Source organism: Lagopus muta, chromosome 10 (assembly GCF_023343835.1).
Source record: "Lagopus muta isolate bLagMut1 chromosome 10, bLagMut1 primary, whole genome shotgun sequence".
Classification (NCBI taxonomy): domain Eukaryota; kingdom Metazoa; phylum Chordata; class Aves; order Galliformes; family Phasianidae; genus Lagopus; species Lagopus muta.
Window position 1 is genome coordinate 9,183,218 of NC_064442.1, and position 573,436 is coordinate 9,756,653.

The following is a 573,436-nucleotide window of genomic DNA, read 5'->3' on the forward strand; positions in this document are numbered from 1 at the left end:
GTTCCCTAAAATTCGTTCTGAGAAGCACACCGCATTTTCTTGGTCTCAGTTTTGTCCTAATAATAAACCTAAACGCAGAGAGGTGACATATTATACTCCTCTTTTAGCCACACGCTGCCATAAATGCTGACAAGTCAGGAGCTGTGACGAATACCTTTCAGCTCCATAATTTAAATTGCTGCTGTATTTACACCAAAGCTCCAGCAGATGGCAAAAAGATCCACCTTGTGTTTCTAAGGTCAGCGCCTGCTCTGAGAGGACAAGAGTCTTTCTTCTCGCTTTCGTACCTGAAGCCCATAAACGTATTAAATCAGTAACCTTGTTCTGTTTGTCAGAATTTGCCGAGTTAATCCACAACTTTGGGCCACTGCTGGAACGAGGATGTTAAATACGATGGCCTCCGATGGAAATGAACGCACCCGGCCATGTGCCTTGAGGCTGTTTGGCCTCATTTGCCTTTAAGTTTTTGATGCGCACACCGAATCGCTTGCTTTTATACATAAACTGCACAACGCACACACCCAACAGGCGTCCATATTTTAATGTTATTCCACAAATAGTTAAAAGAGGCGCCCATGCTTGTTTTGCCTGTTAACGCACCAAGACAGATCTCCGCACCGCGGCACGGCACTCCCTCTCGCCTTCGCACGGCCCAGCTCGGCCCTCCGGCGGGCAGCACACCGCCGCGGCACGCAGGGCAGCGCCCGCCCTCACCAAACCGCCTACGGACACAACCCCGCTCCCTCCCGCCGCCTACACGCGGACATGGCCGCGCCCGCCGGGCGGGAACGGTTCCGTCGCGCGCTTGCGCAGAGAGGTCGCGGCGCATGCGCAGCGAGCTGCTGACGTCGCGGCGCGCGGCGGAGATGCTCGTGCCGCCGGCTGAGTGAGGGTTCGGCCCGGCGCGGCCCCTCAGGGCGGTGATGGCGGCCGCCGCCGGCGGTGCGCCCGTGGAGGCGCCTCCCGCCGCCACCGGTGCCTCCGCCGCCGCCACGAGCGGTGCCGCCGCCGCGGAGAGCGGCGCGGTGCTGCAGCGGGAGCCGCTGTACAACTGGCAGGCCACCAAGGGCTCGCTGCGGGAGCGCTTCGCCTTCCTCTTCTCCAACGAGCTGCTGAGCGACGTGCACTTCGTGGTGGGCAAGGGCGGCCCGCGGGGCGGCGGAGCCGGGGCAGCGCCTCCAGGCCCCGGCCAGCAGCGCATCCCCGCCCACCGCTTCGTGCTGGCGGCCGGCAGCGCCGTCTTCGACGCGATGTTTAACGGCGGCATGGCCACCACCTCGGCCGAGATCGAACTGCCCGACGTGGAGCCCGCCGCCTTCCTGGCGCTGCTCAGGTCAGCCCCGGAGCCGGGAGGGTCGGGTTGGCCGTCTGCGCTGCTCGGCCTCGGCCGGGAGCGCCGCGCATCCTGCCCGCGCTCCGGCCGCAGTCGGGACGAGGGCGCCGCGTCCTGCCGGCGGCCTGCGGGCTGCTGCCGCTCCCCGCGCTGCCTTCCGCGAGAGGAGCGGCCTCGTCGGGCTTTTCGATGATGTAATTGCGGTGCGGTGATGGGATTTAGTGACTCGGTAATCTCTGTTGTCGCTGCCCGACCGCCGAGCAGCGCCGGGAAGGAACTGAAACTGTCGTGCTGAGCTTTTCATTTCATTTGATAGTTTGCTTTGAAAATGTACTCCTAGAATCCTAGACTATTCCAAGTCGGAAGGAACCCGTGAGAATCATCACATCCCACTCCTGGCTCCATGCAGGACTGCCACTCCTCTTACAGTGAGCTTTTTATTTTTCAGAGGCAGAGCAAATTGTATCACTTTACCAAAGTAGTTGACATCCCTTTTGAAGTCAACACATTTCAGATACCTTTGGCTGGAGAGAGCACACTGCAGAACGCAGTTATCTGATCTGATGCACAAGTCACACAAGTGAGAGCAAGAGTGCAGTGATGAGGAAGAAGCATGCAAAGCGGGTACTGATTTCTGATTTGACCACAGTAGGTTCTGTTACTTCTCGTGCCCACAAACCTGTCTGCATTTTATTTTTATCCAGCATAGTGGTAAATAATCGTAGACACAGTTACTCATAGTTTCTCTGTGCATCAGGCTTGTTGCTGAGGTGTGGTCATACAACTCATCTGCTCAACGTTAGGATTTTTTTTTTGCTTGGCAAAACTTCTATAAAATGTGCTAAGCAGATTTCCGTGATTAACATTTAGAAAATAGCAATATTATTGCCTGGAAGGAAATTTGTAGTGTCTCTAAACTGTAATGGAAAGAAATAGCTTTCTTTTTTTGTTTTGAGGTGAGAACAGTAAGAAGAAGAATCACACAGTGCTTTAGCAATTAGGGAAACAAGGTTTGCAGCAACTGATTTTGTTTTAAGAAAATCCACAGAATGGTGACTGTTGCTTAATAGCAAACAAACTGTATTTTCTGCTTTCATAGCCAAGAGGGAGTGGCAAAATGTCAGGTGAGGGGTTGGTGCTGAGTAGTGGGAAGTTGTCTTCCAAGCAATAATGGTTTCAAAGGTTAGAAATAAGTCACTGTGATGTGTGTGTGTGTATGTGTAGATACATAAAAGCCACCAGCAGTGAGAAGTTGATATAATGACAGATGCTTGTTTTGATTAAAAGCAGAAGCACAGTAGCAGGAGAGTTCTGAGTAAGGCTAAGAAGTAGAAATGAGAGCAGAGTCGCTGTTAGAAGCAAACAAAAGCCACCTTGTGTTTGCAGAGCTAGTAATGGCCAGGGGACTTGTGTAAGTACGATTATACTTGTATCATGTCTAAACATCACTAGACTGATGAACTGCTAGAATGGCTGAGGTTTAGTGTTGTCTTTGGTATGGAATGCTTGGCAGCTTTTTAGTACGAGCTTCAGTATTTTATAGAGTGCTCTTGCTCTGGACTGGAGCCTTGATACATATACACCAAGCTAACACTGGAGTAAATATAACACGTTTGTTAGAAAGATACTTGAGATCTTCCACACAGACTGCTACTGGACTTCTGTGCCCCTATATGCTGTTTTTAATGTACACCAACTGTAAGACAGCCTGTTTTTTTCTCGCTGTTGGCCATTAAAGTACTGAAGTAATGCAAAGACTGTTGGAGATAATTTACTAGTGGCTAGAAACTGAAGAATTTCAACACCTCATAGTCACCAGGTGATTTTGACAACCCTTTCAATTTTTCCGTTGGATATATTTATTCACAATTTTATATTGGCTGCAGTTGCACCCTTTTTTTTACAGGAGAAGTGATGTTCAACCCCACTGAGCTGAGTGGAGGAAGAACAGCAGCATTAACACAAAGTCGTGCCAGTTCAGGCATGCCATGAATGGAAGTGTCAACAAAGAGATGGAGCTCTTGGCTCATGAGCAGGGAGGTTTTTACAGAGAAGACACACCTAGAGTTCTTTTTTATGAGCAGATGAATGCATCGTGATTATCTGTCCATATACTAAAAGGAGCCAGGATTATACAATAAGCACAATGCACTTTATTACCATACATAACAGTTCTTATAGCTACCTTTGGGCTTGGCAGATCCGTACTTTTTAGTAATTGCAGAGGACTTCCGGCTGTGAAAATTGCAGAGAAGTATTGGCATTGTCAAAAACTTGAAGTATTGAACTTGAAAGAGCGAAGACAAAAAAGTCCTGGTTATGTGACATTCTTAAAATCTTTGGGCAGTGCATAGTGTAAGCTTTCTTAGTTCAGAAGTCTGCACTGTCACATACTCTGTTCCCGTCAGTGCTTATGCCAGTGTTGGTCCATGGCTAGAAAGAGATCGTGAGGTCAACGTGATGGATTTGATGCTGTGTGACTTTCTGTTATCAGAACTTTAGCTACTGAAGTCCCATTAGTTTTGCTATTGACGCACTTCTGGTTAGGGAGTGTCTCCTTGGTGTGTCCAGGCATGCACAGCAGGAGAGATGGGAGCATAGAGCTTCAAGCGTGTCTTCCATGGGATGACAGAACGTCCTGTGGCTAACAGAACACACTTGAATGAAAAGCTTGTGTGCGTATTCACTGTTACCACATTTAAATTCCTCTATTTTGGCTGTGTAGTTGTATTTTGTGTGTTGATTGGATGGGGCAAAAGCCTGCGAAACAGGGAAAAGAAGCATTGGAAAAGAGCAGGTTGGAACTGTACGCTAATTCTCAAGGCAGTGCAGAAAGTGAACCAATCCATACGTTGGCTGCATGTTGTACATACTTCAGGAATAAAATCAAAATTGTGTTGTAAAAACAATTTGGTGATCTAACTTTTTTTTCCCTTAGTTAGATATAATGCAGCTTTTTTGCATTCTGTTAATTTTTGACTCACGTAGTTTTGACTCCAAGTTTCATAAAGCTATAAAAGGAAGATTAGGACTTCTTGAAGCAGGCTTTTAAAAATCTTAAAACCAAAATCTTGATGTGCTTTTCTGGTATTTAATAAAATGCACAGAACTGCATGCATGGATCAGCTTTAAATGTACTGTCTGAAACTGCTAGCAACACAATTCACCTTTAGTTAAACTCCTTTCTAAAAGCTTTGGTGTAAATTTGGTTTAAAGAATTAGATCTCCCCCTGCTGCGAACAAATGTGAGCCTGTTGCTTTCACAGGTTACTTCTATTAAACACAAAGTGATTGTTATTGCATCAGAACCTATTTCTTCCATCTCAACTTATTGTTTGCCATTTGTTTTTAGGAAGTCTGAAAAGAAAATACAAAGAACTGCAAAGAAAAGACTTGCCCTTTGTTGTGCAATTCATGCATTCAAAAGCGTGTCCTGGTTTATTATATTTAATCACCTGTGTTTGTTGTGAGCAGAACCATGTACCATGGATAAATGTCTGTAAATCTGATGAAATATTGATAAGGTTATCTTCAATGTCATCTGTCATTGTAAGAAAGGTCATTTTTAAGAAATTGTCTCTTCCATACAGAGCCTCAAAACAAAGCTTATCTCACCTGGTCTCAAGTAACAGCTGTCAGTATAGAGGGGTTTGTGCCTGTTTTTATGGAAACTTTTATCCTTTGGTTTGCTCCTTTATGCAAAAATTTCAACAAATCATGCAGCCTCAAACAGTGCAGAGAAGCCAAGGCTTTTCTTGTTGCTGCATGCAGCAAGAATAGAAGAGTCAAGGTCATCTCTTAGAATTCTACTCCCTTTTCCTTCTGAGCGTTAGAGAATGGTGACTGACACAAGGCACACAATTATCACATCAGATGTTGACACTCTTCTCAAGAGTTGCAATGAAGCTAATGTGCATTTCAGTAGATTGAGATAAGTAATACAGCCATGGAGGGTTATGTGTTGATATGTGCACCAAAGACGTGTTTTTATTATATATATTTGTATATTGATTTCTAGGTTTCTTTATTCAGATGAAGTTCAGATTGGTCCAGAAACAGTCATGACTACTCTTTACACTGCAAAGAAGTATGCAGTTCCAGCCCTGGAAGCACACTGTGTAGATTTTCTAACGAAGCACCTCCGAGCAGATAATGCCTTCATGCTCCTCACTCAGGTAGGTAAATTTAAGCTTATTTTGGTTTTCTATGAAAATTAGTGTTTGGGGGGAAGTGAGCATATAGTATTACTTCACAGTTTACCATCACATAATCTAATTTTTGTGTGCAAATAATTTTGTTGTTTTGTTGGCATTTTTACAGACTTTCTTGGCTTCTAGTGATATTAATGTAGAGGAAGAAAAGAATAAAACCTTTTTTGTTATTAATATATGATGTATTGGGATGCTTCAGATGGGTTCAGTTTATTAAGCTTATGTGAATATCTCAATTGGTTGTTTGTTTTTTTGTTAAGACAGTTTACTGTGACAGATTTGGTGTCTACTTCTTAAAATTATATGAAATGAAAAATACAAACATGAAGGAAAACCCAGATGGAGTATATTTTCAATTATGTACTCCTCTTGGAACTTAAGTGCCCTGGAAGATAGAACCACAAGGTGTAGAGAAATCATCCTATTTTATTCTAGACCTATACTAGATGAAAAAAATACTTGCTTATTAGAATTAGTAGCTTATCAACAGGATGCTTGTAGCAGCAAATTAACTGAAGATGTACTTTACTTTCTTAGGCTCGTTTGTTTGATGAGCCTCAGCTTGCTAGTCTTTGTCTTGATACGATAGACAAAAGCACTATGGATGCAATAAGTGCAGAAGGATTTACTGATATTGATATAGGTAAGTTCCTTCTTGTGTCTTAAGCATTAAACTTCCCAAGGGAATCATGCTGTTGTGTTGCTACACACTATTTCTCTTTTCAGGGTTGCACAAATCGGATGCAGTATACAGAATTTGTGTAAAAAAAAAAAAAAAAAATCTAAAATGGTTTGAAATTCTGCTTGTAATTCTTCTGGTTTCAATGTTTTTTCTTTTACAAAAAGTCAGCAGTGATAAATCAGTTTAGTTAAATTTGATTGTTACTGTGTCTATATAACATTTCACTTCAGTTCATCTAGATTATGTCTCAAACTCAGACTGAAGGAAGGCATTCCAGCTGCTTCAACATCTTGTAAAGTGGCTGTTAACTTGTGTTCAGTGGACTGATACCCAGACTGTGAATGTTGATCTCTACTCTTGATAAATCTCAAATCCAGCCTGCATTTCTGATATATATTTTATGACAGCAAACATGGCTTGCTCAAATTCAGGGCATATAAAAACTTCTGAAGACACCAGGTTCAGAATGCAAAAGCAGCTTTTTAGATTCATCATCTATGATGAACTGAGAGGAAAACTTGGATGGACTAAATGTTAAATGGCCTATAGAATTTTTTTTTTTTTTGCTTAAATTGTTTATGAAATGCAGCAGTGAATAAGAAGTACAGGAGAAGCTGCTCCTGTAAAATGCATGCACCTTTCCTCCCACCCTGTGTTCCTCCTTCAAGCTTTGTGGGAGGCAAATGTGTCAATGTTTAAAATCCTTTTCATGCATGTTTAAACTGGCTTTATGTGCACCACTGCTTTGTGTGTCTGTAGTTGATGCAGACTGGCAGACAGGTACTTGGATGAGAATGTAACAGTGCTGTCATAGGTGATTTGGTTTTTTTCCTAGTGTACATTAATATCATGTTAACACTTTACATGATTGCTGCCAGTTTTGATCTTGCCATAGCTTTGGAAATTCTGTATTAAGATTACTTAAAATATGTAGAACTTGTTTCGATGAATAGTGATGTACATCTGTTAACATTTTTTCTTTAGACACATTGTGTGCAGTTCTAGAAAGAGATACCCTTAGTATTCGAGAAAGTAGACTCTTTGGAGCTGTTGTTCGTTGGGCAGAGGCTGAATGTCAAAGACAACAACTGCCTGTGACATTTGGAAACAAACAGAAGGTCCTTGGGAGAGCTCTTTCCTTAATCCGTTTTCCATTAATGACTATTGAAGAGTTTGCAGCAGGTAAGTTTTGGGATTCTTTGTCTTACTGTTAGACCATAGCTCTGCACTGCTGGTCTGAGTGTTGAGTTGCTTAACGCTCTATTATGTTATTAACACTTTACTAATAAGCATTGTGATGCAATCTTAAGGAAAGCAAAACATCTTGTATATAATATACCCTGGCTACTGGAAAATATTAGCATCATCCTTGGTTTGCAGATAAATGTGGTTTGAATACAACAGTTGGAGTAGTTCTTAGAATTACCTTAGAAGTTTTTTCTTTTTGCAGGCCCTGCTCAGTCAGGAATCTTGTCAGATCGGGAAGTAGTAAATCTTTTTCTACATTTTACTGTCAATCCTAAGCCAAAAGTAGACTATATAGACCGACCAAGATGTTGCCTCAGAGGAAAAGAATGCAGCATTAACAGGTTCCAACAAGTGGAGAGTCGCTGGGGCTACAGTGGAACAAGTGATCGCATCAGGTATGGCTTTGGAAACTATTTGAAGGAGAGACAGAAGTGTGGGAAGAAAGGCAGGGTATTACTCAACTTCTGCTTTTTGGCAGAAGATATAGTAACAAACATGTATCAGAGAACCAAGTTCAAAAGTCTGGAGTCCTGGAGTGTTTGCTGCATATCCAGTTTTGAAATACTAAGTCTTGATCTGTTTTTATTCCAGTAATACTAAAAAAAAAAAAAAAAAATCAGGTTATTTTTTTTTTAAAGCCCAGTGGCAAAATGTCACCTTATAAAGCTGATAATAAGGTGGGGCTTTTCCTTACTATTGACATTTAAATGCAGAACACTATTGAAAATATGAATGCAGTGCTATTTCTGGGTTAGCTTTCTACACTACAATGCGAGTCTTTCTTGCTTGTCTGGGAACAAGTTAACAGACCCATCACAGTTGCTTAGATTCCTTTATTGGCTTCTGTTTTACTAGGTTCACAGTTAACAGAAGAATTTCCATAGTGGGATTTGGATTATATGGATCTATTCATGGACCCACAGACTACCAAGTTAATATACAGGTACAGTGTATTCTATATATGCTTATTTAAGCAGAAACTATGCTTAATACAAAAGGTTTGTAGTATATTTGGATAGAGTAGGAGCAGTCTGATAGGTCAGGAGTCTAACCTTTTTTATCCCCAGCAGTCATGGCATGTTACTTCATGAAAGCAGGGCATGCTCGCATCTTGGGTCCTGTGGGAAGTATTGGTCTCTCACTGTAAAGTGCAGAAGGTAGTAAAAAGAATAATGAAAATTATTCATAAGCTACTGCTTTATGAAAGTGTGACCAGAAATGCTAGGACACCTTGCGTTTGTAGGGGAGGAAGTAATGAGCAGAGGGGAGCAATACTTGTGAGAACAGTGGGTAAAGTATCCTTCTTTTGGATCTGATTGTGTTTGAATGTGTGCATTCACCTATGGCAGCCTCCTGAGAAGATTGTAGAAGAGAGCTGTGCGCTAAATCTTCCCTAATGAGATAGTTCTGGATGGTGGGGGAATGGAGCTCAGACTCTTATTTTAGCTTCTTTTGAGCCAGCTTCCTTATTTTCCTTTTTGAAGTTCAGCACAGCTGTGGTAGATTTGATTTTGTTGTTCGTGTAGGAATGTTGACTCTGAGTATATTATGGACACTGTTACATAGTGTTTCCATTATGAAATTTTAAATCTGATCCTGCTAATCACTCAGTACCAAATGAAGGGTTGTATTTCTTCCTACTGAGCAAGTGGTGAGCAAGCTCATGAAACGATCAGTGATAGTATCTAAAAATGTCCCCCCTGCTTCGTGTCCTGATGTGACACTTGCCCAGTCTGAGAGGTTAGTTGAAGATGCCACTAAAACTGTATTTCCTGCTCCTGTAGCCTGTCTGATCTCTCTTAGGACATTGTGCTGAGTATTGCCTGCTAGTAATGTTGATCCACCACTGTATCCTCCCCTTTAAAGTATGGAATTTCAATCCATTTGAATTCTCTTACTGAGTTTAGCTTTGGTTTGATTCTAAGCTTTCTAACAAAGTTTTAACTTTCTGCAGCTGCACTGTTACTCTGTGCTGTGCGTGTCAAAGCCTGGCATTACAACACTGCTTTGATTTACTGGGTGTGTGGAAAAATTTGTGAGAGAACCTGTGACTTCAGTTAGGAACAGACACTCCCCATCTTATTTGTCCCCACCTTATTTGATAGACATCTAGCATTTGCTGGTAATTCTGTTTCAGTTTATTTCTTCACGTTGTATTTAAAGGACAGTTTGTCTTCTGCTTCCTGTTTGATGCTTACTGCTCTGTTTTGTACTTAAGGACAGGAATTCTGTGCTGCCTACCAGGTTAAATCACACCAGTCTGTTATGTTAAAGGAATATTACTTCAATATTAGAATTGTTAGTATTTCTTTTGGTTGCGGATGGAAAAAAAGACCGTGAAACCCTGTTCCAGGGAGCATACCTTGCCTGAAAGAAGGACTTCATGGTTGTTGTTGTTGATAGTTTTTAGTGGAATAGTCATTAGAAATGTGCATGTTACTATAAAGCTCTGATATCCTACTTCTCCAAGAAATGTTCAGCAGTGTGGATTAGAAATGGAATGAGAAGTGTGATATCTGCTGTTTGTGGTGTCCTGGCTAGTGATTCCTGTTTGCCAATGAAACTGAAGGCAAAAGAAATATGAGATGTGAACATAAAGACATAAACAGTGTAAAGCATGGAAGAACAAGTCCCTGCTTTATTCTAAGAACACGTCATTGACTGTTCATCTGTAAAATCTTGTTTACTGAATGAGCCACAGCCAGTGAAACATTTAGGTCCAGCCTCATGTGCTTCTCTCATGCGGGCTGTGTAGGTGTACAAAGATCAGCAAATCTAAGTTACAGGATCACGTGTAGATTATTAAGGTCAAATGCTAAAGGTTTAAGAGCTATTTATCTCCTGTCAGGCAAAGCCTTTAACCTGGTTGGTGTGGCACTGTGGGCTAGATTGGGCATACAGAATGGACAGCCTGTGTAAAACTCAGAATCTGTGGCTCAGCACAAGGCCGGGTCAGCCCTCACAGTATTACTGTTAGGAAATTAAAGCTACCTTTTAATCTGAGGTGCACTGTTGTTGTAATTAAACTGGGTGGAATAGGCAAGTGTTTTCTTGTAACGTTCCAGTGTGCATACAGTGAGAGCCTTTTGCAAGTTTGTAAATGTAAAAGCACAGTTCTCATGTTTTTCTGCAGATAATTGATTATGAGAAGAATCAAACTCTAGGACAAAACGATACTGGATTTAGCTGTGATGGAACTGCCAATACATTCAGAGTTATGTTCAAAGAACCTATAGAGATTTTGCCAACAGTTTGCTACACAGCCTGTGCAACATTAAAAGTAAGAACGCTTAACAGTATAAAGTAAAACATTATTGTGATGCAAAGGTTTATCTTTTATCTGTTTCGTGATGGGAATGTGTCGTCTTGGGGTCTTATTCTTGGTGTTGTGTGGAAAGGAGGCAGTAGCTAAACTGTGTGGTAACTTTTAAAGCTGCTTTCTCTTTGTTCTGTGCACAGAATTTATAACTGGATCCTGTGTGACTTCCCACTTACAGGAGTTAAAACAAATCCTAATGGAAGTCACTGTGGATCTGTGTGGGCAAATGCACTATTTGGAATATTTAATCTGGCAGCTGTCTTTATCAAAACTTGTTTGATTTCTTTTGTTAAGGACCAGTTGTAATCAAAAAGACTGAGAGCTTTCTTTTCTTGCTTTTATATGCCAACGCTAAAATAGAGGAAAACAATGATTTGTCCTAGGAAAATTGACTCATTCAATGTTTTCTGTAAACATTTTTTATAAATAAAATTATTTTAAAGATAATTCCCTGTTCAGAAATCAAAGTCAAGTGGATTGAAAAAAAAAAAAGTGCTGCATCTGAAGTGGGAGAATAAGTGAGAATATAGACAACTTGTATGACAAGGAGAAGTATGAGAAAATGTTTATTCATTATTAGTGGGATAAAACCAAGTGGTTTAGATCTACTGTCAGAGAAACCTTTTTTATTTAGACTCACAGAATCTGTTTCTGTTATCTGTAAATTATTATGCAACTTCTGTTGTGGATACAGACATTTTTACTGTTAAAATGATTTAAGTCAGTGGTGTTTAAGCCTCAATATTGCATGGGTCGTACTTGCATTTCCATTCTGCTGCTAATCTCTTGCTGTTTTTCAGGGTCCTGATTCCCACTATGGAACAAAAGGATTGAAGAAAGTAATCCACGAATCTCCTACTGCTAGCAAAACATGCTTTGTCTTTTATAGTTCGCCAGGTAACAATAATGGTACATCAATAGAAGATGGACAGATCCCAGAAATAATATTTTATACATAATTTCATACAATCATCTACATGTCAGCATATCAGTGGACTTTCAGGGTCACCCCTAGTGAGCTAGGCAGTGCTGTGAAATGACCTGGATGTGTAAAAGCAGAACTGACTTGTTTGAGAGGTACCAGGAAAGCGATTTTATCTGCATCGTGGTTGGTGGAACCTAATTTAACTTTTCCTTTTAACAAAGTGTGCAGTAAGTACTCTGTATACTGAAGATTGTTTTGAATGGTATGTTGTGATTTAATGGCTTTGTATTTTGAACCTTTGTTTCTCATACAGTTGAATTCATTTCTTGAACTGGAAAATACGTACTGGTTATGAATTTCATCTGTACCTTTTCCTCAACTCATCTAACAAAGACAGTGCCTCTGCTACTGTACTCCCAGCTTGCACTTCTCTGTAAAATAACCTTGGAATGACCCTGTGGACATGAATTACTGCTTTTTTTTTTTTTTTTTCTAAGTACATCAGCAAAGCTGGATTCATATTGCTGTCAGTGGTGAGTTGTTGAATGAGTCCTGGAGCGTTGATGGACTTAGCACTCCAGGCAGTATCTGCAGCTGCAGTGAAGAAATGCTATAGCAAATCCTGCAAGGAATGGGTCTTTCCAGAATCTCTTTTAATTAAGAAGGGCTGTTTTGGAACATAGAGCCGGTTATGGAAATAGCCACTGTATATACATATGTGCCTATAAGAAAATGTACAATGTGAAAATGGGAATACAAGCCTTGTTATGATATTATTTTGACTGGGTAATAATCTAATACTAAAGAATTGTTATCAGCTGTGGCCTATGTGCGTGTAACTTGCTCTCTGGTCATCTGCTCCAGGCCATGGAAGCCATCGTTTCCGGTTGGGTTTCTCCGCGCCGGGCGGCCGTGCCGCGCATGCGCAACAGAGGGGCGGGGCTAACGCCGTTCCCGGAAGGGCCGCGCCGAGCCATGCCGGCCCTCGCCGGCTTCCGTCAGCGGCTGGCGGCACCGCTACGGGCCCGCGGCGGGGCCATGCCCCGGAAGGTGCGGGAGGGACGGCCGGGACCGGCGCCCAGCGCTTCGCGCCGGTCGTCCCGACGCCCCTTTCTCTCTTTCAGGGAAAAGCGGCCGGGAAGGAGCCCGCCGAGCCCGGCGCCCCCGCGGGGCCGGTGTTGGCAGCGGGCGACGGCGGCGTCAGGGTGTCGGTGCGCGCCAAGCCCGGCTCCCGCTGCAGCGCCGTGACAGGTGGGCGCCGCCGGGCCGGGAGCGCGAAGCGGGGCACGCGGCGCCGCGTGATGCGCGTCGGGGCCGGACGGCGCTGTGCGGAACTGCGGAGCGCGTGGCCGGGCGGAGCCGCGCTCTCGACTTGCGTTCGGATGACGAGCGGCTCTCTTTCGCTCTCCTGCACGTAACGCCGTCCGCACAGCCGGCTGCTCGCGCGCGGATCGGAGCCGCGTTTCGCACAGGTGCGCAGCGCCCGCGCTGCCGGTGGCTGCGGGTCTTGGTGGCGTAAGGCGGCGCTGCGCCCGCAGCACAACGGGGAGCCTCAGCGCTGCGCCCGGCGGCTGCGGTGCCGGAACCGGTTACGCGCGGCTGTCCGACGCTGTGCTTTGTGCTGGAACCATAGCGTTCTGCGCTGCCAACAGCTTTAAGGGCTTTAAAGACGCAGAGTCGCCCGCAGATACGGGAGTTAGTCGGGTCTTAAATTAAGATGCTTTTGAAAGCATAAACATCCATTTCTAGGGAATGACAGTCAGGCGCTCTGAACGCTTGTTCCGTTCCCCGTTGTAGATGTGACAGCCGAGGCGGTAGGTGTGGCTATTGCTGCACCGCCTTCAGAAGGGGAGGCGAACGCAGAGCTGTGCCGCTACCTTTCCAAGGTGCTACAAGTGAAGAAGAGTGACGTTATTTTAGAGAAGGTACTTTTTTTTTTTTCTTGCTTTTTTGCTTTTTTTCCCCTTTCAGTCTTATTCTGTTGCGCTGTAAATTCGAGGCTCTGGGATGTTATTCATAGAGTACAGCAAGCTCAGTCCAAAAGACACTTGAAAAGCTTTCAATTGACTTAACGGGATGGTTTGCTAAGGAAAGAAAACTGGGATAAGAAGAACCACAGCTGATCTTGAGATCTTTAATCAAAATAGTTCTAATTATGTGTTTTCAAAAATGTATTTGGGATGTGCTTTCTGTGGCTCTTAAAGAGCCTTTTGTTTCTATTTCAAATTCAGCTCATGTAATTTGTGCTTTGCAGAAAAGGTGCATTTTAGGGGGGAAGAAAATTGCATTCATTTTTTGAAGGCACTTCTGTATTTTCTGACAAGTACCTGTGGCACACAAGTAGAGTGTGTTGAAACATCACTGTTACAGCTGGGCCTTAGGAGTTTCTTCACATGAGCTGTGTTGTGTGTTGACATGTGTTGGCTATGTTAGGTGGAAACTGTTTTATTCATCACGCTGAATAAATAATTAATTTCACTTTGTGAAGGTGAGGACTCAGTGAAAAATGGTGCCTCTTATTTTTCTATATTTAATGCACTAGTTGGAGAAGTCTTTTAAAAGATGGTCAGGGCAGTATGATCAATGAACTGAGCCCTGCTTTGGGGAAAGGTGGAGGTGCTGAGGTTTGATTCTTTTTTTCCTGACTCCTGTGTAAATTCTTTAATTTTGTCAACATTTTACAAATTACAGTTTTCCTGCCTTGAAGAGTTGTTCAGATTTAATTAATAAATATAAATGCTAAGCAGAGCTAAGGATAAAAGGGACCAACATTTTCTGACCTTCTTAACTCAGTCTTCCAGTGTCCACATAAGTACAAGCTCGTGTTTGTTTTCCTCAGACCACTGTTTGTTCTTGATGGAGCACTGTGTCAAAGTTTGTACTTTATTTGTGTCTTTCCATTCTGATCTGCTAGGTGCACACACTGAGTGGTTTTTGTACTGGTTGCTTTCTGCTGTGTGCTACTTGCTTCGTGATGACACTGACAAAACAATCCAGTGTGGCGTGGTTTGGTATAATACCAGGCTTACCACGTTTCTATCCAAAAGGCTTGATTTTCATTATCAACTGTCTAGGCTGCTTCAAAGGACTATTTTTCATTTTTAAATTCCTGCCTTATTTCCACATGGCAGGGTTAAGACATTTTTCTCCTTCAGGAGGTTCCAAATGGATCTCCCAAACTTTTTATTATGCATAGATTAAAATGTAGCACGTTTGTTTCTCTTGTTTTTGCTGAATCCTGGCAAATGTGTAGCTTCAGGCAAAATGAAACGAAGTTGCATGTTTACCAGTTCTGATGTAAAACAGCAATTTTGTCAGTAATATAAAAACAAGTCAATGATATTTAAAATAACAGCTATTTGAATCCAAATATCTTATATGCTATATACAGTGCAGTTTGTTGTCATTTAGTGGATATTATCAAGTGGAGAGTTCAGCTTAAGAGTAACTAATACTCTGTTGGAGGCAGTGCTGAAAGATCCGAAAGTCCGCATCTACCAAAAGTTTGTGGTAACTCTGTAAAACCTCAAACAAGATACAGTTGGAATTTTGCTTCTAGGTAATACAGTAGAATAATGGAAACTTACTTTTTGTTCTAGCCTATAAGAAAGGCAATATTTCAGGACATGCTCTGGGAGCTGTAGCTGTTTTTAAAAGGAGAATAGATAAGACATCGCTTTCGATCTTTAAAATAACAAGAAAGGATGTTGAACCAATTCTGAAGCCTGTTAATTCTGCATAGCTACTCACTGAGAATTATTTTAACTATCTATGTGATATATTGGCATCACAGCTTCTTTGAAATGCGTGCTTGGTGGTGATTCTCTGCAAGATGACTTTTGTGTGTTTCTAATGCAGGGTGGTAAATCACGTGATAAAGTGGTGAAGATTTTGGTATCGCTGACACCAGATGAAGTGTTAGAAAAACTGAAAAAAGAAGCTTCCACCTGACCTAAAACAAGAGTGGAAAATGGAACAATGTTATGCATCTTGGTGAACAGAATGATGGTTTTTTCTTATGTAAATTGGTCCTTCTGGGAATTTGGATACTGACTGGGAAAAGATATGCTCCTCTGCTCCTTCTTTCTTTGTTACTGGCACTGCTGTGTAGCTGAACTGTTCATGTAGGTTTGGTAGGAAAAGTGGTGTTTACAGAGGCTCTGTGTCTGCTTCTGTCAGTAACACTTGTCCTCTTCCCTGCTCTCTCAGGGTTTCTGAATGCAGCAAAATGTGGTTCATAAAGCAGAAGGCTTGGAGTGATGGGCTTCAAAGGCATCAGTACAATGTGAAGCGCAAAACAGTCTGGGTGGTACAGACCCTGGAAGTGTTCTCTTTAATATCTGGTGGCAGGTGTTGGGTGCAGTTCCATGCTATGCTAAATATGTGTATCTAAAATTAATGTATTTAAAGCTAATGTATGTACTGTGGTTGGTCATCACACAGGCAAGCTAAAACCGGAATTACTAGTCTGTAATTAGTTACCTGAAAAGCAGAGCTATAATTGTGGTAGCTCTACAAAACGTATCTCAAATGTAATGACTTTTTAATAAAAGAGCAAAAAAATATTACCAAACTTTGTTTTGCATTTGTATTTTTAACAAAAACATTATTTCCCAGGTGTTAGGTACTAGAACATTACTTTAAACAGAACTATTATGCATTTTTTCTCCAGTTTAAAAATTAGCATCATCCTACCCTGTAGCAAAACTAGTGGAGCCATGGGTAGAACAGAACAAGAGATCTGAAACACAATGGACAACTGTAGCCCAGTCTTAAGGGTAGTGAGAAAACTGAACTTCTTAACGTGGTTCAGCGGTCAGAGTAAGAGTTCAATGTATGAGATAACACATGCATCTGGTAGGAATTTGCTTTTTCATCTGAGTCACCACTGATGTCTGAAATTGTTTTATCTTTACTACAATTGCCATATTTTACACATAAGGAAATACATCTATATATTTAATAGCTATGGTAAAAAAAAAAAAAAGTACTAATGTTACATATATGAAAGTTACAGCTAAATTCCTCTAGCTAGTCTCATCTGCTGCAAACTGGAGCTCACAGGTTCCATTTTTCATTGTTGAAAAGCTTTTGTTTTTTTTGAATGTTCTGCTTCCTATTATCCTAAATATTGCAACGATCATTTTTGGAGTCGGAGAACTAACATTTGTCACCTCCATGAAGGTATCTTATTTTAGGAGATTTTATGAAAAATCTTGTTTGGACTGTTTGGGGAACTGACTCTAAATTGTGACTGGTATTTGCTTAATGTTTTGCAGCTGAGCTGCTTATTTTCTCAGCCTTATGGCCAGCCATACATTGCCTTACTTGCATTTGCTTTTCAGACCATATGGGCCTATGTCTATGTACTGTTCTGTCAGCTTTGGTTTGCAGCTCGTTGCCATTTCATCTCTTCTTGCCCAGCAGAGGGGTGCCATGTCCTGCAGAAAAGTCAAAGCAAGCAAAAAGTAAACGTTCATGGTTGGTTGGTTGGTTGTTCTTGTTTTGATTTTATTTATTTCTCAAGCTTCTGTTTACTATGATGGGAAACAGCAATGCGAAGATGGAGGAATCCTGCTTTCCTAGCACTGCATCCTGAGATGAATGCTGCAACAGCTGTTATACAAATTTCTCCAGAAGCTGGTACCATGTGTTACATGGCATGTACTATATGCTGTATTGAAATACTGTGCTATGCTTTACTCCAGACCCTGAAGGAGCTGGGAGCTGGGTAGGCAGGTGTAGTGTCTAAGGTGCGTTGGTCGTTGGTGATTATCTACAAAAGTAACCAGTTTAATCTTTTGATTTCCTCTCTGCTTTTGTTCGGCCTGCTCTGGGAGCAGCATGGCAAAGAAAGCCGCCTGTTTTCATTACATGAACTTATTTGGTATCACCAATCTAAATTATTTCTGAAGGATAATATAAGTAACTCTGGAGTTGCTGTGTCTGAGGACCTCTTACATCAAAGTTTTCATGTAGTCTCCCTGTTACAACTATAATATCTGAGTCCCTGATATGTTTGTCCTGATGACTTGCCTGCGAGGCAGGAAGATATTGCATGACACAGCAAAGAGGCACAGTGGAGTTAAGTGGCTTGTGTGCCCAAACAAGATGTCAGTGCCACAACTGCAATATAGGCCTGGCTCCTTTACATCGTGTATATTGAAGTCCAAGCCCATCAACTTTCCTCATGAGCACAGTAGAACACTTCAGTGCTATTTTCAAAATGGTGGTGGCAAATATTCTATCACTTCTCAGCAGAGTGTATTTTTAGTAGAACAGTGCCTCCTTTTACCTACTGGTCACCCCCTTATCCGTGTGCCTAAAAGAATCCCCTGCTCTAAGCAACGTGATCATTCAACTGCTTGAAATCCTGCTATTTACTGAAGCTCTGCCCTCATTTCCTAATGCTTTGTTTGACTGATTTCAGTAAGTTCTGATGTGATTTCATATCTCAGTTGTGGGCAGTCTGTGTATTTTTGTATGTAATTGAGTAGTTTGAACATGGAAAGTAGAAGTATCTGAATGCATTCTATGTCTATGCAGTCTTATGGTGTAGAACATTCTTGCTCTTTCTTCCTCTCAATTAACATTTATTTTCTAAAATCAAACTTTGAAAGTAGGTATATGGTGTAGGTATATGGTTTCATTGCAGCACTACTCTAATATGCTAATGAAGGCTATTTAATTACGTCCTCTGAGGCTGGCCTCCTTGCTCTTTTAGTTTCAATCCACTCCATTTATCATCTGCAGCACATCCCCATCTCTGCTTTTAGTCCCATGTGATTTTAAATCCCCATTTCTTCCTGTATCATCAGTCTAAATAATCCCGTGTAATTGACAACTCTGTCAATAACTGGCAGTGGCAATTTACCAGAAAGTGCAGTTTAATATCTTCCTTCCTTCAGCCTCCAGGAAGATAGATACACCTGCTCCTTCTCCTCATTACCTCACATTTCTCTCTCTATTTCCCCTCTCCTACTGTTTATTTGCATATGTAAAACCTGAGCCAGCTGAATCCACCTTTTATTATTATTCCAGCCCACTATATTCCCCTCTTAATGTTTTTCGCCTTTATCCCATGGGGATGATTCACTGCCACATTAGTGTGAAAATGTGCTGCCATCTCCCCCTGGGAACGCAGTGCTTTACCTGCATGTAAAGCCTCTCTTGCTTATTACTCTCTGCCCCAAGTGCAGCAGCCTTTCTTGGCTCGTAATGTAGCCAGCACAAAATAAGCAGACAGAAAGCTGCTGGAGAAATGAAACGCATGCCTGAAAGGAAGAGCCTGGTACTGCTCTAAGGTAATGGGAATTCATTTCTTCCTGGTTCTTCGTATATAACTTACAAGTAACTGTTAGTAAGCCATGAAGAACTTTGCTTTCCTCTGTAAATACTTCATTTGTTTGTTTTTGTATTGTCTCCAGAGCTGGGAGAGCTGAAGTGACAAAGCAGGCTACCACACCATCTTACTGCATGCAGCTCAGTTTTTAGAAAGTTGTTTAAATACCATTTGGAGTTTCTAAGCTCATGTGGAAAAAGAAATGTATCGAGTATTGCTATAGCAGTCGGTCACTATAGAAACATGCTGTAAAGATAACAATTGACTTTGGCCTTAAGGAGAAAAGAATTTGAATGAATTTTCAAAGCCTCTTCTGTGCTGCTCGCATGAAGCAGTCTGCCTTATGAGAATAAGTGGGGTTACAAATGATCGTCCTGGGGTAATTGCCATGAAGCTGCCTTTTTTCTGTTACAAGGTAGGTGTGCAGTGCACTTGGGAAAGGCAAGCAGCGCGTTGTTCCTTCAGCCAGCTTTTGCTGTTCGTGTCTTGCAAGGATTCATTGAGGCACAATTTAAAAAAAAAAAAAAAAAGCTCCCAATACATGTTAGGACATCTTTGTGTCCACCTGTCTGCAAGGGGCACCAGCAAGTTGAATTTTTGGAGATAAACTATTCATATGGAACCTTTTTATTTTTCTAGTGCCTCTTGTCAATAGCTTCTTCTAATTTCTTCTAGATGCTACCACATTATCTTTCTCGTACCTTGGGGCTTGACAGCAGTTTGTGTGAATTTGAATGCATGTTCATTTTGGAAGGGGAAGAAAGACCTTGTGAGGTGATTTTTGCAGTCAGAGAGCAAAGCCATCCCTCTGGAGGGGCCCTGCAGCAGCTTTGTTGCCTCCTGGCATTTGCCCTTTAATAAAATGTCTCCTTTTGTCTTCAGTGAGTCTGACAGCAATCAGCTAGCACATATTCGAGGTCAAGTTCCTGCTATGAGGAAAGATTGCTATTTGCTACGAGCGTGCACTTCTGAACAGGAATTTTCTTCATTGTTTCAGCTTCTTCATCGCTGCCTTTTGACAGTGAAAATGCAGACTGTTCCTAATAAATGTGATAGATTCATGGGTTTTCTTTAATTCCTTTTTTTTCTTTTTGTTTGGATATCATGATTAAGCTCATCATTGTCTGAATATCCGTCCTGATACATATGGAGAGGGGACCAGCCAGGCAAATTGTACTTGACTAATTTCACTTAATAAGGATGTCTGATTCTGCTTGGTCACTTCCTTGCAGAGTTCAGGTTCAACTACTAAAGCAGACCCAGAGCTTTTTGGTGAAATATTTTTAAAAGATGATCAGCTTCTAATGATGTTCTTCAGACTTCTTTTTGCTGTGATTTCTGTCATTTATCAGCTAGAATTTCTAATGAAGTGCCAGGTGATATTTCTGGCAAGGTGTGAATGTGAATTGAGAGCATCTGAAAGCAATGATTTGACAATAGCTGTCATTAAATTGCACTCAGGGAAGCAAGACAAAAAGAAAGTGTTGTGCCAGCTGTATTGAGGTTGGCACTGTATGGGGATTTGAAAGGGTTTTTTTTAAATCTTCCTATAAAATTGATCTCCATGAGATAGAGGGTTTTTTCTTGCGCCACTGCTTATATCTGCAAATAAACATTCCACTAAATATATGTTTTATGAAAAACGTTTAACAACCTTTTATTTAGAAAAGCTTTCATTTCTCAGCTGCATGCAATTCCTGCTCAGCCCAGTGGACCAATTCAGTCTTTTCACCTGAGAAGGATCTCACAAAGTGCTCCAAGTTGTACATGCCTGGGCCTATAAATTTAAACAAACACATCTTGTTAGTTCATTTGAAGGTCTTAGCTATTTCCAGACTGGGTTCTTGTCTTTGTCCCACGGGTTTCCATTGGGAGGTACCTTGATTAGACTCTCTGAGGAAACAGAATCTGTTTGCTTGTCGTGGGTTTGTGTAATAGGTAAACTTCTCATATCTGAAAATGAAGAAGATAAAACATGAGGAGGGGGGAAAAAAGGAATAATTTTTGTTTTATAAAGGTCATTTATTGGTTTATTAGGCTGGGAGCAGTTTTTCTTTGCTTGTTGGAAGTATTGACTATATATCCTAAGCTCTGCTGGAGGAAATCATGCACAGAATAGAGGAGAAACTCTGGATGTTTTATAGCACTTTGCTGCTTAGCACTCAAGTCAAAATAGGGGAAAACTGTCACAAGAGTAATACTTTTGTAGGCATATTTTCAAGGACCATAAATCTAATAATTTGCAACATAATTTCCCCATCTTCCACAGTTATTTGTTTGCTTACAATCTGTGAATCCAGGTGGAAGGAGGATGTTATACTGCCTATAGCCCTCTTAGTGTGAATTGTGAGCCCTTAAATGCCGAACTATTTTGTTGGGTTTTTTTTAGGAAGTAGAGATTCATCTTCTGAAATCAGAGATCCACGCAAAGGCTGCCCATTTGTTATATGGAAAGAGCATCTACTGGTGCTGTTGTTATTTAGAGGTGTGTGAGTTAAAATACAAATATAGATGGAAAAATCTGTGCACTACTCAGAGCTCATCTATCCTGCCTTCTCATCTCGTGTAAGTGAACTGATTCTACAAAGGCAGCTACAGTTTGGTGGTGTTTTTTTCTCTCTGTTGACTGAACTTCTGCCTTCACAGCAAGTCAGCACTAATGCTTTGTAATTGCTCTGAGGTTGGCACATCGCCCTGACACCAGTGTCATCCAGCCGCATCTCCCAAGGTCCCACCTTGCAGCAGAGCTCCCTCAGAAGCACTGTGAGGTCTCCCACAGGTTTCCACAATGCTGGCCTGGCAGCCCTGTGGTCCCCTTGCAGTGGGGCTGCTGCCAGAAGTGCTCATTCAGGTTAGTGCGCTCCGTGTGAGTTTGCTCTGCAGGGGGAGGATAACCGTAAATTGTATTAAAAATTGTTTCCAAATGAGACATTCCTTTCTTTTTCTGTGTCAGGAAAGCATTAAGACTTAATTAAAAGAGAAATTTGAACTCAGAGAAATTCGTACTGATCATTGCTCCTCTGCTGTATTAATTTCCAGTGTTGAAAGAGGACAAATACCAAAGGGGATGACGTGTCAAAATTTAAGTGGTAACACTTAGGAATGGTGAAGTCAGGTCTTCTGATTAAGTGACTCTTTTCAACAGTGTTGTACATGAGAGGGAAAATCAAACACTTGTTTTCTTTTGCCTTGCTGCCTGTGAGCAGCATCAAGCAGAAGTGTTACACATCCTTTGTCTCTTCCAAAATGAAGTGCTTTTCTCCACAAAAGAGCCTTTGGTCTGCTGCTACATGCCTGTTCAGTTTTAGGGGATAAATACAGCCTACGGCTTTAGAAGGTCAATAAATCTGTGACTTCTTAGCTGTAGCAAACAAGTATGACTGCCACCAGATTTGGCAGGAGAAAATACACTGTCAAGACTGTTGTGAACTTAGAATTGGCAGCAGGGGAGAGTGAGCTGTATTTAAGTATTTTAAAGAAGAACATGTCCTAAGCATTAAGATGTGAGCCAATTTTAAAGACTAGGACTGCCAGTTATCTTTGTGTCCAGTTCCATGAGGATGTTTTCAAAGAAGAATGTCAGACTTAAAATAACAAGAGCATATGAACTAGATATAGCAATCTGTGTTTTGTCCTTTTCCTCCATTCCTTTCTATCTGTGAATAACCTATGTATTCTCATTGTAGATTAGATGCAGGTTCTTGGAGATCCATCCTCTTTTCCGTAGGTAAAGCTCCAAGTCTCTAGTTGTTGCTGTAATACAAATAACAATAACAGCATAATCAAGCTTGTATTTGTTCTGTGGTTATTCTGAACTCTAGAGGCTCACAGTAATTATAATACCATTAAATACTAATGGCAAAAGATTTAAGAGTAGATCATGAGACTCATGGAAGGAGATGAAAATGTTGCTCAGTCTTTTCCAGTACCCCAGGCACTGCATTCCTCTCTTTTATAGCAAAATACCAACTTAAAATAATTTCCAAACTGCTGGAGCATAGATCAGCTCCTCTGTGCTAAGGGCAAAGCATGATATATAAAAGGCAGGTTTATGTGGGAGAAGCTAGGCAGGAATCAACTCAGTCACAAAAATCAGTTTTCTGTGATTTTGGAGCAGTGCATCTCCCTCCATTTAGCAGTCAGAGAAACTGCACTGAGCGCTCAGAGATAGGAATATAACTGTGAAGAAAGCAAGTCTTCTGTATGTCTCAGTATTGCTCTCACCGTGAAATCTGATTGCTTTATGAGTTGTGGAGCTGGGGTTATGACTTCATTTCGAAAACTTGTGGAGTGTACTGATGTGAAAGCATTACATGACATGGTTCTGTGACCCAGCCCTTTGCCTCACACAGCTGTGTTCAGTACCAGCATAGTGATTTATTTAAGCCAGTGCAGAGTGGTATCTGTCTCCTGTCCTCTATCATAACGTGTTCACAGTGTAAAGCTCCTTTCACGTGCTTGACTTTGTGTAAACACAGGGGATAAGTGCATCTAGAAACCAGGTAATGGAATTAGTTGTGCTAAGACTTAAGGTGCCAAGCTCCCCTTGTGAGATAGACCAGCTCCTCGCCAGTCCAGATAGGAAGAGAGCATCCAAAGGGAAGGAGCAGTGCATGATAAATGCCTCTCCTTTGGCACAATTACAGTGGGCTTATAACAAATGTGAAAAATGCATTTTTCCTGCAGCTTTTTAATTTCCTACTAATGCCTTTCACAGATGTAAAAAATGTTTGTTTGTTTGTTTTTGTCAAAATCATTATGATTTAAAGCCATATAAATTTGAAAGCTCCTTCAAGGTTACAAAGGTTAATTGAAACATTTATTTTAACTGTTCCCAAAACATATTATGTTTGATTTTTTTGTTTTATTCGTGTAGCTCCTCTTTGCCTTGTGTATCATAAAGTTTGCTGACTGAGGGCCACTGGACAAGACTTACAAACTATTTTAATTTAAACAGCATCTTGGCCTACATCAGTATTCAGGATGTCGTGCTTCTCTTCATCTGATATGATGTGTTGACTTGGAAACCGAGCAAGGTGTGGACACAAAATAATTGATTGAATTAAATACAATCATAACTACTGATCAGTGGTTCTGCTGTACTGCTTTGCCAATTAAAATAGAAGTCCTTGCTGTTACTGCATGGGAATCTGCCGTTTGTCATCTGCCTGCAGACTATCAGCCCTGTTTAACATGGTGTGCTCTGCAGTTCTGCCTGCAGGCCAGCATGGCGCAGGGACAAGCAGGGCAGCATCAGGCTGAGGAGCTGTGCAACCCAGCATGGTGTTACCCACCGCAGTTGCAGTGCAGATGTTGCATGCATGAGATCCTTCACGCGTTATAACATTTGTTTAGGTTCCCAGCATGCAGCAGTGTGCTGTCTGCTCCTATGTATTTATGTCTGTTATGCTCACAGGAAGGAATGTGCTTTACTTAGCAGCTTAATCTGTAGGAATTCAAATAAATTCTGCTTTTTGACCTCTGCTTGTTTTTCAGGTCTGTTGCACTGTCCGTCCTCCTCTGCTCTAAGGCAAATCTTAGTGAGATGTCCGTGAGTTTTTAATACCCTCTGTCCTTTTCTGTTGTTAAAAACCTCCTTTCAGCTGAGGCATTCTTCTGCAGTTAACTATGAGATTGCCACATTAAACTCTGTGTGGCTGAGCCATATTATGGGAGCTAGGAAAGATTTTAATAGGTTCCTGGGCTCTCCTAAGTTCCTGAGTCTAACTTAAACCAAAGCAGCACATCCATACCTTCATGTACAAGCATACCATGGATGCTTCAACTATGTCAGCTTATGCTGAACAATGTGCCTTTGCCTGGTCTGTAAGGAACCAGACAGTGCTGACATTTGGTTTCTCTTTGTGTAGCTACTTGTCCATTTAGAGACTGTTTTAAGTCCTCGCTCTAATTTTGCTGAAGGAAACCAAGATGCAGACATTAAATCTGGTCTTAATTCAGGGTTGTTACAACCATCTTGATGCCCACTTACGGAGGCATGAATTAAAAAAATAAGCTGACATTCAGCTGTTAAAATTTCTTTTTGTGTGTATGTGTTACAAGCCTTAGTTTTCTAGCAATCCTTAAGGTTTCTATGCTAGTAGTGGAAGACCTGGATATCTTGAGAAGGTTCTCTGAGCCATGTGGACGTGTTCATGGGCAGGTTTGTGATTTCTAAAGCATATTTGGAGAGTGTGATCCAAAGAGAGCAAAACTAAGCAGATAAACTCATTCATCAGCTCATGTCCTGCAGCGTGCCATTTGCGTATGCAGCAAAAGTGGAGTTGAGCCAAAGAACAGCTGAGTTTGTGGACGGCTTTGAATCCAAAGTCACGACAGGACCTGCTGAGATGTCTAGGATCCTCCCCCAGAGCATTAATGAGAAAGAGATGCCATCTGGAAGAATTTTCTTGCCAAGATATTGTGATGCCATCTTTGTCTTCCAGTTCTCATCAATTACACATGGCTTTTAAACAGATTTATATTTTACCTTTCGTCAAATGATTTCATCTTCTCAGCTTCTGAGAACTCTTTTTGACCTTTCAATAGACTTTTTTCAGAAGAAGACTTTTTATTCTGATAAGACACATTGGTAGTGATAATCTGCCCCTTCTTTCCTTTGCCTGCGTCAGTGTTTTCCCTCTTTCATCTCAGTTGACTCTTCCACTCCTCCTATCCCACTGCATTTTGTTTCCTCTTCCTTTGCTGTAGATACGAAAAAACGACTTGATTTTTAAGAAATTAATTAAATGTAAATGAATAGTACATTCAGTAGTAACATCATCAGTTTTATTGATGTGGAATCAAGTTTACGCATATTGTCCCTTCATTTTTAATTCACCTCTGTTTAATTCAGTATTTAATTCAGTATTAACTTTCAAATTGGACAATTCGTACTGCTTTGATGAGGCTGGTTTTATGCAGCTTATATTTTAGAGGGTTTCTTCTATTACACCCACAGGAGTTAGAATCATTTAGTATAGGTCTAGCTTTGAGAGCTTTCTAGGCCACATAATCCCAGCTGTGCACTTGTAAATACTGTGCTGTGTAACTACACAGTGAAATAAAGGCAGCGTTTAAATCATCGCTGCCTGCACAGTGTCCAGAACGTGTTTGGATTTGTTTAAAAGAAAAAAAAAATCAGGAGAGTAAATCAATTCGTTCAACAGAATGTTTCTAACGCCTCACATGGGGCACAGCGATCCAGCTGAGGTTGTTACGCGCCGTACCTGTACATTTAAATGAGGCAACCCATCTGGAAGATCTGCAGCTGGAGTGCACAGCACAGAGATGGGAAGCAAGGCAGTCCTAACAGTTTTACAGATGGGAAACTGAGACACACAGGTATTGAAAGTGGTTTGTAATTGAGCTGGGAATTAACACGTGTGTCTGGTTCTATCTTTGAAAACATCCTTGGCTTTTAACTTTCCCTTTTGTTCACACAGAATGAGTGGCACTGCAGCAAAGTTGTCTTTTCAGAATTATACAGTAACTCTGAAAAAGTCTTCAGGAGCATTCAAGAATATGAGAAACTGTGAAAATGAATGTCTGACATAGAATAGTATAATGCCTGTATAATGATAGGAGGGAGAGAGTAAAAAGAGCATGGGACTGAAAAAAGTGGACCTTTAGGCGGCATTAAGAGTTTGTCTAATGCAAGTATGAAGGTAAGCAGAAGTAGGCTGATCTTTTATTAGCTGGCACTAAATCCATTTTGTGTCTTAAAGACTAAAATTGCACTGGTGAGGTCTGGAGACATTCTTCAATTGGAGTTACACAGGCTGCAGGGCATGTAATCAATAGCGATTTGTTTATCATCCCTTGGATCTATCTACCTTATCTAGGGGGGCTTGAAAATTCTGCTGATGTGCTAAACTGCTTCCAGACTCCTGGGTCCCTGCTGTGCTTCTTGTGGGCCGCAGAGGTCCCTGCAGTCTGGGAGAGGAAGGAATTTCTCTTTCCTTCCCCCAGGCAGTGGAGTGGCAGTGAAGTCATCTGATAACCAGTCATCCAATCTCAAAACATATTTTCCCCTAAAGGATTCAGTATACAGAGTGAGTGGCCATGAAACAATAGCTGCTTTAGCCCAGCCCCGCACCTTCTAATCTTTCCCTGGGCAGTGCAGCGTGTCCTTCCCACTCCCACCTTTCCTTAGGACAACAAAAACCATAATTCTGCTGATGGAAATGTTCTCTGAGCTGCATGGCTGCAGAAATAGGATTTGCCCCTGTGGCAGTTTGAGGTTAAGCTTCTTTATGTTCCTGCAGCAGTTCAGCTGCGGTTGGGGTTTAGATGAGTGCATGTGGACCCCGAGCTTGGTGCTGCATCAGTTCATTTCAAGTGGGTGTTTTGAGCACGTGGCATATAGATGAGTAACACGAGCTGGATCAGAGGAGAACACGTATCCACACAGAGCTCTCGCATTAAACCTGAACTCCAGAGGTTTCATTTGTATTCAAGTGCTCATGCAATTAAAACCACTGAAGCAAGCCTTTGCCATGGAAAATCTAATTTTATTACATAAAAAGAATATGTAATAGTTTGGGGTTGGTTGCGCTTGGTAATTATTACTGTTAATTTATTTTTATTGAGTACGTGGCTCAATAGAAAACAGGTCTTTCCAAATATTTCTTCAGAAACAGGCTTCAGACATGAGTTTGGACAAGGAGCATCTGCCTTCTGATCACGAGAAGTGCTTGGAACGCGGTGGCCAAAAGCTGCATGAAATGTTATGGTATGCTGATATATGGTTCTTTAACCTTTATCTAAACAGTACTAATTTTAGCCTTAGATTTTTAAATTTTGTGGGTATGTATGAAATACCATTTGGAAAAAAAGCTTTTAAGAAAAATCAGCATTCATTTGTATTCCTGCTTGTTACCAGTAAACAAAGAAGGTAACCAATGGAAATGATGCCTAGTGCTTATTAGACTTGCAGAAAAATGTGGCTATAATCAACTTTTACCATCTCCTGTAATAAATTTGCATTTTAATAGGACAGGGCACTTAGGAAGTCGAGGGGTGAGTGGCACTGCAGGAACACTTCAGCACTGCTGTTCACATAAACAGATGAGGACTGACAACCACTAAGTGCAGCCCATGCTGTACCGAGGAAGAAAATAGACCATAGTAAACACAAAACAATAAATTCCAGCCTGCATGGCCTAACGCAGAACCAGTCCTCTTGAGAGGAAAGATCATTGTGCACCACCATGTTAGGGTTGCCATCAACTGTCCTGGCAGTTTTGGAGCCACTGGGTTCTGTTTTGTTCTCCAGGTTCTGGGTCTGTGCGCAAACAAAACCACGTTTCTTGGCTAAGCAGAATATTTATTTGCAAATTATGAGAAGGAGCTTAGATACATTGAAATAAATTGAAAGAGCGGACGATGAAGTACACATTTTCTAGAAGCTGTGTTGATTATACCTATACCAGAAATAAGACATTCTCTTCAATGTCTGCAATCTCTTTTGAAGTGCCTCTTGAAGGTATTTCAGCTTCAAGCTAACCTTTCAAGGCACGTCTGCACATTGCTATTCCCAGCTGCAGAGTTAGGGCAAAATAGAGGTTGAACTGCAGTGAACGCTTGTAAAATTGTATCTCACAAATCATGCTAAGAACGTTTTCATGCACTTTCTTTTGCTTTCAGCTACATAGTGACTTAGTTGTTGGCTTTTTTAAAAGTACTAGTTGGGAATTGTATGAAATTTGAGTTTTCTTGCAAATAGTTTGCATCTGTAATCTAGCATGGTAATTCTTTGGTGTGGATTTACCACCTACATGGAATTGCTGTACGTGTTCAGGAAGGGATTTCAAACGGCTGCAAAAGCTGTACTCAAACTTTGGTCCTTTTCAGACTCCTGATAACATGGCAGTCATTTCTTAAAACATAACATTTATCTTTCTTTTGTTTTATTCATATTAATAATGACATCCGAGCAAATGTCAGATGGAAGAATTCTCTTTAAGTCAGATTCCAGGCACTGAATTTCAGTGTTTACCTTGAGAGCTTCATCATATTTAAAGCAAACCATTTCTGTAGTGTTCAAAGCTGCAAATGTTAACGTTGTCTTGTTTCAATTTTATCATCTGCAACAACAGTACCTAATGGTTTTATTTAGCTTGACAGAAGCAATAAACTGGACTTCATCACAGATAATGATTCATCAAAGTGGAAACTTCTGGAGGTAATATCTATTGAATTCTGTTTACCTTTTTGTCTGGTGTGAGGCACGCATTTATTTAGAAATGCATTTGTTAATAGAATGGATTCTTGCTGTAATTATTCCAAGGAAATTTTGTATATCATACAAGTTCTTAAAGTTGAATTGAGTTTTAATGGTGACACAGCTGGTCAATAGCATGAGTCAAGGATGTAAAGGAAGCTGCACTTGGTCTTGGTGTCTCTCCTGATCACACAAAATATGACACCTGAGACCATTGAACATCTGATTCTGGTAACTTCAGACAGGCCATCCAATGGATCTGCTTCTACAGCTTGTTCACAGTTGTATTTATTCACTCACTGAAAGATACTAAAATTAAAATAGTCATTGGGCTTTTGAGGACAAGTAACAGATGAGACAGAACCCATGCTTTTTGCCAGGTTTTATTTCAACCTGAGATGCTGCTCCAGATGGTAAGGAGGAAGAATATCCTGGCACAGCCTGGCGTTCCTGGCACAGCAGGCAGCATCGGGCTCTTTGCAGAAAGAGATGCTCTCCTTTTCAGGAGGTAGGAGTCTGGGTTATCTGGCATCTTGCATGTGATTCTGCATTAAAAAGGAATTCCTCCAAACCACCTTGCAGGCTTTCTGCAGTGTGCAGAGAGGAATTTTGGATGATCTCTTAAATCCTCTGGTGTAACAGCTCTTCCACGTTAATGGCAGTTAAGTATCAAGGATTAAAAAGGGTGCATTTTATCCAGGAGAACTCGAGGAAGAACAAATCTTCCACTACTTTTCCAAGGTTAAACAACTGAATTCAAGGCAAGTACTCTGGGGAGTATGATACTAAATATTGTATCAAAACTCTTAATATTATATGAAAAAGGAAAAAGAGAAGAACTTAGCAGGCAGGTGAAAACACTTGTAAGGACCTTTAGCACCACAGACTGTATACTCTGTACTCAACATTGGTGAGGCTGCACCTTGAGCACTGTGTTCCTTGTTGGGCCCCTCACTACAAGATAATGAGCTGCCGGAATGCATTCATAGAAGATTGATAAAGCAGGTGAAGGGGACTAGGACACAAGACTTAGGTGCAGGTGAAGGAACTGGGGCTAGAAAAAAGGAGGCTGAAGGGAGACCTCATGGCTCTCTACAATTATCTTCAAGGAGGTTGCAGCAAGGAGAGTGTCAGTCTCTTTTCTCAGGTGTCAAGAGACAGAAAGTAAGAAAATGACTTCAAGATACTCTGGGGAAGGTTTGGATTGGGTATCAGGAAATATTTATTCACAGACCTGGTTGTTAGGTACTGGAATAGGCTGCCCACAATGGTAGTAGAATCCCCGTCTCTGGAGGTATTCAGAAGACGTGGACATGGTTTGGGGTTAAGCAAAGTTTGGGCTTGATCTTAAAGGTCTTTTCCAACCTAAATGATTCTATTTAAAAGCTAGACACAGCACATTTCTAAGATCAACTGTAACCATGCTCTTTAGTTTTTCAGCAGCAGTTTATGAGCTGAGACTGTGCTTTTGACTTCTGTATTTAAACTATACACAGTAATCTGAACTACTTACCACATAATGTCATGACTTTTACAACAGTCAACAGGGATGATTCTGTTTCTGTACAATAGCTGTAGAAAATGTCAAGTACAAAGAAATGCACAGCTCCCTCGATACAAATTAGCTTATCGTGCAAATGGTGAAATAAGGCACTTTGACCCTATTGTCATCAGACGTAAAGGAAGGGATTAACACTCCAGACTTCTAATTAATTACAATGTCTCATCCTCTTTATTTTAGCTGAGTAGGCCACTCTTCTAATTCAAACTAGCAGCTGTCCAGTATTAATACTTATCTGTTAGTACTGCTTCTTGAGCAGCAGTCAGCCTGGATGAGCGTTGCAATTCTGAATGTTTCAAAAGCAGATTTCATAAATATTCAGAAACATCCTTAAACTTGAAATAGCTTTATTGTGTGAATAATTAACAGTAATTAAATTCTACAAACAAACAAACAAACAAACCACTCTTCACTGCTTATGCTATTTTCTCATGAAACAAAGTAAAGAACAGTACTGAATATAGTTCCTGTGTTGTATAACAGCCACACAGTATTCCATACAAACTAATTACAGTAGACATCACAGTTCTACAGCTTTACTGAAATGGAAATCCAGAATACATTATGCACATACCAAATTTAAGATGATACAAATTAATCTAAGCCTGGTATCACATCTCAGGTTAAACTACTATACCACTGAACTGCTAGAGTAACAAGATAAATATTTAAACTACTTAATTCTTACACTAATTGTTAGACCATGTTTTAAAAGGAATACTGCACAAAGATTTAAGCCATTGGTTCAATGGACAGGAGCTTACATAATATGGGAGATCTCATTTGTCCTACAATTGACAACAAATCAAATATTGAGATATCATACCTTTATCAAACACCTAAGAAGTTCCTATTAGAGTTTTCATAAATTCCAACCCCCCCAAAATGCTTCTGTAATAGCAGATTTCTTCTCCTCTTTAAGGCATTTGAAATTCAAACTAAGCTTTTCTCACTATCGAAAATCAAACTAAGAAATGCTCTCTGGAGAAGGCCACTGTCTGTCACTTTTACAAACAGCTATCTTCAGACAATGCTACAGGCTGCAGACAAACCACAGCCACCTTCCCCAGACCTGTTATATTTTCCAAAACGTACCAGGGAGGATCTCAGTGGTGGAGATAAAAGAATATGAGCTGGATCTTACATTAAACGTATACAGACTAAACAAGCCATATAATGGACTTCTATTATTCATAAAGGTATTCCCTTTTTCAGTTCACACTACAGATAAACAACATTGGACTTCAACATAGATTCTTTAGTTATCTCTAAACTATCAAAAATAAGGAAACTGGTGACAAATGAAATCTAAAATCTAACTTATTACGTAGTAGTACTGGACTTTCCATCCACAGGTATCATCAGTAGGGATGGTAGCGAGGCCCTGGGTTGTAGGAGTTGTAGCCATATTGTCCATAGTAGGATTGTCCTTGTCTGTGCTGCTGGTAGTTGTTACCCCAACCTCTGTCTGGCCTCTGATTAGATCTGTGGTCACTCTGCCAGTTGTATCTGTCCCCTCTAAAATACCTGCCATCTTGAAACCTGCAAAGAAAAGAAATACCAAATACTCAAACTGTGAGTTTTTAAAAGATTAATGACAATGAATTCTTTGCATGTAACTAACAGCACAGTCTTGGAGTTTGTACCGCAATATATTGCTTAATGCTTCAGTCCCTTGTGGCTTCCCATACTCAAGAGCACGAGCATATAGCGTAACTTAATGACACTCAATGAGCTAATTATCAGTGGCAGTTAGCCACTATTCAGGCTCAATTATTGCTTTCCAGCTGTAGCACTACTGCTATAGGCAATGTTAATTGTTCGGTGTTAGTATTATGAAACATACCATATCCTGGAATCACCCTTTTTCAGTCTCACAGAAATGAGATGTTACTGTCCAGAATTAAGTAAAAAGCTACAATTACATTCTGAAAAATAATAATAATATAATTCAAAGTATTTAGCTGTAGGAATATAATATTACCTTTGCTAGGCAGAGATGATAGATTTTACAGTCTCTTCTAATAAAAGAAATACAGACTAGTCTAACAGACTAGTCACAGAGCAGCAAATATTCAGGTTACAAATGAAAAGTGTTTTGGACAGCTAGCAACAGGTCATCATGTTATTAGACTGTTCCTTTGCATGTCTTAAACATAGATAATTAAAAGGGGTAGTTCTGCTATCATTACAGATTCCTATCTTTATTCTGAAATAAATAAATGGTAATTTGACCAGGTATTTGTCTTAAAAAAAAGGACACCAGTACCGATCTCTGTTTCTCTGATTGCCACCAGATCTGTTTCTCCATTCTTCTACTATTGGAGGCGGATCTGCAGGACGTTTCAGGTACTCTTGGTACTCTTTATCATCTGACGTGAACCGATGAGCGAACATCTTCTCATAGTCCGGGGGTACGTCGACCAAGGAAGTCATTCTGAAAAGGTTAAACATTTTGAACAATAAAAGCGCATTTAACAACTTATAAAGACTCCCACTGTAACAGCTCCCAAAATCCAGTCAGGGCAAGGGAAGGACAATGAAAATTTACTCTTTCAGATGAGCTCAGCAGTGAAGTTTTGGGTTGGTAACACAGATTACCTAATGCCATCCGGATCTAAGACTGTAAAAACAAACAAAATGCCTTCATTGTTTCAGCTGTCCTGAATGGGTTGTCTGACAGAAAGCAATGCCAATTCCACATCCAACCTCTGCATCTATATTGGACACGCAGACACTGATCAGGCTAAATACTTGATAGCTAATCTGACATATTACGTGGCAGTGTCACTGAATCAATTTTGAGCAAGATGAATTGCAGCAAAAAGAAATGGGGCATTTGAGGGTCAGCAATAGAGAAAAAGCTATTTCTCCAGCATGCGCTCCCAAGCCATTCTAAATATGAAAAGCATTGCTACAATCAACTTGAAAAGCTTGCTGAGGCAGAATACAATGCAAATCTTACAGGTAACTACAACCCGCAAAGCGATCAGATTTATTTACCATAATCTGTGTGTTAATAATTTGTTTGAGAGAAAGAACAGACCTACGCTAATGTTCAACCGCCTCATAACACAGCTCCCAAATACCACTTGTGCTTAAGGCCTTTGTTAACATACGTGCCTATACGGGAATCAGCTCTGCCCTACCAGCAGACTGAGAGCAGCTCTGCAAGCCCTGCCTTAACGAGCCCGGCGCGCTTTGCAGCATTACGGGTCTCCGTCTTTTCCCTTCCTGGTCAAGCCCTTTGCTGTTTTGCCTGCTCTTTGCAGGCGGAAGGACGGAGCGGAAGGGGCTCCTGGGCACCCTAAGGCCTCCAATGTATCTCAAGGGCTCCCACAGGCCGGGCGGTGACGCCCCGCCGCAGCCTTCTCTCCTCAAGACGAATTAACAACAACGTTCATCAGCGGGAGGCGACATGGGACACCGTCACCTTCCATCTGCTGAGGCCAAACGCAGCTTGGAACAAAGGACTGAGCTCCCTCCCCTCACAGCGGGCCGGGCCGGGCCGGAGCCCTTTACCCCGGGATCAGCCGGGACCAGCCGCGCACACGCACCCCCCCACACCCCCTCCCTCACCGCCGCCCCGCCGCCCCTCACCCAGCGCCGTCAGCCGCCGCCGCGCGCAGGTCCCGCCTCTTCCGGTGCCGGCGGAGGGCGGGGTGCCGCAGGCTGGTCGGCTCGGTTCCGCGAAAGCTGCGTTTGGCGGAGTGCGGGCCGATATAAACGGCGTCTAAGGGTTCCGCGGTTCTTTCCTTAGCGGCTTTTGTAGGAGCCCGGTTCTGCAGCCTCGGCACCGCGGTGGTGGACGAGGCGGTGTGAGCGCGGTGCGCTGAGAGCCGCTGCCTTTGTGTGGGCAAAGCGAGGCGTGCGCGGCGGCTGGGCGTGCTGCCATGGTGCACGTGTTACGAGCCTCTGCGGGGCTGACATTTTCCGCAACCAATAACTGTTAGATTTTTAAAGCAGAGCATTTTCTGTGTAGAGAAGGACTGATTTTTTTGTAGAACCCTTTTATAGCACAGCTTTTTTTGTTTGTTTTAGTAAGTTCGGGGTCGCTGCAGTGGTTTACTAGAGAGTCGTTTCAGGCAGCAGCGAACGGGATTCGTAACCACGTGCATCGCTGACACAGAAAATGTGGCAGCCAAAGCGACAGCAGCATCGTGCTCTGGGAGTGCTGCACCCAATGAGTGCCCTTTGTTGGAGGTAAACAGAAATAATTACAGCCCGCTCTCCTGTGTGACCTGCAGCAGGAGTGCGTCGTGGCTTGCAGAGTAGAAATAATGACCTCGATCCACACAGCCCAATGCAGATGTCATAGCATGAGTAGGTAGTTCTAAAGCACACTAATTGTCATTAGGCTGAAAAATAATACATTTGAGCTTCTGTTTTCCCTTTCTGGTTCCTGTACTCCTGACTGCCCCTGTTAACTGGGCAGAGAAATGTAGGATTTTATTTCTTCTCCTGACACGTTTCCTTTTTGACCACTGGATATTGCAGTTCCAGATGTGTCTGCAAAGGATTTCATGCATAAAATTCATAAGGTGATCCTCAATAAAATGGTGATACTTTTTTTTTCTGAGTCTAGTCTGCTGTGTGAGGGAGCGTATTATTCATTACAGCACAAAGCTTATTTTAATAGTAAACTTTCAATTATAGACTCCAGTCATCCACACTTTGAAGCACATGCGTAATCTAATCATGTATTAAAGTTGTTTTGAAGGCAGTGCCCCCGTTGTTAATTCTTTGAGCGCTGTACTTCTGGTATTACCATTTCTCTGAGGTGGCTCCACTCAGCATTTTCAGTACTAGAGAACCATTGCAGGGAATGGCTAAACCAGGGTAGCTCATGTATAAATATATATTTAAATATACACACAAGCAATATATGTGTGTCATTTTTACATATATTCACATATGTATGGACCTTCTGGGCTGTGACATCAAAAAAGAAGTCGTTGTCTGAGGGACAGTTTCTTCAGATTTCTTGTAGATGTTTTACTGGGGTTCAGGCCCCGTGTGAGAAAGCCAAAACATGTGATTTTTAAAGGAATAAGACACTCAGAAATAGATTGGCACAAGGACTCTCAGCACCCACTCAGAGCTTCACATAGCACAAACCTGCATAGGTGGCCAAGCACTTAAAAGGTCTCGTTGCAAGTGTTGTCAAGACTGAGGGTTTGATAATCCACTCTTGCAATCTTCCTCCTCACTTCAAGCCTCTCCAGGTAATTAATGTGTTGTTTTAGTACAAACACAGTCTCATAATCAGCATCTCTGAAGTCTACTGCTGTCTGATAAAGTCTCAAAGGTTTTATTTTTATTTTTTCTGTGGGTTTCGTTATGTTAAATGTCACACTGTTAGATGAAGCTTAATCTTGTCAGATTCAAACTGAGAGCTTTTCCTTTTAGCCTATTAACGGAGATTTCATAGTGTGGATCTTTCTGCCTGAACGAAGGAATGTACACTAAAACTAACAAAGTATTGTCTGCCCTGAACTGGTGGAAAATTGCAGGGTTCTTTTTATGATTATTTAGTCTTAATAACTCATATTGTTCCATCACAAAACTTCATGTTTGATGTTTTCCATAAACTCCCAGCTTCTGACCCTGTGTGTTTTCATTATACTCAGCTGTCATTTAAAAAATGTATTTCTAGCCCTTGTTATTACGGTGACTTTTTGGGGAAAATAAATAAATCTTCTGTACAGAATAATCAGCCCATGCTAAGAAGGAAATAGGAAAGCATTATTAAAGTTAGATTTGTTTAAAGTCTTACATTTTATACATTTTGTCATTCCTTTATGCTTGGGTTCATTGCTGTACCTCAGTACAACGGTGACAGCTGTGGCATTTTAATGAAAAGTCAGCATGTACCTTGGTAGCAGAAAAGAAAGGAGAACTCGGGTACATCTCTGCGTCTTTAAACAGAAGGAATCCTTTTAATTCCATGTTAATATCTACCAGGATATATCCACAAAGAAACTAATGTCTCTTGTAATCAAGGCCTGTCTGATCAAAGTGATATTTGCCCATGAACAAACAAGATGATAAAATTCCATACGTTGTTATGGATCCTGCTGTTTTGTTTGCTGTTGTTCTTAAACAACAGAATATATATATATGTGCATATATATATATATATTTATTATTGTTTTTTTTCCCCTTCTGTTTATTTATTTTCCCAGTTACAGTGTAACTGAAAGCCTGGGCTGCTTTTACAATAAAACACCTCTTCCCTAGGTAATTTATTCTGGGAAATGGTGATGGCTGGCCCTGCTAGAGAGTGAGACTGTGTTGTGGCTGCAGGCAGGTACAAAGGGCACTTGTGGTGGCCTCGTTATTGATTACACACGAAAGTAAAGCTGTGTTGCTGTGTATATAAGAGGCCATAAGGCCACCAGGGACATCTGAGTAACTAATGACCGTGAAGTATTAGCTGGATCGTTCACTGCACTGATGGGAAAGCAGAGGTACTCCTCAGCCAGTCTGTGGAAATACTTGGAACTGGGCTCTTTCTCTGGAACCTCCTGTGCTTGGAAGATCAATTCTCATCATGGGGAAGTGTTGCTTCAGCTGGAAAGGATTATTGCCTAGATGAATCTCACTTAATAACAAGAGTGAGATACAGCAGTTGCTGCTGAATGCCTCTGAAGCCCGTGCAGTAATTCCATCAGATCTCTGCCTTTGCCATTGCACTGTGTAATGTCACTGAGCTTCAGTGTGCCTTCCACGTGCCTCCATATGCTATTGTAAAGTGAAGTCCATAAAGGAACAGACTGCACCATTTGTACCAACTACACGGAACTTAATGCAAGAGATGTTTCTTTCCCATTACAATGACCTTTAAATGTTAACTGCCTAAAAAAATAACAGGGTCCTTTTTTTTAAGGAGGATAAAATGCAATTCCTGGTGTTTGATTGTGTTACAGAACACCCATTTTGGTGCTGTGGGGGCAAATTCCTTTGCACTAAACTTACAACGGAGTAACTCTTGATTAGAAGGAATTTGTTTCTAATTTAAGGCAGTATGAAAGAAGGCCTTTAATTTTCCTAAGAGCTATTTTTGTTGTATCAGTCTTTTAAAACTTGCAGCCACATTAAATTTTATTTCTAGCATATTGTTCTTAAAATGAGTGCAGAGGCGGTGTTACCAGACTGTCATTTACCCATATGTATATACAAATTAAAAATCACTACATTCTAGCTGCCTCCTTTTATCTTCACCTTTTAAACTGCCCAAGCCAGCTGTGCCCTTTGGGATCTGTAAGAATGAATCGTTTTTATTATTTTTGCTCTCTTAGACAGTAATTACAGAGTAGCATGCTGTCTGTTTTTTAATATTATGGTGCTGTTTTAATCCATGGTGCAACACCATTAACTTCAGCAGAGTTACACTAGAAGTGAATTTGTCCCCAGGAGGCTTTTTGAAATGCTCAGTTCTTTCCTTATGATTACCCAGAGGAACAGAGGAGAAGGCAAGACAGAGGGCCCTTTGATAGGAGGAATGTGGTTCAAAGCAAAGTCTTGTTCCTGCCGTTCGTGGTGCTCCATCTGTTCCTCATTTGGGCTGGAGGTGGGTCAGGCCCCGCAGAGGCACACGTGCTGCGGATGAGGGGCAAGCAGGGGCTTTGCACAGCACATCTGGTGCACAGGTTATGTTCCTTCCACGGCTGAAAAACAGTGGGAGGAATGTTCAGATACTTCACGCATACTTCTGCGGAGCTGTTTGAAAGTCAGAAAATGGAGTAGCCAAATGTTAAGATATCAAACTCATCCTAATCGTCAAGCTGTCTAAGCTCCAACCCAGCCACTTTTTAGATGTCAACCAATCCTATGAATGGGGATGTATGAATCAGTGCTGCCATGGATTTGCCTATTGTAAAGATACTTGCAGAATATACAAGACGTACTTGTAGAAGTTTCTAGATGTAGTTTTATTCATACTCAATTTTCTGATATATTTTGGTATTTAATTTTAGTTTGGACTCATTTCTAGCATTCCTCTCCAGGATAATAAATTCAAATCTGCTGCATTGTAGAAACATGAGAAACATCAGTTTGCAAGTCTGACACAAATTTGTAGCACCTCGCTGAGTCCGAGGGGGAATGCAGAGAATTCCTTCGTTGCTCTCAGGAGCAAGAAGGGCTGGGACTGGGAGTAAGATGTGACAGCAGGGCTGGCAGAGTAGGGGCCCACCACATAGACCCCGACAGCCCAGAGGAACGGGCAGGTTGGAGGACCTGATGCTGTGCAGGGAGCAGAGCCCAGGCTGGGCCCAGGGCAGGGCTGTGGGGAGACCCTGGGGCTGCCCAGCATGGGTAGGGCCCGATGGTGTGCTCAGTACCCCAACGTGCACATCTGGGAACAATTTGTGCTTAAAGCAGGGACTCGGATCCCTGCAAAACCTAGGGTTTGGCAGAAGGAAATGGTTATGCCTCTTTAGGAAACGTCTAACATTTCTCCTGGGTTGGATGCTCTGTGTAGTTTGTATATTGCACGGCAATCACTTGCCTCAGATACAAAGCCACGTATTCGACCTACAAAGGGGATAACCAGGTCCCTCACTGTCCCCCCAAGGTTACCATGAAACTGTTAGTTAATGCAGAATGTCTCTCTTCTTTCTCATCTTCTCCTTATATATAAGAAGACTTCTTGCATGTTCTCTGCAGTTCCTCTTAGAATTAGGGGCCATTAGAGAAAGCCAAGGCTACTTCAAGTTTGGAGTGTCTTCTCAGTCTGAAGTAATCCAAAAAACCTTGTGGAGCAGTGTTTCTCTGAGATACCGATTTGTAGCAAGACCATGTTGGAGCAAGGCACGGTGTACACAAATGGACTGAGCTGCAGAGAAAGAAGCCTGCAGGGTCTGCAGGGTGGGCTCCTTGCTGGCATGGGCTCCCTGCTGCATCCCTCATCCCACCTGTCACCTGGAAACTTGCTGGGCAGAGACCATCATTTTGTTTTGTTTCATTTTATGTCTGTGCAGTGCTGGGGCTGAGCCCTGATGGAGGGTCCAGTCAGCACCACTACCAGCAGCAGTAACTCCCTTCTGTTTCTAAATTAGGGCTGGTGATCATTCTTTCCAGCAGACAAGGGTTCCTAATCTTTCAGAAGCCTCTGCCATGTCTACCACCCCCACTTCTCCTCTGCCCCCCAAAGACCTCAGATGGCGAGGCACATTGTCCTCACTTCACCCAGCGTAGCAATAATTCCTTCTCCATCTTTGACCCTGAATTCCTGTGGCAGTTTTCGTTCCTGGAGCCTTTCCACGGTACGGCTCTTTTCTTCTCCTTCAATTTCAGGTCTCTCTCTTCACTTTTCCCATGTGTTGTTGCCATTTCTTTCCCATCCCTCTGCTACAGGGTGGTGACAACCCAGCTAGTGCTCAGCTGAACACTGCTTTCTAGTGTTTGCTGGGATCTAATGCACAAGGCTGTGCTTACTACTGATCAGTGTAAACATAAAAACTATAAAGATGATATCTTGGGAAATGCAAAATTATGATAGAGCTCCTAATAGAGGCTCATTTAAAAGAAATGCCCAGAAGAGCTCACACTTATGTGAAACCACATGGTAATTTCTGGTGATACTTGGAATGTGACTGTTTCATGATGCGCTATGGCTGCTCAATTTAAGAATAACACACTGTTATTTTCTTGGTCTTAAGTGGTGCTGTGGGGATATCACAAACTTCCTGAGTAAAAACTTTAATTAAAAAGCAAGCGTTAATCTCCAAGCAGTAGCATCTGCAGCAAATTGCCAGATAAGACTTTTGCCAACCTGAAAATCTAAGCAAGATTCTAATTAAATCAGAGGGAAAAAAAAAGATGAACTAGATATACGTTTTATTTAAGGATGGCAGTTACATAAGATTCCCGAGATCTCATGGTTGCTATCTGATGGGAAACGCTTCTGCCAGATCTCAGGGGCTATTTGCTGGATGAGAAACCCTTGTCTCACCGGTTCTGAGTACTCTCATGCTGCACTCAGCAGGGCAGGGACATCACTGCAGCCCTCTGCTCAGCTCTGAAGCCACGTCGGTCCTGTTGAAAGCCACAGCTGATCCAGCAGTGAAGCAGTACGACAGCGTGGTGTGAGGAGATGCCATATCACAAGCAGGGCCATCTTTCCAGTGAGACATGAAAACACAGTCCTGACTATGTATGGTTATTAAAGGTCCCAGCACACCTTTTTAAAAGCAGGGCTCTTAATCCCGGTGTGCTGGCCAAAATCTATTTTTGGGGATTCCACTCTGGTTATCAGCATTTCTCGTATTGTTCCAGTTGGATCTGCTCTTGGCCTTTGCATCCTGTTCCAAACTGGGCTCCTCTGTTTTGGAACAGCTGATATTTTCCAGAGACAGCCGCGCTGCAGTAGTGTGTGAAGTGCTCTCTTCATATCCATCACTTGCCTCATAGCAATGGAATGAGGATTAATCAATTATGTCCAATTCGTGACACCCATGAAGTCAAAAAGCATTTTTCCTTTGGCATCATGTGGACCAGGTTTACCTCTGTATGCCTGTTGATTTTGAGATTCCTGCATGTAAAAACAAATAGAAATGCAAAGCGTTGCCTTGTTGAAGGTGTCTGCAGTGAGAATTGCCTTAGCTAGTGACTGCAAGCATTGTAAAGGCTGTTTCCTCAAGAGCATAGTTACTTGTTGCAGCAGGCGTTGTTGTGCAGGAGGAAATTCCAGTTTGTTGAGTATGGCTTTGAGCACACGGTGCTGCTTGGCCAGCATTTGTGGCTTTGCATGTCCCATACATTCAAAATATGCTTTGTTACGCTTTCAGAGCTGGCTCTGCTCTATTCCCAGTTCAGTTAATGTTATGGAATCCTATCAGAGAAACCACGTTCTGAAAACCACGAAGAATTCAACTTCAAATATGGGGAGAAAGCTGACACCAAATAACAATGGCTGCTGCTTATTCTCTCTGACCAAATGTTAATTCTTCTGGGCAAGAAACAGCGCACTTAAATTACAGCAAGACTTCTAGAGACTGCAGAGAACTTTCTGCTTCAATCTCCCACTGCATACCACTCAAGATGTCACATTTCAAATTGTAAATCAGCTTACAGCGTGGACAAATGATATCACTGAAAAATGTTGGTGCAGGATCACCTAACCTCTTCCATGCAAACGGAATAATAGGAAAGAGCGGTCATGGGCTATTCTGGGAGAAGTGTACTCACAGATGGACACACAGAGAATATTCAGTCAGCCACTGAGGAGCAGAGCAACAGTAATAAATATTATTAAAGGCAGGTGTGGATGAAATTAGCCTAGCCCTGTAGGGGAACTATCAAATTAAACCTAGAAAAATGTTAGTCCATACACAACATCAATCTTGTGCTCTTCTGCAAATGAACAGTAAATGAAAAATAGTGGATCTGTGTCATCCAGACCTCACAGTGTTGACTAGATTTCATTTTCTCATGTATGCAGAAACAGTTTTGATGTGTGTGTATTAACACTTCTCCACTGGCTATGGATGAATTTAAAACACCACATCTGAAGTGCCCAGCTCCAAGCTTTTCTGGAGCTGTTCTGATCCACCTTCCACCAGCCCTGTGGAGTGAGGCTGAATTCCATAACTGTGTGCCTGCTGTCATCTCCTTGGCTCCAGAACCCAAACAGAACTACGGCGGAAAATCTTTGCATGATTATTGATAGGCATTGCTGCTGCTCCTCATCCTTTCTTCAAAACATGGATAAGTGCTCTGGATCTGGAGCAGTACTTCCTCAAGTGCTCCAGCTGTGAATATCTCGCTAAAATACTTTATATATATATATATATATATATATTTTTTTTTTAACAAAAATTTTGCTAATTTTCCCAAAATTGGGATTTTACACAGCCTCCAACACTGTGAAATTTCTCCAGAAAAGTGGAATCTGTGTATTACAGTGAGCACTTTTTCAGCTTCTGTTAACTAGCATTACAAAACATTGGGTCTAAGCATGTTGACAGTAAATATTTTGTGAGAAGCCAAACATGAAGCTGAAAAAATATTATTGTGTTTGCTTAACTAATTGGTAGAGTTTGTGTATTTATCCAGGTATTGTTGTGGAACAAAATTATGCTGTTGGGAACAGGAATGCAGAATCTCCCTTGAGCTGCTGTTATCCAGGGGGTACATACAGCCCAGGTTACCACCTAATGGACTATTTTAAATGGCATTTCCTCATCAAAACGTGCCTGGTGTCTTTGTTTGCGGGAGCTGTGTGCCCAAATATCTCATGTCTTTCATCTCTCTGAACCAGGTTTGGCTTCCCTGAAGTCAAGATGGTTTCCCCAGCTGGAAGAGGGGAATCTTATGTGGAAGTACTGTGTGTGTGTCCTAATGAGCTTCTGGGAGAGGTGGGGGTTCACACCAATAGTCCTCAACCATCAGTTTTTGTAAATAAGATTGAAAGCCCATGTGGCTTCATTCCACATGGCCTTTGTGCTGCTCAGCCCTTTGGGTAACTCATACAGGAGAGAGATCTGGCTATTCCTGCCCACCAGGAAATGTATCAGCCTTTATCAAGGCATGGGGCTTTTGTGGAAATGGATCAGATACGCAGTGTACCAGTGGAAAAGTCTAGCTTTCTTGGTAAGACAAGCAAGGAGATAGTTAAGGGGCAAAACCATTTAATGAATGAGTTCTAAAGAAATACAAAGAGTGAGGTATTTCAGACCAAACTAAGTATGAACTCCTGCAAGCAGCTAAGGCTTCTCCAATGGTTCTGGAGAATTAAAATGCTCTGAAAGGTCTGGTCCAGCCCCAGCCTCTCTTCCTCTCTCCTTTCTGACAAAGAACAGGAGACAGGAACAGCGGTTTTCTGAGACAAAGACAGTGGATCCTTCTGGGTGAAGGGCAGAGGGAAGGACAGGCAGTGGGAAGCCACATGGATCAGTGCATCCCCCGGCCTCTTGTCCCCCTTCTCGCCCCAATCACCAGGCACAACTCTGTTCCGCAGAGCCCAGCGCAGCCAAGGCGGCGGAACGGGCTAATTAAAAAGGCAGCTTTAAAATGCCAGCCCCTGGTTGCTTGGAAATGGAATCTAACCATGGTATTATTTTTGAGCTTGGATTTTTTAATCTAAAATTCCATGTGATGGAAGAGATGGGTATTTAAACAGATGTCTGCAATTTCTTTAAAAAACAGAGATTGAGTTACAGATGGTGAAAAAGGGCCTGAGAATTAAAAACTCCTGAGCTACAAGGAAATTTACATGTGAGCAAAATGACTTGCTGAGATGAATGGTCCTGCAAGTCTGCATGTTTGAAAAATAAGCTTATTTCACCAAAAATATGAATATATTTTCCTTTCTGCATTGTCTGCTTCTCTACTGGCAGCCTTAGCCATCACCATCATCAATCAGCCAAGCTGATTGGGAAGGTCCTATTTCTAACAGGCAATACATGCAGGTTTTTCCTTCTCTTATCTCTTGCACAGACTTTTGGCCTTCCAGGACCAAAACTCTGGATCTGAATTAGTTTAAGAGAAAAATGAATTTACTCCATCTGTATATTTGGTTCCTGATTTCTCTCACTTCCATTTTATAAATTACAAATTAGTGGACTTTCATTACGTTGGTCTGAAAGGAAACCAAAGTCCTCATCTCTGCTTCCAAATGAAATTGGTTTTTTTTTTCCTTCTCTTCTGGTTTTGAAAGGAAAATAACCAAAATAAACATCAAGGGAAAAAAACAAATAACTTCTAACGCAACCTTTGAAGTGCAAAGAGCTGCATGTTGGGAGGGAAAAACTGAACACATTTGGGAAGTGCTGGGGAGCAATTCAGGATCCAACATATCAGCTGGGAGCGTTGTGTGTTACTGCGAGGGGCTGATATTTGCGTGTTTTACAGGACAACCTTTTGAAAGTTAGATAGAAACCACTTGTACTCTCTCTATTACTATGCTTAGATACAAGCTCCCTGGTACCAACTTCTTATACATGTAAGAATCAATTGCAAAGAATAATAAGAGAATGTTCAGCCTATTCTGTTATAGATGATTGACAAAATGGTTTTAAAGGTGGCCTCTTCCTTGTCACTTTTAAAGACACAGAAGAGAGTCCTCACTGACTGCTCTGGGATCATTTTGGTTCGTTCTGGAGAGTGGAAAGGAAAGCAGCTTTTGCCTTAGGAATCAGATGGGTGTCAGCTGTGGGGCTTTTCTGCCCTGCCATGGGACTGTTGAAGGTTTCACGTTCATTGCAACTGAAAGGACAAGAGCATTGGGTTGGGTTCTTTTTAAACCAGATAGATTATTTGTCCAAATTGTTTATTACATATTCGATGAAGTGGAGTTTAACAACAAAAATCATAAATCTGAGCATTTTCAGCAGTCTGGCTTAAAATGCTTTCCCTTCACAGTTGCTTGTCTTTGAAATTTTATATCCAGTGATATTATAATTACATTAATTTTCCAGCTGTCAGGGGATTTTCAAAGCTGATTCTCTACTTGAAATGTAAAAATCAAGAATTCCTGGCAGCTTTTTTTGGTTAAACTTCTAGATAACGTTTCAAGCTGGTTATTTGTCAAAGGGGAAGAAGGAAAAAAAGAAAGGAAAATGGCATGGCTCTGTTATAGTAAAAAAAATATATAGATTTCATTGGTCTCGTTGGAAATAAAGGGGGGGAGAGGAAGAATCACAGTATTGAGTATTTTATTTAATACTGTCTGCCATGGGAAATAAGGAGACTGCCTTGGAGTATAATCGTTCAAAACGGCTGCTGCTCTGAAATACAGTGATATATGAAATAAAGGAGGGTGGCAAAAGATGAGAGCAGTGAGAGTGAGACTGAAGGAGAGCACAGAAATGCTGAAAGAGAGGAAGAGAGCGGTGAGCTGTGTGCTCCACAGGCTGCACTGTATGCACATGGAGTGGCTTTCTGAAGGGGCTGTTCCCTCTGCATCCTGCAGACAGACATGGTGCCTTTAGGAGGCCCATGGGAAGAGGAGGAACGTCTCATCTGAAGGACTTACATCCACTTGCAGAATGGGGCTGCACTTGGTGCTCAGCATGAGCTGTGCAGGGGATCTGTGCCCTCTGTACTTTGGGTCTCCCCATACCACAGCCCTGTAATGTTCACACATGTGAATACCAAAGGAGGAGGGAATCACCACCATCCTCTGCTGGAGCTGGGTCAGAAGTGACAGATCCTGTCACAGACGGAAGCTGAAGAACTGATTCATTTTAAAAGCATATTTATAGTTCTCATTTGCAGAGATCTCAGAATACCTCAAGGAAATGGCAAACTATATTATACCAAACAGTGCGAATCAATGGGAATGATGCACAACTTAGGACTCCTTGTAGCAGCAGAGTTAAGATGGAGTCATCCATAGGGCGTTGGCTTCATGCAGTGCTGATGGCAACAAGTGGTTTGCACAATCCTCAGCCTTTCCCCACCCCTGGGGCTTTGCTACTGACTTCAGCTGGGGACAGAACTTCATCCTGTTTGGCACTGGCCAGGAGACCACAGTGTGCCACGCTTCATAAAGGAGAATACCTCATCCTTATGGAGCAATGGAAGGAATTTCTGAAGAAATGTGGTTGTGTTTTTTGTTTGTTTGTTTGTTTTATTTTTATTTTTTTAGTATGTGGGATTGCAATTCCATTTTGGCTCTCCAGACATCAAGAAAAAGCTGTTAGGGTGATGGTCTGTGTTGGTGTCACTGCCATAAAGCCTTTCCAACAACTTCAAAACTTTCCATGAAGGAACGGATGAATTGACAAGAGATAATAAGAAAAGACAAAAATAATCATCTTGCTGGCAAGGTATTAATTATAGCTTTGTGTGGGAGAAGCTAAAATCCTCTCTGTGGACTGGGTGCCTTCTCCCAGGGAACAACCGTGCCTGCTCTGCCAGCAGCAGGACAGCAGGGCCACAGCTTTGTATGGATCCTCGTCCTGGGACTGGGAGGGCAGCAGCACTGCCAGGCAGAGCAACGCGGCTCTTCCACCTTAGGGCGATTTTGCCTTCAGCAGTAAGGAAACATCCCTCTTTATTTTCACGGAACCTAGAGGGAAGTAACGCGTGGCCACCGTGTGCGGCACTGCTTTGCAGGGCTGCTGCGAGGGCTCAAGGCTGCCGCTCGTCCCTCTGCTGCAGGCTGTGCCCGGGGCTGGCGGGTACAGTGCTGGCGGGGCCGGGGGGGTTCGGCCTGCCAGGGGCTGAAGCTGCCCGATGGTTCCAGAGCTCCCTGGGACCCATGGCAGAATGCCGGGATTTGGTCGTTTCCCTGGGAAAACAGAAGCGCGAAAACACGCTGGCAGAGCCGGTTCCCTTCTGAGCCAGGAAATCTCCGGCTCGCGTTTCACGGGACACCCTTGGGGTCGGGGCCGGAGGGCTCTCCGGGCTCTCCGGGCTCTCGGATCGCAGCCGGATCCGGTCGGCTCACGGCCCCACGCCGTTCTCAGTCTCGCGGTGACGGAGCAGCGGTCCCGGTGCGCGGGGCCGCTCGGCAGCCACCCACACAACTTCCCCCGAAGTTTTGGCCCCGGCAGCCCCGAGGCGCGCGGCAGGAGCCGGAGATACGGGCCGCCCCATCCCTCCGGGCTCTCCACCTCTGCCGGACACCCCCACCCGGCAGCGCGGCTCCTGCCCGAGCCGGGGGCGGGGAGCGGAGGGACCCCGGGGGCGCGCCCGCCGCTCCGCCCCGCTCCGCCCCACCGCCCCCGCGCTGCCGCCTGGCGGGGCGGCGGGTGCCGCGGGAGGCTGCTCGGTGCCGCCGCCGCCCGGGAGGGAGGTTATGTAAGGGGGAAGGGAGGCGGCAGCGGGAGGAGGAGCAGGACGCCTCGCCGTGCCGCCGGGCAGCCGCAGCCGGGAGCCGAGAGCGGGGCGGCCGCATGTGCGAAGTGGGAACCCGGCCGCCGCTGGCCGCCGAACGCGGGGAGCCGCCCGGGGGGGCCGCCGCCTCCGAGAGGTGCCGAGACATGGGGTGAGTCCGCCAAGCCCCGGCCCGGCCCCGCCGCAGGTGCCGGAGTGCCCTGCGGTCGCTCCCGGTGCCGCCGTTTTGTAGCGCAATTAATTATTTACCCGCGGCGGGAGCTCCCAGCCGAGCCGCGCTGGCGGAGCGAGCTGGAGCAAAACCCCCGGCGTGCGGGGCCGGCGGTGCGGACCCACCGGGACGGCGGGCAGCGCCGGGGGTGCGCGGCGGGGAGCGGGCGGGGGTCCGTTGGGCAGCGCTCAGCCCCGGGCTGCGCCGTGCCGCCGGCAGCTGCCCGTGCCCTGCTCTGGCTGCGGGAGACGTGGCCGAAACTTGCCCGAACTGTGTCGGGCGTTCGGGAATCCGTGCAGATGTCCTCCGTCCTTTTATTTCTAATCTCTGCTCGCATGTGGTGATCTCTCGCAGAATTCATCTCGAGTTTTCCCCAAAGCATTCGTGCCTTTCTCCTATCCTCTAACTTTAACGCGAGGACAAAAGCCGAGTGCTGGCGTTCGAGCGGTGTGTGAGCTGAACATCGGAGCGGAGGTGAACGTGGTTCCTTAGGCTTCAGCCTAATGCTTGGGGAACCTCAGGACCAAAACCGTTTCGGGGGATTCCAAGCTTCCATGCTCAGTTTGCTTTAGTTTGGTGCCATTAGGCTCTCGTACACCTTTTTCTCCCCCCCACCCCGTGGCTGGGTGCTGCTCCCCAGGCTCTGGGCATCCTTGTGCCGCTTCCAGTTGTGCAACCTCCCCCTCCGGATTGGTGTATTGCCATCAGAGTGCTATAATTTGAGACAATATGGATAAATAATGAATTAAAATGCCATGCGTATGCCTGAATTTGATACTCGGCAGCACTGAATACAAACCCAGAGGCAGAGGGGAGAAATAAGATCCAAGTGGATGTCTCCTGATGTTTCATTGCAGGATGACAAGGGGCTCATCTGCTTCTTCAGCGTGTAAAGTTCCACTAGAATTAAATAAAATACCCTTGGGGTCCTAGAAAGCAGCATCACAACGTGCTTGCTGCTGGAGCAGTGCAGCCCTGCTGAATTCAGGCTGGGCTGCAACACCTGGCTGAGGGGAGCCCACCTGTGCCCCTGCACCTGGGTGTCTCTAAGGGCAGGTGTCTGCTGTGCTGTTTTTATCTGCTCTCTGTGCTGCTGGGTGAGCTCAGCTGGGAAGTGCAGCCAGGGGATGAAGGCAGTGCTCCCAGCCCTGCTTGGTGCTGTGCTGCCCCAAGAAGGGCCCTGCGGTGCCCTGGGTGCAGGTTGGGCTGTGCTCTCCAGTCCGGTTTGGTACCTGATTCAATGTGTGTGGCTTCAGTTGGTTCCTGTTGGTCTGATAGGGAGCTCATGCTCCTGACACCATTCATTCCCAGGGCTGCAGCATGGGCTGCGCACACCGGTACGCTCTGTGCTGAGTGGTTTTTGCATGGATGTGTTGGAGGTGTCTCACGTCATTACCTTGCCATTCACCTTTCTGGCACAGAGAACTTCAAGTCTTGGTAGGAGAGCTTGGTACACCTGGCCAGGAGCCATCTCCATCTCTGCCTGTGTGTGTTGCAGCCTTGTCTTCTGTGGAATGGGCTCCTCTGTGCTCACCCAGCCCCATACTGTGCTGTGTGGGGCAGTGCAAAGCTCAGCCTGATTTGAAAGAGCAGATTTTGTCCCAGCGATTCCACAGGATTTGCTTCCTGGGCTCAATTTGGTGTCACACGTGGGGCAGATTCCCATGGGAATTGTGGCAATAACTTGACTCCCAGCACTGAAAATATGTTATTATTATTTATTTTCTATTTCTGTTTTCTTCCTTTGGGGGTGACTGTTGCTAATGATTCATTTAAGTGCTTCCTATGGATTTGGCAGTGATGGATGGTGCTATGAAACCCGATAGAGCCACTCGAGCTCAGCAAAGCTATTTAAATTGCTTATTAGCTGTGAGCTGAGCTATTTAAACTGTTGTTTTAGTTCAGCTTAGTAGGCAGCAAGGTAGTGTCAAGTTTTACAGAAGTCATTCACGTGCTCAAAACCAATGAAGGCTGGAAGCCAAGGGATGTTGAAACAAAAAGTGTATGAGCAAAACCAGTGTGGTACAGTGCCTGTTGTGTCCATGCAAACCATATCTCTGGGCCAAACTGTTGTTTGAGGTCTCACTATGCAGGTCTCACTATGCTTACTTTGTAGGGAAAAACCTTCTTGTAAGTCACAGCTTTCTCGTACCCAACTTGTCTGACAGCTGTCGCCAGCTCAATAATGCAAGGGACTAAGCTTAAAAATAACACACTGTACCAAATTTCCAGTTGTAGAGGCTTTTGTCTGCAAATCTCTTGAATTGTGTGTTGGCGCTGCAAGCCAAGTGCAACTGAAGCCCAGAAGATGGGCAGCTACTCTGGGGCTCCAGTGTCCATGGGCTCTGCCCACTGATCTAACAGCCATGGTCTGATGTAGTTATCCTCAATCCGAGCAGTATAAGTTAACTTTCCAGTTATGAAGCTGCTTCACTTACAAGGTGATTTATGGAGGTATGGGCTCGCTGCATCCTTTGTGCTTATGCTCTTTTACTGTTTTCATTTCTTTAGTATCTTTGCATTTCCTTATCTGTCAGTTACAAAATACTTCTTGTTATGAGGCACGTTACAAGTTTGGATTAGATGTGGAAATCACTGCTGCTGAAGCTGGTATTTATATTATCTGTTGGATTAAAATTCAACTAATTTAAATATCCTCTGGCAATAAATTCAAGTTTCAAATCTGTTTTTATAAAACCGTATCAAGTGAAAATCAGGCCTCTGAGTGTTAGAGATGACTGCAGAAAGCTGCCTACCAATATGAGAGCAATGTGAGTGCGGCTGTGTGTGCTTTATAGGTTAATGATGAATTAGCAGACGTTTCTGCTGGCTGGCGTGAGGTGCTCCTCCGTGCTGCTGCCATGGGCACCCAGTGGGTGTCCCTGCCTTCTCTGCAGGGAGATGAAGAAGATGAGGTCCCAAGCCTGGGTCAGGCACTGCATGGAGCAATCTCATTGCACAGAGCCTGGGTCCTGAGCAGATCTGTGCCCTTCCTGCGGTGTTTATTATGAGAAGGGGCACTTGGAGGCTGGTGTTTCTGAGAGCAGTGCTTTTATTATGCAGCGACATTTAAGAGCACTTTCCCTTCTGCTGGTAGCTGTGTCCATCAGATGGATGGCTGCAACGATTTGGGAGGTAAAAGACTAAAGGGAGAAGGGAAGAAAAAGGTGAAGGATACAAAAAAGACGTGATGAAAATAGTGTTACAGGAGGATATTAATTTTGGATGCTGTCCAAGCTGGCCTTTCCCAGTATCCACAGTACTTCAGATACCATGGTGATAAGATGCTGAAGAAGCTCTGTGATGGGTAGTAGCATCCTGGTGCAGGGGATGTTCCCTGGGGCCTCCATCCAGTGCCTGCTGGGATCAGCAGAGCCTCATGCCACCAGCTGCTGTGGGGCTGGTGTCCTTCAGCTGGGGCTGGGAGGAGGAGTTCTACTGCTCAGCTTCCAACTGGTGGTCGTGTTGGAGCTCAAGAGGCTGACATCTGACAGACGCCGCAGCTCTTCTTGTGATTCTTGAGGCAGCTGGCTGGGTGATGCTTGGTTTTTCATTGCCTTGCTTCCTTATGTAGCTATTCCTATTTCTGCAGAGTGAGGACGAATAGCTGCTGTTCCACTTTGCAGAATTCAGTGTCTGTGTGCAGATAGAGGTGTCTGCACACAATCCAGTAGAAAAGTCAGGTCCAGAGAGCTTCAAGTTCTGCAGCAGCATCTTGAATTCACTGAAATGGATGGGAGAACTCAGTTGACCTCAACAGAATGTATAAAACCTGTTCTTTGTAGCTCCTTTCACATGTCTAATACAACTTTAATCAGGGTAGAGAGGCACAGAGCTCAGGGAGGTGGGGGCAGAGACATGTGGCTGCCGTAAGGACGTGTGTGTGCTTGGCACTGCTGTGTCATGGGGTGAGCCAGCAAACTAGGTTGTCCCAGTGTTGGGGCATTCCCTCACACCTGCTGCTGGCTGGGAGCTCTTGTCCCTTCTTACACAGCAATGTGAGAGGTTTGTAACGCTGCAGATAAATGTGTGCAACCAAATTAGTGCAAAAATTCCCAGTGTGAATAAACCCACAGGAAAATAAGAGAATGGAAGAAATTGTGGAGCAGGCTAAGAGAAGAGGAACGGGAAGACGGGGTGAATGAATGAATGACATGAGAGAGAGACTTGGGGGTTCAGGAGCCTGTTCAGGAGACTGTAAAGTCTGCTAGAGAGAATGTCAGCAGAATACACCAGCACAAATCCACAACTGGCAGGAGTGCCCTGGCACACTCAAAGCCCAAGTTACTCATGCAGGAGGTGCTGAAGACAGCAAGCAAAAAGAAAACTTTAATGCTGAGAAAGTGATGGCAGCCAAGTTTCTTTCAGCTGCTAGCCTAATTAATCACTTAATTTGATTGCCGCTTGAGGACAGGCTCATAAATAAAATATCCTCCCTGAAGTTGGGATGTCCCTCTTCTATCTGAAAAGAGGAGGGTAGTAGGTCTCCTGGTAACAAAAGCATCATTTGAAATGTTAAGAAGAGTTATTTGATGTTCAGCTCCTTTAACTGAAAGTAGTTTTAACTGGTTTGGGATGTGACGAAGTGTCTGAAACTGTATGAGTGGGTTTCCTGTATGGCTGGAAGGGACAGAGAGGAACAGTCAGCTTGCTGGGAACCCGAAGCATGGGCACCAGCCTGGTTTCGCAGCTTGATTTTCTGCATTGCTCTTTATTCACTCATTTGGTTGCATTAATGCAGTGCCTACAATAAATAGCCTCACCCATGAAAATATATTTAAGGAAGCATAAGCATTTTGAGTCAGCCATTTGTTTTCCTGTTGACTTTTTGATAGGGCAGTTGCTGAGTGGGGAGGCCTGCAGGATGTCCCACGGTCAGCTCCATGCCTGCTTTCACCTTGAACGCCGTCCATCACCTCTGTGCACCTTGTGTGCTGCAAGTACAGTGTGTGGCTTATTGATGTTGTGCTCTGGTGGTGGCTCTTTAGGATGTAAATGTGCTTAGGGGAACATATTTCAGCAAAGTTTCTCCCAATAATTCAGCTCTGCACTGTAAATAGCTGACAATCCTGTTATTAAATCTCAGAATGTGGCAAGGCAAGGGCACTGCCTTCAAACAAAGGCAGGAAGCATTTAAGCTTGAGCTATAAAGGAGCACTTTTAATGGCAAGAGCAATTAGGCAGGGAATAGGCCATTAACATCAAGGAAGGTTACTGCTGCACCGCAACCACACATCACTCCGCACGGGTTGCGGACGGTGAGGAGGGCTTGTGTAATAGCTGCTCCTGCAAAATGTACGAGATGAGATGGGATGTTGCAGTTGATCTTTGATTATATTTTTGATGACACATCCTAGCTGCTCTCTGCCTGTTTGTAGGAGAGAAATCTGCCCAGCACTGCTGGCTCAGATGTTCAGAGCTTACCTCCTGCGTGGCATGAGGAGTTGGCTGCTCGCTCCCCGTCGATGCAGTGACCATTAAAGGCGATGGGGCCCTCTTGCATTGCTTGGAAATGCTTCATAATGATAATTTTGCCACTGGGGTCACGATTCAAATGAAGAAAATATTTTAAATAATTGATGCCGTAGGCATTTTCGGATTTGTTTTAAAAAATCAGTGTTGCTGGATGACATCACTAAGCGGGACAGCCTGCTTAATGACTCATATGGGAGCAGTAGGCTCTGCTGTGTAGGTGTTGTAGAATTTGTGGGCTTCATGTTGAAGGCTGGCAAGGCTGGGAGCGCTAGCTGCAAAACAACTGTGGCTTTATTATGGGGAAGAGGGAGCAGATTTGACACAGGGGAAGGAGGGCCTGGCAGTGGAGGTGTGAGCAGAACTGGCTGCTGGTTGTTGTGCAGAGCTGGTTCCCTTCTGTGGCAGCTCATCCTCCCCCCCACATGCCAGCCTGATCTTATTTATCCAACGGGCTTTATTAAAATGTGAGATTGTAGGGATTGCTGAAGTGACAAACTGCCTTATTTCCGTCTGGAATTCTCACTGCAGCCTACAGGATTTAGAAACTTTAAATTTTCTGTAGGAGTTGCATTCCTCTGCCTACACGTGGGGCACAGAATGAGCCCTCTGGAGCTGCAAGGTACTGCTCCCCACTGGCATTTGCTTTGTAACAATAAGAGAAACCCTGCCACTGCGTTCTTACCAGCCCAGTTTAGTACATTGATGCAGCAAGGCAGCAGAGACCTCTCTGGAATACATTCAGGACTACATAGCCAGCTTGTACAATATATATTTTTTTCCTGGAGCTACTCCTAGCTGTGCTGAAGATCCTTCCTTCTGTAGACTGTGAAGTGGTGTGTTCAAGTGCCCTGTGTAATTACTTCTTGTTTGCCTCTGCTTAATCCTTTGCAGTAGATTCTCAATACAAAGGGAACACTGTGTTTTGAGGAAAAAAATATGGAGCTTCAATCTTGAAAAACCTGGGAAGGAAACATGAATTTTATCATGTGGAGGTCTGAGCATCTTATTTTCAGTATTTATCACTGCTTGTTCTTGCTTTGGAGGAAGAACGGTAGTGGAGCCAGTGCTGGGAGCAGTAAGCAAGGCTCTCCCTTCTGCAGACACAGTGCTTCAACAGAGATGCTCGCTGTCTCTACTTCATATTAATTGCATTGCAGGGACTGACTCAGGTTCTGTGCTTTGGTGAGTTGTCCTACAATTTGCAGCAGCAACACTCGCTTGTTGCCTTTGTTTCATTCCCAGTGTTATTGGGCTTTTGTATTCAGGCTTCCCACTATGAATCTGTTGCGCACATCTAAAATGTCTTCCTGCAGTAGCTTAAGTGGGAGCATGTGATCTGTTTTGTGATATTGGAAACTGTCAATGAGAGCATTTCAGTAAAGGGGAGAGATGCTCTGAGTGGAGCACATCTCAGTGGCCAGAGCCTGGGGCCACACAGTGTCCGCTGCACTGCTTGCAGGACACGTAGGGTGTAACAGCAATTTACTGGCTGTGTCAGTGATGCCCAGGGATGCGGCAGAAGCCCAGTTCTTCTGGGAGGCAGCTCAGACACCAGTGCAAAGCTGTCTCCAGTGACCTATTATTTGTGACACCTCCAGGATTTACATCTTCCTACCCTGGTGTTCCCCTGCTGGCATCATCCTATGTCTAACCAGGCTATACCTGCACGCGTCCAGGAGAGAGGTAAGCCTCCAACTCTTCCACCTCCGTGTACCCCAAGATGCTGGCAGCCAGAAAGCCAAAATGCTGCCACACCTGCCAGGAAGTTTCTGTGTAGGTGGATCAGCCCCAGGTGCTACAGGTAAAGAAGCAACTGCCCTGGGGTGTATGGGAAGAGATAATGCCTCTTTGGACACTGTGTGTGTATGAGTGTAATCCAGTGATTGTCACAGTAATCTCCACTCCTCCAGCTGGAAGAGGGAGAAGCTTGTTCTTTCATGAGACAATAAAGGAGATTTAGCTGCCTCAAATTCACACAAAGGTGAATGAGAGCTCTCTTCCTGATGATTTTATCTTGTGTGGATGACAGCTGTCTGTCACTTATATGTACTCCACTACAGGAGAGAGCCTGTTTTTTTTTTTTTTTTTTTTTTGTTGTTGCTTGCTTACAGAAGTTGTCTCATGAGCTTTTATTTCAGGGATCATATAAATAAATAATAAAAAAAACCCAAATGCATAGCAACATTCTGATTTGTTTTGTGGTCTTTTTCAAGACAAACGGAAACTGGCTTGACTGAGAACTTTGCTACACCCGGATCCAAGGCAATTCAGTCAAAAGCTTCCACCTCTTTCCTTGTCACAGGGGAGCACTACAGCTGTGGAGCCGGGGTCTCGCTGCTACTTTCCTAAAGTGGCCTGGGGATGAGGAGGCCAACCTCCTGCACAGCTCCATAGGTCTACATGGACCTGTGCTTCCTCTATGAGCTCTCTCCATGCTTCTTTCACCTCCTTCTGTGCTTCAGAGCAGGAGAATGGGCTTTCTGCATAATGTTAAACTCTGCTCTGTCTTTGGAGAGGTCCAAAGGACAAATAATGTCTTTAAAGTTTCCTCACAGCCCCCTTGGTGTTGCTCTTCTCAAAGTAATTTCCAAGGCACAGGTAGTTCTGAGCATCATGACCTCCAGAACTGCATACAGTGGGAGATGCTTTAGCTCTGGAGGACTTAATTTGCAGTACTCAGCCCAGCGCTCCCACCAGTTTCACCTGGCTTGGCCTGCAGAGAGCAGGCTGGGTTTGCAGAGCACTGCTGCCTCCAGCTTGTGGTGCCTGGGGCAAGGGCCTTCCTGTGCTCACGGTCACCTCTTTTCCCTTTGCAGAATCTGCTCTGAGTTGTGTGCTTTCAAAGCAGTAACCCTGTGTGCCCGTTGTTTAGATCCCTTTACAGGAATGTCTCTCCATTGACTTAGAAATTAGTGTTCCAAGTTCTGTGTGGGAGGAATTGCCAAAGTCCTTATATTTTAAGCTTTAAATGAAGTCTTAGAGTTTGGAGAGGAATCAAAATATCTAATCCCTGTTTGATCTTTCCTTTTCTGCCTTATGAATTGGCATCATCGTCTTCAGGAGATGCAGCAAGCTCTGGGAGGTCTTTCCCATGAAATGTGGAAATGTAACATTGCACTGATTTATAGTGTGCTTTCACATAACTGTTACATCCATACAAGTGACACAGGGCTGTACTGAAAAGAGTTTATGCTCGTCAGCTCCATTATTGGATGTCCCTCTGAATTATTGGCCAGAGGAGAGGCCAGGCACATGGCTACGGGGTGCTCTGGACATTTCTGTGTTGCCTGTCATTCCTTACAACAGTGGCTGGTTTTTGTAAGGCTAGTAGATCTGTCCACACCTAGCACTTCAGATCTCAGCTTCTTGTCCTATCTTTTGTCTTCTCAGTCTTCTGCCACCTGTCCTTGCTACTGGAGCTGGCTCCTGTGTTTCACTGGTGACTGTGTGGTGATACAGCGGGTCAGTCTGCTTGTCTATGGAGAAGTGGGCCATTGAAATGTTTTGTTGTTTTTTTCCCCTACTATTTAAGAGTAGCAAATCTTAAAAGATCTCTCTGAATGCTGGTTTCTGTAGCAGACCCTGTTGAGTCCAATCAGTTTAACTTCTAGGGTGCTAAAGTGTAAACCTGCAAAAAGCAGAGTAAGAACTTCTCACCAATTGGCACCTTGTCTGCAGCAGCTGGGTGAGCAGTTGATCCATCCTGCACGTTAACACCAGGCACTAATTTTAGACCATGGGATCTAAAGCTCAGTTCCCAGCTCTTGACTTGCTATAATTTACTCATGGCAGGTGGGGGAAAATGGTGCCTCCTTTGCTGGTCTAAAAAGTGTATGCATCTGCCTCCACTAGCAAAGTGTCTACTGCCATGAGAGTGCGCTTCAAATTGCTGTGTAACACAAGACATGATTTTTAATCCTTTCTTAAAACCGATGTTTAGAGTTATATTCTGTAAATGAAGCAAAAAGTCATAGAGTTGTGTAACATGGCTTATTCTAGCATAAAAAGCCTAGCTAGAATATACTGAACTGATTTTGATTGTGTTTGTTTGGTGTAAAGAAGCAGTAACCTAGGGCAGGGAGGATCAGCTCTCCTGCACGTGCTCTTTGGTGATTTTGAGGGGTGAATTCAATGCTGCTCCATAGATCCCACTAAAAGTTTGAAGTTCTACAGCAGAGTATTAATGAAGGATGTGGCCACAAGAAGGCTGTGTCACTGGGGATGTGTGTTGGCCTGATGTATCACCCACCAGTGCTTTGTCTGCATTTGGTAAATGGATGAGCTCCAGGCATTGCACTGAAGTAGCGCTGCCCAACTTAGTGGTGTTGATCCGGAGCTGAGTGGGATGAGACACGGTTGCAGTCCAGTTGGTGGGGGTTTAAAGCACAGCTCCAGCAGAAAGGGATTTGATACATCAGGAACAGTATATACGTACCTGAGCACAGCCAGCTCACAGAGTGGCTGGAATATCAAACAGCTGATAGCAGCAGCTAAACAAGGGCAATCAGAACAGCTACGGTGATGTGAGCTCTCCTCTGGCTATGACAGCAGTGCTGTGCCCAGCTGGGGACTCATCCGCTCCCATCGATAACTGTGTGATGTCTGTCGGCATCGAGCCTGAGCCCAGTGGGAATTCTGGGAGAGAGCCTGGCCCTTCAGAGCTGGTTCTATCCCAGTCTGTGGAAAAAAAGTATTTTAGATTATCTCATTGCTTTAAACGTTTCTGGTAAGTGTTAATATACTTTTGGTGCGGTGGAAATAATTGACATATGGCTGTAAGATTTGCCATCTGTCCAGAGAGGATGAAATGCAATTAGTCCATGTAGTCCATTTATCAATCCATAAGTGGCAGTATTCACAGTCCTGGCAACTTCAGTTGCTGACAGAATCAGCCCACCTGTCTGGCTATGCTGTAGTCAATAAATAAATGAGATGGGGGAAAGCGCCATTCAGCTGCGTCCTTCACCCTTGACAGACGTTATTTAAGAAAGCAAAGTCTGCACTGATGTGGAGAAATGTTATGCCTTAATTTTGGGGGATACTTTAATTCTGGAGCCCTGACAGTGGCTGTTCAGAACTTGGGTGAATTCTGCAATGCACATCTAAAAAACCTGGGAGCTCCTCATCTGGTTTTAAGTCTTACCCAGCCACATCTTGGATAGGAAGTTCATAGCAAGAATGTGTGCTACCTTTTGTATATCTTGTGTATTTCCAGCCAGCCCATGTTATTTTTTGAGTCTGCTGAATGCCATTTTTCACGTTATTTGCATTATAACTCCTAGTTATGTAACCTGCATCACATGAAAAATGCTGATGCTCGAAGTGAAATCCTCACAGAGCCCACACCTCACATAACCCTCACAGCCTGGGCAGCAGTGCTGCAGTCGGGGACGTCGAGGCCTTGGGAGTGGAGGGCTTTGCCAACAGGTGGCTGTCAGCTTCAGGAATTGCTGGGGGAATCTTATCTCTGTACTGCCCACAGATACGAGTAGTTTGCTTTACTGCAGAGTTGAAGGCTGTAAGGGTTTAGTTTTGTGGGAGTTTTGCTGATGTGCTTTTCCCTTTTCTTTTGGGAGGAGGAGTACTGGTGTTTTGTGTGTTTCTGTATACGCTGTGTTTCTTTGCATATAACCTGCAAATTGTTTCTCAGGTTGAGTTGTGCCTCCTCTCTGAGGCTTAGGAGATTTTCAGAGAATCCTCACTTCTGTGCTGGGCTTTTTTATATCAATGAGTAAGTGCATTCCTGAGATCTGTTCTGTAAATCTGATGGCAGCAGATGGTGTTATATTGGCAGAGATTAAAATTATCAGTGAATAACATTAGCCTCTAAGTGTTTGAAATTTCCTTTGTATTTTTAACTTGAAGTAGATAAAACATGCCATTAAGTGCTCTCGATGGCTGCTGGTATGTAGGTCACTCCAAAAGTAATGCCTCCTATTTATTTCCACGGCAACTGCAACAGATACAAAGAGCACAATAACACTGGTAGAACAAATTCTCAGTTAACACTGTTTTTCAGCTTAGTCACCACCATTAGCTATGTGTTTTCATCAGCAATGAACCAGAGACTGCATGCCATGCTCGTAACAATCTGCACCAGCGGAGGTGACCTGCTGTCACTGTCGTCAATGCTGAAACACACCAACACCACCTCACTGTGCTTACATCCTCTGGTTGGTCCCCATAAATGTTTAGCAAGTGTCAGTGGATGTCAATGGGTGCATTTTTATTATTTAGTGGCACTCTTTTGCTCCATCCACACTTCCATGCCAGACACGTTCCGTCAGACTGTCCCTCTGCTGCCATCTGTCCCACAGCAACAACTTGGAATGGGATATTGGTGGGAAGGTTCTACCTCTGCTGCCAGCCCACCAAATCTCTGCCTCTGAGCATCATGGAATAGGAGCCATTACTTTCAGAGCAGCCTTTGTAAATGCAGTAGCTCTAAGAGCTGTTCTCCCATTCCTCAGAAGTGCTGCTATGTGCCAGCAGCAGACAAAGTATTACAGCTGTTGAAGCTATGCAATTAAAATTCCCAGGGAATGGCAATCTGCTCCACGTGGTCCAGACTCAGGGAGCGCAGAACAGAGCTGTGGCAGCACTTGTTCATGTCCAGGCCTTTGGGGGCTGTGAGCGTGGCAGACATGCTTGCGCTCAGAGCTGTCCTTTAAAATGCAGTCTGTGTGTTCCTGTCTGCATTTGGTGTTTTCTGTCCTTTGGATGGCTTAATTGAGGAGGAGGCTGGAGCCAGAGATCTGTTTAAACATGGCACTGCTGTGACCAGGCTGCTGCTGTCAGCACAGGCAGGCTGAAACGTGTGCTGAAAACCTGGTGTGAGCCCGGCTTTGCATCTCGCTAATCCTTTATAGAGTGAATTGCTTATTCTTTTAATTTCTTTTGATTTTTATGTGCCTCAGCTGCATTAAAAGCATGCATCCTTGTGTTAAGCCATCCACTGACACTTTCTGTGTCCTCTAACAGAGCACCCAGGCCTGGGCAGTGCTGAGCCCCATGGTGCTGTGCCAGCAGCTCCGTGTGCTGCGCAGGTCACAGCTGACCCCATGCCTGGCCGTGGGCAGGATGAGCCCGATCGCTTTCTCCTGGCGTTACGCTTGGTGGAGTTCCTGATTCGCTCCTTCAGGCGGTCGATCAGAAGGAGTTATCTGGCTTGTTCTTTAAACTGAACTGATAAGCTTCCCCTCCAACCCCCCTTCCACCCCCCCCTTAGTGTAAATGGAATAAAAGCCTCAAGGGAGAGCGTTTGAATAGAATATGAAAAGGATATTGATAATTGTGTGTGTAGATTAGTGCAGAAAAGTGCTCTGCTCCAGGGATCTGCTTAGTGCCATGGTGTGTAAGGTGATAGAGATTTTAATCATGTTGTTTTGCAATAGTAAGGCTTTAATTAAGCTACTGATTAAAATAAACTTTTTGGATTTGTTTGTGTGCAGATGACCTCATCTGCCATTTAAATGGTTATGACAAGTAAAAGGAAAATGTCCTGAGCTGTAATCCTGATTATGAAGATGCTGCCCTGCTGGTGGCAGTGGGTCTGCATGGTCGGATGCACTCAAGGTCTTTTGTTCCTATATTGCATTTGTAGATACCGTGTATTTTGATCATATATCCTTTGACATTTAATCTTTCATTTTTAACTGAACACCGAACAGTGCGCACAACCTGAAAATATCCCCAGCCTTCTACAACACAGAAGACATTGAAAAGGATTGATAACAATAATAGAAATGGAGGGATTTTCCTGCCGGTTTGCAAACACAAAGTTAGTTCCCATCTAGCTCCAAGCATTGTGTTGATGATAGCTTCTCCTTCCTGATCTCACTGTGTTAATGTGAGAGGGGCACCAACCCACGTAGATGTAAGGAGGATGGAACAACGTGTGGCAAGGCTGCGGTGTGCAGAGTCTTGTTTTCAGGTGCTACTCAAGGAAGCTACTGCAGGGCATGTCCCCAGCCAGGCTGTGCTGTGCTGGCTTTGTTCTTATCCATCCCATATGGGATGCATTCCAGTGCATGTTCACAGGTCTATGAGTTGTGAGGAGTGCGTGTCTCCTGCTTGGGTGGGAGAAGTTGGCAGCAGGGCAGGCTGGCAGCCCCTCAGACATGGGGCTACCTGCTCCAGGATTTATGCTTCCAATTTCGGATCCCAGTCTATCACTGCAATATTACAGGTGAGCACTGTGCTCTGGAGGAGGCTATTCTGGAAGCATTGGCACTGCTGGGGCTGAGGTGAGCCCTATGGATGTAATTTTAACCTATCCACAGGAATTTATAGGCTTTGGGGGGGGGGGTTGTTTATGTGCTGATGCTGCCTCATTCCTCAATGAGGGTAGGAGAGTTTGTTTCTAACCTGGCGAAGGGGATAAACAGAGTACTGTTATTTCCTTTCCCCTCCCCCAGTTTTGTTGGTTTTGAATTTATCCCTGTGTACATTGGAGGCTGTGTAAACCTTTCCAGAAATGCAGATTTATGGATTCTCTTTCAATGCCTTCTCAGGAAGAATCTCTGAAATAAGAAGAGTAACGACCAGTTTCACATACATACCTATACTTGGGATTTTTTGTGTGATTTTTAGTTTTAATTTTATTTTTAGAACAATCTTACCTATAGTGGAATAGTTCAGGGTCCTTTCAGCTTCTGCCTCTTGTGTGTGTTTATTCAGTGAGTGTCTCAGAAGGCAAATAACTGCTTGGAGATAGCCCATAAGTAAAGTGTGAGCTTTTTCACTGTCCACCTTAAGCCTTTTCATTAATGTATTGTCTTCATAAAGGCTTACTGCTATTGTGAGCTCTTCCAGACGCTGCAGTGATTTTTGCACTGAGAGCTTTTGTCCTGAAGACTTATTCTTTTGGACTTACTCAGCTGCTAATCAAAAATGAGATTAATTAATATCTGTGCTTTTGACAGAAAATTTCTCTTTAGCTAGCTGGTCTTTTTTCTTTTTCTTTTTTTCTTTTTTTTTTTTGGTCTAAGTAACTGGAACTATTATGTTTCCTACAAACGTAAGAAGCACTTTTGCTGATTACATTGTCTGTTGAAATAATAATGACTTTAAAAGATGGAAGCTAAAAAGATGTCTTTCTTTTTCATGAATGTAATACATTTCTGCAGGTGAACTGATACTGAAACTAGTACAAAGTGAGCAATGAAGAATCATGCCAGTGGCCATTTGAACAAGTTGCATGACCTCCCCCTCAGTTAGCACTGCTGCAGCAGGGATGTAACAGCAGAGCAAAGCCTGGGTGCAGCTGTGCCACGTTCATCCCACCTGTCTCTCTGGGCCTGGTCACCCATCTGCTGCACACAGCAGATATCTTCTCTTCCCTTTTTCTGCCTGCCCTGTTTTGCTCAAAGTTGCTTCTCCGTCCTTGCAAGTAATTTTCGCTGTGGCAGTAGCTGTGTGAGAAGGCCTGCTCCCATTTCAGGACCAACAGGAGCTGACCAGGTGCAAGACCACCTCCTATTGCAGAGTGCCAGGCAGATGTGGTTTGTGCAGGAGTTGAAACGTCTGTCAGCATCCCTCAGGTCTGCTGCGATTGCTAATTTTTACAATAATCACTTCTGTTGAGCAGTGAATATTCATCTGTTGAGTTAGGCTTTTCCAGTCATGTGATGAAAAATTTCCCAGAGTGGGAGATCTGCTATCAAACTGCCCTGTGATGTTAGCAGTAGTGAAGCTGCAGATGGGAAATGAGGCAAATTAATTTTATTTCCAGGCTTGCTACTGGCTCCGTTATCCCAGGATGCCATCTCTTTCTTTATGGCTGCTTCCTCAGATGTAAAATGGAGCCATTACCACCTGCCTGCTCTGTGATACCAGTTTTGCAGTCTTGCAAGTCAGAGCAGGCTCTGTGCTTCTGATGGCTATGAGTGCTGGCAGCCAGTGCCCAGCCTTCCGTGTTGCATCTGATGAAATTTGACTGACCTGAATTAATTAGCACATGCCAATTTGGGAGGGTAGAGAGCTGCCTGCTTTTGTAACGCTGGTTTGCTGCCATCACATCTGCAAAACATCCACACTTAGCTTTTGCCTCTGCTCTGCTCCATGCTGTGCTACCTGATGGTGACAATGCGTGCTTGAAAATCCCAGCTGCTTTGCATGGGCAGCTCTGGTTAGATTTGGACAACTGAGTCTTGCAGAGGTGTGAAAACAGGCCCACCTTCTCAGTGAAGAATCTGACCCTCGCCTGACGCTGCTCAGTGCCTTTCCCTGATAAGGAGATGTAGGCCACCATGAGGCCTCTTCTCTGAGCTGAACAAACCAAGTGCCATCAGCAGCTCCTCATGCACCTTGCCCTCTAGATTCCTCCACATCCATACTACCCATTTTTAAGAAGCTGGAGCACCAGCATTTCCTGGTGGCTTTCCTGTCCTCGTCCCACAGGGCCTGGATGGGGACCATGGAGAACAGAACTCTTTATTTTAGCAATGTTGCCCATTTTTGCATTGTCATTAATTTACCACGTGTGGCACTCAAATTATACTCTGTGTAAATATATACATATATAAGAGATTAGTTCATTTTGTTACACTGTCATAAAGGCAATAATAGTGATGCTTGATCCAAATTACCATTGGCACAATGCTTGTTGTGCTGGATTTAGCAAATATGTGTTTTTGCATTGTGTTGCAGTGATGCAGAGTATGTATGTCACGATATAGGATCTTATGTGCATGCCGACTGTTCCTTCTGAAAAGATCCTCATCTACTGTTTGTTAGAGCACATCACTGCAGATCTGTTGCAGCTGTCAGGCAGTGTAAATCTCAGCATGTGCAGAAGGTGGCCTGTAGCAGGAAGCATCACATTCCAAAAACTGCTCTGCTGCATGGACTGGAGGCACATGCATCCCGCACCAAATGCGTTTTAAAGACACACACTCATAGAATTTGTGTGATTATTTATCAGCTGTAAAGGAGCACTGCACCTTGCACTGCTATGGATGCAGCTACTGAGCTCTAGAGCCTTCATTCTTTTGCTTTTATAATGCCTATGAAGAGATTAGCAGCATATTTCTTAGATAATGGGGAACTATTGCTTTTTACATGAAATTTGTTTCACGTGGCACAGAGACAGATGTTAAAAGTCAACTAAAATAGATAAAAAAATGGTTTGAAAATTGTAATCATATTTATAGAACATGCTGGCCACCTTTAATAGTGCAGTTTATCAAAGTGCATTGTCTATTTTAATCTGCATTATTAAACAAAGAATCATTGGCTATAATTTAGACCTCCATTTGCTAGATTTCAGGCTGCTTTACTCTAAATGGTGGATGTTAATGTCAAGTTGATTTTTTAAAGTTTTTTTTCCCTTTAAAAAGAAATGTATTTAATCAGTCATTAACAATTTTGTTTAAAATTCATGAGAGTTTTAAACATTCCTAAGTTCTCTTTGTCTCTTGATTTATGTCTCTCATCTCAGCTGCCTGGCAGAGCTGCTCTCCTTGCCTGCATGTTCCCATTGCCACCAAGTTACAGGGGCTCATGCACCAAACAGGAGCCAACTTAGCCTTGTAGCTTCTGGATATCTCCACATTTACTTTGTATGGTTGCTGCTGCAGTGAGGCCAGGCATAATTTTAGCAGTGTTTTCTGGTACTGTTAAGGTGACTTAACAGAAATGTGTTATTAAGTTGCTTGTGGGTTGGGTTTTTATGAAGGAAAAGTCTGAAACTCCTTAAAGTTCAGGCTGCGATATGTAGGTCATATTACTACCAGTAAAAACAATAGAATCTGCTAAAAATATACAGCTGAGTAGAAGGCAAAATTCTAAATTATCCTCTACTCAGGGGACGTGTATATTTTTAGAGTAAAGGAATAAATCACTTGGGGGAAACCTCCCTTCCCTGCATTCCTTATTGCAAACAGACCCATGGCCTCCAAGGACGTAATACTGCTAATCCATATAACGTGTGATGGAAGTCTTAAAAGAGTGTTACAGAGCTCTGCCCTGCTTTCCTCCCAGGCAGGGATGGCAGTAATGGTAGCGTTGGAAATGGGAGGCAGATTCCCATTGCGGTTGATGAAGAAGAGGTGCTGTATGTGCTGTTCCTCCATAGTTGTAACATAGCAGTCCCTTTGTAATGTAAATTGATTTTGCTGAAGTATTTCACGCGGTTCAGCATGCTGTCTATTCAGGAACATGCATGGCAGCCCCTGGAAAACGTCAAACCTTACATATGTCTTGCAAGGAAAAAAAATCATGTCAATTTCTCCCTTCTGAGGCCTTGTAGGGCTTTGCAAGATCACACAGTGTTTGAGCTACTCCCCTCAATTTTAATTCAAGTGTAATGATTGAGAATGTGTGTGATGGTTTGTGCTGCTCCTACATGCGGTACCTGAAGTTTTTGTGTTTTAAAAAGAGGTGGATTTAAAAGCAGCTGAAAAAAAATTGAATAAAAACATAGTTCCAAAATGACAGGACTGAGAATAATTTAAGAGATTGTATAGATAGAAGATATAGAAGATAATTGTATGGGTGGGAAAGAGTAAGGTGTGAAGAGATGTCTCTGGCCTTTCACATATCTGCCTTCATTTGCTTTGTGTGTGGATGAGATAAATGTTTGGAGGAGTTAACAGTGGTGGACTCTGTTGTTATGTAATTGCTTTTGAATACTGTCAGAATTCTGTCAAGTTCAACTATCAATGATAAAACATTTTGTATGTACTGAGAACATGCTGAACTTAATTAAGTGCACTTAATATATACCATTATAAGCTGTAGCTTTTAAGAACAAAAAGCATAAATATATATAGTTATTTAATATATGTATTTATATAAACAGCATATCTTGGTTTGCAGTTCACTTCTAAACTTGGCTTAAAAGTATGACTTGAAAATAATTGACTTTTGCCACCTGTAAGTGATGTTAATTGTGCTCTAGAAGCCTTGATGTGTACTGTGCCTTGTCCTTTCAGCCCTGCATCCGCTCTGCTGTTGTTTGTGGTTTGGGTTGCCTGTGTGTAGGGCAGAAAACACCAGGTATGAGGCGTTCCTCATGGTGCATAGGGCTGGGATGAGGGAGGCCACAGCTCACCCGATGCAGTCGTGTGCTGGCAGGCAGCATGGGGCCTGGGACCCGTTTCATTTCCCCCTTACTGCTCATGCTGATTAGCTGCCCACGGAGTAGTGCAGTTTTAATGATAGGGACTTTAATATTCCAGTAATTATACTGTGCCTTTGCTTTGCTAGCATCGTTAGCACCTCTGCAGAGCAGTCCTGGCCCCAAGCAGGCTCGCAGCAGTGAGCAGGAGAGCCAGCTGTGTGGGGTTTGTTGGTGCTTTTGGCAGAATGTGTGGATGTGGGAAGAGTGAGCACACACGAGCATCCCTTCCTGGAGATTGGTATTTTGAGGAATATTTGGGTTTCAAAGTCATCATAACACAAGGAAGAAAAGTTAGCTTTGTGCTGCCTGGTCAAGTCTGGGCTTCTGGGACATTTCATCTTCTGCAGACTCATGCATCCATTTCTCCTGTCCCTCCCTATTCTAGAGAACAGCCCATCTTCACCACCAGAGCCCATGTCTTCCAAATTGACCCCAGCACGAAGAAGAACTGGGTCCCCGCAAGCAAGCAGGCTGTAACTGTTTCCTACTTCTATGACAGCACGAGAAACAGCTATCGGATTATCAGTGTGGATGGAGCCAAGGTAGGAGGTTGATGGTATCCCAGTGTGTTTTCTGTGTGGAGCGCATCATGGCTGTCAGCCCTGGCTGGCAGTAGATGTAGATGAGCTGCGTTAAACACGTAAATTGATAAATACTTGCTTTTTCTGTATATAATCTATTGTGGACACTTGTAGTGACAATTGAAAAGACAGTGACTTAAAAGTTATTTTTCCCAAATGAACGGACCCAGACAGGATTTTATCTCTAATTAGTTTGACTTCATGGTCTTAATGTGCCAAGGGCTTAAACTGCCAACGCTTAGTCTGTAGCACAGTGCTTAAACCCACCTCCTGTGCTAGGTAGATAACACTGAGGTCTCTTTGGTGAAAAAACATTCTTTTTAAGTTGAACAAGGAGATAGATACGTGCAGACTAGGGCTTTTGATTTAAATGCCAAGTACATATTCCATTTTGCATGGTTGAAATGTTTACAGGTTAGCACTTAATTTTCTACAGCTTTTCTACTGGAGTTCATCAGCGTTGAGTGACAAATTAGGCATGAAGATGTTTTCCCCACACATGGGGGTTTTTTTTCCTGACTTTGTTTTACATCCCTGAACAGTGTTCTGATGTATTTCCTGCAAAAATCTTCATCACTTCAATTGACAACTGCTCTAATACCTTTAATGCCTTCTTTTTTCAATTTGTCCCCCCCAGTTGAACTTGTGAGGTGACTGCTTTTCCCTAGCAGTCTACAGAAGTGTTAGTTAAAACGTTCCAATCTTGCACAAAAATCATTAGTTATTTTTTGCAGGAGTGCAAAACATAGAATAAGAAGACAAATTTACAGCCTGTTTACCCATGTTCCTGCTTAGATGAGGGTGTTGAAATATTACTGTTCTGGGAGAGAGCTACCTCAGAAATCATCCCTTAATAATCCGTTTATATTTGTCACTCTTATTTAAAATGTTTGTTTTTCCAAACACCCTCTGTGCTGTATTTGGTTATATAGTGGCTTATAAATCAGCCAAAGCACCTGTTTAAATTGATGGTGATGTTCGCTGACATTGGTAGAGCACTAATGCATGGCCATCGTTATGCTGTTCATGCTGGTATGCTCACCTCCAGGCTGCAGCAGCTGGGCTGGTGCCACATCCTGTGGCCTGTGTGGTTTGTGGGTGTGCACACATGCGTTATGAGTGATTAATGAGAAGCCAGTAATTAACTGTGTGTGGAGGGGGAAGCCATGCGCCTGCAGCCAGAGCATCCTGCCCAGGGCTGCAGACTGGATGGGTTTCAGAACCCCTTCATCTGTCCAAAAGGCATTATCCAAAAGGAAACAGCCCCTTGTTTTGAGCGTGCCCTAGAATTAAAATTTTCCCCTAGGGCTTCCCCAGCAAGGATCAATTGCTCATCACATGAATTATTCCTCTTGTATTGAACCCGTGGTGATTAAGGAGCAGGTTGAGAAGAAATGCTGCCTGCACACTCGCCTCTGGAGAGTCCCGTTTCCCAGCCTGTCCATTTAAGAGTGCTGATGTGGAAAAAGAAGGGTGTTTGTACCCAGCTAACGATAAAAGTTCCTCTTCTCCCTCACACAACTGCTGCTTATTGTAGTGACCTACTTTCCTCTCCCAAAGTGAAGCCCAGTACGTCTGTGAGGAAGAGTAAAGGCAGCATTGGTTGTCTCTGTCCTGCTTACATGTCACTTATTAGAATAGTCTTCGTGTGTTAGCAAGTATCAGGCAGATTAGCATTGCTGCAGGCAAAATTATCCCTCTTTTAATGACAGAAAGCTGAAGCTCAAGGGAAATAAGTGATTGGGCCTAGAGGGAAGGTGTGGATGGAGGATGCAACTCCAACAGCTCACCGTCCTTGGATGCAAAGCGCCTGTTCTAGCAGTTTTAGATACACATGTGATGCACGCTGACTTGCAGAGAAATGTCATTTAAATCCAGAATGCAGAACAACACAGGGCTGCTGAAGCCTGCTGGCCTTGCTGCCATGCAGAATGCAAGGCAGGTTGCACAGCCAGCACAGTGCAGGCTGAGCACCCCTTAGAGGCTGGGGCAGCTTGTTGCCAGCCTGGCAGGCTGTGCCCGTGCAAACCGCTTTAATTTCTCTCCATTTCCAAGCCTGGAAGACAACAGGTTTTATAATTCCTACATCTTCTACAAAAAAGAGGTGCTGTGGACAGTAGAAAACAATTTATAGCAAATGATTTCATAGATACCATAAACACTTGCGCTCCATGATGTTAACTGAGATACCGTTGCCAAACAAAGGAATAGATTAGCCTATCTTTTAATTGCATTATAATTGACTTCTATGTTGTCTAGAAAACAATTTCATCGTGATGTTTTAAGAAGTTTCTCGCCAGAGGCTGTTTGCAGCGTAATGAATGCTGAAGGAAATGGTACAGTAAAATGCAAGAGCACACACCGATCTGGAGTTAATGAGGCAGCCAAGAGACTTTGCTGTGTGAGAGTCCGCAGCTTTGTGGGCAAAAGCCAAACCTGTTGAAAAATGACAAAATACAGCAATGATGCAGGGAGAACGTGAACTCAGAAGTGTCTGATTGCTGTGTAGTGCGTGGGGGAAGCCGCATGCAAGGCCCCTCATTAAAAATGACCTACATTATGCTGCAATTTAGAGGCAGAAAGGAGGTTGGAAAGCATGCAAATTGCTCAGACTGGTATCTTCCAGCATCTGCTGGAATGATGGTTGGTAGTGCCCATATTGGTGTTTTCTTTTCCGCTTGTTTTGAATTGGAGATATGTATTATCCAGGCAATATAGATGAGGGAGAGGATATGGAACTTGTTTCCATATAGAATTTGAGAAAGATATAATCCTTGTTGGATCTCAGAAGCAAACTTCTGTCCTCATTTTCAAACGTTCTGATGTTACATGCCTACAAAACCTGTGATTGTGACAGTGTTCTTTTCATCTTTAGAGAAATAAGTTGTTAACAAAGAACATAAAGCTGTCTTAAAGATTAACAACCAGCAATAAACTCTGTAGGGGGCATTTTGAGACTGCTGGAGCCAACTAAACTGTTGCAGTGAGAGCCACGTCAGGTGGCAGTCTGAAATTGTTTGTGGGATCTTTACTCAGGTGATTAGGAAAAAAATAAAATAAAATTGGAGTTGAAGACTAATGGATTGCAAGAGTAGGTTTGGTAAATGTTTGATATGGAAAGAGGGGCTTTGTGTTTCAGAGAAAATAGATGTTGACTGACGCTCATTCCCATTTGCTGGATGATTTAAAAGAGTTTACTACTAACAATTGCCTTGAAGATGGAAGACAGTGAGTTGGGCATAATTTTGCTAAAGTGTTGAAGAGAGAACAAGAAAAATTACTGAGCTAGAAAAGCAAAGTAAGTAGATCTGTTTCTGAAGTAAATTGCAATTATTAAGAATGAGAGTGGGCCAAATTTTGCCAATCAATATACACTTACTGTTCTCCAAAGTGAATCTAGTTTGTAATACAGTATGATGAAGCTGTTCATTTGTTAAGTGTTTTGTGTTCTGGTTGTTACAGTACCCTCACACTCTGTCTAGGTGCATTGTACCAGGAAGGTCTGGTGTGATTTGGAAGGCAGAATCAGAGCCCCAGCAGCATTTGGCAGCAGACATTTGGGGCAGTAGGAATGGATGATGTGTAAATCTGCTAATATTTGGTATGTTTCTGGCTTTCTCAGTTCCTGTACCAGTCCTAATTGCTACCCACCTCTTCATGATGACGCTTTTTGTGTTCCCACGAATGGAGGCAGGGCGTCTTCTGCACATTTATTGGCAATTCTGAGTTCTACCAGTTCTGTACTCGGAGATTCAAAACAAATTATTTTCTTTGCCCGTGGAAATGAAATTATTTTAAGTCATAGTTGTTAAAAATACTCTAGGGTACTTTGCCAAAAGGTGACTCTTAGATTAGAGGAGCTTCCCTTCACAGGAAAAGAAATTGCGGGGTATGGTAGCAGAGATGAAATTCCTTCATCTGGCAAGTTTCTTTGTGTGTTTTTTCTTTCATTGATGTAATTTCAGCCATTAAACCAACATCAACTCTTGCTCAGGAAAAGCCTACCAAGTAATTCAAGTAATTTAAATATTACAAACTTGGAACTGAATTGAAAAAAGGCTTCCAGCAATGTGCATTGCAACAGCTCTGCACTGCTTTGGCGGCTTTTAACTGTGTCTCCAAGACCTCATGGATGTGACTTGTGATGGAGAGGGATCAGAACAGCCACCACTCCTCTTGTCATATTCAGAGCAGATGTGCTTCTCCGTGGCAGGGCGAGTGTGGCCCCACCACCCTTCTCCACTGTAAGCAGATAATGGTTGTCATAATTTCATAGTGAAATGATAGGAGGATGTTTTACTGCCTTGGGTAAAAAAAGATGATGGGAGGAAAAAGAACAAGGAAAGTGACCTTAAAAAGTGAAGTGTTGTCTTTTCTTCCTTTCAGTGGGTGTAGAGAAATCCTTAATAAAAAGCAGTGATTTTTCAAAGGTGTGGGTGAGCAAATATGTGTTTTGTCAAGGAGACAGAGGTTCCTTTATTTCCCATTTGGCCTGCCCTACTTTCAGTGCTGTGACCGCCTTTGAGCTGTGCCGTGTGCTGCCCAGGGCCGGGCGGGCTGCCCGGTGCCTGATGCTCCTTGCCTTGTGCGTTGCTCTGCTGGCAGCAGCACTGCTGTTCCCAGAGAGACCCTGCTGGTAACATCTGGTTAATTTAGCAGAAAATACTTACTCCCGCTTCACAAGACTTTTTCACTGCAGAGTAACTGAGATGGAGATTTCTTCTTTTTTTTTCTTTTTCCCCAGGACTTTTCCTGTTGTGTTCTTCATGCCCTTCATCCCATTTCTTCCAGAGTTCTTCTCTTGTTGTCCCAGGACTGCCCACCATAAAATGGAGAGGCACGAGCTCAGTATTATTTATGCTTCTGTTACTGAAAACCAATCAGAAAAGGCCCTGTCAACAAAAAGGTGGCGTGTGACAGAATCACAGAATCACAGAATCACAGAATCACCCGGGTTGGAAGGGACCCCAAGGATCATGTAGTTCCAACCCCCCTGCCTAGCAGGGCCACCAAACATACACATTCAGGTCAGGTTGCCCAGGACCCCGTCCAACCTGGCCTTAAACACGTCCAAGGACAAGTGACACGGCTGTGTAATGAGCCCCAAAAGCATCCCAGCTCCAAAAGAAAGGCAGTAGGGAGATGGGCAGGCCTTGGGCTCTCGGAGGCTGAGTGAGGCTATGTTTTTGATCCAGAAACCTTCCTAAGCCAATAGATCTCCACTACTGAACTAGCTTTCTGCTATAAAGCAGAGAAATTAGCCTATGTGATGGCTTTCATCTTCTCTTTACCCTTATCATGGTATGTTAAGTATTTCACAAACTATTGGAACCATCTTCAACATGATTATTAGCACTGGAGATTATACTGGAGCCATAACAGAGTAAATCCAACAAATGGAACTAATTAACCCCCCACATCAAAAGAACATCTTTTGAAATATGAAAACACAGCATAAAATATAATTTTAATGCACAATCCTGTTTTCCAGAGTGCATATTTTGTTTATATGTATAACAAACATCTCACTGTTTTTATGCTAGCGTGATGACTAGTAAGTAAAAACAGAAGTTGTGGCTTTAAATATGGAAAATATAATGTAGACAAGTACTTTGCCACTAAGACAGACCAATGACCAACCTGTGTGTATATGTTAAACTTCTGCAAATCCGTATTAGAACCTTTAGAATGATCTGATGCCATTTGATCTACTGCTTGGTAAGACAGCTGCAGTGGGGCTTCTCCCACTTCAGACTTCCGAATAGAAGTTGGAGGTGGGTGCTCATCTACCAGGCAGGTTCTAGCACCAACAGTGCTGCACAAAGTGCTTTGGAATTGATACTAGAAGAGTCTCTGACTGCTTCTTGCTGCCCCTTTTGGGCTTGTTGTTGCTGTAAGTACGGAGCTTTCTTTGAGAGGCAGCTGCTCTGTTTGTAGTGATGCGCTCCTTGGTTATGTGTGAAGAGCAGATTACGAGCAGGGGAACATCTGTTCTGCCCTGGGTCATAACTTGCCAGGCTCACCCAAGCTGTGGCTTCTCATTCAGTGAAACTAATTAATACTTTTTCCATCCTGGTTTTAACTTCTGTTTCCCAATTCCAGTTAAGGATGTAGCGGAGCTGTGGTGAGCAGGGCTTCTAGATTTGTTGTGTCACTCTGAAGGGGGCTACAGGGGGGACTCTCAATTCAAGAGACTCTTTCCACCATACAGGAGGTGCATTCATGCAGCCTGTGGAACAGCACAGAGAAGTGTGACTTCTGGGGTGATACCAGGAAAATGCCTCTGATGATGTCAGGCAATAAGCTGGCAGCTAAAGCTGGGCAGATGCAGATAGAAAATAAAATACACGTTTTAAAGGTAAATAGTTGCATGTAGCCAATGCACTGCAGTGTGCAATGGATCCTTCTGCTGCAGAATCCAATGCTTCATATTCTTCTCAAAGAAATTTTGAAATAACAGTGAATGAAATTAAGGGAAAATGACAGTCCCCAACGATGTTTAAATATTCATGTTATCTGCATTTGTGGTGTACTTGCGGTTTTGTTTCTCTCTAGACATTAAAATAACTTGAGAGTATTTTCTTTGAAGTTTGGCGGTGAGGAAGAGCAGCATAAAGGAGATGCAGAACTGCCAGCCAAGCGTGGGACTGCCTGCATGCATCATGCTTTATTTGCTCAAGGTGATATCATATTCAGAAATTCAGGCAGAGGGGAGGTGCGGGGTCCCATAATTGGGAAGATGATATGGTTGTCTGGAGTGATGTCTGCAGAAGTTTCCAGCCCTTGCTGATGCTGGTTGAGGTGATAGAGTAGATAACATGGGGTGCACTTGTGCAAGCGGGGCCCTGAGCATTCAGAGGGAAATACTGAGAAAGTGCAGCAGTTATTTCTGAATTGCTGATAGCAGCGGAGATGAGCTGGGAATGGAGGGAAACATTAAAAATGTTTGTGCAAACAAGACCCAGAGCTGCAAGTGAAAGAGAGCTTGTCAAATGCTGGGAAATGGAGCAAAGTAAATACTATGGATGTGGTGGGAAATGTGGTGGGTCCCTTGAGGCTGAATCAGCCAGAAGTCCTGAGCATCTGTGGAGGATGAGATTTGGGTAAAGCTTTATAGCTCACATCACTGAAGTGTTTCTGTATCAATCTCTTTCCAAGCTATTACACTTGCAATGTGAAAAATCCTTCGCTCTGGATTGTTTCTGGAAGGAAGTCTTCCATAAGCCAGTTAGTGAGCTCAGGAGAGCAGAAGACAATGCCAACAACTGAATCTTTGACCAAAGAATGGGAAGCACACCTGCTGCTGTTTGATCCTTCCTGGCAGGTAGAGTGCATGGAGCCACCAGCTCCGTGGAGAGACCACACACCTGAACCAGTGCTGCAGAAGCCTATTCATACATGCAATTTATGGGGGGAAAAAAAAACTTGCTAGAGGATTTCTGGTTGCATGGGCAAATATGGAACCTTCCTTCTTGGATAGGTTTTCCCTTTTTATAACCTATTCATAAAGTTTCTTGGTAAAGCTCTGTTTCAGGTCGTGGTCTTTGATCTTAAGAGAGCTTTTGAAGAATCTTCAAAAAATCTGAGGGGGAAATGATCCATAATTGTAATTAGGTGATAAGGTAAAATCAAGGTTTTTAGTATCATCACAGGCACAACATGGAAGATTTTGCAGATGCTTTCCCTTATCTTTTTGGTTTCATTAATTAAGCAAAGCAAAACTCTTGAAGTAGGCATATTTTTACATTCCAAAAGCTTTCGCTCTTGCTCACCAAAGCTCAGGGGCCTGGTGTTGCTCAGCTTCAGGGGGCATGGTGTTGCTCAGCTTGGGTACAGGCTGTGCAATATGCTTTTTCTTCCAAGAAATTTGCAAAGGGGGTTGAGGAACACAGTGCCCAGGGATGAGCTGAACACCTGTTTTTTCTACTCAAGTTTTCCCCAGCTTCATCCCAGAAGGACTTTGCTTGATTTGTTGCAGAAGTGCTGCACATCTATCAGGAATCGCAGTGAACACAGCTCTGCTTAGCAGTTGGTTGACTGATTCGGATTTTTTAGTCCCTCTTGTTGTTGTTGTTGTTGAAGTTCAGCTACCAAAAGTAACGAGTCATTTCTATAAGCTGTGCTTTATGGAGCTCCAAGGAATGCTTTTCCCATGAAACAGCTGCATCCATTGTTTGTTCCCTTCTTCTTGCTGTAGTGCCAGAGGTATCTAATACCTGAAAATCCCAATTAGAGTTAATGTATCAAATGTTCTAATCAAGTAAAGCCAGATGGAATTTATAAATAAACTATGCTGCACTGTGTGCTCTTAAAATTCAAACATGGAACATAAGTCAGTGCAATATTTTCCTGGTTTTATTGCAAACATACAAAACCCAACACATTTCTTCCTCCTTGACTCTGCGTTGCGGAGTTGCATTCACTGGTACTGTAGTTGTTATAGGGAAAACCAGGAGTAGTATAAAAGTCTGTTAACTACTAAATAGTAGATAACTTACAAAGCTGATTCTCTTTGGATTCTCTAACCTCCACCTACCTTCATTTTCTAACAGCAAAATAAGCCATTAGGAATCTCTGAGGATGCAGGAGGGTTGTTGTGTCATCCCACAGCTACTTCATATCTTCATTTAGGTTAGAATATTGCTACTGAGTGTTGCAGGACCTGATTGCACCTGTTGTGCTGTCTTCTAACAGTGACCTCGTCTGGGTGCTTCAGAAGATGTCATGCAGGTTCTGCCATCTGCCAAGAGTATCGTACTTGTCTTTCTTGGTTGTTCCTCATTCCAAAAGGCAGTTCTTTCCAGATTTCAGAGAGGCAGTGGTAAGCTGTCTTACCAACAACTGCTCACTGGGGTCTGTAGGTTGCCATTCAGAACAGAGGAGTCTTTAAGGATGGCTACAGTCTTGTATCTCACCCATGTCATATTGCTGATGTCCTGCAGCCCTGCTCCAGGCTGCTGGCTTCTGCCTCTCAGACATCATTCAACCTTTAAAAGCGGTGTTGGTCATCTTTTTTGTTTGGCTCATTCAGTTTCTGCATCTTTAACTATAACTACCTTCTGGTGGTGTTTTTGTGATTTGTATGTGGTGGAACAGCTTGGGGTCCTGGGATAAGTCCTGTCTGAGCTCTGCACAGGGCCTTCAGGCTGAAGAGAGGAAATGAGGCTATGGTGCAGCTTCAAGGGTGCAGGCAGAGGAGTGCTTAAATGCTTCATGTAGGGATTCGATTATGCTTAGATGAAATCCCCCAATGCACAAATGTGAGACAATTATGTATTTTTTGCTTTACCTAATTGTAAATAATGCAGCATTCACCCAATTTGTAGCCACCAGGAAGAAATAATATCTTTGCTGAATTCTTCTTCATCTCTGGAAAGCTAGAAATGTTACCTGGAAATAACACACAGGCTTACCTGGTTGTATGTTTTATGAAATGTTGCATGAAATTCCTAGGTGACAATTTGTTCCAGAGCAGAGAGGCTGGGAAGCAGTGCTGTAGCTTTGCTTCAAGGAGCAGCTGCTGGTGCCGAGCAGGGTGGTGGGTGGATGTGTGTGCTGTGCCGAAAAGGAAAAGAAATTCTCGTCAGATGTCAAAGCAAAAATAGGAGATTTTAGATTTAGACTGGGTGGAGGAGGTGGGAAACCAGCTCTGCAGAGATGTTAATTACTTCAGGAAGAAAAAGAGCACAATGGAGTAGGTGTAGCAGGAGGTTTACTTAATAGAATTCACATCACTGTGAACCCACTTTCGTTGCATTTAGACAGGTTCACAATGAGGACTTTACAACAGAAATAGTTTAGTAGAGGAAAAACAGTTATTAGTCTTTTTATTAGGGGGAGGGCATTTTTTATGTATTTTCTCTTACAGGAGGCCAAGAGCTACTTCTACCTATATGTCATGCATGGCTTTGGATTTGATGTGTTACAGGGTTAAAAACGCACAGCTGTGGGGTTGCAGAGTGGATCTGTAGGGAAAAGAGAAATAAGTGCAACTGCAGAAATGGCCAGCAGTGGCAGCATGTGAGGGTTGTGATCACTGTGAGTCCCCTTCTGCACTTGCTTTCTTAGCACTGTGTGATGTGGATGCTTCTGAAATCTATGTCTGGGTGGCATAGCTAAAGTCCTGCTTGCCTGGCTGACCTGGCAGCTGTCCCCTGTCCATTGCTGCACCCCCCCTCTCTTGCACACAAGTGATGGAGCAGAGCAGGAAGAGAAGCAGAATGAGACATTCAGTGTTCTTTTGGGCATGTTTCTGGTACTCCTAGTCTGCTCAGGTGAAGTCCCAGGTCTGTCCCAGGTGTATGTCCCACACATCTCTGTGTAGGAGGTACAGCAGATAAGGCAAAGTTCAAACGTGTAGTTGCTGCTTATAGTTTTCTTTTTCTTTCTTTCTTTCTGAAAGACCCTTCTACAAAGTCTTAGTAGAAATGGTGAGGAGAACGATTTCTACTGGCCCTGGTTTGTTAGACAGCTGTAATTAGTTCTCCTTCATTACAAGTTTATTTTTTTGATCAAGGCCTGTTCTTTTTGTCATCCCAGTTTCTTGTTGTGAGTGTGTCTTCATCCCATTTGGAAGGTGGGCTCAGGAGGTGACTCCCTTTGTACCTTTTGCTAGCCCTGTCATGGCTAATGGCATGGGCGTGAGGGTGTGTGCTGTCTTTGTAAGCTGGAGCAGAGATGATCTGATGTTTTGGGGTCACAGGTGAGTGGTTTGTTTCTGCAATTCACTGTGAATGTGGTGCTTTAGGCTCTGGGTTACAGTAGCTTTTTTGTTTTCTTCAGAAGGAGGTGAAGAGCTCTAAGCCCCACACCAAGGTTAGCACTTTCCTCATGATGTCATTTCATGTAATATACAGTTTCTGCTTCCTTAGACCAGTGATTTACTGGTGAAAAGACATTACATTTCAGTCTAGCCATCAGCAAAGAATGGTAGCTAGTGAAGATAAGTGCAAATCATGGCAGTGTAGGTGGATAAATTCCACGAGGGAGTTGCTGAACATGTGAGGGAGAATTTCTCTGCAAACCCATCCCTCTCCCTTGGTCTTCACGTCCGGGTTCACGAGTGTTTCTGATTCACATTGGCTTGATGAGCTGGAAGAACCTGCTGAGCCTGTGATAGCTGCAGCCCGAGGACTGGCAGCTCCCTGCCCTCATCAATTCTGTTTTTAGATTGAGATACGTCTTCACTGAAGATTAGCTGCCTGGTGGGTTGAGGAAATTAAATTTCACAAGGGCTGCAAACTGGAAAGCACATATTGAGAGGTGTGAAAATGAAATGGGGAGGTTTTAATGTAGTGACTTCTTAATGAGAAGATACTATGCCCTTGAGCCTTAGGGCTTTTCTGGAGGTGAAGTTGCTTCAGAACAGCAGGTGATGTGAATTTAAAGAGGAATGATTCTGGAATTTCCCAATCTGCTGAACTGGGACTTTGGTCCCAGAATAAAGGGTGAGATTATTTCTGTCCCATTTCTGATTTGATTTAATGCAGTTCTAGAACTTCAAATTGGCTAGTCTAGCAATCCCACAGCTCTTACTTTGGTCTGTTCCCAGGTAGAGAGGTGTTTGCCAGAGCTGGCTCTGTGGGTGCGTGTCCCAGCCAAGGAAATGTCCTGGTGCTGCTCAGGGCAGCATGTTGGTTTCTCTCTGCCAGATGCTCACAGCCATTGGCTCTCTCCTTCTGGGGATGAGCCTGCTCCCATCTATGCTGCTGCTTCTGGAAATGTAGCACGATGCCAAGGATGTCCCAAGCTGCTGGTAGCCCCTGGCTGCTCCAGCACTGTTCTGCATGGGCTCCTGTGCACATGTTCGCCTCACCTTGACTTGAGAAAATGCCTTTCAGGACATCAGTGTGATTTGGTGATAATGGGGAGTTTGGGAAGGACCCTTTAAATGCACTAAGCATCCCCCATGATAGAAGGTAGCTGTATGTACATACACCATGCATATATCATGAGCAATTTGAGCTGCCAATGCAGGTTTTTTTTCTACCCAGGTTATCTTGTGACCTCTCTGCTTGTTTTATTTGGCAGCTTCTCTCTGTGGGAAGGCAGTGGGGTGGGTATGTTTCAGCCTACGAGAGCTCTGCCCTGCACAAGCTTATTTACTTACTTTTATCTGATGAATGTGCCCAGTGTGTGTTCCTAAACGTCTCGAATCATTTCTGGTTGACAGAGTACTACCTTGTACTGTAAAAATTATTCAGTGTCATCTTTAAATAAAAATTTAGATCTGTCAGGATTGTTTTTCTCCCAAGGGAAGTGAAATTAGCCTGAGATTTTGTTTGGCTTGTGTGGACGTAGCAGGAATGTTTGCCATCTGATGTGCTGGCATCTAGATGAGAGAAAAGGCAAATTTTTTTTAACCACATGTAGACAACTCCACCAGCATGATGAATGAGTTTATTATTCTGTAAGGTGCTTATTACATTATGCTCCTCTTTGCCTTTGTCTGCGGGGAGAACCCGTTAACCACTTCAGGGACTGATGGCAGCTCATTAGAGCTGTTTGTCTATGAAGCCATTAACCTGGATGACAGTCCCTGTGTTTATTTGGGGTTTTGATGCTGTCAGAATTCCATCGTATGTGTTACAGGAATGAGGGCCTGTGCAAAGCTGCTTCATAAGAGTCTGTTTGAATGCTGAGTGGACTCTTCTTACAGGACTGCGGTCCTATGGGAAGCCTTTCCACAGCGCTGTGGGTTTGGCTGGGACTGAGTTGATTTTCTTTGTAGAGGCCAGTATGGCGCCGTGTTTTGGATTCTTCATAAAATCAGTGTTGATCACGGGTACCTCACAGCACTGCGTTGTGTTCTCCTTCTCCTGACTGTTTCCATGCAGCTCTGAGTTGCTCTCTCAGCTTTTTCTCAGGTTTTCACTTGTCTCTGGTGTCTGGGGCATCTGACTGACAGAGGAGGGCTTTTAAAAAAAAAAAAAAAAAAAAGCTAGAGCTGGCTTGCAAGCAATTTCACTAATTGCAGCTTTTTATAAACTTAGCAGATGAACTGACAGTTTCTTGAAGGTGTGTGATCACCACAACCTTCCCTTGGATTCTGCACTGGCTACAGAAAAAATTAACCTCTGAGGGACTAAGCTAATATACTTCATCGCTCAATAAGTTGCTTTGTGTTCTAGTTTGCAGTCTTCATTATTCCTCTTATCGCTTCTTTGATGTTGGACTGTTGTCTAAAAGTTCCCTTCAGCGTGTTTTTTGTGTTTGTGTTTTCTAGATGTTTATTTTAGGAGTTTTTATTACTCTCATTGTCAGCTTCCTGTGAAGGAGGTTCTCGCCTTTCAATGAGAGGGGTCATTTTATTAGCTTTTCAGCCAAAGATGTCTGATTTGATAGGCACAGTAGGGCTGAAATAATACTTTTTATCCCTTGAAATTTATGGTTGTTTCAGAGCTTCTAAAATAACTCAGTAAGACAAATATGTGTAAGTAGTTCACCTGTCTGACGTAGGATATACGTTAAGCACTTTCTTTAATGTTTATGGAAAACATCCTGATTTCTCATTTGGCCGTAGATTTCACCCCCTTTCTTATGACTCATTGTATCCAGTCCTCCTATTGTCACCCTCCCTTTGAATTGTCAAATCCATGCATAAAATCTTTGGAGTTTTGGTTTTCTTTTAATTTAAATTACTGGAATTGAACTTAGGTTTTTATATTGGCCACCTTTCTGCTGCATGACTCAGCTGGAGCACAGCACATCTGGGCAGCTTTCCTTATGCCTCTGTGAGACAGCCATACAAAGCCATGTCTCATCTTCAAAAGTTCATTTCTACGCAGCTTATGTCAGCCAACGCTGCTGAAGAAGAATCGCTTCTTCCCCCGTCTCATCCTGGTTCTTCCTATTAAAAAAGTAAAACAATTTACTAGCATCAGCCACCTGGCCCTGCCCTGCTTTCATCCTTTTGGTGAGAAGCTTCCAGCAGCAATGATTTCATATTGCTTTTGAGCTTGGTCTGGATCGACTGGTTGTGTGCTGACGTTGGTCCTGTGCACACAGCAGGGAATTGTACACTTGTTGGGAAGTGATGGCACAGTATGGGGAGCCACCAAAGATGTGCAGTTTCTGAGAAGGAAAATAGAAGCATCCGCACAGAGGGTAGAAGTTAGGGAGGGGATGGAGGCAAGGAATGTTCTTTCTCTGGTGAATTTAATTTACGCTTTTTGCTAAATGTAAATGATAGCTTAGGAAAAATCTGCTTGGAATACCTAGCAAATGATGTTGCCAGGATACTTCCTGATCATGTTAATTAAGCTGTCCCACAGATTTGGCTTAATTACTGCATAATTTGCATATTGGAAATGATGGTACACGTTACTAAAGAAAGCTCCTGTTCTGCTAGCAGGAAGACAGTTGCTCATGAATTCATTTTCAAGGGAAGGAGTCTCTAGGCTCATATAATGATGTATCTTGAAAATAAAGTTGAGATTTTTGATAATGAACTGGCATGTATATCTCATTCCTTTTGGTATGGTTACACTTGATGCTTTTCCTACCAAGTTCCTGAGAGACTGCATGCCTGCAGCCTTCCTCTTGTTAGCCATTTCTTTGAGCACAAGAACCACTGCTGCTTTCGAGGCTGCTGAATCAGGTATCAGTCAGTGTGAAAGTGGTGGAATATTTGTCCTGAAGACACTTATGTTTGAAGCTGGATGTGCATTGTTGGTGATGTCATTTACCACCCTCCCTGGTTAAGCTTACTGTTAAACTATAATTCATGCGCTTCCATGCTGAAAAAGTGAGATCAACTCCACATTTCTACCAGGGACATTTTATACCCCCTCCATCCCTGCTTTGAGTTCTGTGGTGTTAAACTGCAGGACTATGATGGTACTTTGGAAATAAAAGATGACAAAACATCACAATTCCTGCATCAAGTAAGACAACGTGAAATATGTGTTTTGGGAAAAATTGGGAGTACTGCAGCTTCTCTGTTCAAACTGCTAATTGCTTTGACATATATGGTTGCTAGGATATAAATTTCTGATGTGGCTGCTTATAATTCTTTTTTGATCTGTTTCTAAACAGGTGATCATAAACAGCACAATCACCCCCAACATGACCTTCACCAAAACCTCGCAGAAGTTCGGCCAGTGGGCGGATAGCAGAGCCAACACAGTGTTTGGGTTGGGCTTTCCCTCTGAGCAGCAGCTGTCCAAGGTAACGGGGCTCCCCAGCAGTCTTGTTTGCTGAGAGTGAAGAATTGCGTGTGCCCATCCAGCCTCTTCCAGTCTGCAAATCCTTTTCATCCACGTGCATTGGTCAATTCCTATAACTTGCTGGTATCTCTGTATACAGAAGCAGGCTGCATCTGTGGTCTAAACTATGAACTAAATTGGATCGCTGATGATGGCTCTAGTGTGGGGATTTTGATGTTTTGCCCAGGATGGTTAAAAACGTTTGCAATTCCAGATGCTCACAGAGCTGTGAAGCCAAATGGGACCAAGGCTGCACCTCCTGGAGCTGCCCTGACCCTGGTATCAGCGCAGCACAGCCCTGGGTAGGGGCCGGCTACAGCAGCACATGACTGCCTCTGCTAATGAGTAACAAGCAGTTTAAAATAAATTCCCTATTGTTAGATCAGTGGTCTTGCCAAGTGCTCATCAAGGGGCTGAGGTGTTTGTTCCTGCAACAGAAAAGCATTATTTATCTAGCACATAGTAGCCACTTGAAGCATGGCTACTTGGCATCAAGCTTAGCAGTTAATTAAACACTGTGTCCTAGGACATGGTACGCAGCCTCTCATGCTGCTGTCCTCTTGCATGCTTTATTTAAATGCAGTCCTGAGAACTGAAGTTTCCTGTAGTGTCTAAGATAGCTAAGGCAAGTCATTGCAATTGGAGGGAGACATTTCAATCACTTGGATTTTTACAAGGTTTTAGTTTTCTAAAACTATTTAACTGAGTTTTTGCAGTTTCCAGATGTGTGTTTTTTGCAAGTGTTTCTTAAATACAAAACATATTTTACCTTGCATATTAAGTTACTTTTGGATTTGGGATGTCTGTTAAGGTGCCATGGCAATAATGGGATGCTGTCCTGGGGTGCTAAGGCCACTCAATCAATCACATGAAAAACTGCTTTTTAAAAATGTGACGTTGGTGATAGTGAGGTTTTGTGATGTTCAGATGCAGATGAGTGCTTGTTTCACCTCAAAGAGGTATTTATAGCAGCTAAATAAGTAGTAGGAGGGTTAATCAAGGGGAATCATTTGTTTTGAGTAGCAGGTGTAAGCCATGATACAATGCAACATTTGGGCATCTTTAGAATCAGCACATTTGGTGTTCCTTACAGCCTAATCAGAGAGATTTTACCATATTCTCTGGAATTGACCAAAGACATGCCTAGAATAAGTTTAATGCTGGTATCATTAAGTGACTCTTTAGTCTGTCTTTAATCTGTGAAATGCCATTGTCCATGCTACAGCCTTCTCCTTGCAGGAGAAGCTTCCAAAACCAGCAGAAAGGCTGTTTCTGGTCAGAATGTTGAAAAGGGATGGTTTAAGGGGCACTTCTGAAAATGGCTTAAAATGTTGTGTTTGAAAATCTGACAGTTGTCTGTCTTGAAAATGTTAGAAGAGCTGTTTATTTCTGCCATGCAAAGCAATGGGACCAAGATATCCCTTATGATCGTGGTCTTCCATTTAATTGTTAAGCCATTAGTGTGAAAGATCAAAGATGGTGAAGAGATGACAGAAGTATAAGTGTATTGGGAATAGCAAAATTGTTCCATTTTATGCTGATGTCATTACACTCTTATAAAAGATATAAATAACAGTGTGCCGGGCTTCCCCAAAATACCTGAAGCTTTTAGCCAGGAGCTGGGAGGGTGTGCTAAAACTCCTGTGAACCAGAGTTCAGTAGCCCTGGCTTAAAATAAATAAGTAAATGAAAATGAAGGATGTCTGCTGAAAACAATGGATAATAATGAGTTATGAGAAGTGGTTAGCACACCTATCAACTCCTGCATTTTTTAAGCATGTTGGCTGGCCTAATAAAAGATATTGCCTCTTTCTAATGGTTTTCTTCTCTTGAGATGCTTAAGCATTAATCCATACCTATAGGGACAAGCAGTTCAAATTAAACATGAGCCATTAATGAAAACTGCATCAGTGACCTAGTAACCTAATTAACCACAGACATTGGGACTCTCCCAATCAATGTGGATGGTAATGTCCTGCTTAGGGTCCTTTGCCTCAAAAATGTCTCAGATGTTGTTACACCAAAATTGAAACAGGAATCAAACCAGAATTAATGGTCTGTCTGTTTGTGATGGAGAGGCAGGGCTGATGCTGTAAAACTGGTGATGTGTTTTGCACACCAAGCTGTAAAGTAACGTTTCTGCTATCACTCAGGATGCTGTGGTACAGACATGATAATCTTAGGAGCAGTAGCTAGCCAAGGGCACAGGGACAGAGATTTATGTAGGTGAGAAGTCCAGCAAGCCCATACTCTGCACATTAAAAACCAACTGCAGCCAGTGCCTGGGAAGCGTCAGACCTTCGCTTTCCATTTATGCACATGGGTGTTAGATGTGCTGTATGATCCCTGGCCACTTTCATGAGCAAAAGCTCTCATCCCTGATAATCTGCTTGACACTGAGGAAAAGCCACAGTGGCAATGCCACACATGCAGTGTGGGTCAGGCACCCAGTGGTCCCAGGTGGGAGCATTGCATAGACCATTCCACAAACGCAGAGGGTGAGGAGGTCTATGTGGGATTGCTGTGGGTGGGAGCAGCTGCTCCACGTCTGATAGGAGGAGACGTGAAATATAGTGCCAGAAAAGGAGCTTAAAATTCATGTGCGCAAAATAATGCTTCTTAATGTGTAAAATGTTAAGAAGCTCTATTTCTACATATTTACATATTTCTCCAGGTGACACGCAGGCTGCAGGTTTTTAACAGCCTCTAAATAATCTGTGCAATGCACAACTGCATCTTTGAGTCCCCACTAAATCTCTTTGATCAGGACTCCCAGTGATGCGGTGCCCATGGGCTGCTGAGTTTCCCAGGGGTGGGAGCAGCCAATCCATCCTGCAGCTCGGTCCCACAGCCTGCCGGGGCACTGGGGTGCATCAGCAGCCATGGCAGCCTGTTGGAGAGGTCTGCAGTTGGTGTTTCTCCTGCTTGTTATTCTTTTGTGAATTGTGGGGAAGTTTGTCTGCTCAATGACATCAGGAAGGAGAGGGAAGGTGAAGGAAGGAAAGATGGCAAGAAGTTGGTTTTGGAGAATTAGACATGCCATAGCCACTTGAGACTGCATTTACTGCGTTTTCACTTAGTACAAGCTAAGAATTTCCCTGTTTTGAAAAGCACTCTATTGTTGCAATGGCTTGATAGCTCAAAATCACTTTAGATCTTGGTGGTGATATGCAATTTTTTTTTCAGTACCTCAATTATTTGTCAGTTTTTTATGTTTGAGACAGAGTTGGTCAGCTGCTGGAGAGAGGCAGCAGTCAGCATTGGTAACATAGGATCGGTCAGCTGCTATCGCTGTTGTGTTTCTGCACTCAGCAGAATAATCAAGTGAAAGGCTTTAATTTCATAGCAAGCGAAGGGGATCCTCTTTAGCTTTCAAAAATAAACTGTGAGCAAAATCTAGCAGCTGTTAATTAGCTAAGAATAAAAAACGAGCAGCGCCAGAACTCTATGGATTGCAACCAAATGTATGGGGTAAACAAATAGCAGGGAAGTCTTTCACTTCAGTTTCTGTTGCAGCCCTCTTCACAATGTAATCGTGCTTACAAGTAAGGATAATACTTCCACTCTTAAAGCCATGGGTCTGCCTGAGATTGGTGAAAATCTCACCTACTGGTACTTGTTTTTGAAAGCGTTAAGTGTGTGTGTTGGTAAACTGGAGGCTGAAATCCACTGTGTGAAGAGGTCTTCATCAGTTTTGTATTGAAGGATGCTTTTGTTTAGTCACATATGATTTCCATTATGGCACTGTGTAAAAACATCCTTTTCTTCTTGGCTCAGATGATTTTTCACAGCAGTCTCCTGTGTGCTTTATGAAGATAGCTGTGAAGATAAAATTTGATAGATCACTTCTAATTCTTTTTTCATATTTCATAAAGTCCATGAAGAACCTTCATAAATTTTTCATACTTGCCCATAAGGATTTATTGGAAAAGCGAGACTCAGAACAGCCCTTTACTGTTTGCAAGAAATCCAAGTGCAGAACTTATGTTGACACAGTATTTTAGAAATAATCCTTTTGCTGCAGCTGTTTTGTCACAGTGGGAGACATTACAGAGATATTCTACGTAAAGTTGGAGTCAAATAATGGAAGGACAAAATGTAGAGTAGGTGATGCTAATGGTCTTCATAGAGCTACAGAGGTAATCAGGTCATTTTGTGTGTAAGGACTGCACATGCCATCGAGTAAAAGAGCAATACTTTACATATGCAATTCCAGCTGTTGTATAGAACATAGCAGGATTCAAGAGCTCCATATTCATTATTCATAAGCATTGTTACAGTCTGTAAGTGGCTTGCAAACTTTCAGTTGGCTTTGAAGATGTGTTCCTGCATGGGATTTAAGAGTGGTGTGTGTTTGTTGGAAGTGAGCCTTCCCATTCCTTGACTATAAAATTGATTTTTGTAAGGCTTTTATTTACAGTTTTGTCGTAGGTATTCTGAATTTTCCAAGGATGTAATGGCAGTATTTTTAGCCACGGTGCAGTAAAATAGATCTGTTTATATGTACTTTTAATGTCCTTCCTTCCTAGTGTTTCAAGTTTTCCAAATCACAGGCTACTTCAGCAGAGAGACAAAGTTACCTGCTCACATACTGCCAGCATCTTAATTACTTTTTTTTAAGTGCGCATTTCTTCCATCTTTGCAGTCATCCTTTTAAAACTTTGCATGCTGTTTAAAGCCCCGCACCACTGATTGGCTGCAATAATACTTGTATTTCTAAGCTGCCAGACTGGCTTAGGAGCAGATGTCCTCCAGCAACTTGTAGGAATGAGACTGTTGCTTTTCATCTTTATCTTTCCATTCCACTGACTTCCCCCCTTTGATATTTATAGAAACCACTCAAACCTTTTCCTGAAGTCTTCTACCTTTATTTTTGCCAGTATTTAGGAAATCAGACCAAAAAAGCTGCATTTTCATAGGTCCCTGTAGCACATCCAGATCACCTTTTTCGCTTCTGTCTCAATAATTCCTTGCTCACATGCTGCAGATGTCTGACGAGCACATTTGCATTCTTTAATTTAATTGACTTGCTCTGAGGAGTAGAAGACTGATAATTTTTTTTTATCCAAATATGATTGTATGACTCCATAATCTTACATACTTTGGGCTTAGTATATGAGATCATAGAATCATATATACTTTTGACTTTAATAAACTGTCAGTGTTGAATGAAGAATGTCAAGGGAGAAGAAATAAACAAAACCACTTCCTACCAAGGGGCACCAGCAGCTCTGTGGCATTCTACTGTGAGCTGCAGAGAATCCTTCTTTTAGGAACAGCATTGCCATGCCTTTGGAAGCACCTTCCTGCCAAAGAATTAAAATGTTTTTTTCTTGCAAAAAATAATAAATTATCAAATTTAGTTGGTCACTTCTGGAGATCTATGAGACATACAAAGATAATAAACCAAATAATTTTATATATAGTTAATAATTTTAATAAGCATCTTTTGTGCTATTTCCAGTTTGCAGAGAAATTCCAAGAAGTGAAAGAGGCTGCCAAGCTAGCAAGAGACAGATCTCAAGAGAAAATTGAGACCTCAAGTAATCATTCACAGGTTTGTAATTTAACATTAATACCTATATGCATACAAGATAAATAATTTAAAGCTAGATTTTCTAATGAACTACCAGCCTCTGGCAGCAGGCTGGGGGAAGTATATCAAATGAAGATTGCCCAAGGTAATTATCGGCTGCTGGGCATTAACATTGTCAGAGGAATATTTTTCATCCATCCATGCTCTTTGCCTTCATTTACCTGTAAGATTTTTCAGCAGTTCTGAGCTGTTACAAATTTTTTAATAGCTGGGAGAGCTATACATCCTTTGATTTGTACTGTTACACATAGGTTGGGTCACTAGCAAGTATATCAGCATAATTCTGTAGCAGACAATAAGTAAGATTTATTAAGATACACCTTTTTGTTATCTGTCTAATCTACTTCTGTAGGAGTTCGTTTTGCCAATGCAACGGCTTGCTTCACAGCCACCATGTCTTTCATTGCCTGGATATGATTCATTGAAAGCTGCATTGCAGAAACAGACATCGCTGTAGTGAGGGGCTGGATGGAAGAGCACATGTTGCAATTTGTATAGTATGCTTCTTAGGCAGCACACTTCCATGCAGCCTAGTACCTCTGTGCCCAGTGAGCACTGGGCAGTAGTATGTGAGCAAAGAATGAGGGCTGGTTTGGTGGCAGTGCTTGGCCTGTGCTGGTATTTGGAGGAAGGTTATATTCATATTGTTCAGGAAATAGAGCTGGATGACTAGAGAAAAGGTGCTGAAGCCTCAGGCCTGCAGCTGACCCCCTGGGAGAGGTCCAGGTACAGCTCAGAGAGGCTGACTTTGGATATTTGTGGTTTTTGAAGACTTTGGTCATGGCTTTTATGATTCTCTGCTTGTTCTGTATTTGTGGTCAGCAACAAGCAGTGTGTACAGGTCATCTCTTTGGAGCAGCAGAATTTTGTATATTTTTGGGTTGGTGTTTCTGTGCTTTCAGGAGCACTGTATTGTTTCAATACCTTAAAAATCACAAGCAATCAAAGGCCCTTCAGAAGCCTCATCTGTTAAAGCAATTAAAAATTATTTGTGAACACTTTAAATTTTCATTTTGTCCGTCTTTATCATTCTTGCATTCTTTTATGAAGAAAGCAGCTTTTCACAGAGTGTGAGTATTCAGCTCATGACATGTTATCTGTCCTGTGCATTTGTATCTCCTTGCACTTATATGGGTACAAGCAGAACAGGACCCCTTTCTGGCTGACAAGAAGGAAAGCCCTCTATGTTCTTGTGTGCCACAGCATGCAAGTTGTGTTACTTTTGGGAGGCACAATCAAGCTGCTTGGCAGGAGATGTGGGATGTAGAAAGAAACCCTGCATTAATCTGTGTGTTGTGCCACAGGAATCTGGGCGTGAAACACCATCTTCCACCCGAGCATCTAGTGTGAATGGGACAGATGATGAGAAGGCATCCCACGGTGGTTCTGCTGAGGCACAGCTCAAATCTGAGAATGATAAACTAAAAATTGCTCTAGCCCAAAGGTGAGGTTCCTTTAATATCTTAATTGCATGGAGATGGTGTGCTGTAATTATCTGATGGCTAATGGTATTAGCAGAAATTATTCAGATGTAATAACATAATCTAAAATGATGCAGCAGAAGGAAGGAATGAGCAGATTTTAGCAGGCACCTCCTGGTATCTGATTGGAAGATATTTACCTTTTCCTGATCTGGTTCATGATGAGATCATCTGGCCACACCACCTTGCTTTGCAGAATTTTAGATCTACAGAAATAAGACCTAGGTCACTGAGAAGCAATTGCTACTGGTAACGTATGAAGTCAATCTGTTCCTCCCCTTTGTTTTTGCTGCATTTACTTCAATGCAAATAGGTAGAGACACTTAAAATTCTTAAAGGGAATGCACTGCAGCATAAACGGTTGAAATGAAAACTATAATTTCACTGGATTTTCTAGAAGTCTTTGGGGGATGTTTCTTAAGCTGCAAATAGTGCCCCTTGAAGCCACATTTTTTGCTACTTGCTTCGACAAACTATTTGAAATGCTGAGAAGAGTAATTTGCAGCCACAGTGAAAGTACTGAACTTGGAATATGCGAAGCTGTGGCATTAGAATAGTGCAATTCTTTTCTAGAATCCTGCTTGCTTTGTCTGCCTCTTGTGTGTGAATATGTTTGTGAATGGACAGAAAATAGATCAGGATCAAACTGCTCATAAAAAGCTCTTTAAAATAAAGGCAGCAGTGACAGGAGCAGCATTACACAGTGAGCAACTTTAAGGTTGCATATTTTACACTTGAAGTACATTGTCATCATTTCAGTAGCGTAACCTGTTCTGAATCATACTGGTTGCTCATTCCTCCTGCTGAAGACACCTCCACGGGCACAGAAACTGCTGTGGAAGAGATTTCAGAGCCTCCATTCGCTCTGTTGTTTAGTTCAAAGCTCTGGAAAGTGAGTAGCTTCATTCTTCAGCATTATGTAAGGCATATTGAAGGCTGAGCATGAAACAAGCCATGTGTGAATAGTATCCCCTCCTCTACATTGTCCATCCTGAATGGTCCTAGCAGTGTTGACAAGCTGTAGTGATGCACAGGTACAGGACAGCAGGGTACATCGGTCAGACAGAGAGTAACAAGATGTGGGGTTAAATGGTCAGCCCATCTAACGGTGTCTGGTCCTTCCCAGTTCCTCCAATGTAAAGAAGTGGGAGACAGAGCTGCAGACACTGAGGGAGAGCAACGCCCGCCTGACCACAGCGCTGCAGGAGTCGGCTGCCAGCATAGAGCACTGGAAGAAGCAGTTCTCAGCCTGCAAGGAGGAGAATGACCAGCTCAGAAGCAAGGTAGCCCTGCGCCAGCAGCAACCAGGGATGCCAGGGCACCTTGTGAGCTTTGATGCAGGTGGCCAAAAACAGTGAACAATGGGAGAGGCAACCAGCAAGTTCAAATTGGCAGTTTTTAAGACACAGATACAATTATGGGTTCTGGATAGAAGGTGTCTGTAGTGAGAGCATTAATTGAAATGGTCCCCAAGGAGCTTTGAGGGTTAGCTGTGCTCTTTTCTTACATTGCTGCTGCTTTGTGTGTGTGTGCTAGGGGACGGATGTTGTAATTGATAGAGAAGTCTGGAGGCTGAGGCAGCAGCAGGGGAGTTCACAGAGCTGGGATCATAGGGGGATGTGGACTGCTGCATAGTATGGAGCACTGACCTCTTGGCTTGGACAGTGTGGTGTCGGAGGGGCTGCTGGCCAGGATGATAAACAAAAGAGTGATAAAAGTAGGAGTACAGCTGTTGCATGCCTTTCGAAGCTCACTTCAACACTGCCAGAGGGTGGCTGAGCAGGAATGGTTATAGCGTGGTCACCCACACAAGGCCCAGCTGGAACCATGCAGCAATAAAGCTGCATGGAGGTGGGCAGCGAGGCTGGGAGCAGCTGCTACGGCACCAAACTGGCTCCTAACCACTTCTCAGTGGCTGCAGCCTAGAACTGAAGCAGTTATTTAAACACCCCTTGCTATAGCTGTAGTGTCACTGCCCTGCAGGCCTGCCGGAGCAGCCATGCAATCAGTACCATGTCTCATTTTCCACACAGTGAGGTTTTCCCAAACCTCTTCCCAACCTGTGGGGAAAGCTTGCAGGAAGTGCGGCTCCTGAGGTGAGGAGATGGCTGCCCCTTCCTTCCTGTGGCAGCCCCAGTGACAAGCAGCCCCAGAGGAGGCCATGCTGAGAGCGTGGGGTGGATTTCTTCTCCTTGCCACACTGACATGCCCTGTCCGTTACAACCTTACACTAGTTTCACAGAAATGACATGCAGATTGTTTCCTCAGCCCCGCTTGTTGTAGCAGCTCAGTGTTTTGTGCATCCTTGAGTAATTAGGTGAGGTACTGTGTGAAAGAAGCTAAGTGCAACCCCAGTGCTCCCTCGTGGATGTGTTTGTGGATTCTTTTGAAGGCGAGAAGCAACGATTTTGTAATACTTGAGTGCTGTGATCTGAGAAGCAGATCCATGACATGTTAAATTTGACTTTGCTTCCCTCTGCTCAGTGGAGCAATGCCTGCTCACACTGGCTGTGGTCTGCCCCAGATTTTCTGAAACATGACTATTACATCTGTTTTCTGGCATCTCTTAAAGATTGAAGAACTGGAGGAGCAGTGCAATGAAATAAATAAGGAGAAGGAAAGAAACGCACAGCTGAGCAGACGTCTCCAGGAGCTGGAAACAGAGCTTCAAGACAAAGAGCTGGTAAGTGCCATAAATACAGACAGGGCGTACATTCATACATTCCGGAGCTGGAGTTGCTTCTCACTTTGGGCATAGATTTATGGTCTGGCTTATCTACAGCCAGGGAAAGCCTGTTGTCTCAAGGTATTGCCTGTTTCTAGATTTCCTGGGCAGAACTCTTTGGCAATAGTTGGATAGATTTTCTCAGATCTCAGTTTCACCATATTATGTGCTGTGACAGCACACTTTATTCTGGTGGTTTTTGTATGCAGTGCTTTACTCCCACAAGAAGAGCTGGAGAGGTGGAACAGGTTGCCCCAGGCCAGACAGATGTCTGCTGAAAACAGTTTTTGTTGTCAGTGCCCGCATCCTGTGTTCCTCAGACATCAGGAGCAGCAGGATTTTTCATTAAAAAGACATTTACAAAGCAACTGGGCATTTGCGTAGCAGGCCCTGTTTTCTTTTTTTTCCCCCAGATGGCTCATATGCTTCAGCTTACCCATTTTACAGCCTCCCTCTGATCTCAGGACTAAGGCCAAAAGTGAGAAACTTGAATTCATTTGGAGTAGGCCATTTTGTCATTTTTTATATACAGGGTGGTCATTTTTCTAAGGAGAATGATGTTGATGGCTTGGGGCCCCTGAACAGCGGGAAAAATAATGGGATCCTTGTCTTTTCCTTCATTACAGTGACCAAATGCTCTGTGCTGTTTGAGAAAGAAAGAGCTGTCAGCAGGTGCAGTAAAGTTTGCCATGTGCCATTACAACATCTCAGCTGGCACTCTTAAAAGCAGTGCTCTTAAGGGGCTTTAAGATGGCACAAGGAAATAGTTTAGGGAGATGGATTTTGATGCACTGTTATAAATATAATATGGTTCTCAGCATTGTATTTCCAAGGAAAATGCCATGCTTTCTTCCCAGCCTTCCTGTGGTAATAGCACATATAAGAACCCTTATTTACTAGCATTTTGCTCAGATTTCACATTTTTGTGATGCCAAATGAACCAGAAACTCAATTGTCTTGTGAATATCACCTGTCATCCAATTCATTAATTTGTTTTCAAACTGCATGCTTGCAATAGTAGGTCCTTGATTAGGTCTAAGCCACCCAGAAGTAACCAGCATGAAGCCCAATTGTGAACATTGCCCTCCGAGAAGAACTGCTGATACTCTCTTCATGTAGAAAATGGAGAGAAATTTAAAGACATGGGAGTCAGGATAGAATTATCTATTGAAATATTTATATAGGCATATATTGGACATCAGATGCCATATACTATATAGTATGTATTTATGCACATACATACTGTATTATAGTATATATAATAAGTAAACAGCATAATAGTGTATAAGTAGTATAATGTTTTTATGTTTTTACATACAAGTTCTCAAGCATTGTGTATGTATGTACATATGTATATGCAGGAGAGCTCATATCTCAAAATAAAATTACTCTTCTTTTCCCCCATGTCAATAGCTGGAATATTGCCTGGATATATTTATTCATGTATCAGTTAAACAAATTATTCAGTGCAGTTCAGAAAAGTCTGCAGTATTAAATGGTGTGCTGCCTTACATGAATGTAAACCGATGCTGAGAAACAGAATATACTCATATTTGTTCTTGAGATCATGACCTGTGTGGGCAGCATTTCTGCACTCTCTTCAAGGCACAGCTTCTCTTGGACTGCAGATGTGCTTTTCAGAGATGCTGTCAGTCAATCTGCAAGATGCACTGGCTTTCTTAGTGCCTTTCCCTACTGACCTCAGTGGTGGTGTTCATTTGTGGTATTAATGCATTAAGCACTCTTGATTTCCACCAGACATGGTCTCCTACTGAGTCATGTTGTTCTGTTCATGAACTCTTTTCAGTTACTCCTCTCAGTTTTGACAGCAGGGGTAGAACAGAACACAAACCTGGGGAGGTGTTGCCCAGGGCTGTGCAGTAGGAAGGAGCCCATCGCAACTGTGCTCTGTAGTGATGCCTCTCTACATGCAGCTCATAATTCCACTGGCCCTTTTTGCTGCCATCTATCATTGTAAATTCATGTCTAATTTGCTCTTTGCTACCATCTATAAATTGCTCATAGCATTACAGCACTTCAGATTCTCTCTTATTGAATATATCTTTTGAGTAGATATGTCATTTAGGTTAAGATTTCATTAATATAATTAATGACATCCATGCTAGAGATTGGATTACAGTATCTGTTATAGAAGTACAAAGTCAAAAACGCAGTGAAAAATGTATTCTAGCATATTCTTGAATGCAGACATGCTATTTTGAGTATTTAAATCCAAATACAACACAGAATATAATAAAATATGCAAAATTATTCTCAAATTTTCATTGTTTTAAATTGAAGCTTGCAATGACTTTTCTTTTGTGTTTTCAAAGGAACTGGAAGAGCTCCGAAAGCAGGGTGAAATTATACCACAGCTCATGTCAGAATGTGAATCTGTATCTCAACAATTACAGGTACAGTTTAGCAATGAAATTAATTATAAAGCAATTGATGAATTTATTTTATTTTATAACCCATGCAGTTCTATGTCTAATTCAGGGTTTAAAGGCAAAAAAAACCCAGTTTGCAAAACCAAAAAATACTTGCTAGTTGCAAAATGCACCATGCCTTTTGTAGCACTGGCACATTCATAGGTCTGTTTCTTCCCTTGCACAAGTTAGCATACCCTGGTTCACTTTGCATCCATCTCCCGCTGGTTCCAGACTATTTCACATTCTATATTCCCATTGTGGGGCTGCCCCAGCACAGTCTGGGCTGTGCTCAGAGCACCCCAAGACCTGTGGCTGATCACTGCGGAGGCTTTTTGGGAAGTAACAGATGGGCAGAGCTGTGTGCCGTTGGGGACAAAACTCATGGAGGCTGTGCTGGTGCTTTGTGGTTCCATGGGACTTGGGGTGCATGGCTGTGCTGCTGGAGGTGCTTGCACCCTGTGGGACTCATGGGGCTGTGCCTTGGGTGCATAAGTGCACTAATTAATACATAGAAGGACAAATGTAAGCAGTCTCATCAACTAAACCAGTCCAGCCAATGGCACCAACACTCTAATAGTATAATCGGTGTCAAATCAGACAGAAGTATACAGGGGAGACAGGTGCTGAGCGTGGTTTGATTCGGTGATGCCCATGGCTTTTAGTGAGGGTAAGCATGTGCTTGTGTTAATGAAATGGAGACCAAGCAGAAGAGCTTGTGCGGGAGCAGAGCACAGGATGGGAGGTGTTAGCTGGCTGCCCCACAGCATGCCTGAGGGCTCCCCAGGGGCAGGGCAAACTTTAAAAACAAAACAAAAAAAAACACCTATAAATCCTGAAGTACTGCATAAGGCAATAACATTCCTTGGGCAGTATTTTCTAAAGCTTGTCTTTCAAGATTAAACCACCATGGATAATTCTGTATGTAATTGCTGGCACGGAATCTAATTCTGCAACTGTGGCAGTGACAGAAATGTATGTGTGGTGTGTGATTTAAATCCAGCTGAATTTTAAGATCTCAACCAAATGACAAAATCTGATGCAAAGTGTCTTTTCCAGTTAATCTGTGTCCTTTTCTGCATGGGCTTTTCTTAATCTGTCCAACACGTGTTGGTTTCTTCAGAGGTGCCTGTGTTAATCAGTTTGCTGAAGTTGGAGCAAACTTTTCCAATCTGATGCCATTTGTTGCTTTGCTCTCGTAAGTGCTGCTCATCTTTCTTCTCTATGATTTGTCTTGTTATCTTTTTGTCTTCAAGGATGCTGAGAATAAGAACAAAGATCTTGAAGAGAAAGTCAGAACACTAAGGACAGAAGTTGAAGAGAGCAAACATAGGCAGACCAACCTTAAAACTGAATTAAAGAATTTTTTAGATGTACTAGATGGGAAGATAGATGAATTACACGATTTCCGACAAGGACTGTCTAAACTTGGAGTTGACAACTAGATGGCAATAGATTTTTGTAATCTAGGGTCTGGATGTTTGATGTTTTGTTGACCCCAATCCATGTGTTTTACAAAATATAACTAGAATGTTCCACCTGTTTGCATTGTTTTTGTACATAGAGGCTGAAAATTTGCTGTGGGTTATTTTGGGTTTTTGTTTATTTGTTTTCCAAACCAATCGTGCTGCTTGCTGAATTCTTTTGAGGTTAGAAACTTTCTATGCTGCTGCTCCGGCTTTGTGGGGTTGGGAACAGGTAGAGGGTTCTGTCTCAGGAATCTGGAACTAGATCTACCTTAAAATGAATATGCAGTTAGTTGTTGCAGGGAAATTTATATCTTTCTTAAGGGCTGTTGCAACCATAGAAACAGAAAACAAGTCTTTTTTTCCCCAAACTATCAGCACCCCTAGCAACGTATCCTTTTATTCCTTGGCCAAGCAAAGAGATTAGATGGGGCTCCTGCAGTCTGTAAATCAGCCTGGTAAAATGTGCCTGTGATGAGCTGCAGTCAAGTGAATCAGTTGACGTGCATGCCAGTATCTTTAGGGACCACATCGATCAGGCCTGATTCAGAGAGTAAAATGTAGAGGATTTCATATAACCTTCAATTCAGGCTGCATGTGCTTGCTTGGGTCCAAGGCAGCGCCAAGACAACAGTGTAGAAATGAATTTCAGCTCTTACACTTCAAGTCACTCATTGCCTATAGGTGAGGACAGCTCCTCTTGCTTGGCATGGCATCTCTCTTTGAACCATCATCTCAGTTTTGAACCCTTACTGTTCAGTCACTGTGTGTGCCTCTGCAAAGTGCACACTGAGTCTTGGGACCAGATATTAATTTTAGGAGGGGACATACTGCTGCTTTGTATGCAGTGCACGTGCATCTCTGTGCACCTCTATCACTGCTGCTCGGCTGCCACAGCAGGGGCACAGGGGGCGTGATCAGAAAAGCATCAGGAGGTCATGGGAAGCAGCTTCCTGCCCAGAAGACTTGCAGGTAATGACTGCATGAAACCAAAACGCCTTTCTTTCCTATGATTCCTGTGTTCCTCCCTCAGGGGACAGGCGGGTGGGAGTTAGTTAGACTTAGTCACCAAGTTAGACTGACAAAAAAAGAAAAGCCCCAACCCAATCTCTAAGGCAGAAAATGTAGTCTTTGTTTATTCAGCAGCTCTAAATACGTTTTGAGAAATGGAGACTCACACCGGACAGCAGCGAGGACATCGCTGCGTCACCAACTGATGTGAGAAGGACCAGAGAGGAGCCCACACTTTGCTTTTATCCCTAGGAATGCCGTCAGCTTCTTTAATTTCTTTCTCCGTATCCTGGTTTGAGATTCTGTTTACACTGCATCTGAATTCATTCAGGAAAGAACTTGTGATTATGGATATTATATTTGCATCTATTGGGTGGAAGTTTGGTGAAGCACCAGGTGAGTGCATTCCAGAAGTGACTGATTCAATAGCCACACTATAATGTTTGCATATTATTTCTTAGGGATTTTTTCTTTCTTGGCGTGTTTCTATTATAAAAGTGACCTTTAGAAGATGTGGGTTATAGATGAAACACGCGTTGAATTATTTTTGCACATGGCTCTATAATCCACATGCTGGAGATGGGTTTTGTCTGCCATTGTCCTAGGAGTTTTCATTTCATCCATTGTGTTACCATTATTGCCTATTGTTCAGACTGGACATTTTGTACTCTTTTAATCCTTTTAAATGGCACGTGAAGCTGGGACCTTTTATAGTTACTATGACCATTTAAGTCTTAAAAAAATAATAAATGCTGTAGGCTGTTGAAATTTAAAAATAAAAATAAAAATCAGGTACATAGCATGTGGGCGTGTGAAAATTAAACTTTGCCAGCCTACAATATTCAACAGTTGCATAATGTGGGGTTAGGACAGACTTCTCAAAATTGAGAATGACGTCAGAAACTGTGTGTGGTGGTGAGCAAGCAATCTCCATTTTTAGTCTTTCTATTTGATAGCAAGTCCATGATCATGAAACAGGCAGCTTGTCCTGCTTCTCCTCTTCCCCCCATACTGCTGCAGAGCTCCATGTGTGGGGGAGCAATACAGGCAGTCAGGGCTCCTGGTTGCAGTGCTCATCATTCTGCACTAAGGACCCTGCTCCATCTCCTGCTTCCTTTTGTCTGTTATGTGATCTTAGGGCTTCTTGCTCTGGTTTTAATATAAAATATGGTCAAAGGAGTACAAAAGACTGCAAATAAATGATACTATTGAGATTAATCCAGGCTTTTTCCAGCTTTAGTTAGATCTGTCGCAGATCCCAAAGCTTGATTTTATTCATTATTACAGCTCAGAGCCATGTAGACCCGTATGGCTGGTGATGAGGAATGTCAGCTCTATATCCATTGTATGTGAGGCTGTATCTCGCCTTGAGCACCCATGGTCTCACTCTCCACACACAGGTTTCACCCTCAGAGTGGTGCATGGCAGGATGTCTCCTACCTCAGCTGTGTGGCTGCATGTTTGCAAAGGCCTTCTGCCCGGCTCCAAGTGCCACTGCTGCCCCTCAGCCATGCCCTGCCCCGGTGGCACCTGGAAAGCTGGAGCTCTGGGAACAGAAATCTGCCCTGACATTCTTTAGTGAGAGCGTCTGTCTGTCTTCCATGCTCTCCAGAGAGATACTCTTCTGACACAGTGTTAGAGCTGCTGGTAGTCTTGGTTTTTCTCTTGGTGCAGTGGCCAAAGTAAGCTGAACAGATCCAGTAGAAGTGGTCAGAGGCAGAAAAATGACTTGAGATAATTGTTGTCAAGGGGAATGGAATGTTTCTCTGGCACGTTAGTTAGCCTAATCGTTAGAATGAGTTCAAAATGAGAAACTTAAAACCTTGTTTCACAAACCAAAATAACACAGTTTAACCTTTTCCTTTTTTTCCTATTAGGCTGAAGCCTTATTTGCTGATTTTTGACTCAAATTCACAAGTAGTGGCATTTTCCCAGAAAGTGTATTTTCAACAAAATTAGCATTTGCCAGTGTTCCTTTGTCCATGTCTAATAGGCATTTCCTTTATGAAGTGAGCTAAGTGCAAGAGGAACTTACTTTTGTAAGGAGTTCAGTGCCACCTCTCACTTTCTGTACCCGGCATTCAAAATACTATTCTTTAAAAATGGTTTTACGCTCGGTGTGCCTGGGCCATGCTACTCAGGCAATGCCTTTTTTGTATTTATTTATATATATATTTTTTTTACAGACAAACATCTGATTTTACCTTTATGTGAGGGATGTAGGCTTTTTTTTTTTTTTTTTTTTTTTTTTTTTTTTAAGGCAGATCAATGAACTGAGTGAAGTGGGAGGGCTTCTGCCATCCATGACATCCTGTCATTACTTTTAGAGCACTGTGTCCCCGTCCCAGCCAGGCACAAATGTCTCTGTGCTGTGGCACTTCTCTGTTGCCCCATTTCATTTTTTTTCCCCGAGGTTCACTTTCTCCCCATGGCTGTCTTGTTCATTTCTGGTCATCTTTGGCTGCATCCCAGCCCCCAGAGGATGGTCCCCACACTGCTGCAGCCCAACGCGCCTTGTTAGGCTTTACAAACTAAACCCATCAAAGCTTTGGTGGCTTCTCACAAGTACAGCGTTGTCTTCCTGAGCCTCTGGATTAAGAAAATAACACTGCTGTCAGAGTGAAGGGCTGCATGTCTCAGTGTATTCTAGATGCTGATTCCAAAGGGAAGAGGTTTAAACAGGATTTAGGGAGGTGCGTCTGATTTTGGTGATTGTTGTGGCGGAAGCTTCAGTGCAGGATGTGCCCTATGCTCAGCCCCGCACTGATGGAGCACCAGAGGTCTGAGGTGGCCTTAGCACGGGCAGGTCTTGGCTCCTGAAATCTGTTGGTATCCAAAAGTCTTCAGCATATCAAAGATGGAGGGAGGGGCGAGAAGTGAATATCCATGCACAGCGGAGTGGCCCAAGAGCCAGGCAGCTTGTGTCAGAACACGGGGGAGTGATGAGGCTCTTAGGCACAGTTGGGTGGCTGCAAGGCATAGAGCTGCCCTGGGGTTATGTCTAACCCTGTGAGTTCACTCACCTTTGTGTTAAGCACAGCAGTACGTAGGCACAAGGCGCTTAACCCAGAAGCAGCTCCAAGCTGAGGTCCCATGGGCACGTGCAGGCCTGAGAGCTCGGCGGCGTTCATGCTGACCTCTAGGAGATAAATTGACCGTTACATGAAGTTTGCATGTCTGAAGTACTGGTCTCTGTGTTAACCAGCATACCTGAAGTGAAACCCACATTCAGGAGACTGCCAACAGAGTGGCAGCCATACTTCCCATTGGGTTCTCCAGGCAGAAAGCAGAGTGGGGCGTCTCGCAGTCTGACTTTGTGCTGTGCTCTGTTAGCGCTTCTCTTTTTATTTTATAAGACAGTCTAAATACACCGTCTTCAAATGAAGGTGCCTATGCCTCCAGGTTTCTTTTTTTCTACGTGTATTTTGAAATAGATAGCTCTTTCCTTTCTGGTCATTCAGTTACCTGATAACGGCACAGACAAGAAAGGCACATGAGAAAAATCAATCCACTAGTGTATTTTTTGTGTGGTATTTGGGGGTTTACGTGTTTGTTTGTTTGTTTCTAACACTGGTCAGCAATAATTATTTTAGCCATATACTAGCTAAAAAAAGACCAATAAAGCAGGATTTGTGAGCTAAGCTTCTCCATTTGCAGTGTGCTGCCCAACCCGGGCATGTGAAAGGGAGCTGTGCTCAGTAGGAGTGTTTTGCAGCATTTTGTTATTTTCCTTCCCTGGCCTGATAGTGATCACGAGCATAATATTCTGTAAAACTCATCATGAATGGTGAACAAAGCACATTGTTTTTGACAGAAATATATCCCTTTGTCATTGAAAGTTCTTAGTGTGATCTGCGATACCAAAATATTTAGATTATTATGAGACTTTAGTACTGAAGATATCCATGCTCCCTGTTTTAACTGTTTCAAGTGAAGTTTAGTGAATGAGAATTTGTTGATACACAACTGTGGGAAAACACTGCAGTGCTCTAAATGTATATTTTTATTTGGTTTTGTTATATTTAGTATATGAGTTAATAGAAACTGGAGTGTTTACTACAGTTGGATCATTGTAATAACATCTCTTACCTCGTCATTTTGTCTGCTGTGAAAATATATTTTTTATTTTTTTTTTTTCAAATTGGCCATAGTCAATGTTAACGTTTAGACTCCTAGTAGCAGTAAATGCTGGGTTTTATATATATATAAATATATATAAAAGAAAAAATTGATTTTTTGCTTTATGAACTTATACAACTTTGTGATTTTTATCTGATTTTATTGTAACATAAAGTTGTTTTACGTAAAAATATATAGTTTAAGTAAAATCTCTTGTCTCACTGTCTTCATTGACTTCAGCAAATGGATAGTGTTTCCCTGCAGTGTATCACGTGGTTGCAAAGCTGGACTCAAGGTAATGCTGTCACTCAGTAAGAAATGTGATTTAGATCTATCTGTATGCTGTAGTGCATTAGATACATACTCTAAAAACCTTATTTCCATGAGGTAGAGCTTAGAAACCTTTGTTCTGCTCTACTGTTAGAACAGCTAGATTGGGGTGCAGGGCTGGGCAGAGAGGTAAGTGCTGTACTGGAGAAGTCATTTCTAGATATATTGTGGTATGAAATTTGGGACTTACTGCACTCTGGGTAAGACCCCTCACTGGTAAGAGGCTCTGTGTCGTCCTGCTGGGGGATGCTCAGAACCAAAAACCTCATGGAGTCCTGTACCTGGTGGAGCAGCCTTGGTGGCAGCTGGAACTGCTCTTTTCTTTTGAGGGATGTTCTTTGGAGGGATAAATGGGACCCAGGAGTAAGCCTCTGCTGTTCTCCATTAAGATCCTGAGGTTAGCAGCACTCTCCCAGCAGAGGCAGTTTCCCAAGGTGAAACATCTGTGTCCCACAGCCCATCCCTGAGTGGGGATAGCACTGTGCTGCTGCTACAGATTGCACATAAAGATGCTTTCAGCATCCTTGTGTTCATCACACAGAAACAGTGTTTGCTGTCTTGGCATTAACCCAGGCCTCCCCCAAGGAATTTATAAGGTTTGAAGATTGCTAAATGGATGAGGCTTGTTGTGCCTTTGTTGCTCTGGGTTACGTGGCTGCAAATGTCAGCACTGGGGTGAGCGGGAAGCACAGCCTCTCCTGACCTTTCTCCAGAGCTCCTCGATCAGGAGCCGTCCATAGCTCTGCCAAATAGCTCAGTAATCTGGGGCAGCCCCTGAGTAACCAGGAGGTGTGAAAGCGGCTCATGTGCACTGTAGCAGTTGTGGGAAGCACTGCTCCTTGCCGGCTGCCTGGCATCCGGGTGACGAACATTCCCAGCAGAAGCAGCCAGGTCAGTGAGCTGAGGTGTCAGGGAAATCAGCTGCCGCATGCCGATAATGCCTTCATTGTCACTTTTGACTGGATTCCTATCAGGAAGCTTGGAGAGCCTCCAAAACAAGGTTTGTACTTCTCAAATTATTCATTAAACAGCTTTTTGCCAGGCTGTGTGATAGCGAGCTGTGATATGCTGCCTTGGGATTTCTGGCGAAAATACAAGTGAAGGTGAGATGAAATTTCAGTGTAATATTTGACACATGAACAGATGAATGACTTTGTAATATGTGCTCCTTTTGGTATTCTCCTTGTATCAGCAATCCAGGAAAAGTTTAAGCCCTGACTTGGAGAAAAAAACACCACCTGAGCAGTCGGAGTCCCATACAGCAGCAGTGTGCTGGGTGAGATGGACTCACCGTGCCTCATGTAACCGATGGCAGGGCTGGATTTTCAGAGATGCAGTAGGAGGCAGTGTGCTGAGCACCCTGTTGATATCCCAGCCAGGCTGGGTGCCATGGGCTGCCTGAGGGCATAAATACCCAAGGAACGATTCTTGTTGGTGGTTTGCATTCAGATCTATGAGCAGATACATCCATTGGTACATGATGGGCATTGATTGGAGCTTTTTTTTCCTTTTCCTGTATTGTCTGTTTGCCTTGTTAGGACTGGTGGTCTAAGGAAAAGAAATCTGTAGCAGTAATCAAGAGAGAGCTTGTCTCCTGAGTTTCCATAATTGGGTATGATTTGTTGCATATGCCCTGGATTGAGTGTAATGTATGCTGGCTGGAGGGAATCCAGGCATACAGGGAATTATAAATAACACCAGGACGGGCAACCTTTTTGCATTACTGTGTCATACTGAATGGTATCAGTTTTCAAAGCTATCCACTTTCAGGCTTTTGTCGTTTGTTTCACTGCTGCCATTAGCCAGGGCTTTCCATTTACAGGAGATGCAAGTTTGTACCGTTCATTAACCTAGAGATGAGTGATGCCAAATGGGATCCTGGAGACTCCTGAAGAAAGGACCCAGGTAATTATTCATGTCATTCAAACTTTACTTGCATAAAGCTGTGATGGGTGCATTTGTAGAGATAATCCCTGGCTCTGAAAGCTGGGAAAGTGCAGTGATTCACTCTCTCCTCTCACTGCAGAGGTCCCCTGGCCATCAGCACAGTCATTGCTGTGGGAGGGAAACAGCTTTAGGACAGCACTGAGAGACACACACAAATGCTGCTTAAAAAGCAGGAAGCAGAAGTAGTGACGCATTGTACAGCAGCCCAGCTCTCCTTCATTAAACTGAGAGTTTGTATGCTTTATTGATTTGGATGAAAAACGAACAGGGTCCTGTGTCCCTAAGGATGCACAGCCTTAGCTTTCTGCTTCGTGTCCCAGCTAGGGTAGCTGGTGTTTGGGGGCCAGCTCTCTGATGTGTTAAGGTCCTTGGGCAGACCCAGGCAGCGTTTTTCTGCAGCAGAGAGAGCTGCTGCTATGGATTTGTCATTGGTCATTCAGGGATACAGTCAGCTGTGTAGCTCCTCTTTCAGAAAGAAACCTCAAGGCACCGATAGGCTATTAATGATGTACAAGTCCTCATTTCTGCGTGTGATAAATGCATGCAAGGGCAAGCATTATGGGGGTGTTGGAGTGCTGCTGTGTTTACTAGGGACTGTGGGATGCTGTCCCAAATGCCCCACACAGGAAGTGCTCCTTCACAGGCAAGGTGGGCAGGGGAGGCATGAGTTGAGGCAGAACACGCCTCTCCTTTGCCCCTCTATATGCTCAGTGTCCGTAAGCACTTCTCAATGCCCTTGTTCTGAAGTAGCTGACTGGCTCTGGAGAAGGGATGGCAGCAGGCTCCACGCAGCACAGTGGACGTGTGGGTGCAGGATCCCTTTTTGCCGTCACCACTGCTGAGCAGGAAGAGACTGTGGGACGGGCAGTGACTCACTTGCTGATGAGTATCAACTCTGGCGTCTTTGTAAGAGCAGCGCAGATCCGTGTTGTCACCCCAGTGCCTGTGCTGCCCACTCTTGTGGAGCCAGGACCTTGCTGCTGGCACCAGGATTCAAACCCATCTCTGTGGGCAGTGGCTGGGGGCTGGGAGGGGAGTGGGAATGGCTGCTGGCTTCAGGGTACCCCATGCTTCCGTCTATAGGATGGTGTTCAGAGCAAGACAGACTGTTGCCTTGGAACAGAAGGGTATAGCAGAAGATTTTATGGCACTAAGAGTGACTAAGTGCAATGAACTCGCATAGGACCAGTATCCCAGTAGGATGCTGTGCACCTTTCCCCAGATGCAGCCTGCCAGCAGAGAGGGTATAGGAGAGGTCTGTGCTACCCATTGTAGTTCCCGTGGTTTCAGTCTGGTGAGCTGTTTGCCACAGAAGTGAAGACCATGTCATAGCATTTCCCCAGACTCCTCATCCTCTGGCCATTGGCAGCTCGGTGTTCGGCTATGGATTCCTCCTCCCTCCCACTTGCCCACTTGCAGCCACCTGCCCTCTCCTCTGCTCCCGGCTGTGTCCTCTTCTCCCTGCTGAACAAGTCCTGATCCTTTGGAGGTGCCATTGCCACTGGTCAAGGGCAGAAAACTGGACAGAGTCCAGCAGACAGACGTGGAGGAGTTGAGACCTGAGGGAGCCCAAGAACGGCAAGGAGCTGGGGCAGAAGGGGGCTTCTTGTGAAAATGAGCAAGAGTAGATTTTGGTTTAATATGTTTTCGGTGCAGTTAGCAGCTCCTTCTTGCTCCTGGAGCAATGGCTTGCTATAGACAGCTTGTTTTATGCAGCGTTTTCACAAGTAGCTGAGCTGTTAATGTCACTGCTACCTGAGCAGATTTAATTCTGCTGCTTCTCGCTTTCAGCTTACTGTGACATGCCGAGAATGAAAATTGCATGCTTTTCTACTAGGGAGGAAAAAAAAAAAAGAAAAACCCACTATGTTCTGGAGCAGTTTCCAGTGTGTGCTGTCCCCAAGGATTTGCTTATGGATTGTTGGGAGCTGCTTCCAATGCCAGGCCCTGCGGCAGCATTTCTTAAAAGATACCTTCACTGCCATTCACCTTTTATCATCACTGTGGATTTAATTGAAATGATGCGTCCTTCTTTCCTACAATATCATGTTACTATGACACACAGTGCACAGCTGTTCTCTCTGATGAAAACAGGAAGTTTTGGAATTAAAGATGCTTTTCAACTGGAAGTATGCGTAACCTCAAGTCTCATTTTTCCTCAGAAAGAGTGCACATTTATCTACCCACCTCTTCTCTGAAAAGCACTGAAAGAAGCAGCATTTTGCATCTTTTTATTAGTCTTAATGAATGCCTTCACACACATCAGCTTTGTTCCTCTTGCTCCACGTGTCCTGGCATAGACTTGCATCTTCTTATTTTAAGGTATAAAAGGAAGGAGTGGAAGTGGGCCGAGGGGATTCTGGGGCACAAGGGCCAGTGGGAGGCCAATCGTGTTCCCAGTGATGGGATTACAATCTTCACCCAGGTGGGGCTGGCAGGGCAGCAGACAATGAGTGAGTCATAGTCACAGAATCACAGAATGGCTTGGGTTGGTGGGGGCCTTAATGCTCACCCAAGCCCTGCTGTGGTCTGGCTGCCCTCAGGCTGCCCATCCAGCCTGGCCTTGAACACCTCCAGTGATGGGGCACCCACATCTCATGAGAGCAAAGCAGAGGAGCCTAGTACGAGCCCCTGTAAAGACCAGGTTAGGTCTTGATTTTTGGTAGAAACAGTAACTCAGTGTTGCTGTTTTCTTTCTTGGCTTTAACAAAGCGGCAGAGGAAAGCATGGATCTGCAGCATGCAGTCATGGTGTGGCTGGGGAGCACTCTTGTTCTGTTTGCAATGATAAGAAATGAAACGGAGTTCAACATCCATGCCATATCAGAGCCATCCATCAGGGGATGAAGCCTTGAACTGTTCATTTATGGGATGCAGAAGTGACACTGCGGCCTGCTGGCAGGCATTGCTCATGCCCTCAGGCCAGGCAGGGCTGCAGGGGCACACAGGATACAGCCTCAGCTGTGAATCAGCCATGTGTGTGCCATGGCTTGATGACAGAGGAGCTTCATCCATCCTGAGAAGCAGTGCAGTGACAGAACTGCTGACAAATCCATCTCTGTGCTGCCATCCCCAGCCAATGCTGCGGGCTTGCGTGTGCTGGGTGCTGCAATCCTGCTGCGATCAAAGGGTGGGCTGTCAGCGTACAGCTCTCCTTGTCAGCCCAAGCAGTCTTCGAATACATTTATGTTAAGTCTTCCTAAAAATACTGCCAGCAGCTGCCTGGCCTGCCTACATCTCGTTAAAAGCTCATAAGGCACAGCAATAGGGGTTAGCTGGATCTAAGCCCTCACCACTGTGCTACACAGCAACCTCCTAGTGCTATGAACCCTTTAAAGCCAGAGAGCTGCATTTATATTCAACAAATTCTGCAGGCTGTTCCTTCACTGGCCCAAGAAAGGGGTGCTTTAATGGCAATGCAAAGAACTTCAGAGCTCAGCACCAATCCAGCACCATACAGAGCTGCTCACCCCAGAGCCAGCCCCTAGTCCAGATTCTTGAGTTGTTCTATCCATCAGCTCTTGTGCATTTACGGATTAAATAGATCTACTTTTTCTACAGTAAAACAAAGTATTTGCAAATTTGTTATTGATCTACATATTTCACAAATATTTGAAAAAAATACATGGATTTACATATATCCTTATTGTGAATTGCTGCATGGTTGACACTTGCTCTCAAAACCAGAGGACTGTAAGTAAAGCTTATAGCAAAGCAGAATCCTAAAATGAGAGCACCCAGAATCCACTTCAGCTGTTTGGATCTGTTTTTATTAATGGTCAGTGTAAATTCCAGAATAAATTTTGAATCATTTTTTTCACCATCCATCCAAAGTAGATACAGCCTTTAACTGTAATGCAATTGAGTTGTTAAGGAGGCTGGTCCAGGCACAATGCAAGTAACTACTGCTTAACCAGATAATTTAAACTCATGAGAGGAGCTATGAACACATACTGATGTTGCCAGTGGAGAAATGCAGCACTGTAAGACAGAGCTATATTCAAGAAAATACTCTATACAGCATTTTGGCTTTCCTCTCTGCCACCACTTCTGTGAAACTGTAGATATAGGAAAAACGCTTTTTATCTAGAAACACTCCGAGCTTCCGACTAAAAAATAAGCTTTTCAGTAATTACCACAGAAGTGATTATCTCAAACCTGACAGCAGTGTTTTTCAATCAGCACTGTTTGACTTTCATAAGTGCACACCTTACGACATAATGGTAAGAGAAGTATCCAGTGCCGTTATCTGAGAGCAGACTGTATTAGACAAGCAAAATGTCTGAGAAACTTCTAGACAATAGAAGCAGGAAGATGAAGTACCAAATTATGCCTAGTTTGCTAGAGTGCCTTTGTCACCATGTGACGAAATACACTTTGATTTCATTTTTCACTCCATTTTTCACTTCATTTTTGCGATAGCAGTGCTGTGGAGTAACAACCTAAATATAATGTGTGTTTCCATCCAGTATATCCAGTATTTTTGCTGTCTGCAGATGTGGTGAAAGCTATATAGCGTTGAGCCAGAAACAGCTGTTAATGCAAGTGGATGTTGGAGTATGACATTACATGCAAAAATAAGAATCTGTAGCTCCTGTAGAAAATCAACAGGACCCTTTAACTCTACAAACATTTGTGCATTTTAAGAACACATGCACAAACACAATCTCACTGTTCTTTCATTTTGAAAGGCACTCTTCTATGACATGCAAAAACACGACCAATACTGTTCCAGTCAGCAGTCTGTTAGTCTAAATTGGTTAGTTGTCCCATTCTCCATTATTCTGATCATTATTTTCCTCTTCTTCAGAATCAGCAGACACTTTCTTAATTCTCTGGATGACTGCTTTAATGCTTCTTTCTAGCTCATTAGTAGAGTCTTTACTGACATCTTTCTCAGTATCTCTATTCACTTTTCTTAGTTTAACTCCTTGCCTTATGGCAGAGAGAATGTTATCTTTCACAGAGGCATACGGATTTGGCTGTTCCACTTTGCGGAGATGAACTTCACCACGTTTTAGAGAAGCCAACACCTCATCCATCGTACCTGCAACAGATAAGTCTATCATTAACAGAAGCAGGAAGACAAGCATGGTTACAAGTACAGAATCCTACTTGTGCGTTCAGGGTTCCTTTCACCTCTGCTAGAGACAAAAGGAAGAATAGTCCCTTCTGGTACTGACTTGTAATAGCTTCTGCAGTGCCATACTCTGGCACTGAAGAGTTAAACCCTTGCATCTTGAATTGAGAAACCAACGCCTCTTCAACATTATACAAGGTTGAGCACTAACAAGGAAATTATACACGAAGGAGAATGCTTCTTTTTCATTATAACTTTATGGCTTTTAAAAAAAAAAATTACTGAACCAAGAAATCTCTTGTATTCCATATTAGAAACAATCTACCACTCCTAGCTTGCTCAGATGCCTGCTGAGACTGTCAATTGCATTTTTGCTCAGCCAAAAGAAAAACGAAAAGATTCGAGAAGAAGGGTTTGAAACTACACCACTGAAGTCAGTGGGAGCCAGATCACAGCTTAAGCAGGCAAGCAGACAGCTCTTTTCTGTGTAGACTTGAAGAAAATAATTCCCATTTTACAACATGATTTAAATCTCAGGCTATGTTTATGGACTTCAGACCATAAAGAACACCCCAGTGAGAAAGCTCCTGCTGGCTCTATTGCTACGCACTGCAATTTGTGTTGTAGCCCTCTTGTTGGATTCTTAGACTGTCAGATTGGAAAGCAATTCCCCTGGATAGCAGTCTAGTCCTACAGCCGCAGGTCTGGACCACGTGTACCTCACAACAGCAAGGATCGTTGCCACGCACAGTGTTAGCTGCTTGAGCACTGAAAATGCAACATCCTGCTGAATCCTGTAGTATCTTCAGAGACTGACAAGAGATGCTAGAAGAGGATCAAGCAGAGACCCACAAAGTTGTCCTGCAGTGCTTCTTAGTAAGAAAGCTACTAGCGAGGCTGTTCCATCAGCAATCTGAATATTCTGGTGTACAACTCATGTTACTAATCAAAGCCGTTTATGAGTGTCTGTGGCACAGTAATCCCACAGTCTTCTTAGTCTGAAGTCAGCACATTAATCCACTGGATGCACAGTAGTTTGTCATGCTAGCCTGTGTTCAGCCTTCCACCTGCTCGTACTTCCTCACACCTTGGAAGAATGCTTAACTTTACTCAGAGTTTCTGCCCTTGGTCTGCCTCTTAACTGAGAGGATACAAAGGCTGCTTAAATGTATTGTGAACAGTCTGAAAAGGAATGATCTTTGTATAAAGACCTGCTTCAGTTTAGCATGAGCTCTACTGTGACAAATGGCAATGAAAAAATTGCTGCCTTCCAACTTAGTTCAATCTGCCCAACTCAGTCCAAATACTTGCTTGCTTTAGAGACAAAAATAAGTCTGTTAGCAGGATGTAACCAGTGCAGCCTCGAGAGACTGCTGAGCTCTATTCTCATTCAAACGACTATGCTTCAATTGCAGAGTTCAGCCTTCAATTACACCTGCATGATCTTGCTAACAAAGCAGAGGGGGTAACAGAGCAGAATTTTTGCCCTAGGAATGCAAATATGCCAAAGCTATCCATCTACCTTTCAAATCCTGATTGAATTCTGCATGAATTCTCTCAAGAATCCTTTGTTCAGAAACCAAGCAAATTGTAAGCAGACACAGGCTGTGCATACCTTAGAAATGCAAGCAGCCCAGCTGCTAGGTCTATAGTACACAAGTCATAAACACTGAAGTGTAGCCTTAATACAACCACATATCTACCCACAGTAGTCTTTTGACTGGACAGGGATTTATCCTCATCAAAATGAATCATTCTGTTCAACTGTTGTAGAATTGTGGAAAAAATAAGTCTGGTAATAAAGGTTGCTTACCACCAATATGAACAACATGAATAAATTCCCCCTACCTGGAATTTCTGACACCTTTGTACCTCTTACACCAGCAGGATCTTCAACAAGTGCAGATGTTTTAAAATATCAACCTGAATGTTCAACTAGACAGCATTTCCCCAGAAACACCAAGTGATACACTCTGGAAGTCAGGATCCTGTGGAACATATCAAACAGGATCAACCAACCGTGGTTATTCATTTAGAATCCTGAGTTATGGTGTTACTGCATGCTGGTCTCTTAAACTAAATTTCTGAGAATTTCTTTCTCTCGAGAAAGGCTGCATGCTATTACTGTCGAGTACCAGAGGGAGAACTGAAGAATACCAGAAAAGAAGAAAGAAAAACATCCGTCAGTGTGAGCCTACTTACCTATGCAATTATTTATAGACCTCCTGGACGAGTCATCCTGCTTGTGCATTGCAGGGCTTTCTAAAGGGTCATGAGAGCTAAGGGGAAGTGGCTTGTCCTCTATTGTTGGTCTTGTCTTTAAACGCAGGGGTAAGGGAGGAGGTAGTGGTGGAGCAGGTGGAGGAGGTGCAGGAGGTAAGGATGGAGAGACCAATTCCTCGCTGTGCTTTTCTTGCTTCAAATCATCAGCAGTAATAAAACTTTGGACAGGGATATCTGCTGGGGTATTCTCATGTGAAGTTTCTGATACTTGTGCTTCTACTAGCAGCAAGCTCTTTGGCTGCTCCGGTGCTGGTCTTGGTCTTGACAGAGGAGGAGGACAAGCTACTGTAGCCTTCCGAGTGGTGTTTCGTGGCAACCTGAGACTGAGAGGCTCTGGATGAGATGTTTTCAGAACAACGTGAGCTGGACACTTCTGAAAAACAAATCATAAACAGAAGGTCACATCTCCATGGAACTAGCCAAACCAACATCCTCAGAGAGACTAAAAAGCACAAACCTGTACCACTCAGCCTCTCAAGATGAAAATTCAACACCAAACATATTTAAAGGAATATAAATGTCTTTCTTTCAAAGCCACTTCCTCTTCTGTTCTTTGCAGCAGGCTCTCACCTAAGGAAACTATCTCCTCATCCGGCTGCGTTCTCTTTACTCAATTACACACAACCCTATTTCAGGCTATCCAAATGGTAGTCTGAGATTCGGACCATGCTCAAGATATCTGATGTTATGTTTTCATATCATATAGGACAACAGTAACTCACACTACTTACCTCCCTGAATGTCTTCAGTCTCTCCAGCGTTTTCTGACGTTCCTGGCTTATCCAAGCTTTTTTCTTTTTTTCTTCCTCTTTTTGTTTGTCTCTTTTCTGCATTAAAACACAAGTGAGAGAGCATTGGTGTGTGAAAACAAGCAGCTGCCTGATTCTTCAAGGCTGCTGTTCAGTACTCACTATTTGTATGCTGTGATGCTGTTGGAAATGTTTTTTCCACTCTTCTGCTTGCCGGAGTCTCTGCCGATGACTTGCTTCACACTGATCCTGGTAGAACAACAGAATTCATACAATCCTTGGTTAGTTCATGCTCACTGTGTGCCATATGTGCCATTAACTCCCTGTGCACAAGTTACCTAACAACGACCAGTGCCATGTGCATGGCCGTACTGTGAACGATGGCTAAGCTCAACAAGTGATAAACGTGAGACACTATGAAGGTGAGATCTATGGGACTCCTTCATGGCTAAAGCCAATTAGATTTCCTTTAATCTTAACTAATGATAGTTATTCATGCTACAGAGGGAATATAACCCAGATCCGAAAAGTTCTGTTTTATGTTTAGGTTAAAAAAAAAAAAAAAGAAAGAAAGAAATGGAGAAAACAAGAAAAAGGCAGCAACAAGCTCTGAAGAAATTTTACCCAAGCCTCACCTTGTGGCAAGGGGTGGTATGACATAAGAAGGAAGGCAAAGAAGAAGTTAGAAGCACACTGCGAAAAAAAAAATACAAGGCTACTTTCCCTCTGTCCATTTTATTTGCCATAGATTCTATGTGCAAAGGCCAGGGAACCAAATGTAGGTGTAACACAATGAACGCCTACCAGGACGCCTTGCGTAACAAAGCTGAAGCTGCAGGCGTCAGTGTTTTCTCCAGGAGTCACTATTTGTCAATCTATAGGGGGGGAATAAATCCATATGACTGTGCAGGCAAATCATCTGGCATTTGGTTTTAGTATTACGTAACCAGTAGACACCAATTAAGTAAATGAAAATAGAAGCAAAGAATGTGTCTGCAGAGGAAGCAGTTGCAAGCAAGAGACAATGATCATTCACATAACATCCTCAGTGTCATTCCCACTCTGTCCAGCTTAGCTAGGAGTAGAAGGCCAGACAAACTTAGCTTGAGCTCTGCTCTCTGCTTTAGTGAAACTGTGCAGGTGTAAAATAAGCCCAGCTCACTGGGAACATTCACGAGAGTCAACTGTGATCTCACCTGTGTCTTCCTAGTGTTCTGCTTCAGATAATAAAGACAGAAACTGGCCCCTGAACAGAACTGAGGCTGGAGAGAGAACTGCAGTATTTAAATTTCCTCTCCCTCCAAAGATCACTGTGTGGGTTGCTCTGTCACTGCAGCTTCCTTCATAGCAGGCCAGGTTTTCTTCTGTGCTGTAGCTGCTTTGTAAAAGACTGCCTGGGCAAAGCTCTGGCTGGCCACAGCAGGGCTTTGTATGAAGTTTATTTGACTTACATCTCCCATGTAAGTCTGTGTTCTCAATACACTTGAGAGGTACTTGTAGCACACAGCAGAGCATAAAGTTGGCTTAAAACCACATTGCTCCTCTTCCTGTTCTGGAGGCACAGAATCACACATCATTTTCTACGCTCCACCCAAACCTTTCCTATTTGTTTCCTGTCCATCCCTCGTGACTCAACACTCATCACATCGGCTATAGAAACTGCACATCTCCAGGACTGCATTTACTTTTTTGTTCCTGAGGTAGGCTCTCCTCGCACAGACAGTCCCACGCTTTGTCTCCAACTGCTTAGTCTTCTGCCTCAGCACCGTCATTTCTGACAAGTGAGCGTAACGGTGTTCCATTGTCTGTTCAATGACCTTGAGCTCCTCAGGATTTTCACATGTATCATAGTAAACAACTTCATCCTGTTTCTCTAAAAAGGCATTTGGTATTTTTTTAAAAACCCAAAAATTGCCACAGTTATTTAAACATTTAAAGAACTAATGACATTTTAAAAGCCACTGAGGGCAGTGAGTTAGTTATGAGAAAGTGTAAAGCTCCAGAGCTAAGCTTGGACCTTTCAAGCTTTACGCAAACATGCCATGCTACTCACAGGGGTGTTTTGCAGGATCAGATTTATGCTGTTAACATTTGCTGTTATTCAGCTTCCTCTCTCAAATGTCTCTTTGTGCTTTAACTCCTACCTTCACCAACTGGAGTATTCCTGGAAAACTGACGGCTGTTCTGAACGAGTCACTTGCTTTACTATTTACCAGCTCTTAATTAAGCAACAAGCAGGAGCGATGTTTACTTCACAGGATACATGGTAACAGAACTCATCAAGGACAAATAAAAATAAAGATACCTTGCTTGGTATCTTATATTATGAACAAACTTTTAAGCAGGAATATAAGCAGCATTCAAGTAGCATCTAGATATAATTACTTTTTTGTCATTACAGGATGTATTTTGCAATTTCTACATGTCAAATTGTAACAAACTTGTGATTAATTTCAGGACATGTTTCAGTAGATCACAATATCATAGTTCCTATACATATATCCTGTAGCCATGTGAGCAGTAGGTATTTGCTATTTTATTATTATTATTTTTAATATAAAGAGCAGGTCACCACTCTTGTGTCCTAGATATATGCTTAATTATGTCTTTATTCTTACCTTTAATCTGTCTCCTCAAAGTGTCCAACTGTACAATAAGCAGCATTTCTTCATGTTTCAATACATCAAGCTGTACATTATATAATTCCAGTTGGGTTTCATAATAATGTATTTCTAGCTCCTCTGCTACACTTACATTCTCTTCTTGTTCATTGAGGTTCTCCATCTGTACAGCCCCAAGCAGAAAATAAAAAGCACTGATAACAAAACACACACACAGGAAACAAGCATGCATGCATGCATACTTCAATCTATGAAGTTGATACCTGCAGAACCTGGCCTGTCTGGAAGCTGCTAAAGTGCTTTGGTATGGAAATAACAGAACATTAGAAACAGGTTGGAGAAGTCCAAGGAGGCAGCAGCCTCAGTAGTCTAAAGTCTACCAGGAAAGACTTCATTGTGATGTGCACAAAAAACACCACTGCTCTTGGAAAATAAAAGTCAGATACACCTAGCAACAGTAAAACAGCATGAAGCAGAATAGGTCAGAATATTAAGTAAATATTCTGATTTTGCAGTGTCCACTGAAAATAATATCTGCTCCTTATCTGCCAAAAATCGACAATTTTAAAGGTTAATAACAAAAACACTAACATGATACTTGAAACTTGTACAGGCATTTATCTTAACCTTTCCTAAGTGTCTCCATGTGTGCAGGAGCAACTTTAAGAACTGGAAACCAGCACTGTCTCATAACTTAAAACCACACTGAAAACCATCTAGTTCAAGCTTTGTGTTTGTTAAATTAAAAATTGATTTATCTTCCCCAAAATGTGAAGAAACACCAACTTGTTCTGTCATCAGATTCAGGTCAGCTCTGCAACCCTGTACAATACATAGCACTGAATGCAGGTGCTTTGCTGAAAGAGGTCTCTCAAGTTTTTCATAAACAAAGAGATTGAAAGTCTACCCGTGACCCTGCTGACAGGTTTTGATCAGCCTTTCACAAAACACTGACAGCAAAGGAGGCTTTGCAGAGTCTTACATTTTTCTGAATAGCAGCTCTCTTCTGTTTCAGGCATAATTCTCTTGCCCTCAGATGCTGAAGGGTCTCTTTAGCCAACATACATTTCAGGTTTTCTAGACGTGGCAAAGCTGAAGCCCAGGTGGCTTTACCAAATCTTTCCTGGTCTTGTTCCATCTCCTTGTGCATTGCTGCAGATTACAATATTGCAATAAGAGATGAGAAATGGAGAAAACCAATAATCTGAGTGCATTTATATTACAGCTGCAGTAGTAAAAATGCTGATGCTATTAAACTATATCTGAAGATCTTTTAAAATTAAAGAAGATTGAACTTACTGTTTTATACATAAGTAAAATACTTTATTGACATGTCTTAGCAGTTATACAGTGATCTGATATTTGGGTGCAAGCAAAATACAAGCTGTAAATCAAATTGGTTAAAACTCGTGAATCTTAGGTGAACAGAATGTTTCTTAAGCTGGACACTCACCCTAACTTTGGAGTTTGAAGAGAGAGCAGCAAAGGTACTAAAAAGAGCTCTCAATATCCTAAATCAAGTATTCAGAAAGCCTTTTGTGTAAACCATTCTGATTACCTGACAGAGCCTTCACAGTTTCCTTGAAGTACTTCACAGTTACATCCTGAATGGAGCACACAGCACTCTCAGCTCGCTTAGTCCATTCTTCAGCATCTTTTTGCAAAGCTGCTACTCTTTTAGGTCCCAGGTTATCATACTGTAAAGATTTCTGCAAAGAGACAATTTCTCAGTTATCAGCTGGTTACAGCAGTGGTGCATCTTGCACTGTGCTACACTGACAGACATTCCTAGGAAGACACAGCACGTGGCAAGCACGGCCTTCTCTCCTGCCACAAAGCGAACCACTCCTCACACCTGTGCATGATCATTCCTCATTCTGAGCTAACTCAAAACCTTTGTACCTTAACCATGACCTTGAAACATTCACTTTGGATCAGTTTAGCTTTAAAAAGTATGTTAAGAAATAAGATCTTAAAAATAATGACCATTGAGGTGCTTTTAAGTGTTACTAAAAATGACACAAATACCCTCTTCTATGTGCTATGTTCACTTCTATTTTTCCCTCACGTGTTGACAGCACATCACCCTGTCAGATTCTCCAGCTCAGCAGTTCTTTCACATAGAAACAGAGATATAGAAAGGAAACATAAGAGAATTTTTTCAAGACCACAGAGAATACATACGTACAGGACTAGTATTCATTTTTTTTTCCTCTTTGAAAAGCATCCATATTTCAAATGAGCCTGCGCAACCTTCTGAATTATACAGTAGCAAACTTTGTGCTTCATCCTCCCAGATCTTCATTTTTTTATACAGCATACTGCATATTTTACCCTCAGAGTTCAGACTTAGAGCTCCTAAAAAACCTTCCTTAACCTAAACTTAGTATGGTTCTGGAACACTAACAGCTCGCTCTAATTTGAAAAATCAAGTAGTAGACAGCCCACTTTCCCAGGGACATCATAACTTTCACTGTGTGCTTCCAGTTTAAGGTGCACGCATAAGAAAATGAAAAAATGACAAATTTGAGCTTGTACTCCTAAAAGGAATGGCACCAATATATGTATATCTCCTTAGTCAGGTCTTCTCTACCTTTTGTTTTACTTCCAGAGCTGAGCTGATGTGGTGCATCAGCACTGGGCAGAATGGCATTCTCATTATCACAAACTGATCCCACTGAAGGTGGCATAAATGAAAGCTACTTAGGTGTCTGCAATTGCAGCTCAGTGGAAAATAAAGCAGACAGGCAGAGCTTGGGGATGTTTTCCTATTAAGCCCTCAAAACAGAAGGAAGGGAGACACTGGTGGAGTAGAGCTTCAGTTTCACTCAAACCAATACCACAGACTCAGATCCTACAAGAGCAGTTCTGCCCCAACTCTACACTTCTCAGTCATATTTGATGGCTTCACAGGAGAAAAAAAAGAAAAGCAGGTGAAGGCAAAACCAGGAAGTACAAAGTGATACCTCATTCTCACTCACCTGTAAACTTCATAAAGACAGAACCTACCAGGATTTCCAGTTTGCACAGTGTTGCCAGTTCCCGCATGTCTCGGAAGGGCTGCAGCAAGTACTGGTAGAACTGTGTTGCCATGGTAACCAAATCCTGATAAGCTTCATCTTCTTCCTCATAAACCTTCATCAAAGCCACCATTGTGTCAGCGCTTTTATGCTGCTGAAGAACCTAGTGGAATAAAAGGTAAATCAGGCTTGGCTGCTTTACATCTGTGTGTGTTGGCTGCTGATGGGCTGTAGTGGAAGGCACCTGCTATTTATCACCAGGTGAAATAGGCACAGCTTCCCAGCACTCCAGGCAGCCAGCAGCCACCCCAGCATGAAATACTATTAACACCATGCTGATGGGCACTGATTGCTCTGTATTGCATTAGGAGACTGCAAGGACTCTTGCCCAGGCCCAGGTCTTCCTACAGCAGAAACCCCAGCAGTTGTGTGCAGATGACTCGGTCACTGCTTTTTATAAACACAAGTGGTAAGAGGAATTCTGCATACTGAAAGGGCAAGGAAGGTATTCTTAAACTCTTGCATCTCTTCCAGAATCACTATATAGGCACTAATAAGAAATGAGTGTCTAGACCCCAAGTTTCTGACTTCAAGGTTAGAAAAAACAGATTGAGACTTAAAAACAAGAATTCTACTCCTGATACAGCCTGCAGTTAAATCCCATTGTCATTTGCACAATTTCTAACAGTTTACTCAGATTACAGTCCTCATGACAGAAGATTTTATAACCTGTAACTCATGCAATGAGCTACTCTCTTTCTGACACATCAGTCCCCCTTTGATGTCTTTAGTTGTTGAGGGAAGGAGCAAAGCGAGAAAAATCATCTAGAAATGCTGGCTTGGTTGTGTTGCAACTGAGAAGCACTGGAATTAAATCATCATTCTTCCTCCTGCCAGCTGAGTCCAACAGCAGGAGCAAAGGTCCCAGCTGCAGAGGAATCTCCCCAGGGAAGCTCTGTGGCAGGAGAACAGCAGGAACCCCAGCATTTCTGATAATCCCTTGAGATCTGAAGCCTCTCAATCACTCCTAGGTCCACCTGGAGCAGTGTAAAAGGCTATCCTTTCTTCCTGCCCCCATAGAAACAATAGTTCACTTTCTCACGAGAAAATCACTCATCAGAATTTGCTTTTGACAGGCAGAGGGATTTTTGCCTTTGAGTGGGTTTCTTGTCTGTTTGGGCTGTCCTTGCTTTTACACCATTACACACAGTAACACCGTACAAGAACACACTGCAAACTACAGCTGCCTTTCTACAGAGCATCCTTCTGAAGCAGTAACGGCGTTCCACTGCTCAGCAGCAGGCGCTCAGCCCGGGCTGCCCAAGGTGCAGACCCCCGGCCGGCCTGCAGCAGCACAGCCCGGTCCCAGCCCCGCCCGAGGGCGCGTACCCGTCGCAGGCCCTCCTTGGCCCGGGCCAGGTGGCCGCGCAGGGCCTTCCCGCGGAACTCATGCAGGCTCTCGAAGTATTCGTCGTCGCGGTGGCTGTCAGCGGCGAAGAGGACGTCTAGCAGCACGCGGCCGCCGCACAGCTCCAGCGCCCAGCCCAGGTAACGCTCCAGCTGCCGGCACAGCTCCGCCACCTCGGCCTCGTCCGGCGCCGCGCCGCCGGGGAACAGCACGGCCCAAAGGCCTCCCGAAGCGCCGGGCGGCGCGGGCGGCAGCGCGGGCAAGGCGGGCTCCAGGCGCGGGCAGACGGCCGCCAGCTGCCGGTGGACGCCGCGCAGGGCCGGAGCCGAGAAGAGGCCGGCCCAGCTCTGCGGGGCCCGCTCCGCCGCCTCGGACCGGCAGTGGCAGGTGACGGCGAAGGCGCCCTCCACTTCGTTCCAGCCCACCAGAAAGCGGAGGCGCGGCGGAGGCTGAGGCTCGACGAAGGCGCTGTCGCGCACGGCCACCCACCCCTCCAGGCTGTCCGGCTGCGGCTCCATGATGGCGGCGGCCGCCGAGCGAGGCGAACCGAAACTCGGCCGCCTTAAGGGAGCGGCGCGCAGCTTGCGGAGGGGCGGGGCCCGGGCGAAGTAGCGCGCGATCCCATTGGCTGGAGCCGATCGGGGCGGGGGCGGCCGGTCCTCGCGCCGTAATACGGAAATAAACACTGCGCTGGGATGGGCGGGAAGGAGGGGCTGCGCGCGAGGGCGTGTGAGGAGGCCTGGGGCTGGGGTAAAAATAGAAAAAAAAAAAAAGAAAAAAAAAAGGAAAATGAAAGGAAAACAAAAGAGAAAAAAATCACTATTTTTTGTAAAAAGCAGCGGGCAGAGCGCACCAGGCTGTCAGCTGAGCAGGAGGTGGCCCTGCTGCCTTCCCTCAGAGCAGAATCATGGTGTGCACCTCAGGCTGCGGCCATCTCCCTGTGCTGCCATCTTCCCGTGCTGCTGTGGGACTTAGCTGTAGCTGCTCCTGCCACAGATCTGAGGAGGCAGCTGTGTGCCAGCAGCTCTCTTCCAGCCATCGTTCTCTGCCTTTCCTGAGTTGTTCCCTTTTTCACCACAAAGCTCCATGTTCCCTTCCTGCCATGCAAAATGGAGGCGCCCGAAGGCTCCCTTCTCCTGTGCAGCATAGCAGCTTTGGAGTTGTGTCTAAATCCAGTCTCAAAAGATGGCCCCCAAAAACAGGAGTGTGAAATGAGCCATCTTCCACGTAGTATTGCTCTTTAGGCATCATCTAATACCTGGCCTCTGAATATCCCATCCTTTCTCAGCAGTTCAATGACTTCAGGAGGGGGGTGGCATACAATAGCTGAGGTTGGAAAAGAGCTCCCAGTCCAACCATAAACCCTTCCCCACCACACCCCTCAGTGCCACATCCACCCTGTTCTTGAACACCGCCAGGGACAGTGGCTCCACCGCCTCCCTGGGCAGCCTGTGCCAATGCCTCGTTGCTCCTCATGAGACGAAATTTTTCCTAATATCCAACCTGAATGCATACGTTGGCCTTCTCCAGTTAGCCCCTATGGAAGGGCTTGCAGGCCTCACAATAGAGTGGGAAGTGACACAGCTTTCTGTATAGCACGTATCTCTCATCCGAGCTTGTGATCAAGGCTGAATTTAATTTACGGTAAACAAAACATTGTGTTCTGGTCTTTGGAAGTAAAGCTGACACTACTAATTTTTCAATAGATGAAAGCCTGTGAGATATTGTAGTTTAACAACAAAGAAGCATAAATAAGCTCCCATCTGAAAAATTAATAAAATCTGTCTGACAGCATAAATGTTAACATTCCTGCAAAGGCTTCATCATTTATGTGAAAACATTTCTGCTCTGATCTTGCAGATGATAGAAAAACTATCAGCAGTAATGAGATTATGACTACATGGGTAATTAACTTGTAATTCCTTACTGAAACAGCCAACAGTTGTACTGCTAAAAATGTGAGGAAATGACACCAAGTGTAATTGGAATGGAGGAAAAAGCAGAGCTCTGTTAAGATGCAACAGACATTTCCCATCACACTGTCCTTTGAGCTCGAGAAGTGTACACTGCAATGTCCTCAAACACACTTCAACATCTCCTGCCAGCCAGGTTAGCTCACTAGCAAGTTCACAAGCAGAACATCTTGTATTCTGGACAACTGAAAGTTCTGCGGGTCTGAGTGGGTATACAGAGCTCGAGTAATCACAGTGAACACAACCTTCAGCAGTAATATATGCCTGTTTTTTATCAGGTGCTCCACTGCTGAGCAGACTGAAGGGTTATGTTTCTGTGAAACCTCCCCCTGGCTTGGCCATTAGCCTCTTGCTTCACTATAAATAGCTTTCCAAAGGCCCAGCATACACACACAGAGTGGGGGTGGTGTATAAGTGCACGTCATGCATTTTTTTCCCTAAATTCTGGTGGGTTTTAGGTTTTCCTAGATATCTTTTCTAGAATCCAATCTCGATTCCAACTCAAATCACTAGCAACATTTCCAGTAATTTGATATACAGATTTTGTTATAAAACTTTTGCGAAGAACAACACAGACATTTCAGTTTAACTGTTCCACTGTATGCATCTGTATATCCATTTTAATTTGTTTGTGAAGAACGCACATTTTGTGCATGCAACACAAGGTATCGTGCCTAGAACTACAGCCTTGTAAACCATGTCTAGAGTCAATGACTGCACTCTGCTGGGTTTGTTATTGTCAGCTCAAAAACTGAGTGTGTGCTCTGGCTTTAGAGGGGGTCTGTATAAATGTTCCAAGTACTCTGGCTCCAGGAATCACACAGAACCATCAGAGCCTTTTCTCGGTGGATGGCATTCGTCCTGGTGACACTCAAGTAGTGTGCTACTCAAGGACAGCTGGGACACATCTATATTTGTGCCATTGCTCATTGCTGGCATGTCCCTATCTGAGGAAAGAGGCAGTCTAGAGTTACTGCAATAAGTCTTCCAACTGCAGTCATAGGAAAGTGGCAGGGAATAGCTTTTGTGTGAATTAATTTTTACTATGGGAAATAAATGTGAAGTTTGATGTCACCTGAGCTGTCAGAAGAATTTATGACGTCTTAAGATAGAAGGCAAGTTTTTAGGTAGTAACATTCTTTACTGTATTTTTTTCATTATTGATGGTCACGGACTTAAACATTCTTCACTGTAATTGTATCTGCGTCTGTAAACTGAGCAAACATATCATCTGAAAATCTTACTTAGGCAGCAGGGTTCCAGACAAGCTTAATTATGCTCATTTTAATTTGTATAATTTAATTTTATTTTGGTAGGAAAAATACTTGTTCACTTTTTTAGTTTGTTGCAGCTCGCAAAGCAAACCTTACCGTTACAATTATGGGGGAAAAAGTCTTTGTGGGAGCCAGACAACATTTGCTGGTATGTTTTAAAACCTTTTCTCTGTTCCATACGTTAGAATTTGCATGATTTATTTTATTAGCTCTAGCATAAATAATAGTATTTCTGCATAACTTCTGTGTTTTTTGTCTGTAGTAAGAAATTGCTAGCTTCAGAATCTACATTCATTTCTGCAGTGCCAGAAGAGAATAGTGAACTACTGTGTATACTTTCTTAGATGCCTAGGGGGCTGGACTGTTTTCAGTCATTGATACCCAACTGCAGAGTGAGAGATTTCTTAGCATTTTTCACCTGTTCAATAAGTAACTTTCTAATAAGTCACTGAATTTGTTGACAATGATAGCAAATTAATCCTCAGAAATATTGCTAAAATATTGATGAAACAAATTTGAGGTGATAGCAAGTACTTGTAACTATGAAGACTGTAAAAAGTAGTTTGAAAGCAAAACTTACGTGAAAGCTCCTGAAATTCTGATGAGTAACTGAACTTTTAGCTTTTAGGGGGTTTTTTTTGTTTGTTTGTTTCTGTGAGAAAATGGTTTCCAAGCTTTTTGTCTGTTTCACTGAATTAGACTAGCTGTAACTATAGATTCATTAATATTTGGCTGAAATATCTCCATGAACTCTGCTGATTGTAGTAGTCAATTGCTCAAAAAACAGAGCTGAGTAGTTTTGCAACCATGATTTTGCTGAGTGATGGCGGGCTGGGGAGACGTTGCAGCTCTGACAGAGCACCTGGTGGTCTTCCTGTACCAGCATTATTTCATTTGTTGTTATTAATAGCAGGATGGTGAGAAGGAGTGGGCCCGGGGAGTCAGCATTGAGATTGCTTTTGTACCTCTAATGTTGTCCCACGTGCATCTGCTTTATCATACAGCTTTGCATTTCACATCCATACGTTCTTTTCACACTTCCCACATTGCACAGAATGGATGAAGTGTGCAAGCTCCAGGTCAGATCAGGCTTCTCTCAGTTCAAGGATCTGCCTTGCTTCCTGGAGACCGTATGATTTATCATGGGGATCATCATGAACCTTTTTCTGCACACTTCCTTTATGTTAAAAATATATATTTTCACAACACCTGAGAATCCCCACAGGGCAGTATTTATCCTTGTTCTGTGGAAACGACAGGAGAACTGAAGTGAGAAGAAAGCCAAAAGAAACATCAAGTTTCAGTTTCAAGAAAGACAACCTGAAAAATCTAGAACAGGATTTTTCAGGTCATTAGCTAACGTTTTATGGGGCATCAGTGGTCACAAGAGAGGGCATCCTACAGGATGCCTGAATGACAGTTCAGAAACAGTCCTTTAGAGCAGCTGAAGGGTGAACACACCTCAGATCAATCCATCTCCAATTGCATACAACACCACTAAATGCACTTGAAGCACATCCCAGTGTAGAGCTGAAGATGGGACGACTCCACAGTTTGGAATTTAGATGTCAGGTCACAGATGAATCACTCAGAAAATACAAGATACATACTAAAGACAGCTCTCTGCTGTACTTTGTACAGAGGTGAGAAAAGCCGGCATCCCACTAGGAAATGAAGCTTCAGCCTTTCCCATGACTATCTCTAGGCCCAGAGCTGTCCTCAGCCAAACTTACTCCTTTCTACACTTTTGAGAACATATCATGCTTGATATCTAAGCATATAGCTATTATTTTTCTTTTCTTTTACAGGACTGAGACTCGTCATCTCAAAAGCCTCACAGAGGATATCAATGTCATCCAGATCTGTCAGTGCAAGAGAGTATGAAAATAGTGACCAATTTCCTGGTCACTCAGCTTCTCCACCAGTCACAGATTCCAGTGAAACTGAAGGCTTGATATTTTATCACATGGATCTTTATGGATCAAATGAGAGGTTTGATATCTTTCCTGAAGAGCCATCTGGTCAAGGAAGCAGATTTCTGAGAAATACCAGCAGGGAATCTGCATTGAGTAGTGAAAAATGTCAGCACTCACAAGAAGCTGCGTATGACTTGGAAAGGGAGGTTGCAGAGCTGGCCAGGATGTATGGGCTTGATGAGGACAGAGAAAAAGAGCTTGAGCTTCTTGGAGGGCATCTGCAGACAGTGGGCAGCAAATGGCTACCTGCTCACACACAAAAATCGGGATTGCAAGACTCTGCATATAATGGATCAAAAAGCAGCTCTCCGGTGAAAGATCAAAGTCAAAGCACAAAGCATCAGGAACTTCCTGATGAGGTTTCTCAAGATGAGGATCAGAGCAAAGCCAGAGCAGAGGATGAAGCTGATAGCCACACGTGGTCCAGAGAGGGGCTTAGCAGCAGTGGCGTGTCAGATGAGCGGAGCAGCCAGGCTGTCAGTGAGGAGGAAGAAACGGCAGATGTTTTTTGCTGTACTTGCAAGATACCAATCCGAGCTTTTGACAAACTGTTTGGTGAGCACAAGGATCATGAAGTGGCTCAATTATCCAGTGCAGTGGAAAGTGAAAAGGTAAGAATAGAATAAGTGCACTGTGGTGCCTCTAAAGAGTGTTTGGACGTACTGAGATTCATGCTGGGTTTTTCTGGTAGGAGGAGATTCATAAAAACATGTGCAAATTGGAAGAGCAGATTGCTCAGGTGGAAAACTTTGCCAGTCACTTGGAAGAGATCTTCATTACTGTAGAGGTAAGGCATTTCTTCTAGAGTTAACACTTTGGTACTGGGATCGGAACTGTTTTGACAGAGTCACAGCATGTTGTTGTTAATGGCATAAGTTAATTACAGTAACTGAGCACAGAGTTATCTTGGGGTTTGCCTGGACTGAAGTACTCAGGAAAATTCATCCCAATCATTTCTTTTTTTCAGATGGGCTAGTAAAAACACATTAAATCACTTGCATTCAGAAATAAAGCCATTCCCATTCAGCTTAACTTGATTTTAAGTGGCCAAGGACTGTGATCTAACAAACCCATCCACAATGTACCATTTGTGCTTACACCCCATTTACAGAAGCCTTTGGGCCAGTTGCATCAGGATGCAGCACTTCAGCATTTGTGCTCCTGCAGGGCTGATGTCAACTTGGCCCTGGGGGAGGGTACCCAGCTGGCTTCAAGTCAGATGGAATTGGTACCTCAAAGCACCTACTGTGTTTTCTCTGCTGCATGTGGCACTGAAGAACATCGGTGTCTGAGCAGTGGGCAGCTGCTGGCAACAGAGCCTTGTTGGCTCCTTAAATCTTCCTTCCTAATGCTTTCTCCAGCAGTGCAAGAGGATACCAGCATTAACTGCTCAGCTCCCCCAGAGCAAATCCAGGGATCCAACTGGGTTGCCATGGTTTCTCTAGTGAAAGGATATGCTTGGCTGTGTAGGTGGAAATACTTGGGAAATTATGGCTAGGATATTTCCCAAACAGAGCTTCCTGGGTTTAGGTTGGAGACAGTTCTGATGATCTTGATGTCTGGAACCAAATCTGACACTCTCTTTTGCCTCAGAGGGGATGAATGATTAGTAAAAATGCAAATTAGTCAAGTAACATCTTCTGTTTACTGGCACTGCATCCCTGGCAAGGAGATTTTAAGGCAGGCCCAAGAAAGACTTCTTTTGCTGAGTTATGGTTCAGGTCTGACATAAAACAACAAAACCCCAAATGCCTTGCAGGAGAATTTTGGGAGGCAGGAGCAGAACTTCGAGGTTCATTACAATGATGCAGTGCAAGTGCTTGCTCAGAAATATGAAGAACAGTTGGAAGCACTGGGGGAAGAGAAGAGGCAGAAGCTGGAAGCACTGTATGAACAGCTGGTCAGTTGTGGGGAACATCTTGACACCTGCAAGGAGCTGATGGATACAACTCACAAGCTTTACCAGGAAAACGACAAAGTTGCTTTTATGAAGGTAAAGATTTTTGACTGACAAGACCTCTTCTAACCACTTTTTGCTGCTTGCAGGTAGTTTCCAGCTGGGAAGTCCCCAAGCAACTTAATTGCTAGAGAGAATTTGGGGTGCCAGGTCCATGTGCTGTTGCTGCTCCAGGTGTTTGGCATGGTGACATTGACTTAGTGGGGCAACACAGTGGATCCAAAATACAGCTGCAGGGGCAGATGTTTGTCACTTGATTGCTCAACGATTTATGAATCTTGGTAGGGTTTAGAGAGAAGATACCTCTCTAAAAAGCTTACCTCAGGAAACACTGGAAATGCTTACTGATGTTCATTGCCTTGTTTAGGCTCAGCTTCCTTGCTGTACACCAGGATCACAGCAGGCACTGATGCATCCACTTTGGAAGATGTTTCTTTTTCTGCTCATTTTGTTGAACGGTTCAGCAGAACAGGAGGCTCCAAACTAAATGAATTATGGGCTCCTGCAAAGTGATGGATGAATCCCACTGTTGAGAAGGTGTTGAGAACTATTTTTCTTAGCAGGTAGAAAAATAATTGGAAAACAAATGAGAATTTTCACTGCTGATCAGTGCTTGCTCTGAACTGAGCTGCCCTGTGACTCGACTGAGGGGGAGCATTTCTATAGCACAACTACACTAACTTCTGAACTGGACAGCAAACAAAATCTCTCCAACACCTCCCATCTGTTCAGATGGAACAACTTTGCTGTGTCAGTCCAACCAGTTGAGCTCTTTTCATGAGCTGACTTTTCCCTTTGCATCTCTGGCAATAACCTTATTTTCTCCCTATCTCATAGTTTTACACTGGCCATAAGAACCATTATTTCAATCTTTTAGGGGTGGGACTGAAGCATCTCAACGAATAGCTTTTGCTCTTGAGCTTTCAGCAGCGTAGGTCTCTTCAGGGACCAGATGTCTGCCTTCAAGAGAAATGGCCACTCTCTGACCACCGACTGCAGACCAGTGCTGGCCCTGGGTCTCACAGACTGTTCACAGTTTGGCTCGTGGGTGGTAAAATTATGGTGGTAACTCTTAGATTCCCTCCACTGCAGATCCTTTCACAGTTATTTTTGCCAACATCGTTGGCTTCTGTTTGTAAAGGATCTGTTGGGACTTTGCACACTTGAGGAAGGAAAGAGTCTAGAGTCTAAATGGGTAGATGCTGGTAAGTGCTTGATGTTGCATGCTATCATAAATTGACCTAGGATCCACTTGAATGGCTCTTACACAAGGCTTTACGCTTAGGGCTGAATGAGAGCCCGCTAGCTTACTCTAAAGGCTGCACTTGGAACAAATTCATATAGCACAGGTCAGCAGCACAATGTAGTCTGCTTTGGCCTTATGCAAAAAATGTATCTTTTCTGTCTTTAACGCAAACTCTCTTTTTTTCTACAGGAAGCAGTAACCATGGTTGACAGGTAGTATCACAGTCTGGGATTTTGTGTCACTTTTCCTCCTGCTAGTTGGATCTATTTTTGGAGACAGATTGCATGTTCTGACTCCATTCAGGCATACAGATTTCACCTGAGCTAGTAGAGCCACTGAAACCTTTGTATTTCGTGTTCAAAACACAGCAAGAGAAATTGCTCTAAGGAGTTCAACATCCCAAACTCATTTTGAGCTAATTTCAAAAAACCTAAAAGGAGAGTTAGAACATGAAAAGCTACTGTTTTTAGCTTAGTCATAAAGAATAGATTTCAATGACTGAGAAATAGGATTTCTAAAGATCTTGAAAGAAAGGTTCTGGAACAAATCTGCCTAAAACTGTTGTCTCTAACTAGATTAGCAACAAGCTTATTTATGCGTTAATAAAGCGGGGTTGGAAGTCAAGCTGTGGATGCTCAAGACAGATCATGAAAGCTGTTACAGCAGCTGGAAGAAATCTTAAGGCATGCTAAATCATTTGCAGAAAAAAATATTGACTGTCATCCATGATGAAAACACACACAGAAGATACTCTTCTGTTTCATAATTACACTGCCTACAACTGTAAAGTCCAGATTAGTGAGAGAGTCATGAATTCTAAATAACAGGATGAAAATTGTGGAGCTAATGGCTTGCTTCTCACCGAGGGCTGCTTGGGGCAATCTCACTCACCTCAGTAGCAGTGTGCCACAGCCACCTTACTGCATGAGTGGAGCAAAGTGTGGTCCTTAAGTCCCATCCACATCCAGCTATTTGGATTTGGCACTTTGGAGCAACGATCTGATGTGTGGCCACACACATCCAAGAGCATGGGGAGGCTGAGTTTTGTGCAATTGTGGAAACACTATCCTAAGCAAATAGCTGTTATTGTAGAGTTTGCTGTATTCCTCTTGACAATAGATTAACATAGAATGGTATCTCCAATACTGTGACACTTCCAATTAAACATCTTTTCTTATTATTATAGATTGAAAGAATTCTTAAAGAAAGAAGTGAATTTAAAGCTTTCAACACATCCAGACTTCGAAGAGCGTGCCATAGATTTCTCAGAAGTTGAACAACTTATGAACTCCATTAATTCTATTCCAGGTATTCTTCCTATCTAATCGTTATTTTAGACCTATTTACATTTAATTAAGTGTATGCATTAAGCAGAAACCCATTACTTCTTTTAAAGGAAAACTGCAGAGGCAGAGTTAGCTTCTCTCTATCTTACCCTCTAGATATTTTTGTTTGCCCATATGTTCAGAGATTCAGGAAGCTATTTTTTAATTTGTTTTTAGTATAAAATTATCAGAACTTTCAAGGTTAGTCTTCCTTGCTCATTGCTGGGTGATTTCCTAGAAGACTCACAAAGACTTGCCCCTTCTGTTCAAGGATCAGACATGGTGAGTTAGGTGATAAATTGTCTTTTCTTGTAATTGCTTGAAAAAAGTAGAGAGGGGCACAGGCTGTATTAAACAACCTGCCCAGCTTTCATAGGACTGTGGCTTGCTCTTCTGCTACTTGGCAAATATTTTTCCTGTCATTCACAGCAACCAGAGCAAAAACCAAACAAATTCCTAATGATTAAAAAAAAAAAAAAAGAAAATGTGAGAGAGTAAACCATTTCTGGCACATTGCATATAGTAATAGTCAGATAATACATTTTTTCTGTGCATATGCTGTGGTGTTTGCTTTTGTTGTTGCTTTCTTTTTAAAATAAAGTAGCATTTGCCACCAGTTCATTTGTGCTGCTGACCCTGCGTTGGATCTTTCCTTCATCTTTCCTCCACAGGATCCTCAGCAGCAGGGCTATTCCAAGTGGTGCAATGCCTGTTGGAATGTCACTCCTGCAGGGCTATATTAGTTGACTGAAGAAAAGCAGCTCTCAGAGGCAGGGGAGAGGAAGTTTACAGAGGATTGGGCTGAGGTTTATGTTATTTTGTTGTTTTGATTTTAAGCAAGACTTAAGTTCATACACCAGAGGCCTGATCATCATCTCCAAATATTTAACAAGTCAGCTCCTAACTTTTCTCAATGCGAGAGAAATATGACTTTAGTCAGAGCCCAGACTTTGTGTTTAGTCTTTTGTGGAAGGAGAATTGTTTGCCAGTGAATAACAGAGCATGCTTCTTATACTTTCAAAAAATGACCCATTTTTCCACTTTGCAGCTCCTTGTGCCCCTGTGATCAATCCCCAGGCTCCCAATGCAGCAACTGGCACCTCACTGAGAGTTTGCTGGGGTCTCTTCTCAGATGACACTGTGGAGTGCTACCAGCTGTGCTATAAACCAGTGAGCAATGAGAGGCACAGTGATGAACAAGCAGGTAAAGGAAACTGAGAAACAAGGGGACAGCTCAGTCCTGCTGACAAAACAACTGGTTCCAAAGTGCTCCTTGATTTTGCTGTGGCAACCAGTGCACCTTCTATAGCTACTCTCCCTGCTACCAACATGTGTGCCACCATAGCTCTAGCTTCTGGCTTTGTCACTCTTCTGCTGCAAGGTCTGCCATGCTGCCAGCTGCAGCAGGACCCATCACAGAAGCAAAGACAGGACTGGGGGAGCAGCCAGGATCACAGGAATGGGAAGGGAGCAGAGGATAGTGCCAGGTCACAACAAAAGCTTTGGGGGGTAGGAACTGCTTTTAAACACACATGCACCACATCAACAGCAAAGCACTGTATTTTTAGAAAGCAAATCATCATATTATCAGCATGCCTGCTTAAACCCCCACAGTCATTTTACAGTTTATCTCAATGCTAATAATAGGTTGTAACTCCCCATCACCCACACACCCAAAAAAGAACCAGTGGACCATCCAAAAATCACCTGGATTTATGATAAAACTACATTTGCTAATAATAATGTTTCAGAACCTTTTACTGAAAACACCAAGAACTTCTCCAGCTAGAGAACTCCATAGGGTGCCAAACAGACAGTTCAAAAAGAGAAGCAGAACCTGCTCAAATTTCATAAAGCAAAGAGTGACAAATGAGTATTGAAATTGCTTCAGCTGGAAGGAGCTGACCAGACGGCATCCACAGTGTGGGAATGCGCAGGAATTTAAAAATAAAAAATAAAAAATCAATGACAGGTGGGTGGGAGATCTTCCTTTCTCTCTCTTTTTTTTTTTTTTTGGAGTGATGTTGCTCCTATAGAGACTGAAGCAGTCTCTGATTTCTGCTTTCTAAGAGGAAGGCGTGGTGAAGCAGCCTAATCAAAAGGTAGGGAGAATAGGAGGCTCTTGAACTCAGAACACAAAATAAGCGACAACTGCATTATTTTAGGAGGCTTTGGGGGAAGGTTTGTAACTGTGTAAAGGCACCGTAAATGCTTTGTTGTTTCCATTTCAGAGAATATGCTAAAAGTCAAAGAAACATACTGCACCATTTCTAATCTGTTGCCGAATACACAATATGAGTTTTGGGTCAGTGCTTTAAATGCTTCAGGCATCAGTCCACCAAGTGAAAGAGCTGTTTATGTAACAGGTAAGCATATTTTGTTCATGTGACTGTGTGGTTTTCATAGTGGAATTCACAGTAGCCTCTGGATTTTATGCAAGTAATGCTTTCTGGGTGCTTCATTTCCTCTGGTGCAAGTTTTCTGAATACAGGAGAGTTTTCTACTTTATTTGGAGAGCCTATCAGGCCAATTGCCCTTTTTTTAGAATGTAAGGAACAGAAGCACGGAGATAGAATAACTTTTTAAGCATAAACTTATAGGAGACCTGAGAATAGGGCTCAAATCTCACAATTCTTCCAGATGGATGCCAGCCATCCTTTTATTGCTCTGTAGCTATTTTGTGAGGTCACGTCACCTGCTGTGCTGTCCTTTGTAACTGCAATTTAGCCGAGCACATTTTGATTAGTATGACTTGTCTTCAGTAACTCTTGTACTGGTAAAAAAGAAATAGATTCTAGTTCTCTTTTTTGGAGTCAAAGTGAAACTTTTAAGCATTCATTCCAGAAAGCCTTGACATCTCAGAGTAGAGAAGGAATGCACCTTTATAGCTAAGGTCAAAACAGTGAAAGGAAGGATGTATAACCCATCTCTGTCATTGTTCATTCTCTAATTATTTTGGAAACTTTACAGTCCAAATGAATTTTTTGAATAGTACTGTTAATCACCTTGCCTGCTGTTTATTGTCTGCTGGGGAGGTAGATGTCTTTGACTATATATTGCTCAATTTACAAATATCTAGCAGCAATTGCTTAAATTGCTCTCCCTCCCCCCCCCCCACCCCCTTTTTTTTTAGCTCCTTCACCACCTATCATTAAGAGTAAAAAGATACGAAGCTGTGAAAATGCAGCACTCGTGTGCTGGGAATCTAGAGACGTTAATCCTGTTGATTCCTACACAGTTGAATTGTCCAAGCTGACAGACAAAGAAAATGGCGACGTTATTACTGAGTGAGTCACTGTTCTACTACGTCCACAACCTGTAGTGATGAAACCATTTCAAGTCATGTGGCTTCAGGTAGCACTAAGAAAGGATCCATGGCCCTTTGGCCAAAAGCCAAAGGCAATTTATTTAGAAAAGTACAAGTCTATAGCTGTGCAGAGCAACTTCTGGGGAGCAGAGGACAATATTGGGCTGAAGAAATGAATTTCATGATAAACATTTTAGTACCATAAGATTGGATTTGCTTGGGGTAGGGAGTAGAAAAACCCACATGTGATTAGTAACTAGCCTTGACATTATCAGTAACAGTAACACCAGGCACAATGTTACAATGACAATCAGATACCCTCTCCCTCCCTGAAAATCAAGCTGGATTTGGCAGTTCATAAGATTTTAAGAATAAGGAAAATTTAAATTAAATAATTTGATGCAGTTGTAAGTGATAATTATGTGAATATTTAAAACAGATTATTTAAAATAATTTGACTTTCATGTTTGCACGCAATCCATGAACATCCTGTGGCATTTTTTCACTTTCATTCTCTGCTGGAAACAGTTTGAAGACATTTCCCATTTCAGAGCTGCAAAAATATTTTTCCATGTGAAGTTTGAAATCTGAAAATTCAAGTTACGGTACCTACTTGTAAGTGGTCAAATGAGATAATTGTATTTTCTCCTTATTCTTCATTTTGCCAGGAACTTCTGTTAGAAACTGGATGTGACCACTTACGAGAAGCTAACTTAAAATTTGTTTTACATTTGTAGGAATTCACCTTCAGAAACATTCCTCTCAGTAAATGTAGTTGTATAGATGTTTATGGAAAATGAATATAAAGGGCATAAGGGGAATGGCAGAAATGAAGGTAAAAATCTCAGACTCTCATATCTGTACCACTAGCAACTCTTACTCAAAACGATGAAGTCTTGTTAAAGAATTACAAAAGAAGCTGATTGTGTGATTTGTTCTTTGTTCAGAAAAATAATCTCAACCTGGTTCTCTCCCTTATCGTTTTCCATGAACTTATTTTCTGTAGATCAATTGTTGGGATTCCTAATTGTGAAGCCCTAATTCATCTGCAGCCAGCACAAAGCTATCACATTTCTGTTAAAGCCCTCAACCTGGGTGGTTCCAGTGAGAGAAGTGAACCTGTCCTGATACACACCACAGGTATTGTACAGCGCGGATCAACTCCCACTGCCTGCTGTGGCATCAATTATCTCAACAGAAATCTTCCTGCTGGTTTCAGTGGTGTCTGGATCAGGTCCTAGTCTCTTACTTCTAATTACCCACCTAGTAACGGTTTAGAAATTAAACCAATCCAGCCCCTTCCCCTCTCCTCCCCCCAAAAAAACCCTTTTGTAACAGTAAGTGCATTGCTTTAGCTCTGTAATTCAAAAAGATTTTTGTTCTGTCCATTTGAGACTTGAAAGTTATTAATTTCCAAACATTTAACAAGACTAGAACAACCCAGTGCTCCTAGATATCACTGGCTTGCCAAGTTCTGACACACCAGGGAAGAGAAAGCTGAGGTGTGATTTTATTTTAGTTCAGAGATTACCCTATAATGCAGCTGCTGGAAAGTATGGCTGAGACAATTGGTCGTTTCCAGAATAATATGGATATGCAAAACTTCCTCTGTATTTATCAGCACATCTCCAGCTTACCTAGGGGAAGTTCTGAAGGCTTCTTTATCTGTTGGAAAAAGCAACCCAACATTCAACTGGAAAATTTGGTTTTGATAACTATCACTATAATAGTTTTATATAACTATTGGTTTTGATATTATCATCTCTGCTCTTACTGCCACTCTAGACAAGCGTTAACCTTCTCCCCCAGGGGGAAATTAGAAGCCCTTTTCCCTTCCAGCCTCTAATCAGAACTCAGATTAATGGCTCATAGGTAGACACCTGTTTTCTTTACCGCTGCTGTAACAGAGCTTCAATATCACTGGGCTGTCCCAAACCTTTCATTTCACTCACAAATGCATTTATGCCATCCTTGCATCTCCTCTGCACTTACCTTCTGTGAGAGACTTGCAAATTGTTCTTATTCAGAAAGCTGACCCATGCAAGAATCTACAGATGAACTTTAACACAGTTCTGGCTACACTGGTAACACCTCAGAAAAGAAATGGTCATTCTCAAATTCCCCAACAGGAAGAGCCTTATTGCGTGACTTTTGTTTGTGTCTATTTCAACTACTTAAATCAAACTCAATAATTGAAATTACCCTTTCTGCTAGCACAGCATATATTTGTTTTCAGCAGCACATGTGCTTAATTGCTCTGTCATTGTTTGTATTATACTTGCACTGAAGTTACTTGCAGTTTGATTATAATTATTTCATTTTGGATTAACATGAAGAGATTTAACTCCTCAGAGGCTACATTACGCAAACAGCTGTAGCAAATTGCTCTGTCAGCTGCAAGATCTCACCTTCAAAACTGGGAATGACCTTAGACTCTTATTTACTGGGGTTGATACACAGCTACAACTCACAAACAGCAGCTGTGGTGCACTGCTCTGCAGAGTGCTGTGTCTCAGATCTGCTTCGTGAAGTCTCCAAAGAAAGAAGAAAGACAGAAGAGTTAACCTTGGCTTAACTGCCCTAACTCTCTGAGGGCTGCTGTAACAGGAGGGCCTTGTTGGGCTACAGCTCTTGGGCAGTGGTGGGCACACACTACTAGGAACACTGCAGCAGTCTTTTCAGCAGTCACTCTCTGAAGAATGCAGTTCCAGAGTCTCTGGCATCAGTGGGATCCAGCCTGCACTCTGTAAAGGCAGGCAGAAAGGAGAGGCTGAACTGAGTGACTGCTGGGCAGTGAACCCCACACTGGCCTGTCAACACTGTAAATCATCCCTTCTCTTCAAATATGCCTGGCGTTTATGTGAAAGAGTGGAGTGATGGAGAGGACTTGAACCTTTCTTCTACTTTCAGAGGCTAATAAAAATATATCACTTCACCTCTAAGGAAGATGACTTGGAATTAGATGGTCTACTGCAGGAAGGAGCTGTCATCTCTGAATAGCTGCTTCCTGTGCAATGCCTGCAGCTTTGAACCTTGGCTGGATTTTAAAAAAGGCTCAGGCCTATTTTCTGCTTTTCAACAAGGCTGTAACTAAACAGTATTAAGCTGTAAGTTGTTCCTGTAACACCCATTTATTTGAAAGTCTCGAAATGGATAACCTTGTCCTCTCAGTGTCAGCCAGATTCCTTCCAGAATGCTAGCTATTCTTTTTGTGGATCCAAACATTTCCTCCCCACCCTTGTTGCAAACCATAATGCCATGAGCAGTTGCTGTAGTTCTCACGCATGCTTTTCTCTTGCAGGCACCTACTTCTGTCTTAATGAGGACACAGCCCATCCTTTATTGGCCATTCTAGATGATGGATTTACAATTGCATGTGATGAACTGGAAAACCCAGAGTGTGATCTGCCCGTTTATGATAACAGCTTTACAAGGTAAACTTGAAAATTTCATTTTCACCAACTTCTATTCATTTCTGAAACTTCTTCCTACTTAATTCTTTACAGAGCCCAAAGAGCCCTAAATGTCACAATAAATAAATAAATAAAACCCACTTACTATTAATGCAGCACTAAAAAACAAATAATTATTAACTTCTCATTAATTATAGTGATCTAGTACTTGCACATTTCTAAGACTTGAGGAGCTGCTCCTTTCTGGTGGCAGTTGCTCCCTCCTCCTTGCCCCTTTCTCTGCAGGATGCCAGGGTGATGCAGACTTGTACAAGAGGCTCTGCCCATCCTTCCTTGGTCTCACAGATGGTGATTTAAGGGCTGTTCTTATAGAGCTCTGTTCAATGGAAGCCACTGAACACAGAATACGGAACAGACAGACAGAACAACAACAAAAACACTGCCATTTGTGCTTTAGGCACTTGAACCTCTTCTTCAAAAGGGGCTTCTGTGGCATGGAGCACTGATATTTTTAAAATAGATGCCAGAAGTATCTAATTTGGTTTTCAGCCAGTTCTCATTGATTTTGTGAGCTGAACTCTCTCTGCAGCTGTTCTTTGGAACTTAAACTTTGCTTGGAAGTCAATGCAAGTTAGCAAAGAGAATTACAGATGCAGCCAGCTGCAGTTATGTATAAATCTACTTATGTTGGACACTTTGTGCTAAATTTGAACAGGTATTAATGCACCAAAGCAAATGCCGAGGAAAGGAGAGAGATCTGAACGCTTACCTTTTGCTGAAAAATGTTGCTGGGTTGGCCAACTGTTTGCTTAGCTCATGCTATTGGGCTTACAGATTTTCGTTTCAAAATAGAATTAGGCCATTAGAGCTAGAGCCTTAGCTTGCTAAAATGTAGCAGTTTCCAATCAGCACCACAGAAACAACATGTAAGTAGGAGAGGCATCTGTAGACACATAGTAATACACAGTCAAAATTTAGCCCCTCCATGGAAATGAAAGGCTGTTTTTGCCATGCAAGGTTACTAGGGAGCTTTGTTGAAAAGATCCAGGAGAGAAGATTCTCTCCATTATAGTAATCATGATGAGTCTAAATGGGATTTCACCCACCTTTCTACAGGGTGCTTTTATGTTTCACATAAACAACCAGCCAGCACTCATCTCATTCTGAACTCTGAGGATGATTTTGATGCCACTCTTTCATGCCAAGATACTGTGGGGGGGGGGGGGGAGGAGCTCCCATGTTGAAATGATTAATACTTGCACAACAAAATTATATAGTAAACTCTTCTTTCTAAAGCCTGTGTGATCTCCAGGAGGCTCATATGCTTCTTAACCACACCAGCTCCTACAGGCTGATTCAGGTTTGCCTTGGTGGCTTTGCAACTCTCATTAGTATGGTAATATCTTGTTCACAGATGTTTGTCATCCATTTTGCATCGTTCCTTTCAAGCTGTAGCAGCATAGCTTCTCTGAGTTTCAATTTCATCAACTTCTAATCTATTCCCACTACATCTACATGCACTTCTAGTGAACTGTACACTTAGTTACGTGATTGCTGCTGAGGTGGCACAAAGTACAGTCTGCACTTGCTGTTCCCATCCTCATCATGCTGAATTCAGTACCACTTGCAGGCAGATGAGCTCAGAGTGTTCCAGCAACAACCTTTGTCTTTTTAATTTACATCCCTACATGATCCTACCACAAAAATGTACAGGCTGTGACTCTGCATCCAAAACTTTAGCAGTGTTTTGAAACCTGCTATGCCCTGTGATGCAGCAATGACAGTTAATACAAATACCCTGTGTAATTTTCCTAAAGCAGAACTGGGATGTAGTCTTATAGGATTCAAGTTGCCCTCTTACATTGAGATAGGGTGTTTAGAAAGATGATCAGGGGACTGGAGCACCTCCCCTATGAAGACAGGCTGAGGGAGCTGGGCTTGTTCAGCCTGGAGAAAAGAAGGCTGTGGGGTGACCTCATTGCAGCCTTTCAATACCTAAAGGAAGCCTACAAAGAAGAGGGGAATCAACTCTTTGAAAGGGTTGATAACTGCAGGACAAGGGGAAATGGTTTAAAGTTGAGGGAGAGGAGATTTAGCTTGGATGTCAGGGAGAAATTCTTTACAGAGAGTGGTGAGCTGCTGGAACAGCTGCCCAGAGAGGTTGTGGATGCCCCGTCCCTGGAGGTGTTCAAGGCCAGATTGGATGGGGCCCTGGGGAGCCTGGTCTAGTACTGAATTGCTACAGTGTTTCATTTCTGATGGTAGGTGACATAGGTGACACTTAAGTCCTGGATTCTGTGGGAAGAAAAAAAGCACATACACTTTTTTCTCCTTCTACACTGGGGTTCACCAAAGCACTCTTTTCCCCAGAAATCTCAGGCAGCACAGGATTCTATTCCTCCTGTTCTTGAAAGTGGCCAGGGTGTTAATTCATACAAAACTACCCAAAAGTAAAATAGAGTAGGAATCACAAAGAAACCTGCAGGTCGTATGTCAGGTCCTCAGCATGCGAACTTCACTTTACTGAAAAACTCATGCTGTGCTGCTACGGAAACAATTAACATGGCTTCCATTATTGATATGCAACACCCAGGTACACTACATAGCTAGCACTGCGAAGAGTTCCTGCCAGAGCATATTCCTGTCTCTCTCACAGGTGTATCGGGATCCTGGGCAGTCTGATCCCTTTTCCAGGAAAGCATTACTGGGAAGTGGAAGCTGAGGAAGATACAGAATACAGAGTTGGCGTGGCTTTTGAAAACACTCCAAGACATGGTTATCTGGGGGCAAACAACTCATCCTGGTGCATGAGACACATCATCACACCATCAAGGTAAGGGACATGCAGGCTACATTTCTCCTATAGGATACCTTCTATACGTACACCTGCAGGCTGAGCAGCAAACAACTCTTCCCTGTGAGAGGCAAAAATCAAAACGCAGGTCAAACACTCAAACTGGGGTCTGTGATTATTTCTACCACTGGCACTGTGAATTAGTGTTGGAATGATTCTGAAACCTTTAAGCAAATCCTACTGCTTTGCACCATTCTCACATTGAAAGGAGCAGTCCCAGGAACAAATCTGAATACATTCCATTACAGAAGTTACTATAAAAGCCTTGTTAGGTCACTGAAATCCCATTGGGAAGACAACCAGTAGTAAGTCCATGTCACCTAAAAAGTACTTACCTGGATAAAACCATTCGTAGGAAACGTTTTCATATCCTCCTTCTGGAGGTAGCCAACCCAACAGCCATGCCTGCATGCAGAAATGCCAGAACTCCCTCTTGCCTCAGCTGCATCCACTGGCCCTACCCTGGGCAATGACAAATGAGTTAGCATCACCTTTGAATTGTATGTGTGATTTGGGCACACCGTGAAGCATCTAGGAGCAAGAAAACAAGTTCCATACCAAACAACATAGTAATTCTACTGCCTCAGCCTGCAACGGCACTCAGACTGCAAGTGTTACCAAGTGTGGTGCTGGGTCCCCTTGAACAAGGCACCGAGTGCCCCAGCACACACATTATCAGCAGATGGTAATGATGACACAGCATGGTACCAGTGCTTCCAGTCTTCTGTCTGTTGGTATGTAGGGAGAGTTTTAGATGTAGCTCAGTTGTCTAGAGCACACATTCCCAGATGCCTGCTGCTCACAGCTCCCCAGCCATTGGCCTGCTGCATAACCAAAGTTCTTAGCAATGCTGACATTTGCCTCCCACACAGCAAGAAACGCTGCTTAATGAGGGAGACCAAACCCACTGAAGTTAATGACTCTCCCATACACTGCAGGAAGGCTAATTTGATTTCTTTGCTACAATGATCTAAGAGGTACATTGAGGTTTGCTCTTACTCTTGTGGAGCAATAAGCATGGACTTCAGGGAGGAGAAAACAGGGCCAGGCTGTTGCTCTGTTTGAGTCACTGTCATACGCATTTCTGCAGGGAAATTTTCTAAGGTTTGTGCTGTGTGGGTGGAAGAGGTGGTTAGTGAAGAAGCCAGTCCCTGTGAAATACCAGAAAACTTGCTTTACTGAATAAATCTTCTTGTTTCTCCCAGAACAGTACATGTTCCCATAAAAGACTCATATTTTTGGGTGCAGCGTACAACACTAGGGACAGCTGATTGAGTAACTGTTAAAGGATCCTGGCATTACTCAGTGACTACATGGGGAAGAAAAGGGCTACCCTCATGACAAAGCAGTTATGTACAGAGCATCCTCCTAGCCTCCATTAGTACAAAGGACAGGAATCATGATTAGAGGTCACCTTCCAGTAACTGAAGACTGGAAAGTCCCTATCAGCACCACCCTGGCTGAGCAACGTGAAGTATTGTAGGAAAAGCAGCCAGAAATGTCATTTAGAGAACAGGGTTTGAAATACGACATCAAATAGCCTGGAGGATGCAGAGTCACACTGAGTCAGCCAGCCTCTGCCTGAGGGATTATATTCCCTCACTGCTGCTGCAGTCTGAGGGCGTAAGCGTTTCCAGTTCCTGTGCCTTTGGCAGGAAAGAGGGCTCAGTACCACAGGCCCTAGAGAGTAAGTGGGCGGCACTTCAGGGCCTGGAAGGACAGCACTGAGTCATCTCATCAATTCTCTCCTTGGCTGCACCGAAAACTATGAAGCTGCAAGACTTAAGAGAAGACAAGTATTGCTTTGGGGAAGGCCTAACTGGCCTGGCAGAGCACAGCTTCTTCGCAGAGGAAAGGACATCTTCAGATAAAGCTCAGTAGCTGGGAAAAATGGAAAGTCCCTTTGACCTTGTCCTGTCCTAAGTGACAGTACCTGCTCATTTTCAGCCAGGTGTGGATACGAAGAACAGGTGTGGCCACCTGTTACGTGGGTGAGGCAGGCACATCTGAGCAAGGGGATGAGGCTGTGTGGAAAAGCAGTGAACAGCGTTCTCAGCAGAGTGGATGGGAATGGGGCATAAAGATGAGATACGTGGAAAGGATAGGACTGTCTTCACCATGCATGCAAAACAAGAAAACAGACCCTGAAATATGCCTGTGCACAGAGTGCATGAGGTATTTTTGACTGTGTTTCTTGCCCACAGGCACAAGTATGAATTCCTGCACAGTGGGATGACACCAGACATCAGAATTACTGTTCCCCCCACAAAGATTGGTATCCTGCTGGACTATGAAAGCTACAGACTGTCATTTTACAATGCTGATATTGCCCAGCACCTTTACACATTCAACTCACACTTTCAGCATTATGTCCATCCCTGCTTTGCTTTGGAAACACCTGGTACCCTAAAGGTACATACTGGTATTACAGTACCTCCGTGGACTGCCCTCCTATAAGACTCTGTTCTTCAACAGTCCTATCCACATATAACACACACTGAGAAATTCTCTCTTTCAGCACTGTCCCATCACACTCCCTAAAATCCAGCTCTATCCCAAGACAGCAAAGCATCCCTGACCCAAACAATCTGCCAGGCCTAGGCCCTTGGACAATTTTATCTTATCTTAGGCAGCATTTTAGAAGAAGAACATTATGGTCGCAAGACTCATCAGCACCCTGGAGCTATTTGCAGAATTCTTCAGGGTTAGAAGCAGATACCATCCTTCCCACAAGTGACACCAAGCAGCAGTGACAGATGCATTACTGGTTCTCCCAATACCCATTTTATATTTAGGGAACTCCCTGTTCCACAGCAATCATTAACTACACTCGTGTCTTCTGAGAAGCAAAAAATTCAACAAAAAGCCAAAACAGCAAAAGGCACAATCACTATACAGATGCTAGACAAAACTGAAAACACTCTAGCCATGAAGCTGATCTTACAGTCAAGTACTCTTGTTGGTACAGTCTGCACAAGATAATCAACTACACCTCCCCTGCGTGTGAACTGTTAGCACATACCATAAACAGCAGGAAGATTGAAACAATGATGCTTACTGAGATAATCAAGCATGCCATAAAGTCTCAAACATGAAAACAAACAAAAAAACATCCTTGCCCAATGCCCATGCTTCTCATTTATTTATCTAGGGAAAAAGCAAAAACCAAAATCACATGGGTGCCTTTTGCAGTGCTTAGCTGCCCATACACAAGAGTCTGAATCATCCTTTCTTACTTTTTTTTTTGGTGGCCATCCTCACCTCTGCCTTGCTATGTTCTCCACTCACAAATTCTTCCCCCACTCCTCAGCACCAAGAGCTTTTAATCTCTGATGCTGTGCCCCTGAAGCTTCAGGCCACCATTGTATGCTGACAGTAGCAGTGCTGGCCCAGTGCTCCACCAGAACATCCTTGTTTAGACCTTATTTCCAGATTCCAGACAGTTGGACTGGTACTACTGTCAAGCGGGTTTGTCTAGCTCTCAACAGCCTCACTTGTGGGTGTCAAAATAACCAGTATTTAAGCAAGAGTCATTAACAGATAGCTTTTCAACAGATTTATTGTACATTCATTACAAAAATAGTTGGTTGAAATTTTCTATTCTAGGGGTTTGTCAGGAACAGATTGTCTCTACAGTAGACATGGTTCTTATAAATAAAGCTTGGCAAAATTTAGATTTGATGTAGAACTGTGTGCCAAAAGCTTGTCTGTTTTTCTCCAAATAGCTGAGAAATTAAGAGAAGAAATGCATTTCCCCAAAATAAGTTTTGAAGAAACCATGAAAACAGGAGTGGAATATGCTCTTACAGCAGTGATTAGTACCTTCTTCACTTGAATACTGACTTGCAGCTTGGAAAACTAAACAAGTTTAGCAGCACTGAACTATGCAAATATAGCTTCATTTGTAGCCCACCAAGAATTCACAGACTTCCAAGACAGAAAAGTGCTGTTATGACTATCTTGTCCAACCTCCTATGAGGAAGGTCAATTTCAATGCCTTGCAATGAGCACAACCTGTGTCTCCTACAAACAGGTGACTAAGCCTGCAATCACTGTAGGCTGCAATCACATAGGGCACAAGGTGGCCAGGTGAGCAATGCTAACATACTGAAAGGCTGTACCAGAGAATAGCAGCTAAAGTGTACAGTGAACAAAGTGGTCAGAAAGCACCACACCACTGGGTTGTTTTAACACCTTTTTCTCCCTTCAATTAAAAACGTATGCCTTGATTTAAGGTCCAGCTTCCAAACAGTGGAGCATATTTAACCTTTATCTGCCAAAACTGAACGCCACGCTCTTTACAATGAGAGAAAGACCTGCAAAAACAAAAACACACAAGTATCAGAGCAGAGGTATTAGGAGAACAGCAGGACTGACAGCCCTCAAGGACACCTTTAGTACACAAAGACTGCCAGGTCAATGAAGCCATTCTGATGAAAGCCTACATTGTGTTGCCCCTCTGAATGGCCCCACAGCATCACTCTCCACCCACAGCTTTCATCTCAGGTGTTTAAACTGTACCTGTATTCTGGCTCCAGAATGAGCTGCTCATCTCTGATGTTACAGTAACCCAGACAACCACCTCACAGGTGCGCTGCAAGGACTGATTTGCTGAGCCAGCTATGAGGTACTTGCACACTGTGCAACTGAGTCTCTAAGGGTAACAAACAGCTCTGCCACTATGTTGCTGGCTCAGTGAATCTGCAGATCACAGGAGCAGCCAGCTTTTCAGAGCAGGACTCAGTGGTCATCACCGGGGATGGCATATGAGACTGCTAAGGCAGCAACAGAAATATCTGAAAAAAGAACAAATAAGCAATCATCAGGTGCCAAGCTAAAAAAAAAAAAAAAGTTTGCATGTTTGTTTAATAAAGGCTTCACCTGTCAGCTGCAACCCAAGCATTTACTCTCCTAGGAACCTCAACCTTGTCACTTAAATATTTACACAGCAAAGAAAAAGGACCGAACAATTCTTTAAAACCAGCTGTAACTGTAAATTACCATTATATACATCCTTTACAAAGAGGCCACCATTTCCATTACAGGGTCTACTGATCAGATCAGTAAGGCACCCAAGCTGCAATTACAGAATCACAGAATATCCTGAGTTGGAAGAGGCCCACAAGGATCATCGAGTCCAACTCCTGGCTCCACGCAGGACCATTCAGAATTCAAGCCCCACACTTGAAAGCAATGTCCAAACACTTCTTGAACTCCAGCAGCTAGCTTGATGAACTACAGCCGTGACCACTGCCCTGGAGAGCTTATCTTCTGAAACTCCGGCTCACTGCTGAACTAGACCACATGAAACAACAAACGCCCATTAAGAACGAGTCGCTCTCTGACAATCAGTCATGTGCTGTAGGACATGTTTTTTCCTGTAGCTGTTGGCGTTTTTCTTTCTGTTCCTTTGATTACATGTATTTGCTGGCAGAGAAAAAATTTATCTTCAGTGAAACATGGAGGCTCATGCCTAAAGCTCTGGCACTGGCAGCTCAAATACCACAGGCTGCCCCAACCTGTAGCAGTGATCTATTCATCCCTGCAGAGGCCGCAAGAGCAGCAGGAACAGCCAAAGGACAGAATACCAACCACACCTCACCCAGCAGCTAACTGGGACCTTGCCAGGGCCATCTACAGACTCCCAGGTTTACAAGTTATACTCAATCCCTTTTATCATGGACAAAAAGGCCAGAAGGCAATGCTGAACTAGCCTTATGTACCTAGCAAGAATCATATTTGGCTTGTGGTGTGTCTCTGTACAGAGCACAGAACAAAACAGAAAAAACATCCATTAAAACCACAGTGCTGTCTGAAGAGAGGAGAAAGAAGCAGGATCTGAAACTCTGCTGCAAGTTGCCAGCATCTCCTGAAAGCACAGAGCTGGCTGGAGTTGTTCTCTCTCAGAGCTGTTACTTCTGTCTCAGCCAGAGGACTAAGTCAATAGTGCAGTTCTGCTACTGATTTGATTTGTTGTCTGGACTGCTTTTAGGCACTGCTGGGATTCTTTCAAGGCCCCTTGTTCTCTCACATCCCACAGTAACACACAAGCAGGACAGACAAGGTAATCCAGGCACTGAAGCACAAGAAGGACTTAAATCCAGTCAGGAGTCTCAGCCTGATGCTGAAAACAACAGCGTTTCCTCTCCTGTGAAGAGGAACATCTTAAAATCCGGGGTACCTTTGCATCCAGAGACATGAAGCACTTCGGAGCACTCTTCCCACTCCCCTCGGTTCAGCACGCCAGGACACCACGGCTGCCACTGGAGGGCATCACGCCTACGGGGCACGGCTGCCCGCAGGTTCGCCCCAGCCGAGCGGAGCCGACCTCGGAGCCGCCCAGCTGGGTACCGCGTCCCGTCCTTCCTCGGTCCGTCCTGGAGCCGGGAACAAAGGGGCAAACGCACACGGCTGAAGCGGCATCACAGGAGCGGCCGCGGCGGCTCTGGAAGTTTTGTTCCGACCCCTCCCCACCCCGCCAGCTCGTTCCTTCTGCTTACCGCCACAGCCTTGTAGGTGGAGGAAGCAGGCCCTGCCCTTACCTCGCGGGCAGGCCTTGTTCTCCCACCGTTTCATTTTGGAGGATAGTATCAGCGGGGTCGGCACGAGGGCACCGTCTCCACTTTCTTAGTCCTCCGGGACAACGCCGGGAGAAGCGCTGCGGCACCCGGGGGCTGGCTGTTCTCTCGCCGGGGCCTGGCCACAGGGCTCGGGAGGAGGCTCCCTACCCCACTCCCCCGTGCTCAACCCCCCCCTGCGCAGCTTTCACTTACGTTTCCAGCAGCAAGAAGCGCCGCTCACGGGCCGCGCCGCCATCACACACCGCGTCACGCGCCCGCCCCGCAGCGCCGCCATTTCCTGAGGTCTGCACGGCGCTTCCGGGCACGGCGAGGGCGGTGCCTTCAGGCACCGAATAAACGTGGCGTCATCGCCGACCCGGGGCGCATGCGTGATGGCGGGCGGGGCGTTGAGTTGAGGTTCGGCCGGAGGGGTGCTGTAGATGTTAGCGTACGATGAAGTTTTCTCTGTGATGCTGACTGGAAATGAAAGGAAGCCGCCCTTTGCAGCTCGTGTTCTAGAAACGTTACAGCAAAAGCAGCACAAAAACCGCTTTGCAGTACTGAGCTAGACTTAAACGTGTTGCTGCTATTCACTTAACAAATGTTAGGTATGTGCTCTCCTGCGGTTCAAAAAATGCTCATTTATTTAAAACAGCTTATTTTAAAAGAAAAATTTTTGTTGTTGGTGGTTTTTTGTTTGTTTGGGTTTTTTTGTTTGTTTCTTTTTCTTTGGTTCCTAGCTTGATAGAGAGGAAAAAACTTATCTTTCTGCCCTTGGCTTTCAGTAGTTTGTTATGGCAGGACAGCATATTTGCACAAAGCCTGCCAGCATGGATTTTAGGGGCTGCTCAATCAGCTCTGGGGCTTGGTTACATGATAAGAAGAGTTTCACTCTGCTTTGATGATGTCCTGAAAACTGTCTATTCATTGGATCCTTTCTCCACAACACTCCCAAAAGCTGTGTCTGATGTGACGCATGCCATTCCCTGTCCAGGCCCTGGCTCTACGTGTTGGCTGGGCACTTTGCCTGTCTCCTAGCACTTACTCTGATGCTGTATCATTGCAGCCTTACTTATGGGAAGCAGTGTCTGAAATGGTTGGCACCACCCAGCGCCGGAGACAGGACTCTTTGTGCATGGTACTGGCACTGTGCTCAATGTGAGCCTCACTGAAATTCAGAGGAAAGAGTGAGGGATGTGTTTCTGCCTTCCCAGGAGCTCTGACCTGCAGCTCTATAAAGCATCAGTGGCTAACTACTATGAAATCATCTGCTCTTCAATTTCCTCTTCTTTTTTTGAAAAGTTGGTACAGTTCAAGCCCATGCCCGCACAGCAGCCTGGCAGCTGCCAGGTCTAGGCCAGGAAAAAGGAATTTTCCTATAAAGAAAAAAAAACCCGAAGAAAAAATATTAGTAGAAAAAAGAAAAAAAAAAAAAAAAGTAGGCATTAAGGGACAGTTCCTGGTGGAAAAGCAATACTCCTTGCATGTTTCATACTACAGACACCAAGAGAAGCTTGTCAAGCATATTCCACATATTCCATTTCATCTTCCAGCTGAAGACCTGACACACACACACAGCCTCCTCTGAAGATCTGCAGGATCACCAGGATAACATTGTTCTGCTTGGTTACAAGCTGTGCTGCACACTGAACTTGGCACTCAGCACCCTCAGGGCGAGCTCTGAGCTAATGGAATGAGAGCTAAGGAAGGACTGATATCAGAGACTACTTTGCAATATTAAAGACACAGGACCAACTTCTCATTTGAATGATTGCACAGTGGCTAACTTCCTCCTTTCATTCCAAATGCAGGCAGTCACCCTCTTCACTTCTTTCTAAGACTGAACATTGGTGTGCTGTTCAACCTCAGGGGACGTGTATGTGATTAAAGGATGAGGTAACTTCTGTTAATTACCACGATCTGAACTAAGATGAGTTTTAGCTCCAGTAATGACTCTTGCCACTCGAGGGGGGGAGCAAGCAACCCAAGAAAGGAGTTGATTCAGACTTGAACAAGTGTCCATGGCCACTTGCATTTTCTGCTACAACCTCGCAGACAGAGGTGCATGCAAACACTCCTGAACTTCAGTTTGCATGTGGGAGAACAATATAGAACACCTTGCATACATGTATACCCCGCAGGCAGCAGCAACGCGCTGCTCACAGCCTGCGTCACAAAACTATGCTTGCTTTCTCCTCGCTGTGGATATCAGCATAAGGCTTCCAGCCATTATGGGGTGTTTTTCCAGGCTCACTTTAACTTCAGTCAGAAAAAAGGAGACCTTATTGTTCTGAAAGGGAAAAAGTAGAATACAGGAAGATGAGAATCCTTTCCCTGACCCGAGAAACACTGTTAGACCAGAGGCTGGCTTGAAGTTCCGGGAGCTAAAAGGCATTTAGAAGCCTCAAGGCCATTTTGCTTAGTAGCTCTGAATCCTTTAAAAGCCTTTTAAATTCAGTTGCCTTCCTCGTTACAGAGGATTCTAATACATAACCAGGCATGGTTAGCAAAGCTAAATTTGCTGAGGTCTGTTTGGGAAGTGTGGGAGGAGATTCTTAAAGATGTTAAATAAGGAAAGAAAATGAAAACACAGGACACTGCCCTCGTAATGTTCAAAGCAGGCAGCAAGAGAAAGCATTCAGAAACCCTTTGCCTGCAGAGCCATCGTTTCAGCAGAACAAAGAAATATGTGAAGCACCTGGACGTCCCCTTTGTTCTGAACCAGCAGTACCTGCTGCACAGGGATACGGCAGTAATTTAAAAGCTTGTTTCCTGCGTCCAAACACCACGTCAGGATGAAATGCAATCCATCCCACTCTCATTTAACGAACACCCCTGGCACCGCTGTACCTTGGAGGCATGATGTCACACACCAACAATTACTATTTATTTTGAAGTTGCAAACAGCTCCGAGACTTCAGAGTGCTCCACTCAGCCATGACTCAAACCTTCCTCGTCTCACGGAAGGACACAACTGCACTTTCCTTGTGCTGTTTCTGAGCATCCTGTGAGGGATTAGTAGATACTTAATTTTATTATCCTTTCTCCTCTTTTATGTAGGAATGGCTTTGTCATTGTTGAACACCTTCGCATTCATGACACATTTTCTTAAATGTCGTATCAATGATGTCTCTACTGAGACATAGCTACCAAGAAAAGCACTGGAAGAAAAACTAAGACATTCATTCAGTTTTGGGTGATTTTTAACTTATATACAGTCGTTGGGAAAACTGTAGTATGAAAACCAATTTCAGACTTGTGACAAGGTGTGTAATACTGTCTGGTTTCTCCTATTGGGGAAGCAGTTATTACCCAGAATTTTATACTTATCTCTTGAAAGGACCAAGATATTCATGCTAAAGAACTTTTTTTTTTTTTTTTTTTTTTTTTTTTTTTTAATTTACCAGATCAGAATAGTTCCAGGCTCACCTGAAAGCTAGTAACCTGATACCCAGGCTTAGGAGCAGTATGACCTGCTTGAAAATATGCAGCATGAAAAACAGCTAATAATTCTGAATGGCTCATTTAATGCTGAGTTGCTGAACCTTATTCAGTTTTAAAATGCACTGTAAGATTAAAACCCCAGAGGTGAATAAGAGCACTCCCCATCATCTCGGCTATGCTGGAATTTACTCTTGTATTAGCATTAAAGCAAGAATAAATGAAAAGTGTAGACACTAAGACTGCCGGCCTGCCTGAAATTTGGAGTAATTTTAGATATGCTCTTCCAGTTTTCTCCATTGTTCTCCCTTCAACAGTGAAGGACCATCACTACATCATAAACCCCTGGTTCCTGTCCCAAGCAGAGCTCCATCACAGGGTGCCAGACTGGAAAAGCAAAAGGAAGGGAGTTTCAAACTTTAAGTACAATCTTTCTCTGGCAACAGCAAAATTCAGATGGACAACAGAATGAACAGAGCTGCATTCAGTGGCTGCAAATTATAGTTTTATGTTAAGTGAAATTATTATACACCAGTATGGGCATAAATCTATCTGATACAAAGGGCTGATGAGCATAGCTCTACATTCCAAGTAATGGTATTAAAGATGCAGTGTGAAGTTCAGGGAATTAATCATATTGATCACTTCTTTTCAATGATGATTCAGCAGGCATTTTTTAAAGCAGATTAAATGAATTGCTTTCAAGCGTTCATTAATACAACCCAGAACATTAATAACTATGCTTATGAAGAAATATTTTTACTTCTTTCCTGCAGACATTCTCTGGACCCAAATGCTGTTGCTGTTCCTCTCTTATCCACTTTGTAGCTTTCCTCTGATGGAGCCTGAGAAGCCTCTCCTTGAACTAAGTACAGGAGCCTGCATGCAGAGGGAGAGAATAACACCAGGTAGCAAATGACAGCCAATTACAGTCGGTGCATGTATATGGAAACAGACTGTGATACTGTCAGGAAAACACCACATCTGGCAGCCAACTCTCCCTCCTTTCATTTTCCCTTTGAGAGAGAATATTTGGTTTGTTTGTTTGTAAGTCCTCAACTGAAATCTGTCTGCTCTTTCAGTAATAATTTTCAGCAATTTGGAAGATCGACAGTGACCCCATAGCCTACACCCTAACTATAATCACTGAGATATTGCTAAGGTCTGGGTGCTTCTAAACAGAACCTGAGCCCCAGTGGGCTTGACAATATACAAGCACTGATGAACTAAAGGGAATTACAGAAGGGAATCCTCTATCTCCCAGCACCTAATCCAGACACCAAGCAGGAGGGGAGAACACACGAGCAGGGTGAGGGCAGCACTGGAAGAAAGGTACAATGCAAACACAAACAGTGAGGTACAGATGGTGGCAGCCCATGAATGTCAGAAGCTTGGAGATGAAGGACAAACACAGAAACAGGTAACAACAGGAGAAGCCAACTGTTCCTTTCTTACCTGCTTTAGGGCTCCAACTGCTGCAGTCCCTGAACCACTCCATCATCCACATCTCCTCAGCTTGTGTTGCCTGAAGAATGGTTCAGAATGCCCCTTCTCTAAAGTCAGTCTGTTGCCTCTGAATTGACAATAGCAGTGATTCCTTCAGTGCTTTGGAAGTGCCTTCCTGCCTGCAGGAAATGCTGACAGAATCCTCCCGTAGTCCTTCAGCGCAATACAGCCCAGCACAGTTGCAGCTCCGGTGTTGTCTCAGCACACACGAGCCTTTGATGGGTTTGCCAAGAGCAGGCTGCAGAGGGACTCACGGCCACATACCACCTTTCAGCACCCTAACAACAATCCAACCCCCTCAGCTTCTCCCCTCCCCAGACAGCAATTATTTTCACAGGAATTCCATGCTTCTGTTAGCCTGCAAACTACAGAGTGCATATATATTCCAAATGAAATGGGTCGGACCTTGACGCTTCTTAAAATACACATTTTATTATTTTCTGGTGTTTGCTATGAAGGTTTCATTCAAATTGTGAAGGTACACAGCCTTTACAAACTTGTTGCATTAAACGTTTTTGTTGGTGGCTTTATTTTCTGTTTCTTTCATGGCGGAGGAAAATACATAGGCTATAAAATGTTGAAATTCGTTAGATGTGTAGTATCACCTCTTCATATATGCTGTGGAATGCTTTGTAGAAATACTATATAAAATAAGGCAGACTTTGACAGGGAATTCAGTCATAAAATTTCAAGGGAGAAAACAGAAAGTTCCAACATATTATTATCTTTTGTAGCCAAGGGAAGATCAGGTGGTCGTCACTGGTTTATGGGAGAACTACCGCGGTTCTGGTGCTCAGGATACATTTCTTGTTTATTCTACTATTCTCAAGTGAGACCTTTGCAATAAAACTTAATTTTAATTAACATAAATCAGACAATATTTAAACATACACATCTATCCTTACAGTGCAATAAAAATGTATCATTGTATAGTATTTGTATTTGCATTATGAAAATAAAAGGTCTGTACATCAATTAAATGTATATTAATGAGTATGAATCATGTAAATTTGTAATGCATCTAAAGTTGGCTTTGGCTTTTAAGTATTTATAAATTCATAGAAAATATTGAACATCTAACAAAATAAATAAAACATATCATTTTAATCATAGATGCTAACGATCAACCTCAAAAATTCTTGTGTTATTTTTTACATATGCTACTAAATTTCTTAAAGAGAACTCACTTTCAGTAGTGCTCAGAAGTGAATGATTGCACCTTCTGTGATGTGAAAAAATAGAGTACATCTATTTTTCATAGATCAGAAATTCCTTCATGGAGAGTTGCATTTTGAATGTCTGATTGTTCTATGTAACTGTCCTAAGTGCTTATAAAAAGCATGTAGCTTTCTCACAAAAGCTGTGAGTCACTATTAATAGGTATTTCTTCTTCACTTGCAGAGTTGAGGATTAACCAAAGTCTTCTAGTGAATGTCTGTTTCATATGGATTCTTCAAGGTCTTCCAGCTTCGCACACTGGTAAGAAGATAGCGCAAAACATGTTCACTAATAAACCCTCTTCAGTACAAGTACTGCAGCAATCCAGTGTAATTCCACTTGACAGGCTTATTTCGTTGGAGTCCACACATGGTAGTTTGTGGAAGTCAGCTGCTGACCTCATGTTCTCTTGAATTTGAAAGTTCCCCAAGCGCATGGGCTATCCTTACTGTAATACTGCAGAGACCGAAACATATCTCAAATCACATGGACAAAAGTGAGCTTGAATAAATATGCATCTGGTTAGTAAATTACACACCATAGTCTAATTGCTATTCTGGTGGTGGTGGTCGGAGGCTCCGCAGCTTCCTTTCATCTAATCCTTTCCAGTATTTAAAGTTATTATCCAGATGCTGCATCAAATTTGGCAGGTCTGCAAATGCTAGGGGAAAAAGGGCAGAGTGTATTTAGTTTGCAGGATTGGAATAGTCACATGATGCTGTCTGCTTAAATATCACTTAAATGTCCAGGCAACTGTGTTAAGTAGGAAAGCTTAAAGCTGTCATACTGCTACTTGAAATGTTTCTGGCTTTACAGCTCTCATCACTCATGGATCTTCCAAGGCTACTGAGAGCAGTTTTGAAAGTCTATTTAATACTGGTATTGCAAGCACCAGCAAAGGGACACCATTTTCCAGGAGGAGCATAACTAATTATGCTTGTAATTATCCTACTTCATCAAATCTCAGTCACATGTCATGATGTGGCATTTAGGAGAGTCACATTTCTGACCACTTCTACCACAGAGACAGTGCTTGGAAGGAAATAGTTGCTCCCCCAGGCATTTTCCAGACTGTAGAAATTTGTCTTGAAGAATAACTGATATCAACATGGACAAAATGGTTATGTCCAAAGAGCTCTCAGAGAGAAAGTGTTCTTTCCTCCATTTTCACAGAAGCAAGTTTAAAACTAAGAGAGTTAAACACTGCCTGAAACTGATACATTAAAGAGAAGCCAGGAGAATGGTTTGTAGCAGGATCAAAATACTTCTAAGCAATAATGAAGTTATTAAGCTTACTTGAACTACAGGAATCTTCTCTTGTCTCCCATTTTCTTTAGGAGTCACAAGAGAACAATTCTATATCACAATAGCTTCAAACGTTTAGAAAAGATCTGTGGAATTTTGCTTACCATCCCAAGCATCAAACATATCAGTGATGAAGTAATCGATGAATGATATTTGGGACTTGGGGATGCTGCAAGTATTTCTGTCAAAAACTGGCATCACAACAGGTAAACCTTGCCTCTTTTCTTCATCAGTCTGCAAAGAACACTCTTGTGATTATTCTGTAACATTCCATTAACGGCTTCTTTGAGTGGCACTGACTAGAGCATGCAACTGCTAAATAAACAGAGAAACCTGAACAAACTGAAGAAGCAGCACTTCTTGGGCAGGTTTCAGCCAAACCACTGAACAGTGCCTTCCAATGTTTCCCACAAAGTGGCAAATTTACCTTCTGCATTGAACACACAGAGCTGCCCCTAAGTAACTGTGTGTTCCTGCTGTAAGTTATGACTGATTTGGATCTAGAACATGTATCTGTTGTTAGCCTCTGACAGAAGCAGCATTTTGTACCCATCAGAGATGTCAAACTATCTTTATCTTCCTCTTTTTTCCCCCTTGAGGTACCAAAGCCCAACTCCAGTATTTGGTCTATATCTGTAATAATGCCTGCCCCTTGTCCCTGTCTTCTCAAAACCTTTCTTCAGCATGGTTCACTAAGGTCTTAGAGCATTTTTTGGGCTGAGTGCTGCTCCCATGCTGACACTACAACCTGATAATCCTGTTCTTGAGACACAGGCAGCACACAGTAGGCAGAAGGCACCCTTTTGTGATGGGAACACGACAGGCAAAACAAAAAAAACCTCAAGTCGCAAACTGGAGAATTTGAAAGCTTAAGTTTTTCATAAGTGCACTGTAGATGTCAGCTTTCTTCTGTCTGAAGGTACCTAGTTGTATTGGCATGAGTAATTGTAGAATCATAGAGTCATCAAGGTTGGAAAGGATGTTCAAGATCATTCAGCCCAACTGTCCATCTACTACCAATACAACCCCACTAAATGCTATCCCTTAGTACCACATCTACACATTTTTTTTGCTCTCATTTTTGAGAGCCTTCTCCTTATCAACTATCATATCCCTTTCAGAACCGTTGTCTCACCATGTTTGACCTCCTCACCCACTGTTTGATAGTGAATATCCCATCATTTAAAAAAAAATAATGTATTTTTCATATTGCTTAATGCACCCTTAGGTGTTTTGGGACAGTGGCCATACATGCACATTTCTCTTCCCTTTTAAAGAGCCTGGAATTTCAGCAGCACTTTGTAGCTGCCTTACCTGTGCAAAGTACTCCTCAGAGATGCGTCCGGCCCACTCTATGCATTGCTCTATAGGTCTGCATGGATTGGAAATGTCTGCACACTTTATCAACATGCGTTTGATGAGGATGCGGTTTTCAGGAGACGTGAGAACATTTTTGATTGAATCCCCATCACCATTATTCTGCAACATTTGAGAATTAAAAGCAATCCATTAGCAAAAGCTCTGCATACCTACTCAAAAGCTTTGTGCCTTGGGAATGTTTTCAGATCCTATAAGGATCAGTGCCATTACTGACTACCATGTATGATGTCCAGCTGAATTCATAGGGGGTTATGAATATTAGCCACAGCTCCAGACTAGCACCGAACTCATTTCTGGATTCATTCACTGTCTTTGTGACAGATCTCTTGGGCATCTTTGGGCAAGTCACCTAATCCCTCTACGCCTTGTCTGCCTCCTTAAATGTGTGGTGAGGAGCCATTCATCACTGCACACATAGTGATGAGCACTATGTAGGCAGAAAATGTAATTCTCTGCTGAAACACAAGGATTAATGGACTTGCACATTAATAGTGGAACAGCTGGGTTTAACAAAAAACGGACTGATCTGACATGCATGGTCATCCTCTGCATGCAAACCTCATCACCATGAGCATCAATCATACTAACAGCACTGCTGCCTCAGGAGTCAGATCCCATGCTGCCTCCAGGTCCTCCTGCTCTGCCTTCCACCAGGGCCACGGGAGCCCACCAGTCTCCAACCTGACTGGAATTTGTGCTTTCTGAGAGTTTGTCAGTGTTACTAAAAACATACTCTGTACAGCCTCATCCTGCCTTTGCAAGTCTAGGAAAAGCTTCAGCCCACACACAGCTTATATTTGGTTCCCAGGCTGCATATACAGGTGTGGCAACAGTCCTCTATATTTGGAGCCAGAATCCAGCTAATATGAGTAAAGGCTCCAATAATCCAGATTTCAAAAAAAAAACACACATAAGGATGCCAGAGTTACTTGACTCTTCAAGGATGGGTAGAATATGGAAATTGACCACAAGGTCTCTTGTCTACTACTAACAAAAAAAACTCTTTGGAGCAAGGAATTTACTAGGCTTGTCTAGCACCTAACAAGGTCTTGGTCTAAATGCAGTAAAGGAGTAACAGAAAGAAGTGTGATGCTGGTAAGAGAACAGTAAGACACCAGATCCTGCAATACTTGGTACAAAAAGGGAGGTATGAATCAGCTTCTACAAAGCAGCAGAAACATTCTGATCTTTTAATAGGATATATTTTTCAGAAGGAAGTTCTGGGGGAAAAAAGTCCTTCCTGAAAAAAGAAAATCACAATTAATAACACAAACAGTATCATTTGGTAGGTGCTGGTTCAGAAACATCAGCTCCACATTTCCTACCAAAATTAGATTCTCAAATTTCTTGTTTTCCCTCATTTGTAGATACACGAAAGAGGAAGTACTGAGGAAACAAAGTGAGTTGCATAGATCTTCAAATACATGTAAAAATGATGTAAGAAAGTCAATGTAAAGTGATGGAAGCTCCAGAAACACAAGTAATGCATGAAAATGAAGCACTGAAAATAATGAGAGATCATTCAGCTAAGGACAGCAGATAATATCCTCCTAGGTGAGCCACCAGGAATGCAGAAAGGATGTTTGCTTCTGTGATCTGTTCAAACCAAGGCACAGCTCTGCTTGCTGGTTGCGGATGTCTTGGGAATAAAATGTGCTAACTGTGCTTCATCCCAGCATCCTGCTCAGAGTGCAGAGGCGTCTCTCCATGTCAGATGTTGGCTTCCTGTCATAGGCTTAGGTGACATCATGAAGGGAAATGGGAGGATAAAGGATGCTGGAGCTGGAAAGGATTTTTTTTTTTCAATTTATGAAACAAAAGAAGAAAGGAAACAAACAGAGCAGCTTCTCAGCATGGCTCTTTGAACAAATATGTACAAAAATAATAAATAAAAAAATAAGTGGAACTGTCCCATTTGGAATACATGGTTGGCAGCTCAGCCTGCAAACATTACACTGAGTCACAGCCATGACTGGAAACAGGGCCAGGAAACACACACTGCTGCTGCAACCAGATATATGAACAGACTTGAAAAGGGATCTGTCAGAGTTGTTCTGCTGGTAACAAGCACAGCAAATGATTGGTTTCACCCACTCGCACATTACAGACCTTTTAGTAGGAACCTGCTGAACTGAGAAACTCCAAAATGAAAGAAGGAAAACATTTTGCTTCTCGATTTCTCTAAAAATTACATTGCCTTTTTCTTCCCACTCTTAAGCAGGATTTGCTATGAATCGCAAATACTTCGTGGGGCAGATTATTCCCCTACAGCCCCTGGGGCTCACAGCCGGAATTAAACTTTGATTTCTACCTGCAGCTGTCCTTACTTTTACTGTCTACCTGTACAGGCTGAAGCAGCAGCAGCTACCCAGCTCTCTGTAGGCAGGAGGATGGATCCATCCAAAGAGCATGGAGCAGCCACCCAGCTCTCTGTAACTGTCAACAAGAGAGATCCATCCATCTTTGGATGGATGCTGCAGCCCGCTTCTTGGGGCCACCTCACTTGCTTGTAATCTACCAAGAATTATTCTCCCTTCTTTTTTATCGTGTTTGTTACAATCAAGGAACTGAGCAGAGAAGCATTTACCCTCCTAATCTCCCACGCATTTTGCTGGCCTTACATTTCCATCAGAATATCCCAAAACAACAACAACAACAAAAACGTTTATGAGGCCCTCAAATATATGTGTGCATGCTACTTCTTAAAATTATCTTATCAATTAAAAAAAAAAAAATCAGGTTCTGTGGAAACTTCCATGAATAAATAGGTATGTTTAAAAAAACTATCTACAGTGAAACAGCTTGACTGCCTACTGCTCCAGCTGTCGGCTAGCCGGCGGGCTGATGCTTCACATTAAAAGATTTTACTTAATACTGTTCACAACTGCCAGCTGAAATTGGTTGGTTGAAGTTCCCCCACCAGGTGTCCGCCTCAGGCAAAGATTTATATATTTTTTTCTGAAAATTGCAGTTTAAAATGATTTGGTGGCTTCTAAATATGAGGGTAGGAGAATTTATCAGCTCTTTCAAGCTGATGCTAAAATTGCTGCTGTTTCTTTCTTTTCTAAATACCCTCACATCTTCATGAGTGAGGACCTGGAATTGAGTTGGAGGGATGGTTTTGGGGTAAGCCACTCACCATCTCTGTGAAAAGCTGCTGGACATGTTACTAATATCAGGGACAAAAACGTGGTTTGTGTAGATTCAGTAGGAATTGCTAGAGCCTGGGATTGAGCAGGACTCTTGCTGCAACTATAGTTCTTGGCTGTGCTGGAGCAGAAGCAGTCCAGGTTCAGATTTTATAACTAAGAACAGGGAGCCTGCCTCTCCACTACTTGCAATAAACAAAACCTGCAGAAAAACAGCAGCAGGGAAGAAGAGGTTGTTACCTGATATGAATGCAGAAGCAGAGAAGAAAATGAGTAGAGAGGCACAGAAATCCTGGGAACTCTGAGAGAATGGACTAGCAAGCCAACACTATTGGAAGAGGGAAGGAAGGCTGAAAAAGGAGGGATTTGTTGAGCGAGGAAGCTAGTGCTGGGAAATGGAGAAGAGAGAGAGGCAGAGTGAGAAGCCATGGAACAGAATGGTGGGTGAGAACTGAAAGTGGTGTGACAAGCCAGTGGGCAGCAAAGGGATTCTAATGCGAGAGAAGACTGTCAGTGAAAAACAGAATCTGATGAAACATTTATGGCCTGACTGCATTGTAACATGCACAAATGTAAATGAAGCCATCAGATTGAAGAGATGGTGGTAGTTTTGTCATTCTGACAACTTCTGACATTCTGGCAACTTCTGACAACAGCTTTACAATCTGAGCATGTATTTCATCATCCTTCCTTTTATTTGTAATAGGTAAGAGACCAACTGTGGTAACAAAGACTTAGCTGTTAAATGATCATTCTAAGGACAAGCACACGCACAGGCTAGTTCTGGTCTCCTCTAGGTTCTGGTAGCAGTGAATGGGCACTTGGAACAAAGTGTAGGTATTTCCTGGGCAATGAACACAAGGTCCAGTGCAGCACCCACAGAAATCAACAGTACCTGTCTGAGACTTTAAGCCACATTCTGCAACATAGAGCTATCTGGGAAAAATACTTCATAGCCACAGAATTAACAGCCTTTCTTCTACTTTAAGTCAGTAAAACCAGTATCCTACTACAACTCTGGCTCCATGTTCACAGAGTTCTCATTAGCATCACCAAGAGCCAAACACAAAGCTGATTCTAGCTTATTCTCTTGTGGGCAAGGGTACTCTCCTCCAGATAAGCTCCAGTCTGCTTCTGATGGGTGAGGTCTGTCCCTCTCCCACCTTCTGGTAACAAAAAGACTGCCCTACCCTCCCTGCACACAATAGTCATAAATGTGGCTTTCTAAAAAAACATGGTAAGAAAACACAGAAAACCATTACAGCTCCTACAGGACGTTGCCACTGTTGCAAACTTTATTATAACTATTCTGAAAATCTTCTCTTTGCAAAAACCATTCCAACAAAATTATATGCTACTCTTACTGGCAACAAAACTGCTGGCTGAAGCTGTTATTGAAACTGGTGTGGTTTTTTAGAATGAGTTCCTAACAGGCAATTTCATTGTGTCCATGGGGTTCCAGATGGCTATTGATTATGTCTATATGATATATAATGCCACTATCATCTATTTTGAAGATTAAAAAAGAAAGTAGGCAGAAAACCCATGAATGCTGCCAGGCAGCACTAAAAGCTGAGGGCCCTCGTTTCCACAGAATGTGCCATATGGCAGTCAATATACCTGCCCTTACTCTGCACCACCAGCATTCCTGCTGTGAGTGAGGGAGTAATTCAGCTTCTGTTCTGAAGCAAATCTCGGCACCTTTGCAGAAATGGCCAACAAGAACACCAAGTCTTTCTGCTAGCACTCTCCATAGGAGTGACTGGGTTCGTCAAAATGGCTTTTTCTACTGGGAATTATAGAGGCCAGGCTGCCCAAGCACATGGCTGGTTCTCATAAAACATCCCAGTGCTGCAGTAATAACAGGAACCAAGCAAGTCCCACTCATCTTCAAAGCTGTGCGATGATGATGTAAAAAGAGCATTCAAAGCCAGAGGCGAAAGACACATTTCTTATCTCTCTTTCTCCATGTTTCTCATGAACTTTCTCAGAATATCACGTGGAGATTTCCTACTGCCAAGGGTTCCCAGTCCCTGCCTATTCATTTTAAGGAGGATTCGCATTGTTGCTTACCCCATTTTCTTCTAGCGCTGCCAAGGGTTTATTAATGCTGTTGACAAACTTGTTGACATGCTCAAAGTGCTTTGTCATTTCTGTTGCTAGGACCATGTCAATAATGGCTTGGCGAAGGGTTCGATACTCATTCCTGTTTAAAGAAGGAAACAATTAAGAATGCTGGCTGGTTCACAAAGGGCTGCTTGCTAAAACAAGCCTGTCTTAAAGACCGCTTGTGTTGCTGAGAGGTGCCAGGGGGAGAAAGAATAGAAAGGATTGGGTAGGCACAGAAGTGAGAGATGTCAGTGGGCAGACAAGACAGTGTTTAAGCTTACCTTTCCATGTTCTTAAATATATTGCATTTGTCATCCCGGGTGGTGAGCTGGAAAGCCAGGGCAGCATGATGGCTCTCCAGCACTGCGGTGTCATTGTAGAGAATTGCTAGCTCACTCCCAGCATTACACAGGAAAGAATTTGTTCTTCCTGGGTGATCCACATCATGGACTGTGGCAGCAATAAGTGCAGCAACTTCATCAATGGGATCCAAAGTTTGCTGAAAATAGAAGGATGCTTAGTTTTCCTGGCAGACTCGTTAGAAATGCTATTCTGTCCATAAAGGTTAAGCCAAGTTGCTAAGGGAGAAAAGCCAGAACTCTGCAAATCAGTAAGGGTCAGACATTCTAGTCAGAGCACTGGAAAATTCATTATAAGCTTTATTGAACACCACGTGACATTTTTGTCTTTTTGTGCCTCTTGAGTTTTGCCTCAGCCATACTTTTGATAAACTAAATTCAATTAATCAAATTAATGCAAAATAATAAATTAGTTTGTGGTTTCTAACAGCACATAAACAGCCTACACTCAGTTAGGGTATTTAGCTTGGAAAAAAAACTGGTATTGCTAAAGAGTATGCTATTGCTAGCAGACCATTTCATTTCTTTTGAAAACTGAATGTGCCCTAATCGCATTCCATTGATGTGTTGGCTAGGCTTGTGATTTGTAAAGAGTATTTCACATATGTCCAGTTCTGTAACAGTGTCTTGGGCTAATACAAAGTCTGGGCAGAATTCTTAACAGTTGATAACCTTAGAGAAATCGGACTGTCAGATTCAGATTCTCTTAGCATGGTGTACTCCATGTTTTCTGTCTAATCACACTGGTAATTCTTGTATGCTTCCTTATGTTTACTCTGTAATGAAATACAAAACTACTTGACTTGGAAGGTTTTATACTGCGATGTTTTAACGGTGCATTAATAACACAGAGGAGAAAAAGAACCAAACACCTCAGGAATCTTTACGGTTCATCCACTCTGAAACTAGTCTTCATTCTGCACTTATGCCGATCATAAATGCAAAATACTTTTGTTAAAATTTTAATAAAAGAGACAGGAGCAGAAGTATTTCCAGCTGAATCTGGGAGCAGGACAGTTAATTCAAATTAGCTTGAGTTAAGGTCCGAATTCTCCGCTCCCTTTGACTGTACCGTTCACAGTGCTCAGATTTGGTAGATGAAAAGACTGTCCCTACGCTACCTTACTCTCTGAAATTAATGCAAAGACTTGACTTTGATGGAGCAAGGATATTATTCATTGAGGACTGCAAGAAGGGTCTTGTGCAGAACAAGAAAAGGCAAAGGAATATTTCTACCCTAGGTTCACAATTACAATTGTCTGAAATACTGTCTCCTTTGTGTTAGCTGCTTCTTTCTTTCCGCTGCTACTCCTGGGATTGTACCTGAGGTATAAAGTTAGGGGCGAGGAATTGTAGAACAGGTTCTCCTGAGTGGGACAGACTGATCAGTGCTCAGTGTGAGAAAGACCTGTGCAGCTGGAAAGTAGCGAAAAACTGGAGAATACTTGAACTGCAGGACCACAGCAGTGCATCCCAAGCTTATTTCCTGAGTGTGACATAACAACCTTTGCAGGGATTTACAGTACCTTTACCTCCAACTTCAGGTCAAGGATTCTAACTTTGTCACATGAACTCTTATGCCACAGAAATGGAAATGATCCTGAGAATATTGCTTCAGTTTGGAAACCAGAAAGTTTTCCCACACAAGAGCTGAGTTCAATTTACTGAAGAAAAAATCTCAATGTGAATCTGACAGCAGAACTGTGCTTTCTGTATTTAACTTAAGCTGAACTCTGGACAGTGCAAAAGCAGCTGGGCTGTAACTCTGAGAAGATAAAAAGCAAATCTTGAACTTTGATTCTGCTCCTTCTTCTATTGCAACATTTTTTTCTTTTGCTATGCCTAAAGAGGAATGGAAATAACATTTTGGAAAAGGAGGAGGCAGTCATGTTTCTGTGGCATTGAGATGATTCCAGATCTTGTCTGTTTTTCACAGATATTCTTGGGAAAACCAGTTAAACCTCTGGCAAATAAGGGGCTGCAAATTTCTGAAGAAGTTCTATTCCCTCTTGGCATACAGTATATGAGTCAGCCTCTGGAGAGCACACTAATAAGATGCAGCTCCAGGTTAAGAGACTTCAATTTTAATGAGCTGTCAGAAGCTTGTTTACAATCACAAATGTCTCAGCCAGGTGCCCATCACTAGCACTATCCTTAGGCAGGCCAATTCAGAGTAGGAATTTCCATCCAAAATCTTAACTTAGAAACATGTATTGCCATCAGTATACGTGCAGGCACTGCTTTAATTTGCCTTCTCACACTCCAGTCTGCCCTCTGGGCGTGAGAACAAAGGCTGTTCTGATTTATTCTGGTTGTCAGTGGCTCTAATACACCAGTGGGTATTATGGTACAAGGAACTTCAACAAGTAATCTGTTTCAACACTTCTCCAATGCAGTCTCTTTCAGCCTCAGGACATTTACTTCAGTGGGTAATACAGCTTTGGAAGCACTCAGCATATTTTAAGGCCTATACTGTTCCATGAGTTTTCCACAAAATTACCATCACAAGGCATGAGAAGTGACAGTTGTTAATCTGTATTTGACCACCACAAAATAATTCAGTCATTAGCTCACCTATGTGAGAAAACTGAACGATGCCAGGAAGTTTTGTTGTAAAAGGAGGCTCTCTTATTCTCTCATCAACAATGGCTCAGTTCCTATAGTACTACATAGTACCCACTGTTCTGCATACACCATATGGCAGACTCTAGAACTGATGTAAAGCAGCCCAGTTCTTTCACCAGAGCGCTCAAACTGGTTGGCACTAGGCAGACATTTGAGTCTTGGCATCTTTTCTGAGAGATCTTCCTTTAATCCTGACTGCACTTCCCACCTATACTGTTTCTTATAGATGTGGACTTACCTTGACTCTTTCTTTAGACAAGAAATAAGCAGTGGCATGTAGCACATCTGCTGAATGGGTGGAATTATGATAGGAGTTGGAGGAATGGTAGTTAGCTTCAATAACTTGTAACCACGACCTCAGGGTTGATTCTGAGCAGTTCAGGAATTCACAGATTCCAAAGCGAGCAAATATTTTGAGACCCAGATAAACCAGAGGCCTGTGAAGAAAAACAAACAAAATCTTAAAACAAATGAGGTTGAAAGGGTATTACAGAGTGTGAGTAGCACAACTCTACAGAGCTTTTTTAACCAAAGATGTGCCAGATCAGTATACAGATTTGCTTGCTACAGAACTTCAGAATCTTTTGCCTTCCTGTCACATGCCAGCTCTCAGAACATGACAGTCCCTGACGGGTCTGAGAGCACTAAACAGGCTGTGTGTGCTGCTGTGTGTAGCAGCATTTTGGTACCTGGGGAGTCTGTGTTGGGTAAACACAGATTGCAGCCAAAACAAGACAAATCAGCATGTCCAGAACGCAGCACATGAGAAGAGGGAGGAGGTATTACCACTGCCAGTTTCCTAAGCCAGCTTGTGTACATTTAGGTTATGTACATGTACACCATGCAGTGCTGCAATCGCTATTCTTTCTGCTCTGTACAGCCGCTCCATTTCTTTTACACCAGCCACCTGAAGGCTTCTATTGCTCACCGACTTTGCATGCAGTAAAGGATGAGGTATTCTGGAAGCAGGTGAAAACAGGTGCTGGCTGGGATGTCACTGGGATGGCAGTGAGGTCTCCCTGCATGCCAGCTCGTCAGCACCACGCAGCATGGTCAGAGGTTCCTCCAGGGCTCTGTGTCTGGGAACTGCATTGTCTCCTGCACTGAGCTTAGGGTTAATGAAATGTCTTGGCTTTATCAGTTTGTCTGCTTAGACTTGAAGGCAGTACTAATGATCCATTTGTAGATGTGATCCATTGAAGATCACCTTAATTTCCTTAGTAAATGAATTGCCTTTATTTAAAGGCAGCAGGAGGCAATCCTAATTATTATACCTTTAGTAAGCACGTAGGCAGCAAAATGCCTCTTTTGTCCTCCGTTGGTCTATTCAAATCAATAAGAACAGAAAAACCTACCTGGTCACCTCATGCACGTTGCCTGAGACATAGAATTCTTTTAATGCAGTGAACACATTAAATGTTGTAAATTACAATGGCTAGATTAACTTTTTTTTTTTTAATTACTTCATCTATAGTACTTCATTAGAAATGAAAGTGTGTCAAAGCAAAAACAAAACCAAAAAACCGTAATGAGATGATGCAAATCTCTTTAGTTAGAAATCAGAAGTTAGATCACTTTATTAAGAAGAACAAAAACCTCAATGTTTTGGGCTCATAAAACCACAGTCTAAAGTTGAAGCCTATATGTATTAATGAAATGCCTTGGGATCTTGTTTTAAATATCTTTCAAAGCTCTTATGGATCTGGGATTTCAGTGGAGGCTTAAGTTAGTCAATTTATTGCAGGATCTAGCCAAAGTACAGGTGTTGCAGAAGCTTTGGGCTAAGACAAAGCGTGATAAATGAAACCAGACTCAGAGGAGAATTTTTGATAGACATCAGGAAATAAAACCAAAGATCTAAGCAAGAGATCGATTTACAGCCATAGTGGGAGCTTTTGTTGCTAGTGATGTACAGACCATCAGAACTGCTGACCTGCTTTTGAAAACATCTATGATGAAAACTGTACGCTTTCCATTTTATTAGTAAATATTCCTCTGTTAGTCTTATACATAACATGTAGCCTGCTAAGTTTTTAAATCAAAAAGCTTCCTTTAATCCCAAAGAAAGGTAATGAGAATGTTGCTGAAAAGCTGTACTCAAAATTGTTTGGGTATAGAAACTACCCAATTACACAGAGACAAAACAAAGCCTGCTCTATGCCAACTGACCAGATTAGATGTAGTTGGATGTAACTTGGACAACAATTTGATTTATAGAACTTTTCTGTTTTTGAAAACAGAAAAGGAAAGCTTGTAAAATGGTGTTGCTTTGTTATTATACCATATCAAAGATATATCATCTCCAGTTGATAAATTCCCACTGCGAATCTGCAAGAAATAGTGTGTGATGAAACAACAGATGTTTAATGAGTTCACACGTGGTGAGAAAATTTCTAACATTCGACTTTGAAAACAAAAGAAATTCAGTATGAAAAGCACAGGTAGAAAAATTTAAGAGCTGATTACAGGCTGACTTCTCCGTCAGTTTTCAGCAACTTGTATTTACAAGCCCATAGTTTACTGACCTTTTATGAGTGGCAGCCTCAAGCTCAAAGATATCAAAATCCCAGTGTTCTTCATTTTCCATTGCCTGTGTTATCCGTGGGGGTATGTCATTGAGGGAGATGGGAGAGATCAAGCTGCCAGCGACCTGATGAGTTTCTGTTGAGGGGTAAATCAAAACAAACAATGCTCAATTAAAAAAAAAAGAACATCTGAGTGCCTTTAGCAGATTTTATAAACGTCTTAATATCTTAACATCTCACTAGCTGCCAAATGAAGACTTACGTTTTGCTGACAATATGTATTCATTCCCTGATAATCTTCGCAGACCGTCCTGTTCAATGAAAGATGAGAGTTAAATGTGGGGCATTGTAAAAGAGGTCTGTAAAATAATGTCAACAAACAGTAGCACCATGACTTTAGAGAAGCCTGATTATGAGCTCTTGCAGTCATAACAATTGCCTCTGTTATGTATGCTTTACATGCAGATCATAATGGATGAGAGACTGCAGGTGGTGGCGTCCTTATTAACTCTGGGGAGTAAAGACAGGAATTTCTCAGGTGCAGATGGAATTACAGCCTCACACCCACCCTTGTTTGGACAACAGAGAGACATCAGGTCTGGCTGCGTGCCACAAACCAGGCGCTGTATGTCTGTACATTTCCCATCAGCAAACAGCAGTGGGTGGTGGGAGGGGATGGATGGGGACACACTTCTGCTCTCCTCCCAGTGCTGATAGATCAGGTCACCACAGCAGCATCAGAATCTCATGATGCGTTGCTGAGATTGCAGGGCAAAAAATAACTGTGAGACTTCCCTTCTATCAGAGAACTTATGCCTGTGTGCTCTCCAGCTCAGTGCCTCCTAGGTGTAAGTCTGGCATGATGCCTGATGTGCAAGCTGCGCTGAAGGATTAGAACTGACAGAATGATGTATTTAATGTTTACCTTTCAACTCATAACTCTAAATGTAGTGGCCCAAATTCTGCCTTCTCTTCTGATGCACACCAACTGTTAGCTGCTGCACGAGTGCTTACCCAGACCACAATGTCAAAAAACAGCTATTGAAAAACCCTTTCTGAACACAACTGACTGTGTTATGTACACAAAGCATAGCTTAAGGAAATGTGGATGCTGTATCTGAACACGCAATGCCTGCACCTACAGGAACTGTTAAAATGTTTGTATTTTTCAAATCCATAAGTAAATTAGTCTGAAGTTTTGTGATTTAAAATGGAGTACTACCATTATAATTGTCTCAATGTCTCTTCAACTGCATTGCTATGGAACAAGTATTTAGAACATCAGATGCTGTGTATCTCTTAGAATCATAGACTCTCTTTTTAAGAGTTGAAATAGCAGGTGTAATTCTCTCTGGCAAACCCATTTGTGAACTCCAGGTGCCCTTCCCATCATGAATTCTGGGTAGCAGGTCAAATCCAATAACCCACAATTGCCTCTCCTCAGATACAGCTTCTGAATGTGAAATGGAGTAAGATGATTCTGGGGTTGGAACTTGATGATCCCTGGAGTCCCTTCAACCCAAGCCATTCTATGGTTCTACAATTCTGTTTTCAATAACACTATGCTGGAAAGATGGGCTGAATTACAAGTGGAATACAAATGTATGTAAAGAACTAATAATCCATGAAAAGGAAGGGGCAGTTGAAATTAAAAACTGAGCACTGCACGACTATTCAGCAGAAGCAAAGATTCCCTTTGTGTCTCATGCATCATCATTTCTCCCATATATTAATGGTTAATGTAAGAATATGTTTTGTCTCCTGAGTTAGTAAATTCAACTGTATGAAGCATTCTGATCTTCTGGAATTCTTGAAGCCTTTTGTATGTTTCTCCTAATTAGACATATGCTGGGCTATTTTACAAGACAAAAAATATATGTAAATTGTTTCAAGATTTGAATGGATTCTGCAAACTTGTCTTGAGCTTGAAATGATAATAGCTCAGAGACTTCTCTGAGAAGCTCACATCCTCTGATCCTTTTGCATTTAACACAGTTATTTTTCTCCTGAGGAAGCCTTTTATATGCAGCCTATAGACTAATGGGAACACGTATCCTTAAGGTACAGGTAACATGAATCCAAGTTCATCTAGTTATCACCAGGAAGGCCACACTCCAGACTGAGAATTTGGGTTCATTTCTTTGCTTTGCTACGTGCCCTTTGTTCAGCTTTTGGTACACTTCTTTTTCCAATGTTCCTGTTCCCTTTTAGCTAATATAATGACAAAATACGTAACTTCTTTTTCTTGCCTTATTTATTTAAACATTGAGTTTTGTAGAGTGTGGTTGTGTTTTAAAATGTGAATATTCATGTTCTTAGCTCAAAATACTGATCTCTCCATGAATCTCTGCGAGTTCAAATATAATCCAAGGAAAAGCAACAAAAAGCATTTTCTATTCCTCTGAAAACACATACTGATTATTCACATACTTTTCATTCATTCCATTCTAATCCTAATTACAAAGTATCTGTCTTTCATTCTCTTCCATCTATACCTTTTCTAAAATGAAACACTAGAAAAAGAAGAGTTTTCCCTTTCCACATCCAGTGAAACTAATGCTTCAAAGGACCTAGCCCACTTTATTCCAGAGTTACATTAATAAAATAGGGTCTGTGGGGAGAAAACACAAAAAGAACGTAGCATCTTATAGGCAAAGCATATGTCAGATGACAAAGATCAGGTATCCAGGAACATCTGGCAGCAGAAAATAATCAATAGCTGTTTGTGGCAGCATGTACTTACTGTCATCAGCCCTCCCACGAGGTCACTTGTGTGTGGATCCTCATCCTTTGTTCCCAGTTGTGGAGAGTACAGTTCAGTGGTTCTTAATATCTCCAAAACACGGTCTAACGCTTCTGCAACTGGCATTGGACTGCTTTCTTGTGCAGCATTGATGATGTTTATTACCTAGTTTAACATCAGACATGCTTTGAATTCAAAAGCGATTTAAGAAAGAACAGACACTCATCAATTATTATGGAAAACTCATAGCAACTATGTGAGATCTAAACCTTTAATCCACGTGTGGGAGAATTAAAGTGAAAGGAATGTTAATAAAACACTGATTTTTGCTGCTGGCTTTAGGACTTCATGGCCTTGAAGACAGCACTCTTATTAATTACTTTCCTCTGTCCAACCTTCTTCCATTTGCCTCTATCACCTTATGAAGGAGTCAATTTGTGACAAATCCTTGAACAGTTCCAGGAAGTAGCTTACAAAGCACAAGAAGGAGGATCTCTTGTCACCACCTCCCCAAAGGCAAGAGTCCTTAAAAAGGGTTGTGCTGAAGCTGGCCACAAGGAGGGCACCCTGCTGTGCAGCCTTGTGAGAACTCAGCTCAAAGCATCGGGCTGTTGACAGGCAGAAGAAGAAGAAGCTGCAGTGGAAGCCAGCACTGCCTTCCTCCTCCATCCAGATGCTGTGCTGGAGCCTTGTGCCATGGTGTTCCAGTACAGCACATCTGACAATGACCAGCAACAGTTGCTCATTACCTTGGTGATTGGTGCTTCAATAGTCATGGAATGTATCCTGGCCATAGAAGAGTGCCGCCTTTGTGAGCTGCCTGCATGGGACAAAGCAGAATCAGAACCAAGCTCAGCAACATGGCATGACAGCAGCGTTCAGCCAAGAGATCTGGGTTCATTTTCTGAATGGCTTACCCTGCGCTGCCCTTCACAAGTGATCCTGTAAGCAGGATGCACACACATGCTGGTAATGCTGGCAACACACCAGTGCAGAGATGCTTGCTGAACCATTGCTATCCAGATTAGAGATAAGTAGCTACAACAGCCTGGCTAAATCGCGGCTTTGGTTTGTATTTAAACTAATTAAAATATTTAAGGAAATACTCAGTTAAAAGACTACAGAGCTGTGCTTGCGTCTAACCCGGCTGGCACACGTAGGTAACAACTGCATTAGGTATTACAGGATACAAATACTTCTCCTGCCTGCTTCAACACAACAAGCCATGAGTCAGCTTTCATGCTGAAGTAAATCAGTGAAGCTCCTCTGAAGTGAAGATAGATATGCCAAATTAAAACAGTGGAGGTTCTAGCCTCTTATTCATTGGAAATTGAAAAATAAATGTTTTACATCAGTTAGCAATTCTGCTCTGTAGAGAAAAAGCCAAGATGAGATTTTTCTAGATCACTACACTGTGCTGCCTACAAAATACAGACACAGCACTGTTACTTTGTGCTGAGCACCTTTTTAGAAGAAGAATCAATGCTATTCCTGTCATACCAAGATATGACTGTATCCTCAGTGCCGCAGATCTCTTCCACATTTCACTACTGCATGCTGCCCAAACAGCAATGGTCTGCACTTAACAGAACTATGCAAGTATCAGCAAAAATACTGAATGTGTCTCAGTTATCAGGGCTGGGGGATATGATGAAGCACAATACCACACAGTGAAAAGAAAATAAAACTCTTAAGAAAATTATCTTCATATTTTTATCGAGAGAAGAGATAAGAAATGTAATTTCTTGTAATAATTTGTTAGGTTTAGAGTACTTGGAAAGTATTTCTGTTCAATCTCATTAGGTCTTCTATCCACGCAGGAGAGAAGTTGATGGCCTTCCATTCCTCCGTGGTTCAGAAAAGGTTTCAAATAGTTCAACAGATGAATATTGAGCTGTTCTATAAACATGAAGTTGTTCGCAGATTGATGACTTGGTATTTTATTCGTGTCTGGGTATGTATGCACACATATACACTCATGCTTATCTGTATTTATATGTGCATTTTATGCATTCATATAAAAATTTGAATATATAGAGATATGAGAAAAAAAACCTGCTGGTTTAACATACCATCACTCCCTCGTGATGTTGTGGATCTGACATCTAGTGATCCTTTCCTCCTGTCTTTGTGTCTGGAAGTCTGAATATCTGTTGATAAAAAGACACCACCCAATGGCATAAGCACTGCCAAAGAAGTACGTGAAAGGAACTGAAACTCAGAGAAAACATGACAGCAGCTGAGCGACACTGAGCAGAAGGCTCCAGCAGACAAGGGCCAATGAAGACCCATTTTTAAACCCTTGCCCAATTACACTGCCACAAACCCAATCATACTCTCTGACAAAACATGCCAAGTTGTCTGTTCAGAATGGATCTACTAGAGTGAGGAGGAAAAAGTTCTTCTCTTGACACAGTACAAGCATAGTTGTGAATACAATTTGTGCAGCAACACCTGAATTCACTCAAGTAACAACTGCACATAGAACTGGTATCTGAAAGTACACTACATGCTATCAAAGCACTCGTTGTATCCCAGACCCCTTAGGGGCTCCGACAGGTACAGCCTGTGCTATAGCACTGCAGTTAACAGGGACCTTTGGCATGGATGCCAGAGATGCAGTGCTGACACGTGGGATAAGGATGAGCAGTAGTGGTGGTGATCCCCATTTCCAACCACAAATACTCCCCCATACTGTTAAAAGCAATGCAAGCAGACGTGACACAAGCTATGGATCAGCCACAGCAATGTGCCATCTAGATGGCATCCTCAATTTCTCTGATTTTGGTACAGGGATCCACTACATACAACTGAAACGTCATCAGTGCAGTGACACCACAACACTGCATCTCCAAGGGTGGTTGCTTTGTACCCCTTCTAAGGGAAGCAGGGAGAGAGCTTGTATTTATTTTGCTGCCTTCAGAGCTGGATTCCCAGTTAATTCCTAGCTAAACAGTACTGTTCAGCCTGTCCTGTACAGATCTGATCTTCAGCCAGCTCACTATAAACTGCCTTCTTTCTTTCCCCAGATATACACTCCACTTAGTAAGACAGAAGAGATGCGTCATACCTGTCTGAGATTCAGCCTGAACACGTTCACATGTCTTCTCCGCCTACAAATCAGTATGAGAAATCCAGTTAGTCAGAACTTTTCCATTGTTTTGCAGTATTTTGTGCTCAAGCCAAAGTAAGCATATCATCATTTTTACTTACCTTATTGTTGTCATTGCACAGTCTACTAATTGACACATAGTGTCTAATCTTTCTGTAGGCAAAAAACAGTGCGTTAATTCCCATCCAAACCTCAGGCTCTAATTCAGTGCTGACACACAAAATGGGTAATAGCAACAAATGAACATAAGGCAAATCCTGTTCCGACAGGAAGGCTCAATGGGGAATGAAAAAAAATAATAGCAGTTCTGCTGCACATGACTGGAACACAAAATAGAAACACCTTTTTCAAAGAACGTCCCTTCATCTTTCTCTTTGCCTCCTATGGATTCTTCTGGCCTATGGTAGGATGTGTCAGGTATGATATAACTAAAAAAATTCATCTTGCAAGGCTAGCATATTAAGCTGAAAATACATTTTCACTCCATTGATGTAGAGAGCATGAATTACTACCGAGGGATGAAATCAACCTGAAACACTTTTTTTTTTTAGGAAGCAGCTGAATGAAGAAGCTGCATTCAACCCCTCCCTCATGGCGACACACCTTTCTGAACAAGTATCTCAGCCAAGTGCTTTTAATTAACATTCAGGTCTCCTTGGAGGGCTTTGAAATTACTACAGCCAAGAGCAGGTGAGCACAGAAGGACAGTGCAGCTGAGCAGCAGAACAGAGCACAGGTGGGTTCTGTTGCTCCCAGCACCCGACACAGACAGATAGGATGGAGCACATGTGCTTCCTTATTAGAAGAATGAGGCACAAGTGTGCACACCTGGACTTCTGGCTCCTTGCTGGTAAGAATTAGGAGAGTTTCACTTTCCTTGCACACAGCATATAAACTTGATTTTACCCTTGGAATTAATGCAGGGGTCTGAGGCTCCCTCCTTTGCCTATGTTTATTTTATACTCAGAAATAAGACAATCCAGTGCCTGCTGAGATGACTGAACTCTAAGTGAGGCCACATTCACACCCAACTCATAGCTCCAGCTGTCACACTTACCCCCCCTGTCCAACAACAGGTAGTATCTTCACATTTTGTTGTATGCTATCTCCATTTTTCTTTTTCGCAGAGTACATTCCTTGCCATTCCTGAAAAAGGAATTCAAGTGGAAGGAAGTTGAAGATGCAGTCAGCAGACCAAATACAGCGTTCTACATATTCTCCTTCATTTGGCAACTTAGAGGGGTCCAATGAAACAGGACGAGAAGATATAGCTTCATACCTTTCTTCAATGAAAACTCTTGTACAACACAAACCTAAGGGATCATTCTTAAGGGTCACAAAGGCAAAGAATACATCAGAGGAATATTTGACAGTAAAAAAGCAATGTGATGACAATATTGGTTCAGATGCTACCTCTCTGAGGGAACGTGGGCCCACACACACATGGCAGTCCTCCTCCTGATGGTACCAGGAGCTGCTGGAGCCCCAGCACGTGCCCTGCAGGAGGGCAGCTCACAGCAGAGCTGCTGCAGAGGCCACAGGAGCACCTGCATGTTCAGTGGTGGGGAGGCCCTGCACCCACTGCACAGCACGTGGTGGGACATCACATATCAGTAGCTAGAAGTGCCTTGGGATCCTGGTGCATTTACTTTCCATGCTGCCTATTCGGCCTCAAAGCCTTTCAGAGATTTATCCTGTTTTTTTTGAGCAAAAGAGCTTAGAACATCTCCTGGATTCTGCCTTCCACCTGCTGACCTGCCCTCTAAAAGCATACCAGTCTAACACTGAAGCAAACAATTTTTGCAGTATCAGATTGTTGCTGCCAGTATCACTGTATTTTATTTTTTTTTAATAAAGCTTACAAATGGAACAAAAAGAGAAGGCAGAAAGGAAATTTTCAATTTGCAGAGAGAAGTCATTTTTATCCTCTAGAAATGAGACGTTTCTTTCCAGTGCGGAGTGTAAATTATTCCAAGGCCTCATCCTCTCTCTCAAATGAGACTCAGCAAATGACCCTCACTCCTTGTCTCAGACATGCTTATGAGTGTAATATTGTTCAGTCATTTCTGTTACTGAGTGGTAGCAGAGCCAGCGGGCTCCCCAGCGGCCCAAGGTCCCTCCACCAGCACTGCCTTCAGGAACATGGCAGCAGGCAAAGTTTACAGCCTTGCCTACACGTTTCCATCTCTACAGTAATTGTTACTGGTTGTTTTTTTGGTCTTTTTTTCTTTTTTCCTTAAAAAAGCATCAGATTTTAATCTGGACAGCTAATATCTACCAAATGATTAATAATTAATGCAATCCGTCTCACTTATTAACAATGCAAACTACCCGTGCCAGGTGCTGTCCATCAGCTTAGTTCAACAGACCTTTGCTCACATCCTACAAATGCACATGAAATGCCTTCCTGAGGCATCCTGCACCTATTACTTTATGTTGGGCTGACAGGCCTCACAGCAGAGCAGGCCAGAACACAGGCACAGACAGAGGAGTTTTGCATTTTTGCTAATGGAACCAACAAACACAGAGCTGCAGGGCAACGGCTGCACAGCAGAGAATACCAACAGCTCTTCCAAAAATCTGCCAGAGGAAAGCTCTGTGAATAACAAATTAGGAAGCAGACATAACATCTCTGCATGAGCTGCATGAGGAATACAAATGAAGATAAGCCAACATCACAAAATTCAATGATGCCATAATTAGAAGTATGCATATCAATATTTTCTTGACAACCAGGATGAGGCAGAGATGAGCAATCAATTCCTAACCCAGGTAATAAAGATGGAATATGCACGAAAGGGGAAAGGCAGAAGGTACAGATTGGATAATTATCACATTGCAAGCGTGTGCTTTTCAGGACAGGTTTGGTTATTCACTGATGTGCTCCCTCTCATCAACAGAAAGATTTTTCAACTTCTGAATGTCTACAGCCTGTGACACAGTGGTGGGAAATGAGAGAGGAAAAAGGCCAGCAGAATTCTGAAAAAATAAAAGGTCCAAGCCAAGATCCTGCTGTTCTGTTAAGTTCTCACAGGGATGTCGCTTAAACGTATCTCAGAACAGCATATGGTCTTGCAGAGCCTATTGGCAGTCCAGCAGAGAAGAGCTGCTTCCCAAGGCGTGCTGTCCGTCCGCCCATCATTATGGCTGTTACAGCAGCACAAACAGCGCCATCAGTCACTTCTGTACCACCCACCAGGATGACTTCAAATGCAGAGTAAGAGCCACGCAGAGGACAAAGATAATGGCTTTACCCCTAATAGAGTGCGCTAGGAATCAATGCTGCAATTTGAGACTTCATTCAGAATGCTCTGGCATGCATCTATCCTCTGAAACATTCATTCGAGCATTACAAGGAATCATTCAGCCTGCCCTGTAAATCTGGTGCTTCTCACACCAGACAGCTCCTTGTAGAAACAGAGCAAAAATAAGCACAACGTGCCGCAGAACCAATCACACAGAGCTGCCCTGCCCATCACGGCACAGCCTGGTGCAAGGACAGCCCACACCCACCAACAGGGCTGAGAGAATCGCACGCCTGGTCTGACGTATCGACAGCCCTTATCTCACTTCAGGGCAAGTGAAACTAATGTAAACAGATTTGTGTCAACGTGCAGAGCTCAGGGAAAGCAAGCAATGCCATCAGAAGTAGAATTATACATTTCACCTTAATAAATGCAATCCGAATCACAAAGCACTGAAAAAGCACAAGTTGTTTTGTAACTCAGGTCTGGACAGGCCTGACATCCCAGTAAGGTTAGCTTCTTGCAGATGACAGGCAGCTGCAGTAACAAGAAATGAGAGCAGCATCCTGACCCAGCCATCGCTATGCACCACGCAGTTCACCATCTCTAACGGTGATGCCTAGCAGCTCTTGTTTGGATATATGGGACTTGTTCACAGCGTGAGGTCTGTTGGTGCAAAAAGGGAAATGCTGCGATAGTTCATCTTCTGAGGTTCCATTTAAAGACAAGATGCAATTTTTCCACAGCTCAGTTCTTCTAACGATCGCCAAATCTTACTTTCTATTGTTTTTGTTAGAGTACCGTGTTTATTCAAAGCAGAAGAACTAAACCTTTTAAAAGGAGAGTATCACAGAACACAGCTGGCTTTTTTGGCATGCTATAGCCTACAGTAACCAATATATAGTTTATTGTAATGGGAAGCAGATTTTTAAATTAGGATATAAAGTAATTGCGAGCCTCAGAGCAACAGACCAAAGCAGAGTGACCCAGACAGAAATCAGGCACCTCTGAAAGTGCTGTAACAACTCATTTCAATCTAAAGCACCTTCAGAGGGATGGAGTATTTCAAAGGTTGCACCACACAGTCAAATTCTACTTGCAAATACTTCCTGTAATAACTTCATTTGTAATTCATTTTTCTAGAAATACATAAAAGTGGGGCTACAGGGATTGCATACTATAAAACGTTGCAAAGGGAAGTACAAAAACCTTGCAAACAGGACATATCCACTTGAAACAGTTTAAGCTGTTCCAGACAGACAGGTTTGAATAAGCAGTATTTCATTAGTCACCACGGTTGGAAAGTCCTAGAGCCAGGAATGAAATATGTTGCAAAGAAAGAGATGGATTAGGGTTAGATTTTTATCATTCATGGGGCGAAACACGTTTCCATTACTAAAGACATTTTTATCAGCACACTAAATTATTAAAACTTTGATCACTTCACATCTTGAGAATTGATGCTGTGGTTTTAAAGCCTGACACGTCTAACTTAGCTGAATTATAACTTAATAAATACTCCCTTCTAACATCAGTTTTGTATTACACACATTTACTGAAACAGTTTGGGTCAGGCAACAGAGGTACAAAGCACTATGATCCCTAGCAAAGTCTGTTGCTTGGATTTCTTTGAAAAGACCAACACACACAGAAATGAGTGACACGTTCTTGTTGAAATGCATGTGCAATCCGTATCCAGAGTGAAGGTTTCTTAAGGAACACTTGCGTTAGCACCTTGATTTACACAGTAGGACTCACTGCAACTTTGCATCGATGCTTTTGCATCACTGCCTCCTTACTCAGAGGCCATGCTTCATTTTGCCATCTCCCCTCACAGTGCCAGTAACACAGTGCTCCCAGCTGGCAGCCAGCACGACCCCATGAGCTACCTGTACTCAGGTTGGAGCACAGACAACGACATGTCTACAAACACCAACCCCCAAATCCCCTTCTGTTACCTCCGTGATTTTCCTCCTCTCGGGTACGATGACACACGCAGTGACACCAGAAGCACTGACAGCTCATTGCCAAAACACAGATGAAAGCTCCATGATGGTCCTCACACTGCAGCCACAACAGTCCCAAAGGAACGTTGTGGAGATACCCGGCAAGAAGCCATGCCTCTGCCTAGAGACCCCCCATGGATTTCTCATGTACTTTCTGGGTGTGACAAACATTTCTAGTAGGAGGCAGCTTCCATGCTACTAGAGGATAAACGATATTGGCAGCCAGCAGCTGACACTGCCTACCATTCTCAAGTGATAGTGAAGATGTCTTTTCTGATGTTTTTACATTCTGAAGTTGCAGATCAACTTCCACATTTCAAATTAAAATACTTCCACATTACTCTTTTCTCATTTATACCCTTCTGGATAACGTGCTTTCATTCTAGTTTTCTTTTCTACACTTTTTGCTATATACAGCATATGTTATAAACAATCCTGGAACCACAGAATGGCTTGGGTTGGAATGGACCTCAAAGATCATCAATTCCAAACCCCAGTGCCAAAGGCAGGGCTGCCAGCCCTTAGATCAAGTACTAGATCAGATTGTCCAGGGCCCCATCCAACCTGGTCTTGGGCACTTCTGGGGATGGGACATCCATAGTCTGTCTGGGCAGCCTGTTCCAGCACCTCACCACCCTCTCTGTGAAAAACTTCTCCCTGACATCCAGTTTAGATCCTTCCTCCTTTTCTTTAAAAGCATTCCCCCTTGTACTATCAAATAAAGTCAGCAAGTCAATAATTTTCATAAAATGTGCAGCTCTTCCAAACAATTGAAGAGGAAGAAGCTGTTAAAAATGAGCAGTTTTTACCTCCTTATCTTGTTAAAGTAATAAAGGTGCAAGTGCTCTATGGCTGTGAAGCTGCATATATACATATATCACGTGCCATCTCTGGACAACAATAAAGTTCACAAATAGAAAACGAGAAGCAGCACAATGGCATTACTTACCTTTCCTATCTTTATGCAGGAATTAATAGTATCTAGGAAATCAGCTTTTTTTTCATTTATAGGCACTTCTGTTAGTTCCTTTCCTATTAATTCACCTATTTGATAGCCCATCACTGTTTCAAATGCAGGATTGACGTACTGTGGAATAAAAACAAACAAAAATGTTCAGCAGTACTAAGAGCACATCAGATCACTTTTTATCCATTTGCTAAATCTAGCAAATGGAACCTTTCCCCCAGCCTGGAATAAATCTCTGTATGCACTGCTCCTGAAAAAGGTATCAATGTTTTTTTTTCCCATAATAACAGAATGTGAACGCCTCACACTTGCAGTGTTTCCATGTGACAGATATGGAAAGGGCACATCTGGATGCTCCCTGCTCCTAACATTGCTCCCCTGGCCTATAAAGGAAGAAAGCCCTGCCTCCTGGAGCTGCGGGACTCCCTCCTCTTGGCTCCCCTGTGTTCTGGGTCTGTCCACAGAGCAACAAAATTCAGCCTGAAAAAGTGTATTTCCAAGCTGCTCCAGGACAGGCTCTGTTCGTTTTGGGGAAGGGATGTAGAAACCACATTCTTCAATGAAATTGCCATTGTCAAGATCTGGGTCAAGAGGGTACAATTTATATGCACATTATAACTCCCAGAGGCTTATACTCAACCTCTTTACTGATAATAAAATCACTCCTCGCACCTTCACAGTCATGCATGGAACCAACTCCCTTATAAAGATGATGTTTTTCAGGAATGCAAACCTAAGCACAGTTTCTCTTCCACTTTTAAACACATTCTTAGGAGATGATTACATTCAAAAATCCTGATTCCACAAGAACTATCAGGTTTATTTAAAAAAAAAAAAAGTGTTGCACTTTTATTTAAATAGAGCACCAATTTGGTTTAATTTCTAAAGGATACAATTAATATCCAGTATTTTTAGACAAAAAAAAAATGTGTACAAGCCAATAGCTGTTTTCTTTTGTGATATAAAAAAATTATGAAAAAGAAAACCAAAACAGTAAGTTGTTATTTTTTTCAGAGACAACAGTCTCCCTCAAAATTGCCTTACGTAAGATACTTCAAATGGAGAAAATTCTACTCTACAGTGAATCTCACTTCAGCCTTATCAGAACCATTAAGTTAGGTTAGACTCTTGTATCACAAAGAAAAAAAGTAAATGTAATCATGAATGAAATAAAACACAGCCTGCAGAGCAATTTTCTGTTCTTATAAAAATAACTGGAACAAACCTGTATTACATGGTCTTCACTTGTGATCTCAATGGCTTCTTGACTTTTCTCTAATGCTGTGAATAATGAATTGCAAGCCCTGGAGACAAAAAATGACATCTGATTAGCTCTGATCCACATAATTCTTACTGCACATGCTAATAAGCTATTGTAATTCCACAGTGAACAAAGTTGTACTTTAAGGATTAACATATTTTCTTTAGCTATCTGACATTCTATAATTTACTGCAGTACAGGAAAATGGATGCTCTTTTAAGGATATGGCTGAAATGGCAAATTTGGTTGATGACGTTTTTGCTAAAATTACCTTAGTTTGAATTGTGCCCGCACCTCTCCAAATTCCAGCTGAATTAACTCATTGTAACAGGCCATGATATTGGAATTTTCTACATATCTCTGCAAATAAAACATTAGAAATAATTAGTACACGTTTCTGTACTCAAGGGTATGAACTCAGCTTTCTTTTGCCCAATGGAGAACAAAAAAGGCTCAGATATGCATAAAATAAACATGTTGCAATGTAAGCAATTTGATAAGGTTATTTTTTTGGAACTAGAAAAATTCTAGGCCCTGACAGCAATGACCTGAGTATCTTCTCTGATGTTTTTTTGCAACTTCTCATTTTAATCAGGTACGAGCCTCAATGTTACATCTTTGCTCATGATAAACCACCATAGATGTTGATAGCTGTGGGGGATGGGATTATCAAAGATAAGCCACCACATCAAGACTGCTAAACAAAGCTTTCTGTGCTTTGCCATTAGTCCAATCTCCGAGGCTCTGATCTATAAATAATTCAGAACCTGTGTCAGATTACTGATGTGCCCACTGGAATGACTCTGTGCATATGAGTGCAGTTATTTTCAGGCTTTAGCATTTCCTGTATTAGGACCCTGCTATAAATAAGAAAATGGATTGCAATGCAATGGCAAAAAATCTGGTGAGCATGCAACCAATATACTCTGAATTACAATGGTAAAATTGTGCACGTTTTTGTTCCATTGTCAGCTAAATGAAATCAGGAATCCACTCAACTGACAGGCTAATAAGCACCTTTCCTGCTTAATTGCAGTAGTTGCCAAGGAACAGATTCAACGTGATACTTTTCAGGTCTTTCTAAACAAAAGATAATAGCATTTGACAGTGCCTGAAACCTGTTTACAGATGTGAATTGGCATTTGATAGAAAAGATCTCCCACAGCATGCTCTGCTGTTCATTGAAGCCACTCTTTGGCTCTGCTACAGTAATTAGTCAATTTTGCCAATGTCAACCTACAAATCAGAGCATCGTACACTTGTTGTGAAATAAACTTATATTGAAGAAATGTCTCAATACCACTTCTGGTATTCCTGAGACCACCCACCTACTTAGTCAGCACTGTTCTAGCTCTACTGTAGTTCTGAATGAGGAGCTATGTAAGAATGAGCAGCACAAACAAGACTTACAGGTGGGATTACTGACACAGCCAGGGACAGTTTTGGAATGGCACAGCTAACTAGTAGATTATAAAACAAACATACCCTTGTGAAGCCAGCAGAGATCAGGGGCAATATCGATGACTCTTCACGATCAGCATGCCTTTAAAAGAAGGATAAAGGCAGATATTGGTTTTGTAATCAATTGAAGCCCAATTTCACAAGCCACTGACATACCAGTACCTGTACACCAGATGTCACATGATGGGATAATATGCCTAGATCCTAACAGGATCTATGAATAAAACTTTTTTTTGTATATGACAAACTCATATATTTGGAACAGATAAACCAGTATGTTTTCCTATTTGTAAGTAATGAGCTTCCTGCATCGCAAACAAGTAATGCTTCAAACAATTTAATTAGCTAGACTGTTGCATGGATGCTTTTTTGGTACCAGGTCCTTGTTATTTATGCTGTCCCTATCCAAAGATGCACCTGAAAGTCTACATGAGCAACGTTTTAAGAAATGTTTTGTTATCTGCATATACCAAACCTTATGGGACAACTTAGGGTGGCTGAATGATGATGGATTTTCCAGTGTTGACAACCCAGCACCTACTAGCAGGTCACTTCAGAATGACATACTCCTAAAATGAGATATCTGAATCACTCTAAAAATCTTGGCTGTATCAACTGTTAAGAGACACTCCAACATATGTGATGTATGAATGGAATCTGGAAGAAAGGTCATTATGTTAGATTTCTGTAAACAAGCAGATGGAAGCTGGTCATGTCTAGCAGATGGCACAATAGCTTTTCTTTATGTCTGAAATTTCTGATCCGATGGCATCTCTTGTTTTTGTTTTCCATGCACTTGTTTCTTAAGCACAAAGAGAATGATGCCCATCAAGAGCAAGCAGGGAGACAAGGGCAGAAAATATCTCCATTCCTCATGCCAGCTATCTCAAAATGCTGCCTCTCAAAAGTACAAAGAAAGAGATCAGGAATACTGCAGGAAAAAACAACCTCAACAAACTAAACTGCAGGAAACTGAAGGATTGCAAACCTCAGAGAGAAGCCCTTCCATATGCTATTGGCTAAATGTCAGGCTTTTTCACAAATACACTTCTTGCAAGAAAGGAAATGTGTGAAAGTTCTCACTCTGTGAAATCCTGAATAGAGACTACAGAAGGCATGTGTTAGCACACAGGAATCTGAAACAACCAACTAGTTGAGAGACAGACTTACTTTTGAAGTTTCCCTAACAGGGGTAATAGACATCTGAAAAGTCTGAGAACTCAAGCTTGTCACTGCAGGGAGCCATTACCTTGTCCCAGCACACAATATGAACATTTTGAAAAGACAAAATCAATTGCAGGGTTTTTTTCCCTTTTTGAGTAACTTCCTAATTGTGAGTCAGCAAGCCCAGCTTCCAATTTCTCCTAGCTTTTAAAAAGGACTTGCTGGCCCACAAAGCCACAGGGGTCTTTCATATACATAAAGAAGCTCTTGAGTTAGATCACTGTTTCTCCCCTGCTTCTTTTCTTCTCCTTTCTTTGGTATTACTTTGACAAGAGATGACTCTGATTGTAGAAGCAACGGTTCCCATAGTCATAAGACTTCCCAACATAAAAATAAATAAAGACTATATTCACAATGGAATCCTCTGAAATGTTTAATGAGGATCTGTTGTTTGGTAGTGATCGTGGTGGAAAGCAGGATTGTTAACGGAAAATTTAAACACCTCAGAATTGGCTTCCAGAATAAATGTTTTCTGAGAAATGGCCAGTTTCAAATTGTACTCAGAGAAAATTAGCTCAAACCCATTTCCAGTTAAATATATTGCATTTTTGTTACTTCTGCTTTACTTTATGATATATAAGTAGTGTGTTCAAGAGGGAGGAGGAGGAAAAAACATGCACTTCTATACTGAGATGTCTTAACAGTCCGTGTTATTTTCAGAATTTCCATGCTCAGATGCTGCTTCTCACTGCTCAAACTGTTCTATAGTTTTTTCATAACTCTACAGATCTCCTCTTTGTGATGTGATTATTCAGACTGAAAGACAGATCGAGAGTTCAGTGTATTAATATCCAAACACAACCTATGAGGCAATTCCACAGTTCTGCACGTGGGGTTGCAGAGGTTGAGTCAAACCTCTTCAGTAAAAAGTGGAAATCATAAATCCTGTGGCTAGCAATGGTGACAACTCTACATGATAAAATCACATAAAGTGATAAACTTTACAAGAATTTCTAATTCAAGCTTTTTTTTCACTGTAGGATTTACATTTGCACTGTTAAGATTCACACTTTGTGGGTGAAATTTGTAAGTAAAGATGTATTTACCTTCGTACTACACCAATAATGACTGTATTTTCTGAGGGTTTCGTTGTTCTGATAGACCTTTAAATAAAAAGAAAGAACATTTAACATCTTTTAAAGTTTGCATTTCAGAAACTGTGACCGTACAGAATCTTCATACGCTATTTTTTGTAACATGCCTCGACTGCATGCTTTGATTTAACAATAGCAAAAAAGTTAGATCTGAAGCCTGCAGGATTACTGAGAAAAGAGAATAAATGCAGCAATGCCTGAAACTCCATGTCAAAAAAAGGACATACAGAATGTACGTCAACTGAAACCTCAAATGCTGTCGAGGGGAACAGCAAAAAGTCAACCTTCTGAAATGGCTTGAATGCATTAGTAGAAAAGGGCTAGTTTCAAGAATTTGGCCTCACAAATTCAAGGAGCATTTCACTTTACAGGGGATGGAAGGTAAAAACGAGCAGTGCTTCCATCTCACAAACGTGGAGCCAGGTATTTGAAAAAACATTCCACTATGGCAACAAATTTGCACTCTGTAGCTCCACGCCAGGTCAAGCTTCAACTGTCCTAGCAAAGAACCAAAAATGCCAAAGCACTGAGATAACATTGATGAAAATGGACTTTTGTAAAAAAAAAAGAAAAAAAAAAAAGAAAAAAAAAAAAAGAAAGCCAAACAGTAACATTCAATAGATTTTATAGATGGGTCATAAAAAAGCAAGAAATCTTTCCTGACGAGTTATCTACATAGCTATTCATTAATTACCCTGAAACGGTGTTTACCTGCACAATGCTTCTGCATCAAAGTATCTGGAATGTCTGTGGTCTATAATGATAATTTCATGGTGTTTATCAAGAAAACATTCCAGCGCAGACTCAGGCGTCCTGGCAATATTACATCGAAATCCAGCTTTCTCACAGGCCCAGCAGAACCCGTTGCTCTGGTTATCTTCTTTGGCAAACACTAGAAGTACCTGGTTCAAATACAGAGAATCATTACTAACAAATCATATAAATACATTAGAATCCATGACTTCTACCCACTTTTAACAAGGTTAGCCAACATGAAGTCACACAAGATGGAAGTATTTCTGTATATGAAGACCCCTGTGACTCCTGTGCCAAGCTTGCCATGAGATTTGTATCACAGAAGGGAACTACCATGCTGGAAGTCCAGAACTGGAAGTTAGGAGAGCTATGATTTGCTCTGTCATAACTTGCTGAACAACTGCCAGTAGCCATTCCTCTCTCTGAGTCTTTTTAAAATCAACACAATTCCCAGAAGTTCAACATTCCTTATGAAACATGTTTTAAATTCTACGGTGGAATAGTCTATGAAAGACAAACATGAAGTCTACTAAGGAAGACTTCCACTGATGTGACTGTGCTTTGCTTCGGGGCAGTATCTCATAGAGAATAGTTCATTTTGCAGAGAGAATACGCAGACTGATAGAGTATACATCTATGTTAATGCTGCTTCTGTGGACGACTCAGTAGATGCAGTCTTCTGGGAAGGATGGATAAACCAGACCAACATTTTGGCCCACTGTCTCAGGACACCAATCTTTCAGTAATTTAATCAAACTGCACTTAAATATATGCTTTGGTTAGACAACAATGTGCAGCATGTGTAACTCATACCACATCCCACTGCCGTTTATCTCCTGGGTGACTTTAGGAATTCTGTGCTGGTTACACTTTGGACCAGGTTGATGGAATGTTTACCAGTAAATCTTAACATTTCCCTGCAGTGCATATTTTTTAAGAATGAAGGACTTAGTACTCATTTAGTTCAGATTCCTTTTATAGTAACCTTTGCAAACCTGCTTGAAAAACATGTCATACTTCGGCTATATTTAGTGGAGTTAATTTATAACACTCTTAAGAGTGGAATAATGGTTTTCAGCATTAGCACAGAGCAATCAGGAGATCTTATTTGTATGATCACCTTCGGCAAAAATGTAATGTTGTCTGACCTTTCTTTCCCTCCTATCTGCCAACTCTCACAAGGATTAACTGGTAGAATGTTAGATTGGCCTATGACTGGACAGAAGTCATACAACCATTAATAACCATAAAGGGGGGCAGAAACATTCAAGGAATGTTTCTGATTTATACCTGGAGAAAAACTGGATTAGGTTGTCCTAATATTTGATGTTAGATGATAAGACTGTCTGTTCTGACAATAGCTCAGGAGGACTTTGAACTGTTCTTGAAGGCAGACATTTTCAAATCAGCAGTCCAGATAAGTTTCACCCAAGAGTTTTGTAATTAATCACCGAGGAACATCTTGGATTATTAATACTTCAGTATGCCACAAGACACGGGAGAATTTTCAAAGGATGTTCAAGGGAGTCAGGTCCCATCCCAGACAAAAGAAGGGGACAGCTGGCATATGATCTTTATTAATAAAGAGATAAAGGAGTTTGAAGTAATGCCAGTCAACAACAAATAATAATTTTTTAAAAAAAACCAAAACAATTACACGTATTACCAAGCTCACTTTCTATCTTCTGTGATACTGCAAGTTTGGTTGATGCTAGTAGTAATGCTGGTGTAATAGACTTCACCAGGACATTTGACTGAGCACTGTTCTGATGAGATTTTGATTAAGTAAATGCAAAATGCATTAAATAAAATGCAAATCATGGAACATACCACATTGACCACAACAGAGGAAATGGCTATAGATGGCTCTGTTTCTATGAGTTGAGAGACGTTTGGAGAAAAGAGTTTGTCAGGATTTTTAGAATATCATATATAATGTGGTTACAGCCTGTTATGCGCATGCATATCACTTGGCAAAAACACTGTGACGATCCCCATACCACAAAAACTCCAGACATATATCCAAAATTAACTTCTGTGATATCTGAGAAATTAAGACTCCGGTTGGAACCATAGCACCTACCTGAAGTTGATCTTGATGAAGTCTCATAGGGCCAAACTGCACATCTGTAACTGGTGACTAGAAAATATAAAAAAGGATCTTATTAGCACATACACACCTAGAGAAGAAGCAAAAATAGCTCTGTTAGAGAAGACTTATTGACTACTGTTGCACAGATATACTAGCACCGTTACAACGGTCTTGTTCTGCTTTTGTAAATGCGTGTGCTGAGCTGTGTTAACACCATTATAAATCAGGTCAGTTTTGACTGTTGTATTTTAAAAAGAATGGATTAGTCCAGAAAGTTTTGTAGACAGACTGTTGGTATTTATTTGGTTTTTGTAAGCCCCGTATGACATGAGCTGCCTTGCAAAATAAAAAAGCATTTTAAAAATTAAAAAAAAAACAGAAAACAAAAAACAAAAATAAAAACCCAACAACTTCTAAAGAGCATTGAACCTACTGGAGAAAGGCAAAAGAATGTTACTCCTAGCATTTCCTATGTTGTAGGTGCCCACGAGTGATGCAAAAGCACATAAATGTAGTAGCCTCATGGATGCTGGGCTGTGTTCCCCCCTTCCCACCCAGCCCCTCCAGGGCGGGCATCAGAACCCAGATATCTGTGTGACACTGCATGCATTCAGCATGCAGCTTGGCTTTGAGAAACCCTGTAAAATGCTGCTGTGGTATGGCATGCTTTGTGCATGCAGTGATTTCTGCACTAGATGCTGTTCTAGTAACTCAGCCCAGCAGCTTAGCTTTGTGTGCAAGTCAGGATCTTTCTTCCTCACATGCCACTGGAAGCGATGGAGGTGAATGGCCCAGGTGCTGCTTATGGCAGCTGGCTCTAATGCAATTAATCATTGGGTACCACTGGCTGGAGTGCAGGCTTCCACACTAATGACTTTTCAAGGCATCTGGGACAGACGTTCTCAAGGAGATAAACATATAAATACAGAGGACACTAATAGGATTGTGTAGGTTACAGTCTTTGGGAATTCCCACTTGGCAAGTAACTGCGTTTTCATGTGCTTAAGTAGCTCTCATCTCTTATCTCTGAAATGAAAACTAGAAATCAGGAGTAACAATGCTCCTGATTCCAAAAGGGTTGCAGTGTCCGGCCAACGGTCCCTGAAGAGCACAGACTCTGCAAAGATACTGGAGTGAAAACACAGCAGAAAAATGCTATGGGTAACGCAGTAAATGGAAAACATCTCCAGATTCTCATGTACAAAGTAAAGATCTCTTGAGTACAAAGGTGTCATTTTTACATTGTTGTTTTTCAAAGTAAAGCCACACTTGAAGATCAGATTTATTGCTTTGCACTCTAGAACGTTTCCAATAAGTAATTTTAGAGAAACCTCACCACATCCCACAGAAAAATCTTTTTGAATTACATGCTCTATTCTTTCTTTGACCTCATCGCTCCATTGCTCAGCCCTCTGAGTTTCTCATGTGTGATTTTATTTATTTATCAACTTGGAAATCATCAGGGTAACATTAAATGAGCAAGAAACACAAATCAAGAAAAAATGGCAACGTAGCGCTTACAAAAAAGGAGCCAGGGTTTGCTGTGTTATTTCAGAGGGCCCCAAAAAGCCAGCATTAAAATTGTGTGGGTGGGCTTCAGGTTTACTCTCAGCCATCCTGGATTCAAGTGGCTTAATTTAAATGCTCTCTGGTCAGTTCTTATAATTTTAAGACCCCAAACCTCTCTTCCATAGGAAAAAATCAAACTGCTTTCTCCTCCCTCGAGGCCCATCATCCACTTTTTCCAAATCTGCACCAGAAAACAGCAAACAGTTCTGCTGACAGTGCACGGAGCAGAAGGAGATCCAACCCCATCTGCCAGGGCTGTGCTGGCCCTGCAGCGCTGCCAGCAGTGACTCCTTGTTCTCAGAGGGATCAGCAGGCATGCCCAAAGGACACAGAGGGGGTGTATCTATTGAATAAGCGATGCCTTTCTACAGTCAGTTCTCTGGTCATGACCGCATTTCAAATTAAATTTTGCACTATTTATTTTGCTCTCCAGCTGCCAGCATAAAGCAGCAAGTGTTACTGTTACGGTTCCACCGTGAGCTGCAGGGCACAGACTCGGAGCTGAGCTCTGAAGTTTGGGGTCTCTGAACCCCATGTCTCAGGGCAGTGCAGTCTCACACCCAGTTCCAACACAGACCAAGCTCTATGAAGTTATGCTACAAGATTTATCCTACAGGGAATTCGCGGAGCCTGCAAAGTGCTTTTATGCCAGCAAACTGTGGCATTCTGACACTGAAAATACCCATGCATGCACCACTGAAGCTTAAGTTACGGGCACTGCCCAAATGGGAAGCTGTCATTACACGTTAACTGCCTGTCCTGGGCCGAAGAAAAACCCTGCTCTGCATCTCCGCTACAAAACATCAGTGAACTCCAGTTAATTATTAATCCTGTTGAAATCCGTTCAATCACTTGATTAATCATTTCAGCTCTTTGTCTGCTGCTGATAGCACTCGGAAGCAGCGTGCTGATTAAGTGCTGTGTCAAAAACCAAGGCTGCAACAAGGGTGAGCTGAAACTCTATGGATGAATGAAAAGAGCTTTACGAACATAAGCTCACAACAAACCAAGCCCAGCCAAGGCTCGCACGTACTTTAACAGCACAAACATATTCTCATTCACTCAAGAATTTTGCTTTCCTACTGAAAAAAGAACCAACCCCAGCCTGCTCTAAGTGCTCACACGCAGCACTGCAGCCATCCCGTGTTCTCTGACCCACTGCCTGTTGTAACCACTAAACTGAGAACACTGCAACTGCTGATAGCAATACTGCATGTTTCCCATGCTCAGAGATAAGCGAATGTTTGATAAATAAAAATAACTGAAATAAATACAGACCCAAACAACCATGACTGATCTGATTAAAGTACAACAGACGCGGCGCTGACCTGATATAACCTGGTACAGTACTTGTCACCATCAGTCATTCCTCACATTTTACCAGGACAAAATCGACAGCAATGGTCTTTCATGGTGGCTGCTGTTCAAGTTTTTTTTCTTCCTACAGCTACAAAAGCCCTGTGGAGTTTGCCCAGTGAATAAATATAGTAAGGACTAAGGGTGGACATAAAGCCAGCTCAATCCACACACTCCCTGCGGCGATAAACTGCCTGGTTGGAGCACAGGACACATCAAAGCAGCCTGCATTCCGCAGGTCTCTGTTTGCTAGAGGTCTCACATCTTGGCTCCCTCCAGCGCGCCTCTCCTACCATTACCAATTGGAGAGGAGAGCAAACTAAAAGGCAGCGTCAGCCCCCCGCACCCTCTGGCCATTAACTCCCATGCAGTGCTCCGCTATGGTGCAGCAAACACATTTCTTTTTTAGAGCTATGCTCTTAGCTCATTTCTTTCATGAAGTTTTTGTGGGATGTTTTAAAGCAGAGCCTCGGGCTGCCTGAGGCAACCTGCTGACATCCAGGTTTCAAAAGCAGGCGATGAGAAATGGTGAGCTGTTCAACACCAGGTAACTGCCCATTCAAATAAAGACTTCAGCCCTAAGGCCCTGATTCATTATTTTAGGACGTGGATAACTACAGTGACATAAGACTTCATCACCGGGCTTATTGGACTGCTGTCAGAAAAATTCATCATTTTACTCAGATCAATACTTTAACACATCATAAAAAATGTGTTTTATTTAGTTTTAAAATGCATACTTAAGTTTTGCCATGCAGTTGGAAGGAAGACTTGACTCATCACAGCAACAACCAAACACCAAAACATGCTCAGAGCCTTAGGATGGCTAGAATACTCAAAATTCAGATTATGCTAAGAAAAACAAAGGGATGAATTTTACAAAGGAAAAAACATATTTCCTTAACCTGCTGTGCTAAGCATAGATTTATCACCCCTGAGAGGGAAAGCTCAGACTCACAGGTTCAGATCATACCTCAAACTTCAACTCCTTTGGAATCCATTAATGGCAGAAATTTGAATTCCACATGATAACATCAGTTCTCAAAAACCTCAGCCAAACACTTGTGGATGCTGGAAGGCAGAAAGTACCCCATTGGCTATCAGAGCAATTCCACAAAGAGAATAACCTGGATTTGCTTCACTATAAAGTAGGAGTCTGGCCCCACAGTCACTCCTTTGGCCATTTGGAGGCCACAACAATTAGATCAAAGAACAGAAGGGAATAAAGCACCTAGGGTTACCTGCCTTCATTTGACAGATTCAAGGATGGAGGCAAACCAGGCTCTAAAAGACCCGAATCTGTACTTAGTTCATCTTTTGCTGAAATACAGAGCTCTAGAAGGCAGCTAACATTTATCAAAACTGCTGTTCAGCCCAGATGAAACCTGCTAATTCTATCCCTTGATATCTTTTCCTATTTTTGTTTCATAAAAAATGTAGACAAATGTCACAGACTCGACAATTTAAATAATGCAGCATTCTGACTCAATGCAATTTGTTCTTACGAAATCCAGCATTTATTCTAAATCTGGCTCCCCCCTGATGCACCTCTGTCAACAAAACAATATGGAGTCAGAGCTGTATTTCAAGGTCTGAAGATCACCTGAAGTTCTGGTATGATATCTTTATTTATTTTGTTTGTTTGTTTGTTTGTTTCCAGTATTAAATTAATTTCTACAAGAATTATTTATGATGCTGCCATATGGTGATACAGCAACCAACACAAGCAATGAGATATCATACCCTCTGTTCCCAATTTCTGAAGTTTTAGTAATGGTTGTGAATCAGTTTTACATAAATTAGCCCTTGGGAGGCAAGCTCTGGCCTCTGATTCACATCATTAGGAACACAAAATTTGGAGAGCTTGCCGTTTTTGTGAGAAGTTCTATGGAGCACAGTGAGTTGCCTCTCAAGTGAGGCTGCTAAGCATACCAGCCATGGGACCCATGCTCTTATTCCTGAGCTCCTGGTGACACCTTCAACTGGGTACGTTGTTTGTTGTATTCTGGACCTAATTCCCATCTGCATTGCTTCAGAATTAGTCTGAATCCAATACATACAGCTAAATTAGAACAGAATTGGAGTAATATAGTTACGAAATTGGGCTTACTGCCTTCTAGCACACTTTAAATACAATTGAGAATTCATTCCGCACCTTTTGGAAAATCTTCCCGTATTTGTAATACGAAATTACTGTTATCATGTTGCAAGCATGACATTATCAGAGGTGAATCATTTCATTATTTTGGAAAAAAAAAAAAAAAAGAAAAGAAAATGCTGTCCCAAAGGGACTTTTATAATTATGTGCAGTGTGGTAAGGCCTGGGTGGCTTCTGGCCCAAACCAGTGGCCCACTGCGGTCAGCTTTGTACAATTACAGAACAGAAGACAGTAACCTCTACCACTGTTAAAGGTCAGAACTTCTTCACAGAGCACACCAACAGCTCTAAGGATTCCTTCAGCTCTTGACAGGATATTTAAATGATAAATGTCATTAACGCTTAGCATGCTTACAGCACAATCACACAGATCTCAAACCCGCAGAGGCAGCTCATGAATCCACATGATGTTTTCTAACCAAAGAGAACGCTGTTGAATGGGAACCAGTTCTCACATCAGAAGATATTCAAGTCCAGCAAATGGCATCTGCTGCAGCAGTTCTCTGACCCAGGGATCCTCTAGAGATCTGCATGATATACACAAGCACACTGGGCTTGAAATGTCATCTGTTTGTCTTTATTTTGCATTAGATTGGAAAAACGTGAAACAAATGTTCTACAACAACCCCAGAAACGTAAATACCCTTAACAACGGTCTGTGGTCCATCATCATCATTTTGTCAAACACCTTCATGACCAACCAGCGCGGAGTTTAAAATGCCCTACACCTTCACCACCTCAAAACCTGAGCTGATTCACTGGGGTCTCCCCTCAGGCTGCCCACTGTGACTGGAAGCTTTCCTGGAACATCTCTCTGGAGGCCACATACGCACAGACCTCAGCTGGAGGCTGCAGGCTCTCCCCACGCTGGATCCCTGGAATGCTCACTCAACTACAGCCAAATATTTCTGTGTGGTGAGGACATGCTGTAAAGCATTTGTAGTTATATCCTGCACTAAAGAGAAAAACAGCAGCTTAAATGATCTGGCTTGTACTTTAGAAGAATTTTTTAAACCCTGTAATAACGGTTTTCTATACATAGGTTGCACAAATGGATGCCTTTATCAAGGCAAAAAAAGTAGTAAGAACAGTTTCAGATTTTCAAAGCTAAACGCGGTTCATAAGCATTTGTCTTTTTGGAGAGTCCAGTTTAAGAATGTGTAAAATGCAGAAATTGAACTGCTTCAGATGAAAAGAGAGGGCATCTTCAGGATATTAGTAACGTATTCTGTTTTATTTGTTTTAAACAAAATTTAAGTGTTGGCTCAAATATCTGGCACCTTGGAGGGGAAGTGTCATCTAAATTCAGAGGCCCACAGTATTTTGGGGTACACTGGGGTTTGCAAACAAATAGATCCAGCATTGACTTTCTCAACACCCTCTCTAACTCCAAAAGAACTCATCCCTCCTGCTGCCTCAGGTGTATGAATGTTGCAGGCCAGCTGCAGCATCACTACTTCCCGTCCCCCAGTTGTGTGGATGCTTCCACACAAACACTGCATTCTTCTGGCCCAGAGGGAAATTCCTGCTGCCTGCACTTTCACAGTTGAGCTGCACAGCAGTCTGGGAGATTTAAATACGGCACAGTAGTTCTATTGTTTAATAATATTCAAGCCGCTTGCTCTCTTGTGATTCCGCAGAAGCCAGAAGATCCCGGCAAGAAGCAATAAGTGCTAATCTGTTTTATATTTGTCTACCAGTTCTCTTCCTTCTAGCAGCTCCCACTTGTTAGTTTTTAGAGATGATTAGAGACACATTAGGATACAACAGATCTCCATCACTGTCACTGTAAGCTTTATTTTTTGCTTTATTCATATGGATTTCAATGGCATTTTCATTGAACCATCTGGATTTTAATGGGTTCAGTATCTAAAAGGAAATTCCAGTCTATTAGGAAGATTTCCAAATACTGTTTTTATGTGTCAAATCAAATTTTCATGCCTTCATCTACCAACACTAATTGCCACAAACAGATCAAGCAAAGCAAGAACGTGTAGCACAAAATAGCATGAACCTGCCAGTGGGTCTGTTAGGTTTTCTAGAAAACCTCTGCTCCATCCTGAGCCCCCCTTTTATTAAGGAACAAACTTGATTTTCCTATTGCCATTAACAACTTACTGTTCATGCTGGCATGGTGGAAGCCTGAGCCCTTGGCAAATGTACAGTCAGAGCAACACCACATTACAAAAAGAGCACAGGTAAATGACACGCAATAGGCTGACAGCACAGCCTGCCTCCTGGGAACCCCCATGTTCCCAGCTGGACAACTTAGAAAATTTTACAAGAAAAATCTTTATATAGATTTCCTCACTGAAAGGCAAATCTGAGGCATTACACTGTGGGGAAAGACAGCTGTACTGACCACAATAATTCTTTCTATCTGCTGCCACTCGCTACCATGACAGAATACAGATCAGCAAAAGGAGATATTCAGTAGCAATAGCAAACATTTCAGGATTTTTGTTTACTGAATGCCACTGTCCATTAATAATTGAGAAAACCAAAAGTGATGTTCTTGGCCTCTTACAAATGGAGAACTTTATCTCCAATACATCACAGAAAGCTTGAGATTACAAGCATATTCGAGACATCCTTTAAAATAAATACTAGGAAATTCATAGCACCGTGTCCTCTCTTCTGCTCTCCAGCATTCATTTAGGATGATCATACCAGAGACCAACAGGATTACACCAGGTTTTATCATGGGGAGCAAACAGACAGATGGATTTAAGAGAGCTGGGATCCCTCCTTTCTTCTGTCCGCTCAGAATTTCACTAGCAGGGACAGTGGCTGCTGGAGGCTGCTTTCCTCTCACACAGACGCCTCTTCATTTCGGAGGACCCACCAGGTAGGCTGAAACCTGACAAAGGCCTTGTGCTCGTGCCTGGGTCAGGAACACACTGCACTTCTGCCAGCCCACAGCGCCCCTGAACTGTTACATCGCATGCGCTGTTCATGGGATTGCTCTTGGTTTTTTTTTCCTTACGTACAGTAGAACCTTTTTACAGTCACACCAATCCCCCTGAACTTTGCACATCTTTACTAACGTGGATTTTTTCATTATAACCAGAATTCCACTTTTAATTTTAGCTCTCTTGGCGAAAAGAATTTCCCTCTATCTGCAGTTGTGGTAGGCACACTCCAGCACTCTTTTATTTAACTCAAAACATTACTTAATGAATCTAACTGCATTACTATGTTTGCTAAGAAATAATCTCCACAGCCCCAGCTCTCCCCTTACCAAAGAGCTGCCGAGGTGCCAAAGATGACACTGCTGGAATAAAATGAGTTAGCATGGAGCGTGCTTTTGCCTCCAGGAATGCCTAAGCAACCAATACATTACCACCTCCCAGTAAAGTTTCACACACCAAAACTGGGAACCAAGCTCTCAGTGGAGCCGCTCCCTTTTAATCAACAGCCCTTAAAGCAGCCACTGTGGTCATTAATGGAGATGCAAATCCAGCTGGTATCTACCATCCAACAAGGCAAAATCCTGCCTGCTGTGAAGTCTGTTGACTACACAACTGTCTGGGTATATTCTTTCCACATCTAAGGTTTGTATTTCTCAAAGTACAAGAGCCGTAACTGTGCAGATAGTAATACACTGATGTTGAATAACCTCACAAATTGTATCTTCTATTTACGCCTGAGATTTACAGGAAAGAGACAGCATCTGGAGATACCCACATAAGATCCTTTTACCTGGTTATGACAGTAAGTGAGAGAGCCCTGCTGCACAGCAAATTGGGAAGGAAAGGTCTGTAATAAGGCGGAAGATCGCAGGCCAAGAAAAGGAGGTGAAAAAACACTGAATAAATCCATAATGTAAACACATGCACTAGAGCTAGGCTGCAAACTGCACAGCTGACTGCACGATAAAAGCACCAATACTCAGCACAGAGCTAGTGGTGGTGAACATGGTCAAGCAGACTTGGCCCTTCAAGTGTTCTTTGGACAACCAGTTTTAAATGGTACTTCCATTGCCTATAACATGGGTAGGATGTCTGGAATCTGTTTTTCCAGAAGCTGTATCAGCCTCTTCCAGTTACAAGTCACCAGACCCTGCCACAGGCCCACAAACTCTTAGGAAAAGCCAGCTGCCTCTGAGCTCCACTGGCCATCTCTTACCAGCTCCTCATTCTACTCATGCAGTAACAATAAAACAGGCGAAGGAAGAAAGAGGTCCTGGTTGTTATACACTAAAACGTTGTCAACCTATGCAAAACAAGGTGATTAGTCACAAGAAAAACTGGCATCTGTCCAGAATCGATCTCCCTAAGATACAAATTCTGGCACCTGACAAGATGGAAGCTCATTTCATCTGTTTTTCAACTATCCAAACTATGTTTCCCTCCTGGATAAGCTTTCTCTCTCTCCTGTCTTTTCTATGAATGGATGTGACAGGCCCAGGCTTTTTGGTATGAGTGGGAAAGCTCCATGCCAAAGCACAAACAAGGGAGAAGAGACATTAAAGTCCTGTCTGGCGACACCATTAACAAGTTCACAGTCACCATTTCCTTCTTCCTCCCCTGCTCGAAGTGTTTCTTCCCAGACAGTGATCCAGACTGCTGATAGCTCTGGCAGGGAGCTTTTACCAGAAATTTTAGCAGGAAATGTTCATTTGTGAGCCCTTGTGTCCTCCCTGTGCTACATCTGCACAGCCCCGTGCGGACTGCAGAGCTGCTCTGACAGCCTGCAGCATGCTGCAGGAACGTCCATGGCTCTGAGCTGAGTGCAGCACCAACTGCACACACTTGTTTTCTTTCTCCTTTTCCTCCCAGTAATGAAATACAACAAGGTCACTTGGAAAACTAGAAAAAAAAACATCCTATGTACTCATTGAAGAATAATGTAGATCAGACTGTTGGAAAGTCTTAGATCACCTGATTTCTTTTTCATCCTCTGTGAACTTTGAACATAAGGCTGTAATTACTATAAGCACGGGAGAGAGCGGTGCTCTTGATTAGGAAAGCCTTTATCAATCATGAGATGTTTCATTTGATTTATGTGTTTGTGTGTTCCCCTGAGCCGGGACGAATGGCCTTACCGCACTCATATTTGTGTGGTTAGCGGATTTTTCTGCATCTCTTTTGTCCTTATCCTCCAAAGACACAACAAATGGTGTATTGCTAAATGTTGAACTTTGCAATTTTCGTGCTGCATTGCGACAGTAATGTATTTTGACTAACTGCACGAGCCACCAACATGTACAGTCCAGGCAGCAGCCACAGAACACCAAAGGTTTACTTTTTTTTCTTCACTGCTTAATTTGAACCATTATGTTGTACTCTGGATGACTTCAGAAAATAGTACGAGGTGCATAATTTAATCCAGTTATGTATGTAATCTAATTTTGCTTAAGAACATTCAAATGTCTTTCAACAAAACAAACCTCCTCTAGAACAGCAGGAAAATATTAGAGGTGGCATCAAACCACTGCCCCATTAGATATAAATTGCTCACAGCATGTTCTCCACAAAGCAGAGTAACAAAATTTGCAGGCCGTAATATGAGGCTCTACCCAGAAATACTTTCCAGATGAAGTACGCATGATTCGCGGTGGTTGTGTGACACAGACAACAATGTTCTGCTGTTGGATGGAGATGATCCAGTGCATTTCGAGCTCTAAACCTGCCCATTCTCCCTGCACACCCCCTTTTCTCAGTCCTGCACCAGGAAAGCTGACTAGGACTCCAATACAGATGGGAGCTCTGTGACTGCTGCTGTCAGTGCCCTTTCCACACAGCTGGCTGTGAATGCTGAATGAATGAATGACTACCTGCAAATCGTTTTTGTCAAGTAAATCTAACAGGCACAAGTGTGTGATAGTTCAGCCTCATGTCTCCTCTTTATTTTACAGCACTAAGCGCTGTCACTGTTACCCATGTACTCCTTGAGTGGTAATGAGTCTCATACATTTTAACCAATTAGGACTGATTTCTTCTATTTTCTTTTACAACTGAAACATGTCTATGCCAGGAATAATTTTTCTGATGCTGCAGACGTACCACATACCACCTTCCTACTTCAGTGGAGTTCTAGGACATAATTTCATAGCATCTATGACAGCTTAAAAGTTAAACTGATGATTTTGCATTGCAATTCTGCTTTGTACTTTTAACCTATTCTATTACATCTTTTTAAACGCTTGCATGGCATGTAGAATTTCCAGGATTACCACTCGATTGGCTGCCTATTTTTTCAGGAAGAAGTTAGTTGCAGCCTTCCAAGCAGCACTACACAAGGTAATGTCTCCCACATAACAAGCAGCTTTTTGCATCATCTGTAGCAACAAACATCTTCTGGTAAGTACGAACTTTTTTTTTCTTTTTCTTTTCTTTTTTTTTTCTTTTTCTGTGCATGATAGCATATTCTCTTCTTGAAATGTTCTATTGTTTCCAACATTTCTGTCGTACAAGTTCATTTAATTTAGTTACTAACACAGCGCCTATTAGTTGCTTTCTTCACACAGTTCCCCCCCAGTCTCACCTGGAACTCCCCCAGCTTCATCTGGCTGGAAAATCAGAATCCCTTTGATTGTAAGCCACGGATAGAGGTGAGTGTTCATTTCTCTCCCTGCTCTGACCTCTACCACCATGCTACAACTGGAGCCCCAGGCTGATTCCATCAGCACTCCAAGAGTCAGAGAGAAACATCTGGAATTTATTTGTTAGAAATAAAATAAATGACATCTTTTCAGGAGTTCTGCTTGCACCTGTACTTCTAAATCTCTTCCACAAAGGCAAGTTCTGAACAAATGTAATCAGGAGCAGGAGGCAGCAGCTCTCCTAGGGGCCCGGCTGAGGGTCTGGGAAGAATGGGGATGATGCCCAGAGGCACGGGATGCTCCAAGCATTCCAACTTCAGCAAAGCTGCAAAGGGGGAGGGAAGTGAGGAGCCCCAGGAGGAACTGGAGAGGTCAGGGCTGCAAACAAGGTCGTGATGGGAGGGCAGAAGTCAAAATAATCAAACACCACCGCTGTCACCTGATGGGAGAAGGGCACGAGGGTACAGGATGAACCTCTGAAAATATGCAGAGGAGGGAACAGGGAATACACAGAGAGGAAGAAGGGCAGTGAAGAAACAAAGAGAGAGAAGGCCCTGCCAATTGTTTGGATGAAGGTTACCCCTGCCTAGGCACCACACTCATTGTCTGCAGCCGTCTCCTTTCCTGCAGCTTTCCTGAGCCTCCCTGAGCACAGACAGAGCTGGTTCCAAAGCGGAAGGTGACTGATGTGGTCCTGTGCTATGGGCAGTCCACACAAGGACCAAATCAACTTCTTTATTTGTACTTGTGTAGTGTGCAAGGTTTTCATTGCAAGGGTTTAACAGCCTGGAGCAAAAGCTGGCTGTATCTCATCCTGCTTGGCCTGGCAGGCTGTCCTGGAGAAACCTCACATGTGTGATCTTAGTGAGACAGTCCCACTGCAAATGGAACCAAAGCCCTGAGCACACAAAGCAAACACACCAGTACCACAGCTGGGCACTGCATCTCGCTCACCTCTGCACACTGACTGCAGGGCCCTGCTGGTGAAGTAGGATGCTGGAAGGAAGCACAGGAGCTCTGGATTATGTGGGAACCAGGTGTGGCACTTTCTGACCATAAAGATACACAGAAATATCACTTTTCCATCACTCTGTGGAGTAACTCTAAATGGTTTGTTTTTTAAAATAAAAGACTTCAGAAGATTCCTTACAAGAACTGCTTTCATTCAGTGCGATGCCGCTCTCAGCCAAGTACACAAGCTGTTTGGGCAAAACAGAAATAGGATTTGGAGATGGGGTGATGGGGAAACCATCTGCAGCACGACAGATCTACAGAAGAGAAATACAATGCAAGCACTATCAGGTGCACCATGTGCCCTATTTTTCAAAGGTGGTTTCTCTCTTCCAATAGGTGTTTCCTTTTGGTTTGCGTGACAGGAGGCTAACAGGGTGCTGCTGTCAGTATGATCGAGTAAAGCTGCTCAAAACATTGCCTGGAAGAACGGTTGAACTAAGGTCTGCATTGCTCATCACTGGTTCTTGTCCAAGGGGAAGTTAATAACCCTGTGCCACTGGCCAAAACACAAGCAAACCAAAACGTAAGGGGATCAGGCCCCTGGCAGTGTGTCAGCAGTACTGATCTCAGCCAGCTAGCAGAGGAGTGCTGCTGCACGCCTTGCTGGCAGTTCTCTGCCCCAGTGTGACAGCATGAGCAGCAGCTTCAGGCTCAACAGTTTGCAGAATGTTTTACAAGATCTGAAGGTGGTTTCACATAACATCCTACAACACCAAATTATAAACCTTTCAAATTTATAAACCTGGCCGCCTCAGGAAGGAATCTGTTGATAGCCTTCTGCAAGAGAAACATACAGGAAAAAAAAAAAATCCAAACGCCATTTAGAAAGATCACTGAAACAAACATGGATTTTTATCACGGCTCAACATTTGAACTGTCAGCTTTATCCTCATGATAAGTAAGCAGCTCTCATTTACAACTGAACACCTACTTTATTTATTTAGCTATGCTGCATTTAACCTTACATCCTGTCTGCTGGGTGCATCCGGCTCCACTGCTCTCCATGCTGCAAAGCTTTAGCATAAGGTGGGGGAGCTACTTTCCACAAGCCAAAAAACAGGAAATTTGATGACATTGTTCAGTGAGCAGACGTCAGCAGAGAGTGATACAAAAGAGTAAACAACTTCCTAGCAGCAGCAGACAAATGGGCCGGAACTACTGGAATCCTGTGATGTCTGGTGTGTTTTGCATGAAAATTACTGTCTCAATGAAACAGGGTGCGATCTTCATTTGATGCAAACTGGAGCTGCTCCCTGGAGCTACACTAATTTGGTCTGTATAAGATCTGATCACAAATCTTTACCTATGTGATCATGAAAGCATCATTTTTAAGAATTCACGTGGTTAACATCTGGAATACTTTGTAAATATTCTCATTATTTTAGGACACAAAAAGCTGATGTGGATAAAAAGGACAAATTTCTGTGAACATACAGGCAGCAGTACCAGAAATGCAGGCACCATTTCATTATGATCATACCACCATCAGTCTTTCATGTAGAACAATAACAACTTATATTTTTATATATTCCTGTTTAAAGCACTTTGATATGAAGCAAGCTCAACACCCCACCCATGGATGGAGGAGCAGGCATGACATCTCTGTTATGTATTTCAGCATTTGCTTTGTGAAATCTCCTCTCATATCTTCCAGCTGTGGACAAATGTCAAACCTGATCCAAAAAAATAACCACTCAGCTGGGCATACAGTGACTCAGAGCCAGGTTACAGCCAGTAGAAAGAAAATGCAGGGGAAGGCATTTTTGCTCTGACTGAACATCATTCTGCCCATCTCTGCCCAATTTAATGATCCCTTAACCCATTAAAGAGTAATGTTGGACCGCTGACCACAAACACAGAGCCTCACTATTGCATCCCAAGCAGCTGTATCAAGAAAAATGGTATCCTCCAGAAAAAACCTCATCCCTACTAAGCCACTGTAAAGAGACCACTGAGGCACATCATTTTTCAGCTCTTTCAAATTGCCATTAAGCAACTCCTTTTAAAGGGATGTAGTGTATCAAGTCCTAGGCTAAACAAGTTCTTGAGGAGCTCATGACAAACGACCAGCATACTGCTTGGAAAAAATTGGGGATCTGACCAAAAGATGTTTCCCTGAAAGGATGCAATTCAATAAGTAGAGTCTCAGGACACTCCTCCTATCCAGGTAACACTGCCAGCCAAAATCTAAGCAGAACAGATTCCAACAATTAGAATCAGCAGCTACATTTAAAGCTGTCCACTCTCAGTGGAGAAAGACAGAACAACAGGAAAAAGCCAGATGCTTCTCAGTGCTCCTCGCCAAATTCTCCTCTCCTTAGAGACACAAAATGTAAAATACATTCCTGGGGAGGAGGACACACCAAGAACCATGTCAGCACTGCAATCAAATGACACAGCTAACACACACAGGGCCAGACCTGCCTGTAACACAGCTCTAGTGACAAGCAGACTTAGTTCTTCCAAAACACTGGCAAGTGGCAATAGGCTAACAAATGGCTAGAAAAAAGAACAGAAAGACAACCAATTGCTTCTCATTCTTCACTCTACTTACATCACAATTTTCCTGGTTTCAATTAGTTTGTGATTTTGGCAGAGCTAAAACTAACTTGCAATGAGTGTTTTGCTTGAGTGAGGAACATGGGGAGATTCTTTCCCCTCAGATTTGAACGTGGGCATGCAGCACAGAGATGCAGGTAGGCAGAGCCCAGCTGGCTAAGGCCAGCAGTGAGGGTGCTGCAAGCACACCTAAGCCACTTCCAGCAAACACTGCAGGTGCAAGCAGCTGGCAGTGACGGAATGGGAGCTAGCAAGCAGCTTATGCTGGCTCACAGCTTACGTTAGTACCTCTGACAGCACAGTAAGTCCTAACCAGAGAAGGGATGCTGCATGTCTGTGCATCACACGGCATCTGACACTGCTCCCATCCTGCTGAGGCCTCAGCTGCTCCACTCAGCTGCTAACAAAGGAGCTAATTTGCAGACCTGAGCTGCTTTGACTGCACTGGGGCCAGGAACGAACCCCGCCATGCACTCCATGCAACGCAGGCTGTAGCTTGCAGAGATTGCTCCTGGGATCTGTCACAGAGAGCTTTGGATGTGGCTTGGTCTTTTCAGCAGTGGGCACAGATCTGCCCAGGGCACCACATCCTCTGCAGGCAGACAGGGCTAATTGTTCACAAACCTCCTCTAACTTTGGTTAAAAGGAGGTTAAAAATATATGTGACTGGACAATGCTTCCAAGAATAATCAAATCAGACTGGAGGAATGCCAAAGTATTTATCGGAGAATGGCATTCACTTGGGTGTGACAACAAAGTGACAAAGCTAACACCTTATCTGAAGGCTGGGATTTTGCAAAGCCCACCAGGATGAAAACACTATTTTACCACAGCTCCCTTTCCATATTTTCATTCCACTGCAGCTTACAGTTAATGCACAGATAGGGACAGGCACCTGGCCCTGACCTGCAGTGACTGCAGCAATGGTGCTGTGACAGAACTGAGCGAAGCTCCACAGCCATACAGTCCATCTCTACTGACTGTGCTTGCTTAGGGCCTTCCATTGTGAAGCACTGATTTATGTCAGCAGAGGTGAATGTGGTGTGCAAAGTCAGGCAGCACACAGCTCCAAATACAAATGGAAGTATGGAACACTATTGTGTGCGAGCACAGGAACGGCACTGCGTAGGAAGGGTGGGTGGCCACACCAGCCATCTGCTGATGGAGCCCTTGAGGGGCTGCCGAAAAATCACCATCCTCTGCAGGACCTCCCTTCCCCTTCCCAGCACAAGGTCCTCAACGGCAGGTACAGCACAGGACACAAAGCACTCTCCCAGCCTCCCTACAGCACCGCACCATGGAGACTGGCCATGCCTCCAGCTCCTGGCCTTTCCTGTGTGGCTGAACAGAGACTCCTCTGACCTTCTGTGTCTGGAATGTTCACTGCTATCACCTACATTCAACTGAATTTTTACACAAAAGTTTGTTTCATGGAAGTCTGTTTCAGAGCTGTGCTCCTGCAGCATGCTTTCTGATCTGCTCAAACGAGCAATAAAAACCTCCTAGGTGAGGCTTATGGGAAAGTTAACCTGGAGGCCACTCACTACAGCATTTCCCATTTTTTACACCTTTGAGTCACTCTACATTAAATTACAAACAGACTAAATTGAAGCTCTTTCTGATATAAAAAGAGAGCTTGTCAGGAAAAAACGAGGGCTCCGAGGGCTGGATGCACCTACCAGTCGCCATCCACAAAGGGGAATGTGTTTCTTACGGGCTCCCTGCACAGTGCTAAGCTTTGTTTCTGCACAGATTTTGACATATGGCCGAAGTTAGGCCTTAAATTAGAATATTCCTCTTTGAATTGAGAAATGATCTTTCTGTGCAAATGAATAGTGTATTCAGTGTGGATAAAGCTTCTGCTATTGCACAGTCCATCTTATCTACTGATGTCATTTCCTTACTTGCTTCTGTAATATTAATAATCACCATATAGCCAAAGAGGTCATATACTAGGAATGTATGCTTTAAAATTCTTGGACACTGCGGAAGGGTTTGAACAAAAAAATCAATGTTTCTGGCTAGATGGATGCACGGAATGACTTGCAGGGAGATGACGTTACATCGCTTCAAGGTGGGGATAGAGAAACCTGTGCTCAGGGAAACAGACCTCAGATCACAAGAGAAAAGCAAGGGCTGAACATGGAAAGAAAATTACTGATAAGCAATGAAACAAACCTTCACTAAAAAGCAGAAAACGGCCGCAAACAATGTAATCTGGCTGATGTGACCAAAGGATCACATAAAATTCACAAAAATCTGCTACATGGGTCCCACACCACAGGGAAATAACAAGTGTATTTTGAAGTATGTTGAGTGTTTTTGTTAAAAAAGAGAACCAAGACATCCTTTAGCATCTTTGATTTACAAAGTGCTTCACATCACCATGTAGCATCGTGCATGAGGTGTTTCTCTTCTTGAAGAAATGATAATTACTCTATTAAAATGCAAATGTTTCTATGTGGAAAATTTTAAATGTGTATGAAAAGCTATGTAAAGAGTGTAAAGTTAAGGCAGTCTTTTACACAAACTCTCTGCCGTTTTACATGCCAGAAATCATTCTTTTAAGTATTTCAGAGTTCAGAAACAGTATTCTGGGGAAGATCCAAACTTTGATGTGACAAGGCTTTTACAAACCAAGCAATTCTGGACAGAACTTTTGTTCCTAGCAGTAGTTTGGCTGTGTACTCTCCCCAGAACACATTATTTTCTCTTCACCAGTACACAGCAGTTACCAGATCTAGCATCTCCTAAGAGGATCTCATATTTGCTCTCTTCCTCAAAGCCTAAGGGCCAGCTTCTGGGGCCATGTAGCTGTATGAGATTACCAGCTTTCCTGGCAAAAATAGTGATTTTTAATTCTCTGGAGTTGGCAGTACCACACCAGTGCAGCAGAAATGGGTCACAACTGCTGTAGGACTTTGATCTGAGCAAGACAGGCATTAAGCACTCAACAAAACAGCGTAAAAAGGGCAAGGATCAGCTCAATTAAGTCTTGCTCCTGAAGCCAGACCTCAATCAATATTCAGATGGCTGTTTTCAGCAGCCAGTTCCCAAGGACAGGTCTGCCTCTTGCAAGAGAGAAGAGAATCAGGAAACCCAGGGATCAGCACACGTTCTGACAGTCCCGGATAGACACAGGTAACCTGGGCTAACGTGCAGCACAAAGGCCAAAGGTGGAAACAGCTGCTTCCAGTGCATGCCCTGCTACAGCAGAAAGCACAGAACCAGGTAAGCCAGCACAGCACAAACTGCAGCCTGGGTCAGGAGACAGCCCTCAGCAGCCAGACCCAATTTCGAGGAAGTGCCCAGAGAGCACAGGCACTGGCATCCATGGGAACTCTTCGGCTAAAAAAGGCAGCCCTGCAACTCCACGAGGAGGACACTGTGCTCAGAGCAATGTGTGAATGCCTCCTTGCCTCTTGCTAAAATCCAGAGAATGTTTAAGTTCATGCATGATTGCTTTGCTGAATCATGGCTTGGTGTTGTACACAAAGAAGTCTGTAATATGCATTCATTTTCAGTCTGACAACCTAGACATTATACAAATTAAATGAATTACATCTTGTTCTTAGGATTGCGCTTGGACTGATTTTGTCAGTACCTAAAGAGAATTTCACTGGATATTTATTACAACAGCTGGGATTAACTATGTGCTCCAGTAAAGACACCAGAAATCCTAGCAGGAGGTAACTGTATAACTATATTTCCCATAGACTTTTCAGAATGAAATACAAATCTCAGTGTTTACTGACATCTCCACAGCACATAAACTCATGAAAGAAGTTTTCAGAGATCTATAAGAGGAAAGAGAAAAGTTTATTGGCAAACAACAAACTGGCCACACTTATCTAACTCAGTTTGAATGAGACTTTGGCAGATCAGAAACAATAAAGGAAACATGCCAGGCATTAATGTCAGGCTAACACATACCAGGATTTCTAAAACTGCATACCAAGAAAAGCACCTCCAGTGCTTTTAGTCTTGAATTTTGCCCATCTGGGTAATTTATTTGAACTCGACATCTTCTGAGGCATGCTTACCTCCAACGCACCCACAGCACACTGTTGTTACTGCTCCCCAGTCAGAATAAAATCCCATCAGTGAGCATGAGCACCGGTAGCAGTACAACTGACCCAGGTAAGGACCTGACCCTTTTTACACAATTATTTAGGAAGCTGCACTTTCCACAGCTGCACCAGTTTGAAGTATGTATGTTTCATTGCCAACAGCCTTCTGAATGTTACAGCACCAAACAAACGAGCATCCCAAACAGATGACATTAAAGTCCCATTCCTTACAAACAAGAAAAGCAACGGCAATGGCAGTGTACAGGCTGAGCACAGACCTCATCGTCTGTTCACCCTGGACATCTATCATGTCACTGGTCATTATTCCACCATGTTTGCAATTTTGAATCCAAGGCCCAAAATTCATTTAAACATGGATGACAGATTTTGATACTTTTGCTCCTGCTGTGCAGAACCTTGCTCTTTTAGAAGTCTAGATGAAGCGAGTATCTAGACTTGCAATTTGATTTATGCTTAAACTGAATCTGGGGGAGATAGATTCTGAGAGCAAATGTAGCAAAAACCCTTCACCCAGCACTGTGAACAGATCCAAATGAGCAGCCAACAAACAACACTGCACATCCAGATCTTCAGGCAAACACGAGTTGTTCTGTGCTCCTCTGAGCTGCACAAATCCACACCAGCACGAGGCCAAGTTCAGAACAGAATTTTCAGGGTCTGTATGAGTGAGAGTGAGCTCTTTTCGTTTTTAATCTTTTTACATGACTTAGCAATTACACTTCTGAAGTCACAGGCTACAGGCTGCAGTTCCATCAAGCCAGGATTCTGCAAACCAAATGCAGAGCCATGTGGCAAAGTGGGGTCCCTGGGCTCATTCATTTTCCTGCAGTGAAGCTGCTTACCCTGCTGGAAGGAGCTGCTGAGGACTGGGACCTGTCAGGGAGGTAACACAATGTGAGGTGCTACCTCTGAGCAACATCTTACAGATGACAATTCCTGCAGAAACATTGGTGGGCCAGAACAGCTCCAGCTCCAGGACAGATTGATAGTCAAGTCATCCAGCAGTTTTCTAGACATCTTCTTGGGCCCCAGAGCTTTGTCACAGGTAACAAAGGTCTAAGGTTGCTCTGGGGTTAATGCATCCCTTCCCAATTTGAAATATTCTCCATTTGGATGTTGTTCCTGTGACAGATGAAAACCATCCCTTTATTTTGTTGTCTGTCCTCAGACAATAAAGAAATCTCACAAAGGGTCAAAATGTATCATCTCTGTTGCCAACTAACAATTCCTTATTGCCATTACTCATTTATACTGTTTATGTTTTCCCATTGCCATAGTAACAACACAGACCGCTACAAAGAGCTGCATGAAATAAATCAATGGAGTCTACAGACCTGAAGGCTGCTCAATTAAACAACAGTTCAGATGGGGGGGATGAGAAAAGCTGTTACATGTTTCCATCGGACAGATTTTTATCACTCATACACTACTAACTAGCAAACATGATGTCTAAAGAAAACGGGATAGTAAAAAATCTAACAGGGAATATAATACAAAGAGGAGAGCTTGCATGAGATGGTCATGATCTGCAAAGCACTTTAAGGAGTGCACATCCAGGTGCCCTTGCAGCTAATCAAGGGGATTAGGAATCATAGGAAAACCTAAATCAAGCCTCTTTGGGCTAGATTTGGCTCCTTCTAACAACCTTTATTGCTGTTCATGCAATAGGAAAGCCTCAAGTGCCTTTGCAGCTTTGCTCGCCCTCCAACTCCACTATGCATGTTTATTTGCACTGCCCAAATATCCAGGAGCCCTCTTCACAGACTGACGCATGGTTGTGCTGTATCAACAACATGATGAACAGCATCTTACAGAGCAAACATAAGCCATGGAGCAAACGAAGGAAACAGCACTGGCCATAGCAGAAGGCAGAACTTCCAAAAGACTGGAGACAGGCAGTTACCGGGTTGCGTCCAACTCTGCACCCATCAGCAGCACTGGCAAGCTTTTCTGAACAGCAAACAAGTCCAAAGAATATCCAGTGACAGAAGGATCTGCATTTCCAACGGGCAGAGTCCTTCCGCCCTGCCCTCTTCCTGCTTTCCCTGGGTAAGCCCAGGAACAGCTCTTATACATAAGGAAGGCTGGAAGGATGTATGGCTGCTCTCTATCAAAATGCCGGGGCAGAAAAAGAGCAAGGAGGGAAAATAACTACAGAAGCCAAAGTAAAATTCTGTCACATGAAGAAATAGGTATCAACTCACCATGAGTAAGCGTAGGCTTGAAATAAAGAGGATTAGAAACCCTCTGAAGAGGAAGGATCTGGAACAGCCTTCTAATAGGAACAGGGAACGGCTGAAAAGTAATTAGTTTTGAGATGGTACAGGATGCATTTATGACAGACATTTAATGCTGTGGCTGCCCATAATAGCAGAGGAGCGACCTCCATGACCCAGGTCATCCCTCCCACTCCAGTAGCTGTCTATGTCCCCAGAACACAGAAAAGGCCAAAATCCTGTTTGTTCAAAGCCCCTCTGCTGATCTGCTTATTTTGTCCTTAATCCACTGCTACGCTAGCCAGCAAAATAGTGAGCAAGTGGAATGGGAAAAAACTGTTAATCTAAGAAAATGCATTATACAAAAATAGAATAAATCAGGATATCAAAACCAAAATGTGTTAATACTGAAATTCAACTTTTTAAATCTGCCATCTCCAACTCAAAGCATAAAAACGCAAAAGTGATTGGAGAATCAAATCTTCATGTTTTACGTTTGGCATTAAACAGGTCATTAAAAAAATATTGACTTTGGCTCTTTAGGCCTCTAATACTTCAAATATAATTACAACCATGCCTTGACTGAAAAGTAATCCCAAAAGTCAGCATGTGAATTTAGGGATCTGAAAAAAAGCAATGGCTCTGCAGCACACAGAGCTCATCCCAGAGAAAGGCAGAGGGCAGCATGCACAGCCACCCATGACGTGCAGCTTGGGCTGCCTCCCATTTTAAGAGCCTCAGGTAACAATCCCACAGCTTGTATACCAAAGGGCTGTAAATTCTCTGTTTATTTGCTCAGCTGTCCAGGCAGCATGACTCCATTCTGCTGCTCATCAGACATGGCACTGCACAGCCAGTGACAGGCTGCAGGACCTGCTCTGGCACAGGAGGCAAACCTCAGTGGCTCTGAGTTCCCTGCCCACACGCTGATGGTGCAACCTCACTCCACATCTACTCGACTTGCCTTAGCACTGCAATGACTAAAGATGGGATTCATCTTAACGAAAGGTTCCAAAGAAACCAGTGAATTTGCATAAACTTTCATCAAGGAAAGCTTTTTTTTCTTTTTTTTTTCTTCCTGTTTACAAGTTTTGTAATGCCTCGCCAACAGTCAGCTTAGGTACTTCATGCAAAGCACCCAAATGGCATTTCAAAACTAAAGCAGGTTTCCATTGCTTTCAGTACAGTTGGTCTGCCCTATAAGAATGGGAGAACTTGGCACCTGTGTGAATCTGACTGAAGTACTGCTGGGTAAAAAAATTGTCAAGTTCCTCTTCAAAATCCCCTCGTCCGTCCTGCAGTCAATGCCACATGGAAGTCTTATTCTTCTTCAGGGTTCCGTTCAAACACCTAGCTGCAGAGGCTGAAGAGCAACCAGCTCTAAAAGTCAAAATCCCACTTGGTGGTCCGCTTGTTCCCTCCCCGCTACAGAAGCCCAGACGTACTGCTGCTCTCCTTCCCATTTCAGGCACTTGTATTTTATCAGCTAAGGAGAAGCTGGGCTGGGTCTTGGCAGCAGAGTAGGAGACTTCCAAGGACTTCCTGACGTGAAAACATTCGTAACTTCCAGTCAGTAAAAGTCTCGTCAGGGATGGGGCAGTGTAAGGTCTTCAAAAGGTATAAAACTTTTCCATAAGACCCTCCTAGTGTTCTTGGGCTCTTTTCTGATAACTGCTAATTGGTTCAATATCTGAGCCACAAAGCAGTTAAGATTACAATCTATTTGGCCTATTTTACTTTCAAAGACATTTTTCTTAACACACTGCTGGCACATGGCATTCAGTGCAAATGCACGCACACAGCAGTATACATCTTTCCCACGAGCAAGAAGGTTTTACATTGCAATTATCACAGAGCAAATGGTCATAAATTTCCAGGAAAGAGACAGGTAGGGCCCTGCCCTGAGAATGAGCTGTAAGGTCCATGGCCTAGCAAGGTCTGCTGAGAATGGGACAGAAATAGGTAATAGATCACAAATTGGTGCAGAGAGGGAAAAAAAGAAAAAGAAAAGAAAAAGAAAAAAAAAAAAAAGAAAAGAAAAAGAAACAACCAAGAATGCTGTGGACTGGTTCCTTTCTAACCCAGCCATAACCGAAGCAAAGTCCAGGCAGCCAGGCCAGGGGTGCAGTGGGAGGAGTCTGGCACAACTGCAAGGCAAGCCAGGAGCCTGAGTATCCACGGACCTTGGAACCACTTGCAAAATCTTCTAGTGCTGCAAATCCCACTCCCATACTGAGAAACATGAACTCTGAACCCATTCACACCTTGTCCAACTGTCCTTACTGTCACCAAGGCCGAGTTCAACTTGCCATCTTTGGTGTCCACAAGGATGAGATGGTACAATTGATAGCACAGCTCTCTCCCTCCTGCTGCGTACTCTCTGTTAGTTCAATTTGAATTGTTCATGCTGGGAAACAACAAATGTACAAGGCTGGGCCATGCCCTGGGGTCTGCAATGTCAAAGAGGTGCCTATGGAGCAGCGGGGCTGGGCAAGAGGTGAGCACTCCTCGTGCTGTCTCTTTTGGGGAAACAAGACATCAGGTATGGCAGAACACAGATTTCTTCCAGTTTCCTCCATATGTAAAGGGATCTCCTCTGCTGGACATCAAAGAAGGCTACCAGGATGATGGGAATCTTTACTTTGGCAGAAAATGGTATGTAACACACAAACGACATGAGGACTAAGATGGAAGTTGGACAGCTGGGGTTATGTTTGTACCCATGCCTTCCATGCGTGGCTGAGTGCTAGCTGGTTTTTTATTTATCTTTGCCTCATTTTTATGGGCTTATTTAGAAAATTTTATAAAGCAATAAATAACTAGTTATCTAAGGAACCTGAAGAAAAGAGCAACACAAAAAGCCTCATTTATACCACATATTCAGACTCCTGCTGTCTACTGTATGTGATTTGTTGCTAAACCATATACATTCTGAAAACTTCTGCTCTGATACTTAATTTGTCCAACAGAGGCTGTTTTGTTGGCCCCCAGCCTCCCTGCAGGGCCTGTTTTCCCAGACTCTCACAGGGGTGGACAGAGCTGCCTTGAATGAGGAGTGTCATATTTACTGTGGCCTGGGAAAAGATGAGGGCTTTGCTTAGTGCTGACATGTGTCAACTTCAAACCTGTAATAAGTGCATTTTTAGAAACAGAATTGTCTGTATGCTTTTGTCTGGACCTGACTGCGTCGTATCGCTTAGATGAAGAGGCACAAGAGGATTATGAGGCCACATAAGACTGGATTATGACAGTGAATCAACTAGTCATTGGGAATAAGCTAATTAGAAAGGGAGAATCTGCATGTACACGCAACTTACTGATCAGTGACTGGGAAAGTATGGAGAAAACACATGGCAGCTGAACGGGATTTTAACCTGATACTGAAGAGACAAAAACAGCCTTCCTTTGAGGACAAGCAAGCAGAAAAGCAGCAGTTCCTGTTGATGAGAACCGCCCCATATGACTGTGCTACTGCTCCCTCACACGAATAGCAAGGCTGAAGTTTGAGAGAGACTGCAGACCTCAAACATCGTGACAGCAGGGCAGGACAGAAAATTCCTGAGCTGACACATTAAAGACAAAGAGGAAAAGGATCATATCTCTGCAGAAATGTCCCAGCCAGGGAGCAGCACCTGGACTTCCCTGATGACATTCACATTGTTTATACACTGGCTTTGGCTTTTTCCACACAGTTACCAAATTCCTCTCTCAGTCAAACAGTGCCTTTGACATTGTATACAATTAACTGTGTAGTATTTTCCTTCTTTTTCATTTATTAATGATTGAGAACTATTGATCCTTGAAGGCCTTTTAAAATTTGTTCCAGGCTACATGAGACTTCTTAGTTTAGAACAGAGCTAACACAGGACATAATTAAGCAGAATTAAAATCTGGCCCCTGTGAAAACAGGAAAAACTTTTAAATTGACATCTAACACTAAGCAACCAAAGTTACTTCTCCACGCTGGAGCCTGGGTGCTCAGTGCAATAACAACCATCATCCCCAGAGAAGGCTGTGACTTGTGGCTCTGCACCACTCACAACCCACTGGTGCTGCATTCTTACAGCTCATAGCACCAGCACAGACCCAGGAGTATTTTGGCTCCAGAGGCCAGCTGTCAGCCTCTGCACAACAACCACTGCTAACTCACAGTCACTGGGAAATCATTTACTTAGTAACACACAGAGTTGGCTGTTCTTGATGCAGAAGAAAGCCATTCCAAAAACATAAGGATGTCTTTCCAAACCTCAGCTTCACCGCTTGCTTCCCCATGTATTCCAAACTCTTCTTTTCAGATTTTAAAATTTCTTGCAATACAGACTTCTATGAAGAAGCAGTTCATTCAATATTTTGTTTGTGCTCATGATTCGCCTTCATAAACAAAGCGATCAAATTGATGTTTCCCAAACTGCTTCTCGAAGTGGAGGAGGAAATTAAAAGTGTACCCATGCTGTGCCAATGACTGGGTAGAAGTGCACTCATTCCAATGGCACAGATTTGCTCCCTGCCCCTGCTCCCCAGAGGGGTATTTACTCATGCTATGTTCTTTAAGACTGGGGCCCTTGATCCCATATACTCTTGTGCACCGAGCAGCATGCTGCATGTCACAGGACTCATTCCCAGGTATAGCTATGGAGAAAGCAGAGCTATGACTGTCACACTGAATGCCACAGGAGCAACTGCAAACACCAACAAGACGCAGAGTCAACAAAAGCTGAAGGCAGAGCAGCACCCAGACTGCTGTCTGAACTGCGCGTCCACAGGACTAGAAGTGATGCAATCATGGCATTTCCATCACTTTACAGCTGTGTTTCTGACTGGAAGGGCACAGTGGCAAAACCAGATTTAACGTAAGCAATGTTCCTCAGCACCCTTTTAAGAAAATAAAACAAAGCCAAATAAACAATTTAAGACAAAATAATAATCTGAGCTGACTTTGCAGTATTTGACTTGCTTTCAAAACCATTCTGTGTTTTTAGAAAATACTGCGGGTTCTGTACTCTCTGTGGTATTTCCAGCGGACACAGCTCTTCCTGTGGTATTAGACCTGGCACTGCCACAAGAACTTTGCCCCTGATTGTCTCAATGAAAACACCACAGAAAGGAACACTTTCCACGACTGACCGAAAACATCTTGAGTACGTACACATACAGGGATTCATTTATATATAGTCAGGAAGGGGAAGAAGAAGATAAAAACCTGAAAACAAATGAAAAGGCAAGGAATTATTTTAACAGAATAAGGGAGGGGGGGGGGGAAATGGAAACATAGATTTGGGGAAGGATTTTTGTTAGTTTGTTTGTTTTTGTGAGAGATTCCAGTCAGGCTCAAAAGCTTTGCTCACTTTTAGCTGGTGGATCTGAGCCAGCTCCTCTCCTTGGCTCCAGCTCAATCCTGCTCCATAGCTGTGCTCCAGCAGCACTGGCTGTAGATGGGGGAAGGGAGACAAGCCGGAGCTGCTCTGCAGGCAGGGATGGGAGCATCCACTTGCCCACCTCCCTCCTGCCCTCTGCCTTGGTCAGGCCCTGGCTCCTGGAGGCCTTTCCGAGCAGCTGCCCAGTCAGCTGGCCTCATAGGGCACTCCTGGTACACTCAAAGGGGACAAACCATCTTATATATAGATCACCACATGTGCTTCAAACAGGTTCCAACAATGTCACACTCCTCTGGGTGCCGGTGAGGACTCCCCAAAGCCACAAGCCAGATACCTCCCATACCCTGCCAGGCATTCACTTCCATACCAGGGGCTGGCTTTTCCTGTCCAGCACAGCCCCAGCAGAAGGCCTCAGCCAGCTCCAGAGATGGGGTCTGTCTGTCCTATCCACAGGTGGCACTCTGCCCCTGGGGCTGTGTGGGCACTGCGGCCCTCTCACACATCACCGGCAGGAGATGGCTTTGTGGCTCAGTCCAATCTAACACAGTGATCCACACTCTGCAGCTGCCATCCAACCTTTTAGTTACCCCAGTTGCACAGTATCCCCAGTGAGCTCAAAGGCATACATTATAGAGAAGGAAAACTGTAAAGGGAAGCAGGTCAGACTTAGCCACACAGCCTCGGAGGCACGTGGCAGGGACATGAGGAGAGATACAGGGCTCAAACAGCTAATTGCAAATTGCTGCCATCACCGTATTATTCATGCAGCATAAATGCTGTCAAGTAACAAGCTTTATGGGAACAGACTCTGATTTCTCTAACAATGCCAGAAAGTGGCTTGTGGCTAAGGGCTGTAAATTAAGTATTGTATGGGTGGACAGAAATGTGTCAAGCACTGTCAGCTGCACCTAGCAGAGGAAGGGGGCTGTATTTAAGACTGTCAGGCTAATTTTACAAATATGGCTGGGAGCTGTTTGGGACACCATGGAGGGACACACAGCTCAGTGACCAGAGCATACAGGAGCCTTGGTAAGCTCTTCATCCAGAACAACCAAAGGCTAATGCTGCACAGCCCAGTATTGCAGAACAACTCAGGCAATGAAGCAAACAGAATCTACACTCTTTAACCACAAGGAACATTTTTCCGCAGTGATAGTCTCCGTTAAGGAAGATTCTTCTCTTCCCTTTTGCTTAGGTGCTGAATACAAAGGGTAAAGTACAAGCTGTGGGCATTAGGCATGTCTTGTTTCCTTCAACAGAAATAATTTAGAGATTTTTTTTTGCATTCGTTTCTAACTGCACAAAAGGTTGACTAGCTCCATTTTGCTGTGCTTTGAGGTAAGCAGTACCATGACTTCAAAATGCCGATTTACGGCTTCTCCTTCAAAACATCTCTGAGAAAACAGAAGTCAAAAATTCTGTTTTCTGGTATTTATGCTTATGCAAAATTAATCTATTCTTAACAGAGTTGTGTTGTAATGACAAAGAAATAGAGACACCCTGAGTATGGAGTTTCATCAGAGTAAGAATCATTCCTGAACCACCAGCAAATTGATTGCTGTAATACTGCCCAGCTTCTGACGAGGGGCGTTTCCCAGAGCTCCCAAGCCAGGCACCTCTTTCTACACAGCCCTCCCACTCCTGCTGATCAAAAAGTCCCAGAAGTGTCTGCATCAAACACCAGCCAGCAAAAATAGACTGTAACAAGCAAAAAAATGCAATATTAAGATTACTGAGTTGCAGCACGGTGAGAGAGCCCCTCCAGAGGGGTAGCTAAGCAACAACTTATTTGTTTTGTTTTGAAATCTATACGAGGAATAAAAATACCACCAAGCATAAAGCCAGCCCAGAACATCATCCCCACTCCAAAGCCAGCAGCTCCAGCACAGAGGAAGGCTGGAGTGCAGCCCAGCTGCAGCACCCTGCGGGCACCGTGCTCCTGCATCAGGTACTGAGGGTCCATGCAGGTGTCCCTTCCCTTGCAGTGAGGGGATGCAGTGTGTGGCCAATTGCTGCTTGCTGGGTAGGCAGAGGCTGCTCTCCCAAGAGCCCATGGCTTGAGGGATTCCCACAGCACAACATGAGCTGTACATCTCTGTGACACTATGGATTCATTGTTCTTCCACTGACACCCTGTATTCAAATTTTGGAGCTACATAAAACTTTTTCATCTGCAGTGTCCTCTGAAAATGAGTTCTAGCATTATGCAGTACACGAAAAAGTGTTCTTTGTTTCAAACTTGTGATCTCAAAACTTCATCTGATAACGCTGTATCCCAGCTTCTACTGTGCATTACACTGTTAGTGTGTATTTGTGTAGATGAATGCACAGATCTGTAAATCAAAGGTACCTTCACACACAGCACTGCCAATGCTGTTCCACCAATGGCCCTACTCCAAAAGAGGACAATGGGCTCTGAAGGACTTCCTGGGGACCCATGCAACATCTCAGGCCATGATAAGATACTTTTATCGAACACAAAACGAAAATAATGTATTTTGAATAACCTGTTAGTATGTCAGAACACTCAGAGTTCATTTGCTATCAGAAAAGAATGTTTCCCCTAGAAGTGATATGAGCTTACATGTACTGATTGGCTTGCCCAAAGGCAGATGGTTAAATAACCTAATGAGTACTACATTTAAACCAGAAATTTTAAGTTCTTGTCAAAGGAAACGCTGTCTTCTCCGAAGCTGAACATATTCCTGTATCCATGAAAAGCCAAAATAAAGCAGTCCTCAGGTAAATTCTGATGGACGAACTCTAAAACTTACTCCAAGGTAGGATGAGAGGCTTAGAACACCATACAGCAAAGAAACGTGCCATGGAACTGTTTAAGACAGTGCTGAAAACCTGTAACATTTCAGATGACAGATCCTTCGCCAACAGCTGGCAAGTCCAAAACAAGGCAAGGGCACCAAACCAGAGCAATACTCCCCGCTCCTACACCCTTGGTACACCTGCTGCCACAGGGCAGTGAGCCCTACTACAGAAGAGGATTCAGCAAAAACTCACGTAGAAGAAAGGCTCACACAGAAGTAGGCTTTGGCCTACTGAGCTCTGAAATTCCTGGATTCTTAGTGATACCAAGTGAGATGACAAACTGATTTCAAGTTAGATTCCTAATCAAATGATTATTAGGCTGAAATTTTCTTACTGCCAGGGTGTTTAAGCATGGAGAGGCAACACAACTTCCCAAAGCACCCAAGCAAGGAACCTGCATAAAATGAGGATTGCTGAAAGTCCCAGTTGGTGCTCATGTGCATTTTGGGAACTGGTCAAAATCCATCCCTTAAATTCTCAGAGAGCAGTGACAATTTCAGGCATTTATTGAAACCCTTTTTATCACTGGATGGTTTTGAATGTCCTGATATAACATAAGGATACCTGAAAAATGAATAAGTTTACTTCTCTCATTTCCTTTGCCTTTTACACAGATGTTAACTATCAGTATCATAGCAAGAGAAGAAAGTGTCCTAGCATTTATAAATAGGATTCTCTTTGTCACATGAGCAGAAGAATATTACTTGCTCTGTTAACATTTATAAACACATTTCATCCAAATCACAAAGCAAGGTTCCAACAAACTGACAGGGTAAACTCCTTGCTGTAGCAGTGCAGCATGTAATGCCCTCTCTGAAGCAGCAAGGCAGGTCCAGAGATGAAAGAGCTCCAAGGGTAGGGAGGGAAATGGCTCTGAGAGGAAAAATGTGACCAGTCAACATCTGGATGGAGCACCCAGGGATTTAGTGCACTATTCTACACTCAAGACTCTGGCACAGGTACATAGCCTGTAGTTTGGTTGATGCAGGATGAAAACTTCACCCTTTTATGTAGTCCAGTTCTTTTTTATACTGAGGTCAGACTGTGCTCACTCTGCCAAGGGAGTTGGTTTTCTAAGTACTCCAGCCCGCCTTTAAGGAAGCAGAAGTGATGTTTGAGCACCTGAAGATGTCTAATCATTCTATTATTTTCCAGTGAAGACAAGCTTTCTACCTCCATGGGCACAAGCAGTGTCAAATCACTGCTGTTGCTAACACTGGTTAGACTGAAAGTCATGGGTGAAGACACAGCTAAAATGAAATTGCAGTTTCATTACGATGACTCTTCAAACAGCAGCCATTGGGGCTATGCCCTTCTCATTCCAACAGATGGAGACAGAGACCTCTGGGTTTAAGTGTCATGTCTCAATCTCAAAATCTACAAATTTAGATATCACCATAGTTTATCCATGTGCGTTCATAAAAGCCTCAGACTACCATGCAAATTCCTAGCAGAGAGACATCAACAATAAGAGAATAAGGTTAGTTCACAGGCTAATGTATAGAAACAAAATGGAGAAATAAACTAAATAATATATATATCTATTTTCCCCTTTCCTACACCAGATTGCATCCAGTCATGGTCAAAAAAAGCAGTGTTAGGATGAAAAGCAATATATTTGCTTAAATTGTATTTAACCAACTTAAGTAATAATATTCTCTTGAGTTCTGGGAAGCAGTCTGACAGTTGGAGGAAAGAATCTCAGGTCAAACATCTTCACTATTTAATGTACTTTGAAGTTTTGGATGCTCTTTGTGCTTCGGAAGTGCTGACCACAGATGAAGCCAGTGAGGCCCCTGAGGTGTTCTGTACTTCAGAAGAGCATGTCATGTCTGCAGAATTTGCTGAGTTCCCAAAATTAACCTTGGGAAGTTAGACAGCAAACTATGGAAATGTTCCAGTAGGTTGGCATCGACTTCTAATGGACTCCAAGGAGACTGTCTTTCTCAGCAACACAAAACTCAGGAGAAACTGTTTTTTCCAGGTCATGTAAGGTTACTGAACTCAAGATATCCTTCAAAATACATTTGTCTGATTTATTTCTTTAATTCAGTCCCCTCTCCTTTTTCTGGGAATACGCAGTGAATGCAATATCATTTGAATCACAACATCTCCTCATCCTAAAGTCATCTGTCTAAACGTTTTCTGAGCAGTGGCAGTTCACTGTTATGTCAACGCACTTCTTTTTTTATTCCCCAATGTGATCTTTATGCTTCTAGCTCAGGACATTCACTGAAGTAGTTGGCACTCTTTTCTCCCTCTGAACTCAAGTGTTTCACCTTCAGGAAACGCCCCAGCTCCTCTGGCCAGCAGGATAAGAAACCTGAGTTGGTTTCTGTACTTGATTTTACTGAAACAGTGCACAGCACTGCCAAGTTTCTAGGCTGACCATTTGAATGTCAAATCTAGTACAACATACTTCTGACCTATGTAACAACCCATAAGGGAAGCAAACAGTAGAGACCGTTCTCCTTTGATTTATATATAACTTTACCTGCCGAGCATTTGCTGGATTTCATTTGAAAAACGAAATAATCAAAATCTGTATTTTGGTTAGGTTTGTTTTGTATTGTTTTTGGTTTTTTTTCTTAAGGTGGGAAGATCCTACTTTAAAGCCATTTGTCTTGAAGATGAAAGCAAAACTTACAGGTGTTTGCCATGCCAGTTTTACCAACAGCTTGCAAAACAAAACAGAGTAAATTCAGTGTCTAAATTTGCTCCAAGGTCTGCACACTTCCAACTGCTAAGACTGTCACTGGTTGCCTGTCTCAACCATCCCTGCTTTTCTTTGCCCAGGCTCTCTACCTCCCAACTCTTCTCCACTCCACCCTAAAGCAAACCGCTAAAATCTCTGAATTTCTCCAGTGGTTTCCTGTTATTACTGCAAACATAAAAAAACCTTCTTCCTCGGGTATAACACTGTATGTTTTCCACACCATCTACATCGTTCTTCCCCTCCCACTGCCCCCATTATTTTTTTCCTCAGTTTTGTATCTTTCCCCATATTCAGAACAGCTTCTCACTTCTCTTCAGCCAACTTTTCTTCCTAGCTTCATCAGTAGGTCTGCTTACCCAATACTTTTTTTTTTTTTTTACCTTTTCATGCTTTGCTCATTAGCCAACAATATTCTAATCCTCCCCCAAACTATTTCTTTATGGATTGCTCGCCTCTCTAAATTAACTTCTAAACTCTTCAACTCAATAATCATATCTTTTTATTTATTTCTTGAGCAAAATTTCAACATACATAGTGAAGAAAAGGTTGGAACAAATAACACAAATTCCCCAGGAGTTTCTTGAAGATAAACGTATCGAACCCAAGAGCGAATTCAGTTTTATATGACAGCAAACAAGAAGCTACAAAAGAAAAAAAATAGAAGCTACTCCATGAAGACAATCACTAATGCAGTTACACAGTTAGAAGAAGAAGCTGTGTGGAAGTGTTACCAACAAATCGAAGACGTGCATCTTGTGTATTTATTACTTGGCATGACTGTGCTGTGGCTTTGTGCTGAGGTGGAAATGGCACAGCTCTAACTGGGCCCATGAGACAGCCACCTCCTCAACAAGTGATTGCTGCCACCCTTGAAGCTGACCAGATCACCAAGAAAAGCAAATATGTATATTAATGGTTTCAGTGTAAAACTAGGTCCTTATTTCCAATTTCTAATGCTAAAGTGCTGTTTTTCATTTGGCAAATGTTATCCAATTTAATGCTTATTTTTATAGAATGACCATAGAAAGTCAAAGAAATGGAAAACAGCCTGAAAAAGATTTGTCACCATCATGAGGTAGCAGTCTGTCTGAAAGCTCATTTTGTCTTTCTCCAGCAACTTGTTAACCAAACTAGGATTCCACTAGGACATCTTGCTTGCTTCTGAAGGTACAGATGAAAAATGAAGCTTGCAAACGTTTGTACAGGTGAACACTGCATTTCACTAGGAACAGCTGCAGCTCATCTAAACCTGCACTACCACAATCAATAATGTTCACCATGGATGAGGCTCTGCCTTCAACGTCTATATGAACTTTTTTCTGCAGTTTATTTCATAACAGAAAAAGTGTTGACTGGGCAAATAATTGCATTACAGCTGTATCATCCAAAGCCAACATAAACTGACAAAGAGACAGATCAAACAGGAACACATTCAAAGCCTAGACTAAAAGTGTACAAGGAGCCCATTGCTAAACAGAACCAACACAGATTGTGCATTGCAAGTCATAAAATGTGCAAAGTAATAAGCATGATGCAGCATGCTGAAGGACTAGCTGCAACTCATAAATAGATTGTCATGTGCTGACTTCAAAACCCCTCTAGAATAAATGAATCATAACAGGTTCCATGCAATTATTCATGTAGAGAGATTACAGCAATATTAAGCTTTCACAAACACTTTGAAAATATCTGGAAAACAAGTCAGGCAATATTTGAGTAAGGCTATTAAGAATGTGTGGAACCAGTAAGTAATATCAAGCTGTCACACAAGCAGAGTAAAGCCTCTGAAAACATGCTCACAGATAACTTCCTGAAAAGACATCAAAACCAGCACTTTGTATTAAACAGATAGTGAATTGTACACATCAGAAAGCCAGATGTCAGAATTCACCTTTTTTTTTTTTTCCAACCATAAAATACAGTGCTTCTCCTGCAGAGGAAAAAAAAATGCATCTCCAGATAGAAGCACAGTTAGAAATGTCCAGAGGCCAAATGCTGCATGTTGAGGCTCAAGAGATCAAAGCAGCTCCTCCACCCTTCCACTGGTCACTCAGCAGATGCCAGCACTGGCTTCTTGACAAACGTCAGAATGACAGCGAAATATAGGTGCACACCCTCTGCAATGCAGAACGCCCTCTAACATCACAACCCTCACAACACATGGCAGGTCCCCGAGCACGGGCAGGGATGCAGGGCTCAGTGCTAGGCCCTGCTCTGTGCCCTGCTGCACAGACAGGCCCTGGGGAACAGACTACATGCGCTTCGATATCCCTTGTTACACAGAGCACACGCTGCCCCGGCAGCTAACTGAGCATGGAGCAAAGCACTTTTGGTTTGTACAAAAAGCGGGTTTAAAACCTGAGACAAAGGAGTAGTCAGGGAACAGAGGGAGCCATGGTTCAGGTTCTTGGTCTACCACAGTGTGCGTGACCCAGCCGAGCTGTTTACTCGCATGTGCTGGAGCAGCAGCTCTCTGGGTGGCACTGAGAAGAAATACATTAGAGGCTGTGAGGTATTTGGATACAGGAATACCCCAGAGCTCTAGAACTAGCATACAGAAACCACTCAGACACAACAGCTCAGAGCAGCGAGCGACAAAGCGACACGTGCATTAATCTTGACAGCAAGCGTTAAGGCAAGCATAAGCAAAGGAAAGTATTAGGGGACACAAGAGCTGCAACGATTTCCTTCAGCTAATCACAAGGTCTGAGAACAGAAAGCATTTCCCTGCCAATGTAAGCTTTGCATTTCTGCGAGGGCTTCCAGCTGCCCGCAGGACCAGCTGCTGGTGAGTAACTCCTGCGCCTTGCACCACAGCTACAGCAGGGATTTTTGTTGTGGAAATGTATACTGTGGTGCTAATGCAAAGGATATTTTCCTTGATATTTTCATCTTTGCTCTTCAGCCAAAGGAACACAATGTTAAATTCTGTGCAAATATAGCAGAAACCACAGTGCTTTGTGCGTGTTCTTGAACTGTTTCAAGAAGCCCTAGAGATATCACACATTATCCCATGATTCAAAGCTTTAACCTTGAGAGAAAATACACAAAACAGCTTCAGAGTTTTTCCAACTCGATACAGCATTGTAAATACTATAACAGTTATTTGATAAACACAATGGAAAGGCCTTTAAAGTGAATACCTCTCATTTGCCATGTTTATAGTAAATTACCCGGTAAAAACTATTTTAAAATGCAAAACACCATTAACTAAGCCAATATTTTTTCTCTATCTACTCCTCTGTGTTATCTCATATTGCTTGCTTTAAGAGGAATTCGGCCACATCTCCATTTTAAGAAGCACATTAGTACTTCTACTTTCTAAAAAAGCGATTCGTATTTTCTACATATAAATAAACTTGTTTTAGATCATCTTTGAGGGATATAAAGAACATTTCAAATTAAATACATATGTCCCAAGGTCCTAAAATACATCTAAGAATGACTGACACAGTGGAAGGTCGCCAGTAACACAAAGAAAGGGGGATGTATTTCAAAGTCCTCCCACTGTGTTCATGCAACCTGCACAGGAAGATATGAATTTATGTGATGTAGGAAACAACCCATAGAAGTTAAACTGTTACCATAGTTTAGATGGCATGTAGCAGAAGATCAGATTTAGCGACAGTGCTTCCAGTGTCAAACTATACTGCAGTACCTTGAGAGACCTCTCAATAGAGTACTGGAAAAGCTTGTGTCACAATAAATCATTTTTATAAAGTCTTAAAAAATTGGAATGGTCAAATATCATCCCTCTTTTTATTTCACTCTCTAATGCACTTTAATTGGACAGAAAAAATATCTGATTCTTCAGGGATATTACGGAATTTGAATTTTTGTCAATTTTCATTTCATTATCATTTCCTCTGGGTAGAAAGACCAAAGTACCAAATTCTCTCTTCCTTCCTCACTCCGCAAATTAACCTTCTAAAGAACTACAGAAGTTGTGGCAAAGACACAACCATCACACTTTTCAGAAAGTAAAAAGAAGAAAAAAGAAAATTAACACACTGGTAGTCTGACATCATCACTGCCATCCTCCTCATACAGCACTGTGAGTTCTATAGGATTGCTGACACGGAAAGATGAGTTTGTAAAATATTTTTAGACCTCTCTTATTCTTGTTAAGCACTGAAAATTAAGCTAGCTTAAAGCTCTTCTTCTGCTGGGCTATCTGGTTGCCAAAATATGCTAATGTGACAGTAACTTAGAAGAAATTCTTACAACTGCATCGTTTTTCTGTAGACTGAATAAGCAGCTACAAATGAAGAGGTGCTGCTGACCGGCAGTGTAGAGCCCTTCCTCCCAGCCCAAAGCGCAGCAGCAGGAAATCCCAGCCTGCTGAGCACCCCGTGTGCTGAGCTACATCCAGCCCGGGGCAGAAGCAAACATTCATCCTGTGCAGATCTGCACCAGATAAGAGATCCTGCTCCATGAGATACAGACCCCTCCTCGGCAAGGAAGAAGAGCTGCCTACAATATTTTTTCTCCTGCAGCATCCATCTCCCACAGCAGTTACATTCCAGCAGCAGAAGGGAACTGCCAACAAGCATGTCAGCACGCTGCCGAGTTCCAGACAGAGGTTTGCTGGTGCGAGTCTCGGCCGCAGAAATTCTTCCACAGGAAAGAACATCACCATGGGTCTCACCTCAGTCAAAACTAAACAGGCCAAACATTTATCTCTTCCTTCACTTTCTACATGAACGCACAGCTATCGGGCAACTTCCTCTACAACATGGGAAAGAAGAATGTATGTTTGAAGTATCTGGGAGGTACACAGACATTACCTGGATGGCAAATGTCTAAAAGAAATGGCTGGTGCTGGTCAGCCTTGCCAGAGAGAAGGGCTCCAGTAATGCAGCAGGAGCAAGAACACCTTCAGATCAACATGCTGTGTTCGAAGCCTGCATAAATACCCGACATTTCAGAGCAACCCAGACATTGCAGAACCACTACTATATTCATTTCCTCCTACAAGAATTAATAATTTACGAGCTTTTTTTTTTCAAGCGGCACTGGAGCTGCATCATTGCATGCCAAGCAAATGCTAGGTATTCATACAGCTCCTTATTTTCCTGTCTCTGAGCTCAATCCTGTGTTCCAGCCCCACCGCCTCCTGTAAATCCCTGAAGAAAGCTAGTCAGAATGAAATCCAAGATTTTATTAAGCTACAGAAGAAAATAAATTACGCTGAAGCTTATGTGAATATTTAGAAACCTTTCCAAACACAAGGATAAATGTGCAGCTCTCGTGATGAGATACAGGAAAAAAACAATTCCATTAAAGGGCCACTTATGCACAGAAAGAACATTGAGAAAGTGATGGAGAAAAGGCTGGAGGGAAACATATCGTGGCAGCCCTGCGCACTGCCTTGCCAGTCCACCAAGGACAGAACAGAGCTGTCCTGCAGAGAGCACCTTCAGCACAAATGGAAAAGTTTCTCTCTCTCAGCTCCAAGCTATCTCCTTCTGGGTTGCACAGCTCACCCAACCTCCAGGCCCAAATCACAACCAGATGCAGAGCTGCTTTCTCAGCGTTCACACAAGTCTCACTACCTCTGTTGCTCTGAGTGTTTAAAAAAAATCCTGCTGGAAGGATAAATTCATCACCTTACTGATCATCTAAACAATTCTCTCACATGAAGCTACAAAAAAAAAAAAAAAGTGAAGGATCATTTTGCACCTCAGGCCATAATACAAAAGGTAGGAGGGAAAGCACAGTGAAAGGAGACGGAGTAAAACAATTTGTGATGTGTGAAGGGCATGCAGAGGGACAAGTTACATCTTTAACAGACAAAATTACTTGGCAGCACTGCAGGGCAGCACACCGTGAGCGCTGTACAGCAGCTGCAGGGCTTTCCCTTGCCAGGGATGCTCACCCAGTCCCTGACGCCACGATCACCCACACAGGACTGCTGGCAGCAGAGGAACTAGAACTGCCATTATGATTCACCTGCAGCACTCCACTGATCTTTTTTTAACCCTGTCAGGGCCACAGCTGTCAGTCCAGAAGCCCCCAGAAGCCCCAGCCCAGCCCAGGGCTCCCTCTCTCACCCTGGGAGGCATCGCAACCCCTGTGATTAGAGCTGTGTGATCTGCAGGCTGGCCTCAGCCCCGGTTTTCCCCCACCACTGCCTTAGAAGGAATCCTAATCTTACTGGTGATTAGATGGTAACGTGGACACAAAGCGGCTCTCACAGCCCCCTGTGCAAACAGTCACAGCCCTCCAAATGGCACCAGGAGCCACACGCACCCCGGCTCTGCTGACTGCCAACTCCTGCTGACATCTGGTGTGTGTGATGCTGGGAGCCCTGCACAAAGCTTCTCAGTGCAGACAATGGTTAAAAGCCTCAGCAGCGGAGGAGAGATTCCTCCAAACAAATTCTTTCCTGTTGTGAGATTATTTTTTTTTCTTAGCAAACATCACAACTATCTCATCTGCAAATACATGTACGAGTCTCCAGAGGAAAGCTTGAACTTATCCTTAAATTACTGAAAGTTTATTATTATTTTCTCATGGAAAAAGTCACGGATGTCTTGTAATCCCACATGTTCCCATCTTCTAAAGTTGAATGCAGCTTGACCCAGAGAAACACTTAGGAGACCGCTAAAATAAGAGGTAGAAGACAGTTCTGAAGATGTTCTTTCCTTCCAGACTTTAATGTTATGACTCACAACTGGGTGCCAGGGGATCCCCAAGAGAAATAGAAATCAGTATGTTCAGCTGAAACCTTTTAGAGCAGCAACAGGATGCTTATGTGCTTTGTACAGTGACACAACTTCTTTGCATCAAAGCTGTCCCCTCCCAAAATCTTGGTAGTTTGGGAGGCTGATCATCACAGCACCTTTGTATTTAGGAATCAAAATACTTCCACAATATTAGGGGATGGAAAAGCAAAAAGGGAGTGGTTTGAAGGCTAGCAGCCTGCCAAAAAAAATTAAAGCATGGTTTTTGTCTGTGAAGTGTCTTCTGTATTTTCTTAGGGCCTTATCCAAAAGCCATTAAAGCCAAGAGGCATTCTTCCAGGTCCAGTCTTTACACACTGTATACAGTTCTATCATTAACTTCATTACAGTCTTCTAACATCTGTGAGCAAACTATCTGTGAGAGGGTCTGATGTGTAAAATAGATCCACAAGAGCTTTGCCAGGAAACTTCCAAGTTTTTTCCTGGCTTCTACACAGCATCCAATGCCCTGGTTAGGAAAGCTATGAACGATTTCTGTTTTCTGTATTTTAAAATGACTTGAGAGAAAAATTACAAAAAAAAAAAAAAAAAAAAAAGACTGATAAGATTACACATCAAGCATATTCTGTACTGGGGTGTCAGACATTTCGCTCACCTTACCATAAAGCTATTCACAAATCCCATCAGCTGCACTGGTACCCAATAGCGCTTCATAAACCAAGTCCTTACAGGGAGCAAAGATGCACAAGAACGAGGGCTCTTGTACTGCTCTTGTCCAAGGACCTCCTTCTCTTAGGTCAAGTCACTGACACAGATACGAGCTTGAATGTCACACTACACACACACACACACAAAAATCCATCCTGTCCATTAATGTTAAGAAAATGTATGTTTGACTTGCTTTGGAACACACAGCAGACCCATGTAAGGTGAGGTGCTTTTTTGCTTTTTTATTTTTTTGGTATCTGCTTGTAGAGCCTACAGAAGAGCCGAATTCTGGGCTATCACCAAATATGTCCAGGTTCAGGAGCAGTTCTAGGAATACAGAGACAACCATTATTACTGCAGCTGGCCTGGGTTCGCTGTTGTTAGAGGGAAGTCTAGCTAGGAGCTTGGAATTAGTATCAGAGGTTATGGTACTATGTAGGTGAGATCTTATCTCAGCAGTATTACATCTTGTGGAAAATATGTAAATATATCAGGTTACCTGTGCATACAAAAACATTTCACGATTACACTAGATATTTAGACAGTTGATGCCTCGTATAACAAACACAAGCTCTTAAAACTGCATGAAACAAGACTGCTTTTTTTGCCAAATTAGCTGGTAAACTAACTCAACAAGCCTTATCTTGCTCTTATCAGCCCACCTGTCTCTGCCCCTTTAATCTAAGACTTAAAAGAGGAAATGAGTACTTAACTGATAGTGCTTCTTCAAAGGAAATATTTGCTTCAGTTACCTTGCATTTTTAATGAGATTGTTTAGTCACTGCTTGGCATCAGTTCATAGTAAGCACCCTGTCAAAGCTTTCAGGTTTTCAAAGCACATGAAGTAGTTTGAACCAGCAACAGTGGAACTGTTCCTGGTTGGCATTTAGTTGTGGAGATGTTTACCACCCTTCCTTGGTCAGGGCAGGCAGAATTAGCAGAAAAAGCTATTCCTGCAATTCCAATCCCTGTGCAACTTTTCAAGGCCTGCTTACAGAAAATCCTCTGCAATTCAAATTGAGCTGAGGGACTAAACGCACAACCTGCTGCAAAATATGCAGGTTTAAAGTGACGGTTGGGGCTGCTGAAGTGCTGTCAGGACACTGATGACCCCTGATTTAGTATTACATCACTCCACTGAAAACAATAATAACGCATCTCTGTGGCTGGATGGCCTCTTTTGTTGAAGGGGAGGATAAAAGATGTTCTATTTTTATTGGCTCTTTGTTTTCTAATAGGCCATAGATAAAATATTTTACACTGCATGGCTCTGACTCAGTACACGGTATAGGCATTTTTGACAGACAGAGCTTCTATCATGCACAAACACCCTGAGAACACTCAATGACACAGAACAAAAGTTTGGCTCCCAGCACCACCTCAAACCCACTCACAGCACACAAGGTAACGAAGTGACCTGCAGCTGAGATGGAAAGCCTTTATGAATATTTTACAGCAGTACTCGTGCTCAAAATATATGGTTTGATAGGGGCAATGGCAAAACTCACAGGAAGCCTTATAGCATAACAAAGGCACACACCTGACTTTACAACTTGCTGCTGAAGGGACAAAAGCTCCATCAGCAGCTTGAAAGGGGACACTTCCCAATAGAGTGTATTTCCATTTTTTTTTATTCTTCCCCCATCTCCATTCTGTTCTCTTTTTCACTCTCAAAATAGCAAAAATGCTTGGGACAACACTGAAGCTGTCACTAAAACCTGAAGGAAAAAAAGGAGTGCCTAATTTGCCACAGCCAAGCCCAGCTCCGCTGAGCACCCTGTTGTTGTCCACTGCTGTGGACAAATTTGTCTGCTGTCTCATTCATATGACTTCCTACCCACGGAAGTTGCTGTGAGGCTTGTGTCTGGTTCACCCCTTGTCAGCAGCAGAAAGCTTTCAATGGTGGATGGCACCTCCACACATTTTCTGCTTGTCTGAAGCAGCTGCAGTGGGAAAGAGGAGAAGCAGAAAGAGCAGCGACATCCAGGAAGTGACATTTCTCACCAGCTCGGATCCATACCTCTGCCTTGGTGCCACTGCGTGGAAGGACAGCAAACCGGACACCAGGCAGAATTACAAAGTGGGGAAGGAATGAGGAAAGGCAATCACCATGGCTGGATGCTGGGCTTCCCTTTGGGAGCAGCTGGAGATGCAGCTACACAGCACCCACCAAAAAGTGATCAGCCATGTGCAAAATGAGGCGCTTGACAAGAGGCTTCTCAGACTCAAAATAGATTTGACCTTAGGATTCACTCCCAAATGCTCAGAACAAATGAAGTCATCATATATAAATTCTTCTGCCTTGTGACTGCCTGTTGAACTCCATCCTGCTGCTGCACTTCCTAAGCATCCCCACAAACATTTTGCTTCCCTCAACCTAAAGACTCCTATTGAAAGACATACTGAAAGCTGCCTTCAGCAAGGGCTGAATGATTACTTTTCTTACATTTTAGCCAGGTGTCCCATATTGGAAGAAAGAAGAGCTATATTTTGATTTAAAACAAACAAATCTATCTAACTTTAGTATGTAGCGTCTGTGGCAAAAAGAAACAGGCAGCTCAGAGTCAGCCCAATCTCCGTTACTCCAGAGCAGTATTTAACAATATACTTCCTGCACTCACTGAATGGATTCATTCATCTGAACAGGCTGTGGATCAAGTGATGGTTAGGAGAGAACTGCTAACAGAGCTTTCCAATACAGAACGAGTGCACAGGTAGGAAGCAAATCCCACATGGGTCAGGGCACTTCTGCTAGCAAGTCACAGCTACAGCAGCATTAAACTCATCAGTCTTCTCCAATTTATTGGAGGTTGGCCATGTAACTGCATCTCAATCAACGAAAACTGCACTTCAAAACTGCATTTCCTGTTGTTGTATCACCTATTTTTTATCTTGTTTTTAAAGCTAACCAAAATCAAGTCTTGTTTTCCATCTTACCATTTATGGTAGAAAGCAAAGGCAAGTAGCTTTGGGTCTCAGTTCATCATGTCTTCTAATTGCATGGAATTAAAAGTAATAATGTGCTGGCAATACTAGAGATACCAGAAAAAAATCAACAGCAAGCACAATGAGGTACAGAAAGCAGTTTGCACTGATTTATAAATTTACACTTGGATTTCCAATATGTCGAGCAGTAACTGTAACACTGTTAACCTCCGAAGCCAACTTTTACACAGGCTTGTGTGCAGCCTAGGAAGGATCTCAGCCTTACGTTCCATTCTGAGAGCAACTGAAGCAGAACTCCTTCAGGCAAACTGAAGCACTTCATTTTGAGGCCGATGCCAAATAATTCCAGCACACATGTCCATAAAACAGGAGTTAAGATTTCCCAAGGCAGCCAACCAGTCCAGCTGCCCCTTACTTACCTTTTATTCATTGCTGTGCTGTGCTGGAGCCCAAGGACTCCAACCACATGCCAGAGCTCATTCTGTGAGGCACTGTACAAATACTGAGGAAAGCCTTTACCCTGAGGAGTTCACAGTCTGATCGTTAGTTAGTAAAATCACTCCGCCAAAGGCACCGCTGTATAATCCTCCTTGACCAAAATCTCACCTTTCTTCTCATTCTAACAGCGCGACCTTCGCAGCAACCCTAATAATGGTATTCTGAATTATTTGGAAAAAGATACATAAATCAAGAGAAAATGAAAGCCTTGCCATGTCACCCATCAACATAAATGAGTATCTGTAAGCACAAAAAGAGTATCACCTGACAAAGCACTTCACAGACCAGTCCTTGCTAACTCCTGTTCTCTAGCTGTCCTTGGGCTACTCGTTTATTTGAAATGCAAATAACTCAGCATCGATCAGCATGATAAAGAGCAGGAGGCTTTATTCGGGACAAGTTCTTGGTGACATTCTAAAGAATGACGTATCTTAATGATGTATCTTAATGATGGCTATAATACATATAAGATTGTTCACATTAAATCATTCAGCCATTTGGTTTCTAGTAACACAGATTCAAGAGCACACCAGATCTGCTTCAGCCCAGCCAGCTGTCAGAACTCACCACTACTAAAGCATAGTTGAACTTTCTTGAAAAAAAACTTTTCTCACTGGATAATTCATCTCTTCAGTTTCTAACATTGGTTTCATCTTCTAAACAGAACACTTCGTTATCTCTGAATTGAAGGATTTTTTCCACTGTTTTCCCATGCAAATAGATTTAGAGCTAAAATAAAAAGCAGCCACACTTCCTAAAGTTTTTATCTGTCTTGAAGTGAATCTCCATAGCTGCCAGTCCACAAGAGGAAGAAAAAGCAACTCGTGGCAAATAGTCATAAACAGTGTGTGTGCTCTGCAGCCTTAAAGATGGAGAGTTTGGGGTCCCTCCTCTACCAAAGCTAGGATAGAAATGTTCCTTTTTTATTTCTTTTTTTTTTTTTCTTTCTCTTTTAGTGGCTGCCAAATCCTGGGCTTGTTATTTTTCATGTGAGCTATATATACACATTTGATACACTCAGTTTTCTCCCTCCTTTCTAAACACATTCTTTAGAATTTCTGATCAGCTCTGGCCTCCATTTCTTCCATGCTTACTTTCCTGTATTCGGTCTCCTTCCCACCTTCCAGAACACTTGGCCTACTCAGAGCATTGAGAGACACGAGCACCTTCCAGAGGGAAGAGGTGATGGTGCTGCGGGGGCTCTGAGAGTGCCATCCCCAGACCTGAGCTGATGGCACTTGAAGCACTGACTTCAGACTTCCGCATCTTCCCCTCACACTGGTCAGTCTCCTGCAAGCTGAAATCTGCATATTTTAGGCTCATATAGACTGAAAAACCTCAACTATTTTCTGTGGGATAGAGCCCTAAGTAAGAGCTCTATTCACCTGAAATGCGATGCCCTGGGCTCCCACAGCCTAGCGTGTGGGCAGACCATCCTTGATAAATGTCTGTTTATCATAACTGCAGAAGGCAACTCTGCCTTCCCAGCCTCCCCCTCCCTCAAGATTAAGAAGGTAAAAGTCATGTATAGAAAGGCCAGGCCTTTCAGATGTTTTTCTTTCTCTTTTTTAGGTGCTAGCAATCAAACATAAAAATATTCCATCCTTCCCCATTAAATTAGGCTGCACTATATCAACATTCTTCTTTAAAGAGGTGGTACGTGACTGCCAATGCTGCTGGAGAACAATTTAGTTACACCGATACACAGCTGGTAACAAAAAAAATCACCTGATAAGCACCCAAATCCTGCTACTGGGAGAGAAAGCCCCAAAATACAAAGCTGCAAAGTCCAACAGGGGAATGCCATCAGATCATATTCCAACCAAAATTCATTAACTAATTAGAAGTCCATTCCTACAAGAACTCAAATCCTCCATGAATCAGGGCTGGGTTACCAAACTACTGCTTTTATTGCTTTGACTCTTCAGGCAATGATTGATTTTCAGTATAAAACATGGGTTGCACTCAAGTCACTATTACTCCTTTCTCAGAATCCATCATCCTCTGTTTACAAAGACACAGAAGTCTTCCCCATCATCCTTTTCCATGGCAAAGAGGCAAAGCCCTTCTCAGCCTTGGGGCGGAGAGCAAAACCCAGATGCTCTCCTCCTGTACAGATCTCGCCTACTTTCACCATCCTGCTGCACCTTTTGCTGACAAGCAATGCATTTCTTTTTAGCATCTAAAACACGTTCACACATTTTCTTTATTCTCTATTTCAAAACATCCAAGGGTAAAAATGCTACAGTTGAGCAAGAGGCAAATTCCTGGTTCTTGAAGAGCCTATTAGTGCGGTCAGAACGCCATCCTCATTTGCTCTCACTTTGTGCTGCCGTATTTCTCCCTGCTTTCCAGGCAAGGAGCACACAGTCAACAGCTCTACCTCCTGACTGCTTTGGGCCCTGGCAAAGAGCAACTGACAAGGAAGATGTTCCACATATTTGAGATTAAAAGATAACCGATAACCAGGACCCAGATGTTGGTCACTGCTGGCCAGCGCACAGAGCGATTATTATTCCATTTATAGAAAGGGATGCTGTCCTGCCTTTGCCAGCCAACCGAAAGGTCTCCGTAAAATGCTCAAACACTCTGAAGAGAAGCATTCAAAACAAGGAGCAAAAAGGGAACGAGCCGTATTCGCTCCACAATTATTGCATTATATAAATCCAACATGGTCTCCAGCAGACCGCACCACCAGGCTTGCTTTGCCAGCGAGCTCCGCGGGCTGCAGCAGGCTCTGCCCCAACGAAGGCAGGAGCTGGGCCATCGCTCCCTGCTCCCAGCAGCCAGCGCCCAGGGCTGCTTCTAATTAGGGCAATGGGAGCACGCCCAAATTGCTGGAGCCAAATGAAGTCTGAAATGCTAATCAGGCTCTTCTCCGAGTTCAATTTTAAAAAATTAATAATAATAAAAAAAAGCCTTCCGATTTTGACTCTATAGAGTCCTCTAATTTTCTGTGGTGCCGGCAAGGAGCAAGCTAGCCAAAGGGCAGGCTGCCTTCTGGGGTGCTTTGGTTGGTGAGAATTTGGTCTGGGGGAAAGGGATGGGGTGAAAATAAGGAGGGCTGAGAGGCAGATGGTGTTCAAAATACAGAATATATAAAAATGAGCTCCCAAGCTGAGAATAGCCCGCAGCTCCAACAAACATATTAAGACAATTCTAACTGCTCCCTATCTGGCATCTGACTGTAATAGTTTAATGACATCTTAATAAACTGTTAGTTTAATAAATCCAGTTCCATTTGCTACCAGTTAGCAATACAGTTTGACAGGAGGAGTCCACAGTCCCATAAAGGAGAACAGGCTAGAAATACTTGGAGAAGATATGATGATTACTACAAATTAAAGACTGTGCAATTTATAGCTGGATACTGAGCGCTCAGATTCCACGCGCCAGTATTTCATTTTATTTTTTTTCAGCTGTGGACAGGAAAATGTATAAACTGTTAATCCATTATATGCAGCCATTTCCTTTGGGTATTTCTAAACAATGGAAAAACAGAACTTACTGAACTTTAAAAATAACTTTCTGTCTACCAGCATTTCAGTTTACTTGTAAGTATGAGGCTTGCAACATCGCGGTCACTGTATCTGCACATTTACATACAGAATGGCCTTTATTTTTTTATTGATGACCATAAAAAGTAGTAAATTGTGTTTCCTGGTAACATCACACCTTTATAATTACATTGTGCACATCACTCTCAAGCATTAGTGGAACTCAACACAAACGTGATTATTATTATTTTTAATTCTTTTGCATTTTCTCCCTATTCTGCAAGCAGCTTACCTTCCAAAATGTACAACATGCTGCAATTTCTGCCTTGATTAAATAATCTGATGTTAATTTTCTCCTCCCACTGTAAACACTACTTGTTCCCATCTAAAGTCAACACCATTTATATGATAGAAAAATATTTACAGTCTCATTATTAATACAAACAAACAAAACTAGTAAAGAGAGCTAACCATCAATAAGAAATTCTCCCTCAAAGTTTTTCTTCCACAAAGGCTCCCATTGGTTCTTCAGGCAAGCCCAGACCCCAGCTACAACTAACGGTCAAGTTCTTGGACCCAAGCTATGACAGGTTATCACAAGAAACAGTTCCAGGGCTTCAAGGTGGGCCAAATTAGTCTGTTTTAATGGAACTGCTCCTGTGAGCAGCGAAATTCTTTGGGCTGGGGATTTGACACAAAGCCAAGCACAAACACATGCTAACCCGAGGCAGAGCCCTGCATGGCAAATTAAAGTCAACGCTTGAAGTCTGACCAAATAACAATATAAAGAAGTAAGACGGCCTGCTAGCGTACTGTGTCAGGAAACATTTACAGCAAGAGACTCTACAAACCCCACCATCAAACAAATTCCTACAGAATTACATCTTCTTTGGCCTGGGTTAATTTAAAGTCAAGTCAGTTGAACCCTACTGGTTGCAGCACTGCAAATTCTCCCCAGTCTTTACACAGGACAGGAGAGCAGGTTGGCTTAGAAGAGCTGCACAAAAGCACTACCAGGAAGATACTGGCTGCTGCCCCATCGCTCCTTGCATTGCCTGCGTGCTTCCCATGGACACATGGCACAAAGGAGACTTCGCTCACAGGAAGCCATAAGCCAAGCAGGAGGTACTGTGAGTAAAGACTGTATGAGGAAAAGCAAGCATATCACTGTCTGGTTGTTTCAGTTTGAAAAGAATACAGGCACAAGAAGACAACATTAATTACCCATATCACAGTTCCATAAAGCGCAGAATATTCTGGTATCACCAAAACATGTCAGAAATCATAGGTTAAGAAATAAAACTCACTCGTTAACTCATGTCCTATAGGCAGTATTTTCTGGATATTTCCCTTTGCTCCTTTTGACGAACACTGCATTATATAACTCCTTTACTGCTGCCTGTATTTAAGACTTCGAAAGCGAAGTTCTGGACAGCAGCGCAGGCACTATTAGCTAATGCAATGGCAACGCGTGCCAGGATTTGTCATTTCATTTCAGCTGGTTTTGCAAATTCACAGCTTTGCTGTTACCCGCATTTGAAGAACTACTATGTAAGAAATGATTTTTCATTTTCAGAACGTCCATATGGGAAAGATTAGGTAACATCCCTTGTTTTAAAAGTCAGGATTTTTTTTAAGCCATAACCCTTATCCAGATACCCAAGCCATCAGAATTATTATTTTAATAGTGTCTTAGCAGAGAGTCCTGAAGGCTCTAAAATAAACAGGATGGTTAGAAACTTCAGAAGATAAAAGTGAATTTAAAAATTGATGCTTTAAAGAGCATGGCTGTTAAAAATTACAGTTTCGTTGTCTCCACAAGACTTGTGGAGGTAGCTAATGAACTCCACAAATTACTATAAATTTCAGAGCTTTGTATATAAAGATGTTACAGTTCCATGCTCAAAAATATTCTTTTAATGTTAGAAAGAGGGAAATAAATAGTCTAAGATTTTGTTACAGAGCACCAGCAAGTCCTAAATTACATACACAACTGGTGAGCTGCAATGTTTTCAGAAAGCCAGACATTTAAACCTTCGCTGGAAGTTCTTAAATCTCCCTTGCTGACAGCTCAGAAGACAAGTAAGAAAAAAGTGATGCCAGAATGTACTGTTTTAAGAAACTAAGACGCTCAGTCAGTCCAATTTTTGCTAAGAAGCTGCCTGGCTTTGAGTAGAAATATGTACAATTATACAACAGAAAACACGCAAAAGGAGATGGGGGAAGACGACAGAAACACAACAAAAAAAGCTTCAGAAACGTTCTACTCGGCCAGGTAGCATGAGCTTCTGTTTCTGATTTCACAGTCCTTAAAGAAGCATTCCTTCTTTCTTTTTCTTTTTTTTTCCCCTAAAGGAAAATAACACAGGGTTTAAGAATACACCTCTAACACAGATAAAAATAAATGAAAAGACTCCAGCTGTCTCAGGGTTCTACTGAGATGCCAAAGGTTTGGTACCTTTGTGCTCCTCCCAAAAACTTAATTTTTTCCATCTCTAAATACTATTGTTTATGCATGGATTAAAATTACCACAGATTAAAATTGCATTTCTCCTTATCAGCAGAGACAGATGCTATTTCTCAGGGGAAACTTATTTTTTTTAATCTAAAAATGTAAAAAGTAGCTTCATTACAACTGCAGCCCCACTTTATCAACTGCTGAGCACCTTTGCAGCACAGAGCACCTCCAACCAATGACTGAATGATGTCTGTCTGCTGAAGAAGACGACACATCCAAGTAGGCTCATTCCTGGCATACCCATACAATCTACTGATTTTGCTTGCAGAGGGAAAGGTCTGAGCGTCACTTATTTCATGTTGCATCAGACAGTGCTCACAAGTCTACTGGCACACTTCTACGGGATAAACTGGAGTTCTCTGCAGTCAACATGCAGTTCAGCACCTGCATGGTGACATGTGCAGACCCAGGGCATGCTCAGCTCCCTCCCCTTACACATTCTCTCCTGGCTGTCCCGCTTTGGGTTGCTCCTTCCCAGCCCATTCATGCTGCTGCTTTTCTAAAGGTAACACAAAATTTGGTTTATGTTAAGAGTAAGTTTTGAACGACTTTAAGACAGAACAAACAGATTTCACAGCCTTGCCTTCTTTTGCCTTCCTTTTTCCTACAAGTTAACTTTTTTCCTAAGCCAGTTTCTTACTAAACCAAAACATGCTGGCACTTTGCATCCCTTCTTTGTGTATGTAAGAACTTGACCCAACTTGATGCACTTAAAAAATTGCTTTATTTTTCTTAGTGACATTTCTTTAAAGTGATCCTTTTTCATGGCGTGCCCTAAAACTCAAGTTTATTATCTAGAAAATATGCCATATTTGCAAACTCTTTTGCTCCACTTGCTTTATGGAAAGGAAAAGAACCCTATATTCCACAAGCGACTGTGGTTTTCATGTCACTGAAGGGCACATATCTTGGCTGCACACCCTACCAACTGAGTCATCAGAAACTGGATTTGGCTGCAGAATGCCATTTTTTTGTTAGATCCCTATGTGATTGACACAGCCCAGCAATCTTGGGTAGAGGGCTCACAATAATCAGCCTCATGTACAAACAAGAACACTCAACCCACAAAAGTTTACCCAGGTTGCAAAGGCCAGAAAACAGCTTTTCATGTCCAAATTGCTGACTTTATTTCTTTATTTATTTTACTACCAACTATTCCTTCTCTTTTTCTTTTTCCAAATAGCTCAAGAGCCACGTTCGTGCCCCTGACTAGAAACACTACAGAAGCTTAACTTAACAAACTCATCTTCTAATACCTCAAACCTACCATCATTTGGCCCACAAATTGCTCTCCATGGCAGCTAAAGCAGTAGGTGCCTGGCAGCCTTCCTCCCTCTGCTGCCAGTGGCCCTAGCTGACAGAACAGTTGAAAGTCTACCACAACTCATTTGCAGTATATGCCTAGAGCTACCTAAAAATATATAGTAAAAAACTGAAGATGTATCTACGTTGTCCATTTTTATTAACTTCTCTATGTTTGAATAATACTGAAAGCATAGATGCATCAGAAGGAAGAGCCAAGGCATTCAGAGTATTTGTACACTGGTACGGATCATCACAAGTGGCACTCTGCTGTTCTACCCAGAAAATGTTATCTCCAAAATCAACACTGGGTACTCGTGTTTTAACTCAGTAAGAAAACAAAACAAAACAACCAGGACCTTGATCAGAAGAGATGCATACCACTGTGCATATTAAAATAAGATTTTTTTCACCCTGGTGATTTATGGGGGCCTGCAGATTTTCAGCAGGAGTGGTCTTCTGTAATGATTTAGGAAGATGAGCAAGAGGTATCCCCTCCTGCAGCTCTAAAATTCTTGCAAATAGTGTCTGTCCACTTTCCAAAGGAAGGGTATCAGTAAACTGAGTGTCACGAAGGGGCAGTTTGCACAGAAGCACAAAGCAGTCTAAGCCACAAAGCTGCACTGAACTCCCAGCTTTAGTTAAACTATGGCAGAAATATATAGGAACAAACAAACAGATTAGGGAAAGAAGACGGAAGAAAGAAATAATCTTTGCTGTGAGGCACAGGGCAAATATAAACTGAAAGGGGCTCTGTGTGTAACCAACAGAAGCTATAAAATGAAGACTGATAAGAGCAAAATCTGTTCTGTATAAGCTTCTCAAGAGAAAAATCACACTAGCCACCCCAAAACTTTACACCTGGCACACAAATACGTTTGGTGCAAGGAAGAGAAAGAAAAAGACCCAAACATCCCACAGAACCTGGACACTGGAGCCTTTGAGTCAATAACTCCACAAGAAAAACGAGTGGTGCCAAAAAGATCGCAGTAAATCACGTTCCTGTGCTGAACTTAATGAAATCGCCATGCTGAACCCAAGGAACTAAACACTTGCCATTGGTTAAGAGATCACTGTGGCAACACAGTCGCCTTGATTCACAGCTTGAGCCCATGAACCACAAGGGCCCCACAGAGGGGGAAACCTCAAACTGGCAGTGTCTAATTTGGTTTTGTTTATGTTCCTGCGTTCGCTATTGATCTGCTCAGGGCTTAGAATCAACAGCAAGGACTAACAGCCTCCCCAGTACAAACTTCACAGGCAAAATAACCTCCAAATGATGCTTCCTGCCCCAAATGGGGAGAGACAGGCCGGACCCTGCAGCCAACAGCTGGGAAGCAACTCCAACACGGGCCCAGCATGGGGCTCCTCACTGTGAGCAGTGCTGCCCACCAGACATGGTCCTCTTGCAGTAAGCAGAACGAGCAGTCTGTGAAGGTAAGACAGAAACCCCAGCAGGAGGTGACACAGGTTCTTAGCAGAACTAACGTATTGGGAAGAAGGCAGATCAGAGCAGAAATAATCTGCTGGGAGCAGTTCAACGCTCACGTGAATTTCTAATTAATGAGTACACTGACTCCAAAACAAGACGTGGGTGTCTATCTTCTAACGAGGTTTGAGACTGAAGAGTTCAGGCACTCCACACAACAAATACCTGAGAGCCACTGAAACATGCCCCACCAGAGGAGCCTTCATTGGTTTCTGAGGAGACTGCAAAATGCACAGCCATCTACTAGCCAGACACGATCTTGCTCCCACCCAAATCAGCAGCATCCGATTTTTTCCCCCCCCACATCTCGATCTCCTACCTGCTCTCCATATATTCCAGCACAAGGCACACTATATTTGGGCACTGAAACAGGTTTTCCAGGGTAGTGGGCATGTCCCCAAGCCTGCAGAGTTCAAGGAGCATTTGGACAATGCTCTCAGACATAAGGTTTGAAGTTTGGGTGATCATGTATGGAGCCAGGAGTTGGACTCTATGATTGAATCCCTTCCAACTCAGGATATTCTGTGATTTAGTTGTTAGAAAAGTCCCTTTGCATTTGGTTAAATGGGAAACGAATCAGTCAGGAAAAGCAAACCAAGACACCGCTCATTTTCCATGAGATACTCATGGGACTATGCTACAAGTGACCAAGCAGCAAGTCCACCAAAACCAGAGCTACATTTTGGAAGTTCTTTACTTTCTCAATAAGGATACCACAGATTTCAATGTTGACAATGTAGTTTGCAGAATACAAGACAGACTGCACACGCTCTGCTCTTGCCTAGGCTGGCATACTCAATTCCCACACATTCTGCAGCACCACAAGCAAATGCTGCAACTGAACAGCCAAGAGACATCTCTGACAGCAGCTGGAAAAGCCTAGCCGCAACTCCTCTGAACAGAAGATCGAGGCATATCAAAGGGGGACCACATCCCTTTTCTGCGGCAACATTTCCTCAACTGATATGGTTTTTCTCTATCTACAAAAGACACTGCCCCAAACTGTGAATTTTAACTTTATGGTCCTATAAAATACTTGTCATGTTCACATCTGAAAGCTAAGGGTGAAAGGAAAGAAGATAACAGGATACTTGCTAACAGGACTAATGAGCACAGGATTGTGAAATAGCATTCCGACTTCACAGTGCATTTGTAAGTTGATAATCTTTGTGACAGCAAGAAAATGACAATCAGCAGGAGGCTGGGAAGACAGATAGTTCTGCCATCAGACTGCAGAGTAAACAGATGACAATTAGGCAGATATATTTGGCATTTTCTTTTAAGGTATCATTTCCTTCTTTTTCAAAATGAAGTTGTCAACTCTATGAAGGATTAAATAAAAACAGAAATTGCTAGACACCAGTGAAGTAAGGAAATAATAAGAAACAGAGGACAAAGAAGAAGAATGGATCCCATCAGCAATTAATTAGAGTTTTCAAAATTCCATGTGAAAAAAAAATCTGCTTGATGATAACATATGATTTAATTTCCGAGATTCAAATACTGGCAATAAACCAAGGAAAGAGAGGAAGTGTGTCCTATAGCCGGGAATAATCATATTGCAGTAGTCAGTGAGACAGAGCAAGATGCATAAACCTCGACACTTCTGAAGTGAGATCTTTTTTCCTTTGCCTAGGCGAGACAATGAGCAAAACCTGGTGCTGCTGAAACAAGCTCCTAGTCGTTTCAGTAGAGCTTGGTCCAAGGTAAGTCACCAACAAAAGAAAGCACTTTCCTATACATCCGTTGTCTTGGTGACATTTCTTTGAGACTTAATCTTGCTAACTTTGCTGACAAAAACAAGCTTTTACTACTGTTAGCTCTGCAAAACCAATATTACCATGGCTGAGTGAGCTGGAATTTTTATTACTGGCAATGAAGTAAGATTCAGACAGAAAACAGCTTGATTGTCAAACCCAAATGTGAGAGTTTGAAATACTGACTGTTAGAAAAATCACCTTGTGACTTGTAAACCAAGCAGAGTTTTATCTGAAAGTGATTGAGAGAACAAGTGTAAGAACCTCCTGCTGTCATTTTTACAGAGTCACTTCTGGAAACAATTCCACCGCGGGACAGCCGCCCGCCCTGCTTGTTTTCTGCCAGCCTCTGTTCACCATTTGCACACACTGCTGCAGGCACTGAGGCGTGTCAAAGTTATACGAGAGCAATCAAAGAGACAAGAGATGTGGAAGAAGAGATGCAACTTTCTGAAGAACCTAAGCCTGCCCTGGTGCACCCTAGACCGCTGCTGCCCAGCACATGAGACAATTTACCCTTCTTCATAAGATGAAACATAGAAAAGACTCTCACAGGCCTGCTGACAGGATTCCGGCATGCTGTACTCCCCAGCCACTGGGATTCAGTGAGCTCCTGGCAGGCCCTGCAGGGCCATGCCTCCTCCCATGCTGCCAGGGACAATCCAATGCCATGGTCAGAGCCCTTGGCCAGGCTGCACCGAACAGAAGGGGCTCTGGGCCCCTGCCCACACCTCATTCAAGGTGTGATCTCCTCAACTTCTTGTGTGGAGGCCTACATAGCAGGACTCAGGCAGTGAATATCTAAGCTAGCTCCAACTTACCTCCCTGAAGAACTGGAAATGGCGCGCTTCCATTCCCACAGCATGTTGCACCAATAAGTCCCCATGTTTTCACAGTTCTCCAATTTCCATTACCCAGGATGGCCTGGTCATTTCATAGAATCACAAAATCATAGAATTGCTCAGGTTGGAAAAGACCTTAAAGGTCATCAAGTCCAACCACAACCTTACCAAACTACCCTAACAACCCACTGCTAAATCATGTCCCTGAGCACCACATCCAAGCGAATTTTAAACACATCCAGGGATGGTGACTCAACCACCTCCCTGGGGAGCCATGTTCCTCTGCATATTATTGCTGTACCTCTGCCCTTTAGTTACCCTCTGATTTCTTTACTGGTTCAGCTGAGGAAGGATGAAGCTGTACAAAGCAGCTCCCAAGAACAACACTCTCTACACCTGGATCTCGCTTCCCTGGAAACAAAAGAACAAGGTGCTTTGGCCCCTGTCAACATTTCATTCTACATCCTAGGAAACAGTTACTTAATATCTGAGCTGAGAGCATGAGGTACAGGACAGTCTTTTACATATCCTACTTAATCCCAATTTAATCATGTGAAAGCTAAATAAATACCATTTCTCTCCAGGGCACCGGGCCTTTCTGAGGTCAGTGCTCTGCTGCAGGAGGCCTGCTGGCACCTCAGCCAGCCATCAGGGACTGCCTTCTCAGAGCACACCCTGACACAGCTCTTTCAGGCAGGAAAGAAAGTAATTGTTCCAAGAACTCAAGTTTCAGCGTAGACCATACTTTTGCATATCTTAATATCAAGACCTATTTCAGATAATTCCTTCACTTACAGCCCAAGATCTTACTAAAGAAAACCCAAGGACTTTAATCACTTTGTAACCGCTGTTTATTTCCTAACTGCTAGACCTATCACTTCAAGCACTGTGGCTACCCTGGAATCACTGTGCTGGGGCTCCCAGCCCACGCTGGGGCCAGCTAAGCCCCAGAGAAGCACAAGGGATTGGTGCATCCAGCATCAAACAGCAACATTGCAAAGCCTGCTGTTTAGGGTTGGGGTTAACTGCCCCCTGGTTTTGGTTTTGCAGGAATAGCTGTCAGAGCATTTTATCGAGTTCTGGTTTAGTATATCAAGCTTCTTGAGAGATACTCAATTTAGCAACCACCAAGAATATTTTGGTTTCAAATATCAGGATATACTTTATTCTGGTAGATCGGTTCATTTCTCTCAGGCTTAACGCAACAGGTTAAGAAAATCATTTTCTATGAGAGAGTGCAAAGCTGTCTGGCAAGCCTCCAGCTGCCCTCAGCATCATGTGTCCTTCCATGGGAGGGCTCCACTGCTGTCCGCCCCCTGCGGTGCCACCACTGACGTCAGTCGGGCAACCACAGGGAGAGCAACGCCATTTACTGAAGATTGCGGTTGCAAAATCAGATGCAGAAAACAACACAGCAAGCATAGATTGTCTTGATTCTTTCATCTCCTTTTTTTTCTTTTTTTTTTTTTTAAACATTAAGACATCAGGGATTAAAATTGCATTTGATTATAAAAACAGCCATGCATACAGAAATGAGCAATATGCTCTTCTGGATATTATAAGATTGATTGATTTTTATTTTATTTTTTAACCTCGAGTTGATAACTGCAGTCTGATAACTTTAGTGCCAATTCTCTCTTTTAATATACATAACTGAAACACTAAAACCTGGCACTGTCACTGATTATGCCAGCAGAAGAACAAACCATTTATTTCTAAACTAAACTATTTCTAATTCAACATACAACTCTTGCTCTCTCCTCATGTGTAAATGAGTTTAAGTCTTAAGAGAAGCACGTCACTGTAGAGAGCGAATGAACAGAGAATTCAGTTCTTGACATCATCACTGTTTTTACTTCATTTGTACATTTGTGTTATACAAGCGCTGAACTGTACATCAGCCCTACAAACATACAGGAAAAGATGATCCTTATCTCTGTTAGTCGACATTTCAAGATGGAGGTTTCTTGTTAGTGCTAATTCCTTCCACATTTTTTGGACTGGTTATCAAAACCAATTATAAAGATCTCTTCATAAGCTGCATGCTACTCCACACGAACACAAACAAAATGGCACTACAGCTATATTAGTTCCACAATTTGTTTTCTTTCCTAAACCAGTTTTCCTCAAAGCAGCATAGCCCCCTCCTCTCTGTCCTCCCCAACAACTCACATACAGAATAGAATTTACTCAACCGAACAGAACACACCAAACTTACACATACAGCCAGACATTTGATATCTGAAATCATAGAATCATAGGATTATTAAGGCTGGAAAAGACCTTTAAGATCATCCAGTCCAACCACCAACCCATTGCCACCACGGCCACTAACCATGTCTCTCTGTGCCACATCCACTCTCTTCTTGAACAAGTCCAGGGAATTGTGACTCCACCACTGCCTTTGGGCAGCCTGTTCCAATGCATTATCACTCTTTCTGAGAAGAAAATACTCCTAACACCCAACCTGAACTTCCCCTGGTGCAACTTAAGGCCATTACCTCTCATTCTGTTGCTGTTACCCAGGAGAAAATCCAACCCTCACCTCACCACAATCTCCTTTCTGGTAGTTCTAGAGAGCAATGAGGTCACCCCAAGCCTCCTCTTCTCCAGCCTAAACCATCTCAGTTTTCTCAGCCCCTTTCCACATGACCTGTGCTCCAGACCCTCCACAGCTTTTTTGCCCTTCAATGGACATCCTCTAGGGCCTCAACGTCTTTCTTGTAGTGAGGGGCCCAGAACTGAACCCAGTACTTGAGGTGCAGTCTCGCCAGTGCCAAGTAGAGAGATGACCACCTCCTGCTCCTGCTGGCTGCACTATTCCTGATACAAGCTAGGATGTCATAGGCCTTCTTGGCCATCTGAGAACACAGATGGCTCATGTTCTGCCAGCTGTTGACTAATACTGAAGTTTTTGACTTTATTTTAAAAGTGACTTTGCTTTACTCAGCTCTTCAGCCACTCTGCCCCAAGCCTGTAGTACTGCAAAGGGTTATTGTGACCAACGTGTAGGACTCAACACTTACGCTGAACCTCACATAAGCTGCCTCAGTCCTTCAATCAAGCTTGTTCAGATTCCTCTGTAGTGCTTTCCTACCCTCAGGTAGATCAGCACTTCCTCCCAGCTTGGTGTCATCTGCTAACTACTGAGGATGCATTCAATCTCCTCATCCAGATCATCAATAAAGATATAAAACCAGATCAGTGCCAATACCAACCCATGGGGAACACCGCTCATGACCAGATGTCAGCTGGATTTAACTCCAGCCACCACCACTCCCTGGTGTTTCCTGCCCTCCAGGCAGTTCTTTACCCAGCAAAGATCACACCTGTCCAAACCATGAGCTGCCAGCTTCTCCAGGAGAATACCGTGGGAGATAGAGTCAAAGGACCTACTAATGCCTAGGTACACTCGCAGTACTGAAGTTGGAAACAGTTCTCAGGTCTTATAAAAATTTTTACCTTCATTTTTCCTTTTCTTTCCCCTCAAGTAGCACCCTGATTGCACGTTGAGGACAGGAGAGGTTACCACAGATACAGTCACAGGAAAAAAAAAAAAAAGCTCCTACGATTTAGATAAAGCTAAAGGAGAATTTTTAAACTAATAAATGTGTGTAGTCCTTGCACTGCAGTTGCTTATCTGTCATAAAGCAGACAAGTTATACAATAGCCTTGACTGACCATTAGACATCATTCAAAGTTAACATTTTTCTATTTGACCATCTTATCTTCTTGCCTGAGCAATGCAAATCCACAAGTCACTGAGTAAAATATCCTTCTATATCCCAAAAATTTCTGCCAAGGCATACTGTGATCAGCCTAATGGATTTTTAAAGAGGAATCAATCTCCAAAAATAATGAAGGCCTTTCCCAAGAAACACTATTTGTTTTCCTGTGCTTTATTTGCTGTTGCTGTATTTCTTTTTACTGCTGAGTAATCTACACTGCTAGCTTTTGCCTGGAAAGGAGCTGGAAAGCTTAGAAATACTCACTTATTAGCACTAAAAAGCTGTTACTATTATGCAAAGCGGAGTTAGAATCAAGCAATTGCTTTTTTTTTTTTTTTCTAAAAAGAGAAGCATTCTCAAAAAGCAAGGAAGTGCTGACCCAATGCTGTACGCCAAGTGCGAAACAACATCATGTGAGTGACATGAAAACAGACCGGGGACTCTTGATCTCAAGGCACATGAGGGCTTACTGTGCCACAGAGACTGAGCTTGCTTAGTTTCTGCTTGGAGGGTGTTTACCCCACAAAAGCCAGCAAATGCACATCTATGGAACAGTGTTGTCATGAGCTTCAAAAATGTAGCAGCCTAATGTTTATAGGCGGTGAGGCATTTTGGAAAGCAGTTATAAAAAAGGCGAAGAAAATGCAAAGAACAAAGAATAAAATAGGCACAATAATTAAATTTTAGGATTATTTTCCATGGACAGAACTGGCAGATTATGAATTGTAGAAGAAATGAGTGCTGACTCAATGAAGAGCTTCCCTATAATACGCAAACCTACCTCCTGCCTAAATAAATTTCCGTACCAATGCACACTACCAGGGCTTTGTGCTAAGCCTAACTTCACAGAGCTTGTTATGGCAACATTACAAAATCACCTAAATTAATTTCTGTTATTAAATATTTTCTGTCACTTCTGTTCTTGGCTGTATGTCATATTAATGACAATTATGACCACTCCTGCCACCGACACCTAGCTGGCTTCAGATCGGCTAGAACATTTTGTTCAGCACTCTGTTTTCCAAGCCAGCAGGGTTCATTCACCTGTGCTCTACACTGCACGCACAGTGGAGCTCTAACATGGCACCAAAAGTTATCAGTATGGGCATTACCAAAAACTGGAGGTCATCACACAGAGGTCATCTCTGACAGGAAAAAGAAAATAAAAAAATGAAAACAAAAAGAGCTGAAGCCATCTAATAACATCATTTAAAAAGTTCTGTTTTGTTTTTATAAGGGTAATGAAGCACTAGAACAGGCTGCCCAGAGAGGTGGTGAATGCCCCATCCTTGGAGATGGGGCAAAGTCAGGCTGGATGGGCTCTGGACTTGGTTACCTTTAATGCCCCTTCCAACTCAATGTTTCTATGAACATGGCTGTATGAACAGCATTCCAGTTAACCCTACAAGCTTCAAGCATCAGCCTGTAGAGCTTTGTATGGATACAAAGACAGAAGCAAGAGACTTCCACTTACACGAAATTCCTCCCATCTTGGTGCAATCAGGATGACAGCCAGGCTTCCCTCATTCTATTGACACCATTTTCAGGAAACCAAGGAGGAACAGTTGGCAGCCCTAAAACAGACTGCAGAAGGAGATATTGGACATAGCTTCTGTAAGCCAGAGGGCACTCGTGAAGCATTCCAGCACCTCTGGAATGGCCACCAGCTTGGCAAGTGCAAAAAAGAACAGGAAACACTAAAGGTTTTGAAAGATATGAAATAGCACTTAATTACATTAGAGACACCATAACTGGCTGTTGGAGGAAAAACATAAAAATAACAACTAGTAAAGATGGTAGTCACAGGGAGTGACTGGAGGAGAAGTTTTCTCCCACTTGGTGGTTGCCAGAAAGCAAGCTGCCACAAAACTAGCTTGGGCTCAATACTTAGGGAAGGCCTTTCAAGATCACTAGGAAGGCAAAAAAAAAAGAAAAAAAAGAAAAAAAAACAGTCAATTTCCCAGCAAGGAAAGAAATGTCTGGGAACATCAGTAATTATCTCCAATCTACAGTCCAACATGGGAAAGGGTGTGAGCCATCGTCACTAGGCCACAGGGAGCTCCCAGACACCAGCATATAATCACCATTTTCCATTTCAGAACAGAGTTCAGTTTGATCACAACTGTGTCTGTAGCTATTCTCCTTTTTGAGCTAATATCTGAAGTGATGTGGTTATAAAAATAGAGGGAAACTGTCTAATCTGTATTACGAAATGTGTCAGCACCAGCTGAATCATACAAAACTACCAGTCCAGGCTTAATGCCATTTTTGACAGTCTCTCTTCATATTCAAATAAGTAAAATTCATATCTGCAAACTATAATCTAGTAATTTACGTATCAGCTAATTATTTAAGCTTTGTGCTATAAAAAGAAAAAAAACTATTTTATCTCATAACATGTTGCTTATTTTGGTTAAACAACAGAAAAACATACCTACAATTTAAAATGTCAGCACAGAAAAGCACCACAATTTTGAAAACTGATGAAAAATAACATTTTTATTGTATGGCAGATCAGAAATGAGTTTACTGCCTTTTAGGTGAAGTTTCTGATTTCATGTACACAACTGTGAAAATACTCCTCTAGTATCAGACTGATTTATAATAATAGCATTTCAGGGGCTATTGACCTTGGTGCAAATGATTAACAGTATACTGTGTGTACAAAATACAGAATTTCAGGGAGAGACCTGTTTACCAGCTATTCTTCTTTGTCAACAACAACAAAATAAGAAACCATACAATTTCTAGGATAGTTTGTGTTAGTGTTAGACATCCCTTAAAGACCTGAACCCAACTAAAGCATCTGCTCTTAAAAAAAAGTGATGTACTAAGAAAGAGAAGCTGATGTTGATATCTGCAGTGAGATGAGGTGTACTGCTTGTGAAAAAGAAATTACAGAAACATAAAAATGGCAGCCAAAGGTAGAACAGAATGGTAAAAGGAAGGAGAATGGCTTTTAAAAACTGCGTGTAGTAGATGAGGTTGTAGGAAGGAACCTCTACTAAGTAGAACTGAACAAGTTAAAGAAAAACTACAGACTGCTGCAGATGCTACAGTAACATGGTCAACCCGCAGCAGGGTTGCCCTTCTGCAGAAGCAGCTGTGGCTTAACAACGTTTGGATCACAGGTTGCCTTTTTGTGTCTTACCCTCAAATTGCCATCGAATCATACCTGGTAAATTGGAATCTTCTGTACAACAATCATTTGTCTCATACTTCAACACAAATCTGGGACAGTTTCATGAGATAATTATTAACAGTCTATTGGCTACTAAACAATGCAATTAATTAACTGAGAGTTCCACTTTTCTGTAATAACCTGAAATTGCAGAATGAAGAGTCTCATACTTAGAGTAAGTGAGCAAAATGTCCTGCACTAAAAGGCACAAAAACAGCAACAGAGGACAAAGGCCATTAACAATCACTTATTTGTCCTGATTCAAGGACTGCTCCGTTGTGTTTGTTCTGCTGCCTGGTCTAGCATACACAGCTTTGCTTACCAAAAAATGCCTTTTCTTACCAAAGGTTTGCAAATACCCATCTTAGAATTTAATAGCATGGTCAATTTTTTTATTTTTCTTTTTTTTTTCTGCCACTAGCAGTGTATCTGTAACTACATAAGGTACTAACAAAAATCCAGCTCCTTCAACAGACATTTTCAGGCTAGGTAGCATTCTCTGTTCAGTCCTAGCCTCGGCTGTATTAAGACTTTGCCTAAATCAGAAATGTCAAGAATGTCAAAAAATACTGGAAAATCTTCTGTTGTGGAAGAAGTTATACCATTTTGTTTCTACTCTCAAGTGGCATAAACCACACAGTCACAAGCACATTAGTATCAGAATTGCTGCAATTTTGTAGGGCTTTACCCTAGCCGTGTCAGTAAGAAATCACAAGTGCTAAGAACAGACCATTGCAATATTAACACAAGAGACAAAACCCTAGATACTTGCTCCGTAACTCGCAATAGCATCTTTCAGCATAGGATCATGGGCAGCAGAGGTTTGCAGACTTCTTTGAAACAGTTTGAAATCTTGTTCCAAGGCCAAGCTGAAGAGACCCAACGAGATAAACTGAAGTCAGTAAGCTTAGTCTGTTACCTCCAGCAGCTACCATTGAGACTAAATTAGGACTACATTACAGCAGCTGTTAATGGAGGCCTTAACTGGTTTTAGACGAAGCAGGACTGCAGTAATAAATCTGATTTCTTGAAGGCTGTGTTGGAAGTTGTACCCTTCTGTCAGCAGGTTCACTGTATGATGTATTGTGGAGCTTTGGCTGCAAAGACACTGCAGCCTGCAGTTAATGAGCTGTTCAAAGGAGCTGTGAAATTGTCAACTTAATTAAGCCAAGTTTAGTTAACAGTCATCTTTCATATATTTTGTCTGAAGAAGCAGGGTTTGAAAGTGCCCAGCTATGCGCTGTTGTGAAGTGCTGCATACTTTTCTGAACTGAGAAATTAAAAGCTCATATGATGAGAGAGAGTGCTATTTAAGAAAGCGTCTGAAGAAAGCCCCCCAGTCATCCCAGCACGTCTGGGAGCTACATCTTTTTTTTTCTATTTTTAGAGAATTAAGATGTATAATCACTTGAGAACAGCCTGCAATGGTTTCTTAAGATAGTCTGACCTTTAGAAAGACACGTATGATTTGGAAAGAGGAAGAAGATCCTCCTGAGGAAACCCTGCAAAGATCTGAGCTTTCAGCACTGTGTGCTGCAGATGGGTGCACTGATGTGACAGCCATGGTCCCAAAGGCTCATCCTACCCAGGTGAAGGCAGAGGGCATCAGGAAAAGCAAGCTGCTCTGTACACCCTAAAACGACTACCTTGCTGTTGTTCATGGCTTTGAGCAAAGCACTTACGGATGTGTCACTATCTTTCCTGCACCTTAACCAGGTTAACACATGCTAAATGCTCTGTCCAAACTAGTTTCAAAAACAAGACCTAAGGATATATGAACTTAGGCTTTTGCTTTCTATTTAACCAACTGCAAACTAACAGGCAAACATTTTGTACGCACATATTCCTCCAGACAGTCTGCTGACATCTGTTATAGGACAAAAATATCTGTAGTTACCAAACAGAGTTACAGCAATCAATTAATCAGAGCTTAAGAACTTGTGTTTAAACAAACCATTAGCACTGGCCTCAGCTTACTCCTCTGTCAGAGGTCAAGGTTTCCCAAACATGATTCAGACTCTGAAGGATATAAGGACCTTTTTCAGCACCCAGCAACAGCAGAGGTGCAGTGCTGACAGCCATAAGCCCTTTCTCACCCTGTCAATCCTCTTTCATGCTTTTCTTTCTCTATGATTTGTTTTGTTGGTTTACATTCAAATCACTAAACTATTTCAGAGCAAGCTGTGGAGATCCCTCCACTAGGAGCATCTCCTAGGGATTCCACCTGCTAGCCTGAGACCTCTCAGTTGATGAAAAATGCCAAGTCCTTCAGCCACATCCACCTCTCTGCAAAAGGAGAGGGGTTGAAAAAAGGTCAGAAATACTTTAGAACTCCTTGTGACCCTCCTAAAACGGCATGAAGCTAACAGTAGTCAAGCATTTAATGATCCCCAGGTAATATCTCACATGCATATTTACTCTTATTGGTACAGAGCTACAGAGAAGGAAGAACCTAAAGGTGTTAGTCCAGGGAAGCACAGCTCTGTTTTCAGATACGATCAACAGAACACACCTCCTCAGTACGTTTATCCTGAAATGGAATAGCATTGGCATGGGGAATCCTGAACAAGTGGATGCAACTGAGTACTTCTGTGATCAGTCACCTAGAATGCCAGCCAGCTGGGAAAAAATGCAAGGGGCCACTGACCAGAAGTGTCAAGTTTCCTGAGAGGAATGATAGCTCTTCTTTGCAGGTCATCCATGAAGAAAGGGCAAGAGACCACACGGACTCACTGCAGCCTAAGTCTTACAGCCTTAGCAGAAGAGAGTTTGTATTACCCAAAGGGCACAGGAGAGCCTTGTAAGAGTTCTTTAGGAATCAGAAAAGCCAAGATTAAGTTAGGAGAAAACCTCAGTGCTGTTTAATCTCCAATAATAAGCTCCATTCAGTTTAATTGGCAAAATAAGAGAGAGTATTTTCAGCACTCCCTTTTGACAGCCCAGCTATGAACCTCACTGCTCACACTGACTTGGGCTACGTGTGGGATCAGAAGAGCTGTTTGATCCTTACATCAACCACCAGCACAGCTTCGTCCCTCTCCCACTCTAACTTGGAGGTTTTACACTGATTAAAAAATAAATAAATAATCAAACACTGTAACATATAAACACTGACAGCAAAACTCTGTTTTTCAATAAAATATGATTATCTGATCCATCACTATTTAGCTCTGGGAAACAAAATGCTTACCCAGATTCAATAACCTGTCCTTCAGAAGCAAGCACTGTCTTTTCTCCTCCCAGCAAAGCCCAGTGCAAGCGGGATAGATCAGCTTCCTCCCTGAGCAGCTGCATTAATTTCATGAGTTTTTATTATCAAGGATCACAAAACCTAAGCATCCCTAATCACCTAGAAGCTGGCTTTTGCTATCCAGTCCCAGTGCCAGAGGCAGGGTACTGTGTAAAGGTTATCGAGCTGCTCTTTGGAGGAGGGGCTGCAACCGACAGCACTACCTCTGAACTTGACTCAGCTGTTGTCACGACAGACGTCACAGCATGGCATGAAACGGCATGAAACAATCCCAGGTTTTCCAGCACTGAGGACAGATGATAACACAGCTGAGAGACAGCGTATGCAGAACAGCCCTTTTGTCTGAAATTCTGCAGAGAGCTGATCACTTTCACAGCAAAAGGCAAAAAGAAAACAAACAATAAGCAAATTAAAAGTTGCAGGGCAATCAATGGAAGCATTGATTCTGAGTTCCCAGGACTTATTCTTCCTCTCAGTATAGTTGTTAACAAAACAAAAGCTGTTTGGGTTTGCAAAGCCCTCTTTGCCCAAGTTTGTAAATGTTTCATCCCTCTAAAATATCAATGCAACCCCCATATCTTTTTTTTTCCATCTGCAGGAGACTGCTTTATGCATGAAAAGCACCCTGCCTCTCTTGTCCTGAAGGTTCTCTTCAAAAGGCAAACTCCTATTTGGTTACGGTTCATCCCACTTGCTTTCTCTTAAATGCTTCCATCAGTTCTTGGTCCTTGCAACAGTTATTTGCAGATTTGCAAATACATGAATGTTCCACACTGACAGCGTGTCAGTGGTAAGCACACATTGCCATGGCAGAATGGGCCTTGGAAGTCATTCCACCATTTATAAATTCCATTCAAGAGTACAAATTTTTAATTGCAGTTATCAGCTTAGCAACAAAGTCTTAAGGAGATAAAATTAAAATACAAGTACCATACTACATGCCAGAATTGTTAGAAAGGAGAAGTAAATCAGCATGTCCAGGCTCAGTTCCGAAGAGGAACGTCAGAAACTCTTCTCGTTTTTGTAACTTTAAATAGATTCTTGCATCTTTCTCCAAAGCACATTCTGCTGACTGTGGGCAGAGCAAAGCACTGCGCTACATGGACATGGTTTGGTCTCAGAGCAGCTCCTCTGTTCCTGGGTACATGGTGGCCTTGATCTTCCATGACACAGAATTAAGATCAAGCATGCAAGCAGAAACATACAACAACTCATCCACAGAGACACGCGATAACCGCCAGCAGCCTTCTTCTGCCTCCAGCTCCGTATCTCTAGCCTTGGCTGCAGCAGAGTTCCCAGAGCAATCATCTGCAACTAGAAAACACCTGGCAACCAACTCGTCCCAGGATACTTCAGACAGAACTTGGTAACAACACAGATACAAAAATACAGAAAAATAAATCTTTCTGAACGCCTAGAAATTCCATTTTAACTTTGACAGCCAGCACTCTCAAGATCAGCAATAGACTCACAGACTTGCTTTATGACCTGGAACCACAGTAATTTATGTTCTTTACATCGCTACTGCTTGATAACAGCCCTCACTGCTATACGAAGCTGTGAAAAAAAATATTTTGTTTCTATCCTATTCCTCTCATCATTAAGCACTTAATAGTATTTGTTATTGGTAGCTTTTCTGCATTAGTGTCAGATTAAGCAACCATAAAACATGGTACGCAGACATAAGGGCACATACCCTGGTTGCACTTCAGAATCCAGGTAAGTTTTATTTACGGACCAGAGACCAAATTCTGGTTGTTCTTAAACTGTGACTTTTCCATTAGCTTCAGTACAGCCAAGAACTTGCCTAGCAGAGCTATACCAACTGGGATGACAGAAAACAACTCTGCCCTTAATGCAAGTATTATTGCCACTATTTTTATTTCCAAATCTCATATCCAACAGGGAGCTATTTTCTACAACAGTGGAAGGTAAATAGAGCTGTCCAAGTCCTGCCACAGATGCACCTCTTGAGACCACAGAGCTTAATGGGGCTGAAGGACTGTAATTTCAGTCTGAATTTCACCCCCCAGTAAACCTCTTTGGTATGTGAAAATAATAATTCTCTTTATTTTGAAAAAGAAAGCACAGATATCTTGCTAGCAGTCCCAGTACCATCCATATTTGGCATGGCAGAGCTTCTTTGAATGCTGGTGCTTCTGGACCCCTGGATCCTTCTCCTGGCCCTGGGACATTGATTACTAAGTTACAGCTAGTGGGACAGTGTGATTTTATCAGCCAGTAAACGAGTGTACGGGGTAAGAGGTAAGTCACTTCTGCTTCAACTTACCAAAGTAATAGGTGTGGTTGTCCTCAGCCATTTGAGGAATTTCTCACAAAAAAAAACCTTAAAAACTAAAACAGCAGACAGAGTATTCCAAAGAAAAAGAAACACACAGCTGCAAACTCAGCCTGCTAGGCTGATCACAAATCCTGACCTACCTACCTACCACACAACAGGTACGTAATTCAAAACTTGAGATTCAAACTACTGCTGCAAAGGCAGAGTTCTACATGTAAGCATCAGAAGAGATGCAGCTGTGATATCAGCATGAGTGAGGCACAGCGACTGTGTGATGAAGCAAATCACAGAATACAGAAAGATCATGGTCAGTGCAGATCACAGGGCTTTTGCTGTGCTTTAAGTAAGCCATACACACACCGGCCTAAGCTTCATCTCAGTACAGAAGGTTTACTTACTGAGGCTATTTGTCTGGCCAGTTTGTATCAGACATAGCAGAACCTCAAGCTTAAAGACAAAAAACTATGGTAAATGTGTAACTTGAAGTAACGTGGGGCCTCCAAGGTTCCACTGCATCCCAGTAGGAAGCTAAAGGTCGCCGCTAACTCAGAGTTAAAAACAATGGGAAGCAGAGGATGTCATTCTTTCATATTAGCCCAGTGATTCTGTGCTTTCTTTGCATGGATTTACTTAGGAAACTGGGAGATCTAACAATGAGAAGATTTCAAGGCTACCATTTTTCCCTTTGCAAAGCTGTAGTCAGAAATCTGTTTGTGGAGTTTTGCAGGTTTGTTTCATGGAGAAAAACACTTCTTGCTTGAAAAGGTTTGATCTTTCCAAGTACACACAACATACTACATTCCAAGTTTTCTGTGCAACGTCCAAAGCGTAAGCTAATTCTGCTTTTGGAAAAAGGAGTGAATCCTCATTTCTGATACAGAAACAGACACAACTCAAATCTGTTCGACATTACTTAGCAAAAGGATTAATTTCTATTCCGACCAAAAAAGTAAAACCAATAATGCATTTCAACACATTTCCATGTCAGAAAAGTAGGTTTCAGCCCTCACCCTTTCCAGTGAAACATGTGGGCGCTGCTCTGTAGGATGTGAAGCTTCTTACATTATGTACAGAGACATATTTACAGATTTTACAAGAGGAGAAAAGGGCCTTGGAGTTTGATCTGAGGCCAACAATTCAGCCCAGAGTAAAAGGGGGTGGTCTGGAAGAACGTACAAATTAGAGCCTGCACTATTTAGTCTCACAGTGCATATGTCAATGTTGTTTGTTGCATTCTGACCTTAGCAGAGATTTTAAGAAGGAAGGTAAAAGCGGCTGGATGCCGAAATCTTTGACAAATGGGGGCTTTGACATCACTTTCTCTGCGCCTTTGAAAGCTTAAAATCTGATTTTGAGCAATCAAACTATTCAGCACGACATGCACATTAAAGCTATTCAATTTGCATCTTGTCGTCCCATGCCAATTTAAATTATGGTTAAATGAAGATACCTAATTATTCTACCCGATGGGCTGACAGCAGTGAGTACAATGTCAGAGGGCCGAGCAAGTTCGTACTGAAACGCCAGTGAATTAATGAGCCTCACATTCACAGCACCGAATGCAATTCACACCACAAATTGCACTCTGGATGTAAAATCACATTTTACGTGCAATCTTGAAAACATCTCTGCAAGGATTTAGCTCCAACCACGGCTGCTAAAGCTGTTTGCAATGTGGTACATTGCATCCATACACACAACCCAACCAGAACACAATACTAAACTGTTCTCCTAGGTGTGCAGGTGCATGTAGGGTCCCCCGACACAACCCTGACTTATGCAAAGCTTCCATTGAAACAGCTTCACCCTGAGGGCAAGCTGCTCATTATCAGATTTGCTTTTCTTTCACTTTTTTGTAGCAAGCTAATAAGAGCTTCCATTGTCCGTACCCCTAAATACATATTTCCTCTTTGAGGACTTATCTGAAAGTCAGTCAGCATTCTAGCTGCTCAAAAAGTGGAATAACTTCAGTGCCTGGCTGGCACATTAAATGGTAAGGCCATGCTGGTCCCTTGCAGTGCCATTTCACACCACGTCTAACACCGGAAATGTGGGAAGGGATGGAGAACTGCTAATTGCAGCACCTCTCGTTCTTCTGCCCATCTTATAAGTACATCCAACATGAAAATTTCTCACTGAGGGTGGACTTTACTTCCATGTCAACTCTACCAAAGGTGCAATGCAGCGAGACAAATAACTAGAACCATAGAAATAAATGTGTTTTTAATATTTAATCTACCAACACATTTGGGTGGCAGACAACTTAAAGCTTAAGCTTGGCAAAACCAGGCAAGGGACGTAGCAAGGCCAGAGAGAAAGCAGTGCTTTGTGACTAGCAAGAATTTATAGCTGAAAGAAGACTCAGCAGAGCTCACACCAACAGTAAGAACTGCAAAAATGCAGGCTCTAATCTGGCTCATCTCACTCACACAGGGAAGTGCCCTCAGGTGCAGCAGCACATTTTGCTGATGTTTTGCATGACCAGGAGGGATCTAGTAATAATGGTTTAAAAATCAAAAGCATGTCTTTGGCTACTTTCACAGAGGTGAGATACACGCTGCGAGTGATTTCCAGTTCTTTTCCAGTTGACATTACAAACAACAGGAAATTAAAAGGTGAAGATAAAAAAAATAACCCAGACACGAATATGGAAAGTTCACGTCGCTCCATCAGTTCACTTTGTATAATTTACAAATTCGACATCCCCATTCCCTGGAGAAAAGGGTTCGTGCCTTGAAATTAAAAGCACCGCGACCGTCAGCCTGGGAGCCTGGAGCCATGGGGCTGAGCACAGCCAGCGTACGGCAGCGTGGGAAGGATCCTCGCGGCGGAGCAAGGATCTCTGCACGGGAGGGCTGACGTCAGTGGAAGTGGGAGGGAGACGGTGCTGGGAGGTTTGTCGGGGAAATGGTTGAGGACAGCTTCAGTGGGAACAGGGAGGGTCGGGTGGCCTTGCTGAAAGCAGGGACGGAGCGTGTGGGAGTTTCAAAGGAGGGAGAGCTGATATGGTGCAAGGGGAAGGAATCGCCAGACAGGCAGGAAAAGAACAGATGGCTTAAGAAACTAAATAGTGTGTTGCTAAACGCCGAAGTGAGATCCATTTCAGCACTGAAAGTACAAGTCAGCATACATCCTCCTGAACGCAGAATTACACAACCACTGCTTTGCAGTGAATGTAAACCCACAATTTTGCAGGTTTTGAACAAAGAAAACTTGGTGCTGTGGCACCATGGGTGTAAGCGGGTGCCCCACACCAGCTGATCAATCAAAAGGCTACGGCAGATCTAGTCCTGCTGGCTTACGGCAACTGTGAATTTACAATAAAGGAAGTATGGGTTTACTCTCCGATCCCGTTGCACTCAAGCACGCACTTCTGAGTTAAATTTACATGACAGGGAGAGCTACACAAGAGAAAAGGAAGGAAATCACATACATAAAAGATTGGGGGCAAAATAAATGCACCGTATGCACCGCAGTGTGCAGCCGTGCACTGTGGAAGAGTGACACTGACACATGCTGTTGGACAGCACAGGCTCACAGACTCCCAAGCCAGTTTTAAACACATGCCCATGAGGCCCTTACACCGTGCCAGTCCTTACCTGTACTATATGTTAACACAGCTATTACTTGGAAAGTGTTTAAGTGGATCTGTGTACAGCTAAGCACCCTTAATACAAACTCAGGTTCACAGCAGTCTGAAGAAACAAATCATAATGATATATACAAAAAAGCTGTCACAATTTTGAACTCACAATCTTCAGACTTCTAGAGCTGGAAGAAAAAAAAATAAATCAGTAAACCTCTCCTTTGCAACAGTGCTATTACTGTGTAAATCTTGCTCATCTTCCACTGGGAAAAGTACAGAGTTCAAGCCGTGCAGTCTGTGCACTGAAAACTAAGGGAAGGGTTTCATGGCTGGTTCACCATTCACATACAGCACTGCTTCCAAGCTGCTCATAAATTTTCAAATGAAAGCCACACATGAAATTACTAATTAAAGAGGGACATGCAGGCACCAGGACCAAACATTTTATTATAAAGGCTTCTCCATTTATCACACACTATTGCCACATTCATATATACGGGGAGCTGCTCTTGCGGCATTGATCTCTGCGCATGGCGCGTTCAGGAGTTTACTGCATGTTTACTATGGATAAATTTAGGCTCCTCCTTATTAGAAAACAGCAGGCAATTTTTTAGCTACAGGTTGTAAATCAATGCAATCACACAACACTCACACTACACGCCCTGGCAAATGATCCGCCACTATCTGAACAGTACAAAGATTTAACAAGACATAACCATAAAACCAGAATAAGTCTGGGGGCTAATGAGCAATATAAATAAGGCCATTTTACAATCACTATGGGTTATTTCTTCTTTTGACACGTGCACTATTGCTACTAAACCAATGCAATAAAAGTCACTGTATTACCTATTACACTTATTTTAAATTCATGCTGTTGTCAGCTTAAGTGACAACATGAGATTTACACATGAATCAAGTTCTGCTCTTAGCTCTCATCTACGACTTCCTCGGCTTTAATTTGAGCATAGTAACACAAGAGTGAGAAAGAAATAAATTAAAGTGCCACGAAACAACGGGAGAAAGCATTCAGGCAGGTTACTGGCCATTCACAGAAATGCCGATTAGACATTTTAGATTAGGAATTCAGCATCTGCAGTTAGGATGAGGTACCCCAGGTGCCACAACACACTGTGTGCTCTATGCAGCAGCGCCCAAATTCTCTCAGTTCCTTCTCAAACCAAAAATTCCTTTAACTCCAGAAGTGCCCAGCGCTGCCCTATGACCCTCCTGGCTTCAAACATCAGCACTGTATTGTGAAAGCTGCTGTCAAACGTAGCTCTCTGCAGCACGACATCTGCAATAACATGGTTACACTCCAACACAGTACAGACTGTAAGTCCATAAATCTGATCGTGATAAACACACTTAACAAAAGCAGAGAATGAAGTACTGTGCTGCCTTGTATCTCTGAAGAGCAGGATTTTACAGGTAAAAATTATGCAGAGGGGACGTTTCAATCAGATTTTGTACTCAACTGACCACAAACAGAATTCCATTCTCACTTCCCAAAACCCAAGCAACGTGCTCAGAGCAATGAGAAGGGCAGAAAACCACTGAGTGATGAAAATCAGAATAGCTGTCAGTGAGATCACAGCATGCAACGAGCCCCAGTCAAACACACAGCACCTGGCTGGGTTATCTAAACCAAGTAACAAGGGCTGGTACAAAGTGCCAACAAAAACAACAAAATTCTAACACAATTAAGACCTCTTCCCATGCACAGGCTTCTAGAAGAAGATCTTGGAGTTGTTTATTCCCCCCCCCACCAAGCACAAAGACAAAATCACACAATATAAAATATAAGAATATTTTTGTCGCTCAGTTTCTGTAAGGCGCAGTTATAATCACGATTAAGAATAAAGCTGGTAAAACAACGGTCAGGGCTGTGAGCAGAGCTACCACACAGTGTGCCACACAAGCACGAGCGCCGCGTGTGAGCAGAGCCGTCCTGCTCCGCTTCCTGCACGGCGTTACACAAAACCTGAGGTTCCTCTGACGCGGCCAACCTTCGTGCGCTGGCCGTTCATTCCTCCTTTAACTCAACTTCACATAACCTCTTCCAATTTCCCATAGCTTTTTTTAAAACTTCTATGAACTGAACTTAGTAAATCTGAAGGAAAACAATTGAAGAAAATACCCCACAGCACAGACGAAAATTGTTTTGGGCCAATACTCCTCCTGAGCACGTAAAATTCCCAAAGAAGCTACGAATTGTTGGTCTCTCTGTGTGTGCAAAGCACTTGACATTGTGTGAGCTCCTGCTGCACTTCCAGCCCCTATCTCCTATTGACAGCGTGCGTATCTCAGCGCTTATCACAGCAGCCCAGGGCAGATCAGCCATGTTATACAACATCCCTGGGGTGCTACACTTTCCTTTGACATTTGCAATAATTTACTTTGGAGAAATAGAGACAGCTCCCCCCAAGAAGAGAAAATACGGAATATTCAAAGCCAGCAGCATCAGGAATAGAAGTATAACACATAAAGCAATGGTGCACCAATGGAATGGAGACAGACGAGCAAGCACTGCACTATGAACACTCTAAAATACAGCCACGAAATTGAAATGCAATTTTTTTCAGTATGTGCCTGCTGATTTCTTACAGGGCTGATGCTGCATCCCTACAGGAAAGAACACACACAAAAAGGTACTCAAAAAAAAAAAAAAAAAAAAAAGAATTAAGAACAACAACACACTACTTGCAGCAACAGACAAGGTCAACAAGTTGTTGGTGTAAAGAGCACCCGGCACACAACCTGAAGCCCCTCTCCGCCCAGCAGCCCGCCCCAGCACCGAGGTGAGCCCCAGGCCTGGTAGCTGTGAGGCACCCACAGCATCCACTCCCCGGCCCGCAGAGCCCAGCATGGCACAGAACAGCACGAGAGCCGTTTGCGGGGCTGATGAGTTTTAAACAAATGCTGACAGCTCCAGCAGAATGAGCTGCCCCGCAACGTGGGACTTCAGTGGGAGCAACGGCGCTCGTGGTCCGCACCCCTTTACCTTAAAACTGGATCTGCTGGTCTGGGTCTCTGCCTCCATGCTCTGGCTGTTCTCCCTCTTGTCTTTCTTAGAGGAATTAGTCCTCACTTTATAAGTGGATGTGTTGGAGGATTTAATGAATAATCCCGGGACGGGGTTGCCTTGCTGCTGCTGAGACATGGTGGTGTTGGTCTGGTGAGGGGAATGGCACTCCTCGGACTCTTTGCTACTGTGATAGACCACTCTGCTGTCAGAGATGTGGATGCTTGGAGCACAGCCCATGCTTTGTGGCCACCTGGGGAACACTTCTCAATTGTATATATATGAGATATATATACGCGTATCTCTCTCTCTCTCTCTCCTTCACGTTGGTACGTTCCCCCCGCCTGGATTTGCTAACGGGCCGAGTCCCGCGGCTCGGCTCCCCGCCGGGTCGCTGCCATCGGTCCCTCCGCACCGCCGGGATCGGCTCTGCGCTCCTCGGCCCCGGGCGCGGCTCCGCGGTGACGGCGGCCCGGCAGCGGGCGGGGGGCGGTCAGCAGCGGGCCGGCGTCATGGTGTCACAGGGTGTTAGGGATTTTCCTAAGCCATCTGAAAGCTTAGCTTCGCTTTCCTTCTGGGGGTAAGGAAAAAATATTAAAAAAAAAAAAAAGAGGAAAAAAAAAAAGAGGGGGTCGATGGGGGAGGTCACAAAAACGCGAGCCCCAACCGCACGCACAGCTCGGCGTCTCGTCGGCTCAGCGCAGCCGGAGACACGGCACCGTTCCTCCCTCTCAGTCCGGAGCACGGCGCATTTTCCACCTGAGTTCGCACGGCGTTACCGATTAACCCGGGCCGGGGGGGGGGGGGGGGGGGCCGCTCCCCTCCGCGTCTTCCGCGCTCCCCGCCAACGGCGCTGCGTCCGCCGGGTCCCGCTGGGCGCCGCGCTGCGCTCGGGGCGGCCGAAACGATCACCGGAACGACGGCGAGGGGCGAGAGCCGCCCCGGCGCCCCGCGCGCCCCTCACGCCGCGGCGGTGACATTCGCGGTGGCCGGAGGCAGAAAGCTGCGTCCCGCCCGCCGCAGCGGCATCCGGAGCTCAACGCTCAGCGGCCGGGCCGGGGCGGCGGGGGCGGCCCGCGGAGGCATCAAAGGGCCTCCATGTTGGGGGGAAGGCGTGGGGCGGCAGAACGAGGCGAGGAAACAATTAAAAATGAAATAATAAGAAAATCAAAAAGAAAAAAAAAGAAAGAAAAAAAAAAAGAGCGAGAAGTAGCAGAAAGCGATCCTAGCGTCCCATCTCCACGGATAAGCGCGGCAGCGGCGACAGCCCTAATTCCCGGGGCCGTGGGGCCGGCGTCCCTCGCAGCAGGGAAGTGCCTCCTCCGGCTCCGCACCCGCCGTTGGTTGTAGCGATGCGGCGGCGCTCCCCCCCCCCTCCCGCCCAGAGCCGCCCGTCCCCTCCCCAACCCTCCCGCCCCCCCCCCCTCCCCCCCGCCCGCGCTGCCCCCGCGCTTGACAGCGGCGCGGCGGAGCCAATAAAAGCAGCCGCCGGCGCTGACCTCCGGCCCGCGCTGGCGTCAATGCAAATGAACCGCGCCCCGCCAATGGCGCGCCGCGCCGCGGCCCCGCCCGCGGGAGCGAACTTTAAACCGCCGCGTGCGCCTCGCGCGCTGAGCTGCTTGCGGTGGGCGCGTGACGGCCCCGGTGAGGGGCGGGGAAAGGAGCGCTGCGAGGCTGCGGGGTCTAAGGAGAGAGAACGTCGGGGGTTGGATTGCGGGAGCTCCATCGGCCCCTTGCACCGCCCACTCCTCAGTTCTCTGGCTCGGAAACGAGCCACCGGGTAGCCGTTCAAAGACAGAGAAGAGACGTGCTCAAAAGCAGCTCCCCATTCCCACAGCAGACGGGAGCACCACGCAGGGCCGGGCAGCGCTTCCGCGGAACGCTGCGTTTCAGCATAACCACAGCACCGCCAAAATGCTTTTGTTCACAGTAACGGATAGGGTCAAGGGCTGCGAAATGAAGTCCTTCCTTCCCCACTCCCCTGCCACCGTGCCATCTCACCAACTTCACACGCCCGGTAACTGCCTGTCAGAACCAGGAATGGCTGTGGCTGCCTGGGCTCTCGCTTGGGATGCCCACTTCAGATAAACACTCAGTAATAGACGAAGGAAAAGGCTTAACGTACGTGCTTGGAGCAGCGGGCGTTGTTTGGAGAGGAATCTCATCCTCATTCTTTCTTTATGCTAGATTTCTCATTACTAGATCCCATCGATAAGAACACACTTCAGAGGGACTGGAAAGAAGCTGCAGAAGAAGAGAATAGCGCAGCTTCTATTTGTGCCATCAGCCACAAGCATGGGCTCCTGTCTTCTTCAGCCTTAATGGATCTGTCTGCAAAACTAAACTGCGCTTTATTCCTGGTGGCACTGAGGGAGCCAGAGACAGCAAGACTTGATTTTCAGCACTCCACATTCAGCTTGCAGTGCTGACACCTACAGTTGAGCCTTCTCCTTGTGAAACAAATAGGTTTTATTTGCAGCTACACAGATGAGAGCAGTATTTCACATTCAAACACTATTCAGTTTATCCAAATGACAAACAAATACCGGGGGGATGCTTTGTTCAACATCTCATAACAGCAGCATGACAAAACAAAGTGCCCATGCAGATACAGTGCACACAACCTCTCTGCTCTCTTTCATAAGTTTCCCTACACTAAACATAGGCAGGTTATTGCTGATTATGCTGATCTAGAGCCTAACTTCAAACAACAAAAACTAAATATACATTTGCAAGTTTGTCTAAGGAGAATTCACTGCTTTGGATGGGAAGATGAGATGAGCCCTTAACAGTAATTAAGCCATTGAAAAAAATCACTCCTGTTGTTGCTACACTGACGAAAATCCAGCTAAAGATGGAAAATGGTATTTGAACTGGTACAAGCATTAGCTATTTTCTCTCAAATTTGAGGACGTGGCTACTATTTCTTTTATTGCCAATAGAAAAATACTGTTGAAAGTATAGTTTTACCTGTAGCTTCGAATCAGACAGAAGAGATGAAAATATCTAAACCATCACCAGCAGTGGCCATTTTTCACCATACTACAGGAGTTTTGTTTGCAGATTCAGGGCCTGGCTCAAGCTGATTTGCTGAAGGGCAGCTCAGCAAACAGTGGGCCCAATTATTCAGAAAATTAAACAGTGTAAAAGAGTAGAGGAAAAATAGGAGTGTAGACACTGGCAGATTAGGGCCATGGGGGGGAGTGCAAGGTCAGTTCAGAATCAGTGAAGTGAGAGGTCAGAAGAAAACTAGCCCTAGCAGACAGCTGGGGGATGAGAAAGGCTATTTGTGGAGAACACAGTTGAATTTCATTCCAGATTGCAGAGTAAGAACGAAGGCTAGGAAAGAGCTTGCAATGATTGTTATCAGCTCGGTCTGGACAAGTGGGAGCTGGGGAAGATCAAAGTATTTGGAAAGCAAATACAGAAGCTTAAAATTCAAAAGGGATTGAAAATTACAGTATTCAGCCACTTCCTTGTACATCTTAAAGACAAATTAGCTTGGATCTTGCATTTCTTGACAGAAGACTGAACACCACACTGCCTTCCAGACCTGGGGGAGACGCTGCACCCCACACCTGCGCTATGCCTGCTAACATCTCTAAACAAAAGCACTTTCCCTTGATGCGTTAGCAGCAGGCATCCATTTCACATAGTCCTTGACCATTTCAAGTTACACATTTGCAAGAGCTTGTGCACCAGCACTATGGCAATTCACTCCTGTCCAGCTACACAGTAACACACATGTCGGCCCAGAGAACAGGTTTAGTACCAAAACGCAGTGCTGAAAATAATTCAGTGCCAAAGACCCTGGCAGTCAAAATTATGCAGAAGAAACAACGGACTGACACCTGCATGAACAAGTATAGCGTGCTTTGGAAAAGCAAAAAAAATTTGTGGTGGTAGAGCAAGCATGTCTGTGAGCACAAGGGAACAATCTTGACACAAGACTGCTGTGTTGTTTTATTCGCTTCTCCCCCAAGTCAGCTACATGTTCCAAGTGTGTCTTCTGGCCCTCTCAAAATGAGGCAATCCTGCCTGTTCATAGGCCAGCAAAGAAGAATAAGGAGGAGGAGAAACTGTGAAAAAATGTGCCACGACACAAACAGCTGGGTGGACTCTATACTAACTACTGACCTGCAAACTGCAGCAGAGCTCATCTCTTCATCCCCAAGACATTCTATAAGAGAAAACAGGGCCCGTGTTCTGCCTTAGCCACAGGTAGCATTACATCCCTTGAGCAAGGCAGGGTGTTTGAACTGGGCATTTTCCAGTGACAGGAGGCAAGTATAAAGTTCATCCTGAGCTAGATCATCATCAGCTCCCAGCAGATACAGAAATACATACAATGGGTTTGTTTCCCTCACCACTTCTCTGGTGTCCCAGCATCATTGCAAAATAAAGATTGCAGAATACAGGCAATTGTCTGTACTATTTGGAAATCAGAGTCCTCAGGAAAGTCTAGGTCAGCAACTTTTTAAACTCTAGCACTAAAGACATTTGAATCTAAAGCTCACATACACAAAGTGTCTACAAACTTCATCTGCTGTCCTTTCACATAACTTGGTCTGCTGTTGCAGCTGTGATTTGCACATCCCACTCACCACTGCTCAGAGATCAGTAGGACAGACAGCATACCTGGGAGGAAAATGTACCTCCTTTTCTAATTCCATTACCTATCTGCGGTCCTCACAATCGGGAGGTTTCTTTCTTGGTCCCATTCTTTCCTTGACATTTGTCTTTTGTCCTTTTTTGTAGTCTCTTTTTTCCCCCTACCTTTTTTCTAAATACTTTTCCTTCCTCAGGTATTCTTTCTTCATTCTCTTACCATTTCTCCCCATCAGATCAAAGTCCCTACTCTGCCCCAATGCAATTTTCCCTTTTATTTCCCAGAAGTTTGGTCAAGCCCTTATTGTAGAAGCTCCTTACCTTTTATTTTCAAAACTGTCTGTCCACCCAACATTTGTCAAGTCTCCTCCAGCACTGTATCTTTGTTGTACTTTTGAAAGCCATCTTCAAATCACCCAAGAGCGGCATCTTAAAGACAGGGCATGGGGCTTCCATTGCTGCTGACTCTCAGCAGGCTTATCTGGACTCAATTTCAGTGGATCAGGACATATCCAGGGGAAAAGGTGAGAGCACAGCCTCTCTGAATCTCCTCTGCCCCCAGGGAAGAAGAACACGGACCTGAGTGCAGCTGAGGCTGATGCCAGAGCACCGTTGATTTCCCTAGGCACTGCAGGTATATAGATCGTTGAAGTTACAGGGCCCAAAAGCCTCAGTTTCCCTCTCCCACCCAATCCTCTCCACCCAAGTGTCTAGGTCTTCATCACCTAAACCTTCTATTTCTGGTTCCTCAGCCCAGGCAGCACATCCCTGCAGGATTCAGGGTGCCCCACCGCAGCGCCCAGCTCTGGCTGCAGTGCCAGCCCCAGAACTCAGTGGCAGAGCTGCTCCACCAGCTGCTGCTAAGGTGGCCTCCAACAGTTCCCGCTGCCTGGCAGCACCTTGTCAGCCAAACAATCTGTGGGGAAGGGAGGAACAAAGCACTGCTGTATCCACTCACTCCCCTATAATTATCCCGTGCCTCACAAGTGGAATTATCTATCCGGATACACAGCACCATGCTGCCAGCTGTGACCATAGCGAATTAGCTGTTCTCTTCTTGGAGAATTTTGCCTTTTCTCTTCCTAAGTATTTTTAAACTAACCCTCATTTGTTTAGTACGCATCCCTTGCAGGTTATGATTTACTAAGCTAAGGATGAGAACTGGTCTTCCTCCTAGAAAATTGTCTCTTAATTCTTCTATTCTACAGTCCTGGCTGCCTGTTATTCCTCTGCTTTCCTAGAGTGTTGGATCATTCCTAGCCAGCCAGCCTCTGGTCCAGCCCAGCACAGACCCAGCCTCAGAACTCTTCCAACTAGTGAACTAGGTACTGATGCCATAAAACGTTGTTGCTGCCTGGATCCAGCAAGTGGCAGTAAATCAGGGAAACAAACAAGTGTGTAATGATGTAACATGATAGAAAACACAGCACTGACAGTGGACTAGAAAAGTCCCAGGCTACAGCAAACGAGGATAAGCCCAAGTGTAGCAGCCAGGGACACAGAAACAAAGGAAAAAGAAATCTGCTTACCCTTGGAAGACCTCAGGTATGCAGGGACCTCCAGTGAGATACCCTTGCCTCCACTGCCAACCCTTAAATGAGGTCTGGGAAGGGGTGGATCCTGGCTCCACCCTGTCTGCTCATTCAGATGCATTGCATGCACCTGAGCTCCCCTGGGTTAGCCTTGCCTTCTCACCAGATGCTCAATCACTGGTTCAGGCTGTGACTTAGCATTTCTGCTACACGTGGTTCCTCCAGCAGTGGACCACTTTTATTTGGTCATCAAAGCCACAAGAACCAGCTGTTAGCATCAGCAAGCCTATCTCAGCAGCTAACCAGCCACCTCAGGCTCCTGCAGGAAGAGGTGCTCAAGAAAGGCTTTCAAGGCCAGACAGAAGCCTTTCTGCCATCTCCCACATCCCCTCTGCAGCAGAAATCAAGAGCCTGGATCCCAGGACAGGAGTTCCTTCCTACTCAGCAGCTCCTTTCTTACTTACTCCTCATTAACTAAGAGTATTAAGGATCAGTAGCCCCCCCCCAGCTGGGTCAGCATCATTCCCAGAGACACATGGGGTGTGAGTGGCAAAGAGAACAAAACACAGAGGTAGAAACACATCCCTGCATTGTGGCAGCAGTGGGAGCTGAAAAACTCTCTTTAAAAAATAAATAAATAATTAAATAAAATCACTCTAAGACAGGCTTTACGCCTGCAAAATAGATAGCTTTGATTGCTGAATTTATTAAAGGAACAGATCCATTACCCATGGTTATGCTAATTAGTAATTTATTACACATTCACAACCAAAAAATAAGAATTAAAAAACCAAAATCGCACTTGCCGGCAGTGACACGTTTGTAGATCACTCAAACATCTGAAAAATTTGTTCTACAAACATGTCTGAATAAGGACAGAGGACTGGATCTAATCTGAATATTTACCAATTGTTAACTGCATTCTCAAGTCCATTTCCTTTCCTTGGGCCAAACCAGTACCTTTAACCATGCTCAGCCCTATCTATCTGCACAGTCCATCTCCCCTGATGCTAGGTCTTTCTATGGAGCAAGGCTGTACAATTACTTGCAAGAAGCTGAACCCTCAGTTAACTACAAGAAACATACCGTACCATCAAATAGATAACTCAGATGGTTGTGCAATTTATTATTCTCGTCAAATGTACCCTCCTTCTGCCAGGAATGTCTGACATCCAGTTCCTACACTGCAATCAGACTCTGTGAGTAGTTTCATTCATGATTCATACAATTTTTCCAACTGTATTTGTGTTTTTCTAAGCTCTCATCAGGGAAGTTACACTCCGTGCCACTTTTCTGCATGCAACTCTGCGTGCAGACAGCTGTAAGGAGGAATGCACAAGAACCTGACCTCTGCGGTGCCATGGCACAGCGCTCATAGATCACGAGCCTTGTAAACTCTGTTTTACAGCTGTCTACACATGCGGCAGAGCAGCGGGAAGAGCAACACCACAAGAATTGCAAGAGGAGATGACAACTTAGAGGAGAGATAAGGTGAAACCACACTGAGAGCAGGTGGAGAAACCAGACGGTGCAAGTTTTCTGGGGATAGCTATTAAAAATGAAAAAGCAAAGAGAAACCCAACTTGCTCAGGATGTGTGGGGGAGATAAAGCTTCTGAGTTTTTGAAGAAGGGAAGGCAGCTCTTGCAGGTTCACTCACCACAGCCCTAACAAACAAATCTTACCACACAGGCACCAGCCCTCCCCAGACTTCCCCCAGGGCTGGCCGCAGCACTGCTGTCACAGAAGGATCTGTCACATTAAGCAGAGCAGGCTTTGGCAGTTCACATGAGTTATGGTCAGAGCTGCACAGCTGGGTGCTGCAGTGCACAGCAGGCTCTGGAACACAGCCTCAATCGTGAGCACTATAAAAAAAATTCACCAAAATGGGTTGAAAGCAGAGAGGAAGAATGGTTTTAAGACATGCCCTTTAACCTCATGAGAGGATTCCAGATTGCTGGGAAGGGTGTATCTGACAAACCTGCTGAAGAGGAAGGCACATCTCATGGTTGCTATTCACCTTGGCAGTCTCTCCTTGGTGTGTACTCACTCTGTCCATGTGAGTAGATTCCTCAGGCTCAGTCCAGACACTTTCAATCTCCCCTCATTGTGGTACATTTCTTTCCCAATATGCCTCCAAGGCATGGTTCTCTACTCCCTATCTGCTTGTAGGAAAAATGCTCACACCTTGGCCACACATATCTCCTTATCTCTCATCTCAAGCGTTAACCAAACCTTTCCCCAGCCCTGAGCTGGTTTACACTTCTGGTTTCAGAGGGAACTAGTGGGAATATCGGCTTTACAAAGAATTGAAATGAACCAATCATTACCACAAGAATAGCACTCTGGACAAAACAATGGAAGGTTTGCACATCTCTGTGCACTTCGAAGTTCATTAGGCAAGCATCGGAGTGATCTGAGTGATTACACAGGCAGCTTCCCTCTTGCCCAGCCAGTATAAACACCTACAAATCACATCTGCCTTTTGAAAGGCACTAAAAGAAACAACCAGGTCTTATAAAAAATAAAAGAGAGCTCTGAGCCTGATCTAAAACAGCTACCCAGTAAAAAACAAAGTTAGTAACTGTCCATTTCACAGAGTGACACAAGAACCTTATGAGAGAGGGGTAAAGCAAAGGCACGTCTACTACATAAGTTGTTTACTAAAACACTGGCAATAACCTCACTACAAAAACTTTTTTCAAGCACAGCCATGCTTGATTTCAGCAAGAACAGCAAATCCCAGCAAAGCGCTTTCCAGAGAAATACAGCTATTCAAGAAAAATATTACATGAGTTAACAGTTCAGCTTATCCACAGCAGGTGAGCACGCATACAGCCTCAGGGGCAAAACTTAGCAGTTTGTCTCTCTCCCTCATTTACTTAGGGGTGATTTCAAGGAACCTCTGGGAGAGGGACACCAGGAAACACTTGCCTTCACTTGTAAAAGTGAACCCAAAACATCATCACTTCTGCAGCAGATTAGCCCTAACTCATTCCTACCACTGAGCAAGCAAGGCACCATTCACCTCTCCTCCAAGTGCCACGTGGAGAGATATGAGAGACCTCTTAAAGCCACTTAAAGTACATTTAGTATCTAGGTCCCTATTCTAGTCCTACCTTGAACCAGGAGCAGAAAAAAAGCACAAAACCAAACCCCCAGTTCCTAAGCAATGTTTCTCTTTTGATTTTTTTAAACCACTTGCTCATTTACCAAAAACAGCTGGAGGCATCTCACAGCTGAAGCTGTGCTTCCAGCTGGGAGGTATTTCACTGATTATGTAACAGATGATCAAAAAGAAAAATAAATTAAATTAGAAAAAGGAATATAGCAAATTCCATTCCTCATAGCATTTCCGTTCAAGTTTTATTAATATCATAAGCTAAATAACAGGAAAAAGTATGCAGGGAATATTTTCAAGTGTTGTCATAGGAGAATGTAGATGTATGTGTTAAGTAAAATACATCAACTTCTTTCATGCGGATGCTGTTTTTACAAAACAAGCCAGAAAAATGCAAACTTCTCCCAACTGGTAGTGCAAGTTGTTGCACTTTTTAGAATAGGAAAAAAAAAAAGTACTAACCTATAGCTCTATTTAGGGATAGGCATCTCTACACAAATTACCTGCAACATTAGACGCTCAGATAAAAATCACTGACACACAGGTTTAGATAAGTGGGAGCAGATCCCTTGTTTGCATTTGCTTTCTAAAACACACTGTTTATTTTTTCTCTGCTGGCAAGCTGTGCTGGCTGTTCCTTAAGGTGTGGGAGACACAAACACAGCCCCACCAGAAGGTGATTCTGGGGTACGAGAGAGAATTTGCATACATGCTGACTTCCTGTTGGTGATGAAGTTCAGTTTTAGTACCCAGAATCTCACTTACAGGTCGCCTTCACAGCAATGACATGGCACTTTGGCAAACAGACTATTTTAAACCAGACTTGCTTTCCCTTCTTTGGCTGTTCATTGAAGTTGTGTTTTCATTAGTAAAGACAATCCCATTACATCAGCCACCATCACTTTTGCTCCATGGCTTTAGCTTCAGTTACTTGAACATTAACACAATGCTACAACACTCAACACAGCATTAGCTACATTTTTAAAACCTTCCCACTAGTTCTAAAGATCTTCATCAGAGGAAGTCTCTGAAATCTGCTCCAGTTTCAGAGGTATTTGCATTAGGCTTTTCACAGTGTCAGAATATTGAAGAAAAACGGACTGAAAAGTTGAAAGTTGTCCTATGAAATCACCCCCAGACCAGTGGTGGCTGGAGCAGCAGAGAGGGATGCTCTGCTCCCAACAGGTGACCCTCACTGTGCACCCTTTTCTTGCATCCAAAACTTCTCATCCTTGCTCCTGCATGGCCTTCAAACTCAGTAACTAAATACTGACCTAGATGAGGAATACATAATTTCCCAAATGATGAGGATTACTGTTTTTCTCTCTTTTTAGGGTTTCTACTTTCAATCCTTTTCTGTTCCCTCCAACTTATCTCATCATTTTCCCACATGGCAAAAATTTTTATTATTTTAATATAGTAGCCTATTGGTAACACCGGCACATTAATAGGCAAACTGTCCCATCTGAGGCAGGTGACTGAGTTGCCCACACTGATCCCAGCACAGTGCTTTGTGTCGGGTCCCTGTGCTCACAGGGTTGTGCTGGCCATGCCTGGGCTCCCCCAGGCTGCCCTGAGGCTCCGGGCACAAAGCACATCAGCCTTCCCTTGCTTCCCAGCTGGATTTTCTCAATTTGCTCTGCTTGCTCCCACGCAATGAACATAACGTGCAAAGAACAGAAGCAGAGATGAAGACTGTAAAAAATTATAAGAGGAAGAGAAAGCAAATTACACACGGACCTTGCTAGACAGAGACTGAAGGAATAAAAGTCCTTTATAGCACTGCAAGCTCAGACAAAACCTGAAGACCCAGGCCAGTGTTCTACCAGACTACAAACTACACACACTTTCACCATCTTCTCGTCAGTTTGAAGACATCACCACGTTTACCTTTCACGTACACATTTTGGGAAAAGAAACAATATCATCACACTAAATTCACCTTCATGGTCTTTAAATAAAGTACTCTGTAGCCCCTGCATTATGGAAATATGAGCTAGCTGCCACTTTACAGCCTTCTTAGAGAAGGCTGGAATTACCCAACTCATCCTCCACTTGAGGAGAATGTGAACTTATGATAAAAAGTTTGCTTTTGTTGCTCTGCCAAGTGCTAGACCCAGAACTGGGAGGATTAACAACAGGAACGGGATTTAGCCAGCCTTGTTTGCAGTTCGGCTCCCTCGCAAGGTACAGCCTGACCTGAGGTGACTGTGGCTAAAAGGAACAATTATAGAGCTCAGCAATGGAAAAAAAAAAAAAAAAAACAACAAGTAAAACAAAAACAGACAGACAGGAGCCATATAACTAAAAGAATTTAAAGTGCTCAACTCAATTATGCACATTAGAATACACTGCATCCAAGCTTTATTAACCGCTTCAGTGAAAAAAGAGCCTCACAAGAGGTTACAGAAATCTCGGATTTCTTCTAAAAGCACTGCTGCATTGCTTTCTTTGCTCTCTTGAGCTGCAAATGAAAATGAACTCTTGTTTACCTGCAGTTCTACTGCTGTATCACAGGCAAACTCAAATACATCAGAAATATTGGCTGATCGATGACTTTAATTCCTTACAGAAGGGAAAACACAAATTGAGTGACTTGACCCAAATCACCTAGGAAGTATTTACCATGGCCTGGAAGAAAGGCTATAATCTGACTTTCTTCACAACAGAATCCCTCTTTTGAAATTTCAGCTTTCTGGGCAATTGCATATTTAAAATAGTTTATATAGTCAAATAAAAATCTATATTTTTAGAGTACTTTTGGTACAACCCACAGCATAGCCCTGCACCTCCTGGAGCTAGCACACCTTAGTTAAGACCAGCAAGGAATTGCTCAGTGTCAACCACAAGCTCAAACTGTCCAGCACTCATCTAAGAGGCTTTTAAGCATAACTGGCTGATATTTATTTAAGATTGTATTTCTCTGATGCTCAATGTATAATGAAAATTCTCATCAGGTTCAATGAAGCGAGATGGCATTCAGTGTAGCAGATTTGCCCCTGGAAAGGAAAGTCTCCTGGCTTTGTTACAGATGGGAGCTCCTGCAGGAAGCCGGTGCACTGGGCAGACAAGTGCAGTGGGCTCTCTCAGCATCTGACTTGTGCATGGGCAATAACAAATCACCTGATACCTGCAGCTTTTCAAGGAAGCACTTCTAATCTTCCATTTTCTCAACTCTGCTGGTTTTAAAGACTTCTAAGTTCTTGTTTGAACATGGATCTGTTGGCATTTTCTGCATTTGCAGTTGTCCTGCTCAGGAAGGACTTAAAGAGGAACACTAGCAAGATGAGCAGAAGGCCCAAAAGCATGCTGGCATGCTCTGTCCGAGCCTGCTTATAGCTCTCTGCTGCCAAATGACAACTGGGGTGCTGCTTCCCCTTCCTGGAGCCCAGCAGGGCTGCAGGGTGCAGCCCAGCTCTCAGTCACTGTGGGATGGCGGTGGGTGCGAAGCCATGAAGCCCCCCAGTCCTACCCAGTTCCAGCTATTTAGGCCTCTTTTAAGGTGTGTTTCCTGAGTGCTCATTTGCATGGGTGTAAAATCGAGCTTAGCTAGCAGGGTGAAGGGACCCTGACAGAGAGCTGTCAGCCCTGCCCTGTCTGAACGCCCAGTATTTTAGGGGAACATGTTGGAACATGAAAACTGCTCCTTTCACTGGTATAACAGGTTACTGACTGAAATTCTCAGCAAAGACAATAGATTCATGTAACCACAAAGTTTAGCGCGTTTCTTAGAAGATTTAGTGTTGCCTAACACAACAGAGCACAGCGCACGGCAGCCGCAGCTGGGAGCGGCCTTCAGCCACATGCTGCCCAGCACAGCTCATCCTCCTGCCTGCTCCATCAGACTGAGTACTGAGACCCAGTCCAGCCCTGACGCCTAGCAGGAGATACAAAGCTTCCATATGAGGGCAGGATTAAAAAGAAGGAACAAAAGAGTTTGTAAAGAGGTTCAACTCGTATCAAAACAGCCTGCACCGTGCTGCCTCTGGCCCATTACCACATAGAAGAACAAAGCTGGATCCAAATTCACAATTAAAAGGAAACCACGCTATCTGGATAGGACATCTCTTTTGTAGAGCACTTACAATTAACCTTTGGAAACCACAATAGTGTATCACTGAAGCAAAAAGTACAGTGAAATCCTAAAGAGCATTCTCAAGAGGCAGCCATGCCCTCTGGCAGATACACCAGCTGCAGGGAAGGGTTCGGGCAGTAGGTGGGCAGTGGCCAGACATACTATTGGCTGTTTTATTAAATGAAAGTTGTATCTTAAGCAAAAAAGGGGATCTTGTGAGATGACATCAGGATGTCCATCGAGAAGCAAGCAGTGAAGGAATGACCACAGATTTAGGGCATTAGTGAACAGGTGAGGCTATGGAACAGAACAGTCTGTGAGCGCAGGATGTCTCTGCATAAAGTGCAAGCTCTTTTTTACTGGCAATAGTTTGATGCTTGTCTGAGTAGTGCTTATTTCAGAGCATGTCTCATTAGGTCAGCTCTGGCCATAGCATGTAGTTGGCACTTGCATGGAAATCAAAACAGAATTCAAAACTAATTTCACTCCGAGTTTTAAAATCCCTCCTTCCTATCCATCCCTCTGCCCATGGCTCCTAAGTAAACAGTAGGAAGGGGTTTGATTCCTCCACATTTCTGACTTCAAGCACATACACAGTGTTCCCTCTTCAGATGGTTATCTTTGATGTAAAGCCACTGCGTGCTGGCTACAAACTCTATCTCAATCCATTATAAACACTCCTTGTATAACATGCACCTTGCTTTAGCATGTAAAACATTTGGTTCCCAAAAACACGATAGGATGGCTGAGTAACCACTAACCAGACATGCTGGAATGCCTGGAAGTGTCCAAGATCAGTCATTTGGCAGTGATCCTGGGGAAATGCAGTTTTACATATCCCACTCTGGACAGTAAGGTTTAGTGCTTGGGGCCCACATGCAGACCTGACTCCACTCCTCTGTGGAGCACAGCTCACATTGGCTGATGTAGAGTTGGGATATGATTACCACAACAACTTGGATCCTTCGCTTTGTCAAATCCTTATCCACCAAAAAACAAAAAAGAAAAGAAATGCAAATCAAAACAAATCCTTTCCTATGCTTGGCTCTGTGTCATATTTATTTATTCTGGATAATTTCAACTTCTGTGTTTGTCGATTGTAAAAAAAATGCATGTGTGATATGGACACTGATCAGAATTCTGGTGGGTGTCTGGCCATTATACAAGAGTACAAAGGTTGAAGAAATTTCATTCTAATTTGAGGGCAACAAACCAAGGTTACTTAAGAGCAGCAGGCATGCTTGTCAGCCACACATCAATGCAGAGCAAAACTGCATTTGCAGTGGTGTTACAGAGCTGGTAGGACCAAGAAGTGGCAATACTCAGTCATATTTGATACAGAACTTGCATGGATGCATTTTATAACGCTCCTATGCCTCACCCCATGCTTTTAACTAGAAGCAAGGAACTGCACACTCACCAGACCACGGACCTGGGTATCATGATGTGCAGAGCTGCTGTGGCCTCAGCACTTCTGCTCAGAGCTGCAGAAAGTAAAGCAGTGAAAACACGCAGAAACTGGCAGCTGTCTTCATGTTTTTCACTTATTAAGCTGCAGAAGTGAAGCCAAGTACTCCACACTCAGGACTGCACAGATGATATTGCTCCTTCAGTGTATGACATTCGTGCACCATTCCAATCAGAAAAGAAACCAACACAAGCAAGGAGATGGATGGAAAAATGAATTACTTCAAGTTGATTTAAAGAAGGTATTTTGTTATGCATTGGAACAAAAAACAAAAAACAAAAAACAAAACAAAACAAACAAACAAAAAAAATGGAAAATACATGACTGAAATAAGATGAAGCAATTAGAAACAGCTGATATTTGATGAAACAAAAGGTATCTTCTGAGGTAAGAAATGTAGAAGCCTTATGTATCTTGAAAGGCCAAATTATGCATGGCTTCTTAATGCTCTAAATGGTGCCAGGTTATCCAGAATCCACTCCAGAAAAGTTTCCGGAATAGCTGATTCTATAACTAAGCCAAAACCTTCAGCCAACTCTGGAAAATCTTCTTTAGAGTCAGACTAACATTTTGTGAGCTCATGTCGATGTTGGAAAATTACTCCAGCTGTAAGCATGAGGGAATGGTTTAGCAAAGGAACCCCTGAGCTTTAGTCTGTTTTTATGATTTGCAATAAGAAAAGGCAGAACGGGAATCTAAAATAAACCTTGATAGAAAAAAAATAAAACAGAATTGCTGACTTGCATTTGCTGACAGAACCATTACTGTCCTTCCATTTCACAGAGTGAGCATGTTTCATGCAGCACTGGAAGCACGAGCAGGGCTGTGCTTTATTCGAGCTGTACATTAGCAGCCAGCATGGGACAGTTGTCACTCATGCACACAGCTCCGTATGACAACATGTGTGACAAAACCTATTTTACTGCTCCAGTCAGTGTCCAAACCACACCAATCATGATTAAAAATCCTTACCAAACCTCACAGACCACAGGAGAGGGACAGTCATGGGCACCATCAAATTATTTTCCCAATTCTGGGGACTTTTTTTAGACTTTGAGGGAACTTCTGGGCACATCCAATGCTGAAAGCAGAGTCATCCAGTCATTTATTCATGTTTCTGGTCATCAGCTGTGCTCTGAGTGTTGCCCCTTCACCCTTTAATTCTCCTTTTTTTAAAAAAAGGCCAAAAGAAGTTAATTGATAAATGGCAGGTCCTATTTTGTCCCTTTAGTAAATCATTGGCAGACATCAGTGAGCATTTTGATTCACATGAGCACAGGTATGAAGCCAACCAGACAGTGTATTCCTATTTTTCATAACAAGTACAGATGCTTTCCTTCCACAAGTGTCCGCACTTTTTTTTAAGTTACAAGAAAGAAGTGCACTATAATAAGCAAACATGAGGTCAGACTGTCTTGGCTATATCAAACCAAATGGAAGACAAAAAGAGGGACTATGTGAAATCCATGACATCTGGGAAACACTTTGTATACAGAGAGTAAAAAAAATGGTGTACATTGCCAACCTGGCAAAGAGGACACAAATGTTCCAAACAGAAGCCTAAAAAGCCAGATAAATCAATATATATTCAATCCACCCCAACATACAATCTACGGGCTCCAGACCTATTCAGGATTTAAGTCAAATTTGGGAAATGACACAAAGAAAAACTCAAAACAGAACTGTTTATAGCACATTCAAATACGCTTTGAGAAGAGGGATTGGCATAGGTGATTTCCAGAGGTGCCTTCCAGCATCAACTGTTCTATGATTCTGCTAAGTGTTTTGCTTTGGTATTTTCTAAATTAAATGGCTTGGGTTTGAATTTTTTTTTCCAGAATGAAACGGGACAAAAATGAAGAGCTTATAAAGCAACATCAGGCACTCAGCACTGAGTAAAACATGGTGCAATTTTTTTTCTTCCCAAACGTCTAAGATTTCTCCAAAGAAACTTCTGCTTTTGGTTTCATTTGACCTGTTTATTTTTCATATCCGGGGTGGGGTGTTCAAATAGCAAACCAGAAACACTCCACATTCACCCAGCTCTGCTTCCAACCCCTATTTTCTTATTTCACAAGAGGAAAAATTGCGAAGATTATCAACCATTTCAGATGTACCCCAGTTTCTTCAGGGATTAAAGTGCAGAGCAGGCATCTCTACAGCCAACAGGACAAATGCCAACACCTGCACCTCCATGGCCTTGGTGCCTCAGAGACCTCCTTTTTAATCCACATGCACAGCACCTTGTCGTCATCCCTCTGAGGCTGGAGAAGGGGCAACAATTCGCACATACTCATATCCCAAAAGATTTCATTCCAAGGGAAATAAAAAGGGTGTTTCTGCTCTTTCATTCTCTACCCACCCCTCTTGTTTCCCCTGCTCTATTTACTTTCCCTGTGTGGTCATTTACAGAAGAGAAACTATTTGGTTATGGAGTGAAGACCAACAGCGTAGGGAGCACCAATTCATGGCCAGCAGCCACCAGAGCCAAGCTGGTGTCCCCAGGGTAAAGCACAGCAGTATTTTCCTATAAACACTGAAGGCACTTGCATTTAAGCTTTGTGCTTGGGCAAGTCTATGAGCAACAGTCTACCAAACATCACATCAGCCGATCACTTACAGCAGAGCCTGACTTGAGTTCATGTGAGGTAGGCGACTGTTTTGGCCAGCTGTGTGTGTGTGGCCACCATTGACTGGTGAGCTGTTCCCAAAGCAGACAGACACTATCAGTGCTCATGCGCACAAGCCAATCCCATATCATGTTCCCCCTTGACACACTGCACGTCTCTGTCCCCAGATTTACTTTCTGAGCGGAGGAAAGGGAATTAGTGTCCCTTTCAAGCCAAACTGTACCATCCAACTCTCCCCATCTTCCCTTTGCTACAGTTCGAAACAAAAATGAAAAGGGATGTGAGCTGCAAGGTTCAGAGTAGGTATCTTTTACTTCTCCCTCAAAATTAGAACTGATATGAAATACTCTTTTCTTTGAAAATGTATTGTGTATGTTTCTATTCAAAAGACAGCCTATATTTGAATTCAGTAGTAAAAAGATTGCTAAGAGAGCATCCTCTGCAATGGCCAAAATGTCTTTCTTTATCCCAAAAAAGGCTGATAGCTCCAGCACAGAGCTGATAGAGCCAAAGCAGTCAGCCACATATTTGGAGGAAGACTGCAGAACATAGGCATGTAGTTTGAGCAGTGAAGCACACAGGACTACCCCCTGTACCCAAAACATACACTGTTCTGGTGCTGCTGCACTGTTCGCTGTGCCACTGGGGAGAAGCTGTTCTGCTCTGTACTCAGCCAAAGGTCATTCTTGCAGGTGTGCTAGAAATTAATCCTTTCATCTCTGTGGGCCTTAAAAGCTATGACCACTCATTTCCTTCTGGCCAAACCAGTCTACAAAGAAGAGCAAGTCAGGATCTACCTGCGTGCTCTGAGAACTGTCTACACAGTCAACTCAAATCCTCCTTGTGCCCTCTTTTTTTTTAAGGTACCAGTTATTAGACCTATGATCACTACCTGCTGGAGCTGATTTGCAGCCCGATCCTCAGGACGGGATCTGTGCATGCATTAGGGAATATGGCAAACCCAAATCAGACACCTGCTGCTGCTTAAGTACCTCTGCTGTGCATTTCTGCAATTCCACTCTTTCACTTCTTTAATCCAAAAATCTCAGAGCTCTGCTGCAAACATGAAGGAGCGTCAATACAGCTAGATGGGAGGTCTGAATTGGTAAAAATGGGGAAACATGCAAGAAACAAGAAGAATGCCGGCCTAAGGGAGTGGAGACAATGGAAGTCAGCTCACTATATTAGCATTTGTTTGCTCACAGCAACACTTAAGTGCAAAGAAAACCAAATCTCCATCATAATCTCACTTTTTTTTTTACTAGGATCCTGCATATGAATTCCTATTGATTGACACATGGAACAGCACACTTTGATCATCTTGTTAGTCAAGTATTCTTGAGGCAATACATGACGCAGTTAAAGTCAGCCAGGTTAAGTCCTTGCGTACACAAGGAAGCTATTATTAAGAAAAGCCAATGATGAAACTAATTCTAGCAAGAAGTAACCAGAGATTGAGAGCCATGTACACCTCGGAAAATTTCATTTCATTTGTATCATTTTTCACAACTTTCTGCTTAGCATGACATGGTGCTGTCCCCTAAGCTGTGACTGGTTTGACTTGAAAGTCAAGATCTTGCAAGCAGGACTAGTGAAAGCCCCCGAGGCACTGAGTGTGCAGGGAACATGATACCTTCCCTTTTGGGGGAGCATCTCCTTTATACAGTGTGTCTTGGTCTTTTAAACCCCTCACCATCAGCTAAGCTCCTGATTTTCAGAAGAGCTGATTTGTCCCAGCTTCTATTGATACCAGCAGGGATACAAGCACTGCAGTACAAGGAAATCAGAGGAGTATAACCAGCCTGTGTCTCTCCCATTTACAAACATGGCTCAGCCTCACAGGGGCCATAACTAAGTCTTTATTAAGCCCTTGGATGAGTTTTACTTCAAAACAAAGCTACAAATGAGCATGCACAATTACATCAGGACAATAGCCTAAACTTAACAATCACTTCCTGTCATTGTCTGAGGCAGCCCGCAGAACACAGAATCACCTCATGATAAATCCTTGCTGGTCATTTACCATCATTAATCTATACTGTCAGAATAAATTAGGTGTAGAGGAGCATGTTAGTTACAGTGCAGATGACACTCTAGCTGTAATGATCATGACTTCAAAGTAAACAGTGTCAGATAATCAACATCAGCCGCCATAAGTGTTTGCTGGAGGAAAGCGCCATTAAGCTGATGGTGCTGCTGCGCAGTTTGCAGGGTCTGCAGTTACAAGGCTGGAATTATATCATTACTTCTCCAAATTGCTCTCTATTTCTATCCACATTAGTCAGGTCTATGGGCCACTTTTTCCATTGCCCATGGTATGCCTTAAATTAGGGGGGTGACCAATTTGTCGATGTGTAGCAACCTAGCTATATTTATAGAACACTTCAGATTGAACAGCAAAAGCACCCAGTGTCCTGTTATACCTTTTCATTTTGCATTTAACAGCTACTTATTCGTTTTACTTACCAACTAGGGCTATGTTTTTATAGCTTGTGGTTCACAATTCAATATTATTTTATGCCATTTTCTGGAGGACTAGGATTACGGAATAGGAGACTTTGCAAGGCACTGGGAAGCCAGCAGCATTGCAGAGGCCTGCCTAGCCCATCAGATACATGCAGCCCTTTCAGGCACAGAGCTCTGCCTGGGGGCACCTCGCACACAAGGAGTTCCCTACAGAGCCCTGGGCTCACGTGGCCTCCGGGAGCTGGGCGTCACACTGCTCTTATCTGCCGATGCACGTTGCAAAGCAACGCCCTAAGTGTTCCTCCAGACCAGTGTGCAAAATGCAATACCCCACAAGATACAAGGAGCCTGTGAAATGTCCTGCTTTGCTCTCATGAGGAGAGAGCAAACCGAGGAAATCAGGAGTTAGAAAAATGAACCAATAAAGCAAAATTAAGGTGCAGAATTTAATCGCTTAGAAGACGGGAAATTCAAGGCTATGGTATCCATGGCAACTCCTATTTGTCCACAGTGTATGGAACATTAACCTTAACTCCGTATGCGGAAACAGAAAGAAAACATGGGACATGTCAAGAATAAATGCATATTTCATGCAGCAGGTGCTCTGCAATGGCTTTTGTGGAAGTGATAATCAAATTTCCTGACTGCAAACCAGGTAGGGTCATGAACAAGCAATCTTCTGAGATCCAGGCTAACGTCACCAGGCAGAGCTCCCAGCTCAGCCTGGGCAGGGCAGCTTCAAGGACTTGTTTGGCCACAGCATCCAGCCCTGCCTTCTAAATTCCTGGCTGACATTCAAATTTTGTTTAGAAAGTTGCCATCTGCTGAGGCAATGTTGTGATTTTTCTTTCAGTCGCTTGGGCCAACAAGAATTCAGCATTTATTGTATGTTTTCCTTTTAAGCAACTAAAGCAACATCCACAGTTCAATATGGCAGAGGACCAGGCTATGCTGGGTAATCAGACTTGCCCAGGGGTCAGCACTGTGCCCTCTGTGCTACCTTCTTAAATGAGGTGTTCCTCACAGGGAATAAATCAATACTTGATATTGCACAGCAATGAACAGCTGAACAAGACAAATCTTGGAAGATGTCTGCATATATTTTCACAGAGGTCATGGTACAAAATACCTAAATGTTGAAGAATTAAACTGGACAGACAGCACTGGAATGTCTATGTACTAACCTGAGTCAAAGCAGGTCTGAACACTACTGAAAAATCCACCTCCGAAGGATTTCCATTTCTGAATCTCTGACTTGCCATATATGGAAAGGAAATAAATGAGTTCATGAAAGCATTACTGTCACCTTTCTACTCTAACAGCTTACAGTAATGACTTTCCCACCCATATTTATTGCTAATCAAGATCAGACTGTGAGAGAAGAAGGAATCATTTCTGCCAAAGCTTGTGCTAAATCAAAACAATTTTTCCTAATTCTGTGAAAACAATAGCCCAGGCAGACTTATTTGCAGCCCGCTAATGGCTTCAAGCCTCCTTTTTCCAGGAGTTAACTCTTATTTTTTACAGCTGCTCAGGTTTCCCAGGCACCTCCTCCCAGGCAAGTACAGCCTGAGCTGCAACAGAACAGCAAAGCCGAAGCGCTCAGCAAGCACCGCTGAGTTTGTGTTTGAGGACTTTCCTCAAAAGCAGCACAAGGTATTTTGCCAGCTAATCTTTCCAGCCTGCAGCTACAGAGCAAAGCTCGGCTGTGGACCTGTGTCAAAGGTACATTTGTTAACACATTTTCCCTGGAGTGCTAATTAACATTTACATCAAGTACTAGGAGAGCGAAAAAGCTTCAGCACAAACACACTGCAGGGAAATGCAAGGGGAAAATTCTCATTCTCTCCCCAGATGCAGCGTGCTGTTTGCCCTTCAGGAGCTGGTGAAAATCCAGTTTGTTTTGTAATCTCCTGTTCTCTAAAATCAGATATTCGTGCAAGTTAATAACTAACCAGCTTCTTTTTATTTAAAAACCCCATAAGCACATTTAAAATTCTATGAAAGCAGGGCCCTGTTGGCACTGGTGCGAGCCAGCCTGCATGCATGCCTCCTCCTGAGTCACAGCACAGGCATTGTCCCTCCTAATTATGGAAAATAACGATATTTTATGTTTTGATAGTAAACAAATAAACGAACATCAACACACTTTCACTTGCATCTTGAAATGAGACTGAATCCTCTTAAACTGAACACGAAGGCAGGAAACACAAGCAAATGTTTGTAGCCGGATCTTCAATCACACATTTTGCAATGCCGACAAAGAGGCTCTAATGAGTAACATTTGTACCCACAATAACATACAGACAAAGTATTTGCAAACACAGATTTGCACTTAGGAAAAAAAAAAGTGAAGGCAGTTGCTGAACAGCTGGTTAGTGAGCTATCCTCAGTATTATTTCTTGGTAATTGTTGGGAAGAATGTGCTATCACATTGCTGCAGTTGTGTTCAGTTAGTTATATATTTTAAGACCGCAATAACTTAAATAAGATTGAAAAAATCCTCTTGGTTTTTCCCAGGGGGAAAAAAAAACAAAAACAAACAAACATACAACAAGCAAACAAAACAAAACAAAACAAAAAACCCCAACCAAACAAAAACCTTCCAGTTTTTAAAGCAAAACTAGAAAATTCCAGATTAGCAGAGAGAAAATCCCATTGTATGAGCCATGATATCATAGCCTGTAAAACTTCACAAGTTCTTTGAACGCTTAGGCCGTGAGATAATTACTCAGTATATTCTGTTGTTCCACAGCCATGCATCCTGCCCAGGCTCCCATGAACTCTGATCTGTCCATCTAAAGCACTGCCAGTTTATTGAAGCAATGCACGCTTGCAGATATGTAGAAATGTGACTGAGCAAGGGGCACAGCTGCACAATACTCGCAGAAATCATTTTAACTCCCCACCTTCACAGGAGTCAGGATCTGAGATGGGTAACAGACAATCAAAACACAACCGTTTTCATTGCAAGCTGCTCTGGAATTTGTTATCTTTGCCCACTTGCCAAATCTCAGGGGGAACAGTTTTCACCCTCAGTGTTTAAAAACTTCTGTAGTTTCATCTCTTGTTTGGTTGGTTGGTTGGTTGGACTTTTTCTGGAGTGTTGCTTGCTTGTGCCTATTAAATGGATGTCTCTTAAATAAGAAACAAAAAGAACATAGAATGCATCAGCAATGGATATTATTGTTGGAGATTCTCAGGTGAAAGGCACTCAGCACAAGTATGAACAACAGTCTGGAGAAGCAGTTATCAGTTCTGAGCAGATGTCCAGCAGGACGAGGTGACTGTGTTTCTTTTGTTTGATCAGCGCTTCCAACAAACATATTGTCATTAGGTACACACATTTCTGCATTCACTGAGACTATTTCTAATGAGTAACAAACACAGTTATTTTGCAGGTTCCCAGTTAACTGTGTTCTCTCTTAATATCCAGTAACTCCTATCAAAAAGAAGCAATTTTGAACAAAAATCTGAACTGGCACATTCCTGACATGATCCCACATAGGCTTTCTCCAAAGCACAAATGTCTGTACTGAAATCCTGGCCTCAGCACCAGCAACAGCAAAATTTCCACCAACCCCCTCCAAAACTTGAAAAAAAAACAAGAAAAAAACAGTTTACAGCAAGATGGATGTAGAATGCCCAGTTCCCAATTCACTAATCTTTTAATCTCATGTAACAGGATGAGATCAATACAGGCATGCTAACCTGTCCGAATTGGAAATCTTTCATATTTCAAGCCCAGGAAACAACAAGGATTTTTCAGGCAGGATGTCACAGTTGTCCCTGTGGTTCTATGTGAGCTGAGGACAATGTTGTTACGTGAGATCAAATTACAAACACAAGCAAACAGAAAACAATCTCTGGACGTCACTGCCCGAGATTTGACAAGCACAGCTGACCTGTTAGGAAGGTTAAATGATCTCCAGCAAGCTGGAAGAAGAATATTAGAAGTTTGCTGCTGGACACCGCATTCCACACAATTTAATTGTCCGTTTGTTAATGCCTATCTTACCTTATGCTTGCTGTGGTTTACTAAATGCATTTGAACTGCAAATCATAAAGCAGTGGCTTTGCTAGCGTAAGAAGTCATCTATGGATTTTCCAAGAACCTAGAAAACTGTTTTGATACTTTCCACAGCACAGAAATCTGTACTCAGATATATGCAACTTCCTGGGCGGTGGATGACAGTAGCTAACCCAAAACATTACCATTTCAGTTCTATTTCTAATGCTTAGCACAGCCTCGCTGTAAGGAATTTCTGAACTTGTTTACAATGGCTCATGTAGGATTTGTGTGCATTCTGGTCCAAAGGCAATTGTCTACCAAAGTCACTTAGAAGCAGCAGAAAGATATAATATTTTCTGTAATTGAAAAAAAAAGAAGTCCTCACCTTGCACCGAGGACCATTTGAGACAGGTCTGGTTTCCAAAATATTTACTCCTTCGTTTTCTTCCATGTCTGCTTATTTGAAAAACTTTGGTTTCCAAAGGAAAACATTAAATCACCTCCAGGCAAAACCAAACCAAGTCATTCAGGCTCTAGAATTCCAGTTTGTCAGATCCCAGCAGTAAGCCACACACAGGCTTCATGGCCATTTGCCTAATCCGAGGTTTCAGATCCTGGCTCCTTGCTGGATGACAGCAGCACAGAGCTTGGCCTTTCTGTTAAGCTCTGCAGCTTCTCTAGCCAGGTACTGATCTCCCTTGGGTTCTCCTTGCGGATCCAGGTTTTCACATAAGAGATGCCAAAATCAGATTGTCAAATTCTGTCTTTACAGGTACTGGAAGAGAGCTGACATGAAGCTCTGACCATCTCAGGAGAAAGGTGAGAATGGAGCGCAGCGGTTTGGCCACACCTCTGTGCTGCAGAGTTGGCCTAGGCCATAAAATCACAGGCAAGGTCACCCAGCAACCACCGTTCCACGTCACTGCAGCAATAAAGCCAACTTACATTCAACTTACTGCTTGGGTAGGTAAATATTTTTATTAGATGAAAGAAATCTGGGGAAGATTGCAGGGGAGCTGGCTGTTCCTAACTCAGTGTGAGCAGCCCTGGGGTCCCGCAGCCCGGTGCCTTGGCTCAACCATGTGCAGGAGGGAGAACATGAGCTCCTACACAGGTGTCTGCCACACACTCAGCTTAAAACAACTTCCTTCTCAAAAGTTTGCATAGAAGAGGGACAAATCTACAGAACAGTCTCTAGTTCCCTGCCAGAGCCCATAAAAATCAGGCTATTCGATAAGTCTGAGGTAAGTTTTTCCCAGCTAAGGAAGATTCCTCAGGCAAATGGATCGTTTTTCTCAGGCATCATGTACCTAAAGGAGCACACTCAAATTACAAAGACGTTCCTCTTCTAATACTTTGTGCACGTCTTAGAGAGGGGCTACAATAAGTATAAATAAAAGCAGGTAACAAAAGATTAATTCTCTTTGTTCGGTTTGCACTGTGCATCAGGCAGTGCAGTTGCAGATATCTGGTGCCTTACAATTTCAAAACTGATTCTGATCTCTGGCATCTATTTCAAGACTCATGGGGCTTCACGCTCAGTGCAGCTGCTTGACTACCTCAGGAAAGGCTTTCCCAGTTTTAATCCCCTAAACAGAGGAGTCCAGGGCACTGGCTACTCTGGACAAGGAAGGTCACTTTGCTTCTGTCCAATGCATGACTTTCTTCCTTGCTGAGCAATTTTTTATGGTTATATGGTAGAAATCCATCTATTTATTTTTTTAATGGTAACTACAGAGAAAGATTAACTTCAGTTTTGTCAAAGCAGAAAATCTTTTAATCAATTGATCATATTGGCAGTATAATTAAAAATTAGAGGTACTGGAATCAGATTTTTGGACCTGTTTGCCATCAAAGCGCAAAGTACAGAAGTGATTTACTCAAGACCACATCCTAGATTCATGCACTCATCTTTTCATTAATCAAATCATTAAATTTGATTTCATGAGAGATTTCTCAGCAGTTTAATTAAAATTGGTCTTTAAGGAGACTAGGTTACATTTTACAAAATGGTAACTGACTAAAAGCATCTATCTAGGTTAGGGCATGAATAGAAACACTGTAGTGCATGTCTAGCTGCAAGCCAGGTGTATGCATTATTGATTACACATCTATTTCAGAGAAATGAAGTCAAATATGACAAACAAAATAGGCCAGAAGTGCAAGGACACAGATGTCTCTATGCAGCGAGGCAGGACAGCAAAGGACAGAGTGTGAATTTAGAAGCCAGTAGCCTGGTGTGTGCCCCAGATTCCCCACCTGTGCTGTGAGACTAGCAATACTCACACTCCTATCTCACAAGAACAGCAGGCTGTGCACTGGGGATATTCACTCCTTATCCCACCATTTGCCCACACAAGTCCAAGGAAAGCAAAGCCGACATCCCCCATGGGTGACAAATGTGTAACATCATCCCAGCCTTCTCCCAGTGTTCAACACGTCTGTGTTCCTCAAGGAGCTGGGTGCATGTTCACTCCACTGCAGTGTAATTGAGCCTCTGACAACAAGTTTTGCCTATTTAGAAATAATTCAAGGGTCACATGAACTCACTATCCCCACTAGCAGCGGATTGGCCAAATTACTCCCTGCCCAGCTGGAAGATTCTGCTGCACACAGGTTGGAGTTATGCCAGTCTTTGCCCAATTATTCACAAGGGCTCTTTATGACAGCAGTTTCAAGGACTCTCTGTTTTCTGCCATTCCTTTGAGTCTCTTGGGCAAAAATCTCTGATCACTAATTGCCTGCTGAATTTTAAGAGAGGAGGCGAGGAACCCAGGTGAAATATAAAATTTCTTTATATTTTGGTTTTGTTTTATATTTTTTTTCCTGTCTTCTCATTACAGGTCACCCATTCCATGACATATTAGCTACGTCACAGAGTAGGGGCAAGCTAGGCTTCCAAAACTTGCTTACATTAACTAACAAGCAAAAGATCTGTATCTAATTATCCACGTAGGTGTCCATGCTACGCCTCCTGCTTTGATGATATCCTGTGGCAGTCATTGTCAGAGTTTTTCTGGTTTTGAATTTGCCATTTCCTAATTTAAAACAGAGCAATTAAAGGAAACACTTTCCCCATGCACAGCATAACATACAATAAACTTTCCTATGGTTGCTGTGGAGAAACAAACTCGACAAGGTTTTCAGCTTGAACCTTCAGTGTAAACCAGACATCTGTTCCAAGCTGTGTCAGATCACAGGAAGGAGAGCCCACAGCTTGGTTTTCTCCAGACTAATTTAGGACATCAGGACTCTCCCCATGGATTAGTCACTAACCTCTTAGGCAATGACAAGCCAGACACATTTGTCTGTGTAGCTCAGTGGTTTTCTCCTGTAAAGCAATAGCAATCTCTCTTCCCTGCGTCAAAAGGTGACTTGAGGCTGGAGGAAAATAGACTTTTCAGACCATTTGTAGTTGTGAGGTCCTGACTGTGAAGTTCAACCAGGAAAGTGAAGAAGAGGAAAAAGGAAAAATGCAGATGGGCCTAAAGATGGCTTTGAAGTACAGCAAGTACAGAAGTGGAGATCAGGAAGTGAGAGCTGTAATTGCATCTGGGTATCTGTTTCCTTTTTTATTTCAGGAGAGCCCACAGTATGATGCAGTTTTTCTCTCTGCCTCAGAAAACAGGTAGGAATAACATTTACCTCTGCAGGAGAAGAGTTGTTAAATGGAATGGGCCATAGAGACAAAACAACTCTTTGCATTTCTAATGCAGAAGCAAGGAGAAATCCTCATGAACATGTCTGAAACATATTTCTTTTGGATCAGCAGCAAAAGCTATAAACTATTTCTCATTTAGTTTCCTAAGGAAATTGCACTGTATTACTTGTGGGCTCTGCCTGAGTTTCTTGGGAATAGAGCCAAACTCTGTAGAGAGATGTTGAGTTTGTGAAAATGGGTGGTCTGGCAGAGGGAAGGGATCCTGTAAATGCCCTGCTGAATGAGAAGTTCCCAGCTGAGCTCAAGCCATCAGGAAAGCTAATGTGGGAAACTAAAAGGAAGCTGCCAGTGCTACAAAGGGGTATGCGTGACACCAAGCTGCCCCAAACCTGGCAATGCTGGGCTCTTACTGACAACCCAGCACTGTTCAGATCTCACCAAGTGCTTGGCTGAACTCACAGTAGGCGTGAGCATAAAACTCAGACCACAGGTCTTGCAGCCTCTGACCCAAACCCTGATAAAGCAGCCCATTGCAGAAGCTGCCCTGCCTGTGAGTAACAAGCTGCTGTCAGAAACGTGTCAGAATAGATTAATTGACATCCTACTGTAACTTCAGTGCTATCAGCCAACATTAAACAAAGGTTTAATGCTTTTTCCTTCCTTAGGCAAGCTGAAAGACAGGGATCAGGGACGCTGTGAGAAAACATGGATTCTTAATTTATTGAAATAAACCTGCTTGTTCCTGATTAAATAGGTTTGTGAGCTGAAATCAGAGGCTGAGTTATCACAGCAATGACTGTATCTTGAAGATCGTTGCAAAAGCTTTAGGTTTTGATATTTACTAGACCTATCTTGAGAGTTTGGCTGTATAAATCTCCTCTTGTTTAGGAAAGAAATCTCATTTTGTATCGTATTGTGCTCATATTTCAGCAGAAGCAGAGGTAAGACCTGAGTATGCTGGTGCTTGCTGACAGCTGTGGTGCAGTACAGCCCATCTCCAGGCACCATAATGAGAAAAACGAACTACAACTGTGAAGTCATTGCCTAACAATTGATAAAGGCAGCCACTGCAGTCCTCAACCCTGCCTCTTCTTAGCTAGTCTCCAGCTTACCACATGTTGCTGGATATATAGAAAAGAGAACAGCAGTATGCTGAAGTACATGCCATGTACATGGAAGACCAATTATTTATGTCTCACCTGATTTCCTCTTTCACCGTGGTCAAGAAGCGCAGTCTTTGCAATTCAGGATTTTTGTTTTTTTTTTTATATTATATTCACCAGCCTTCTGACAGCCCTTGAGCTTTCCCAAGGAATGGCACTTTGTAAGCAAGATTACAGAGAAAAAGTTGGAGAGATCTATTCCTTCAAAACAAAGCCACAACAGTACATTGAAATCCCCTTTTCACTCCTGTTTTCAAAAATTCCCTACAGCACCACAGACACCTTGCAACTTGAGATATCAACTCCCAATGCCAGCCATTCTAGCCCACCACAAGGCCAAAGAAATCTGGTTCACTCCTTCTTGACCAGAAAGGAGGGAATGTGTATAAATCCTCAGACTTCAAAATTCCTGAGCTTTAGGAAGCCCACATGCCCAGAACAAGTCACAGTTACCACTGCTGTATTGAGAAATGCAATGATCATTTGCTCCCTATGACAGGAAAACTCTGTGGTAAACACCATACATCTGTGTATGAAGTATTAGATAAATACTGACATCGTAAGTTATCAAGTAGTGGTACCTTTAATGTGAGATAAGGAAAATGCTGTATCTCCCCATTCTACAAGGATGTGACACACTTAATGACAACCAAAGTGCTTACTAGTCAACTGGAGAAAAACTAACAGGTCTAGTATAATTTTTACATGAACTGTGTTACAGAGTCTGGGTCAATGAACTCTGGCTTCCTTGAACACAGTTCAGTATTACAGCTAGCCAGGGCAAAGCAAGTCACCTAACAGTTATGTCAGTGCTTTGCTGACTCAGAAGTAACATAGAAAGAAGAATAAAGAAGATAGATTGCATTTTAATTTAAATTTGGTGTTCAAAAGGGGATTGCTGATGTACTCCTAAAGTGAGATTTCAAATCAGCAGAACCAACAATATGCAACTCCCAAACCAATTTCTGTAAAAACCTGAATTGTGTTTTGTCCTAAGGACTTGGAATTTGTTAAGGTTCACGTCAATAGCTTAACTCCTGGTTCTTCTAAAAACATTCTTTATTTCTAATAGTGAGCAGTATATTTTGGTTAACAGAAAGGAATATTCTGAATAGTGATCTGAGAGAACAGGAACTGCTGAAATACACCATGTTGCCCACAGAAATCTCACCTGTGCCACTGCTGAGTAGGATACCAACATTTGGTCTTAATTTCCTTTAGACCGAGAGGCATATCTGAACCGGAAGGAGCTCAGGAAGAATAGATCATGGTCCTATCAATTTATGGCTTTTGAGCCACGTTTTTAAAATCAGCAGTTACGCTGATACCTTTCTGTAGCTCTCAGCCCTTGCTAGGGAGTTGTCAGAAGGCAGAATTCAATCTTCGTTTGCACTTAAATGTAATTTCTGATGCACTGTGCAAAGCTGAACAATTCAGCTGACTCCTAAGAAGATAGCTGACTGCATCCTAGCAATCAATCACTGTCACATATATAGAGATGTTATTTCTGATGTTGACCAATAGTACTTTGTGTATGGCCAAACAAAGGATACCTCAAAAAGTGTTTTACTTGTAGGTATTTTCACTTACTTTGAGCAAAATGTCGACAGGAACAAGAAGAATAAACAAAAACTATTCTGCAATATCCCTTAGGGTAGGCTGGAGAAAAGTTATGGGCATCACAGCAGCACCCTCTACAGCTGTTGTCTCTGACAACAGCAATACCTAAATCAAACGTGGTGCTCTGTGTCAGGATGTGACTTAGGGATGGTCCCTGAGGTTTCCATGCAGGTCAGAGGGTAGCATACGGGGCTGGCAGCACTGCACTCATCACATCACATGGGCTGAGCAGTGGAGGCCTGCATGGATCTACAAGTGGGAATTAATCCCTGTTATTCTGTGCAAACTGCCAAACAGTTTTTCAAGCTTCTTGCAGGATTGTGATTTTGGAAAGGGGGCTTAATGAGGCATTCCCTTTCCTGCATCTGCCTTAATCCATTGGAATAAAACTTACTTTGCAAAAGCTTGCCAGGCCTTTAGGTTCTCTCACAGGCAATGCCAAAGGTTATCTAATGGTGAGCTCTTTTTAGGTTACATGCCTCAGTGAATGTTTCCATTGACACAGAGCTCACCATAAGGGCAGAATATCAGCACCATCTTGTCACCATAAGGGCAGAATATCAGCACCATCTTGTGGACAAAATGAGACATAAGTGACTAAGGAGACAAATCCATCGGTACTAACAGACGTTTAAGCTGAAATTACTTAAGATATCTTATTTGTGCTGTGTTAAAAGCCATTATAGCACCGTATGACACCTCCCAAACAATGGGAATAAAGAGCAGTGCATAGACAGAGATTATTTTGTGATTGTGCAGTGAAAGAGGAATGAGAATACTCCCACAAGTTTCAAATATTGTTGAGATGCAACTCGAGAAGTAACTACTGTCAGTCATAGCAAAATAGGTGCATAAGTCCAGGTCTATAGACCGGCTAAAAATTAATCTGTCATGGTGATGGGCATAAATGGAAGAGACTGAGGCAGAATTTTGTACGTAAAGAAGAGTTGGTGGGAGGCGTTCTTTAGATGAGGAAGGCTAGGTATGACTTTAAAACCACTTATTGCTGTCCCAAAATCACAGAGCAGCTGCAGAGCTGCCAACAGCCGCATAATGGTACCTCAAGCTGAGATCCGAAACTCCATGTAGGCATGCCATGGAATTTTAAATAAAAAATCCTACTTCAAAATGACTCTTCTCTAAGGCAATAGGACAGGTATATTACACATCAGAAAACAAAGTAAATTAGATCTACTGTGCAGGAACACAAAAAGTATCTCTATGTCTTCTTCTATATGGGAACTCACAGAAACAAAATAATGAGATCCCTAAATTATCATCCATGTAGATGACAGATAGATCAGGGTAGCTGACTTCTGTCTCTGTCAGTTCTTCCTCCTGATTATCCCTGACAGCTATAATCACTTTCATGTTATCTGGTCTCAGTCAAGCAACATTTCCACTTCTGCATGTCCTGCAAGACATGAAGTGAGCAGAGAGATGGTATGAAGTGTTACAGTGCATACACTGGATTTGCTAGAATATTTGTTGTAAAGATCCCTTATCTGTCATACTACCAAGCTTATGAAAATACCATTCTACTAAGAAACCATTTGGAGACATTTGGGCATTTGGAAACCATTCATACATCTGGCTTCATTAAGACATGAATTGTGACCATTTGCTGTAACTAATGAATGAGGCACTAACTCGGGACACCATTCATTATCATAAAGCTATTTCCTGCCTACTCAATAAAGCTTTGAGAATACTTCAGCAGAAGGAAAACAGCAGCAGACGCACTTGGGAAGTGATAAATGCCTGAGTCTGAGGGGCATCCTGAAAGTTTCAGCAGAGCTAAACACACGGGTTCTCACTGTAGCATGAAGAAGAGTCCCTGCCACTCTGGGAGGCTGGAACAGGGAATTGAGTTCTGGCAAGACATTTGACTAGCAGAAGCATTTGTAGATCTAGCAATCTAATTTCCACCAGCACCACATAAAATTAGGGAAGAATTTATTTTCCCTAGCAGATCTAATTTCTTATTACGAGAAAAAAAATAATCATATGTAGTCACATAGATATCAGCCTGCACCTCTTAGGTACCAACACAGCCATTGCAGTGCTGTCCAAGCATTACGGTTTGTGCTATTTATCAGATAGGTACCAGATAATAGAACCAAAATATGATATTTTAAAGTAAACAGCAGAAACAACCAGAAGGAATCAAAAATGAGAAACAAATGTATTCTGCTGGCACAGACAGACTGAAGATGACTGGAGAGAACCATTCTTTCCCTTCTGCCCACTAAGAAGGGCAAAATAAAGCACTACTGAAAACTGTCATATCAGCACTTAGCATTCCCAGCCACAAACTATCGATGTATGGCAGGAACATATTTCCACAACCTCTCTGGTTTGGCAATGATACTTCAGGAATTATACCATATCTTAAATTAAAAAAAAAAAAAAAAAAAAAAAAACAACCTTTATTGCAGGCATTTACACAGATACACATGGCTTCTTATAATCAATGAGCCCATAGCAGCTGGGTTTCAGAAGCAAACCCAGAGCCCCTGCCTAGGGAGTGGTTTGAAAGTCCATGCAGCTGAGCTGAACCAGGCTGATCTACCCTCTGTAGGGTAGGAAATCTCTCTCTGTAGGTGAGGCAAATGTTTATCACATTTCTTTCTGGCTGCTAGTCAGCTCTGTTTCTGCTGCTTCTTTTTGACAGCACAGTCTATTGTGAAAGCTGAAGGTGACTTTCTGCCAAGCAATACCTTGGACACTGGAAAGCAAGTATATGTTGTTTCTCTTCATCATTTCTCTTAAGGTTTCACTGTGCCATTTCCACTTCCTCTTGAATGGATTACTGGGGAAAATACTGGCTCTTATCATCATTCTTCAAGATCATCTATAAAGAAAGCCTACTAGAACTTTAAAATGCACATTCGATCTTTCATTTTTTGTCAATGTCCACTTCATAGAGTCTCTCCTATACCTGCACAAGGATATCTCTAAATGGCACTAGCAAGACAGCAGTAACTGTGAGAAATGGTAATTTTACATTTGGTTATACAGAATTGCATATCAACCCCACGGATAGCTGTAAGCATACTTGTGAATAAGTTTGCATACATACTGTACCCAGTGGGAAAATACTACAGTTGCAAGAGCGAGAGAAACTCTATTCTTTCTGGTCTTGTGCTACAGGAAACTTGCACAGGCTCCTACAGGGTTGCCAAAATGGCTTTCAGCACTTTGGAAGACCAAAGAAATTTCCAGGTATGTAGTGTTTAACATTCGCTACCCTCCACAGAGTGCCCACGTGCGGCTCCCTTTTTCTGAATGTGGAAATGGATTGGCTAAATGAGCAGCCTGAGCTCAGGGAAGGAGGAGCTTTAATACTAGCAGCTGTACCTTGTGACACTTTATGCTAAGCACACACGTGCAGACATCCACTTCTGCACTTATAACATGTAGAAAAATGGCAAAAAATGCCCTTCCATGTGTGCTCTTCTACCCTGCTGTTCTGGCAAAACATCCAGCTCCTCTGTCATCAGTGGAAAGCAAAACTGAGTTACATAAACACAAAGATGAGCTTCCATTGTGTAAAGAGCCTTGATTTTAAAAGTAAAAAGGAGAAGCAATCTTTAGTCAGTGAAATGGTTGGAGCCATCTTATCAGTTCTTCTAGTCTGACACATCTTAAAGTGTTCTAGATTATCAACATGAAACAAATCTGTTTCTATCCAACTCCAGGTATAATGTGACTATGTCTCCTCATAATTTGGTGATACCTTACATGACACCTGGTTTTGCTAAGTTGGACTGCATTGTAAGAACTAGTAGATTCCTCCACCCTGCGATAAAAAACATCTATGAAGTATGAAGCTAACTCCCCCACCAGTCTACTTCTGTGCAAAATACAAGCAGCAACACTGCATGGTAATACAGGACAAGGATATCCCACGTTAGAAATATGCACAAGATGTTACATGTTTCACAGAAAAATCCATGTGTATTTCATATTTCCATCTGTATGTGGCATTTTGCAAGCACCTAGCCCTCCAGATGTTTTATGCTTACTCCTTTCCAGAAGAAAAAGGGAAACACAGAGAAGGCAAAAACGTTTATTAGCATAAAAAGTACATATTCAGTAATCAAGACTCAAATTTCTGTACCTGCTACTGTTGAGGGAGGTTGTTAGAGTGTTGGAGGTTTGAGCTGGGAGACATGTTGTGTTTTTTTGTCTGTTTTCTTTTTACTTTCAGTTTTTTGTGAGTTTTTTTTGTTTGTTTGTTTTTAAGTTATGTAAACAATTCACAGTAAAACCCGTAGATGAAGACTACTAGCTATCATTTATATACTTTAAAAAGTTAAATAAAAGAACCTATTTCAGCAATACAAAAGGTAATATAAAAATGTGTTCAGATGCATGACAAATGTGTTAGAAGAAAATGCAGAAGGACATCACAAGTAAATAAAAATAATGTTTTAAAGTTAGATCATACTAGAAATTCTCTGTATGGTCCAACAAGAAAAGCATTTTGAAATTACTCAGATCTATAAGAAATCTGTACAGATGCACCTGTTTTAACTGCATTAAACACTAACATATTAGAATAATAAACTGATTAAAAAGGAATAAGAAATGTTAATTCAAGCTTAACATTTCAAGCTGCCTATTTCATAGAGCAGTAGACAGAGGTAGATGTCCAGTGTTAGTGACCAAGCTCCTCTAGCAAGGGCCTTTAGCTGTCTTGTCAAGTCTTTACATTCAAAGCCAATGTGAAAAGGCTTCACAGGTAAAGGATGTCTTTCAAAAAGCCAGCCTGAAAGTCTGCATTGCTGATGGAAGTTGTTTCAATTATGCTGCTTAAAGTGAAGAGCACTTAAGAACAAATCACTCCCTAGACCACTGTAAGGACACCACTGATAAAGCACTAGAACAAATTAATTTCAATTTTGTTAACAAGGTTGCATGAGCTCATTCCCTATGCTTATTTTTGAAGCTAAACCATTGCTGCCTAGCTGCCTTGTGACTAGTCAAAGTAAGATTGCAGGGTACCACGGCGGCGGATATCGCATGTCCAGCAATGGAAACCACCTCCCAGAGAGTTGGCATGGCGAATATTCACTTTAATTGTAGAAATGCCTGCAAGAAACATACATTGCATACTTTTAAATGAAAACCTCAAATTCATGTGGTAAGCTTTGATCGGGACATTAATTAATGCTTTATCAGATCATATGGCTGGATGCAAGTACAGAAAGTATTTCCTACTCATTTGTTAAGAATTTCTTTCCCCAAATTCTAGGCAGAGAACAAGCTAGGAACATAGTCAATTCATTAATTCCAGCCATGCCCTTGGGAATATACAGTACCCAGAGCACAGCTGGTATTTGTTGTGTTATGACATGTCAGTCATAAAAAGAAAAAAAGAAATCTCTTTCTCAGTATATGAAGAATTTGCTGAAATGCTGCTATGATGTGTGACCAGGCACATTTACATACATTTCTGTTAGCATTTATGGTTCAGACACTGAAGGTGCTCTTTCAAGTGCCTTTCAAGAAAAGTAGAATTCAAAGTGCAGATCTCCAAGTCCCTCCTTCCTCTGAGAAGGAAAAAAAAGGCCGTTGCAGTTAAAACCTCAGTTAAGGTAAGTTTCCTCCCTCTTCTTTTCAGACCTGATTTTTTTCAGCTGTGGCACAGCTTAGACAAAGTCCTCACAGGTGGACTTGGATCAGAAGGACTTTTGTGGTTTGAAGTTTGTCTTTTTGCTTCTTGGTATTTTTGCGAACTCAAAAGCAGCTCAGCAGAATCCACCATCTTGGTTAGGAATATTTTAATTCCCAGCGGACTGATCTCAGTCCTATGAATTTGCTGCCTACAGGATTTTACATAGAGCTCACGTGGAGTAAAGTTCAAGTGTAAAGGATGTGGTGACAACTGGTGTTAATAGCCTCATTTTCTAAGTGCATTAAAGCATTTATACATCTGCTCCTTGCTCATACAGAGAATTAAGAGTGCAAATCAAGAGTTACTCACTAATGCTGTAGAGCTTTTTTTTTAGAGCAGAAAAAAGCATTAGATTGCATGGTTCACCCCTGTGAGCTCTCTCAGATTCAAGGGAAGCTTCAATGAAGTGCACTCATCCATGACCACACCAGCCTTCCTTCTAGGTTCAATCTGTCTTTCCCCTTTAGTTCATTCTCTCCCTTTAAAGGAGTCTTCTGCTACTGACAATTATCATCTCTTACTCTCCAATATAATGATTGCTCACTCTCCCTGATTTTTCATATCTAACCATCTGTCATTCTTACCCATTAACACTTGCATCACCGTGAGCTTAACCTGCAGCAAGTGTCAGCTGGTCTTGAGCAGAAGCAGTTGCTCAGAAGGAGGGCAGTCTATGAGCTGTAAGTAGAGCTACCTATATCTTTCCCTCCAAATGTGATGGGAACAATTGGATTAACTGCATGACTTCAACAAATTAAGTTTGTCTTTTCAAGGAGCTAAGATAAGACTCAGATTTTATATTCAATTACAGTTCTTTTGCCACTGCATATCATATTTTTCCCTGTAATGAGGTTACATCTCACAGGAGTGAGAGTCTCCATTAAGTGAGCAGAAGCACCTGGTTTACACAGCCGAAGTTTGAAGTACAAAGAGTTTGGAACTAAAAGAGAAATCTGAAGTATTTTGGCTGCTTCACTCAGCAACGTGTGCAAGCAATCTCTCCAGCACAAAATTTGACTTCCAAATCAAACAGACAGTTTTATATTAAAAAAGTTAATTCAAAAGCATTCTACTCATACTTCTAATTAGTATTCATACCTTCCTTTGCTGCAAGCTGTAGGAGACACAAGGTGTAAGAAGCTCACATTCGTATAACTTAAGTATTCAGGAGATAAATCCCTAAATGACTCTTATTCATTAATCCAATTGTTTGAATACTTTCTCCAGTGCTGGCTGCTTTGACTACTACAAGTAAGGCCTCCATTCATCCTGATGCACATAGCTGATCTCAAGATCATTTCACTTTAAGCATATGTTAGAATAATTAGAAGAAATTAAGACATACCCAAATTTTCAAACATCTTCTGAATTGAAGTCTCATTGGCATCGACCATCACACGTTTCTCATCCAGCATTAGGACATTCATGGAAAGCCATTTGGAAGACATCCACAGTGGGTGATCTAAACACAAGAGAATGAACCTTCTACAGTAACTGTAGTTTTTGTTCCACAAAAACACTCTTAATCCAAGAGAATACTCTTGGAATTCTTAAAAAAAAATATAAAGAAACTCTGAATATACCATCTGGGATGAGTGGCACTGGTGGATGAATCACTGTCCAGCCTGATTTCTTGAAGAGCTCAATCTGAAAGACAAACTTAGATTCTAAACAGGCCTCTTAAAATATCACATTATGTCCTCCGCTTCTTCTCATTTTCTAGTGCTTTTCTTAATACAATCTAGATATACAAAGTCATGTTACAGACAAAGGTGATATATGCAGTTCAGAGCCTGTCAAGTTAAAATGATACTTGTAAGAGTATTATATTAGTATTGTGTTTGTTGTTACTTCTCACATGACTACAGGAATCACTGATATGAGTTAGAGTGCCAATAATAGAGACAGAATCAGCAAAAATATCACTTGAAATTACTTCTGCATCATGCTTCCTAAGAAACTTAGTATGCATCTTATTTAACAAAAGAAAATAAATACTGGCATTGTATGGAATAATATGCTTGTCTAAGAATTAAAAAAAATTAGTAAAATTATCCTCTTCTTATTTGGCTAAAACAGAATTGACTTTTCAACCTCACTGCCTGAAGTGTTGGAATAAATAGCTCTTTATGTAACCACGTATGTTGTAGGTGGGTATATGTGTAACCACGAGAGGGAGCTCTGATTCCGAAAACTCAGTGAGCAACTCGGTTAACGATGGAGAGGCTTCCCAAGTAGGAATTGGAACAAGAAAAAAAGGGGCGGGAGGGGGAGAGGAAGGAAGGAATTCCTCATTGGAACAGCAGAAACGCCTCGATATCTCCTTGGATACAATTACTATATTTAAGTTATCAAAGCATTACAGTAGTAGTATATCCTGTATACTTGCTTCGACCCTACACTGTTATAAAATAGATCACTTCCATCGCATTTAAATCATGTAGTCTCACAATAGGAAAGCAAAGAGCAGCAGCAGAAAACTGAGGGATACTTTTCTGAACTTATGATTGCTCTTTAAATTGAATAATTCAATGTTATTCAAGTGCACACAACTTGTGGGTTGGCAATTGTCCAGCAGAGCCCTAATCCATCTGAATAAGTTTTAGATATTGAATACCTGATACTTCCTCTTTTGCTATAATCTTACCTGATGGCACGGACGGTCTGGGTTGGACAACACAAGACCAGGTCCAATGATATTAAACGTGGCATCAATGTGCATAGGGTTGGGATCCTTAAAGGATATTACATGCACTCGGTAGTCAGGTGCAAGGTGTCTCCTCATCCATTCAATGCCCATGTAATTTGTAACCTAAAAACAGACCTAAGTTTCACTAGCTAGAACACAAACAGCATCCAAACATGGCTTCTAGAAGGTTTTATTTAAACAAATATTTAACACCAAAACATTATAAATTTGTGCCTCTAGCTAACTCCTAACAGCTAAGAGGCACTCTATGAATAAATAACTTATTTTGTCAAAACTACTATTTTAATATTTTATTAAAATATTTTAATAAAAATAATTAACAAAAAAATTTAATAATTTTATAATACTTTATATGACTTATTTTGTCAAAAATACTATTTTAAATTTTGGGAATTTAAAGAATATAAAAATATAAATGCAGTATACAATATAGACAGTAACAGAACTGCTGGAAGAAACCTTTGTTTACCTGACTCCTTTGAACAAAGATATCTCTTCCAGCTCTAATGAAATCAGCAGCATCAAAGCATGGCTCAAATTCAGTAGTTACAAATTTTCCCTGAGCAGCCAGTTTATGTCTGTCTTCAACAGAGCGGATAGGATAATCCTGGTTGTAAAAAAGAGAACAACTTTAGGCTCATGTTGGTAGGAGAAAGCTTTTGATCTCTTTAACACTTGAGAGTATTTTGAAATGAAGAGAGTCCATTTAGATCAGTAACTAGCACGTTCCTTGAAGCTGGTTTAGTTTTCTTGCTTCTAAATGAGAAGAAAAAAAAAAAGCTAAATTATGGAAGTTTAAATAAGAGGTTTCAAGCACATTCAAGAATAGGTGATGATAGATCAGTTATACTAAGAAGTTAATAGCTCCTTCGAGCCACTGTTTCTGCAGTACACTGGCTTCTGGATTCAAAGTATTCATTACTAGTTGAGTTTAACTATCAGTCCAACAAATCATTGCACAGCGACAGAGATACTGGTATGCAGCTATTTCCTAACAGAGGTGGACTTTGTACTTTTTCCATGCCTTAGAGGGGAGCAGTACTTCAACTTAGAAGGTAGATCTCCAGAAAGTTAAATATATTTTAGAATCATACAATGGAATTAAAAACAAATTAGGTAGAAAATAGCACTTAAAAAGCTACTAGATAAGTAAGCATGCAATTTACTGCTTGGATGTTTCCTAATACTGAACAACTCTTCTAAAGTAATCTCATTTAACAAAGGCTACTTTGCATCACTGGGAAGTGTCAATGCACCCAAAATGTTTTAATCGTTCCACAAGCAATTTTACTTTATTTATTGTAGCGTTTTTGTCAAGACCCTGAAGTGTTTGGGGGCCTATAGAAAACTACCAAAATTGCCTGAGTCAAAGCAAACCATTACAGAGGAAAAAAAGCAGTAAAAACTCACTTAAATATTTAGAAGATAAATAATCAGTTTAAATCCTCCACTATTTCTTCATTTAACTTCCAAAACTTCATGCAAAACAAGAATTATGAGGTCTTTTTGGTGAAAAATGTGAATAGTCTGACTTTCCTGATACACTCTGAAAATATGGACATCCTCAAAGAATCTTAATTCTTTAAAGACATCTTTGTGATGTCCTTCCAGCAATACTGCGCTTCAGTCAGCAATCAAAACAACTCAAAGCAGACCTGAATTCAACTGGCACAGCTTCCTGCTTCTTATTACGCAGGCATAAACTCAGTTTCACATGGAAAGACCATGAAATATCTGCATACATGGATAAGTTCCCTATTTCCCCCACCCCCCTCCCAATTTTGTGAAACAGATGTTGAAACTGACAGAAGTTCTGAAGCAAAATGAGAATAATACCTGATCATAGAGCTCATCTGCCATAGTGGGTTTGGGAGCAGTTGTCCATTTAGCACCATTGTTGAAGTAATCTTTAATTATTCGCCTATATGCTCTGTACTCAAAGAAACGAGCACGCCAAGCCATAGGCGCTTCAATGATTTCATTTCCTACCACCAGCAGGATGTCTCTTGGCATGGCAGCATACATACCTAAAAGGAAAAATTCCACTCATTGATGAGACAAATATGCTTTGCTCATTTCTTTCAGGCTATTTACTTTTCACACTGATTTTTACCATTACTGCTCTCTGAAAGACTTGCAAATAGCATCTTCACAAAAGTCAGAAAACCAGACCATAAACAGGACCTTACTGACATCCCTCAGTTTTTCTACATGATCAGAAGACTTGCTTCAAACCCTCACAATGCTTTGCTCATAACAAGTTTACAGCTAGCAGGGAGTCATCTGCAATCTACAAGTCCCCACTTCCCAAACTGGTTAATGGAAATTAAATAGACAAGTGTCTAAGGATGATTCAGATCAATAAAATGAGGTAGCTGGTTATCCAAGTGGACCACATTTCTTTATATTACATCCTTTTTAACAGTGATAGCACAGAATAGGAATTTGATGCAGTGCAGAACTAGTCCCAAAAGAGGTTGTAAACAAACAAACAAAACAAAAAGAAACAACAATTAACTGCTTTGTAGTTATGTAGTGCAGCACTGTGACATGTCAGCAATCCAGATGTCATAATTCCAACCATAAAGATTTTCTAAGTCATGGCTACACCCAGGCACAATGACCCAAACTAGCACTGGTTCATACTCCTGCTTGGAACAGGGAATAAGACTAGATGGCATCCAAAGTGCCTCAGAAAAGAGCTGAACAGACTGTAATGCCTTCTACAAAGGAATAACATTTACCCGTAGATTCAAAATCAGGAGTTTTATACTTCACAGACCAGTCAATTGGATCAGGCCTCTTGACAATTACACCTTCTTTTTTCAAAATATTGCACATCTCTTCAATTTCAGCAATAGCTTTTTTCACATGGTCTTTGGGGAAGCTTTCACCTCCAAATTTCTGATAGAATCCCCAATACTTTTCATATGTATTGGCCTAAAGCAAAAGGACAAGTGACAAAGAATAAGCAGCAGTTATTTTTGTAAAAGTGGAACAGATACACAATATACAAATCTTCACATTTAGAGTTTCACCAATTCCACATTGCTTTGTATAAAGTTACCACCATCACATCCCAGTGCATCTTAAGTTCAAGTCCAGCAATGATTTGAGGAGTTGGTGAGAGCTGTTACTGTCCTGCTGATCCTTTTAGAATATGGCTGGGGTGGTGCAGGGAAAGGAAGGGAGAAGCCTCAAGACTTCAGTTAATGCTGCCTATTATTCCTTCTTGAGAATTCCTGTCCTAGTAGTACACTACCGTATTTTTGTGCTTACTTCTGCTATTAATACTTACCACTGGCAAGGTTTTGCTCAGATTCTTTATGATGTGCATGTATCCAGTTACTAGATATGTATAAGTGCAGGTGTTAGGCTAGTTGTGAATGGCTGATGTCTTCACAAATACTTCCACACAGTGTAACAGAGTTAAGTTACAGCTGTACATGCTGAGAAGACTCACTCGACTAGCAGACAGTTTTAGCACTGCTGACAGACAGTACATGTGGCATGATGCCCAAATGAAGTGTCTTTTGATGAACAGCAGAAAAAAAGAAAAAAAAAAGATAAGTCAGTTCTGGAAAGGAGAGAAGTATATATTTCATTCCCATTTGCAAACGTAGTGCTTTGGCTTTGAGATGGGATTTTCAGGGTATTATATTTCCTCATATTTTTGTTTATGGATGGATCAGTAGCTCATGTTCCTTGTTTCTACTGATGGAAATACTATCACAAATAACATAGTAAATTGCTTCTTTACCAGTCTTCTTCCCTCTCCAGTCACAGCCCTACAGAAAGTCTCAATATTAGCAAATTGCAGATGAAAATCACAACAGACTGCATAAACATCTTCTATTTACACTTCAGTTACAATTTACCAGGTAGAGCTGCCATGTGGCCATGAAAGATTTGGGCCTCATTACACCAGACCTGTACAAACACCACAGAAAGGAAAGCCTTCAGACATGACATCTAACAAAGCTAGCACAAGTGCACATGCCTGCAGTCACCTTCTTACAACCTCACCCTGCCTACTGTCATAGCAGCGGCACCAGAATTCTAAAGCAGCAAGGGACAACGTGCCTTGTAGGCCAGAAGCAGCCATGTTTCAGGTAAAGCAGCAGTCTACAGAATGCAAGTGACACATTCATCTATTGAGTGGATTAATCCAAGTACAACACTTACAGGCAATCCTCTGCTCTTTAAATCCTCTGATTGTTTTCTCTATCTAAAAACTAATTCAAAAGTATGCCCCTGTATTCAGGGTTAAGGAGAAAACAGAGGTTTTTATAACAAATTTTAAAACATTAAGCTGTTTCAGCAGCCTATCTTTGGAAGCACTTCATTTGGATTTATGAGCTGCGAAAGCAGCAGCTCAGACAGGTCTCTGCTAACACTCAGACACAGGAGCAAGTGCGAACAGAGCCCTTTCGGAATGACAACAGAAGGGATCAGAAGTAGTAAATACAAGAGTCAGGACTTCCCTCTACCAGTTCTGTTCAGTCAGCCAGGGTGAGGGACAGCAATGGGACACAGGAGAACCTGCCCTCTGTAACACAAGGCCTCTCCTGTCACTGCAGTCCCAACCACCTTCCCAAAAGCAGCATTCTGGGCAGAGACAAGGCAGTGATGAACCCCCAACCCTGAGTATTGCTGATATGGCAATTCATCTGAAGGTATTTCTAACAATCCAAGCTATGCACAGTACTCTCTACTATTTCTGGGAAATTGCCCTTAAACTACAGAGGTAAGAAAGAAAAAAAAAGGTCAGTCTTGTAGATATTCTTAACATTTGTACGTAAAGAAGTTTGCCTCACTTGCGTGAGGCAAAAGCCTCAGTATGGCCATCCTGCTCCTCCACCACTGGAACTTCTCATCCTTCTTGGGGGATTTTATTCCTTCCCTCCCAACCCCCACAGAGGTCTCGGGTAATTTGATCACCTCAGGGCTGCCAGCTGTGCAGACACCACATGCAGATCACATGAACGGCCTAGCACTCCTATGGAATCCCATTCTGCTAAGGAGATAAGTTTGTCCTGAGGAGTAAAGCTAGCTGTTTTCAGAACCACCCATGATATATTTCAATCTCCTTAATTCCTTAGAGGTACAGCTCTCCTTTACTACTGCTCCTCTTTTTCAAACCTGTAAAATGACACCTGAGGAACACTAATCCAATGGTGTAATCTTAAAATTAAGATTTTAAGATGAAATAACACAGCAAAAACACCCCTCTTATCCTATACTTTCTTAATAGCTGAGGAAAAAAGCTACACAACTGAGATGTCTCTTTTGTATTAACTCAGGGTTAAGACTTCAGGCCCCTTGGATCACATACTTGCAACTTATTTCAGTCTGCTCAAAAAATACTGCATACAGGAAAGAGCCTTAAATAACCTCCTCAGTGCACATTATGAGCTACAGCCTGAAAGTATCAAAGAAACTGCAGTAGCCTTTGAGGGGAAAAGAACAATAACACCACAAATTTATTTTCAGAAAGAAATTTAAGAGTGCTGTGAGAAAAGGGTGATATTTAACAAACAGCAGAATCACTTCCTATCGTTGATATATATTTTAAACATTTATAGTGGGAAAACAATATTACCAAGGATATCTAGACCTACCTTAAGGTAAACTTTCACTCAAGATATTATGACCCAACTCTTACATGAGAGAAAGCTCTTCATCAAAAATGCATTATTCACAAAACTGAAAAAATATTGCAAAGGACAATGTCATAAAGCTCAACTATTTGACTTAATATCAACTGCTTCAGAAGAACACAAGTGAATGACAAGACTTCAGATGAATGTGCTAATTCAAACAAGGGCATCTTCCTAATTAATGTAATGGTTAGCTTTCTGGTTAAGATTTCCCATGGCTTTCCAATAGAGTACTTACCTCTACATAACCTACATACTCCATTTCAAGCTTCCAAAAGAACGACAAATTAACTGTGAAATTCATTCATTCCTCTTCTTTATGCCAAGCATTTCATTTCTACATCACAGCAAAAAGACTTCTCGTACTTTCAATGTACACAGGTGAGCTGAACGCAGCCATGCTCCCTTATATTTTGCAAACATGTATACAATTTTAACCCACAACTTAGAAGTACCCCCAAAGAAAATATTTATCAAAAGCGTTTTATAATTTGAGATGTGCTTTTTGAAGTATTTCAGGTACAATACCTTAGTTCTTCTTTTTTAAACTGCCTGTTTTTAATGTTACTTTTTAAAACCTCATTCGCATACTTGGCAGAAGGCATGTGATGTGTGTAAACCCTAGGAACTGCCACTTACAGGAAAGTTGTAGAGAAAGAGATTCTTATTTACCTGCTGTTCCTGGCTGTTGTGTTACACTGTAGCAACATGCATAGACCTCCCTTACCATTCAGGGGGGTGGCCAAGATTTGAACATCTGAATCTATTCATATCTTTCACTACTGGCAAAGTAGGATTACTCAACTATGCCCCCAAGGTGGAATTACTACGTCAGCTTTTACAGCACAATTAAGAATAGAAAACAGAGAAAATTAGGAGAAAACACATTTCTGCAAGCACACTCTATCACTAACACCTGTTGTGGACAACGTATTCCTCAGATTAGACATTTTAAATAAAGGACAGCTAGAAGTAAAGCTTTCTTTAACCTCCCATAGTAGGCCTTCAAATTTCAGAGTTAATTGTATACTCTGGCATTCCTCATTTATCTTTTTTATAGTGCACATAACAGAAAGTGAAGTTCATTGAAACCCCGCTAACTATGACATTTCAGCAAGGCAGACACTTGAAAGTGTATTTTTTCTGACATTAAAGCCCTTGAGCACTACTTGAGAACAGAATTTCACCCAAATGCGATGCTACCACATAACAAAGAGTGACACTAGGGGTTTGGTTTTTTTGCATATGCTTTCTGTCCAATCACTATGGTATTTTATATAGAAGTATATAAATGTACATACATACATTTTACATTTAAAAAGCCAACCCTCATTAGCTTCTTTTTCTGAGGCTGCTAGAATTTCTCTGCGTTGTCTGAAATAGGATTCTGGAGATTGGTAAGCAAGCTTCAGCTTTCAAGGTGTAAATAGAAGCAATAAAGAAGTCAGTAGCAAATCTTCATTGAGCTCACTGGGGCCAAGATATCTTCTCAAATATCCCAGCGTACGTCAGAGGAGTACTCCTCTAACTGGCAATCAGAACCACCAAGCTGCAGTAATTCATTCATACTCCTGCAGACACCTCTGCCCAGTGTCATCACTCAAGTTTTAAATGATAATTTACTAAGGTAAAAGGGGCTGGAGGACAAGAAATCTTTTCCATTAGTACATCCAGCACTTCCTCTAAATTACCATTTCCAGGACTTCAAATATCTTTTTAGTATAACCTCTTCTTTGCCAAAAAGGTGTGGGTCCTGGCAGGGAGCATGGAGCTGAGCGTTAGAGTCAATGCGTTCCTGCTTCCCTTTTTACACTGAGCTTTTTGGCCAATTCTGTAAAGATATCCTTAACATTTTACTAAGGCAGCAGATGCATTGTGCCATTTTACCGGGACAGCCGTGCACTACTGTACATCCTGATTATGCCCAGGAATGCAAGTAAAACCACACATTCAGCACCTTTAAAGTCCAGGTAAAGTTCACAGTAAGAATCTGGAGCAAGCGCAGCATTCGCAGCATTCGATCACTCCTTGTAAGCTAGAGAATGAGAGCTTCTGCTTTGTTTAAAACCATTTAAATTCTAATGTTCCGGGTAAAGCTTTACTTAAATGTTCATAAGAAGCAAAGCAAGGCAGAAATGCAACATTTAGAGAACAAAGAAACATGGATTTAATTGTTGCTATAGTTTCATACATGACAAAAGAACCTGAAGAAAAGGTAAGAATACACTTCTATAGGAAACATGGGAGTTCCAGCAAAAGCTATTTGAAGAGAACAGTCCTGCCTGCCTGCAGCTATAGACCTCTGTCTTTCTCTGTAGAAAATGACACTTTCCCTCCTCAAGCAGTAACTCCAAATAGTTCCAAGCCCCAGCTTGCTACTGAGGTGACAGGGCTGATGTAGGTTTATCTCAAATGCTGCAAGTTGTGACTTGGCAGTGGGAACAAGAACCATCACTCTCACCAACATGGTGATGCTGCAAGATACCACGGATGTAAACCACACCTTGAGAGGGGAATTCTCCTAAGCAAAAACCACATCTTGCGCAGTGCAAAACTTGAGCTGTACGTATTGAATCTGCATTACTTCCCACTAAAAGTTGCTTTTACCCCTTTTTACCTTGACCTCCACAGAAAAAGGAGGAACACGGGCGTTTTCAGCTCTTCCCACAATGACCTCTTCCAGGGGGTCCCACTCGTTGTAGGAGCAAACGGGGCACTCCTTGGGGCTGTGGGCTTTGTCCTCAGCAGCACTGCGGTTCTGGGACGCCGCAGCCGCTTGGGTGCTCTGCAGAGATCGCTGCACCCATCCCGTGAAGGCCCTTCCGAGCTTAAAACAGAAACAAAGATCACGTTTTCCTCACAGAAGGCAGCATGCAACAGCTCAGTCCGCGCTGAGCGCCTCACGCTGCAATCCTAAAGCGACGAGCGTCGTTTGGAGCATCGGCAGCAACACAGTTTATTAGAAGCGCTCTCATTCACGGCGTGCTCAATGCTTTAAGGACAACGTGCCTTTTAAAGCGCACTCAGGCAAACAGCGCTGACAGCGGTGAATGGCGTCACCGAGCCCGGCGCCGCCGAACCGGGGGTCTCCGCCCCACGCCCGCTCAGCCCCGACTTTCCCTCCCAGCACCAACCCTCGAGCCGATGAAATGCGCCGCTTCGGCTCCCCGGCTCCCCCCGCGCAAACACCGCACGCGCAACATCTCTGCGGATGGCGGCAGCCCCGCGCCGCCCGGCCCGCGCCCTTATAGCGGCCGGCCACGCCCCGCCCGCCCAGCGCTGAGGGGCGCGGCCATTTTCCCCCTTTTGGGGCTGTGCCCCGCGGGTGCGGGCTGTCCGCCTGAGGCGATTCCCAGCGCAGAGCGGGGCTGCTTGTCCGTACAAGGGTCTCCTTATGGCTGTTTAGTTATTGAGGGCGTATTTCCACGAAGTCCCGGACAACTGCAAATTCTGGCTTCCTCAAATGCACATTATGCTATGCTGAAAAGTCATCCTAAAGTGGAGACCCACCATTGTTGGCTCCTAGGAGACCCTGCAATCTCCTGATAATATTAACAGACGTTACCTTCAAACATACCTGTTTCAGCAGAACTGTGGTCTACAGTGAGAAACTTTCTTGCTACCAGCGCCACTTACAACCTGTAATAGAAAATAAACAGTAATGATTAGCCTAATTCACATGGCTCTGTATTTTCTCAGCTTTACATAAAAGTGCACTGTTCAATCATCTCATGTTACCTTACGAAAGTTGTGGGGTTTTTTGTTTCTTTCAAAAAGTTTCTTGAAGAAGATATAGCAGAAAGTATTTTAGCCCAAGTAATTTTGTTTAAAATAATAAAAACCTTTTCACCAACCCTATCATTTTTTGCCTTGCAGAGCTATTCTCAGCTTTGCTCAACCCTGCTCAGTCCATGTTCATTGCTCAGTGCTAGGACGTGGGGATGCCCATGAATAGACGTGATACTCGACATTACTTCTATATATAAGACCACAAGCAGTGCTGATGAACTCAATCCACATGTATATAGAAGGCAAAAGACAAACATCATTAGTATAAATGTATATTAAAACATAAACTATGATTTTAGAATATAGCACATTAGCAATAGCTTTTAACAGGAATAAGATAGATACAGGAGTAAGCAAGTTTTATGCTACCAGGTAATTAATCATTCAGCAGTTTGCTTTTTTGGCACAGACAAATGCTACAGGAGAAGTAGGACAGTACAGTTTCTCTCATCATGAATTTACATACTTCTTGGACAAAAGTTAGTTACTGTAGCTGCTCTGATATCTAGAATGTAGATATTTTTGATGACTTGCTCATCTTTGTTAGGACTCATATGTAATATAGTTGTCTCAAACCATGTTTCCTTGTATTGAATATTTCCTTGTATCAAAAAGTTTATTCCTCATCGTTTCAGAAGACAATTTTTTTTTTTTTTTTTTTTTTTAAAGTTTATTCCAAGTATGCTCAAATGCTTGTTATTGTTATTTTACTCAGTTGATTTTGCTAAGGTCAGTCTACTCACATTGACCTTCTGAAAGAATTAATGATTGGCTTGATGCTAAATCCAAAGGTCTTGCTTCTTTTCCCGTCCTTCTCAACTTATCAGCTAGGTTGGGACCTTTGGATCATTCTTTCTCAACTCAGTTTACATAGTTTTTATGTGGTTTTTCTGACTCTGCACAGTATTTCTTTTCCAACTTACTACATTTACGTGGGTCATTCTGAAGGTAATGCCTCCTATTTAACTTACAAAGTTACAAAGCGCACAATAACATTGCTTGATAGAGCAAATTCTCAGCTACAAAACACTCTTCTTTAACACAGTCATGACCATGAGCTACCACCGCTGAACAAGAACCTGCAAGCCCTGCTCATAAAAATCTGCACCAGCAGAGGTGACCTACTGTTACTGTCACCACTGCTGAAATGCACCATCCACCACCTCACTGTGCTCACATCCACTCTTTGGTCTGCATTATTGCTCACCAAGCATCAATGAATGTCAACGGGAACCATTTTTTTCTCATGGAAGAATTGAGTTCAACACCTTTTATACACACTTCTATATCAGACACCATTCTGTCAGACTGCCCCTCTGCTGCCATCTGTTACACAACAAAATTCAACAGAAGATTTGTGGGAAGGTTCAACTTCTACTGCCATACCACCACCATCTGCCTTTAATATTGTCAGTCAACATGATAATATAGGAAGCATTTATTTTATAGGGTCCTTAAAATTGTTGCTGCCATCGTTACAGCAGGCTTGTGCTGAATAACCTACCATTTATTTATTTTCCTGCTGAACTGCATTTTTTCTGCTCATATGATTTCAGTAAAAACATTCTATTATTTCTCACATCTCAAAGGTCTGTTTCTTCCTGTCTGAGGTGCAGTTCCTCCTGGACATAAGCCAACCTTCATTTAAGTACAATCAAAGCAGAAATACTTTCTTTCTCCTGGCTAGTATATATATATCATCTGACCTTGAACCCTTTATTCATGCTTCATAGCATTTTCCTTCCAGCCTTCACTTAGGACAGGCCATTTGACCAGCAGTTTGCCCTCATGGTGAGCCTTAATATCTAATGCTGTTTGTGCAGCCATCACCTAAAATGCAATTAGTTATCATTATGCTTCTTTTATCACTTGACTACTGTCTGTGTTATTTGACAAAAAAAATAAATAAATTCACTTGTCTCCTTAAAGTAATCACTCACATTTCTCTGCATACTTTTTTTTTCCCCAGTACACAATAGGAATTAATAAAACTCACGTTTGTGATGTTTGAATCTGTCATTCTTCACTGTTCACTATTTGCATCAACATGAGAGTCCTCTTTTTGTATGCTGGGTAGCTCTTTATCTTCTTCCCCTAGTAAAAGAAGGCTTGATCTACCCATATAAGTTCTAACAGTGATATGAGTCCTAGAGAACAACATAAACAATTATTCAAATAATTATTCAAGTAAAGCTAGTTAGATTCATTCAAATAGAAGAAAGCTGCTCAAATTTACATAATTATTTGTTACCTAAATGAAATACTAGAACCTCTGAACATCGCAGAGTCTGAGTTTATTCATAATATTTTGTTGCTGTTGTTCTTTCTGGATCTAATCAGACATGTGACGGGGACTGGCCATTTTGGATCAAAAATTGTTTAAGGTCACATCATGAATGTTATTCTAGCACAACTGCTAGAATAATTGCAACATCTTGAAGGATCCACTTGCTGCCCAAAAGCTTGCCAATTATTCTTAAAGTATGTGGGATCTAGAAAAGGTATTTTTTCTATTAAAACTTCGTTTCAGTAGAGAATTTTAACTTGAACTAGGAACAGAAGCTTCCCATCACTATTGCTGAGATCTGACCTGTACAGATTAACAGACAAATTGATTTTTATATATTTTTTAATATTCTATCCATCATTTTTGAATGACATAAAGTACCTATCAGGCTTTTGTATGCAACCACACCATTCTGATAACTAGGTCATCCATTTAAAGCAACGTGGAACCAGTTAATCAGAAATATTATGGCTCAATAGTATCAGAGAGAAAAAACATCAAATGGTAAAATTCTAGTTTAAAAACATAATTAGAAAAAAAAGCAATGGGGACATGCAGTACAGAGAAATTAACTGTGGCAACAAGACTACTGTTCATGAAGACCAATGTATAAACTCAGCTATCTTTTAGTATAGTATCTGGTCTCTTTTTTTCCACTAAAATGCGTATATATATTAGAGAAAGCAATGTCTCCAGAGACTATACTACTGTTTAAATGTGAATTTCCATCTGTCCAGGAACTGACATCCCACCTTCCAGTGCATTTGCTGTTGTTCAAAACTGTAATGTGGTACAGCAACATACCTGAAGTACTTGAGGGACATGATGTTTGAGGTTAAGAAACAGCTCGTCTTACCAGTATTTCTGCTATATTACTCATAAAAATGACTTGGATGATAGGATGTCTGATCCGAGCTGGTCTTATCATTTATATGTATTCAATTATTTTTACATAAGATATATCTGTCCAACAATGAAATTATGAAAGACTTCAGTTCCTTGTGCCTCTTCAAGGATACTGCTTGATAAATTCCACCAGAACTCACCCATGAGAAGTTGGCGCTGCAGATCTCATCTGTTAGCTAACAGGAGCAACACAGAAGAATCCAATATGTTTCTTAGAAAGCAAGTTTCAAAATTCCTGAAGTTCAGAAATCTGAAAGAGATGCTTGAAAAATAGTAAAATTACATATTATCTATGTATTATTATTTCTCTTTTGACCACATGTTTATTTTATTGTCAAATCCATATGGTCTCACACAACATCCCTGTCTGTAAATTGGGGAGACATGGATTTGATGGAAGGACTATCCTCTGGGTAAGGAATTGGCTGGGTGGCTGCATGCAGAGAGTTGCTGTGAATGGTTCAGTGTCCAGGCAGAGATCAGTGGTGAGTGGCATCCCTCAGGAAAACTTGGAACAGGAACTAGAGGAGACCAGAAAGAAGATCAGACATAGGCTGAAAGCTCTGAAGAGACCTCACTGCAGCTTTCCAAGTACTTAAAGGGCACTTGTAAGAAAGATGTAGCAACAGGACAAGGGGTAGTGGTTTTAAACTGAAAGAGGTTAGATTTACACTAGATGTAAGGAAGAATTTCTTTGCTATAATGGTGGTGAGGCACTGAAACAGGTTGTCCAGAGAAGATGTGGATGCACCATCCCTGGGGGTATTCAAGGCAAGGCTGGCTGGGCTTTGGGCAACCTGATCCCCACCCATGGTAAAGGGCTTGAACTGGGTGATTTTTAAAGTTCCTTCCTACTCAAACCATTCTTATATATTCTAAATATACGACCATACCCAATCCATAGTCATAAAACCTGTGTTCTTAGAAAAGAAGACTGAGATTTCCTTGTCTTAAAGAAAATAAATGTAAAAAATTTTCTCCTACGTGAAAATGGATAAATTATGTGGATGTATTATGTAAGAAATGTAAGCAGTAATAAATCGAACTCTTGCCAGATTCCTAGCTCACTGGCATGATTCTTATTTATTTTTATTTATGCAAACATACCTCTTATCTCTTTCTGCCAAAATGTCTTTTAAACAGTACTGCAGTATACTAAACTAAGTAAGTCAAAATGGTACAGCACAGTTAGCAGAGGTACACATATGTGAAGGACAGGGGCCAACAAGGAGCTAGAAGTTGCAATTAAACAGCAAATAATGACAGAGCTCGAGTGAGATAACCATTAGTCAATTTTTTTGCTTAAAGTTAGTCCAAACGAAGTTTTGAAATTTAAGCAAATAAAATAGTCCTTGTTCACCAAATCCATCTGAGTTCAGGAAGATAGGACTTTTGACTGTCTTACTGGCAACTCGGATCATGCCGTATCATAGAAATGCCTGACTTAATAATCAATTTCTTCTCCTAAAAGAGCTTTCAAAACACATGTTCTGATTAAGTACTTGTATGTGCTTATAAACATGAGTACAAACATACATATAAATACCTGTTCTAATTTTAGATGCCGTGTTTCTATTATAGAAAGGTGACAGAGCTGAAGAAAGTTCTGTGAATGCAAGGGACTTAGTGATCATAATCCATGACATTTTACACTGTCCTTTCTAGAGACAGTGCAGTGCTGACTACCGTAGAATGCAGAAGGCTCATGCAGCAAAAGGCATATCTCTTGGTTGGATTGATTTCATTCAGGTCAGTATTGCCACACATACAGTAACACGATCTGCCAACATATTTCAGGGTCACTACTGTGACAATACTTTCTGTCAGGGCTGCCAACTCAACCTCATGGCTCTATGTGAAATCTCTTAAATCTCAAATAGTCTTTGACAAACTCCTATTTACACAAGTATGTACAATTTGAAGCCTGTCTTACATTTTTTTTCTTGAAAAATAATTACAGACATTATTAACAGAAATTTGCTGTGCACCTCAAACAACAATTGCAGCTTTTTTTTTTTCCCTCTCACTCATTCTAGAGTTAAAATTGCAGCAATTACATACACATCTGATTGGCTTCAAAAATTCTGGTTCCTTTAACCACTGCACCCACGGCAACTAAAAAAACTACTGGCCTTATTCAAAGGAGGTTTGAGTGATTTTTGTGTCAATTCTTAATATTTTTTCCACTTTTTTTTTTTTTTTTTTTCTTGGAAGAGACAGAAAACATAGGCTTTCCAACAATCTCATCCACCCAGGCTTCAAGGAGAGAAGAGCTCAACGCACCAACTTTCTTAGACTTCAGCATACTTTAGGGAGAACGCTGCAAAAACAGCTTTCATTCTTGTCTTTTCCACACTGAAGCACAGAACATCATGAAGAGACTCTGACAAAAGCAGTAAGTCACAGAACCTCAGCTACTCCATGCAGCTTCTTGAGTTTTTAACATTCCTTTTGACAGATGAGCAATTACTCATTAATATTTTACAGCGTATGCATGCAGTTTATTCCCGTGAAAGAGGCTGGAGAGCTCTTGGACTATACAAGATCACAGATCTTTTCTGTTCAGTTTTCTATAGTTCAGCAAATAAGGCTGTGAGAATAAAGATGCTTCTTTCCTCACCCCTTTTTCAAAGAAAACAGTTCTTTGATAAGCACATTCCATTACTTGATGCTCTTGTTGGCAGCATCTGAGACTAATGCTTATACTTTAATTCCTCTTAAAAGTCTGTCTAGCATATGCTTGTCTTGATGGTAGGATTTGAATAGTTATTTCATAAATTCACCGTGACTTTTACACTGAATCTGATTCAAGCCTAAAGTTAGTGGTTCAAAAATAACGCTCTGCACGCATGCATGTCATCTACTTTTCCATCATAAATGAAAAGAAAAAAATGGCAAAAGCAAGATTTTCTGCGAAAGAGTAACTTGAAGTTCTCCTAAGGCTGTGGCTCATCTAAGCTATATGTTTAATCCTTATCCTTTCATCTTCCCAAAAGAAAACTGAGTGAGATTCCCTTTGGGGTCTCTGTATTAGGAGATGGGATCATTCCTGAGTTTTGACAGCTCTCTTCCCTGATCTTGAAAACCACATCTGTTCTGCTGAATTCCAACCATCTTTATCCAAGGAGGATGGGCTCAGTGACAAGAATCTAGATACTATTCAGCACCAGGAATCTCTCAGATGTCATTGTAGAATATTGCAGTTTGATTCCTAGAATTTCACACCAGTTGCTTTTAACACCTCTGCAACAGAAAGATGATTTTCACTATGACTCAGAGAGCTTCACTTAGAATTTCTCCAGCCTGTCGTGCTTGAACAGAGAGCTATAGCTGAGCTGGCATCTCAATAGAAAGTAGTTTAAGGTTTCAACTTTCATATCTTAGAAGAAAACATGGCATCATAAGGAGATTTGGCAGGAAATTTCCTTGCAAAGCAAGTTTCTAGCTGAAAAACACCTATTTTTTTGAAACAAGAAAGCTTCATTAAGAGGTTTTAGATCCACTATATGCAGGTAAAATACACAAAAGAATGTCTTTCTTTCTACTACTTTTAGCTCCAGCTTTCTTTGCAGGCCACTGGGAAGACAGGTGCTGACTGCCTGCTGTGAGTGCTTGCACGTGTACTACAAACCTTCTGACTTTGAAGGAAAGTTTATATTTCCAGCAAGAGCTGCTGGAAACTGTTGAAGACCAGGTCCCCACTCAGGATAGCATACATGCTTCTAAGCAGAGGGCTAAACAACAAAGCCATGATAGGCAGGATGGAGTAGCTGAGATCCACAGTTATTAATTGTATGTACAGTAATAGCAGTGTCATCTCATACTACTCAACTAACATAGCTCCCATCTCCTTTGGAGTGGAGTACATCTCCTGTATATCTGCACAATTAAATATCTATGTGTGACATATAAACCTGGACTATCTATATAGTTTTGTCTAATCAGTCATGCTATGTTTATTCACAGCAAGTTTGCACCTCTTCTACCTTTAAAAGCAATTTCCTTAATACGAAGGAACATACAAGAACTTGTGATAGAGTGCAGCAAAGTAAAGGCATCCTGCAACATGCAGATTTCTTGACGGTTTTGTTGCTGTTGTTGTTTTTTGTTTGTTTGTTTGTTTTCTGGGGAGAGGCAAACAGACTGGGCAACGTGTCAGGCAAAACTTACTAAGAAATTCCAGCACCAAAGGAGAGGTTAACTCACTTTGAAGAGTTTTGTGGAGGTTGGTGATTGCAAAATATTTCAATGAACAGAGGTGTCAAATCAGCTGCAGAGCTGACTGCCAAGTCAACTCACACAGGTGACCTACTAGAAATCCTGGTGAATTATAGAGTTGTGAGCATCATCTGTCAGAAGTGGGGAAAGATCTGGAAAAATACCAATAAACTGCTGATGCTAGCATAGTTTAAGTGGTTCCAGAGCATTTATTTTGCTGACCCTTATCTCATGAATCTCTGCCAGACTGGGGGCAAAAATGGAATGGCTTGAACTTTGCCACTAGTAGGTTCACTGATTTATCCCTAACCTACAATGAACTTGGTTCTTGAATATATAAAAGTGATTTTTCCTAGTTAATAGACATCTTGCAACTCATGCAGAAGAGGAAAGTAAACAGAGGGAGAATTTCAGACCTCGAAATGTTGCTTATTATCTCTTCACTCCCCCTTTTTCATAGTTCCTACTACTAATAGAACCCCTTGAAGAGTCAATTCTACCCAATGAGTCAGCAAAGAACTCACCCAGAAAAATATATTCTGCTGTTTAGGGAGCTGGATTGGTCACTGATGTGCCAAAAGAGTGCCAGAGCTGGAGCAAAAGAGGTAGCAGGGCTAAGAGACCAGATAAGGATGAGAGGGAAACAGAATCATCCCTTTTTCTAGCACCAGTGAATTAGATCAGGTCAGCCTCTCTTCTAATTAAAATGACAGAAACACTACATTGATACTGCAAACAAATCCTTAATAGCAACTGCATCAGCTGTAAACAACAAAATCAGTCAGAAAGACGTTTCAAACTGGAAACTGAAGATAGCAGATTTCATCTTAGCAATCCTAAAGATTATCCAGTCACGGTTTTCAGCAGGAAAAGTCAGATGAAGCAGGCAAGAAACGAAGAAATTCTGATTGATCTGTGACACAGATTCATACAAACCACAGGTCATCCACTCTGAACCTCAATGCTCTACCACTGATTACTAAGTGGGTAAGAGGTGTTTTGTGGTTTGGTTACTGTCACTTGAGATAGCAAGAACAGACTGTGCTGTCTTGTACCGTTACAGCAAGATCTCCCACCAAACCGTTAGAAAATAGAAAACAGAAAAGAGAGGAGGCTGTATGAAAAGAAAAAAATGGAGCCTTCTATGGTTAAGGAGTACAAGGAGTGCTCGGCTTTCTTACAATGCCTGCTTATTTTCCCCTTTACAGTACGGTAGTTAGCTCACATCCAACATAATACAAACTCGCAGTTACTTGTTACCCTGCAGTGACATCTTGTGGATAAAACAAGCCGCCCTTGCTTACCGCGTAACTTGGCAAAGCCACGGATGCCTGCACCTGTGGGGAGAAGCATCTTCCCGCGTCCGAGGAGCTCAGTAGCATCCTACACATTTTAGCTTCTCTTCATTTTTTCTTTCCCTCACTGGCAGAGGCTAGAAGCAATAACTTAGCTTCGAATCAAGTTTGGACACTAAGAAAAGTAAGAGGTTACTGACACATTGCTAAAAATATTCACTGATTTTGGAAGCTTAATTTTGGAACCTCCATTTTCAAATACGTAGGTGTTCTTTATAAACAACATAAAAATAACTTAAACAGTAAAATAAACATGATACTTCACCTGCAGTGGTTTGATTTATATTAACCTAGCTAGAAAACTTGGCACAATACTCACTGTTTTCAGTCAATGTCCTTAATTTCCGCAGCCAACCTAGGAAATACAATATTAAAACTTCTCATAGGCAACAATCTATTTAACTACAAGAGCTTCTTTTTATAATTCAAGTGATCAGCCAACATTTACATCTTTTCCAGGTTATTTCTAACATTTATTCTAAAACTGCCTTCTAAGAAGTTCCATCAAGATGTACTTATTCCAGAATATGTATTTCTAAACAGTTACTTCAAAACAGCTGAAGTCCTTTAAGCTTACATTCTATCTTATGCCATGATAATACGTACCAAAGATGTAGGAATGAAACAGGACCTCATATCTTGCTAGTCACAAAAATTCATACGTTGTTAGCACTAACCACTTTCCCAACCAAAGATAGAATGCTCTTCTCCTTAGGAGCTCTGGCAATACCTTCAGCAAATGTTAGGAACATTCTGACAACTTTAAGGGGAAAGGTCTGAGTCAGTTTCTCTAACATTGTAAATCACTACTCACTTGTACACTTTTTATTACTATTATTAAAAAACAGCAACTCACCAACGGGTAGTAATCTGCTCTCTTGCCATTTTCGCTTGATGCCTCTGCACACCCACGCTCAGCAGCATTAGTGGATGTTTCTGCTGAAAATAACATAATATAACCTCATAATTTGGGAACAAAACCACTTCTCCAAAATGTTCCCTAGTGAAATCTCCTGACACTGAGATGTCATCCCATGGAAGACACTGATGCAGGAAAATGGAGGAGTTCGGTGAACGTCAACTAATGTGGAAATATCACAGAAAGGTATCTGTGTTTCATCAGAATCATCAGAAGGATGAAAGCTGGAAAGGAGGATACTGTGGAGGGGAGTATAGATGGGAAATCATAAGCTCATTAATAGGTCACCCACTGAACCTGTGTCTTTCCATTACCACACAGCCTGACTGCAGGGTCTGTGGGCATGGGCAGACATAGCAGGCCAAGGCCCAGCACACCCACACTGCTGCCTGCCCGCCTTGCAGTCATAAAAACAAAACGACATATTAATTGGTAGTTAACTACCTATTAAACTTCTGTGATAATGAGAAATGCTTGAAGAAATAAAGCTGTATCTAGCAGCGGACTAATATACATCCCTTGGGATTAATGAAGAAAACTAGTTTGGCCCAGTGTGCAGCACAGACTATTTCCTAGATGGACTTTGCTTGAAGTCTTTAGGGAACAAATATTAGTGCTAAATCAAAAGTACCTAGAATGAACATTCTAGACATACGCAGCTAGGGCTCAGTGAATATTAGAGAAAATAATAGGAACTCGTAAGTATTGTTTTATTTTGGAGGCTACCCAAACGCTTAGCAACACCAACATAATTCCTGTTGAATTCTAGTTGCCATTGTCAGGTTGAGCATCGTTCAGTACTGCCTGTGCTTAACGTGTGTGAAATGTGACATCACCTCGACAAGATAGCCAGCATGTGACTTAAATCAGTACCGACACAGAGCTGAAAATGTTTAGGAGGGCTGGTAATTGAAGGAGGGAGGAAAAGGTGCATCCCAGGAATCTCAGTTGAACAATGTACTCTGAAAAGCTGGCCAGTAAACCAAATACTTATTGGGTGACAACTCATATGCTTCCAAAAAATTCGGTCCTAAACAATAAGGTGGTCAAAGGTCCCTCAAAATGCTGTTAGGACATTTTCATGACCAATTAACCTGAGACTTTTAGCTCTCCAGTCCACAGATTATGATTTCCTGCTAGAGTTATAGAACCAATGCCAGAGCCTACATACAAAAGTCAAAAGCATAACTGAGTGAGAGAACGTTGCATAGGAAATCCCATCTTCAGAAAGCCTTTTGCAGCATAACAGAACAGCATTGCTACAGCCTCTTCTGAGCAGGAGGCTCAAATTAGTTATGGTCGTTTTGAGAGAAAAACTCAATAGCTGTGAGGTTCTGATGTGAAATTCTGTATAAGAATATTATGTTTCCACACAGTTGCTTTAGCCAAGCACTTTAGTTCTTGTCCTTCTCAAATGCTTTACAGAAACATAACAGAAATAACCATAATGTCATTCATGGGTATGCAGCATACTCACATCTGATTTACTTGCATGATCTAAAATCCTAGAAATTTGTAAAAACAACAAAAAGTTTCTGTCCCAAGCCTCAGTCACTAGAAGGGGAATGAAGAAGCCCTCTTGGTATGTAGGGAAGTAAAAAATCTGAAGTACTGAACCCTGCAGAATCTAATTAATTGTTCATGTGGCGATAAACTGGGTCTTACTCCTTTCTGCCCTCTATCTGCATGGATAGGTCTTTCAGCACAACAAATAAGAGTAGATTTTCCATGTTGCATTATGAAGTAAATTAACACCCATGCACAGTTAAACACTGCTGCAGGTACTTCTGAATACTGAGACTTGCTTTTCCAAAGTTGTTCAAAATATCTGCCATCTACTATTCCAGTGCTTGGCTTTGAAAACAGCTTGGCATCTAGCATGCTGAAGCCTGAAGAAGAAATCATTAGGATATCTAACTGAAGGTCTGTTTTCTAAAATGACTCGCTTGTTAACAACGTCACCACCCAAGAAACAGAGGTTATCCTGAAGTTACTGGATAGCATTATTCCTTCAGATTCCTCCAGGTTATGAAGGCAGAGTAGGAACGGCACGCATTCAACTGAAGGAAAACTTCAAATTTAATGGAGGAAATTGTTACAGGCATGTTAACACTCACTTTTCAAACTACGTAAGACTCCATTTTATGAGGATTAAGGGAAAATAGAGTATCTAAGTAGCTGTTATACGTCTGCCTGCATTGTGTTTTCTCTTTTCTATGAGGACTAAGGAATTTTTAACTATACTAGCAATTCTCTCATTTGCTCTTATCATTTACCAGTATGAACACAGAACTGTGTTCAGATGTTTCAGTTTGGACTGGAAAAAATAAGCTGCTTGAAGAAAACAGACCATATTTCAACATACAGAATCAGAAAGGTCTCAGTGAAAAATATATTTCCAGTTGCATTCCTTAATTACAATGATAGCATTGTTTTCTCACTTTAATGCAGCTCCCACTACAGACTGTTCTTTTCAAAATAAATATCCATGCACAAATAAAAGCTTGAAACAGAGCTGTCTTTTGCACAAGAAGCTTTAGATTTGTTTTGTATTGGTGAAGAAATAGCCAAGTTCTAAACTGATTCTAAATTTGAGTTAGAAAAATATTGCAGGATTGTCACTCTAGTGCTATTTCTTAGGGTATTTAATTAAAATAAATATTGCTCCTTCAAGAAAGGTTGTATATTCGCTGATATTACCCAAGTGGAATAACACGAAGCTGCTAGTACCCCAAATTATTCAACCAACATTTAAATGTTTGAGTTATATAAAGCAACTAATCAGTCAGGGTAGCACTTTGTCTTGCTAACCCACATCAAGCACAAGACTTGCCCAATCTTCAACTGTCATTTTTTTGTTCTTTTCTGAAAAGAAATTCTACTGTTCTTTGGTCTGAAAACAAGATACAGATAAGCTAGTAGCACTGACTTCCATTACAGACTTCCTATAGAGTCAGCAGTCTACACAGAGGCTGCAACAGTCAAGAAATATTAATCCTTAAGAACTTGATAATGTACCTTGTTAGTAGTCTGAAAATCTTACTTTTAAATTAAATACTAAATTTAAAACTGAGTTTTAGTACCAGAAAAATGATGGATCAAAGCCTTAATACTTTCTGATTAAAAGTTGAAAACTGCACAAGTAATGTCACTAGTGTTTTCTTGCCTTATTTAAATAGGGCAATAAGTCTTTCACTAGTGTTTCTCCTACCAGTTCTTCTTGCATTCAGATTTACTGGTCCACACATTCAACAGTTCAATTATTACCTGATGGATGCAGATGGTTTAGATATCTATTAGTAAGGTTTCAACAGAAATTCAATTTTCTGTATGATTATTATTTTTTTTAATACAATTCTCTTTAAATCTAGAAAATTTAATTTAATTTCTCCAGTTATACGATGACATTGATAAACAGAGCTATAATTCTGTTTTGCAGAGTGCTACTGAATTTGCAGCAACTTTTAAGTGGCATAAAGTACAACCACGGAATGAGGGTTTCAATAAAGGACATTTATAATTCGGTAAAAAAAACCACGACTTCAGATTGTGAGCATGTCCAAAAATCCATGCTTTATAATATTTGCATTTTAAGGGATCTGTTATTCTAACCTTGCCAGGAAATTCTAATTCTTAATATTAGCAAATACTGGTATTTGAAATAAACCATGAATGTCAGATTGACTTAACAGAACTTATCTAGATATATCTCAGCCTGATTTTAGTTTTCCTTTTAATTTCTTACCTAAAATCTTTTTGCTCCTTTCTTCTTGAGTTTTCTCTTTCCTAAGCTGCCTGTTCTACAGCATGGGTGCTCCATCCTCCACTGCATTGCTGCTGTCATCCTCCAAATCTCCAGAGGACTAATTCTGACTGTTGACCTGTCCAGCTCCTGCTCTTCACTCTAAATAAAAAGTATGTAAGTAGGTACTGCCCCTCCTCAATTAGTTTTGCAAACAGAACACACTAGGACAATTCAGAGTTAGTCAGATGGAGACAGACACACATACATAATTTTAGGCCAAATCCATTCTTGTTTTCTTGAAACATGGTTACATAAAGCCTCCTATGCACTGTTAGCTGACTAGTGCAGATGGAATGGCGGGGTTGCTGTTTTTAAACTCAAGAGCTGAAAAACTGCACTGATGGATAGTAAGATCTCTGGTCACATCATCCTCTTTTCACAGTGCAGAAGGGATGCTGGCATTGTCTGCGCACACCGAACCTCACAACAATCTAGAGAGTTTAAGGCAAGATATTAAAAAAAAAAAATAGGGCAAAGAGAATGGAATTTTTAACACCCAATTGAGACCAACATACTTTGTCAAAATGTTTCTAGTTTACGATTATCAGCAAAGGGTGGTCTATTAGGCAGAAGTTAGCATTTTCTTTACCACAGTCTACAAACCAGAGTTTCACGTTATATGTCTACAAGGTTTATTTGACACTTTAATCTATAAATACACACAGTTTTCCACCAATAAAAGCACAGGAATTTTCTCAGAGGTTGTTACCACAATATGCATATTGAAGAAAATCACATGTAGTATTGCATATGAATAAGCAAACTTTGGTTCTCTTTCTACCTAGACAGCTCTTAAGCACCAATCTCTTTTACTTGTTAAACGATGGCTTGCAGGGGGCAACAAGGCAGCTGAAGACCACACTGAATGCTGCACTCTGGAAAGCTTGGGACACTGTAGAACTTAATTAATTTTTTGAAGGCACTTTTTTTGAGCATCATCACCTCTTCAGGCAGCCTGGAAAGAATTCTGGCATTTGCATGAGGCTCCTTCTTGTCAGTATCTGTTGCCTTAGGATTACATTGCTCAAGAACATCAGTCACTGGCACACTGTTGCAGCTAAGCGAACGTGCTGTCTTTTTCTTGCCTTCAACAGACAAATAACTGAATAAGAAAGAGGTTAACTTATGTTTGGTAACATCTTGTACATCTTCTGGAAAACAATCATCTAGATCCCCTTGACCTTCCACTTGCTGACTGATCACACATGTACTGGGACTCATTTCTAGCTTTTTAGGCTGACCTACTATTTTTCTGGAAGGTATTTTGTATTTTCCTTCTTCTATATAGAGCTGAGAAGCATGACTAATAACACTAGAACTAGGCTCAGATATTGGATTAGGGATTTTTGCCTCATCACCAGAACTGACGTGATGCAATTCATTATGCTGGCTAATGATTTGGGCTGCAGTGTGTTGAATGATGTTCCAGTCTTGCAGAATATCTTCCCTGGTTGTGAACTGAGATGTTACAGTAAAGCGGATGATGAACTTATCATGAACGGTTGCTGGAATAAGGAAGAGCCTGCCAGAACTGCTCAGTTCCTTCAGGAGTTTTTCTGTCAGCCAGTTGGGACCCTGTTTTAAATATGGATAGGAAAAAAAAACACACAACTGTTAAAATTTCCAGTGTCATCCAAATATCTGCAAGATTTTCAGGATTACAAATCTTACGTGAAAGCTTATTCATAGTTCTTAATGCCTGTGGAGAAAACAGTTGTGGTCAAATTACTCCAAAAGGACATGCAAACGTCCCAATTTTTACCTTTAAACGAAACACAACCAGTCCAAGATGTCTCTTGGCAGGAATTTCAAACAGTGGATCACTTCTTACCAAAGATTCAAAGAATTTGGCTGTTTCAGTGCCCTATGGTTAGGGGAAAAAAAAAAAAAAAAAAGACAATAAAAAAGAGCAGTTATAACTAGTTTATCACAAACTCACTGTAAGACATTAAATTGAGTTGTTAAAAAAAGAACTACAATCCTCTTTAAGAGGATTTCATTTCATGCATGGTAGCAAAAGCTAAGACTGACAACAAAACTAGGAATGGTTAAAGCTGTCTCTATTTGCCCAAATCCTTGACAGTGATCAGGAGTACCTGGGCTAGATATAGGAATTCAAATAAAGTTAGAAATTTGAATGTTTCTTTTCCCGGATTAAAGTCCTGTTGCAGCAACTATTTATTCACAATATAATCTCTTTTATTTACATTCCATCGAAGACTTAAGCCTGTAAAGTTTCATAGCAATGTGTTCAGCCATCCATTACATCCTGCTTCCTAAACAGCTACCACTTCAGTTCAAAGAAAGACTCTATAAAACTTACTCAGTGATGTGCATTGGTTTATCAAGTTGCTTTCCACTGCCCATTGCTTCCAAGAAAGGTACAGGAAATGCTTTGTCAACACAGTACATCTTTACATGTTACTGAAGGGTAAAATCAACACGCATAGTGAATTTCTGTTACTCATCTTCGCATGACTGAATTTCAGAAACTCAGCTACTGGTAAATGAAACATAACACACTTATGCTTGCACTGCTAATGCACATACATGCCGAACATGAGCTTGAAGCTTTTTCACCCCAAATGACCGAATCACAAACCACAGCTTCAAAGAACGAAATCGACGACTCAGTGGAATTTGCCAGTGCTGTGAAAACACAAGAGCATATCAATAAAGCAGAAGCAACAGAAGGACTGTCCCCTCACCGAACACGGCCTGTTGCTTCAGACCTGTGCTCAACTCAGAAATCTTTACTGACAGAATAAATTTCACATTACTGAAACATAGGTAAGCCTAGAAGAGAGCCATCAAGAAAATCCTATGTCTAAGTCTTTTTCAATTATTTGCAAAAATAAATTTTTGTCTATTCCCCTTCATCTAGAAGTGAGGTGTTAATCTATGGATATGCTTAGAATTTTCAGTTGATTTCCAGCATATTGCAATTAACAACTTGTTTGCAGTCAAAGACTGTTATTAACTTGAGATGTGATCTGTCTATTTACAATTTAGGATTGCGTGTTCGCTTCAATTTGTGTAATTTGTATATTTAAAGACCATCCTGAACATCTTCCCATGTAAATAGTAAGAATTCATGCAGGAAAAAATTCCTGCAGAGAAAATATCACCTACTGCATGGAAAAGAGTGACAAAAGCTACTTCTAAGGAGCTACCCAATAACATGCAAGGTCCTATTTAACCACAAGAGAGACTCATTGATTTATTTCTTTCCACTCTCTACACACACTGCTAGTGAAAAGCACCATTGATTTCAAGAAAACAGTCATCTTTTCAGGACTTGGGTGAGATCATAGCAGAAACAATTGGCGGTTGAATGTTCTCTTGGTTTACTGTATTGAAATCTGCTTTAAGATGGATCTAAAGCGAGATGCTTCAGTTCTCCTATCTCAGTACGTTTTAATCAGAGGAAAATGTAATTCCTTTTACAGCTGTTTCAGAGCGTAGTGCTTACATTGCTTATTCCTTTTTCCATTTTATCACATAGCAGAAATATAAGAAAAATCATTCAAAATGCCACCAATAGGAATTATGCAAACAATAGAGGGTACCAAAATGATTCTTCTAACCAAAAAGGCCAGGCTAGATCCCCGCCTGTGTAAAAAATGTACTTCAATCTCTATAAATCTCCAAAAGCTTTATTAATTATATTAATTATTAATAGATACTCATGATCTCTGCATGACTTTAACATTTTTAAGTAGTAAGACCACTTGAAAAATAACTCAGAGGAATTTCTCAGTCAATGTTTGACCATTCTACGGGAATTTAAAACATAAACGTAATTAAAAACTTACCATGAAATCAACAGCAGCTCCTGAATTGGGATGTCGGAGATAGACGGGGTTAACACTGAAGGTTTGATGTAGCTTGTATTTATCCTTAACCCTATCAATTGTAGAATGAACTATATTTAGAAAAAAAAATGTGCAGGGAAAGAATAATTTTCTTATTATCCTTTTGGTGTTGTTCCTGCTTTGCCTTTACTCACCAAAATCCTGTGCAGTCAAAATGAACCATCATCCATTTAGAAGGGTTAAAAGTGAAGGAATCCGCATACTCAATTCCATCCAAGAACAATCGAAATTCAGGACACAGAAATGCTGTTCCTGCATATGCAGCATCAATATGAAGCCAGAGTCCCTCAGCACCACCTGTTGGAATTGAAATTGTTGTTATACAATGAATTAAAGTACCTCCTAAATTAAACTAGTACTTTCCTCTCTTAAAAGCATGCATATGCTTGTGCAGAAGGTGGACAGGTTGACGACAAAATAAAATGCAAGACAAGAAATAGAAAATCTAGTTTTATTTTAAGGCTGTGGAACCAGAACCACAAAAACACTGAATTCTGACTCTCATCACGTATGACGACTGATGTAGAGTTGGGTCTACAACAGAATTCTCAGAAATAAAGGGATAAATAACTATTTTTTAAAAGGGGATAAATAAATGACACTTACAAATTGGACCCAGCTCAGAGAGACTGTCAAAAGCACAGACACCAGTTGTACCCAAAGTTGCACAAACCTGGAATGAAATAAGACTATTCAGATGGCTTTTTTTTTAAATAAATGGATGCAGTGCTTAAAAACTTGAAAAGCTATCAATATAGTTAGAATGAAATCAAAATGTTTTATTTCAATAAAATGTAAATTCTCCTACACATTTTCACCTTCAATGAAAACATTTTAACATAGCAAAGCTATATCTAAGATATTTCTTATGTTGACATTAAGAATACAACACTGTATTAATACTCTTAATCAGGGAACTGAACATACAAAGACGGGCACTAGGCCTTTCTTTCTGTCTTCTGCTATGGCTTTCTTCAAAGTTTCACCTCTAAGGGAAAAGTTCTCATCCACAGGCAGAAATTTCATCTTCACAAGAGAAATCAAGCCAGCCTTTTCCACAGAAGAATGTGCCTTAAAAAACAACAACAAAAAACAGAGCAGTAAGAGATAAATTATGGCATTATAAAATACATTTGTTGCAATAAAGCCATAGATAAGGTAATTCTTGTAATCAAGATTAATATAAATCTGAAAGTTTGTTCATTGTGAACAACTAAAAGAAATACAACATTGTAATTTCAAGAAATTTATTTGGGCATTGGTCTCTAAAATCTAGTAATAGCTGTATTTATCTTGTAAGGGTCATTTATCAAAACCCAAATCTTAAAGGACTCACTAGAAATGGATCAGTCTCAGCATTTGCTCTTTTCACTGTTGTAAGACAACCTTGAACAGCCCTTGTTCTGGGCTCACACAGATTTAAACATCTCACAGGAAAAAGCTCTTTTTGTTATATGAAGGGCAAGCCAGTATGAGTGTGACTCCCGCTGCTGTCTTCCACAGGAGAATGTGATTGTTCAACTTAGGAGCCAGAAAACAGAACAGGTTTGCAGAGTCACATCATTCTGTAGGCATTTCTCCAAGAACAAGCTTGCAGGCCAAGCGAGCCTGTCTCCAAATGGAAAGAGGCTGAGAAGAAACAAGAGCTTGAAGTAGTATGAGATCAGCAGTAGCTATAGCTGCTGAAGTTTCTGGAGAAAGGTTTTGCAGGAAACAGGAATGAAGTGCAGAAATCAGTCATCTGAGAAAGTCCTTTTCAGACTTCTGGAACACTGCAAAATCTCATATCTATTTCATTTCCCCATCTGAAGAAAAGGGCTTTAGAGTGACTTGATTATGCTCGTATTTTTCTTTTTGTATAGTAATGCAAGTTCACAGTGTCATCTGATGGCCTGCCTGAGACAGAGGCCAATTTATTCTCTTTGTAATTTGTAACCTACTTGATCAGATGCGTAAGCAATGAGACGAGAATTGAGTGAGGACTCGTCAGCGTCTGGCTCAGAAAGCTTCATCTCCAGAATTTTGTTTTTCCGTGCTGCCAGGAGCGCAACCAAGGTTGATTCACTCACGGTGCTCTGCAAAGACATTGCTCATTTACTGCAACATTTTTCTGCTTCGCTGCTATTTTGCCAGTGATCGAGCAAAATCATTCAAGTGCCCAGTTACCGACCCGGTCTTTTGGTTCTCCTACTGCTTTTCTCAGACACAATGGAAAGTCACTAGCTGACAAGCAGCTCTCTGGGCCAGGAATACAAAGCAAAATCTTTGCCATGTATTATTCGTGTACGGTAGTGAGGTGAGCAAATAAGTCACATTTTTCTTTTGTTCTTCTACAGATTAAATTTAGCATCTACTATAAGTAATACAAGTCTAAAGAAAACCGTTTCTGTAAAAACAGAGCCTTAGCACTGATTCCAGAGAGTACTTGCTAAGACCTTTTGAAATAAGGTGAGGTTCAGGCCTTGGATCTTGGGGCTTTCAGAGTCACAAAGTCAGCATGAGATAAACGAAAAAGAATATATGTGGATGAGGACTGCTGGGAAGACAGTGATAAGTTGTTGTCTTTAGTTACGCAGGAATAACTTTAGTGAAGCAACAGACAACCAAATCTGATTATCTCGTTTATCCTTAAGTCTGTTCACAAGAATACCTGCTCCTAGTCTATAACATATTAAGGAATAAAAGCAATAGCAATTCCTATTCCATTATCATCTAAATATGAACCTAAAATCTGGGAAAGAAATGTCAATATTGGAGTTGTTTCCATTTGGACTTCATTGATTTTGCCTCAAAGAAAAATGATCACCAAGAAGGAAATTACTTGAGTGCAACCAGAAATGCTGATGGGACTAACTCTGATCTCCTTTACCTGTAATACTCCTCCGCCCACACTATCAGGATGGTGATGCAGGAATTTATCTGGAAGTCCCAGCATTTTAGCCAGCCAGTCCATCACATTCATTTCCAGTTCTGTACAGGCGGGACTGGAGGCCTAGAAAATTAAACAAGAATGATGCTGTAAATTCACTCAGCAAACACAGCAGGAGTTTAAGCCTTTGAGAGTACACCACACGCTACATTTTAATACATAGCTATTAACATTTAATTGCCTTGGCAGAAATCTCACCTTGATGCAACACACAGATTACAAGCTTTGTAACATTGGATATATAAACAGCTAACCCTGTAACACTATGACTCCTACCTAGCAGAGCACAATGCTATTTTAATAAAAACGATGTTGTTGTTCGCTGAGTTCTCTGACACAGACCTCAATGTTGAAATTACAGCAAACTACGTGAGGCAAAAAAGCATAGTTGCAGTTCACCACCACTGCTCACAGTCCCTAAGCAGAAAAGTCACTGATCCATCTTTTTGGTGGGGTTTAAAGAGCAGCAAAAGATTGAAGTTGTTTTGCAGTGTCAAGCTTTCGGCTTATGAAAGAATCAGTTTATGAGAGTTTACATTACAAACTTAACCGAAACAAACAGAATTACAAAGTAAATAGAGAACATGGAAATGGACACTTCTGTGTATGCAATGAGCTAATCTGATACAAGTACACAGAGACTGTAACTTCCCAGTTCCTTACAGGTTTATGGGCTTTACTGCTTTCTTAACATGGAGACACGTATTTAAGTGCGACACCAAATACTCAGACATTATGGGACAGGCTACCAAACATTCTATTTTAGAAGGAGAAAAATAGAAAGAGTGCTTTCCCAAATGAGCAGGAGAACTGGAATGAAGCCCAGCCTAACTTGCAGTCAGGGGTGCTGGCTGCTCTATTGCCTGCAGTGCTTGTGCCGACAGTCTTAGTACTGAGATAAACGATCAGGGAACAATGCTTACTGTGAGATATGCAAATAATTAGAAAACAGACCTTTCTAAGTGGTGTATTTTTTCATTCAACTCTTAGTACTAAGCAACATTTGCTTTTACATATGACTTATTTTTTACAAGAGACATTTTTCAGTTATACACAAACTGCTTACAATGGTCTACAGTAAAAATTTATACTGACTCATAGAACCAGAAGGAATGACTGTGATCTCCATAATATACACAGAATTTCTAAGATAACAAAATAAAAAGAGTAATTTACCCAGGTGAATCCCAAGCAGTTAATTGCATCAGCCAGCATATCTCCAAGGAGCGAAGGCCAAGAAGTAAGAGCTGGGAAGTAGGCATGCATGTGTGGACTTTGCCAATGAACCACCTAGAATGAAATTATCTGGAAGTCAATTCTGAAAACGTGAGAAAACTGTGCACAAGTTATAGTGATCAGTGCCTGCTTCATAATGGGAAAGGATCATAACAGCGTAATATGAGCAATTATAGAATTGCTATCAGAAAGCTACAGAGACAGTATCAACAGGAGTGCAGCATTATCAAATGATAAAATTGTGCCGTTATTAGATAAATTCCAAATTATATCAAAAGCATTTATCTGAATTTAACAGGCAAAGATTGTGAACAGGAAAGAATTGAACAACATTGCACAACAGAGTCCAAAAAATTTACCCTGACATGGGGAGTCCTTACAACCAAGTTGCTATTGCTCATTTTATCAAAGAGCTTGTTTTTGGCTGTATACCACAATTACATAGCCTTCCTCAGTACTTCTGAAAGAGCTTGCACGCTGATCACCAATGTGAGCATGCATCTAAAAACACATCCTGCAGAACTTGTGCATTCCCAGGTTTTGGGTATTTACCCCAGTTAGTAATGATTTTTATTTCTTACCCCAGGCATAATGATTTTCTCTATATCTCCAAAGATGTTGTCCCAGCTATCTGGGTCCATTGGGGCAGAATCTGGCAACTGAGCTTTCATGTAACCTGGTTGCACATCAGGAGTCACTCGTCTCTCTCTCACATTGCTCAGGTACTGGCAAATGTAATCCACCATGTCTTTCCCTGGAAGAAGCAAACCAATGCTTTGAGTTTAGATTGAGAGAAAAGCAAATTGCAATACTATCGCGTCATGCAATCTGTCAGGATTCTACTCAACATTTGGCTCAGACTAGTCCTCTGAATCATCACTTAACATTACATGGTCCACTAGTGGAAAAAAATAATAGTCTGCACTCTGACAATAAACTCATTACTTTGCTTATCTAAGAAAATAGAGCCATATTTCACAGTACAAGTCTCAATTCAATGTATTATGAACCAGCCTCATGAATCAGTGCTCCTGTTTAGCAGAGAACATGGACATGGCACCCCACATATAGGAGCTGTGTGACCTTTGGAGCGTTTCCAATTATTCAGAGCAAATGATCTTCATCAGGAGAAATACTGGGCAGCAATCAGGAGACCTGAAATGATCTCTGGTTCTGTGACCAGCTAATCTAGCGAAAACTAGATTTCTAGGGAACTAAATTTCTAGGGAAAACTACTCAAACTTTATGCCTTGTCTATATTATTAGTCCCAACTAATAACGTAGGGACACAGCTTCTGAAATAGACTTCATGGAGACTGAACAGATTCACAAGGTTGTCATCGCTCAGTAGTTCAAGTGCACTTCTAAAATCAGATCATGACGCAAATACAGACTGTTTGATTACAGACGGGATAGATTTTCTTACCTACAGATAAAACGAAAACATACAGAAATGCAGTTCTCTTAATGTGCCATTCTTCCCTGTTATTATAGCACAATCCCTTTTGCATCCTCTGAAAACAGCTACACAGCTCAATGCAATACCTCCAATTACCAGGTAACCTCCTCCAGCCTTGAGACCAAAGATTGCTCCCATCTCCACAACTGCTGAGTGTCAGTCAGGGAAGAGCCATTGTGCATAACCCCTTCACACAAGTTTATTCAGAATTTTTAGGCTTCGGGGCTTTCCCACAGTATTCAAATGTAAGATCAAAAAGTCTAAGTCTTCCACTGACTAAATCTGTTAATTCAAACTGGGACACATCATCTCCACTCCAGCAGATGTAAAGCCCCAAGGGCATGGGCAGTTAAACAATCCACAGCCCCCCTCATTGCTGGGTGCCACCCACAGCCCTACAACAGCTCTTCCTCAGAGGCAAATGCGACCCATTTCCATGAGGATCACTCACCTCTCCGTCTGTACTCCTCAGGTTCCATGCTGATTCCTCCTAGGAGCACCTCTGCACACTTGGCCTGCAACCTCTCAGAGAGTTGTGGGCAGACCAGTCTGGTGCCCTGCTAGCTGCTCACCCTTTATAGCTCTCTTTATCTCAGACTTGCGCACAAGGTTTAACGCAGGCAGGTTATTGGTGAGTGTTTATCTAACTCCTCCCAATGGAGGGCTTTTACAGTCTCTTGTACATTCTCATCTGTGCTCTTTTGATGTATAAGATAACACATCTGTGAGATGAGCTGTCTCGACTCCAATTCTTTCTTGTTTTGCAAGCATCTTTCAGAAGACACGCAGTAATCCATCATGGATATAATGGACACATTAACATCAGAATCATGCAAGAGAAGGAGCTGAAGAGCTTTAAAAAACAAATAAAAGCAGTCATATTTCTTCTGCAGGCTGAAAGCAGCACTAGCAGTAGTCATTGTAACAAAGGGACCAGCACATAATTTGGACACTGCACTTTCGAGCAGGTAAGGACTTAACAGTAAATTAATTAATTAATCTAGAACTGAGTTTCCCAAGAAGAGCACATCTCCACAACTCTTCATCCTCCGCACTGTCGTACTCACACCATTGTAAGGAAAGGCATTACAAACACTACCAGTTCCAGACCTGCGATACAAAGCAGTGATTCTCTTTGTGGAAATTCTGCCCTTGCAGATCAGACTGTTATACCGCAGTTATACTCCTCCAGTGGTACCACTCTACAGTGCTGAGCTGAGGAAACAAGCTTTGCACACCATGCTTGCCTTTCTCACACACGGTACGCACAAGCACTGAGACTTGGCCATATATTTCCAGAATTCCTTCAAGCCCTCTACCTATATTTTCAGTTTGAAAGAACAGCCACAGAGTCCCTGTTGTTCCAGTTTCATTTAGAACTGAAAACACATCCTGACCTGTCTTTGGCAGCAGAATCTTTGACACTTCGATGTGGAGCGCTAACCGTCTTCAGCAGAAGCAACTGATTTGCTCTACACTGATATCAGGCAGTCCTGGGAAAAGAGAAAGTAGGACTTAAACATCTTAATAGTCTAAATGACTGAGCTCTAGAAAGAGAAATGATTACGTAGGATAATACACTCCTATTTTTGCTGCTTCCCAGGCTTCTGCTTGTGGCTGGTCAGTGCTGGGCACAAGGTGCCAGCTGGACAGACCTTTAGTCTGACACATCACAGCAGTTCCCATGTTCTTGTCATATGGAAAGGAACCAGCTCAATTCAGCCTGAATCCTTCCATCATTCTAAAAAGCCGTTAATTCTTCCTGCAGCATATTTTCTGTAGAACATTGTAAAAACCTTTCCGAGTTCATGCTGCGATTAGATAATTGAGAAAGAGCTGTTTCAGAGATAAAAATACGCCGATACACACATCAGATTAATATACTGAAATTAAAAAAAAAAAAGAAGATAAAAGCACTAAAAGAAGTGCAAGAAGAGCACGCAGAAATGTACCATATGCATAGTCACTTATTTTATCTCTCATTCCTCAGGAAACATCATCATCATCAGGAAAAGAAAAATTAAGATACTCCCAATACTTCACATGAATTTTGGAACCTCTCTTGCCTGTACTGTTACTGCTTTCATAAAGGGGAACAAAGGAGATGAGAAGGAGCTGGCAGGATCAAGTCAAAAAGAGCCCAGTGATCAAAAACCGTGACTGTAGGTCATTATGAGTAATAAATACATTATTTTCAACAGGAAGCAAGTCTGATCAAAGAAAGCTGGCAGCTAATTACAATTATGATTTCAATTTGGAACAGCAAATAAGAACCAATACTTCTAACAATGTTTTCAGAGCTGAACTACACAATAAATACTCCATGTGACATACATCCTATGTCTTTTGCTCAAACTGACAGTTTGACCAGGTTGGCTTTTCATTCAGTAGGGAAAAGAATAAACAGGTCCTGTTTGGAGCCAGAATAAGATGGGCGATAACGGATTACAGGTAGGGTAAATATTACTGGAGATAAATCTGGTTTTGTTTTAGCTACCCTGCACCTGGAAGGGTTACGAGGGTTTGCTACAGACCGCGAGGAATAGAATATTTGCCCACAGGAAGCAGAACGAATAGAAAAACGTTCTTTTCATTGTTTGCTGCAAAGGTCAGTGCTGTCAGAACCGTGGGAAATTCCCCATGTGGACGTGAACATTACCACTATCACCACTCAGGCTGATGCTGAAATTCTTATCATTATTAAGAGTTAAGAGAGATTAAACAGTAGTTAAGTTTGTGGGATGTGAGGACACAAACATTATTTTCATCATGGAATAATTCAGTTGGAGCAACGCCCAACCAGCACTTCTGAGTTGATTCACTTGTTCCTGCGTTTGCTAATGACGGAGAAGTTAGTTTTCGAGAAAAGCCTACAATACAGTAATATCCGATCAGTCACTGCTGAAGGCTTGCTTCAAGTTGCAATACTAAATTGAGTACAATTATATAACTTGCAAAGCAATCCTATTAAAAACGACCAGCACAAATTTTCGATTGCTACGACCTCTTCACTATTTTGGGATCAGATTTTCCAAATGGGATCCAATATTCCAGATTCATACCCATGTTAGGGTTTTTTCCAGAACAATTCCACAAACTCAGTCATCACGAGTTTGAAGGAGGAAGATTTACTGCCTATGCTATAAAGCAATTCTTTTCCCACTCTTCCCTCCTATCTCCGAGAACTGATTTTCTAAGATGAACACTATTTTTTCAATTTTTTCTAAAGATGTAACATACCAGTTTTGACCTTCCAGCACGCATACAAAACAACAGAAATAGAATTGATTCCCCACTACATATATGTGGAAAAGATATTTAATTGTAAAATAGAAAAAGTAGACCAGAGTACAGTTTTAAGGGTAATCATCCTGTATACAGTATAGGTAAACTAGACTTTTTGCTTAACTTTATATAAACAATTCCATAAAAGCAGTGAAACATGGAACAACAAAGCAAAGCACAAAGAGTTTTATCTTACAAAAAAAAAAAAAAAAAAAAGGAACCTGCACAGTAGTTTAAAATTTAGTGTAACACAGCACTGAACAATCTTAAGGCAGCTCAGTCTAAGCACAGGACCAGAAGCCAGGAACTCCTGAGATCTCTTGCCAGGTCTACCACAGATTCTTGTGGTCTCAGACCGATTGTTTCATACTCCCTGTGTCGCGCTTATACCAGTTATAAAACTGAGATAATAACACTCACTTACCTGCCTCAGGCAGTACAGTAAGGGTTCTTAAAAAGATTTTGCGATGCTCTGAAGATGTAATGTGCTATATAAATCCTAAGCGTAACGTATCACTGCACAGACGCACACAAACACAGTATCACAGTGAAGAACAATGATGCCGGGTAAGAGCAGCATCACTAAAACATAAAAAAATTACTTGACCAATTGCATAATTAAAATGCAAAAGTCTGTTTAGAAAAAAAAAGTATCATTGAAATGATTTCAAGGCTATTGGGGAAAACAGATCAGTAAGAATACTCTAAAATAACTAGTTGTGTTCCAGTGGAGACATTGTTTGCTATTCATTTCTGAACTTTAAAACGTTTGTCTCTGAAAACTGCAAGATGCCCAAAGTGAAGCTGCAATGCCTCCACCGTCAAACTTTAAATCATCTCTTATGAAAATTAAGATTTTGGTTTTGTTTTTTTTAATTACAAATTACATTCTCCAAGAGACGTATCTTCCACAATAAAACCAGCTGCTAGCTTACTTCCAATGACCTATAGGCTAAACATTGCTCTCATAACTTGCCCTCCTCTTTGCTGAAAAATGCCTATGCAAGTTGTATGCGTAGAAATTATAAAAACATGCAGCATATGTACAAACCAAAAAGTTTAAAAAATATTAGCTTCATATACATGTAAATCTACTTGGATATATCTGAAATTAAATATAAAAATTTCACCGCCTAAAAAAACAAAAACAACAAACCCAAAAAATGGTTTTCAGAGAATCTGAGACAACTACTTAAAGCTGTACAAAGATTTCCACCTGGAAATGTCTTATTCAGAGAAGTTGTTACCATGTAGAAATAACTGTTAATTCCTTTTGTCATATAATTCATTTTCAAGTTGTCAGATGAATCAGCATCACCCTTAAAACTGTTCTGTTTTTTCAGAAGTTAGATTCATATTAAAATCAAAAATTTCACAAAAACATTGGCTTCGTGTTTCTGGATCCCTTCAAAAAGATTTATCAACTCATTTTGAAACTGTAAAAAAAACAACTATTTACAGTATTTCATTTTAAATACTTTTCACAATTTCTAAATTCAGAGTTTTTATGTTACAAGAAATTCATCAGAGCTCACGGCTTAAGTCCAGTTATCGACTTGTAGCATCTTCTCTATCATGTAATCCTGTGTCTGCACCTATACAGAGAACAGTTCAAGATTGTACTGCAGGTTTTTGAAAGTAACAGGCTTTGCAGTATGTTCTTTTTTTATTAAACAGCTTCTTTATTAGTCTGGAGGCGGTTCATTGCCTCTAACTTCTGCCGATAGGCCTCTGCTTCTTGCTCTTTCTTCAGAAGCTGCTGACGGTATTTTTGTGCTTCTCTGTTTGCCTCATCCAGCTGCTTCTGGAGAGTTTCTCTTTCCTATTAGAAAAAGAACCAGCAACATTTTGTCAAATATGTATCAAAGGCAGGTTAAAATGGCAAATACTTGTTCTTTACACGCAGCTCAAGGGTTAGGGCATCAGGTAGAAATTGTGGTTCTTACCAGGACAAATCTATACTAATGTTGCTGAGTAAAGTAGACAGGAATCACCATATCAGACAACTCCCCTCAATAAGGTCTGAAGTCTAAGTAAGGCAAACCCAAATCTCTTTCACTGCAAAGACACCAAGCCAGCCTTCATAGCAAAACAACGAAGTACAAAAGTGGATGGACAGCGATAGCAAGCAAACGTCATTAACGTTTTCCCAGTCACTCAGTTCTCTGTGACTTTTTTTTTTAGTTAACATCTAATAGGATTGGAATTCAATCCAATATGATTGCCTCTTTCTGTTAGGCATTCTGTTTTGCATAGGTTTTTCTCATCAGATAGTTAGAAAATCTGTTCCCTAACAGCAGTGTGCACTACAGGCGATAGCTGCTCACTGACTGGAATTTAAGATCTGGTTTCTAAACGATTTGGAGTGACTGACACCAGCTTGATAAAGACTGGCTGTAATACAGAACAGATGAAACTGTAAATGAAATCTGATTTTATACCCAGAGGTATAACAGCAACCCCAAGGACACTGCATCATTATCAATTAGGAGGTATTTAGCTAGATAAGCTTTTTCAACACAAGAGGAGTAACTTATTGGAGGATAGCTATAAAATACTTTCCAAACAAAACCAAAAAATATCGCTTCTTACAAGGCTGCCTTAGAAACTAAGGAGAATGTATTTCTATCTCCTCTGACACAGATATTTTGTGTTTGATCCTGTACTGAGCCTAATTGAAAAAAGCTATCAGCTTGGAAAAATAGTTTTGATCTTCAACCACATACTATTTCATTAAAGTGCACCATGTTTTATGATTAAGGCAGTATTTGATTTCCCTTTGTTCTTTCCACTACAGCTCTCAGTAGCCACAGAAGGGAGGCTGACAGAGAAACAACCTCTCTCAGAAAAACAAAGCTGTTAAAAACTGAGACCATGAACAAGTTGCTTCTTCACCCTATATAGCATCACTTTCCCACTGAATACCTGGAATAGTTTCAGTTTTACCCCCCACCCCCAGAACAGCATCTCTGTTCTTCACATCTTTGATGAACTCACGTATTTTCACGATCAGAGACTGAAAACAGAAAATACTCTGCCTGCCTTCTACTTGCTACTGTTCTCAGTACTTGTCATAGCCACATTTAGCAGTCACATGCTGTACTGAATGTGCTTAAATACAATAACACAGGTGATCTGATCACTGCTAGCAGCAGCATCTGTATAGCAAAAACAAGTGAAGGACAGATGTTATTAACAGGTTGATAAAGACTAGCTATAATACAGAACAGATGAAACTGTACATGAAATCTGATTTTCCACAAGGCTTTAAGAGCTAAAGGAAGCTAGATTGGCGGGTTTGTTTCACTGGGAGCATGCACTAATAAAACAACAGCTCATCTGATCTTGTTGCTTATTTGAAAACAAAGTTCAATTTCCACCTCTGAAAATCAGGATTCTGCTTTTTAAGCAGCATTAGGAAGGGCAGCTCCTGTAGTGGCCATGCTGACCTGTGCCAAATACTAAGGCAAAATAAATGGTAGAGCCCACATCTTCCAGAGGATCTGAAATACACCTGACATGTTCCAGCACCAGTCTGACTTGAACATACTGTTATTTCTATAATTTATTATGTAATTTAAGCAGAACCAATGACTTACATAAAGCAGCCACGTAGGTATCAAGTTGAGGGCAAAGGAGTACAGACAGCTCTCAGGAGAGCAGCCAGAACAGGTATCCCACTACACGTGGGAAGCAGGCCTTCCCTCTTGAGGGCACTGATATGCTGACCTGAGCATTATCTGCCCCACAGATGTCACACAATTAACTGTCCTACTGTCAAGAAGCAAAGCTGCAGACAAATGAGAACTAGCAGCAGTTCACCTGCTCTGTGGTCCACTACAAAACCAAGGCTCTGCCACCACTACGGAGTACACGCAAACTGCAAACACTTAAGGGTGCAGATCAAAACCCAGAATAAGTCTTCCGTGCGCCCTCCACGTAATAGAGAAACAGAGCCAGGTACCCACAAGGGGTACAGCCACACTACACATGACAGCACACGAAGGGCAGGATAGAAAAAACAAACAAACAAACAAAATATCAGTGGCAGAGGTAAAACCAGTATCTTCCAGGTGTACTGGCAACTCATGGCACGTTGGCTAGCCCAAGAACTAATAGGTGCAAACAGATTTAGTCTTAATATAAATAGAATAAGCTGAGGAACTGGGGCCAAACGTACTAACTGAGCAGTAAAAGAAATCAGTACTCCTGGATGAGTAACGTACCCTGCTGTGGATAGATCAATGAAAATTAGCTCCTTAATTTTGACATCTAAAATTGGGGACTATAATTGGGCTCTCAATTTCAGCAAATCCAGAAAATGTTCCTAGGTGCTCTTCAGAACATCCTAAGAAATGTTTTATTTCCCTAAAGTCCTTTACAACAATATAAAAATCAGTTCAGGTAAAAAGTCAGAAGTTTGAGTGCTCTTAAGGAATCTTCTGTTTTATGTGGGAATTTTCTTTACATACAACTTTCCTTAACAGCCTACATGTTGACGAGGGGACAGCAATAATTCAAGTACGTAAATAACAAATAATTAAAATAACCACACAAGCAGGAAAAAGAAAGAATATGAATTCATTAATACAACTCATTTACAATTATGACTTTTTTAGTCTAATTGTCTTGAATGCTTCCAAAGCATGTCACCTTTCCAACATGCAAAAACAAAGACAGTAAAATTCAAGAATTAAAATAAAATTCACTGTATGTTAATGAATTGTGTGTGAAAATGAAAAACAGCATCTGCATGACAAGGACAATTTGTTGCTGCCGTCACATAGTTTACAGACTGCTATACCACTTGAAAATGAGCTGCAATGGTTGAATTCAACAGACCCAAATGAGAAAGTCAGAAATCATCACTATCATTCACTATACTTTCGCAGGAACATTTGTCACCTCACATGAGTGGGAGGGAGTTCAACTTAAAAAGACTGTCAAACTACAATTAACTGTTCATAAATTATAAATGTAAAACATTGGAAGACAGCACTCTTTGCCTTGAATCATGTCTTTATAATGAAATAAGAGGAATGAATCACCAAGGCAAAGAAACTTATCTTCAGTAACAGAGGTTTTTCACACTAAGTAACTTTTTTTTAAATGGGTAAGAGTTCCACTCTCTCCAAATTCAAGTGTACACTTGTGTTAGCCTGTCAAGCAAAGTGATTTGATGTGCACACCTTTAACACCCCAGTTACCAAAGACAGGAAGCAGCACACTTGCTGAGCACACTGAGGCTCCTGAAGTCAACTGGCCTCTACAAAGAGGCAGAGGTCTGCATGTGCATTCAATTGTCCAATCAAGGATTAAATCAGTATTCAAAACTTGCACTTCGAAGTAACAGATAAAGTTCATCATTTTAACCAACTACTTCTAAGATTCCACAATGTTTTCAAGCATGTAATTGAAGCTGGAGTCCTCCCAGAGAATTATTTGTATTGTTTTAGTGACCATCTTTAACTAGGAGCAGGTCAATTTATTATTAATCAATCTGGATTGTTTTTTCCCTTACCTAATGATTATTATTTACTAACTGTGATTGCCTGCAGGAATAATTCAAGCGGATGTTTAAAAACGTGAACAAAATAAAAGTTTTTATTGTAATAATCATACATTTTTAAAAAATGCAGCAAGAAAATTTTAAGTGTTGTGATAATATGTAATGACCACAAAGCTGCAAAAGCCAAAGGTATTTGATATGACAACTTAGGGACAGAGAAATTCAGCGATGGAAAGTGGCAATTATTGTTATTAGACAAGGACAATGCACAGCCAAACTGAACAATAAACAGTACTCAATCAGGCACAAAGTGTTATTCAATAATATGAACAGAAGTCAGAATACAACTTTGGATAAATGGAAGTATCATGGAGTTGACAAAATGAGAACTCACAGCCTAGCCAAGGCTGACAGCAATTTCCTTGAAGTTTTGACCAAAACTAGTCAGCAGTTAGAAGTAACAGAAGAAGGAATGAGATGGTTGACTTACTTGGCTTAATATATACTTAGAAAAAAATAAAGCTACAGCTTTAAATTGAAAAGCTGCATCTATCGTATATGAAAAGCTCTTTTAATATCCATTGGTCTTCTGTGTTGTATTTTCAAACAACTTTATAACACAGAGACATATAACACTAACAGCTCCAGAATTAAGAAGAAAAAAAAAAGAGAGATAAAAACTGACCAACACAGAATCTTACTGTTTCATATTTCCATTAACAGTTATCGTGAATGGAAAGGAAACATTACTAAGACTGTCATCTCACAATCAGGGCAAACACATGGCCATAAAAGACAGATGAGGGAACACCATTCTCATTCACTGCTAGTGGAAACAGTTGAGTTATGTGATAACATTATCAGCGTCTAGTTTTAAAGACTAGCTAGTGATCTTAGAGGGGGGGAAAAAGCTGACAAAAACTTGAGCAATTAACATTTGTATGTGCACAACCAGATGAAGCAAACAGCATGCCTATGTACTTTTTACAACAACTTTGTAACAGATCAATTCCAGTAACAGAGGAAACTGAACAAGTTATTGTATCACACTCTTCATTCTGCTTTAACACAGAAACTTAACTCTAAAACACCAGAAAGCCAACCACATATCCAGTGCTGAACCCTCTGGTTAACATACATCATGTAATAGACTCCTTACTTCTATTTCTGCAGACTCCACACGATTTTCAACAATCTCAATGCACTGTCTCTTGACTGGTGGTTCTTCACTTATCACTGTTTCTTCAGCAATATCTGTTGCTGGAACTGTTAATACTAAAAAGATAATTATATATTTAAATGCACTTTTCTTCAAGCAATAGTTACACAAAATAAAATTCATACAGTTACATAATTTTATAACCAGCAATAAAATGCAGTCTTTCCCTCAAGAAAATGCAGCTCTACAGAAGTGGAGCAGAGGCCAGTGCAGGGAAAATTTATTAAAGCCATTTGTATAATGCTATCCAATAAGTAGCTGTATTTATTCATCAAGATGGTGGACCAAAACTTTTGTCTTTCAAAGTACAACTCTTCATCCTCCACACTGGGAATCTTCATGAATAAACCAGAGAGGGAAGCATTTTTATCTAAATAGAGGTGGCAGAGCGTCTTGAAAAGAAACCCCAAAAAGACACACGCCACAGAAAAGCAATTAGTGTGCCAGAAGCTTCCACAAAGTACACGTGGTCCAAAAGGAAGAGACTATCTATATAATTCTGGTTTCACTGGTTCTGAGACTACTCCTCCAGAACATCAAACTTACTCAAGATGAAGCCAGTAGTTATCACTTTTGCCTTAGATACATCATTTCTCACCCATGTAGTTTAGTAATTCTTTTTCTCCTAATGCTGAGCCTCAGCTGACCTGTAAGAGCCCAATGAACTGCCACAGCTCATGTGCCTGAGCCTTTTACAGAGCAAGAATTCAAAAACATGTCTGAACTGGTAGCAGTACAACATTTTCCTAGCTACTTGCATTTAACAACTTATTTCTGTGACTGAAATGGTTTCTCAAGCTCAAGAGGCACAAGCTTCCACTCACCTTGCTGCCCATCTGGCATGGTCACAATTATTGGTTGCCCTATTCCACTGGTTGGAATTGAATGCAGATTACCAAGCTGAATGCCATCTGTAACTATAGTAATAACTTGCTGACCTCCAGAACTGACAACTTGCTGAATAGCACCATCCACAGATTCTGCAGTCACCACTTCTTCTGTTGCCACAACTATCAACAGAAAAACAAGGAATTAAGACTATTTATAAATTAAGTTTGTTTCAAATGCATTTTAGCAAGAAAAAATTCTTCCACATCTTTTCAAATTTGATCTTCTCCAACTTAATGCAATACCACATATTCTACATATTATGTTGTTAATGAAATTCTTTCACCAGATGCATACAACACACACGTTTTGCAATATACATGCAATTCTGCCCTATTTTACCTTGCTCATTATAATCAGTTTTTATCTAGCATGTTCCTAATAGATACACCCCACTCAAAACAGACTATTTGGGTTCTGCACTGACATGGCAGCAAGAGGCTGAAAAGCACAACCATTCCTCAACAAGTACCTTTGCCAGATGTACCTCAGAACACAGCCCTGACTTCTGTGCCTATCACAATGGTCTTCAAGACAGTAACATACTGAACTCCTTCTACAGAGCCTTACGGCTTTGTTTGTACCATACACATTCTTCAACCACAAACATGACTTCAATTACAATACAAAGCACAAAACACAACTAAATGGAATGTTCTGCAGAGCTGATATTTTTACACCTTAGAAGTTGGGTAACACTAAAAAACCAAAATAAACATTGTACATATATAACTTAAAAGAAAAACTAAAATCCCAGCTCAACTGAATACTCATGATTCAATAACAAATATATAGTAGTGAGCTTTCATTGCTCTTTTACATTACATGTATAAATCAAATTGCGTTAAGAGAATGACTGCATCCAGAACTACAGCATGCACACTGTAACAGGGCCCCACACCAGCACTCCTATTTTTTAAAACAAGATACTCAAAGAGCAAGATGACTGGTAGTGCAATCAAAGAATTTCAAGTACATAACTCTGTAATTCATTTTCAATTTGTGAGGGTAAAAGCAAAGCCTTTGATTTAAATAAGAGACATTAGAAGGCTTCCTATCTGCAGAGATCCAATTAAAACCCTATAGGTCATGTTGTGATGCTCCAGATGAGAGAAGGTAGATAAAACTCTGAAGCTTTCATCTTTTAAATTATGACATAACACACTCAAAAGTCACTGTGTAGTCCAAATGACTTCAGTCATTGCCTTCTGAAGATCATTATGTTCAGAGATTACTGCCCTATAGCCCTGCTTACATATTCACAGAGTGTTTATTCAGTAAATCAAAACAGTAAGTCCTGTATAAATAAGTGGTATTGTCTTGAACTTGATTTGGCTTCCAAGTAAGGATGCAGCAGTAAGAGAGACTACTGTGAAAAATTAAAAAAAAATTAAAAAAAAAAAAATCAAAGTTGCAAGTGCCAATACTAGCTGCTGGGGCAAACAGCCCCGATCTTTCAGCTTCAGAATCAACACCACGCTTTCACTTAGAGAAGGAAACACTATTAGGGCTTCTGTAGGAGACTTTGGAATAAAAACCTTCAAGATTTTGTCTAAAAATTAGTTACTGATGCTAATGAGAAACAGTCTCATAAATACAGTCCTAATTCTTTCCTTGTTTTCTTTCCATATCAACATGCCTAGAATCACTAATTGATGCACCTTCACATGATGAAAAATACTGGCATGATCTCCAGTACTTGCAGCCAGAAACATATGCCTCATCCCAAAACCAAAAACACAGATTAAACCAGACATTTCTCTGAGTTTCCTTTCCATCTCAGAGGTCTGTATATAAAATGAACCATATATTAACACATAACATCCATCCCCTCATATACACTTCACGAGTAGAAGTTAAAACAAGCATTCTACTCAGCTCCAGTCAGAAGCATTTTTTTCTTTGATTTTACTTTGATTTAAAAAACACTGGTTTTACGCCACAAGGAACTAGAGGAAGAGATCACAGTAAAGTTAACCTGAAAAGGTGAAAAATTAGGAAGAAACAGCACAAAAGGCAGAGCCTAAGTGCTTCATCCAGATATACAGAATCTCACATGAAGGAGGCTAAGTAAAAGGCTAGATGAAAGCCCAGCAAGAATACTCAGCTGATTTTTTTTTCATGTTAAGGTCACTAAATATTCTTATGCCTATCAGAGGAAATGTTAAGAGAAGTGCTGATTAAGTACACAGAAAGAACATCAGGAGCAATCTCCTGTAACTTAACAGAAAAGAGCATTCACAGAAAATTCTCACACCAAATGCGACTGGACTGTTGCATTCACAAAGACGTAAAGGAAGTCTCTTGAATTACTCTTGCTTTTAGCAAGAATGAATGCTAGTAACATTAGGCCCACAAACACCCAATGTGGTCAGAAATCTCACTAAGTAATTGTTCACATGTGTCTACCAACCTTTCAAGGGAAAGAAAAGGAAAGCTTTTGTTCGCATTGAAAAAAAACAAATGAGATTGTATTCTCATTTCTGCATGAACTGTGTATGACACCATTTATTTTCTTCAGTTTAGTTTATTAAATGAAGTTTAATTACATGGCTTTCTAACCTGGTGTTTCTGAAGAATTAGACAGTGGGGCTGATGCTTCTGCTAAAGCTGCTAATGTGGCTAATACTGACGTTGATGAATTTCCAAACTGCACAGCAGACACTCCTGTCTCATCTAATAGGAAGAAAACAAAAGTTAGCTGATAATTTGTTTTAACAATCAATGAAGTCCCTTTTATATTTTTATTGTACTGGAGTTACTAACATACACTGTTCTTAGTAACATTCTGCTAAGCCAAAATGCTATTCTGTAAGCAAGTTTCTCAAGCAAATACAATTTCTGCTAATTTACTGCACGAAGACTAGTTTTCAGTATTAAGATGTTTAGAAACAGGTAAGTACTGAAGAAGAATACATAAGTACTCTAGTTGTACCATTATTGTTCCTCAAGTCTTTTCACTAAACGTAAAATCCTTTCCCTAAATGTAGCTATCCTACAGACAACTAAATCCCCGCTCGGTTTGCAATAGATACCAGACCTGTTAAGTTCACCACCCCTCCAGGTCCAATGATGAATTGTGGTGTTGCTGCATGTATTGTCACAGTATCTGGACTCTCCGGATTCGTATTGATTTGGTTCTGCATTGCAATCTAGGAGACAAGGGTAATCATCACCATTCCAGCTGCGGACATAAGTTATTTACCTTGCAAAAACTAGAATCACTGTGCATGCCACTCATGCAGGAAGGATCTCACCAGATATACTCGTGCAATATGCACACAGTGTCACCCCTTGTGCTCTGTTAAGTGTATGAGTTTCTTCTGTCTTAAAGCTAAAGAAGTCTGTTGATATGAGAGAGAATAACAGCACACTGCCATCTCTCCTTTTCATTTATCATAAACACAGAGGACCTAAATAATAAGGTACAGTGAAACCTTCCTGCTATGGCAATGTGTTAAATTTTTCGTCTGTGAAGACACCACGCTAAGAAACTGAAGAAAACTTGACTCCACAGGTGGTAGAAATACTCTTCAGCCAACTGATGTTTATTAACTGTAATCTCATTTCCAACTAAAAACTAGACTGAAGTCCAGCATTATTACTTAATATAATTGATACATGCTTTCTATAAAAGCTTAGCTGATCACATATCTAAATAAGTCCTTTGCTCTCAGTTCCTTCAGCATCATGAATCAAAAGTTACCTGTAATATTTCTGCAAGGTCTTCATTCCCATTGTCTATTGCAATGTCCAATGCAGTTTTGCAAAATTTACTCTGAGCATGAACATCTGCTCCATACTTTATTAGGAGTTCCACAACTTCTTGGTGGTTATGTTCAGTAGCCCAGTGAAGTGCAGTCATCTTGAGCATGTCCTTAGCATTGACATCAGCACCATGCTACAAACAAGAACATTGCATGAACTGTGTCATTAGAAGCATATGAACTAAATAACACCACTTATGGAATGAAGCCCAAACCCATCTCTCAGTAGTAATGTCCTGTTACCTTATTCTAACAGGCTTCTTAAAAGGACTTCGATCTAAGTACCACAAATTATTTATCTCAAAGGATCCCTAGAACATAACATCTCTTGGTTCTAAAAGCTTTTACTTACTCAAAGCCAAATTAGGAAGGACTCTTCTTTTGGAACAGCAATAAATAACATACCTGAAACCACAGCTGAGTAGAAAAACAAAGCACCCAATACATACAGTATAAATACTCACATCATTTATATATTAGTTTCAGAACTAAAAGAAAATTGTACATATTTTATTATAATCCACTGTAAAATCCCTATCTCAGTCCTTGCTTCAGCAGTCTTTACCTTAAGTAAGACTTCTACTATGCTGGCATGGCCTTCTGAAGCTGCCATATGTAACGGCGTTCTGTCCACTTTTGTTCTGGCATCCCGACTTACACCGGCACGCAGCAGCACCTCCGTCGTTGAGTAGTGTCCATACTGTGCTGCCAGATGAAGTGGAGATGTTCCCAACTGCAATTTCATGGGGGAAAAAAAAGTAGACCTTGAACAGATGGCAGTACAAAGAACTTCTTCTTCTGGAGCTACCAAACTCAAGTGTTAGGCCACCATTTCAAATTATTTTCCTCATAAAGAGGGAAAAAAAGTTTAAGATAGCTTTAAATAATCAGAATACACTAAAAACAGATCACTAGCAGCAACTTTTTGATTTTATTTTTTTCCCGTTTTTTTTTTTCAGCTGTGATGCTTCCAGAGACCTAACCTCGTTTTTTACTGCTGGTCAACACATCACACCACACCAAGCCGACAGTGGGAGGGATTTCTTGAAGTCATTTAATTCCAACCTCCTGTTTAAAATAGGCTCAACTTTACAGGTTGGTGACTAAATAAAGGCTTCTAAGGGGTTCAAAATACTCTAAAATTTTAAGTTTAGAGAGACTTAGTCTCTCTACATAATTACTCGAAGCATACAAATCTCCAAAACACAACTCACAGCACGCGTACAAGGTACCTGGGACTGCTCTCTTAATTCAGAACTCTTATTGCTCTAAATGTGTAAACACAGTAACTAGGAGGATGACTTCTGCCTTCTCCCATTAACCATTCTGAAGTTCACCTTAATAGACATCACAAGGAACCCATTCACAGACTGTTACAAAAATTAGGAGGAGGTTAAATCACAGAAAGAAAAGAAATTTAGCCTTGAATTAGACATCAGATGATGCCACTGCAAAAAATCCAAAAGGAACTCCCAAGGCTGGCAGTATTAAAGTTTAAATGTAATCACTCAGTTGTCGGGGTTGTTTAGGGAGTGAGAAAAGTAATAGAATTGATCAAACACTGCAAAAGCTTCCATTACCCAATCTGTGGTAAAAGGTGCTCCATTGGCCATCAGAATGCGAACCTCATCATCTTGTCCCGCTCGTGCAGCTTCTAGAAGTTTCTTTCCCAAATCTACTAGTGACATCTAGTTAAGGACATAAAGGAATAGAAAGAAAAAAAAATACATAACGTTAGGGCTATTTTAAGCATACAGGTATTGCTGTGGCTTTTAATGACTATTTCTTTAATTACTCTGCAAGCCTAGGAGTCTAAAACTGAAAAACTGGAATTTTAGGCATTGACAACAAGCTTTCGTGATTGCAAGAAGCAGGCTGATCTCAGAGTTACTCCTGTCAAACCTAAGCGGTGCTGGGGGTGAAGATTTCAGGATTGCAATGCTGTAACTGTAGCAGCTTCCTAGTTAACTGAAATAGACACACATTTCTTATAATAAGAAGTGGTTCAGAATCTCTCACCTGATACTGCAGCCTTCTGCTGCTTTGTCCAGCTTTCAAATGGTACTGTCAGAGCTGCCATGCCACATATCCAAAGACATTACAATCCCTTATCCAGAAATACCTGTATGTACATTAGAAGTACTACTAGGCAAAGGCATTTCAATAAATACAAAACACAGCACCTTTCTGACATCTTACCCATCACTATCACTTCATTTTGTTCACCCTGAAATAACATCTGAGTTCCTACCTCGAGCGTGAAGCTATAGTGCAGAAACATGTCTATCTGCACCAGACAGAAATGTCTGCCTGAAAACAAACGTTACTGGCTTCATCAGCTGTCTACAGTTACTGAAAAAATATTCAAGCACAGTTCCTGAACCTCAAAAGCACTGAGACATGAGCTGGAAAACCTTTGCATCATCTTTAGGCCATCTTTTTGAAAAAAAATACAGTACTAAGTTTTTGGCCTGATATCTCTGTTTTCCACTGCCAGGATGACAAAAACACCACCACATTCAGCAATTACTTTCCAGTCCCAAACAAGAGTTAACTCGTGTGACTAACAACAGCAAGGCCGTGCTGCCCATTTCCTACACAAACTGACAGTACACAGTTCAGAAAGAAATCCCAATAGGGTCATTTCTTAATCTCTTTCCTTAAACCTATGCTTCTGTCACAAAGCCAACGTGTTAAGAAAGTTCTCTGCACCTGGGTCAACTGGCAAAATGTGCGTGGTATGTAGCTGAAAGCTGATTTTAAAAGAAACTAGAAAGCAGGAAGGGGAAAAACATGCAAATGCAGAACCTCAACGTGTCAGCAGAGCCACAAAGAGGAGCAGAAGTTGCTGCTGGCATCAGAGTCCCCTCCACCAAGATAACACGCCATTTGTGCTTGCACACAGAATCCTGTCCAGTCAGACAAGGGACGAGCAGCAGGAAGTCAGCAAGGACAGCACAAACACTGACAGTGGGCAGGAAGGCAATGAGCATGGTCAGACACAGAGTAAGAAATAGCAGCTTACTCTCCTCCAAGGAAAGAAAAAGCAAAAGAGAAACAGGAATAAGAGAAAAATCTACTGTTCCTGTTGGACACGGATGCTGTGGGGTAACACTATGAAACAGCAGCACAGAAGGCATTTGTCAAGTACAGCAGTGAAATAAATGAGCACAGTCCTCCCTTTATCCAGCACTCTTCTTAGGGATGGGGGCTGCATTTCAGAGGGGAAAAGAACATGCCCATGCACACGCTTTCAGGTGATTTAATACCATGCCAAGCCTAGCTAGAGCTTAACCCAAAACACTGAAGTTAGGAACTGATTCAGAAACACAATTCCTCTTCCTTGTACTTAATTTCGCTTTTAAACATTGGTCTAAAAGAAACAGTGAAGTTCAGGAATTACATGTGGAGACTGACCCCTCCCTTGGGCCCCCACGAGCCCCACAGGCAGAGCACCCACGCAGCACAGGGCTCAGCATGGAGGACGAGCCCCCGCCAGCACTTGGCCTCAGCCATTAACCAACACGCTCTTTGGTCACTATGAAGTGTTCGTATCTCAAACAAGCACAAAACGTCACACAAGCTCCTGTATTTTTCAAGACATAGAGCTTTAACTTCAGTTACAAGGTCACAAGCACATTCAGCAGTGAAGCTTCACTTCTCAGAGTCCCTGGAAGCACGCGTGGGCCACCTGGTGGAAGAGCTACGGAGCCAACAGCTCTGCTGAACTCGGTACAAATCACCTTTATGCCAACACTGCACTACAACAGGGAACACTGCTGCCTTTCCAACACAACACTTGCACAGATTCAGACACTTCCTACCAACAAATAGGAGCGTTCAGCCAAAGCTGACTTCTACTCGGCAGACCCCCAGAGACGAGCACTGCGAGGGCAGCAAACCCTCAGGTTAACACACCCCTTCCTTTCCCCAGTGCTTTCTCACCAATAGCACTGGTGCTTACCAAGAAAGATTTGCAGAATCAGAATTTCTTTTTGCCAGAAAAATCCTTCCGCTGCCTGACTGCCCCCGAGATCATTCTGTGATACTGCAGTGGCACAGTGACACTATCAAAAGCAAACTTCTCTATATAGTTCATTAAAACCCACTAAAAATTAGAGCTTCCACATCTCTATACTAAACGGGTTCTGCAGTGCCATTAGCCAGGTGCCACGACATTTCTGACCTCATCTTATATTCAAGTGGTATGCTGTCTGAAAGGGAATGCCCTCTCAGAGGGGTACGCAGCACCGCCTGCAGGTACAGCAGCAATCTGCAGGTGGAGGGATTGAGTTTGACTTTAAAACACCGCAGCATCTTTGGGCCTGGTACTCTCAGGAGACAACATCTGGCTCTTACCCCCCTTCCACCACTGCACCCACGTTTGTCAAAGCAGCAGGCACAAACCAGAACTGCTGCAGAACAGCTGTGGACAGGGGGACTACGCAGATGCCAACACAATGCTATCAAGGCATGTTCCTACATGAGACGCAGGTGTGCCAGAACAGCAAAAACTGCAGCAGTGTGAACTGAACGTGTGATAACGATCTGTAACCGTTTCCAAGAACCCCAGAACAAACAAACTCCTAGAAGACACAAGGAAAGAAGTTCCCCTGCCTTAATGACACACAGCAGGATTGCATGGGAAGTCAGCTCAAGACTCACAGCTCTGCGTCCCAAAAAAGACCACTCTTTCAGCATGGCTTTTTTGAAATGGTAGGGAAAAAAAAATACCCATGCCACTTCCCCAGGCCCAGCCTTCAGAAATGCTGTTAGCCCACTGATTTCAACACAGCACAGTATCCAGTAAGTTTAGAACAGCAATTCTAGTTAATTTTCTACACTTACCCCTGCCACAGCAACACACTTCTTACAAGTACAGAGTTTAAACAGATAGTGCTGTTTAAATCCTTAATCAAGAACTCCATTTTGATCGCTATCAGAGTTAACAGGACTGAGGTGGTTGTTTTGGGGTTTTTTTTTCTTTTCAGATGAGCAGAACACTTCAACTCTGAACAACTCTTCAAACACAACTTCTTGTTTCAATTATAGTTTTGTAACTCCTGCGGGAACTGAAAGGCCTGCGCTAAACCTACAGTCATCTCCATACGGTGGTGTTTCTTCAGAGGGTCAGCAGGATTCTATCTTACATAATATCATTTAATAGTGGTTCTGGTGACCCATGTGGGATGAATTCAAGAGGTTTTGTAGTGGTTCCTAACAGAATCATATACCCCTTCAAATGCATTTTGGCAAAGACTCTACATGTCACAGCTCAAATCTCAATATAAACACCACAGGCTTAAAGTACCCACACTTACAGATAATGAAAGTTATACTGATAAGCTAACAGCAAACTGTTTTAATTCTGGCACTTTCAGCTTTTCTCTGGATTGTACTGTGCTCAGAACCAAATTCTCACTCATTTACTTAAACAGAATTATCACTTTTATGTAGGACTATGTAAACACCAGAGGAAAAAAAAAATAATCAGAGAGCAGATCAGAAAAGCTAACACTCGGCTGCATAGCTTATGGGCAAGGCAATCACACCTGCCTTTACAAAAGTCTGTATTCCTTTAGGTTCATGAATTAACTGAAAGTAGCACCAATCATCAACATAACTCCACTAAATAGCATAAATAGTAAAGAAGCCTTGCCATTAAAAAAGGAGAGTGGATTTGCCCGCAAATGCAACATCTCAGAAGTAATATTATGCAACAAGGGCGAACCACTGGCACACGGATTGGGCTGGCACTGCAGAGCTATCACACAGGTTTGGCACTGAGTAACAGGAATTGGGATGCAGCAGGGCTGACACGAGGAACCCCAGGGTCTGTCGTGCAGCCCTGGAACAATAACACAAACACAACCTGAGAACCCCTCTCAGATTAAATGAAACTGGAAACATATCCTGGAAATGAGTCACCAGTCTCTTTAATTAAAGTAGCATTTTATTATGAGGTATTTCAACAATTTCTTGTATGCAGGCTGAGAAAAACCCCAGAAAACACTGCTTTCAGGAACGAACTTTGGTCAGGAGGAAGAATGCCGTGGCGCAGTTAGATTCTGCCATGTGTGCTCCAAGCACACTGCACATTTGTGTGTCCTCACACATATGTGCCTCGTCCAAAGCGCTTCGGTCTCACCAGTGTTTTCAAAACACGCAGACAGCTCAAAGCCACCTTGCTCAAAGACGTGCTAGGGATCCCGCAGGGCGCTGCAACCGATACGAGTTACTAACTCTAAAAGCGAAAGAACTCCTCCGGGGGATTTCAGCAACACCCCGTCGGCCTCGGCAACACAAACTGCCCGACTGCAAGGAGGGAAAAGCGGCACCACGTCCTGAGCCGACACGCCGCCTCCGCGTCGGCGCTCCCACCGTAGATGCAACTAGGAGCACAAAGCGAGGGGGACAGACCGCGGGCAGCGCCGAGCGGAGCCGCTCCCCCCCCCCCCACCGGGGCCGCTTCCCCTCAGGGCGCGTTGGCGCCGAGCCGGGCCCGGCGGGGCCCCGCGCCGACAGAACCGCGCCCCGGCTCCGCGCGAGGCCCCACAAGGCGCAGTGGACCGGGCCGGGCCCCGTTCGGCTCTCCCGCGAGATCGGTCCCGCCGCCGGCACCCCGCTCTGCCTCCCGCCCTCCTGCCGCACGGCGGCCCCCGACCCCAGCGCTGCCCCGGCCCCGCGGGCCGCGCCCGCCGCCCGCCACCCGCCCAGGCCTCCGCCGCGGCCCAGGCCCCGCCGCCGCGGCCCGCGCCCCTCGCACGGCGGGGTCCCCGGAAGGCCGGCCAGCGCGCCCGCTCTCCCCAACAGGAAATCCTGGCTGGGCTGGGCGCTGCGGAGGGAGCCGCGGCGCCGGGTTCCGGGGGAAGTGGAATTATTTTTTACCAGCGAAGAGATCAACTTCCACATCCGGTAACAGGGCCCTATACAAAGGCGCAGACTGACCTGGAAAAGCTCGGCCGGCCCGGGGGGGGTGGGGGAGAGACGGGGCGCGGGGATGGGGCCTTACCGTGCCTCCGGCCCGGCTGCCGCGACGAGAAGCAGGGGCGCGGGAAGCCGCCGCTCATCGGCGCCCAAAAGCCCCACACAAAAGTCCCCGCTGCGCCCGGCGGAGGGACACGGCGGCGGAGGGAGGGGAGGGGCGCGGTCTGGACGCCCCGCCGCCAGCGCGAGCCCCGCGCTCCGGCCTGAGGGGGAGCGGGCGGCCCGAGGCGGCGCTGGGAGCGGCGCGCGGCACTTACCATGGGGCGCGAGATTTATCTTATTACACAAAAATCCGCGGCCGGAGGGGCTCGGCGGAGGGATACGGCCTCGCCGCCGCGTGCCGCGCATGCGCGGAGGCGCGGGGAAAAGGCGGGGGAAGCGCGGGCTGGAGGGGCCGCCATGTTCCGGCCGCTTCCCGCCCGCCGGGGGCTGGGCCCGCCCGTGGCCGCGCGAAGAGGCCCGCCGCGCTGGGGAGGGGCGGGGCTACGAGAGTGCTTGGCATTCCTCCCCTGCGCCTTTAGGGCTGCCGTGCCCGGAGCGTGGCTGGGGGACTGAAGGGGCGTTTTGCCTGCGTGACGGCTCCGCTGAGCCCGCAGCCGGGCGGCCCTGGCCTCGAGCCCCAGCGTTGCGCTGCAGGCTGTACGTAGTGCCCTGAGACACTTGTGAGCTCGGCTCAACCCAGGTGTGGAATGCGCGAGCAGCAGAAGGCAAGCGCTACAGTGAAGCATGAGTCTTGTAGTCTACGTCCTTCAGAAAGTGGTATCAGTCAGTGCATTCCCCCCTTGTTATTTTTAGAGATAATTACACTTTCTGGATTCCCTTCATTTCCACCAGCCTTTACAAAAGCATTATTTCTGCCCCAACTCACTGAACACAGCTGGTAGATAAGGAGACACTGGAGAACAAGGCTGGGTGTTGCTGGGCTGCTGTGTTTCTCATTCACACAGGTGCTGTGAGCCAGCCTTCGCCATTCTTTTCCATCACGGACATGTATTTCATATCTCAGCAGGTACCTCTCACCACACTGCAGGCCATCGTCACACAGCAGCTTACACAGAGAGCATTTCCGTGTTCTCACAGGCATGCATTGGTGGCACTTGTTGCAGTACTGTGGATGAGCACAGCATTCTGAGCTGCTGAAACTCTTGAGGGGAAGAATTCACTCTTCATGTAGTCATGGTTCCATTACCACCAGATGAGTTTAATTATCATGATCACAACTTAGTGAAGTAGTGAAGGAAGAAGTTACATTTCTGTTATAATTCACCAAAATTACATTTAAGGCAGAGATGTCTGATGCTGACAGATCAGAGCACAGCTCACATCTGAGAAGTGCATGGTTTGTTCTGCTTTATGTCGCCCAGGTGTATGGGAGAGTAAGCATTTATCTAAGTAGTTTGATATGTTCTATTAAAAAGCATACTGATTCCTACAGCCGAAATTCTATTATTTATTCACTGTTGCTACACAGTAACATGCTGGTAGGAAAATGCCTTTTAACCTCAGGCAACTCCACAGCTCGTTATAACGCAATGGAGGTGTCAGCATGCTTTAACAAGTGTCTGAATGGGGTGCGCTAATTGTAAGGCAGGTCCTCCCCCTGCTCTGTATGGCCGGATACATACATGTCATAGAGGGCTGCTCCAAAAGTAATGCCTCCTATTTTACGATGTTGGCCCACAATGGCAGAAGCAGATGTGGAGGTTGAACCTTCCCGCCAATATTCCATTACATTTTGCTATCGTGCGACAGGTGGCAGCAGAGGGGCAGTCTGACAAAGAGCATATCAGCACAGTCAGGCAGTGGGTGGTACATTTCAGCGGTGGTGACAGGGGATCGACTCAGCTGGTGCAAATTGTTGCGAGTGCGGCATGCAGGCTCTCATTCAGCGCTGGTGAAAACCCACACGCAGCTCATGGTGGTGGCTGTCTTGAAAAACAATTTGCTCTGCGAAGCTGTTGTGCTCTTTTTACATGTTGTAGTTTCCATAGTTTCCATAAATATGAGGCACTACTTTTGGGGTGACCTACGTACACGCAGAACCAAAGGATTTTTTAATACAATTTCTTCATAAAAGAGAAGCAATGAAAGGTCCCTTTGAACAAAACACAAAGGACAGGAATAGGACAGGAAGAATGGTTTTAGGCTCTGGGAAGGAAGGTTTAGATTGGATGTCGGGGTGAAGTTCTTCACAGAGAGTGGTGAGGTGCTGGAACAGGCTGCCACAGAGGTGGACGCTTCATCCCTGGGGGTGTTCAAGGCCAGGCAGGATGGGGCCCTGGGCAGCCTGGTCTGGTAGCAGATCTGGAGGTATGTGACCCTGTCTGTGCCAGAGGCTTGGAACTTAATGATCCTTGGGACCTTTCCAACCCAAGCCATTCTGTGATTCTATGACAGCAGCCAGTGTGGACTCAGCATCATCTTTCCCATCCTCTCCACCGTCAGGGTGGTTTCACAGCCGCCTGACTTTCCCAAAGGAGATGATCTGTCTTTTGCAGGCTTCATTCTGCGGAGGACTGCAGCGCAGGACGGTGCCAGGGCCACTGCCTCTTTCCCCTGTGTACAAGCACAGACACTCCAGCGCGCACTCGGCCCCCCCCCGCTCCCATTCCACCCGCACACCGACGCGGGCCGCCACTCAGACCTCAGCTGCCTCTGGGCATCCCGGGCCGGGCAGCGCGGGGCCAGGCGGGGCAGAGGGCCGCGGCCACAGCGCACCTCACAGCCCCGATAGGACCGCGGAGAGTCCCCGCCTCCGCGGGGGAGCGAGGATCGGCAGGGAGGGAGGGAGTGGAGGAGGGAAGATCGCCGCCGAGTTCCGCCTCAGCAGCCATGGCCGCGTAGCGTCTCCTCGGCAGCCGCGTTCGGACATGGGCCAGGCCCGGGCCGCCGGGCTGAGGCAGCGCGTCCCCGTGGCGGTGAGTACTGGGCAGGGCCGCCGCGGGCACCGCTACGCGCCTTTCTCCGGCAGCGGCGGGAGGGGCGGGCGCCCTTGGAGGGGATCGCGGGCCCACCGTGCGGAGCGCGGTGGGGAGGGGCGGCTCTCGGGGGGCGGCGCAGTGGGGGGCCGAGCGGAGGGGACGGGAGCGGGCGGGGGGCCGCGGCACTCAGCCCCGCGGTGACCTTGGGCGGCCGCAGCCCCCGGCCGAGGCGTGAAGGGCCGGGAAAGGGCGGAGGGCGGCCGGAGAGGCGCTGTCAGGGCGGTGCGGCGTCACGGATTGCTGCGTGCCGGGCCTCGGTGCGGGATGAGCCGCTGCGGGAGCCGGGGCCGAGCCTCCGTCACCGCCATGGCACCGGCTGCTCGTAGGCCGGAATTCAGTATCTAAGGGCATAAAGATGCGTCTGTTTTTACTCAGGGTGAAGAACTTTCAAGCTGAGTATATAAAACCAAACTTTTCTGGTTTTGAGTTAACTTCATAGTGTCTTCCTCCCCACATCCCTCCATTGACGACAGTTAAACACTGAATGTACTGAAAAATCCTTTCAGTTCCCCAAAAGGAGCTGTTCCTGCACACTGCTGTGCCGCCAGGCCACAGGCATCCCTGTGACACCCTGCTGGGTGGCACGGCCAAGGGACGGCAGTTGGGGTGCCGGGTACACGCACCAGGCCCTGTGCCATGCCCCATGCCGCCTGTGCACACCACATTGCAGAGCTGAGGCCTGCAGGAGCACAGTAGTCTGCATGGAAGTTCAAGACCTCACAGAGAGCACCAGCACTTCTCCCAGTCCGCGGCATGGTGTGCTGCCTGCAGTGTAACTGCTTCTGCGCGTTGCTCTTGCTGTTGTCATTCCACTTAGAGCTTACTCACATCCGTAGTAAAGCAGGCATGGTAATTAGAGGTAGAAAAACCTGTTACCAAGAGGTATGCTTCCCCATCCATGTAAAGATACTTGTTTTAAGTATTCTAACCATCTCTACATACCCAAACATGATTACCATTATATTTTTGGGATGTTGGCCTTATTTTTAGCTTTCCTGAGAGTGAACAAGGGGCCCAAGCCAGTGCTTCAGCTGGGAATAGACCTATGGTTTTGTCTAATCTTCATTTATAAGGAAAATAATTGGCAAACCTGAAATAGGTTGGTTGCTCTTCCTCACAGAGTTGACTAATAGTAAATACAGTTGTCATGGCTTCTTCAGCCCCTTGTTTTATTTACAGTTTTATCATCCAGGTTTGTTTTCTTATTGAATAAGGAGATATTCTCACTTCTCAATGGTGTATGACGGGTTCATTCCTCAGTGGTGGTGTTGTATTGATGCAGTGACTGTAAGTGTGGAGGGCAATGAAAGGCAAAAGCGAGATTAGTAAATATGTGCTAGCCCAGGAAGAGTGCATTCTGATAAAATTCATGCAGTTCAGATAAGAAAGTACTGTTCATTGCAACTCTTATAGTGGGATCAAACACACCTACACCAAGTTCAGGTGCAATCTCCAGGTGTTTCACTGCTGTTAACTATTCTTAGACACCTTTCTTTTTGCAATTATTTTGCTGGACAAAGCATAGAGACCAGGTCAGTTGGGAATCTGATATCTATGAACACCAAGGTTCAAAATCAGCAGGTTATGGTTTTGTATGAAGGAGTTGATTATGATTCTGAAATCGTAAGTTCTTTGGAAACATAAAATATCAGGACAAGGAAAAGTTTTCCTTAAATAGAAGTGAAATAGAAGTTCCTTAAATATTGGTAAAGAGCAGCAGCATTTGACTTCAGAACTGTTCTTATATGGGAATTAATGATAGTATGATAAAAAGATAAGAACCACAGTGGGTCAAAGGAATACTTGGGAAAACTTCTGGAGAGTATAAGCAGTAAGGGCAGTTTGGGATTGGATGCTATGGAATCCTATACGATATTCTATACAACACAATAAAAGTGCACTCATGTCCATGCCATGACACTTTTTTTTGTTTTCTCTTTGCTTCTGTTGTGGAAGAGGCAATGACTGACAAAAGTATGGTACCCCTTGTCTGCATACCTGTGTACTAATCCATGTATTTAAGTAATAAGTGCTTGACCACAGATCAGTGTCTCTCCAGGTAGGTAGCAATGCCTCTTGCCCCTGTGGGAACAGATTCAGGCTGAGGATCAGCTGAATACCCAGCATCATCTCTTAAGTTTTAACCATTGTGTTCTAGCAGCATTGTACCCAAAACACAGTGGTGAAACAGCAGTTTCTGCTGAAAAGCTGTTAAGAGGTCATCTTCTACTTCACTTACAGGAAGATACTGCCTGGTTGTTACCCTATGTCACAATTTTAATGGACATTGCGATTGAAAAGAAGCCTAATGTAATCAAGAATGCTATTCCACTGGTTCATTATTTTTCCCAGTATTGAATAATGGAGAAGAGACCCAGATATGCTCCCCACAACAGCTGGTTATTATTTTCCTATTGCTACTTTTTTTTTTTTTTTTTAAGAATAACACAAACTTTGGTTTGGATCAGTGTCACTGTGAGTAGGAGGCCTTGTTTGGTCACTGGCTCTGGCTTTCTCAATGCTTTCATTCAGGTTCTGTCGTTAGGGTCCTCAGCAGCTTGAGCAACATTGAAAAGTTTATGTTTGTGAATCTCTGTCAGCTCACAGGCTGGTAACTGCTTTGAAAAATAATATAACAAGAACATAAAAGTACAAGCATGCATTGAACTGCAGGAGAAGCCTGAAGAGTTTTAAGGATCCGCCTGAACAGCCAGCCCTGATAGCAGTCAGTTAAGGAACTAACTTTTCTTCCACAGAGAAGAATGAATTAGAAGCTGTAATTAAAAACTTATATTAACATCTGATACATGCTGCATGTAATTCCATTAAGGAGGCTGTTGAGAACTTGATTCCCTCCTCCCCTGCCCTCCCTGAAAGTATTATTTCTAATCCATCCTAAACTCATTTTACTGCAGCGTGATGTATGAGTTACAGTGCTTTGGGAGGTCAAAGAGTAATACCTCGTTCATCAGCTGCCGTGGGGAGCTGCTCATCTTCTGAAAAAGGTGTAAAAGTTTCTCCAGATGAGGAGATAAAAGTAAGTTTAGTGTTGTGTTTGGCAATTTAAAAACCTTTAGTTATGACTCTAGTTAATAAGAGTGGGAAAATATGGAAAATCAGTTTTTGTTCTCAGCCAGAGCTCAGATGTATCCCCTATCCATTCGTTCTGCATTTGTAGAAATGAGGTTCCAGAAGAGCTGCATTATCAAGGTGTGTCAGCAGCGCTGGAAATATTGCAGGCATCTTCTGCCTTTCATTAAGTAGCTCTCATCTTCCACATAGTCTTGTTTTTTCCTCATACAAAGTAGCGTTAAGTTCACATCTTTTTCAGAAGATTCATTTAGTTATATTCTGACAGAACTCAGCCAAATTTTGCTACTTAAGATTAAGAAAATACCAATTACATAACAGCAAACATTGAAGATATATTTAGAAAGGACTTAGAGCTTCAAAGAAAAAGTCTATTTGCAGTTCGAGGTTGCCAGTTAAATACGTGTTTTGAAGGTAGGATTAGACGTGCAGAGCTAAGATCTCAGCACAAGTGAAGCCTTTCCTTGTAAGCCTGCAAGATTTTAAAAATGGGTGCGTCTTTGCTTTAGACAAAAAATGTGTTTAGGTTGGGAAGGTCCTCTAGTTAGCATTTGGATGTGCTTTGTTTCATTTCTACTGAATACAGAACTTTTGATTAGTTGTCTGCTTTGTTTTCAGCAACTAAATACCTCCTGAAAGTTAAAGCTAAGCATAAGGCACATCATATGGGGTAGGTGACCTTCATAGACCTTCGTAGGTCTTCCCTACGAAGATGCATGGGATATAGGATGAATTAATTTTATCTGCTAAAATTAGTATTTGAGGCTTTTATCATTTACTTCCTAGGATGATGTGTAAAGCAATCTCCTAAGGAAGGATTTTTGACAAATGTTCTAAGCTTGGACAAATGCTTTGTAATTGGTTAAGTTAGCACAGGCAGCACCTGTGTCTAAACGCTGTGTTACCCAGCTGGTGAGAGCTGCGTGCCATGGGAAGGCCCATCCTCTTCCCCTGCTATCCCCAAAGGCTAAAATAGCTTACTGTATAGCACATGCAAAGATTGTAGTTAGACTATCTGCATGAGACTTCATGGACTCAAGTTCTGGGCTCCTCAGTTTGAAAAAGACATGGATCTTGTGGAAGGAGTCCAGCAGAGGGACACAAAGATGGTTGAGGGCCTGGAGCATCACCCTGTGAGGGAAGGCTGAGAGACCTGGGTTGTTCAGCCTGAAGAAGAGAAGAAGACTGAGGGGAGGATCTGATTAATGTTTGTATGTATCTAAAGGAAGGTGAGGGGCAAATGGATGAGGCCAGGCTCTTTTTAGTAGTTTGTAGTGATAGGACACAAGAAGTTCCATACCAACGTGCAGAACTTATTTACAGTAAGGGTGATGGAGCACTGGATCAGGCTGCCTAGAGAGGTGGTGGAGTCTCCTGTGGAGATATTCAAGCCCTATCTGGACACAGATCTGTGCAACCTGTTGTAGGGAACCTGCTTTAGCAGGGAGTTGGACTCCATGATTTCTTGAGGTCCCTTGCAGCCCCTGCAGTTCTGTGATTCTGTGACTGCTACGCACAGAATGTCACATGAGAAGATTTAGCAGTCTCTTCTGGCCACTTCTGCTTACATGTGTAGCCATTGCTTGGGAGTACTTCCCATAGGCCACAGAAAGACAGCTGCACCTTAGAGTTCAACACCTACAGCATGGCCGAGATGTTTCGAGCAGACTTCAGTCTGCTTTAACCTTCCTGTGTCTTATCAAGGCATAATGAGTCACATTGCCATCTGTGTGCAGAGGTCAGTGTTAGGCTCATCATATGATGAGTATCCAGCACAAATTTCACGGTACAGATAGGCCAGATGGTTTCTGAAAATATATTTACTGGCTTTAGAGTTGAATAAACTTGCTGGATAGATGAGTTTGAACATTCTTAAGTCAGCATTTCCTTCCTCCTTGGTTTCCTTATTCTTCTGCTTGTATTCTTGACAAGTTACCTAGCATTGTTTCAAATAATTCTATCAATTGAGAAGGATTAATTTATACTGTTACCTATTCAGCCAGTCTTGCATGAATAATACATAATACATGCAATAGATAGGAGGACTGTTATGAATGATTAACATTTAAATAGTTGCAATTTAAACGTTATTCCCCTGTTGGAAAGGAAGGTTTGGGTGTAGAAGGGAGCTGGGCTCCCTCAGCCTGGAGGGGAGAACGCTCCAGGGAGACCTCACTGCAGCCTTCCAGTGCCTGAAGGGTGTCTGCAAGCAGCAGGGGAAGTGATTTCTTACACAGTCTGGTAGTGATAAGACAAGAGGGAATGGCGTTAAACTAAAAGAGGGAAGGCTGAGGTTAGATGTGAGGGAGAAGCTCTTCACTCAGAGGGCAGTGAGGCCTGGACATGGGCTGCCCAGAGCTGTAGGTGCCCAAGGCCAGGCTGGGTGGGCCCTGGGCAGCTGAGCTGGAGGCACACAGCCCATGGCAGAGACTGGGGCTGGGGGCTGTAAGGTCCCTTCTCACTCAGGCTGTTTTGTGATTCTATAATTCTTAAAAAAATAATTTGCTAAAACTCCTGAAATTGTTTTTCACTCATGCTTTGTGCTAGAAATGATTGCCCAGAGTAAGAATCAGATTTTGTGTTTGTTTAAATAGCAGCATATTTCTATAAGAAATGCTGGTTACAAAGCAGTAATGTAGATTAAATGGCAAAGACATAGGTGCCAGCATATTAGAGTAACGTGTCACCAGGTTGTGGTGGACCAGAACAACCGTTGGAGCTGTGATTACCTGTGCTTAATTCACTGTTAGAATCATTAATTGTAATTTACACTTTAACTGTATGTGTTCCAGATTGTTTTATATTCCTGTTGATTCATGTAACATGGTCTAGATCAGGCAATAACCACATACAGGTCACTATAGTAATTGTATTAAAATACTGAAGTATAATTGGTCTTTTTTTTTTTTTTTTCTAGAAAACTATTGGTAGAATCTTGTAAGGAGGGAGATAAATAACTACATTAACATGCCTGCTGTGGCATCTGTACCTAAGGAGCTGTATCTCTGTACTTCATTGAAAGATCTCAACAAGAAGACGGAAATAAAACCTGAAAAGACCAGTACAAAGAGGTATCTGCGTTTTAAGTGACTTGGAATTAACTACACAAAATACATCCCTCAGGACCACATAGTAAATAGAATTTTGATACCTATGCAGGTTAGATTGTTTCCTTCTGTATTTGGGAAAATATTTTTTCTAAATACTTTCTCACATCACAGCATACCCTTTCAGTACAGAAGACTTTAAATGAGGCTAGCAAACAAACTAAAGCAAGGAGAAACATCATTTGGAGGAGTGCGATTCTAATTCATGTTTAGTGAGGTCTTTGTATTATTATGGTAAAAACCAAACAGTGCGTGGGCAGAGGCTGTGAACACTTAAAATGGTATCTTGCAGTTAAAAGTGTTTGGGGAGAAGCCAACAATCACATCTTACACCTCTTCTTTGATTTCAGTTATGTGCAGAGTGCCCTTAAGATTTTCAAAGCCGCAGAAGAAAGCAGATTGGACCGAGATGAAGAAAAAGCTTATATCCTGTATATGAAATATGTGGCTGTTTATAATTTCATTAAAAAGAGACCTGATTTTAAGCAGCAACAGGTATAAAGGCCTTCTGTCTAACCTTTTCTGCGTTAGTGAAAGTGCCAGAAGTACAGAAAGTTACACTAACACACATTAAAGGCTTACACTGATATTACATAAATTGCCTCACATACACTGAGATTTCTCCTTCCTACTTCTGACAAGTTTTTTTCTTAATTGCTTTTACAGTTTGCTTTTATCATTTACACATCAGATGCATAAATAGATGTGTGAATATTTTTTATGGAAAGCTAATCCTCTCTTTTCCATTCCAACATCTTTTGAGACAGCACTAAGGAGTTTGGGGATTGTGGAATGTGTTTCTTTTATTCATTTCAAGTCTCCTTCACTGAAAATGCGTGAATGTGCATTTTTGATTTACTTCTGCAACTAGATCCATCTTTTACTGAGCAGAAGTGCCTTGTTGGTATTAGTGCTATAGAACAATGTTAATTACCAACTCATGCTTGAGGGGAAAATATTTGACTCAAAACAGTACCTTTTGTTGGCATTATCATCCTTATAATACAGTTTTTCTATAGATTAGCTATTCTTGATATGCACGGAAGTAGGCATCATTAGGCTGTACTGTTAATATGTGGGCTGATGCTTGTAATTCTAGGATTATTTCCATTCCATTCTTGGCCCTACAAATATAAAAAAAGCTATTGAAGAAGCTGAAAGACTCTCAGACAGCCTTAAACTCAGGTATGTGAATACAGCAGATGATGTTGTTCAAATAGACCTGGAGCCTATGCAGGCAGTTTCAGGCTTTCATTGCTATATAGTAGTAGGGGATTGTGCTTGAAATTACTGACAGCTTAAATAATTTACCTACAGTAGTGTGCATTTATAGATTATTTTATGTCATCATGTATTCCAGTAACTTGCCAGTGTTTGTGTTATTTTGCAATTCTTGGTGGCTATGATTTATTGATAGCGTTTCCCAGTTTTGTTTAGCAGCTCAAAAAGAAACTGCAAGATAAACTGTATGTATGCTAGGGCAGATCAGGACCCTTTTCCTCCTCCTTTTTATCACAGCCCTCTGGAACCAAATACACCTTACTGTTTGGCTCAGTCATTAAGATTAGTTCCAAACTTTTTGTTTTGTGGAATCACCTCATCATCTCAGTTGTATTAAATATAATTGAATGCACAACAATGTTGTGACTGTAAAAGCCTGAAGTTGATCTAAAAGCTGTGGCTTACAGTTCTGTGGTTGTCCTTAGGAAGGCAAATGGCTGGGAGGTTAACTTTCAAGGCTGAAACGAACCTCCTATATGCAAGACTTAAGTCCGCAAAAAAATGTGTGTGCGATTCCTGTGTAGATGTCACTGTAGTCTGTGAATTTGAAATAAAGAGCAGGGAAACTGGTGAGGGCATAACAGAAGTATAACATCAACTTACACTGACCATGACTGCTGCTATACAGGTAGTTCTGATCCAACTCCTCAAAAAAAGGAAGTTCAGAGAACTGAGATAACTTTCTAACTATTACTATTATCTGCGCTGTTGCAAAACCACAGAAAGTACCTTGTATGACTGCTACAGTATATGGAAGTTTACCTGCAAGTGACCAGTTCATACTCCTGTTTCTATGAAATGAAGAACCTATTGCATCAAGTGATTGCAAGGTTAAAGAATTGTAAGGCTTAAGAGTAATGGCTGTGGAATAGGATAAGAAAATCATCCCAAGAGCAGGAGAAACAGGACATGCAGTCATGGAGGAAAATGGGGGTTTGTTGAAAGGAGTGGGTGTTGGGGGGGTATTTCACCCATCCACCCCAGGGCTATTGTGGTGGTAACTAACTAAGGCTAGCTTATTATGTGATACTGGAGAGGGGAAAAAACACACACTTTTGTTTCACAGATACGAGGAAGCTGAAGTACGGAAAAAACTTGAAGAAAGGGACAGACAAGAGCTGCAGAACAAGCAAGAGCCAAAAGATGATGGAAAGAGTTCAGCCAAAAGCTCATCAGAAGCTACAGCAGATGGCAAAGGAAAAAGCCAGAGGGTAATTGAAGTTATCTGCAAATTCTCTAGTTCAGTTATGGTTTAAATCTACTGTTTGATATTTGTTAGCTATCTCCGGCTCAGAATCATACCACATTGTTTTGGTGTGGGTTGTTTTTAATTAATTTATGTTCCCCACTGCCTTTCCAAGGAAAACTCAAAAAGGTTGAGTTTTTACCAACCTCAAAGTCTTGCTTAAGACAGACTTGTCTAGCAAAAGGAAGCTTCTTTACTTCTTCCTGTGGCATGGTTTGACCAGTTCCCCTCCACCTGTGTGAGAATCAGTGTCTGTTGGCCACCTTGGTTCTGACTATTAGGTCTTAACTTACTGTTTTTTCTCCTCCTTACTACACAGATCAATGGTGAGACGAAGCACTCACTGGAAAGAAGGGATCAGGCTGAGAGTTTTAGTGGTAAGATAATGTTTACACAGGCGTGAACAAAGTCTCCATACACCTGTGCACCTATTGCTTTTGCTGCTGCAGTCCTTTAAAGTTATTTCACGGTCAGAATATTTTGCTATCCTGTATTTCAGTAATAGCAGCTTAGTGATAAAGCTCTGTATTTACATCTTCATTACTTTTCTTGTGCTTAGAAAGTTGACCTGAGGTTTGTTTTGTTTGTTTGTTTTTTTTTTAGTTTAATAACTAGAGTGATCAAACAAAAAATGTCTTTTCAACTGATATGAAAAAACATCTAGGCAAGGCTGAATCATGTCAGCTTTCAAAGTTAAATAAGAAATTCCCCCTGCCAGTCCCAGTCCTCTGCTTTCTTTTTTTTCCTTGTAAGAAATGTGAAAATGTTCCTCTTCAGCTGAGAACTCTAGAGAACATCTGCAGTATGTAGCTCATGAGTGCTTGCCTATATAGCTTATGTTAAATGAGACCATGACAAATTAAACTCATTTATCAACAAACATCCGGTATTGTCACATTCAGCAGGTTAGCTGTTAATCACTGCAGTAGTGGTAGTGAAAGAATCAATCTGGTCTGCAGTGTCTCAGCTCCATGGCTTTGTGGGAAGGATTTGTGTTAACACTCTGTATGCTTTTCTGTTCTGTGTCATCTGTTTGCAGTCCTGATTACTCCAGAAGTGATGATAGCTATCTCCATTTACGTTGTAGCTTTTAGCATCTAACAGCTTTTGTATTTCAAGGAGCAGTCACAGCTGAGAAACTGTTTGCAATGATGACAGACAAAAGCATTGAATTGATTATAATGGATGCTCGAAGCTTGAAGGACTACCAGGAGTCCTGTATTCCAAGATCTGTCAGTGTCCCAGAAGAAGCTATCAGTCCTGGGTATGGAATAATGTTAAATGATAATGGAACATTTAATTTCTCTGTTTCTTCTTCTCTGTGTTTCTTGCAGTCTCTTAAAAACAGAAAACCTAACTCTTCATTAGAAAGATCATATGCTTTTACAGCTCATACACTTCAGTTTCAGAGTCCCTGATCCATATGAATTGTTGAAATATACCTGGACTCTGTTCTTGCATGTACCTATCCAGAGAGCATGTATTTTATCCAAGCACAGAAATGTGTGCATAATGGCTCTATGTGTTGTTGGTACATCTGTCATTTAAATGCATATTGATACATTTCAGAGTTACTGCTAGTTGGATTGAAGCCAGACTGCCAGAGGATTCTAAAGATCCATGGAAGAAGAGAGGACACTTTGATTACGTTGTACTGCTGGACTGGTTTAGTTCTGCAGAAGACTTAAAGCTAGGAACAACTCTTCGGAGTCTGAAAGATGCACTTTTTAAGGTTTGCAAGTTTCATATTTTATATTATTTCATCTCAATAAACAAGACAGTCTTAAATCACCCATAATTACAAAGTGTATGGGTGACAATGACATTCTAGGTAAGCATCTTGGTTCAGTTTTCAAAGACTGCTTGTTTTAGTAGCAGAAGTATGGACTGAGGCTTTACTTCCCCCTGCTTATGCTGTAGTAGTAGAAATAATTCTACTATTAGAATTATTATATATATATAATATATGCATACGCTGCAAAGAGCAGAATGATTCAACTCCCCAGCAGTTAGCTGGTAAACTTCAAGTACAAACATATTTCAGGCAGTTCTCCCTGTTTACTGCTTTACAGAATAGTTCCTCACCTCTGTGCCTTCTTCATGTTCTTCAATAACCTTCGATACTAAGGGTCTTGGGAAGAGGCTGAGTTGGAGCCTGAGCTCTGAAGGGCTTTTCAGAAAGTTAACATGATGCCCCCAACCAGTGCCCCTCACTGAGGGAGCTTGTTAGATAAAATGCTGACGTAAACGTTACAATAAAAATATTTTTCTGCATAGAGGATTGTCACTTGAATAAGTAGTAAGTGGGTCTGTGTTGGAAATATTTGGGCCCTGTTATAGGTAGAGACAGGAACTTCAATGCTGGGAGTTCTCCAGACCATTCCCCAAAGTGGCTTTGCAGCCAGTTTAATTCTTATCTAAAAGTCTCAAAAGTAACTTCTAAGTTTAATGACTTGAGATAGAAATTTCAACAACATGGTTAAGATTGAAAAGCTTCCACACTATGTTTAGATCATTTAATTTCAAGTTTTTTTTTTCCTTACAGTGGGAAAGCAAAACTATACTGCAGAATGAACCTTTGGTTCTAGAAGGAGGCTATGAAAACTGGCTCCTTTGCTTTCCCCAGTACACAACAAATGCTAAAGTAACTCCACCCCAGCACGGCAGGAGTGAAGCAGTAACTGTGTCTTGTGAGTACAAAGATATCTGTAACTAATGTATGTAATATCACTTGTTTGAGATGGCCTTGTCTTGGGCTACATCTCTAAATCTTAATTTGAGGGTCCGGTGAAACCTGAGTATTACTTTATCATAAGAGCTGTCTCATGTGTTTTCTCCCTTCTATCCCAGTGGATTTTACGTATCCCTCTCTGGAAGAGCCAGCCCCTGCTCCACCTGTTGCCCCTACAAAGCCTTCTCCAACAGAAGTGGTCGAAAATGAAGAAACAGGAGCTAATTTGGAAGAGAGATTAAAATCACTGAACAGACCAAGTGTAGAAGGTGCTGCTGTTCCAAAACCCGACAGTTCATTTGTAGTTAATCCAGCATCAATTACAAGAAATATCCCTGAGGTAAGCTGTGCTCCTTTCTTTCAAAGTTAGTACAAGGTTAATCTATCACAAGCAGAAGCCTAAACCCACAGGGAGACATTCTTAGTATTTGTTTAAGCCTTGAAAACAAGAAGACCAGTGTAGAGACTATTAGAAGTCTGTGAAGCCATAGTAAATAATCCACAGAACCTCATGAAGCTGAATATACTTGATGCAATTTCTGAGTTTTTGCTGAGGATTTCTATATAAGCACAGCAGAAAGTAAAAGTCAGCAGTTGCTCATTAATTCTGAAAGTCCATAAGCAAACTTTTCTAATCAATGCAAACAGATGATGAAACAAGGGCAGTTAAACCATAACTTACCTTGGCTACTCCAAAGCTCTCCTTTCCAGCCACCATATCTTCCTTTGAACAGCACAACATGCAGCTGGTTTTTCACTTCTTGTCTTGTGCTGAAAACATGGGGACTTGTTTTTTCTCATGGATGCAGAACTTTCTAAAAACACCTTTGTAGAGTCCTTGCACTAAAATAATTTGCTTTCTTCGGTAGACAAGGCTAAAAATACCAACCCCTTTGCCTTTTTAGATAACTCTTTTAATGTAGATTTCAGTTAACAAATACCTTATGTATTTTCTTCCTTGAACTAGACTAGCCTTTGCTCATTCAAAACTTCCAGCACTAAAACAACCTGCTCCCCTAAGTTTGAGCAGAAGTCAGTCTTAAGTATCTCTTCCCATCAGGCTCACCTGCCCTAATTAGGTGGCAGAGCATGTGAATTGAGAGCCATGTGCAAATTAGGCTGCCTGATTGCCCTAAAACATTCACCTTTGGAAGCTCAAGAATAAAGACCCAAATTGCAGTAAGGTGTGCTTAATGCTGTGCTTATGGTTCTTTAGGGCCTGTTGACTCTTAACAGTTAAATGAATAACTTAACAGTTAAATGAATAGCTGATTTTACTAAAAAGCACCTGAATTACCAGATCTACTGAAATTGAAGGTTGATTCTCTGTCTGGCAGATACCAATTTTTTATGATCTTTATTCTTTTATACATCTGACTTAGAAGTCCAGCCAAGAGAGCACCAGTAGCTGTAGTGAATTGTTCTCTGCTTTCTGTTACAGGTTGATCGTTCTAAAAAGCCTTCCATAAAAATACCCGATGATAATAAACCAAAATTTGAAAGCACGCCCAGTGACAGCCAGCCTGTTGAGAATGGCCGCGTGGTCCCAGACCGGTCCACAAAGCCGTTACTGGATGCTAAGAGTGTTCTGACAGAAGAAGAAAAAAGCCGAGTACATGCAGAAACTGCTGCCCTGATGGAGAAAAACAAACGAGAAAAAGAACTGCGGGAGAGGCAGAAGGAAGAACAAAAAGAGAGACTCAAGCGAGAAAAGGAAGAACAAGAGCAAAAGGCAAAGGAAGAACAGAGAGAAAAGGAACACAAAGAAAAGCTACAGCAATCCAAAGAGGAGAGGGAACAGAAGGAGAGGGATGAGCAGATCAAAAGAGAACAGGAGGAGAAGGAAAAAGAAAAAGCACGCAAGGAAGCAATAGAAGCAAAAAAGCAAAATAAAAATGAACTAGAAAGCATTGATGCAAAAAAGGTTGAGGCTGACAAAATATCTGTAGAAAGAAGAGAAAAGGGCTCTCGAACACCAGATACGCAGAGACGTGTACTGGGTGATGCATCCCCGAGCAAGGTCAGTGAAAAGCGGAGCGTGGAATGATTTCAGTGCTTCTGAAGTGAGATAGCATCAGTGTGAATTTTAAATATACTCAGTATCGGAATCTTACTTAGGCCTGCTGTTTTCACATAAACACATAGGAGAAAGTTGAAACCAAGAATCAAATAGTTTTGCAGGACAGCTTAACTTGGTTCTTCCTTGTAGGTGGGCAGAGTGGAGTCTCCATAAGATCATAAAAATTACATCATGAAGTTTAGAATGGATGGTTCACAGTCTGCCATCCTGTTTCAACTGTGGAGCCATGGCAGCACTTTCTGTCAGGCTGCTCTAGTAACATACGCTGTAATGTGGTGACAAATTCTTAGGACAGAATCACGTTACCACAACAAACTCTATAGTGCCCCCAGCTGCATAACAGTGATGTAAAGGATTTTGTTAGTATAGGAAGTGAAGTAAGCACCAATCTATTGCTTTTTTTGCTGAGAACAGCCCAGTTCCAGCTCTTTGGGGGTTATGTTTTCTTCTTTCCTCCAATTCATGAAAAATTTTCATTTTGATTGTGAAAGAATTATCTGATCCTGAGAAAGGAACCATTTATGAAGTTAGCTTACTGAAACCGATGTCCTCAAAAACATTTCTCAAGATACACTGGGGTATTTCTTTCTCCCTTAGCAATTGTTTGTGTAATGGAAATGCTCAAAGGAGCCAAAACATCCTCAGCACGGTCATTCTTGAACTTTTGTTTGACTGACAGGGCAACTTCACATAATCCTGAAGTGACTGTCCATGATAAATTCATAGTCTTGGATTTACACATTGTCTTGTTCAGGGAGAGGCTTTATCACAGTGAAAAGTACAAACAAAAGTGAGGAAGAAGTCTTTATTTAAAAACAAAGTAACAACCCCACAGCTTTTAATGGGGAAAGTAGTGCATGTGGAACCTCTACTTATTTTCTAAGGTCTTGAAAGTAGTAAATCTGTCTTACATAACACAACATTCAGTTACAAAGGCTATTCCAAAAATCACTGTATAGGCTAGCAATACAAAAAGTGATGCTAGCTGCATTGACTTCATTTAACATAATGAGAAAATGTAATTTTGCTTCTTCCCTATTTTGCTTTATCAGCCTTCTTTACTAACAGCCTAGATGAAAATTGAAAGCCTTCTCTCAAAATCTTTTACAGCAAACTGAGGTTAAAGGACAACCAGACAGTGGAGCTCAAAAGCCAGGACCCCTTAGAGAGGATTCTGAACAAGATACTGAAAGACTTAAAGTAAATACATTGTGTTTCATGTAGCCAAAAACAAGCAAGCAGAGATGCTTTGTGATTGTTATTTCATGTGAAATTCTACCTCACTTTAATTTCCAAAGTCATAATCTTAAGAAAAGGCTGTGCTATGCTCATAGCTGTTTGAGTTTCTTTTATTTTGTCATATTCATCTGCAAAAAATTTGTGAGACTTTCATTAGAAATTTTCACGTGCTTCTGATGGCATTAACAAGTGCTCCACACTCATTTGTCATCTCATGTGTACTTTGTTGCATACTAGCTGGGAAGGAAGAAAAGATTTTTGCTGTGTGTTTAACAAAAACACATATTTCTAACAAAGTGGCTCAACAAGGGGAGTAATGGAGTAGTCAGGTTATTGTGAAGCTGAATTGTCTTGTCTTTTTCCTGGAGCATGTCAGCATACGGCTTTTGTCTGGGTTGAGCAGTATGAAATAGCAGTCCTATTTGCCATCTTTATGTCCTACAGTGAATTGCATTTTCAGCTACAATGAAGGATTTCTTATTGAACTGTTTTGCGTTCAATCATGCAACTACCCGGGGAAGTCACAGGCAGCTTGCTGCTCCGTGTAGGTAACTGTGCCTCACATTGCTCTTGTATTTATTAGTCTCTGCGGGAGCCATTGATCAGAGCCCGAAGCGAAGAAATGGGGAGGATAATACCAGGACTGCCTGAAGGTTGGGTAAAGGTAACTTTCTATTTTGATGTCATAACCAAGCTGCTTCCGCAATTTCCCAATGCTTTTCAGTTGTCACATTTCTAAGTCAGATCTTTATTTTTGTCTCTTTAGTTTCCACATGCAGTTATTTTCCAATTTTTTCCTGAATTTTCTGTAATGAAACCAGGGAAGCTCATGTGCCGACTCCAGTACTAAGGAGTGTCTGTTTAAATGCACGTTGGTGAAGGTGGTACTTTCCACTGCGTTTAACCCGCTAAGTATTGAGGACAGTAACTACTCCTCAGTGTTTAAGAAACTCGTGTGTTTTCCTGCAGTACTTCATAAATGGACAGGCTTCATAGTAGATCTTGAGCTAATTTTAAAACTTTATTTCCCTCCCAAAGTTTCTGGATCCAATCACTGGAACCTTTCGTTACTATCACTCGCCAACGAACACTGTAGAGATGTATCCACCAGAAATGGCTCCCTCGTCCACACCTCCAGCCACTCCACCAACCCGCAAACCCAAGCCGCAGATGGCTGCTGAGCGGGAGCGGGAGCACTCCAAGCTGAAGCGCTCCTACTCATCCCCAGATATAACCCAAGCCATTCAGGAGGAAGAGAAGAAAAGAATTCCTGTAACCCCTGCAGTCAATCGTGAAAATAAGTATGTTTGATAACTTACATCCCAGCTTGGGCAATTATAGCATATAGGACGATTTTGTCTTTAACTCACTGAAATCTGTGTTTTCTAAGTAGACTTGAAAGAATACCAGAGAGTTTTTCTTTGTAGACTCTAATGCATGGGCGGACATCTTTGAGAGTTGATGTCATTATTTATTAACATGAGTTTTAGGGATTGCAGTATGATTGGATGACAACTGCTTTTTAGGTATTGGCATTTGTGTTACTGTATTAAATGCCAGTCCTGGCACTTTCAGTCTGTGAAATAGTGCATTTAATTTTTAAAAGTGAAGAATTAGCTGTTAATTATATAATAAATTTAAATAAATAAAAGCTGATTTAGCCCATACCTCGGCCCGATTACAGGCCAGCGTATGTAGGTTCGTCACTGGTCCATTAACTTGTCTTCAGCACCCTAAATGATGTTATTTGGGCAACTTCTTGCACTCGGATGTTTTGCCACCTGTGAGGAAAGTGGTTCTGGTGGATTATGTGCATGGTTTTGTCAACTGTCAGACTGCTAAAAAATAAATAAATCTTTCTTTACAGACCAGTCTATTACCCTAAAACAGAAATTTCAAGACTCTCTGCATCACAGATTAGGAACCTTAATCCTGTGTTTGGGGGATCGGGACCAGCCCTTACAGGACTTCGTAATCTAGGGAACACTTGCTATATGAACTCCATACTACAGTGTCTGTGCAACGCACCTCACCTAGCTGAGTACTTCAACAGAAACTTGTATCATGATGACATTAACAGGTAACAATCTCATATTCTCATCCTTTTTTTTTACAACTGAGGGATAAGAAGTGTTTTTTTAATTAACAACTGTAAAGTCAGATTAATAGAGCTGGAGATTTTTTCCAGAGATATCTCAGAATTCAGCCGTGGGCCGGAATAGGCTTTACTGGGCAGTGTGAACTAAATGCTGCTGAGTGTGTTCACAGATAAGCATTGGTTGCTTTGGTTGATTGCAGTACACTTACGTAACAGTTGGCATAATAAGCTGGGAATAGCAATACCTTCCATCAAACCAATACTGAATATTTAAGTTACAGCGTAAAAGTAGGCAGAAGTTTCAACTCAGACTGACAGCTTTTCTGTTTTTATCGGATCTGTTTAATTGTGTAGGTCCAATTTCCTGGGGCATAAAGGTGAAGTGGCTGAAGAGTTTGGAGTAATAATGAAGGCTTTGTGGACAGGACAGTATAAATATATCAGTCCAAAAGACTTCAAAATTACAATTGGGAAGATTAATGACCAGTTTGCAGGATATAGCCAGCAAGACTCCCAGGAGCTGCTTCTCTTTCTAATGGACGGCTTGCACGAAGACCTCAATAAAGTAAGATACGTGCATTACAAGTTGTACATCTGCTAAATGTTGATGGCAACAGTGGAAGAAACCTGTGGAAGAGAGCTCAGGCAGATGGCTATCCTGACACATTTAAATATCATTTAAATGTTCTTCCTTTTTTTTTATGTATGTTAATATATGGCTAAGGTAATCCAACATCTGTTATACAGGCTGACAACAGGAAGAGATACAAGGAAGAAAACAACGATCATCTCGATGACCTCAGAGCAGCAGAACTCGCCTGGCAGAAGCACAAACAGCTCAACGAATCCATTATTGTGGCACTCTTCCAAGGCCAGTTCAAATCAACGGTGCAGTGTCTCACATGTCACAAGAAGTCCCGAACCTTTGAGGCTTTCATGTATTTGTCCTTACCACTTGCATCCACCAGTAAATGCACACTGCAGGTAAGCTGACACTAGAGACAAATATTAAAAACATTTCTCCTTGACTTTGTTATGACCCTGCCCAGAGAGACTGTGCAGTCTCCCTTGTTGGACAGGGATGTGGTCCTGGACAACCAGCAGGAGTGGCTCTGATAGCCTCCAGAGATGCCTTTCAACCCTGACCATTCTGTAATTCTGTGCTCAGCCTCTTGTCAAAGGAGTTTTCAGCATTCCAGCTTAATTTACACCAACCTGAAACGTGAACAGATCGCAGTCTGTTACTGTTTAATTCTTCTGAATTAAAAAAACAAGATCATAAGTATTTTAAAACACAAGCAGGATGGAAATATCAAAATCACAGAGTCAGAAAAGACATCTAGTATTTGCTCTTGTTGGTCACACTATAAATGTTTTGTGTTGTTTTTTCCTTTAAATATTGTAGGCATGCTCTGAAGATCTGGCAAATAAATAATACATGCAGTAAAACTTTCACAGGTGGATTTAATTCCGTTTTCATCACCTGTGTGAAATGTGGCATGCAGATAACAAGCAAGATGCTACAAGTTAACAAGCAAACAGGAAATAAGCATTTTGATTCCGTTATCTTAAATAGCCATCCTTCACAATCCATACTTGTGTGTTCTCTTGTTTTAAGGAATGCCTTAGATTGTTCTCCAAAGAGGAAAAGCTCACTGATAACAACAGATTTTACTGCAGCCATTGCAAAACTCGAAGGGATTCTTTGAAAAAAATAGAAATTTGGAAATTACCACCTGTGCTTCTTGTGCACCTGAAACGGTGAGTGAAATAATGATTGGTGGAAATGAATTGGTATGAAATGACCAGGATTTGATGAAGTTTGGTTGTTCTAGTGCAGCCATTCACTATTTTCAATTGGAGAAAGTTCCAGTTGTATTTCCACTGCATTGACACAAGAACTGCATTTTCACCTGATGTCTGATTTACTGGGCTGTTGTTCACAAAGCACTTCTACAAGCTACTTCTTCTCATTTGTGCTCAGAAGCACATGTGTGAGCATAAGCTGTTTGTGAAACAGTTTAACTTTTAGATGACACCAAGTCTGGGTTAAAAACAGGGAAAACTCACACATGGCTTAACACGTGTGCTTAAATAGCTTGTGAGTGATTTGTAACTTGTAACGATGCTTTTTAATTTTCTAGATTTTCCTATGATGGAAGATGGAAGCAAAAACTTCAGACCTCTGTAGATTTCCCATTGGAAACTCTTGACCTTTCACAGTATGTTATTGGTCCAAAGAATAATTTGAAGAGATACAATCTGTTTTCAGTATCAGTAAGTAATTCACACTTCAGGTTACGCGATCTTTGTGCTAAGACTTTATTTGCAACCATAGAGACCAAAAGAAGTTATGCCCTAAAATGAACGATCAGTATTTAGTTTAGAATCACATATTCTACTTCATTTTTCTTAACCAGGTAAGAAATGGAAGCTTTCGGAAGCCATCAATTTTTTCTTCTCCTTTTGCCATTTGCAGAATCATTACGGTGGGTTGGACGGAGGGCACTACACCGCCTACTGCAAAAATGCCTCCAAACAGCGCTGGTTTAAGTTTGATGACCATGAAGTATCTGAGATCTCAGCATCATCTGTGAAATCCTCAGCTGCATATATTCTCTTTTACACTTCTTACGAACAACGAGCAGTGGAAATGGCCACATAAAGTAACATGGGTTAAGAAAACTGGTTTTCTTTTTATAAGAACAAAGTAGTTCTGGGAAGGCAAATGAACATGCAAAGCTATGGCAGATGTAGTCATTAAAGTTATGGGGATGGCTGCAGCAGCTTCTCCGCAAGCAAGCTCTTTACGGTCAGAACTACTGCTTAAATGAGTGATTAATAATGCTTGTGGTAATACTGCCATCTGTGAAACCATTTAAAAGCATACTTTGCATTTATTGAAAAAAACCAACTATATTTTTAGTCTGCTCCAAAATTAAATTCTAGCTTAGTCACCTGAACTCTATTAACAAGTAGTTGAAATTGTCTAAAATTCCCAAGGCATATCTTGATTTTTATCTTCATTCTTTCACTGTTATGGCCTTTTCACATTTCTAACCTTAAGCTTGACTCTACTGTGAATACTCTAGAATGATGTAAACAGTTAGGAATGTAAGTGTACATATTGATTGCATACTTGCACATCAGAACTATGTATATAATAAAACGTTGTCCTTTTTGTGAGAAACTCTAAAACTCAGAGGATTGCTTTAATTTGCCAGCTCTTAAGTAACTGCAACACTACTTATTTAAAAGGAAAAAAAAGCAGAGCTGTATTTTTTGTTAGCTTTTGTCAATATTTGTGCACTTCAGAGTTACTCTAAACAAACAAGACTTTCCTTTTTAATTTTTTTAATATAAATTTTCATGTATACATGCATTAAAAAACCTTAAGAAATGATTTAAAAATATATCCTGTTAAACATATGCTTGGGTTTGTTTTCATTCTCTGCTGGTTTTGTAATGGTCAGGGTTCTACAAAATGACAATCTGAGTCATTCATGCAGTTTAAAGGCTCTTCAGAGGAAGAGACTGCTGCTTTGTGTACAACTAGTTAGTTTAGAAACTGCTTGAGCTGAATCTTGTGCATTGTCCTGGTCCGGATTGGGTTGGTTTTCCTTCTCTGATTAGACTGGCATTCAAAGATCTTAAATCCTACAATCCGAACTTCTGTCTACATGCACACGTAACCAACAGAGAAGCTGGAACCTTCAGGTAAGCACTTGTGCGTGCTCAGCAGCTGCACTCCTTGAGGGGTCTGTGAAGTTTGTTGTGAAGAACAAACATCAGAGCTTAGAGGGAGTGGATGTGTGTTCCTCAGCACACTTGGAAGCTTCTAGACTTCTCTCAAGAAATTATTTCCTGGAACTCTGCAGCAGATGGTGAGGTAATATGAAAGCTAATTTAATGATGGAACAAAACGTAGCTAATACTGCATGAGTTCTAACGGCATCTCTGTGGTCACTGTTGGCTATTTGTGGGTGCAGAAAAGGCCTGACAGTGTGCAACAGTGGCTGTGCCAGGCTGCACTGAGTTCTGGATCTTGGTGATCTGCAGACTATCAAAGCTGTGTGAGCTGTTGGTGACTGAGTGCTTGCAGAATGCCAGAGAGGTTCTGTAACAAACAGCATAGTCTGTTAAAACTCTCCTTACAGATTTGGCAATCGTTTTTTGTTTGCACTTAAGGAGGCAAGAGAAGATTCTCCTTTGGGGCTGCGGAGAGGAACATTAATTCTAAGAAATGCTTTAAAACAGAGCGAAGAAACACTTCATAGATTACTATCATGCTTATCTATTTTGCAATATTAAATGTGAAACCCAGCTGTTAGCCCCCAGTACAGGTCACTATAAGCAGAGAGTGACAGAAGAGCCCACGTGATCCTTATTTATGGGCAGGATCCACACAGGATCAGTTTGTGCTGAAAAGGCTGAGGAGGCTGCTGCCAGGAACACGAGCTTTTAAAATTGGGATGTGGCAAGAGAGAAGGGTAGAGAGGTGCTAACTGCTCTGTTTGGTTACATGCTGTGACTACTCTGTCTCTGGCTGGAGATGAAACTTACATGGGTTCTGTTGTGCATTTCTCAATGGATGCACGATGATAGGCTTAATTTAGGCTGACAGTAGTCAGTAATACAATTCCAACATCAACTATATAAATGTTACTGGTAGATGATTAGTCAAGGAAAGAGGGACCGTTTCTCTCATGTGCTCCAACTACAATTAAAAGAAGCCAAGCACCCTTTTTTCAGGAGGGTGTACCACTTCCTGATGAAAAAAGGCGTTCAGGTGCTGATGGTTTTGTTCAGGAAACTTCAGTTTACCGGATGCATTTGTAGACTGAATTGGGAGCGGTGGGGAGGTGCTGGTTGTTTGGTTGAGGTTTTTGTATGCGTGTGTGCTTTTCAAGCTGCTGGATGTTTAAGTGCCTGGAGCAGAGGCAGCTCTAAGTCCAAACAAACCCAGGCTTTATCTGTTACACGGGACAGGGTGTTACACATAGAAGTAGGAAAGGCAAAGCTCAACATCAGAGCACACAAGCTGTACCTGAGTTCTTGCAGAAAAATGTGTAACTATATGGAGAGAGATCCATATTGCTGAGTGGATAGCAGATGTCAGTGAAGAGTTTCCTTTTGTAGTTGCCTTGCCTCTCAAACTTGAAATAAAATTTTGAACTATTTTGAATAACATTCAACTTCTTTTATTGTGTTTTCTTAAACTGGCTTTACTGGGGGAGGGGGAGAATGTCTAATGGCTACCCTGGGTTTTGAAATACATCTGTGTTAATGTTGAGTATTACCATCCACTGACCAACGCACTGTGCCTGCAAATGATGTCCAGCAAGGAAAGCAAAGATGTTGCTGTCTGATCCTTCCATCTATTAGAAATGGACACAGGTATTAAAAGCAGACAGAAGTCAAACCTCTGTGTCCTTGTCACCATCCCTTAAATGTTTTGGACTGTATCGTCAACTCTTTCTTGCCAGACTCCATTCCCCTTTTCCTCTGTAACTTTCAGTATACAGCATACTTCTAAACCTTCATAATGCAGCCAAAGCTATAGCTGAGGACCAGAAGGTGTTTTAACGTGGCAGGGCAGGCAAATGCTGAACAGGGAATTAATTCTGTTAATTGTTCTGTTAATTCCGAATCAGTTCTGTGAAGCCCAACTACTCCAGAGAACTGTTTCTTCTTTTTTTTCATAATGTTAGCAGTTGACAATATCCTTCTTAGCGCATAAATCCCAGGAAACAGCCCTGGCTCACCCCACATAGTTATTTCTCACTTAAAGAGGTACAAATCTACCTCTGGCACCTCAGCTGTGGTAGCCTTGACTGCAGTGTCTTCCTTTGTTCCACATCAGGAGCTTGGCTATATTAAAGTAACAAATGAAAAAGTAGCCAGCTGTTTCAGAAGTTCCTTCAGTGATTCAAGGTCATAAGAGAAGCAAATGTTTAATGTGGCTTAACCTGCAAAAGGTGCTGAGAACGAATGAGATCTGTATCATGTTAGGACCACTGAAAACATCTCCATGTACTGCTGTACCTGCAGTGCTCAGTGCTGCTTATTGCCAGACTTCAGCTGAATGAGACAGCTCATGGGTGAAAGTTGCCATTACTGCGATGCAGGGAGGAGAACGTTCATTTGCAATGCAGTAACTGGTCGTCAGTGAACCCAGTACAAAATCCTGGTGTTTTTGTGGTTTTGGCAGTACTCTGGTTATTTGGAAAGAAATAACTGATCTCATCTTTCGTCTTTTCCGATTCAAGGCTACCCTTCCCTACAAAAGCTTCTTCCCACCCCAGCAGCTATTTTCTTCTTGGGGAATTAACTTCCCCTCACTGTTACAACATTGGTGTTAGCAGCTTGGAGGTCTCTGCCCTGCCAGCTCCCTTCGTAGCACCAAGCCAAGTCCAACACAAGGTGAAGGACCCATGGTGCCTGCCCAGTTTACCAGGTCATCTTCTGAGAGCAGTGTGGAGCTAATTTCTGTGGAAGAGCAGAGTGGGTTTGCAATGCAGCAGCTGCCCATTGGCCGCAGGCTATTTAGAGTCAAGTTTTGAGACAAGCTGAAATTCTACTACTTCAGTTTAATCTGTGTATATGGAGCATCAAGTAAGCTGCTGTAAGATTTAACACTTTGGACATGTGGGTGGGATGATTTAAGTGCTAGCAAAGCTGTTTTTCAGGGGACCTGAGGAAGAGAAGAGCAGACAGGGGCATGGCAGAGGAAGATTGTGGGCAGATGAAAAGGAAGAACGTAAAGCATGGAAAGGGCAGGCAGGGAAGAGGCACAGGCAGCATTAGCATTTAGATGAGGGGCTGCAATTTGACATGGCATTAGAAGAAGATAGTGAGTTACTGTACATGTGAGCATGAAACAAAGGAGGAAAATGATAATTTTAGCAGCCATATCATGCAGTTTGGAAGAGGAGAACTGGTGATTATGCCGTGAGGTGCTCAAGTACAAAATTCAGAGGAAGCATACAGCGTCCAACACATCACAGCAGCACTCTTACCTTCTTTAGGGCCTCATGGAGTTTGTTCAGCATGCAGATGAACTCCTGTACATCCCACTGAGTCCTCTTGCTGACAGTTGGGCACTGCTCCCCAAGGACTGAACAAAAACCCCCCAGGGAAATACAGCTGGGCTCTCTCAGCCATACATCAGATGCAGAACAGCCAAAGGTGGTTGCAGATTTGCCATTCTCCCTTGGGAAGAATAAACAAATTTCAGATGGCCTCTGTCATTTGGTTTGAGAGACTGCAGATACTAGAAAGTAACAAAATGTGAAGACAGGGATGACAATTTCTGGTATTAGCATAAAATGGCCAAAAAAAAAATAAAATTAGGTATAACACTTAAACTACTCAGCAAGGAAACATATGGGTAGTATCTGCAGAGGCAGAGTACTGATGATATGAGGGACGGTGGGTGAAGGAAACAACAGTGAGAGGTGAGGGTGCTCTGGCAGCATCCCCAAACAGGACCAAGTCTCCTCAGTAGCACAGAAGTGTCAGAAAAGTTTGGCTCTGGTCTGGGACTTCCAGCCATTTGGAACAGGAAGTTCCAAATAAAGGCAGTTCTGCCTGCTGACAGTGCAGGTACTGCTGACAGAAAGGGGAAGTGGATGAGGAGCAGGGGACGTGCTGGAGGTGACCTGGGAGGAAGGACAAAACCTAGCTGCGGCCACATGTCTGCGGGTGGGGAGCTGGCAGGTGGCTGCCTCCAGCGTCCTCATTGCAACATGTAGCATTTGGAAGGAGAGAAAAATAACAGCAGTGTGGATCACCTCATTTGTGCAGGGCTGCTGCTTATTCTCCTGAGAGGAAATACTCTAAGAGCAGTGACACTCTGCAGAGGCACCGCAGAATTGCATTCACACAGCGGGGGTTGCCCCTGTGAGCCCCTGGCACAGCTGCTGCTCAGAAATCTCATTCCACAGCGCTAGAAGCCTCCTCCTCCTGCAGCACAACACCTTCTTACTGGGGCACAGTAAGCACAGAATGCAAATAGTAAGTCAGACCTACTTAGAAGAAATATCATATTTTCTCATGTGGACTCAAGAGAAGACCATACTAACTGACGTCAATGGGAGATGGCAGAAGTCAGACTTCTTATCCAAGCATATGGAAGGGCCGAGCTATGGCTATGGCAGAGGCTGGAGAATGACAAAACAAACAAACAAAAACCACCACAAGATACAAAATTCCAGTCAAAGTTTGCAACAAGAGATCTGCTGCTCAATTGCAGCAAGGGCAGGAGGGAAGCTTCCAGCTGCCTACTGTAACTTGAAAGAGATGCCTCTGTTCTTAGTTAATTCTGTTTTTGTGCAGACTCTGAGAGAAGGCTGCCACTTGCTGCACATCTTCTGAAAGGGGAACTTCAGAAGTTTCAGTCTCAGAAAACAATCACTGCCATGCCTTGATGTCAAAGCTTCCTGCCAGAAGTTTTCCAGCTGCTGCCCAAAAGGCCACTTTCCCTGGTCTTTCTACTCCACAACACCCTTCAGCAACGGCCGCACTTTTGCTTCCACTTCTGCTACAACTAATAGAACCACCTGTACCTTACACTAAGCACAAACAACAGCATAGCAGCACGGCACAAACACAGAATCATCCAAGAATCATAGAATGGTTTGGGTTGGAAGAGACCTTTAAGATTATCCAGTTCGACCTCCTGCTGTAGGCCTCCCTTAGACCAGGTTGCTCAAAGCTCCACCCAGCCTGGCTTTGAATGCTACCAGGGAGGGGGCATCCATGACCTTGCTGGGCAATCTGTTCCAGTGTGTCACCATCCTCACAGTAAAGAATTTATTGCTAGTATCTTCCTAATATCCAGTCTAACATGGAAAAGCACTGTCTAGACTTTTTGTGTATTAGCTGTAGTTATGGTAGTAGTGCAACTAGACAGACAGATATATATTTACACTTCTACATGGTTAAATAATGATGAGAGTTCAAATTCAGTAATGAAAAAGCAATTATCTCTATATACCTACATAGCTTACCCTTCCTTCCTTCCTGCCATCAGGAGTCCCCACGTCAGGAACTTGCCCCTTGATCTTCTTGGCAAGCTCCCGTTACCGTACCAACATTCTCATCCCTGGCTCTAAAAAAGCAAATACACAAAAATAAGTTACAACCCCCAAAATCTTAGCATGAGTGCACACACATGCAGTATTTTACAGAGTAAGCTGATGCACTTCAGTTCTGCTCCACCATGGTTGGTATGAAGGAATTTCATCTTAATCTCCCTCCATTAATGACAAGCATGAGCACAGGGAACTGTTTAGAGCAACCAAAACAAATGCAGTGCTGTACAACAAACTAAGAAAAATAGATAGGAGGAGGAAATGAGTAATTGTTCCCAGAGCTGTATGAGAGGAATCAATGATACTACAAACTAATCAGCTTTTTCAGCTTCTACTTGTTGTGTATTACTTGTGTGTTACAGAGGGAAAATGATCAAGAGCAGGGAAATATCTTGAACAGCAAGTACTGCGATCATACACAGGCTGAGGACAACACTGAAAAAGAAAATGCTTTCTGAAACCACTGCTGGGAAACTGCAAGATAAATTTAACCTGTAACAATTGTCATGCAGCTAGAATAGAATTTGTAATGAAATCCTAATAAACATAATTCTTGTGCTTATTCCTACTGTTGGTGGAATGCAAATCAAGACCTTGAAAAGCATTAATTGTAAAAAGAGAATAATAATAATAATAATCAGAGATCTTTCCAAAAGCAGAGATTACATAACCAAGTAACACCAGTATTAAGTACATCATAATCAGTTTAATTCAGTGGGTTTTTCTACCAGTGAAATTATCCTGAGGTTTGTGGTAGGGAATCTAAGATATCTAACAAGGAGAAGAACATAGCTTACCAATTTCCATTTATGGAAGGCATTCTTCAAATAGCATAACATGGAAATCCACATCAAGGTTGGTAAGATTTAGAGACGCTCGATGTTCTCAGCCGAACCCACATGGTCCTACAGCCTACTTTTGGAAAACACAACATGAACACGACATGAATATTCTCCTGAGGGTTAGGATACCTCTGCAAACCAACACTTCTTTGCCACCACATTTTTCCAATGCCTTCCTTTACAATTGTTCTCTGTTAGCACAAAAGAGAAGATTGTATGTAAAAGTTGCCATTGTTTTCTCCTCGGTTTACATTGAGGTTTCTCATGTAATTCTAGCTGTATTCTCAGTAAGCTGGCACTCATGGCAGGAAGATGTACAAAAACACACACAGTTAACCAGTTAACCACTCCAAGTCATACACACGTTCCCTGACCTTATTTAACCTTCTGGTCTCCTCCAGAAATCCTTCTCGATTTTAAGAACCAGCCTCATTAATGCATTGTATGCTGTGTAATTCCTGCCTTGAACAGAAGCCTATCACCTCACAACAACACAAGGGGATGCAAGCAACCACCCAATAAGGAGCTCCAAATTTTAAACAAGCACTATAAACAACTTTAAGATATTTTATCTCATTTATTCATTAATCCTATCAGATACGTTTGTGCACTACAGCTTCCACATTTACTCCCCTACTTCCTGGTATCAGCCAAAGCTCAGACACCTCAAAGACAACCAGCTGCTGTGTCCCAGCACAGCAAACACTGTTTCCACACACAGAGCCATGGGATATAACCTTTCAGACTAAGACAGACAGCAGAAGTCTGTAAACAAGAATAAATTTATTTTAGATTCTTTGAAGATTTAACGATATACAAAATGTATACAGTATCATATCCTTATAACATTTTACCTTTCCCCGTCAAACATAAAACACCATTTAAACAGCTATTGTGTTCGTGCCTTAAGTCTGTATCTATAAGATACACTACTGAATAAAAAAATTTATAGAGCTGTATACTGCCCTTTTAATTAAAAATTACAAATTAGTACCTATGTAACAAAAAAATCGCAGCATGAAACTTCAGTTGGACAACAGGTTTTTCTTGCTGAATGCTCAACAATATTTGGGACAGTTAAATTATATTTTATTTGCATGAAGGTGCATTGCAATCTCCCGAACTTTACATAATGCTAATCCAACCCTAGTCTCTCTTAAATAAGTACCACAAATAACATAACATTAAAGATGTTTTCTACACAATTTTAAATACATTTAAAAGTTATGTGTACATTCGGCTTTGATACACTGGTTTGATGAGATCTTTGGAAGGCAAAACTTCTGAAGCAGTCACTATGTACAACAAAAAGCACTTCCAACTTGTGTTCTCACAAGGCAACTTATTTGGACCAGTACATACTACTTCTTCTATTAAATATGATTATACCAGTCTATCATGGCTTTGTTACTATTTGATGGTGATGTGAGAAAACTGAAATGTATAAAACAAGAAATCTCATTATGCACAATTAGGGCTCTATTCCACAAAAAATAAACAGTTTTACAGCTACGAAGCCGAACCCTGATCCAGGAGACTCTCTCTCTATTGGAACAGATCGAGTTCCTACCTTCAACCTCAGCCTACTGGCGTCACATGCACACCCTCGTTTGGCTCTGCCCTCTCCAAAAGGCCAGATTACAAATCATCTGGTGATAGTGGAACACTTCCAAACACGCCCCAAGAATACTCTGGCATCACAGAGGTAGGTGCTTTCTCCAATCTTTTTCCAAATGACGGTAAGATAGATGCCAAACAGACAAATGCTTTACCTTAAAACATCAGCTACCGAAATCCTTTTGGTTGAAGGCGTATTGCACACCACAGGACTACGGAGAGAAAATCCTCCACTAAACCAAAACAAAATAAAAAATAAACCTTCTGCTAAAAAGCTCCTTTTAAAAACATGCCATAAATACTTATCATAATTCAACCTCTAAAATGACCAGCTGCCAATCTGTTCTCTGTAGATGGTTATCACAAATTGTTAGGTCCTTAGAATATGGACCAGCCAAAATTTCACTTATAACACAGTAATCCTTGTTTTGATGCATCTTTCTTTTAATTGTGGTGAAGGAAAGATAAGTGACAGCTCTGTGACATTCCATGATGTTTGGATGAAGCCACTGATTTGATCACATCATTAGAGCATCAAACGAAGAGAATTAGCTGAATCTGATTCTTTGGTGCAGCTTCCAGGCTGAATTGTTAGTTCAGGGGAATCATCCTGAGGAAATATAACCTTGTCAGGTGTGTAATCATTCCTCTTCAGATCTGTACAAACAAAATGAAGTCATATTGGTTACTATCAATTTGTAGAGCAGACTCAATGAAGCATAAGTCTTTCACATAACTGGATAGACTTGTAAGTAAGAATTCCTCAATACACACTCAGTGCTAAAAAATGGATGTTTTTTATCGTACATGAAATGGGAAGCCTAAAGCTGTGCTTTAAAAAGTAACAGGGCCTTAATTATTCTATTTACAGATATTATATAGCAAGCATTAGGTTGACTTTTAAAGGATTCCTCTGTTATCTGTTTCAAGTTTACTAGGAGTTATAATTCAAATAATGTCCAGAAGAGGGCCCCAAAAATGATCCAAGGGATGGAACATCTCCCCTACAGGGACAGGCTGAGACAGTGGGGCTGTGCAGCCTGGAGAAGAGAAGGCTCCAGGGAGACCCAAGAGCAGCTTTTCAGTATCTAAAGGGAGGCTGTAAGAAAGAATGGAACAGACTCTTTGGCAAGGTCTGTTGTGACAGGACAAGAGGAAATGGTTTCAAACTAAGGGAAGGGAGATGTAGATTGGTTGTATGGAACAAGATTTTACAATAAGGTGGTAAGGCACTGGTACAGGTTGCCCAGAGAGATGGTGAGTGCCCCTTCCTTGGAGACACTCAAGGTCAGGCTGCACCAGGATCTGAGCAACCCAACCTAGCTGCAGGAGACGCAGTTCAATAGAGGGAATTGGCCTAGATGACATTTAGAAGTTCCTTCCAAAAAATATGGTTCTATGATTCTATGATTTTTTTTTTTAATGACCTTTTCTATTTTACCTTCTGAATTCTACATCAGTCTAGCCTACCTACTTCAAATATTGTGCACACAAATACAGAATACATGCACACTGTTAAATGCTTAATTTCAGATTTTTCTTCTTAAAATGGAACATTTGAAAAGTAAAAATACAAAACTGACGTTTATTACTTAATCTACTTTCATGGCATGACACAACTGTTTAATTATACATCATACAATATACTACAGTATATGAATGTCTCAGAAAAAATACAGTAGCCACGCTTACCAGGGAGTTTAAGTTTCCTGCAGCAGGAATTACAGTGATGCTTCGCTCTGAAGTTTTTTATCGCATCCTCTCCCAGGTTGGCTGGACCAAACACCATATCGTAAGACCTTAGAAATAAAGGGCATATAAACATAGGCTGTGTGCTCCAGAAAAAAAAAAAAAAAAGTATCGTTTTCTTTAAACTTTTCTTCAATCTTACCTTTTTTCTCCAGCTTTTATCACAGACGGATCTGTCAAATTTTCACCAACACCTTCAGACAGCACAGGAAGAAACAGTTAAATATATAGTATCTATCTATCTATCTATATGTTACACCAGTGCATTAATATTGAAAAGCCTTGGCACTGTCAGCTATGACTTCTCAGCTTTCCCAAGAATGAAGGCAGAAGGAATCACGTGGTATAGGACACTCTTTAATCTTACATGAATTGCTCCTAAGTAGTTTGTACCTCTCAGGTTTCCTTGACCTATTTTCATGTCTACAATTCTTAACCACTTTTCACCTGAGAGAAATTTCTTACATGGAACTTCTCATAGACAGAATATGTGGCACACAGTTCAGTATAAGCACAGCTTGCTATATTACTACTACTCAAATGTTTCTACAAATGCATTATTTTTATGGTGCTTATCATTAGTAAAGCTTGTGTACACATATTCTCTTCAGCGCTGCAGCATCCAGTGCCACACTCAATAAGCTCACCACCAATTCAGATTAACTAGATCAAGACACAGTAAATACTGTTCATTATTTGTTACCAGCATATGAAGTCTTAATAAAATGTGATTACAAGTGAGTGCAGGACTTGGACTCTACGGTCTTTATCAGTTCCTTCCTACCCAGGACTACGATTCTGTGAGAAAGACCCATATACATCTTCCCTGGTCCTTGACCCCAGTTTCAAAACAGGGACATTACCTTGCAGATCTAGTACGAGCAGCTCCCCTCTTGTATATTCATATGTCCAATGGCTGAAAGCCAGCATAACCTCCTCTAGCATGTTACTTGGAATTATTTCATCACCATTGTTGTTGTTGTATTTTCTAAACTCTCCTGTCATGCACTCTTCAACTGCAAACCACTGCCCAGCAGAGTGGCAATATAACAGGAAAACTTCCAGGAACCTAGTAAAAAGCACACTTAATGAACATATTTCCAAAATAAACAACAAGCATACCATTACTAATGGATAATTATTTTATCTACTTATTTAAAACATTTGAAACTATTGTCACACAAGCCTAGAATTACTGCAAGAAAATATCAATAAAAACATTGCCAAGAATGTTTGTAACATTCTTAATAACATCCAGAGACATAAAAAAAAAACATATCAACACCTTAATATGCTTGACTGACACGTTCACAACCCCGTAGGCATTCTTCTATATCAAAAACATGCAATATAACAGAAGTTCAAGAGTACTCACCGTGGAGAGTAAGGAATGGATTTGGGTTTCATTTGATTGAAAGCAAAGGTGAGCTTCTGTGCTGCCCTCTGCTGCTGAATTTCCTAGAATCCAAAGTCCATATTTTATTGCTGTATTATATAACAGGAAACATTATGCAGTTTAAAAGGCAGAGAGAACAGTAACTGCCAAATTGCTTGCTCTTTAAATTATATTTACACTTTAAGATATTTAGCTTTTTGATTCACTAAACCATAATGGAGCAGGTTTTTTTGTCTGTTAGGCCCTTTAGCTCACAGAGAACAGCAAGCTAACTTAAACACCGTGCTTGTCTATGTTCAGTAAATGACAAGAATAAAACTTACTCTCAAGCACAAGTGTAACACAGTGTCCTCTTTATAAATGCTTGACCAAGTGTTCACAACTTCAGGAAGGAAAGACTTGATGATATAAAGATGTCCTGATTTCAGGATGTCATACTCTGACCATGTGCATACAACTTTAAGAGCTCGACGTAAACCTCCTCCCATCTCCTCTTTGCTTAAAAATTCAATTTTTGCACAGAGTCCCAGTTGTGACCAGGAAGACATGCTGTTGTTCAAGATGTTGGGAGAACTTTCTTCAAGGCGATACACAGTGACTGGTTCACCTATTTACAATACAAAAAGCAATCAGCACCTTTAGTTTTTGAAGTTTAAAACTGAAGCACTGAATATCTCTGCGTTCTTAGACTGCAACACACGTGAAGTTGTTACTAACACTCTACATTAATTTTAAAAATCTAGACAAGCCAGCTGGAATTTCTCTCCAATTCCTTTCATACAGCAACATAGAGGCACGATGTTTTGATCCCCCTGATTAGAACTACTAATGACCCCATTTAAACAGCATTCTGTGGACACGGTTTGCTTTTTGTTTTCTTCTCCAAAAGACCACATGAAGCCAGCTGTTTGAACTCTGACCCTCTTCCCTCTACCCACTAGCAAGAATTAAAGTTCTTACCTCTTGGAGGCACAGGAGTGAAAGGAATGCTCTGTGACAACCTCATCAAGTTATTTCTTTCCACAGCTAGAAGAAAAATAACAGCATTCATCAGATTCTAAGGATCTAATAAGTGTCATTAAAAATATGAACATTTATTCATAAGAGGCACTGACCTGAGTAATAATAGTTGATATCCATGATAGGCTTGAAAGGAGAAGCAATGCCTAAGAGAGATCAGAAATGATGAGAGAAACTGCCTGACACCTGGATTGTGTATTAAAATAACCATGCACAAAGCTCACTCTCTCCAAGTGGTTAGGGTCTGAAAAAGATTTGCTATGCAGAAAATTAAGTATCTCATTTAGCTTTTCAATACATCAGAAGAAACTGTAGTACCTGGTAGTAGACCATTTGTTAAAAAAGTAATCACAGCTCTGTCTCTTAACTTCAAAGAATATTCTCATAGTTTGTATATATGAAAAAGCTCCTAGCTTGTTTATAGAAGAAACGATCAACATACCATTCAATGCATCTTCTTCAGATGCCCTGTGAAATGCCAAAAAAGCAGCTGGTCACTGTTTGTTAAAAACTTGCCTTACGTTCACCAATTTTAACACATCATCCTAGGTCACCTTGTTAAACTGATAGTAGTGCCTTTACCCTATTTTTCAAGGGCAGTACTACTGCTTAATTACAAAATGGTAATGGAAGGCTGTTAAGTAATCTCACAGCTTTAGAGCTATACTTTAAATACTGCCAGTCACGTACAACATTACGCAAAGCTTGCATCACAAGAGTCCATTCTCACAGAAATGCTTTAATTAAATTGTGTTCCCAACAGCTAACACTTCTGTTATCAGATTAATAAGGTAATGGTTTTAACAGTTAACTCAAGGGATAATTGTTAACAACAGCAATGACTGCACAATTTCAGAGAAGGTTTACAAGTTCTAAAGGTTGGGAAAAGACCTTCACCTGGAAGTTAGCACCCAAACAAGTGTCAATACAAACATTTTCATGTAAGAACATGTTTTGCCCTTTGATGTGACCCCATTAATTTAAATAGAACCTGTCATAGCATTCCAGTGAACACATTCAGTTAGTAACATTCAGAAAGTAACTTACATTTGACTGCTACTTGAAGGTCTGCCTTGCAACCAATCCTTTAAATCAAAGGGGAAAAAAAAAAAAGGAAAAACTTTTTTTGTTTCAGTTTTGTAAGGAGAAAGTAGTATATTTAATTTTGGGGTGAGAGAGTTATATGTTTTAAGATCTTGCAGTGCAGTGTGTTTATTGGAAAGATTCCATTAGGCTGTACTGTAGGTAGGTGGAAATATTCTAATAGATGTAAGGAATGGTAAAGACAAAAAAGCAGAAAAGGCTGTATTCATTTTTTTTTTTTAAATATAGATCATATAGACATTTTTATTTTTAAAAGGGCTTGTTTAAACAGGAAGGAACATGTATTTTCATAGTAAGAATAATCATAGTACGTAATGGAGAATATATAAAACTTCTCTTAGCCAGAACAGTTCCCCTCCTGTTATCTCCTCGAACAACTAAGACTACAAATCGGTATTCTTCTTTTGTTTCTTTTCCTTTTACTCCTTCAGTTCTAGTTCTGTTTGACAACATTAGCAACAACAACAACAGCAACAATAATAAAAGGAAGAGGAGAATACAAACCGTCAGCAAAGCTGCTTTAGAGTCGACCTGTTGAGCGTCTTCACTCGATGCTCTTCTACTCTTGCTGGGGTCTATAAATGAAAAGATTTATAATTGAATAAAGATTTGCATTTACTTGCTTATCTGACCATTACAAATTTCCAACACAGTTCCGACTAAATTGCTTACCTTTTTACAACTATTTGGTTATTTGTTGTGGCAACCTCAAGGTAACAGGAATTAAGCTGGCATAATTACATCTATCACAAGGAAACAAATGGCACCAATCATAAAATCATAACTTTTTGTGTCTCCTTTGTACCCTCCTGGAATATGCATTGTCAACACAACTGAGTGGAAAAAAAATAGGTCATCTCAAAAGATGGCACACTTACATTGTTCTGAATGGACTGCCAAAGGGTCAGTAAACCCACCACAAGAACTAGACTGTCTAAGACCACAGTCAGTTTGAAGACCCTACAAAAGAAATACACACACGAATCAGTTTACAGCTACTACTCTTTCAGCAAGCAATCTGCCTAGTTTTCTTTTTTAGGACTACCTATAAGTACAATAAAAAGTATTTCTGCTTTGTAAACTTCTGGATGTACCTCAAATAGCTTGCTGCACAAAAATGCTGAAGTCAAGCTTACTCCAGCTAGCATTCCTCACAGTAAATATCAACTCTAACATTTCCAAGTACTTATTAAGACTGCTGATCTATTCTGAAAGAATATTTTTAAAGAGAATGTTAAGATATGATTACAGAAATGTACATTATGCTGGATCTCTGCAAGTATCACAAGTATATTCTATCATCTGCATTCATTAATTACCTATTTTCATTTGAGAACTTGGCTAAGACAGAAACAAAAGTTCAGTTTAAAGAAGCCACTGAAAATAAGAATAATACTTAAGTAAGTTTTGCCACAAAGATCTACATTTTATGAACCAAATCTTCTCACAGACTCACTTCTTAGTTAACTACTTTCTGAATATCTACTTGCCATATCTGGCTCAACCACAGTTTTCCAACTCATGAGTGACAGCAAAGCTTTCAGGAAAAATGACAATTCCCAAAGAGAAATTAAGGCTCAGAATTACAGGTATGACAAATTATTTTATTGCAATCCTGAAATCCAGCCATTTGCACTTATTTAAGATTCTTCAGTCTGTGCTTCGTTATAAATTCCATTACTCATGCATAATGTCTGGATATCCCAACTTCAGTGAGTCATACTTTGTGAAGACACTCATTGATTAAAGGCAAATGCTGCAATTTTATTTGTTGAAAATAGACTATAATTGCTCATCACACAATTGGCAAACTTCCCCCTAAGTTTTGCTTTTTCATTATTTTGTTTTTTAAATAATTACCAGAATTCATTATATCTTTACAGACAAGTGACCTACAAAAACAGAGCTCCCCATCCTCACTGTAAAGAATAAATTCACTATCTGTTGAAAATTGTCTCTAATAAATGGAAACCTTCTTTACTTACTTGCAGCCTGGTGGTCTCTATGCCCTCCAGTATGGCTTTTTTGAAGTCTTCCTGTTGCTCCTATAAAAAAAAAATAATAATAATAAAAAGAAAAAAAAGGCAAAAGATTAACATTATTAATAGAAGCACCAAAATTCATACACACAAAGCTTTTTGGTCACATGTGATAGTTATCAGAAAACATAGAATGAACAACTTGGCAGAATACTGGCATTGCGAATGGTCATTAGGCAATTCTCAACTCAGACTCTTCCCCAAATGGGGGGTAACTGCAAATAGTTAACTTGTAACCAAGCCATTCTATGGCTGATTCAGTGATTTATTATTTTAATACTAAAATAAAAAACCCTTGTTTTTATATGTACGTGCACGTGTGTACATATACATATACACTATAAGCATCTGGAATACAGATTTGTCCTGATTAATGACTTCATAGTAGTTATTTGTACCTTATTTAAGCAAACTATAATTACACATCATTTATTTGAAGATAAGTTTAACAAAAAGGGCTTTTCTTCTTCAAATCACATCAATTTTTGTGTTGATTGCAGTCACTATTTCAATCACGTACACTATCATTTTGCTCTGTATATCACTATAAATAAACGCTGATGTTGAAATTTTCAAGTGTCAAATGTCTCATTTGAAAAAGTCACCCACTAAGTGTGGGACATGTAATTTTATCTTAATTTTAATTTACAGTTATTTCACTTCAGCTTCATAAGTTCTTCTCTTGATATTATGAAGCAACAACACCTGATGCACGCTTAAGGCTGCATGAGTTTTCACTCAATTGCTTACAGTAAGAGAGCTGCACTCCTTCCAGGCTGCATTTTACAAATTTCTTCACTGTATTTGTTCTTAAGATGTTTTCAATACACAGTGAAGTTAAAATAAAATAAAAAAATAAGAAAAAATTTCCACGCTTACCTCAATATCAGCACTTCTTTCTTTAATTTTGCTCGTTGCCTCCTTGAACCGCTGCAACTCCATGCTGTCTCTGTGACCTTTGACACAGTGAATTGAAAAAAGTATTTAAAATCAATAGCAATTGGCCATGTCCTGACCATGGCAATAGTCTGTATCATAACAAAGGGCTGCAAACCATCTAATTTAATTTGTGTGCCTGAACGCACCAGAGAACTTTTTCCAAACACAGTAAGATTGATGTGACAAAATATTAATACGAAACTACCGCTTTTCCCACACCGCATGGACTACCACAGTTCAAAATGTGAAATTAACTTTTTCAGATTTTACCTAAATGTATGTTCTTCACAGGAAAGGATCCAGATAGTCTGTATTCAGTGCTTTTATGCAGCCATGATAAATGAAGGAAAAGCAGACAGTTTTATGAGGTAGCTTTTACAATATACCCTTCATCCTCCACATTGCAAGAAATAATCTCCAGGATTTTACCAAGCACGTGGCTGTGTAATGAATGAAAGCCAGCTTATATTGATAACGGAAAGCTGCTCTGCACCAGAAGTCTTATAAAATCTGGACAGTAAGAATGAAGAGTATGTTCTAAATGCTAGATGTCAAAGAACCATACACTAAAAATTTGGCTCCAGTAAAATAAGTATAGTTAGTATTTAAAGTTATTAGTGGTGAAGTACATTCACAGATTAGATAGATTTACACAATCACTGAATCCATTACATCTATTTAGTCTTGCTTTCTGAATTAGAAAAAAGGGAGGTGGTATTCTTCTTTTGAATCAGGAGGAAATTATAAACAAAAGTTAGTGTGTACAAATGCAGAGACACTCTTCCTACAGTAACAAATCTATCAATGACGTATGGAGGTATCATCGTAGAATTTTAAGTTTCACAGTAGTAAAGTCGTCTAAAAATTAAGATTTTACATCCTCAACACATCTTTGAAATAGAGACATCCCTGCGCTGGAGCAAGACAACACTTCCACAGGCAACTTAACAATTCCAGATACACTGAACCTACTTAAAGCTTTATCTATTTCACAGAAATCGGTTAGTAAACCCACACCTGTATTTTGCAACGAATCTGCCACTGTTTTTCCATTCAAATATGAAGATATTTAAACCAGAAACATGCGACTTTTTAGTGGTAAGCAAAATTTCAGGGGAGGCATAACACCGTTATTTAATAAAAGAATTTTGGAAGCTTTCTGAAAGGACTGCTAAAAAGTACATAGCAACAGTGGAAGATCCCAAATTCAACAGTGTTTAGAAACACAGTATAGGAGGATCCCTCAGTTTGACACAGATACCACAAAGATATTTATCCAGGATTCCATCAGCCTAAGAAGTCTTCTGTAATTAAGTCAAGGAATAGACAATATTTTTAAATTTATGAAATGAAAAGAGCTTTATAATAACTTGCAAAGTTTATCTACATTGGCCATACCAAGTTGCAGAGCAGCTGATTGCATAAAACTGCTATACTCAACAACTGGCTAGTGTTTTCCAGAAAAATATTGTCTATGTGACAGAATTATAAAGAAATGATAATTTTTAAGTTAAAAAAAAATAATGTTCAAGCAACATAGGGAAATTAGAGATGTTAAAAGCAAAAAAAAGCAGAGCAAAATGGTAGAATAAAGTCACCTGCAACCGGAATACACCCAAAATACCATACAATTCTTGATAAGTCAAACCTTGTGGTTTAGATTTGGTCCACAGTTTATGAAGTAGTCCCATAAGGATGTTAGAACATAAATCTTGGTTTTGTAGTTCCATTGCATGAACATGTTGACTTTTGGAAAGTTCATCTTTAACATTCAATTTTCCATGTGAGTCGTTGACTGTTGACGTCAAGTCGCCAGTTGACAAAGACAACTTCATTTGGGGTTTGTTCTTCGATAAGTTGACAGAGGACTGGTGATCACATTTGTCAACTCTGCAGCTGTAGTTATCATTAGTGTCACTCTCATCATGAATAAAACCACAATTAATGTATCCTCCATTTTCAACACAAGGTTGAGTGAAAGCAAGGCAAGCAGAGCCAGAAGCAAGAGGATAAGAGCAGCTAATTATGACTTCAGGACATTCAGAATCTACTTTGTCATACTTACCAACAAATGCACCAAATTCTACATTATTTTCTCCTTCTGTAGCCTTAGAACAAACAGTCTCTTCATGCTTTGTTGAAGAATCCAGCTGACTTTTGCAACTGGGACGAGATGGAGTGCTAACAAAAAATTTAGCTGTTGGGGATGCTACATGTGGCATACTGTTAGACGAATTGCCTAATTTTTTACTTTTACTGGAGGATTTTGAGATCTCTGAAGCCTGTATTCGCTGGCGAAGTTCTGGAGGGGAAACAACATTGGAAAATAAGGCACTGCCTGAGGAACCTGCCTCTTGAAAGTTTATTTCTTCTCTTCGGGCAACTTGAGCCAACTCCTGACCAATTGTTTTATGCTGGACTTCTTTGTCATCACGTATCGAAATGCTACAGAGTAAAGCATTGTTATTTTCAAGGCCTCCTTGAGGAAAAGAACCGAAGACATTTCCAATGCTGTGCTTTTTCCACACAGAAGATCTTAGAGAGCCATCATCAATGAGGTTTTGTGCTAAGTGTTTTGAAATGCTCAATTCCCGTGTAATTTCATTGTGAACCTTACTAGCTTCTGAAGCTTTCTGAGCAGTCAGTGTTTTCAGAGTATCCACAGTTAGAGCAGAGAGATCCTGTAGGTGGCCAATCTGTGAATCTAAAGACTGTAGCGACCGTTTTATGTAGTTGACACGATCTCCAACTTCCTTTATCTGTATGCACATTTGTTCCACCCTAAGAAAAATCAAATTATGAAGGAGCTATGAAAAGTATTTTTTTCAATAAGCAAACAGAACATCTTTGTAACTTTTTCTGCCCATCTGAGGAAAAAAAACCCTGATTTCAGGATGCTATAAACTAGAGCATCGGACTTCTGTGTAATACAACATTTGTAAATATTTTTGAATCATAGAATTAGCATACACGTCAACTAAGGGCCTACAACACATTTTCAAATGCTTTGGCTTACTATTGCCACAGCTTACCAAGTGCTGGAAATGCTATTCTACAGATAAGGAAACAACTCACATTGTTAGCTTCTGCATAGAAATGGAAAGGCACCACCCTACGTTTGCACAAATACTTCATTTGACTATTTTATTGAACTGCATTTACCCTCCTCAAAGCAGTTAAAAATCACAGTTCTAAGCTTCTCGATTCAAAATGTTATTTGTAAAAATTTTACCGTTCAAAAGTGACTCGAATCCTCTCCTCGCTTCCAGAATGAAATTTGTCATCCTTCTCATTGAAATACATCTCAACACATAACTCTTCAAAATCATGAAGTTTCTTTTGATCTTCTTCTGTCAGGAAGAGTTCTAAAAAGAGATTAAAGAGTTCAGAAGATGAATACGACGTAAAGCAGTATAGACATCAGAGATTAATAGCCACAACCTTACAAATGGTGTTAGAAGAAAAACAAAGCAGTGACGTCTAGCACCCTTTCTCTCTTTGCTAGAGAAAAAGGTAGATAATGTCAAAGATTTTGCCTAAAATAAGAACAATGATGCTTGCACAGCCCCTACCCACACACCTTCTTTCCTTAAGGCAGGGGCTAAATTCCTGAGGTTTCTTAGCTGAAATATTTTATTTTTATTTTTTCATCTTCGAAAGATTTTTAAATAAGATCAGTTTTCGTGGAAAAAAAAAAATATATATATATATACACACACACACACACACACACAATATCTATAAATATATATTGTCCCAATAACACAAACAGAAAAATTAATTTTTTGGTGGCTTTTTTTTTTTTTTTTTTTAAACTTAGTTTAACTGGAGATTTTCTTGAGGCTGTATATTACACTTTGTAAAAACACTGAAACTTTGAACAGAATCAGTCTTATTCAATATTGACCATTAAAGAAAAAATAAAGACCCACTTAGAATTATAGAATTTTCTGAGTTAGAAAGGACCCAGTAGGATCAAAGTCCAGCTTCTCAACTTTGTTGAAAATATACATTTCAACCAAGACTGCACTTTCCTGCATTAAACACATAAAAAGAATCATAACTTTTCTTTTTTTTTTAAAATAACTGCTCGTACTTGGCCCATCTGAAGTCTTGTCTGTCTTTCTTCTTTTACATATACAACACAACAGGGAAGCCATATGGCTAAGAATAATAAGTGGTGGAGGCAGAACCGGTTTTTCATGATAGGCCATAATGAAATGATAGCGTTGGTACTTCCATACAATGTTTGAAATTGCCTTTACTTGTAAATACACATTGCTGAAAGGAAAAAAAAAAAGCGTTAGACAATTCAAGTTTTGTTGCTTTTTAATGCTTGTTGTCAAGGTATTAAAAAAGCAATAAAATAAAAATCCTTCAACAATCTTGAGTCTTAAGGCTAGTTAGTTAAGAAAGAAAAACAAACTTGTCTTTCACTGCACAAGTAGTTATAGTGGAAGCTAGAAACACTCAAGAAAAGACTGTGCTCTAAAGCGGGGAGAAAATTAGAAATCTCTTGTCTGGTACCATCTCAGTACTTTTCCTCAAAAATGAAAGGCATTGAGATCAATTTTCAAATTTGTTAAGAAAAAGTATTTGCAACTCAACAGTTCTGAATTTTTTTTTAATCACTCCACATTTCTGCAGCCTACCATTCCTATGTGTTAGCAAGCTGCTTATTCCCATACATAAAATACTTGCAGATAATTCCAATAGACTTAAACTACTCTGCAACTAAACTCAGTTGAAGAGAGCTTTAAACGAATTGAGGAACATCAGTCAATATACTGATCCAGAAACAACCTTGTTTCTTTACAAAGAAAAGAAATTACAAAATGCTTTCAATCTATGACAAAAATCTGGTTCACTTTGGTCTTGCAGATGTGACACATGTTAGTCATATCACAAATTTCCCTTCCTTGCCATGCAGTTTGCAGTGAGGAAGACTAGCTTTTGAATCTGAAAATGCTTTCACCAAATTGAATTGCCTCAAACTGGTAACAGTTCTGATCTTACCATTATTAAAGTGAAATTAATATACTCAAGGATTAGCAAAAATAAGTAATTATTCCATATACTTACTTGAAAAATGCAATAAGGAGATTAACCATAATTATGTACTGTACAAAGAGGTAGACAGCTTGAAGAAATGGGGTCAACCATGTTCCTGGCCCGCAGAGATGAGCAACTTGTGACTCAGAATTATTTGCACAAACTGAGTTAGGGAAAAAAGCAAAATAGGTACAACTTTAGAACTCACGGCAGATACAGCCAGGAAAAAGGATGAAAGGCTGCACAATAAACAACATGCACTGTTCTGCAATTCAAAATACCTCTACATACTTAGGAACATAGAAGAAGGATACAGGAGGCAGTTCCTAGTTATTACTATGGTATATTTATATTATTGGTTTTAAAATAAATAAATAAATATAAGAAAAAGAAATAGCAAAGCATCGTAACAGCCAAAAATTATGGCAAGGTATCTGGGTGGAAACATTCCAAAATATTGTTAGGAATAGCCTTATTAGAAAGCCCACTTAAGTAGAATTTTCATTCTAAGTTATTTAAGCTTCATAAATTATAATGGAAGAGTCAAATCAAGAAGTTACGTAGTTGTAAGTGAGAAAGAGAAGATAATCCAGTGAATGGAATCCACATCAACAATACTGGGCATTTAATGTCAAAAAATAAAATCTTAATAAGATTTTATCAGAATAAGCCTTATTACTTGCTTCAGAATCTTACCATCAATTTCATAGGCATACACTTCACCAAAAATCATCCAGTATGGATGAAATACAATATCTCTAGCAAGAGTCCAAGATGGTGCCTCATTAGGGTATAATATTGCCTTCCTGGGAACACCAAAACTAAGCAGTACAAGTGCCATAATCACCACAATGTAAAACATGTTGGCCACCTATACAAAAAAAAAAAAAAAAAACAAATATATATGTATATGCACACACATTTATACACATGCATACACACCAAAGTCAGTTAATATACAAGGTCAAAATCAGGCTTTCACAACTTTAAACATTTTTACATTGACAGCATAAGTTTGATGAATTTTTTGTGTTGCTTAAGGAAAAGTCTAAGGTGCTTGCATTTCAGGCAGCAAATTTTGCTAAATAACAAACCCTGTACAAAATTTCTTTTTTTTTTCTCCTCTCTTTTCTTATAGCATGTTTACTATTCTTAGCCAAAAGGTATTTTCTTTTTAACTCAAATACTCATTATGTGGAAGAGCAGCAGCTGATGAAGAAGCATTATTTTCTGAATTCAGTGAATAGCTGCACAAAATGTCTGTGTAGCTTCTGAAGGACTGAGAAAGGACTGAATAAACAGAACCTATGCTACTAACGTATCAAATTGAGAAAACAAGCAGCTCGACACATGCCTTTTAAAGAGTGACAGCATTTAACTTTGTAGGAACCATTTTAGAGGCAGTGGGAACACCCCTTCCCCCTTCATACATATGGTTCTTAGGGCTTAAAACACTGCCACTTGCTCTTCATTTCTCTTCTTATGACTTTCATTGATCACTTTTCTCAGTCTTATTATAGAATCCATTAACACGACTCCACTCTTGTCATGTTAATGCTAGAAAGTCTGTAACTCCTAGCATTACCTTCCCTTTGTTACAGCAATTTACTAAGCTTTTGAAAAGAAATGGATCTCAAGGACGGTGTGGTAGCCACCACTCAACCGCTTGCCTGAAAATACGCTCCCACACTACAGAACACAACTGCACTACGTGAATAGTGATAAATACAGTCCGAACAGACCTCAATGTTGGACATCAACTAACATACCAAATAACATTCTGGTTGAAAGAAAGAAAATTCGAAGGCCTCATTGTCACAAGTAGTAGAATGTGAGGGTATACACAACTGTATGAGAAGATAGCCTGTGGGAAGTATCTAATTTTGAGAGCAATTGTGGAAAGCTACCCAAAAACATTTAAAACAGCTCATTTACAGGGAAGTTAAGTTACTTATAAAGTTAAATCTTGTAGTAGATAGCACAAAGTCAAGAAAACCTCAGGAGTATAAATAGATTTCAAAGCCAAAAGGGAAGCAACGCTAGATTAACCAAGGAAGGAATATTGTGGTATTCTTTCACGTCTCAGACATTTAACAGAGTTTAGAAGGAAGATCTTCCTCTTTTTACAGATCCATGACAGAGAAAGTTCCATAATATAGATGACTTCTAACGGTGCTTGTTTTGAAACACATTAAGTTACATTCCAGCTAACTACTTCTGCACACTGATTTGTTGACCTACTGCAACAAGGTAAGCAACGTGTCTTGAAATAAAACTGAGAAGTTATAAACAGATGCAGCAAAACAAAGGTATTTCAGTCAAAAAGACAAAAGTAAAATTGTCCTTACCATTTTTCCAATCATCATAACGTAAGGTCCAGCCTGTTGGTTAACAGCTAAAAAATCCAGTAATCGCACATACCAAAAAATTATATTGAGACAGTACGTTATTCTTCCAGCAACAAATATGTAATTTTCTCTATAGGTGTTTTCACCAAAATTGCCCTTTGCTCCAAATCTTAAAACAAATCCAATGAAGAAAGTGACAATAGCAACTGTGTCACTAATGTTGAAGTAATCACTGAACCATACTTTAATCTTCTGATTAATTTTCCCAGCTTCTGACATAAAAAAAATCTGCAATGAAAAAATAAACATTTAGTCCAAATGAAACAACACTGGAACAGATGAATCATGTTCGGAAAATGTTATACTTGCAAAAATAAAACACGTATTTGAGTGGACAACTGTTTTGCACTGAGGAATCCAAAGAATAGCGTTTAACCGTGCCAGCTTCATAACTATGACAAGGAAACAGTGTTTCCTTCTATCTGTACAAGTTATGAAGGAAGAAATTGCTTTATTTGCTATTTTCTTAGGGGGTTTTTTTGTTGATTTTTTTTGTTTTTCCTCCAGGCAGTTACTGTGACAAAAACCAAGCCCTACTTCCTGTCAGTTGCACCTGAAATGTACAGCCAGCAAAGTAGCTTTCCCTCTCCTATTTAAAAATTCTAACAGAACTTCTCAAAAGACCCTTGCTGGTCAGCAACACTGTGGTTGTGGCAGATATCTATCTCAATAAAGTTTCTTCTGCTTTTGTTTCAGCTTGGTCTTAATGGCAGTTTGATTTATGCTAATAGATGCGTACAGATTTAATTTCCCAGAAAAGTAAGGCTTTTTGTTAGAACCTGATTAGATGGTCACAGGGGCAGTAAGTAAATACACATTAAAAAAAAAAATAAAGATCAGCCCACTGATATATTTCTTTTGTTCTCCAAAGTATGACCATGATAGGGCAAAGGTATTATGCATCATACACTCAGGTTCCTAAAGTTTCTCAGGCTTTTGTTTATTACCATGGTTTGAAGCATGCTGTTGTAACTGACACAAAAATAAAATCACAGACTGTTAGAGACATACCTCACGAATTTTCTCAATTGCTGATGTGAAAATGTAAGCAATAACAATCCACTCTTGGACAGATGGCACTTCTTCCATTTTTACAAGAACCACAAATGTGTAGAGCATGAGGAATCCTAAATATGCCAACTAAAAACAGCAAGAAAAATTACACATACAATTACAGAAGAGAATTCCTTATAAATGTGTGGATTTTTTCTTTTTATGTATACAATAACAGCTTCAAGTAGAATTACAGAACTACGTTTTAACTCTTTAAGCAGACAAGTTATTATTTATATGGGAATCATATTTGCTTAGAACAGAAGTTTGTAGAATAACTTTTAAAACCTGGGGCATTAACACTTTTTATCCTATAAATAAATACAGAATTCCTTCAAATGAATGATGAAATTAATTACTCAGGCCAGAATGAAAATTTTTACACTAATTACTCTCTTAGCATAAAAAATTACTATTTTTCAAAACCAACCTCATGAACATTAAAAATGCTAAGCACTGCATGTGTATTTTTTTCAGAATCAACTACTTCTCACTTCCAGTTTACCAGAGTAAGATTTTTTTTTTTTTTGCATTTAAAAAAACACAAACTGATGCAAATCACAGAACTATATCACAGGAAGAACCCACATACCCACATTAGTTGTCAAAAACAAACAAACAAAAACAAACAAACAAAAAAAAAACATTACACAATAGAGAACTCACAGTATTAAACCAAAACTTCACAATTGGTGCATGATAAAATGCATAAAACTTCTGTGTAATTGGAAGTCTTTTAGGTTTTGCTGGGGTCTCCATATCATGCTTCTCTGTGGTACTGTCCAAGATCCTTACTTCTTTAAACACCTCCTAAAACAAAAGGATTGTTAGCTTCACATACAGAGAGGCATGCATTTGAAAATTTAATTGAAAAACACAATTATTTATTTTAAATTAGAAATTTTTAATATTATTATCCACCACCATTACCATTGGTATTTCATCTGCTGCATTCTGGAAGTTGTTTTCACTGTCATCCATTGCCATTTGATGTGCATCTTGAGACTGAGGAATATGTGACATTTCAGCCTTAGTCTTATATTCCAACAGAAGTATAGCAGGTGGGAGTAAAATACTCAATATCACCTGAAAAAGATGAAGATTAAGTTCAAACGGTTCACAGTTAGGTTAAAATATCAGAATAATATCAGAATACAACAATACGTAAAATATTTGCTGAAAATACACTAGCCAGATTGCCCTTGCTTGTTAGAGGAAAAAAGTGTAGGAACTAATTAGCCTCCTAAGTTTGTATGTAAGTAATAATAGCTAAGATGACATATACAGAATGTTCCTTCACTTTTAGAAACAGGAAAGGGAAAGAACCAACAAACTCCAGAACTAGAAGCAGCTAAAAAGAATGTACTGTGAGCCTGAAGATCCAGAGTAATTCTATTTCAGCTTTTTCTTTAACTCACTCCCAGAAACTCTGGAGCCACAAACTATCAAGGCATATTTTAGAAGCATGTGAGTGGGACTCGTCATTCAACTCATGGTAGAAAAATGAAAGCTATGGTATGGATGAAGGGATTAAGTAAAAGCTATTTATTGTTATTAGCTGGTTACAAAGCAAGCAAGAAAATTGTTAATCAGTTATCAAGGAGGATTTTAGTAGGTCACGAGTTAAGTGATGCTTGTTGATAATTTGTACAAGAGATGCACTTCACTACATTCCTAGCAGCAGTAAGTTTCTGGTCGAGCACTTCAAAGATATATGCAACTCTCATGTTGGTTCAATTGATCTGTATCAAAAGGCACTGTCAGAAAGCCTATCCCCAATTTGCCTACCCTTGTTTCACTCTGTGCCCTTCTTTTGCTCAGCTTCTTCCTCCAAAATAGAATATATAGAAAGCTTTTCTACATCAAGTCTGTGTTGCCGGTAAAAATCCAAAATGCAGGAAACTATGTTCTTACAGTGGGTTTTCTGTCTGTTATTTATTTGTTTTAACCACTATATTTTTAGTAGGGGATTAGTATTCACAAGATCTCTTTAAGCCTACGATCAAAGACTACTTGCCTGTTCTTTGCCTTTTGTATTTCTGTACCTTATTTGAAAAGACAACAGAGTGACAACAGAAGAGTTAACAATAAATAATTCCAGTTTTGATTATGTTATAGGAGACAGTTTCATGGAATTTATTAACACAAGCTACAGTGGTGAAAGCTTTATGCTGAAAGCATTTAAGCACATATTTTCCTTTCCATCTAGACATACATTCTGTTGATCTTTTTTATGTCAGCAATAAAAAGTGATGACGCTTACCTTATACCATGAATTCTTCCTCATATTCAGCCTTCCCATCCACATATCTGATAACAACATTTGTGTACAAGTATGAGCAACAAATGGACGAAGCCTTGATGAAACCGCCAGCTTCAGACAAGTTGAATTGCTCCAGTTTTTAAGCTCATATGTTAGTAACTTCATCGCCATAGTTTCATCTTGTCGGAAGGACTGTTCTAACAGTTCCACTGCCAGCTGACCAAACTCGCTAGAATGAAGAGAAAAAGCATCAAAACAAACAACACTTAGTATGTATAGATTCTGAGTCGAATTTTCTTGTGTAATCGAGTTCCCAAGAACATAACTTGACTGGACTATTGCCTGTCCTTTCTGGTACATGAATTTATAACATAAATTTGTGACTTCCATAAAAAAAAAAAAAAACATATATATATATATGTATACATGGACTACAAATAGCAGCTAAAACAGTATACAAGAAGGTCAGATGGTTCCAAGTGGCACATTCAGTCCATTTTAATTTAAACATAAAACCTGATTTTAGCAGCTCTCTGCTGTTACGAGCAATATCTAATACCCAACTTTTACTAGAGTACCACTGAATCATCATCAGCAAAAAGGAACTTCCTATGAGTGTGCTAATGGAATTGTTTTTATTAGCTAGTAATACAGCCCATTGTTTTTACTGGAAATTCCAAGAACACAGTTTAATTATATAAATGTAATTTACTTGGAATATTGTTTCAGTTCTTCTGAAGTGTCATCAACAAGGTCACTTTGTTTTGCTTCATATGCCATTGAACGATACACTTTGCATGCAACTAGGGCTTTTGCCATGGACTCCTCCCCGTGCTGCCAGAAGAAAAGGGCCATCTTCTGCCTCTTCATCAACACCGCCCAAAGCAACAGCTCATTGAGAGGATAAGGAAAACGTCTCGTTTCAGGATCATCTATGTCTACTATTTCATCTTTGGTTCTTTTCTTTTTTCCCTCTTCTGCACCAGTGTCAATCTTTAAAATAAAATCAGAAAGTTACATTTCTATATCACTAAACTTGACCATTATATAATCCGAATTAAAATACCAAGTGCTCTAATGTAAAGTGTTGTATATTCCTTAAAAAAAAAACATTTCTAAACATTTCAGAAGCAGATAGAACTTTTGTTCTTCAGCTTCAAACTTCAGTTAAGTACAATTCATTTTTAATAACAGTGAGAATGGACTATCTTGATTTTATGGATCAAATGCAATACAGTAACTATCATACCTACATAGAAAGGAAGAAACCTGTGAAAATTCCTCTAGAATATCCTGGCCAAATCTTGCTTCATCTATAAAATCATGTAGGTTCCCCCCAGTAACAGAACTGTTCCAAACATGAGCTTTTTGCTCACTAGCACATCAGAGATTATCTGGAAGACTAATACAGACATTACTTACAGAATGCTGTAAGTGTGCTAGACAGTTCATTAGCAAGTACAAAAGGCTGAAACCCCAGTTTTACTGAAGTCAGTAGAACTGCTGCTACTGCACTTGGATTTCAACCAGATTCTCCACTCTTAACTGCTTAAAATTAAATCACATACTTTCCCCTTAAACATCTGTACCTTTGGTTTGTATGGCTGTGCTGTTTTGATGAAGTGATTATGTCGCATCTTTTCCTTTTTGTCTGCCCTGTTGCCAAAAGACTCATGGCTTTTACACAGCTGAGGAGTAGTGTTTGAAGGATTTCGCCCAGATCGCTGTAGCAAAAATAATAGGAAGAGGTTTGGCTTGTTTTCTTTACATCTACTTATTAAGCAGTATATAACAAGCTGTTTACAGCTAGATACTAAGTTGAGCAATTAAACAGTGACCAATTTATATAACAGCAACAATTAGCGCTCTCGTCGGTTACGTAAGAAGGATTATTTATTTATTTTAAACTCACAAAATAGTAAAGCAATTAGTGTAACTGCCAAGAAGTTACAGTATCTGCATCCCACGCCCAAGGGAATCTGCGTGTTTGGCACCCATTCTTCCCCTCTAGGAAGAGAGAAAATACCAGAAGAAATTTGGATATGCTGGAGTAAGAAAGAAAAATGATAAAAAAATTTTTGTTCTCATTGCAAATAGCTACCAGTTGCCCTCATATGTTGTATCACAGCCTATAAGAGAATCAGTCCCTTGATGAAAAGAACAAAATAATATAGCTCCAATTTTTCACTAAAATATCTAGTTTTTTTAATTATGTACAAACAAATCAGCATGCCTTGGTACCCAGTTGCCACGTACCCGGTTGTTCCCACTGAGACTATTGTAAATAGCTCTAAAGCGTTTTCTTGTGTAGGTGCATCTGTAGGTTCCTCCCATCAAATATTCAATAACCAGCCCCACATCAATCAGGTTGATTTTATAACCAGGAGGAAGATTTCCCTAAGAATACAAAAGGTATTTTCAGTTTTGCAAATTATAATCTCAATTTAAACTTGCCTAGAATGTTCCTAAACATTACAAGTCTAAATATAAACAAACAAAAACAAAATAATTTTTATATTTAAAAGACACAAAGCATCTACATGGTTCAATATTTACCAATTTCAGAAAAGACAAGCTCATAGCTTCTCTTCTGTACAATTTCTCCTATGAGGTTAGATGCTAGGGGTCATGCATTGGTTTTTTGTCTTTTATCAGCTTCCAAACTCTCAAAAAGCAAAGCAATCACAACTAAGATGAAAAAGGCAATACTTATCATATATAACACACATCTGTGTGGCAGCAAGGCACCACCTACTCCACACAACTACAAATACTGGAAACAAAAGCATGACTGCAGACACAGTTTGCTGCTTCAGCAAAATCTAATTAGTAAAGCCGAGATTCAATTGACAGTCAAACATAATAAATAATAATAAACCTGGTTTAGTTTGACAGATTTTTACAATTACAGTATACCTGTTTGACATCTCGAACAAGATGGAAGAGTGTTGGGTTGGTTGGGCCTTGTTTCTTTATAAAAAAAGAAGAGGAGAAAAAAAAATTAGAGTGCAGAGACAACATGAGTATACCACAGTAAAAGCCCAATATTTGAATGTTAGCTAAAATAAAAAAAAATACAAAAAGAATGACCAACAATTCACTTACGGTGTTATAAAGTTCTTCCAGCCTGGGAATTGTAAGAAACTTGTGCATGCTTACTCCATTTTCAATCAGAAGTTTCACAAATGCAACTCTATCCATCACAAGGGCATCTAACATAGCCTGTTCCAAAGAGCCAACCTACAAGCACAGAACCACAGACATACCACAGAAGTAAGTATATTTAGATTACAAATCAAACTCATCCTCAGAGTCGGAACAGGGAAATCCTATATGTCTGAAAAGCCAAAGGCTACATTCAGTTCTGAAAATCCCCTGAGCTTCACAAATTACAGGATGAGAGAATATTACGAGGACTTAAGTGTTTTCTCTGATCATATATCTCCTACTGACACTCAATAGTAGTACGCTGGCCTAATTTGGTTTAATGTAGTTAAGCTTTTCTCACCTACTGATATTGGATGAAAAACATGAAGACATCAAATATTTACACCACCGCTTTGAAGGACAAATGGCCAGAACTATCATTGCATATCTCTAACATCAATTCAGCTTTCAACTTCTGCAGCACCATTTCTTCTCTAGCTCAGAATATTTAACACATTCCTAAAATTTTTGGGCCATTTACAACTACAATAACAGCTATAAGACAATACAGCTATAAGACTGTGAAGTATGAAAAAAATTACTGTCTAAAAATAACTCTGCCCATATTCTACAGCATCTCTCTACAGAAGTCAAAAGATTCTTTCTTTACAGCAAGTTAAGTTTCTCCCTTACAAAATACCATTCTGCTTATTCCAGGCCATTTACATACCAGCCATTGTTGTCCATAAACAAAAACATGATTTTTGGCAATGTCAACTCTATCCCACGCGAGTGTCAGAACTAGCTGGTCAAATGCAGATGCATTTGTGCCTTAAGAAGCAAGAACAAAGAAAAAAATTAATTAAAATGTAATAAATATTCATTCTTCCTGTAAAATAAGCAATACGTCTGAATGTTATGCAGTTTATTTCATCAATTATGAAAGTTTATGGTACTAAAAAATGAGAGCAGTGGATAGTTATTTTCTTCAAAAGTAAAGATTACTACAGATTTTTATTATCATGTAATCATCAAGAAAGAACAGCTGGAGATTCCAAAAGCACCTAAGAGTCTCACCTTTTAACAGTGCTGTAAGTATTGCAACATCTATGTCCTGATGTTCATCTGACCCAATATGAAAGACAGTAATCTGTTAAAAACAGTAAAATGGATTAAAAAATGTTAAAAATTGATTTTCAGATTTTCAGAAAGGGATTAGCTCCAAATTTTTATGTCTATCTTCAATGCAATTTAAGTCTACACTCCATTTAAATTCACCTTTACTGTGCACTCTGTAGTATAGGACAACAAGACAATCAGCTGACAAAAAACAAAATCCCTTACGCTTTTCAACCAACCTGAACTTCTTCCCTCAGTATGATTACAATAATCCACTGGCTATAAACATCACCTAGTGTTTTATTTACTTCTTCAGTTCACCCTATATTATGAGATTAACCTGCCAACAAATAAGTTTAGATGATTATACCAATTTTAAACCTTGGAACAACATGCTATGATGTCCAAATGAGACATCCATATCTGAATTTTAGCTGTATATGAAGTTCTATTAAGTGCTTTTGCTTTAGTGATAAAATTATAGGAGCCCTTTGTTAGTATTGTAATAATTAAGAGGGGAAAAAAAAATCACAGGCTCTCAAATATCAAAACAAGAGAAAGCATCCCATATTCCACATACAAAATACATACATGCTATGAACAAAATCCAGCACGCAGAAAACGAACAGGCATGGAAACAATAATAAACTTGAATTACTGGGAATAATTAAAAGATTAAAGTCTCCCTTGATCATGAGATAGATTACCCACAAAAAAATGACTATCTTCTATAATTGGTGAGATCCACCAGTAATGATTTTGAATAACACTTGATCATACACAACACTGAGATACAACTTCATATTATATCCACAAATGCCATTACCTTGCCTAAGATTTTTCTATAGCAAGATCTACTTACAAGTTCTTTTTTTTTCATGCACTCCAGCAGTGTCTGAAACAGATGAACTGCTTCACTTTGACCAAAGTTAAATGTCTTTTTGATGGTTGAAATGATTTCAGGCTCTGCACCCTCAGGAACATTCCTGAGATTGAACATGAAAACATGTTACACATGAACAGTAGGAATGACAACATATTAATTTGTTTCAAGATGTCCATTCTACAAGTCTTGTAATCTATAAGCTCATCATTGTTCCAGTGTCAAAGCACACGCTGCCTAGCTGATGACTGTAATATTGCTTCGTAAAAGTAAGTAAGCTCTCTCCCTTTCTTTCCCACAGCCAAATCTGAGAGATTGCTGACTAAAGTATTTTGACAGTACTGCACACTCACCCCTCTGAATCAGAACTGCTTCTGACTTTACTCATTATGGACAAAACTGTTTGGTTTAGTGCCACATTTCAGCTCTACATTCCTGGGTCTGAGGCATTCCTTGCAACTAAGACCCAATTACATATAAGGATTAATGCAAGTCTGACAACCAACTAGAAGCCACTATGTACCATGGAACACAAGTATATCCCTTTTACTTGTTGAACCTATGCTTAAACAGATAAGTGTTTTCAACGCTAAACAGAAGTCTGTAAAAAGCTCAGTTTTAAGACTACTCAGAAGAAGTACAGAAACAAATTCCTTTTCAGAAAAGTTGTTACTTAGCAACAGCTAACTGGATGAAAATATTTCTACTCAATGTAGTCAAGAGATACTTTCAAGCAGTTTGGTTAATGTTATCCTCTGTATTATTCTCATAACTCTGGAAGGCCTGGTCAGCTCTGACTTTTGTTGAGCAAGTCTACTGTGTATGCTTAATCTTATTTCTCACTTGAGCTACTGTGCCTTACTTAATTAAAATCCAGTTGAAGTAGACAGAGCATTAGAACAGAGTGGGACTTTCTAGTCACAATGGTGTAACAAAATTGCCACACTTCAGTTACACACGAGACATTTCCCATAGTTCAGGACATAGGTGCATATGCTTTTCCTAACCTTTAATAACTATTGTTAATGTAAGTATACTCAAGTACTTAGTGCAACTGGTACAAGGTATGTAGGAGGAGCCTAGAACTAGAAAAGAATTCTTGATCATCAGCCAAAGCTGTTACTGCAACAAATCTGGAAAGCTACGTCACATGCAAAGTTACACTCCACACTTTCAGCTTTTGTCTTTGCATGGATAAAGCTCTTGCACCAATTCTTTAAAGAATGCTCTTGAAATCCATCTATGTATAATCCATCTACGTGCCGGTTCGGCTAGCAGTGCTAGGACTTACCCTCCCTCCTCTGTTTGCTTGTGAACGTATGCCAGTATGTCTGCAGCTCTGCCTGTTCCTTCACATACCACCACTGGCACAGGAGGACTTTCATGAAGGAAGTCTAAAACTGTAAGTATGACATTGGGGCCCCCTTCAAATACGAGTGCTACCACAGGTACACCTTGGCCAATTCCTATAAAGTTGTGCATTAAAAAAAAAAAAAAAAAAAAAGTGCTTTAATATGTAAGTCACATTTTTTCACCCACTGTCAGCAAAAAATTAAGCATAAGACTTGAAAGCATTTTGTCAGGTCTAGCAAAAGAAGGTTCAGCACCAGAGTTACAGGAGAGACACTAACAGAGATTGTTATATATTCACACAAATGTTAACTATGTTGTCACTTTTATTTACATAAAAGCAGTAAGAATGGTGGATATTATGTCTGCACTGCTTCACACATCGGTAAGTTTGAAAAAAAAAAAGTAATTACTTTCAAAATATCATTCCCATGCTTTAAAATAAAGCTAATTCAAATGCACTGAGCAGCCACAGGACAGCTATTGCTAGTCATCTGCACCGACTGCTTTTTCAGCTCTGACCAAAGCAGCAGTTGAAATTTGCAGAACAATCACTCAGACTTAAAACATACAAACAGACTGATTTTTGTATTTTTTTTATTATTCAAATGCTTGATGAAAGCACCTTATTCATTAAAGCACAGTAACACTCAGACCAGAATTACTTACTTGCATGGATGCGCTGCAAATTTATAGTTTTTTCCAGTTCTCTCCGCAATTTAACTTCTGCTCCGTATTTCCCAACTGTTCCATCATCCACCAGAATGAAATGGGAATGGAGATTATTTAGCACATTTAGTTTACTTAGTGGGTTTAACAAGGTTTGATATGGAGCAACCACCTAAACACAAGCAGACAATACAATTTACTTGCAGAGATTCAAATTTGTCTCAGTAAAACTCAACAGTATTTCAAGACACAGCAAGAACTGACACATGTAAGCTTGAATTCACCAAGAGCTGCAGCAGCTTTGTTTTATGCAAGAAAGCACGCAACTATCAGAAAAGAATTCTGTTCTGAAAGAGTGCACAGAAAAAAGTACCTTGAAAAGGTGTCTTTGTAAAAAATTGCTCTCACAAACATTAGCCTCAAAGACATCAAAATTTATCACCTTCTGTAAATGTGAGCTCTCTGTAATACTTCAGCATTTTTGTTATTTGATTCAGTAATATCAGTAGGAGAAAAAAAATAAGATCCAGAACTTAAGAACAAGCTCCTTCCCTATTCCATTAGCAGTCTGCAACTTGTTACACTAACAAACTAGCAATAAGTCACATATGTCAATGCACTTTAATATTATAGCAAGCACTTCAAAGATACAAAGCAATAAAAAAAGATTCTTGGGCAGATTTGTAAAAAATAAAACAGGCAAATAATCATTTCAGTTAGGTAATTTATCCTTACATCTCTTCCAACAAGGTCATTTCTGTTTTCAATCACTCCCCATGGAGCAATCCCAATAGTGCAAATCTTTCGAGATGATCTGGAAGCGTGTTCTCTTAGAGCATCACCAACATGTTTTGCAACACCTGTTAGTGTTTGAACACAAAAAGGATTTCAATGTATTGAATGCCACATCTTGTTAAGAAATACAACTGTTTCATTCGCTAATTGGGCCAGTCCGTAAGGTTCTGGGAATCTGTTTTATGCAACAGAAAAGAAAAAGCGCCCACAGTACACCTATCAAAATAGGACAAAGTACTGTGAACACAGCAAGTGTTAGCCCAGGAAGAACTACAGAGTCTTCAGAACCCTCATCTACTTGTTGAAAGTGAATCAAGTTTTATTTCTTGCAGTTTCTAAAACTGAAACAAACCAACCAACCCTCCCAACACCACCACCACCATTCATATTGCTTTTCCTGCTACATGTTCAAAATGTATTATTTTGGTTTCTCTTGATCAAATTCCACATTTACTTCAAGATGTAGCTATTCATTCATTTAGCCTTTTGGCTTTTACAAACTATAATCTTCTTAGCTGTGCACATTCACTTGTACTTTACCTGTGTTCACTCCTCCAGTTATAATCCAGGCTCCTGTTGTTACTGCAGCTTTAATAAGACCCTTGCCAAGCAACTGTTTGATGCGTGGGTGAAGTTCAAATTTCTGCATGCCCCCATGTACAGAGATAACAAGCTTTGGCAACTCCATCTGCCATTCTTTAAGCATAAGCTGCAGAATAGCTTCAGGTTTAGTGTCATATGATAATCGCACATACTGCAGACACAAGAAGAGAGTTGATATGTTCATAAAGGAAACCACCACAGAATAAATGAGTAAAGACAAGAACCAGGATGTATTTCAGGACATACTGCCCTATCCGTGGGTATGGAAATATAATTTATCTTCTCAAAGCATGGCAAATGCAATAAATATGCACTCTTACTTTACACCTTTCAAAATTAAGGACAAGACAATGAACAGTTTTGAAGGCAAGTTCTAGAAAGGTAATAACTACAGAAAGATCACATTATTCCATCTCATTGGCACATCCTCCTTGGAAAAAAAAAAAAAAAAAAAGGAAGTGCTGGATCATTTCTAAATTTGAAGGAATTCAGAAATATTAATACTTTTGCTACCTAATAGGGAGAGGCTTGCATTTTCTTGTGAAAATTCTTACAGAAAAACAGTTGCTAGCTTTTCCATCCCTGTTCCTGATGGGAAGAAAATCTAAATTCTTTAACAGGAAATTTCAATAACAGGAACTTTGTAACTTGCTGTGCTTACCAGCGTAAGATTAAGTAGATTATCAATCAGTTACAAACACTTCTGCATCTTTGATACATACTGTACAAGAGAGGAGGGGGATAACACGCAGAAATTAAGCCCAATCTGGATAATGTTCTAACTGAAAAGACCATTATCCCAATAGCTTTCTTTTTAGCGACCCCACTAGCAGCCATCGGAAATAACCACAAGAAACTTGCTATTTCTGTGCTCCTAAAAAAGGATTTACATCAATTTTAAGGTATGCTATAGATATGAAGGAATAAGGTATACTATAGGTATGAAGGAACAAGCACATTGCTACTACCAACAGGAAAGAATTCTGCCAAGAGCCCTTCTCTCCAGAGATATCTCATTTAGAGCATTGGATTGCTCCTGCTATTGGCTCTGCTATTCAGTTGGAGCCACAGCTGGAGCTACACTGTATCAGCTGCAAGGATAGAATTGCATGAGCATTAACTAATTTCAGTCACAACTAAAAACCCTTCACAAAATAGTTGTGGAGCACATGCCAGAATTTCCAGTTTTCCAGCCTTTCTATTAAATGCAACCTGCGAATTAAGAACTGTTTACCAAAACTTCCATTTACAGGCATACCTGTTTTTAACTAACCCTTCACCCAAAAAACTCGGCTGCTCTGATAGGTTTGATTATGCTGCAATAATTTTGACCAAATCTACTAGAAAAATCACGTATTTCACCTGTCCGTAATTATAAATGATTTTTCAGGAAGGCTCAGATAGCAGATGTTAGTTAGCAGATTCTATAAACATTTAACAGTTATGAGTAAGCAGCAGCACTGATGAGTAAGCTGTATTTTAATGATGTCTGAAACAATGACACTGAATTATTAATGCAATGTTTTGCTGAAAGGATTAGGCATCATCACCATTTGCAACACGAAGGCAAACTCGTACATGAATTCCACTAATTCTGATAGATTTGAGTGGCTGTTTTAATAAAAATAAAGAAAATAAGAAAGAATTCAGATCACGATAAAAATACTATGATAACAGAGGGCACTGTTTTGCCACAATATGATAAACATCATTTTCATCCTTCAGCCTCCACTTTTAGAAATTAAACGAAGCATCCACCATCTGTATGAAGATATTTTAAGTAAGAAGACATAGTTTAGAATTAACTGCCTTACATACCTTAGCCCTGTAAGAATGAGAGCCACCTTGAAAGTTGATGACACCATAAGCATCAGTAGAGGATTGTTCTGTATGTTTTTCCACTGACCACTCTTCTATTTCCTGATCACAGTTCTCACCTAGCTTCACATCAGAGTATTTCATGGCGAGACTTGCAGTAAAACAAGCATGTTGTCTGACCAAGCGGCCACAACAGCACCTGCACCCAACCAAATCTATCATTTAGAATACTTGAGCAAATATGCCATTACAAGATGAGAGAATAAATCTTTTATCTGTAACTCAGATTGGTTAGATTTAGAAAAGAAAGATGCTAAATAATATAAAAGTCACTTTTCTAGAGCAAAACTTGTCACCATAAATATTTGAGATAATAATTAATGACAATAACATAGACAATTGCTATGCAAAATGTTGAATGCGGTGACAAAAAGTAGGAAACCAGAAGTAACTGTAAGTAGACAGGACACTAAAAACTGAAATCGATTCCTTGACCTGAGTAATTTATTAAAGTTGTATAAACAGATGATCTACATTATACAGACAGTTCTTTATTCATTAGTTGTATTTGTTTTATACCTAACCTTTCACTGCCTTGTCACTTGCAATACTGATCAAGACTTTTAAAACCACTATTATAAAAGTGATTACTTAATGGAAAAAAAACCTATTCATAAATATCTTAATTAAAAGAACTCTTACCTGACAAGTTGCTGACAAATCTGACATCCTGGAAGGCATCTATAAGAAGTATTTAAATACATGAGTAAACATCAGCTTAAATTTCAAGGGATGAGTGAGAGTGGGTGGAGAAACAAACAAACAAACACAGATCAAATGCCACTCATACCACTTCACCTGCTTACAAAAAGATTACTGCCCTACAGTAAAAGGAAAACAAGCTGCAGAAGTTTGCCCATTTTAAACATGGTAACTTCTCTAATTTATGTGACTGCTGTAGACATCTCAAGCAAAAATGCATAAATGTGAAAGCTTCAATTCTGAGCTTTCAAATCACTTTTTAGTCTTTGGACCATTGGTATCTGAAGTCCAAGAACATTTCAGCCTGGATTATGCAGTACTCAAATAGAAACACTTTGCCAGGTGCCAAGAAGTTACTTAGACCAGCATTTGCTTTGACAAATTCTAACAATACATCATTGCCTCTGCACTGCTAACACATTCAAGCTGAGCTGCCTATGTGGGAAGGCTATTCCATCATTTCCCATCTGCACCTACAGAAAAAGACATGTTTGAACAAATCTCATAGAACAGTACCTTTACACAATAAGTTTATTAAACAAAAACAAATCTTTATCTTTACCTTCTTTCATATTTAATATTTATTTTGTTTTCCTGAGAATTGTTTTATTAATGTTTAATAGTAGTATAGCAGATACAAAATTCTATCGCTTGTTTTCCACAATTTTTACTTAACCACAACAATAGTTAAGAGTTAGTGTGCAAGAGCATAGAACAACATATTTTACACAGTAACCTTAAATAACGTGCAGGCTTTCAGCAGAAATAATTTCTTATTTGTGTCCTCTTTAGAAGTTACACTTGGCTACTAATCATCTACATTTCCATACTGCACCTTTAGCTTCAGACCTTCTCTAGCAGTTGTGAAAGTATGTGCTAAAAGGTATGGATCAAGGATAGCTACAGAATTCTCCCATCTGCATCTCATTCTCTTATGCTCAATTCCAGAACAGCAGCAAAACAACAGCAAGCAATGTGTCAAGTCTGAAGGGCATCTGATGGGAAAGTTGTAAAGTCCCTATATGCTGTAAATGAGTTAACCTAAAAGGGCAAGCGTAGGAGATCATTTAGTTCTTCGGGAAATGCTCTGGGAATTTTAACAGCTTCCTAATTACTTTGTTTGCAATTGTAAATTTTCCATGTGCTACAATCATGGCTATAAATTCTAAATGCTTCTCACATCACGTGGTTTCAGGGAACACAGTGAACTATTTACATTAGCTTCAAAATTCTAAAGCTTTTACTTTGTTCTTTTTCTTCCTAAAAACAAATTCTTAGACATAAAACATGAAACAATACCTTGCTCCCAAAAGAACAAAGCTGATTTATAACTTATAGTTCATATTTTGATTAGACAAAACTGCCTAAAATACCAACTTAGAATCTACTTGACTTTCATCTGCAGTGTAGATGTTGTGACTGTGCACATCAAGTTCATGCATTGTAGGAACAAAGAAATCATCTTTATAACAATTGCTGAAAGTAAATGTAATGTTTCTGTTGCTTGATTTCATATCTCTGAATTAGTATACAGTAAAACAGAACCAGACGTTTGGAAGATGTCCTTCATTAGTCTCAGCTTCCCCTCTGGAAATGTATTTCCCCATTTTCCAAATTCATTTTTTCCTTACAGATCCTAAAGGATGAAAAACAACTAGAAGTGATATGGAATCTTTTGATACCTGAACTATTTTTCTTTTGTTTATACTCTCTGTTTTGGAAGGAACTACTCCCACCTTCATCCCTGCCCCAACATAATTTTCATTTTTCTTTATTCTTTCTACAAATTCTTCATCCCTTCTTATTTCACTGTCAGGTCTACTTTTATACGTTACCATACAGACTGTTATTCTTAAAATTCAGTATTTCTCTGAGACTTTCTCACTTTTCAGAACTATGCCACCGAAAGAGAACTAAAAAAAAAACCATCAGCCCACAGTGCAGACAGCAAAGACATCACTAGGACTGGTAAGAAGAAACAAAGACAACAGAGGAACATTGATTAGAGATTTCTACAATGTAAAATAAATTCAAGAAAAAATAAATCCAATCAAGACACACAGAATGGCAAGGCCCAGACAAAAAACAGCGAAGGTAAGAAAACAGAAAACGGTACTTAATAGAGATTGAGTAGCTAATAACATGCATTCTCCTACCTGTGGGGGTCTTTTGAACTTGGTATAATATACACGCACTCCCTCTTGGTGAAAGTATTTTCTATCCAGGATTTCTGTGACTGAAAAACAAAAAAAGGTAACACAGAATGTAAACCTTACACTGAAAAAGTGCTTTCTGAAGAAACCAGGAATTACAACTCTTTTAATTTAAGACTAAGCCAAGTAACATCTAACAAAGAAGCATTACCATTGAATGTTTTGCTATCACCCAAAAACTAAGGATACCATGTGTGACCCTAGAACAGCTCTAGCAGCATTCTCACAGTGCCTACAACTTGAGATGACCAGAATCATGAAGTAACACTAACTTGGTCTATACACAAATCTTTTTAAATGTTAGCTTTGAAGTTATTATTTAGATTTTAATAGCAAAAATTTGCAATCTGCAAATAAAGATGTAAGACACTACACGCAGTTGTTCAAAATATACTCTTCACCTAGTTGGCCAAGAAAAAAAAAACAGCTCATTTTAAAAAAAAGGATAATTGAGATAAACAGTAGTTTCATCTATTTACCTCTTTTAATAGGGTAAAATTTTTATCTTGAAATTGCAGGTGAGGAATTTTTTAATTGGCTTTTCTGGTAGCCGTGATCAGGTCATAACTTCTATCTTCATCAAGAAACTTTTCTTTTCAATAGAAAACGTAACATCTCTAAGTGGAGTTTAAAGCTTAAACTTGAAAAGTGTTCCAAAACATAGAATTAAGGATATTTTCTTCCTCAAATGTTTACCTGTTCTAATAACTGGTCACAGTTTCAATTCAGCTTAAGAAACTACATTACACTGTGTATGATACAACTGTGTTTCATGATAATCTCCAGATTATATGCTGCCTGCGTCAGGCTTCAGCAGCACATTGAGAAAGGAACTCAGATGGATTTTTAGCAATTCAAAACAAGATAAACTTTGGGATAGCAGTTTGCACCTTATGCAATATTACCTTAAATCCTTATTAAGATTACATTAAAATTTCTTCATTGCAGACAGCTTGCTCTGTTTTCACTTACATTTTACCTTTAGAAAACTTTGATAGAATAGAGCAAGCATGAAGTTTCTCACGGGGAAGACAGGTCTGTGTTATTCACATGTACCTGTTAAGAGTTCATAGAGTGGAATCTATGAAGAAATCAAGACTTTTTTTCCCATTTTTTATTAACAGGTTCAGTAAATATATATTTTTCAACCCACTGCAATTTCAAGATCAATTTAAGATAACGCAGACAAATGTTTGAAACAGGACTGTACCAGCTAGTTCAGCCCATGGAAAATTGCTCTTCAACTGCCCGCCCTCTTGCAAAACCTTTCCTAAACTCAGCAGAGCTTTCCCACATTGCTCATCATGACTGACCTCCAACATTTTGTTTAACTCAGACTACAGATCTGTCAAGGCAGCAACAAACTGCTGCTCCAGCTTCTGACCTCATGCCAGGATGGGCACCAAGTCCTTTGCAAGAGGACTGGAAGCTGCAGGGGAACTGGCGCTTCCCAGGAGATGAAGGAGAAGGGCAGGGGAACAGTAGAGGTACATCCCTGGGAAAGAATCGTGGAAGACAGAAGACTTGCACACAAGTGCTCAGTACAGCTTTAGTTCTTCTCTAATTTTCATCAGATCATTAGCAGTGATACAAAAATAAATTTGATATATATGTAGGCATACATTTATATAAACATATTCATATTATATGGAAAACGTGTACATTAGGTAGCTTATGGGTTTTTAGCTTACTTCTCAATCTGTATTTTTGAACGCTATCAGGCTCCCATCTTGGTCTTTGTGACATGAATAACAGTTCTGAAGGCTACTTTCTGCTTGGCCAAGTGTCCCCACTATTTACATGAGTATTTCTGTACTTTGTTTCTTAAAACTGAGGTCTTCGTATGGATCATTATTTTAACACTGCAATAGTTAAAGCTTGCATATGAAGTCAGCACATACAAAGACAGAGAAGAGTAATTTAATACGGAAATGTTTTAGTCAGCTGGCTAAAACCATACCTTGAAGCAAGCTTTCACAACCATAACACACCAGCTATTGAAATCGGAAGTACAGAAATCACGTGTAATTACCTCAATCGCTCCAAAGCAATATTGTTTATTGTTAATAAGAAGTCATCAAAGCTGGGGACAAGGAACACATTCATGACACAACAGCAATTCTCATAATAAGCGGATGTGAAAATTTAAAGTAAAATACTGATTAGATTTGGGTTTTTTTTTCCATAAATAAAGTACAGTTCCAATCACTCTACAAGGATTTCTGTTTATTCTTCAGCAGTGAAAGAATTCACAGCAGCACATGGATACACCTGTACTACTGACATACAGGAGACCTTCAGTAGCACTCCTACGCTCTAATGAATATTTATCACAAGAGATTTTATAAAGAACCTGCTGATTTCAGTCTTGTTTACAGTCAAGGAAAAAGGCAGGGGGAGAAAAGGAACAAAAAGAACAGAAAGCGAGACATTTCCCATAGCTGGGTAAGGATCATGTTAAAAAACATAGGGAGAAGTGACACATAGTATTACACTCCCTGTAAACGAGAACTATTACATAACGTTGCTGAGATGGCCAGATGACGAAGGAAGATGATGTGAGGACACTGAAGTTAAGGAAGTATTGCTTAGAGGTAATGACTGCCACTAATTCGTCAGCTAAAGATTAAGTTAAAACAAGAGACTGGGTTTATATTTATATATATGTGTGTGTGTGTGTATACATACACATACACACACACACACACAATACATATATATGTATATATCATTACAAACATTATCAATCTACTATAAAGAATTTTTTATTCTTACCAAAAAAAAAAAAAAAAAAAAAAAAAGCTTAGCAGCCTCCCCTTTATCTCACATTAAGTGCTTTGTTCCTTACCCAAAGCACTACAGCAAGATGACAGCTAAATAGTGGCAGAGCTACTGTAACACCTCACCAAGCTATTCTGAAATTCTCCTTGTTCATCTCAAGTTTAAACATCTCAGTTTAAACTTATCCCAAATACTTAACGCTGGAATATTGCACACCGACCCAACAGCTCTTCTGACAACCTTTTTCTATTGAATTAAACAGCTGAATCAGGAAACTGATCTGGATTAAAAATAAATAAATAAACAGAACATTTCAGACCATGACTTCTGTGGAAGGTTGGTGACACAGATTTCATAGACCTCAGTTTCAAATTTAGAAGTGATATCATCTTCTATGGCATCTCATATTCCAGCTTTCAAATCTTTGCTTATACCATATGTAGTTCAATACAGGCAATAGTTTTTAAAGGAAAAGATCTCCCAATCTTATTTGTCTTTCATTTAGAAATAAGGGGGCTGTATATTCTTTCCCCACTGCCTTGAGTTTTCCTAATAGCCAAAGTTTCCATCTGGGCAAAGAACAACCACAGTTAGTTTCAGCAAGCCTGAAAACAGGCAGATACAACAGAAACCATGGCAGGAAAACGCACACTATAGCACTACCACCGAGCAGCCCCATCTGCCTACGTCTCAACCAACCAACAAAATAAAACATTTGTAGAAAGACTTTCTGTACTCAAGAACGTCCTTTAGCTTGTCTATTCAACGAACTGTCTGCTAATAAGTTACTACTTCTTATGTAACCATACACACACTTATCTAAGAAACTCACTCCATTGGTCAAACATGTGCTGTATCATGGGACTGAACTGTGATCTCTGCTCGGCTAACACACAGCTGAGCACCAGGCTCCTGCAGATACAGCCGAAAGGCAAAATTCCAGACCAACTGATATCTTACTGCTTCTGTAATCATGTTGAATAAAACCAAATAAATCCAAGCTAGGGCAAATATGGGATCAAATTAAGGTAATGCTGATCAAATAGCTGGGAATTCATAAAACTCCTTACGGCAAGAGGTGACATAAATAAGATCTATGCTGGATCTCACTGCAAATATTTCCAGCAGCTTCAAGCAGACAGCAGGCATGGTGCTAACCTTGTTCTCACTACCATCTAGCAGTATTGAGTTACCTGAGTGGTAGCTATGCATACATATACATATAACAAAGTTCTGTATTGAAAAGTCCTGAGAGCACAGCCCATTTCCTCAAGAAAACACCTAGAAACTTGCAGAAAGTCCTCAGACTTCTTTATTAACATTAAATACGTAAGCAGATGGGAACAGAAATGAAAAGGGTAGCAGATGCATGGCACCTAACTGCCTCATGTTCATTTTAAACTCTCGGCTCCAGCAATCTTCAGACTTCCAACTCGCCTGCTTTCCTTGCAATTTAAAATTACATACCTCTGTAATTATTGTTTGTTTGTTGGCTGCCTGTTTGTTAGTTTGGTTGTTTGTTTTTTTTTCTTAAAGGAGAGAGGAAGGAAACAAAGCATTTAGTCACACAGCATTACAAACTGCATTTAGAAGATGGCTGAAGAGAAGTAGTGCTGCTTGTCCACAGAATACACAACACACACAAAACAGCCACAAAATTTGCTCTTGAATCAATTAAGATACCAGTGAGCCTGAACAAGTCATAAGTAACGTCTGTTGTAACCTGTTGTAAAATCACATGCCTAAATATTATCATAATGCCAAAACATATTTATGAAGTGTGCTTTCATCTATTGCAACAGAAAACAGAATATAAAATGTCACTCTCAATGAAGGATACTGCATTACTGCATTAACATGTAATCCTTGTTTAATTTTTTTTTTTTTGTAATTATTTTAAAGGACTATTTTACCATCAGTCCACATCTGGGTTATTTTTTTTATTATTCTGAAGCAACCACGAGTCTCATCTGCAGGAGGAGGTGATTTCATTTATGTTTTCCCCACACACAGCACAGCATCTCCTGTCACAGAACCTGCACAGCCCAGACACAGGCAGGTCCCATTGCACCAGGTGTCTTCGCTATGTTGAAGATCCTGTTCTGAGCAGAACAGTTCACCTGGCTTACACTGTACTCGTAGGAAACCAAGCGGCTCTAGTTCTCTGGGTTGAAATATTTCGCCAGTGAAAGCAGCGACTTCAGACCTGAAAATGCTGGCCTCAACAGACAAAAGTACTATTTTTACTTCAAATAAGAACTGTTGAAGAAGCAGGGAGGGAAAAAAGGATAGGAGTATCTTCTGTCAATTCTACTGCAGGGCACATTCAGAAACAAATCTCAACTGAGCCAGAAAGCACAGATATGCATCTCTGTATCAATGGCTCTCTTAGTGCCGAAAACAAATCTTCAACAATCCTATTCTTTACGGAACAGTTCAGGAGATTTGCTCTGAACAGTTTTCACAGCAGCCCAGGTCTCTAACAGAGCAGCTATTGTTTTGTCAAGTTCTTCTCTGACATAACACAGCCACCACTTAACTCACCAAATCCGTCTGCAGTTTTGGATGCAAAGAGTACTTGGGATTTGTCAAAGGCGATTTTTACAGTGTTCTCTCAAACTTGATGAAAATGAGTCTAACGTGCTGTTTAGAACCTGGGCAGCTCCTGTGGGAATTTTTCCACCAAACAAGTGCAAAGAATGAGTTGGTTTTCTTTTCTTTTGCAGACTTAAGTTTGAAGGCCACAAGTTCATATACAGAACTTAATATTCCAAAGCCTTCATTTTTCATCCCCATAAATCAGAATTAAACCCATATATCTCATAATGCAGGAACATTTTTCTTACTTTCAGACACAATCCACTTCCTCCGTTATGAAGGAAGCTGTTTCAAAACTGCAATATCATGGAGCTCAGAACAAACCAAAGTAGCCTAATGTGGGAGAAGAGAGCAGGGGAGGAAGGGGCAGTCACTGCATTCTGCTCTTTGTTTCCCAACTCTGAACTACAGAATTTGGAATTTTATTAAGAAAACTGAAGATAAACCAGTTTTGCTGCTGTCAATCAGGGTAGATAAATTGATTTTAGCATTGTTTACATTCACTATTCTACAGACTAATGAAATAAGCAAACAACATTCTAGCTCTTCTGAAGAATCAGAATGGTTTTCTATGAGCTCCTAGATCAAACAAATCTCAGTGTATTACACAAATACACCATACACTCCTACACCAAAGCTATGATCTAGAAGTAACAAACCAGGAATTAATCACTGAGTTTTCAAAGGAAAGGAAAAGAACTCTCCAACCCCAAAATTTAAAGCCTTTATTTCAGATGAGACAGGTGAAACAAAAGGACAGAAAAGGAGCACATAGGAAACCCCAGGGAAAATACAGCTACAGCTTTACAGCCCGCATTTTTAACTTTAATACCCACTGTTATTTGTTCAAATGAGCGACTCTATATAAAAAAAATAAAGATAGTAAAAGCGCACAGAAACGTTTTCAAGCCCATCAAACACTTCCGACATATTTCTTCCAGTCCCTCATTCAAAACTCATTTTTAAGGATGTCCAGGCACCAATATAAAACAATCCCAAACGGCTTACATTTTTAAATACACAATCTACTTTTCCTTCCTCAACCACAGTGATAAAACTGCATCGTTTTCACCTCCCTCAGCACTGATTTATCTGCAGTCCACAGCTATTCTTATCTTCTTGTTGCCAGCACATTACAAGTCTACGCACCAGCAGGAAGGTAAAGTTAAGTCAGCACACTTACCAACACTAATGAAACGATGCCAAGTCTTTTTTTAAGTGGGTCAGTTAATTTCTATGAGTATCAAGGATGGTCCTTCTCCCTGGTCCCTGCTGTAGGGCACAGCAGGTCATTCTGTGCACATCTGCTACAAGCCCTGCATTTTCTGCCTCATCATATTTACTGCACAAGAGAATGAGTTCAGTTCATACTCTCCACTTCTCGCAAATACAAGGCTCGCCTCATGTAGGCCATGCAGAGTGTATGAACAGGCATCCCATTAACTCCTGGTTTATTTTTGGAAGGAATAAGATTTGGAGCAAGTTATCAGAGGTAAAACAATCTGCAGAGCCTGGATCTGCTGGCTGTCCCTTCCCCATCACACAGGGAGTACAATCACAGATGTGAAAAATGTTAGCTCAGGAAGTACAGTGGTGAGGAAGGACTCCTGACACCTTCCAAACAATTAATCCCACCCTCAAATTTTCTTTCAAATCATAAGCTGAGCTCTGGCTGCCATTATTCAGAGGAAGCATAGAGGCTGCAAATTGACTTCATGTAATGCAGCAAAGACAGATTTCAGTTCTGTTTGGACTTCAGATTTAAAGAAGGTCCTCTCTTTTTTGTTCATGAAGTGCAAGAACATCTGATTAATTAGTTATATGCTAAAGCACATTAGAATGATAAAAATAAACTGCAATGGCATACGTTGTTGGTCTTGCTCTACCACCTATTACCCTGCTTTGTTGACACATCTGACTTATTTTTAATGTCATATGAAGACAGGGACTTCTCTATCATCACAGCTTGGATTTTGGTGCCCGCTGACCCAAGCAGGCTATTATTAACCCACTAGAGCATTGGAATTTTGTTATCACTAAGCGATGTTTGACATAGCTGGCCTCAGACAACCCTGTCAGTACCTTTAAATTAAAAATACCTTAAAATTAAAAACAAACAAGAAAGGCTTCCACCCATGTTTAAATTACTACAGATCTATAATACTTCTGAGTAGAATAGGTGAGAGGACGAGCAGAAGAACATACCAGTGTACATGCCAAGTAGGTGACAGCACCACATCACTGTTAAGCACGATGAAATTTCAAATAATTTGTCTTTAGACACAGTAACAAGGAGAACCAATTTATGATTACAACCAGAATCATCAGCATCAGGAACAAGGCCCATCAGCAAATACGCAGTCAAAGAGCTGCCTGAAACAGATCTGGAATTTTGTTCACTTTTACGGTGAGTACTAATAAAAACTCACTTTATGTAGCCAACACAAGTCAACACAACTCAGATTAGAGAAATTATTGATATTAGGCTAGTTTTAAATTATGAGCATTTGACTTGTGGTCTGACAGAGACAGGAATTAGTCATACAATCTCTGAAGTGCCTTTATTTTCTTGGTAAGAGGAGCACATATGCTACTCACGGGCAAGATCAGGAGCTGTGGCAGGGTATAGTGTCTTCACTCCTGTTCTCTATATTCTCTGAGCCTGTACATTTGTGCACACAAGTAAGACATTATTTGCTAGCTACAGTAGCTACCATTCTGGTCAACTCCACAGCAGAGTTGTTAGAGATGAAAACAGGATGGAGAAAGTAGAATGAGAGGGAAGCAGATTAGGAGAAAACAAGAATTAGCTATAGTTCAGTTCACCTGATATAGAATTATAGATTTCAGTATTCTGACATTCAGCTCATTAACAAATTACTAGACTCAGTTAGGCTTTCACTGCCTGTCAGCACAAAGAACTAGCTCTCATAACAGAGCTAGCTAAGCTTGTGGTTGCTCAAGAGTGTACACTGACTTCAACCCTAATCTCCAGGCAAAGTAACGCAACAGCATTCTATAGACACCCACTGACCTAACTCTTATCAGAAGATAAAGTTGCCCACTAAAAATATGTGGGCAGTTTCTGTTTATTCTAGAAAAGCACAAAGAAAAAAGTTAACTGTGTTTATCAAGGCAAATGTAAAAGTAGCTTTTTTAAAAAAAAAAAAAACAGAAATGATATATAATCCTCATTTATAGGCACACTTCTAATGATTTCCATCCTGTTTCTGGGATGAGTTGTTTGAGCTACTTGATCTTATTTTCTTGGTTTCTCACAAGGCTAATCTAGAGATCCATTCCAAACGGCTGCTCCCTAACTGAAAGAAGGTCAAAGCAATGCTGGTAATTCCATAGGATGTACAATTTGCAGACTCAATCTTTTCTCTTGGCTTTTGTTAAATGCACAATGATACAGTTATCCTCTGCTGAAGGAGATGGAAGATGTTACAGAGATGTTACAGATTTTACAGCTCTTCTACCCAGTGTTAATGCAGAATTGCAGGCTTCCCATAAGAACAAGCTACCTGTAACACATGTATGTTAAATACCACAAGCCTAAATAATCACTCAAATTAATCACTCAAATTAAATGCATGATTATTTTTATTTATTTATTTGCAGGGTGTAGGGAAGGCTAATCTAAATGGTACTGTAAGATCACAATACCACTTCAGCTGTTTATTTTCATTTTTTTCCAGCTACTCATTTCCAGTTAAATCCACCAACATTGAGTGATATGTGGCACAGAGCCCTGCCAAAGATGGATTAAACTGCCTTGAGCTCCTCAGCAGCTCACTCAGGGAAAGGAGTGAAAGCAGACTAGAATTCTAGAATAAAGTCAAGAGTACTGAGGCGGTGTTCCGGCAATAGCAAAACAAAAAGATAATGAGAAATACTTGTTTTAACAGATGCAAGCCTTAAAGTCATACAGTGCAGGCGCCATCAGAGAAGACAAGCTGAGCAAGTCACCACTGTGCCCTCCCATCCTCTCCCCAGACGTGCCCCTGCCTCTTCCTCCCACCAGAAGTCCCACACCAGCTCTCTGGAGGTCACCCAGCTCCCCAAGCCTGCATAACATTATTTCCAGGAAAGCAGATAGCAAGTAGCTTTGACGTCAGAATTAACTGATTCAGATGCAAAAAACTAAGGCAGCAGAAAGAACCACATGGTCACACTGAGAGTGGGAACAAAGGAATTAAGGCAACCCCATTGGCAAACAGCACAGCTGATCTAAGGATACCGTCAAGATGCATCAAAATAATCTCCCAGAGCATGCTTAGCCTAGGCATTCAAGGAAAGATCACAGATCTATCATGAAAAAAGGCATTCTTTTTAAGCAACTGCCTCCTGATGTTCAGGAAGGAAGGGAATCTAAGCTGCTGTTGCCTTATTTCTTGGAGAGCTGCCAGCAAAGGAAGAACACATTGCCTAAGGTCACGTATTAGGTGAGCAGATACCCTGGGTTTAAGAATAACATTCACACAATCACGAAACTGGAGGGGTTGAAAGGGACCTCTGGAGATGACGCAGATCAAATCACTGCTAAAGCAGGTTCCCTACAGCAGGTCACACAGGGAAGCGTCCTAGCAGGTTCTGAATATTTTCACAGGAGACTCCACAGCCTCTCTGGCAGGCAGTGCCGTGGCATCCCGAAAGTAAAGAAGCTCTTCATTTCTGTATGGCCTTCTTTGCCCCAAGGACATACTGCTGGCTCAGGACCATCCTGTTGTCCACCAGAGCACCCAGGCCATTCTCTACAGGGCAGATTAGCCCCTAACCTGTACTGATTCATGTGGTTATTTCTCACCAAGTGTGGACTCTGCACTTGACCTTGCTGTCTCCACCCAACTCTCCAGTCTGTCCACATCTCTCTGAATAGCAGCATGGCCTCCCAATGTGTCAGCCACTCCTCCCAGCTTCATATCATGAACAAACTTGCTGAGGGTGCATTCCATTCCTTCATGCAGGTCACTGATGAAGGCACTGAACAAGACCAGACTGACCATCAGAGAGCACCACTGGATACAGGCCTACAACCAGACTCTGCATAGCTGATCACAACCCTCTGAGCTCTGCCAGTCAGCCAGTTCTCAACCTGCCTCACTGTCCACTCACATATCCCACACATCCTAAGCTTACCTGCCCGGCTGCTATGGGAGACAGTGTCAAAAGCCTTGCTGACGTCAAGCTACGTGACATCTGCTGCTCTCCCCAAGTCTTGTACATTTTCTACACCAGGAAGAAAGCACAGCCCAAAGTTTATAGTATTGTCACCTGTCTAGCAAGTGACTGTGATTATTTTCACAGCAAATACTTCTCATGGTCTACAAAACAGAAAATACAACCAGACTGATGCATTCAAACAATGATTTGTTTGTTAGCAGAACAGTCATCTGTAACACTAGCTTGGAGCTGAAACCAGGACATGCATGTTCAGTGCTTTCTGCCTTTTCCCTACATAACCAACCTAACAACACCACACTGTTCTACTAATGCATTTGAAACAACTACACAGAATTTAGAAGTGAAGAGTCCCTCAGCCCTACATAAAGAGATAGAACTTAAGAATAAAACTGCGTGCATACAAGCTGATTTTCTTATGGTTTAAAAACTATCAAAGGATTTTTCTGCATAACATTTTTATAAAAGGAAGAAAAAGTAAGGTCAACTGCTCAACGAGGCAAAGGCATAAATCCTCATCAAAAGCATTTCTGAAGCTGGAACAAACTAAAGGACAAAGGTTAGTTAAGGGGATATTCCATTTTTCAATGCCTCTGGCTACACTGCCAGTTTTGGAGGTTAATGTCCACCCCTATCTTCACATCTTTGCTTAGTGTCTCTCTTCCAGGCCAAGGCAAGTGTCCAAAAGGCTGCCCCGTGAACTTTTGTGAAACATGTAAGTTTTCAGCAGCGTCAGCAAACAACAACTTGTGAAATCAGGAAGAACAAGCCCCTTCCAACTAGCTCTGCATCCACAGGTACTGCAACACAAGACCATACTAATTTCCTAGAAAGTTGTCTAGAATATTTGTCAGCTTTGGTATCAGCAATTCAGTACTCTTTCCCTAGGACAAGATTACTCCTATGAGAAAGAATTCCTTCAAGATAAACACCTCCCAAACTTTCTGGGCTGAAGCCCACCCTCAGCCACGCAGCCTTTTAATGCTTTTAGTTCAGTTTTTTACTCTTGCTATTAAACAGAATTCTGAAATCTACTGTTTGGACAACGCTACAGTTGGGGAACAGAAGAGAAACTGACAATACTTCGTAATTTAAAATATCATCAGCTGCATCCACTTCTGTAGGTTAACTAACTTTCATAATTGAAGAGAAAGCTGATTAACAGTTCTGCAATTACACAACTGGTATTTTTAGGCTCCAATTACATGTCACTTAGGCACATAACTTAACCTATTTAGGTGATTGAAGTTATGCCCAACAGTATTTGCATGATCACAGCCACCACTGGTCCAGCCTTTGAAAGGAAGCTGGGCTTTTTCAGACTGGCTCTAGCCACAAACTAGTTTGCTGGATTGAGCTTACTACACAAAGCTAATTAGACATGCGATTTTAATGATGTGGTACATCAACATGACTGTCTTTGAACTTGGTCACATGGTTGCTGTGCTGAGCTTTATTAAACTCATTAGCAGAACACAGCTTCACTCTCTCCTACCCCAAATGAACTGGTTCAGCTTCTTCAGAAATTTAAACAAGGATGGGAATAGCATGAAAAAGCAAATAAGCACATTAACATCATGGAGGAAGAAAAAAACCCAACAAAACAAATATTTTATTTTGCGAGAGCAAATACTTTGTTCTGTTACCAGCAGTGCATCATTTGCCATTACAAACAGCTTGATGGGAGGGATTTCCACCTTCGTTCAGGCTCAGTTCACAAAGAAAGACTGCAGCACAGCATATTCTGAAAAAAAATGTTAGCTAACTTATACTTGGTAGAGAATATTCAGAAAAGGTCAAGGAAAACATCCTCTCCAAACCATAATTATTCAAGCATAGCTACTCCAGGCCTGCAGCACCATTAGACAAAGTCTGCAACACAGTTTGATTTCTATTTTGATGAGGCTACAGAACCTGATTGGTGCTGGCACAGCTCCATCCATGTCAGCACACAAAGCTGTAAGATTTAGGAAACAATCCTGAAGAGAAGGTGATATGCAGAGTAATCACAAGTTACCAGTGTGATGGCACAGATCAACTCTCAGAACAAGCTTCCACAGCAAATTCACAGCCAATGTCAAGTTTAGGGTGAAACAACCCCATTTTCCTAAGACTCTGCACACGATCCCATCATATCTCATACCAGCGCTGGCATTTACACAGTCATGTGGAGAGCAGATTCAGGGAAACAACCGACAAAGTGACAAGATTTTTATTCAATTCAGATCTTGGAAACAGCTGACTGACTGAGCAGAATGATGCACAAAGGGAGGAGTGGAAGGGTGACAGTTAGGGCTTAGAAGGGTTTACACCACAGATGTGCAGCCTTTGGGCTTGCCTGGGCCACACTGAGGGAAGAGAAATTGTCTTACCTGCATATAAAATACAGTTAATGTATATAACTAACAAAACTTTTCTTTTTTTTTCTTTTTTTTAATTAAAACATTACAAGAACAACAGAAACAAAAATAGTGGGATAACTGACCTTGTTTTTGTGAAACTAAGTCTGGCTCAGTGGAAGTGGTTGCCATTCTCTGTGAACTCTCAAGGCATTTTTCAGAGATTTTTGATGAAATTTTATTCTTCCTGTGCTTCATCTCTGAAAATTGTTGTTCACAAATGTATGTACCACCAAAAAGTAATGGCATAAATAAGGTGTGATTATGAAATGAGAGATATTCTTCTCTGGTAAGAGAGGTCTCATAAAAGTCTAGTAGCAACATGACCAATGTCTTCTTTGAGTCGAACATCTGACTGCAATTCTATACATTCCATTCGAAAATTTTCAGATAGTGTATGTTAACTAACAACATAGTCAGAAAAGTACCAAAAAGCTGATCATTTTTCTCAGCAGTCTTGAAACCTATTCTCAAATTCCTTTATCAAAACAGAAAGCAGGACTGCGTATTTTTCACTATTTATGGGAATGTTTTTAGCCAACATATCAACACACACAAAATTATTTGCCACAACTCGAGCTAGAACTGCGCTGCGCCCCATGCCCTGACTTCAGCCCAGGCAGTGTTAACAGCACACCAATGGCTCGGTTGTTGCTGAGTGCTGGGGACATGCCTGGGGCTGTGCCAGGCCACGCGTGGCCCAGAGGTTGTACATGCCCGGTTTAGACTGACCTGCAACCACACCTGAGCATTCCAGCAGATCTAGGAGCGGCTACTACAGATGTTATGGTGTTGAACATCAACCTCACTGCTTACCTGAGATTATTACTCCGTCATACCTGTATTCACACCTCAGGTACTCCAGGACAGTCTTGGGAATTAAACTGTCAGTGTAGCGAGGAATTATTGGAAGATGTGGACTAAAGTCTAAAAGTGCCCTGAGTCTTGATATTTTTAGGCAGTAAATGCTTTTGAAATACAGTTCTCCCAACAGAGCAACTAAAAATTCATTTACAGACGTACAAGTTTAAGTTTTAAAAGACAAGTTTGTCAAATCTGCATTCCACAAAAACCAATTAACACCTTGCAGTACTAAGATTAGGAGGAGGTAAACTTTGCAGGTATCAGGATAAAAGACTGTCAAACATGGACATCCAAGACAGTGGACCATAAAGCAAGAACTGCTTCTGTTCATCTCTTAGCTAAGGCAGCAAGAATCAAGTAGACAAGATTAAGAAAATAAGTACCTGTTGGGAGAGAGAGAAGTGGGAACAATGCATGAAACAAAAGCCAGTATTCAGTTGCAGTAACTGTTGTGTTAAAACTGACTAAACTGTAACTGACACTTTCCCAAGGCTTGAAAAATTACAGAGTTATATCATGGTGAAATACTCAGCTAGATTAATTTAATTAATTTACAACTATATTTAGTTGTAAATGTGAAAGTGTTCCTGGAAAGGAATGTGTTGGTGCACAAGAGAAAATACATAGAAGCAGTAACCAAGGACCAGGCTGCCAGAGCCCCTGAAATAGCTCCCATGTTCTCTAATCCAGAAAGAGGCTGCACACACTCACTCTTGCACTCACATGTGCCACCACATCAAGGGGTTTCTGAACACCCGGAGCTTCCGCAGCCTGCAGCACCAGCACTGCACCATTGACAGGAACACTCGCAGCTCCAGGGTCTGCAGCTCCAGTGCCTGTCAGGCCACGACAAAGCCTCGCATCAGAACAGTCACCCCAACGTAACTAAAGCTCAGCTGCAAAGCATTGCGAAGTCTCAAGTCAGCCTGAGGATAAAGAAAGAAAAAAAGATAGAAAAGAGGAGATGGCAATCCGTATGATGGAGGATGCATCAAAGTCACGTATCTGGGAACTCTTCCAGCTGTTGGAAGAGATTAAAAGGAAATTCAATGTCACTCAACAGCTGCAGAGAAGCCAGGAGATGTTTCACCACTTCCAGGGTTAAATTTTGAGAATAGTCAATTCTTCAATTGCCCAAAACGTTTTAATTCAGTTCATGCATTTCAGAAAAAAATATATCCAACCCATTTTAAGACCTGTTAATCCTGCATCTGGGCATTTTCTACACCACTCTCAAAAGGGAGATGACTTCAAAAGAACACAGGCAGCAGTGCGGCCATAGAGGTAACAATGGCACTTGAGGAAAAGCTTCAGAAATGATTTCTCTACTTGCCCCTCAAAACCAAACTTTTTCTGGGTTTGTTATTTTATACTTTAAAGTGCGATTTTGTAATTATTAGCAGTAAGTCCAGACATTGGTAAGATTCACATCTATAATTTCCAGATGTAGGAAAAGTCTATGCACACAGTTACCCACGTTATTTAAAATTATGTGTTAATCATTCTCAAACACGTTGCAAAACACACGATACGAACTGGAATAAAATCAGCACTGCACGTAAACTGCTGTTCTCAACAGACAGGCTGAAAATGAAGTTGCAGTAAGGTTGCACAGGTTCCACATCGGCTGTTTCTGAAATAATCTTCAAGTCGGATCATCATGTGAAGACATCACTTGTCAAATGACACAAAAGAGAAAGCCAACTTCATTACTGAACAAAACTGTGACTTTGCAACTATAGAAATTAAACTAATGTGTGCTAGCACATGTCACCTACCATCCTCCTTCAACTGACATAAAGATGGTCTGGGATGCACTAACTCAGCAATCACACTTTTTCGCATGCATACTGTTCCAACATTTCAGAAAATCCTCCTTCAAGTAAGTTCATAAGAGTGAATAGGGAAGAAAAAAAAAAGCATTACTCTTAACATAAAGTAACCCATAACACTGATCTGACTTCACAGAACAATTTATTGAAGAAATTCTGTAGGTAGTCTAATTTTGGGAATAAAAAAAGTTTAAAAAATTACAAACAGTATTAATATTTAATCCAGACCTACCACCTCAGTAACATGAATTTTGTATTAGTTAAGGGGAAAAAAATGCACGAGTTGGCTTCTAAGTTAAATCAGCTCTAAGATGCTGCCAAGTTGCTACTGTACTTGCTGTGCTCCTTAGCAATTAAGGGCTACATTTACCTTACAGACTATTACAGACAACGTCCTCTCATTGTAAGCTGTCAAATCATTGTTCATGTGTGAACATTCTAGCCCTTTGGTAAGGCAGCTTTGCAAAACTCTCAGCACCACAGTCAGCACCACAGTTATCTTTCTACCTGTATCTCTCATACGTTTGAAGCACTCTTCCCCCAGTTCTTGAGAAGGAACAAAAGGATAACTGAACTGTGTTTACTGCTGAGTTTTCCTCTGATTTTTTATGTCATTATCCCTTCAGGAGTACACTGCCCACTCATTGGAAAGAACAGACGGGCAAGGAACTTCCTCTGCTTGCCTACAGCAATGACACAATCTGCATCCTCCCTACTTCCGTGCAAAAATTACAGCAGCCGGGGAAAAAACAGCAAATTAAAACCACAAACTTCAGCTGAGCTGCACCATGGCTCTAGCAAAGCTGGGAATTAAAGCAAGCGGATCACACCCCTGCTTTCACACCCCTGCTTTCAAACAGCTTGCCTCCACTTCTACGCGTTACCAAAATATAGGTGTAAGGGAGACTGGAGGAAAAAAAAAAAGGGGGGGGGTAGGGAGGTTAAATAATTTCCAGGAGAGGTTGAAGATGATGTATCGACATGCCACCTTGACCTGTACATTCTAATTATCCAGGTGTGAGCCCGTTCTTTTTTGCTAAGTGATCAAACCCATCTTCCCTTTGAACTTTCATTAGAGGGAAAGAGGGGAAATGATCTTTAATCGAGAGAGCAATATTTATTCTGACTTTGTTATTACTTTTTGGTGATCAACGAAGCTATTTTAAAAAAACGTGCATTTACTTAAACACATAGACTGAAAAAAAAGAAAGATCCAGTTAGTTGCCTTCAAATGGAGAGAGGTTTAACTGAAGAAACAACCCCAAGATAGAAAACCAAGTGCTTCCTCTGAAATGTTTGAAATTCACATGCTAGTAAAAACTTACAGAATTCTGTAATGGAGAATTACTGTCTATCTTCCTCTACCCTTCAATATGCTTAGCAAAAATAAAAAGTACAAAACAAATTCACCTTAACCCAATCAATTATGCTAGCTGGGGGATGCTGCTAAGTAAGTAGGTTTTGCTGTTATTCCTCCATCCCTAAATCGCTTAAAAGAGCTCAAAAATCTTTATCAGTGCAACTGAACAGCATAGTGCAAGTTGTAAGTTCTGTGTAAAAAGATCACATTCCATTAGGACTGCAAAAGAACTCTATTAGGAAATAAAACAGAGTACAAGACTGTGGGGAATACAGTGGTAAAGAAACATCTGGAGCCAGTGAAGAAAGCAACAAACCTCTTCAGAGCTCATCCCCAGGTCAGTCAGTGCTACCTGCTATTCCTTATAGAAATTATGAAGCGTATCATCATTGTTAAAGGCCACTGCTACTCAGGAGAATCAGGGGGGAAGAGGGACATTATCTTTAATGACCATAAAACTGTCTTATCCAAATACATACAGTGACATTACTCAATAATCTATCTAATGAAAAGCCAGCTGACATAACTTCAACCAGGGAAGCTACAATGCACCAAGTATCTCTCTTACTCACTGGTCTAGAGACTCCTGGGATCAGAATTTGTTACATTTACACAGTTTTGAATGCTGTGAATACATAAGGAAAAGAGAAAAAGAGGTAAGAAAGGCAAAGCTGCTTATGATAAACCAAACATGAAAATCAAGGGCAGGATCAGATGACAGTGGTTGAATCTCAGCTTTTTAAGAGAACTATGGAGATTAATTAATAAAAATGCCATTCCAAACAATGACTATCAGAGTTTGATACTTATTAATGCAGAATAGATTTAATTTTATTGCTGTATGCTAATAAAATGACAACTTCCCTAAGAAGACATAGCTTTCCATGTAACATTAAGGAGTTCACTTCTCCTGCTGAGTGTCTCCCTGTGAGACAGAATTATTCAGATTAGAAACAAGAAACATGACCTCAAAGGTAAAACTTCAGTTCCGGAAAACGCATACGTTATCTTACTGCCTGTTTGCCTTTAAAGAAGTGGAACAAAAAATAGAACCAATGTTACTTCTTTCAGCAAATTAGTATGGCACACAACTATTGAAGCCAAAGTAGACACAGTTAAAGGAAAAGAGATTCCAAAAGAAATAAAAATCTCTCTCTCTCAAAAAAAAAAAAAGGAGATACATTTTTCAGGTTAAGTACATAATATTATTCTCTTTGCAGTGCACAAGCCACTACGTCTTTAAAGTCTGGAACTTCTAATTTGGGCTTATCTCAGACAAGATGCTGGCACTGTCAGTTTATTAAAAGTGCCGCTTACAATTTAATACCACCAGGTGTTAAACTCCTAATTAGACTAATTGGAGTCTTTCTGGGAAAGAAAATTCAACTTACTATGCAAAATTCTGTCAAGCATATAAATCACAGACTATCAGAGCATATCTCTTCCCTCCACACACACTTTTTGACACATCTGGTTAGAGAGTACAGGTGTAAAATGGGCAACATCAAACCCAACTATGTTAGTATGAGCTATGTTGGCTTGCTTAGAAAATATTTAGCTGTCACAATGGTCCAGTAGAAGTAAATCATTAAGAGAATGCATCTCATGGAAGGACATGAAAGAGAAGCAGGCAACTTTCTAGCCTTAGTGCAAAACTTCCAGGAAAGAAAGAAGCGCAGCGAGGGGTAAAGATAACCATGAGAAAGGAGAGGGGTTGGGATGCTGAAGTCTATCACACCAGCACAGCAAAGCAAGCAGGGAGGAGGCGATAAGACAAAAAGGTGAATATGGCAAGACTAGAGCTACAAAGAACATCAAGGAACAAGAAAGGCAGAAGATGCAATAGAGTACTGCAATCCAAGAGGTAATCCGCATGGGAAATGATCTAACAAAATTTTTAAATATAAGTGAGATATCTGTTAAAGGTTAGGTCACATTTCAAGGTACCTTCAGATGCTTCTATTTGTACAATGAATATAAGTTACTCTTCCAAGCAAGCTAAAAAAAAAAAAAATAAATCAAAGTAAAATATCAGGAAACGGAAGTAGAAATAGTACAAGAACTGCCTGAATACTTCCACACGCACAAAAGGTTTTTTCCCCCCCACTTTAAATAGCAAAGTCGAGTGGCATTGTACCAGAAGGTATGAGGGATGATGCAGCACACACTTATCTCACACGTACACTCTTAAAAAATAAAAATAAATAAAAAGCTTAACTCTCAACAGCCACATTGAGCTGCTCACTCTTCAGAACAAACCCTGATTGAGGGCTGGACACCTTCCAGAAGTTCTTAAAAGCTGCTACAAAGTGATGGAGCAGCAGAAAAACTTTTAGTAAAATAAACCTCCATGGGATGTCCTGTAACAGGTTATTTATCTGGGCTGACTGAAGAGTAGTTACAAAATATCATGTATCAGGTGATAACCACCAGGAAAGCATAAAAACACTGCAAACAGGTTACAAAGGATAGGTTTACGAAACTGCCATGGCTAAGACCCATCAGTATGTTTCTAGGTCAAGAGAGCCCAGCAGAATGCCAGAACTAAACTTAAAAAGCCAACACCCCGGAGCTGAAGAGCAGAGCAGGGCTCAGGTGGAAGGCAATGAGTGCTCCTTTCAAGGACAGAAGGCTGCACTTTCAGCTTCCTTCTGAAAGAGCTTCAGATTTTCAGACTGTAGAAAAGCCTCCATTTCTACGTAGCTGACAGACATGGTCACACTTGTAAGTGGGAACCTGCGTGGTTTTGAGCAATATACTGCAAAATAAAGCACCACTCTATTTAACATCAAACAAAGCATCTGAGGAGAAGTTCCAGCAGTGTCAAAATGCACGGATCTCTCCCCACACTCAAGCTTCCCATCACAATGTGAGAGCACTTTTGGCTCACTCCAAATTCAGTAATTATCGACTATGAAATGAACTAATAAAGATGAAGAATTGAATTTAACTCCAGAGCCAGAAGCAGCACCAGAATTAAAACTGTTTTCTTCGCAGAGATTCCCGCACCTCTTTGTAAGGGTGCACGCTCCCCAAGACACGCGATAACGCTTAAAAACACTTTAAAAATGAATTGCTAGAAAGATGAAAGAAGAACCGCATCCCGGAGAACCGAGCACGTGAACTCTATCAGCAAAAGCCATTATGACGGATGGCCTCCGAGCGGCGCAGCCCCGGCTCTGAGGGCAGCAGGGCGGCGCTACCGGACCCGCGGGCACAGCGCGGAGAAGCTACGGAAACGACGGGCGCCTCACCCAGCGGCTCGAGACAACGCGGGAGAGCAGGGCCGGGCCGGGCCGCGCCGCCGGCGGGCGCCGAAGGGGGACGAGGCCGGGCCTCCCCTTCCGGCACGGCGCTGACAGCCCGGGATCCCCCGCCCCGCCGCGGAACGAGCGCCCGGAGCGGCCGGGACGGGTCCCACTCCTCCACCCCCGCCGCCCCCTCACCATTCTCCTCAGGGCCGGGCTGGGTCTCGGCGCCGACTCTGGCTCTCCTCCCGCCGGGCAGCTCCTGCTCGTGGTTCGGCGTCGGCGGTGGCGGGGCCTGTCTCCATCTATCGGGGCTGAGCTCGGCGGCTGCGGAGGGCCGGGTGGGGAGAAGCCGGGCGAGGACGTCGCTCCCGGGGTGGAGGGAAGAGCGGGGCGAGGAGGACAGCGTTAGCTCGGCTCCGCACCGGGACCCAGCGCTGGCGGCGGCCTCGGCCCGGCAGCTCTTTCTCATAATTGTGCGACTCGGCCGGCGAAGAGCCGCGGCGCTGCCGCGTCAGCGCGCACCGCCCCCGGGAGGAGGGAGGGGGGCCGCCCCGCCCTGCCCTGCCCTGCCCGCCGCTTCCCGCCCGCCGCGTGGCTCCTCGCGGCCGCCCTCAGGGTGGGGGCGGGACGAGGGCCGAGCTTCGGCCTTCCCGCTCGGCGCTGGGGCTCGGCCGGCGTCCCGCAACACCCTGACACGTTACATGGCTGCCGGGGGCCCCGCGTGGCCCGGCCTTCCCGCCCCTCAGCCCGAGAGCTCGACACCTTTTTGATCCGTTTTTAGTGCAAACACGTGAGCTTTAGCAACCATCTTCAAAGTGACAAACGCATTTTTAAGCTCAGTACGAGCAAAATCAGAGTGGGCTGCATGATTCTACCGTTACCACAGCCCGCACAGCACCCAGCCTGACCGTGACCAGCCCTGGATCAACACTGCTAAGCAACAAGCCTTGTGCTTAACTCCACTGCCCCCTTCATCACTCATCTTTTGCATCCGGCTGTGTACTAAAGCAAACCAACTGTCTTCCTTTAGAAATTCTGATAAGTGATTGAGTTTGGTTCAAATTACTTGTGTATGCTAAATATGGAAAATAAAGATTTCCAAGAAAAAAAATATCTCTCCCCTTAACTGGATGTCCAGCATCACTGTTACACTGCTAACTTCTATTTAAGGCAACTCACAGTTAATTCCCTGTTTCCTCTGCAAACACAACATGGTTCAAAACCGAGTTAAATCTGGCTCAAAGGCCCTGGCACTGTTTATAAAATACCACAGCCTTACAAGAGTGTTCATTTCGTATGGTTCAAATTCATTTTAAGTATCATAGCATGTGGATGTTCCTCATCAGGCCTTACCATTTGTCTGCCCTGTTCTGATTTGTGCTGCATCTGCCACTGACAGCCTGAGGTTCAGCACACTGCAGATTTACTACATCAACTCCAATGATTAGAAAGAGATCACTAAATCAAGCATTAATAAAAGCAGAATTGGCAACTAGATGCCAACCATTGTCAGCTTTACATGTGGCCTACTGGATGGATGCACCACATTCCCAACAATGCAATTCAGCACCAACAATGAAGCAACCTCAAGAAAAAGACTGAAACATACACACACAAAACTAACATTTCAACTTGACGTTAATTGAGTACTACGCAAGTTTTAATATACAATGGAATTAAACTAAACTGAAGATATTAAGAGACAAAGTCCTTACATTAACAGCAGTGTAACAGGGCAGAGTTGAGCAGTAAACTTGGGCAGAAACACCCATTTGTCATAGACAATAGGTGCAAATCTGATAAAATCCATACAACCCTGGGGCATTCAGCTCCACCTTACTGTGTTGCTGCAAGGGACTTTCAACTAACTTTAGTGGAATTTGTGGTATCTTACACAGGTATGAAAATAAGGCTCCTAGGATCAAGTGTTTCTAGAGGACAGACAATTCAGGACACTTCAATTAGTTCTGAGTACAACATTTCACAACAAACAAGTTAAATTCTCTTACTGTAGAAGAAAACCTAAGCCTGCTGATCTACAGACACTTGCTCCTGCCCAGATTCCCTTGTGCCGGTGCTCTCTCTCGGCTTACTGAGCAGGAACAGAAGGAGCAGTGGAAGTCCACTAAGATTTGCTGGAGATGGTTCAAGAATTTTCCAAAAGGAAAGCAGAGAGAATGGGGGATTTCTGAATTCTTCAGATAACAATATAAAGTACTTCTATCAATGCACCACAATCCAGCCTCCTCCATTCGTCTTTTTTCCTAGTTAATTAATCAAGCCTCTTCACATCTCAAGTGAAGTTTATGAGCAAGTTCTTAAATGACTAGGACCTTCCTTTCATCTCACAGCAATATTTGGACTATACTAACTTGCTTCTCACAGGCTTAACATTTGTAAATTCAAGAGCTCGAAGGAGCAAGGGAACTCAGAAGAAGTAGCTGGAGGCCAGCCTGGACACGATTGGAGACTTTTCTCTATTGTTTTAGGAGAATGTGCTTCAGGTGAGGAATTTTCCACGCCCTTTTTCCTGTTGATCCCTGCAAAACCGTAAAAAGATTGACATCAAATTGTTTGAGAGTTAAACCGTTTGTGATAAGCTCAGATGGAGAGACAGCACATTGTTTCACTGGAACAGCTTGTGAAGAAAACACAGGGAAAATGACTCATCAACATCCTCTCTGCCTCATTCTGTCTGAGGGGGGGAGGTCAGCCTTCAGAAAGAGCATTGGGCAGGACAAAAGGGGCAGGACATAGCACCACAGTAAAATAAATCCGCATGACCTGGAACTGATGGCACATGGCATAAGGAAGTCACCTTATATCCTTTTATTACATTGTTCAGTCATACAAAAATGACATGATTAGACCCTAGGCTAGCAGTGTTAGTCATCCAAAAAGAGTGAATTATGATACACTTTGATGTTAAATCTTATTCCCATCACTGAACTTCAGCATTAGAGGACTAAGCAGCAGAAAAGATATTTGATAAATAATCATAGAATCATAGAATGGACTGGGTTGAAAAAGATCTCAGTGATCACCCAGTTTCAACCCTCCCACCACAGACCAGGCTGCCAAGAGCCACATCTCCCACTTGTTTTACCTTCCAACCACACCGACAGTCAGCTCAAAATTCCTCTAACATCTCTTCCAAATGAATAACTGTCAGCTGTGAATTAGAACAATAAAAGCATTATTTAAAATTAATTCCATTTGAAGACCTTTACCTGAAAAGCAAGTTTCTGTTATCCAAAATGGAATATAACTGCTTTAAGCAGAACTCTTTTGCTACGTGGCTCCTGGATCTCATTTTTATATCTCAAAGCAAAGTATTAATCTGTCACTAGCACTTTATATTGGGTAATTATTTGTTATGTAATCATCACCAGACCAGTAAAATTTGCAATGACAAACCTAATAAGTTTGACATTGAATTAAACCAGCTGTAACTTGATCTTACTACAGTAAGTGCTCAAGGATAAAGATACCGCTTTAAGGAAACCCTTATCTCACTACTGCAAATCTAGTAGCCACGAAGAAGCTGTTTGACTGTTCACCCACTCCCATGCAAATGAGCTATTGAGTCATATACAGAAAGAAAACAATTCATTCCTTTCTACAAGAAATGATATGAGTAACCATTAAATAAAAGTAATTGGTTTTGACTCTTTTTTACTCCATTATGAAGTTTCCCAGGTATGAGATCTATTACTCTGCAGCTGCTCTTTTAAATAAGCTCTCAAAATGTGTGTTAGAATTCATATAGTTAGATAAGGTGCAAATGCCAACTAATAGGGATATCTAGTTAATATCCTACTTAATGTCGAACAGATTCTCTGTGGCAACATTTTTTGCCCTCCTACTGATGTCACCTATGGCAGAAAAGAGAGATTACTGATTCACTTTTCTTTTAAAAGTGAATTGCCCAAACCCAAAATTCCCCCAAAACAGTGTATGATGACACAAGATAAGGGGACTTCACAAGTCCTCCTCATTATTTGCAAACAGGTTTTCTAAAGCCAGACTTACTGACGTTTCTGTGGAAACATTTTGCCCACTATCTCTCAGATAATGCACCAAGTAACACTGCCAACACTGAACTTTTCAAGGATTCAAAAGTGTTATTTCAAAAGGAGGTAAAGGAGAAATAGCTTACTGCTGTGGACTACAAAACTTAGCAAATATAATAAAAGGAGGCCTGTTTCTGTTGAAGACGGGGAAAATAAAACTCAAGAAATGTGCACCTGCATAGTTTTAAAACAGTTCAGAAATGGTTATCACTTTGTTTGTATGTTACACTCCAGAGTTACACATCATCTTCTCAAGAGGTCCCAAAGGATTAGTCATCTTTTTGCAGCGTACCAATGTTTTAACTTTGCATTTTAAAGATAAGTAGTTGAACATTGTGTTAGCTTTTACATCTGAGAAGATATTCCCTCAAAAGAACAAGTACTTTGCCTTCATACATTCAAGAAATAGGTCATAAAATCTACAGAAATTTCAAAATGTATCAGGAAAAATTGAGTACGTAAAATTAACTCAATAAAAAGTCATGAAACAAATTATCCCCTTTAACAACTGATTTAGACTCCAATATCCCAAGCAGTGCATGTATGATTTAGCTCACAGTGACAGAACTGATCATGTATTAAAATTGGTAAAGCAGCACTGAGTTTCATGCAAAGGGAGTAATTACAAGAAGGAGCATGGACACAGAGTATATTTTGAGAGTAAAAAGTGCTGATGTGTTATTACCCAAAGGCCAGCTGTGCAGTTCAGCTACCATTTTAAGAGGAGAACCATCACAAAAGCATGAGGGTGTTTTCCATGTATTCACTGTGCTATCTTAGGGCTAGAGCATTATTACACTTACAAAGTCAGCCATCTACTTTGCAATGCACATGCAAGCAAAACTATGTGAGGCTGTTTAGGTTTTCAGTGCTTACTGATTTTTATGGGACAGGCAGATTATTTACAACACTAGGAAAGGACTGTAGAGTGGGTTTTCGATGGCAATGCAAAGTGCCCCATGACCTAACACTCCAAGCTCAGAGTGCAGAACCAGTAACTCAAGTTCAGCTATGTGGTATGGCTTGTCACATCCAAATTAGGCAAATGAGGGTGTGGGTTATCCAGTTTAGAAATCAGCATTAAAGATATTCCAAGAGAAGGAAGGGATGTTGAAGCTGATGAGCGAATTAAGGTTGAGCACACACAGTAGTTCTGAGCAAGCGGTTTTTCGTTATACAAGTTCCAGAAGTACACAGAAGGATACATTTCCCAACCTATCATCTGAAGTATAATATAAGCAAACCCTGTATTTGGGAATATGATATATTACTTATTGCTCAGAATACATCGTTTAACAAACACAGGCCAAAGTCTTGCACAAAACAGCCAAGGGTGTGCCTCTGAATGTCTCTACTTACATGTGTAAAATCAGTAGCTGCCAGGAGCAGTATGGAGACAATTGCACTATGACTGACCCTTTGCAAAATTTCATCAGTGCCTGACTTAAAAAAAACAAAAAAAAAAATCCTAAAGCAACTTTGTCAGTTTTGCTCCTTCTGAACTTTATCTCCCTATATCTTCTACAGGATTTGCTAAACTTCTCTATGAAAATTGATTCTGCTGCAATCTTCAGACTTACAAGTTCTTGTTTTAACTTGCTAGCAGCTAAGCTGATGCACGGTGGACATGTAGTGCACAGAGATTCTGCGCTTCCACTTCTTGCACAGCTGGAGCATCTCCTTCTACACCTCCACTGTCCAGACTCGCCAGACCCAACACAAGACTAGTATTAATCATCCATCACTGAACTCATATTGGACAGCGATCCTCTTGTGGTGCCAAAAGCAGACTCCAGAGCTCAGAGTTGTTCAACACACTTCCAACACCCCAAGCTTATATCCTTATTCTACACAGTCTGTATATGCAGGTCTGTTTAAAAGTTAGGTGGTCTCCCTTCAGCAGTTCTATAAACATGTCATAAAGCTTCCTACTGTTTTTAAGCAAGCCCCATTTGACATGTCAAAGCACATTAGAAAATCATAAGTATTACAAGTTATGGCCACAAAGTACAGCTGATTTTAAGAAAAATACATATTTTAAGGACATTTAAATATGACTGGCTGGATTTCTTCCTGTCATATTGCCACCAACATAGATTCAAGAACTGATTTTTCAAGGCCTGCTTTTCCTCCCACAGAAAATTACTTCAGTTCAATAAAAACTGTTTTCAGCTGTTTTACCAGCGTTTAGAATTTATTGACCTAAACTTAGCCCTTCTGTATGTAGCTCATGAAGATCTTATTCACCCACTTCACTCCCATCTGTAAAAAGGAATCTGCAGGTGAAGTTTCTGAAAACGTGGGGACCTAAAGAAGTGCATTAAATCACACGAAGTACAATGGAGAACTTCTCCATACCAAGCAAGAGAATTATCAGTGAATTCCGCAGATATTTAAACCTGTTTCCACTCTTCCATCAAGCAACTTCTTAACACATAAACAGGAAACTGAAGTAAATGTCAGCTTGCACCTATCTATTTCGGAAAGCAGTAATCATCAACTGTCTATAGTAACATGTACATATTTTACAGTAAGTTGGCTCCCATAAAATGTAATAAAAACAAATTGATTTATTTTTCAAGTTGCTTAATTCAGCCAAACCTTTAGCCTGTTTCTCTAGAGCAGAACTAACTTCTGTGCTCTTATCTGCAGAGGCTTGTTGTCCCATTGTTAGAGGAAAAAATATGAATAGGCATGCATTTCCTTTTTTTTCCATTGTTACTAGAGTTTAAATTCATTGCTAACATTTATTTTTAAAATCAGCTATCAGAGAAAATTGCCTGGTTCTAATATAATAAATACCCCAATTTTCTTGAAGCCACGATGAGAACACAGCACAAAGCTCGATACTGGATTTGAGATACTGTTGAACTTTTAAGTGTACCAATACCTGCTGTATTTCCTTGTATTGGGTATTACAGTACAGAAGTTGATATATTCTGTAATCTCTCCACAGAAGTCATGGAGCCAGCATAAGCGCACTTCAGCTTCTGATAAAACTGTAGAAAGCTTCATTTTTTGTTTTTCAAATCTAAGTCAAGCTATTGCACCAACGTTAACGCAACCTTGGGAGTCAGTAGCACAAGAACACAGATAAGGATGTACAGAAAAGAAGCTATTGTTTAAAACTACTGTTAAGGGGTGGAATGAGCTGGAGTGCATGACTACTGCATTTGTTTTAAGAGAGTCCAAAAGGTTAAGCTTCCTCATAAACACTAGGCTCCACACTGGAACAGAGGCACATGTTATTATCCAAAGCAAAGTAATATGCAAAAACACTTCAAAATATGCTGCTATTGCCCTGAATAGAAAAGGGGAGGAAAGAAATAAGTATGTGCATGAGCAAGGAGGGGGAACAGTTAAACCAGAGAGAATATCTGTGAGTACACTCACAAGAAAAAGCTGAAAGGGAGCTCTTTGATCTAAATGCAGTCTTGGTTAAAAGGTCTTTCAGCTGCAAGTAGAAGACTGTTCTCAGCTATTTGATGCCCTCTGTGTTCAGGGAACAGGATCTTGCATTCTTTATAAATAAGAGGAATTCCAGAGATACCTGTGTCTCCATCATCAACCTCTCACCTTGCTTTGATCAGTCACTCCTGACAAAAGCAAACTAGAAGTACTTTATCATCTATTTGAAAATAGAGCAGCGTTCTAATTTCTGAAAGTATTACAAATCCAAAAACAACCTTTAAATACACTTAAGTCCAAGACTTGTAAGAAGTAAAAAAGTTGAAAGAGAAACTCTAGTTGCAATGATAAAATTTGACTATTTCTACAAAGGGAAAAATAACTAGTCACAGATAATGCAGGTTGGAAAATAAGCAGAAAAATACCTTACTAAGCCAGGCTGGAAGGTTCCTCTACGGATTGTCTGGCTCACTTGCTGTGCTCAGAGCTGCCAGGCCTGCATCCAGACTCCTCAACCTCTCTGGGCAACCTACTCCCAGTGTTTGACCAACCTCACAGTAAAAAAAAAAAGGCTTTATGATTTATTATGGAATTTTCTGTGTGTGTGCTCATTGCTTCTTGTCCTGTTACTGGACACCACTGAGAAGTCTCAAAGCAGGTGAACACCTATTAACTAGTAATAATAACTCACTTTCTTAGAAGAAAATTTACACCTCCTTCTTGCAATTTTGAAGGCTACAGAATTTGTGGTTTTACAGAAATGTCAAACGCACCAATTGTAACAGCAGAACATGTCGGAAACAGGACAAAAACAGTTTGCTTATTGCATTTGCATCTTCTTCCTAACTCCTCTATGTTTAAAAAAAAAATTATAAGGGGAAGAAAAGATAACTGAAGGTTGCTTTAAGCCATTCATTCCTATTCACAAAGCCAAACATTTGGATGGGTACAGCAGAACTCAATTGGTTTCCACACAATAAAATGTAAAAAAGCAGTATATATTTCAGCACTTAAGTGATATCTTTATACACTGCTGGCAAGCAGAATACTTCCAGAACAGGCAGTGCTGACTAAGGTTAGTCAGCAAGATCCAATAGGCCACAAAAAAAAAAAAAAAGAAAAAAAAAAAGTCACCTATGACTTGGGTTGATGCACAAGTAGGTGAAATTCTCGTCAAAGATAACTCAATATAATTTAATTTCACTTCCCATATAATTTGTTTTCGTAACTCCTATAATCTGAGCCAATACATACACAAAGTGTGCAAGAGCAGGACTTTACACTGCAGTTGAGATTGAATTCCACAACAGGAAGGACAATTAGAGCTAGAAGCTGTTTTTTCTTTGGAGTAGCCTATGTTGTGGCTGACCTTTTAAAACAGGAGAGCCGTTCAAGGATTCACCTACATATTCACATTGTTGTAAACAAAAAATAATAATAATATGAACTGCAACAATTACTCTAACATTCAACTCTTATTCCTGACCTACATGATCTGTGCTTGGGAGTTATTCTCAAATTACTCACACGTGAACAAACTCTTCAGAAGTCTAAGTTTCCTCTTCCCTAACTCAGTGAACACTTCAGTCACCTTGCAGTTCAAGCTCTAGTGGGAGAAAAAAAGTTACGGAAGAACAAGTTAAGATGCTGTTAATCCTGACTGAAATACAACAGCTGAGTTTCTCCTCCACCCTGCAGACTTGGTTGAGTGGGAAGAGAGATTTCCTGCACAACTTAAGCAAGACAGCTTCCAACGCCAAATGAAAGTACCACAAGTCCACCACCCTCTCTTTGACTTTAAAGGAAGACAATGTCTGGGAGAGTTTTCTCCTATTTAAATGCTCAACTACTGTGAATAAATGTTACCACAGGTTCCAGCACATGAGCAGAAGAGGGTGAAATATTTAAAAATCCATTCAACTTTTAATACAAATAGAATCACAGAGTTCTAAGGATGTCTCAAGGATCACATATCAAAATATTCACATTCAGTGATTTCTTCTTACCCAGCCTGGTTTTCACTACTGAAGCGTGGCTTTTGCTTGGCCTTCACATTTCAGACTAAGTGCATTCCACTCAATGACACTTTTCCAGCATTGTTTCCTAGGCTGCTTGCAAATAAGCTTGTTACAATTAAGAAGCTTGCACGTGTTAAATTTTTAACTCACCACTGTTTGTCAGGTATACTTACACAGAGCCCCATGATTAACAGCTGTGCAACAAGCATTTGCTGAGTTAGCCCAGTAAAACTGATGTTTAATTCACAGACATCAGCACTCACCCTCTATTCAGATCAACCTTAAAGTGAAGAAAAAAAGAGGAAGAATGAAAGAAAGAGGAGGAGAAAAAAAACAACAAGCCGGCAGATAGGTCAGAATCATAACTTCTACACCCAAGGCAGGATGGATAAGAACTGCATCTACACTGCTTACGGGGATGATAAAATGCATTTTAATTCACTTAGTATGATGAATTGTAACTATTTTCCCATTTTTTCACAATAAGATGAATCAAAGCAACTGCTCAACTATTTTGTTTTTTAAACACATGTAACATTTATTAATAACAATCTTAAAGTGATAACTTCAGAGTCATGAGAAAGGGGGTTGTTGTCAGTAAACATACAATGTAAAGTAGCAAGGTTTTTATATTATTAAAAATGATTTTAACATAGTGTTTAGCCCAACCAAATTTAACATTAGAAACACTCAAAACCACTAAAAGTCTTGCTATGAATTCTATTAAGCTTATAAAAACTTAATTTCAGTAGTCAGAACTAATTTGTTATTTATATAAAATTTAAAATTCCGTCATTTTTGTAAACAAAGCTCCTAAGCATTTATAAAAGAAAAAAGTTAGTTTACATCCCATCAAATTGCAGCACATGTGTGAAACCTCAGGAATTGTCAGGCAAGAAGCATAATCAGGCACAGAACACAACAGAGATTCCACAGCCAGCCGCTGACTGCACACTCCTGTTGACAACGATCATCTTAATTTATACTAGTCCATTATCAGTACCATTATCAGTTCCAGGCAAAAATTACATAAATCCTCTACACAGAAGATTTCACAGAAAAAGAAGTCATTTCACATAGGTTCACAAAGGTTCTGAGAGCTCTGAGTACTCCGACTTGCAGTGAGTTACAGCGTCATGTCTTTCAGGAATTTCCAAACACTTCTTCACAACCACTTAGCTTTGGCAGGTACTGGGCTTGCCAAAGACCATGACAACAAATCAGCACGGAATTTTCTGTCTGCTGTCAGAACATCAAGGAATACTGTAACTGATTAAGTGTCAGCTAGCCCACCTGCCTGAATTAAATAAAAATTAAAGATAGTGTGCAAGACCATTTTATTGTGAAGCTGTCAGCTCAGGCTTAGATCAAGAAAGGTATGACAGGCAATTAGTAACTTGAAAACGCTTCCTGTTTTCTTAGAGAAGTTACAAAGCTACAAACAAGGCGGTTATCTTACCCGTATCAACTGGCACCATGGTCAATTTGTGTGAAGAGCAACAACTGACACTGAGACTGTAAGTTTGTTTACATCAGGACTCTTGAGAACAAAACAGTTTAAACTTGATATAAGTTACATCAAGCAGTACATTTGCAGTAAGCCTTTTTTAACTGACAACATAGTTTTACAGTTGTCTTAATTAGCATACTTCCAAAGTAAATCTAGCTAAGCCAGATTTAACCAGTATAAGTTCTCCTGAGCCAACACACCCCTAACTGTTAGTGTCTAGAGGTGACTTTCAGACCAACACTGAGGCACTTATGTGAGGCACTGCAGGAAGGGCTGCGCTGCCATTGCCCAGCATGTGCTTATTTGGTTGTTTTCTGTATGGTTCTTCGACTTGTACTGACTTTAGGAATTACATTCAATTAAAAATAGGAAAAACGTTTTCATGACTACCTGATGGTAGCAGTAAGTGAACTCGGTGATTCCTTGTAGTTGACTTCTCCAATTTTCTTTGGTGTAAATTGTTAGCATTACAGTTTTACCAATTTTCTATGCCTAATCCCCTCAATTTGCAGTTTCCCCCCACAAAAGAACTAAAAAAAAAAAAAAAAAAAAAAAAAAAAAAAGCATCAAACAAGCACACAAACTCAACCTCTTCTAAAAGCAAAGTAATGGTTCAAACCAATTTTCCTTTTCCAAGTCTTTGAGAGTTCTTAACTTTAGAGTATAAAAACTCTAAAACAAATTAGGATTCATCAAGTTAAACAAAAGCACTGAGTGGTCTTAACGAACACAAGCAGCGCTAATGCTATTCAAACCAGTTGTTTGTCTATCAACCACAATGAATTTTCAAAAACAGTTGTTTCTTTAATGTAGAAAGAAAAAAAAAAAGCTGCAGTACAGATACAAACAGATACAAAAGCTAGAAACATGTGCCCTCTCATCCCCCATCTCTTTGAACTGATGCAAAGCCAAATGAAGACCACATATATAGATCAAGTTCTGACAGGTAAGAGAAGAACCAGTCCAGACATAAAATTCCAGGTTTTTTCCCCTTTTAAAGATTTACATCACACTTGTTGAACAAAAACTTCTGGCCTTTAACACTGTCTTGTTTGCCAGCTACTCCAGGAGCTGCATCTAAGTTTCCAGTGCCACCCTGTAAGTACCTCCCACACACACCTTTAGTGTTTTTGATGGTTGACAATGCATATAATCCAAAGATGTGCATCAAAGCTTAACAATTTTCATGATCAAGGCATAAGCCTGTGAAACTACAGAGAAAAAAACAAACAAAAAATCCCACCAAGAAAAATGAAACAAAAAAAAAAAAGCTCACAACTACAAATTAAAATTTGCCCTGTTATCTATTTTATGGCTTACGATCTACATAGATTAACATTACACACTGTTTCTTCAATTACTTGCAGAACTATAGTTTCATTCTGTAGTTACATTAATATCTGTCTTCACATTCAAAATCTGGAAAGAAATCCTGTGAAGAATTCTGCTATTACTGTTTATTTTTTAAATTAAATTTGACCAGCCTTATTCAAAATTAACAAGACATCTCATGCAAAGTGATAAGGGCAAGAAAATTTTATAAAAATACACTGTATAGGAGAACATTTGGAAAATTGCATAGAAAATATCCATTCATTTAAACCAAAATAAGGCACAGTTTTATTAGATATGTTTTGGCTGTAAAAATGCAGATCTATTTTGATTACTCTTATGTTATTAACAATATTTGTCATAAAAATATAGGTGCATGAGTAAAAACCCTTCTACACAGAGCATGAAATACTCTAGAAAATTTCACCAAATTTACTGCAACTCATCTGTAAAAAATTTCAATACTATTTTAAGCCAGAATCCTACATGTTATTGTCCTCCAGGCTGCTCACTGGCCGGTGCCGTGCCTTCTTCATTTCCTGGGTAATCCAGATGTTCCATCATCTAGGTGCAAAAAGTAATAAAAAAGAGGACAGTTCTTTATATAGAAATATTGCTTTACCCCTACTGGTACAAGTATTTGTTAGCTAAGAGAAATATAATTAAACATATGTTAGGAGTGCATTTTAGCAGCATACAGATAGGAAGTCCTCTATGTAGATCAGAAAAGTATTCAAGCCAAGTAATCAAAGTTATCTTGGTTAATGCTTTCCACTATAAAAGCATTTACTGTCCAAAGATTCAAGTATTCTTCTAGAAATTAAGTGTACACATCAAAAGTGTCTCAATTGTTGAAATGGAAAACAAAAAAAAGAGATTGAGGTAAAGAAAAAATTTCAAGACACACTTTGGAGAACTGGAAATAGAGCCTAGATCCTGCTTAACACTTAAAGTTAGTAAGCAATAGCTTGAATAGAAAAGACTTCCTTTTTTCATAACAGTACAAGCTAGCTGTGTACTGCAAATGTGTCCTTTGTAAACTTTCCTATCATCTTAAAAAGAACAAAGGAATTGGAACAGTAAAAATGTGCTGCAGAAGACAACATGAACTAGATTACTGCACAATCAATTTTAACTTCAGATTAATGCAACTGATTAGAAGTCACCTGAGTAACACAGGACAATTTTGTTCTTCCCAGACGAAAAAGCAGCTTGTTTCGCTATCCACTGCTCTACTGTTAGAGAAAAACAAGGGCTCTGGTTTCATTCCTGGGACAAGGCACTGATCACAAAGGTAGTAGGCACGTTTGTTAGCATGACAAACCAAGATCCTCCAGTTGGAGAACTTCATCATTAACAGGAGGCCAAAGATTGGGAAGCTTTGGATAGTTTTAACAACTGACACACAGGGACAGAAAACATGAAAGCAGTAGCACTGCTGAAAACAGAACATCTCAGGGGCTCCTGAGTAGCATGGCAGGGTTATCAGGGCAAAGGCATAATACTTTCAGCATCAAAAGGTAGAAAAACCTACATAATTTCTTCAAGAGTGACCCATCCTGCTTAGAAGTAAAAGGGACACAAAGGCATGGATGAATGAGCTGCTGGCTACATGCCTTCCAAGCAGGGTAGATTTCCATGTGATGAGGACAAGATTACTTTCCTGACGGGCACCCACTGAACTACCCTTAAACTTCAACACTGTTGTATCACAAGCATTTAAGCACAATATGACTCTCCAGATAGGGCAAAAAAGAGTCATTCTCTTAATCTCTCCTCTTTAGCTATGACCCACATCTGTGCCACGTCCTTTTATACAAACGTAGCAGGGTCAATCCAAGGTATGCAAACATATCTTGTTAAAATTAGGTTATTTCAACTAAGCTGCTTTAAACCCAGATGCACCAGCATGTTGTACAGCAAGCTGAGACAACCAGAAACAAGGTACTGGGATTGGGAGTAAGGATTAGGAGTCTAGTGGGCACACTATCAAGGTAACTAAGACCAAAAGAGGTCTTTTCACACCTCTTATCTTCACACATCAGAATTTAGGAGAATTAAGGCTTGCTGACACACCTAAGAATAGCAATAGCACACATGCAGTCTAGCAGCAAATACCAAACAATGGTAAACTTTACATTCACTTCAGTATATCTAGAATATTGGCCCTGTACTGTGACCAAAAACCCACATCAAAAGTCAACCAAAGCAAAACACTCCCTACAATTACAGAAACCAAAGTCATTTTAAATGAGGATTCAATTATCTGTTTCCAGGAAAAACAAAACACAACAAACAAAAAATTAAAAAAGAAAACCAACCAGTACCACATTACACAGAGTATGGTGAATATGGCTTCCCCTTTACCCTAGGGAGTATCGTCCAACAGCTGGCGTAGAGAGGACAGTGTTGGAAAGTATTTTTGTAAAATGTTTCCCACATTAAAGTGACAAACTGCTTCCAGAAGGAAGAGTTAACATTATTCACAATAATTCACTGCATCCCAACATGAAAGATTCTTTTCTGAATCAGATAAGCAGCACAAAATGTGGTTATGACATAATATGTATTTAATATTTAAAGTCTCTGCTTAACGAATATTTGAGATCCCTTTAGAACCAGAACGGCTAATAGAACTGGAGCACCTCTCCTATGAGGAAAGGTTGAGGGAAGTGGTCTTGTTTCACTTGGAGAAGAGAAAGCTCTGAGGAGACCTCATTGTGGTCTTCCAAAACTTGAAGGGAGCATATAAACACGATTGGAAATGGCTGTTTACGAGGGTGGATAGCGATAGGACAGGGGGGAATGTTTTTCAAATGAGACAGGGGAGATTTAGGTTGGATATTAGGAGGAAGCTTTTCACGCAGAGGGTGGTGATGCACTGGAACAGGTTGCCAAGGAGGCTGTGGATGCCCCATCCCTGCAGGCATTCAAGGCCAGGCTGGATGTGGCTCTGGGCAGCCTGGTCTGGTGGTTGGTGACCTGCACATAGCAAGGGGTTGGAATGGATGATCTTTGAGGTCCTTTTCAACCCACGGCATTCTACAATGATTCTAAACTTAAAGGTATTTTGGGCTTTCTGATACATAAAATTCACAAGACCAAAAAACCTGCTATTTCGAATCTCTCCACAATGTATGACAAGGATAGCCCACAGCTTGGAAGTCAGGCACAACAGATGGCTTTCTAAACGTGTAGACTTCCCTTAAGTAGCTTCTTGCATAAGTTCATTTCAGTTGTAGGTTCTCTCAGAATAACTGCATCCTCAAAGCCAATGCTGAAGCAACAGAAATCTTTACAACAGCCAGCAGCAAGATGAAGATACTAATATTTGGACAGAATTGTTGTTCCAAGCCTGTACATCAGACTGTACATTGTGGGGAGCTGACAAACATTTTTCAAGTGGAACAAATTCACCAGCCTTTTTCTTACATCTGAATTCCTGACATTTTTGGGGGGCTGCATGGGGTGTCATGACAGATAAAAGAGTACGTAGTACCTCTACACACTAGAAAATAAGATTCACTCCAATAACACTGCACTCACCTAATTCTTAAACCACACCTGTGATTAATTCACAAGCGTCTTGAAAACATAATTTAAACTGACAGTACAAAACAGCAGATGCTTGCTGTGTAACATGCCAGCCTGCTGATTTATTGTTTCAGAGAAAGGTAAGGAACATTTCTAAGCACTTCCTATTGACTGGCTGTAAAAAGTTGGCAAGACTATTTGCACAACTAGAAAATTCTACAACTGCTAGATTTTCCATGGTGCTACTGAAATGATTTCATAGATTGTACCAATCAAAACTAAACAGTATTTTCAAGGTGACAACTAGGAAATAAGTATCAAACATCGTCACACAGACATATCTGAGGAGTATAAGCAAACTAAAAGACCCAGAAAAATCTGTACTATAAACTTTACAGCAGCAATACAGTCTGGCCATCAGATTTTAATGTGTATCCAATCCCTCCCACTTCTTAGCTTCCTTCTGGGTTTGTATCTAGTTTCTTTACTACAAAGGCTTTTAAATCAACCTTAACTTGTTAAAGTACACTTTATTAGAAGACAGAAGCTAATGAGAAAAGTACTTTCTAGTTCAGAATTTAAATTGCACTCAGCCATAGTTCACTATCTAAAATTTTCTTCAGCACAGAGCGGACAAGTAAAGGTAAAATCTTTAAACATACATACACAGCTAGTCTGCTGTCTGTAATTCAAGCTTATATTCAGGTGCTTAAATTCTGCAAAAACATGAAATTTGGAAATCTGCCTTGCTCTCTACGTGCTGTGCTTGCGAAAATGGAAGTGAAAATAAAAACCATGTCTGTGTCAGCAGTCACGAGCTTCAGCCTACCGAGGCGAAACCTTCTTGGTATGGTCTAGGAACCATACAGCAGCAATACCTCAAAAGCTGGTCTGAATCCTTACTTCCTGTCCTGCTGCAAGCACTGCAGACAGTAGAAGATGAAGTAAATTGCTAAGCAGCAAGATCACAGAGAGACTGCAGAAGCAGTTACTAAAGACAAATTAAAATGCTTAGCATTCTAACAGACAGAAGACAATAAAATTGTTGTTTAGCTCTAGGAAGGTTTCTTACCAATGCAGTGGCACACAACGATTAGCAGGGGAACTTGCACGTATTTAATAACAGCACAAATACCATCACTTTTAAACACCTGAAGTTACTCCTAGGGATTTGGGAAGTTAAAGAATTAAAAAAAGAGTACAAAGCCTTCCTTCGGTCTTGAGAATCATGGCTCCATTCACATTTTATAAAGTTTTTTGTGCTCCTTTAAAGGAAAAAACAACAACTGAGAATAAAAGCAAATTTACAACTTGACTTCACTGCTAACTCCTTTCTAATGAATTACTCTGAAAAAACTGAAAGGAAAATAGATGAGAAGAAGAATGAAAAGAAGCAGAGGGGGACAAAAAGCAAAAAAATCCCATAAGATGATTAATCAAATTGCATTAAAAGAAGGCTATAAGCACACCTTGTAGCAAAGGCGTCCTGGGAGAGTCCGATACCTAAATAAAATTCATTCAATTATTAAAATCATATACAACAATGACAACTTATTTTTAAATTAGAAAAAAAAAAAGCTAACTAGTGGATTTCAAGAAATAGCAGCATTCATGAAGCTCAGTCATCTGATACCCTGTACATCCTGCTGTACCCCTATCTTAGCATGCTTTGCCCTGACAAGTCTGCAAGGTTTCACTGTTCCCATAAGGACAAAGCAAAGCTCCCCAGATGTCTGATTACCCCTTATCCATGGAGCACTTTCAATCAAGTCCAAATTATTTCAGCAAGCTCAAGGTAGCCAAAGGTAATCTTGTCTCCTTCCTGTATCTTTCCTCCTCAGAACAAGCACTCAAAGCTGGAGATTTGGACATTGTGATTGCATGGATTTTTTGTTTGTTTATTTGCATCAGTAAGGGCAGCTCAAATTACAGCCTTATGTTGGGAGGACAATGTATGAAAAGGGTCAACATGACAGCATTCTGTGAGCATAACTTGAATAACATCCTCAGGAAAAGAAAACATAGAAAAGATCTTTGGAAAACTCTAGAAAAGGAAGAGTTTTACTAAAAGTTACACAGAAGCGTTCAGTCAGAGACAAGTCTAACTGGGGGTGGAGTAGAGGGGGGTGGAAATCAGCAGTTTAAACTGTGCCAGAAATGAGATCATCTGACCTCAAAACATGCTAAAGTTCACAGCAGTTTTAATCCTTCAAGGAACCAGTTTAAAGGACGTGAAGTAACTACTATGGCAACATAATTCTCCCAAGTATGAGTTTTGCTATTAGAAGTGCAAGAAATTTTTGTTGCTAAAGAGATTTGCCAGGTTTGCTTAGGCCAATAGGCTGACCTTACTCAGAATTCAAGCGAGGAAAATAAATAGTGAAGCTCTTTTCCCAACAGTCAGTTACGATTGGATGGATTTTGATATGTAACACATATTCCAGAATTGCAAACAGCCACCAATTTGTACTCAAATGGATGGTAAACCAAACTCATTAGGACCTACAGAGATACATTTCTATGTGCTAGACCTACAAAAAGTCTTCTCTTTTGTAGACAAAGATACAATGGTAGCTAGTTAAAGTGATAATCTTTTCCTGAGCAATTGTAAAGCCAGTCAGCCTTCAGCAGGCACAGGTGCAAAACACTGATTACCTCAACAGGAGGCAACGCTTAACTGACAATACCTCAGGAGCTGCACGACTACCAGTTTTACTTTTAGAGGAATTGCCACCAAGTGGCTTTTCCATTGCTCCACTTCAACTTTGCAATCCAGAAGCTGAGTAAAAAGCTGCTTCTCTGCATCACCAGCTTCCACGATCAACTCTCTACCCATTCTCTGAGCTGAGTTCAACACAGCCCACATACAGGAGATAGTTTCTGAACTCAACATTTTATTTCAGGTCTCTAGCATTAAATTTAGAGCAATACTGAGATCAGTCTTAGAATAAATGCCAGCTGGCAGGGGCCCCTGACACATAGTTACCACAGCTGTGGCACAATCAGGGCAAGGTGTGCGTGTCCACAGGCAGAGGCAGATGGCTGCTGGTACTGAAGTACTGCAATACCTGGGTAGTGGCAGAGATTACCTCAGGGGAGATGCAGAATCCCACAGGACTGTACATGTGCACTGGGATAGGAAACAGTTAGATAACCATCCAGACACTTTGCTGTTGAACACTCCATATCATCCTGACAATGTAAAACGCCAGTGACACACAGGAACTAGTGTCTAAGATTCTTGTACATCACCAGCCCTCTTGAACCATCTCTTAATACTGGACTGCTACTGCAGACTGGAATCTGCATACTCAACTCAGTGACTCATATTATACCACATCAAGATGATAGATAAGCACTGTTTAAAAAAAAAAAAAGGAAGAAATGACCTTCTGTGAGTGCTGAACCAGCTATTTCATTTTCCTCAAGTTTCATTCTGTCATACCACACACAAGGCTAAGATTTTCAAAGAGTCAAAGCTCCTTCCTTTTCTTTATAGAAGATTAACCATTAAGACTAGAAAAAATAAATGGATTGCTGGTATTACCAAGTACTTACATACAAAGGAATTAACAGAACCAAAATATTCAAGGCATCCACCCTACCTGATAACTGCTTCCTTTCCAGAACTTTTTCATCTCTTTGCGCCTCCAAGCAACAAGAGAGCTAGTAATGAGTGTACACGGTACAAGGTAGAGAAGGGCAGGTTGTCCCATCTTCATTAATGCCAGAACAACAAAAGTCAGCACCATACCAATGGCATAAGCTATAAAACACGATCAAGAGAAAGTATATTTTTAAACAAAACCAGTAGTGTAGTAAACCAGGAAAATATTTTTTTTCTTTAATTAGTATCTACCTTGCTAATATAATGGAAGAGGGACAATAGATCGTTATGTATTTGCATGCTTTCTCAAAGCATCTATCATAAAAATACTCACCTAAAGCGTGGGCGGTCACACTAAAAAATTTATGAAAAGATTTGACAACATTAAGCCTTTACTTGAAGAAAACTATGTAGTTCTGCCATTAAAAAAATAGCATGAAGATTACTACTATTGGAAAAAAAAATATCTCGATTTACCTATTGTGCAGGAAACATAGTATACAGAAGAAGAACTTGTTTGAACATCAAATCTTCGACAGTAGGCAACCAGAAGGCCTTGAACAGAGAGGAAAAACAGTCCAATAGTTTAATGAGTAGTTCAGTCCTGAATTCCTTTCTCCTCAATTACCCAAATCAAAGCAGCATAAAAAGAAATTACAGTCAGAGTTCCCCTCGCTGTGTGTTATCTTCTTCCCAATTCTTTTCAGGGAAGCTGTGGACCAGTTTCAGAAATCCTGCATTAGGTATTGAAAAATCTAAACCACAGCACAAATATGCTACTGAGATGGGTAATAAGAGGTTTTCTTACATTTAAGCAAGGTAAGTACTTTGTGTTATTTCAGTGCTACTTCAAAGGCACCAAGACAGAAAAGTAACAACCTAGTTTTAACACTTTTCTTCAATAGAATTTTAATGCTCTTAGCAATCATCTATTTTGCTTCGGTGCAGATCACAGGAAAAGGGAGAGTCATCACGAGATGGTGCTTTGTGCCTAATTTGCCCAAGACTCCAAGTTGAGCTATGGCCAAATTCAGATCTTCTGAGAAGGACAGAAAAACTTGACGAGACATTTTCCATTACCTCAACTCTAATTATGCAGTCTATGACACAAAAATGCTATTAAGTCACAGAATCCTTACTTTCTGCCAGATTTCAGTGAGATTTCATTACTATTGACAACTGGATTTATCTATGAAACTCACATGATCAAAAGATGCAACGCTAAAGAAAAGTAATAAAAAAAACAAAACCTCATCATTATTCAAGTGTACTGTAACACACCAAGCTCTCTTCTACTCTGGCTTTCGTTGTATTCCATACTAACAGCAATGCAAACTGTTGCATTTGATTAATAATTACTCTGTAGAATAAATCCTAATTTAAGCCAGTTGAGAATCAAAACCGTAAGTTACAATTGCAAAAAATGTCTGCTCACCTGGGACAATAATGTCTCCAAAACCCAGCAATGAAAAGGGCATGTCACACAGTGTCGCTGCTGAGTATTCAAGTCTAGGCACTCTAATAACCACAGGTAACTGTAAAACAGTATTTTAGAAGCCCACATAAATCTAATTTAAAGCATCTCGGTGGCTCTTTTTTGTTTGTTTTTTTAATGAATGAGCAGTTTTAGTATCATTAATGTGTCACTAATGCAGGACATCAAAATAGGTAGGACCTAAAGTGAAAACCAGAAACCAACAAGGAGTGGACAAAGCCTAAGGCAATAGATAAACTGGAATTTAAGATTCACAAATAATACGCACACACCAAAAACAACTTAAGACAGCATTCAATCATATAATGAGAATAGCAAGTCTGGATTATTATCCTAACAATACAGTGTTGATCAACGATTTCCAGGCCCTGAAGAGAAATTTGGATAGTCAGGTTTTCCCCAAAAGAATAGTCTTTTCAGAGGGAATGATTTAAAAATCCAGTATCTGAAATACAATCCTTACTTTCTCATGGGGAGCTGAGCGTTCAGTAGGGACTTCCACCAAGTTTCCATCATTCTAGGATCAAACCCAAGTCAACAGGTATTTAATACTTACAAGAAAATAGCAAAAGCTGGCTATATTTTGTGAGAAAGTTATGCCGAAAAGCACACTACGAATTAGCTACAAAATGTCAGTATTCATAAGCTGTGAATGTTAAAACAAAAATTCATACCTTTTCACTGTTTCCAAAGGGACCAGCTGCAACTTCGACCATTATACTTGCCCCATTCTGAAATTAAGGTTGGTTTTCCAATGTTAGCACTTTAATACACCAAAGCATTCTTGTACTACATCTACAAGAAGTGCTTGCACTTCATCTTACAATTTTTTCCAGAAAATTTCAGGAAAACTCCTGAACATTAAAAGTAAAGCAGTGTTACATGGTACTGTTTTCAGTATAAGAACACGCCATTCAGCATAAAATGACTTAGAAAAAAAAGAAAAAGAAAAAAAAAAAAGAAAACATCAAACCAGTCCACCAGGTATTGCTAAATTTTAGATAAAGATGTGCCAGGTTTTTCTGCCATGACCTTTCTGCTTCCAAAGAAGAGAAAGTATGCTTGCATACAATTCGTAGCATACTGCAAATGAGCACTGCAGAAAGTACAAGAGCATGTTTCATAAAGGGAAAGCAAAAGAAGGAAGAAAAGGAAGAAAACTGGAGAACAGTCATTTCTCATCATCACCCTGTCACACAATTGGAGAGAGTATTTCTGGCTCTATGACTGCAGAAGACTTAACTCACTTAAGAAATTTATGGCACTTAAACAAGCACTGTGATCTATGACCCATATAAAATAGGAATTTAAACCACTGCTGTCTTTAAGGGTTAGAAAGAAAAGGAAGTCTGCATTTCTGCCTCAAGAATACCAAAATACTAATCTGTCTGACAAAAATACTGCCACAGTGACCAGATGTTATTTTTATTTTGAAGAGAAATTCAGTCATACCTTTGTGATAAATGGTGTTATGAAGACAAAAAACACATCATAGAGAAGAAGAAGGCCTAGAAGTATCACACAGGACTGGCAGAAAGAAAAAAACAAAACAAAAGAACTGTTACTATAGGCTTTCAAAGACTACAGAATTAGTTTCTGTTAAAATTACTGTAACACAATGTTAAAAAATAAATAAAGAATGGAGGAGGAAAAAAAGGGAAAAAACATCATACCAATTTTTTATTTTTCATTATTAAAAATAGCAAACAATTATTGTTTTCCAGTACTTCCTAAGTACTGAAAAACTATCTCCTGATGTTGAACTTATGTATACATGGTATTATAAAACCTTTTTTAAGAGAAAAGAAAGAAAAAAACAAAACAAAAACCAAAAAAAGCCCTGTAACTTACAATACCTTAAAGTTGGGCATTTTCAGTGTTTTAATGAAGTTCAGGCAGAAAGCAATTCCCAAAATGTCTTGCAACATCCAAGCCCACCTAAACATAAGAACACACGTTCACACGTTGTCCATGTTACTCATGGCATCTATATATAATACTGATATTTTGGATTGTGCTGGACATAGCAAGCTTGCAAAAGGGAACAAAAAGCATGAAGCTATTTTTTATGAAGTACTGCTAAAGGAACTGCAAAAATACAGTAGCTTTTATGCTATTCCCTAATCCCACTGCTGTGCACAGAAAATGAGTTCAGCAGAGGACAGTGCAGGCTGCTGCTGTTCACTTACACGGCTGCTCACTTGCTCAGTGAGGAAATGGACCAGAAGCCCTGCTTCCAGTACTGAGGATTTTACTACAGTATTTATTTATGATCTCATGCTTACATTCCTATTTCTACACCTTTCTATTCCATAGTGATCAGTAACAACCAAGCTAGTTGGTCCTCACCTTCACAATTTTTTTGCAACTCCAAATTACCACACAGTTCATTTGTATAGCTTTGTTCTCTATTATTCTCATACTTGGTAAGTTTCATAAATACTTTTATAATTTCTTTGAAATCGGCACTGGAGTTTAGAAGGACATCATGTGCCAGAATGAGTTGCACAACAGGAAGTTTGTTGAGGACAATTATTCATATTACCCTTTCAAGTCAGGATGCATCACTTACCTATCTTCATTTCGGAACACAGCCCAAACAGCAGCTGCTGCTATGCAGAATGCAGCAAGAAAAATAAGCCTCACTTCAATATTTCTGTTGCCACACACAATCCTGAAAGAAAAGTAATTGAGTGAAAGCCCGCAACAGACAAAACACACACCTGTGCTGTGCAGTACAAAGTGCTCTCATCCTCACACCCCCTCATCCGTCCCTTTGTTTCACCAACACTCAGGAGTTTTGGCAACAGCAGACTTTATCAAACTGCATTCACATTTTCACACTACCTTGAGTAGAAACCAGAAGATACCCAAAAGACACCTTATAAAAATTGAGAGGCATACAGTACCTGCACTGCCCAAATGGGATTTCTCCTATTAATGCAGCAAGACAATTGTACAGGCTCATTGCAGATGCCAAGCAGAAGACCAGTATTATAACATACACTAGATAAAAAGAGTGAGAGACAGGAGTCAGTGACAAAATACAGTGGGGAAAAAAGCATGGTAAACAGGAACATACACGTGATGCAAACTGTTAACAGTTGTAGCACTACTCAGTGCACCATTGTTGGAGATCACAGTCAACAGATTACAAAAAAAAAAAAGGCCAAAATTTGAAATGTCTCTGCCATGATTAGTTCTCTTCAAGACACCAGTTTTGAAATCTCTGAATAGCAATAAAAATAAAATAAAAAGAACTGAAAATCAACAAAGGAACATCTACAACCAAAGACCAAAACCCAACCTTTTTCTTCTCTTCCTTCAACAAAAAAATGACATCTGATACTGCTTTGAGATGCATTTCTTTGGTTATAGCTAAAATTGATGTATTTTTTTAGAACTACCAGCTTTCTCAATTTCTGTTAATACTCCTCCCATCAAATTTCCCTGCAGTCATTTTGCCTGTTCATGTATAAAAATTTCAGCAACTACAAGATCAGACTGATGATTTAAGTGGCTCTTTAGGGTTCTGAACATGCTACCCCTTCCAAAATTTCTATTAAGCTACCTGGTTGGGAAGTGTCTTTACATTCTGAGTTCCAACTTGTAATATCCTGGAAATCCTGACTTACAGTAAGCTCCTTGAGATACAGGCAGACAACAGAAACAGTAGTTCGCTTGGGTTTTTTTCTTGATTGCAACATAGGTCTGGTTAGAAAGTAATTCTAACATCTATAAGAAGACAGATGTGCAGGTTTGGGCTGGACTATAGTTAATTTTCTTCAAAGCAGCCTGCATAGTGCTACATTTTGGAACTGTGACCAAAGCAGCCCAGAACACACACTTCTGTCCATCTGCAAGTAGGCTGGAGGACTACAGGAAGTCCCAAGACATCTAAGGGATCTGTGTTCACATGTAGCCATTATATATGATGAAGGCCTGGAATTAGTTAAACACCAGCCTTTCTGATGGGAAGGAGTGACTGAATTCCTCCATCCGCTCTACTTGTGCTCACAGCCTTTTCTTTACTTTAAAAATCCCATCTCAACCTACGAGTTTTCTCCCTTTTGCTCCCCCACACCCCTGCAGGGGAGCAAACAAGCAGCTCTGTGTTGGAAACACTTCTTGTAGCACTTCAGTTACACAATTATGCCACAATTTGAGAATTTAAATAGGTAATTGCTTTTAGCACCTCTAGAAAGGCAACAAAAAATGCATACATCAGCACTGTTCTGCTTTAAAGACCATGATTATAGTATGCTTCTATCACAAGTTTATGCATACTTTGTGCAATTCTGTACTGTATATTCAAGATAGTAATGTTGTAACATTGAGTTAAAGCACAATGCCAGTGTGAGTCCTTTAAAGATCATCTGTTTTCCCTCTCATTTGTGAAGCTGCAAGTATGCTTAACCTTTTATAAGTGAACCAAAGAAAGCAACAGAACCAATAAAAGCCAGAAAACTTGAGGGAGTGTCTGGATTTTTTTTTCCTAAAGTATTTATTTTTCCTCCACACTCTTTAGTTTAGTATGAGTAGTACCCTCAGATTTTTAATTTCATATCAACTTGGACCTGCTCAGAATTAATTCCAGCTACCAGAAAAGCATCACAGAGAAAGCAACAACAGAGAAAATTCCGTAACCCAAAACTTAAATCATTATTTAAAGTTTAGGTATGAAATACACAAGGAAGTTGGAAATCTAGAAATATCTGGAATTTAGTCTACACAGAGAAGCTAGCTAAGGGAAATTGTATAGTTTTGCTGGTTACTTGATCCTAATGTCAAGTACTGATGTTAGGATTGACATTCACATGCTATGGTAATCACATCAGCGTGGTGGGGCTTCATTTGGCTGTTTGTTTTTAATCAAATACAGAATTTTCCCTAGAACAGCATATCATACCATGGTAACAGTTTGCGTCTGATCCAAAGAGCACAGAACTAAGGCTTCTCCGAAAAAGATGTTACATATTTTCTTTGAACCACTCACATTTTCTTCTCTCCCTGACTAATTTATTGCTCCCTTCTGTTTCTCCTCCTTTAAAGGGCCTCACTCTTCACTTCATCCTCCTGTCCCCTTCTCCTTTAAGAAGTCTCCTTCACTTCTTCCTAAAACTTCTTGAAACTGCGTAAACAGGTGAAATTTTTAAGCTGAAACTATTGATCAAATTAAAAGATTAATCAGTCTTCTATTTAGACACGTTTAGCCAGCATAGCACTGCCCATACAGTCAAGACAACCAAAACTGAACAAAGCCAGACATGAGCATTGTGAAAGTTCTTCTGTGGAAATTGAAGGGTGAACTATAAAAAATTCCAAGAAATACTGAATTTGGAAGGAATTTGATTTCAGAATGAAAGTTACAGTATTTGCTCTAGAAAGTGCCATTTTAAGAAGTGCATGTCTTCTGGTTGCAGAAGGAAAAAAATCAACAGGTCGGAAACAAGACTTTAATCAAATTGCATCATTCAAGAAACTACCTTATTGCTGCTGTGCCTCAGTGTTTTCTATCAGGGCAGTGCCATTTAGCTTGATACTTTAATGAGGGCACTGCAACCACAAACCCAAGGTCAACAAAAAAAAAAAACTTGACTCGAAAGAATAGTACTCATTGTCATCTTCCCAGAAGCATCAGTATTTATCAAGGAGGATTTCTTTCTTTCTTAAAATTCCTCATCAGTCACCCCTCTTCCACAGTACTTCACTCAGAATGAGCACTGTACAGGCAGATCTAAGACAGTAGAAGAAAGCTTCCTTCTTTTTTCATTAGTAACTGTATTTTTTCAATTTTCTCCTCAATGACAGAGTGTAGAATAAAAAAAAAAAATCATATGTAGAAATCATAGAATGGCCTGGGTTGAAAAGGACCTCAAAGATCATCCAGTTCCAACCCCTGCTGTGTGCAGGGTCACCAACCACCAGAACAGGCTGCCCAGAGCCACATCCAGCCTGGCCTTGAATGCCTACAGGGATGGGGCCTCCACAACCTCCTTGGGCAACCTGTTCCAGTGCATCACCACCCTCTGCGTGAAAAACTTCCTCCTAATATCCAAACTAAACCTCCCCTTAGTCTTATTTTCAGTTAGAAATCTAGCTTCTCAGACTTAGACACCTAATAAGATCATGCAGAAAATACATCAAATGAGATTACCCACTGTTTCTTACCTAGCCATTTGTAGAAGAAATAAAGTAAAATCAGCATGACGCAACAGATGACAACAAACAAGATAACTGTCAGAGTGGTGAAAGTAACATTTTCCTCCTTCTTCCTTCTTGTTTCTCTGTCCCCAGGACTTGCCGTTGCTTTCAAATTCTCACTATATTAGGAAAATGACGAATACATTTATTTCAGATGAGAGATTATGAAGAAGTTCTACTGTGATCAGAATTGTCTTTTATAAAGCATTTAAACTGACAGCATTTAGACCTAAACCTCATCTCTATCAGGCTTCAAAGATCTCAGAAAAGCTGAATGTGTGTTGATTTTCTCTCAACTTTTTTGATGAAGTTGTGCACTTCTAACTTAGCACAGTTCACAAGAAAAAGGTTTTTACCCACCTTCCTTTTCACCAGTAAAGGAATTGTCAACTTTAATGAGAATTCCTAATCAAAATCCTGATCAGTATGAGGAAAAGCTGTCTAATATCAGAACTTTTTACCTTTTTAGGATGTGTGCTCTCAGCTTTATTAGCGCACCACATCTGACTTCAAAATATCTTGAACTAAATACAGTCAATCTCTATGACAAATTAAAACCATGCAAATTGCAATGTCTAAAACCTCAATTACAGACAGTAAGCTTCTGCAAAGCCCCCACACATAAGAGTAACAAAGCCAGCTAGTAACTAATTCTTTTACCTTTAAAACGCAGAGTAAATGAAGGGGGGGGGGACATAAAGTACACATTTTCACCAGAAGTCAGGTTTCTATGCATGCATACTCCGTATTTATAGCTCACCATGCAAAATAAGGAGACAAACTGTTGTGTTTTCCTCTGTTCTTTGAGCAGATAGCCCTATTACTCTTTGTACAGACACTAGTGAAACCTGCCCATCAGATAGCATGTTCCTGACGGATCCCAGTGCCTACCTACAACAAAATGCTGAATTCAGCACTGAATCAACTACCTTCAAAAGAAAAAAGCCCATAGGAGCAAGATGAATCACCTTAGAGAACATGCTTTAAATAAGCAGCAAAAAAAAAAAAAAAAAAGCTCAGCCTAGACTTATGAAAGTGCACGTCTAACAAGTTTAATATAATTACATCTAGTTTTTTTTCCTCCAAAATGGGAGACAGCATCACATTTTGTTATTTTAGCATTCAGTGCAGCCATACCCTAAAACACTGTGGGGCAAAAAAGAAGTATAATCACATCCAACCTTTAAGAAAGAATCCCCCCTTCTATTGCTTTAATCTCTTTAGAAAACAAAAAATCACCACTATTTGCATAACAAGTGGTGGGAAAGAGGAAGCCACAGTTATCACATGCAATCCACTCTGAGTTCTGGGGAATAAAGTACTAGAACAGACAGCATGAAGCTGTATGCAGTAAAGCATGCTGGCCCTGCTGCGTGCACAGATATCCAAGACCAGCTACATCCAATTTAACCTGAGACTAAAACAAGTTCTGTGCACCTAGCATGCTTTATTTCACTCACTAAAGCTGCACGGTCTTCCAACACCATGCAGAAACCCCTCCTATCCACTTGTTTCCTTGCTCTGGCCACACACCATACTTTTTACACACATCTCATTTCCTCTACCTAGTCCCAGAGCTGCTCTGCCCCCTGGCTCTGCTGCCATCCACCAGATAACGCACGGATCATTGGTAGATAAGCCTGAGCGGACTTTGGCTGGAGCCACCCAGACACAAGTGAATTGTGTTCCTGAGTGCTCCCAGTGACAGAACTGTAGTGCAGACATCCCAGAAGGTGCTACCCAGCCTGTGGGGACAAGGCAGTACAGGTCCCTGTGCAGACCATATATGTATATACACCTCCTGCATCACTGGATGTTGAAGATGATACTTTCTCCGCAGATATTAGTGTTATGATGCTAGTTATTGGGCATACGGTAACAAAACATTATCAAAACATCAACTCTCACTCATCCTGCCAAGAGCTGCATTATTCCTCTGGGACTTGTACAATCTACTGCTAAGGATTCCTCAAGGACCTACTGAGGGATACAGCAGAGGAAGAGACCAGGAAAGTCTACATTGTGTTACACCTTTTTGCATGCCTGCCTTCAGACTCCTCCTATTCAGAAATGTTAATCAAAGATAAATTATTTTAAGCTGAAAACTCTAAGCAGCTTAGGTCACAACAATTTTGTGATTTTTCAAATGTTACATATATAGAGAAGAAGCTCAAGGGAAAGCATCTAATTGCACCTGGGTCTTCTAACTCTTTAACTAGTACCCCAAAAGAACATTGTTTCTTATAACAGCTACAGATTTCACAGAATTTGAGTCCATTTAATTTAATCAGTTCTGTTGTACAGACTTACAGTTCTGCAACTCCACTCCAGTAGGCCCCGAGTGCCACAGTGAACACAGCAATTACAAAGATGACAACCATACTGCAATCAAACTCCGGCAAAGGTGGTGAATAGAGAGCCACATCAATTTCATCTCCAAGAGTCTGAAAAACAACAAACAAGTTGGTTCACAAGGACTAGAAGGAAACTGTATTACTTATTTTCCAACACAACACGATTTCCTGCTCTTAACCTGCACCAGGGTAGCAACCACAATTTTAACTTAGTGTATAACATATCCCATACTTTTATCATTGTAAAACACTGATGCCTTTCATACCACCTTCCAGGATGCTCAGATTTGAAAACAGCCTTATTACTATTGCTGTGACAACATATAGATAGAACAAGGCAAAAAGGTACTTCTTTGCCATCTTACAACGCTTCTGAGAAGTTATACCTGTAGCCCAAATGCTTTTCATCCCCCAAATACACCAAGTGCTAGCAGAGACCTCAGCTCTGTAGGAACACATCTCTGGAGTGCATTACCTTGAAAAACAGACATACGTCCACTGAGATATGAGCAGAGGTCTGCCTCTCACTACTGAAACCACAAACCTCGCAGTTCAGATACGGGCAAGATGCTTCGGACAGGACACAGTAAAAACTCACAGCAAGAGAAAGTTTTGAAAGTTTTCACAAACATGATTTGAGATGGATTCAAAAAGAAAAGAAAGCAATTTCATGTAACTTAAAAAACGTAAGACTGAAAAAGGTGAGAGGGAGCAGAGACATAACTGATACCAGTTTGAACAGAAGCCTTGAAAGCAAAACCAGTGTGCTTCAACTAGACTGAAAGATGAGAAAGGAAGATGATTTGACAGGTGATGGGCAAAGTTTGCTGTTGTCGCTGAAGTAAGCCAGGGCACCTAAAGCAGCCCCACAGTGAGAACAGACTCCATAGATGTGGTAGAAGAACAGACTTGCTAACAGACTGCATGTGGGACAAAAACAGAAGATGTGAATGTGTCAGGCAAGTTGGGCTACAGGAAGATCAAACTGGCAGTGGAGAGACTGAATGGGAAGCTGAACAGTGCAGTGGAAAACATTGGCCATTTGTGAAGAAAGTAGATTCATCTCAGCACCTGAATTAGATAATTACAGAAATTAACCTTATTGCAGCCTACAGAAGTCAGAAGTCATTCCTTTGCCTCAAGTTATGGAAACACATTATCACACTTTTAGAAAATACAGAAGAAAAACTGCTGAAACATTACAGTTGTAGGAAGTGAAACAAATTGGATAAAGGCAAGAAGTCTTACTCTAATTACTGCATCCTGTACGTAAAAACAAACAAAAAACTAATGACTTACACATTTACAAATTAGCAGGCTGCATTGGCGGTGCATTCGTGGGCGGCTGCCCTAGATGATCTTTTTCAACTTTCATGATTCTCAGTCTATGTCTAAACCCAGTTCTTCCTTTCAGCTACACTAAACTTAAGAAGCATAATTCACATTAGAGTATAGAGCACTTATTTCCTTTTGTTACTACTGTTCTGCTCTTCACTGAGAACTTGTGAAGTCTCAACTGCCACCACAGAGCACTAGAATGAAACACAGCACAAGAGCTGCCCACTTCCCAGAAGGTCTGTGACACTGTTGCTACCAACACTCCTCGTGCACCTGATTCAAGTGATGAAAGCTAACAGAAATGAAGTCTTGTACGAAAACACCAACCAGCTCCCCTCAGACTGGTACTGTCACTCTTCTTAATTAAAAAGAAAAAGTTGGAAGCCTTGAAAAGCAATAAAACAAATACAGCTGAAATAGGAAGAGCATGATGGCTGACAGCACCTAAGCAGCACATATCATTCAGAACAGCTACTGCTGGTGATGTGACAGAAGGCTTTGGCAAAAAACACAACAGAATTGGGAACGAATCACTTCAAGGTTAGGCTTTAATTCTTACTACTTTCATGAAGACAGCTTCTAAGACAAAAAGAGTATTTTTTCTCCTTGATTCAACTGCCGTATGAGACATCACCTGGCACACTAATCTACCAGGAAAGTTACTTGGTGAATTGTTATAGCTACATAGAAACAACACAGAACAACACTAGGCAATTAAGTTGTTCTGAGTCTTGTCTGTATCAATCAGGGATCTTACCTTGACCTACTTTCCCTCCAGGTTAGTAAAGTATTTATCACAGCCATTCAATTAAGCAAAAATCATCATCTTCTCTTGCTTAATTGAAGACATTTCAAGACAGAGGAAAACCAAAACAACTCATCCATGAGTATGGCATATCAATGCTTTGCAAGAACCAATCTTTAATGGGACAATAGAGAAAATAACCCAAATCCTAGACATGCAGGCACAGTTTCAGTTTGCACACTTACCTGCTACAACTTCCCACGGCAGGTCTGAAGGTTAAGAGCAGAAATGGTGAAATGAGCTTGCAAATGCAATCCAAGGAGCTAAGACTACACAGGTTGCTGCAAGCCTCTGCTATTTACTAGAAAACATGTGGAGTGCAACTTCTGCCTAGCAAAGCTATTTGACACTAAATAAAACAAACAAATCAAAGAAAAACAAATTCCCCTGAATACAAGTGTAGGAGATAGCAAACTGCCAGATTTTAATGCTACGCATTTGCCCATCTCACCATGAATTCATCCACAGAAACTTGAATTATACCAGCTAACTTCTCCGTAATGGACGCTGTCATGCTATAGAAACAGAACGTATCATCTTGGAAGGATTAAGAAAAAAGTAAAATAATATTAATAATTAAAAAATAATAATAATCACACTTGGTTTAAGGACCACCTATACAAGGGACTGCTTGCCTGCAAAATACCATGCTGCTAGATGTAAGCTCAGCTGTTCTTGCTTCTGTACTACAGCTCCTGATGTTTGTCAGGCATCGCAATTCTGTCCAACCCTACTGAAGGATACTTATCTTGTTTCAGATGAAGAGTTTTATTTATTACCCTCTCTCCAGTATTGTTTCCCATTCTTAGTGTTCTAATTAAATGTTTTTTCAAATAACTTGAAGCAGGAAGCCTACTCATGACTCAATATCCATCCTGTGAAAGAGTATCTATTCACATTCAAACCAGGAAGACATTCATGTCTGATTTAAAATTATTTTATTTATTTGTTCAAAAATCTTCAGACTATACGTACCATTACATGCTGAAATTATATTACTTACCAGCTGCATATCCATTATGTCCTTATATCTTATAAGAGCAACTGGTAGAGATAAATTTTCAAAATCAGTCTTGTTATCTGAAGGAGGAGACTAGAAGAGAAAGTGTCAGTGGTTCACATGTTGTGTCTGTTTGCCAAGCAGGTTTCTATACACGGAATGTCCTTCACATTTCATCATACTTGTAGGGAGGAAAATAGAGCTAGTTCATCACTTCTGGCAAAAGGTTAACAAAGGCAGATGTACTTAAGTCAAAACAGGAGCTACAACCAACACATTTGGATTCATGAAGGCCTTGTGCTTTCACAGGATTATAAGGAACAAACAAAACATGCTTTTTATTTCCTATGCATTTAAAGCAAAGATCAACACTTTGTGATGACACAATATCTGAAACTGCAAATATTTGTACTTATATTTTGCAGCTGTAATAGAGAACAAAAAGGAGTAACAGGAGTATCTATAAAGATATGCCAGTGCCCTCTGTATTTCCAATTTCAGATGAAGTTTTCCTGATTTATTTTTTCCTCATTGTGTGTTTAAAACAAAATATTACTTATGACGACAGGGAGCATGGCCCTCTGGTCACATGAGCAGCAGCACTAGCACTGCACTCAGCAGGGAAGATTAACAACTCACACTGGAATCCCACACATCCCTGTGGTCCTCTGCTTCTGGGACTTCTCTGAACTATCTCTGAGCAACACGACCTCAGACCAACAGATAAGACATTACGGCAGTACAGAAGAAAATTGTATGTTGTAACTTACCAGCCTAGCTTTACTGGCAATCAACAGCATTTTAGCACCCAAACTTTGAGCAATTTTTGCTTTCTCCAAAAAAGTGCAGTTTCCTCTCATCACAACAACTGCTTTGTCCTTTATTACAACAGCAGGAACTTCAGAAGAATCGCAGAGTACCGTAGAAGTCAGGTTTTCCAGAGACCTGAAAGTCTGCAGAGAGAAGAGCAGAAAGAAAGCAGTTTGATAACTCACTCTTACCTGGAAGACTGATTAATACGCTTCCTAATCTGAGGTTTGCCACAAAAAGGCATAACAGAAAGGAGTCACACATTTAGCAACATAACACTGGGGCAATGGTTTCTACAGCCCACAGTACTGAAGGAGGTTTGTAGCTGTGCATAGCTGAAACATCTGGCTGCTGGTAACAAGTTCCACAGCAATTGTAGCTGTAATGTAAACGTAAGACATTGGAAATATTATATTCATATAAATTCCATTGAAATAACATATTACATAGGAAAATCACTGCCTGTAGTTCTGGAGAATCCAGCGTACGTTTTGTAGTATTTTCAGGATTTATGAGTCAAAAAACAAAACCAAAAAACAAGTGCAACATAACCAGAGTTCTGAGGCATAATAAGCATTCAAGAACAATTGGCATCTCAAAAAACTCCTTCTATTCTTAAAGTTGAATTCAAGATTAACAATGATTTTAAAATTGTTGTCAGGATTTAGTTAGTGAAGGCATCCTAGTGGCCAAAGTAGCACAGCAAAGATGTTTGGGAAGACATGATTTTTTCTGTTTTAAAGAGTTAACCTGCTAATGAATGACAGAAGGGAAAGGAGAGAAATGAGAGGAATAAAACTGCCTTCACCACTTCCAAACTCAAAGCATTTCCTGTTTATAGCAAGAATGCTGGATGGAGAAGACGTGCTTTTGCCTTACACCCTGGATTGAAAAACTCTCAAAAACGCAGCAGGATGAACGTTCCAGGCAGTCTCCTCTTCTACCACATGGTTTCAAGACAATTAAAAAGAGATCAAACTGACAAACGAATAGAAGAAAACTTTTCACATGTTTACAACATTTTTATAAACAAAAAACTTTACTCGCAAATCTAAAACTTGGACATAGTGATGACACTGGAGAAAACAAAAGAATAATGTATTTAAAACTAGTGTTAAACAGAGAGAGTACCACCTTTACCAACTTTAGAAAAGACTTGTTAAGGGATGCAAATGTTCACTGCATAAATCCTTTTTTTTTCAGTGTAGCACCAATTTAGCTCAAAGACATGAAGATCAGTTATAACTGATCCAAATTCATCTTGTGTTCTAGTTTTTTTATAAAGTATGATTAGAAATTACTTACAGCATTGTCCAGGCTGCTTGGGAGAGTTATCCAGTTAGAATTGTAGGCTATGCAGTAATCCTTTGTTAAGGGAGTTACACCATTTCCAGAAGCGTGCAGGATTCCCTCATCTGCATTTATCTGCAATAAACAAAAGAGTCTAAATTAAACTTTAGACTCTCACTGTGAAGATGTTCCCCTAAAAATCTGTCAGGAAGAGAAAGTGCCTCCAGAATTTTTCAGAAATACATGAATGGATTGATTCTACGAGAGATGGGAAGCTGGGCAACAGGACAGAATCCCAAATTTTTGGCACACGCACGGTGCTAATCAATGAGAGTGCTACAGAAGTCTCCCTCCCTAGACTGGCTATTCTACAGCAAGTGAGACCTATTGAGAAAAGAAAGCCATGTGACGACATTGTTTCAGAGGTTTATGTCTGCCTGGTTTGAATAGCAAAAACCTTCTTCAGAGGAATCCATTCTATCGACCATAGAGCCTGAACATCTGCTGGGAGAACTGTGTCAAAGGGCCTGAGCACATTAACTGTTTAGCACAGAGCAGTTCTTCAGCCATTGGCGAGTCACATTGTTTCATGATTTATCACTAGTACAGAACTACCGAGACTTCCTCTTAAATGCAGCCACCTGAAAGTACAAATTAATGGCAAATTAAAAGCATAAGGGACTTCAACAGGTGCAAAACCAAGACATTTCCATTCATTAAAGCCCTTTCTGCTTCCTGAAAGAGAATAAGAAATACTTTCTGTGCTCCAGAAAATCAAGTGTTAATGCTACACGAGCACAAGCCTGCCTAAAAGGAGTGATTACTTGCTGATTTGATACGCATGTTGTGTTTGGCAGGCTTCCTGCTCCAGGGATGAATCAGGGAATACAATTCCTGCCCACAAGGCAGGAGAGGGATCCAGAGCTGATATATTCATTGCTGAGCTCTAATCTAGAAGCAAAAGATGAAGAGAAACACGGCATGCTGTACCTCATTTGGAACATCCCAACTGAAGTAATCCTGCATCCAACTGAATTTTTATTGTTTTGCAATTGCTTCAGTTTTCCTCTTTCACAAAAGACAAAGGCCACAGGTTGGGACTGAAGGCCTATCCCGTAGGCAGAAAAATGTTCTCACCCAAGGAAAGGACCCAGCTGCTGCCCCTGGCTGAAGACACTTCTCAGTGAAGACAATTCTCAATGGTCCTCAAACAATTTGTTGCCTGTTTTTGACCAGCGGTTCCCTCCTCATGCCTCCTTTTATCATGTTTAGGCCTTCCATGTATAATTCCTCATCTTTCATAGAGAAAAAGATATTTTTCAATCCTTATTTTTCCTATTATGCACCCCAGGTACAGCAGGGATATAAGGCTGGGCAGCTCACTGTTCTGCTTCTGAGAGCACTGGTAACCCCTCCACACAGAACACCTGTACTGATGGGATTCAGTGGGCAACAAGACCAAGCCAAGCCTGTATTTATAAGGTCCATCATTGTTAGCATCCAGATAAAACACACAAGAAACTAAAATGCGCAGAACATGAGAAAAGTATTTTACAGGCAGCAAGTAACAACATGAATCTCACAAAAAGGTAAGAAGGTAAGAAAGACTTGGCACAAACAGAACAAGCAACATTCACAGTTCTCCATTGGCACTGTGACACAAACACTCCCTCCCTCTGGGCACTGTGGGCAGGGGAACAGTTCCTTGTGCTTGGAGAGCAGAGGTGGTCCTTCCCTGCATGTCTGCTGCCTGAGCAGCCCCAGCTCCTCATGCTGCCAGTCCTGGGGCACTGCTCTCAGGGCTGGTGAGCTGACCTAACAGCTCAGCTAGAACCGGCCTGCTGAGGCACACATAGAGCATGGGAAGAGGCAGGGCATGGCCTAGAGTTGCACATGCTGCCAGGGAAACCCCTGCCTATGTCAGTAGCAGCAAACCATAGGGTTAAGGCCAAGGAGTAACGTCAGAAAACTCCAATGCAACTGACAACAGCTTCATGGGGCTCACAGATAGCAAGGCAGTACTGCGCAGAGACATGAGTTGCTTCACCAACAGCTATGCTCACAGTGATAAAGAAAACTGTGCCTACTTTGAGGCTATCCAGCAGGATACTCTAGGTCCTGACTTACCAAAGCAAGTAAAAAAAAATGTAAAAAAAAAAAAAAACAACAAAAAAACACAGTAAGAAAAAAAAACTTAGCAGAGTGGTATGTAACGCAGGTGTAGCCTCCATACGGCTTCAAGAGGTGATGAAGGTCTTTCGCTGCCATGTTTCCCGGCTCCATTAGGGAGGAGGTTACCTATGGCATCCCCGTACGTCATGAGGCGATGCCCCACGAAGCGTCATTTACAAACAACACGAGCAAAACAACGGGCCGCAAACGCCCAGCGCCCGGAGCAGCAGCGCGGCCCGCATCTGTGCGCGCAGCCGGAACCGCACCGGGAGAGCCGCGGGGCCGGGCAGGGGGAAGGCAGCTGGGGAGGCCTGGGGGCACCTCGGAGCGTACCGAGCCGCCCCCGGAGCGCCGCGAGCCCCGTAACCGCGGCCGGGCCGAAGGAAGAGCCGCCGCCTCTACGGGCGGAGAGAGCTACAGGCCCCGGCCCCGCGGCGAGGACACCCGGAGCCCCACGGCGCTGCAGCGCCCGGCCCGGCCCCGCCACCGCCCGCGCCTCAGCCCGGCGCTCAGCCCGGCTGCGCGGCCTCCTCCCTTACCGGCGGCAGCAGCGATCCGCACAGCGCGGCCCACAGCAGCACAGCGGCCCTCATCTTCCTCGGCCGCCGCCACCCGCTCGCCTACGGGCCGCCCCGCGCCCGTCACGGAGCCTCGGCCGCCGGCTCCCGGGCAGACTCCACTTCCTCTTCCGCCGGGGGCCGCCGCCGCCGCCAGCCGGGACGGCGCGGCCCCTTCCCTCGGCGCGGCGGGGACGGGCGGCTCCGGGCTCGGCCTGAGGGCGGCGCTGCTCTGCGCTGCTCTGCCCGCCGCCTCGGCTGCCGACTCGGGGCAGTTGGCGGCCGGGCGGCACGGAGGGTCACTGGGAGCGATCCGTGTAGCCGCGCCGCCCGCCTTCCCAGCAGCGCTTCCTCTCGTCCCGTGCCTTCGCTGTGACTCTGTGCAGGCAGCAGCCAGTTTTCCACCTGACAGCTCCAAGGCATTGCGCTTCTGTTGCCTCACGCTGCCGTTGCAAATAGAAGGGAACAAGCGCTCCCGCCCCATGTCCCTGCAGAGTGCAGGAGCGCTTTGCCTCGCTGCACTCGCTTTGCTTGACGTGGTTGCAAACACGAAGCCGTGAGAGAGCAGCGCGAGGGCAGCGGGCTGCAAAGCGAGGGGAAGTGCCTGAAGGAATGGGCTGTGAATAAAGAGTGGTTCGGAAAAGGTGGTTTCTTTTCAGATCTGAGAGCACTAGGACTGTGATGTGCGGCCTGTGAGAACCGATGTGACCCACAGGAAGGAGGCACGCCGAAGCAGCTCAGTGATTTACCACTGAGGAAGTTGTACAGCATCTTTCAGTGAAGGCTTTTAGGAGTTTTAGGCCCTTCAGGAAGTGTGTGAGAGGCCCAAAGTGTGTGAGAAAGTGGAGAGACAAAGATAAGGTTGATGTGACCATGAGGGAGAACACAGGAGCAATGGAAAACAAGAGACAAGAGAGCTAAGCTGTGGTCCAGCTGCACTAAATGAAAGTCTCAGCAGAGTAAGGCACCTGCTTGAGTCACTCAGCACCAGCTGTGGTTGTTATAACCACTGGAGAAGGAAGTTCTGCATGTGTACCTTTCCTTCTGTGTGAATTGAAGACAAAGCCTTGGTAAGTATCTACAAGGAACGCTCCCTGCTGCACCATGGCGAATGTTTTCTGTTGCTGCAAACATCAGAACACTCACTTATGGTAAATAAGCTGGGTCTTGGTTGCACTGTGATGATAACAGCTTGTACATCCTGCAGGTCTGTGAGGCTCCAGCGGTCTGACTAACATTTCAATGCGCTAAAACAGTACAAAATAGTGACACACTGCGGCACAACTAACAACTCATGTTCCACAAAAGATTAGTATTTAAAAGACTGGTAGTAAGTAGTACTGTGTCCATCTGTGTGTTTCTGTATCGATGCTGTTAGAATAACTGTGACATGTTACACCTCTTCTTCTGAATCTAAGATCTCAATGACAGATTAATAAGGATGACTTGAATAAGTCCATCAATTGTGTAAAGAAATGAGTGTGTATGTGACGATGTATCCTGAGGATAGGAAGGCCCTACGGACGGATCTGGACAGACTGGATCGCTCAGCTGAGGCCAACTGTATGAGCTTCAATAAGACCCAGTGCCAGGTCCTGCATGTCAATCACAACTACCCCATACGTCACTGCAGGCTTGGGGAAGAGTGGCTGGAGCTTACTCAGCATTGGTGTGGCCACACCTCAAGTACTGTGATCAGTTCTGGGCCCCTCACTACAAGAAAGACATTGAGACCCTAGAGTGTGTCCAGAGCTGGGCAACAAAGCCATGGGGGTCAGGAATGCAAGTCTTGTGGGGAGCAGCTGAGGGAACTGGGATGCTTCAGTCTGGAGAACAGGAGGCTCAGGGGGACCTCATTACTCTCTAGGACAACCAGAAGGGAGGCTGTAGTGAGCTGGAGGTTGGCCTCTTTTCCCAGGCAACTAGTGATAGGATGAGAGGGAATGCCTTCAAGTTGTGCTGGGGATGTTCAGGCCGGATATTAGGAAAAAATTCTTAGACAAAGCAGTGAGGCAGTGCTCATGGCAGTGGTGGGAGTTCCTGGAAGTTTTCAGTAAATGTTTAGATGTGGCACTGAGGGACTTGGTTTAGTGGACAGTTGTACTAAGTGATCTTAGGTTTCTTCCAACCTTAAAGATTCTATGATCTGATAGATGTTGAAGGATGCTGCACCAACATCTCAAATGTTAAATATGTTCCCTGTAGTCCAGCACGACTGTGCAGGCTAGAAATACCTGCTGGGAAGAGCCCTAATGCTAGTTCACCTGGGCATCCATATATCCTCCTCTGAAATCTTTATTGGCAATTTAAGCAATCCCTAATTTTTAATGTTAGCTTTAACATTTAACCAGAAATAAAAGCAGGTAACATAGTATCAAAGTACAGCAGTATGAGAAAAATAAATGTTATTTTTAACCCCAGACAGAAGACGATTAGGTTGCAAAGATCTTCTGAACCTGGAGAATGACTTCAAGGCCTAAAAGACTCCTTTCCCCCCTCCCCTTCCCCCCCAGTTTTCAATCTCCAACTTATTTTGGATATAGCAGGGAGGGAAACTCCTACCCATAGCTTCTACCTAAGCAGCATAAGATACCAACAAACCACTCCAAGAATTGCATCCTTCCGGAACTGCCATAATTACATCCATCAAAGAAAATAACAGAAACAACTCTCTCCAAAAAACCCCTTCCCTAACCCAAACATCAACATGAAATAAAACCTGTAATGACTCAGGCATTCCTAAAGCATTTCAAAGCTTTAGGAACACACACGTTTAAAGCAGGCTTTGAGCACATTTGTTTGAAAGCAGAAACTAAGCTAAATAGCCATTAGCACAGAAAATAAATTGTTTGAATAATAACATGCATATAGTGAAATCCTTTTTGAAGAGATTATGAAATTATCCCTTCCTTCCACCTGCCTGTATTTCACAACATGCACACACTTCTAAACACAAATTATTTTGCGCATTAGGAAACGCATCTGAAACATTTTCCATTCCAGTGCCATTCTCCTGATTCTCCAATGGTGCTAGGAACTATATGGGGTATTTTTTTTCATGCATGTCACCTTAGCTTTTAAATAAGCTTATCCCAACCAACTTGTCTTTTCTGTTTCTTTTCCTATATCTCTCTATCCATTTCAATCTGTTCTTCTGTTATCTTTGAATTACTATCCTCTAATTTTGAGTGAAAAACTGTAAACAGAAGATTGTTATCTTGTTAGATAGGCAGCTTGCAAGGGTGGCTACCAGCATTAAACATTCAGAAGAAAATACGATGCATGATTTTTAGAGGACTAACATTGTAATTAAAAGACTAGACTCTTCACGCTGAACAGTTATTTCATACAGAAATCAGTAACGCAGGGATTCAGGGTTAATTAACACACAAGCTTCAAAAGGATTGAGGAATTTTTAATGTGTTAATTTCTAAGAACTAAGAGAGAACAGTGACTCAAACACTCAATGTAAATATATTCATAGGAAAATTAAGTAGAGGGCAGAGTAATAGTGCAAAATAAAGCAGGTGACATGAAAAAGGAAGTGGTTTAACCAAAGCAAATTCTACCACCCTAGAAACTCTTGTCTCTTTCACAGTGAAACCTCTTGATTAAAGTGACTCAGGGAACATTGTTTCTGAAAGATGCCATCTCTGAGAGATGTACTCACATGGCAACAGCCTGACAGTCTTCTATCTCCCCTCAAGACAATGATCCAAAACACAGTAATACTGGCAGTTAAGGAGTATTTATTCATTCAAACACACATCTATCAACTTCTCCCCATGTACTAACAGCCTTATCTGAGCATCAGTTAATGTTAATGTACACAATCAAGAGGTGCCTTAGTTTGCTGGACATTATACAGCAGAGAGAACAGTCAATTCAAATGGGGTTTTCAAAGGTAGTGTTTAAAGTTAAGAGAAACTAGGGAAAGCCTTCCTCACATGCCATTATGCAGCAAGGTCACCTTAGCATGCATTAAGGAAGCACTATAAGCCTTACTTCTGAATTACATTTTCAAGTTTGTGTCATACTCTCAAAAGTATTGAGTCAGGTTTTAATATTCCCTGATGGCAGAGACTGTGAGAGTAAACATGGATAACTTTTGCATAAATATGCATTTAAAAGCATATTACTTTCACTATTAATTTGCAGCTTCAGCACTCGACTCGACAACCTTACAGATATTATTTTTAATGGATTTATACATACAAAAAATGGGATTGTTTTGAGTGATGTACAAATCCTTTGTTTCAGACAGCTCACTATGATGAGGTTAATTACTCATCATCTGTTTTGTCTCCATTCACCTCCGGTCTCTGCTCAAGCAAGTTACGGGAAAGGTCCACATCTTTCTTAAGGACCAGCAAGATCAGATGTATATAAATACTGTGACAAAAAATCCTATAATCTAACACTTTTTCTAATTATTTGATGAAGTATCTAAAATTAGTCATCTACTTGTACGGGCCATTGTCAGCTCTATCAGCATACCCAAAAAGTGTAACTGTAGTCTTGAGTTCAGTTCTTAACCTTCAGTAAGCCACTAGATTCAGTTTAAAAGAATGGATTATTTTCTTCCACATTACTTAAGATGCAAGATCTATCTACATACACATTTAACCACGTATTATATATGCAATTAAATATTCTGTCCAATATTATGCCATCTGAATTTTCCAAAATATGAGAAAATTAACAATAAAAGACATCATTCATCTTGAATTTCTTTTTCCTGAATAAAGGTGGACATCTGGTAACAATAACCTTGGTTTTGTCCAGGTTGGATTTATATGGAAGTACCTGAGGAAACATAAAAAACTGGTACCATGAGAATCTTCCCACTTACATTGATTTAATAAAATTCAGAAAAGTTTGTCTGCTTTGTGGCCCTGAATTCACAATTCAGATGATGACCTGGAGCTGAGAATTGTTCTTGCCCATCTCACCCATCTTAACCACATTAACACTAGATTAAGAAAACTTCTTCCCATTTGAACATTTCTGGATAACATTTCAGGATTTTGGTCATGTTACAGGGTGTACAAAAACAGAACAAAATGTTCAGTAGCCATACTGCAATGCTTAACAAGTTCATTAGCACTGAGTTGAGGTGATATAGAGCCCTAAGAGTACCAGCGCACCCCAGACTCCCTGAAAGGCCACGATTCTTAATTATAACATGATTTTGCTCAGCTGGAAGCAGCCAGGAGAAGACAGCAGTCCTCGTTCAGGGTCAAGCACCTCACGCTGCGCGCTCTTTTGGCACACACACGGTGGTAATGCCCCTCCCTACTCAGAAGTGCTCTCGCGGGTTTCTTTCATGCTTCCTTTCTTTGCACAGCATCAAGAGCAAAGGTCTGGCTGGAAAGCTGTTGTAGGTTACCTCCTGGTATCTTGGCCTGCACTGAGTGGAAAATCACTCAGACCCAATCAGACTGGAGGAAATCTCCATCATCTTTCAGCTCCAACCTGTCCACACTCTTCCAGAGTGAGCACCAGATTGATCCAGTTAATTTCCCCGAGGTTTTGGCAGCACTGTGAACTGAAGTCAAATACACTTTAGCACCATTATTTTAACTCTAAGTTTTCTTCGCTTGGTGTTCATGGAGGCTGTGGTGAGTGCATCAGGCCTCAGCATTCTCCCTCAGCTGTTACAACAGCTGCAACCTCACATTTGTCTTAAAAAAAATGTTGCCTTGTCTTCCAAACTCATACATGCCATCAGTCAGCAACTGCTGAACACAGAGCTAGCATCTGGGGGTTCTTCATATGACTGAAGACACTGCAGAAAGGGCATACCAGCATCCACTGACGTGGCACTGGCAGTCAGCATTACATGAAACAGTGCAAGCGGAGGGTATAAAGTCCCAGCTTAGTCATGCATATAAGTGCCCAATTTCCTCCATATACTAATTGTACACACCTTACCAATTTTCCATGTTGATATTAAGAAAGCCGGACTGCGCGTGATACGAAACGAACATTAACTTGCACATGTTCTGCTCTCTGCTCATTCCTCATATACGTATACCATAGCATTTCTCCATGGCTTCTAAATCTGCTTCCCTTGTCTAACTCATGTTTTCAGTGGTTCCTGTACTTGCCTCTCCCACTTCCTTCTCTAGGATATAAGGAACTGAGCAATAAACAAAGAGACTTCATTTTTTCGTGTAGCAAAAAACACAACATTGCCTCAGAGCTGCATGCTATGATAAATCCATACCTTAAGGCTCTGTTGAAGAAACAACTCTCCAACAGGCCAGTTCCTAGAGAGATCACATTCTGCATGGTACTGAGACACTTCTTATATATACACACTGTAATCACATGAGTATGAAACAGGGAAACCACTGATAGAAGCAGCCTGGGCCTTATGCACCAGGCTGTGCTTGGTCTTACAAGCCATTACTGTGTAGTTTGCCTGTAGATGCAGAGCATCTCTTTAGGTGCGCAGGGACTTTGGGTATAGACAGAAGCATCTAAAATTGTGAATTTCAATCATTAAATGCCACTCTGGGTCTAAAATCTACTGAGCTAGCCCGTATATTAACACAAAAAGATACATAGTAAGAGTGGTACAACAACTGCAAGGAGTTAAAATGCAAAGCCTCCCCTTTTTTAAAATATGTGTATTGTAAGCGATTTATTCCAAGCAGCCTTGCTTTTCTCAAAACATGGTTCTACTTATGGTTTGTCTTCATTTTCTGCCTTGCCGCCAATCTGCAGCGTACAGAACCAATTTTTATTTCCGGACTCCACACCTTTGATGTTAACTCTTCCCTATCTGTCTTACGAATCTTAGAACTGAAAGCCAACCATCACGACTCAAACTAGAAGCACAATCTAGTTACCTGTGCAAGTCAGTGTATAGCCAGTATTCCTTTTAACCAGCCTCTCTGAAGAGTTCGCTCTCTTGAGAAAAGAAAACACAAGGAAACACTAGGAAGGAAGATCTAGCTTCTACCTCATATTACTAATCATATGCCTAACTGTACCTGAATGATTTTATAACGTAGTGCTTTAAGAACCACAAAGCATCTGAAAGCCTTGCAGGAGCCAACTCACCAGAGGACATCATTGACACACCTGTTGCACAACCCTGTTTTTTCCCCCTGTTCATCTCTCCACAGCAGTTATAAGAGGCAGACAAAGCACTCTTATCTTTTTTTACAGCAGTGTCACAGTGCTGATAACAAAGTACATCCAAAGACAATCAAGCAGCCACGCCATCTTCAAGTGGCGGATGTAATTTCTCGTAATGTTACTGTACTTAGTAACGTGTAATAAATTTCACAACCATGCCTCCATGGAATTTATTGTCAAATTTTGCTTATTTTTGCTGGCACAGCAAGCAATTCTTGTCTGTGCATACTGGAATCTACAAAACCACCTGGCAGTCCAATATGCAAAGTCATACAAAGCAATAGCCCTACTGCATGGGTAGCAAGTTACCATATTATAGGATAACTGGAATGTAGAGTAATGTCACACAATTTTTATAAGGCCACAGCAAGAGATAAAAGGACGCATTAGGTCATGGAAAGGCAAAACACCTTTTCTAAAAATTGACTGCAAGCTTACTGCAAGCTTAGTCAACAACATGGAATTGTTGGTAAAGCCCAGCAGGGACGTCACAAAATGGACAGACAGTATCTGAAATCACAGCTCCTCTCCTCCTCTTTGTTTTTTTGTTTTTTGTTTTTTTTTTTTTAAAGAAGGCAGATACAGCACTGAGACTCTGACAGACTCCCTGTGAAAGATTTAATCCTGCTCCTCTCACATGTTACTTTATTTCTGAGTATGAAAAAGAAATGATAAAAATGCCATCGAGTCACAGAGCAACCTTTCAATGCCATTAGCACTACTGGTGTGACTTAATCACAGCCTACAAGACAGATCAACAAGTTTGATCCCTTGGTGTCAGTCACTCCTTTTTCTTTTTCATTTTAACTTGGCTGAAATAAAATAAACAACAAAATCCCTCCATGCTGGCGTAACAACTTGTACAGACCAGAGACAGAAGAGACTCGATGGCAAATTGTGCTCTCTAGTGGAGAAATGGGATTCTGTGCAGTAAAGTTGCAAGCCATGCTGATTCATCCACCTGGCCAACAGATCTTCAGTGCGGAGAAAAATACCAAGAAATTCACAGTATGAAAGGAGTGCAGTGCCTCTTTCAACAGATTTATTATGACCTAGTTTGGCTTATACTGTGTTACATGAGAGACTACAGCTAAATATGCTTCTAATTATACAACAAAGAAAATGCCTGAGACATGCTTTCATGTTTGTTTACATTTAAAAAATAATGGCACCTTTAATGCAATAGCAAAACATTTCCTTTAATAACAGGCCTACTGAGTTTACTTGTGTATGGCCCTTGTTAATATTGTACGGTGTGATGAAGATGAGTTTTGTACCAGATAGCACTGCTTGGTTTATAGAATGAAGACTGGAATTTTCCTACAGGCAAGTGTAATAACAAGATTATCTGTCCATGTATTTTCAGCCATGAGAACTAACATGATCCCCAACCTCTTTACTTCTGGTCATGCATACACTGCACCTTTATCTTGAAAATATACAGAATGGGTCTTCAGGAAGTACTAATTCTCCTCTGGCTTGTTATCCTCCAGCATTAAGAACATACAACCCATTTTCTTCATCACAGCTCTCCTCTCCCTGCTCTTTCTGTGTAAGTACAGACTAATGAATACACAAATTCAATGTAATAGCAGATCAGTTAGAATTTATTTTTAAAAATAACTTGACCACTTTACGCTTTCTCAACAGTATATAGAATTTTGCTTCTTTGAACTCTGCATCCTAACTAGGCTGTTGGAATAAGTCTGAGGATAGAAGTCAGAAATATGAAAGTGTTTAAAAAGCTACATTTATGGTTAACAAGGTGATTTTAAATAGTATTAAAATATCACATGTATTCTAGTTCAAAAGTAAGGATGTAGCAAGACATGGACATTAAAATTCTTTTTGATGTGGTTAAATGTGACCATCAGCTGTTGACTATTAAGGAAAGTATCATTCTCTTCCTCTTTAGTCCTTGAAGATGAAATATGGGAAGGAAGCATGGGGAAAAAGTTTCTTTTGGGAACACACACAGAAACACAGAACTACCTTTCATGTTCTGACTTCCCTAATACACTGTATTACATGCTTTGCAGAGCAGAACTTCAGCAAAGCCACGCATTCAGATTTAAGAAGTATCGTAAGCCATACTGGTTAAAAATCTCCCTTGCAAGAAAATCCAGCTGGCAAATACTTTATTTTTAATGAAAAAGGTTGATGACTGATCTTATGCCTAGAGCAAGAAGGGAAGAGTCCCAGTAACTTACGGTTTTACTGGTGAGGATTTTGCAGAAATTTAAACACTTGTATTTAGTTAATCCTATGAAAGCAAGCAAATTTCCACAGTCTCTACACCAATACTCACTCATAATTTTGTCAGAGAGCAGTGGTCAGTGACTGGATAAGAGAGAAATCTAGCTCTATTTCAGTAGTTTTAGCATATCACTTAAAAGGAAGATTAATAAGAACTAAGTGAAAAACTGTAGTTTGGGTATGTCTAAATATCTGCATTTATGAAGTGCTGGAAGTCTGTAATAGGCAGTTTCCATTTAATATTCTCTTGTCTCTGTCACTTAAACCATACTTTAAGTAAAAACCACGTATAAGAAATACTTCATCTGAGGGAAAAATGTTGAAATTAAGAAGGCAGAATCTGGAGATACCTCTTCAAGATCCATAAAGCTATTGCTATAAATAGGTTATAATGGAAAGTGATCTTAGAGTAGGCTTTGTTTAAAATTCAATAGGGGTTGTGCAAAATTAACATGCAGTTGTGAGCATACTGTTATTAGCATTGTTGCATCAACACCCATCAGTTACACTATGGAGGGGAGCAGCTGAGAGAAATACTTGTTTTCCTGAGTGGGTTGGTCTGCAAAACTTGCATTTTTACAAAAGCTTTATCACAGAAGGCAGAAGTTTCACTGGTTTTTGCAGACTAAACTAGAGTTTGTTCACTATAAAAGCCTTGGAGAAATAAAACAAAGAAACAAAAAAAAACCACCCCAAATTACTGCTCAGTAGAGTTATGCATCCAAAAATTAGGTCAGAAGTTGTATTGCAGGCTACCTAGCCTGCATCCTATCTAGAAATTCAATTTATCCCACATAAGAAGTGCAAACATCTTGTCTTTCAAATAAAATCAATCTCTGCATTTCTTGAAGAGAAAAACAAACCAAAACCCCAGCCGATTTAAACTGCCTTCCTATCCCCTCCTACAAGACAACTTTGAGGTTTTTGGAACACAGCTAAGAAGTCATCCACAGTGACAAACTACAGTTGCTATTAAAGCACTGCCATCACAGAACACTTTAAGGATAATTTTCAGTAACTCCTTCAGAAGCTAGTGTGCAAAGAATGCAAAAGCTCGCACTGACCTATTATAACTTAAGTACTCGCTATACTCCATGATAAAGAGGTTTTAGTGAATCTGAAAGCACAGTCCAGAAGACTTTTGTAAGACAGAGCAGATGTCAGCCTTCTTTCAATTTCCTATAACTCAGCAGCTGTAGAAGTGCCATTTGTGTAGCCACCTTTAGACTTCATGTGGTCCTGAATTGATACAGCCTAGGAAAAAAAGAAAAAAGAAAGAGAAGGTCCAGAGTTAAAACATTCATCTTATAAAGTCTGGTTGTCAGAGCAATTTTTAGAAGCATTAATTTAATTAGTTAATTTTGCTCTGGGCAGCCTGGTCCAGTGGTTGGTGACCCTGCCCGTGGCAGGGAGGCTTAACCTAGATGATCACTATGGTCCTTTTCAACACAGGCTATTCTATGATTCTATGATAAAGAGGCAGATGAGCCATTTGTTTACAGTGCTGGGTTCCAACAGTAATGGGGAGAAGAAGCAACTAAACCCAGAACTTTCAAATATTACTTTAAGTCAGTGCACGAAATGGGTCTCACTGTCCCAAATTCAACTACTCTCACATCCCTCATCCTTACATAGCTTTAGCTGCTGATGTGAAATCTGGACCTGCCAAGTGCTTCCACAGAATCATTATCCCAGCAGGCTCCTATCAGACACAATGACACAGGGGAATACAGATTCTCCTGCTGAACATATCCTCCCATAGTGCTGAACATGTACAAACCAAGGGACAATGCTGTTTTTTCCTCTCATACTGTTATCTAGCATTTTAGCATCTACCAGTTCTACAGGCTGCTGAACTGAGATCTCTGCTTACCCAAGAATGCGCACTTACTGATGAAAAGTCACTACTCATCTCTCTTATCCCCACATGTGCATTGTGAACAAAGTTCATTGGTTCTCCTATCATGTTCCGGTCCAATCGCTGACGCCTCTTCTGTGAGAAAGAAGATATCTCATGTTTCTAACTCACAAAATATGAGGCAGTTTTCAGGCAGAAACAAGCAGCCAGTTAAAAAACAACAACAAAATCAGTGCTGTCCCCCTTAAATGACTCCTTATGGCGATGTAGCAGAAGTTTTTGGCTGCTCACAGTAGGGGAGGCTCAACTTCACCTTTATTACCGCTGTTTGATATTCAGCAAAAGGTTGGGAAAGTCATTCCCCTTCATGCAGGGGCTCAGACTACAAGCAGTCACATAGACAAAGCTTCTGGCTAAAATACATGCAGTTCAAACACAGTATAACACATCCATTTTTAGCAATTACATTACTTATCTCGTTTAATCGAGAGAACATGACAATGACAGCGTTTTCCATATAACCAAAAGACAAAATTGTGAATCAGTAACTCAGAAAAGAGATGACAGCTGTGCATCTACCTACCGGCTGGGGCTGCTCACCGTTGCACCAGTTAAAACAAACCAGGAACTCAGTCATTGTATCTTTTCAGTAGGTGGTAAGGTCCTGTTATTAAATTATTTCTCTGAAGTGAGTTTAGGAAGGAATCACTTCTGTAGATCCACAGGTAAAGATCACAGACAGTACCTGACAGATATACCTGGAAAAAGTTTACTGTTTAATTTATATGAAAATGCAGAAGCTTTGTAGCAGTTATTGAGATATAAACGTTTCAGCAAGACTAAAACAAGAGCGTAAGATAATTGGTTTAAACATATCTGTACAGAAGAGTGGGGTCAGTTTAAAGATCAGTATGTTCATATCAGAAATCACCACTGGGAGGTGCATGTTTATTCCCAGACAGTAGAATATATTCCAGTTTCTTGACAGAAGTGTAATTACAGCAACGCAAGAATTACATCAAGTCCCCTTCAACAGTTGATGGCCCTGTGCAGGTAGAGCTTGCCAAAGCTGCTCAGCTCTTTTAGTGTTTCCAGAGATAATATCCTGAAGAGACAACAGATTGAATGCTTAAGCTTTATGAACAGTTGCAAAAGAAAGTCTTCTTTCATCTTCTGTAGTAAAGAGAACCCCAAAAAGCCCTTAGACCACACACACACACACACACACACACACACACACAGCTTTTTAGCTCTTTATATCAGCAACAAACCTGCTAATGAGACAAAGCCTAGAGCTTCCCAGAACACAGAACTGTTAACACAGCAGTCCTAAGCCAGAGGCACAAACAGGAAACCTCCCTGGCTGTATGCACCCTAAAGCTGCGATAAAACCCAACTTCCTAGGTTTAGGGATTCATAAGCTTCTTCAAATAAAAATCAGGGCTCTGGAGGAGGCTTTCATAACAACCTTTTCATATTCCAGATTATTAAAGCAAGATAGTAACAGGTTAATCTATTTAAAAGTTTTTTAAAAGGCTTACAGCTTAACAGAATTTGCAACATCATAAATGCAGCCATTCTCAGTCAACACTGAAGTCTCCACAAATTGTGCAAACTCCCCCTTCACAAGCATCTCTTGTACAGTCCCAGTGGTGTGATTAGCACTTCTGTTTCTTTCACCCCTGGAGTCTTCCCTCACCTCCTCACTTCTCACTCTTCAAGCAGATTTTTAAAATTTCTGTCATTTGTCTTCCAGAGCTTTTGTAACATTTGCCTCCTAGCTATAGGTGCCCTATATGATACATTATTGCAGAATGCAAAGCTTCCATTTTATACTGGATGGTTTTAATACAACTCATTCTCTGCCTAAATTACCATATTTCAGTCACTTGTTCCTCTCACCCAGGCCATTTTCACCGCTGTGTGAGCACAGCAAAGGCACCGCAGCCCCACAGGAGCATACAGAAATCAAAGCTGTTGCCTACACTTTGCATTAGTCAAAGACTGTCTGGGTTTATTTCGTGTTAAGGAGGCCATCAAATCTACAGTCTTCTTAAAAATCATACAGCATGTCTGTACACCAGTAACCTACTCTGATATCAGGCTTACTGAGAGTTTATCAGCATCAAATCAGATGGGGGCACGTCCCCAGCCCCCCCTGCAGTTGCAGCATAGCCCTGCCGTCAGCCCCGCGCTCGCTGCATACCTGTGCCCTGCTCGTCCTCCTTCAAGTGCTGTATGCAGCCAGCTCCTGGCTTGGTGGCCCCGGCGCAGTTGCAGCTTGTGTCCCTGGCCTGCAATCCTGATGGCTAAAAGGGCTTTTTTCAGTGCTGCTCCATGCCCTCTTCACTTCAGCACTTGCTGCAGAAGTCTGTGTTGCAGCGTGCTTCAGACTCACTACAGGTGTCAGAAAAGGGAATGGGAGCCAGAACAGCACTGTGGTTTGGCAGGAGATTTGTGCAGCAGCGCAGCTCCCTCGGCACTACCATGCAGCCCGTGGCTCACTTCCACGCCTGCGGCAGCTCTGCAGGTGTCATCCCAGCAAACCGCAGCACCGCACGCCTTCCTGTTGTGCTTGACAGCTGAGCTCCTCTTTTCCTCTGCACGGATCAGAGGGTCATCCTCCAGAGCAGGAACGTCCGCATGCAGACACGGGGCACCACCTTCCTCCCAGGGACTCAAGGTTTCCACAGTAACTGCAAGAATTTAAAAACACATCTTCACGCGTTCATGCGCACCCGTGAGTAATAAAAGCCAACCAGAATCCCGAAAACGCAGAGAAAACAACATTTTGTCACTGTTGGCACAGGGGCCAGAAGCAGACAATATCCTGTTGTTCTTTCCCTCTATTTTTCCCCACAGCAGCACTATCGTCAAGAAGAGAGAGACAAAGGGCCGGGGGAACGGCTAGCACGCGCAGACACAGATGCTGAATGCGAGGGGCAGGGCATGGCCGTGCTGAGCCCACAGTGCCTGAATTCCAGATCCCCTCTACTGAGCGTAACATGCAGTTCGCCCTATCATTGCTCCGCACTATTGCTCAGTTATTACTCCCAAGGCGTTACCGTCCCCCAATGGCCGTATGCTCGATATCTGAGTGGTGAGGTGTGGCAGGAGGCAGCACCTCATGCTTCTATACCAAAAACGGGCTTTGGACATGATAAGAAACTTGAAGGGCGCAGCAAAATTATTCTGCTTGGTGAACGAGAAGATTTAGAACAGAAATAAGAGCAAGAAACCACACTGTGGAAGAACCTCAGAGCCCAACAGACGTGGCTTACAGACGTGGTTTGGAATCAGCTCCCAAGCTCTGTGACAGCACCTCACGGCCCGGTGCCGCGCCGGCCTCCCGCAACTGCCGCCCACAGACCGGGCACGGAGGCTCCGTCCGGGGCTCCCTGAGCGCCGCTGCCGGGACCGCCAGCCCGAGGCCTTGCGCCCGCCGCAAAGCGGAGACGAGTCGCGCCACCAAACCGGCACCGGCACCGGCACGGCTACCCGGCAGGGCCCGGCGCCGCCAGCCACGCCCGCCTGAGCTCAGCTCGGGCCTCGAGGGCGGCCGTGACCTTGACCGGAGCGGATGGCGGCGCGGCTCCCGCAGAGGACAGCAGGGCCGCACGGCAGCGGCCTCGCGGCGCGGCCCCGCACTGCCGCGCTTCGCCCCCACCCCATCCTGCCGGGCGCTACAGCGGCGCCGCATGGCGGCCCGGCGGTGCCAGCTCGCCCCTCGCTGCCCGCAGCGCGGCCGTCGGCGCCACCGGACCGAACCACCAGAACGCGGGAGGGAAGCGCACGGCCTCCACACCGCAACACTGCGCCTCAACACCACAACATTGCGCCTCCGCGCGCCACCGCGCGGCCTGCACCCCCCGCCCCCCGCCGCCGCCGCCACCTCCCGGGCGCTGTAGCGCCGCCGCTGTAGCAACGCCCACCCTCGGCTCTACGGCCAATAAGCGCCACCCAGCGGCCGCGCTGCGGCCCTATCGGGCGCGAGGCGAGCTCGGCCTACCCAATGAGCGCCAGGCGCACGGCATCACTAGCTCACCATTGGCCGCGGCGGGGCGGCGGCTGCCCAATAGGCGCGCAGCAGCGCAGGGAAGCCCCATGCAGCGGGTGCCGGCCTCCCTTTGCGGAGCGCTCCGGCGCGGCGCGCACCGGCCCTGCTGCTCCCTGCTCCTCCGGCCATGGCGCTGCCCAGCAGTTGACGTTGGGCTTCTCCCCTTTCATCTCCTCTCTCTCTCTCCCACCCCTTTCCTCCCCGGGTCCCGGCTCAGGCACGTAGGCGGCCGTTACCGGCGACCCCGAATCCCCGGTCCCGTCCTCCCTTCCTACCCCTTCCTCCCCCGGAACAGGCTGTAGGAGTCGGGCCGGGCGGCTGTCGGCCGCGCCATGAACATCATCATCGGCATCGGCGGGTGAGCGCGGCGGACGGGCGCTCCCTCGTGCCGCAGTGCGCGGGGTGCGGCCGGGGGGGGGGGGGGGGGTTGGAAGGCGCCGCCTGGTTCTGCGGGCGGCCGCGCGCACGTGGCCCGAGGGGCGCCGCCCCGGCCCGGCGTTGACGGCCCGCGCTCCCTCCCAGGGTCACCAACGGGGGCAAGACCACCCTCACCCGCAGGCTGATGCAGGCCCTGCCCAACTGCAGCGTGGTGCACCAGGACGACTTCTTCAAGGTGAGCGTGTTCGCGGCCGGCTGGGCGGTCAGAACAGCGGCTGCGTTATCGTTCCTCGTTCCCGGCGCCCGTTATCTGCGCGCAGAGTCCGCTGCGGGGCTGGGGCGCCCTCCAAATTCTATTCTGCGTTTCTGCTTTGTTATGGCGCCGCTCCCGGCAGCTGCCCCGACCAAACGTTTTTTTCTTATTGCTGTTTCAGCCTCAAGATGAAATAGAAGTTGAAGATGGCTTTAAGCAGTATGATGGTAAGGTCTCTCTCCAGCATTATTGGACAGCGTAACTCCAACATAATACTTTGATCCTTCCTGGTGCTGAGTGATACCAGCTGGTGCTCAGTTACTGGCTAACGATAGCGTTCTGTCTCAGTGATCAGTGCGTTAGATATGGAGGCGATGATGAGTACCATAAATGCTTGGATAAAGAACCCAGTCAAGTTTGAACGCTCCCATGGGATCAACAACACGCTGGATGCCCAGATCTCACCAGACAGGGAGGGAGGAGATGAAGCGATCCACATCCTTATTATCGAGGGCTTCCTGCTTTACACCTACAGGTACGTGCAGTACAACTTCATGTGTTTTGACCTTACATAATACTAACGGTGCCAGTATTGACTGATGTGAGTTCAGCTGTCGCAGGCCTGAAGCATGCACCAGCCAGAAGAGACAGGCATAGATTTCCCTTTCTGTTCCTTGGTACAGGTAAGCTGTAACTCAGCACACATCTCTTTCAGGCCCCTGATTGATGTATTCCACCATCGGTACTTTCTTTCCATTCCATATGAGGAGTGTAAAAGGAGAAGAAGGTGAGTTTCTTTGTAAATTCCTCTGTTAGCCCAGTAACATCTTCAGCAGCTCAAGACTTGGTTTCTCCTTAAAGCTTTTTTTTTCCTTTGATAGGCTAAATATTAACCTAGTTACTATGTTGAAAAAACAGAGTTCTTTCCAGCAACCAAACCCTACAGGTTTGTAATCAGGCTATTGTGGACAGACAACTATTTCACCCAAATTTCTCCTAAACTTGCAGCAGAAGACTACTCATGAATACTACCATCAGTCATTTAGGAATCACTTGCACACTTCAAACAATCACATTTCAACTTTTTTAGCACCTCTGCATGCTGGTGGTAGCACTGTTGATAAGGTTAAAACTACACTGAATGAAATACATTCAAGATAAGGTGTAGAAAAACTGAGTGTACATTACATTATTTGCCTGAACTTTAATTAGACTACGCTTGAATAACACTGTATTAATTTATAGTTCAAGAAATTACACTGTACCTGATCCACCTGGATTGTTTGATGGCCACGTTTGGCCTATGTATGTAAAGCACAGGAAGATAATGGAAGATCTTGGTGTTGACGTGGGTAAGTCTTTAATAACTGAAGCACTTTTATAAGGCTGTAAGGCTGTTAAAGAAAAAGCTTTTTAAGTCTTATATATATGAAACTGTTAGATGGAGTATGTTTTTTCCAGTAAGGCAAATGCATGCTCTTCAAATTAGAATCTGACAGGGTTAGAGAAGCATAATTCTATTATAGCTCTCATTTTACGTTCTTATTTTAAGTGCACTTGAATGGAACAAAATCCAAGGAAGAACTGTTTAATGAGGTATATGGACAGATCCAAAATAAGATTGAAGAATTACTTAACATGCAGGTACGTCTTCATGCTTCTAAATGGAACTCCAGAGCAAACCTGTTAAAGGCTATGTTGAAAAAGCATGAAGCTGGAACTTGAAATGTATTCATGTTTTTTTGTTTAGAAATAAGCTTCTACTGATTCTTGTGACTGAAGATGACTCCTGTTTGCTCTGTGCTGTCTACCTGACTGCCACTGAAGTTCCAGCTTCTGTGAAGACTCAACTCCTGAATTTGGCTTCATTGAGTTTTCTCCTGAAACTGAGTTACATATGGTCATTAAAAAGCATTTCCCCCTCAGCTGTCATCTTAATTTGTGCTTGAGCCTAGTAGCTGGCCTCATGTGCTTTAAGTCATCACCATCTAGTCTTCTGTAAATCTATTTGCATGTACTTTATAATAGTAAAGCACATAACAGAACTGATGTTAGGTGGCACAGCTCTGCTAATACGCCTACACTACATCATCGTTCACTATACATCAAACACAAAGCTTTTCACTTAGAAAATACATGAGGCTTTTACGAAAAATACAAGTGTGAGAAAAGCTGAATAACACAACTGCTTTCACATCATGTCTGACAGAAAGTGTTGGGGCTTCAGCTGATGTTAAGAGCAATGGGAAAGCTGCCAGCTATTTCCCTTTACTAACATGCTCTGATTTCTATAATCCTTCCAGAGTGTGGCAGGAAGTATGCTTCTTTGTGAAGAAATTAAGATGGAGTATGCATTTCAAAAATCAGAATAAGAGCTGGTCAGAATGTTTTACTAGCATTATTTTATTAAGTGCACGTTTAGATAATGGAAGCAAGGAATTTGAGCTACAGTCATAGAAAATCTCTTTCATACAAAACTGATTTAAGGGCATTGATTACTGTAGGAAGTTTCAGTAGTGGCTTGCAGCTGATGGAAGCTCACGCTTGAGTTGAAACTGCTATCTACATACAGAACTAATTTAAGGCTTCAGATCACATGGAAGAAAGTAGTAAGGCTTAATTCCTAGGAGGTAGAAAGTTAAAGTTTGGGACAAAAACTTGATTAAAAAAGTCTGTCTATTGTGGAGGTGTCCAAAAGGAAGTATACGTACTCATCCAGCATGAGGCCAGTCTTATTTTTTCAAGAACTTGAGCTAAGAACCAACATTTACTTCAAGCCTAGATGCATCAGCTTTCTGATAGGAGCTGGTCCTCCCCAGTATCCCCTGGAAAAGAAGAGTTGTTTCATCAAGTCAAAGACATTTATCTGCACGCATTATCACAGTGTGAAGAAGGATTTTTTTTTTTACTCTCATATGATACTTTTATTTACTAAGATGGAGTGCTAGATACATTCTATTCTTATATTAAACATTCTAGCACAAAATCCTATCAGCAGCAAAGTACCCAGAACACTCAACAAGTTGAGTACCTAATGATGACTAAGCATACACTTCAGTTGCTAGATTTGCAGATAAGTTCAACACCACCTGTTCTTTTGAAGAATTGTAAGCCAGAACAGATACCTGGCTTTGCCTTGAAAAAAAAAAATCACAGCAGCCATGCCTGCCCTGGCTTAAAATACTTACTTGAGTAACGCATTCCAATAGAGAAAGGGCATCATATCAGCTTTCATATGGTACATTGTTGTCCTCTGTTTACTTTGGTCAATGGGAAAGGTCTCCAAAGGCTGAGCATTGTAGTCAAATTCTGCTAGAATCACCTTGTTATAGCTTGTTACTAGTGGGCAGGAAGTATATCCATCATACTGCAACAGAATACACCCTTCTCATTAATCTGATTAAAGGCCAAATGCTGAAGTATTGCAAGCTATAACACCCTTATATCTAACATTCTTATTTCAAAATAAGTTTCTAGGTTTCTGCATTTATAGTGTTAATATTAAGTTTAAAACGCTGCCAGTTTGGGCCAGTGATCGTAACTATTTTCTTTCAGTGGCAGATCACAGATTGGCATTGTAACAGTGCTTGGAGGCAACCTAAACAACTGCCTAAAGGGCTTTGTGTCATTAATTGCTGGCTATTATTGTGACCAATAGAATGGGTGACAATAGCAGAGAATGAGAGCTAGTGCTGTCTTAACAGACAGCATATAAACCATCTCAAATATAATTGTAAGAATTTGCAGGGGATCACAGCAGCAACAGACTGAAACTCAGGTGAGTATTCCAGGAATATTAACTGAGAAGCCATGCATAAAATGAGAGCTAGGTCTCAAAGAGAAGTTTGAACAAAGTCACAAGCTTAAGAGCTTCTGTAGTACAAAAACGTCAGTGTAACTCCTTAGAAGTTAGCTTCCTGTACAGGGGAGACAAGTTGCACATAGCATAGACGTGTGAAGTTTGTGAGGGTTTTCTTGGAGTAGGGGTTAGAGTAGCCTACACTAAAAATCCACCTTGAAGAACCCAACCTAATAGCCTTCCACCTTCTTTTAACTCATTAAGACTTAAATAGAAGTTTCTGAAGAAATTGTATATAATTGTGCCAATTACTACTATAGTAGTACTACTGTTATTATGATATACAGTAAGAAGCTATTTAACACCTCCACTGCTGACACAAAGCCCTTTCTATCTTCAGTTCATGTAGTTTAACTGCTGGTCTTGGCAGAACTTCCTGCGTATAACATTGCCACTAAAACAAGATCTGTAGGTACCTTTTTAGTTGGTGACTGGTTCTTCATTACCAGAGAAATAGTTTTATCAAGCACTCCAGATTGGGCAGCTACATAACAGGAAATAGAAAAAAATATGTAAATACTTTATATTTTTTAATATATATAAATATCGTAAGACTTTGCTTTAGACAGCAATTACTGTCATTACTGGAGCAAACAGTAGTAACAGTGTATTTAGTGGATAATTCAACTGTAACTGAACTTGTGTCAAATCAGATTGGGAACTTTACAGACTAAGACGGGGAAGGGGCTGGGGGGAGGAAATCATATTTGAAATAATGCTTTGGCCCCGTTGCTTCCAACATGCAAAGGTTTGACAGAGCTTGAACTGCATGTTTTTAGCCTATGTCTATTCTCCTATGCTAAATTACACTTGTTTGGTCTTCCCAAACATTTTAGACTCCAGCACTGAAGTTTTGCTTGCTCTCTCATTTTTAATGCTGCAAGGGAAGTTCCAGACTAATGCTGCAATGCTTATCTATATCATTCTTCTTGTTAGACTAATAATATACTGTATGGCCTTTTTTTTCCACTCTCAGATTTATCTTTTTATTTTTTAGTTATGATATCATGTACCTGGAGTATTTTCATATTGGACCCTGTGGCTACAAGTACAGAACACACACGAGTCTTCAGCAGTAACTTATCAGCTGACGTGTGAGCTTCCAAGATAGAGCAGAAAGACTTGCTACCCTTGCATCCTTCCAAAATTCAGTAACAACTTCATTTTACACCATTCTGAGAACACATAAAATAGAACTAGTCCAACTGTGAAGTATTTGGAATAAGAAAATGGAGAATTGATGGCATCAGTATAATCACTAGCTAGTTAGTCAGTCCAAGGAACTGAAGTCTTTCTGAAAGATGGAAAAAAAAATACCCAGTTAAGACCTCAAGAGTAACAAACTAAACTGTGTCTTGTTTAAAAGCTTACTGTCACTGCTACACTTTCCATCACACTAACACATAAACACACAGACACCTTTACCTACAGCCGCAGCAGTTTTTGATGTTGGAAGGTTGGTGCAATCTCCAATACCAAAAATATTAGGATACTTCTTATGTTGCAGAGTTTCCTTATTTACATCTACCCAGCCGATTTCATCAGAGACAGGGCTGTTGATAAGCACATCAGGTGGCCCCATTGGGGGTGTGACATGAAGCATTTCGTACTAGACAGAAAGAAAAAGTACTAAATGGCTAATTGATAAGAACAGATCATACTATGCTGATGTTAGGATATAAGAACAATATAAAAACAATTTTTTTGTTGTTTTAAAACAAGCATGTAGAGTGAAAATTTGCTTTTAAATAGATGCATCTGTTCCAAGTTCTTTATTAACAGGAACCTCATTAGCTGCCATATATAAAGCATGTAAGCTGCCATAACAGCAATTTGCTTTCCTCCATATATGCCTGAGACATTCCCAAGTTACACAACAAGGTACACAGAGCTCTATGCATGCTTTGTTACCTCCACCCCACTTCCCCCACCCCTTCTCTCTACCTTACTTTCAAGCTTTTCAATCTTTGAAAATTGAGGATGGTACTGAAAGGATAAAATAGCAGTTTACAATGGAGCAACAGATATTATGTTATTATAATGCAGTTATGTTACTGCACATACAAAGAGAAAGGATCGAACTAAAGACCCGAAATCTCCTAACCTCATGAACTTCAGTCTCTCCAGGTTTGTCCAGGTTTTCAAACACAGCTTCCTGCTTGTCTGCTCGAACTTCAACAAGGTTGCACTTATAGTTAACAGCAATATTCCTCTCCTCTATTATTTCAAGCAATGCATCAGCATATTTCTTAACACCAAAAATGACACCAAGTGAAGTGTTGAACATTATGTTTGCTTTGGGTCGTTTTCCTGTCTGCATGGAAAGATCAAATTATTAAGTCTGATAAGCTAGCAGAAACAAGAGAATTATGCCACACTACGGAGTTGACAGAACTATTAGTGCATTTTGGTGCTTATTGCAGCATTAACATTAGAACTCTTGAGAAACAGCTATTTCACAGCATGTTAGACAAGATACATCCTTGTACTTTGATATTTTCGATGCCTCACCTGTTCAGAATGAGATACTGAAGATTCATACAGATTGCTAGTGAGAAGAGGCGGCTGCAATATGCTGAACACTACTGTATAAAGGTTAAATATAATAGCTTAGCACTACACAGCACTCTGAAACCATCAGTTCTGTGCATTATTCAGGTATCCACTCAGTAGACAGCTCATGAAATTTAAAGCATGCATGAAGTCTGACACTTTCACTTGAAGCTGGCTTCTGTTTCCATTAAATTCACTTTCCCAGCCCAGCAAAAACCTCTCCTGTCACTGAGACTGTGCCAGGAGGAGTGAGGATAATCACTTCTCAGATGAGCAGAAAGACAATCCACATCAAGTATTAACTACTTAAAGGAACAAGAACGAATGCTCAGCCACTGTGATTTCAGTGTTCCACCAGAAGTTGTAAATGAGGCTGAGAACATTTGTATTGGTAGTTTTTTCTAAGCAGGTTAAGCAGTTCATCCCTTATGAATTCTGAATTCTGCAAGCTACTCCAGAAATTACTAAGATACTTATGCATAATTCAGTTAGCTTCATTTAGTACACACTAATAACAGAAAAAACAACTCGGTCATTTTCTTTTAATAATTCTGAGTCATATTTATCTCCTGCAATTTTATTTGTCATAAAAGAAATACAACAAACCCCTTAGAACAGATCTTCCTTACAACTGTAGGAGCAGCCATTGGAAGAACAAACAGAATACTTACTTTCCTCCAGTAGGCCTCAGATAAATACATGATTTTCTGAGGAGCCCCTGCACATTTCACCGGAGTGTTTGGAAAAGTGAAGATAGCATTTCCTTCCTTGAAATCTTGCAAGGCTTTCCATGTTTTCTCTACTGTATGAACTGAATAATTGGAACCTATTTTAGGGTGATGAAAACCCTCAGGCAAACCTTTGATCTAAGAAAACAAAATTAAGGTTTAACATATAAACAGAAGGAATTTTGTCTTCATCATCGAGTATTAAACGGAGTCTTGAGATTTCTCAAGACAATTTAAGAGGCCCACAGCTAAAAAGAGCCCATATGTTAGTTGTATTTTTGAATATATGTTTACTACTCAAATAGGTATTTTCATTAGAGTTTAGTAGATGACTTAATAGATGACTTAATAGATGAATGTTTACTGAAATGACAGTTCTGCAACATCTATACTGTAAGTGTTCAGCACAGAGCGAAGCATGAAATTCAGAGTAAGAACAAGAAGTCACTGCCACATCATCATAAGGGAAAACTGGCATTAAAAAAGCATTACAAAAATTCGTACAGTGAAGAAAGATTTTCAGTGCTCAGTTTCAGATATCTGAAGTATTTCTTAAAGATATCCTGCTTTGGTTCTGCCTCCAATAATTTTTTTCTCACTACTTCTGCTACGCTCAAGCATCTGTTTTTGAGAAAGGCAGTAGTTTCTGTTTTGAAGTAACAGTTTGCAGAACTTCTAAGAGGAAACTGAGTCACATTACATACACTGCAACGTGTTTGAGACACTACACTCTACACCAGGAATTATGCTGTTAGTGAAGACAAATAAGAAAAATCAACCTTTTTAAACTGGCCACTTTGGGTTTAATGCCATACCAATCTATTACTGCGAATTTTATTTACTATGCTCACTACACAGTAATAGTGACTGACTGCATTACATGGCTTCCAGTGCCAAGTTCTGAATTTCCAAATACTGAGTTTGTTTGTTTTTTTTTTCAAGCCGTACTGTAGAGATTTACATGGAGACTGAGAAAAACCACTAAAACACAGTGCTGTTCCTCATTCTGCTGTGCTTATCAGCTGAATTTCATTCGGTGCGACTCTGGTTAATTAATTCCTGCTTTGCGTGTGTGCCTTGGGAGCTATTAACAAAGAAACTCAAATATATCATTAGTTACTACATCACATGCAGGTCACATTAAAGTCAGCAGGGTCAGGCCCCACAAACATCCTGCCTTTGTATTTTTCCTCTTCCTGTGCACTGCTACAATCACTCTTGCACCATACAACAGCACTAACACCTTTCTTCAAGTGCCATTGTAGAAAGCATACAGGAAAACCAACAGAGATGGGAAGGGTCCCAGGGCCTATTTAAGCACAGATGTAACTCAGCTGGTTCCTTTTAAGGTGTATCCTTCAAGAGAGGTGGTAGAGTGTGGGTCAAATTGATTCTGCAGGACATATTTCACTAACTGCTGTGTGTTTCTGGTTACATTAGAGATGTCTCACTCTACCATCAGCATATCTCACTCGCATTATTGACTGCACTTATGTCTCATTAGCTGATGTTGCCATAAAGATGCCACAAAGCTACCTTAAAAGAGCTTCCTAAGGGTAATTTGGCTTGCTACATACAGATCTATGGAGGGACATACTTAAGTCATTAAGCTGCCTTCTGGTTCTTTACTTCATATTAGTGTTCAGTATCCTGAAGTAGAAAAAGTGTACTGAAAAGCCATTTACTTTAGTGAATCATGAGGGCAAGTGATGCCACTAAAACTAGTAAAAACATAATTACTGTAAAAACAAATACCTTTTCATAATGCAGACTAATCCCAAGGGCAATTATCAGGTACTTGTAAGATATCTGTTGAGTAAGGGAAAAAAATTAGACAAAAAAATAAAAAGACTGAACACAACAAAGTATTACATCACAGCAAATCTAAACTATCTGACAGCAATAGTTTCATAAGGGCAGGCATTAGTAAAGTTGGCATTAAGTTTGAGTAATATTTATTGTTTTATAATTGTTTACAATATTTACTGGATGAGAAGTTACACACAAGATTTGCTACAACAGAACTAGACATTTTGAGCAAGGTATTCTATACATTAGAATATACTTATACTTCTTATAAGACCTAAGCAAATTTCTTAGCCTCCTAGATGCTGGGGAAGGCCTTACTCCATGGGCAGGGGATCTGCAGGTGGACAGATAACTCATGACATAGAATAACATTGTTCTAACATTATTACCTTGACATCATTCTCCAGCCTGACACAGTTCTTATCTGGATCCAATGCTGTAACGCGAGATTTAATCCACTCCACACCTTCAGGCATCACCCTCTCTGTTGGACGTGCAGAAGCTGACAGCTGCTTTGCACCAGCACCTACCAGGGTCCACAGAGGCTGATAGTAATGAGTCTGAAATAAATGTTTTAACAGACATTTAAGAACCATTTAATTGCACTTGATTATGATGGCATATTACTCCAAATAGGAGGCAATGTCTACTAACATTCTATTCTTAACAAAAGAAAGTATACAAATAACTAAGAGTTTTGCCTGAAAAAGCTGGAGGGATGTATGCATCTCTGTGATGGGAGAAAAAAACCTCATGCCAAGCTTACTAAATTCAACTTTGTTGGCTTCCTCTCCACAGAAAGTGAGGCTGGAAAGGGATGAGAATCAGATCGAACTGATCACATACATCAAATGCCTTCTCTTTCAGCATAAGGAAGACTTACCTTACTTGGCTCAACCACAGCTACATTTCCTGCCCCCACTTTCCTCTTCATCCGAGCACTCATGGCGATTCCACCGGAGCCTCCACCCAGCACAAGTACTTCATAATAATCCTTGGCAGCACACCCAGCTGCTGTATGCAAACCAAGGAAGCTCTTCTTCTGTATGCTTGCCTTCAGCAGCCATACACCAGGGCGGAGACAGGAACAGGACAATGCTGCTCCAACTGGTGACATCTTTCAATAAGTGGAAGCTGCAAGTTAAGGAAAAGTACCAGTTAATGACATAAGGCAGTTTTTATTTATCTGTATGGCCAGATATGTCTTCAAGGTAAGAATTATAACACTAAACTTTCGTTGCAGCTAAAACAATAAACTTGCAAACTGACTGTAAGCAATTTGGAGATTATTAAAAAAACCAAACCATGGACTCTGCCAGAAAATTAAAACTTCATACAAGCAAATGAATTCTAACAAATGACAATACATTTTTCACCTTATCTTAGCAGAAAAGCACGTCTGATCCTATAGCATAGCTAGGACATTTGCTGTAACATTACCACCCTGAAGAGAATAATGTCTCAAAAAAGAAAAGGACTTGCTGGGTTGTAGGATCTGGAGTTGTAGACCATTGAAACAGCAAATGTTAGTTGTGCAAACATACCAAGTGCCATTCTGCTGACTGTAACGTCAGGCAAATGAATAACTGTGTTTGTATGTTAACGTATACCAGCATATGCACAGCTCAGACATACGCCCTCTCTTGGCTCTTTGGGCTACAAGACATCATGGTAATCAAGAGAGTTTTACAGCACTTTGAGCAAGGCACATGGGCTAGTCTACTTTTGCAGGAGAGGTATTGAGCCCTAGGCTTGACAGGAAAAGAAAGTTCATTGAAACAACAATTTACACCTTCCTAGATTTTGGATATTTGAGTACACCCAAAATTTACAAGAGTAAAACTGTTGCAAGCAAAGGCCAGAAATCCCTATTTATCATTGCTTACAACTACACTTTTCGCTTGACAAACAAGAGTTAAAACCATGAAGTGCAGCTTTGGGGAGTGCAATTACCTTACCTGAAGTCAGTCAAAGTTGATCCCCATAAATATGTTTCCCTCCCTCTGCTACGATGAACAAGATCCTTCCTTCTTATGAATACATTACTTGCACATGATGAATACCACTCTGAAGCTTTTCAGTAATAAAACAGGTATAAACTTATTTTAATTCATTTCCTCATTGCAACATTGCCAATAAGGTGTTACGACTTGAAAAGAAACTTATGACAGGATTTTCATCTACATCCTGTTGTTTAATTCCTTGAATCATTGTGCAGGAACTCCAGCTTTTTCACTTCAGAAGGGCAGACTTTGTATATGACTCTTACAGAGAGGAATTTGAAAACTAAATCAGAGAATTCAAATATTTTCAAGAAAAGTTCCAAAGGTCAACATCAAGAATTCTCTACAAAACCATACGTCTAGTTGAGCAACTCATTCTGCACCTTCACGTGCCGTCTTAAAATCCTTCACTCGAGTATCCCAAATTGTTCAGAAATGCTGTTATTATCCTCAAAGCATAAACAACTTAGGAAGGAGAAGAGGAAACGTAGGAAGTATCCTTGGTATAAGTTATTTTCCCCACTTTGTTTTAAAGGAAGGTCTCAAGGTATAGATATGTTCTTCTTATCCTCTTTCCTACAGAAGAACACCAACTCCAGGTATGTTAAGTTTCACTTTAGAAGGTTGCTTCTGTTTACCCAGAGCAAAATCTATCTAGCGCAGATGCTTCGTACTCCCTCCAAGAAAGAGGAGTTTTTATGCTGAATAATTTCTGCAACTTCCGTCTGTGACAGCTTTAAGGACAGCTTGTTCCTGGAAGTTCATGAACCCAGGGTTTGTGGTTGGGTTTCATTAAGCAAGTGAAACAGGCACAGTGAGCAGCTGCTCAGCAGTGCACAGCATGCCCAGAACAAGGGAATAGGACTTCATTTTTGTAATGCTAAGTAAGGGACAATTATCCTCTCTGAGTTGATTTTGAATTAAGCATGCTTATAAACACACGCAAGATGTGCCTTAACTAACAGCCATCTAATGGATTAGGGTGCAGCATTTCTTTGCTCTCAAGTTGTTTCAGAGCACACACAAACAACAATCTGAAACGTCATTTGTAGGCAGATGTTCAGAAACAAACAGCAAAATTCTTGGTATCAAACTCTCAAACTAACAGCTGCACTCCATCAACTACACATCAGTCCTCTGATTTGGGAACTGGAGAGAAAGAGAATAACAGAACTGAAAGAAAAAATAGAAAATCACTGATCAGTCAACTGAATTGAGCTGAAGTCTTAAGCTTTTAAAAGACCACTGTATCATAAAGCACTCTTACCAAGCGTCCTTTGAACTACACACAACAAAACACCCCTTATGTTGCATGAAATCATATGCTGATGTGCTTCAGAGCACTCCTCCATTCAGTGATGGCTCCTCTTCACCCATGACAACTGGTTTAAAACTAGTTCTGTTACTATGAGAGGTAAATGTATTGTGAATGCTTTCAGGACATGGTTTGTTACAGTGACGGAAGCTCATGTAATGCTACTGCAGCACAAGTCCTGTAGCACCACGTAAAAATCAGGTCACAATGTGACTCACAGCAAGTTCACCACAAATGGCATCACTGTGAGGAGGGGTAGCATTTAAAAGCTTTTTTAAAACAGTCTTAGCTTGAAGATAATCTCCGATTCCATGTATAACTCTCTCGTCTCTTTTACTGTAAGGCTATTTGTAGAAAAAGGAGATTCAAAAAAAGAAAAAATGTGTTGGTGTGGTAATAAAGATTACATACTTTATATTATATACTATACTATATATTGTATATGCACGATTCTGGAATAGCTGCCTAATGCTAAAGAAAATGTGTTGAAAAATCACAGTTAGACTGACCGGGGGAGCTCAGTATTATTTGGTCCCTGAATCCCATTAAACAGATGGAGATTACATCAACAGAACAATAGTGACTTTCCTGTCAAAAACAAATATAGGAAACTTTTTTCCAGAATTAGCGGCTTACAGACCTTTAAAGGACTGAGAACACAAAACAAGAACCATCCTTGTTAAGCTGCCATTGAAAAAAAAACAAGCAAACCACATTTCTACAAGCATAATAGAGAAAATCATTGCCAACTTTCTATTAAGTTTAGCTTGAAAGAAAAACCTGGCTGAAAATGATCCCAACCCCCACTCAATAAAACAGCAAACTCAGCAGAACAGAAATGGTGTTCCTAGCATAAAATGTGTTCCTAAAGCCAAATCACACAGCAGCTTGGATCACAGGGCACCCTACAGCCCCCCAGCCTCTGCCATGGGCTGTGTGCCCCCAGCTCAGCTCCCAGGGCCACTCAGCCTGGCCTTGGGCACCTCCAGGGATGGGGAACCCACAGCTCCGGGCAGCCCACGCCCGGGCCTCACCGCCCTCTGAGTGAAGAGCTTCTCCCTCACATCTAACCCCAATCCGCCCTCTCTAAGCTTAAAGCCAATCCGTCTTGCCCCACCACTACCAGACCGTGCAAAAAGTCGCTCCCCCTGCTGCTTGTAAGCGCCCTTCAGGCACTGGAAGGCTGCTCTCCGCGGAGCTTTCTCTACTGCAGACCGAAGGAGCCCAAACCTCAGCCAGCTCCGCAGAACCCACGGGGAGAGCAGTTACTGTCAGCGACAAGCCAGCTCGGGAGCCGTCTGACGCCGGGAGCCGAGCGGAGCTGGGTTAGAGAAGTCTGAGCGCAGAAAGTAAACAGCGCGCAGCCATCCCCGAGAGCCGGCGTTTAGCACGTTACCTTCCAGCGCTCCGAGCGCGCTAACATGGCACCTCACGCGCTGCCAGAGCACGGGCCCCTCCCGCCCCCTGCAGGGTGAGCCCCGGCCCCTCGCACCGCGGCCCACGAGCTCCGCTTGACCTCTTACCGTCCCGCCTCGCACTCGCCTGCCCGTCGCTCCGCCGGAGGGGCCCCGAGGGCTGCCGGATCGCGCGGCCGCCCCTCACGCGACGAGCGCCGGGTGCTGCCCCCGGGGGCGCGGCGGGGCGGAGCTGAGCGCCGCCAGGTGCTGGACGGCTGCGGGCGGGCGAAGGCCGGGAGGGCGGTGAGCCCCGGCCCGCTGCTGCTGGCTCCAAGCCTGCCCCGTACCTCCGGCTCTGAATAGATTTCGTTATCTAGCAGCTTCGCTTGGTAACCTTCGCGTGGTAACTTTTTTTTCCCTGCACCAAAATCGGAAAACAAAAACAAACCATCAAAGTCTCAGAGTGAAACCAAGCTGCAATTCAGCTCAACGCACCCAGCAAAGGATCCCTTCAGCCCGCTACAAGCTGCCGAGCTCGGTCTTGCTGTGTTCTCCCCAAAGTCTTTATAGGGCCTTTGATTTATGGCATGGTGAGAGGTGAAGTAGTAACAGTTGTTAATCCACTGAGTCATGTTTGTTGAGCCAAGAAAAGTCATGCAAACATCAGAGCTGAGAGAAGCATGCAAAGACAAAATTACTTAAAATTACTTATTTGAAATCATCACAGGAATTAGAAAAAAAAAAAAAAAAAAAAAAAGCAGCGACCCAAATCATGTGTCAAACGTTTCCTTCTTGAGCTTTGGCCTTCCCGTCTCGGCACGTTTTCTGCTTAGGCAGAACTGCTGAGCTGATAACAGCATTCATGGAAAGCTGTAAAGAATGAGGCAAAGGTGCTGACGACTTAAATTGGAAAATACCATCAAGCTTTTTCACAGTCCTCGTGCAAGAGAGAAAGAGGAGCTGGGAATGGGCCATCTGCAGGGTGCTTCCCTGCTTGCCAACTGCAGCTGCCCGCTGTACCTGAAGCACTGCCTTTTGCACATCTTTCTTCCAAAAGGCTGATGCTCAGCTCTGAGAATTTTTTTTTTTTTTTCAGAATATGTTTAGAATAGTTTTAAAATATTTTCCTAATGTTTTTCCCCACAGAGTTCTTACAGAATTTTGCAATATTAAAGAAATAAATGTACCCCTTGAACAACTTATAAACACACAGACCAAACACGAGGTAGGTACCTTGAGCACAGGGCCGTCCTGTGGCTGCAGGGGGAGCTGCCTGGCCCCTATAACGGCCAGGTCCAGGAGAGATGAAGGGGGGAAGGCATGGTGCCTAGCTGTGCACTTGGGGTGGCTGGCACCCCAGTGGGCCAAGGGAGTGACAGGTAATGCTCTCTGCCCGGCAGGCAGCTGAGAAGCCTGGTGCATGCAGCCTAAAGATATTGCTTAATCTGTTCGTTATACTGATGTTCCCCAGGACAGCTTGGTGAAATCTAAGCTAAAAGTAATGACCTTCCACAAACAGCCATCTGCTTTAGTTCAGCTGAGGTGCCTGAAGCAGCTGCTGTCTTTGTGGGTAAGGGAACCCATTTCTAGTCAGCCCTCCTTTCCCAGCACAGCACTGGATCTGCCCAGCCAAGTACATTTCAATATCTGCCTACAGCAATGTATTACTTATCAGCTCACACCTTCAAAGAGAACTGTACCTCCCTTTACTTTTCTAAATGCAATTTATATATGTTTTTGACTAGACTTCAACAGTGAGCTCTCCAAAGTGGGTATTATTTTCCATTGGAAAGTGCCTACCTGACAGCAAGTACAATCCCAAATGAATTCTGCAACACTGGACTATGTGAAGAAAAGCAGTAATCCTTTCACATTATCTTTGATGTTTTCTTTTGGAGATATTCCTCTAGCATACCTCTAAATCAGAGCATTGCTAGATTAGCAGAAGAGCAGCAGTAGTAAAAGCAAAGCAAAGCAGAAGCAGAAATAAAAATACATTCTCATACATGGTGTACCTGCATGATTTCTACCCAATTTTAAGGACTGGAAAAATCAGCAACCTCTGTTGAGCTGCTGAAGGACTGGGACACTGCTTTTAGTTGATGGGGCAGCAACAGGTTCCAATTAACTGTTCTGTAATTACTCTTGCAGGCTGTATTTGCACAGGATATTACTTGTTACCTGGGACTCTCTGAGTCCCAGACGACAGGAAAAAAATAAAACAAATCAAACCCCACAAGTCTTGCTCATCAAGGCAATACACCAGATTGTTAATTTACAGGTCTTGTTTTCAAGACAGTCTTGTTTTCACAGCAGTTCTGGAGCATATATTTATTGCAATATGTTAGACAGAGTAGCTCAGCCTTTTCTCTCACAACTCACTGTCAGTGACAGTGCCAAACTAATTACTGTTACTGTTTTAGAGATTAATGCCTTCAAATGTGTAGATTTTAAAATTATTCTACATCAAGCTTTAATTGATTTGCTTCATTAAGTTGCAATCCACTTGTTGCAAGAGTTCTACAGAATTTTTTTCTCCTATTTGCTGTTTTTTTCCCCCTCACATTTTCTAGGCAGGATGTTTGATTTAAACCCCATGACTTGACATCATAGATACAAATGGATGGATGGGAAACAAGGACAAATGGAAGTATTAAGTTAGCAGGCACAGCCAACATCAGTGCTCACATCCTGAGCAACACTTAGAGTAGGGATGGGAGGCAGAGTGGTAAACTCCCAGATCTGCCACTATCAGCAGTTGCTGTCTGGAGGAAAACAGATAAGTCCTCCACATTACCCCTGTTGTGACCCTCTTAGGTCCCAACTTACAGCTCTTCTGTGACAGTTCTGACAGGCCAGATGTTCTTTATATAAACCACGTCACATCATGCATTCGCACAACTAATCCAAGGAGGGGGGAGAGGGGGGGGGGAGAAATATGAACCAATCAACCAACAGTTAAACCACTTAGATTTAAAAAAATTACTCCAACATTGAAAATCCAAGCACAGAATTAAAATAACCAGCAGTGTTGCAAAGCAAACGGTAGGTGGCAGAAAGCGTCTACTGAAGCACCACCGGGAATAAATCGGCCAGAGGACTCCCAAAAAAGAATGCCAACAGAACAGCTGCATAAGCAACCTGCACGGTACTATTTATGCCTATTATCACTCAAGTCATGGCACATAGACTAAAACCAGGTAGCATATTCTGTTATTATTTTCCAAGAGGAAAATATAAGATAAATATTTACTATGCCCATAAAGCAAAGCTACCAAATGTCAGCAAAAATGTCAACTTTCACTGAATTAAAAACTTGGCCAAAATGAACCAAACAGTGGTGGGAGTGGGTACCCAAATTAAGCACACACGTTACATCTAGTGATAAAAGCACAGGAAACCAAGATTCCTCAGTCAGCACTCATAATTCACAATAATTCATACATTTGTATAATCTTACAAAATTGAAATTCAAAATGGTGCTGCACATTTAAGTGAATTCCACTGCAATGACCTTATGGTTCAAAAACAAGTTGGTACAATGAGTAAGAAGATGTATACAGGAATAAAATTACTCAGTCTAGCAAAAAGCATTGATTTTTATGGTTAGAATTCTGTATTTTCAGTAGAAGTGACCATGGTATTTGGGGGGGCAACAAGGGGGGGAAGAAAGAGCAAAACAGCTCACAAGCTTTCCCCTCAAAACAAGCAGACAAACAGAGAACCTGCCAACCAACACACAACATGAAACACTGAATTGGATACCAGCTGAGGTAACATCAAATGAGAAAAATCAAAGGAAATTAATCTTGATGATTAATGAGGCATTTCATTTTAATAAGAATTGTCTAAATTCCTAAAAACTAATTCTGAAGTTACTTTATAAAATAAAAAAAACCTTAACAATATTCAGTTATGTACATTTTGCTCCAAAAATGGACTGTAGAAATTCTGTAACATTTCTTTCAGAAATACACATAACCCACAGCACTGGCAATCCACTGGCAATTAAGACAAAACAAAAGCCGACTTCAGTTTTATCCTGTTACTACTTCAGAAAAGGCATTTCAGATTACTTCAGTAGTTTGTTCTCCTTGCTCCAAACACACAAAGTGAACTGCAACGTTTTGCTGACTACTCATAACAGTAGGTCTTTCAAAGAAAAAAAAAAAAGTCTTACAAGTAGAAATTAGGACTTCAGAAAAAAATGCAGCACAGTAGAGTCCAGGCCCTGAGTCCAAGGAGTTCACACAAAGTGCTGCAAATAATTCAATTCAGAGAAATGATATCAACAGCCATACAATATTTATCATCACGTTCATTAATAATAATCATTTTAAGGAAGGACAGCATACAACATTAGCTCACATAGCCCACAAATGCACATGAATAAATGAAAAAAAATGCACTAACTTTTCCTACAAATAACTGAATTCCACATAAAAATGAAATTGTTCAGCTCAATTACTCACACAAAAGGAAAAACCAATAAGCAACTAAATCAAAGTTGGAAAAAAAAAAGTCTATTTCTGATTCATGGCATTGAAAAGAAATTACAACTGCCAGAATCAATGCAGATTGGGTATAACAGATGGGCTCTGCAGTCCAGGTACCAGCATTGAACTTTAACAGCTACGACTCCGTATTTTGTCTGGAACATAAATATGCCCATCATCAAACAGCTCTCAGAATTCTAAGCACCAGATATTTCAGTTATAGAGATTTAAATACCCACGATGCCTAGGTTCTCCAATATACATATATATATTTATACATAAAATTAACTTATACTGTAATAGTATCAAACTGCATAGCTTTACAAAAGAAGGCAACCTGAATGACTGAAGTGAAAAATTTGAATCTGATTATTACCATTCTGGAATTTATAACACCAGAGTAGACTGTTGTTAGTAATAACTATAGCCTGGTTTAATCAAAGTTTGCCTTAATTCCAGAGAATGCAGAAATGATTAATTTGGACAAGTTGTTGCATGCTCTGCTTTCACGTCCTCCTTGCAGGTTTTGCTGTTAGCTGCTTCTCTCTCTCTAGCTCCTTCTCACGTTGCTGTTCTCTTTCCAGTTCTTCTTTCTGCTTCTTTTGTTGTAGTTTAAGTGCTCTTTTCTAAATAGAAAAGGAAAAAAAAAAGTCTTACAGTGGAATTTGGAACTAATACAAAATCCTTCATAACGCTCTCAACACTCCTCCCTCTTAACACTCTCTTCTCCAATTCACAGTGGTTACAACTGAATGTTCTGTAAACTACTTCAATGTTCTTCCTCTCTTCTACTTCCATCCTTCTTAAAAACAGAATCTCTAACCTACACGACATAAGGGATGAGTTAGTGAGGTTGAGGGGAAAACAGTTTATATTTTCATGTATCAGATAAGGTATGTACTGTGCAACGTGTTCTTTTAATTGAACACACTGAAAGACTGATCTTGCCAGAACTAACTAGCAACTGCTTACATAGCATGAAGTCAGTGAACCTGTGCCACTCACAGTACATTAAACAGAGAAAAGTCTTGCATTTATGACAGTCTAGTCCTCGTTGTAACAAGCACAGACACTGAAACAATGAAGAGAACTAGTTGGCATGGAGCAGATTAAGAGACAGAACAAAGTATGATTCTTGTAAAGTACTGCTTCACCATGAGGACAACTTGGAGACTCACTAATAATTAAGATACTTCCGTTGTTTAAACATAGAAAGCAGTAGACAGAAGTTTGACAACAGGTGGTTAGGTGCTTCTTAAAACATGGAAAAAACATTTACGAATGGTATTTAACAGAGATTCTATTTTCACCAGAGTTTTCAGCATGTATCCAAAATAAAACTTAAGACAATAATACATAACTAAATTGCTATGTTGGAAAGTAAGAAAAATTAATCAACTCACTTTTAACTTAGATGTCTTCTCATGGAGCATCATCATGTCATTTCTGATATTCACTAACTTGCTGTGATAGTGTTTAGCTTCTGTAAACTTCAAAAACACAGCAGTTAAGGCAGTGACTGTCAAGTTGAAAAACTTGAAAAACTTTTTTTTATTTTTAATAACTCTACACATCAAAACGGTAAGTACTAACATAGCATTGCCAGAACAGTTTGGTAATAGATTAAACAGGTTCAAGTTTATGTTTAAAGCTTACATACTACATAAATACAGAAAACTATCTGAATGTTATACTCTGATGGAAAGCACAGCAATAATAGCAGGGTGGCAAAGTCCTAGGCTACAGCAGATGAGGATTAGCCCCAGTGCAGCAGCCATGGAGAAAGTGAGACAGAAGGACAGACAGAAAGACACAAACAATGTGCTTATCCTTGGAAGGCCTCAGGCAGGCAGGGATTTCCAACAAGATACCCTCATCTCCACTGCCAAGCCTTAAATGAGGTCTGGGAAGGGGTGGATCCTGGCTGCACCCCTTCCAGTCATTAAGATGCACTACACTGCACTGCATGCACCTGAGCTCCCCTGGGTTGGCCCTGCCTGTCCACCAGGTACTCAATCACCTGGTGACTGAGCCATGACTTAGCATTTCTGCTACACTATCATATCTCAGTGGGTACACCCAGCCCTTTACTGAATTAAGATTCACCAAAATGGAATAAAAGTATTGCCAATTTATGTACCACATGTGTCTCAAGCACATTTTCTGCTACACTAGACGTGTGCACAGAGCTCACCTTGGAACCTCAGTCCTGCTCAATAAATGCATATGTTTGCTTTGGCTACTGGCTTAGAAAACTAGACTGACTGTTCTTTCTCCCATTGCCTCCTCTATTTAATGGAAATCTGCTGGTTCTGCATCCTCTCCAGGAGGAATTTGTCCCATGTATTTCAACTCGTTGCTAACCTTCCTGCAAGTTATAAAGAAAAAAAATGAAGTTGCTACTAATACTTCAGCAGGAGAATCCACACTAGTAGGGATTTATAAAAGCATTAATAGTACTTACCAAGGCATTGATGTCAATTATGAAGTTACACTCCTTGAATTTTGTAATTTCTTGTTCTAATGTTTCTAGTAATACCACTTGGTTCTGTCTGAAACAAGAAAAAAATCCATAAAACTAGAGAAAAGCAGCACAGATGAAGGAGTTTAACAATATACTGCAAAAGTTAGGTATACAGAGCAGATATTTCTCATTCAGTGCTTTCCAGCATCAAGTTCTCCTTATGGATTGCTAGCTGATCTCAGCTGATGCAAGTAAATGGTTTTTGAAAAATCCCAACTGAGACACACAAATTCAGTTTTTTGCTGCCTAATATTGAACAGGATGATAAGAAAACCAGGATGACACCTGAAAACCTCCAGCGACAGAGGCACTAGACAAGTTTCACCAACTAAATACCTCTGTGCAGGGACAGGTTGAATGAAGGGAAAACTACTTCCTCTTGTCTTTCTACTCAGTTGCCTCTGAGTCATGCTGCAGCACATTATTTCTGCATAGAACCTGTGTGGGTCCACAGTGCTTATCAAGAATCTTCCATCCTACACAGATCAGCTAAATTCCTTCCAGACACAAGCTGTCCTTGGCAGCAGCATAACCACATTATGCATTGTGAAACTCAAAGCAGTGTACCCCACAGAGCTTAGATGGCTCTGTGTAAAGCCCCCTCCAGTTACGTCATATGGCAGACCCAGCCTACATTTGAAACAAACTATTCTCAATTATCAGTGAGATAACAGTGCATAAAGAATTTATATCTTCTTAGCAATATTTTCAGCTACACAGTTTACAAACTGCATAGCAACAATATACTGCACTACAAGCAGCTGTGAACACAAAGGCTACTGCTACAAAGTATGTCTATTGTTTTCAGCAAACTTTGCATTATGGAACAAGTATATAAGAAATTTGCCCATCTGCTGTGCCTGGCTTGTGGGAATTTAATGCTGTAGTGCTGGACGCCCCTCAGACAAAATTCAACAGACAACACTGCAGCTTGTACACCTCCCAGTACTCTGAGAAGCAGAACTGCTCAAAACGGTACAGTCAGAACGTAGAAATGCTACAACAAACTGACTTCCAGTTAAGCTAGAACATCACATGGAAAAAACAGCATGAATATAAAGGGAGCTGCATTTAAAAACCTGCTTACGTAAGTTCCTGCAGAGCTGATTTGGATCTCTGAAGATCAGGCAAATAGTGAGAAATCAGCCCTTCAGTCAGCTGCTCCACTGCTCTCTCATCTATAACGGGCAGATCTGCTTCGACCCCTTCATCTGGGGAGGCATCACTGGCACCTGCGGGAGAGGAGCAAAGTAAGCGGGGTCGGGCAGCACTCCAGGCCTCCCCGATAGCAGCGGTACGTCCCTGCTTAAAAACAAAGGCATTTCAGCAGCGCACCGCACGGTGCTCCATACCGCTCTACCTCCCTCCCTCGGCCCTGCCCCGTGAGCTCCGCCGGCGCGGTCACCTCACGGCCGGGCAGTGCCAGAGCGGGAGGCGGCGGACGGGGCGTTCCAACGACGCGCGGCGAGAGCACGGCAAGTAGCGTAGCACACAAACAGGAGCCGTGACACGGCCGCTGCTCTCGAAGCCAGCGCGCAATGCCGCCTGCCCAGCGGTGCTACTCGGCCTTCCGCGCTCGGCCGCCACTCACATACCCGACACCCGCCGGCTCCCGGCCGCTTTCTCCTCCTCCTCCGCGCCGCTCATTGCCGGCGCTCCCTCAGGCGCAGGGTCCCGGCCGTCTGCTCCGACGCCCTTAGCCGGCCCTCGCCGCACAGCCGCGCCCGCCTCTCCGGATGCGGAAGCGACGCGCGGCCCGCGGGGTGGGAGCGCTCCGCCGCCGGGGCTCGGGGCGGCCGTGGGGAGCGGCTGAAGTGCTGCAGAGCTCGGCCTGCACGGAAAGGCCGCTTCCTGCTCCGAGCCGCTGGCCCAGGGGTGACGGGAAACTTCAGGCTTTGTGAGTGAGGGCTGCGCAGCTCGCAGATGGGGCTCAGTAAGAAAAGTGAGATAATCCTTCTGAAGTAGCTGTGCTGGAGCCGTGGGTGTTTCGGATTTGTGCTCTGCCTGTTCCGGGCATCCCACGCCCTGCGGGAATAGGCTGGATGGGAACTTAAATTGGGTGCCTGCTTCTCCAGAGCGCTTAAAGCTTGTTTATCGAACCCAGCGCCCCCAAAATGAGGTTGATAGAAGTCTCTCCCTTTCCCGTGCTCAGCGATCCTGTGTCGCTCACACGAGGAGCTCTGTTACAGTGGAAGGGCTGAATGTAGCTGCTCCAGGCGCTGCTGAGTTCGGGACCTGCGAGGTGTTCAGCAAGGATTTCTTCTGACAGAGAAAGGAAAAGGGAGTTAAATGAAACCTGCAGTAAGGACCATAAGCATTTGGTTAAGAGGCACGCTCACCTGCTGCTCTGAACATTTAATCTCAAGGAGCTGTGAAAAAGCTTTACTAGCATTGACTCTGTTATCTCAGCTCTTCCTGCAACGTTCTGATCCTTACTTGGTAACTTCTTTGGCCAGTTCAAAAAAATAGAGCGTGTACTTTCCCTCACCACAGTGTTTTTCCAGGAAGGTTTATTGGTCAGGAACAGAACAGTGACAACGTTTGGGCATAGGCTGGCCCTGAGTACGTGTAGGCTGTCAGTTAGACTACCAGCCACGGTAGCAGGTAAATACTGTTTTGTCAGAATTCGTAGAAGCAAAACTCAAATCCCTTTTAAGCCAGAGGACAGCTTAGATGACGCTGGGCCTCGTGTCTTGTTTCTCCCTGCATCCTTAGGCGATGAGGCCCCTGGGACGCAGCACCAGCCGGCAGCAGTTGAGCAGCGCACAAGGAGCGGTGCTTCTAGGGGAAAGAAGGAGGCTGCACGCTGCTAACTCGTGACCGCGGCACCGAACGACCCGGTCCCGGGCATTCAGCGCACGTGACAGCAGCCGCCCGCTTGCCAGCGAATCGCCTGAGGGACGGCGGCGGCGGCGGGGCTCGAACCCGCGTCCCTCGGCCGAGCGGCGCAGGCGCGGTGCCGTGGCGGCTACCGGCGGGCGATGCTGGTGGCCGTCCCCGCCTGTCCCTCCGCCGCCGTCCTCCGCGCGGCTTTCCCGGGCTCGTCGGGTCGAGGCGCGGTCCGCGCGGCCGCGATGCCCGGAGCGCGGCGCTGAGCGAGGTGACGCGCATGGCGGTGGCGGCGGCGCTCCCCCTGCGCCGGCGGGGAGGCGGCCCCGCGCCCGGCGCCGCCCGCCCGGCCGCGCCGTGACCGGGCCGTGCCGGGGGAGCCGCGCCGCGCGGGAGCGGGCCGCGGCCGGCGGCGCCCGTGGGCGGACGGGCAGGGCGGGCCGCGAGCCTCCGCGTCCCCGGGCGGGCCGCGGTAGGGCCCGGCGGCGCGGGGCGGGGGCCATGCCCTGAGGGACGTGGAGCGCCGCGCCAGCGTCGGCCGCGCCCCGCGGGGTGCCAGCCGCCGCCGCTATGGCGGGGCCCGGCCTGTGGAGCAGCATCAAGTCCGCGCTGCGGCGGAGCGAGCCGCCCCTGTTCCTGAACGACTCCAGTGCCTTCGACTTCTCGGACGAGGCGGGGGACGAAGACTTCCCCCGCTTCAACAAGCTGCGGGTGGTGGTGGCGGACGACGCGGCGGAGGCGGCCCCCGAGGCTCCGGCCAACGGGCTGCACCCCGCGCCGCCGTCCGACGACGAGTCCGCGGCCGAGCGGGACATCGCGCTGCGCGGCGGGCCCGAGCCCTGCGGCCGCTGCCGCAGCCGGAGAGAGCTGTGCAAGCTGCGGCGCGTCAAGAAGCGGCTGACGGCCGCCGCCGCCCTCTATCTGCTCTTCATGACGGGGGAGCTCGTAGGTGAGTCGGGCGCTGCTCCGGCCTCGGTTTTACGCTTTTGCATAAGAAGGGAACCGTTTGCAGCTCGGAGCGATTAGCGATAAGCCCCGGAGGGAGCGGGAGCGAAGTCCAGTCGTGCTTTCCGTGCAAGGAAAGAAAGGAGAACTTGCACCTTCCTTACCTGAAGCTCATCGCCTCCCCGGAATGGCACAAAGTGGGCATTTTGTTGGCTTGCAGCTTTGTATTGCTCCTGTTCTGTAAGTTTCTAAGGTCTGATTGTCAAGGGAGGACTGCGTGCTGTCGCACGGGTATGCATGAAGGATGGGTAATTTTATCTCCAGTGTTTTTTAATTATTGCCATAAAATCTTGCTGTGTTTGCAAGGACAGCAGGCAAATAGAGTTTCCAAGAGTGACGTTAACATAACGACAAAACCTATATTGGGATTTATCTCTAGCTGTCAGATCCAGTGACGCACTCTGGAAGACATACTGCCCAACAGTGCAGTGCAGAGTGCTCTCTTGACAACTTCCTGATGTCCCACGGTGCTCTGGACCAGTGTGTGCTCCAACCAGACATAAAACATATGATCCAAGTTAGAACAAGCGACGTTTTAACACTTCACAGTGTTAAGTTCCTTGGTTAAATCACGTTAGCAGTTCACAGTGCAAGTTCCTTGGTTAAATCACGTTCTTTGTGGCTTTTGTTTGTTAGTACTTGGAAAAGATCTGCTGGTTTTACTTAGAAGAGTGAGTCTGGTGCTCAAGTTCAGCTTTTATTACTCTCTCATAAAGGCATGCTGTCATTTGCTATTAAGGTTGAGTAGAACCTGTGCATAATAGAGCAGTCTGTACAAAACACAACTGTATTTAGTGGCTACAGTGACAGGGCTTAACATAAAATTTAAGGTCTGAAGTCCTCCGGATGGTATTAAATGTTATGGTATTAAATGTTATGCCTTTGCCATTATCTACCCATTTTTACGAGGTGTACTATTTATCTTTGATCACTTACCAATGCAGTATCAGTGCCTGTTACCACCTGGTTTTGGATCTGCCCATGATGTTCAGTGCAAGCACTTGAGGCTGCTCAGCCACCTGCAGAATGCTGAAACTCCTTCATTTTGGCTGGTTTGAAGCAGCAGGGAGTGATGCACAGTGCCTGGACAGGATGCACTGCACCATCAGTTATTAGACAGTCTGTTAACTTGAGCCCAATCTTTTTAGCAGCAGACAATGATTGACAACTAATTTCATTAAAATTGCTCACATTTTAACACACAGGTCCAAATAATAGAAAATTTAGTGAATTTAGTGGCCGTAATTCACCAGCCAAAAAAACTGAAGCAAATAAATTTGAAGGAAAGATGCCTCAGGTATTGTACCACAAAATGATACCGTTTGTCCCACATTCATAGAGCAAAATAAAAAGTGGTATGAGAAATGGCCATTTTTTTCAGAAGGAGAACAGATAACTGACTGCATCTGCACCACAGTTTTGTTTGGGCCTTGTTTCAGGAATGTGGGTTAAGAGAAAACAGTGGCTTTGTCTCTCAGCACCTCACTTTCAATGTGCGGTTAATCGTTAGTAACACTGGCACAATGCATCAGCTCATCACAGATCAGCACTCGGCTTCAGGCTTGCAGGGATCTGGTTGAATGCCTTCATTTGCCTCTGGCTCTTTTTTCTCTGGCTGAGATTTTGGCACAGTGAGAACTCAGGTAAATTTGATGAGGGATTAGTGTTAGCGTAGTGTTGCTTCTCAGCTGTGGACATCATTTGTGGTAAGCGTGACTTCATTTAATTGTACTCACATAGCATTCTGATACACACTGAATTTAGTCCATCTGAAGGGCACAATGCTGAGTAATGTTCCTGAGCTGTTGGCAGCTTGATGCTGAAGTCACAGAGTCTGTGTTTTCACACTGTTGTAGATATCTCCATATCTAGTGCCTGGTCAGCTCCAGAAATAATAGGTGTTGAGAGGAAAAATACTCTATCACTGTCACTTTATCCACTGTTTCTCCCTTACAACCAGGACTTCTGCAGGCTCAGGTCAGAGTGACTGATTTCTCCTTATGAAGCATTGCTGCTGTAGTGTGGACTCATCATTCTCAGGTTCCTGTATGCGGTTACCAGCACTGGTGCAGTATTTGGGCACTGCGGCAGACAGCGCTGAGGCCCAGACCCATAAAATATTCAGGCATCCAATTTCCAGAGAGAACAAGTAGGACTTGGGCATCTGTGCACTTTTGTAGGTCTTGACGTGAATACCTTGTCATATGGCAGGCAATCAGCAGCAGAATAAGTGAAGAAGAAGCGTGCAAGCCCTAAGTCAGCACACTAACTGTTCTGTGTATTTCACTCTGGCCCAGGGTTGAGTTCTGACCCATTTGGTTTGAAATTTTGGCACTTTTTAGACAAACCTATAGCCAAAGTATTTGGGAGACTTTGGCTATGTGGGACATTAACAGACCTCTTCCTGTTATCTTTGCCAGATTTGAATTTCTGCAGGAAGGGCAGAAGAGCCTGTCAGACAATTTGGTAGAAAACTTTCTGCTGTCTGGTACCAATGTCAAGATGAAAGAAATTGTGTTCCAGCAGCTGCTTTGTGAAATCTCAATTGGCATATGTTTTTTTCCAATTACTGCCAAGCTCATGAATCCAGCCCACATCAGTGTTGGTTGCTTAATTTGAAGAACAGTCACTGTAGAAGTCAGATCGCTTTGTGGGAACTGTTTTGCATGAAGAAACAGAAAACAACGCAAATCCAGTCACCTTCCTTGACAGCTTTTTGATGCATTCAGTTATGTTCAGAGATTTCTAATTGATCATTCACAAGGAGGACTGCTGTCCTTCACAGGTTGGTGAAAACAGTGGTGAGCTTTCAAGGCTTCTTCATGAAAGTTGTAGATGTCTGTTTTCCTGTTTTCTCCCTCTCAAGTTGTTGATTGTGTTTCAGCAGCCCCCGGGCAGCGCTTCGCCAAGCAATGAACCTATGTAGTGGGAAACAGAGGGCCTTCAAATTCAGAATTTCATTCATCTCAATGATACTTTCTCGATCACGTGCTCCAGTAAGACTACTTTTAATATCTGAATTCTCTGTTTATGTAGTCTCTGGAGAGACTAGCTGAAATGGAGTTGGCTTACTTTGGGCTGAAGCACTTCTCAATTTCATACTCATGGATTAACATATGTACTGTAAATGATCATATGCAGAAAGCATTGAAGTGAATGTCCTTAGACGTAATTGTTTTATTCTGTGCTGACAATAGAACAGGCTGAGTTGCACATTCCTAGGACATATCTTCTGAAATTATGTGAGAAAGCGAATTATCTTGGAGCTGTGATGGCCTGTGCAGAGTTTCAACCTCTAAGTTTCACTCTGAGATTTAGAGACATCTTAATAAAGGGGTTGGGGGACAGGAACAGGTGGAACAGAGGTAGGTGCAGTCAGTAGTTACAGGCAGAACAAGGAACCCCCGCAGTGTCAGCCTTGCTATTTGTGTGGCTGGGAAGAAGGGCGTAGCTCTGTAGGTGGGCACTCCCAGATAGATGGCTGCACACGTTTTTCACTGATCTTGAAAGCAGTCAGCCTGCTGTGAATTTCCCTTCGCTCTTTCCTCGTGGTCAGCCTCTTCACTAAGAGGCTTTTAATTGTGTACAAAGATACCTTTACTCGAGATGTGTTGGCTGGAGCCTGAAGCCTGCCAAGTGGCACGCCAGCTGCATGCTCTGCTTGCTAGAATCTCCAGTTTGAATGATCTCAAAGTAAAATGAGAAATGAAGTAATAGTTGAGCTGACGCTGGAGATGTGGTCTTTTCTGAGAAGATGGGGTTATCTTCATGCAGATGGAAGACGACACTGCCTGTTCTTGACTCCCCATTTGGATGAAGGTTGCCTGAAAGAGAGGCGCTTTGTTAAATCTCTCAGCCATCTATCTGCTGTTGCATTTAGCAATGGAATCGGAACAAAGATATTGACCTTCGATCTGATGTTGTTTGTCTCCATACAGCTCATAATCATGAAAAAAATATGGTAATAAATAAGATAGGAAAATGGTGTGAAAGTTATTGTTGGCAATATACAGTAGCAGAATTTATACACCTCTGCCAGGACATGGAATGGTGAAGGTTAAAAGATAATGCAGTAAAAATAAGAAGAGGGAGGGGTTAATTACTGCCAGCAAGTTACTGGATTTCTGTCCTTGATCCATTATGTGAAAATATTTAACAATTGTAGTTCAAATAAAAAGCATCAGCCAATTAAATATATGGAATAACATACACAGAAGAGATACTAAATTAGTTTGCAAATGTTATCAAGCAAGAAGTCTCAGTGAGACTAACAGGACTAACCCCTTTCTGTGCAACTCTCACGGAAAGCACGCTTCACTGCATTTCTAACTATGGTAGCTTTAAATTGTAGCGTGGCATGTTGATTATAATGGCAAAAGAATAGTCCTGCTCAGTGATAAGTGGTACTTCATGCACTTAGTGCAGTGTTCTGAAAATAAGTAACTGAAAGTTGTGCCATGAGGATAGGATCCAGAATCACTTATCTGTCTTGACTGTTCCAACTTTGTTTTCAGGTGGATATGTTGCTAACAGTCTAGCAATTATGACAGATGCACTGCACATGTTAACTGACCTTAGTGGTATCATTTTGACCCTACTTGCTCTCTGGCTGTCTGCAAAGTCTCCTACAAAGAGGTTCACTTTCGGATTTCATCGCCTAGGTATGTAGATATCAGCTTTTGCTAGTATTTTAAGCAATAATGCTAAAAATATGTAATTCTAGAAGAAGAGGCAACTGGAAAGAAATCAGTAACAAACCTAAAAGTAACTTCAGGTTTAAGAGTCTGTTGTGTATCCACTGCATGGGATGTATTGCCACAGGGGAATAAATCATTTGATCAGAACAGTACAACTGCTACATCTGGAAACAAAGTCCTATGAAACGTGATTAACAAATAATCCTGAGCAAACTCCCAGAAGTAAAAAGTTCTATAGAGTTCAGGATCAGATAGCTCTGCAAGAAGTCTCATAAATCACTATTCTTCTTGCACAAAGAAGAAATCAAGATGTCCCTTCACATCCAGTACAAAAAGTTACTTAACTTGTGCCCATTTTGGGTACTTGTGGAAAGAAACATCAGCAGAAATATGTTGGAAGGGTAATTTCAGACTCATTACTTTACATTTGGAAATGTAATGATGATAAAGGGTGCTTTCACATGGTTGCCATCTGTACTGGATATTAATTACTTAATTTACAATATACAGGTGAAGGTCTTGACTTGGAGGCATTTTCTCAAAAGTTTGAATGTATGCTGCATGAAATAGATCATTTTGGATGTTATGGCTTACTACCTCTATGCTTTCTATATGGTATTTTTTCAAGGAATTTCAAACTCTTATGCTGCCATTACTGTTAATTCTTATGATGGCTGCCAGAACAGCAGTAGAATTCAACAGCTCCATCACTGCTAGTCATTTGTCATCAGCTAGTCACTAATGCATGAATGCATAACTGTACACCAGCAAAGATCTTTGGGCTTTAGCAAGAAAGCATTAACAGTGCCAGCATTTCCCATTACAAACTTTTCTTTCAAGAAGTTTTAATTTCGTGATGAGAGTTCCCTGTAATACTGAAACCTGATCTTGCAGGTATGCCCCTGGCATTTGTTCATGCTTTCCACAAGGATGTTTGCTAGCGTGTAGACATGCCTTAACCTCATTTAAAAATAGCTTGAGCAGTTTATGTATTTGTAACTCCTCAAAAACCAAATAGTACAAAGGAAGAACATGACATAGCCCTATAACAGAGATGGTTCTTAAGGAAAAAAAAAAAAGTTTTATCATATATTACTCAGTTTTATAAATTTTCACTTACTAACTCAGGATCTCCATAGCGCTCTGCAAACAGGAATCCCTTTGGATCTCTGCTACCTCACTTTAAAAACCAGCAAAAAAAATCCCCAACTTTTTTCTTCATTTTATTGCCAAGGAAAGTACTGGCCAGATTGATCCAGTGGTGGCCTGTATCTATATCACCCATCATTTTCTCCCTGGAGAACAGAGGACTTCTCACTCCTGCAGCAATTCCTCCTTTTTCTGCTGCCCAGTGACAGGAGGTTGCCAAGCACCAGCCGAGGTTGCCCAGACCGGTCATGGAGTCTCCCTTGCTGGAAATGCTCCCAACCCAACGTCCTGGAGCAGCCTGCTATCATTGGTCCTGCTTTGGGCAGGGCACTCGACTAGACCAGAGGCCCCTTCCTACTCATCCATCCTGTGTTAGCAGCGACAGCACAGGGATCTGTGTAGGAAGAAAAGGACTAGAGCCTGTGAGAGTGGGAAGAGAGCTTCTGTGGCTGCAATGAGGAAGGAGAGGTTGATAAGGATTCTGCAAGAAACCCTCAAAACGTTGATCTGGGCCCTGTGAATGCTGATGATGGGATGGTTGAAAAATGACGGTACACAGGTGGTTTTTTGGGAAGCTTATTTGCCTGATTTTAGGCACCCTTTCTGAGTGGCCTGAGTGCACAGTTTCACACATCAGTGAACACTGCCAATAGAACAGTGCTGAGTCTGGGCTATGTGTTTGCTGTAATACATTTTTCCAAATATCATGTGCTGTAAGAAGCTTGTCAGCAAAATGCGAGTTCATCAATAGCCTGAATTTCATGAGATGTTAAAACATGACAATGTTAAAAATAGGGTACAGATAGAGCATCTGTCACAGAAAAAAGCATGCATCTGCTTAAAGCTGGGAGTATACACTAGAATTGCCTCATAACCAGTCTGCTTTGCATTGCATTTTAAGGTAATCCATACATGCACTAAGCACTAAAATGTGCCAGTAAATAGTTTCCAGTGCTCCTTTTCACTTTTGTTTGCAGAACCATGAATTGTCACACTAGTACCCATAAATGCTGCTTTGTAAAGACAGCAGGCCTATCAGTTGCCTGCTCAAATTCCAGCAGAAAGCACTGCTTTTTATCTTTCTGAATATATAATATGTATGCTCCATCTTTAGTTTCTTCCATTTTGTATGGTGAAAGGGAAGCTGACATCCAGGAATGAGCTAGAGAAGATGAAAAAAAAGAAAATTGCAGTCTTATCTGACAAGAATTATATTCTTTAAGCCAAAAATAGCTCTGTTTCACTGAGTGGAGATACCTCCTTCTCAGAAAGACACTGAGCAGATCTAAACACAGATATGGGACTTGGCAGCTTTCCACTGCTGCAGAGACAGCGTCAGTAATGACAGATCCATCAGACCATTGATACAGTGCATGCTTCATTTCACAAGTGAAAGATCTTAGGACAAATCTATAATGTCAACATGATAATGACTCTGTGAAAGCTACTGCAAAGAACACACTGGTTTGCACTGCAGAAAGTCTGCTTTTAGGTTGTAAAACTACAGTATGTTATTTCTCTGGTAAAGACCAGAGTACTGCAGTTTAACAAATGCAACCAACAAGAAGAAGTGTTCTGAAAACTGAAAAAACACCTTAAAATACATTAAAAAAAATGGCTGTTGTCCTGAATAATCTGCCTGCTTTGTAAAGAAAGCTTCCACTTGTGTGGATGTTTCCAGGATTCGACATTGCTCTGAAATCAGGGATTATGGTAGTTGCCTTTCAAGGCCTCATTACTGCCTGGTGATGCTGGTACTCATCCAGGCACTGACACACTGCTGAGCAGCTGACTGCATCGGTGTGAGTTTCTTCTCCCACAGTGATGTCACCAATTCAGTCTATGGATCAAATCATTCTGATGCTGTGAAATGCATGGTCAGTATTGTAATAACGCCTTCATTCGATGAATAAAGTTCTTCAATCAATATTCTTTCTGCTATGGGCTGACTAATAGCTGATTCCTGGGGAATGTATCAGGGCAAAATGTGTGGGACCAGAGGGGAGAACAACAGTTAGAATTCAATGCAAATAAATTCCAACCCTGATCTTCAAATTCACAAAGGAAGGTTAAGATCCCAGTGATCCATCTGATAAGTGACAGTGAGCACAAAAGGATGTGTCATCTTTAGATCTAGCTTAACACTGTGGTTCTATGATTATTATTTGTGAATGTTACTTATGGTTTACTAGCTGTTTATTCATATTGTTGGGCACATGAAGGTCTGTCCATAGTACAAATAGGAAATAGAAGTAGACCTGAGGCTCACTTTTATGATGTTCTTTCCTTTCTGTTTGCAGAAGTATTGTCAGCCATCATTAGTGTGTTGCTGGTCTATATCCTTATGGCATTCCTGTTGTATGAAGCAGTTCAAAGAACCATCCATATGGACTATGAAATAAATGGCGATATCATGCTGATCACAGCAGCTGTTGGTGTTGCAGTTAACTTAATGTAAGATCTCCCTTTCTCTTGACACTCAAATATATTTTGAATAAGCTGTTAATTCATTAATGGCCTGTAACTTTCTCATGGGATGTCATTTTGCTGGACCTCTTCCTCATAAAATAAGACAGGAAATGATACCTCTTTTTTTGTTCTGTTCTGAATTAAAGAAATTAAAAAAAAAAAATCACAAAAAAACCCACCCACTCAACTCTCAAGCCCGTTTCTTGGAGCATTTTTCTTTTTCCAATTTCAGAATGGGTTTTTTGCTGAATCAATCTGGACACCTTCATTCCCACTCCCATTCCCACCCTCACTCCCACGTACCTCAGTCAAACTCTCCTAGCACAGCCCGCAGCAGCGGCCACGGACACAGCAGCCTTGCAGTGAGAGCAGCATTTGTACACGCCCTTGGGGACCTGGTACAAAGCATTGGTGTGCTTGTAGCTGCGTACATCATACGCTTCAAGGTAAGGAATGGCTAATTTTGAGGCAAGGTGTGATTTTTGTTTCAACTGTAGTTATTACATCAGAATGGACTTATTTTTCTAAGCAATTAAAATGATACACTATGTTCTATTATAAGCTTCATATAGTCATGCAAAATAAGCAGAGGCTGTTATGTGTTATGTAATTATTCAAACAAAGAAATAACAGAAGTTTTAGCTCTAACTATTTCTGAGTTACGTTTATAAATAAACTTACTTTCATGCATCTTTTTAACACTTTGGACCTTCCTTTTCAGCCAGAATACAAGATTGCTGATCCTATTTGTACATATGTGTTTTCCATACTGGTAGTTTTCACAACAGTCCGAATTCTATGTGATACAGGAGTTATAATTTTGGAAGGTAAGATCCTCACAGCATGCAGCGTTTCAAGGCCAGGCTGGATGTGGCTCTGGGCAGCCTGGTCTGGTGGTTGGCACCCCTGCACATAGCAAGGGGTTGAAACTAGATGATCATTGTGGTCCTTTTCAACCCAGGCCATTCTGTGATTCTATATATCAAATGAAGCACTGGCACTTGGATGTCACAACCACCATCTCCAGCAATATGGGCTGTGTCTGGAATTTGTTGATCTTGCTTTAGGATTTCAGTTCAACTCATCTAAGTTGCAGCAGTCTTCAAGAGTCTTTGACCTTTACCAGAATGACACAGGTCTTACCACAGCTCACAGTTTACCATCACAAGGCAGTAGAAGTAGAATTTATAAAACTTTCAGCTCAAATAAGTAAATGTCTGTCCAGTGTCAGCTACACAATTTGTGTAATTACTTGTAAAGTTAACGTGAACACATGTAAAAGGAGACAGATTCATAGTATTGCATGCATGTCAGAGAAGACTGGAAATAAAAACCAGTATGAAAAGGAAAGAGGCGAAGAAAAAAAGCAGCAGAACATACATATGTTTGACTTTTGACCACTTGTGGTGACTTAAAGGGAAGAATGCCAGCAACATTCTTTGCATTCTTGTAACTAACCTGCCCATGTTACTGCTTAATCCAGTACTTTCATGTAGGGATGAGGAAAAAAAAAATTCTTGTTTTTACCTGCACCATCCCATCTGTTTCATATGAATTATTGCTGACTTCTGCAATCAAAAAAAAAAAATCTCAAAATCTTCAATGCCAAATGCTTGTGTCATTTAGGAAAAGAAAAAAAAATGGATTTTCACCATGAAGGCGAAAAATGGTAAAATACACTTAAATCTCATTTAGTTCCAAGGCAACAGCTGAGATTTAGCTGAATAGATAAAGCACACTGATGGGGTATTGAATTCCAGATGTCTGAGTTGTACCTGTTTGCATCCCAGCTGTTATAAAGATGTCTGAATTAACGATGTTATTACAGTGATGAAAGGTGGTCTTAGTGTATGTTACAGAGCTTTTCCAGCTAGTCCTCAGGAGCTCCAGAGAATGGGCTTGCAAGAAATACATATATAAAACAATTAATGTTTTGAAAGTTGTCAATGACTTTTTTTTTTGCAGAGGACAGTTAACTTTATCTTACGTTTGGTATCACAGGAGTCCCGAGGCATTTAAATGTGGATCGTATTAAAGAAGACTTGATGAAAATTGAAGATGTTTATTCTATAGAAGATTTGAATGTTTGGTCTCTCACTGCAGGAAAAACAACTGCCATAGTCCACTTGCAATTAGGTAAGCTGCTCTATGGCAATTTTAGTCCAGCCAGGGGTGGGGCAGATGACAAAACTCGAACCTCTTTATCTCTCATCTTATGTTCTTACGTACTCACATCCAGGAAATAGCATTCTGGGAAAAAAAAAAATCTATCGTTTATGATTTTGTACAGTGAGATATAGGAACCATTAACCCACGAGGACAAAGTGTAAATGAAAGTTAGGCAAAGAAAGAAAATACATTTATGCTGAGACATGTTGATCCAGTAGAGGATTTTTTTTTTCCCCCCTATTTGATGGGGTTAAGTACTTCTCTTCAGAAATTCCCTAATGCAGGTATCTGACTCGTGGAAAGTTGAACATGTTGCCAAAACATGCTGATATTGATATCTAACACAATATCAAGCATATCAGTTCTTAGAAAGAAAGCTTTCTGCATACCCCTATTTAACAGAGACAGTTTTACCTAGATACGGTTCCAGATAAAAGATAAAGATGTGTGTATATTGTATCACAGCCACAGAACAATAGAAAATTGATAAGGGAGTTTGAATAAAGACATCTGAGTTGTTAAGACCATGTGGTAAATATGAAGACAGTTTGATTGTCCATTTTTTAAAGGGTTGAATATTACAAGAATTATGAAATCTTTTCCTGGTTTTTCCAGTTCCTGGTAGCTCATCTAAATGGGAGGAAGTTCAGTTCAAGGCCAGACAACTGCTGTTGAACACATTTGGAATGTACAAGTGTTCTGTCCAGCTTCAGAGTTACAAACAGGAAACAAGCAAAACCTGCACAAGTTGTCAGAGTTCCAGTGCCTAATCTCATGTGTTTTGGGAACTGCTGCCTTATTCTTTATCTTGTAGTCAAAGACTGAGAGCAATAAATTCAAAGTGAATGATAATAATTAACATGTGGATTTGTACCATTTAACATGCAGCAGGGAGAACTGGTGCTGCAAGAAGTGCAGTGGTTGCCCTACAGAACATGTATTTCATTCTCTCCCTCGTGCTGGTTTATTAAATTTATTATGGTTTGGAAACAAAGTTGTTTTCAGATTGTTTACAAACTGCAACGTGGTTCTGCAGATACCTCACAAATCACAGTTAGAAATTGTCTTTTGTGTACCACAGAAGTACCTGCACTCCCAAAGGAGCATCGACTATTCAGTATTTCAATTAACATCTGTAATATCATTGATCATGCCAGGGTTCCATACATTATGATCTTCAAATTCAGACAGTATTTTTACAATAGTAATTTTCATACAGTATTTTAAATTACAATGCATGCAGTGCTACCTGAATTCTTTTCTAAACTGTCTTGTTGGAGACTTGCAAAACCCAGGACTTACCATAACCAGACCAGAAACTTAGCTTTAATCTGGATGTTCAGAGATGCAAACAGGAAGATCCTTGCCCAAACTTCTGGTGTTTAACTGGAGACCCAGCACTGGACCCGAAGTGTTCTCACTTCGGTTATCTGTGAGTGGTTATCTGTAATGTATTTTAGAATAGGGTTTATACTTTAGAAGGAGGTTATTTATTTTACAAATTTTTGAGTTGTAAGATTAAAATTTATTAATAATTTTGAATGTCTGAACCAGCATTTAATTCACATTAGAAGGCCAGTTAATTAGCATGCGTTCTAATTATAATTAATACATGTGCTGTAACTGAACATTTTCCATGATTGCTTTATTGAAAAAAATAAAAGGATAGGAACTATGCTTGACACAAAGGTACTCTCAAATCCAACCTACAGATGTGCAAAATACTTAGATGTACTAAAAGGCAAGGGGAGAGCAGAAGTTTCAGATGTGGTGTTCCCTCACTCTTGGATCTCTGACCTATTTGTCTTTGCTGTGAGAGCAGGATGGCAGTGTTCTCACAGGACAGCCAGTACAACAGCACTGCTGAGCTCTATGAATAAGATGAAACCCAAGCAAGCTCAGTGACCTCATGCACACTGGACAATGCTATCACAGCAACCTACAGAGGCAGAAAGGTATTTTCTTATTTACTGAGAATCAAAGCAATTTGAAAAGACTTTTTTCATCCTGACACTTCAGAGTCTGCGAAACTTTGAATGTACTTTGAATGTATGCAGGACAATAAAACACAAACCTTCTACCTGCTGCCAATCTACCATACATCCAGGCTCACGTTTTATGCCTGTTGCTGTCATTACTGGCATTGAAGCCAAGGGCAACAAGAATGACCTGCAGTGTTCAGTAGACAGACAGAACTTTGAGTATTTTTTGCTTATTCTGCACTTGGGTCTTTGCGCGAAACTTCAGCTGACATCAAAAGTCTTTCTGTATGTGGAACAGAAAGGAGTTTTGGACCAGTAACAGAGTGATACTCAGCTGTGAATACTTAAGCTATTGTCTTGAAACTTGATAGGGTTTCACATATTCATCAGGGTGATTTATACCTACAATTGGCAGCGACTTGGCTTGTTTTCAATTTTGAATAAGATAGGGACCTCTTGATGAATTTGCAGAGGTGAAAACTCACAACACAGTATTAATAACACCAGACTATGTTTGTATTTGTTCTGGCAAGAAATGGGGACACTTGAGTACAGCATGGGAGTACGTACGTACAACTCAGACACAGAGGAACACTGTACTTGGAAAGTTAATGCTTCAGTACAAACATTACCACTGATTAAGCCATATCAGAGTTAATGAAAAACGTGCATCCCATTCTTAGAAATTCCCTAAAAACAAGCAAAAAAACTCCCACCACAACAGGTGTTTTGCACATACTAATTCTCAACAGGTTTTAATTAACTTGGGATTTACAGTTGATGTAATTAGAAGTTGAAGTATGGTAGACATGTAATGTATTTGGAGTTTTTTTATTGTAATGATTTACTATACTTTTGTTTAATTGAAGAAAAAGCAGAAATGTGTTGCTTTATTGTGGGTTTTATTAAATCAATTATTAAACTTCACATTCTGTCTTATGAAATATTTATTTGCTTTGAGGTCTTGTGCCTTTTTCTTTGATTCTTACAGCAGTTCTTTTTCAGAGTGCCTATAAACGCTCAGGCTTAACTCAGCTTGGTAACACTGCTTAGAATGAGCTATGGCTCCCTCTTCAGTAGAAAAGCTTCAGTTTTCTTGTTTGCCATGCAGTAACAGAACTTCAGAAAATATGAGCTGACAAATTATGGTGAAGGAGCAGTTATACAGCAACCAGCAAGGCATTCCTGAGGCCCTTCAGTCACACCTGAAGGACCCTTGTTATCACAGCCTGCAGACTAACTGGAAGGACTTCAGAAAAAAAGCAACAATATGAAATCTGAATCTAGGAGACAGAAATCAATGTGGCTGTTGGGGGACATCCTGATAATGGAGATTGCCTATTTTAAGGCTTAACTAAGCTCATATGGATAGTTACATCTGTGTGGGCCACCTCTAATTTGTTTTCTTGGTCAAAAGGGCAAAAGTTGTCTGGCATTGCTGCATTTCACATAAGAACCCAATACTGAATTAGTTACTAATCAGCATCAAAAGGAATACACTTAATTTGCAATTCCCCTAGTAATGGAAGGGCACAAAACAGAACTATAAATCTAACCACGTAAGAGCAATTAGTACACTTATGTGGAAAAGTGTACAGAAAGTAACATTACTTTGCAGTATAGCTGCTGGGAATGTATGGTTAAATATGCATTAACATCTGTACTCTAGGAAGCGTGAGGTGTCGATGAAAGAAGTCAGGTTATCTTTATAGATATTGAAGGGTCATTTTGAGTACCACCTTGGAGAAGCATAGCATTATTGGGAATAAGAATCAAGTCTGGTGCCTTTCCAACCAGCTCTGCAGCACATCCTGTTTATTTCCTCCAACCATCACAAGATCATTTACGTTTTTCTGTATTTCTCTATCTCCACAGGAAACCCTTCTATAGGAAATAAGAACTTGTTTACTTTTTATGATTAGTCTAACCAATAGATGCCTAAGATCAGAGGCTTCCACAGCGAGCCTCTCTGCTTTCCAGAGCTACGCCAGATTGCTATAGGTGGACAAACTGCTAAAAACCTGTGAGAATTCTGCCACCTATTGCAATCTATGTAGAAGAAATTCATCCTGATTTTCACATATCCTATCTTGAACCACAGATACAGCTTTAATGACAACTGTAACATGATAGAAAGCACAGCAATGACAGCAGAGCAGCAAGGTCCTGGTTTGCAGCAAGTGAGGATTTGCTCCAATGCAACAGCCACAGAAAATAAAGGAAAAAAAAATCTGCTTACCTCCAGAAAGCATCAGGTAGATAAGAAACTCCAGCAAGATCCCCTTGCCTCCGCTGCCAGCCCTTAAATGAGGTCTGGGAGGGGGTGGATCCTGACTGCATCCCTTGCAGTCACTCAGATGCATTGCATTGCATTGCATGCACCTGAGCTCCCCTGGGTTGGCTTCCCACCAGATGCTCAATCACTGGTTCAAGCTGCTCTCCAACTACTTGTGAAAGCCAAGAAGCAAGCTGCAAGCCCTCACATCACACTATTATATCCTGAACTATTCTTACCCTAAAAAGAAAATTTACAGAAACTCATTTGCTTTCTTTGCTTAATCCTGATTTTCTTTTCTAAATTGTTTTGGCATTTAAACCTTTCAATACTGACCACATTTCCCTCTATACCAGCAGAATTACTACGTGCATAGTCGTACCTGAACCTGGTCTTCAAAATCCAAAATGGTATTGTCAAGATCTCTTTTCTCCCTGGTTGCTCCAAGCACATCCTGTTGTCCCAGGTTAGCACGCCTAGCTCAAGCTTATGTTACGCTGCCTCTAAGTTACTTCGCTTTTCTCACTCCATTTTCTTGCAATACTCTGCTGTCTCCACAGCTTCACCAACGTCCAGTCAGCACCCTCTGTATGTGCAGCTTGTGTGGTGTGAGGTTTATGGGTGCAAAACATCCAAAAACACTGCAAGCCCTCCTTTCTCCCATTCTGTTCAAGTACGTGCTCACCTGAAGTCCAGTTCCTCTTTGCTCTCTGTATGATCTGTTTTCTAGCCTCCAAGTTGCAAACTGATATCAAAGAGCTACTCTGAAACTTCTTGATTTCCTTTGTACACAAAAACCAAAGTAGGTCCTCCCCATCCCTCCTATCTCCCTAAATCCACCTCCCATCTCCTTCTCCCTCTTTGAAGAGGACATACTGGATGCTGAATGCTGTCGTGCTTTGGGAAACCCCTTCTCTCTGCTCTTCTCGTCCCATTTCCACAGAAGGCTCCAGGAAGGATGATCTGTGTCCTTTCCATCTGTGAAGTACCTTTAGAAGCTGGTAAAATAAACGCCGTTCCTTCCCTTTTAGAACCATCCAGATAGCACGAGTTCTGCTCTTAGAATGCAGGGACACCTGCTTTCTGTGCTTACAGCTGCAAGATAAAGACAACTCAAAACAGTTTTATTACTCCTTTACTTTTTCCTGGTCTGCTTTTTTCTCAGTATCATTTTGTTTCCTTTGAACTCTGCCAGTACCAAGTGCACGAGGCAGCCGTTCTGTTAAAGCTGTGAAGCATGCACACCTTTTGCAGCAACCATTTCTGTTGAAACAGCGAGCCATTTTGTAAACACAAGCACATATTTGCCCATATGTCAGCTTTCTAATTTCCTTACTGTGATGCCTGCTGGAAAGATAAGTTTCAGGGATACGAGCCTCCAAAACACAGGGGTATGTGAAGGCAGGTCAGGCTGCCCGTCCACAGGATGTTTCACACTCTGGGCAGTACTGATATATGCAGGGATTTTGGTGCAGCAAAATAATTGATGTGAGGAGCCAAGCAGCAACACTTTCTTTTGGCTCATGTGCATGGAGAGATCCCAACTCTCTTCCTATAACACACACAGAACTTAGCTAATAAGTCCCCAAGGGAATTGATGAGGTGCAAATAAAAACAGATACTTGATAATAATAAATGGCCCTTTAAATTCAAAGTGAATTTTTGAGGAAAAATACCATAATGAAACATTTTCACAGCTCAGATGTTGGTGAATATTTGAACCTACAATACAGGTACTCGTTATTTTCATAAACTCCATGTGGTCTTCTCTCCAAACCCACGATAAGAACACGTCTGACATCAAACAGCACAGGCAGGTGTTCGAGGCCTTTCCCCAGCTCCCCAGGAGATGGTGCCCTGCCTGCAGCCACCAGGACGGGAGTGCTGTTTAATGGGATGTCACTTGATCAGGGGTGTAATAAGGAAAAGCATAAGCAGAATGCTGATTTGCAGTTGGATTACTGGGAAAGATTAAAGATACTTCTTTAAAGTTCTATAGAAATAATACCCAAAGAGTACAGAGAATTGCCTCCCTGCAGTTTCGGGTGTGCAATAAAACTTTTCTATGGCTGGAAATTGACCATGGGTAAGGCTATCAAATGCAATTAGAGCAAAGTAGATTCACTGATGTAAACAACGCTACTTATCATGCAAGCCATCGGTTTCTAGAGGATGCTGAATTCATGTTACCTGAACAACTCTTTTAAAAGTCTTATGAAAATAAATGATCTGATGACACTTTGAACCAAAGCCATACACAGAATAGTAATTTTTCTTCAAATTAGGGGGAAACAGAAATATGAAGCACTGTTTGCAGTGCTTACACTGGTATAATTTGTTTAATGTTTAATTGTTGTTTAATCCAGCCCAAAAGGCTTCACACAGAGGTGAAACAACTCAGAACCACATCCTCCTTCCTGTAAAGTCTTCTTTCATTTCTTCAACCTATTAAGCAATTCTGTATTTTGCAAGCTTCTGCAGAGAACACAACATCAATCAGAAATTGAAACTGCCCAACTGGTTGCACAGACTGGTTTCTTAGTGCTTTGATAATTGCTTTAAATTTAACCTTGATGGAACAAATTATGATGGTCTTAAGGTATCCTTGCTGCTTGGACTTGCCATGGAGCAAAGGTCAAGGCATAGCATAGAAAATATAAAAGCAAGCAACTCCTTGGCTATCAAATGTTAAAGGGTGCGTACAGCAAGCTGTAAACAAAGACAGGTTTTAGATACCTTCACTTGCTGATAGCCATACAACGTCTTACTACATTAGATCAGTGAGCTGTCTTTGAATATCATTGTTCCTCAGTCAGAATTATTACACTTGAGATTTCTCTGGAGGAAGGGGAATCCTACCTCTTCTAGAGTTAGCTGGAAAGAAGCAGCCCACAGAGCAAGGGTCACACACCAAGATGAGCTCTTACTGCCTGGCCCACTGTCATGGCTCAGTGGGGATATTCATACTGCAGTGACTTTCTTTAAAGTAGTTGATACTTTGTTGGTGACACGAGGTGTTTGTGTACAAATGGGAATTGGCAACTAAAAGCCAAACAAAACAGATAAAGCCAGAGCTCCATACTGCAACCCAAAAACTTTGATCTCCTTTACATCACCGTGCAGCCAACGATGGAACACACCAGCATTTCTGGATCAATTAAGAGAGTGTAATAATAAAGAGAATTGTTGCTCATGTGTCTGTTCTCTGTTGGGTTCCATGCAACCCTCCATCTGTTTAGTGAAGAATAAAAGAACCCCGATAGATGAAGAAGTTCCTTTAGCTCATGTTTTCAATAACTGATTACGCATTGCTTCAACAAAATGCTGATATCTAGCTACAGTATCAGGACACCCTTGTGCTTTAGTATTTCTTACTGAGGAGCATATATTATGTCAGCGCCAAAGACACAGCTGTGAAGAACAGACTGAGGAGTCAAACTCAGCTTCTCTTCCATAAATACATCTATAACTTAGGTGGGAATTTGCTTTTTTGAAGTGCTGCCCCATAAGGGCGTGTTCTCCTTGTTCTTTACATGTATCAAGAGGTGATTCTCTCAGCACGTAGCTCAAATAGAAAGATCCACACACCACCCTGCTTTGTACACAACCAAAGCTTCCTCTTTGAACTAATGAACCCAAAGGAACATGAGACATGCCCAATTCTTAAATGTCCTTCTTTTAAGAAGGCAATTCAATGCGCAGGCACTGCATACACAACATAAATACATACACGACCACTGCAAGGTCTGTGGTAATAATTCCACATCTCTCTGACATCCATAACTTCAAACTAACTGTGTTACAACTACTTTGCATGACATATTATTGTACCATGAAAATTATGGCTCAGAGCTTGGCAATGAGGCAGTGAACAGAACTGCAAGTCATTATGACCAGGATTTTGGTAAATACTTCTGCTTCTGGGAGTAAGGTGGATCTGGCAGTCTTTAGGCCAAATGCCCTATTCTGACTAACTGTGTTTCATTCAAAGCATTTCACAAGAGGAAAAACAAATGCAGTAAAGGCAGCATAAAGCTAATGTTTCACCAGACACAGAACTAAGGTCTCACTCAAGATCTACCTGGCTCTTCTAAAAACCTGCAGCATGACTTGAAAAGGACAAAAAACATTCCAGGTTTTACTGAACTGTAGAAGGTGAGAGAGATGCATCATTACATGAAACATGAACAGCTTCGATATGAAAGAAGGAAGGCTGTTTTTATGTAGTCAGGCAGTGATTCACAACAAGCATGTGACTTTGCTTTTCTTTGGCTGTTCAATACTATTTTCCTATGACTAGCAGAGATTACAAGTAATGTTTTTTCAGCCCTTATTTCCTTGTTTGTGCTGCAGCAGCATCAAGTCTGGTACGGGATGGCATTTACTTACTGCAAATACACTTTAAATAAAATAATAATGATAAAAAAACACAACCAGCAACCAGGAATGAAAGAGCCTTGCTGAAGATGAAAGCTTAAACACATTATTTATAATTAATAGGTTTTCAAACTGGTGTGGTTTTCTGACCTCTCGGCTAATCTGTTTGCACCTATAGGTGCCCCATTTGCTCTCTACACATCACATCATGTAATAAATGTATTTAAACCAACTGCACTGTATTGACCCTACATAAAATCTGCAGATAAAAATCCACACATTATAAAATGCTGAAATGGGAATACAAGGAACTCCAGCTTTTCAGAACTGCAGGCCATTAATCCACATAACAACCCAGTGGGACAAGGCAGGTGCTCACTGCACCTCACAGCGTGCACCAGCCCTTTCAGAAGGCAAAGTAGAGCTCTGGCCAATGAACCACACAAGCACTCAGTTGCTGGTAGCCTACCTCTGGCCTATCAGAAAAGACACACAGCAAGTGCCATATGAAGCAGGGAAATGGCAGGAAGTGGTTTGAAGCTGTATCTGCAAAGTGGGACAGCCGGCAGCACTGCCTGGTGACCGCATCACTTCTCAGATGTTCTTTTAGGCAACACTGATCCCCACAGTCTACTTTTGCTGCTATTGACATTTCGTCCTGAGTCTGTGGATGCTCAGTTTGACACCGTCTGGTATCATCAGTGTCTGTACAGAGCTTTCATTCACTGCAGCAGAGAATACTGCTTTTAAAAACAAGTAAACTAATAAATAAAAAAGAAATCGCTGTTATAGTCTCATATTTAAAAGCCCCTGCTTCAGCAACACTTGGAGGATGATGTCAGCAAAGCCATCCAGAGTCTGTCTGAATGAATTTGAACTGAAAGAAATAACATCTCCCGATTTCTTTAAAAAAATAGCAGAAAAGAAAACAAAAAGAAAGCAAGCTGCTTCACAGTCCTTGATTGGACTGCCAGCACCGTGTTCTACAAGGCTACAGGAATCCAGATGAATCACAGTATTTAGGAACAAGAAACTGCTTCACTACTTCAAGTTCGGAGTCACAGAACATCAGCAAGTTACTTTGCCATTTTCTTGTCAGGAAACAGAGACCAGTCAGCTTTTGCTGTATTAGTAAACAGAAGTAACAGTGTAAATAAATTAGACCAAGGTGCTCTGGTGTGCTTGTTTCGGTAGGTGCAACAAAGGGATGCAGCAAGAAGAAAGTGAAAGGAGTTTCACACAGAAGGCTTTGTAAGAAGCAGGCTGCTGCCTCCAGCCAGGCCAGGCCAACACAGCTGCTGCGCATCATGGCTGCCACGCAGCATGGCCACCTCGTGTGGAAACATGAGGCACATGAGGCACACGAGGCACACGAGGCGGGGGGCACAGTAACACGTTACAGCACGTAGCTCCAGCGGCACAGATCTCTGCCAGGCATGGAGCAAAGAGCATGGGGACAGAGAGACACCGTGCATCTGTCCCACAACGCACGATTCAGATTAGATGTTGGGGAAACGTTTCACTCAGAGGGTGGCGAGGCCCGGGCATGGGCTGCCCAGAGCTGTGGGCGCCCCATCCCTGGAGGTACCCAAGGCAGGCTCAGTCGTGGGCAGCTGGGCTGGGAGGCACACAGCCCATGGCAGAGATTGGAGCTGTGCAATCTTGACGTCCCTTCCAACCCAAGCCATTTTATGATTATGTGATAACGTTATTCGAAAATAACAGATTGTTAAACCAGAATGCTTTGATCGTTAGACCAAGGTACAGCATGGGCAGGGCTTATACAGCCTCCATGAAGTGCCCTGCAGAAGTCTGATCTTTGAACCAGGTGAGGCCTATTGGTGCCTATTCACATTGGGCTTCCTCTAAAGAGTTTATTTGGCTGTGATGGCTGGCTCATGAAGGGAAAATGCTTTCAGCAAATAATCTACCTGCTCTCCATTCAAATTAGCACCTGAAGGTAAACAACTGCTGAGTACAGCTGCAACTCCCACAGTCCATTTCCTCAGTAATGCTTTTTCATTTGCATTCCTGTTTGGCTTTTAGGTTGTGTTATCTCATGCTGCTGCTTGTGTGATAGAGATGTGCTGAACACTGAAGACTTCGGACAATGAATTAAAACTGCTTTGAGTAGTGCAGCCACGTTTGTTTAATCTGAAAGCTTTTTTGGGAAACATCCAACACCAGCTACTGCCCAGAATCAGTGAATCGTCCCATCGCTTGTGTTTGTTTTCTACAGCTAGTCCTGGGGGCAACAGCCCTCTGTTCTGAGACAGATGACAGCTGGAGTATGAACAATTTCCTTTAATGATTGCACCAGGCCCCTCTGTTACCACCACTTACTACAGAAACCACATGCACCAATGAAGTAGCTAGGCAGTAAAATACAGCAGAGAACCATAGAGCATCAGGCAGAGAAATGCTGACATGGGCTATGGCGTGCAAAGAAAACCAAACAAGGACCTCAGCACAGCTCTCGGATCCTGCAAATCTCATATCGTTGTGGATAAGGCCTTGAAGTACTACTATAATAATAAAGATTTGTAGTTAAAACAAAAGTGCACAGCAGAAGGAATATAAAGTTATTAGTTTTTTGTTTTGTTTTGTTTTGTTTTTGTTTTTGTTTTTTATTGTCAAGCTTAACCCTCCTTTCTGAAAGCAAAAAAGCATTCAATTTAAGAGCGTTTGAAATTTTCTCTTCTTCTCTAAGATCTTGTGAACTTACAGAAGCTCACACATAAAATGATGGCCCTTACATCCAGGCTACCAAGCCTGTTCCACATCATGGCTTCTTTCAGGACATATATGTTCACCTGTGCATCAGATAAGCTGGAGAAAGGAGAGATGCTAAAAGGAGGTTGGCAAATATGTTTCATCCTTCTCAGGCCCTAAATCTCCCATTAACTCAGAAAAAAAAGTAAATATGTCAGTGACAGGCTGGGACAGAGTAAGTGAAATTCAGATCAGGAATTTTAAAAGGACACCTAAAATAAAAAGGAAATGTTACAGGAGCGTGAAAGAGCTGGCATTTCAAAAAGCCTGATTCAGACCCTAGAACAGACACCAGCACTCAGGTTCTGCTGTGTGTTACTGCTTCATGAAAGCAGGTATTTTTAATATTTGTTATAAGTTTCTGCTGACTGTTTGAACTCATGGACTTACTCTTTTATTTACAAAGTTACATCAAACTTCCACTTTCAGGGGGAATATTTTTTCAGTTTGCATGTATACTGCAGAGAGCAACCTTCTATTCTTCCAGAAAACTCTTCAAAAAAAGACTGTAATATCTACCGGCCAGCTGCAGCTAGAAAAGCGTAACTGTATTTCAAATGGCTTTTAATCCAAATCCATAATAAAAAAATCTAACAAGCCAGTGAATATTATAATGAAACTTTGTAATTCATGTGTAAGTTGGAAAAGTACTAGAGAGGGTGAGTGGAGATAGTGATTGCTTAAAACTTGAAAGCCTAGAAGACAGGGAAGTAGAAGACTGAACAAGGAAAGAATGGAGAGAAGAAGGGAAGAAGTGAAGTCTATTTCAACAGCCTCTAAATTGCACAAAGAACAAAAAGCCTTGGGTTTGCGCTACATGGGACATAGAAGTCCTACTGTTCTCACAAATCTCAGCTCATAAAATTCAATGGATTAGATCCTTACTGTTTTAGCTCTGATTCTTGTAGAACAAGGAAATAGTTTGTATATTGCTTTATGGACCTATGTTGAGTAGTTCTGGGGGGTGGATACAGTAATTGGCCATGGTGCACCTTACTTAGAGCAATCTCATCAGTGCAGGAGAACGTTCTCAAGGACAGCCTGAGAACTCAAAAAGCTGTCCTGAGAACTTGAGCATTCCTCATCATCTTTTTGAGGTGCAGAAAGAGATTTATTACATTATGGAAAAACAGCAACAACAAAACACTGAAAGCCAGCTATCAAAGCAGAACACTGCATTACCTTTGCCATTATGCCTCAGGATAAAATGAGAAGCGACAACCTGTGAATGATGTCAGGCCTGATGCACTACTGGCAGACACCACTGAGAACTGCTTCAGTACAAAAGATTAGGTACAAGTGACTCACAGCTGTTTCCCTGATGTTGTTAGATACTCAGGTCAAAAGAAACAATGGTATTCAAAGACCATACCAGTGATTTACTGAAGGACAAACTCATTTAATTCATGTATCAACTCAGAGCACAGCACAGTATGTTTTTGTATTGATACAGACAAGCAAAATATGGAAATATGCAATAACTTACAGAAAATAGTTTACAGTGCTTCTGTTTAAATGCTCAGAAGTTGTATTTCCCAGAACACTGGTTTCTGTGGTTACATACCACCCAATTTATCTCATAGTGTCATTCCACGAAATGAAAGCCAAGCTTGTACTCTGAAGTCCTCTAATTCCTGTCACTCCTAAATGCTGCTGAGTCATACTTACTTATCCAAATGTTACGCTGCAACTTAGCACAAGTGTCACAAATAACATTTTAACGCTTTTCTTCTCAGCATCAAATACACCTTTAAGAAAACATAAATCCTCTGAAGCTGCACTACTAGCCTGCTAGGTGTTTGCTGCAGCAGAACAACCTCCAGCAGGAGGTTCACTATTAGTCGAGGAGGGGCTTCTTCAAATTAATTTGTTTCAGTTTTCTTCCTTCCTCTCAGCCAGTAACATGCATCCTTATTATCCAGTGCAGAAGAAACTTTGTAATGCATGTGAAACTGCATGGAATGGGACACCTACAGAAGGAGCTCAGAAAAGGATCGTTCTACCATTGCCTGCAGATATGCCCTCCCCAGCTTGGTGAGGGTCTGGCTGTTGCATCATTTCCGTAGCCAATCTATCAGAAAACAAATGCTTAAAGAGGAAGTGTCTCTCTGAAGAGTCATTTCTATTTTTCATCTCTTTCATTTTCTCTTTGTTGAAGAAGTCCCTCATAGCTCGTATCTAAAATGTTAAAAAAAGCCCTGCTAGCTATGCAGTAAAATTAAGTTGGCATGCAAACTACCTAGCAGAAGATGAAGAATTTAATGATTAAAGCAGTTTTGGATAATGTAAATTTTCTACTCCCAGTAACTTTTTAAAAGTTTAAACAGGAACAACATTCAAATGTAACAAACTCATTTTTAATTCCTTTTTAGCCATGCTGAAGTTATGTTTTCACCCTGCTTTCCCAAATATAGCCTTAACTCATCTATTAGACTCCTTGGTAGTCTAAGCTGAGAGCACATGTAAGTTCTAGTACCAAACCTTAACTTGGACAGAAGTTGTCATTACAGCTGATGTAGGAAATAAATGCAAGCGTAGCTTTGGCAACATATGCTGCCATACATAGACATCGTCTGGCTACAATATCTGGTCTGTACACAGTGCACATACAGCATAAAAGTATAGGACAAAGGGGGAGCAAACCAGGAATACTTTAGAAGAGCTTGTGGGTAGTTTCTGTTTACAGAATTTACAAGGAATGTTGCAAAATGTTACATAGATTTTATTATCACAAAACGACAGCAGTAATTTTGAGGAAAATGAGCTATAAAATTCTATTTTAAAAAGTGTGAAAACTTTCTCCATATTCAATTACCATCTGAATGTTCAACATCTGGCATCAAACACCTGCTGAAAACGAGCTTTGACACAGAATTTTGGACTAAGTGGATGTTGCATGCCAACTTCTAAGGCAACAAGAAACTCCTTATCCAGAGCCCAAAAAATGGAGGGAGACCCTAGAAATGTAGCAGAAGCATTTCCGCACACTGATTTCAGTAGTCAAGTTTGTGCAGAAGTGATTCCACTAGATTCATAGAGTACCTTTAGAGGCAACAGACACTTGTCACTTCGTAAGCTTTTTGACACTTTCCAACTCTTCTATAGGCTTCCATTTCTGATGGATTGTTAATAGCTGGAAGAAATCAAAAGGAAGATATGAAAGAAATCAGCAAAACCCCGTATTCAGTTCTCTCTCAGTAAAATGTTAGTCTTCCCTCCTACAATATCATAGATCAATTTATCAGTGAAGGATTTCTAATAGCTTTACATTAGCCCATTAAAAGTAATCAAAAGCAACAAGGGATATGATATCAATAACTTGTTGAACAGAATCACCCCGATATGAAACAATTAATGAACTCAACAATTATCCCCAAATAATTTTATTTTCCTCATCACCCTTGGTGCTCTACTGAACTGAGATGTTTCTCCTTACAGCTGCAGTACCCAAAAACATCCTCAATCAATTTTGTAATTCAGGAACCAAGTGAGTGTAACCAGCATTTCCCCTGTGCCCATACTTCCACTGTTAGCAGTGGAACGGGGTAAGAAGCAGCTGTGGGCCAAGCAGGCCTGGAATGAAATACTTGAATTCCCCTCTTTAAATAATGCAATGAGATTCATTACACAATAAGCTCCACTTATTTAAAAGTGTCAGTTTCTTTTTTTGTTCTTATTAACATTTTCCTGGCTCTTACACAGCTATTTAAGTGCATTCCTCGTGCTGGAAACACACACCGTTGGCACTATTATTTGTGTTAATTACCTTCTGTGGCTGGGTAGGATCAATGGTTTCCCATGGCTCTGGATTGGCACCCTTGTTAATGCTTAAAGAGAAGATAAAGCAGTAAGGTACTGTGTTTTAGGCTGTGAACTTACGTATGTTTTTCCAGTATGAGCAATCTACAACCAGCACAACTATTCCTGTAGGTTAGCAGTTCCCTGAAACACATCTATACAGCTTTGGGAATTTATCTTTTCAGTGTTAGATAGGAATCAATTATGCTTGCTTTCCTTGCGGCTCCCAGAGCACCAAACACAGCCAGTCTCCTTCAAGCATAACGCGCCATCCTAAGGCAAGAAAGCTGAGAATCAAAAGCGAATAAAGGCTCAAATAAAAAGGGGATTTTAATCCCGGTGGCTAAAGGTGTTCCTTTCTGTCCCTTTGAAGTAAAGTCATTTTCCCATAAGCTGTGCATGGCTGCAAGGCATGGCCGAGCCATCGCAGCTCTGACTTACAGGCAGGGCACACTATCACACGCTGTGCACCAGCCTGCCTGCCTGCATCCCTGAGCCCCCAGCGTCCCTTTGTGGGAGCATCTATCGCCAATTACACCTAAAGCACAGAAAAAACGTGACCTATTCACTGCTGAGAGACCATTCCCTCTAGCCTAAAGGAGCTAACTTCGTCGGCACTTAAAACGCGCCGGTAACTTTGTCATTCCCGGTGCTCTGGAACTTGGCTCGGACTTCTGACTCTTCCTAGAAAGCAGGGATCGGGGCAGCGCCAGGCTGCTCCAGCAGCAGCGTTCGCTTACATCACGTCGGATTTGCTGACGAGGGAATAGACTGAAAAAGCAACAGCCCCAACGGCAGCGCAGGACACGACTCCGATCAGCGGGATGAGCTGAAAGACACCGAGGGGAGAGGTGAGCCGCCCGGAGCGGTTACCAGGAGCGCAGAAGCTACGCCCGCTGCTTTCCCGTCCCCTGCGCTGTGATGCCGGGCACAGGGCAGCCCCGAGCGGAGCCGCCGGGCACACTTACTTCTTTCTTCGTTCTCAGCAGCTGGAAGAAGCTCGCGCTCATCCTGCCTGCGGACCTGCAACAAACGGCCCCGTTAGCGCACCGCTCCTCGGCACCGCCGGGCCCCCGAGCAGAAGCGGGTCTCCGTTACCTGGCGGGACGGGACGGGCAGCGCTCACGGGGCAGCGGCGCGGGCAGCGCGCTCTGCGCCCTATATACGCGGTGGACGCGCGCGGCGCCGCCCACACCGCACAGCGCCCCGCAACCCGCACCCCCGGCAGCACAGGGCAAACGGCGCGGGCGCCCCCTGGCGGACGGCGCGGGCGAGGCACGGCGGGACGCGGCTGCGAAACCGCGCTCCTGCTCCGGCCTGAACCAGAACTTCTATAGGCCCAAGAGCGCCAAGGGCTGACCCTCTGCCCCAGCCGCGACCACAGAAGCCTTGCTCCGGTGCTGAAATTTGGAACGTGCTTTTGAGAAAGCCAGCTTGTAAGCACTCCCATCTAAAGCAGCTTGTGCTGCATGGGAACGATCTCCCACCTCCCAAGGAAGTGTTCTTCTATTCTTTTAGTACTCACTGTGCTTTTTGGACCTCACAATAAATTAAACATTGCCATTTTGCCTGAGTTTGTAATTAGAATAAGGGAATCTGTAATGAAACAGAGCTGCTGTGCAGTACTTACTGTATCTCAACCCAGCCCCAGCAACCCCAGTTCTATTTATTACTGACACCACAGATTTTTCAAAAATGAACTTTTACTGTATTTCATACAAATCGAAAGTGGTAATAAATACAGTACAAAAAAGCAGAAGAGAAGTGATTGCAAATCTGTCCCCAAGACATACTTAATAACACTCAAGCCACATAATTCCTTTATGATTCAAGTGGTTAATTCTTGACTATAAATTCTTCATAAAATTCCACGTCTTTCATGCTTAAAGACGGCTTGACAGTCTCCAGTGATTTCACAAAATGTTCCTGTTTTACAGCAGTTGCTTCGAGTCCATTCTCCTGCAATGCCAGCAAGGCAGCCTTTGAAAAAGAAAACATTAGAAGTGCTTCATGGTTTTAAGTTGCACAGAAGTTATTGCAAGTAATTCAAATACATTACACAAAACCAAATTTTAGACAAACTATCTGAAAACAGCGCTGTACAACTTACAGTATTTATGACAGATCAGTGCATGCTCCACCTTTAGCTCTGTTGTCTGGATTAGACAATGTATCCTTGATCACTCTTAGATTTTTTTCCAGCTAAAAATGCCACTGTCACTTCAAAGTACCCAGAAAAAACTTCTCTGGATCTGAGCCTGAATTAGAAAGGCCATGTGATACAGAAGGTAGTACAACTTCTACCAGTGCAATCATCTACTTCTGCCTGGAAAGCAGAGAGAACCTTTATACTGATTTGGCTTTTATCTTAAGTTTTAACTTTTGCTCACTGCTGTTTTACTCATTCTCCTTCCATTTTCAATTGAGGAATAAGCTGTACTACAGTTAGCTTGGTAACGTGTATGAGTTAGTTCTCTTTTTCCCCCTGAAGAGCCTTATAGTTTATTCCACAGATTAACCATAAAAACATTCCTTACCTCCTTGCACAGATTTTCAATATCAGCTCCAGAGAAGAGGTCTGTTAGGGCTGCTATATCCTGCAGTGACACGTCAGTATCTAATGGAATTTTCTCTGTGCAGACTTTCAAAATGGAAAGCCTTCCCTGTGAGGTGGCAGGTATTGATGAGAAAACCAAACCAAACAATTACTCCCACTCCAAAACAGTTCAAAATTTAATGTTAGAACTAAGGAAATACAGAAAAATACAAAATCAGAATTATGTTTTTGGTGAAAGAGTAAAGTATTATTAACGGAGATGTTTACTCTTATGGTTCTCATATTCATGTCTAGTACTCAATTACTCATCACTTCATGAAATGAGACCAATTTTAGATACGGTTCCATACACAGTCTGCTTTGGGTCATCTCTTTTTAGGATGGGGAAGGAGGACAAACATTTATACCACTGAACATTTACAGGAAACGAAGATTTGAAGAAAGGACAGCCAACTTCTTACAATACTTTCTACAGTTTGTTTTTGTAAACAGACAATTATTTCAGATTGCTGCCTATTTTCTATGAGCAGTGTACCTACATAATCAGGCCAAATATTACTGGTATTTAAATTACAAATATAATTATTCCCTTCTTCAGGTATCTTGAGTTTGGCAACTCATCTCCAGTGAGCCATCCCTCAATTCTGAAGCACATTAGATTATGTTCTTTTTGTTCTGAAAGTATGCTGGCAATTTTTCTCTCCCCATTTAACACCAGAGATGGATTTGTGATACATCACCTTTAGATCTGGAGGTGGAATATAGATCACTCTGTCTAACCTTCCAGGGCGCAGTAAGGCATCATCCAACATATCTGGCCTATTTGTTGCAGCAACTACCATGACATCTCTGCTCAAAGTTTCCTGAAACTCCAGCTGAGCAAAGAGATGGTATGAAGGCATTAGTGCAACACAATTAAGAGAGAGAGGTTTAGATATTTGTTAACTATTAGTGACAAAAGGGGGAGGGAGAACAGAAATTGCATCTCTGCATGTAATTATTTTCCTTTTGGTATCAGTACTTCATTTTCTTTGAGATGAAAAATGAACCTACATAACAGCAAAAATAACAGTCTAAAAGAATTTGTCAAGGAAGATTTTTGACACAAAATGTACCCCAGCTATTTCTGTTCATGAGCCTGTGTTGGTATTTTGTTCAAAGTTTCATTGAGGAACAGATTTATAAAGACAGTGAGCAGCCTTCATACAGTATTTTATAAAAAAAAAAAAATCAGAAATGAAGTAGAATAGCATCTTCTTAAGGTTGAGGATTTTAAGTTTAAAAGCATGAATGACAATTCAAGTTTTTTGACACCTGGGCTGCACTTATCATCCATACCACACAGAAAAGGGAACTTCAATACCTGTCTTTCCTCATCACTTAGTTCCTCACATCTCCCCTCAAGCTGCAGTTTATTCCCTCTTCTTTCTGTGACTTTCAGTCCAACACCATCCAACTCATTGAGAAGCACAGACAGCACCCGCTCTGAGACACCACGGCCAGTTTTACCGCGCGATCGAGATCCCAGGATAGAATCAATTTCATCCAGGAAGATTATTGCTGAAGAATTTGCTCTCGCTTGGCGGAAAACCTGTTTTTTGGATTTTTAAAAGCAAATGTTAATGCACATATGTTGTTTCAGATAAGGTGAAACTGCTTGTTTGCATATAGTCTTATTTTTACTTAGTGATGTGGACTTAAATCTATTCACACGCAAGAACAAACATTTATTCAAGAAGCCAATCCAGCTGCCATTCCTACAGCTAAATTCCGCTTCTGAATTAAATTCTGCAATTAAATGAAAACAAGAGGGTGGAAATATTTTCAAAGCTTAAAACTGTCATCATTTTAGGGCTAGACTTCCTGTTCATATACATGGGAAACCATACGTTAGTTATCAATTTCATAATCAGGGCAGTTTTAACTACCATCTTTTCACATCATCTTTGTCCTTGTACAAATAGAAAATTGTACCTGAGATAAAATCTTCTCTGAATCTCCAACATAAGGTGAGAACAGCTCAGCACCACTTACAGAGAGAAAGGAACAGTGGCAACTTGTGGCCACAGCCTTCACCAGTGTGGTTTTGGCACACCCTGATGGCCCATAGAGAAGAACACCCTTTGGACGAGCCAGCCCCATCCTCACAAATGCCTGAGGAAATTTCATGGGCCACTCCACACTCTGTTAATACATAAACAAGGGATGAAATTTTCAGTAACAGAACTAAAGATCAAAGGCAACCAACAGAACAGCTGAGCACAATACTCCACTCTTTAGTGCATACATTAATTTGAAAGCAACAGAGAATGCTAACTTAGCCCTCCTTGGTAGAAAACACACACAGCCACTCTTCTGGAACTTCCCTCTCAGTCTCAAATGCAATAAAAGGCAATTCTTGAAGGATGATATGCAAGAGCCACCTCTGGCTATACAATCAGAGATGGACTGCTGCAGAGTTTATTAGCTACTCAGAAGCACACTAATTATTCCACTGTATTATGCTTGCTGCTCTTATCTTGTGATGCTGCTGCTGAATTATTATAGTGCTTGTCACTTAATGTAGTAGAAAATAATGCTTAAAATAAAATATAAAACCATGTAACTCGTAAGATAATGCATTTCCATAACATAACATACAGAACACCTTGGAGAACAGGTAATCAGAAACTGCCTCTTGATCTAAATGTATTTGCATGTTACCTGTTTTAACTTCAACTTCACATCTTCAAGACCACCAATCTGCTCCCAAGTGATGGGTTTACACTCTTTGAGTCCAACTGCACCTCGGAAAGAGGATGGCTGAATTTTTTTAAAAGCTTCTTGGAAATCTGTCATGTTAATTAGCACTTCAGCTGAATCCTGAAGGAAAACAAACAAGGTGTATTAGTAACATTTTTAGCATACAGTGTACTTCACAAAAGGCCAAAGACAACTCAATTAAATTCCTGCCCTAACAAGCTCAAGCAGTGCACACAGACAGATGAAACAAAGTAGAACATGTTCTCTTCATGGCAAGATCTTAAACACAACTTTATCAGACATAAGTATTCTACAGAAAGTTTTCTCCCTAAATCATAGCTCCAACTATGTCAAACAGATGCTAATTCAGGGTTACTATACACAAATTCCTAGATTCTCTCAAATAATCAAATAAAACAGGCCTTCACACATTCACAAGATGTAATAAAAACTTCCTGCAAAACCTTCCACCCACAAAGAAGAAAATTTACTTTGAAGACAGGAACTTAAGGGACTAAGTGAAACAGCAGGCTTACATTTGTAACACTTTTTTTTTTTCAGTAATTATTTTCCTTTTCTAATTTCTGAATTCTTCATCTTGCTCAAATTTTCAAATAAAACTATGTGCTAATGGAGAAAGGGTGTTAGATAATAATCATGTCTTTCCTCTTGATCGATTTGCAATCATACCAAAGAGCTGTGGAACACAGCCTGCATAGCAGCTTCTCTGCAGAGCGCTGTAAGGTCAGCTCCAACATACCCAGTTGTCATTTCTGCCAGCTTAACCAAATCAACGTCTGTAGAAATGGGCATACCACAGGTGAGCATCTGCAGGATGGATCTCCTCTGCGTAAGCGTTGGCGTCCCAATAATAACCTAACCCAAGGAAGATAAAATTTTCATGTAGTTACTTCATATTCCTCTCATTTTGTAGAGCTGGCCAAGCAAGTTTGTTTCCACTTCAAACAAACTTCTGAAGATTTATACATACTTATATTGCAACCAAAGAATTCAGGAGGAACTCAGCAGTTCATAGATTACAGCTATTTAAAGCATCTTTACTTCACACCTACTTTCCAAGAGAATAGTTGTTGTATAATCAGTTGTTCATGAGACATTGTTAGTCACTGTCCATCAAATCCTGTTTTTAGGTAATATAAACAACTGACTTAGCAATAAGATTATTATTTCATTGTTCACAAAGGCTGAATTAGATAACAAACAGGTTTATTTAACTGAATGCATTATGTAAAATTCAGGCTTGGCTATGTGAACTGGGTGCTCGTCTTTATCAACTGTCCCCTTACCACATCCCCTAAACAGAAAGAGAAAAGAGGGCTGAGCACGGATAGCAATGTCTGCTTACTTCTCTGTCAAACCTGCCTGGCCTTCTCAGCGCAGGATCCAAGGCGTCAGGCCTGTTTGTCGCTGCCACAACCACCATCCTATCCTTACCAGCACCAGCACCGTCCAGCAGCGTCAGCAACTGAGCAACCAGGCGATCCTCAGGAGCGCTGCTGGAGCTCCGTCGTTTCGGGCACAAAGCATCGATCTCATCAATAAAGAGCACGGTCGGGCCCTCACAGGACATCTCCCTGCCCTTTTCAAAGACGCTTCGCAAATTCTCCTCGCTTTCCCCCGGCCTGGAGCCGTACAGCGCGGGGCCGCTGACGCACAGCAGATACGCGCCCACCTCCTTCGCCACTGCCTTCACCAGGAGCGTCTTCCCCACCCCCGGAGGGCCGACCAGCAGCACCCCGTTGGGGACGGAAAGCCCCAGCTTCTTAAACGTCCTCGGGAAACGGAACGGCAGGTCGACCATCTCCTTCAGAGACTCTCCCACATCGTCCAGCCCCGCCACGGGAATTTCTGCCGTGTCCTCCGTTAAGAGCCTGTACCGTTCTAAAGTCATCACCTCCGTAATCGTCACGTTCGTCTGGGGGGTTATCAGCCCGGCTTCCTCCGTCGCGGGGTCTACGGAGAGAATTTCCACGTGCACCACGGGAGCGCGGACACGAGGGCCAACAGTAACGACGTAGCGAGGGGAAACGTAGACGTGGGTCAGCAGATCGCGGACCGCCTCCTGCAGCCCCGCAGGCCGCCCGCGCGCGCCGCCCCGCAGCACCGCGCGCACGGCCGCCCCCCGCAGGCGGCGGGAAGACAGCGGCTGCAGGCAGCCGGGGCTCAGCGTCAGCCCGCGCGGGGCCGCCGCCGTCAGCCCGGTGCTGCAGGCCGGGTCCGCCTGCACGTACCCGTCCGCCAGGTCCGGCCGCGGCCACGCCGTGCACAGATAGCAGCCGGCGGGCAGGGAGATCCGCAACGGAGCGCCCAGCCGGACCCCCAGGGAGGAGAGGGCGGCGGGGCCCAGCCTGCACCGCTGCGTGCCTTCGTCCCCGGGGTCCGGGGGTAGAAGCTTGAGGGGCGCCGGTTCCATGGCGGCGCGCTGCTCGCTCACCCGCGGCACTCCGCCTGCCCCCGCGGATCGCAGTCCGCACCGCTTCCCGCGCCTGCGCCGCGAGCACGCGCACGCGGTGGGGCTCCGCCTCCCCTCACACGTTCCCGCCTGCTTCCCGTGAGGCCTGGAGGCGCTTGGCTTCGCTGGGTGGAGTGCGTGTTCCACCGGAGGGTGGGTTTGCGTCAGCTGTAGCAACTCATCCGCAAAAAACCTGCTAGGATGCGAGATAAAGCCATCATCTGTGAGATTTATGGTGTGCATAATTTCAGTCTCGTCAATAGCTTGATTGTGAGTAAAATTACACGCACAGACTCCACTTGAGACCCCCCCCACAGAACTGGGATCCCCGTCTCACGGGGCAGGCAGGGATGCACTTCAGGACCGGGCTGTTCGTCCTTCTGACGGCTTCCCGCTTTATCATGGTCCTGTGCGAGCCAAGGGCTGTACACAAAACAGTACAAAAAGAGGCAATGTTGTTAGTTCAGCTAATTCTAAATACCTCATAGGAACTCATTAAAGAGAAGCAGAGCCACAGAATTATTAATACAGCTTTTTGAAAGTGCACAAAATTGCCTTTTTTTGAGAGAGAGAATGGCAGAATGAAAACCTTATTTATGAGTATCCATGGGAAGCATTGCTGAGTGGCTGCCCTGGATTAGAATGCATACCTTTGAGCGCTCCCAAAACTTTTGCAGACCCAAGATTCAATACCGACAAAGTGGCAATAAGATCTACCTACAAGAATCTTGTCTAAACTGTCAACCCCCCCCGAAAAAGAACAGCAATAAAGCCGAAAGCAAAACAAAGCCAACACAATTTTCTCAATATTCACTAGATGGCAGCTGATCTTCAAAAATGACTCGTTTCTCCTTGCAGATCCAACAGTTCCGAGTGAGTAGACATCAGCTCTTAGAGAAATCGAACATTGCCCATCACTGTCTTTACTGTGTTTGAAATATCAAACTGAAAATCCAACACAGTAAGTGTTCAGATATTTTTAACTGCATTACTTTCTGCTTTTTTTTTTTATGGTCAATTTCTTACTACTAACTTATGGGGAGGAATGTTCCCTCATCATTTGCTTTTGTATTTCATGGCCAGCTATACATCTTCTAAAGAGCATTTGTTCTTTGTGAGACCATTCCTAGTTCTTTCTAGCAATCTGCTTAGTTGTCTATGAAGTCGTTCCAAGCCTTCTAAGAATTGTGAGCATCCTTTCTGGGAACATTTTTGGTACTTCCTTTGAAGCCATATCTTGTAAGTTAAGAATATTTTGTATTTTGATTCAGTCTTCCATTGGTCTGAACAATTTATTTTTGCCTCACAAGTTTATATGAGTTGCTGCCTGATTTAAATAGCAGGTCACTTCATTGTTTTCAGTCATGTAAAGGTGAATTGTCCATATATTCTAATGCAGAAGGCATTGGTAATATTATTACTGTCAGTAAATTCTATTGAAGACAGAAGCATTTAAGTTGTTAATTACTTTTACTTCCTCCTAGCCCAATGCAAACAAAAACACTGTGGTACTTCTTGCTTTTGGAAACAAATACTAACATATCCACTATATACACTGGATACCTGGCATTACTCTGTACATCATTGTTGATATAGTGTTTACTTGGTAGAAAATGTTTTTATGCTTTCCTAAATCACTCATACAAGCTCTCAAAACAGGGAAATCTGATCATATATTTGTTCAATACCTGCATGCGTCACCAGTAGCAGCACCTATTAGCAAGTGAAAACTTAGAAGAAAATAGAAACAAGTGACTTAGGTGACTTTTTACTACTAAAGCATTTAATATACTACAAAGCATTTTGTTTCTGAATGCTCTTCTGCACTACCTGTATAATCAACAGACATACAGAGTGGTTAGGGTGGTACCAATGGAGCATACAACTAGAAAGATTTCCATGGCAGAAAAAAAAAAATTAAAAATGAATGAAAACACTCACCTGTAGCCTGGGTTGGTAGGAAAACTCAAAGGGATCAACCTCCAGGCAGAGGACCTTCCTTAGTGGCAGTCAGCCCTTAAATGGGGTCTTGGAGAGATGCAGCCAGGCTCCACCCCCTTCAGGTCACGCAGCTGAATTGCCTTCACCTGTACTCCCATGGCTGACTCAGTGCTTGCTTCAGGTGATCAATCAGAGGTTCAGGCCGTGATTCAACAGTTCCCATACAGCTACCTCATCAGTAAAGACAGTTGCTAAAATTTATATCTGATCTTTTAGAAGTGATAGTTCTTAGATACTAATATTTCTTCCTTTAGTGATGTCCTGGTGGTAGCATGTAGAACCTCATTCCAATAAGTAGAACTTAATGAAAAATCATTAATGATTTAACAGGCTTTTCAGAGAGCTCTTAAAACCTATCAGATCTCTGAATACACTGAAGTGTTAATTACCCTGTTTTCACCTGGGGCCTCCACCCACACCTGTGCCCATGGGTGATGCTTTATTTAAAGCCTGGTCTTTACTATCTGAGCTGTATTATTGATGTTTGTCTTCAGAAGTGGTGGTGCTGCATCTGTGCTTCTCACGGGTGAGGACAGGTTAGCCCTAAGGCAGGCTAGACTAGTTTACCTGTGGGCCTGTTTCATCTCTGTTAGTTTGTTTTGTGAATTGGGCTCTTAGCTGACTTCTCTGCATCGCCTGGGTAGCGTGGGCTTGAGCCTATCAAGTTTGGTTTTTCATCTTATAGAGCTGATAGCCTTTGTACTGTGACAAAAGCCTTTTTTTTTTTTTTCTTTTTTTAGTGTTACTAGTATATCATTGTTATGTGAGAATACATGCATTAGAGATGTTAATCATAAATATGGACTTCTTTAAGAAGTTGACCTGTAAGGTTTCATTTTTTAACTTATCTAAGTCCTTAATAAATAGTGTTCAGTTGTTATGTTTGTCTGTGACTACTTTTGAGTTCCTGAGTACTTTAGGTTCCTGTAGCGGAAATACTAAGTCATGGTCTGAAGCAGAGATTGAGCACCTGGTAGGGAGGTAGGGCCAACCCAGGTGAGTTCAGTTGCATGCAATGCAGTGCACCTGAGTGACTGAAAGGGGTGGAGCCAGGATCAACCCCTTTCCAGACCTCATTTAAGGGTCGAAGCAGTAGAGGCAAGGGTGTCTTGCTGGAGATTCACATGTATGTGAGGCCTTCTAAGAGTAAGTAGATTCTTTCCTATATCTTTCCTTTATTGCTATGCTGTGGCTGCTGCATTTGAGCATATTCTTAGCTGTTGTAGCCTGGGGCTTTGCTGTTGTTGCTGCACTTTCCATTGCATGATAGTGTTACAGTTCCCTTATTTGTACATGCTGTGAAAGCTGGGTTATATGTGATTTTTCCTTCTTACCTTTTTTGTGTCTGATCTGTGTAACTTATAGTAAGGTATTATGATGTATGCTGGCATCTTATTCTTTTGTTGTGAGCACTATCTTCCTTTTTGTGAAACTCAAAGGTACTGGGATAAACTGTAATTCAGCCACTTGAAATGAAGAATCACCTGTTGGACTTGCAGGCTATGACACTGTAAAGGTAGAATGTATGAGCAGAAGTTGCCTAGTATTAAATGGGGAGGTTGGTGGCCCTGTATGTGGCAGGGGGGTTGGAAATTCATGATCCTTCAGCTACTTTCCAATCCTGGCCATTCTATGATTCTGTGATGATTATTCTGAATAAATGTTGGATGGGACATAGGATAGCCTATTCTGTTGAACCTGCTTATATTTAACATATGTACATACATATGCATGTAACTTCTACAACTTTAACACAGGACTTACCCACATGTGTAAATGTTCTTCACTTTTTGACTCTGATTACATGTGCAGTTCTACAGAGTTGTTTCTACTTCTCTTTGAATTATCAGGTAATATAATAAACTTCAGCAGGGTAAGAACATCTGTTTAATGGTACTAAAATAACTGCTTCTAAGTGCTGTAGGACAACTTAATTTCTTAGTGCCTTTGAAAATGTATTTCATCATCTGAAGTTCTGATGCAGAAGAGTAACACTATATTCAATTACTTAATAAATTTTCAGAGAGCTTTGTTTGTCATTTATGGAGGTTGTTAGGCCTGCTTCTGATGCATCAATGCCTTAAAGAGAAAAAAATCTAAGTTCTTTCCCATGTTCACTTTGTGTATAGAGTGAACAAATGCCGTCTAATGTTTAAATAAGTGGATGGTAGTCAGTAACTTTATTGCTGTTATCTATTTGCAGTGAACTGGAAAAGCTGGTTTCTTTTATAAAACAATAGGCTGGCTGAGAATGCCAATGTAGATGGTTCAACTTAATGATCATTGTATCACAGAAATGTACTGCTGGAAAAACTATTCTGTCACTGCTTGGAAATTCAGTTAGTTATAAATTACTTCCCTCATTCTTGTGTTGGTGGTTTGCATGAGAACATATTAAAATGTTAGAATAATTCTAACTTGCATGAGATTAAGTAAATTCTTTCATATGCTTTCTCTGTTTTCTCTTGTAAAGAGGACAAGAACCCTAGGAGAGGTGATAGTAGAACTTAGTTATATGAATATTTACTTTTTATGTTCAATATACTAATAACAAGCTTACCTGATTAGAGCTGGATATGTTAACTCCCAACTCTCAGTAGCCTATTGTCAAAGGGTTGGAAATAAAAATTTGCAAAGCTGGCATTGTGGCCTTATTCCCATATGGATGTATGCTTACTGCAGGAAGAGAATTAAGCATACTGTTTGGATAGAAATAGAAGACAAACATAAAAACAACTGCAAGTAGTTTAACTGTGGGAGATGGATGAGCACCTTCAACTTCCTGAGACCACTGAGGGCTTGACGCTACCTAAGAAATGCCAATTATGCTTGAAAATCTGACTTGAATTTATTACCAGTTATTTGATACAGATATACCGCATACAGCACTGAGTCTTGATTTCTGTTAGGCTATTGTGAACTAAGTACAATGTATTTGGTTTTTCTGCTGCACCAATTGTCTTTCAGGCATCGAGTATACTACAGTATCAATAGCAGTCCTCTGTGTTGCTTAAGAAGAACAAATAGTAGCCTAACTCGAAAGGGACCAAGACAGCAAAGAAAGGTCAGAAATCTTGGACTAAGATTTTATGAAGAACAGTACAGAATAGAGAAGACATCTGAAGAGGAATCTAGTAGTTGTTTGGACAGTGGTCCATTTCTTATGGGAAGGGGTATGAATGCTTCTACAGAACTTATTTTAATATGAAACATCAGAATTGCTATATATTTTCTTCATGTTTATGCTCAGTTTATACTTCAGCTCAAGAGAAGCTTCTGAAAATCCTTGGGGACACAGTCCATCTGACTGCTGGTTGGAGTGACTGTCTCTTAGTAGTATTAGTTTTTCCTTCTGCATTTGGGAGGAGTCTTATGCCTTCAGCGTTCTTCTTTTCTAAAACAAAGATCTTGGAACACAATCATGCCCAAATATCAACATATTTTCCCTTGTCATCATTGCTTAAAATTAGATAAATTATTCTGGGCTTGTATGAATTGTCACTTGTCTCTATTCTTGTCTTTCTGTTTCAAGCTGCTGCATTTTCCTTTCTTGCTGTTTCCTAATTCTTCTGTACTGAGCCACCTTTTCTACTTACCACCCCAACCTTTGATTACTGAACTTACCAAAGTGAGATGGTTATGATTTACAGGGGAAGTGGGAATGATTGCAACACTGCCAGAAGAGCTCCGTATCTTCGTGTTACAATGCAGAATATTCTCAGAATTAAATGCTCTTTTAAAACATGCTGACTTTTAAGTGCTAGCAGTTAAGTAATGTATAGAATAGTAGAATCACAAGGTTGGAAACAACCTAGAAGATCATCTAGTCCAACCATCTTCTCATTACCACCACTACTATAATCTAAACTGTATCTCACAGCTCCTCATCCAGATGCCTCTTAAACACTGCCAGGGATGGTGACTCCACCACCTTCCTGCGCAGCCATTCCAGTGCCTGACCACTCTCTGAGAGAAAGTTTTTCCTTTGTGTCCAACCTAAACCTCCTCTGGTACAACTTGCGGCCATTTCCCTGGGTCCTGTTCACTGCCTGGGAGAAGAGGCCAAACCCCTCTTCACCACAGCCTCCCTTCAGGAAGTTGTAGAGTGCAATGAGGTCTCCCTGGAGCCTCCTCTTCTCCAGACTAAATCCCAGCTCCCTCAGCTGCTCCTCATAAGACTTGTGCTCTAGATCCCTCACCAGTTTTGTTGCCCTTCTCTGGACATGCTCCAGGGCCTCAATGTCTTTCAATGGCTTCTAGGTGTGAAGCCCAGTGGACTGGGCATGAGTGGAATGCAGCTGTGTTACTGCTCACACTGCACCATCTTTGGCTTTGTTTCTTTTTGTGCTTTTAGGACTTGCATTAAGACAGCTAGGTAAATAATGAAATTCTCCTTGATGTGTTGTTGGTTTAGTTTTACTGTAAATTAAATTTAGATACCAAGGAGCAATAATTTAATTCTGTCTCTTGTTTCTGTTAGTGGAATTAGTGTAATATGTGCTGATTTTTTCCTTACTGTTTCACATGGGTATTATTCCTGTTCTGTTATCAAGTTCAGTTGTTAAAGAAATTCAGAGCAGTGAATAGTGCAGATACCAAAATAATCCACCTGACTCAACTAATGAGTTACATTTATTGCTTCATTATTGCAGTGATTTTCAGGCATTTTATCTGACACAGATCTATTACTGTCCAAGCATCAGAAATTATTCTTAATCTGATGCCAAACTAACTGAAAACAACACTTTTAGTTGTAGCTTGATCCAAAGCAAGAGATTACATGAAAAATTCAACTTCAGATGTTCGAAATTGAAATTTGAATACTCTAATGAAGTTAGAACATCACTTCCTTGTTTAACAGAATTCCTTCTACTGAAAAATAAACCAGCAGTCTCAGTAGTTAACTTTGGTTTTTATTGTTCTAAAAATCCTTTGTATGGGCTCCAAGGGACTGAATCTCTGGCTGGGATTTATCTAAACAACAAATTAATAAATGGAAAATTGAAAATAATGTTTTTCAACTTTCCTACTGTTTAATGTAGAACTCTAGGGATGTTCAAATATATCTCATTGGTTGATATTTCAGAAAACATTTTGTGAAATTTTGTTACTGTTTTTGTTGCTTTGTTAGGGCATTGCAGGGAAAATGATGAAGTAGATAAGACAAGTCATGTATATACACTCACATCTAAAAACTGGTTTAAATTGCCAGTCTCTTGGTGAAAACTGGGTGTGTTTGGTTTCTCAGCCTGTAGTACTGTCATGAATGTTTTGCTGTCCTGATGAAAGCATCTGTTGCTTGCTACAGTCTGCTTTTCCTCCTTTATAATTTTCGAGAATGCGACAGCGGAATTTTTCCAACATCTAGCAAATGTCAGTTAGTATATGTGAGCCTAACTGCTAAAAAACAGCTTGATATCAGTACTTGGAAAAGGACAGGACTGTATTTACACAGTGAGCTGATAGCATCAGAAGATGCGTTTGTTGCACTTTGCTTTCCCCCAGTTAGTATGTAAGATAAGGGACATCGCTTTTTGATTTGTGCTAAGGCCTCACTGAGTTCTTACTACTGTATCAATATCCCCCAAAGTACCTGGCAAACCCATCCAATAGCAATAATGTGATTCTATTAGCAGCATACTCTTGCCTTAATTTTAGGATAGGGAGAGGTAGCTGAGCATCTTTCATTGTAAACTTAAAAAAAAAAAAAAAAAAGCAATGAACAGTCCTTAGCAAAACCTAAGCAACTTAGGTTCAGTGCAACCTTTTGTTACCTTTTAGAGTGTTAATGTAAAAATGACAGTGAACAAAGTGATGCTTCTGTGTCAAAATGGCTTTCTCCTATTTCCAGTGCTCTCTAGTTTTGTGTTGTTGGTATATTGTGTAGTATGCAACTTAAATAAATACATTCTGTCTGTTCACATAGTGTTCTCTTGAGATGAACATTCAAGCTTTCCTTTGTAGAAATATCTATAGCATAGGATAGATTTATCAAGCTTAAAAAAGGTAGTGTTAAATATAATTACTTTAACATCTGAAGTAATGCTTTTAGTTACAGAATTTCTAACTGTAGAATCTGTAGTAGATGTAACTGAACACACAGAGCATAATTTAGCAATGGCTAAATCACTCAAATCGTTGTGGCAACTTGAAAAATGTCTTGAACTTTGCTAGCCTGAAGGCACTGCTTTATTTCCAGAATCTTTCCCAGAGGAGGTTCCTGATGAGAGTAGCTTCAACTGTAATTGAATGTAGAACTTAAAGTTTATGAAAGATTAAAGTGTGCGATTAAAAAAAGTAACAGTCACTTGTCAAATAGTCTTGCTGGTGGTAAGCAGCTGTTTGTTACCCTTGTGCTGAACTGTAGTCTTTGAAGCAATGTTAGGGAAATTCACCTGCTGAGCTTGGCAGAGCTGCATCCAGTCACAGCAGATCTCAATTTGACTTCAAATGTCCTTGTATATGCTAGCAAGATAAGAATTTACTGATCTCTGGAATAAATTGGTTAAAACATATAGTTCTTACTGCATGAAGATGCAGCCTTAAAAGTAGTACTAACAAAGTTGTTGATGCATCAGTACAAAATTTATTGATACATTAATACGAGCTTCTTATCGCTGCCCTGTTCATTTGAATAAGACAGGTCCTTTAGTTCGGGAAATTCTTGGCAAAGTTTGTGCACTTCAAAGAAGGAAAAACTGTATGGCATCTCGGTCTCAAAGGAAGCCTCTTCTGCAGTGCGTCCTACAGAACCAGAACTTTTCAGGTAAATAGTTTGCAAGTTATATTTAGCTTTCAACTGAATGACAATTTAGAGTCCAGATTTGTAATCCAGTGGAGCAAGGTGTGTGGTTCAGTATGCTTACTGAGAAGTCATTTTGAGTGAAAATGTCTAGAAAGTATCCTTAAAGTGTATTAACCTGCATAAATCGTGACTCAGGAATTCGTACTTCTGAGGTAGGTGGTAATGCTCTTCCATAGATCCAAGGTACTGGAAGTGATGGCTAAACAAACTTGAAGATTAATTCTTTTAGTTTGGATGATTTAAGTAGATCTGGCTATTGAAACAATAGTCAAAAATGAAGTTTCAGTTTTTCCCACTTTTCTGAATGGGAAGATCTCTGTAGAAGCACTTTTCTCTCAGTGATGCAAATTGTTTTATCCACTTGATTTTTCACTTTTTTTTAGTCTTTCAAAGCTGTTAGAGATTGTTATTCGTATTTTCCCTTAAGAAAACAAAGGACCACACTGCCACAGTTCTTTCAAGATTTATATCCAACTTTTACCTTTACCAAACCCAGCAGGAGGTTGAGATACAAGATCAAAATCTTTGGCATTCTGTTTGCTTCATTGCTTAGTTACAACTTTTGTTTTTTTGGACAGTAGAAACAGCAGCTCATTTGGTGGTAAATTCTCTTACAGAACTTGTGTGAGAAATCTCACTGACTTCAGTGAGAGCTGGACAGAACCCTGACAGCCAATCCAGGAGCAATGCCTACACTGCATAGAATAGTACGTAACCAGTCACGTTGGCATGAGGCTTGTGAAGTCCCTGTGCAAGTGGCTGTGTTTAGTTCTCAAATATTGCCTGCTGATCAAAGTGCTTTTTCAGACTAATTGCACTGTTTTAAGTACTTGCTCTGGTAAGGAGTTTGCTCTAGACTTTGAGGTTTGAATGTCTAGCTAGAACACTTGATGTTTGTGAACATAACTAGTAGTCAAGATTTTACTTTTCTATTCTGCTAAATGTATTGTCCTGTATTTGCTGGTTTAATTTTTCTTGTTCAAAATGATACTGCCTTCCAAAGAAGAAACACGTTTTGAGAGAGTTGTTAACAGGGACGTGGAGTGATGGAAGTGCTTTCATGTACTTGCTTTTCAAAAGGAGCTGAGGATCTGCCCCATTAATTATGTGGTTAATGGAAGGAAGCCATTGAACAGGGAGGGGGGGAATAATTAGCTAACTGGTACAAACACTGTGAGAGCACCTACCCACAGGATGGCTGTTCTTACTACAGCTCAGGTTTGGAACAGAGTAGGTACAGAGTCTTCCAGCTTCAGATTCTCCTGTGTCTCTCAATATTTGACTGAAAAATATCTCTGCTACATAAAATTAAACACTTCAGAGTCATTTACATAACTTTTGCCTTTGTGGTGCATTGCATTATCTGAGACTAATTTAAAACAGACCTTTATGAAGTCATCTTTCAGAAAAACTAACTTAAAATGGAAATCAGGAGGCAGTATTTAAAAAAAAAAAAGCCATCTACAGTTGACTTCTGGAGAAATGTCCCCACACTGGGAGTGCTCTGAAGCTTTAGCGGGCACAGTACCCTTCACCCATATCCTGACTCCCTTCAGCTGCTGGAGTAAAATGAAAAATGTCAGATTCGTTCTCACTATCCTTGCAAGGAAACCTTGCTTCTCATAGTTATCTAATTTTTTTTCTTTTAACCTTAGTGATCTGCTGGAATAATATTTCAAGTCGTTTAAATTTCCAGTAAGTATTACTCAATAATATACATGGGTGATGTTTAGCAAACAGACAATGTGCAGACCTGTCACTTTAATGAAGTATTCTCCAATTTTTGTTAACAGTAATAAACAAGAACATGCAGTAGAGAGCCTGAGAGGGTGCTTTAGCAATGGGGAAAGGCATGGTGAAAGCTGTCATTGTCACTATCTCCTGCTGCATTGGAGAAAATGCTGGAGGGAGGTGGCTGTTTGGGAACTCCCATCACTTCTCTTGCCAACTGGCTCCAGGGGAAACTTTTTTGTGCTTCCCCTGCCTCTGCCCCCTGTAATGTGTGGCATCAGTCTGGGGACTGAAAATGAAATGCTGTGACGGGTCGCATGTATAACATCCTTTGTGCAACAGACATGGAATAGGAAAATGTTTTAAGGCCTAAGGAGTCTGTTGAAGGGAAGTCATCCATGAGGAAAAAAAAATCTGGCAGAACACTGTAGTTATCTATCAGCTCAGAGCTGCTGTTTGCTTCTGTTGAGCCAAGAATACACAGGATGCAGCGTTACGCTCAGGTCTATGTGGGTGCCTCACCAAGAGGGCTTAATGTGCATTGAGCTCCTGTGTCTCATTTCCTTTTCATGAGAGTAACTTAGCTGGTGTTTTGTACATTGTAACAGTCATAGCTTTATAAGAATTGGAAATGGGCATATGAGATCAGATTTATTATTTTGTCCCTAACATTTTTGCTTTTTTTATGGCCTTGTTAAAAACTTGAAAGGAGAAATAGAGAAAATTCACAGTAGTGAGGATAGTGTTTAGCAGAATAATATGGTATAGAATGTACACTTCATTAAGGAAATAGTTTTGCAGATTTTTTCCTTCTGTACAAGAATTTACAGCTTTTGTAGTAGTTTAGCTAAAATTATCTTGTGCTGCATTTTCCTATCGTGAATTTAAATGATCCAAAAAGTGAACTTGTTTGGCTTACTGCTGCATTTTTACAATTATTTCAACCTCTGCCTGCACTGCACCTGCCTTGCGGCGACATCTGCTGGGAGAAGCAGGAAGCCGTTATTGTAATTACAGCGCTTTGGAATGAAAGTTAATTGCACTCTACATTTGAGGTTATTTTTTGTCTTATCGACATTGCATACGGATGTAGCTGTATTAAGGAATAATTGCTAAATACTCATAATGCTAAACTTGTGCTTTAAGTATTCTAAGTGTCACACTGATGGATGTTCCAAATAAGTACTTACCTTTCCTTCTGGTTTTACGTTTGGTATGTAAATACTGGAAAAAATCAAAGTGGGGAAAATATAGATGAGAAATCACCTTTTATTTCTGTAGAGTTGAAGAGGTGATGGAAATATAATTGGATAAGAAACCTCGAGGTCCATGCCTAGCTTTACAATATAATATGTTGGTTGAAAATCTGAACAAATTGCAGTGCTCACCTGGAATATGTTAAGTGATACTTAAAGATCACTATTGTATAAGCAGTTCCTGATTAGTTCCTTTTACAAACATATTTTGTTTTGTTTTTCTTTTTGCACGATTATCACTTATTTTCTGACATGTGTTTTATTTTGGTTTCTTGAGCCAGAATTAAATGCAGCACACCTGGATCTTTGCTTACTGTGGCTTATCCTATCTTATTTCCCCTAAATCTTGTATTTTATTTCCTTTTGCCTTAGTTTTTTTTTCTGCCTTAATATGTCAGTGCTTCTTATTTAGGGCAAAGGAATCTTTTCTACACTGAGAACTCTTACCATACTAAGAACTTGATTCCTGTACTGCAATTGAGTTTTATCTTTTTTCCCTTGATTTGGAATTCTTTTTGAATCACTTTTCTTATCTTGCCTCTTTTTTTTTTTTATCCTTTATTTTGTGATCATGTACTTTTCTGCTTTGTATTCTCTTCTCAGTCTCCTGTTTTATCACTTTGTGCACATTTTAGATGAAAACACCAAGAAATTGTGTGAGTATTTACTGACTTTATGTAATGGAACTTTATTGCATGTTTTATAATTGGAGTCATGCCTCCTTTCAGTTGATCCCACTAAAATCCTCCCTAGCTTGTTTTGCTGCTGTTGTGCCTCTAACCCTAGTATTAGTGATTATGGCAAAGATGCCACAGACAGCTCTTATTTTAAATAATTTACAGAGCTTTTAGAAATCAGGTAATAGATCTCAGACTGTTACTGTACAATATGGGCACTTAAACTGCAGGACTTCTGTGTGCTGAGAAGGGGAACTTTTGGGAGTTGCTTAGCAGCTTCTCAAAGGAGGTAATAGATGTCACTAAGAATTAAAAACAGCTGATAAAGAATGACAGTAATGTGTAATAACAGATGTTAGTGCTCACCTGAAGAGGACTAGTAAATAAGATGTTAGATGCCAATATATGCTATAATTATTTATCTATTTTAAGCAGGAGATGAAAATGAGGAGGATTAGAGGCCTTAAATATGTTGTTAGATTCATAGTCAGCAAAATCCCTTTTGTTAGGTAACTTCAAGTGTCAAAACAAAACAGTTCATCGTAAAGTGGTACTTAAGCTTAAGCATGAACTCCCACTTTTGTGTGGCTGCCTTTTAGTGAGATGATGTATCTGAAGACAATTCACAGGAGTCTTCAATGTGCGTTAGTGAATTAATTTGAAACTGCTTTTTAGATGACCCAACTGCTGAAGCAGACTTAAATTTGGCCAGTTGGTTACTTGATAGTATCTGTTGTATAGCCAATGCAGATGGACTGTATGATGCTTAGTAAGTTTTTTCCTATTCTCTCTGATGTGTTGCCCTTAATCTTTCACCACTTGTACGCCACATGCCCCAAAGCATCCATCAGTGCAGTTAGTCATAACCAAATAAGTGAGATAAAAATTCCTTATTTTTGGTATCTTCAGCTTTTCTCTAATTTTTTTTAAATTACCAGATGCTAAAAGTTCTTCAAGTCTTCTCTCAAAATCTTTGCAAAGCACACCATGTTAAAATCATGCTGCTCTTAGTGACACATGTAAGTCACACAGAGCAGTAATGAAAAGCAGTCCAGTCTGTTCTGAATTTTGGATTCTGTCACAATTACACTTATGTACTTTCTATCATAAAACTGAAATTTGAATAAGATCCTTACTGAGAAGGAAATTACAGACAACCTCCATGGACGTATTCATCTTTTTCCCTGAGTGTTCCTCTATTCTAATGGGTTTGACAACACTGGCAACACATTCACTTTTTCATTAATGACAGCTTGTTATTAAATAGTTTGGAAATTTAATAGTACAGAGCTTAGATCCACTGTCCTTTTATAGTAAACCATGTGAGTAACTGTCAATCTTCAAAGCAGTTCTGTTTGAATATGTCCGTATGAATACATATGATATAAATGAATTTGACCATGTATTTAAGACAATGATTTGTTTCCTTCATAACTGCAGTCATTCTTTCACAAAGCACAAAGAATGGTACTATCTCATTTTATTTCTATTGTCTTGGACAGCCAGATTATTCCATTGTTCGAACATAAAGATAAGAGCTGCTTTTCTGCTGTATTTTAGATGCACAAATTCAGTAAGATTACACAAAGTCTGAGTTGTGCCATGCATTTCAGTTTTCCTTTCCTGTTCTAGTTCTGACTGAATTAACACCTGATGGCAGGGTGATTCTCCTCAGCTCTTCCTTACAAACACAGAAGTACAGCATTAAGGACCCAATGAATCTCCAGTCAGTCTTTACTTTGTAAGATCTTGTGCTCCTGGAATGAGGTACCTTTCCAGTTGTGAACAGTCCAAGTATATTTCTTCTTGTCTTAATTCTGCATTCAACACAGTTGCTATGTAAGCATAGCACAGAGGCTAGAACTCTAATTTCATTTGTTTCAAATCTTGTAAAATGTACGGTTATTTTTATTATTGTTCTGAGAACTGTTGGAAACTGCAGGAGAAATTAGTTGTTGTACAATGAGAAATGTGCACGTAACAGGGATGCTGCCAGTGGGCTTAATACACAGCAAAGGTGATATGATGTAGAGATCTGAAACTTTCTGGACAGTCGTTGCACAGATGAACCGTCTGCTACTATTGTGAAGGTGAGACTTCAGTCAGTTATCTGCAGCACTGTACTTCTGCTGTTGAATTAGTTACTATGTTTTTTCTGAACAACTGTTGAATTTACGCTTGTTCCCAACTCTGCAATTTTATCTATCAGGACAAGAAAGCTCAGTTTTTGAGATAATTCTGGTTGTTCACTTGAGGGACTTCTTTGCTGAGGATGTCCCTAGTGAGAGCTGCAGGCCACCAACTTCTTTAGATTTTTCCTGAACGGCACCCAGTACTTGTATTCAATAATTGTAGTGATGACTTGCACTTAATTTTTTATTCTTTTTAGAATTACATCTTTTTTTATCACCACAACATAAAAAGTTATCTCTAAGTATGACATTTCATTCTAAAAGACTTTTTCCAAAGGACAAGTAGATTGGCAGCTTTGGAAACACTTCTGTAATCATCTCTCAGAGCTTTTCTAACATGCTATTTTAGGTTTACTTTGTCTTAAAACAAATATTCAGAATATGTAGCTAGAACTTCTGTCTATGATATTATTCCCAAAAAAGGAAATCTGAAGTAATGTCCTGCTCATGGTCTGTCTGCAAAATCTTGTAAAGCACATATTAGAGAAATGAGGGAAGGTGAGAGGATTCAATCTGGAATGGATTACTGAACTGGCAAAGCCTGGCTTGCATTTTGAAATACTATATTCCACTGTGATTTTGTAATTTGTCTTGGTCATTTTTGTGTCATGGAAAAAGAAATCTATTTGCAGGTTTTTCAGCTCTTAGTGTGCACTGAGTAGATTCTCTTACTAATACCAGATGGCAATATTTTCCTGAGTTGTCTGGTTTTGTACTGAAAGACCCTAATTTTTCAGTATTTGTGGCTTCCAAATACTAAAGTAAATGTTAAATGTTAATGCTTGCTCTTGTATTACCAGGTCCTGAATGCCTTGCAATGCCAGTCCTGTTTTGATTGTCATTTTAATAGTAAGGATGGTGATTTGAGACTTCTCACATAGATTAAGAATTTACTGCCATAATTTTCTGACTTTAGGGAAGATCATCTTTTGGGAAAAGACAAGCACTGTATGTATCTACTTAAAATGCAGAGTGAAGTATAAGGGGCAGATTTCCAGCCGAGAATCTGCTCATAGGGGTCTTAATGATAGACAGACAACTTCTAAGTTTTTGGAGTTCTATTATTCCAAATTCTTAGCTCATGAGACATGAACACTTTTCATTTTCACATTAACTGTTATGTTTTCATTCATGGGCTGGAACTTCCCGACAGCTTTAGACTGTCTGATCATGCCATAGGAACGAAAAGAACTTTATCATGGACAGAGCACATCACTAGCGTTGTCTCCTACTGCTTCTTTTGGAGGAGAGGACCTACTTTAATGGTTTGTAGGAGCCTGATGGGCTCTAGATATCTTTGAGGAGTTAATAATGAAATAGAGGAAATGGAATCTGTCTTGGAAACTTAGGTGACTGTTGTTCTTAGGAAAGTTGTCCTGTAAACTTGGATCCTGTTCTCTTGCTGCATGAGTTTTGTTCAAAGGCAAAGGAGGAATTATATTCATAATGTGAATGAGAATAGATCCATTTAAAGTACACAAAGCCTCCTTTCTTTACCATAAATGGAATAAAAAGTCATTTTGCATCCTAATAATTTCCTGACTGTTTAGGTGCGGGGGCCTTTTCATTTTGTGAGCACTTGTGAAACTTTATTTAGGTTACTGCTACTTTCTGGTAGAATCTCAGAAAGATCACTGCTGAACAGATGAATGATTTCAGAAGTGTTCTGCCATGTATATTTAGTATATATCTAGCTAGTTAAAAGCTATAAATATTGGAACTTACCATGTGTTTCTTACAGAAGTTAAAATTTTGAGTGTTATCTACCAGTACTGTAGACAACAGAAGTTCTTATGGTCAGTTTTGATTCCATTCCATTTAGAAATGGAGCAAGATTACAGTTCAGAATCTCTTGGATGTAGTTACTGCCCCTTAGCATTACAGTATTTTAACTGTAAAGCAGTCAAAGTATTGTATGGTTCCAAAGGTTAACAATTTTCACAGTAAAAGGAATATATATTTTTGAGTTTAGCAAACAAGTTTTCAGTGGACACAGGTTCCACTGTGCTTAGGCTGACTTTTAAAGACTTGTTTAGACTTCCTGTGTCCATGACTGCATGCTCGGTTAAGAGTAATGCCAGATGTAAGTATGGACAGAGATGAGAGGCTGGGATGCAGTGCTGGGCAGGTGGATCTAGGGATCCTGGCTGACAGGCTGTGTGAGCCAGCAGTGTGCTGTGGCAGCTGAGATGGCAAACCAACTTCTGTGGTGCATTAACCACAGGGTACACAGCCAGCTGGAAGAGGTGATTGTCGTGCTGTGCTTAGTGTTGGCACACCCTCATCTTGAATACTGTGTGCAGTCTGGGCTCTAGGATTTCAAAAAGGGGTTGAGATAGTTGAGTGCATCCAGTGGAGGGCAACAAAGCTGCGAGAAGAGGCTGAGTTCTGTGTGTTTGTATGCTTGGAGAAAGGTGATCTCTACCTCCATCTTAGGGAGGGAAGAGAAGGGGGAGTGCCCACATCTTTTCTGTGGCAGGATGTGGGGGAAGAGCTACAAGTTGTGTTGAGGCTGTTTGGACTAGATGTGAGGAAAAACCTCTTTACTGTGAGAACAGTGGGAAACTGGAACAGGCTTTCGGAGAGGACGTTGATGCCCTGTGCCTGTCCATGTTTAAGAGACATTTTTTTAACACTCTTAATGACATATTTTTACTTTGGGCTAGCCTCAAAGTAGTCAGACAGTTGGATTTAATCTTTGTAGGTTCTTGCCAACTGGAACTATTGTGTGTGTGTGTGTATTTCTTGATGATTTAGGGGTACATGGTTTAAAAACACATACTGAAAACCAGTTTACTTAGAATTTTTACTGCCAGGAGAAGCAAATAAGCTTTTGAAGTGTTGAAAAAATCATGCCAACCCATGAGAGGAGAAGCTCTAAATACTTTGTGGAGTAGTGTAGGTACACAGCACAGTGCTACAGACAGGCTAACTGGCCTGTGCTGATTATTTTAATTTAATTTTACTGCTTCTAAATATGGGTCAGCACATTAGCAGCCAATTATGGTATCTCTACTTGGCACTGTTGTGTTGTCTCTTACCAAAAGTAATGGATGATTTATACTGAGCTATGGGTGTCTTATTCAAGAGCCTGTTAATTTCCTGTGTGGAAAAACTCAAAGTATTTGGTATTTCACATGCATAAATACTCATTTTCTGTTTACTTCATTCTGTGTCCAGGTCTGGCTCTATTTTCAGTAAACATGGATGCTGTGCTTTCCAGGGACTGTTTTGTGGAGTTTTCCATTATAAAGGGAAAACAAGATGTTATGAAATAGATTTAATGTTTGGAATTCTATGTATGCTGAAGCCACATCTTCATAAATAACGTTATAGGTACTTGAATTTTCAGGTACCTTTCAATTCTCCCCACCTGTGCCAAACTTCAGGAAGATACCAATAAGGTGGCTTCAGGCATAAGTGTGAGTAGATGAGAAGGAGCACAGAAGTAGTGGTTCAGGTGACTGCTTCTTCTGCATGTGGCCAAGTCCCAAGACTAGGCTTGTTCACTTTCAAACAAGAATTCATGGCTTCAAGCCTTCTAATAACATTACTTAGCTTTGTCAGCTAGAGAAATCTAAAGAGAAACTGTTCTATTTTTTCCTGTATCACACGTGGCATTATATTCCTTGAAAACGGTCACTAATTTTTCCCATTCTACAAATATTTTGCAGTCTCTTGACCTTGTCAGATACAAATGAAGAGCTGTACTAGATAAAATTGAATAGCTCCTCTCATGGTGACTTGGCTAGTCATGTAATTATTGATCTCTGTTCTTTGCTGCATAAGAAAATGTTGACTTCAGAGATTTTTTTAAAATGGAAACTATTTTAATGCTAAATATCTTTTTAAGGAGTCCTGCTTCATGTGTACTTTCAGAAGCTTTGGCATTGCAGCTTAAAACTCAGCATGTAAAGGATTATTTGTAACCTAAGATACTTAACAATGGATAAGCTCAAGCAATTTTACAGATAGAGATAAAATGAAGTTTGTAATGAAAAGAACAATATGCTGTCAGCAGGAGTGTAATATGTGAATGATTCTGTTCATCATTATTCTGTTGCTATGGTCTTTTACAAATGAATTTAAACGTCTTGCTTTCATCTGGGTTACTAATGGCTTTCAGTCTCAACCAAACATGATGTCAGACACTTCTGCCCCATGATATTGCCCCACTTACAGCAGCGCACACCACTTAACATTCTTCTAGAACGCTCCTGAGGTTCTTGCTGCTGCTTTCCTTAGTCAAATGAGCAGGCTATTGATGTCAAAAGAAACTGTGCAGTCAGCACACTAGGAAACAGGAGGGTCATCTTATTATGGAATCTAAGTTACAGTGACACTGCGACTCCCATCCTTGTGGAAGAAATGCCACCTAAAATGTCTGTGCAGTTAAGTGGGTGTTACTGCTTCTCCTGTGACCAATACAAGCAAAATGGCAGGAGTACTGTAGACCTTCTTTAACATTTGTGTGTAGAAGGTGATGGGGGGTAACTTTTTCACACAGCTTTGGCAAATAACATATTTTTCACTTGTTAGTGAGATACAGGATTTGAGACAGAAATATGGGGAAAATATTATATGAATATACCTTAAAAACCTTTTTTGAGATCTTAGGCTACAGTTCTTAGGAATCAAAAGGCTTTATATAGCAGATATGTTACTGTTCACAAATAATTCATGCAAGGTCGGACACTTTGCTTAAGATACCTTGTTTTCCATCTGTAAGAAAATTCCTATACCAATTATGGAACCACAAATTAAAATTATTCAAATCTGTCACAGTTGTATGTTCTAGAAAGCAGCTGGGATTTTAGTACTGCTTATTGGTACCTTCTCTGTTGCCATCATGTAGTATGGGGACTTGCATTGCTTCTCAGGAAGCCAATTTGCAGTCCATGTGTCATCATACTGACTAACTTGAACAGGGTTATTTATATTTGATTTTTGTTTTGAATGCAACTTGGTAGTCAAGCTCTTGCCGGTGTTAATCTTTAATTATTGCTTTCATACTTCATGAACAAACAGTAGATGGTCTAGGCAGTATCATTCAGATGCAAGAATGAACTATGATATACAGCACTTGTTTTGGGATATAAAACTCTGAAGACTGGATCTAAAATTCCATTTAGATTGCTAGTAAAGATTAAAACTTCCATTTTGATCATCTAGTATCTTGACCTAAGCTTTGTTCTACAAATTATCTGGAGAAATACTGCAGATAATTACATTTCCTACAACTCTTTTCTTTAAAGATTATCCAAATGCATTAGCACACCTGTAAAACCAAATAAAATTAAGTTAAATATGCTGCAACTAATATATGTTTCCCTACTGAAGATAAAGTACAGAAGACGACAGAAATGGAAAACCAGTACATTCTGGCTCTAGATGAAAATACTGCTGTTGAACTCTTTCCAGAACAACATGTACTTGGATCGGTATTAAAGAGAAGTATTGTGAATGTCTAAGCCAGATGACCTAGCACATTGATAGTGCAGGGCATATTTCACAGTTACACAAATACCTAAACTGTTTTTCTGTCCATAAAACAAGTATATTAGGATCTTAGCTAAAAGCAAGCAAACCTGTTTTTAAGTGCTTTTCTTCTGAAATTGACTCCAGTAGCTCAAAACTGCTGTATTACTGTTAAAGAAAAACACTCTATTAACTCTTAATAACTTCAGGAAACAAGATGGGAAACGCTGCTCTATTTAATGTTTAGAAACCCCTCGAAGCTGCAATTTTTACACCCAACGTACCTTTAGGTAAAAAAGTCAACAGGCTTCTGCTTAGAGTAGTTAAAGTACTATTTATTGATGAGCATGGCTTTTTCCTCTGTTTTTAGTTAATGCTATATAGAATACTGTGGCAAATGCTGGCAACACGAAAAGCTGTTCAAGGAAGATTTCTTGAAGTCCGCTGCCTTATTTGTTTTCATTTAATCTCCATTTTTTTCACTTTGCTGAGTGCCTGTTGTCTGGGATATTGCTATTCTCTACATTTCTTGAATACCTTGAAAATTTACCCTCTGAAGCCAGAAAATGGCACAATACAATTCTCATTGTTCAATTCCAAATTAAAAATATTGCTAGTTCCCTTTGTAGCTCTTGCACCACTATTCTCTCCCTGAGATGATTTGCTGGGCCCTTCTATCATTTCCCAAAACATGTTCCCCAAACACTGAAATGCAAAAGGTAGACTTTTTTGTTGCTTGATGGTTTCCGTGGAGACCCTTTCAAATATTCATTTTAAGTTTCCTGTAAACCTTGGTTATATCTCATCTTTATTGAATATAATAAAAAAATTATTGAAGTAACTCTACCACCTTCCTGAAGTGTTTTTTGTCTTGTTCTAGATGGAGCCAGGTTACAAAAATTTAAAAAATAGAGGTTTACAAGTCAAATTTACAGGATCTGACTCTTAAAAACTTCTGCTTATTAGTTGTGGACAAATGAAGAACGTTGTTCTGGAAGCTGCCAAGAAAAAGGGCAGGAAATTGCAAGTGTGTTTCTAGGTAGATAAAGATGCCAGTGAAATCACTTAGTTTGGCTGTCATATTGACCATCCTATGATCCCACTTGTCCTATTGTTGTAGCTAGATCATTATGAACGTATATTCTGGATCCACGGATTGGTATGTGGGGGCCTGAGAGTATCAGAAACTTGTCTCCTAAGATGGAGGCCCTGTCCAGAACAGAAAAATGTTGCCTCTGGAGGAGCTGGGAAAGTCAAGGTATCCATCAGAGAGAATACAAGGAAGGACTGATTGCCATGTAAGCACTTCCTACAGAGTAATTAACAATAGGAGCTTATTAACATCTTGTCATTTTTTCATATTTTACAATTCTACCAAATCTTTTAAGTCTTTTTTTTTTTTTTTTTTTTAAAAAAACCACCTTGTTCTCCTCCTTATTTCTTACAGGATATGGACTTTGTCCTTTTGAGGCACTAACTAATCACCTGTTTCCACAGGGAAGTTCAGGAAATTTTATTACAAAGACTAAGCAAGGATCTGCATTTTAATTTTCCTTTCCCAGAAACAGAAGAGTTTTGCCCAATGAAAAGTGTGGTAATTCTAGAGCTGAAGTGACTTGTGGCTTTTTCTATCAGTTCTTGTACCAATGGGAGAAGATGCTAGAAGCCTTCACAGGAAGGTTTGATATACTTCCTTCTCTGGAGGATTTCTATTCAATCTATTGAAATGAGTGAACACTCCTAAAACTATCTATTTGGAGTCATGGCATATGAACTAGAAGCCAATTAACTGTAGCATGCCATTTAATCTGCATTTGTTTTCATTCCCTCATCTATTTTGATAAACAGGAAATTGTTTTTAATGAGCAATTAAGGATGTAGGGGTAGAATGTTGTCTTAAGTGAAATTTCAATTTCACTTGTAGTATCAATTGATAATAGTATCAATTACTATGAATATAAGGACTTCTCTACAGATGAGTCAAATCTTGAAAAAAATTAAATCATGAATACATGGTAGTAGGCGTGAAGATTATAATTGCTTTTATAAATGGGGTTGCTTGTAGCTTGAATGAAACATTTCTTACCATTCTTTCATCAAAATTACTTGATGCTGACTGGGATGAGTTTCAGAGAATATTATTTCCTTTCTTGGTATATGGAAAAGGTTTTCTTAGTGCTCTGTTTAGAAATAAATGCCATGTAATGTCTAAACTCATGCATGACTTCACAAATTAAGTTTTGTGGGAAGAATGTTAAATTTAAGCCCCGAATACTTTTGAACTTCAGTTTTTAGGACCTACCAAGCACAGAGGTGGATTGGGCAGAATACAGGCTCTTTTTATAATAGTGCCTTCAAAAGCCTATAGACATGAAAATATTAGTTTGATGCTTTGAATAAAACTCATTCTTTGCTCTGCTAAACAGAAGAGTGGTTTTGCCTAAACTTCTACAGTTGTTAAACTAATGCAAATACTTCTAACACTGGAACAAATGTTTATGCTGAGACAGTGTTCATTTCTTTAGTGTATTACTGGAACTTTACAGGCATTTCAATTTTTCCAAGTAAGAGTAGTCTAAAAATATCAGAAGCTGTGTGTATTTTAGTCTTTTTTTTTCTGAATGAAAGGGCCGTATATGCCATTTTGCATTTAATAGTCTTGCCTAGCAGTCTGATTTTTTTTGACTGCTGTTGTGATCTGTTTTATGTAACTTACGGCAAGTTTACATATTTTTCATGACTGTTAATACTAAATTCTATACTAGAAAAAGGTTTAGGAGTCCTTTACAAGAAAACATCCAGTACCATGTGGTCATTGTGACAGCTTATCGGGAAGTGAAAAAGGATAGAAATAAAACCTGTTTAGCAAAACATCTACATGTGTTTTAGTACTTGATTCTCTTGATAGCATAAAGGACTAGGAGCGTGTGCATGTTTCTCTTAGCTTAAAATGGTTAATGAAATGAAGAGTTGAAATCAGGCTTCAAACATAAATCCTATTTAAAGAAATGAAACCGTAGAGCAGCTGAATTCAAGTGTAGATTTAGCAAGGGCTTGGTCACAAATCACTATCTGATTATGATCCCTATGCTGTTATCATCAATCACTGTAGTGTTTTGTTATTTTATGACATATGCAAATACACGAATGTTACTTTGTGTCGGTGTTGGGTTCTCTAACCTGCAAGAGTTCATCGTTGGTTCTTTGCTTTTCTGTTGTGAAAGACTTAGCTTTCAATGCTCAGTGTCTTTGGAATTATGAATTAGTAAAAAACCATTTTACAAATGAATAGTATACAGTTAAATAAAAAACAGGTTAGTCTTATAATACATAAGAGAAATGGAGTTGTAATTTAGGAATTCTAGATGTCAATAGGTTTGGAGTAGCTATGAACAGGTTGCTATGTAGTAGTTGCAGTAGCTATGAACACTGCATGAAGGATAATACTGTAGAATCTTCAAGTATTGAGGATTTTAAAATTTTGTTTTGAGCTGGTATTAAAATGAGCCGCTGATAAACTTGCTTCTGTACATCTAATGACAGTTGCTTACAATTAAGATTCTTCTATACTGTGACAAAATAGGCAACCAAAATCAGCATCACTGAGGAATGAAACACTTGCCTCTTTCCAACAATCCTGTGATTTCTTAGAATGTGTTTTTCTTTTCAATAATCCAGTGTAAATTGTAATATCTAAGAGAAATATTGTGATAACTTAAAAGGTTGAACAGCATGGACAAATACCTGTAGGATAGCCCAAGCAAGTTCGTAAGAATATATTGCTTTTGCTCTATAGATACTTGCATGTTCAAAAACAGAAGAAACTCTTCCAAATAGCTATTCAGAGCACACAGGTTAAGCACTTTTTCTGAACATACTGATGTCACTCTGAAAGTTGTCTCCTTTTTATTTCCATGGAAACAATAATAGGCATAGTAAGACTGTTAGAACAGGACAGATTCTCAGCTACAAAACACTGTTTTTCAACATAGCCACTGCCATTAACTATGCATTTTCACCAGTGCTAAACAAGAGTGTGTGCACTGTACTCACAACAATCTGCATCAGCTGTTGCCGCTGCTGAAATGCACCACCCACCACCTCACTGTACTCACATTCACTCTTTGGCCTCCAGAAACGTTCAGCAAGCATCAATGAATATTGGTAGGTGCCTGAAGAAATTCAATTCCACCCTTTTGCTTCGTGCACACTTGTATGTCAGACACCGTTTTGTCAGACTGCCCTCTGCTGCCATCTGTCACATGGCAACAGTGTGGAATGGAACGCTTGTAGGAAGGTTCAGTCTCTATTGTCATACTGCCAACATCCGCCTCTGCCATCATGGGCTGACATAGAATAGGAGGCATTACTTTGGGGCAGCACTCGTTCTCCAGGACAGGCTGTCTTTTCTTGTGAAGAGATGGAGATTATAAAGATAGGGACATTACTGCATGTGTCTAAAACCAAGAAGTATGAGAATATAAAATGGTGTAAGATGACAACAGGAAGCCATAAGATCTGATCTTCTGTTTTGCTGTTTTTGCTTGAGCCGCTTGGTGTTGTGGAGAAAAGAGCAAACAGAATTCAGTTCTGGATCAGAGAGGTGGTGGGTGCACCTTTCCTGGAGAAAGTTGAGGTCAGGCTGCATGGGGCTCTGAGCACCTGGTCTGTTGGTGTCCCTGTTCTCTGCAAGGGAGTTGAACCAGATGGTCTTTAATGGTCTCTTCTGACCAGTGTGATTCTATGAGTTCTTGTGACTTCATTCCAAGAGGTAAATCGGCTCAATCAGCTAAAAGTTCTTACACATTTTTTTCTTAAATATTTACTTATTAGACTTCACGTGAATTACGCCTTTGTTATTCAAAGTATCGGTGTAGTGGCATAGCACAAAACATACAGCTCATGCTGGAAGGTTTTTTTCAAAGTGAAAACAAAAATCTGCAAGGAAGAGAAACATTTCTGTGATGTATTGCAGCCTGACAGGATCTTAGATGATATTTCTATTAACAGTGATAATTTGAAGGAACTTTTCTTCTATCAAAGCAAAATGTATATTTGGGTGAAACCAAACATATTTTAGACTGCGTAGTGGATAATTACTGCATGTTGCAGCAAGCTACAGAGTTGGGTAATCTGATGTTAACCAGTGCGGTTCAGTTTTGACATTTTATTTTGTGCTTCACTCTTAACCTTCAGGGTATGTGAATTAAGGACAGATGCTTTGTTAATTTGGAGCTAGTGACCAAGCTTAGGACACTTGATTTATATCACCTCTGGATATGTGGGTGGCCTCTGATTTCACTCTTAGCTTTCTGTTTCTCCAAGCTGTAGGTTGCAACCTCTGTTGTCACTGTAGAAGAATTAATTCCAGTTGGCTGCTACAAGTGTTTGCTTTTGTCTTGCATCATATGATGTCCAAGGCACTGCTAATGGAATCTCTTTAGAATATCTAGTCATCTGCTATGCAGTACGTATGTTTGCTAGTTTTTCCAAATTTGAGCATTGCTTAATTACATCCATGGAAAAAATTAAACAAAAATTGAGAGGGGGAGGGGAAGAAGCAATGGGACAGCTGAAAAGAATCACTGGCATTCCAGTACACTCCTTAAATAAACACAAGCTGTATTCTGTGGTTAAACATGCACTGTACTTGTCTTGAGCCATGGTTTTCTGTCTGCAGTACGCAGTATTTAACTAGAAGATCATTCCTATTTTTACCAGAGCATTTACAGAAACTAAGAGTATTCTGTCGTAATGCCACTGAAAATGCATCCTGGCTTATGACACAGCAGACAGTAAGGAGCTCTATCATAAGCAAGAGACTGGAAATACAAATTTTTCTCTCCTCCCCTAATATTTTCTTGAAAATCTAGATATTGCACTGTGAGTTTTGTAAGGAAATAGTGGATGGACGTTGCAAAGGATAGGTAGCATGACTTCACTCTTAACGATGTCTGCTTGATTCTCACTCTAAGAGTAGGTTGTTTATTGTGATAGCTTAAGATTTGCTGGGGGGAGAAAAACAACTCTTATCAGGTGAATCTGGAACCTTAGTTCTAAAGCGTAATGAGTCATGTTCTTCCCTATGTGTAATCTTTGTTTAAAGGGAAGATAAGGATCTTATTGGCTAGTTTTCTGTTTTAGTCTATTATCTGAGGATTTAATTAGAGCTCTTCATTTGTAGTGCAAAAGAATGTCTTGTTTCTCTGAGGCAGCCTGTGTCAGCAGCCTTGGAGGTGTTCACATGAGTCAAGTTTGGCAGGTGATGTGATTGACTGTGAAGGTTCCCCAGTTTTCCCCCGAAGTCAGTGGAAGTGTAAGGTCCTCTAACAAACGATTGAGAGAACTCTCACTTATTTGCTGACTTGTCTGTACTGGCTGGAGTTGTGGGTTGGAAAAATCTGTGTGTTTGGTTCAGGTGCTTAAAGTTAAGATTATTTCCTTTTCTCTCCTCCTGTGCACAGACTGAGCTTGCTTATGATCCCCTAGCAGCTGAAATATGATGACTGCCCAATCAGTTCTGTTACAGGACAGAAATTTCATGAAGTGAGATAAACAGAGGAAGAAGTACCAGTGTAAATGATGAGCAATTTGAAGTTTTAATGTAGCTCATACCGGCAGAACTTTCATGACACCCAGCAGTTCCTTCCAGCTCTTAACTTTTTTTTAACCTGCTTCTCATTTGTGTATGTGTTGCTGTTTTTTTCATTGTGACTATGTAACCCACCTGGCATGCTGTGGCTCATTTCAGTAAAGTCTGTTATCATCACCATTGTTAAAATAGCTTTAACGATTACATATGCATCTACAGAATGACACCTCTTATATTTTAGTGTAACTTAATTCTTATGGCACAAAGAGAACTGCTCCTTCTCTTTGGAGGGGGGGAATGTTATTCTAGAGTCTAATATTTGTTTTTAAAAAAGTTTTTGCATCCAGTTCATATTGGAAGTTAGTTGTAAGTACTCTTTTCCTCTGTTTATTTTTTTCAGGTAAAGTTGCATGTGAAATTCTGAACAAGAAGTTATGTGAATTCATAGGAGTTGTATTTTTTGCATTTTATGAATTTGTAACAGCTATGAGTTATCAATTCTGTGCCTCTGAGCAGAGGGTAAGTTGGCAGAGTAGCAGGTACCCAGCTTACTGCGTATGCAGGCATTTTTCAAAACACTTTTTGGTGTTTTGAAGTGATTTGGTGTGGTTTATTCTCAGTGTGGTAGCTCCTTCATAAATTTGGATCGTAAAACCCTATTACTCAAAAAAGA

The 573,436-nt window shown here is 41.5% G+C and overlaps 21 protein-coding genes and 1 non-coding gene across 53 annotated transcripts; 7 read left to right on the forward strand and 15 right to left on the reverse strand.

Moving 5' to 3' along the window:
* The first annotated feature begins 908 nt into the window (after nucleotides 1-908).
* Nucleotides 909-12,535, forward strand: BTBD1 (BTB domain containing 1). The gene is made up of 8 exons (XM_048956782.1): nucleotides 909-1,333; nucleotides 5,352-5,508; nucleotides 6,082-6,187; nucleotides 7,211-7,408; nucleotides 7,677-7,869; nucleotides 8,330-8,417; nucleotides 10,608-10,754; nucleotides 11,594-12,535. Exons 1-8 carry the CDS (start codon nucleotides 924-926, stop codon nucleotides 11,750-11,752), a joined length of 1,458 nt encoding a protein of 485 aa, XP_048812739.1. The 5' UTR covers nucleotides 909-923; the 3' UTR covers nucleotides 11,753-12,535.
* A 50-nt stretch (nucleotides 12,536-12,585) lies between these two features.
* On the forward strand, nucleotides 12,586-16,362 carry C10H15orf40 (chromosome 10 C15orf40 homolog). Its single transcript, XM_048956798.1, has 4 exons — nucleotides 12,586-12,768; nucleotides 12,843-12,969; nucleotides 13,516-13,643; nucleotides 15,577-16,362. Exons 1-4 carry the CDS (start codon nucleotides 12,586-12,588, stop codon nucleotides 15,667-15,669), a joined length of 531 nt encoding a protein of 176 aa, XP_048812755.1. The 3' UTR covers nucleotides 15,670-16,362.
* Nucleotides 16,363-31,176: 14,814 nt separating this feature from the next.
* RAMAC (RNA guanine-7 methyltransferase activating subunit) lies at nucleotides 31,177-145,490 on the reverse strand. 5 transcript variants are annotated; one of them, XM_048956799.1, is made up of 4 exons: nucleotides 34,280-34,301; nucleotides 33,448-33,469; nucleotides 33,116-33,283; nucleotides 31,177-32,388 (listed from the first exon to the last, which is right to left on the reverse strand). In XM_048956799.1, exons 1-4 carry the CDS (start codon nucleotides 34,284-34,286, stop codon nucleotides 32,208-32,210), a joined length of 378 nt encoding a protein of 125 aa, XP_048812756.1. In that variant the 5' UTR covers nucleotides 34,287-34,301; the 3' UTR covers nucleotides 31,177-32,207. The 5 variants fall into 5 exon arrangements, with proteins under 5 accessions (XP_048812756.1, XP_048812760.1, XP_048812757.1 ...); XM_048956803.1 differs by lacking the exons at nucleotides 33,448-33,469; nucleotides 34,280-34,301 and adding an exon at nucleotides 145,487-145,490; XM_048956800.1 differs by lacking the exons at nucleotides 33,448-33,469; nucleotides 34,280-34,301 and adding an exon at nucleotides 34,447-34,656.
* Nucleotides 47,530-97,688, forward strand: HOMER2 (homer scaffold protein 2). Its single transcript, XM_048956788.1, has 9 exons — nucleotides 47,530-47,785; nucleotides 66,829-66,985; nucleotides 82,061-82,192; nucleotides 87,695-87,787; nucleotides 89,131-89,270; nucleotides 90,434-90,590; nucleotides 91,880-91,990; nucleotides 94,366-94,446; nucleotides 95,718-97,688. The coding sequence occupies exons 1-9, from the start codon at nucleotides 47,694-47,696 to the stop codon at nucleotides 95,904-95,906; spliced, it is 1,152 nt and encodes a 383-aa protein (XP_048812745.1). The 5' UTR covers nucleotides 47,530-47,693; the 3' UTR covers nucleotides 95,907-97,688.
* On the reverse strand, nucleotides 107,082-119,055 carry WHAMM (WASP homolog associated with actin, golgi membranes and microtubules). The gene is made up of 10 exons (XM_048956770.1): nucleotides 118,476-119,055; nucleotides 117,076-117,249; nucleotides 115,625-115,775; nucleotides 115,049-115,218; nucleotides 114,064-114,229; nucleotides 113,131-113,318; nucleotides 111,608-111,694; nucleotides 111,428-111,523; nucleotides 110,616-111,069; nucleotides 107,082-108,380 (listed from the first exon to the last, which is right to left on the reverse strand). Exons 1-10 carry the CDS (start codon nucleotides 119,010-119,012, stop codon nucleotides 108,094-108,096), a joined length of 2,310 nt encoding a protein of 769 aa, XP_048812727.1. The 5' UTR covers nucleotides 119,013-119,055; the 3' UTR covers nucleotides 107,082-108,093.
* FSD2 (fibronectin type III and SPRY domain containing 2) lies at nucleotides 119,362-143,991 on the forward strand. 6 transcript variants are annotated; one of them, XM_048956766.1, is made up of 14 exons: nucleotides 119,892-121,594; nucleotides 121,809-121,889; nucleotides 123,550-124,328; nucleotides 124,409-124,504; nucleotides 125,477-125,710; nucleotides 127,110-127,132; nucleotides 128,107-128,228; nucleotides 129,294-129,449; nucleotides 130,477-130,611; nucleotides 131,379-131,532; nucleotides 132,559-132,692; nucleotides 134,854-134,986; nucleotides 137,622-137,798; nucleotides 140,024-142,149. In XM_048956766.1, the coding sequence occupies exons 3-14, from the start codon at nucleotides 123,591-123,593 to the stop codon at nucleotides 140,274-140,276; spliced, it is 2,355 nt and encodes a 784-aa protein (XP_048812723.1). In that variant the 5' UTR covers nucleotides 119,892-121,594; nucleotides 121,809-121,889; nucleotides 123,550-123,590; the 3' UTR covers nucleotides 140,277-142,149. The 6 variants fall into 6 exon arrangements, with proteins under 6 accessions (XP_048812726.1, XP_048812725.1, XP_048812724.1 ...); XM_048956765.1 differs by having other exon boundaries at nucleotides 121,819-121,889; XM_048956769.1 differs by lacking the exon at nucleotides 140,024-142,149 and adding an exon at nucleotides 142,865-143,991 and having other exon boundaries at nucleotides 119,362-121,889.
* PDE8A (phosphodiesterase 8A) lies at nucleotides 141,361-282,073 on the reverse strand. Of its 3 annotated transcripts, XM_048956761.1 has the most exons (27): nucleotides 257,676-259,063; nucleotides 183,949-184,005; nucleotides 181,821-182,011; nucleotides 181,062-181,118; nucleotides 178,816-178,873; nucleotides 177,602-177,690; nucleotides 177,295-177,373; nucleotides 176,052-176,189; nucleotides 170,909-170,997; nucleotides 169,953-170,004; nucleotides 169,810-169,852; nucleotides 168,812-168,889; nucleotides 167,489-167,559; nucleotides 166,740-166,904; nucleotides 164,259-164,307; nucleotides 163,997-164,132; nucleotides 161,710-161,908; nucleotides 158,769-158,986; nucleotides 158,452-158,584; nucleotides 153,164-153,328; nucleotides 151,954-152,083; nucleotides 149,276-151,205; nucleotides 148,584-148,699; nucleotides 144,593-145,755; nucleotides 144,001-144,196; nucleotides 142,341-142,615; nucleotides 141,361-142,135 (listed from the first exon to the last, which is right to left on the reverse strand). In XM_048956761.1, exons 1-22 carry the CDS (start codon nucleotides 257,934-257,936, stop codon nucleotides 151,096-151,098), a joined length of 2,568 nt encoding a protein of 855 aa, XP_048812718.1. In that variant the 5' UTR covers nucleotides 257,937-259,063; the 3' UTR covers nucleotides 141,361-142,135; nucleotides 142,341-142,615; nucleotides 144,001-144,196; nucleotides 144,593-145,755; nucleotides 148,584-148,699; nucleotides 149,276-151,095. The 3 variants fall into 3 exon arrangements, with proteins under 3 accessions (XP_048812718.1, XP_048812719.1, XP_048812720.1); XM_048956762.1 differs by lacking the exons at nucleotides 141,361-142,135; nucleotides 142,341-142,615; nucleotides 144,001-144,196; nucleotides 144,593-145,755 and having other exon boundaries at nucleotides 147,742-148,699; nucleotides 149,276-151,000; nucleotides 151,083-151,205; nucleotides 257,676-258,246; XM_048956763.1 differs by lacking the exons at nucleotides 141,361-142,135; nucleotides 142,341-142,615; nucleotides 144,001-144,196; nucleotides 144,593-145,755; nucleotides 257,676-259,063 and adding an exon at nucleotides 281,993-282,073 and having other exon boundaries at nucleotides 147,742-148,699.
* Nucleotides 144,328-144,458, reverse strand: LOC125698501 (small Cajal body-specific RNA 15). The gene has a single exon (XR_007379208.1). It is a non-coding gene; the product is annotated as a small Cajal body-specific RNA 15 (non-coding RNA).
* Nucleotides 282,074-292,109: 10,036 nt separating the features above from the next.
* Nucleotides 292,110-305,373, reverse strand: GATM (glycine amidinotransferase). Of its 2 annotated transcripts, XM_048956783.1 has the most exons (9): nucleotides 305,239-305,373; nucleotides 304,722-304,931; nucleotides 299,189-299,384; nucleotides 298,281-298,471; nucleotides 296,914-297,051; nucleotides 296,382-296,546; nucleotides 295,318-295,381; nucleotides 295,080-295,196; nucleotides 292,110-293,148 (listed from the first exon to the last, which is right to left on the reverse strand). In XM_048956783.1, exons 1-9 carry the CDS (start codon nucleotides 305,305-305,307, stop codon nucleotides 293,036-293,038), a joined length of 1,263 nt encoding a protein of 420 aa, XP_048812740.1. In that variant the 5' UTR covers nucleotides 305,308-305,373; the 3' UTR covers nucleotides 292,110-293,035. The 2 variants fall into 2 exon arrangements, with proteins under 2 accessions (XP_048812740.1, XP_048812741.1); XM_048956784.1 differs by lacking the exons at nucleotides 304,722-304,931; nucleotides 305,239-305,373 and adding an exon at nucleotides 299,743-304,711.
* Nucleotides 305,374-305,681: 308 nt separating this feature from the next.
* HDC (histidine decarboxylase) lies at nucleotides 305,682-332,078 on the reverse strand. Of its 8 annotated transcripts, XM_048956776.1 has the most exons (17): nucleotides 329,334-332,078; nucleotides 328,005-328,177; nucleotides 327,364-327,477; nucleotides 326,128-326,250; nucleotides 325,199-325,333; nucleotides 324,186-324,329; nucleotides 323,865-323,931; nucleotides 323,393-323,555; nucleotides 323,199-323,289; nucleotides 321,934-322,032; nucleotides 321,146-321,247; nucleotides 319,324-320,958; nucleotides 315,516-315,598; nucleotides 314,979-315,014; nucleotides 309,227-309,336; nucleotides 307,890-308,040; nucleotides 305,682-305,743 (listed from the first exon to the last, which is right to left on the reverse strand). In XM_048956776.1, the coding sequence occupies exons 1-12, from the start codon at nucleotides 329,359-329,361 to the stop codon at nucleotides 320,200-320,202; spliced, it is 1,998 nt and encodes a 665-aa protein (XP_048812733.1). In that variant the 5' UTR covers nucleotides 329,362-332,078; the 3' UTR covers nucleotides 305,682-305,743; nucleotides 307,890-308,040; nucleotides 309,227-309,336; nucleotides 314,979-315,014; nucleotides 315,516-315,598; nucleotides 319,324-320,199. The 8 variants fall into 8 exon arrangements, with proteins under 8 accessions (XP_048812733.1, XP_048812731.1, XP_048812728.1 ...); XM_048956774.1 differs by having other exon boundaries at nucleotides 309,227-315,014; XM_048956771.1 differs by having other exon boundaries at nucleotides 309,227-320,958; nucleotides 329,334-329,735; nucleotides 330,280-332,078.
* Nucleotides 332,079-332,186: 108 nt separating this feature from the next.
* On the reverse strand, nucleotides 332,187-350,933 carry GABPB1 (GA binding protein transcription factor subunit beta 1). Of its 3 annotated transcripts, none has more exons than XM_048956785.1 (9): nucleotides 350,795-350,933; nucleotides 345,131-345,238; nucleotides 344,116-344,283; nucleotides 343,490-343,684; nucleotides 342,824-342,935; nucleotides 342,346-342,459; nucleotides 339,720-339,905; nucleotides 338,836-338,951; nucleotides 332,187-333,989 (listed from the first exon to the last, which is right to left on the reverse strand). In XM_048956785.1, the coding sequence occupies exons 1-9, from the start codon at nucleotides 350,795-350,797 to the stop codon at nucleotides 333,837-333,839; spliced, it is 1,155 nt and encodes a 384-aa protein (XP_048812742.1). In that variant the 5' UTR covers nucleotides 350,798-350,933; the 3' UTR covers nucleotides 332,187-333,836. The 3 variants fall into 3 exon arrangements, with proteins under 3 accessions (XP_048812742.1, XP_048812743.1, XP_048812744.1); XM_048956786.1 differs by lacking the exon at nucleotides 350,795-350,933 and adding an exon at nucleotides 350,563-350,746; XM_048956787.1 differs by lacking the exon at nucleotides 350,795-350,933 and adding an exon at nucleotides 345,570-350,178.
* Nucleotides 350,934-353,328: 2,395 nt separating this feature from the next.
* On the forward strand, nucleotides 353,329-373,819 carry USP8 (ubiquitin specific peptidase 8). Of its 3 annotated transcripts, none has more exons than XM_048956755.1 (20): nucleotides 353,329-353,455; nucleotides 359,526-359,679; nucleotides 360,066-360,210; nucleotides 360,815-360,900; nucleotides 362,063-362,207; nucleotides 362,562-362,619; nucleotides 363,362-363,506; nucleotides 363,812-363,974; nucleotides 364,788-364,932; nucleotides 365,093-365,313; nucleotides 366,415-366,993; nucleotides 368,164-368,253; nucleotides 368,876-368,956; nucleotides 369,331-369,593; nucleotides 370,160-370,372; nucleotides 370,745-370,955; nucleotides 371,138-371,374; nucleotides 372,009-372,151; nucleotides 372,535-372,667; nucleotides 372,870-373,819. In XM_048956755.1, the coding sequence occupies exons 2-20, from the start codon at nucleotides 359,576-359,578 to the stop codon at nucleotides 373,053-373,055; spliced, it is 3,348 nt and encodes a 1,115-aa protein (XP_048812712.1). In that variant the 5' UTR covers nucleotides 353,329-353,455; nucleotides 359,526-359,575; the 3' UTR covers nucleotides 373,056-373,819. The 3 variants fall into 3 exon arrangements, with proteins under 3 accessions (XP_048812712.1, XP_048812713.1, XP_048812714.1); XM_048956756.1 differs by having other exon boundaries at nucleotides 353,342-353,455; nucleotides 363,365-363,506; XM_048956757.1 differs by lacking the exon at nucleotides 368,164-368,253 and having other exon boundaries at nucleotides 353,342-353,455.
* A 1,028-nt stretch (nucleotides 373,820-374,847) lies between these two features.
* USP50 (ubiquitin specific peptidase 50) lies at nucleotides 374,848-379,421 on the reverse strand. The gene is made up of 5 exons (XM_048956513.1): nucleotides 379,402-379,421; nucleotides 378,209-378,290; nucleotides 377,410-377,634; nucleotides 376,176-376,237; nucleotides 374,848-375,565 (listed from the first exon to the last, which is right to left on the reverse strand). Exons 1-5 carry the CDS (start codon nucleotides 379,419-379,421, stop codon nucleotides 375,418-375,420), a joined length of 537 nt encoding a protein of 178 aa, XP_048812470.1. The 3' UTR covers nucleotides 374,848-375,417.
* A 1,670-nt stretch (nucleotides 379,422-381,091) lies between these two features.
* On the reverse strand, nucleotides 381,092-435,109 carry TRPM7 (transient receptor potential cation channel subfamily M member 7). Its single transcript, XM_048956739.1, has 40 exons — nucleotides 434,791-435,109; nucleotides 414,270-414,349; nucleotides 412,054-412,092; nucleotides 411,352-411,550; nucleotides 409,471-409,684; nucleotides 408,871-408,995; nucleotides 408,136-408,307; nucleotides 407,408-407,582; nucleotides 406,096-406,219; nucleotides 405,192-405,264; nucleotides 404,845-404,945; nucleotides 404,073-404,207; nucleotides 403,884-403,937; nucleotides 403,224-403,364; nucleotides 402,557-402,691; nucleotides 401,680-401,960; nucleotides 400,968-401,196; nucleotides 399,635-399,790; nucleotides 399,371-399,514; nucleotides 398,663-398,791; nucleotides 397,592-397,879; nucleotides 395,940-396,114; nucleotides 395,274-395,406; nucleotides 394,288-394,472; nucleotides 393,424-393,556; nucleotides 392,257-392,972; nucleotides 390,132-390,208; nucleotides 389,199-389,258; nucleotides 388,092-388,173; nucleotides 387,718-387,788; nucleotides 387,157-387,194; nucleotides 386,552-386,577; nucleotides 386,205-386,255; nucleotides 386,050-386,115; nucleotides 385,413-385,696; nucleotides 385,069-385,151; nucleotides 384,557-384,762; nucleotides 383,836-383,887; nucleotides 383,637-383,743; nucleotides 381,092-382,601 (listed from the first exon to the last, which is right to left on the reverse strand). The coding sequence occupies exons 1-40, from the start codon at nucleotides 434,791-434,793 to the stop codon at nucleotides 382,471-382,473; spliced, it is 5,673 nt and encodes a 1,890-aa protein (XP_048812696.1). The 5' UTR covers nucleotides 434,794-435,109; the 3' UTR covers nucleotides 381,092-382,470.
* An 11,308-nt stretch (nucleotides 435,110-446,417) lies between these two features.
* SPPL2A (signal peptide peptidase like 2A) lies at nucleotides 446,418-472,308 on the reverse strand. 4 transcript variants are annotated; one of them, XM_048956049.1, is made up of 17 exons: nucleotides 472,085-472,308; nucleotides 469,389-469,508; nucleotides 468,044-468,226; nucleotides 467,277-467,366; nucleotides 464,087-464,220; nucleotides 461,744-461,895; nucleotides 458,482-458,578; nucleotides 458,145-458,246; nucleotides 457,429-457,510; nucleotides 457,025-457,099; nucleotides 456,247-456,303; nucleotides 456,036-456,089; nucleotides 455,513-455,612; nucleotides 454,555-454,632; nucleotides 454,076-454,236; nucleotides 451,940-451,973; nucleotides 446,418-447,500 (listed from the first exon to the last, which is right to left on the reverse strand). In XM_048956049.1, the coding sequence occupies exons 1-17, from the start codon at nucleotides 472,136-472,138 to the stop codon at nucleotides 447,469-447,471; spliced, it is 1,605 nt and encodes a 534-aa protein (XP_048812006.1). In that variant the 5' UTR covers nucleotides 472,139-472,308; the 3' UTR covers nucleotides 446,418-447,468. The 4 variants fall into 4 exon arrangements, with proteins under 4 accessions (XP_048812006.1, XP_048812005.1, XP_048812008.1 ...); XM_048956048.1 differs by lacking the exon at nucleotides 451,940-451,973 and having other exon boundaries at nucleotides 472,085-472,307; XM_048956051.1 differs by lacking the exon at nucleotides 456,036-456,089 and having other exon boundaries at nucleotides 472,085-472,306.
* Nucleotides 472,309-474,638: 2,330 nt separating this feature from the next.
* On the reverse strand, nucleotides 474,639-487,217 carry LOC125698299 (CDC42 small effector protein 2-B-like). 2 transcript variants are annotated; one of them, XM_048956470.1, is made up of 4 exons: nucleotides 485,572-487,173; nucleotides 483,949-484,123; nucleotides 483,399-483,500; nucleotides 474,639-482,761 (listed from the first exon to the last, which is right to left on the reverse strand). In XM_048956470.1, the coding sequence occupies exons 2-4, from the start codon at nucleotides 484,000-484,002 to the stop codon at nucleotides 482,687-482,689; spliced, it is 231 nt and encodes a 76-aa protein (XP_048812427.1). In that variant the 5' UTR covers nucleotides 484,003-484,123; nucleotides 485,572-487,173; the 3' UTR covers nucleotides 474,639-482,686. The 2 variants fall into 2 exon arrangements, 1 of the variants encoding a protein (XP_048812427.1); XR_007379154.1 differs by lacking the exons at nucleotides 474,639-482,761; nucleotides 483,399-483,500 and having other exon boundaries at nucleotides 484,003-484,123; nucleotides 485,572-486,061; nucleotides 486,647-487,217.
* Nucleotides 487,218-487,469: 252 nt separating this feature from the next.
* LOC125698252 (nicotinamide riboside kinase 2-like) lies at nucleotides 487,470-489,978 on the forward strand. The gene is made up of 8 exons (XM_048956331.1): nucleotides 487,470-487,780; nucleotides 487,945-488,035; nucleotides 488,235-488,280; nucleotides 488,402-488,588; nucleotides 488,769-488,840; nucleotides 489,299-489,405; nucleotides 489,606-489,697; nucleotides 489,804-489,978. Exons 1-8 carry the CDS (start codon nucleotides 487,755-487,757, stop codon nucleotides 489,807-489,809), a joined length of 627 nt encoding a protein of 208 aa, XP_048812288.1. The 5' UTR covers nucleotides 487,470-487,754; the 3' UTR covers nucleotides 489,810-489,978.
* A 457-nt stretch (nucleotides 489,979-490,435) lies between these two features.
* On the reverse strand, nucleotides 490,436-501,976 carry SQOR (sulfide quinone oxidoreductase). 4 transcript variants are annotated; one of them, XM_048956327.1, is made up of 10 exons: nucleotides 501,844-501,975; nucleotides 497,886-498,136; nucleotides 497,392-497,562; nucleotides 496,949-497,002; nucleotides 495,137-495,331; nucleotides 494,017-494,226; nucleotides 493,338-493,521; nucleotides 492,329-492,396; nucleotides 491,242-491,420; nucleotides 490,436-490,878 (listed from the first exon to the last, which is right to left on the reverse strand). In XM_048956327.1, the coding sequence occupies exons 2-10, from the start codon at nucleotides 498,117-498,119 to the stop codon at nucleotides 490,821-490,823; spliced, it is 1,353 nt and encodes a 450-aa protein (XP_048812284.1). In that variant the 5' UTR covers nucleotides 498,120-498,136; nucleotides 501,844-501,975; the 3' UTR covers nucleotides 490,436-490,820. The 4 variants fall into 4 exon arrangements, with proteins under 4 accessions (XP_048812284.1, XP_048812285.1, XP_048812286.1 ...); XM_048956328.1 differs by lacking the exon at nucleotides 501,844-501,975 and adding an exon at nucleotides 501,717-501,837; XM_048956329.1 differs by lacking the exon at nucleotides 501,844-501,975 and adding an exon at nucleotides 501,551-501,695.
* A 3,898-nt stretch (nucleotides 501,977-505,874) lies between these two features.
* On the reverse strand, nucleotides 505,875-510,440 carry BLOC1S6 (biogenesis of lysosomal organelles complex 1 subunit 6). The gene is made up of 5 exons (XM_048956020.1): nucleotides 510,333-510,440; nucleotides 509,825-509,969; nucleotides 508,678-508,765; nucleotides 507,617-507,703; nucleotides 505,875-506,839 (listed from the first exon to the last, which is right to left on the reverse strand). Exons 1-5 carry the CDS (start codon nucleotides 510,382-510,384, stop codon nucleotides 506,720-506,722), a joined length of 492 nt encoding a protein of 163 aa, XP_048811977.1. The 5' UTR covers nucleotides 510,385-510,440; the 3' UTR covers nucleotides 505,875-506,719.
* Nucleotides 510,441-512,072: 1,632 nt separating this feature from the next.
* On the forward strand, nucleotides 512,073-525,964 carry SLC30A4 (solute carrier family 30 member 4). The gene is made up of 7 exons (XM_048956019.1): nucleotides 512,073-512,515; nucleotides 517,086-517,232; nucleotides 520,718-520,871; nucleotides 521,119-521,332; nucleotides 521,608-521,713; nucleotides 522,888-523,022; nucleotides 523,671-525,964. The coding sequence occupies exons 1-7, from the start codon at nucleotides 512,137-512,139 to the stop codon at nucleotides 523,823-523,825; spliced, it is 1,290 nt and encodes a 429-aa protein (XP_048811976.1). The 5' UTR covers nucleotides 512,073-512,136; the 3' UTR covers nucleotides 523,826-525,964.
* A 9,875-nt stretch (nucleotides 525,965-535,839) lies between these two features.
* On the reverse strand, nucleotides 535,840-539,441 carry C10H15orf48 (chromosome 10 C15orf48 homolog). 2 transcript variants are annotated; one of them, XM_048956022.1, is made up of 6 exons: nucleotides 539,358-539,441; nucleotides 539,228-539,282; nucleotides 539,000-539,088; nucleotides 538,228-538,288; nucleotides 537,504-537,594; nucleotides 535,840-536,639 (listed from the first exon to the last, which is right to left on the reverse strand). In XM_048956022.1, exons 2-5 carry the CDS (start codon nucleotides 539,267-539,269, stop codon nucleotides 537,526-537,528), a joined length of 261 nt encoding a protein of 86 aa, XP_048811979.1. In that variant the 5' UTR covers nucleotides 539,270-539,282; nucleotides 539,358-539,441; the 3' UTR covers nucleotides 535,840-536,639; nucleotides 537,504-537,525. The 2 variants fall into 2 exon arrangements, with proteins under 2 accessions (XP_048811979.1, XP_048811978.1); XM_048956021.1 differs by having other exon boundaries at nucleotides 535,840-537,594.
* A 503-nt stretch (nucleotides 539,442-539,944) lies between these two features.
* Nucleotides 539,945-548,045, reverse strand: SPATA5L1 (spermatogenesis associated 5 like 1). Its single transcript, XM_048956279.1, has 10 exons — nucleotides 547,973-548,045; nucleotides 546,322-546,454; nucleotides 544,925-546,227; nucleotides 544,249-544,434; nucleotides 543,520-543,678; nucleotides 542,791-543,000; nucleotides 542,180-542,407; nucleotides 541,557-541,691; nucleotides 540,797-540,922; nucleotides 539,945-540,239 (listed from the first exon to the last, which is right to left on the reverse strand). The coding sequence occupies exons 2-10, from the start codon at nucleotides 546,432-546,434 to the stop codon at nucleotides 540,096-540,098; spliced, it is 2,604 nt and encodes an 867-aa protein (XP_048812236.1). The 5' UTR covers nucleotides 546,435-546,454; nucleotides 547,973-548,045; the 3' UTR covers nucleotides 539,945-540,095.
* Nucleotides 548,046-573,436: the final 25,391 nt, after the last annotated feature.

What these genes read in the sequence shown, in the direction of transcription:
- BTBD1 (XM_048956782.1), top strand. Translation starts at nt 924, where the DNA reads ATGGCGGCCGCCGCCGGCGGTGCGCCCGTGGAGGCGCCTCCCGCCGCC. An exon ending in GCCTTCCTGGCGCTGCTCAG is followed by an intron (nt 1,334 to 5,351) that starts GTCAGCCCCGGA and finishes ATTGATTTCTAG; the next exon opens with GTTTCTTTATTCAGATGAAG. An exon ending in GGAACAAGTGATCGCATCAG is followed by an intron (nt 7,870 to 8,329) that starts GTATGGCTTTGG and finishes CTGTTTTACTAG; the next exon opens with GTTCACAGTTAACAGAAGAA.
- C10H15orf40 (XM_048956798.1), top strand. Translation starts at nt 12,586, where the DNA reads ATGGAAGCCATCGTTTCCGGTTGGGTTTCTCCGCGCCGGGCGGCCGTG. An exon ending in GCGGGGCCATGCCCCGGAAG is followed by an intron (nt 12,769 to 12,842) that starts GTGCGGGAGGGA and finishes TCTCTCTTTCAG; the next exon opens with GGAAAAGCGGCCGGGAAGGA. An exon ending in CCGCTGCAGCGCCGTGACAG is followed by an intron (nt 12,970 to 13,515) that starts GTGGGCGCCGCC and finishes TCCCCGTTGTAG; the next exon opens with ATGTGACAGCCGAGGCGGTA.
- RAMAC (XM_048956799.1), bottom strand. An exon ending in TTAGATCCGGATGGCATTAG is followed by an intron (nt 33,284 to 33,447) that starts GTAATCTGTGTT and finishes TAACCTTTTCAG; the next exon opens with AATGACTTCCTTGGTCGACG. An exon ending in AATCAGAGAAACAGAGATCG is followed by an intron (nt 32,389 to 33,115) that starts GTACTGGTGTCC and finishes TTTTCTTTGCAG; the next exon opens with GTTTCAAGATGGCAGGTATT.
- HOMER2 (XM_048956788.1), top strand. Translation starts at nt 47,694, where the DNA reads ATGTGCGAAGTGGGAACCCGGCCGCCGCTGGCCGCCGAACGCGGGGAG. An exon ending in ATGACCAGCTCAGAAGCAAG is followed by an intron (nt 90,591 to 91,879) that starts GTAGCCCTGCGC and finishes CATCTCTTAAAG; the next exon opens with ATTGAAGAACTGGAGGAGCA. An exon ending in CTGTATCTCAACAATTACAG is followed by an intron (nt 94,447 to 95,717) that starts GTACAGTTTAGC and finishes TTTGTCTTCAAG; the next exon opens with GATGCTGAGAATAAGAACAA.
- WHAMM (XM_048956770.1), bottom strand. Translation starts at nt 119,012, where the DNA reads ATGGAGCCGCAGCCGGACAGCCTGGAGGGGTGGGTGGCCGTGCGCGAC. An exon ending in TGTGCAAACTGGAAATCCTG is followed by an intron (nt 115,776 to 117,075) that starts GTAGGTTCTGTC and finishes GTCTCTTTGCAG; the next exon opens with AAATCTTTACAGTATGATAA. An exon ending in AACTGTGAAGGCTCTGTCAG is followed by an intron (nt 115,219 to 115,624) that starts GTAATCAGAATG and finishes TGTAATCTGCAG; the next exon opens with CAATGCACAAGGAGATGGAA.
- FSD2 (XM_048956768.1), top strand. Translation starts at nt 123,591, where the DNA reads ATGTCATCCAGATCTGTCAGTGCAAGAGAGTATGAAAATAGTGACCAA. An exon ending in ACAAAGTTGCTTTTATGAAG is followed by an intron (nt 125,711 to 127,109) that starts GTAAAGATTTTT and finishes TTTTTTCTACAG; the next exon opens with GAAGCAGTAACCATGGTTGA. An exon ending in GCACAGTGATGAACAAGCAG is followed by an intron (nt 129,450 to 130,476) that starts GTAAAGGAAACT and finishes TTTCCATTTCAG; the next exon opens with AGAATATGCTAAAAGTCAAA.
- PDE8A (XM_048956761.1), bottom strand. Translation starts at nt 257,936, where the DNA reads ATGGGCTGTGCTCCAAGCATCCACATCTCTGACAGCAGAGTGGTCTAT. An exon ending in CGGGCACAATTCAAACTAAG is followed by an intron (nt 177,374 to 177,601) that starts GTAATTTTAGCA and finishes TTTTGTCTCCAG; the next exon opens with GGCTTGCAATTCATTATTCA. An exon ending in CCTGCATAAAGATAGGAAAG is followed by an intron (nt 170,998 to 176,051) that starts GTAAGTAATGCC and finishes TTCCTTTTTCAG; the next exon opens with GAATGGCAAGGAATGTACTC.
- GATM (XM_048956783.1), bottom strand. Translation starts at nt 305,307, where the DNA reads ATGTTGCGCGTGCGGTGTTTGCGCGGGGGGAGCCGGGGAGCCGAAGCG. An exon ending in TCCTGATTTTGAATCTACGG is followed by an intron (nt 298,472 to 299,188) that starts GTAAATGTTATT and finishes TTTTCCTTTTAG; the next exon opens with GTATGTATGCTGCCATGCCA. An exon ending in GAAGATGTTTGAAAATTTGG is followed by an intron (nt 293,149 to 295,079) that starts GTATGTCTTAAT and finishes TGTTTCTTGCAG; the next exon opens with GCATTTCTACAATTAAAGTG.
- HDC (XM_048956771.1), bottom strand. Translation starts at nt 329,361, where the DNA reads ATGGAACCTGAGGAGTACAGACGGAGAG. An exon ending in ACTGCTTGGGATTCACCTGG is followed by an intron (nt 326,251 to 327,363) that starts GTAAATTACTCT and finishes TTAATTTTCTAG; the next exon opens with GCCTCCAGTCCCGCCTGTAC. An exon ending in AAGGCCTAGTGCCCGTCTTT is followed by an intron (nt 323,932 to 324,185) that starts GTATGTTCAGTT and finishes ATTTCATTCCAG; the next exon opens with GTTTGTGCAACTTTGGGTAC.
- GABPB1 (XM_048956785.1), bottom strand. An exon ending in TAGTAGAAGTCTTACTTAAG is followed by an intron (nt 343,685 to 344,115) that starts GTAAAGACTGCT and finishes TCTTGTTTGTAG; the next exon opens with CATGGTGCTGATGTCAATGC. An exon ending in TAATTCTTCAGAAACACCAG is followed by an intron (nt 339,906 to 342,345) that starts GTTAGAAAGCCA and finishes TTCTGTTGATAG; the next exon opens with TTGTGGCAACAGAAGAAGTG.
- USP8 (XM_048956755.1), top strand. Translation starts at nt 359,576, where the DNA reads ATGCCTGCTGTGGCATCTGTACCTAAGGAGCTGTATCTCTGTACTTCA. An exon ending in TCAGGCTGAGAGTTTTAGTG is followed by an intron (nt 362,620 to 363,361) that starts GTAAGATAATGT and finishes TTGTATTTCAAG; the next exon opens with GAGCAGTCACAGCTGAGAAA. An exon ending in TTACAAGAAATATCCCTGAG is followed by an intron (nt 365,314 to 366,414) that starts GTAAGCTGTGCT and finishes TTTCTGTTACAG; the next exon opens with GTTGATCGTTCTAAAAAGCC.
- USP50 (XM_048956513.1), bottom strand. Translation starts at nt 379,421, where the DNA reads ATGGCAGGAAGGAAGGAAGG. An exon ending in TCCATGAGGCCCTAAAGAAG is followed by an intron (nt 376,238 to 377,409) that starts GTAAGAGTGCTG and finishes TGTGGAACAAAG; the next exon opens with GAAGACACTGCAGTCAAGGC. An exon ending in GTAGATTTGTACCTCTTTAA is followed by an intron (nt 375,566 to 376,175) that starts GTGAGAAATAAC and finishes TATTCAAAATAG; the next exon opens with TTCAAAATTTTATTTCAAGT.
- TRPM7 (XM_048956739.1), bottom strand. An exon ending in TTATGATGATTGGAAAAATG is followed by an intron (nt 396,115 to 397,591) that starts GTAAGGACAATT and finishes TTTTTTGTATAG; the next exon opens with GTGGCCAACATGTTTTACAT. An exon ending in GCTCGTACTAGATCTGCAAG is followed by an intron (nt 383,888 to 384,556) that starts GTAATGTCCCTG and finishes TGCTGTCTGAAG; the next exon opens with GTGTTGGTGAAAATTTGACA.
- SPPL2A (XM_048956048.1), bottom strand. Translation starts at nt 472,138, where the DNA reads ATGAGGGCCGCTGTGCTGCTGTGGGCCGCGCTGTGCGGATCGCTGCTG. An exon ending in GTGTTCCGAAATGAAGATAG is followed by an intron (nt 457,511 to 458,144) that starts GTAAGTGATGCA and finishes TCTTATGTTTAG; the next exon opens with GTGGGCTTGGATGTTGCAAG. An exon ending in GCTCAGCTCCCCATGAGAAA is followed by an intron (nt 455,613 to 456,035) that starts GTAAGGATTGTA and finishes ACTGTTTTACAG; the next exon opens with TTACCTGTGGTTATTAGAGT.
- LOC125698299 (XM_048956470.1), bottom strand. Translation starts at nt 484,002, where the DNA reads ATGACTGAGTTCCTGGTTTGTTTTAACTGGTGCAACGGTGAGCAGCCC. An exon ending in ACGGTGAGCAGCCCCAGCCG is followed by an intron (nt 483,501 to 483,948) that starts GTAGGTAGATGC and finishes TCTTTCTCACAG; the next exon opens with AAGAGGCGTCAGCGATTGGA. An exon ending in TGAGTAGTGACTTTTCATCA is followed by an intron (nt 482,762 to 483,398) that starts GTAAGTGCGCAT and finishes TTTTTTTCCTAG; the next exon opens with GCTGTATCAATTCAGGACCA.
- LOC125698252 (XM_048956331.1), top strand. Translation starts at nt 487,755, where the DNA reads ATGAACATCATCATCGGCATCGGCGG. An exon ending in ATCATCATCGGCATCGGCGG is followed by an intron (nt 487,781 to 487,944) that starts GTGAGCGCGGCG and finishes GCTCCCTCCCAG; the next exon opens with GGTCACCAACGGGGGCAAGA. An exon ending in GAGTGTAAAAGGAGAAGAAG is followed by an intron (nt 488,841 to 489,298) that starts GTGAGTTTCTTT and finishes ATTAATTTATAG; the next exon opens with TTCAAGAAATTACACTGTAC.
- SQOR (XM_048956327.1), bottom strand. Translation starts at nt 498,119, where the DNA reads ATGTCACCAGTTGGAGCAGCATTGTCCTGTTCCTGTCTCCGCCCTGGT. An exon ending in GGCTGGAGAATGATGTCAAG is followed by an intron (nt 497,003 to 497,391) that starts GTAATAATGTTA and finishes CTTACTCAACAG; the next exon opens with ATATCTTACAAGTACCTGAT. An exon ending in AAAAACTGCTGCGGCTGTAG is followed by an intron (nt 492,397 to 493,337) that starts GTAAAGGTGTCT and finishes CCTGTTATGTAG; the next exon opens with CTGCCCAATCTGGAGTGCTT.
- BLOC1S6 (XM_048956020.1), bottom strand. Translation starts at nt 510,384, where the DNA reads ATGAGCGGCGCGGAGGAGGAGGAGAAAGCGGCCGGGAGCCGGCGGGTG. An exon ending in CGGGAGCCGGCGGGTGTCGG is followed by an intron (nt 509,970 to 510,332) that starts GTATGTGAGTGG and finishes CCTCTCCCGCAG; the next exon opens with GTGCCAGTGATGCCTCCCCA. An exon ending in TCAGCTCTGCAGGAACTTAC is followed by an intron (nt 508,766 to 509,824) that starts GTAAGCAGGTTT and finishes TTCTTGTTTCAG; the next exon opens with ACAGAACCAAGTGGTATTAC.
- SLC30A4 (XM_048956019.1), top strand. Translation starts at nt 512,137, where the DNA reads ATGGCGGGGCCCGGCCTGTGGAGCAGCATCAAGTCCGCGCTGCGGCGG. An exon ending in TTTCGGATTTCATCGCCTAG is followed by an intron (nt 517,233 to 520,717) that starts GTATGTAGATAT and finishes TTCTGTTTGCAG; the next exon opens with AAGTATTGTCAGCCATCATT. An exon ending in CGTACATCATACGCTTCAAG is followed by an intron (nt 521,333 to 521,607) that starts GTAAGGAATGGC and finishes CTTCCTTTTCAG; the next exon opens with CCAGAATACAAGATTGCTGA.
- C10H15orf48 (XM_048956022.1), bottom strand. Translation starts at nt 539,269, where the DNA reads ATGAGCGCGAGCTTCTTCCAGCTGCTGAGAACGAAGAAAGAA. An exon ending in TGCTGAGAACGAAGAAAGAA is followed by an intron (nt 539,089 to 539,227) that starts GTAAGTGTGCCC and finishes GGTGTCTTTCAG; the next exon opens with CTCATCCCGCTGATCGGAGT. An exon ending in ATCCTACCCAGCCACAGAAG is followed by an intron (nt 537,595 to 538,227) that starts GTAATTAACACA and finishes GATTTCTTCCAG; the next exon opens with CTATTAACAATCCATCAGAA.
- SPATA5L1 (XM_048956279.1), bottom strand. Translation starts at nt 546,434, where the DNA reads ATGATAAAGCGGGAAGCCGTCAGAAGGACGAACAGCCCGGTCCTGAAG. An exon ending in CTGTGTTCCACAGCTCTTTG is followed by an intron (nt 543,679 to 544,248) that starts GTATGATTGCAA and finishes GTTTTCCTTCAG; the next exon opens with GATTCAGCTGAAGTGCTAAT. An exon ending in CAGAGAAGATTTTATCTCAG is followed by an intron (nt 542,408 to 542,790) that starts GTACAATTTTCT and finishes TCCAAAAAACAG; the next exon opens with GTTTTCCGCCAAGCGAGAGC.